The sequence below is a fragment of the Mustela erminea genome, chromosome 7, assembly GCF_009829155.1.
Source record: "Mustela erminea isolate mMusErm1 chromosome 7, mMusErm1.Pri, whole genome shotgun sequence".
In the NCBI taxonomy this organism is placed as follows: domain Eukaryota; kingdom Metazoa; phylum Chordata; class Mammalia; order Carnivora; family Mustelidae; genus Mustela; species Mustela erminea.
In genome coordinates this window covers 100,934,949-101,455,084 of record NC_045620.1, presented here as the reverse complement: position 1 = coordinate 101,455,084, position 520,136 = coordinate 100,934,949, and the positions used below count along the sequence as shown (strand labels likewise).

The 520,136-nt window shown below is 46.7% G+C and overlaps 10 protein-coding genes, 5 long non-coding RNA genes, 1 other non-coding gene and 1 pseudogene across 27 annotated transcripts in view; 7 read left to right on the top strand and 10 right to left on the bottom strand.

The window, feature by feature from the left end:
- The first annotated feature begins 8,219 nt into the window (after positions 1-8,219).
- Positions 8,220-17,865, top strand: GGCX (gamma-glutamyl carboxylase). The gene is made up of 15 exons (XM_032352648.1): positions 8,220-8,361; positions 8,759-8,929; positions 10,297-10,455; positions 10,782-10,947; positions 12,447-12,525; positions 12,913-13,019; positions 13,860-14,023; positions 14,347-14,612; positions 14,761-14,892; positions 15,272-15,423; positions 15,848-16,017; positions 16,233-16,363; positions 16,645-16,792; positions 16,952-17,147; positions 17,591-17,865. The coding sequence occupies exons 1-15, from the start codon at positions 8,319-8,321 to the stop codon at positions 17,781-17,783; spliced, it is 2,277 nt and encodes a 758-aa protein (XP_032208539.1). The 5' UTR covers positions 8,220-8,318; the 3' UTR covers positions 17,784-17,865.
- Positions 17,866-21,290: 3,425 nt separating this feature from the next.
- On the bottom strand, positions 21,291-28,460 carry MAT2A (methionine adenosyltransferase 2A). Its single transcript, XM_032352649.1, has 9 exons — positions 28,223-28,460; positions 25,769-25,846; positions 25,545-25,667; positions 24,929-25,041; positions 24,701-24,844; positions 24,314-24,532; positions 23,864-24,046; positions 23,580-23,713; positions 21,291-22,913 (listed from the first exon to the last, which is right to left on the bottom strand). The coding sequence occupies exons 1-9, from the start codon at positions 28,311-28,313 to the stop codon at positions 22,811-22,813; spliced, it is 1,188 nt and encodes a 395-aa protein (XP_032208540.1). The 5' UTR covers positions 28,314-28,460; the 3' UTR covers positions 21,291-22,810.
- A 51,269-nt stretch (positions 28,461-79,729) lies between these two features.
- LOC116596553 lies at positions 79,730-80,461 on the top strand. The gene is made up of 3 exons (XR_004288174.1): positions 79,730-79,983; positions 80,071-80,122; positions 80,271-80,461. It is a non-coding gene; the product is annotated as an uncharacterized LOC116596553 (long non-coding RNA).
- A 12,026-nt stretch (positions 80,462-92,487) lies between these two features.
- Positions 92,488-99,760, bottom strand: SH2D6 (SH2 domain containing 6). Of its 3 annotated transcripts, XM_032352644.1 has the most exons (16): positions 99,666-99,745; positions 99,513-99,538; positions 99,131-99,165; positions 98,841-98,923; positions 98,636-98,747; positions 98,011-98,069; positions 97,113-97,179; positions 96,160-96,182; positions 95,660-95,705; positions 95,178-95,256; positions 94,962-94,992; positions 94,813-94,837; positions 94,313-94,371; positions 93,963-94,046; positions 93,626-93,784; positions 92,488-93,102 (listed from the first exon to the last, which is right to left on the bottom strand). In XM_032352644.1, the coding sequence occupies exons 1-16, from the start codon at positions 99,666-99,668 to the stop codon at positions 92,986-92,988; spliced, it is 1,008 nt and encodes a 335-aa protein (XP_032208535.1). In that variant the 5' UTR covers positions 99,669-99,745; the 3' UTR covers positions 92,488-92,985. The 3 variants fall into 3 exon arrangements, with proteins under 3 accessions (XP_032208535.1, XP_032208533.1, XP_032208534.1); XM_032352642.1 differs by having other exon boundaries at positions 98,636-98,923; positions 99,666-99,760; XM_032352643.1 differs by having other exon boundaries at positions 94,313-94,368; positions 98,636-98,923; positions 99,666-99,758.
- Positions 97,520-115,592, top strand: LOC116595853. The gene is made up of 3 exons (XR_004287888.1): positions 97,520-97,569; positions 107,281-107,440; positions 115,557-115,592. It is a non-coding gene; the product is annotated as an uncharacterized LOC116595853 (long non-coding RNA).
- Positions 106,384-108,126, bottom strand: LOC116595854. The gene is made up of 3 exons (XR_004287890.1): positions 108,079-108,126; positions 106,619-106,748; positions 106,384-106,529 (listed from the first exon to the last, which is right to left on the bottom strand). It is a non-coding gene; the product is annotated as an uncharacterized LOC116595854 (long non-coding RNA).
- Positions 115,593-117,240: 1,648 nt separating the features above from the next.
- On the top strand, positions 117,241-128,726 carry CAPG (capping actin protein, gelsolin like). 3 transcript variants are annotated; one of them, XM_032352645.1, is made up of 10 exons: positions 117,241-117,338; positions 122,443-122,478; positions 122,658-122,830; positions 122,929-123,083; positions 123,286-123,453; positions 124,680-124,829; positions 125,182-125,274; positions 125,716-125,848; positions 127,655-127,743; positions 128,537-128,726. In XM_032352645.1, the coding sequence occupies exons 2-10, from the start codon at positions 122,456-122,458 to the stop codon at positions 128,600-128,602; spliced, it is 1,050 nt and encodes a 349-aa protein (XP_032208536.1). In that variant the 5' UTR covers positions 117,241-117,338; positions 122,443-122,455; the 3' UTR covers positions 128,603-128,726. The 3 variants fall into 3 exon arrangements, with proteins under 3 accessions (XP_032208536.1, XP_032208538.1, XP_032208537.1); XM_032352647.1 differs by having other exon boundaries at positions 117,325-117,352; XM_032352646.1 differs by lacking the exon at positions 117,241-117,338 and adding an exon at positions 117,345-117,520.
- Positions 128,727-130,765: 2,039 nt separating this feature from the next.
- On the bottom strand, positions 130,766-153,528 carry ELMOD3 (ELMO domain containing 3). Its single transcript, XM_032352640.1, has 11 exons — positions 153,265-153,528; positions 151,917-151,994; positions 151,384-151,453; positions 146,610-146,678; positions 145,537-145,628; positions 143,552-143,675; positions 143,151-143,273; positions 139,349-139,479; positions 132,610-132,686; positions 132,233-132,360; positions 130,766-131,730 (listed from the first exon to the last, which is right to left on the bottom strand). The coding sequence occupies exons 1-11, from the start codon at positions 153,316-153,318 to the stop codon at positions 131,528-131,530; spliced, it is 1,149 nt and encodes a 382-aa protein (XP_032208531.1). The 5' UTR covers positions 153,319-153,528; the 3' UTR covers positions 130,766-131,527.
- Positions 153,529-156,407: 2,879 nt separating this feature from the next.
- Positions 156,408-169,431, top strand: RETSAT (retinol saturase). Its single transcript, XM_032352629.1, has 11 exons — positions 156,408-156,845; positions 158,806-158,988; positions 159,303-159,544; positions 160,057-160,258; positions 160,722-160,919; positions 162,805-162,924; positions 166,786-166,924; positions 167,148-167,257; positions 167,343-167,509; positions 167,725-167,884; positions 168,119-169,431. The coding sequence occupies exons 1-11, from the start codon at positions 156,668-156,670 to the stop codon at positions 168,256-168,258; spliced, it is 1,839 nt and encodes a 612-aa protein (XP_032208520.1). The 5' UTR covers positions 156,408-156,667; the 3' UTR covers positions 168,259-169,431.
- TGOLN2 (trans-golgi network protein 2) lies at positions 169,423-177,411 on the bottom strand. Of its 7 annotated transcripts, none has more exons than XM_032352637.1 (6): positions 177,299-177,411; positions 177,039-177,125; positions 176,449-176,954; positions 175,495-176,406; positions 174,242-174,325; positions 169,423-170,344 (listed from the first exon to the last, which is right to left on the bottom strand). In XM_032352637.1, exons 1-6 carry the CDS (start codon positions 177,342-177,344, stop codon positions 170,327-170,329), a joined length of 1,653 nt encoding a protein of 550 aa, XP_032208528.1. In that variant the 5' UTR covers positions 177,345-177,411; the 3' UTR covers positions 169,423-170,326. The 7 variants fall into 7 exon arrangements, with proteins under 7 accessions (XP_032208528.1, XP_032208529.1, XP_032208530.1 ...); XM_032352638.1 differs by having other exon boundaries at positions 176,575-176,954; XM_032352639.1 differs by having other exon boundaries at positions 175,495-176,655; positions 176,908-176,957; positions 177,042-177,125.
- A 6,965-nt stretch (positions 177,412-184,376) lies between these two features.
- TCF7L1 (transcription factor 7 like 1) lies at positions 184,377-337,543 on the bottom strand. 2 transcript variants are annotated; one of them, XM_032352630.1, is made up of 12 exons: positions 337,276-337,543; positions 337,129-337,192; positions 336,785-336,912; positions 204,065-204,148; positions 191,010-191,142; positions 189,910-190,015; positions 189,550-189,633; positions 188,678-188,821; positions 187,848-188,007; positions 187,660-187,767; positions 186,804-186,879; positions 184,377-185,766 (listed from the first exon to the last, which is right to left on the bottom strand). In XM_032352630.1, the coding sequence occupies exons 1-12, from the start codon at positions 337,519-337,521 to the stop codon at positions 185,333-185,335; spliced, it is 1,767 nt and encodes a 588-aa protein (XP_032208521.1). In that variant the 5' UTR covers positions 337,522-337,543; the 3' UTR covers positions 184,377-185,332. The 2 variants fall into 2 exon arrangements, with proteins under 2 accessions (XP_032208521.1, XP_032208523.1); XM_032352632.1 differs by having other exon boundaries at positions 189,910-190,012; positions 337,276-337,541.
- LOC116595855 lies at positions 284,783-296,036 on the top strand. The gene is made up of 3 exons (XR_004287891.1): positions 284,783-284,792; positions 288,947-288,956; positions 295,964-296,036. It is a non-coding gene; the product is annotated as an uncharacterized LOC116595855 (long non-coding RNA).
- Positions 337,544-377,148: 39,605 nt separating the features above from the next.
- On the top strand, positions 377,149-377,269 carry LOC116596596 (annotated as a pseudogene).
- Positions 377,270-394,742: 17,473 nt separating this feature from the next.
- Positions 394,743-469,907, bottom strand: KCMF1 (potassium channel modulatory factor 1). Its single transcript, XM_032352641.1, has 7 exons — positions 469,760-469,907; positions 423,294-423,461; positions 417,346-417,485; positions 403,717-403,818; positions 400,837-401,011; positions 398,016-398,298; positions 394,743-395,366 (listed from the first exon to the last, which is right to left on the bottom strand). Exons 1-7 carry the CDS (start codon positions 469,773-469,775, stop codon positions 395,105-395,107), a joined length of 1,146 nt encoding a protein of 381 aa, XP_032208532.1. The 5' UTR covers positions 469,776-469,907; the 3' UTR covers positions 394,743-395,104.
- LOC116596697 lies at positions 457,132-457,234 on the bottom strand. Its single transcript, XR_004288279.1, has one exon. It is a non-coding gene; the product is annotated as a small nucleolar RNA U13 (small nucleolar RNA).
- A 41,709-nt stretch (positions 469,908-511,616) lies between the features above and the next one.
- On the bottom strand, positions 511,617-517,826 carry LOC116595844. The gene is made up of 3 exons (XR_004287886.1): positions 517,320-517,826; positions 516,002-516,693; positions 511,617-511,817 (listed from the first exon to the last, which is right to left on the bottom strand). It is a non-coding gene; the product is annotated as an uncharacterized LOC116595844 (long non-coding RNA).
- A 1,897-nt stretch (positions 517,827-519,723) lies between these two features.
- The window catches only part of TMSB10 (thymosin beta 10), a 1,066-nt gene continuing 653 nt past the window's right edge, over positions 519,724-520,136 (bottom strand). Inside the window, exon 3 of the mRNA XM_032352628.1 lies at positions 519,724-520,015. Within this exon, the coding sequence (XP_032208519.1) occupies positions 519,981-520,015 (35 nt within the window). The 3' untranslated portion in view covers positions 519,724-519,980. The remainder of the gene's footprint in view (positions 520,016-520,136) is intronic.

The following is a 520,136-nucleotide window of genomic DNA, read 5'->3' as shown; positions in this document are numbered from 1 at the left end:
TAAGAGTACACACCATATTTCTTTTTTTTCCTTAGGATTTATTTATTTGAGAGAGAAAATAAGAGAGCATACACTTGAGGAGGGGAGGGTAAGAGGGAGAGATAATCTCAAGCAGACTCCCCTGTGAGTGCAGAGACCTACGCCCAGGGGCTCAGTCTCCCTCCCAACCCCGAGATCAGGACCTGAGCCAAAATCAAGAGTAGGACACTCAACTGACTGAGTCACCTAGGTGCCCCAAGTACTTCAAAGACTTACTACACAAAGAAGAATGCAAATATCTCATCAGTAATTTTACTTACCGATGACTGCTGAAATAATGCTGTAGGTATATTGAGTTAAATTTTAAAAGTTGGTAACATTAAGTAACATTAATTTCACCCATTTCTTCTTTTAATTTGGCCAGTAGAAAATTTAAAAGTACAAATGTGACTAAATTTATATTTCTATTAGACACACTGTTCTATACCTTAATATTTGTGTGACCCTGGACAGACTGATGGGACATCCGTGACCCTCAGTTACCTGCTGTCTGCTCCTGGCGCTGAAACAAGCCGCGGTACATGGTGGCTATTATAATTACTATGATTAAGAATTCCAGATGCTAATATGCGGCGGTGGGTAGGGAAACATGAAAGGTGCCAAGAAACAAAGGACCAGAGTCAGATGGCTAAGGAGAGCAGAAACACATGGAGGAGAATTTCCAGGGTGGAAATTAGGGTTACAGCTGTTGAGGAACTATCGGGGTCTAGTACGCCACTGCCAGCCTGGGACATACATTGGTGTCCCTGAGGGAGCTGACCCTTGGCCTAAACCCAGCACCCATTAGGGAGATTCTCCAGCACCCACAGTTGGGAATGCAGCCTGCTCACCCTCTTCACTGTGCAGAATCCCTGAGGGCTTGGCCTCACCTGTACACATCACAATGCTTCCCTTTGTCAAAAGACCACCTTGCTAGCGCCCTCACAAGATGAGCCATTCAGTAAGGCACCAAACAGTGCACTATGAGCAGAAATGGTAATATGGCCGGGAGGTGTGGGGAGTGGTGCCCAGCCGCCTCAGTCAGAGGAGTATGCAACTCTTGATCTTGGGGTCATGAGTTCAAGCTATGTTGGGTTTAGAGCTTACTTTAAAAGAAAAGGAAAGGAAAGGAAAGAGAAGGTACTATGGGCAGGGTGCAAGAAGAGAAACAAGTCATTGATTTTTTTACGGAGAGGGAAAACTCTGTTCCAGGAGAAATGGAGTGTAGGTCACTTTGCAAAGGAAAATGCTAGGTGGTCGGCATTGTAGCCAAAGAAGCAGTCATGGTGTGAATGAAGAGTGTTCTCGGTCCCAGTGTGATCAGAAGGTTTGGGTCTCAGCTCTACTACTCCCTGGTTGTGTAGTCTTGGGCAAGCCACTTCTCTCTTGGAGCTCTAGTTTCCTCATCTGCAAAACGGGAAGAAGTATGAAAGCTGCTTTGTGGGGTCATTATTAGGATTAAATAATCCGGATATATATTTCTGTATTTCTGTTAAAATACTTCACAAAAGAAAAGGGAGACTAATAGTGGAAACAGAAAGAGAAAATAGTGAAAGAGGAACATTAGCAGCCTGCAAAGCAATGAGGCAAACTTCGGGGGTGCACTGACATCTATCCCAATCTTCTTATTTATGGCCCAAGTGGCAGTTTTCACCTGTACCTCTCTGGGGAAAGGCTGGAAAACAAGGAAAAGGCACATTCAGGAGGTGTAACTGGCATTGTTCCCTGAAGGATCATAAAGCTCTCACCACTGCCAAGGCCTCTTTTGTCTCCAAACTCCTTTGTAGGTTGTTACAGTGCTGGCCATCTGTGGCATTCACCCCCTATCACTCCCAATGTCTCTTTCCCTTTTCTGACTGTGCTCTTAGAGCCAGAAGTTTCCATCCGTGGCCATCTTCCCTTTGGACGCTCCACTCTCCTGGAGCAATAGTCCTCTCTGAGGTGAGGCTGATTTTGCCCTCCAAGGGACATGTGACAACATGAGGAGGCATTTTCGGTTGTCACAGCTAGGGGGATGTGCTCCTGCCATCCAGTGGGTAGAGGCCAAGGGTGCTAAGTTTCCTACATGCAAAGGCAGCCCTCCCCAAACAAAGAATTATGCAGACCAAAATATCAATAATGCCAAGGTTGAAACCCTGGTGTCCCTAGGGAAGTGCAACGCATTATGGTTTCGGCAGCCATTTATTGATGAGTCTCAAATCTGTGTCTCCAGCCCTGACCTTGTTCTCATTTGTCTCTCCAGTGCTCTCTACACAGATGCCACCAACAGCCAAACCAAACCCTTTATCTTTTCCCCATGTTCCTCCTGCTGAGTAGTACTCCCGTTCCACCAGTTTCCCAAGCTAGGAATCCCTAAGCACATTGTATCTTTTATAGAATGTGTAATATGCTTTGCCATTAGCTGCATACACATTGACACCTTCAAGACTCTACTGTGAAGGCAGGGGCTATGTCTTTATTTCGGCACCCCTTGCTGAACATGACATACACCATGTGCACAGTACTCATTCACTAAATGTTTGAAGTATTGAACTGAGAGATCTGAAAGAGAGCTTTTTTCTCTGCAGTGCAGATAAAAAGATAATTTTTATTTATTTATTTATTTATTTATTTATTTGGCAGACAGAGATCACAAGTAGGAGAGAGGCAGGCAGAAAGAGAGCAGCTCAGCAGGCTCCCTGCTAAGCAGAGAGCCCGATGTGGGGTTCCATCCCAGGACCCTAGGATCATGACCTGAGCCGAAGGCAGAGGCTTTTAACCCACTGAGCCACCCAGGCACCCCGATAATTTTTTTTTTAGAAAAGACCCATGCATGGGGAACCTTGTTGGCTCAGTTGTTTGAGTATCTTCCTTTGGCTCAAGTCATAATCTCAGGGTCCTGGGATCGAGGCCCACATTGGGTACCCCATTCGGTGGGGAGTTTGCTTCTCCTTCTCCCTCTCTCCCTGCCCCTCACCCCCACTCATGCTCTCTCTCAAATAAATAAATAAAATCTTTTAAAAAATAAAATGAAAGGACCTATGAAGAAATCTCTTTCCTAAATATTAGATCATTTTATGGAAAAATAAATACTAAGTGGTGTGGGTCTTTGTATACTGGTCCTGAAAGGATAAACTGGAAATCAACCCCCTCAACAAAAACAAATTAAGTCATGGGGTAAAGAGGTCTGTGCTGAGTTAGCACAGTTCATTTTTACCAGCTGTACTTCTCTTACCCAGAATGCTCTCTGGTCACCCAAGACTATACTAATAACTTTTTTTTTAAATTTTATTTATTTACTTGACAGAGAGAGACACAGCGAGAGAGGGAACACAAGCAGGGGGAGCGGGAGAGGGAGAAGTAGGCTTCCCGCTGAACAGGCAGCCTGATGCGTGGGCCCAACGCCAGGACCCCGGGATCATGACCCACCTGAGCCAAAGGCAGACACTTATCTACTGAGCCACCCAGGCGCCCCTACTAAGAACTTCTGATTTCCCTCTCTCCTCTCAAAATGATACTCATCCTTCAAAGCCCAGTGCCAAGTTTTCAGAAAACTTTCTGAATTCTCCAGTCATGATTCATTTCCTCTTCAGTGCTCCCACAGCACTTTGAATCTCATTTAATACTTAGGATTTTGTACATTCTATTATTATCATTCTATTATTTCCATATTCTCTTATTATTATGTTTCCTTATCCTTTAACTCCTATAGGACAGAGGCGACAGCTTAATGATTTGTTTCTCTATAACCTGTCCAGTTCTGGCACATAACAGACTATAAATGCTTAACTTATTTTTTTATATCCTTTTTAAAGTTTTTATTTATTTGACAGAGAGAGACAGTGAGAGGGGGAGCACAACCAGGGGGAGTGGGAAAGGGAGAAGCAGGCTTCCCACTGAGCAGGGAGACCTATGCTGGGCTCCTTCCCAGGACCCTGGGATCATGACCTGAACTGAAGGCAGACAATGACTAAGCCACCCAGGAATCCCATAAATGCTGAATTTAATGAAACCATCTAATTTTGAATGGTCTTAGAAGAGCTAGCCCAATGTTTCCAACCCATATTGGATTCATTTGGACTGGGGTTTGACAGCAGATTAAGACATTCATCCCCTAAATAGATATATGGCTTCTAAAGTGACTAGGCCTACCTTGCCTGTTAGGATAACCTAGAAGTGGGCCAGACCCTCAGTAGCAGGAACACTGTTAACCCCACGATTCTACCTGCCAAACACATCTGTCCCTAGAAATCACTACTTTTACATCTACTCCAGACATCCCTTTCCTTTAGGATAGTGGTTCTCAGCACATGGTCCACAAACACCTGGGGTCTTCAAGAACAAAACTATTTCTATAATAAAACTGATACGTTATTCATCTTTTTAACTATGTTGCCATTTGCACTGATGATACAAAAGCCAACTGTGGGTAATAAAATTATTGGCAAGTTAGCAGGAATGAGACAGTGGCACCAAATCACAGTAATAGTCCTTGTATCCTCCTGGCTGCACACTTGCATTTTCAAAAAATGCCATTTTCAACATCCCTAATGAAGCAGTACAAATTATTAATCTTATTAATTCTTGACACTGAAGTATACACCCTTAACTATTTTTTTTAAAGATTTTATTTATTTATTTGACAGACAGAGATTACAAGTAGGCAGAGAGGCAGGCAGAGAGAGGGGGAAGCAGACTCCCTGCTGAGCAGAGAGCTTGATGTGGGGCTTGATGCGGGGCTAGATCTCAGGACTCTGGGATCATGACCTGAGCCAAAGGCAGAGGCTTTAACCCACTGAGCCACCCAGGCGCCCCCACCCTTAACTATTTTATGGGAAATACACACTGCACTTTGCATACCCAAGTATGATGGCTGTCTCCCAGTTGTTCCAAGAAAAAGCACTTGTGTAGTTAAACTGTGAGCTGAAGTAATGTTTTAAAATTAACAGAATTTTTTTTTTTTTTTTGAGTACTACAGATCCTTCCCACATATCCCTTAGCACTCTCCCATTTTTCTCCCATTATTAACAGTTTGCACTGGCATGGCATATTTGCTTTACAACTGATGAGCTACGGTTGATGTGTTATTATTAACAAAGTCCATAGTTTACATTAGGGTTCCTATTCAATGGGTTTTGGAAAATGTATAATTACATGTATGCATCATGATACCATTACAGTATCATACAGGATAGTTTCATCTCTCTAAAAATCCCATTCATCCCTTCCACTACCCCCCTTCCCCCCAGTTCCTGGAAAACACTGATCTTTCACCTTAAAACCACAGTTTTGCCTTTTTCAGGATATCAGTGTAAGCTTTCCAGATTGGTTTCTTTCACTTAGGAATATGAGTTTAAGGTTCCCCCACATCCTTTTGTGGCTTAATAGTTCGTTTTGCTTTATCACTTCATATTCCACTGTATGGATGTATCTGTTTGTTTATCCATTCACCTAATGAAGGACCTCTTGGTTGCCTCCAAGTTTGGGCAATTATGAATAATGCTGCTATATATTTGTATGGGCATAATTTTTCACCTCTTTGGGTCTTTACCAAGGAGCACAATTGCTGGATCATATGGTAAAAGCATGTTTAGTTTTGGAAGAAACTGCCAGACTGTTTTCCGAAGTGAGTGTACCATTTTGCATTCCTACCAACAATGAAGTAGAGTTCCTGTTGCTCCAACCACTCTAACAGCTAACTCATTGTTGTTCTAATGTATAACTCCCTAATAAAATAAGATGTTGAGTATCTTTGTTTCTTCCTTTCTTTTTAAAAAATGAAACATTGGGGCGCCTGGGTGGCTCAGTGGTTTAAGCCTCTGCCTTCAGCTCAGGTCATGATCTCAGAGTCCTGGGATCGAGCCCCACATCGGGCTCTCTGCTTAGCGGGGAGCCTGCTTCCCCCTCTCTCTCTCTGCCTGCCTCTCTGCCTACTTGTGATCTCTCTCTGTCTATCAAATAAAAAAAAATCTTAAAAAATGAAACATCATTTTACTTGTGGACATTGGACAAACTATGGCTATTCAAACTGGCACATTTGGCAGGTTTTTGTTTTTTGGTTTTTTTTCAAAAATGAAAGAAGTGTGGCTGTTCTTCGAAGGGAAACAATAGACAGTATTTGTTGCCAATGAATAAATTTGAACTTTCAAATGAAAATTAGAATTTTGGAAAACTTGTATCTGCCACTGTGAGCTTGGCAGCTTCCCAACATTTAAGAGACTCTGCATTTAGAAGAGCAGCATAACTCACCAAACCAATGTTTTCCAAATGACTATATGCATGATTTTGTAAAAGGTCCAAAGTGGGAGATATAACAATGATTTCAATGTGACAGAGCATGCAGTTCATTGAAATGGTTTCAGATTTTACATTTTTAAAAATATTTTATTTATTTACTTAACAGAGAGATACAGAGAGATCACAAATAGGCAGAGAGGCAGGCAGAGAGAGGAGGAAGCAGGCTCCCTGCTGAGCAGTGAGCCCAATGTGGGGTTGGATCCCAGGACCCTGAGATCATGACCTGAGCTGAAGGCAGAGGTTTAACCCACTGAGCCACCCAGGTACCCCTCAGATTCTACATTTGACTAACCTGTAAAAAACTACTACTTTTAAGTTAAGGTGTGTTATCAAACAAGGATACCCACAATTACCTAAACTTTGCCTAAAAACGTTACCTAAATTGTTACCTAAAATCGTTATTAAAATGCTTTTCCCCGGGGGCGCCTGGGTGGCACAGTTGTTAAGCATCTGCCTTCTGTTCAGGTCAGGATTCCAGAGTCCTGGGATCCCAAAGTCCCTGCTTGGCAGGAACCTGCTTCTCCCTGTCCCACTGCCCCTGCTTGTGTTCCCTCTCTCACTGTGTCTCTCTCTGTCAAAATACAATACAATACAATACAATAAACAAAATCTTAAAAAAAAATAAAATAAAATGCTTTTCCTATTTCCAACTAAGTATCCCTGTGAGGCCAGATTCCTACACATACTTCAGTCAGCACCAGATCAAATGCAGAAGCAGATATGAGAATCCAGCTGTTTCCAATTAACCCAGACATTAGATTTGCATATGAAACAATATAGTACTACTTGTGCAATTTTTTGTGGAAAACAAACTTTTTCCATACAAGTTATTTATGTAAACGTTTTATTTGTAAACATGGTCTATTACTTTTTTTTTAAAGTGACTCAATATGTATTTTATTTTTTTTTTTTAAAGATTTTATTTATTTATTTGACAGAGAGAGACCACAAGTAGGCAGAGAGAGAGAGAGAGAGAGAGGAGGAAGCAGACTCCCTGCTGATCAGAGAGCCGGATGCGGGACTCGATCCCAGAACCCTGAGATCATGATCTGAGCCGAAGGCAGCGGCTTAACCCACTGAGCCACCCAGGCGCCCTCAATATGTATTTTAAACATTTCTCAGTATAAATTTCCAGTACAGTAAATGTGGAAAAATATAACCCACATAAATAAATGCTCTTTAGGGCTCTCAGTAATGTGTAGCAGTGAAAAAGTGTCCTGACACCAAGAAAATGCGAGTACGGCTTTCCTAGGATGACTTTCTGTGATCCTGCTGGCCAATCCCATGGCAGAAAATTAGATACTGTTAAGTGCTGTTCAAGACTCACCTCTAGGAATCCTCCCTGATAGAGCACACTCTACGCGCTGCCCCTGTTCTACATCTTCTAAAGCTACATCTACATCTGCATCTGCAGCTGTGTCGTTCCGGTTTCCCCAGCTCATTTCAAACCTCTGGTTCTTCGCAGGTACTGGAAGAGAGAAAAAAGCAACTCGCACCCTCTCCCTACGCCGGGACAGCCCTTCAGGTGCGTCCTCAACTCGGAGGTCAAGGTCTTGCGAGAAAAGTGACACTGCACCCGCATGCTCACGTCAGGGAGCACCACAGGAGCTCTACAACCTGGAGAGACCTAATGGGCGCGTGGGGGGTGGGTCAGGGAAGGTGTCAGGACTCTGAGACTTGTTAGGGCTGAAAGCGCCAAGGGCTTTGGGACAATTCATGGTAAGACTGGTCTAGCGGCTGAAGATGGGCGTCTGGGGGAAACCTGGCTCCTCCTCCGTCGCCCCGTCAGGCGATACCAGCCCGAGCTCCCTCTCCCCCCGCCCCAAGGTTCCTCGCTCCGCCCTTTGCCGCCAAGCAGGGAGCAAGCGAGGCCGGCGAGAGATGTTCACGACAGTCCTACCTAGCGCTTTCCGGCCGGCCGCACGCGTGCTGATGTGTCGGGGAGGCGGGGCTTAGGGGAGTGCGTCCTCCCGTCGCTACCTGCTAGTCTGTCAGCGCTTTGGCCGTCTTACCTCCGCGGAGCCATGGCCGTGTCTGCCCGGTCCGCGCGGGTCCAGCCGGACTCACGTAGGCTTGGAGTCCTCCCTTGCGGCGGAGGGAGAGAGGGGCTCTGTCTCAGAGGGGTGGGGGTGGTAGGACTGCCCAGAGGGACCCCGGGAAAGGGGTCTCTATTTGGAAGGGGCTTGTAGAGAGAGATTGCAGTGTGCGGCTTTGGGGTGATGGGGACACTCGGGGCGCTTTGGGATTAGGGGGCTATAGTCTGAGAGAGGTTCTGGGACATTGGGAGATCCAGACGGATCTGGCACTGCGAGGATGTTTCTAGTAGTCAGAAATAAATGGGAGAACCCCGATAGGGAGAAACCTTGGGGCTGTAGGGGCTGTGGTTTCTGTGTTTTGGGGAGGAGCCGATTTTAAAGCACTTCCGTCCCCACAACTGCAGATACACTTTTCTGTTTGCTTGCAGATAAAGTACAGAAAGACAAGGCTGGACAGTCTTCAGGGCCGAGCCAGGGCAGCAGAATGGGGAAACTCTTGGGGTTTGAGTGCACAGATGTTTCCAGCTGGGGAAGGCTGGTGACCCTGCTGAATCGACCAACGGATCCTGCCAGCCTGGCTGTCTTCCGTTTTCTCTTTGGTAAATGGGGTTTCTGGAGCGACTAGTGTGATGTTGGGTGGGAGAATAACCATCCTCCCTTGCGCACTTCTTGGTTACTTACTAGTGACTTGCCTCCCTTTTCGTCAGAGCTGAAGATACTGATTTCCTGGAAGAGATCTTTGTGGAGTTTAGGATCAAATCCGCCTTTATCTCCTCTGATTAGGGATTGGAGGGCAGAAATGCTTTGATCTGAGGCCATAGGAAATACAGAGGCAGATGACCAGAGACCCATCTTGCTTGTGGCATGAAGTTGCCCAGTAACTATACACAGGACCAGACCTCAGAGAAATAGCAGGGTGACAGGGCTGACATTTTGGCTGTGACTCCCTAATCCAGAGTTTCCTTACTCATAGGCCACAGCATGTATGCCTGGAATGGGTTACAAATGTGCCAAGATATCAATTCTCTTAGCCCAGTCTCAACTGGTGGCAGTTTTGCTCTCTGGCGGACGTTTTGGCAATGACTGTAGACATTTTTATTTGTCACAACTTGGGGGAAGGGGAATAGGTAGCTACTGGTATTTACTTAGGAGCCAGGGATGCTGTTGATGTGCACAGGATAACCCCTCCCAGCAAATAATTAACCAGCCCAAAATGTGAGTAGTCCTGAGGTTGAGAAACCCTGCCTTACCTGGAACTGGCCTCCTGACCTGAGTAGCCCCTTCTGTTTGCTCTAGTGTAGTAAGCCAAATAGTGTTTTCTGGGTGTGCTAAGAAGTGAAAAGTTAAGACGCACCATCCTAGAACACTTTTTATGGCCTAGGAGGACAGAAGTTAATAACTCAAGGTTACCTAAACAGCTTTTATAGCATTTTGTACACTTCTCTTATTTAATCCTCATTGTAACCCTGTAAAATTCATTTTAAGGATTTTTATTTATTTGAGAGAGAGACAGAAAGAGACAGCACACACAAGCAGGGGTGGGGGGCCTAGGAAAAGGGAGAAGCAGGTTTCCTGTGAGCATAAAGCCTGATGCAGGGCTCCATCCCAGGACTCATGGATCATGACCTGAGCCAAAGGCAGACACTTAACCAGCTGAGCCATCCAGGTGCCTCCTGTAACCCTGTAAGATATTATGAGTCCCTTTCTCAAATAGGGAAGGAGGAATTGGCTCAGGGAGGTGCAGTGACTATCTGAGATCACATAGCTGGCATAATGCCTACCACAGAGCAGACACTCAGTAATTACTGTTGAATAATGAATAAATGAATGAATGAATTCATTTGTTGAAAGAATGAATAAATGGCAGAGCCAGGGTTAGGTAAAAAGTCTGACCCTGGAGCTGGGTGCTGTATTCCACTGCTTCCTTTGCTGAGACCTAAGGGTGCCTCCTCGACTGCCTTCCCAGGGCTGATGATGGTGCTGGACATTCCCCAAGAGCGGGGGCTCAGCTCTCTGGACCGAAGATACCTGGATGGCTTGGACGTGTGCCGCTTCCCCTTGCTGGACGCTCTGCAGCCACTACCACTTGACTGGATGTATCTTGTCTATACCATCATGTTTCTGGGTGAGGGAAAGTATGGGAGAGATGGGAGTATTGACTAGCCTCCCTAAACCACAGAAATACAAAGCATGCCGGTGAATGACCAAAGTCTTGGGTTCATTATTTCACTTATCCTGTGACTCCTAATATCATTCCGCTCCCTGTGTGTCATCTGAGCTGTTAACCCCATGAGTCTTTTTAAAATGCTAAAATAACATTTGATTTTTCATTTGGCTTTGTGATTATAAAATGTCCAATGACTTTTCTTAATCCCACCCACAGCCTGTCCTGGGGGAGCTGGGCCTCTGGTGACCCTTTGACCTCTTGATCCTCTCCCCCACAAATCCCAGGGGCACTGGGCATGATGCTGGGCCTGTGCTACCGGATAAGCTGTGTGTTATTCCTGCTGCCATACTGGTATGTGTTTCTCCTGGACAAGACCTCATGGAACAACCACTCCTATCTGTATGGTTTGTTGGCCTTTCAGCTGACATTCGTGGATGCAAACCGCTACTGGTATGATTCTAGGGGAAAGGGGAAAAGGGTTGACTGGGTCAGGATGGTTACCAGTGGTAGGGGTCCGGTGAGTTCCTAGAATATGCCCCAGCAAGCATATTTTCAACCATGCTTTGCAAAGTGTGGTTACAGGGTCACACTTTGGTCCAGATGAATTTGGGAAGGGGAGGGGTCAGTGAGGTTGGGGCATGTGGGATGACAAAAAGCAAAATGGCTCCATTCCCACCCCTTCACTCTTTCCATATCTCCCCAGGTGCCTTGATCTATCCACTTCCTGTAATCCACTTAGAGAGAAGAAGAGAAGACTAAAGCCAGACATAGATGTTTTCAGATACTTCAAGGGTGGTCATGTGGAAGAGGGAGCAGACTTTCTCTGTGTGAGCCCAGAGGGGCAGAGTTAGAGCCAAGAGTAGAAGTTGCTGTGAGGCAGAGTCATGTCAGAAGGAGAGGGCCCACCAGGGCTGCTCAGCAGTGCTGTCCTGGGAGGAGGTAACCCTCCACCTCTGGCTTAGGTGACCATCTCTCAGGGGAGGTGGTGAAGGGATTTGGAGACAGGGTGGCAGGGGAGATGACCTCTAGGGATTCTCCCCATTAAGCAAATAGGAGATGCCAGTAAGATGGGTATCGGGAAAAAAATCTCAGATGATGCCTTTGTTAGTGACTTATCAGCCACTAATTATACCTAGACATACCCCTTTGTAAACCTTTAAACTCATTCAGATGCACAGGTCTGATCATATAAAATTAAGAGACAGTTTTGACAGAATGTTCATGAAAAGTTCCATTTTTGTAATTTTACGCAGTTTGAAAAAATACTTATCCCTTACTCAGGGCTTTCCCCATGGCCAGGCACTGTACTATACACTTTACATTTTTCCTCATTACAGTACCACAAGTTAAAAGCACAGTTGTGCTTTTAAGCACAAGCTGCCCCTTCCCAACCTCTCTGCTCATTCATTGTCTTCTTGAAACCTGCTTTGCTTCTGTCTCCCCAGAATACATCTAGTTTTAATATATTGGGTTTATTGCTTCTCTCCCAAGGTACCCTCCAGCACTAGTTGCTGACATCTAGGTCTCTGAGATGTCAGTTTGGTTTGGATATTGAGATTTTTTTTTTTCTTAAATGTACTATATAGTTACATACACCTTTAGCTTTTCAAACACTCCCTCAATTTCATTCTTTTTCAAATTCAGTCATATTATGAAGCATTGTAATCCTTTTCCTGATTTGGTCCGTTAAGACAGACTAGTTGACTCACTAATTAATGGTAACCACTGAACCATGTGTTCTAATGCACTAGTAGTATTGCTATTATGACTGAAAATAATCACTGTAATCACTGTTAAATTTGCTCCTATACTTCTAAAGAGCCTCAGAAGATCCCAGAGAACCAGAGAGGATAGGGGAGATGGCCTGGGATAGATAATTACACTTAAAAAAAAAGGTGGACATGTGTGGGATTAAGAAGCTCTCCTTAACCTTACTACCCTTGGTGTAGGTCTGTGGACGGCCTGCTGAATGCCCACAAGCGGAATGCCCACGTGCCCCTTTGGAACTATGCTGTGCTGCGTGGCCAGGTATAGGATTTTAGGAAAGCCGGCGGGGTGTGTGTTCTTCCACAGCCATTGTCAGCATGACCATCCTGCTGCCAGGCAAGGCTGACTCTTGAGTTTCCAGTCCCCTAGTCTCTGGGTTCTCTTACCTTGTTGCGGAGAGCACAGAGCTTTGTTCCTGCTAGCTGAGTGTCCTTACGAGAGATCTAGGCTTCATGACTCCCCTTGGGACCCAATACCTTGCCTGGCATTGGTAGACTGTCCATACGAGTGAAGATCTCAGATGAGTAAATGGAGTGAATGTAATCTTCTTTAGGGCCTGAGCTCAGATCAGAACTTAGGTCATTTTAGACCTGCAAAAAAGCAGGTTCTTTTTTATTTGAACCTTCACTTTGCATTTTGTGTTTGCAGATCTTCATTGTGTACTTCATTGCGGGTGTGAAAAAGCTGGACGCAGACTGGGTAGAAGGCTATTCCATGGAATATCTGTCCCGGCACTGGCTCTTCAGTCCCTTCAAGTGAGTGGCAGGCAGAGCAGGTGTCTCCTTGCGGCAGTGGTGCACAGCAGGTGACTCACCTCCCTAGGGTCTGCAGGAATGGCTGCTGTTCCTGCTTTGCCTGAATTTGCCATGTGCTTTCCTCTGTCCACTTATCTTTCTCTTCAGCAGAAGGCAAAGTCAGTGATACCAAAACATCTAGGTCTTACCTGCCCCTGGGAGATGTATGGTAGGGTCAAGAACGAAAGGAAAAAAACTAAAAACTGAAAGAATCAGAATAAGGTGACCTGGTGCATGAGTCCGAGCTCCCAGCTCCCCAGGACTCCTCGGCCAGTGGACTTAGCAGATGGACAGTCCCTGCCCTGACAAAACCATTGTTGCCACCTCTTAGAAAACTCTTGATTTCTCCCTTCCTCCCGTTTTTTCTTTCCTCGCTTTTTACTCTGTTCTTTTTCCTCTTGCCTATTATTTCCCAGTTTCAAACGTTTGATTTTATTATGTTAGTCGCGCATTCACCTTTATAGTTTCTTCTCCTTTATATCCTCTGTGGAGGCTCTACCACCCCCACCCCTCCCCACCACCACCGGATGCGCTCACTCCTCCATCAGATTTGCCCTAGGAAATCTGCCCTTGGTTAGCACATAGGGTACATTGAAAAAAATTTGAACACTTAAAGGGTATGGAAATAAAAGGGGGTTGGAGGCTGTACCACAGGGTGTCTTTATATAGAGTTCTACCCACCTGCTAGGGTACTTCCTTTGGCAAGGACAGGGTGAGCAGAGGCACATTTGCTGTGAATGTGCTGTAAACGCTGGCTTCTCCAGTGCACTGGTGGCTGACCTCTGTCTCCGGTGTCTGCAGACTAGTATTGTCCGAGGAGATGACCAGTCTATTGGTGGTGCACTGGTGCGGACTGCTGCTCGACCTCTCAGCTGGTTTCCTGCTCTTTTTTGATGCCTCGAGGTCCATCGGCCTCCTCTTCGTGTCCTACTTCCACTGCATGAATTCCCAGCTTTTCAGCATTGGTCAGTACCTGTGGTCTGGTAGGAGGTGGGAAGCCACTGGTGTGCGGGGAGCAGGAGACGGCGATGGCCATGGGAGCTACACTGAGTCAGATGCAGTCACTGACATGGCAGTAAACGGGAGGAAAGGACTGGGGCCTATGGGCTCAGCTTGTATGTTGCAGAGTAAGGCATCTCGGGGAAATAAGACCGTTTGAGTTTCGAGCTGCTTTCATCACAGGTGGAATACCGGGGAGAGGCTTCTGAAAGGAGAGGGCTTGAGGGGTTTACCCATGTTCCCCCCCAGCCAAACTCCTGAAATACTTATTGCCTCCCTCCTTTTCTAGGTATGTTCCCCTACGTCATGCTGGCCAGCAGCCCTCTCTTCTGCTCCCCTGAGTGGCCCCGGAAGCTGGTATCTCGCTTCCCCGAAAGGCTGCAGGAACTACTACCCCTCAAGGCTACCCCTCAACCCAGTGTGTCCTGCGTGTATAAGAGGAGCCGGGCCAAAGGTGGCCATAAGCCAGGGCTGCGCCATCGGCTGGGTGCTGCCTTCACGCTGTTCTACCTCCTGGAGCAGCTTTTCCTGCCCTACTCCCATTTCCTCACCCAGGTATGTGCGACCTGGGGGTTAGCTAGGGAGGTGGCAGGGGGTACGGCATTAGGGAAAGTGTGGGGCTGGTTTTGCAGACCCTGTGTTGGTTGAGGATGGGGTTAATAGGGGGACAGCTGGGCTGATCGCCTCTGCCCTGCCTTTTCAGGGCTATAACAACTGGACAAATGGGCTGTATGGCTACTCCTGGGACATGATGGTCCACTCACGCTCCCACCAGCACGTGAAGATCACCTACCGTGATGGCCGCACCGGCGAGCTGGGCTACCTTAACCCTGGGGTGAGACACCTGATGTTGACGACTTCCAGTTCTTCAGAGCTCCCTGGAGCACCAGGGTCTGAATTGGTCCTAAACATAATTGTAAAGTAAAACATAATCTGGGTCCATTCAGCCCTTTTCTCAGGAGCCAGGTTGACCCTTCTTTTGTTGAAATTAAAATAGGGTAGTGCCATTCACTTCTTTGAATTGAAATAAGGTTTAGGAAAGGTAACTAGTAAAAGCCCAGCAATGAAAAATTCTCCCCCAAAGACAAGTTCAGGTTTTTTCCCCCTGGTCGAAACAGGTAACAGGCAGAGATCTCTTAGTGCTGTTGGCGGGGCATGAACTGTCTGGGAGGCTGATAACGATGAGGTGGGACTAATGTGGGGGTTTGGGGCAGGTATTCACACAGAGCCGGCGATGGAAGGATCACGCAGACATGCTGAAGCAATATGCCACTTGCCTGAGCCACCTGCTTCCCAAGTATAATGTCACTGATCCCCAGATCTACTTTGATATTTGGGTCTCCATCAATGACCGCTTCCAGCAGAGGTGGGCAAGGGGAACAGAGAAGGGGAAAAATGAAGTTTCACTCTTTTTGCCGAGATGAATAGCCCATGTTCCCCAGTGTTGGCTTGCTTGAAAGGCTGTCCTCGAGTGCATGTCCCTGTTCACCTGGTTGTGGGCATAGCTGATTGCTTCCAGCAGGGGGCACCATCAACCAGAAGAAAAGGTAACTTTTTTTTTTTTTTTTTAAAGAAGCTGTTAATGCAATTCTCCTCAGGTGGCCACTAACCCCTTATTCCTCCCCCTTGTTCCAGAATCTCTTGCCTCTTCTCTCTCTGCCCCACAATGGCACTAATGTGCTGACATAAGCCATTTCTTCTATTTGGGAACAGTGATGAAAGGAACAGAACCAGAAATTCTGGTGGGTTGTGGGCTGTGGTCTCCTTAGAACGTGGTTTTCTTTCCTAAGGATTTTTGACCCTCGTGTGGACATCGTGCAGGCCGCCTGGTCCCCCTTCCAACGTACACCTTGGCTGCAGCCACTGTTGATGGACCTCTCTCCCTGGAGGACCAAGTTACAGGAAATCAAGAGCAGCCTGGACAACCACACTGAGGTGGTCTTCATTGCAGATTTCCCAGGTAAGGAGGAAAGCAAAGAAAGCTTTGCTGTCTCTCCCTGTGGCTTTCTTGGCCCCGGACACTGCATGTGGTAGAGGGGGGAGGAGCATTCTTGCTGGGAGGAATATTCTTGAAACCTGAGGGGTGGTAGCGGTAAAGGTGTGATATCTCTGTTCTGGCTGGGAGTGATTTCATCTTCCATAGGATGGGATGGGGAACTCTGTTGCCCCTGGCAGGGCTGCACCTGGAGAATTTTGTGAGTGAAGACCTGGGCAACACTAGCATTCAGCTGCTGCAGGGGGAGGTGACTGTCGAGCTGGTGGCAGAACAGAAGAACCAGACTCTTCAGGAGGGAGAAAAAATGCAGGTATTTTGCTGGAATTAACAATGGCAGAAAAGTTTAGACGAGTTGAGTTAATTTATCAGAGACTTAAAAGTGCGGGTTCCCAAAAAAAGCCTCCGTTGCTTTTGATGAGGCTGTGAATAACCTCATCCAGGAGGTTCCTTCGTACTCCAAAATGCAGTGAGAAGAAAGTGCCTGGGTAAGGGACCAGGGTGGGTTGGGGTACAGTGGGGAATGCACAAGGCACATAGGCTGCCGAGGGAAAGGTTAGGGAGTGAAATAATCCATTTCCTCCCCCTTGTCAGTTGCCTGCTGGTGAGTACCATAAGGTGTATACCATATCATCCAGTCCTTCCTGCTACATGTACATCTACGTCAATACTACAGAGCTGGCATTGGAGCAAGACCTGGCATATCTGCAAGAATTAAAGGAGAAGGTAGAGAATGGAACTGGTGAGTATATGAAGTTTTGGCTGAGAAAGCACCTGTTTATGAGAAATCAGGGCTGTGAATGAGAATATAGCCTTTAAAGAATGAACATGAAGCTTCTGACTGGTGAGAGTTCTAAAGGAATAATCTCAGTGATTTCTCTTTTTGCTCTCTTCTCGGCAGAAACGGGGCCTCTGCCTCCAGAGCTGCAGCCTCTGCTGGAAGGGGAAGTACAAGGGGGCCCTGAGCCAACACCACTGGTTCAGACCTTTCTTAGACGCCAGCAAAGGCTCCAAGAACTTGAACGCAGGAGAAATACCCCTTTACATGAGCGGTTCTCCCGCTTCTTGCTGCGGAAGCTCTATATCTTTCGCCGCAGGTGAGTTTTCCACAACAGTCCTGGTCGATGTCATCAGGTGGTTGTGAGTTGGGTAACTTCTCTGGGGAAGATAATGGCAGGGTGTGTGTGTGTGGGGTGGTACTTTCCCAGGAAAGGACAGTCTAGTGCTAAGTATCTTTTTCTTTCTCCATTTTTTCACTGACTTAATGGAAGAGTCAGTGACCTGTGTCTGGTGGCCTGCTGTCTTGTTCTGCCTCAGCTTATCACCAGACTCTTGTGGGTTATTCCTACCAGACTCTGGAATCCTTTAACAGACCATATAAAGAGTGGGGTGCCCTTCCAGCTGGGATGGGTGGGTCACTGGGGGATATTTTCACTTATGCCTGAATGAGAGAAGGTAGGACCAGCTCACCCTAAGGGCTTTGGCAGGAATTCCTATGTAGAAACACTTTAGACTGGGTGAACTTTTTCCTCTTTTTCAGCTTCCTGATGACTTGTATCTCGCTTCGAAATCTGGTACTAGGCCGCCCTTCCCTGGAGCAGCTGGCCCAAGAGGTGACTTACGCAAACTTGCGACCCTTTGAGCCAGTGGGAGAGTTGAGTCATTCAAACACAGATTCTTCAAATTCTAATCCTCCTGAGCCAAATTCTGACCATGTCCACTCAGAGTTCTGACTTGGGTACAGATGTGGGAGCAACCAGTCATAGGACCATTAACCTGTGTAGTGGGAATGTGAAGAAATTGATATTTTATACATTTTTTCTTTGTCTGTAGTTCTTTTAAATTCAGAGAGGATACCTTAGAGGAACCAAGGGAGTGAATCAAGGATGAACTTTATCACATCAAGGTTAAGGGGCTAAGAGGAGTTTAAAAGCAATATGAAAATGCCCTTCTAGGATAAAGGGGTAAAAGTCTGGTTTAACGACTGGCTCCTTGGGGAAAGAGATTTAATGTACCATGATGACCTGTTTTCAAGTACTTGTTGTATGCTAGGCGCTGTGTGAAGTATTGTGCCTGTGTTACTATATTTAGTTCTCACTAGCCATTAGCCCTCTTTTACAGTTGGAGAAAGAGAGGCTTAGAGACAGTTTTAATTTGCTCAAAGACAACACCTAGTAAGAGATGTATAGATGGTTTGACTCTCATCTATTTGACGTAAGGTCCCATACACTGCCTCTTGCAATTTGCAGAATCACTGACAATAATAATGAAATAATGCAACTTCAAATTTGTCTTCTTAGTTACAGGCAAGATTAGGATAGTGATCAAGTTCTAAATGCGCAGGGTAATTTTTCTTCTCTACAGTTGTGATTTCTTCATTGTTACTATTATGTATACAGCCAGTAGTTTTTTCCCTAGCAGCTATGAGAATAGTTAGAATAGGACAAAGTCAAACTAATAAGGAAATTTAGAAGATTGGTAGTAGGTCCCTTGAGCTCAGTGTATTTAGCATTATTCTAGCCTTTAAAGTGAAAAGAGAGTGATGTAAAGTAGGAATTAACCAAACTTGGTTATGGATTACGGTATGTTTGCAGTTATTCTGTAGGTCTGGATGTACAGGGTGATTGAGGAAACACCTCAGTTCCTTGAAAACTCAAAAACCTGGCACTGGGCTAGGAAGTAAGAATGCACAGAGAAAAAAGGTGGAGGAAAGAAAGCTCCTGCTCTGGATGCTCTGGGTCTCATAGCAAAGACCAGCAATGAATTAGCAGTCCCAGCAACTTCGATAAAGGATGACATCTCTCTTTTCAGGCTTCTCTTCTCATGCCCCACCCCACCCCCGCCTTCTCAGTCAGTGGTTCTTTCCTCCGCAGCTGCCTTCTCACCGTACACACTTGGGATAATTGTGTCCACCTCATGGTTTCCAGTGATGCTGCTTATTAGCTTTTTTTTTCCTGTGCTCTCCACCTATACATCTAATTCGCTCCACCTGGGTATCCAACAAAGCTTTCAAACTCTGTCCTAAACATAACTTTACATTCATCCCCAGCTCAGACCTGCTTCTCCTTTATGAGTGGCAGTTGCTTTTTTTTTTTTTTTTTTCCGGCCGAGCCATCTGAATCCTGTCTTGAGTCTTCCTTTTTTCTCATTTCTCAAATTCTAAGTTGTATCAATTCTACCTCTTTTTCAGTCTGTTCATCTCTAGTAACTTCCTATATTCTTTCACCCTTAGACCAGAGTAGGTGCAGTTGTGCAGGTTGGGCCTGAATTAAGGGCATCCCACTGAAGCCTGATTCCTACAAGATACTGTGTGCGTTAAGCTAGCAGTAGCTGTTCCACAGGGTATCTTGATCACTTTTGTAAGAATAGTGTGGGGAAACACTGGTTTTCAATAGTTTTGTAGATCTCAATGACACAGTATACCATGGCACAATGTCCTTTGCTAGTAAGTTCAGCTATCTTCTGTTCCCCTGCCCTACCCGCCCGCCCTCCCCTCCCCATGCCCATTATTTGACTGGTAAGAATAGTTCTTTTGGGGAAGGAATTCTTAAGAGTAGTTTTAATATAGGCAAGGACGCTATCCTGAAATTGTTAGTATACCACCTCTCTTTTTCCCAGTGAAAATGATGGGGTGGGATGGAGTGGAAAGGTAGTCCTCTTAATACTGTTTATGAGAAAAGCTGTTCAATGGAATAAATCTTGAGTTCAGATTTCAGGAGGAAATCAGGCCCTGTGTAGCCATTATAGCAATGGGCTGTCAGTGTCCTTTTAGCCAGGCTTTGAAAGTATTCCATTTCATTCTACTCCCAGCATTTGGATCTTTTGTCCCTTGACCCCCAGGTCATCCCTTCAAAACTTTGTAGAAAGTCGATTTCCTTCTAACCCAAACATTTGACCTTTCCTTCTATACATGGCCTGCACTATCACCCCAGTTGACATCTTTGGTTCTCTTCTCCCTGAGCTGCTTATTTTTCACCTTTAGAATCTTTTTCCCCATTAGGCAGAAGACCGGTCCTTTAAAGATCCTTCCCCAAGCTCCTTAAGGTTCAGTTTATCTTCTTAGCAAGTACTGAACCTAACCTTAATTTCCCTGGCGCTGTCCCAGCAGCCTATAGGCACCCAACTCTTCCCGAAATCATTCCCCTTATCTGACCAGCATGGCTGTTTTGACAGCAATGTGTTGTTCATTCTCTAAAAAAACAGATTTAACTTTGGCTCCCCAACATAAATTTTTAAGCCTCCAAATAGGTGTAATTAAGCATTCCTTGGGTCTCACTCACATTTACAGGTCAGTAAAAAAAAAAAAAAAAAAAAAAAAAAAAAAAAAGTTGAACCATTTGATTTTCATACATGCTCGTGTAAACATGCCAAATAGTGGTCTGTACTTTTAGCTCCTAGGCTTAAAAAGGGATGGTTGTAGTCTTGTGTAAACCTCTCTGTACACAAACTCAGAATAAAGGTTTTAGAAACTTACAGCATCTTCACTACAATTTTGTTCAAATTTTCACTTTAGCTAGCTTATAAAATGGTTTAGAACCTGGCCCCCTCACCACTGTTCAAAAATTTGGCCAACTGTCATGTACTGAACATCTAACTTGCAGCCTTTAACATCTGTTTATAATAAAGGGATTAATACTTAAAGCATATTTAAGACTCTTTCACAGTGGAAAGCTAAATAATGGGCTTAAGCTTAAGAGTAAACAGTACCATTCCATGTTTTGTCCTTGATCTTGGGCAATTTTAAAACATTCCTGGTGGCTGAGTGGCTGCTGCAGTAAGGACACATGGATCTTGGCCATTTTATCAGCCAAAAAGGCAGTGCTGGACAAACAGATCGAATCTTGAGTGTTTTTCTTCATGCTAGGGATCGGCTTTACAAACCTATTAAAATGCTTGCAGTCAACCTGGTTGAAGGGGTGTGAGGTGATTTCCCTGAACCATGAGAAGGTTTACAATTATTCAGGGATAAAGAATATATTCTCAGATCATATTCATACGAACACTTTTAAAGAATAATGGACACAGGGGCGCCTGGGTGGCTCAGTGGGTTAAAGCCTCTGCTTTCGGCTCAGGTCATGATCCCAGGGTCCTGGGATCGAGCCCCGCATCGGGCTCTCTGCTCAGCAGGAAGCCTGCTTCCTCCTCTCTCTCTGTCTGCCTCTCTGCCTACTTGTGATCTCTGTCTGTCAAATAAATAAATAAATCTTAAAAAAAAAAAAAAAAAAGAATAATGGACACAGTTAAGGTAGAACCTAGCATTTTATTTAGATCTTCATTAAACTGTTGGAATTGAGAACCAGACATACGTAATAAACCTCCAAAAATAGATCCTGAAAGGCACTTTCTGCTTAGGGCAAGCAGTCATGGAATAAGCATGTAAACAAGCTGGCTTCTCTGTACCACACCAGCCAAGTCAGCTTTCTCCATGGCCAGCCGCACCAGCTCTGCCCTCCCTTCTGTTAACACCAGCCAGACCCCCTGTAGGTCTAACCCAAGGTTTTTCTGTAGGACACCTTGGCCTACCTGGGAATGCTGGAAACATGTTGTTAAAGGAATCATGGTGTTGAGGAAAAAAAAAAAAAAATCTTTTAAAAGCTGCCATCTGAGGTGATGGCTTCTCTGTACTTACGCCATACCCCAGAATACAATAAATAAGCAATTAGAAAATGTTCAAGTATGAAGGGATTTCCTCCTCCCCGCCAAAAGCACTGCTCTCTGAAGGAAGCTGGTTTCTCTGTAGCTACACCAGCTGTTCAGAAAGCTCATTGGACCTGGTTTTGAAAATAAAACAAAGTTAAAACCCTGGGAGGAATTATTGTGCAGTGTGGAATACTCAGTCTTTCTTATAAAGAAAAAAAAAAGTTATCTGGTACCAAAGTGTGCAACCTACAGACCCTCAGGTACTGCCCTGTGACTTCTCTGTATGACATCACAAGGGTGCCAAGTGCCTGTTTTTCTAGAACTAGGAGTTGGTGGTTTGGCTAGTGCTGAAACCATGCATAGGGTTGGTTTACTAAATAAAAACCTTATTACGTACGTCCTCCAAAAGACAGCTGAAAAGTGGAGAGATTTTGATTTGGTGCTATTTAAGAGATGGCAATTAAGAGCATAAGCACCAGGGAGATGGTTTAATGGTAACTGCCTTTTTTTTTTTCTGTCAGGCTAGAGCTCCAACTGGAACTTGCGTTACATGCAAGAGTGATTGGATAGGGAACACTCCCTGACAAAGAGCTACATAATTAGAAATGGATCAAGTTATAGGAAGATAAGGGAAGGCTTCACATTCATAATAGAGCTCAAGACATTACAAATTCATGCTGACAGGGCTATGGCATTGCCAGACAGAGGCTATAATGGAACTACAAGTACTTTACGTGCACATTACAGGACATTTTCAGCATTTGGTGGGAAAGTCAATGCAATTAGGATTTTAGAAGGTTGGGTGATAGGGCACAAAGGTTCAATTTCAAAAAGCATTATTTACTACAGTGTTGTTGGTTTTTTTCTAGGCAGTTACATGGATCACCTATGCTCACTAAATTCATTATAATGGTGAACAAAACACCTAGGGACAGAATAGCAAGCCCAACTTACAGTCCCCCACACAAGCTAAAATTCATGTCATTGACTAGGAGTGACTGCAACTGATCAGGAGCTGAAAGAGGACAGGAAAATTTAGGAAGAAGGGCCCTTTCCCTCAGAGCTTGAAGGCTTCTCTGTAGCCTACGCCAACAAGTCTGGGGAAAAAAGGCTAACACTTTCAATATTTAAGCTTTTTGGGCACTTCCCATGGGAAGCTGTCCCTACCAAAGTGGCCATAGGCTGCAGTCCTCTGATAAATTGGCTTCTTCAGATCCAGATCCCTGGAATATACAAGTCCGTAACTTAATATGTAGCATTCAATTAAAATAAAGCAAAACAATCAGCAAGACTCATTTTCAAGAGTTCTGGCAAATGAGTTCAGTTCTCTGGGGTTTGCTAGGAAAAAAGTTTGTGGCAGAAGTGTTTGTTACTTCTTTGGTGTCCAAACTCCTCGCACAGTCCTTATTAGTAACTACAGTTCTTGTTTTTCCATCCTTGGCTCAACAAATATGAAAACTCGTCATTATTCTGAGAAATTGCAAGTATCAAAAGCTCTTCTGAGATCATTGCATACTTACCAAGGTCCCATGCCCACACCCTGTTTATTTTCTTTATAGCAGCCTTGAATAGCCCACTTATCTGTACTATTTCTTATAAATAAAATAAACATCCTTAGATAACACAAGCACAAATCCCCATTATCAAATGTGGAAGACTTTCTAGGGTGGTTAATCTAAGCCATGGAGCACTGTAGTTTTAGATTGTTCTTAACATACATAAGCCTTTACTAAAGGCAATTTAAAGGTAACATCAACAGTTCTAGGACTTAAAACATTTCCCCACTTGAGGAATCTTCAGACCTTCACCTTGATTTGAATATATCTCAAATATATGTACATATACCCACACCCTCATTTTTAACTAGCAATAGGCTTTACCATCTTTACCTGACAATGACCCCAGGGCGGAGGTCAAAATTCTTCTTCACAATCTCTAATAGCTCTCTCTCACTCTTCTGAGAGGTGCCATAATGGAAAATGGAGATAGACAATGGATGAGAAACTCCAATAGCATAAGAGACCTAAAAGGATTCAAATGTCATAAGAGTCAGTGTTTAAAAGACCCACACACTTATGTAATACGCTGGTATTTAAAAAAGACGAATACTATGCTAAATGCCCTCCCACTTGCATGCCTTCTAATCAATCCAGTTACACAAAAAAATATGTACCTGAACAAGAACCCTTCTGCACAGACCTCCTTTAACAAGGGATTTTGCCACCCAACGAGCAGCATAAGCAGCTGAACGGTCCACCTTGGTATAATCTTTTCCTGAAAAGGCACCTCCTCCATGAGCTCCCCAACCGCCATAAGTGTCCACAATGATCTTACGGCCAGTCAAACCAGCATCACCCTGAAATTACAGGATTTAAGTCACTTTGTGCTTTCCAATAAACGGTTCTGTATCAGGTTTGTTAAACACCTATTCTGTATCACTCAGCAAATATCCTCAAAAGAGTCAAATGCAAAAAACACAAAAAGCTATACTGTAGCTAATAAAATGTGAAAGCATCTGGCTGTTTTCTAACACCCCCCCCCACTCAAAAAAGGTGACAATAGTCAAATTTACAAGTCAACATAAAGAAAATTCAAAAAAGTTGAATTGTATATAAGGCCTTACCTGAGGCCCACCAATAACAAATCTGCCACTTGGCTGTAGATGATAGATTGTATCCTCATCAAGATATTTTGCAGGTACAACTGCTTTGATGACTTTCTCCTTTAGGGCATCCCTCATCTCATCAAGGCAAACCTCTTCATCGTGCTGAACAGATATAACAATTGTGTGGACTCTGATGGGAAGTACAGCACCTCGATCCTGCATATACTGCACAGTCACCTTGAAGACAAAGCAGATGATCAGAACATCAGTTTACTAGATACAGAACCAAGACAAAACTAAATTATAATATGAAGGATAAATACTAGTCTTTTTCCAGTTAGCTTTAAACAAGTTTACTGATGTTCTGTGAAGTATGTGTAATCCAGCTTTATAATCATCACTTACTTGAGTTTTAGAATCTGGACGTAACCAAGGCAAAGTGCCATTGCGGCGTAGTTCAGCTAGTTTTGCATTGAGCTTGTGTGCTAAGACAATAGTTAAAGGCATACATTCCTCAGTTTCATCAGTGGCATAACCAAACATCAAACCCTACAAAAGGAAAAAGTCAATGTCATCAATCCAAGCTTTGGAATTTAATGTTAGAAGAGATACAGATAGTCTACACCAAGGTACCTGGTCCCCTGCACCAATGTCTTCCTCGTTCCGGTCAAGATGAACACCTTGAGCAATATCTGGTGACTGTTGCTCCAAGGCTACCAGCACATTACAAGTCTTGTAGTCAAACCCTACAAACAAAACAATGCCTTTAGGGAAAAAAAAAAGGGGGGGGGCGCAAAGAAATACCAATGCCTTCTATTTACAACAAATGTCTGGAATTTTAAATACTGCTAAATCAAATACAGGCATTCCCCCCCCTTTTCTAAAGTGTTTCACACCTTTAACAAAGACCTATACCAGTACTTGTTTTCATTGACTGAAAAAAATCTGCAGAGGATTTCTGCTTTTACCAAAAAAGCTATGTACTAATGTAGATCTACTGTAAAAATGAAGCCTTTGCATCATTTTGGCTTCCAGGTTGCATAGGAATGTTCCATTTTTGGATAGCAGGGGGAAACTTGTACACCTAAAACTTGGAACTTTTAGAGAATTAAATAGGGCTGGAACAACAAAGATAGTAAAACTGTACAACTGGGATTAATGGTTTAGCAGGGACACTCTAAAGACAGAACTAGAGAAAGTTGAAAACGTGGAAAAATGAGCTTAGAAATGCCAACTCATTAAAACACACCTTTGGAAGAATCATCATATCCAATGTGTTTAATGGTTTCACGAACCACTTTCTGGTAGTCAACAGCAGCTCTGGATGTAATTTCCCCAGCAAGAAGGATCATTCCAGTTTTTGCAACAGTTTCTAATAAAAGATAAATTCACACTCAAATGTCACTCTTATGAAGTAATTTTCATGGTGTTACCTTTTCATCTGTTGGTTAAGCAAGCAATGTTTAAACCTACCACAAGCCACTTTGGCATCAGGGTCCTGCTGAAGGTGGGCATCAAGCACAGCATCGCTGATCTGGTCACAAATCTTATCTGTGGAAAAAAAGAATCCTGACTCAATCTCTCTCTTATGGTCAATGGAAGTTTGTTGTTCCTCCTTATAAGTACTGCTGTACAGATCTTTGGGAGATCTTTCTTTTAAAATCTGGTAAATGGGCAACTGAATGGCTCAGTCGTTAAGCGGCTGCCTCCGGCTCGGGTTCTGGCCCCAGGATCCTGGGACAGAGCCCCACATCAGACTCCCTGCTCACTGGGAAGCCTGCTTCTCCCTCTCCCACTCCCCTGCCACTTATGTCTCTCTTTGTCAAATAAGTAAAGTCTTTAAAAAGTAGTAACAATAATAAAAATGTGGTAAAACCTACAGAACATAAAATTTACCATTTAACCATTTTCAAGCATGGAGTTCAGTGGAATTTCAAATACGGAGATCTGAATTGCTGTCTAATTATACGTACTGCTTTACCAGAAACCATTTGCCAAATGATGGATATAATGCTGCATATTACTTGAAAACTTGACACCAGTCTTAATATAGCTGCACCACAAGCTCACCAATTCAGATCAGCCAGCAGAATGCCCAGCATGTTTAATACCTTTAAATTCACTGTGATACATGCAATTTACACCTTAGAAGGATTTCATCCCATCTCTAAAGTATTTCAGATATTTTGAAAAAATAAGTTCCCAGGCAAAACAATTTCCACTGTTAAACAGAAGAGCCAGATAATTGGAATTAATCAAGTTAAGGCAGAAAGTTTATCTTCAAACTGAAAAGCAAAGCTGGAAAACATTTTGCTTTACAGTATTATTTCTCAAGGACAATCAAACTGACATTTTATCCCGCAAATTTAAAGTCTTCATTATAAATCTAACCAACGAGAAAGGTGAACTGTCTTCTTCCCTTGTTATCAGTTTCTCCCTGATCATAAGGAACACTAATCAGAGCAACAGAAAATGTCAAAGAGTTAGAAAGAATAAAATAACTAAATCTGCCAAAGTGTAGTCCAGGAAAATGAGCTGAACATGCTGGAAAATGTCCAAATGTATTCCGAATCCTTGTTTCTTCCCCACTTCATTGCCATCTATTAAGTGGGAAAACAGAAATACCTCCCCTAGAGATTCCAGGGGAATTGAATTTTCTACAATTATCCGGAACAATTAAAGCAGAATGTGTATGGCAGTCAAGTCAGAAGCTCAAGACTTAATTCACAAACTGCTATATGTGCCTATACCTTAAGTGACTAAATTAATAAAAGGTGAATCAAATACATGTGAAGTTCTCAACACTTTAATAAAAGGTGAATCAAATACATGTGAAGTTCTCAACACTTGAGGGAAGGTGGGTAACCCACACCAGAACACATGACCTTCCCTCATCAGATCTTGGCGTCTATCCTCTCCCACACCGGTAGGTTGCTTGTAGATTTCATCAGAGGCACAGCAGACTTACTAAACAGAAATGGATTCTTAAGACCATTAAGACTTTAGATAACTATGTCACTGTGATCATCCCAAGAAAAGGCAGAACCTGTACAGCAAAATAGTTATGTCCACTAGGTGATGTTTTCAGGCTGAGATTGAAAGTTCCTTGATTCAGCTTCATTCGTTCACGTGTAAATTGATCTCCATAATGGCGGACTAGTGGACAAAGCCCAGAGAAGGAAATGTTCAGTAAAACCTTACCTAACGGTAAAGCACCCAAGACTTTAAAGGGAAATCCAACGCAATTGCAGCTTACACTTAATTCATGTTTCCTATCCTTTTCAAACGTGGTCCAAATAAGGAAAGCCTCCCCCAACCTGCGCTATATTTAGTTGGAGACTGTCACCTTGAAGGCAAGGCCATATATTGCCGAAGGGCACGGCCGTCGTCTTCTGGGGCCGTAACAGCCCAAGGCAAGGAATTAACAGAGACGGCACATGTCCCGAGGTCCGGGCCCCCCACTCCGCACACCCGAGCGCGCCGGAAGCCGGACGGCTCCCCCTCGCCCAGATGCCACATGCGGCAAACACGTGGTTGCGGCTGCAATGCGGGGCGCGCGCTCCCGAGGACCGGCCGCGAGCACTCAGGGCCAGTCGCCCACTCGAGGGCTTTCAGACGACAGGGCGGAGATGAGGAAATAGTGCCCTCCCCGAGTGGAGCACAGCTGCCCCGGCCCCCGCCCTTCTCGTTTTCTGGAATCTTCCGCATGCCGAGGCGCGCGGCCGGATGGGAGGAGAGGAGAGGAAGGGGGAGGGGAGTGGCGGCCACGCGCTCGGCACCGGCGGCGCCACGAGGAAGGCGCGCGGCCGCCGCTCTTCTCACCCCCCGCCCGACGAGGGCAACCAGCGTGGGCACCGCGGCTGGCCGGTCCCTGCCGGGCCTGCCCACGCCCCGCCCCTCACCTCGCTCCAGGGCCCGTCACCTCACCTGGGTGGCCTTCCCCCACAGACTCCGAGGTGAAGAGGAACGTGCCCTCCTCGATGAACGCCTCGTGAAAGCCGTTGAGCTGCCCGTTCATGTTGGTGTTCGTAGCGGTAAATGTAAGTGGCGTTGAGGGAAAAGGGAGCGGCGAGGCGACGAGTGCGAAATGCACAAGCAGAAGACAGCGTTCTACTCAGCTCGGGCGGGCGGCGCGGAGCGAACGAGGCGGCGGGCGATGCGGCCCAGTATTTATACACAGCGCCTGCGCGCGCCCGACACGGGCCCCGCCCCTCGGCGCCGCGCGCCAATGCGCCACTCGCGCGGGGGTAGGCCGAAGGGGAGGTGCGCGGAAAGGGAGCCCGGGCTGAACCACTCCGCGGGGTAGGGGGAGCGAGCGGAGCTAACGCGCCCTTCCTGCGAATATTTAGTCATATTAAGCACTTCTAACAAGGGCCAAGTGGAAGTGCGAGTATTTGGGGTCCTTGTACCCTTCCGTGCTCGAAGTGAAAGGAAAAGCGACGAAGACTTTAGGGGCGTCTTCCCCTTGCTGTGACATGGCACTTTCCTTCCGACCGTTGACCGAGCTGTCTGTCCGCGAGGTCGCGTCCCCCAGCGGTGACGAAGAGAATCGGCCGAGGTTTTGTCCTCAGGCTCTGCCGGAGGGTCTTTCCGGCCGGCCCCGCCTTTAGATACCCTGGGGACGCGGAGCCAGTGGCCCTCAGCCATGTGAAAGTGGCCATCTTGGCTGGTCAGCGTACTATTCTTCGCACGGCCTTATTCATCCCCACCCGGCGCGCAGCTGGGGGCTGGAAATCCTGGGGGTTGCTAGTAATTTCTTGGTTAATGCCTCAGTGGTGAAAATGGCCGAAAAGCAGAATAACGGTAGTTCTGTCATGGATTGCCGTCTTACTTCCACCACAGCGCTAAAGTTTCTGAGGGAGGCCCTTTCCCTTTGTTGCTCCTGCAGTGAGGGCCGTACTCCAGCTCCTTCTTCGGCTCAGGCCTTTGCTCCGTCCAAGAAAGGAGGCCCCTCACAAGGCTGACCTGGCACTTGCTGACTTTCCTATATCTCTGACGGGAAAATAATCACTGTTCAGAGTGTCCTTTCAGTCCTCTGTTCAGGAGACTGTTGAATATTTTTCTTGCGGGGAAAGCCCTGTTTTAGCCTTTGTATGTGATTAAGCAGATCTCTTAGTAAGATGAAATGGTCCATTTCATGAAGCTTTCACTTTAAAAGATCCACCTGCGTTTGTCCCAGTTTTGCCCATGAAGGGAATTACAGGGAGAGAAGAAGAAAAGAACAAAACAAAACTTGAGCCAACAAGGAGTAGGAAGTCGGGAACGGATTTCATGGAGTCCGCGTTTGGAAGAAGCCCACAAGTGGAAAGGAGGGCAGGTGTCACTTCCTATCGTCCGGGGGCTGAGACGCCGTGGGGGTTTGACGGGGGCTGCGGTCCTGGTGGTCCCGCATGCATTAACATCGGGTTTAGTGATGTTTTTAGGGAAAGGCCTGCTCCTAGGATAGGATGCACGTTTCCCCGGGGAGATGGAGGAGACTCCTTGGAACAGCCTCCAGCTGCTTTAACGCTCAGAGAATCAGCTAAATTCTGAAGAACAGTCTTGTCAGCGCTGGAGAAAGGTGGGAGTTTGCCATTGGGAAACAATGGAAGCCCTTGGGCTGTGCTAGGGGCTTTGACAAAGGAGGTTAGGGAAGCACTCATGATCTCTTAGACTTTTCTGACCACATCCATGGTGGCTCAAAGCATACAGCGAGGTTAAATCACGGAAGAGACAACATGTATGTTTTTATTTTTAAAACTCACCACAGAAAAACAACTTTATAAGACTATTTAATAATTTTTCTTGTTTTAGTGTATTTCATTTTTTTTTTTTAAAGCAGAATGCTGATTTATTAACTCACAATGAGTAATAAAATTGCCAACTGGAACAAATTGCGTGTGTAGGCTGGTCAGTGCATTATCTCCCAGCAGAAAAATCTATATGGGAAGCCAGAATATAATTAGAAGGTTATTTGGTTAATATGGAGTCAGAACAAGGGGATTAGTTAAATTTAATGATTAGCTCATTAAACCCGGATACCCCTATGCTACCAAACTCCACAGTGGGGCTGTTCCTGCCAAGGAGATTAGAATCAGCTGTTCATACTTGCTTACCTACTTCTCTTTCTTGCTCATAGCATGTGTAATATAGTGGTTAAGAATAAGGGGTTTTGGAGTCAAGCCTCTGCCACTTATTAACCGTGTTGAGCAAACAGCCTCTACATTTCAGTGTCCTCAGTCTGTAAAATTGGCATACTAATAGTACTATCATAGGATTGTTTCAAGGATTAAATGAAATCATGCAAGTAGTCTTTAGCTTTAGAACACAATAGGCATTTTTTTAAACATCAGCTATAAAAAATAACCCTTCCATGGCTTCTAATGGCTGTTCGGATAGAGAATAAAATCCCTCTGTATCCTGAATATGATTTGACTGTTCATCTTGTGCCACTTTCTCCTTCTGTTTTTTTTTTTTAAATTTTGGATTTCTTTGAATTAGTAACAGTTACGTTCTTAATTTGTTTCAAAACAAAGTGGACACATTTTCATTGAGTTTATATTTCTCTCATTGTCCCTTACTCCCACAAATATTTATGAGCACTTCTGGCAACAAGCCCTGGGGACTGGTGCTATGACAGTCCTGGTCTCTGCCCAACCCCCTACTCCCCAGCTCTAAATGGGAGGAGATGCTTAGCTAACTCCTCCTCATCCTTCCACCCCAGCTCAGCTGCCACTTCCTGGATGAAGCCTTCACCTACATTGATTTCTCACAGGGTCCTGTGTTTCCTACTAGGTGCTCTTTGAAATTACAGCCTTTATTGGTTTAATTTGTAAGTTCTCTAACAATGAGAAGGTGGTCTGTTTTGATCAAGCTTTGTTACTGAATATCTGACACACAGAAGCTGATTAGGAATGTCTGAGGAGAGGGAGAGAGAAGAGGGAGAGAGGGAGTTTTTAGTTTTTAGTTAGAGCTGAGGAGAGGGAGAAAAGGAAGGAAGCATAAAGAAGGATTAAATATAAGAGCTAGCAGAAGGAAATAGGGAAATAAGAAATCCTGGGGATCAATGAAAAGAGCTACAGTTTTGTTTTAGTTGCAAGCATCATAATAAAATTGAGGGCCCTTTACTACCAGGGAAGTTCAATGCCATCCTGGTCTGAGAAGAAATTTCTGTTTCCGTACATTAAGGGTAAAATAAGCCAGGAGAAGTTATTGGTTTATTTCACATATTAATGAGATTTGTTGAATGTGAAATGTTGTAAAGCACAAGAAAAAAAATCTAATCGCTGCCTAAAGGTTCCAGATTTCTCAACACAAAGAATATTAGTGTTAGTAGTCTATGGAAGTGGCAAGGTTGGGATTGAATAAACTAGTGTTTGTGACTCACATAGCAAATATAACAACTCCAGGCCTTATCAGTTTGCCAGTGAAGAAGAGAGTTCCAGCAACTAAGAGAAAACATTTACCTTGCAAGAAGTTGTTGATTGGGCGGGAGAAAAGAGGAAGATAACAGTAGGTATATCAAAGAGCAATAGAGAAGTTGTGGAGTTGTTGAGAAGAAAGCTGCTAGGCTGTGAATCTTAAGAGTACCTTAAATGTGGTGTGATGTGATGTGAGGTGAGGTGATAATAGGCCAAAAAGAAGGAGATCTAGACGACATGTCTCCAGAATTGGTTCTAGTCCTTTAGGGCCAAAGCTCAGACATTTCAGATGGCCTCAGACACAAGCTAGCTCTAGTGGGGTCTGAAACAAATACAATGTAAATCCCCTCATTTCTAGGCTTTTGAAATTTATTTTTGTTTCTCTTTTTCTCTCCTGATTCTTAATCAAATCTTTTGACTGTTCCAATAAAAGTCAGGAGGGATGGAAGAATGGATAGGGTATAATGAAGACACTAAAAGAGACAATGATGACAATAAAATTTATTGCGGCAGTCACTGTTCTCATATCTATGCCTCCTGACACTTCTAACAGAGAAGTTACTAGTTCTCTTCCTGTTTTACAAATGAAGGCGCTATCACATAAGTCATCCAGCTCACACATCAATTCAGTAGTGGAGCTGGAACTTGAGCCTAGGTCTGAGCTCTAAATTCATGTTCCTTGTTATTAGTCATGCTCCCCAAGATCACTAATGATATTTAGTTTGTATCCAGGGCACCTGGCTGGCTCTGTCGGTGGAAAATGTGACTCTTGATCTCAGGATTGTGAATTTGAGCCCCATTTTGGGTATAGAGATTACTTTAAAATAATAAAATTTTTACCAAAAAAAAAATTAGTTTGTATCCTTTCATACATTTTTCTACTAACACGCATGCCCACACATACTTTACGTGAAACATGGATTTTTCTCTTAAAAACTTTTATGGCCATTTCTCCAGGACACTTGAGGTAAATAATTCTATTCTTTTCTTTTTCTTACTGTAGTAAAATAAACAATATAATTTAACCATTTTTAAGTGTACAGTCTGTGGCATCCTCTTAACAGTAAAATATACTATAGTTTGACTCTGCAGCTGTTCCCTCACTGATTGGCATTCAAGTTGTTTCTCATTTTTGCCCCATACACAATGCTGATGAACTGAACATATTTGTACATACACTTTTGTGAACCAATGTTTTCATTTTTATGGAAAAGATGTCCAAAAGTGGGATAGCTGAAACAAAGGAAATGTGCATTTTTACACGTTTTTAGTTAGAGCTGGATTACTTTCCAAATGGCTGTCAAAACTCACATTCCTACCAGCAGTCAATGAATGTCAATTCAATTGAATGTCAAGTCAATTCAATGACTATATCATTTCCCAGGTCTCCCGCCAATGCTGAGTGTTATCACTGTTTTTAATTTTTTCAGTATGACAAAGGAAAAATGTGGAGATTATTTTTATACCCTTTGGAGACTTTTGCAAGAAAGGTAGAATATCCCAAAGCCACAAAGGAAAAGGTTGAAAGACTTAACTACATTAAGAATGAAAAATTACTATCAGTAAAATACAAAGACAATAGGAGAAAACGTTTGCAATATGTATGACAAAGGGTTAGTACCAATTGATAAGAAAATGACAACAGCCCCATGAAACCTATAAAAAAGAATGTAATTTTTCAAGGAGGAAATGCAAATTGTGAATAAATGTGAAAAGATTCTCAACCTCACTGATAGGTAAATGAATTAATTGATTTGTATGGTGAGTTTGAGAAAAACAAGACATAGAGGAGGGATGATCAGGAGGAATCTAAATAATAGGATGTTCAGTCTTTAGCTCCCCTATTATTTTGGCCCCTGGTGAAGATTTCATGATTCTGATGATGCTTTCCAGAATGGTGCCATTCATGGGAGTGTACAGGGTCCAAGCACTAGGATTCAAATCTCTCTCCCACCCAAATATGGATGGGGTTCTTAGGATTGAGCCAAGTCTACCTGCTGCCAAAGGCTATAGCTCATCAATCTGGGACTCCTGTAAGGATTTATTCTCACCATTTCTGTTGCAGCTTAGCCCAGCCACTGGCCTCATTTCTACAGTGATGTCCACTTGACTCATCAGTATCCTTATTGGGGCAGACTGAGATGTTTTCACTATAATGTAGATGTACCACTGGCCATCCTCAGCTTTTCTCAGAAAGCTAATGCCGTTTCCCACAGACAGGGTATCACTTAGGGATTTACCTCTTTGGACCTTACCCCACACTTCAGGAGGGCACATACCCATCTCTTGAGACTGGTCCTAGTTTAGACTTGCCTCGAATTCAGGGTCAAATGGGCCCCTGGATGAATGGCAACTTTGCCCTATTCATAACCTACTTGCTTTTGCTTCCAGTTTTGTTTGCTTGGTACCTGGGCTTCCTTGACTTGCTTTTTCATCTCTTTTCCCCCCACGTTTTTTGTGGGGGGCGCAGTGTTTCTGGCTTGACCTCCCACTAACTGATGGCCTCAGGGTCCTTCCCTTACGAACTGCCTCCACAGGCACCCAAAGGAAGGACCTGCCCCATTCCCTTGGAGAACTAAGGATATTGAGGTAGAAGTAGAAAGGAACTCTTGTATCCTTTGTTGCCCAACTCTGCACTGTGGGAGAGCACATCTGCCCCTGGGACAGAGAATGCTGGTATGATGGGGTAACTGGGAGTACTCAGCCCTGTCTTCAGTGGTGTTGACTTCACAATTCACAGAGACCTTACACGCTTGCTGAGATTTTTGCCATACTTTGATAAATTTTCTGTCTTCCAGGCTACCCAGTTCTCTAGGAAGCCTGAATAGTTGATGTTCTTACAAATTCCAGTTAACTGAAAAAGGCAATCCACAAAGGAGAAATGTAATGCGACTTTGATTAAACTGTATTCTGTGATTAAAGCCTGGCAGTGGAAGGGAGTACAAACCAGGCCATGGTCAGGATCTATGAGGTTGAGATCTTCTCAGATGCTAGGGAGCAGAGTTCTGGTCTTGGTCCCCAAACACAGTCTGGAGTGATGTTACCCTTTACCTACAGTCTCAGAGGGTTCATGGCACTTATCGCAAGTAAGATGGTCTGGCAGAGTGATCATCCAGTGTGTTCTGCTGGAATGTTGCTTTCCTCTGTAAAGGTTCTTAGTACCTTTCTTCCAGGCTTCCAGCTAGAAGACATCAACCCAACTGTCATGGATTAGGTTATATGCAGATTAGAACTAGCAGATCTGGTTTTGGAGTCCTTTGGCAACTGCAACAGCTGGGATTCAGAGTCATGGGCGACCTTTCTCAAATAGATAATTCAAAGAAACAGTGTTGCCGTTTCAGCCCTGGCTATGCATTAGACTAAACTGGAGCACTTTAAATCAAGAGATACCTAGACCCGTAGATTATTAAATCAGAATCTCTGGGCTTGGGACAGGGAACAGGTAGGTTTTTAAAGCAAAAGGTGATTCTAATGAACAACAAGGGTTGACAATTATTGGGCTAGCCAATTGTTGGTTGCATCAATGGTAATAACCTTACATCTTCAAGAGGCCTACAGGATCCATATTATATATATAATGAAAATGTTATTCTTCAGGACCATAGACGACTTTGTGGGAAGCAGTGAGTTCTTAGACTTTAATGTGCATACATATCCCCTGTTAAAATACAACTTTTAAGGCGCCTGGGTGACTAAGTGGGTTAAGCCGCTGCCTTCGGCTCAGGTCATGATCTCAGGGTCCTCGGATCGAGTCCCGCATCAGGCTCTCTGCTCAGCAGGGAGCCTGCTTCCTCCTCTCTCTCTCTGCCTGCCTCTCTGCCTACTTGTGATCTCTCTCTGTCAAATAAATAAATAAAATCTTTAGGAAAAAATACAACTTTTAGCAAGATTCTGCATTTATTTTTATTTATTTATTTATTTATTTGACACAGAGAGAGAGAGAGAGAGAGAGAGTGAGAGCGAGCACACAAATAAGGGGAGCAGGAGGCAGAGGGAGAAGGAGAAGCAGGTTCCCAGCTGAGCAGGGAGCCGAATGTAGGGCATGATCCTGGGACGCTGGGATCATGACCTGAGCTGAAGGTAGACACCGAACAAATGAGCCACCCAAGTACCCAAGATTCTGCATTTCTAACAAGCTTCCAGGGTATGCTGATCCTGCTGGACTATGAAGCACAATGAGTCACAAGAATCTAGACTGGCAGTCTGCAAACTGGGATAGGGTACTCCTGAGATTACATGAAACTTTCCAAGGTCTAGCTAGACATTGATAGTTTTAATTGATCAATTTCCAGATCCCCAACCTCCATATGAACTATTTTCTAAGACTGATCTGCCAGAGAATAAGGTTTTTTGTTTTGTGTGTGTGTGTGTGTGTATTTTAAAGAGAGAGAGCACACGAGCAGGGAGTGATAGAGGGAGAGGAAGAGGGAGAAAGAATCTGAAGCAGACTCCGAGCTGAGCTTAGAGCCCAAACTCATGACTGAGAGATCATGACTGGAGTGGCAACCAAGAATCTGGTGCTTACCAACTGAGCCACTCAGGTGTCCCTGATCTGCCAGAGAGTAGACCTGAGATGAAAGAGTGGGTTCCCATCTCCCATGTCCCCTTTCACAAAGGCCTCTTTCTTAGGTGCATTAAAGAAAAGAAGACCTCTCACCCAACCAAGTCCCATGCTGGAGTGCTAAATAAGGGAACACACTAAGATACTGATGGAGGTATTGAGGAAATGAATGATTCTGATAACCAACAACTCTTTTTGCAAATTAAGTCTTATTTAATATTTTGTTTTCTATACAACTGGATGACTTACGACATTATTAGCTAACAGGTCATTACATATAATTTTGGATGATAGATCATTATTTGGTTTTGTTTGTTTGTTTGTTTGTTTGGCATTTAGAAAAATTAAAAAACATTTGGTAAAATTGCTCTAACAAAACTATTTATATGAACAAAGTTCCTTAGTGTTTATACCTGTAAAAATGAAAAATAGGATTAAAATCAATAATGAACCCTGTCTCTTTCTAGCAATATGTAATATTCTTCCATGGAATTTAGACTAATTAAAGGAGAAAAAACCCATCCACTTCATCACACACACACACACACACACACATGCACGTGCTTATATACTTTTCCTTTTTTGACTGATAATTATAAAAGATTATAATAAATTTATGATTTTGATGAATTGTGTACCTATTATTATATTGCTAAGTCAAGCCACAGGAAATTTGGCTAATTCTCAAAAACTTATAATAAACATTTTCTAATATATTTCAATTTATATGGATATTTTGGAACAGAGTAGGTGATAGGGTGATCAATAAAAGACTTTCAAGATAAAATATAAAATATATTACATAAGTAAAAAATTCTGTAGGGGGAAATAGATTGGGTTTCATAGAGAAAAAAAAATAATACAGAATTTTTCCCTATTAAAGAGGAATTTGCTCATGTATTTTAGTTTTTACTTATGATTACTTTTTGTTCATGTATTTTTTTAAATGAATGATGGTGAGTATTAACTTTATGGTATTTAGATTCCATTGGGCATATTTAAGAGTAGTGGTTTATTGTGTTTTAGATGCCAATATTTATAATATGCTGAAAGTTACAACTTTTCAAATGTACTCGTGATGAAAAACTTCAGATATCGACTTAAAAATATGCTGGTAGTAGGAGGGCCTGGGAGACTTAGTGAGTTGAGCATCTGAATCTTGGTTTTGGCTTAGGTCATATCTCAGTGTCCTGGGATCAAGCCGAGCGCCGCACTACAGAGTCTGTTTGTCCTTCTCCCTCCCCTTCTACCCTTTCCTCCCGTCAATAAATAAATAAATAAATAAATAAATGGCATCAATCTTGTAAAAAAAAATATGCTGGTAGCATATACTTCTTAAACACTACTTTGGAGTTAAAAAGCCACAAAAATTGAAAGACTGTCTACCTAGACCCATTTGAGAGGAGAGAATACTCCAAAAATTGAGCCTCGAATCGATTAGAGCTTCTGTAGAAGAGATTATAAAAGAAACAACTCAGGATGGTTCAGGCAGAAACTTCTTGGGAGCCAGATCCCAGGAGCACACCGAAATATTAGAAAAAGTGTGATCATTCCGTAGTCCAAAATAGTATACAGATGTTATATTAATCATATATTTTGCAGGGTTTCTCCAACATTTGCAGTACTGACATTTTGTACTGGATAATTCTGTGTTATGGAAAGCTATTTCGTGCATTATAGGATATGTAGCTGCATCCCTGACCTCTACCCATTGGATGCCAGTAGCATCTACCCACCCCGCAAGCTGTGACAACTGATAATGGGTTCCCCATTTAAGAACCACTGAGCTATTGGAAACATTGAAGGATTATTGTTAATGCTGGAGTTCACAAATCAGGATCCATCTTATTTGTACCATGTCTGGAAGTCAGCCTTGCCTTCATTCCCTTTGGAGATTGGAATGAAACTATAAGTCCCTAGAAGTCATACATGATGAAGCTCACAGCCCCACTGAGTCTAAGGCCCTCTCTGTGGACTGCTACAGAGTTGAGTCTCTGGCTCTGACAAGGAATAGTCTCACTTGGCAGGGCTTATGGACATTGGATGTGGGAGCAACATGGGCAAAGAGGAGTTGTGAAGTAGACAGAGGCTGGCAACTGCCCTCACTGCCTGGAGGGAAACTATAGGCAGTGTGGAGATGCCTCCCAATCTGGGAACAAAGAACACCAGCGACCACACATACTGAGCCCTGGGATAGAAGTGAGGCACCACACAGATGCACACGTGGTGCCTCACTTTTACTCCTCTAGGAGCAAAACATACTAGTAAATGCCACTATCTGCTTTCCTTGCAGTGGGTCTTGGACTTGAACAGTAAGTGACCTGGCCCTTGCTGGACAAGTACCTATTTGAGAAAAATTGCTCAAGACCTGTGAATTCACTACTGGTGGTCCAGAGCCACAGAGAAGTGCCAGCTCCCTGTGGCTCAGTGGTGGTATCTAACTATTCCAGAGATACTGCTTTAGTCATTCCTTTGGAATGAGAATTTCACTTGGAGATTGGACCACATTCATGGTATCTGAACTCTGGCTGGGCCCTGAGAACAATCTTTCACAAACTACCCTATGGATAGCCCTTGTAGGTGTGGCCTGATATATACAGAATCTGCTCTCTTGGACTCTTGCCCATGCCCAGGCCACCAGCTGCCACAGTGACACTGACAGACTCTAACCCTCTTCCCTTGGCCTCCTGCCATGCTTCCATCCTAAAGTTCCCACAGATATGCTTGGAAGCACTTGAAGTGAAGAGAGTGTGTGTTGAAAACTCTTGTACCACACTCAATTTTTGCTCTTATTCTAAGCAATCACACCACCAAAGATAATTTTTAATAATAAATGGATTCCATGTAGATTTTCCTCTTGGGAACTAGACAATGAATATAGATATCCCTTCCTTCTTACAGTTATTTCTTTAAATTTATTTTAAAAATATATATGTATATTTGAATGAAAGCATATTAAAGAAAGTTTGGAGGAATTGGATTCAGAGTCCAGAAATATACCCAAGGTGTCAAGACCATTGAGTGGGGGAAAGAATAGTCTTTTCCACAAATGGTGTTGGAACAACTGGATGACCACATGCAAAAGAATGAAACTAGGTCCTTACCTCACACCATATACAAAAATTAGAATATATCAAAATTCAAATGTAAGATCTAAAACTATACAACTCTTAGAAGAAAATGTAGGAGTATTTCTTTATGATCTTGAACTAGAAAATAGTTTCTTGGATATGACACCAAAAGTATAAGCAACCAAAGTAAAAATAAATAAGTTGGACTTCCTCAAAATTAAAGACTCCTCTGTATTAAAGAAAACTATCAACAAAATGAAAGGCAGCCCACATAATGGAGAAACTATTTACAAATCATATATCTGGTAAGGGTCTAGTATCCAGAATGTATAAAAAAACCTCTTACAACTCATCAATAAGAAGATAAGAAATATAACTTTTAAATGGGCAAAGGATTTGAATAGACATTCCTCCAAAGAAGATATACAAATGTCCAATAAGCACATGAAAAGATACTCATATCATTAGTCATTAGAGAAATGCAAATCAAACTCACAGTAAGATATCACCTCATACCTGCTAGCATGGCCATAATAAAAGAGATAATAAAAAGTATTGGCAAGGATATGGAGAAATTAGAACACTGACACATTGCTGCTGGAAATGGAAAATGGAAAACTGTTTGGTAGTTTCTCACAAAGTTAAATAGTTACCATATGACCCAGCAATTCTACTCCTAGGTATACGTCCAAGAGAGTTGAAACATATTCACACAAAAACTTGTACACAAATGTTCATAGCAGTTTTTTTCATGATAGTCAAAAGGTGAAAACAAACTGAATGTCCATCAAGAGATGATTAGATAAACAATAATGTGGCATGGCCACACGATGGAATATTATTTGGCCATAAAAAAGAATGAAGTACAGGGGCACCTAGTGGCTCAGTGGGTTAAGGCTCTGTCTTCGGCTCTGGTCATGATCCCAGGGTCCTGGGATTGAGCCCTGGATCGGGCTCTCTGCTCATCAGGGAGCCTGCTTCTTCCTCTCTCTCTGCCTGGTGCTCTGCCTACTTGTGATCTCTCTGTCAAATAAATAAATAAAATGTATTTTTTAAAAGGAATGAAATACAGATATATACTACAACATAGATGAACATTGAAAGTACTATGCTAAGTGAAAGAACCCAGTCATAAGGAATTATGATATCCATTTACATGAGGTATCTGGAGTAGACAAATCTACAGACAGAAATGAGATTAGCAGTGGCCAGGAACTGAGAAGAAAAGGGAATAGAGAGTGATTGCTAATGAGTATGGGGTTTCTTTTGGGTGCAATGGTTGCACAAGAAGTAGGGAATGGTCAGCTTGTTGGGCCAACCATCAGTAGACAGAAAGCTCTAGAAAAAGCCCTTATATGAACTTTTAGGGGCTACTCAATCCTCTGATTGCTTGAGGCTCATACATGGGCAAAGGTAAAATTCATGGAGTTCTATCAATCTATTAACTTCCCTGGGAGACTAAACAATGGTTCAAATACCCAGACTCATAAACTTAACTACCAAACAGGCAGGGGATATGAACAGTCTATAAGAAACACGAATAGCTAGTAGATAACATGAAAAGTGTTTGATGTCTCTCATAGCTCAAAAAAATGCATCACAAAACAATGAGATTCCATTTGTCATCAATCAACTCAGCAAACATATTAAAGTTTGGTAATGTCCAGTGTTCACAAGATTATGGGGCAATAGGTACCCTCCTATACCATTCCTGGGAGTGTAAACAGATTTAACTCTTCTGGAGGGCAATTTAGCAATGTCTGTCAACATTTTGAATGCTTGTTCTCATTGACTCAGCAATTCTACCCCTAGGAATTTGCCCTAGGGATAGACTGGCAAAATTATGCCAAAATCATGGGCAAAATCATGTTCGCTGCAACATAGCTTGTAATAACAAAAACCTGTAGAGCACTTAGGCATCCATCAGCAGGGGACCAGTTAAATACAGCCATGTAATGTAAAAGTATGCAATCATTAAAACATGAGGTAGAACATGGAAAGATCCTCTAAATGTGTTCTTAAACCACAACAACAACAACAACGACAACAATGTGCATAGCAATACTATCTCATTTGTCTTAAGTTTTAAAATATATACAGGTAGCTGCAGACATTTTTTTTTCAGGAAGGATACATAAGAAGCATTGGTAACCTTTGGAGAATGGCTCTGGGGGGTTGGAGGGACGAAAAAATGATTTTGGCTTTTTATTTGATGCTTTTCTATAATACCTGATTTATTTATACCATGTGAATGTAAGACTTTTCTTAAAATAAATATTTTAGGGGCGCCTGGGTGGGGCAGTTCGTTGGGCATCTGCCCAGGGTCCTGGGCTCAAGCCCTGCATTGGGCTCCCTGCTCTGCGGGAAGCCTGCTTCTTCTCCTCCCCGACTTGTGCTCTCTAGCTCTCTCTCTCTGTATCTCTCCAATAAATGGATAGAATCTTTAAAAAATAAATAAATAAAATAAATGTTTTAAAAGCAGGTAAGAAACATGGAGGGATAAGAAAGAGTAAGAAGAAGGATCTCTTTGGCGGGAAACTATGGTTTGTCCTGACACAGGACCAGCTTATTTTAGCTGCATTAATAAAAGCATTGTGACCACATCATTAGGGTTTTGGGAAGACTACCAGGGCAGCAGCCTAGAGGATGGAGAGGAGATGTGAGACTAAAGTCAGGGCAACTGATCAGAGGTCTTTGCAACAGAGTGGGGCTCAATTTTAGTTGGTGATAGTGGGGGTAGAGAATGCCTCAGCTCGGAGAGTTATTAAAAAGGACAACTGACAGCCATGGTGCCTGATTGGATGAGGAGGCCCAGCCATCTGCCTTGGGCAGCTGAGTGGGTGGCGAAGGAAGGAAGGAGAAGGTTAGAGACCAGAAGAGGATGGGGAAGAAAATAATGAGTTCAGTTCTGAGCGCACTGAGTTGAGGAAAACATCGAATCTGATTATGGTGAACAGACGTAGAAGTCTGGAGCTCAGCAGATTCTGAGTTGGAGGCAGAACACATGAGATCAGGTGGGAATGGAAACGGGGTATAAGGAAGTTGTGTGATAAGAAAAAAAAAGTTCAAGACGGCACACTACAGACACCCAGTTTTGAGTGTTGAGTAGAGAAGTAGACCCCGAGTGAGGCTGAGGAGGGAGTGATCAGAGCTGTGAGGGGAACAGGAGGGACTGGGGTCACAGACGACCATTTCCTGCTCCTGGTGGGACACTGGCTGATCTTTTAAGCTACTCTGTCACCAGTGAAAATTCCCTTCTTTTGCCACATCTGCCCAGTAAAATCCCAACCCTGGATTTTCTGGTTTTGCTCTGGAAAAGGGCCACCTACCCAGTGAAAATGACCCCACTCCAAGTTCATGGTTTATACCTCTGTTCGGCTTTCTCTCTGCCACCCATCGATTTATTTTTACTTACCCTGGGTTGGCTCTGGCTCTCACCCCTGTTATTCTAAATCAGCATCGTGTTCACTTCTCACATCTTATTTCCACTCATCTTTGTGACCTTTTTTTGTCTTCTTACTTCAAGGAACAAGCAAGGCCCTCAGAATGAGTGCCTGGAACATCTCAGCTTTCTTTCTGTAAATATATCTAAAACAACATTCGCCTTCTTTCGCAAGTATTCAGCCTCCAAGGATGAGGTTCAGCTCCCGTTTAGTGTTAGGGCCCCTCAAGGAAGCTTCACTGACCACCCCCGCCCACATCCCCGAGCCTTAGCTATTGGTCCTTTTTCCGTCTGTATCACTGTATCACACATTCTATCTTCCTCTTCATGGCATCTGCACTGAAGTTATCTCCATGTCTCCTCCAATTACCTTGATCCTATGCATATTTCCCCCCACTTAACTTCTTATTGATAATACGACATCCAAGCAGATAAAGGCACCTGTTGTAAATGTGTCACTCGCAGAATTTTCTACTAAAGAGAGTCATGCAGTCAGCACCCAGAGGAAGAAACCAAGCTTTACAGTGCCCCCAGGGCCCTCCTTGTGCTCTCTTACACCCTCTATTTCCCCTCCCCAAGGCAACCACTATCGAGTCTTTCAAAAGCATTTGATTAGTTTGGGCTGTTTTAATAAATTAAAAAAAAAAAATAAGCCCCAAATCGTGTGTACTCTTCTGTGTCTGGCTTTTCATTGACATCACATTTGTGAGTCACCCACATTGTCGTGTATAGTCCTGGTGTGTAGTCCTGTCGTGTGATAATAGTCCATGCTGCGAACGGACCGCGATGCACTGACCCAATCCAGGTATGACGGATTGTAAATAGCAGCCACTATGCTGTATTCATCTTCCTATCTCCAGCCTTTCCCACCTGTCTGCATAATGGTTTGTGCATCAACAGGTGAGAGAACTCAAGGAGAGCTTTTCCACTGTATTCTTAGATGATTCGATGATACCTGCAATCTTAGATTCAATCCTGGGTCCCGTGATTAAAATGTTCCAAAAGGGCGATTGATAACTTGAATTGTCTATAGAGGGCAACGATGGTCCTGTGTCTGGAAGATGTGCGGGACCGAAAAACACTAAAGATATTTATTACAGAAATGAAAACAGAGGGGGTCAGACACGGGCCAGGTTGCTTTAGAAGAGAGCACTGGGCCAATGGGTCACTACTTGGGGGAGGCAGCTTTCTGCTTGATAATACTGATGATACTGGCTCATATTTAGAGAGCACTTAGCCACACACCAGCCCCTGATGAGCGCTTAGGGCTTGCTGTCCATTAATTCAATACAAGAGTGACTTTTTAATGATTGAGGCTTGAACATGAGCTGCCTGGTGAAACTGTGATCAATCCCTTCACGGCTGCAGAGACTGGTGACTACAAGCCCTGGGAAGTGGCTCATGGTTTGTCTGAAAAGACTTCCTCTGACTTGGCTCTCTGTCGGGCTCCCCTTCTGATAGAACTGCCTTCCTGCCCTAGAGCAGGCCCCTTCAGCGCCTCCCTAGGTCCCATCACAGTATGCAAGGTATAAAGTGTTTCTGCCTGGAGCTTCCTTCTGCCCAGGGGGCCTTTCTGTCCTGGCTGGAACCCTCTCCTCCCTACCCCAGGAGGCCTGTCCAGCCCTGTTATCTCCCTCCCGTGACTAAAAAAAATTCACCTGCAAGGATGTTGGAGGGGGACTCTGACTGGGTTTGTGGCCACCGCAGGCTTGACTCTTCAGGGAGCCAAGGGTCCTTTGGGTTATCCTAGACTTTGAGGAAAAAACGGGAAAGTTAGGAAGTGCCTGGTGGAGGGTGGGGAGGAGGGAAAGCTGGAGAAATCCTTCCCTAGATGTATCTATCCACTGTAGGCCTCAGAAAGAAGAAAAGCCCAGAGAAATAAATCTGGGTTGCTGATGCAAAAGGCATTTGTTAGAAGCAGCAAAATGCTGTTGTCCTCACAGGCTACACTGTGCTGCTGGCCCTGGGACAAGATGCTTTATCTTGCCACTGGCGCCTGAAGCCAAGGCCTGGCGGCTGCAGAACCACCAAAAAAACACTAGCTTGAGTGAGACAAGCAGGCGTTGTGAAGTGCTGGCGGACTGTGTCCCCACCCGGGTCAGCCCTCCCTCTCACTTTCTCGGCTCCATTCCCTGCCTCAGTCCCTGCTGTCACCTCACGCTTGTATCTTCTCAGAGCTTTAATATTTTTTTGTTCTGGAAGCGGTCAGAGGGAGTCCTAGATTTAGGAAGCTGGCCAGCAGAGGGACAGATCCCAGAAGCCTCGCCCTCCCCACCCTCCCGCAGCCACAGTTAATGTCTTCTCTTTCTTGTCTTCTGCTGGACAAAGCCCAACACACACTAACAGTGTTAACAGGATAAATATCAGCAGTCCTGACCTTTGTCTGTGGGTCCAGGAGTGGCCCTGACTCCCAAGCTTCGCCTTGCCTGTGCTTAAAGTGGATTAGCACTTACCGTAGGCTTGGGAGCCCTGCGCGAGGGCTTGATGGGAATCAAAATAGAGATTACCTTATTTGACTTTAAAAAAAAAATTTCCACTTGAAAAGATAGAATCCCCCAGAGAAACACACTGGCGCTTACACATACACAACTTTAAATTGGATTTTAAAAATAGTTTGCCAGCTGTTTGCTAGGTCGTGCCTTAGGTTCTTGTCCTTGATTGATGTTGGGTCCATTTGGGAAACGAGGCCAAGAGGGGACAGAGGGACGGCCAAAGCCACAGGATCCTGGATGCCTGGGGATTTTCCCAGGAGCCCCGGCAGTTGTTGCCATGGGCCTTTAGAAACCCTCGGAGCCCTGGCACCAGGGTCTGCATCTTGCCCAGAGCTCGAACCACCTCCCCAAGACCATACCTCATCCCTGCATTGCTTCTTCTAGGCCAAGTCTGGAAAGAGAAAGAGAGAAAGAGACAGAGAAGAGAAGAGAAGAAAAAAGGAAGACTGTTCTCAGCTGGATGGCTCTTTCACATTTTTTTGTGGTTAAATATTTATTTTAGCTCCTTGTAACACCTTCAAGTGATACATACACGGGCCCTCTGCCCGGAACTCCCATCGCCCTCCTGTCTACTGGCCTGACTGCTCTTCATCTCTCTGGTCTCAGCCAGAATGCCACTTTCTTAGGGAAGCAAGAGGGGCAGGAGAGCGCGGCGCTTAAGAACACCAGTGTGCCCCGTTTGAAATCCTGGCTCAGCGCTTCCTAGCTGTGTGACCTTGGGCTAGTCACTCAGCTCCCCTGGGCTTCAGTTTCCTCAGCTGTAAAATGGGGATAACGATAGCACCTGTCTCATTAGGGTTGTGAGGATTCAGTGCATTACTATATGGTGTACAGAATATGTAAAGCACTTAGGACATGGTCTGACATGCAGTAAGCATCTCTTGTTACTCTAAAGTACACTGGTGGTTCGTGGCTCAGGGGTCAGCGGCCACCCTGTGCTCCCCCCGGCCACCTGTCCTTCTGGACATCACCTCTCCTCATGTATCTGTAATGCTTAATTATCTGTCTTCTGCATGAGGGCAGGAACCTATGTCTGTCTTACTCTCCACTGTCCCTTCCTCACAACATAGAGCATGCCTCACTCAGGAGTTACTCAAAAAAAGTTTTTGAGTGCAATCATGAAAGAGATAGAAAAAAGAAGAAATGTCAAAGGCAAATGCGAGCCAGAAAGGGGGAGAAACTCGGGGCCCTTGGGTCATGCTCTGCCATCTACATTTGCTCCGTATATATACTTGGCCTTTTCGTTGTATTTGTGTGATGGTTAAACAAAGACAGGATTGATGAGTTTCGAGTTCCAGGATTATAAGGATTAGGCTTTGTAATCACATCTTTGGCAGGAGACTTCCGCCCCATCTAGGTTTTCAAAATCGAACTAAATATTAAATGCATACAAAAGAATAAATCACATTAGCAGAATATAAAAAACAAACATCCAACTACCTATAGCCCAGCTTAGACAGAGGCTACAGCCCATGCCACCAAAGCCCCACTGTATACCTCTCCTCTGCACCACCCCCTCCCGGCACCCTCCTAAATTCATGTTGATTGTTTCTATACTTTTCTTCATAATTTTCTTTATGAAGGGTATTTATAATACCCTTCCCTGAACAACATGCTGGGTTTGCGTGCTTTTGAACTTTATATGAAGTAAATAATACAGTATGTATGCTTTGATCTGTTTTTCTTGCCACTCAACATGCTGTTGGTGACATTTGTCCTTGCTGTGTCATGCAGCTGTATGACCTCCTATATGTGACTACTCTGCCATCTTCTTCTCCATTCTCCTCTCAACAGATATTTGGGTTCTTTGGCATTTTTTGCTCTTGCGGACAGTGCCACTGGGAACATTCCTGCTGGTGACTCTAGATAACACGGACTTGTTTTCCCCAAGGGTTCCCAGCTTCCCACCTGGTCCCAAGCCTCATACCCATGACGTTCTTCTTCAGCTTCTATCAGACCTGTTGGAAAGAGGCTTTGAAGCAGGACCAGAGAGAAACCTGTATGTTCACACTGCCCTGCTTCCCACTTTGGGCACAAGAGGCAACAGCATGGCCTGGGAGATTTAGACCATCTCCCCTTGTGGCCCAAGTGGCTTCTTTCCAGCTCACATGCACCACTGGGGACCCAGACAGGAGAGAACTCTGTTGACCCAAAGCCAGAAGCCCAGTGAGAATCAAACAGATATCTGGAAACAGCATTCTGACCCATTTCTTTTCTTTTCAAGATAATAAAAGTTTTACTATTTCTTCAACTCAGTGAAAGTGATATTAAAAAAACATTCATTTCCTTGTTGTAAATACCTTGTCCTTGCACTCATTGTTTTTAAATCCCAAAGAGCCTTGATTGTAGTAGGCTTTCAATAAATACTGACTTTTGTTTTGGGGCATTTAGTAGGATTACTCAGGGATCTATAGGCCAGAGCCAAAAATGGAAATCCTTTCTCCTGTTTTCTCTATTCTCTTCTATGGTTTCATGGTGCCCATATAAAAATAATTTAAAAGAAAGCTGGACCAGGGAAACCTAATGAATCCCTAAGGCCTGTTGTGACTTCCTTCTGGACACCCTTACGTATTTGCTCACTGTCAGCTCAATAGGGTCTCCTGAACCAGCTTCTCAGGCTATGAAGGAGCCCAAAGCTTCTTGGTCACTCATCCACCCTTTTGAGAAGACCCACTGATGCTTCAAGAAAAGGCTCCTCTCTGAGGTTTGCCGGGGAGAGGGGGGTAGGGAGAGGGTGGTGGGGTTATGGACATTGGGGAAGGTATGTGCTATGATGAGTATTGTGAAGTATGTAAACCTGGTGATTCACAGACCTGTACCCCTGGGGCTAATAATACATTATATGTTAATAAAAAAAATTAAAAATTAAAAAAAAAAGAAAAAGAAAATGCTCCTCTGGCAACTTAAGTGGGACAGTATGTAAGCAAAGTCTGCTGCTAAAAGCAATAAGTTATAGACATAAGCCAGGGCTGTGCATAAACCTAGTTACCGCTGGGCCTGGCTGAGGCCCCAGTCACTTTGACGCATGGCTGTATTCCCTTTGCCCATCACGTGCAATCTCCAACGCTTGCCAATTCATCTTTTATAATATTTCTCCTGCCCATCCCATCATCATGTTTGGGCCTTTTTCACTAGATGCCTGAGCCACAAGGGCCCGAAAGCATCCCCCTGCTTGAGTTCCTCCTCATTCTAACCCATCGCTGCTGGATTAATCTTTAAACCGTATAAACCAAACAGCAGCAACCACAAAGACCCTGACGTAGGACTGTTTGCCTCACCATACCCCTCTTTCTGGCCCCCAAACTCAATGGCTTCCGCAGAGTAAAATCCAGAACCAAGGCACGGCATGCAGATCTCTCCCCCAGCTGCTCGGACCTCCGTGGCCATCTCAGCAGAAGCCAGCATAAGCTCCCCCCATTGTCAGCCCTGTTTTCAGGACTCAGGACCCCTGAAGCCAGCCATAGAGGGGGAGTTCCAGGCCCCGGCCCTGGGACATGGGCCTGGCTTCTCAGAATTATCACCCCACCCCACCACAATACCCACACCTCTTCTCTGGTGCACTGCCAACAGCCACTCCTTCAGGTGCCACCGGCCTGCACTGGCCTCCTGAGCAGCATTGCTTGGCACTCCCCTGGGCCCACGTGCCCCCAGCAGAGCCCTCACCTCCTCCATCCCTTCCCTGCCTCCCTTAACCTTTGACGCTTGCCCTCCTCCAGCTTGCTGTCCTGACTCAGGATGTATAGCTTATTCCAGATAGACTGTCCACTGAACTGTAGACCCCAAAGGACGGGAACCTTGAGGTTCGTGTAGGGCGGGGCCTCCCATATGTTCTGTGCCAACATACATTGCATTTTACAACATGATGGTGATTGTGATAGTGAGAGGGAGAAAAACAAATGAAAGGGTAATTCCCTCTTTCTCTATGTCATAGTAGGCCCACTGGCTCTCTCCTTCCTCAAAATCTGCTAAAAAACAAAAAAACAAAAAAACACGACAACGAAAGAAAATGCTGGGCCTGACTCCTTTGTCCTGTCATATGTAAAATAAGGAAGTAAAATTCTAGGGAATAGAGAATTGAAAAAGCAAACTAATACATTTCTTTTAATGACCCAAATATCCCAGGAAAGATAAACAAACAACTTGGACCTGAGACAAAAGGTCATTGGCCGCTGAGGGAGGCAAACCAGGTGCTTCTGAGAGCCAACCTGGGCCCCACAGCTGCTAGGCCAAGACTGATAATAAAGGAAAGCTGATTACCAAAAATAAAAGGTGCTGAATGGACCCTCAGTGATCATCTCTGAAATACCAATAGGTTAATATTGTGAAGGCCACCATTTTTTTTTTTTTTTTAAATGCCCACACACCATCATGACCAATCTGTGGTTATAAATCTGCAAAGCCTTGAGCAGAGAGACCCCATCTGACTTAGGACCTGCAGGGCCATGCCAGTCCCCTCACAGTAGAGTAAAGGTCTTGTTTTGAAAGGTAAAGAAAATTCTGTAAAGGGGAAACAGGAAACTCTGGCTGGCTCAGTCCACAGGGCAGGCGACTCTGGCTCTCTGGGGTGTGAGCCCCACCCTAAGCCCAGACCCTACTTAGGAAAAAAAAATAAAACAGAAAACAAATATCCTCTGAAAGCCTTGTCTTTGGCAGGAAGCAGAACCACCTATCCTAATTCACAGGTTATAGTGCAAATACTTAGGTTTCTTTAAAAGAGAAAAAAAAAAATCTGTCTTTTTTTTCTGTGGTCTCTCCATCACTTTATCCGGCTCCTCTCTACAAAACCCATCTTCCTTTTTTTTTTTTTTAACTTATTTATTTGACAGAGAGAGCACAAGTAGGCAGAGCAGCTGGCAGAGGGAGAGGGAGAAACACTCCCTGTTGAGCAAAGAGCCCAATGCCAGGGCTCAATCCCAGGACGCTGCAATCATGACCAAGCAGAAGCAGATAAACTTAAGGACTGAGCCACCCAAGCGCCCCCAAACCCATCTTCCTAAAACTCCAGCCTCACCTCAGGACTCTGCTCAAAAATGTGCAGTGGTTTTCTGTTTCCTCATGTATACAATATAAATGTTATCAAGGCTGGCTCTGCGGCCCTAGAGGCCCTAGAAATCCAGGCCCTTTTTACCTTCTTAAAGTCGCTCCTCCTCCCCACAACCAGCCTCCCCCTCTACAGGGTGCCCGATGCCCATGCCCCACCCCTGTCCCCAGGCTCCCCTGGAAGCCCACTCTTCCTCCCAGCCTGACAGAGGTACTCCAGTGTCCCGTGAGCTTGGAGCATCCTGTGAGCCGCACACTTGGGCTATTATAACCCGCTGTTAAACGATTTTGTGTGGGTTACACTTAGCTCTCTGGCTAAAGGATAAAGTCCTCGTGGGCAAGGACTGGTCTTATTTGCCGCTGAACTCATTTCTGAGTCTGGACTGCAGCCAGTCTTGGGTGGCTAAAATCTCTTCATTGCTGGGCTAATCAGGACATCTGGCCCTCTTTTTGCTTTGTCCCCCGCTGTCTTCCCCAAGATCTACGCCATCTCCCCAAGTCTCAAATCAGAGCAGCCTTCGGTTGTCCCCACTTATTTTAATCAGATGAGAATAATGGGAGAGATGACGTATTTGAGGAAGCCCGGAGGGGAGCAATCGCAAATAGCCCAGCTTCATTTACGAAGAAGGACTTTCACTGTTACCTCATTTATGAAGGGAGGCAGCTCTCACCCTCTGGTTTACAGATCTGATAAAAACGTTACAGGGCTAAAGGCTTTGCGTAAAGGGTATGTCAGAACTGGCACTTAGGACCCATCTCTTAAGTCTGGCAATATATCCTTTTTCCTACACCAGGTTGCCTCACAGCCAATGGTGATAACAAAGCTAGTTTTATTTATCCAAAATGAAAACTATGTTAATATTTATGCTTAGACGTTGTTCTAGTAAAATGCTAATCATTACTATCCTGATGGGCGCAAAATATTAAAAATGGTTTTGCTGTATCGGTCTTCCTGAATTTGAGATTGATTTTAGGATTAAAGTAGTATTAGCCACCTAGCGTGTTTGGGTGCATCCCAGTGAAATCCACTTAGCCTTTGGGTACTCAACAAAAAACCATGTACAGTTTACAAAGACTAGTTCAAGTGCCTGCTTATTGGTAGCAGTATCATGCCATAGAAAAGACAGCAAGTTACTTTCAAGCATTCCTGGCATTGTGAAACTCAGAAAGCGTATTTATTTTTGAAGACATGTTTATTTCATGCTTTGTATTCATTTTAAACCCTAGGACTACTCTGTAGAACAAGTGTATAAGAATTGACATTTTGGGGGCACCTGGGTGGCTCAGTGGGTTAAAGCCTCTGCCTTTGGCTCAGGTCATGATCCCAGGGTCCTGGGATCCAGCCCTACGTGGCTCTCTGCTCAGCGGGGAGTCTGCTTCTCCCTCTGACCTCCTTTCCCCAGCTCTCCCCTCACCCCCGCTTATGCTCTCTCTCTTGCTCTCTCTTTCTCAAATAAATAAAATCTTTAAAAAAAAAAAAAAAAAAGACGAGGAAACCAAGGCCGGAGTGCCTAAGTGGTTGTGACCAGGGTCGCCCAGCTCATTAGTGGCTGCAGCAGTCAGGGTCCTGGCAGGAAACCAAGGACACACTCTAACTGGGTGATTTCAGCAGAATTCAGGACTCCTTACAAAAGTGGGGGCAGAGCGTAGGGAAGCCACAAGGGACAGCCCAGTGTTTGGGGGAGCTACCTGGCGCTGAGGAGAGGGGAGAGCACTGTTAGCAGAAGCAGGAGGGAGACCCAGGGTAGGGGGAGCCGGCCCCAGCCTGCAGAGACCTAGGGAGAAGTCAGGGGAACTGACACCCAACCTGTCTCTCCTGCTGGGAGCCCCTCATTGGCTGCGCCATAAAGCCAGAGGGCAAGGGAGCCTAAGTTTGCAGAGGCCAGCCTCCTGGAACATAAGACTAGGTGGAGAAGAGCAGGGAGTGCCTCCAGGGTGGGTTAAGCAAACAAAAGATAAGCAGCACAGAGGTGAATAGTGGCTAACCCTCAGACTTCCTGTCTCCTGTTCCTCCTATGCACTTTCCATAATGCTGTGGCCTCTACACACTGGGATCTGGCAGAGAATTCCAGAGAAGATCCCTCTAGATACCACCCTTAGGCCCACAACATCTCTCAGCATTACACTTCAAGCTAGTTCTCTAAAACCTTATATGTGAGTATTAGCCTCTACATGAGGACAGACTACCAGTCCAATGGGAGCTGTGAATGAGATTGAGTCACGCAGCTGGTTACGCAGACCAGGGCAAGCTGGTGGGCCTGGCAGGTGCAGAGAGCTCATTCTGAAGTCATCACTGGTTCTTGGCCTTCACCTCTTGCTAGTCATGTCCCAGGGTCTTTAATGCAGCTGCAGCAGGCATTAGCCGCAAGGATGGCGAAGTTTCAATAAGAGAAGATCCTACTATCTTTTGCACCTGACAATTAAAATATCTTGAGAGAAAGACTTCATTTCACAGCATTGTCTATAATGATAGAATTTGCACTTGGCTACTGTGGCTTTATTTTTATGTAATGCCCCTGGCGTAAAACTTTGGGTTTTATGAAAAGGAATCATCCTGGGCATTGAGAGTGTTCTGCTCACTTGAGTGAGCTCTTTATTCACCTTTGTCCTTGGTTGGTTGGGAGTGAAAGTCACGAAAGAGTCTGACCATGGCCTCTTCCACTCCTGGGAGCTGTGAGAACAGTGTAAGGAGAAATGCAAACCCGTGTTCTCCTAGAACACCAAGAGGCCATAGAGAAAGAATTTTCAGTTCCTGTCCTAGCAGAATAGTTTCCAGAGAAATGAAGTTGTGGTCACATGCAACTCTTATGCCCTGTAGTGATCACATTCCCCCACAAAAGGTAACAGCTGCGTCTATAGTGACTTTGCTCAGAGTCTCTACAGCCAAGTCACTCCCCCAACTCCTCATCCAAATTAGACCCTATGCACTGCGTATCCCCTCCACCACACACACGCACACGCACGCGCACATACACTGCCCACCTCCCCAGGGGAGGTCTTTCCCAGCTCCGCTATTAAGCAGTTTCCCTGGTACCATTGCAATTGACCTAAAAGGCACAGAGATAAACCAATGGAATCTCATGGCAATGGCTCTGTGGTGTCCTTGCTGTTTCTGCCTTGGGCCTTTTGTACTTGCTAATCCCTCTGTTTGGATTACTCTAGCCCCAGATTTCAGCCTGAGGTGAGTATATACCCTGAAGTGGAATTGCTGAATCCAATGGTAATGCTCAATTTCATTTCCTGAGGACCTACTGTATACTGTTTGCCGCAGTGGCTGCACAATGTCACACCCTCACTAGCCCGCCTCACCTACTTGCACTTACATATATTGTGTAGTGTCTGTCCCTACTCTTACTCGAACATAAGCTCCACGAGGGGAGAGACTTGCTTCCCAAGTGCTCAGAACCTTGCTTGGCATGTGGTAGTTGGCGGTCAGTATTTTTTTTTTTTTTAAGATTTATTTATTTGCCAGAGAGAGGGAGAGTGGCAGGTAGAGGGAGCTGAGCAAGGAGCCTGATGTGGGACTCGATCCCAGGACTCTGGGATCATGACCCACGCAGAAGGCAGATGCTTAACCAATTGAGCCACCCCAGCATCCCAGCGATCAGTATTTGTTAAATGGATGCAACAGATTCAGTGCCTCTGAGTTCATTTGCAAGGCCAACCCCTTCAAGCCAGCTTGATGCCCAGGGTGCCTCCCTTAGCCCACTTCATCAGAGGGCTCCTTCCTTTTGATTCTTTCTCCTTTCCACTTTGCTTTCTGGTCATCTGGGAACTCGCCCCATCTCTCCCGCTAAATCCAGAGCAGTGCTCCTCAAGGTTAGGGAGCACGGTTTGTTTGTTCTTGGCCTTTTGCCAGCTTCCTGGCCTAGAGGATATGTACTCAACACACACTTAGCAGAGGAAAGTTCTAGTTACCCAAGCTGAGGAGCGACCCTATAGGGGCTGGGCTTGAGGTGCTCCAGAGCTCTCTAGAAAGAGTCCCCCAGTAAACCGTTGGCTGTGTGGCCTCGGCACATGTCTCATTCTCTGACCTGGTTCTCCTGGGTCTGATGAAGAGGTTGGATCACTGATTCCTCAGGTTCCTCTTAGATATTTAGGTGTGCTGCAGGGCCACTCCTTTGGCAGAAGACTTCAGTCTGCATCTCTGAGAGCACATGGTCTGAGATGGAGAAAATAAACATGTGAGAAAACTTAAAGACGCAGAGAAAGCTGGTGCCCAGAGCAGTCCTTGCCTGGAAGTACAGGTGTACGGGCCCTCCCCTAATGCCTTCCCCCACTGCTAGAGCTTCAGGGCACAAAACGTCAGGAAACTCAAGAGGAATGCATGACCTTTCCATTCTTGTTGAGAGAAGGAAAAAAAATCTTTATACCTCACGTGATTTCATTGGGTTATTTTAAACTGTTTATTTTTCTGTCCCATCCCCAGGGAATGAACATTTGCAGGCAAAAATGTACTTGCCTTTGCTCAGCTATTCGTGTATAAATATGACTTGAGCAAAGTCTCCAAAGGACGACCAATCCTGCCTACCCCAGTCCCCTTCCCACTTGTTTCCTAAGAAAGACTTAATGAGTTTGTACCCAAGAGTGAAATGTTTCAGGGACACTTAAAGCCCCCTATATATTTTTTTAATCTTTTCAAATGCATAAACCATGCACTAACAACATTCACAGACTATTTGAACAAATCACTCATGACCTAACAACCCTAACACACAATTCTTTTTTTTATTTTTACCAATTACCTTTCAGGTTTACCCATTTGATTACATAGTTTAAACTGTAGTATCTGGACCATAATACAACCTTGGATTCTATGTTTTCCTCGTAACATCTATAAAGAAATCACACATTTCCCCAGATGTATCTTTTTAAAAATATCCATAAATCTGGGTCAAATCTACCATGGATTGAGTGCCCAGTGAGTGGGTGCTGGGCTATAGAGGCTACAGAAAGATAAAAGTTCTGTCTGCCCTCCAGGAGTTTCCATCCTTTTGGAGAGATGGTACACACATTCATCGAACACTCTTGGAGAGTCCTGATTTTTTTTTTTATGAGTTTACTTATTTATTTGACAGACAGAGATCACAAGTAGGCACAGAGGCAGGCCTCCCCGCTGAGCAGAGAGCCCGATGCAGGGCTCGATCCCAGGACCCTGGGATCATGACCTGAGCCAAATGCAGAGGCTTTAACCCACTGAGCCACCCAGGTGCCCCTCGGAGAGTCCTGATTAATGGGAAGATGTGTGAGGTCAGTGGTGATGCACACATGGTGAGCAGGCATTCTAGGCAGTGGGGAGTTGATCAGGGGGAAGTCCGCCTCTCCTTGAAGATGAGAGAATTGATTTATCCATGATGAGCAACAGAGACAGAAGGAAGGGAGGGAAGAGGCGGTTCAGATGGGGAAAGCTGGAGGAGGACATGAATGTGTTGAGCACGGGGCCATATAATCCATTTGGGAGATGCTGAGGCACTTAGCCCAACAACTGTAGAAGGCGGATGTGTGAGGGAATGGTGCGACCGCACATAGGCAGGTGGTCATGGGAGAGGGATTTGGAGTTCCCCCGAAAGCTGGACAGAAGTATAAAGCTGATATGACTGGGATGAGGAGGGGACATGGTGAGACCAGCACTGTAGCCCCATTGGCCCAGTGGGGGCTGGGAGCTGTGTGTTGGCACCGTTGTTCTGTTCTGGAGGTGAAGGAAATCTATCCATCTAGACATAGCCAGTAGATCGGGGGAGAGTTAAGGTACTAGAGGGCAGAAGGTCGAAGGGAAGCAGGGCCCAGGCCTTGGGAAAGGATGACATACCAGAACTCACAAGTAAACACCCAGGGCAAGCCAGGGCTTGCCCCTCTGGTTCTCTGCTCCATTCTTGCCTAGAACAGTGCCCAGCACAGAAGGAGTCCTCATAAGGACTGAACCAAGTTTACTTTTGCAAAATTTCTGTACAGAGTTCAGCAAATCTCTCTTCCTTTTGCAGGCCTCAGTGTCAACTCCCTCAGATAGGCCTATTTTTTCAAGTCTGCCTTCTGGTCATTTAGGGCCAGGTCAGGCCAGGACGCCATGTGAGACTCAACAGCTAGCCGTCCGGAGCCTCGCTGAGGCCTGGAAGGATTGCCACTTGAGATCCTAGTTAGTCATCCTGGCAGCTGCTTCCTGTCGCCCTTCCCTGGGTGATTTCGCTTTGGGCCTCTCTGGGGTGGTAAGAGGATATTGTCTGGACTCATCAATTATTACCACGGGAAGGCAGCTTGCACAGAAGCACGTGTCCCCTCTCCACGTCATCAGCCAGATGAAAGCAGTCAGGCTGGGAGGGAGGGGGACTGACCCGAACCACATACTGCCCAACAGTAGCTCACGGTCTAGCCTCATTCTGGCACATTTTCACTGCTGGAGATACAGAAAAAACTGCTGAGGCAGGGGGACCAATCATTGAGATAAGCAAGGTGGGCAGTAAGAAGTGCCAAGGAAAAAGCGGAGGAGGTGGGGAATGGAATGTGATGGGGGTTTACAGTGGTAGAGAGTGTGGTCAGGGAAGCTCTCGGGGAGAAAGTGACATTGGAACAATGGCCTGAGCAGAAAGCAGGAGGGAGCACTAGACTATCTGGGTGAAAAGTGGTGCAAAGGCCCTGTGGCAGGAGTGACCCTGGCATGTTGTAGGAACAGTGAAGAGTGATGTGAGACAAGAGGAAGAGGAAGCGAACCCTGAGAGATCCGAGGGGCAGAGGCTGTGCGAGGTCTCAGAGTGCACCGTGGGAGGCCTTTGGCTTTTTTTCTTCCCACACACTGCTCATTGTTGAATTCATGATCCTGCCTTTTCCTGTTGATTCTCAAGGGTGCTGAAACTTCTGTGGGCAGAGGGGAGAATAGGGCAGCCAACAGGATTCTTGAAAGCCCATAGCTGTGGTGTGGGCAGCAGCCTGGGCCACCTGTGCTGGGCCCACCCCCATGCTCCTGCTCCAGGAGTCCTTCAGGCTGAGAGGACAATGTGGCCTCCCATTTCATGGTCAGGAGAGAGAGCACAGATGCAAAGTTAAGCCAAATTAATCCAGTACATAGAATCAGCAAAATGTCGCAGGGGAGCAAGTTCATAGCTGAAGCAAGAGCAAAGGGCTGAGCCCAAGGCCAGCAGTGCTGTGCATGGCTGTGCGAAGAGTAGAAGCAAGTACATTTACATAGCAGTGCCTGGCAAAACAGTCATGTCCTAATGGTGATCCATTTCATTCTAATTCCTGGTGTCCTATGCTCCCTGCCAGCTCTCTGTGCCCACGTGCATGAGGCCTCTGCTCAGACTGGTTTCGCAGGCATCCCCATGGATGCCATGTCCTGGGTGGGCAGCTGAAGCAAGTAAGCAATGAGCACTGTTGTTTACAGCAAGCTCTTGCTTGCCGGGGTTCCCCCCCCCCCCAGAAGGAACTGTTACACATCCTGGGGCAGAGCCAGGTTGGCAGATCCATTTCCCCTGGGGAATCTCAGCTTCTCCCGGTGACCCTGGCCCTTCTGCTCTGAGAGGGTGTGGGCAGAGCCCGGATGGTGGGCCAGACCATTGTCAGAGTTCAGTCAATCTGGTCTTGAACTCTGACTCTGGCCGGGATCTTCATCCATGTGCCTTCTCTCTCTCCCTCAGGACAATCCGGTTTCGGAGTCCAGATCAAGTCAATTTCACAATCTCTTATTAATTCCTAGCTGCCAGGCACTTTATCTCCTGCGGGGAATACTAAAATTGACAAGGCATGAATGTTCCTTGCAGAGACACTGAATCTATTGTAAGTGTGGGGTGCAGGCGTTCATGTGTGTGCACTTGAACTCACATGTGTTTGTGGGAGGCAACCTGGAATATTAGTGGGAAGAAGCCTGAGTTAGAGTGAATTGGTTTTGTCCCAAGTCACCCAGCTCAAGGCACGAGGCACCACCTCACAAAGGTGGGGAGATACTGCCTGTTCTAGGACATAGGTAGGCTATGGTTTCATCTTTATAACAAATAGAAAAATTAAAAGAAGCTTGCATATGTATATGTGTACGAAAAGATCTGGAAGGACACCTGACAAGCAGCCATTGTGGTTACCCCTGCCCCCCACCCCTGGCCCCGGGAGTGGAAGGAAGCAAGCAAGAGGAAGAGGCTCTTTTTGCCTTATGCATGTCCTTATTCTTTTTTCTCCAAGAAGCACACGCTACTATGTAATTTTTTGTTCTAATGAATAAGTGTAAACTAAGCTAGTGAGGCAGAGTCAGGGTTTAAATCCAAGCAACCAGCTGCCCCTGGGGCTCATCTGGTGGCAAAGATAGCACACACACCCGCAGAGAAGAACCACAGCCAAGGTCGCTGGACAAGGACAGTGCAAGATGATTGGTTTAGAAGTCTGGGGGTGGGAATGACCACTGAGCCATGGTGCCGATGAAAAAGAAGGACAAGGACCTTCTAGGCAAGGGAACTTTAGAGGGGAGAGAACAAAGCCCTGAAGGGTATTAGAGACAAATGCAGGGCTGGAAGGCTCAAGCAGGTGAGTGCCAGGGGCTAAGTGGAGATGGGAAGAGGAAGCAGCTGCAAGGACAAGGAACTGAAATTTGATGTGGAGGAATTGAATAACTGGGACTTTGAAGAGAATGATCTAGTAGGCAGTTCCCAAAGTGTGGTTCCAGGACACCCATGTGTCTTCAAGACCCTTCTGGGGGTCTGTGCATTTAAAACCATTTTCACGGTAATGCTAAGATATTATTCACCTTCTCAACTCTCATGCTGAGTGTGCAGTGGAATTTTCCAGAGGCTACATGATGCATGCTGGCATCACCACTCTGATGTTAACATGCAATGGATTTTATTTTGTTTTGTTTTGTTTTTATTTTATTTTATCTTATTTTGAGGGGTGTTTCTTTTTAATAAAGTAATAAATATTTTTACAATTTCCCGCTTAAACATTGAACGCAGTAACTACTGATAGATACAACCCTATAAAGAAAACTCTTTGGGATCCTCAATAATTTTAGCGCACTCCAATATAAAACTCCGTGTGCACAGCTCTGTGTATGTGCACATGCCTGTGTGTATGTCAGTGAATAAATGGGCTTTTCTACTGGGGTGGGAATCCAAAGTGCTCATTCTATTCTCTAAGAGGTGATACACCAAATGCAAAAGTGGGAAATGGTTGGCTTGAAGGGGTAGAAAAATCAAACACCAGGACTGAGCAATGGTCCACAGGAGGCGGGTTTTGGGGGCAGTGGCATGGTTTTAGATGAGTACCATAATCCTTTTTTGTCTCCAATTTAGGAATAATAACATTGGTCTATCAACTTCAGTAGGAAGGTGTATGTGAACACACTTTGCACATCAGAGATGACTCAGAGACCATCAAAATCTATGCCAATGTTAGTTTCTAAAATCCGTGGAATTCAAGTTTCTGAGACCTTTGCACCGTGACCTCTACCCTTGCTGCAGCAAAGAAAGAATGTGTGAAGTCTTAGGTTGGTGTTTGCTATTTCTCTTCCAGTCACATTCTGGGGGATGGAACCCAGAGAAAAGACTTAAACAAAGATCTGGGCCTGTCTCTTGATTGGGGTAATACCTGCACGTTCACACATCACTTGTTCTTACATTGTCTGGCTGAGGGCCTGCCTGGCAGCTTGGCTAGACTCCTGCCTAGAAGTGGGATGAGATGAGAATGGGCTGGGACTTGTTATTTACTCCCAAAGGAGCTGTTCCCAGAGACTTAACTTCCCTCTCGCCATAGGTAACTTGCACAATTGCTTCAATATCCTTCCTATGGGAAATGATAATCTTATTTTCCTTTGCTTCTTTCACAGGCCTCGGAGTATTGAATATTTAATAGGGAGTGTATGCCCTTGCAAGGCCAGGTGTGAAGAAGGGGCTGGAATCAGGACTCAGGCCTCCTTGGACAACGATTTTGGGCAAGCAAGGTAAGAATGACAAATGCCAAGTGGTCCGTGACAAGGTGAACCCTCCTCCAATACAGGTTGCAGTTGAGGAAAAAGAGATATAAAACCATAATGATCTCTATTTCAATGAAAACACCCTCTTTATTGATAACGAGCTCAGGAAGATTTAGCTGAGCAAATTCCTAACAATACTTCCCCCAAGTTCTAAGCCAGCTTTTTGTTCTCAAATGTCAGGTATGAATTTCTCAATGTCGTATCTTCATGAGACATTGCAAGTTTAAACATAACCATTCCACTGCTGCCCACCTCTGCATTCCATTTTATGTTCTGAAAATGGCTAAGACTTTTCAAAAGGTGTTAATTAATCTTTCAATAAGTTTCTGTTTAATAGCTAGAAACTTGACCAAGCTATGTGAGCCTTATAAAACCTTAGACTATTTGGGAGCTACTAAGAAGACGGAGTCCAACAGATGTGAGTTTGGATTAGCTGGTGACCTAATAGTTGGTAAGCTATTTAACAATTCTAAGCCTTGGTGTCCTCACTTGTAAAAGAGGATCCAAAATGCATTCAATAAATCCATTTTGAATGTTCGACGCCTGCCAGGCACTCTTCATGTTTACAGGGGCAGACATGACAGACGTGCCCCCCTGCTCCCATGGAACTTATCACAGGACCTGGATACTAAACAAAGATTACATAATGAAGTCATTAATTCCAATTGCAATACGGCATCCACTTCTGCCAATGCTGTGAGGATAAGAGAGGCAAGCAAATTCAAAACTGATGTCCTAATAGTACTTATTAGTTTTGCTAACAGTCCTAATTGGAATAGCTCCAGGCTGAGCCTTCGTTCCTCCCTTGTTTTTTGCCCGTAAAGTGGTTAGAAGCAACGGCAAGCATGCGCCTTAGATGTGTGTCCTTTACAGAAGATGAGAAGGCAAGCATTCCTCCTATGTTGGGGACATGGGTTTAGTTAACCTAAGGAGAGAAGATGGGGTAGCTGGGTGGCTCAATCAGTTGAGTGTCTGCCTTCGGCTTAGGTCACGATCCCAGGGTCATGGGATCAAGCCCCATGTCAGTCTCCCTGCTCAGCTCCCTGCTCTCCTTCTCACTCTGCCTGCTGCTCCCCTGTTTGTGCTCTCTCTTTCTCTCTCTCTGTCTAATAAATAACTAAAATCTTAAAAAACAAACAACAACAACAACAAAAAACCTAAGGAGAGAAGCTGAAATTGTTGCTAATTGCTGGAAAGAACAGTTTAATGTTAACATTAACTGGAGTGAGCCCCAAGCCTCAGGGGAGTGGAAGGTGTGGGTACAGAGCTTGGCAGAGGGTCTCTGAATCATTTAATTTTTTTTTAATTTTTTTTTTTTTTTTTTTTGCAAAGCGAAGTACGAAGCTTCTGAAGAGGGAGGGGACTCAAGAGGGTTTCCTGAGGGTTTCTGAGTCCTGATGTGCGTCAGGACTTCCCTCTCCCACAGAGTGAAAGCATATTTTACCCACATATGGACATGATTATAATCGATGTAGATGCTGATGTGATTAATGCAGTATAGATTCCTTTAAATAAATTGTTTAATTCTTACCAGCATTTTTGTAATCACAAGCTTTCTCTCAAATCTTATCCCGTCTCTTCCTGGCTTACACCCTTCAACAGCCCTTCATTGCACAGGATAAAGTCCAAATTCCCTCCCGGGCACTGCCTGATTCCGCTGACCTCCCTTGGCATGCATGCCACCCCTATCCCTGTCTATCCACCAAGTTCTAACATGAAGGTTCTTTCGGGCCATGGCTTTGAGCACTCACTGCTCAACTCAAGATTTGTTCTGGCATGAACAGATCTAGAGCTCCTGAGTGGGGAAAAATATCCACCCTTCCTGCAAGTGTCATGCCTTCTGAGGTGGGCACGTGGGTCCACTCGGGTTTCTGCTCAAGCAGGTCTCACCTTGGGCCAATGACTGCTCACCTAGACCATCTGTCCCCCACCCCCTTCTTTTTCTGGGAGTCAGAGGTAAAGTCCCCCTAGCTGCTTCTTCTGTCACTGTTGTAGCAATCCTGCCTTACTGTCCCTCCAAATGAGTGCACGAGCCATTTTCTGAATTAAAGCCATTTTCATCTCAAGGGTTTCAGAAAGAAACAATCTTGGAAGTCACAAAACTTCTTGATGTCCATTTTCCATGGACTCTCTTTCTTCAGTGTTACATAGAAACCTAAACGCTATAATGGCCCATATCTCTACAAAGCTAGGCATGCGGATTATTCAAATCTCTGGGGAAAGAGTCATTGATAAAGATGGAGAGAGGCATTTTTTATTCCTCTTCCCACCCTAAAACCCTCCAAAAAACGAAAAAGGGAAACTTTTAGAAGATGAGAAAAAAGGAACAATCATTCCATTTTTTTATTATGAAATTTCATGCTAATAAAAGGATTACTTAATGTATATGAACAATTTAACTAATCACAGTAAAATGAACGCATGTACCTACCAACCTGCTTTTAGAAAACCTGATGTAAGTAGTTCCTTAGACGGTCCTGTGTGGACTCGTCCTGTTACACCCCTTCCTCTCCCTCCAAGCAGTAACTACTATCCTGAATTGTGACTTAATCATTCCCTTCTCTTTCTTTAGAGATTTGTTCCTCATGTATATTTGCATTTATGGAAATCACAGAGTATATTCTTCCATGACTTACTTTTCTTTTCACTCAACTGTATGTTTTTAAGACCCATCTATAGTTCACTCTTTTTTGTTTTTTAAGTTCATTTATCTATTTGAGAAATCTCTATACCCAACATGGTCCTTGAACTCATGACCCCAAGATCAAGAGTCACAGGCTCTTCCAACTGAACCAGCCAGACGCCCCAGTTCACTCACTCGTATTGGTGAATTGCATTCCATTGTATGAATATGTAACATTGTATTTACCCATTCTCCTGATAGCTCATGATAGCTCATTCCTTTCTAGCTTTTTGTTATCACAGTGTTGAACATTCTTGTACCCATCTCTAACTTCAATGACACAAAGAAGCTGTAGACTGCCAAGTAAAGGTAAGGGCACTATTCTGGAAAGCCATTCTTTTTCTTTTTTTTGTTTTTAAAAACTTACTTATCAGGACACCTGGGTGGCTCAGTCAGTTAAACATCAGACTTCAGTTCAGATCATGATCCCAGGGTCCAGGGATTGAGCCCCGAGTTGGGCTCCTTGCTCAGTGGGAAGCCTGCTTCTCCCTCTGCCTGCCACTCTGCTTGTGCTAGCTCTCTGTTTCATACAAATAAATAAAATCTTTAGAAAAAATACAGACTTATTTATTTAAGAGAGAGAGCATGAGGGGCGGCTGGGTGGCTCAGTGGGTTAAGCCGCTACCTTCGGCTCAGGTCATGATCTTAGGGTCCTGGGATCGAGTCCCGCATCGGGCTCTCTGCTCAGCAGGGAGCTGCTTCCTCCTCTCTCTCTGCCTGCCTGTCTGCCTACTTGTGATCTCTGTCTGTCAAATAAATAAATAAATAAAATATTTTTTTAAAAAAAGTGTCTGTAGATCCCATGAAGGCATGAGATACTGTGTAAAGTGGAGGTGACGCATTGGGAGAAAACAGCTATGAGATCTTAGGCTTTTCTTCCACCCCTAATGCAAGCAGGAAACTGTACATTCAGTGTCTGTAGGAACTAAATCTGAAAGGCTCTTTACTTGGGGACACACATTGTAAAGGGACTGGTGATGTCTTATGGAATTAGAAACATGGGGATCAAGAGTAAGTCTACCCTCTCATATGACCCAGCAAATCCACTAGTGGGTATACACCTACAGCATTGGGCTCTCTGCTCAGCGGGGAGTCTGCTTCCCCCCGGCCCCGCCTGCTTGTGATCTCTGTCAAATAAATAAATAAAATCTTTTTAAAAAGAATTAAAAATATAGGTCCACAAAAACTTATACACAAATGTTCATAGCTTTCTCATCATAACCAAAAGGTATAAACAACACAAATGTCCATCAACTGATAAAATGCGGTGTGTTCATATAATGAAATATTATTTGCCCACAAAAAGAACTAAAGTACTGATACATGCTACAACATGAGCCAACCTTAAAAGCATTATGCTAAGTGAAAGTAGCCAATCACAAAGGAGAACTTATTTTATAATTGCGTTTACATGAAGTGTCCTCAGTAGGCAAATCCAGAGCCAGAAAGTAGATTAGAGAATGCCAGGAGCCAGGAGAGAGGAAGGAGGGTGACTGCTGATGGATACGGTGTTTCTTTTTGAGGTGACGAAAATGTGGAAACAGATAGTAGTGATGGTTACACAACTCTGAATATACTAAAGACCAGTGAGTTGTACACTTTGAAAAGGTGGCTTTAATGGTAGTTGAATTGTATCTCCATAAAAAAAAAAGGAAGGGTAAAGTGAAAACCTGTGAAATCCTCCATGATTTAGCTTTAAATCCAGAGTCAAAATAAGAGATTTTAAATCATGCATCAGTTTGGTTACAATAGTAAATTACTGGAAACAATGGAAATGCCTGCCAAGAGACTGGATTAAAAAAATATGCTATATCATGCCAAAGGAATGTGATGCAACTGCTTAAATAATGTGGGAGAAATACATCTCCTCACATAAAAACATATATGACGTGAAGAAAACCAATTGCAAAAGAGAACGTAGATTGTCATCTTATTTTGTAAGGGAAAATTATGTACACATCTCTCTGGAAGTATGCATACCAAAATGTTAGCCATGGGGCAAAAGAAAAAAAAGAAGAAGAAAGAAAAGAACAGAGGAAGACTTTCTCTGAATGGTGGAAACTCCAGCCCCTTTCTCTCACTCTGCTCCTAGAGCATAAATGGCCTTCATCTCCCGAAATAAAGAAAAGAGAGCCATAAGAAAAAAGCAGATGAAAAACATACATCAGAAAAGGGATTACTTCAGGAAACAGAGTCCAACAAATAATTCTCCATGATCTTAAAGAATGTGAGATGAAACAGTCTCTCTTTGACAAGAGAGCTCAAAGAAAAGATAACAAGAGTGCAAAGAAGAGATCCCAAGGCCCTAGAAGAGGATGAAAGGTAGGCTGGCCTACTTCAGAAAGAAGGGAAGAAAAAGATAGTAATATCACAGAGATACATACACCAGCAGAAACAATAGGAACTGGAATAAATACAACTGAAAAAGTTTTCTGAATGAATCCAGTTGATAACACAAATGAAAGTGAAATGGAAAGAAAGCATTGTAAAAATATTTAGAGGAAGGATGATTAATATGGAAGACATGTACAAAGGGTACAAACACAGATACAAAGGTTAAAATAAGAAAGATATACAGAGTACAAAAGCTGGATAGTTGGCGTTCCTAAAGCAGAAAATGGAACAGGAAAAAAACAGTCACAGATGTTCTAGAAGCTTTCCTGAAATAAAGATTTGAAGCTACATATTGAAAAGATAGGCCATACCCCAGGAAAGAGCAGATACAGATTGATCATAGCAAAATTTTCTAGTTTTTCTCCAGTGTTCATTCTCCCTTTTTCCATTACAGTGGAATGTTTTTAGCTGCATATATAGTCACCCAGAATGAAGACTGTATTTCCAGTATTCCTGCAGTTAGGTAGGGTCATATGACCAAGTTCCGTCCAATGGGATGTGAGCAAAAGATTACTGTATGCAACTTCTGGATACCTCCTTAAAGGGAAGGAATCTGATCTCTTTCTCTTTCCTTCTTCCTATTGGCTAGAGTATGTATCTTGGTCCATGGACAAGGACAATACCCTAGGGATGGTAAAGCAACAAAATCAAAGAGCCTGAACCCCTGACCATTTCATTAGAGAATTGCTACTGTATCAGTTAATATCATTAAGTGAGAAACACATTTCTCTATTTTAAAGCCATTGTTATTTTGCGTTTGTGTCTGAATTTCTACCCTAAGCGATACACTGATTACAGTATATATTGGTAAAGTTGCTGAATTTTAGAGTGAAGGGAAGAATCTTAAATATACCCAGGGAGAAGAAGCAAGTCATACACAAGGAATAAAAGTTAGTTAGCCTTTGGCTTCCCCCAAAGCAACACTCAATGCTAGAAGACAAAGGAGCAATATCTGGAAAGATCTGGAGAAAAGAGATAACCCAAAATTTTTTAATCAGTGTGCCCTTTAAGTATAATGATGCAGACCATTTGAAGCATGCAAGAATCTATGAGACCTGTAGGAAAACAGACTACTTGACGACAAAACCCTACCAATGAAAGGATGACTCCAAATGTAGGAATGGAGAAGTCATAGAAAGAGAACACTAATGAGCACCAATGCCATTTAGACACAGAACCAACCAGACAACTGTGGGAATTGTGGTAAAAGAATGGAATGTAAATATTATTAACCTTTCCTATGTGAAAATGATACAACCAAAAAAATCAGGGGGAGGCAAGGGAAGAGGAAATGGGGAAAAGTACAAGTGTGTTAATGTCCTCACGTTTGTTGGCTGGAAGTCAACTGACATTGCCTAAAGGTGAAACATGCTTTTAAAAATGACTCAAAACTCTGAATGTCATCATTTTTCTTAATTTAACGGGCAATTTTTAGGAGCCTGTATTTCTTGATGTCAAGAAGTATTTTCTGAAGTTCATGAATTCCTTCAAGTTTTTTGTCCTGATAAATGTCATGCCTTTGTTGGAAAGAAAAATATGATCCCATTTGGGGGCGGGGTGGGGTAATGCTATTGTGGTTATTTCCATTCTCCGTACTGTTTCTTTTTTTTTCCCCCCTACACAGATGCAAACATACACTTTCTTTTATTCTCATTCCTATCTGTGTATTTGCAGATAGAAACATCTGGAACAATGGTCTCTACATGTCAACAATTAATTGTCTCTGAATGATGAACTGTGACCAAATTTATTTTTGCTTTTTACTTTGCTTCTTGACAATTTTTGGCATGCTTCAAATTTTGATAATACAGTAAAAGGTCAATAACCAAGCACAGATCTGACTTGGAACATGCCAAATAATTAGAAATTCTGGATTGTTAAATTTACTGGGTATTCGTCTATTGCTAGTCCAAAGCATCACAATTTCACAAATGTATTTGTAATGTACTTCACTAATCTGTTTTTCACCTTAAAAGTATAATGATTTGGGGCACCTGAATAGCTCAGTCAGTTGAGCATCTGCTATGGGTTTGGATCCTGAGATCAAGTCCCAAGTCGAGTTCCTTGCTCAGCAAGGGAGTCTGCTTCTCCTTCTCCCTCTCCCTCTCCCCCTGCCCCTGGTTGTGCTCTCCACGCGCCCATACATAGATAAAACCTTAAAAAAAAAAGTATAATGATTTAAGTATAATGATTTAACCCATATACTAAAATAATATACTCCAGTCATATTAGAAATGTAATGACTATAGTAAAAACACACTAATAATTCAGACCCTGAAAATATAATACACATTGCAGATTATAATTAAATATATTACAGTAGATGCATTACCTGAGTGGAGTTAATTTGAAAAGTAAAATAAGGGGCACCTGGGGGCTCAGTCAGTAGAGCATGCAACTCAACTCTTGATCTCAGGGTTGTGAGTTCAATCCCCACCTTGGGTTAGAGATTACTTAAAGATAAAATTTCAAAAAAAAAAACAACAAAAAAAACCAAAACCAAAAAACCAAACCACAGTGGGTGTTAATAGCCAAATAGGATTCTATCAGATGATTCTACTTGGCAAATTCTCAGTTGTTAGACAGTAAGGTCATTTCCATTTTTTTGCTAATATAAAGTTTGCTTACATCCTTAATTATTTCTCTGAGATAGATTCCTAGCAGAATCTCTGGGTCACAGAAATGTGTATTTCACAGGAATGTATATTGCCTGGCTGCCTTCCAGAAGGTCCTAGATAGTTATGCACCCCTACCTGCACTTCAGAAAAGAAAGTTCAGGCCTTCCCACGGGGTGTTGTTCTAGGAGAGATGAACTCTGAGCTTTCTTCTCAGATGCCTGGGGAACTGCACTCACTAACTGAAGACTTAGACTCTAACACATGCATGCCTTAGAGACTGGCCGGTAGGGGCGGGGCTTTGGACCATTTAAAGCGTCCAAGTGGTTACACCCCAGTAGACAGATCTAGCCCTAATTCCCATGCCTGCCTTGTCCTTCATCTCCCATTTTCCCCCACACTGCTCTTCAGAAGCCAGCTCCACACAGACATGCTTGTGCTTGGCACCACAATGTGTTTGAATTGCTCAGTTCATTGGTACCCCGCCCTCCCAGACAGGAGTTCCCTGAGGACCGGAAGAACAGCTGCCTGTTCTGCACTGATCCTTGAGGAGAGCAGCGCCAGGCACCTTGTTTAATGCCTGGGAATCGAAAGGCTGGGAATCGAAAATGCCTGGGAATCGAGAGGCTGGGAATCGAAAGCTGCTCACGGATCAACTAGACGCAGCAGAGTCTTCTGATGGTCTCTGCCTCTTCCTCACTCTCCCTATAACCTGTGATAAACCAACTTTTGCTTTTCACCCTTCCCTCTCCAAACCTCTGGGTTACCAGGCCTTATTCGGATCCTCAGGGCATATCACTTAAACAATTAGCTTGCCCCTTAGCTGATCGCCTTGCTTCCCACGTGCTCCTGTTTTAGCTCATTAATTCTCACATTCCCTGGTTCTGGCCCCACCATACCCACCCCCCCAGCCCCCATAAACCTCCAGGGCTTACCAATCCCTCTAGAATCCTTTCAGTGGAGGTTTTGGCCCCTTTCACCTTATTTTGGCCTTCTCTTCCCCCAAGACTCTGATGACCCTATTTTAAAGAATACAGAATGAATCAAAATTCCCTCCCCTGCCCTGGGCCAAGAAGCCACCTGTTCTAATGCCTTCCTTTGCGCATGCTCTTTCCTGCACCTAGACCGTTTTCTCCTGTCTAAATTTCTGTTGAAGGCCCACCTCTGCGGTCACCTCCTCTATGAATCTTTCCCTGTCTCTCTAGACAGCTCATCACTACCTCACTCTCCCAGAATTATTTGTTCACATCTTTCCAAAAAAAATTTTTTTAATGGTAGCATATTCCCTTGATTATTAGCATTTTCCTAAAACGTGTGAATTCCTAAAGGGGGAGGACTGTGTTGTCTTCATCTTTGTATTTCTTGAGCTCAGAATCACCTGCCACAGGCAGTATTTGTAGCAGAAGCTGCTTGTTGCCTACTTCAGCATTCCGTAGTGAGTGAGCGCATCTGGGGCAGCAATCCACAGGCAGAAAGACATTGCCTAGATTCCTTTGTGGCCAGGTGTACCCACGTGATTAAGTTCAGTACATTAAAATGTTAGTGGAAATATTAGGTGGGACTTTCTGGAAGTGTCCTTAAAATAGAAGGGAAATAGGGATGCCTGGATGGCTCAGTCGGTTAAATGTCTGCCTTCGGCTCAGGTTATGATTCCAGGGTCCTCAGATCAAGTCCTGCATTGGGCTCCCTGCTCAGCGGAGAGCCTGCTTCTCCCTCTGCCTGCCGCCACCCCCCACACGGCTTGTGCTCTCTCTCTTCCTCTCTCTCTCCCAAATCAGTAAAATCTTTAAAAATAAATAAATAAACAAAAAGGAAATACCTTTCTCACTGTTCATCTTTCCTTCTTCCTCAAACGCAGTGGTGACAGCTGTGACTTGAAGAGCACTACTGAATGGTAAGGGATCTTGGTTTCCTGATGACCAGAAAGGCTCCCTACTAACCCTGGTTTCCCTACTTCTGGGCTTCTTTTACCTTCTTAAAAAAAAAATGGCGTTTTTAGCTTTTTCCCTCTGATATGTAGCCATACATAAGCCCGACTGATTCAGTAGCCAATAAATGTTTTTTTGAATGTGGAGTAACTTCACAATTATGTAACTTTTATTTTGTCTTACCTACCAGTGAACTTGGTTGGAATAAGACTTAGCACTTCATTCTATCAATGTATCATCACACTTTCCTTGTGTCTGTCTTTATTTTTTTAATCGTCTTTGCCTATATTTTATTAATTTTGTAAAGTTGATTCAAATTTGTCTAAAATACAGATGGGGTAAAAATTATAAATAAGTCAACTTTCAATTTAAAATATAGACAATCGGGGGTGCCTGGGTGGCTCAGTGGGTTAAACCCTCTGCTTTCAGCTCAGATCATGATCCCAGGGTCCTGGGATCAAGCCCTACATTGGGCTCTCTGCTCAGCAGGGAGCCTGCTTCCTCCTCTCTTTCTCTGCCTTCTTTTCTGCCTACTTCTGATCTCTGTCAAATAAATAAATAAAATCTTTGAAAAAAAAAAATAAAATAGACAATTGGAGTGCCTGGGTGGCTCAGTCAGTTAAGCATCTTTCTTCAGCGCAGGTCATGATCCTAGAGTCCTGGAGTTGAGCCCCACATTGTGGGCGGGGTGGGGCAGGGGGGTGACCCTGCTCAACGGGGAGCCTGCTTCTCCCTCTGCCCCTCCCCCTGCTTGCGTTCTCTTGCTTTCTCTCTGTCAAATAAATAAATACAATTTTTTTTTAAATAACGTGTCGACTATCAAAGCCAAAAGTCCAGGATTGGGGAGCAACGCAATCACACCCACATACTAGAAAGTCAGCTCTGTTGTCCTCCTGGCACTTCCCCCACGGATTGCCTCAGCAGGCTGTCTTCCAGGCAGGGTTTGTCAACATCTTTCTCTGTGACACAATGTGGGCCAGGGCATACACCCCCAAAGGAAGTTTCATTTTGGCAAGTGGATGTGGCAGATAGCTGGCAGAAAGGCTGAGTAGGAGGAGAGGAGATGAAGAGGTTGACTGTTGAAAGGTGCACAGAATCAAAGAATAGGACCTTGCTCTATGGGCGGGGAGCCACAGGCCTAGGGATAGAAGTGACAAGCAAAGATCCTGTGACTAATGTTTTAGCTGCGATTCTTTCAGACTCAAGCAATAAAAAACAACTCTGACAAGTTTAAGCAAAAGAGAGAGCATGGCATCCATGGAAGAATTTCAGATCCTCAGTATAGACATCTTATGACGGACGGTGAAGACTGACTTCCTGCAGACCACACCCTGTTATCCCCTCACACACACATACCAAGCCCTACATCATCCCAGCAAATTATGTTCCCTTTCCTTCACAATTCTATCCTCCCTAGAGTAATGTCTTGTTTTTTCATTTGCCTGGTTTTCTACATACTTCTTGTTAATCCAGTCTCAGTCTCCTCCCTCCCCCCAGAGCGGTATAAATCTCTCATGTTCAAGCAAGGAATGTTCCATCAGTTTCATCATCTTGAAGAAATCTCTCCAGTGCCTTTGACCTGATCTTGTCTTCTGTGGAACGCTCTTTAGGACTGCTGTGTAGGGTGGTCATGGGGTCTCACTAGACCATCACCCCGGAGATGTCTTAGATGCACACGTATTTAAAAGTGGGGCACAGAAAAGTTCCTTAGAAACCCCATATACACATGTGGGGCTGGCCATGTGGGGACTTAAATGAAGAGTAATCAGTCTGGGCCAGTTCATTGGGAAACCTCTGATGTCAGGATCTCTAGGTTTTTTTCCTTGGGTTTATTCAGACTTTCCAGAAAAGTTTCTGCCAGTCTCATGCTCAGAGGGAATAAGTCTGTCAGTATTCTAATTGTGGAATGGGGAAAGAGGGATGGTGGTCTCCTTGTTTAGTGTGTAGGATGTCTCTGCTTAAGCCCCCTGTTTCCAGTATGCCACCTATGCCCTCAACTGTGACTGATGTCTTCCACGCCAGAAAACCTGTTTTTATCCTTTCCTAGTGGAAGAGTCTAGTGTCTCCTGCTGGGGTAGAGGGGGGGACGGCCACTCACTAAGGGCAGTGGAGGAGGGGTGAGGGGACTAATTGCTTCTTAAATCAATACTTAATCAGTCTTCTGTTTTTATGCTCAGCTCTACCCTTACTCCAAGTGAGTGGTACCTGCTGCCTCCTGTCTCCTGGGGGTTCCGTGTATTAGGGAGAGTGTACTGTTTTTTGGTTTTTTGGTTTAGGATTCCGCTTTCTCAGGTCTTCTAGCTCAGTTTTCATGCAGCCATCTAACTTCCCAGCTTACAGCATTTTGTTGCTCTGTCTCCTCCCACATTTTCTTTGTTCTTGTTCAATTATTCCTTTTCACAAATTCCTCCACTGTTGTTTTAATGGACTTAAGGAGGGAAATACTGATTTCTGCTGACTTTCGTTGTTTAAAGTTTTTTTTTTTTTAAGATTTTATTTATTTATTTGATAGACAGAGATCACAAGTAGGCAGAGAGGCAGGCAGAGAGAGAGGAGGAAGCAGGCTCCCCGCTGAGCAGAGAGCCCAATGTGGGGCTCGATCCCAGGACGCTGGGATCATGACCTGAGCCAAAGGCAGAGGCTTTAACCCACTGAGCCACCCAGGCGCCCCGTTGTTTAAAGTTTTATACAGGGAAATACACTTGCCTCTCCTAATCCCTAGGAAGTGAGCATTTGTCCAGTTTGAATCACGTGTCCCTTCTAAGCCCATTAACTTTGGCAAGGAGGATAGAGGCCGTGGCTGGTGTGGGAGGGACCAATAGTGTGGTGGGGGTAAGAGTCATATTTTACTAACGAGGCAGCTCCCATGGTCATGGAGATGGGGAAGGGCAGTCCCTAGGAAAGACCCTAGAGGGATAGTTCCTCGGGATCTACTACAGCTAGGAAATAGGAGATTGAAATCTGAAACTCTTCTTATTCTCCCCAAGCTGTTGGTAATCATAATGAGGGCAGAAACGAAATGGAGGGGACAGGAGGAAGAAGGAGCCATCACAGCTGCTGGGGTAGGTAGGAGCTGCTATCCACAGGAAACTTCTGAGTCTTGGCTACTACTGGATTAGATAAGGGAGAAGACAGTCTACACACAGCAGGCAGAGGGACAATGGGGAAGTCTCTGAGAGGGCGCTGAATGGGAAAGCCATGGGGGAAGCACTGCCTTGAGGAAGAATGTTGCCCTGCCAAGTGCTCATCAAGAATTTCTGGGAGGGGGGCGCCTGGGTGGCTCAGTCGTTGGGCGTCTGCCTTTGGCTCAGGTTATGATCCAGGGATCTGGGATCGAGCCCCACATCGGGCTCCCTGCTCCGTGGGAAGCCTGCTTCTCCCTCTCCCCCTCCTCCTGCTTGTGTTCCGTCTCCAGCTGTCTCTGTCAAATAAATAAAATATTTAAAAAAAAAAAAAAAAAAAAGAATTTCTGGGAGGGATTCCTGGGTGGCTCAGTCAGTTAAGTAACCTGCTCCTTGCTCAGTGAGGAGCTTGCTTCTCCCTCTGCCTCTGCATGCCACTCCCCCTGCTTGTGTGCAGGCTCTCTCTCTCACACTCTCTATTTCTGACAAATAAATAAATAAATAAAATCTTAAAAAAAGAAAAAGAGGGACGCCTGGGTGGCTCAGTTGGTTGGACGACTGCCTTCGGCTCAGGTCATGATCCTGGAGTCCCGGGATCGAGTCCCGCATCGGACTCCCAGCTCCATGGGGAGTCTGCTTCTCTCTCTGACCTTCTCCTCGTTCATGCTCTCTCTCACTGTCTCTCTCTCAAGTAAATAAATAAAATCTTTAAAAAAAAAAAAAAAGAAAGAAAAAGAATTCTGGAAGTCTTTCAGGGGTGGCTCACAAGGACTTAGGAATACATGGGTCCTTCTCTGGCATTAGGGCTGCCCCAAGTCTCCCACCAGATATTCTCTGGGCACCACTAGTTTCCGGGAGATACTGGCATTTTGTGATGCCAATATGGCACATGGTTCTGTTGCAAAACGGGGCAAGACCTGTTCATCCCTACTGTGTTACATTTGTCGGAGGAATCCTAAAGCCACTATGGTGGCCACACCAACTTGAAAAATAAAAGTGTTTTTCTATTTTTTCATTTCTAACCTGACACATGGTGCCTCTCTCCTCCAATGGACATGACTCTTCTCCAACAGCTCTTGCCTGGCCCAAGCTGGTCCCGCCTTTGGATTGAGTGCTTTCCCAGAAGTCTGCTCAGTCACTCAGGGAAATTAACTGCCGGGCACACTCTTGCATATCCAAGCCTCAATTTATACCCCAGATTATGTTTTCCTAGTCTTAATGTGTTCAGTATATTTTCTGGAAAATGTTGATTAATGTGGAGGAAGTTCAACAAAGAGGTGGTTATGTGCTGCCTCTCACACTCCTGGGAGTGAACATGGATGAGATTCAGTCTATGTGTGTTTGAGGACAGTCCTTTGTAAACTAGGACTAGCCCTGCTTCCTGTTGTGGTAACCGAAGACCTAACCTAGTGGGGGCTTGACCGTGGAATGAGCAAATGGGCCAGCAAGCCAAATCTGGCCTGTCCCTTGTTTTTGTAGAGCCCATGAACCAAGAATGGTTTTTATATTTTTATGTGATTGAACAAAAATTGAAAGAAAAATAAGGGGACTCCCGGGTGGCTTAGTTGGTTAAGCATCCAACTCTTGATTTCAGCTCAGGTCATGACTTCAGGGTTGTGAGATCAAGCCCCACAACAGACTCTGTGCTGGGCCATGAGCCTGCTTAAGATTCTCTCTTTCCCTCTCCCTCTGCCCCCGCTCCCCCAAACCACTCCTGCTTGCACACACTCTTCTCTCTCTCCCTTTAAAAAAAAAAAAAAGAAGAAGAATGAGATCTTGTGACATGTTAAAGTTATATGAAATTCAAGCTTCAGTATGCATAATAAAGTTTGACTGGAACATAGCCATACTCTTTCCTTCATGTGTTGTGTATGTTGTTTCCACGTGACAACAGTAGAGTGAAATAGTTGTGACAGACATTTTGTAACCTGCAACGTTGAAAATATTTACTATCTGGTTCTTTACAGAAAAGACATGTTGATCCCTGGCTTAAATCATAAAAAAAAAAATCTTTATTTACTTAAAAAATCTGAAAATAGGCATCTCCAGGGTTTCGTTCAGCAGTTGCACAAAGTCCAGATGCTGAACTGTCATCTCTAAAACTCTCTGTCTGGCCTCATAGTCACAAGATGGCTGCATCAGCTTGGAGCAGGACTTACTCACAAGATCACATCCAAAGCCAGGAAACAAAAGAACAGCAGGGAGACAGAGAAGGGCCTTATCAGCACTAAGCCACGAGGTCATCCCTCCCATCCCATCATGGAAGTGGCTGAAACGGAAGGGGGAGGACACGGCCATTGAGACATTGCATGGCTGACTGTGTGACTGCCACCTGCATGAGCTATGGCTCTGACCAGCTGGTGAGTTAGGGTCGGGGTTGTGAAAGCCAGCTGTGAACACCTCTTCCCTACCCTGCACTTAGTAAGGTCTCATGGGTAGCTGGAAGCCAGCTGAAACTGACCATGGTGGGAGTATTGAAGTCACAGAAGTCACCCAATACTATAAATCAAGTGGTTTTGTCAGCACACCACGGATGAGGAATAATTTTTATTTGGCTTACACTTCCCCAAGTTTTCTACAAGAACATGAATTAATTTTATAATAGGAAAGATGTATTTATTTTATTAGTTTTTTTAAAGATTTAATTTACTTATTTGAGAGAGAGAAAGAGGTCACAAGCAGGGGTAGGAGCAGAGGGAGAGGGAGAAGCAGACTCCCTGCTGATCCCAACACCCTGGGATCGTGACCTGAGTCGAAGGCAGACACTTAACTGACTTGGCCACCTAGGCGCCCCAAAAGCAGAGTCTTGAAGAGGTATTTATACAACCATGTTCATAGCAGCATTATTTACAAGAGCCCAAAGGTGGAAGTCACCCAGTGTCCATCTATAGATAGAGGGATAAAAACAAATAAGGTATATACATGCATGCAAAGAAATATTGTTCAGCCTTTAAAAGGAGAAACTATTTTGACACATGCTACAACATGGATGAAACTTGAAGACATTATGCTAATGAAACGAGTCAGTCACAAAAAGACAAATGTATGATTCCAATTACCTGAGATCCCTAGACTAGTCAAGTTCAGAGACAGAATAGAAGGGTGGTTGCCAGGGGGTGGGGGCGGGGAGGGGAGAACGAGGAAATATTATTTACTGGATACAGAATTTCAGTTCTGCAAGACGAAAATAATTCCAGAAATTGGTTCCACAACAATGTAGATATACTAAACATTACTTGACCATATACTTAAAAATGGCTAAGATGGTAAATTCTATGTTACCACAACTAAAAATTTTTTTAAATTTTCTGGGGACAGTGTCTAGAGGCATTTAGATGACCCAGCATCTGAGGTACCATCGCAGGCTGTCCTACGACACAGCCTCTGACAAAACCAGGCTATCCCGAGCTCCTGGTAACAGAATTGTTTCCCTTTATACCGAGAAGGTTAGGAAAGCACCAAAACATGTGTGGGGCTTTCCTGGGCTGACATCAAGGAGGTCATGCTGTGAGACCTCACCTTCCTATCAAGTTGCCTCAAATGAACAAACATGTCAGCAGGGCCAGTGGTGGTTCCATATCTGCTAAATGTGTCCACAACGGGATCAAATGTACTTTCCTTACTGAGGATCAGAAGTATGAAAGTGTTGAAGGACAGAACATAAGCACAGAGCCAGAAATTTTTTTTTTAATTTAATTTATTTATTTGACAGAGAGAGATCACAAGTAGGCAGAGAGGCAGGCAGAGAGAGAGGAGGAAGCAGGCTCCCCACTGAGCAGAGAGCCCGATGCAGGACTCGATCCCAGGATGCTGAGACCATGACCTGAGCCAAAGGCAGCGGCTTAACCCACTGAACCACCCAGGTGCCCCCAGAATCAGAAATTTAACAACAACAAAAAAAACTTTTTTGAGTAACAGAGTTTTTTGTTTGTTTGTTTGTTTGTTTTTGGTAAAGGTTAATTTAAGCTTGAGGTGAAAACTGGAGTTAAAATATTTTGAGTCCAGGTGGATCCAGACTCAAGGACAGACTGACTCCCAAGGTCACTGGGGACAGTAGCCGGTAACTTGGGCTAGACCGTGAAATCCCTGAAGACCACAGGAGCTTAATTTCTTGGCAATTTGGGTTAGAAGCAGAAGCAAAGACAGTCCTGCCCCCTTCTGATCTAGGGTGCTCCTTTCTGAAACAATGAAGAAAACCAGGCTAGGATCACAACACTGTGGTCTAGTTTAAATGTCTACCTGTAATTTCTACTTTAACGTAAAGGATACAATAAAATATCATTATACTTTTTTCACAGAATTTTAAAGAAAAAGGAGTCGATTGTGCATCACAGGCAGGAAGACCAGTCATTAAGCCACACGCTGTTTTGTTTTTTCATTTCTGTCTGGGCCTCTCTGTCAGTGTAAGTATAATCGTATTTGGAAATAACATCACGAATCTAAGTTTGAGACCTGTTGTGACAGTGAGACCCGAGCGTGATGGCCCTCCTGCTAGCTAGCCGCCCAGTACCCACGCCCACAGGACCAGAGGGAAGCCATCTGGGGCCTGAGAGAGACCACAGTTGGCTTGAGAGGCCTGCTCAGAACTACCCTGTCCTGGGAATTGATTTCGGCTTTACGGCAATGTTCTCCAGTGTCTGATCTCCGTCTTCTATCTTTATGCAGATTCAGCAACTGCATCCGTGTGGGTGTCTCCAAGCCCTGACTTCCGCCTGACCTCTATGGTCACTCCAGTCCCACGCTCCCACCCGCCTGAGAGAAAGGTCCACTTTGCTGCCTGACCAAAGTGGGCCACGAAGCTCAATGCTCCAAATTGACCTCCTCATTCTACCGCTGAGACTTAAACCTAGAATGATTTTCAACTCCTACCTCTGCCTTGGCATGGGGACCCGGTTAGTCACCAGTCCCCCGCTGCTGGCAATAGCTTTCACACTCACCTCATTGTAGACAGCTGTGAGGTTGCTGTGGGCGTCTAACCTGTCAGGCAGATCAGGCTGAATGGAACCCTGCCTGGGGCAGGCCGGTGTCAGCGTGGAAATCTGTCACTAACTGCCAGAGTGGTATGCAATGGGAGCAGTGGAGCAGGAGGAGACGCAGTCAAGGTCAGTGTCAGATTCGCAGGCGAAGAGGGGTCAGGCAGGCATGGAAGTCATGAGCCAGAGTGGACCTGAGAGCTGAGCTGGGTTGGTCTCACAGGACAGAGCAACTGTCTTCTAGGGACAGAATTTTGCTTTGGGGGGTGGCAGTGGGATCTCTTTGGAAAGCCGAGGCTGTGCTTTCCTAGCCATGTTATGTGGCCAGGCCTCATGGAACTGTGTACCCTTAACACGCTCCTTCTTTTCCCCATCCTACTGCACCCCAGCCCAGAATGACTCCTTCATTGTCTTGACTTTGAGAAATATATCCCAACCTGGGAGGAGACCATTATGAATACAACCTTGCAGCCTCTGGAGGGGAGCTACTAGCTTCTGTTGTACACCTGCTGAGGTCTTTTGTGTATTTTATCCCATTCATCCTGGCAGATAGATGGGGCAGACACCTGAGATAGGTGGGGACAACTGACATTTATTCGGTGACTTTGTTTTTATTTTATTTTCACAAACGCAAACTCTTTTAAGCCCATGGTAACCCAGTGAAGTGGTCAGAGCCCTACTTGGCAGATGAGAACACAGTGACTCCCTAAACTCACCCAGGTCCTCGTTACTCCTAGTGTAGTCCATCAACAGCACCTGGGAATTGTTAGAAACAGGATGTTGGGCTCACCCCAGGCATCTGCAGCTGAACCAGGACCCTGGGGGATTCACGGGCCCATTAACTCTGGTCTGGGGAGTTGTTGGAGAAATCTATACTAGAAAGCAGTCTGACAGAACCAAGTTGGCTTCAGCTAGCCACGGCGGACACAAAGACCAGGTTACCTACAGCTCTTAGAGTTGAGCTCCCCCACGGGCCTTCCGTGCGGAGGAAGCTGACAGAGCCAGGAACTGGATGGGGAGAGAAGGGAAAGGAAAGTCAAGTCAAGGGGCATTTGTGGAGCTCCAGGAACACATAGTAAGAAGGCCTGGGAGCTGAGGTGTGTTTGGGGAGCCCGCCAGGGAGGCCTACATACAATCCAACACACGGAGGCAAGCTAAGTGGAGAAGACGCTGGTCCATTGGCAGTGAAGGAACTTCCTGAGCAGAAGCAGAGGGAAGGCCGGAGGAGGCCAGTAGGCCTGGGTGTTGTGGGTCTTTTAGACGAGGCAAGTGGGCTCGGGTTTGGTCCCTTTGTCCCCTCACCCATCTCCTCCTCTCAGGAGAACGTCTGTGCTTATGCCATTGCAGCTTGTAGAACTGCTCCCTGCCCTTCCCCGACACCCAGAACTGAGTCCCACCAGGCCCCATTCCCTCTTCCTGAGTCTTGATAAAGCTGCCACTCTCCACCCAGGCAATCGGCCGCTCACCTTGGGAGTGATCTCGAACTCCTCCCCTTCTAACGACCTTCACTTTCAGTTCAGTTTCCTCTGTGTGAATTATCTCTGCTAAGAACCGTTTATCTCACAATGTCTCCCTACCTCTCCTATCCCCACCCCACCCCCCACCCCCTCGCACGCAGGAATCTCGGGAGGCTTCTTTTGTGGAGTTCCAATTCCGCAGCCTCAGCTACTGTTCTCAGCTCTCTGTGCCTTCCTCCCACTTGGCCACGCCTCTCTCTTTCCCCCGTGTTCCCCTTGAGACGGCCATCCCTATCATCCCCCACCTCCCTGCCCTCAGATCCTTCTTGTCCATTCCTGCTTATCTGCCCCTGACTGGGGAGACCTCAGGTCCTTGTGTCCTCTAGCCAAAGCCTGCTCATCTTTCTCTGACCATAATATGCCTTTGCTTCTCTTTCACTGGGATTAGAACCAAGGATTTGTGGCCCAGATAATAACGATGACCCCTGTCATAAATGTCACAGGAAACACCGGAATGAGAGAGCCATGTAGTAACCATGGTGGCCTCTGGTGTCTGGGCAATTGGTAATTTTGTCCTTCCTACTCTGAAAAAATATTTTCCTATTTTCTCCATGTGACTGTAAAAAGAACTTGAACTATTATGTTTTCTAGAGCATGGACTGCAATGAGAAAGAGACTGAAGGGCAAACTGCTCTTCAGGAAGGTGAACCTTGGGTGGACCAAGGTGGTTGGCGTTAGGAGGCTGGGAAGGTTGAAAGCACAGTAGTTAATTCGGACCTGGGCTTGAACCTCAGCTTTGTATCTCTTACTCTGACCCTGGGCCAGTTTGTTAACCCTCTGAGTTTCTACAGGTGCTAGCTGTTTGGCCTTGGGGAACTAATTCAGCCTCTGCAAGCCTGATGATTCATTCAACAACGTTAATGACTATGGAACTATGTTCCAGAAACGGTTCTGGTTGCTGCAGTCTAGCTGTGCACAATTCACATGCAGTCTCCACGCTCATGGAGTTCCTAGAGGGGTAAGGCAGATAATAAACATCCAAGAAAGATATAGAATCTGATGTTTATATGTGCACACGTATACGCAAACGCATATATGAGATCCCAGGCTGCAGTTAAAGGCTCTGAAGAGAATGTAAGGAGGCGTGTAGAGGCCGGAGTGTGGGAGGCTTTGCCATCTCCCATTGTTCATGGAGGTCCCACTGAGGAGGTGATCTTGAAGTGGAGATCAGAAGGAATGAGAGCGCCTGCTCTGTGAGGGCCTGGGGGAGAGAATTCCAACCCAAAAGGATGGCAGTGCCAAGGCCTCCGGGCAGGAGTGGGCTGTGGATCTGAGGAGCAGCCATTAGGAAGGCCGGTATGGCAGGAGCCAAGTAGGGGGAGTGACAGGAGATGAAGGCAGGGACAGTGGGCCAGATGTTACATGAGCCTGGGAGGCAGAGGTCAAGGCTTTGGTGGCTAAGAATAGTGGCAAGAGGGCATGGGGGATGTATCTTGAAGGCAGAGCCAATGGGATTTGCTCATATACTGACTGTGAAGTGTGAAAAAAACACACGGGGAAGAGTCCTCGAACCAGTTTGGGTCTGAGCCCTGCGAGGATGAAGGTGCCATGTAGCTGTTTACTGAGAGTGGGAAGAATCACGTGGCTGTTTCAGCCTATCGGTAACCAATGCCGTTGTGGGACTGGCCCTGTAGTTCTCACAGTGATTGCAACACTCCCTTCAGCCATAACCATCAGGAAACTTAAAAAAAAAAAATAAAGGTTTATTACTTCAGGACCTGGAAATTACATAGTATGCTTGGGGCCACAGAGTGAGGTCACAGGGAGAGAGAGAGAGAGAAAAAGAGAGAGAATACACAGGCAGGCCCGGGGTGAAGGGTGGAGGCCTAGGGTTTCATAGACTCACTTTGTGTTGGAGAATTTAAAACATAAGAGGGGGAATTTAAAGCACGGAAAGAGAAAAGGCAAGGGGCCCAAATGATCAAGTATCAAAATTGACCAAATTCTGTAAAAACAGAGGAGCCTCAGTCCAGGGAGTGGCCTGGCTCTTGGTCTAGTCCTGTGGCTGGTAATGTGGAGTGGATGCCTCTTGGAAGTGAGACCTTGGTGATCCAAGCCAAAGTCAGGCACTTGTCTTACAAAAAAGAGGAAAATCAACGGCCAGAGTTTCCGCTTCAGGAAGGCTCTGGAAGGAGCAGACTGGGGCACAAAATAAAGGTTTGATTTTGGATAGTGTGTTGGCAATGCCCATTAGATGTCTAGGTCAAGGCATTGAATAGACTGTTGGGTCCTCAAGCCTGGAGCTCAGGGGACAGGCTAGGGCCGGAGATATAAACATAGTTGCTGTCAGCATAGGGAGATGGACCCATTTCGTGACTCTGGATGAGGTCATCTAGTGTGAGCAAGGACAGAGGAAAAAGAATGGCCCAGTTCTGGGGCCCTCCAATGTTAGACGTCAGGAAGATGAAGAGGAACCAGAAAAATATATGGAGAAGGAGGGGCCGCTGAAATGAAGAGAACCAGAAAAGAGTGGAAGCCCAGAGGCTGGGTGAGATTGCGTTCACTAACCATGAACCCTTGTGTTGTTGCTAGTATTATTGACGGACTAAGTTCAGGCTCCATGTGGGCGATGCTAGTAGTCCTTTATCTGGAGGAATGCTATTGCGGCTGTGTTAAAGAAAGGCCACTCTTTTCAATGGCCAATGGTTCAACAAACCAATTCCACCCAACTGAATGCAATAGTCATCCCACACTCCAAATTAAGTTTACCCTGACCTCACACAGCCACCTATGATGGAAATCCAGAGGGAACAAGGCAAGGCTTGGGGCTGCGTGGGGGTGGGGAGCAAGGCTTGGGAGGATGCCACATCTGGAATCCTTGGGAAGCAGGTGGGGCCCGAGATTCCACAACAGAGCTTTGGTCTCTGGGGAGCCTGGTGAGAGGTGAGGTCCTGGATGCAGAGGAGGTGCCCAGTCCATCAGAATGGAGACAGCCTGAGCAGAATAAGAAAGCAGGTAGAGAGGCCAGCTCTTGGAACAGATGAGTTCTTTGGTGAGTACCTTGATTTTCTGGTGTCTGGTGGAGCCTCCAGCTTCCTTCTCTGTGACCTCTGACCTGCCCCTCCTTAGATTCGCCATTCTCTCACCCTTCTCCATACTCAGGTGTCCCCCTCTCTGACTGCAGTCCCCAACTGCGACCTGTTCTGTCCCTCCAGCAGCACAGCCTCCGATCCTCTCAGGTCAGCACCCTCTTGGTCACAGGCCTCCCTACAGGCCCTCCCTCCCTGGGCCCCGTCACCTGCCAGCATCCTTACTCCCACCACAGAACGGAGCCTGAATTCACACGACAGCCCTGACAGATACTTTGTGTTCTCTGAAATGAATAAAGCCTCCCTCTTGTTCCTGCTGCATCGCTGAACAGGCACAGCTCATACTTTTTTGAAGCCACTGTCCCCTGTTATGACCTTGTTTTCTCAGAGCCTAATCACCCTGGGCACATTATAACCTTCAGAGAGACAGGCTTTATTTTTTTCTTTTTTAAAGATTTTATTTATTTGACAGAGAGAGTCACAGCAGGAGAAGGAACACAAGCAGGGGGAGTGGGAAAGGGAGAAGCAGGCTTCCCACAGAGCAGGGAGTCTGATGCAGGGCTCGATTCCAGGACCCTGGGATAAGGACCTGAGCTGAAGGCAGACACATAACCGACTGAGCCACCCAGGCACCCCAGACAGGCTTTACTGAAGCAAGCCTCGACATATCGGATGGAACTGGACGGTGAAGCGGGGCTCACCCCAGAGAAACCCCAAGGATCACAGAAGTGGGGGTGGGGAGGAATTGGGAGGAGGAAGGGATTACAAAGGAGGTCACCCCCTCAGCTAGATGACTGCTCATTTTGCTTTTCACAGAGGGGAAAATCTCTTTCTGTCACCCAGCTGTCATTTGCAACAATCTATATAGTTCATGGGCAAGGAACAGAATGTTTCACCATAAGATGATTCCACCCCTGAGGAGCAGACCCACGGCCTTGGCCTCCTGAGCAGGGCCATTAACTAACTGGGCCAACTACACAAGGAAAGAACTCCCAAGGCACAGGCCTGTGGGTCAGTGAGTTTGGTGGTCAGGCACGTGTGTGTGTCCAGGTAGCAAACCTCCGGGTCTTGGAGGCCCCCAGGAGAAACAGCACTCCCTATGCTGCTCTCACTGGACCTCACTGATATCCGTTTCCCACTGCTGGGAGGCTGTACAGGGCCCAGCTCAGAGTCCAGCTCGGAGGGGGCGAGAGAAGAGGAGTCCTTGACCCTGCCCTTGCAATGTCTGGAGTCGAGTTGTAGCAAATAGATAATGAAGAACTTGAGGTGGTTTAGGAGACGAGGGGAAGATACCAGGGAAGGGGGTGGTGGTGTGGGGACACCGGGGTGCCTCAGCGTGAAGTGTGAGACCTCGCTGCTCTTTAACCTCCTCCCTCTCTAAGGAATGAGGCCAAAGCCATCTGTCCTTCGCTCTTGCCTTGGGCATCTAGCGAAGTAACAGGTGGAGGGCAGTGACGGGGAGAGAACCGGAACATGGGCCTGCTGGGGGAAGCTAATCTCCGGTCACTTCCTGTCCGTTCTCAGGGAGCGTTCAAAGCTGGGGAGTTTACCCTTCCCCCTCCCGAGCAGAAAAGAGAAGCAAGATGTGACCTTGCTATGTCAGCTCTGATAATCACAAACCCTGTGGCTAATCTAGCCTGTCTGGAAAGATACACAAGAAACTGGTAACAGCGGTTTTGTCCGGGGTGGAGAACAGGGCAGCGGAGAGCGAAAGGTATGGGAGGGACGTCATCTCTCTCTGTGGTAGACTCTTCTTACACCTTTTTACTTTAATAGCATGTGATTGGAATATCTGATACGAAAACCAGTGTAATTCCAACTGAAAAGCTGTTTTAGGAATTGGTTTGAGGTCAGGACAGAGTTGAGAGCTGCGTGTGCACGGTGTGTTCTTCCTCAGATCCCCCTTCTCTGACCAGGTGCGCTCGGTGAAGGGCGAGGAGCAGCCACCGAAAGGCTTGCCGTGTCCAGCAGGCCGGTCCTGGAATGGCCCCTGCAGTCGGTGTGTTGTCTCGGAGTGCTTCTAATGAGAGGGGCGCCCTTGCCTTCCTCTTTGCCTCTGGCTCCTGCAGGCCAGTGAGCTTGAGTCAGGGACAGCGGGTGCCGCTAGCACGGGCTGTACCCTCCAGCGCCGGGCACTGTGTGCTCACCTGCCCGTGAGCCAGGCCAGCCTGAGCTCACCGGGCTCCCAAGTTGCACCAGCAGGAAGCAGCCCCGGGAAGGTGGGCAAGGGTCATGAAGACGTGTGTGTGGCCACCCAGAGAGGTCCAGGCATGGCCGAGGGCAAAGAGTAGGTCCGAATGGAATGGCCTCCTTCAACCCTAGCCTGGAGAGGGAGGCCAGCAGCGGCCACGACTGCTGGTCTCAAGCCAGAACTGCAGGGACTGGTCCTGAAGTCTGCTTCTGTCCCCAGGCAAAAAACCCCAGCTCAGCTGGTGGCAGCCTGAGATTGTCGTGACCCATGAGCCTTTGTCTGAGGGACACATAGGAGCTGTGGCTTCTGCGCTCCGAGTACCCTGCCTCCCATCTCTGTGCTCCCAGAATGTCTCCAGGCCTTTCCAGACGGGTTTGGCTCCCAGCACAGCTCTACCCCAGCTCCACAACTGGTCCTGCCAGCCCCCTCTACCTGGTCCCCAGGGTCCTCAAGAAAATTTCCTCTGCCTCAGCCGGGTCCCAGTAGCAAGCAAGTTTGTGGGAGGCTGCTTCCTGCTCAGGGCCATGCCTGATGGACGTCAAATGTGACACCCATCGTCTACATGATGATTTTACACTTCATGTCATTATCACTGAGCTCTTAGCGAATGCCATACGAATGCCCATCTTGAGCTGATGGTGCCTCGGGAGGGTAAGAGGGCCTTGGCATCCCTGCCTTAGGCCTGGACATTGACAGAGTGAAAACAGGTAGAGGTAAGTCTACCCTCAAATGGGACAAGAGGGTCTGACCTCCTGGCGAAGAGGAATCAGGCCAGCCTGGAGAGAGCCTGAGAGCAAACGGGTGCCCAGGCCCTCCCTGAACAGGTGCCCCAGAAGCAGAACTCTGGGTGCCCACGTTGTTCACAGGCTGCAGGTGCAGGCAGCTGGGCTGACTCAGAAATGCCCAGCGCTACCGCAGCTCCCAGCAGCACCTGTTCCCAGAGCCTTCCCTTAGAGGGCCCTGCCCTGCTTCCAGAAGGAATGGAGCTAGAGACCCAGGAGGGCCAAGGCAGAAGGGAACGAATGGGTACATTTTCTAGAGCGCAGAGGGGGTGCAGAAGCTCCCGGCACCGGAGCCTGGCTGAGCTCACCCACCTCTGGCCTTGCATCAGCTGCAGAGCTGGCTGGGAATTAGGCAGGAGGTTCCCTGGAGGGGAGCCTGGCCTTGCTTCTGCTCTCAGGCAGGGGCTGGCCCGGTGGAGCAGGCAAGTCTGGGGCTCCCTGGGCTCTCCATTTCCAGGTCAGCCAGCTGCCCCAACTCCCAGCTTCCCAGGCAGCAGATGGCCTGTGTGCTCAAGGACAGGCACAGCTGAGGACCTTGTGAGGCCACCCCTGCTGGCCAAGGTCTCCTTGCTGGAAGACTTCCTAAAGCTGGCGGTGTCTCCCAGGTAGATTCGGGGACTCTGGAGCTGGCTCCTCTCTGGCCCCTGACATCACCACTTTAAAAATGACCCTCTACCAACAGCAACAGGTGCTAGAGTTAGGGGCAGGATGCGGATCATGGAGACTTCCAGGGCAGCCTTTATCTCACACTTATTATTCACCTCAGGGTTGAATGCAACAGGAGGTTCGCGGAGGGATTCCTGTTCTGTTGTTCTCCCCAGTGTTTGGGGTTTGTGGACTCCATGGGAACTGCTGGGCACCTGCTCTATCCCTGGATCCTTCTGGGGTCCACAGTACATGTGTGGCGGGGAGAGGAGTCTGTTCTAAGTGCAATGCCAGCTCCCCTTCAACTCCCCTCTTTCTGGAGCTTCTCAAAAGGGCATGCAGAGTTTCCGGGCACTCTGGGGGGCACCCATCAGCCCTCCTCACTCTCTAACCAGCGCTCTCTCTTGCCAGCCTCCTCCTGCTCCAAGCCCATGAGGGCTGCTGTCTGTGATATCCTGAGAGCTGAGCTGAGAGCAACAGGCAAAGGAAAGGACAGCTGGGGGGCCAGAGCAGAGAGGGCAGGCTGGGGGGCAGGGACACAAGGGCTCACGGGGGCCTGGGTCATCCCTAATCTAGTGCTTCTGGCCTCTCCTGGACTCAATTTCCAAGTCTCCCTCACTTCCTCTTCATCTCCAGACCTTACCCCCAGCTGAGGCATTGCTAGAGAAAAAATGTACATCCCACTCCCAGCCATAGACTTCTCTCCCTTCCCTGGGCTTTCATCTCCTCATTGTTAACATGAAGAGACAGGACAAGATGGCTCAGGTGCTGTGGGAGTCCATGATGGCATTCTTTTGCTAGAACTTTCTCTTTTAATGCAGACTCTGTCTTGGTGTTTGTTCTTAGGTTTGCTCCTGGTATCTGACCCTCCGCCCTTCCAGGGTTTTATGGAGGCTGGGCTAATCCACTCATGATGTCAGGACAAACATTAGGCTATTCCAAACCTATACTTGCCTTTTATAAGCTGTATCCCCTGGGTTTTCGATTAATCCAAAGTGCACTGTGAAGGGGGTGTTTCTCTGCAAGGAGCACAGAAGACCAGCTCAGTTGAGAGGGTAAACATTATGGTGCTGAGCAGGGAGGGCTGGAGGGGATGAGGGGAGAAGTAGAGAAGGGGGCGGGGAAGAAGGGGGAAGCAGGCCAGGCTATGAGCGGCACAGTCCCAAGCAGCAAGCAATGAGCCCCGGGCCTGAAGATCTTGGGATATCAGGTTGGAAAGGCCCTTGGAGGTTACGTAAGCCGAGCACCCTGCCCCCCCCATTCCATTTTAAAGATGAGGCCCAGCAAAATAATGTGGCCTAAAAGAAAGTATGATTTGATACCAAAAAAGGAGCACAAGCTTGATTTCCCTCTAAAAGTTCATCCTTTAAATGGAATAATTTTGCTTCAGGAAGCGCTCACTCTGCAGGTTGTGTTTTTCTCCTTTTTTTCCTCACCAATGTTGATGTCATCATCATGGTCCATGGGTGTTCTGAGGACCAGATTTGGAAACCACTGTCCTTCTCTTGGGAAGAGAAGCCCTTCTCTTCCCAACACCCCTCTCTCTCCTCAACCAGATTTGCAAAATAAACAAAGGGGACATGTGGGTCCATTGAGATAAAAACCACTTTTAAAACAACCTCAGTATCCCCATAAGTGGCCACAGTAGCCATAAAGGAAGCAGGAACCTGTCGCTCAGGTAGGGTGCAGGCAGAAACTCTGCCTCGGGGCTCTGGGCCAGGGATAGGACTCAACTCCATGCCAAGCAGACTGCGATAGGTAGGTAGGTAGGTAGGTAGGTAGGTAGCTGGCTGGCTCCTCTCCCATCTTTGGCACATGAAGAGGATCCTGGAGTATTGATTCTGGAAAGACCATGAGTGTGTTCCCCCTCCTGGGGGAGAAAACTGTTTTTTCCATCCTCTGATTTGCGGGTCCTTAGAGATTGGGAGTGAAGGTGGGGAGGAGGAGACCTCCAGTAGGTATGGAGGGGGAACAGGATGCTAGTTTGGTGCGTGACACATAATACACACTCAGTAAACACTTGTGAGTGATGTGTGGGCCATGAGTTCATGGCCAACCTAGAGCCAGTCAGACAAGTCTAAACTCTGGTTCTACCACTAAGGGCTCTATGCTTCAGAAAAACCCCCAATGTCCTCAGACTTCAACCACACAAGTGCCTGTGGCAGGCAAGGGTCATCTTGACGAATATCAGATGCCATACTCCTACTAGCTTAAACCAAAAAGGAAATTTCTAGCTCACATAGCTGGGAGGGGCACTACAATTAAAGCTGTGACACTGGGGCTGGATCCAGTGTCTCCAAGAGTCTTGCTCCTTGTTTTTGCCTGATTTTGCTGTTAGGCTCTGCCCCCATGGTAGGGAAGGTGGCCATTTGCAGCCCAAATTCAGGCTTGGAGAGATGGCTTCTTTCTCTGAGCATCAATATATCCATCTTTTTTTTTTTTTTTTTTAAGATTTTATTTATTTACTTGACAGAGATCACAAGTAGGCAGAGAGACAGGCAGAGAGAGAGGGGAGGAAGCAGGCTCCCCACTGAGCAGAGAGCCTGATTCGGGGCTCGATTCCAGGACCCTGAGATCATGACCTGAGCCGAAGGCAGAGGCTTAACCCCCTGAGCCACCCAGGCGCCCCAGAACATCAATATATCCATCTCAGAGAAGGCTTTAATTGGGCCTGTCTTGGCTCTAGTCAGACCTAGGTCAGAGGCGGGTCCTATGGTTGGGGGAGTGGATGACATCACCAGAAGGACGGGACAGGAAAGCCAGGTGGGCAGACAAAACAATCATCACAGTACCTGCAATTCCTAAGGGCTGAGCACGCGCACACGCGCGTGTGTGTATGTGTGTACGGGGCTGTTAGGAAAGCCCAAGTCAGAAAGAGCCCCCGAAGAGCATACAAGTGGGACCAGAACCAAGCTTGGTCTATTCACAGGATTATCATTAGGTACCAATCATTTGGCTCCACTCTATGTCAGACTCCACATTAGGCTAAGTATATGTTACATAAATCATTTCTCATTCTCACAGTAACCCTAAGAAGTAGATACTATTAGCCCCATTTAAAAAATAAAGAGAGGTTGCCAGAGGGGAGGTGGGTGGGAGGGAAGGGAACTGGGTGACAGGCACTAAGCAGGGCACTTGATGTAATGAGCACTGGGTGTTCTATGCAACCGATGAATCACTAAATTCTACTCCCGAAACTAATAATACACTACATGTTAGCTAAATTGAATTTAAATAGAGATAAAAATAAAAAAAAAAACTAAAGAGACCGACTTTAAGGACACACAGCCAGTGAGTAACTGAGTTGGCTTTAAATGTGGGTCCTTCAGACTCCAGAGCCCGTATTTTTTGCCAAAGGTCAAGCAACTGCTTTAGAAACCAAAGCCAAAAGCTTGCTGAATGGTTGCAGGGAGCACACCATGAGCCCCAGCAGGTGTGGTCTTGCCAGGGACTTTCACGAACTTCCTGGCTGCGTACTTCCTCTGCTCCCCATCCTACAGGCCTATCCTGGCAAATGGAGACAGGCAAACCACTGGTGGTAATACAGGGGCTTCTTCTGTATTGGCATTTCTCCCAGACTTGATCTCCCAATTGCTGACCCTGCCTGGAATTTTCTAGAGTCTGGCCTTTTAGGTGAGAGGAAGTGGGGCTGGGGTGTTTGAAGGGACACTAACATGGCAAAAAAAAAAAACAAAACAAAAAAAAACAAAGGATGTCATCTCTCATCTGAATCACAGAAATATCTGCAGCCCCTATTGTTCTCTCTGTCCCTGTGCTGCCTCTTCAACCCATTCAGAACATCACAGCTAGAGAGACCCTCCTCAAATACTATTTCTCCTGCACCCCCCCCTCCCCTGAACCTCAATGGCTCCCCTTTGCCCACACTCATTATGGAGGCTTCCCAGGCTTCTCAGGACCTAGCCCCCCTCCCAAGTTCTCCAGCTTTCTCTTCTACCACTGCCCCTCACACTTAATGCAAAAGATTTGGAACAATAAGATAGCAAGGAACCATATGTGGCTATTTAAATTTAAATTAATTAAAATTAATTCAATTAGGGGTGCCTGGGTGGCTCAGTGGTTAGAGCCTCTGCCTTTGGCTCGGGTCATAATCTCAGGGTCCTGGGATAGAGGCCATCGGGCTCTCTGCTCAGCAGGGAGCCTGCTTTCCCCCTCTCTCTGCCTGCCTCTCTGCCTACTTGTGATCTTGCTGTCAAATAAATAAATAAAATATTTTTTAAAAATTAATTCAATTATAGTTAAAAATTCAGTTCCTCAGTCACACTAGTCACACCTCAAGTGCTCAGTAAGCTCTGTGCTAGTGGCTACTAGCACTGGACAATGCAGATATAGAATGTTCCTATCATCACAGAAAGTTCTATTGAAGTTCTATTGAACTTTCACTAAGGAAGCTCTGATCAAGGAATGTTAATAACTTTAGAGGAATCCAGGTTGGATCTGACCTATTCAGTGACTTTTTTTTTCTTTCTTTCTTTCCCTTTTTTAATTCAATGACTCTTTGAACTAATATTTGGCACCTATTGTATTCCAGGTCCTAAATACACAATAGTGGGCAGTGGTAGCTTGGTCCTCTCCTAGGAGTAAAAAGGCAATTGCTAGAAGGTATCCTAAGTGCCTGAGCCCAGGTTTGGGGATCTGGGAAGGCTTCCTGGAACAGGGGACATCGAAGTGTAACCTGTAGGCTGAGGAGGGTACTAGCTAAACTGAGTGGCTCTTGAAACGAAGCTCTTTTGGGCCCTTGGTAGCCCTTATCACAGGCTATTCCCACTGCCTGGACTGTTCCTCCTCTCTTTTTCCCTAAGGAGAGAAGGGCTGAGGCTAGTTCCTTAAAGTTAGTCCTCCAGCTGGGACCAAGCTGAGAGTGTCAGGCCGCTGGCTCAAGAGCTCTGTGCTGTGGCTTCTGCTCCCCTCACAGGCCAGCTAGGTTGGGCTGGCCACCTTCTCCAGTCCCTAAGTTCCCACCTGAATCAGACTGGGGAAAGTGTAGAGGAGACAGGCCACACTCCCACATAGGGCCTCGAGGGAGCCAGGACTGGCTAACAGAGCCGAGAGAGGCTGTCCTGAGGTCTCCTAACCACCTGCTTCTGCGAGAGCCCCCAGCTGCTAATCCCCTTCCCACATCACAGGCCGTGCCACCCTCACCTGCTCTGTGCCACCTGCCTCATGCTGCTCCCCTTCCCCGTGGCCTGGCCAGAAGGTACATCCCTGCTGGGACTTGAAAGTCATTGACCCGAATTCCCGCGAGTGCTTATCTGGGAGACAGACGCTAGCTAGGGCGCTGTCCATCAGGCCCTGCACTGTCCAGAGCACGCCTCCTCCCCCTAGGATAATTGCGTAGGGACCTCTATCTCCACCTCCATCACAGAAATAAAGGAAAGGGTGATCTGTCAGAGCCGGGAGCGCGGGGACCAAACGCCAATGCCCCACCACCAGCCTAGCCCCGTATCGCACTTGCATCTCCCAGTGCCCGCCGCGACCCTCGCCCATCTCCCCGCGCTCCAGCCCGGGCCTCCGCACGATCCGATGCGGAGCCGACCCGCCGGCCAGCGCCCGGGGTCCGTTGGGAGGCGGGGCCGGGGGTCCAGCTTGGGGTAGGGGGTCCCGCCCCTCGGTGCCAGCCGGAGCGCCAGGGGGCCGCAGAGCCGCCCTTTGTTTGGCGGCGCTCGGCGCTCGCGGCTTCTGCGCAGTCACGGTCACATGGCGCTTCCGGCACGGGGTGTTCCGGGCGCCGGGCCAGGGCTCGGGACGCTCCCGTCCCCGCGCGCGCGCGCGCACGCGCGCCGCCCCGCCGGCCGGCTAGCCGGCCGGCCGCTGATCTCTGGCCACCCCCCAACCCCCGCCCAGGCTCCCGGAGCGGGAGCTGTACCTTCCCGAGCGCGTCCCGCAGGCAGATCTGCTCCCTGGCCGCTGGTCTTCTCTAAGCCCCACCCTTGGGCCTTCCATAGCTTTTGGTCTTCGGACTGGCACGTCCAATACCCAGTTGCTTCCTGGGGTCCGCCTGTCTCCCCTACTCTAGACAACACCAAGTGAGCAAACTCGGGCTCATTCCTCAATGGGGGACAAATACTTAAGGCTGTTCTCGTCATAAATGGGGCGGCAGACAGCACCAAGCCTTTCACACCCTTACCCCATTCTGAGCCCCGAAAACACAAGCAAAAGCAAGCCACCCTCCACGGGACGTCTAAGGGTAAAAAACCCAATCAGGTACAGAAATGGGGCTGACCCTTCTTCCTGCCCTGGCCACCGCTGCTCCACCACGCTCAGACCCGGTCTGCACCCTGGGACATTTAAGGACCTTGGAGCCTCATGGAGGCCACCTCTGCCTCGCTCAGCAGATTCCAGATTCATTCAACAAATATTTATTGAAAGCAGACTATGTACAGTGCAACCAAGCTGCCAGCCCTGTGCTAAGCCCCTAAGAGAATGTGAAAGGATTCCCTTTGTGTCCAAGCAGTGCCCCCGGCAGGCGTCCCGAGGCTCAGCTTCCTGGAGGAGGCCTTTATCCAGAGCGGCTGGGAGGCCCTTGGGAACAGTGCAAACCCAGCCATGCCTGGGGCCTGGGAGAGGGGGCTCTGCCTGACCCTTGCTTCCCAGCCTTGGATGTGCAGCAGGGAGGGGCACCTCCAAGCTCCAGGTGAAGCTGGTGTGGGGTCTCGGGGGTTCTTTCTGTTTCTGGGCAACCTTTCTGAAAGCCTTTCGGCCAGGTCTGCAGGGACTGCAACAAGAGAAGGGAAGGGCCTGGAGGGGTGGAGACGGGGGAGGCGAGAGGGACACAGCAAGGTAACGAGGGCAAAGAGCAAACTGTGGGGCCAGAGGCGGGTGCGTACAATCCACGCTGTGGTCAGGGCTTGGTCGGGAAGAGCAGGCAGGTGAGCTGACAGCGATGGCTGTATCTGTCCACAAGGGGCAGTGGGTGCTGTGTGTAGTGCTGGACCATGGCGACCACGGATGGAAACAGCTAGACAGGACGCAGGGCATCATGCTGGGGAAGGGGCCTGTTGACATTTTTCTAAATCCTTTCCTTTCAGTTTGCCCCATGAAGTTCTACTGCCCTTTTGTGCCCTGTTCCAGGCCTCATGGAATTTTCTCGCCACAGCACCCACGGGTGTGCTGTTAGCCAGGCCAGGTAGAAATAACTCTGGGGCCCTTCCTCTGCCCAGGCCTTCTAGCATGGAAACCTCAGCAAATGCCGGACACAAAGTCCAATCCTTGGCATGGACAGAGTCTAGATTACCCGGTGCTCACTCTCCTCCTGGCTGGGGTCGTGGCAGGCACAAAAACCCCCCACCCCCACCTGGGGCCCTGGACAGACTGAGCCTTGCGGAGGGGGTGTCTCCTTCTGAGAAGGACTTCAAGTCCCTGGCTTCTGTCATGTCCACCCAGTCCAGAAAAATGCCAAACGTGTGTTTTCCCCTAGGCAAATGCACCTGGCTCTGCTGTGCCCTCTTGTCTGCTAGTCCCCATCCTCCTCCAGCACCCACCTCCTCGTTGTTCCTGCCCTGCCGGCCCAGGGCATAATGCCTCCCACCGTCCAGCTGCCGGATGGGAATATTGAAGACCCGGCCATGGAGAAGCACTGCCAGGGTGAGGGGCTGGGAGCTGTGAGGCTCTGAACTGGGGCGCACAGTGTAGGCGCCATCCTGTGGAGGAGACCCCATCTGTCAACCCCATCTCTCAACTGGCCTACCTGCAGCCTTGGCCCCACAGATGGTCAGCAACCCACCTCCCACCCACTCTCCCATCTCCAGTTGCTCAGTCAGCCATAGCCCATGAGCAGAAGGGTTTCCGCAAAGGCCCAGGAAGGCTGCAGTTGCCCACCTTTTGGAATTGGAGCAGGGCACTCTCAACAGCATGGCGGTCACAGTTTCCTGAGTACCAGGGCTGACCCAGCAGGCTGCCGTCCTGTGCGTACACATACAGCCACTCAGAGACGTGCCAGGGCACTGGAGAGGGACTGGGGCAAAGAGAACCCTGGGTTGTGTGGCTCTTTGTGTTCACATCTGCCTTCTCCAGACTGGGTCTGTGCCAGTAGAACCAAGATGTGTCCGTGCCTGCTGCCCAGCACAGGGCTACATGCCCACGTTCAATGTGTTCCTTGCGATAGCAGCCACCAGCCCAAGGCGGGTCCCTGTCTGCCTCCTCCCAGCCCTCTCCTAGCCCCACCTCACCTCAGCAGTCGAGGTGCTCCAGGTAGGTGCTCTAGAGGAAAGAGAAGATCTCCTTCCTGCTGGGAGAAGCAGATTACAGAGTTGAGGCTGGGAGGGGATTAGACAAAGAAGGCTTTGGGTCTGGCTGCAGAGGTGGGGGAGGTTAGAGGGCTGTGCGCATAGGCCTGAAGCCCAAAACTGGACACTCAGTGCGTCACCCCTCCTCTCCAGGCCTCGGGCTTTGGTAGGACCTATCAGCTAGGCCATATGTGACCTTCAAATGAGGGGTGATCTTGAGGTACAGGCTGGGAGTTTCCTGCTTTGTCGAAGACCCTAGAAATTGCCCCGTAGGATCCCGGTAGGCCTGGTCTCACCTGAAGTCAGAGCTGCAAGGATTCCCACGGCAAAGTGGGGCATGAGAGGTGGGCAGAGGGCTGGGGAGCAGACTTGGGGCTGCAGGCTTGTGGCTAGGGTGGGAGGCAGGACTGCCTAGGGTCCACACTGAAGGTGCCCGTACTCACCTTTAGAGGTGGCATTCGCTGCTCCCTGGGACACAGAAAGTCTGCTCAGAAGAGACTCAATCCTGTAATCCTATCCCCTGGGCCCGAAGTCGCTCCCTGAGCCTCCCCCCAACCCCAGGTCACAGGTTCCCTGGCTAATAGCCTCTTACGTTCCGAGCTTCCTGGGGAGCTACAGTGGGCCTGTGGGGGGCAAGGTGGGGAAGAGAGCTCAGGTTTTACTTCCTTTAAGAGAAAGAGCCCAGGGAACCCAGAGATTGCAGGGTCAGAGATGGGGAAGCCAGAGTTGGCCATTTTGTGTGTGTGTGTGCGCGCACGCGCACACACACACACACACACACACACCCATACACCCAGCGGGCACTCACCTGGGCACCATTGATATCCTTGGCAGAGAGATTGGGGGCATCAGGACTTGGGAGCTCAGAGTCCTAGTCAAGGCTGGGACTGAAATAGGGAGGGCAGGATGGGCTGAGCTGGGCACCAGGCAGGGGTACCCACGCTGACCAGGGAGGGGAGCAGATGCCTGCAGGGCCTGCTGCCTCTCAGCAGCCTGGGCTCTCTGGGAGTCCTTCCAACCAGAGGGAGGGCTGTCGTGACACAAGAGCTGGGAAGCCCCATGCAACCTTTGAGTAAGTACCCCCCGCTGTGCAGTGGGGGGTCAATCTGGACCAAAGGCCAAAGCATGGGTGTCCCTGTGAGTGTCTGAAGGCAAATGTGTATTGGTGGAACAGTGAGGGAAGCCAAGGGAAGAACATGAAGCCAGAATGTGTCCTGTTTTGAGCAGCCGAGGGCCCCAGGGCAGGAGGGACCTGGGACAGAGGGAGGTGTTCACCCGGACTGGACTCACATTCCACGTAGACGTTATTATCAGGTTTCTTTGGAAGGCCTGGCACCTAAGGGTTTGACCCACAAATGGGAGAGAGGGTGAATCCATCACTGGGGAGCCTTGGGGGGGGGGCTACTTTGGGTATTTCCCTCCCCCCTCACTGGTGGTGACTTTCTGAGAGCTAGCTAGAATGATTTCAGTCGCTCCTTTGCCTGGGGGAGGAGCACCCACGAGCACCTTCCCCTTCAGCGGTACCTGTAGGCTCCAGCTCTCCTTAATGTGGGCATCCAGGAAGAGTGGCCTCTGGGAGGCCTCTGGGGGAGGCCTTCCCCAGTAGCGCCGGGTGGCACGGAGAGCTCGCTTACATCTTGACAGGGGCCCATGGCAAACAGGATGCCACTCTGCTCTGAGCCCTTTTCTTTGGTTTCAGGGATATTTCCTGGCTCTTCCAGGCCTGCTACCCCAGCCCTGCCAACTTCCTAGCCAGAACCCTGTGACGGGTGGGCAGGGGGGCCACTTACATCTCTGGCTGGTGTAACCAGCTCTGGAAGGAAAAGGAGAAACCAGCAGTCAGAAACACAGGGAGAAAGGAATTCAGCGAAACTTAAGCTGGGAGAGTGGAGTGACCTCGGACCTTATCTGAGGGCACCCCCCGAGCCAGCTTTGAAGCTCCAGGAGATAGCCACCTGAGTTCCAATCACCCCACTTCATAACCCCAGGGGTGCTGCCCAACTGAACCTCCCAAATGATTTGCCAGGCTTGCTCCAAATTGACTTTGGGGTATTCCAAAAATCAAAATCACCCCCAAGCTCATGAAGGCTTACCAACCACTGAGCATAGAAAACACAAACATGCCTCAGGTTAGCTGTTTGCCCTGAGGCAGGAGGAGACTGCCCCTCTTGAGCCATTTTCAGACAAAAACACAGGGCTGAGGTCCCTCACTATCCCGACACCCCAGAGGTTCTGTGTTCACAGGCCTCGGGGCTCTTAGCATGGGCAGTCTCTGGACAGTGATAGCAATAATGACAAGGGCAGAATCAGAGACCGGCAGCCAAAGGGCCCCTTGGATGGGGGATGACACTCAGATGTGTTTCAACAGTGCAGGTCCTCTGGGCAGGTGAGGCTGCCCTTCAGAACTCCTCAGTCCAGAGTGTCCCTTGCCTGGCCCAGACACCACAGCAGATGCACGACCGGACCTGGGAGTCAGGGACTCTGCTGCTTTGTGATCTCAGGCAAAGCATTTCTGGGCTCCAGGCCTCAGTCTCCCCCTGAACTGCCTGCCTTAGCAGGGATGGGCAATCAGCAGGTAAAAAAAAAAAAACAAAAAAAAACCAAAAACGAGGACCCCCCAGTGATTGCAGGGAGTGACCTGCAAAGTGACCAGGCAACCTGAAACCAAGTCACAGGAGATCGAGTCTACCCTCAGGGGTGGGCAACCAGTGGGCCTCTGAAAAAGACATGACATCCTCATTACCTTGCTTCCTGAGGGGGAAGGGCTGTCCCTGCTTCTTAGCCTCCTTCAGGCTCAGTACCGCCTTCAGCTGTGGGCACAAAGGGGTGGGGAGGAGGACTAGGGTTAGGGAGGAGGGGGAGGCGAACTGAGTCAGGGGGAGGGCAAGGATGGCGGGGTGGGAATGGGCCTTGAAACCACAGCAGCACAAGGACTCATGTGCAGAGGTGACTCTTTGCCTCGGTCCTGTGGCTCTTGCTTTGTTGTGAATCTCTCCCTGATTTTCTTTTTATTCCAGTAAAATCTATGATGAAAGCGGTAACTTGTGAGACCATAAGCTTCTCTCAGCCCAGCGGGCAGTGATGGCAGCAAAATGAAGGATTTCTCCACTGTCTAGGCAGGGAGGGGTCCGCAGGCTCTAGGGACTGGGGAGGAGAAGCCGAGCCAGCCCTGCCTTCTGGGCTCCGGCTCCAGAAGAAGGGTGAGTCCTGGGGGATGAGGACAGCCAGGGGCACAGCGCTGGGGGGGCCGGGTGGGGCAGGTGGGAGCAGCGAGGGCTGACAGGGTTCCTCTTCTGACACATTTAATTTTTCAGGGACCTCTTTTTTTTTTTTCTTTAAGATTATTTATCTATGTATTTGACAGAGAGAGAACACAAGCCGGGGGAGTGGGAGAGGGAAAAGCAGGTTCCCCACCGAGCAGGGAGCCCGATGCCGGCCTTGATCCCAGGACGCTGGGATCAAGACCTGAGCTGAAGGCAGGACCCTTAACAGCTGAGCCATCCAGGCACCCTCAGGGGCCTCTTGAATGCAAATATGGGGGAAATCTTGCAAATGAGATGCCTCTTAGATTTACTCCCTGGGAAAGGGTAGCCGGGTCGGGTGGGTGGGGAAGGAGGGGCTTGGGGGAGGGTACTGTTCACCGTTGTGGCCTGGGGCTGCGGTGGTGGTGACTTGGATGCGCCCACGGGGCCAGCGTGATCTGGAAAAGGCCCCAGGCATCGTGGGTCGGTGGGTTCCTCCCACATAGGTTTCCAGTTTTCCTCCCACCCCCCACCTAGCCTCTGTTTCCTCCCCTTCTCCCCCTCACTGGCTTCCCCACAGCCCCGTCTCCATGGCAACTGGAGGCGGCCAGCTTTCCTGCCCCCACCTGGCCTCGTGGAGGAGCTCTGGGGGTGGGAGGCCAGCAGCAGCCAGGCTCTCCTGGCACCCCTACCCTTGCTCTGAGAAATGAGGGATCTCAGAGGAGGCCCCAGGGACCTTGTCGGGCCTCCTGCTTTCCCACTGTTGCCTTGGTTACCGTGCCCCTCCAGCCTCCTCTCCCCTTCCCACTCTTCCTCTTGCCTTTCTCCCTCCTCCCTCCGCCTTTCCTTCATCCTTCCCTCTCTCTGCCCAGCCCAGAAGCTTCCGCAGCTGCCGGCTGAGGCCTCCGCTTGCCGTCCCAGCACAGACAAAGGGAGAAGAGGCCAGGCCTGCGCCCTCCTTCCTCATGGGGACCTCTGTCCGGCCTGACCACCCAACCCCCTGCCTCAAATGCCCAGCCCTTACCCAAGTACACAGAGTCCTCCTCGGTGTCAGGAAGGTGGGCTGGGGCGAGACTGAACGGCAGAGCCTCACAGGGGGGCAGCTCATATTCATCTTCATCTTCTTCTTCCTCCCCCTGGGCTTTCCAGAAGGGACAGAAGAGGGGCAGTACCAGTGGGAGGCACTGTGGCCCACCTCCCTCCACCCCAGGCTCAGCACCTGCACTTACCTCAAATCTGCTGGTCCCCGGGGTGGGCCAAGGAGATGGGCTGGGGGCACCTTTGTTCCAGGCTGGGGAATCTGGACAGGGGACTGAGGAGACTGGGCTCACCTTCCAGCACCCCCCACCCCGCAGTGACTTCCTCTCTTTCCCCCATAGAATAAACCATCCGTGTTTTTACAGTGGGCCTTTCAGGCTACTTCACTGGACTCAGAGGAGCTATTCATGACCAGTGTCCAACACGGCCGCAGGGCCAGTGAGGTCGGTGTTTTGAAACCCAGGGGGCCACCGTCACTTACCTACATATCTGGGGGGTGGAACGGGTGGCTCCAACCTGCAATCAGACTCTAGTCAACTCTGCCCGAGGGGCCGGACCCTGCACCGCTCCCAGGACATTCACAGCCACGGCTATGTGAGTGGCGCCCCCTAGAGTTGTGCGCCAATAGCCTGGGACCGGGGCAGCAGGAAGAACAGTCTGGGGGTAGAGCTGGTGCCTGGTGGGTGCACAGCCGGATGAGCAGGTGCCCCAGTGAAGCCGGTGGGGCGGGAGCCCTAGTGCTCGCAGTGGCATGGAGGTGGGTGGATGGCCTCCCTGGGCAAGTAGGGCTGTGCCCAGGAAAAGCGGCGGCGAGGGAGAGACAAGAGAGGAGGCGGAGGAAAGAGAGGAGCCCGAGTACTCACTGGAGCTTGCTTCCCCTGAGCTTGTCCTGGAAAGAATCAGGGAGGGAGCATAAGTCAGTGCAGCCAGGATGCCTCTCCCTAGCAAGCATCCTGGGTCGCCAGGGGTGGCGGGTACATCTGTGCACCTGCTGCTGCCCCAGAACCAACTCTCACCATGGCTGGGCTGAAGGAGCTCTGATCCCTGGGAGCCCAGGCTCTACCACAAATGGCCTGGGGACAGAGGTCCTATTATTCTCATCATTTGCATCTCACAAGCACCAGGAAGGTGGGTCTGCTGTGGCCTCTAACCTCAAACCCAGTTGCCCCATGAGGCTCCCATGAGCTTCCCCACATGGCGTCCCACAGCTGTGGTCCACGGTCTCCAGCCCCTCTGCCTCTCTGGAGGAAGGGCTCTCCCCTCTGCTCTAGGGCCTCAGGCCCACAAGGCCGGACCCGAGCTCAGAGGCTTCCTGGAAGCTCTCTGGTCGGTGCCCCCTCCTCCCAGAGGCTCCAACTCTCCCCATGGTTGGCCAGATGGTCCTTTCCCAACTCACAGAACAGAGGCCATTAAGGGGCAGATCCAGTTGAAAATGGGACACTGTCCTTGCACTTTTCTTAAACACTTTCGCCTGCTGTCCTTTCCTGGTGAAAGGTCACCAATGATGAAAGAAGCGGAGGTTAGTGAAAAGCTCAGAAATACGCATGTGTATTTAGTTTGACAGCTTCCTTTCTGGATGGCTGTATTTATTCATGGAGTAAATATTTATTGAACATCCTCTCTATGCCAGATACTGTTCCAGGTGCTGAAGATGTTGTAGAAAATCCCAAAGAAGCATGCGTATTTCCTGCCGGACCCTCACAGTAGCCCCATGATGCAAATGCTAGTTTTATCCCCCTGTGAGGGAACTGAGCTTATTAGAGCGAACTCCTCACAGAATACCACAGATGCAGTGCCTTCGACAACAGAAATGACTTTTCTCACTGTTCTGGAGGCCAGAAGCTCACGATCAATGTGCCATTAGGATTCATTTCCGGGGAGAGGTCTCTTCCCGCTTGCAGACCGTCGTCTCCTCTCCGTGTCCTCACATGGCCTAGACTCTCTGCAGTCCTGGAGAGAGACATCTCTCATCCCTTCTTAAAGGGACAACCAGTCTCATGGAATCAGACCTCCACCTTTATGACCTCATTTAACCTTAATGATCTCCCTAAAGAGCCTGTCTTCGAATCTAATCCCAGGGGTGTTAGGGCTTCACCATAGGCATAGAAGAAGGACAAATGCAGTCCAGAGCTCAGAGGCTTTGAGGAACTGAGTGGCTTTCCCAAGGTCAGACAGCTAGTAAGCATGGGAGGTGGGGTTCCACCCCAGGTTTGCCCAACCCAGAGTCTGTGCACCAATCTGGAGGTGCTCCTGTATCTCATCTAGGGTTGAGTCCCTACCCTCCTTTCCTGTCATGGAATTAGACACAGCAGGAAACATGCCTTCCTTAAGTCTGAAGGAGCCCATGACCTCCAGGTGTTGTTACTTTAACATCTGAGAAGTGTTGGGGGAAGGGCCTGGGGTCTGACTTTGTTAAAACCAGGGACTGAGGAAACACAGAGGAGGATCATGAACTAAGACCTTTCTAGTGCACCGTGACTTTCCTGTGTCTGTTATTTTGGTGATGTCTTGGCTGTTGGCAGAAAGGAGAAGTGAAAGCCAGGTGCTTACATCTTGGGAAGCCACATGGCTAGGACCCTGGAGAGGAAACCCCATGGTTGGAGCTGGCCACAGCCTTCAGAGAGGAAGACCAGATGAGTTCTGGGAACTGCGGGCCAATGGGCGCTTCGGAAGCTATGAAAAATCACTGGGGTGGCTTACCAGGGAATCCAAGTGGTACAGTGGAAAACACTGAGAAAACAAGAACAGAGAAACAATCCAGGCCTGGGTCAGGGGCAGGAGGCTCCTCCCCAACCTCTACTCCCCATTTGACCTTTGTTCCACATTTGGACCATAATGCAGGGGGCAAGCTCCCTTACCAAAGGGACTTCCTATGGGACAGGGCCAGCAGGTCAAAGTCAGCTGGAGGCTGCTGCTCTAGAAGCCCAAACCAAGTGGGTTCCAGTAAGCACTGCCCTTGCCCCGGCACCTCCCTCCTGTTCTGGGCTTTGCATAGGCAAATTCCAAGACCTGGGTGAGTGAAAGGGTCCCCCCCCGGGGAACAGAGGATGGAATCATGCCATCTGGGTGGGGGCATGGGCCAGGACAGATCAGGGAGAAGGGGGGAGGATGGAAGGAAGCCTGCTTCATGGCTTTGTCTCACCCTGGCCGGCCTTCTGAGGGGTGTGGACTGTGCTTCTTACTAATTACACAGACTGATTTGTTGGACAACCTCTTTCTCCCCTGGCACAGGATAGTGCAGAAGCCTAGCTCTTCCCTCAGGATGAATTCCTAGAAGTGGAATTGCTGGAAGCTCACATTTTGGTTGCAAGTCTCCATGGTCTGGGAGCCCCCGAGCACCTGTTTTAAGGCCCTTTCCCAGCACTCGTGATTCTTCACATTTGCTGGGCTTCGGGAGCTGATCTCCAATGGGAACAGACTGTAATCTGCAGGCCCAGGGTAGTCTAAATCCACCCAAAGCTCTCTAGGGCCGTGTCCCTCCTATTTGCATGATCACAAGCATCACTGGAGAGCTTGTTAAAAGCCCTTGTTCCCAGATCTTCCTTGAGTTTTTTGTTTTTGTTTTTTGGGTTTTTTTTTTGAGAGAGAGAGAGAGAGCATGTGCATACCCACGCGCAGGTTAAGCATGGGGAGTGGCAGGCAGAGCGTTCCCTGAGATCTTAAGGACTGGCTACTCCAGGAGGGAATTGGGATTCTACATTATTATTTTAAAGATTTATTTCCTTGAGAGAGAGAGGACACACGTGTAAGCAGTGGGGAGGGACAGAGGGAGAGGGAGAGAAGTGGACTCTGAGCTTAGTGGGGAACCCAACGCAGGGCTTGATCTCATGACCCTTGAGATCATGACCCAAAACCAAGAGTGGGACACTTAACTGACTGAGCCACCTAGGTGCCCCAGGACTTTATATTATTTTTAACAAACATCCTTGGTCAATTTTATAATCAGTTTTGGGAAATGCTGCTCTACAGGAAACGGTCTGAGAACATGTGACTTCTAGGACATGTTTAGAATCCCATATGCACTTTTGCTCATTCAGAACACAGTGGTCCCCAGCAGAGAAAGAATGTGACACAGACCTTGCTTTCAAGGGGCCCCTCCAAGTGATGGAGAGGGCACACCCAAGGAGATGTCCAATCTCTGCGTTTCGGTTTCCTCTTGTGTAAATGGAGATGTCTGTGGGCAGTCCTCTTGGCGGGGGAGCTTCTGAGGGTCAAATGAGGGGAGAGCCCAAGAAACACACAGCAGCCGCACAATAAATACCAGCTTTCCTGAGACAGTGGTGTGGTGCCTGATGAGGTTGTCCAGCAGACAGGGCAGGTGGTGGGATCCTTGGTGTGGCCAAGTGGGAAGCACTGGGAGGAGGAGGCCATGGTTCCCGAGGACCCGGAGGAGGAAGGAGGTCTCAGGGATGAGGGCAGGAGCCCTGAGATGGGGGTGACTGGACTCCCAGAGAATGGAAGGGGATGTGTGCCATTCTTTCTGACTGGGGAGCGTGTCCTGCACTGGGGGCATTCTCCATCTTCCAAATCCTAGATCCAGCCATAGGAGCCCCCTGAGGCCTTCCCAGCCTTCCTTGTAGCTGAGGTGCAAGCATTTGGCCAGCAACAGGCCCCCATGTCAAACTTTGTATCCAAAGCAGGCACCAAGAGGAACCCAGCCTGGGGAGGGGATGACAGCTGTGTCCTATTTCCAGAGTCCGGAGATTGAGAAGCTAGTGCCACTACCAGGGCCCAGGTTAGCGGTGCTGGCAAAGCGTGGTATCTGTGCGCAAAGGTGCCTCCACCGGGCCAGCTAGGCCGTGACCTTTGGGACATGATTCCTGAGAGTTTCTCTGGTCCTCCCAGAGCTACTGTGAGCTACAGAATATTTTTAATACTTATTTTTCAGCCTAAACTAGCTAGGGTGGGCTTGTCTTACTTTCACTTGAGAACTCTAGAGTTGAAACTGCAGAAGTCCAAACAGTGAGGCCAGATGTGGGCGTCTCCTGGAAAGGTGAGACCGAGGCATGGGATGGCCTGAACATACAGGGCGGGAGAGGGGAGCCCTGCAAGTGGCAAACAATGTCCTATGAGGAGTCATAGAGATGGAGTCCTCAAGATATTTCTACCTGAGCAGGTGGAGCCTGAGGCCAGTGGAACTCTGAGGTTGGGTTAAAGCGAAGGTCAGGGACCCGCCCTCTCACTTCCTAAAAGTGATACAGAGCTTGGTGTGTAGTAGGTCTGTGTTTTTTTTCTAGTTTCCCTCAGATTTCCCAAGGGTTAGGGTGGGGGCTGACGGTCGATGCCAGCTTTCTGGGTCTCCAGGGCAAAGAGCACGAGCCGCTAGCACCCTGCTTCTGCCCATGCTTGGCACGCCTCTGTCCCACACACCCTGCCCTTCCCTCTTCCGGAGCCTTTGCTCATAGCAGAATTTGCCGTGTCACAGCTCTGCCTAAACCCGGGAGGGACGCCCCATGGCTCCTTGAAAGAAAGAGCCAAATGCTTCTTGTTGCCTTGTAAGGAGCTCAGGCCCCTATCTGCTCTTCCTGCCCCAGCCTCTCCACTTTCTCCACGGACTCACACTTGCCTTCTCTCTGACGGGACAACAGGAGGGGTGTTGTCCCTCTGCATCCTGTTGACTGAAGGAAATTTCAGTTGGAAGAAATTTAAATCTTTACTGAGTCCTTAGAGAATAAAACCAAGGGAGGACACTCTTCATGTACAGCAAAACACAGTAAAAAAAGAAAAAGGAGTCTTCTCTATGTATGTAATACTTCAAAAACATTTTACGCCCCCCCACCCTCCAGCGACTTTACTCCGCTCTGCAAGTGACAAGACTCTCTTCACAGATGGTGGAAGCACATTCCCCTTCCCCGGACACCAGCCCTCTCCCTTCCACCTGGGCCTGATAATGCAGATCACCACAGCTGCTTTAGCTACCTTTAAACTTGATCTGTTAGCCACTGCCCAGATTCTAGAAGGAGCACCTGGTTTTAGAGAACTGCGGAGATGTCCCAGGATTCGGGAAGCCTGGGGAAGGTGACCGGGGACAGGGTAGTTGCAAACATTTACAATGTTAGATGGCTTCCTTCATCCCTTTCTAGCCTCAGGCTAGAAAAGGAACCTTTTTTAGATGTGCGGCTGGATCCCAGGACCCTGAGGTCATGACCCTAGCCAAAGGCAGAGACTTTAACCCACTGAGCCACCCAGGTGGCCCAAGCAGGCTCCTTTTCTAGAGGTTACACACCTGCCATGCTTTTGCTAGAACACTTTGGCCTATCTCCTCCCTCTTCCTTCAGGCCACAGCTTCTGTGACCCTCAGGAGAGGTCCCAGACCAGGGCCAACTGTCTCTCCCCACAACACACTCTCTCTTGTGGCTCCCACCATCAGTAAATCTAGGGCTTTACTTCAGAGCTAGACTGTGGACTCCCACTTGACTGTAAGCACTCTCCATGGGTAGTGACTGTGTCTGTTCAGTTCAAGGCCCAATTCCAAGTGCCCAGCCCAAAGCCTGGCACAGAGCCAGCTCTTAACAAATAGTTGTTGCTGCATATTCAAATATCCCTTGAAGCCTGCTTCTCTGTGTGCACCTACTACATGCTAGGCATTGGCCTGGGCACCGGAAATACTGCACAGAATGGCAGAAAAAAATCCGTGCCCGCTGGAGCCTACATTCTACAAAGAAAGGTAACAAATAAATAAGAATTTAAAAAAAGCCTGCGTCTCTGCAAACATCTCTGGTGTCTCTCTTCTGAAAGGCTATAGGTTGTTCCTTTACTGCCCACTGGACGTCAGGCACTAGGCCTAGGCTAAGCACAGTGTCCTACCTGCTAACAACTCTCTTCCCTGAATGCAGATGGATTACTGCGGAAATCTTCTCTGGGTACCTATGCCTGTCTGTGCCCTTACCCTACTGGGTCCTTTCCTCTATTTACCTTCCAGAGAGTGTGTGTGTGTGGTGGGGGCACCTATCCCCCTCCCCCTGTGCTCCAATCCCTCATTCCCCCACTCCCCCATCTCCCTGGGCGGATGTAATATGGCCCGACTTAGGTTTCCCTCTTCAGCCCAAAGCCAGAGAGCCAGATATCTGCTATTCCCGTTGCTTGCTAGTTCCTTCCTCCTAGGACTGGTGAGCGGAGAGAGTTATGGAAAACCAGCCAGGCCTTTTACCTCCCCCTTCGGAGAGACCAGGCACTGCCCCTAACGGATGTGTCACCATTCCACATCCTTCCTTTGATGGGCGTGGAGGGCTCTGAGATCACCCTCCTCGCCTTTACCAACGGAAAAATTGAGACTCAAGCAGGGATGGATGCTGGGCCTTGGGCCAAGGCCATCCAATCGTATCATAGGCCAGTACTAAGGCCCTCATTCCCCCATCCCGACCCTGTCGGCCACCGGGACCACAGCAGTCTTTCTACGGGAAAGGGCGACCCCTGGTGGTAAAGAGAAGCGTGATGGCCTGTCCTCATCTCCAGGATGACAGGAAGGGGCGTGGCCTGCAGGACCACCGACAAAGGTTTACCACCTGCTAGTGATGCAAAGACCCTGCTTTGAAAATGGGCACAAATTTGTGAGGCCTATACAAATGAAAGATTTTAAAAATATGCACAAATAAGATGGAAAGTGTTATTAAAACGAGTTTCTGTTTATGAATTTGTTAAGTTTTTATTTTTTAGTGATCTTTACAACCATTGCTGGGCGAGAACCTACAACCCCCAAGATCAGGAGTCACATGCTCTACTAACTAAGCCAGCTAGGTGCCCCTTTGTTTATGATTTTAAATGACGGTTTTAACAAACTTTTATTTAAAACATTCATGTGTTGAGGATAACTCCATCCAGCACAGGTGCAGGTCCTTCCCAGTATAGACTGTGTATGGTTCTGAACTGTTCCCATGACCCTGAAGGGGAAAGAACCCAAATTCTGGTGCACCTTATCCTTAGCCACATTCCCTGTAATGACCTAATTAACACTGCCCTGTGACTTTACCTGCATCCTGTCAGCTGGATCATCAGGAAGCAGGGATAGACGTTAAACAGCTTTTGGCACATCCCGGCCAAGTGACACAGGCTCTAACTGGTTCAAGAGTCCAGTGCTCAGCCCTGGAATGCAGAATTCCCTGTTACAGGAGAGAATGGGCCTTTATTAGAGAGTCCAGGGCCTGGAGCAAAGCTGTCTCCAAGTTTCTATGGTATCTATCGCTCATCTCTTGGCACAGAGGACTATTCAACAAAAGGTTGATTGTCTCAACCAAAGTACTTAGAAAACCAAGAGTTTGAGAACGTCCCAGACAGAAATGGGTATGCTTAAAGACCACCTGACTAGTTAATATGACCCCCACTCCTGCTACCAAGGGAACCTGGGTGATTTACTTTGAATATCATTTCTGAATTTGTTTCTAACTGTACCAAAAATAAATGGAATATTTCTAGGAAACAGCTGGTCTCGACCTAAGTACAGAAGAATAAAATCTCACTGTATCACAGGGTCATGACTATACCGTCACAAACCAGGTATTTTCCTATCAACCTTGATGATCAGGGACACAGCAGTACATGATCAGATCAGAAAGTGTATAAGCTGAAAATAGGGTTGGAGACATAAAGTCCAATATATTGCTGGCCACTGTGGTGTCACTGCTCCCGATACAGGTGTAACCTGAATCCCCACTTGGGAGCCAGAAATCAGCTGAGAAGAAGCCTCTGGAGAAAGACTGTCCTGGTCCTGGAGGGTGGATGAAGTGGGGCCTCCCCACAGCTCATCCCACTGAGCAGACTGGACTGAGTTCCTGACTTGCATTTAAAGGATTGGGTAAGTCTCTTCTGTAACATCTCAGAGGATCCCTGAGTAATGTGGAAGTTAGACAAGAGTCTGGCGCTGACCCTGAGCTGTGAGCAGAGCATTTTGAGACAGAGCATACTGAAGGAGAATGCCCAGCTTCTAACTTCCTGGCAGCCTCTCAGCCTTATCAGGGTCTGTCATGTAAAGATGCCTGGGCGCAAGACGCTGACAGCGGTCCGACACCGTGGCCCGAACGCCCGGACACATATCCCAGGGGCTGAGACCCCAGGCCTTCTGCGAGCTTCTCAAGGAGACCTGCAGGCCATACAAGGACCCTAATAAGCTTAGTCCCGCCCCAGGGTCCCGGCTGCTCCTCCCTCCTGGGAAGAGGCGTTCGCTCCACGCTAAGGAGAAGAGGTCAGGGAGGAGTACTCTGCATCTTTCCACAGCGGAGGGGCCAAACCCCAAACAACCATCCCCTTTCCCCAGCAGCCCAGGCCGCGGTAGGGTGGGAGGCGGGCCAGGGCTCCGGTCCGCGGAAACGGAGGGCTCGGATCGGCGGCCCCGCAGTCGAGCAGTGTGTGCAGGGGCGGGGAGCCCGGCTGGCGGGGAGAGAAGACCCTCTTCTCTGTATCAGGGAAGCCCCCATTCCGGGATGAGGGTCCCACCTCTCGCTACATTCTTCCGGTCCCGAGCGTCCCGGTCTCTGAGGCCCCGCCCCGCAACCCACTGCTTGCTGGGATTTGTAGTTCCTGGGGGCGGAGCTAGCACGGCCTGTGCGTGGGTGTGTCTGTGTCCAGAGGTCCACTGTGGCGTCCCGGTCCTCGTGACCTCCTGCCCGAGGGCCTACTGGACCTGGGGTTGGCACTGAGGTCGCAGACCTCTGCTCCCGAGGCCCCGCCACGTGGCCCACTCCTACTGGGACTTGTAGTTCGGGCGCGCCTGTGTAGGTCGGGTGGGCGGAGAGTGTCCCCCGGGAGCTGAGCCCAGCTAGTGCCATCCTATTCCTCTTTGGCCTGGATCTGCACAGTAGACCCGGAGTAGCAGCCCCGGTCGGGCTTCTGGTGTCCCTTTTTGCAGCCGGCCCACCGCCTCAGCGGCACCTGAAATACCAGCCTCTAGGTGGGCAAATTGAGGCACGAAGAGTTGCGTGCTCTGGCTGCGATCTGCCCTGGTTTCAGGCGGAGCCTGGCTGCAGTGTAAACGTGGGAGAGGAAAGGCCAGAGTGAGAACTTGGCCTGGGAGGCCCAGCCCAGGCCTGTGGTTCATTCTGGGCAAGGGGAGGGTCTGGGGCCCTTTCAGTTCTTTTTTTTTTTTTTTTTTTTTAAGATTTTATTTCTTTGACAAGTAGGCAGAGAGGCAGGCAGAGGGGGACGGGGGAAGCAGGCTTCCTGCTGGGCAGAGAGCCTGATGCGGGGCTAGATCCCAAGACCCTGAGATCATGATCAAAGCAAAAGGCAGAGGCTCAACCCACTGAGCCACCCAAGGGCCCCTGCCCTTTCAGTTCTTAAGAGTCTGTGATCAATGCTGTCTCGAAATGATGAACAGATTCGCCCAGGACAGACTGAGCACATTAGAGCTGACCACCTCATAGGGTTGACAGATCAACCCTAGAGAGGGAGATCAGGGAGGAAGGACGTTTCTCTTGAGGAGGAAAAGCAAGAAATGGGACAATCTTGGCCCACAGGTTTCCTTTGAGGATTACATAAATAGGGTTTGGGGGCGGGTTATTATTATTGTTTTTTATTGAAGAATAGGTGAAATACAATATTATATTAGTCTCAGGTACAACATAGTGACAGTTCCATATATTAGGGAAGTATCATTATCATTTAGTTACCATCCGGGGATGAGACTGTTTTGTAAACTGTAAAGTCCAGGGCATGGTAAGGGGTTACCATCCTCAGAATTTGAACTTGAGACCCTGGAGAAAAGGCTCTGGTCCTTTAGGACCCTCACTTTAAAAGGGAAGGTACACTCATGTAAGATCTCTCCATCAAGAGAAGCTGGGTGGTAGAAACATGGGCCCTGTCTATAATATATTTTTTAAGTCGGGTGCAAATGAGTCAGGGTTGGCCTTACTGCTCAAAAGTTACAAAGCTCTTTGAGTGTTTGTTTGTTGACTGCTTTATTGACTGTACAATTCAGTGTTTTTTAGTACATTCACAGACTTGTGCAACTACCATCACTATCTAATTTCAGAACATTTTCATCACCCCAAAAGGAAACTCCTCCCTATTAGCAGCCACCCCCTAAACCCCCACCTCCTTATCTCCTCCAGCCCCAGACAACCATTAATCTATTTATTTCTACAGATTTGCCTGTACTGGACATTTCATGGAATCATATGATATGTGTTCTTTTGTGATGGGATTCTTTCACTTAGCATAATGTTTTAAAATTTCATCCAGGCAGGTAGCAGGTAGCAGTACTCCGTACTGTTTTTTGCAACTTCTTGTGAGTCTACAATTATTGCAAAATACAACTTCTTTTCTTTAAAGCCAAGTATCTGGAGGGTGAACAGAAGTAGCGTGTTACAAGTGAAAGGACTCCCATCTGGCACTAACATTTGATGCTGAGAGAAGGGTGGGCCCTGGGGAAGGAGGGAGGACAGGGCCTGGTGGGGAGGAAGGGGTCCCTGACTCAACCCAGCTTCACCTCAGGAGCCTGTGTGCTCTGAGGGTTGGGATGGCCTCACCACCAGGCTCCTAATCCACCCTCTGCCGCTCACTAAAGGGATCTTGGAGCAAGTTTTTTGGTTTGGTTTTACCTCATTTGGCCTCCATTTCTTCATCTGCAAAATGGGGATAATAAAATCATCTACCTTAGAGAATAAATGGGAGGATTAAAGGAAAAAAATCAAATAAAGGACAACACCTGGCATATAGTGCCAACACTCAAGATTGTTAGCTCTTTTTTTTTTTTTTTAAGATTTTATTTGTTTGACAGAGAGAGAGAGAGAGATCACAAGTAGGCAGAGAGGCAGGCAGAGAGAGAGGGGGAAGCAGGCTCCCCATTGAGCAGAGAGCCTGATGCGCGACTCAATCCCAGGACCCTGAGATCACGGCCTGAGCCAAAGTCAGAGGCCTAACCCACTGAGCGACCCAGGCACCCCAAGATTGTTAGCCTTTATCATGAGCTTATCATGAAGACCCAGTGTGACCCTGGCTTTGAGTGGATAAACCAGCCCTTCCTCCTGCCCCTGTCACCCAGTGCCCTTCTTGTCACCACCGTGCACCACTGGAGCTCCTCCTGCCCCATTCTTGCTGGACGGGAAGAGTCCCACTTTCCCAGAGGTCACCAAGAAATTCCACAATGTCACTGCCCAGAATGTCTCTGAGCACCCAAAAGCTTTATTCAGAAAATATGGCGGTCCACACCCCTGGCCATTCCTCAGAGCTGGTTGAAATGATCTAGAAAAATTCATTACAGATCAAATTTAAAGGGTAGATGTAGTCCGAGTCAATGCCTTCAAAGGAATATTTTGGGGAATTTGATGTTGGAATTTTTAAGTGTTACAACAGATCCCTGCCAGCTTTCCAGGCTGAGGAAATAGGACAGCTCAGCCTGACCTGTGCCTCTGGCTTGCAGTCCAGGACCCAGAAGGGACTGCTTTGCTGGTGTCTGCATTTTATACACAGGAAATAGACTCAAGGAGGATCATACGACAAGGTAGTTAGAAGCCAGGTTGGGAACTCCATTAGGGAGACTCCTTTCCAATTTCAAGAAATCCTGAGCCCTGGAAACCAATTCATAAACCTGGGTCCATGGACATAGAAGCAGAGAGCTGGCCATCTTGGATGGCTCCAGACCTTGGCCAGAGACCAAGCAGCCAAATTTAGAAGTCAGTGTCAGATGCCTCTCTCTCCTGGTGTTTTTTCAGCCAGATGTTTGTCCTTAATGTTTATTAATAATAATGGTAATGGCGCCTTGCATGTGTCCAGGCCTTTCTTTTTTTTCAAAGAGCTTCCCAAGGGTCATCTCACTGGATGCCCACAATACCCCAAGGTAGGATGACGGTGAAAGGAACCTGTGGCTCAAAAGTTTTAAGTGTCACCCTTTCCCAGGGTGACAAGTATCTTGGGGACACACTAGAATGTGGGAGTTTTGCTTTCTAATCTGCTAATCAGAGTAGAAATCTAGTAAAAAATTTTTTTTTTACCTGCTAGGTGCTCTGCTGAGTGCTGGCATCTGTGGGGAGCAAGTATTTCTTGTTCTCTTCAAGGTCCTTCCAGCTGGACTAAGAATTAAATTGATGTGAGACAGATTAACAGGAGAAAGTCAGATTTAATAGTGTACATATGGCGAACCTACACAGACTTGGAAATTCCAGGGACAGTCAGGCAAAATGAGATCTAGTTGTCATTCTGAATTAAGAAGGGGGTAGTGTTCTGGGACTTCAAAGGGAAAGAATGCAACTCACAGGAGGATGAAAAAGAGTAAATGTTTGGTCAACAAATGTTTTCTAGGCCACTCAGAAACAACGGGACAGAGAGGACTTTGATCAAATGGGCCCAGGCTAAGTTCCTTCCAGTCTACCATACCTAGTTCACAGTATAATGTTGTTGATGGTGATAGCTGTCTTCCTGGAACAGGTCCTGAACCTAAATTCTTTTAGGCATTTGGGAGGGGAAGGGGGTAAAGAGCTTTTCCTGAATCTGCTGGGTTTTGATTGCTTTTTAACTCAATATGACCTTCATGTTGGTGTGGCCTGCCCTTGGACTCTTCATTTCACAAGAATAATCTGATGTAGCTCCTGGGCTGAGGGAGCCAGCAGTGTGATAGAAGAGGCACTCATGTAGCAGATGATAAAAAGTGATGGCAAGAGAACTTTTCAGGGGGACAGAAGTGTTTTATATCTTGGTAGGATATAGGTTTACATGGGTGTTTGCATATGCCAAAACTCATTATGCATATGCTTTGTTCATCTTGCTGTATATTTTCCCTAAAAATGTAGAAAATGAGAATGCTCTGGGAAGACTATGTCTAGCCAGGTGCTGGCAGGGGGCAACTGTTGGGAAGTGGGCCAGAGGCAAATTAGGTTGCGCATGGGTACAATTCCACCTTTCCTTGTGGGGTGTGGTTGAAAAGTTTTCCCATGGAGGCTGTAGATCAGATGGCCTAGTAGCCTTGATGCCCAGAGCACCTGGGGACTACAGAGGAGGGGGACAGGGATTGCTGCATGTTTCAGGGGACCAATATTTCAACTGAGTGTGCAGGGTGAGCAGTTGGCAAGAGGACAGTTGACAGGGGGAGGGTGGTTTCTGAGCACTGCTCAGTGAAGTGTGGTTGCCTAGCATGGTTCAGATAGAAAGAGGTAGTACCAAGCTTTGAACTGCTTCCCTTCCTCCAAGCCCTATCAGTAGGCCTCAGTGAAATTCAAGCTGGTTGGAATTATATTTTTAAAGATTTTATTTTTTATTTTTTTTAAAGTTTTTTTTAATTTATTTGACAGACAGAGATCACAGGTAGGCAGAGACGCAGGCAGAGAGAAAGAGGAGGAAGCAGGCTCCCCGCCGAGCAGAAAGCCCGATGCAGAGCTCTATCTCAGGACCCTGGGATCACAACTGGAGCTAAACCCACTGAACCACCCAGGTGCCCCTGGTTGGAATACTTTTTTAAAAAAATAGGGGCACCCAGGGGGCGCCTGGGTGGCTCAGTGGGTTAAGCCGCTGCCTTCGGCTCAGGTCATGATCTCAGGGTCCTGGGATCGAATCCCACATCGGGCTCTCTGCTCAGCAGGGGGCCTGCTTCCCTTCCCCTCTCTCTGCCTGCTTCTCTGCCTACTTGTGGTCTCTGTCTGTCAAATAAATAAATAAAATATCTAAAAAAAAAAAAAATAGGGGCATCTGAATGGCTCAGTCGGTTAAGCAGTTAAGCGTCTGCCTTAGGCTCGGGTCATGATCTCTGAATCCTGGGATAGAGCCCCATGTCCTCGGCATGCTCAGTGTGGGTCCACTTGGGATTTTTTTTTCTCCCTCTCCCTCTGTCCTCCCCCTGCTCGTGTGCTCTCTCCCTCTCTCAGATATATAAAACAAAATCCTTATTTATTTATTCATCTGAGAGAGAGAGAGAGCACAAGGGGGTGAGGGACAGAAGGAGGGGAAAAGGCAGACTCCCCACTGAGTAGGAGCTCCCTCCCAAGACCTGACCTGAGCCAAAGGTGGACGCTTAACCGACTGAGACCCCCAGACACCCCTAAAAATTTGTTTTAAATTAATTTTATGTATTAATTTTTAAAATAAATTCTACCCCCAACATGGGTCTCAAACTCATGACCAGGACATCAAGAGTCCCAAGCTCTACTGACTGAACTCTCCAGGTGCCCCTAAGCTAGTTGGAAGTTTTTAGGGTTTTTTGTTTTTCAGATTTATTATTTATTTGAGAGAGAGAACACCTGTGCTAGCAAGCAGGAGAGGGGGGAGGGGCAGAAGGAAAGAATCACCAGCAGACTCCCCTCTGAGCACAGAGCCCAACCTGGGGCTCAATTCTATGACCCATGAAATCACCACCTGAGGAGAAACCAAGAGTCAGCTGCTGAGCCACCCCAGTGCCCCTAGTTCGAAGTTTTAAAGCTACTTCCAAGAAAGAAGAACAATGTCCTGTTAATCCCCCCGGGTCAGGAGGCCAGGTCCATATCCTGATCGCATTGCGTTTTGTCAGCTGACATCTTTTGGGGTTTGCCGGTGGCTCCTGACTCTCCACTCAGGATCCAGGGTGGAAGTGTGGCCCCTGTGCTGACTCACTTCCTGGAGGGCCTGGCTGGCTGGTGCAAACACGGGCTGGCCTGTCTTCCTCTGGAGAGAAGGGTGGGAGGTATTGCAGGCCTAGTCCAGGCTTTGAAGCCAGACCAGCGTGGGCGAGAATCCTGGTTCGTGGCTGAACTGGCAATGTGACCCTGGACAAGTCACCCCCTGTGAGCCTCCCTGACCCTTTTCTGTCCATGAAGCCTAATGATGAGGGTAGTAGGTCTGAGGACAGAAGCACATCGCGTGTAAAGCCACGGAGTCCACAGTAGGCACTCAAGGGACAGACAGCAGCTGTGAGAGCTTGAGCGAGTCCAAGGCTCAAGGGGCTTGGGGCTGTGGACACTGCCATCCCTGGCGGAGTTTCCCACGCGGCCTGCTGTTAGCCTCCTCAATACCCGCTACAATTCGAGGTCCACGTGAGCATCTCTGGCTCCCGGCAAGGGACAGGGGCGAGGGACGGCTCAGCAGCGCCCCAAGCCGGTTCAGGCCTCCAGGCTCTGACTCGCCCGCGTGCGGGGCGGCGGAGGGCCCCACCACCGGCCACGAACTACCGGCGAGGCGCTGGCAGGCGAGCAGCGCTCTGGGGTCTGACCCCCGGAGCCAGGCTCCGCTACCGGGGTCGGAGGGGCTCTCCTGGCCCGGGGCGCCTCCTCCGGGATCTCGCTTCCCGAAAAGAGGGGCCTTCCCGAAAGGAGAGGCGGGAGGGGGCGGATCCTTGCTAAAGAAATGCTTTATTTTATTCCATCTGTGACAAACTGGGCATTCCCGCTGGGGCAGGCTGGAGGGAGAGGAAAAATGCGAGTCTGGTTAAAAGAAAACCAAACAAACCAAACAAACCACACACACACACACACACACACACACACACACAAGGTTTCGAGTCTGGTTACCAGATGTTTTTGTCGCTCATGGAGTGCTAAGGGGCTTGGATTCCCAGGCTGAGCGACCTGCTCTTTTGTTTTGCCCTTAATTAGCAAACCTCATTTCATGTTTGTGGTAATGGGGCCACCATTGGCCAAGTGAGGCTCAAATGTGGAGAACAGTGACTCCCATTCATCCCGCCTCCTCCGTAATGCACAGAGTCAGTACAGAACCAAAGAGCTACCTGTTACGCCCTGGGGCAGACCAGAATCTGTAACCCTTGCTAGGGCGGGACTAAGGGGCGGGGACAAGAGGCGGTGAGGTGTGGTGTGACTTCCCATCCACTTGCCAGCTACACCAAGCTCCTGGTGGGAGGGTCAGGGGCATTACTTCCTGAGGTGCTCAGCACACCTACTGGGGTCCCCCTACTAAATTCTCTTTTCGGGAAGAAAAATGAGTCTAAGTTTATTAAGCATCTATTTGTTAATTTTATGATCTCATTTAATCTTTGCCTTTATCTTTCTGCCCACTTACAGACTGGGTACGGTGAGGCTCCAGATTAAACATAGCGAGTAAGTAGTCAAACTTTTCAGCTCTTTCTACTCTGCCAGGTTATCTGCCCAGCCACAGGTTCTTGTGGGGACAAAGCTCTTGTGGGTGTTACAGCTCAGATTACCTTGTATTTAAAACCAGCAGTTTGGGGCACCTGGGTGGCTCAGCGGGTTGAGCCTCTGCCTTTTGCTCTGATCATTATCTCAGGGTATTGGGATGGAGCCCCACATCAGGCTCCCTGCTCAGCGGGGAGCCTGCTTCCCCCTCTTTCTCTGCCTGCCTCTCTGCCTACTTGTGATCTCACTTTCTCTTTCAAATAAATCTCTCTCTCTTTCTTAAAAAAGAAAAGGGGAGTATGGGGGAGGTCACCCAACTTGCATGGGCATTAAAAAAAAATGAAAAAGACCAGCAGTTTGACCATGAAGACACTCAGATGTCAGCTAGTGTGCATTCTCCAAATAGTATTTACCATCTTGCTCTGGTCTTGAAATTTTAACACGTGGATTTGACTTAGTTCTGCCTAAACTGCTGCCCCTGGGTGGGGCCTTGCCTCTAAAGGCTGAGCCTTATCTTTAACGAGCCTGTTGACCAGCACTGGGCCAAGGCAGGCCCGAGTCCCTAGAGCCGCATGTGTGGTTGAGTAACTGGGTGCTCACTTTCTCCTGGATCTCGCGCAGACTCTGCATCCCTCCGCATGGATTCAGAAAGAAATGGCAGCTTCCCCCCTTACACTGCCCCTGCCTCCCATTCCTGTGTGACCTGCGTCTGGTTGCACAGGACTGTGGGCAAGCCACTTGTGCTCGCAGGGCCTCAGTCTTCTCCTCTAGAAAGTGAGCAAGCAAGCTGGCCAGACTAGCTCCAGGGTCCTGTGATGTGATGAAGGCAAGATGGCTCCAGGGTTGAGACAGAACCACTCCTTTTTTTTTTTTTTTTTAAGTAGGCTCTACACCCATGTGGGGCTCCAACTCACAGCCCCGAGATCATGAGTCTACCCATTGAGCCAGCCAAGTGCCCCAAACCACCCTTCCTTTTATTGCCATCCCTCAGAGTGCCCAGTGCCAGGACTGTGTGTCAGCAAACATCTGGTGAACGAGAAGATGACCCAGGGTAGACTTGGGAGACGTTTTGAATGTAGGACACAGCAAAGAATGTTTTTCTAGACCCCAGATACTCCCTCATTAGTGAGCTTTAAAAAAAAAAAAAAAAAATCAAATGTATGCATTCAGGGCAAGGAGAAAGGCAAGTCTGGGGGAGGAGGAAGAAGTCACTGCAGAGGCAGTGACCCCACCCAGGAAATATGACTAACCCAGCTGAGGCTGGGGCTGGCAGAGAGGTCCGCCTGCGGCTGGTGAGTGTGGTAGCTCTCCTGGGGCTCTCCTCGCAGGTCCCAGACCCAGAGGCTACCCTGGCCTGCAGCCGCCTGAGACCACTATGGGGAAACCACCGCATCCGGAGTGGACGTTAGCACCCCATGCCCCGCCGGGTGCCAGCAAGGAGCCAAGCTGGCAGCATCCCCTGCTGGGCCCCAGTGCTCGCCCTTCTCCATTGAAGCCGGCAGGCCCCTCAGCACGGCCCCCCTCCCCGGGCGGGAGGGGACCAGGCTCCACGGGGGCGGGGTCGGAGCCAGGCGGGGCGGGGTCGGAGCCAGGCGGGGCGGGTGGGCGGGGCAGCCCGGCCCCGGACCTCGGGAAGTGAGAAGTTGGGTGGGGCGGGCTGGGAGGAAGAATCTGAAAAGCAGAAGTGCCAGGAAGGAGCGCTGCGGAAAGGTGAAAGTGGCTGGGTGGGTGAGGGAGAGCCGGCCCCTGGGACTTCTCGCTGGGACCCTCTAACCCCAGGGGAGGGCTGGCTACCAGGGTCTGGAAGCAGAGACTCACATTTCTGGAAGCCGCTTTGTCCGGGACCGGTGTCCCCCAGCCCGCTGTCCTGGCAGCTTTGTGCCAGGCTCCAGGTACATTTATGGTCTGTCTGGAGCCCCAAGGATGCCCCGGAGGAGGGCGGGTTGTGCCTAGGATACTGAGGACGCACTGCTGGGTCAGGCGTGTCCTGCCTGGCTGGAGAGGAGGTGCAGATATCCTGACAGATTTGAGGATGCGGGTCCCTGAGACTGGACTGGCCTGATTGTAGACGGGTGGGCTGCAGTGGTTGCGGGAGAGGGCAGAGAATTTGAATTCAAACTGTAGCACAGCCCATTATTTTGCAAATTCTGTGAGACCTCAGCCGAGGGTCTGCTCTGGAGCCTGGGGTAGAAGGAGAGGAAGTAGGGAGGGAAAGGTGGAGGAGGTTTGAAAGAGTAGGAGCTCCACTTGGTGTCAGGGAAAAGAGCACTAGCTAGGGAGTCCCCAGGCAAGGCCTCTGGACCCAGCTCCCCCCTGCCCCCGGGAATGCCCGTGTCCCAGGCTGGGGGGACCTGCTGTCATTTCTAGTGTTGACGCTTACTCTGCCACCCTTTCTTGAGGAGTGAGGTAGGGCTGTTTCATTTCACAACTAGAGGCAAACGGACCACGAGGTGAAGGGACCTTTTCGGATCAAAAGTCAGTGTCTTGAGGAGGGTGGAGATAGCACAGGAGGGCAGGCAGGGACAGCTGTTCCGACAGTTGTCAAGCATTGCCTTAAAGGTCTGCATCACAGCAGCCCCCCCACTCCCCAGGCTCCCCAGGCTGTCCTCAAAGGCGGGATCCTAAGGAAGTCAGCGCTGTTTGAGGGCCAAGCCCGTGTGCACCCTCCCCCACTCCTGGCCTCAGGACAGTCTCTCTGGATTCCCCAGCCTCTGCTTTCTGGCTCTAGGGCTGTTGTAACCTGTCCCAGCCTGTGAAATCCTGTGCTCTCTTGGGCTCCCGCTGCGCTGCTCTCGGAATCACAGCCCTACAAGTCCTAGGGATCCTGTATGTCCTCTGAGCGCCCGCAGGGTGCCCGGCACAGGGTGGGGTTTATAGCGGCAGAAAAGTTTTCCCTTCTTCCCTTCTAGATTCTGGTCTAGTACATTGATACAAGACAGATTAACAGGAGAAAAACAGTTTAATCACGTGTATACCTCCTGTATACTTGGGAGAGACCCAGGAAAACACCCTGAAATGATTGAAGCCATTAGAAATACCATTAAATACCATCTTATGGTAAAGAAAAAAGATGTTGGGGGTCAGTTACAGGAGGTTACCAGGAAAAGCATAATGAACAAGGGAAAGATTGTTACGAAGATTTAAGTGGCTGCTTCCCCTTTTGATAAGTTGCTACAGTCTTCCCCCTCCCTTCCTGATGCCGTGGGCAGACACCCTTACCAAGGGAGATTTCCCTTATAAGAGTAAATGTCTCTTACCAAGGACAACTTCTACTTCGTTTTCAGAATGTTACCTGTGTCTGCTGCTTCTTAAAAATAGCCGGTTTAAAATATGCCAAAGAGGCTTGTTTTGGGATGGTATATTTTGCTCCCATTCAGGTTCTAGCTATGTTCAGAGAGGCAAAATACTGTCTCCGCCCAAAGGGCCTTTATAGCCTAGTAGGGGAGGTAGGCAGATCCATAACTCAGAGTACTCCGAGAGTGGGAAGAAGCAAAGGTTTTAAGGTAAGAGGTATTTGTGGAAGAGGCTATCCTGTGAGGTGGTAAATTCCCCATCACCAGAAGTGTGCAAGAGGAGGATGGTGAGGGATGCTGTAGAAGAGATTCCTGCACTGTGTACGTATGGGCATGTGTTGGGAGGCAGATGCGGAACAGGATTAGATAAGTATTTAGGCCCTTTCTAACGCTGACATCTGTGATTCTATGACATTCCCCACCTAGGGGAAGTTTGTGGCGCCACTGGGTGTGATGGCTCCCGACTGCTCTGTCTCCTCCAGGTAGACCATGAGACGTGGGTTGTTCTTTCTCATTTCTGTGCCCCCACCATCACTCTGCCCAGTGCCAAGCTCCCAGTGTAAACTTTGTATGGAATTGCACGGAGCCTGTCTTGGGCTGTTGGAGGAACACAGGCGTGTCAGTTGAGTCTGCGGCTCTGGCTGAGATGTGAAGCTGCCAGATCATCCTAATAGACAACCTGCCGGTAGAGACTGGAGTATCTGCTCCTGAGTGAGAGGGCTGGGAGTGCTCCCGGAAAAGACTGCCGAACGTCCTGGCAGGCTCATTGGACAGCTGGGGTTTGGTCTGGGCCTGGAGGGTGGTGGGGCTTCACTGGACTTGAGGGTAGGTGTGTGCACACTGGGCAAGCTCAAGCTGCTGTGGGCTTGGGCAGAGTCGCTGGAAGGGAGAGGTGTCTGATGGCCCCTAGAGCAGAAGGCCAAGCGGCAGGGATCTGACGGGATGGCAGGTGTTCCCGCCCCGACCTGAACTTTAGAGTCTCCCTGGGACTTCTCACACCTGCCCTCCATCCCGACTCCACCCCGGGAACTCTGATTTCAACTGTTCTGGTGTGTGGCCTGGACACTGGGATATTTTTTTGAACTTGATGATTCTAATGTACAGGCAGGTGTGAGATACCTTTCTGGCCAGTTAACGGGCAGCAGAAAATCACCTGGAACGTATGTTCAAAATGCAGATGCACAGGCCCCACTCCACACCTCTGTGATCAAAATCTCCAGGCCTGGGGCTGGGGCAGCTGTGTTTTTATAAGATCCCAAGCTAATTTGAACAGGCAGGGAGGATGATGAAGAAGCAGGTGGCCAAGTGGGTCCCGGAGACCCGCAGTTCCGATGGGGGGCTGCCTGCTTCGGAGGTATGGCCTGAGCTCCCCGGTCAGGGACATAAAAGGAAAAATAGTAAAGCTCACAACTGGCCCTCTTGTTCACACTATCTCTCCCCGCTGGCTGGGGCGTGGGACAGCCGCCCCACCATTTCAGACCTGAGTCACAGGCTGAGTGGCCTGTGGCAAGGGATGTGGGCAAGCATGTGACCTTTTGTGGAATGGAGGAACATTAAAGGTTCCCTCCCCAAATTTCCCCTCATTGCCTCCTGCTTCGGGAAAGAGTGATTCCAAACAATGCCTTCAGCTCTGCTGTGAGTTAGGAATGGAAAAGAAGTCATGATTTTTGACAGCCCATTACCACTGCTCCTGTTTTACTCCGTTTTCTGCTCAGACCCAACACCCTCTCCTCTCCTGCTTATCCCCTAAGGATGGCTCTTTGCCCTTCCTGCTTCTCCAGGCCCCAAAAAGCTCCCCATGGTGCCCATTTGTCTCTTCACCCTGAAATTCCCCAGCCCCTTACCCTGAGTAACAGATGCTGTTCACCTGCACAGCGTGAATTGTGTTACAGTGCTGGCTAGTGTGGGCTGTGCATTTTAAGCCAAGAAAGAAAAAAAGAAGCTGTGTAGTAATAGGAACATAGGAAACAGATGGTAAGCGAAGCTGTAGCTATTGCATTTGCTGATTAAAAAAAAATAATAATATATATTTTTGAAATATTTGCCTTTACCATTTCCCTCTTGAGTAACTTGTCCAAAAAAGATTGCTTTCACTGACCTATAGAATAACATGACATTTGAGGTGTGGGGGAGGAAAAATTTCCTCAGTCCCTCAAGGTCCTTCTAGAATCAGGTACACGCTAATTTTCTTTTCTATAATATATTTATCTTGTTTTTTATATCAGGATAATGCTGGGGGCATAGAATGAATTGGGAAAGTTCTGTCTCCTATTTTCTGGAAAATGGAATTGGTACTTTGTCTTCTTTAAAGTTTTGGTAGAATGTACCATGCCTTGGGGGTCCCTTGGGTGGCTCAGTTGAGCATCCAACTCTTGATTTCAGTTCAGATCATGATCCCAGGATCTTGGGATCGAACCCTGCCCAGCAGGGAGTCTGCTTCTCCCTTTCCCTCTCTCTCAAAGAAAGAAAGGAAGAATGAAAAGAAAAGAAAAAAAAGAATGTACCATGACTTGGAATTAGAGGCAGAGGGTTAAGTACAAATTCAGTTTCTTTAATAGATATGAAAACTATTCAGGTAGTCTATTTTTTCTTGATTGAACTTTCATAATTTATATCCTTCAAGGAATTTTCCCATTTCATATATGTTGTCGAATATATTGGCATAAGTTTTTGTAATATTCTCTTTGTCCTTTTAATATTTGTAGAATCTGTAGTGAATCATTCTCTTATTTCTGAATTGGAAATTTATGTCTTTTCTTTTTCCTAATCAGTTTATCTAAAGGCTCATCAGTTTTATTGATTTTTTTTTTTCAAAAACCAGCTTCTTGGGGTACCTGGGTGGCTCAGTGGGTTAAAGCCTCTGCCTTCAGCTCAGGTCATGATGCCAGGGTCCTGGAATCGAGCCCCACATCGGGCTCTCTGCTCAGCAGGGAGTCTGCTTCCCCTCTCTCTGCCTACTTGTGATCTCTGTCTGTCAAATAAATAAATAAAATCTTTAAAAAAACCCAGCTTCATTGATTTTCTCTCCATATATATTTTTTTATTTCTATTGATTTCTGCTCTTATTTTTATTATTTCATTTCTTCTGATTATTCTGGGTTTAATTTTCTTTTCCTTCTCTGGCATTGTTATGGTGGGAACTTAAGTTATTGATTTTTTACTTTTCTAATATAAGCAGTTATTGCTTAAAGAGCTGTATGTCAGTCAGTCTCGTGTAAGGACCAGAGTTAGGGTTCTGGAAGCAGAGGAGAGGTATGGCTGTGAAGTCACAGCAAGAGAAAGACATTGGCCCAGGAGTCAGAAACCTAGTTTTCACTAGCCACTCACAAGCTTTGTACTTTGATTTTTTGAGCCTCAGTGTCTTTGCCTGCATAATGGAGCCAGGGTAATCTCTTGGGCTCTTGCGATGAAATTGTTAATGAATATGATAGCATTTGACACCTGGAAAGGCCTCCCCAGACCAAAGTGAAGGGTGGTTGTCATAACATTTGTAATCATAACGGCTTCTTCTGTCTTTCTAGAACCGGAAACAGCATGTACACACGCCTCCCCCAGAGGTAGGCTATATGCCCCATCCCCTTTCCCTTCTTCCCTTCTGCCTCAAGGACTGCCCTCCTCACAGCTTCCCTCATGCCCACACCACAGTCCCCCGCCCACCCCGGTTCTCCCCGGTGTCTGCTTGGGCCCACTCTTCCTGGGCCCTGGCCACCACCACCCCCCTGCTTCCCTCCTGCAGTGGCTCGCCGTTCCCAGCCTCAGTGCAGGATCCTGGCCTGCATGTATGGCGGGTGGAGAAACTGAAGCCAGTGCCTGTAGCACGTGAGAGCCAGGGCGTCTTCTTCTCGGGGGACTCCTACCTCGTGCTGCACAATGGCCCGGAAGAGCTGTCCCACCTGCACCTGTGGATAGGTAAGGAGGCTGCGGGCCAAGCTGGGGGTGTGGCCCCGGCGGGAGCTGGGGCTGGCATGGGTCTCACGGGCCTTGCCTGCCCCTCCCCGCCCCTGCAGGCCAGCAGTCCTCCCGGGACGAGCAGGGGGCCTGCGCTATGCTGGCCGTGCATCTCAACACCCTGCTTGGGGAGCGGCCCGTGCAGCACCGAGAGGTGCAGGGCAATGAGTCCGACCTCTTCATGAGCTACTTCCCCCGTGGCCTCAAGTACCAGGTCAGAGCCCACCTTCTGGCACCCTTAGCCTGCGGCCTCTCTCCAAGCCACTCCTCCTTCCAGCCAGTTCTCACCCTGCAGGAGGCCCAGGCGCCCTCAGGCCTGGGTCCTCCCCACTTTCCGCCCATCCCCCGCTGGCAGGGGCTGTGGAGGGTTGGGGGGCTCCCATCAGCCCGCTAAGGTTGGCTGGTCTGGGCTGCAGGAGGGCGGAGTGGACTCAGCATTTCACAAGACCTCCCCCGGGGCCGCTCCAGCTGCCATCAAGAAACTGTACCAGGTGAAGGGGAAGAAGAACATCCGGGCCACCGAGCGGGCACTGAGCTGGGACAGCTTCAACACCGGGGACTGCTTTATCCTGGACCTGGGCCAGGTGAGCAGACTGGCAGGGCTGAGCGCCATGTGGGCACCCGGCTTTTAAGAGTGCCAGAGAGCGGGAGAGAAGCCGCTCCAGCCTTTAGAAAACATCTTAAAAACATTCAGAAAGGCAGAAACCTCCCTCTGCCGTCTAGCCAGTGTCTCTAACACGGCAGCCCACCGTCTCCTCCTCTTGGAGCCTTTGTAACTCCGAGGTCGCGCCAGCCAGACCTCCCATTCATTTGTCCGCTCAGTCCTTCACTCAGTGAGTCTCTGATGCCTACTCAGAGCCTGCTGGGGGACCACAAATGGCTTGCCCTGGGAAGGCAGCTCCCACAGGCCTGTCACCTGCTGTAATGCTCCCTGGGATGCGATGAGGACTCCGAGCAGGACCTGTGCTGAGGGGTGCTTGGGGCAGGGAGGGCTCCCTCTAGCGGGCGCTGACGCCACTGTCCCAGGCAGGAGCCATCTGACTAGACCCTCTCTAAGGGGGGACTTGCCTCTCCCGGTGAAGGGACAGGCGAGGTGAGGCTGAGGCACTGAAGGGGGAGAGGTGCAGAAACACATGCTGACGGCAGGGAGGGGACTAGCTGGGCTGAGACCCTGAGTGGGGACAGGAGCTGTGGGAGCGAAAATTGTTGCGGAGCCTGAGACCCAGGTCCTGAGACTGTTGGAGGAGTCTGGACTGCACCTTGTACTGAAGGCTCCAGGCAGGCAGCCCACCTCAGGCAGTGTGTGAGGAGGGTGAGCAGTAGTGAGTGGAGGGAGGGGACCAGCGCAGCAGGGTGCAGGTGGTGGTGTGAGATACGGGGCTCCAGAGTGCCAGTCACCCCTTCCCTCACTCATTCGTTCATTCGTTCATTCATTCATTCATTCATTCATTAATATTTAATACGTGTCTGGATATGTGCCAGTCTCTGTTTAAGTACTGGGCACACGGCTGTGAACAAAGCAAAGCAAAGCAAAACACTCCTGGCCTAGTGAAGCTTACTTTCTAGTCAGGGGAGATAGATTACAGACAAGATCAAGACTTTATGTATTTGCGGGTGAGCCTTGTGGAGAAAAGGAAAGCAGGAGGGACATAGGCTGGCCACAGAAACACTCTCACAAAAAGTGTCGTGTTGTCTTCTTAGATGGTCTTGCCCCCAGGGGCAGGTCTTCAGGACACCCCCCCACACACACACATACACATGCGCACAACAGGCTGGATACAGGCAGTTGAGCCTCCCCACTTCCCTCCAGAACATCTTCGCTTGGTGTGGTGGCAAGTCCAACATCCTGGAGCGCAACAAGGCACGGGACCTGGCCCTGGCCATCCGGGACAGTGAGCGGCAGGGCAAGGCCCAGGTGGAGATCGTCACGGATGGGGAAGAGCCCGCTGAGATGATCCAGGTTGGGGGACGTTGGGGTGGGCAGCTGGGAGAAGCTGTGGGGAGGAGGGTGGTCAGGAGAGGAGGGTGGGGGTGGGGGTGGGGATGGGTGGTCTGGGGGTACTGCTTAGGGCTGTGGCTTCTTACAGGGTGCCTTGTGCAATTTAGAATAAAGTGCCCCTCTGGGTGGATGGACCAGTGCCCTGGCAGGTGGACTGGGCTAGACCCAGCCCTCACTCGCCTCTGCTGGGTGCCCTTGTGCAGGACACGGTTTGCCTCCCCCAGACGCGGTAGCCTCAGGCATGATGGGTTGGGAAGGTCTGGGGCAGATGCCCAGGAGTCCCTGGAAACCTGGCCTGCTGTGGCCCCTCTAGGTCCTGGGCCCCAAGCCAGCTCTGAAGGAGGGCAACCCCGAGGAAGACCTCACAGCTGACCGGACAAACGCCCAGGCCGCAGCTCTGTATAAGGTGGGCACTCTGGGCCTGCCCTGGGCCGGGGCAGGGTGTGCTGAAGGGAGAGGGGGAAGCCCAGGGAAGGTTGGGCCATGCAGCAGGGTGGCTTATCTGGGACTCCGAGCGGGGTGAAGATGGGAAACAGATGGATGCCTGGCCCTTCTGAGGAGATAAAGACCACTTCACTTCTCCCCCATTCTTGGAAAAGGAAGTGTGAAACCAATGCTGAGCTTTACTTTTTGGGGTTTGTTGCATTCATTTGTGATTTGGAGTCCACTTAATTTCCTTGGCGCTGCAGTGACTGAGGTGACATGAGGGTCGGTGTGCCCAGTCTCCTCTCTGCTCCTTGGGCTGGGGCCATGAGTGGGGACCTTGGGGGCTATGGTCTAGGGGCGGAGGTTAGGGCTGTGTGCTGGGGGCAGCGGGTAGGATCTGGCACTGCCCATCCTCCCCCAGGTCTCCGATGCCACTGGACAGATGCACCTGACCAAGGTGGCCGACTCCAGTCCCTTTGCCCTTGAGCTGCTGCTGTCTGATGACTGCTTCGTGCTGGACAACGGGCTCTGTGGCAAGATCTACATCTGGAAAGGTACACATGGCTTCTCCATTCTAGCCTGAGGCCCCTGCAGCTGCTCAGACCTGGGCATGCTTCCCACTCTGGGGCTCAGCCTGCCTGATTGCTTTCAAAAACAGCACCAGGGAGCTGCTGAGCCTTTTCTCTCTGCTGTTCCCACCCCTAAATTCCAGGCAGGGGTTCTGAAGTATCAGCAAGCCTTAGAATCACCAGAGGGCCTATTAGAATGGATGGCTGGACACGCGCCCCCCCCAATAATTTGCATATCTAACTGGTTCCCAGGCCTTGCTGCTGGTCCAGGATCACATTTTGGGGACTGCTGTCCTAGAGCACCCCTAGGCCTTCAGGGCTGTTGGGACCCCAGTCTTGCCATTCTGCCTTGGGGTATGACAGAAACTTTTGATAAATTAAATCTCACTTGGTGCCCTGGGAAATGAACTAGTAGAACTTGTTTTTCCCAAGAAATTACATTGGCTGGAGATAGAAACACTGTTGTGTACAAGCTTGTTCGCTTGGTTTAACTCCAAAAATGTTGAAACAAATCCCTGAGTCTCCGACTGACCCTGGGAACTTCTTTCTACATGCTTCTCTTTTCTCGAGCGTGTCTTATCTCCCTGACCAGATTATAATCTTCCTGAGAGCAGGAACAATATCATCTCCAGTGTTGTGGCGAAATAGCATTTGCTCAATAAATATTTGTGGGGGCAACCAAAGCCCAGAGAAACCCGCAGCCCTAGCCTGGGGAGGAAGATGGGGAGGGATTAGGTGGTCCCAGGGTAACTGCTACTGGCCAGTAATACTCCGGGCTCAGGTAAGAGCCAGAGCAGCAAGGAGCTGCTCTCCTTGCTTTCTGTGAGCTGGGGCGGGGATGGTGGGAGACTGGGCACTGGGGCTGCCTTTTCCCCTCTTGCCACAAGGTACCAGTTCCGAGCTTGAGGGGTTTCCACATGCTCACGGAAGGGAATTTAACCCCAAGCAAAGAACTGGATCATTTTGGAAAGAAAAACCAGAGAAGAAAAACAAACAAAAACAAGAAAACTGGGGCTCCTGGGTGGCTCAGTTGGTTGAGCAACTGCCTTCGGCTCAGGTCATGATCCCGGACTTCCAGGATCGAGTCCCGCATCGGGCTCCCAGCTCCTTGGGGAGTCTGCTTCTCCCTCTGACCTTCTCCTCTTTCATGCTCTCTCTCACTCATTCTCCCTCAAATAAATAAAATCTATAAAAACAAACAAACAAACAAAAAAAACAAGAAAACTGGGAGCTAGCAAGAGAAGTGTCTTGCCTTACCCAGAGCACATCTTGCACTAACAGGATTGCCCACAGGAGGGGATGGATAACTGTATGGTCTTGATTTTTATAAGCTCTGGCATCATGGGAATGAGGTAATAATAAATCACACCCTTTTGTCCTATTTAGGTTTACACAAAAGGCTTGATACTTGCTGATACTCGTCAACAGTACAGTTGACAGATTCCAGCAGTAAGGGGTCCTGGATGGGGCTCTCGACGTAGAGTCTCATGCCATGGGGGAACACTAACTCTGAGCATCCATGGGGCCCCGGTCTGAGCAGAAAGTCTCCATTAGAGCAGGCAGAAAGAAGAGTTTCCATCCCATTTGGAGCTGCCAGATTAGGAGAAGTCTCCAGGCCTGACTTCACACCTCCAGACTCCTCAGCATCTTAGCACCTCCTGGTCCATTTATTTGAGAAGCTGTCAGCTATCTATGGACCGCCCTCCCCCCATCGCTTTCCTTGAAAAAATGGGATGTACGCTAGAGAGGGTCCCTGCTCTTTTTTAAAAATTCCCCTTCCCATTGACCCAGGGCGAAAAGCTAACGAGAAGGAGCGGCAGGCGGCTCTCCAAGTGGCCGAGGACTTCATCTCCCGCATGCGATATGCCCCCAACACTCAGGTGAGGAGACACCTGGTGCCCCCCTCCCCCTCCTGGGGCTCTTCCTGTGGCCCCCTAACCTGCAGACTGGACAAGAAGGGCTGGAAATCCTCGGGCACAGTCAGGAACAGTCAGGCCTCCCTATGGGCCCCTCCAGGTTGAAAGCTTGATCTTAGCCAAAAGGCCGAGAAGCGATAACCCTTCAACATTTAAAAGTACATGGTGTTTTCTCCTCCTTTTTAAAAGATTTATTTATCTGAGCGAGAGCGAGCTCGCACACGAACATGATGGGGGAGGGGCAGAGGGAGAGAGGGAAGGAGAGCATCGGACTCTGCTCAATGCGGACTCTATGTCACGACCCTGAGACCATGACTTGAGCCGAAACCAAGAGTCGGATGCTCAGCTGAGACACCCAGGCATCCCAAAAGTACACATTTTCTGAGGGGACATTGGGCAGCCCTCCTCTGGCAGCCCAGAGAGCCTGGCGCAGGCAGCGTGTGTGCCTCCTCTGGGCCCTGATCTCCGGCTTGTCCTGCCCCTGTTGCCCCAGCACAGTGACTCCATGAGTCATTCCAAGGGGAGCTGATAAGGCTCAGAGATGACAGCTGCATCTCTTGGACTATGCACCCAAGTGCTTGAAGCCATCTGTTTTCTCAGCTGTGTCCCCTCTCTTGGCTTATTTCTTGGCCAGGAGCATCTGTGACCTGGGCGGCCATGTAGACTCAGGCCTGGCACCCAGTACCCTTCACAGCTCCGCTAGGGCCTTGCCTGGTAGAACCTCGTGGGCTAGACTTCTCCCCTGGTCTTCCTGCAGGTGGAGATTCTGCCCCAGGGCCGCGAGACCCCCATCTTCAAGCAATTCTTCAAGGACTGGAAATGAGGGTGTGCGCCTCCCTGACCCCCGCCTCCTGCCCGCTTTCTCCTCTTCTGGCTGCCTGGTCAGTGCAGAGGTGGCCCCGAGGCTGTCCAATAAAGATGAGTGCTTTTCTGACCCTCTGCCCTCACCACCTGCCCTGAGCTAATCCTCACTCCCCCGCTTGCCATCAGGGCTCATCCAGGGGCTGGGGCAGAGGAGGGCCCGGCAATCCCGTCGTCCCACTCAGGGGCTGGGACAGACTTTCGAAGCAGTGGGGCCCAGAGCTCCAGACAGCTGTGGGGACTTCGGGGAGCCTGGTGGGGAGGAGGAACAGCCCCGGGCCTGGGCACTGCTTGCCACTGGGGTTCAGTTGCATCACACGTCCCCAGCTGGGACGAGGCTGGGGCAGCAGGCTGGGGACGCAGTTCTGTTTGGGCTGCGATTTCCTCAGCTGCCCTGAGAAACCACTGTGAGGCGGCACCTGAATAACATGCTTGCTGACCAAGAGGACAGCTTATTGCCACTGCACACAAGTCTGGCTTGTCACCTCGGGGGCACATCGCATCACATTAGGCCGATGGGAACAGGGCACTGGAGGGCCAGGGAAACCCCAGGCTAGTGTGGAGAATCACGGAGTCTGGTTTGCGTGTTACCATGCTTCTTGGTCGTCCTGGCCAAGCTGCTTTTCCTTGTCTAGGCCATTCTTTCGTATCATGGGGTGGTGGCTGGAAAACCAGGCTAGAGAGACAAATGGGAGAACGTAGTAGGCCAGAGTGTTCAATCTGGGGGCAGGAGCAAGGCTGGGTAAGTCTGAACTGGAGTTCAGGAGGCCAGGCCGAGCTGCGGCTGTCCTGACCCACTCCCACCGCTGGGCCCCAAGGGTTATGTGGCTTCTGAACTCTGATCGGCTGGATTCTTCCATCCCCAACAAATTCTAACCAAGTTCATCTTGATTTCGTGCAAAGTAGCACAGGGAAATCAGCTCAGCTCCTCTACGTATCTCCCCATCTTCTCTCTGGGGAGCTATGTGGGGGTCCACCCGACAGCCTACGGAGACAGCATGTGCCAGGGATGATTCGCAAAGGAGAGCGAGAAGGAGGGGCACCAGATCCGTGGTTCCGACCTTTCTAGGGTTGTGAAGCATTTTACATCTCCTGTGGAAGGCCTAGATAGGCCCCTCCTAAGAAAAATGCACAGGTTAAGATGTTTGCATCTACTTCCAAAGGGTTTCGGCCCCCCTCCCGCTTCCCCAAGAGAACCACAACTTAATCCTTGGACTGTGCTGTTGCTAATGTCCCAAGGTCTGAAGCTGAGCACTCTGGAGGCATTACATGGGGAGTGACTTAGTTAGAAAGGACTCTCGCAGAGGCCTCTGGCCTCCCCTCCAGCTAGAAGCCCACGTGGACTGGTCCCCAGCCATGCTGCGGGCTACTGGGTATTGTCTGTCCCGTCTGCAGAATTAGCCTTCTGCAGAGCAAGTGGAAGGAATCTGCAGGGGAGGAGCTATTGAACAGACACTCTCAAGTGGAGGTTGGGTCATAGCCTTTCTGCGCCCCTGCCCCACCAAGCTCAGGATGCTGTTGGCTACCCCTGCAGGCCCACTAAGAGCCCAGATTGGAGGAATTAAAGGGGACGAAGGATTAGTTCAGGTTGGGCCAGGATGGCATGATGCAAACTGCAGTCCATTACCAGCCCAGGCCTTGAGGCATCCTGCTAACAACAGTGCGGAGTTATCTGCTGAACTAGGGGGCTATGTTGTCTCACCTCAGCAATGCACCCCAGCTCCAGAGGGTTGGACGTGGAGAAGTGTGCAGGGGTGAGACTGTGATCTTCCATGGGTCTACTTGAAGGGGTACAGAGGACAGAGCGGTGTAGTGGGGTCTCCCCAGCTCAGGACACCCTGACCCGGAGCAACAGAGCTACTAGCTTCCCCAGAAGCCAATGTAGGAAAAACACGTGGGGGCCGCACAGCAATCTTAACCAGAGCCAGGGCCACTCTTCCCCCTAGCTAGAGTGTGCAAGGAGTCTGGGCCTCTAAGTGCAGGATAGACACCACATGCCCTCAGTGGGAGCCTGGCCAGGGCAGAGCAGCCTTCTCTCCTGGAGCCCCTGGCTCTCACCAGGCCCTGGAACAGGACCATAGCAAGGTATGTGGCTTGTCTTGGAGGAAAACACTTGGGGCACCTGACCTACAACAATTCTTTTATTCAAAAACTGCTGGTGTGTGAATCTCCTCCTTCCTTCAACCAGGCCAGAAAACCACCCCTGATGGGAAGTGCACACCTCCACGGGGTAGGGGGCGTGCAGCAGGGGGGTGCCCAGCTGACAGACAGCCAGGATGGGCAGGGAGGGCAGCAATGGAGACACCCACCAGAAAGCTGGTTCTGTGACATAAACTAAGGGATAGGGAGAGGGGAGGGTGGGGTAAGTCCAGACCAGAAACCCCCAGGGGCCCGGCTACCAGCTCGGGAGAGGATGGAGAAGGCCTCTTGCCCTGGTTCATGCTGCCCCATTGGCTGCTACGATGGCTGCTTTCTCCCTTCAAATTCTAGCTGCAGGTCCCTGTCCTGGGGACACCCACAGCCTGAGAGCCCTGCTGCCCAGCGACTCAGAATTCTGGCCCCTCTGTGTGGGAATATCTCTGTGTGGGAATATCTCCCAGCGGGATACAGGGAACATCCACGCAGGGCCTTCCCACCTCATGATCCATCCGCTTGTTCACCTGGAAACCAATTCTCAACTAACTCAGTTCCAATTACGGCAAATTCTTGCTCTGGGGGCGGGTCTGTGGGGAGTGGGATGGGTCTAACTAACCTGAAAGTCTCACTGGGTGAGGGTCCTTGGCCTCCCCAACGAGGCCCAGCCAGGGTACGCCTGGCACAATGCACCACGCACCCTCCCAAGCCCCTCTGGCCCAGCCTTTAAGTGTCTCTGACGGCCTTGGGCTGGTCAAATCAGCCACGTGCCTTCGGATGAATGTGGTGGCAGGTCACACACGCCTGTGAAGGTGAGATCCTTGGAGTGAGGGGCTTGTGGCCCATAGCACTTCGGTGCTCCCAACAACGAGGCCTGTCCCTTTGACACTCCAGCCAGGTAGATTTCCAGAGTCTTGAGCAGCCGCCTGGGGCTCTTCTTGGCCAACACTTCCAAGTCTGGAACAGAGGATTGGAGAACAAAAGGCTTGACGGGGTTCTGGACTGCACACTAGTCCGGGCCCAGCAGCTCTAGGCAGCGTTCTCATCCCAGACCCCGCGGGGAGAAGGGTGAAGGAGTGTTCTAAGATGGAGGGTCACCAGAGAGGGAGGATGACGGACCAGAAAAGGCCACAGCAACCACACCTTCTACCTTGACCAGGACAGTCTCAACTTGGAATGGTTAGTCCAACTCTTGGGCTCAGCTTTTGATTCAGAAACCATGACCACCCTAAGTCTGAGGCCAGAAAGGGAGGACAGGTGGCAGAGAAAGGAGAGCTAGCAGGCTCCAGAGGGTGGGCTAATGGAGACTTTGAGAAGCTGGAGCTCGAGAAGGTGTGAGTGGGGGGCTGGGGGGAAGGGAAGCACAGTCCAAACCAGGTTAGCCACCACCCTGGGGTCCCTGAATCTGGGGAGGGGGATGCTAGGGAGTTCAGGCCTCTCCAAGAAAGAAAGAGCACACCTTTGAGGACAAAGCCAGAGTCAGCGATGGTCTTCTGCTGCGTCCTCCAGACATGTGCGAGGCGGAGGAAGGTGGCGGCATAGAAGCTGTTCACCACGGGGATCACCTTCTGCTGCCGGTTACACTCCCTATGGCGTAAGCGGGGTGGTGTGCTCAGCAGCCGACAGACAACGGCTAACAGCTGGGTGCCTCGGCCAGCCCCATTCCCCCAGTGAGCCATTCCCCACACAGCCTTCGACCCCAGGGCAGGGTTGGGAGACGGGCTTGGGCTCCCCAGAGAGAGCAGGGAGAATGGCGTGGGGATGGGAGGGAAGCAGGCTCTGCTGGGTCCCTGTCATCAGCCAGCCAGCAGCCAGGACTGAGCAGCGGGGACTCACCTGGAGAGGCTGTCCTCCCTTAAGGCCTGGATTGTGATGCGGGTGATGTTCACGGACATCAGACAGAAGGGGAATTGCTGGAATGGAGTGGGCAAAGGTCAGCAGCAGCCCCGGCTCTTGCCTACTGGAGCTGCCATCCACAGCCCAGCAAGGCTGGCTGTAAGCAGGGGCAGCCACGGCCCGGAGGCGACAGCTGACATTGCTGATGCCACACTTGATTTTTGCAATAATCATCCCATTTCCCAGATAAGGAGGTTGGGACTCAGCGACCTGAAGTCATCTTCCTGAGGGGCTGCAACCAGGATCCCAACTGAGGATAATTCACTCCCAGCAGGCAGAACCCCCATGCTAGCTCTCCAGCCTCTTCGCCATCCTGACCCATGGGCTCTCCTTGACCTTCAATCACCAGACCCACCATGGTGCTGCCCAAGCACTGCACCACCCCTTGGGGGCAGGGTGAACACAGGAGGGGTGGGGCTTGGTTATCTAACTGTACGGGTTCCTACAATCTCTTCCCCCTTTTTCTAGGCGTCTTTTTATTTGACTGCTCATAAGCACTTCATTCAAAAGTAGACAGCGCAGGTAGAAAGTCAGCCTGACTTGCTGTCACACCCCATTTGTCAGTAACAGAGGCCTGAGAACTAGCTGTGCAGGTCAGAGAGGGGGCAGCATGGGGTTCAGCAGGGCTGCTTCCCCGGGGGGGGGGGCTCAGAATTCCCTGTGGGGTCCACTTTAATGCTTTATTTTTTGGAGGGGCACGCTCCTTTCTTTTTTATTTTTTTAAAGTAGGCTCCATACCCTGTGTGGAGCCCAGTGCAGGGCTTGAACTCATGACCCGGAGATCAAGACCTGAGCTAGACCAAGGGTCAGATGCTAAACCCATCAAAACATTCAGGTGCCCCATCCCTCCCATTCTTTCATAACCAAAAAACTAAGAAAATGAAGAGAGGCTTTTCCCAGGACATTTCCATATATTATATGTTAGTTTCCACCATTGCACATACACAAGGACACCCACTGAGAGGGCCCCACAGATCAGTGCACTCATTAGTTTAGAACAAGAGCCAAAGTCTATCCCATCTGCTTCCCCTGAGAAGAAAAAGCCATTACATTATGATGCAAAACTGTGCTGTCCACTACGATAGTAAGTAGCAACACAGAACTATTTAAGTTTATTATCTTTTTCAAATATTTTATTTATTTATTTGACAGAGAGAGAGAGAGACAGTGAGAGAGGGAATACAAGCAGGGGAGTGGAAGAGAGAGAAGCAGGATTCCCGCTGAGCAGGGAGCCCAATGAGGTGCTCGATCCCAGGACCCTGGAATCATGCCCTGATTAAATTAAATTTAATTAATTTAATTTTTTAAATTAATTAAAAAATTAACATTCGGGTACCTGGGTGGCTCAGTCGGTGAAGTATCTGCCTTTGCCTCAGGCTCAGGCTCAGGCTCCTCGTTTAGTGGGGAGTCTGCTTCTCCCTCTCCCTCTGCCCCTCCCCACACCACCCTGCTTGTGCTCTCTCTTTCAAATAAACAAAATCTCTTTAAAAAAGTTAAACAAACTTAAACATTCAATTCCTTAGTTGAAAAAAATGCAAGTTTTCAGTCCTATTAGTCCTATTTCAAGTGCTCCATAGCCATGCGCGCTCAGGAGTTTCTGTATCAGACAGTGCTGATATATGACATTCCCTTCATTGCAGAAAGTTCTGTCTGACAGCACTGAACTGTCGAGGGCCTTCTGGCTCCACAAAGAATTTTCTCAGGGTCTTCTGTGACATCTGGGTTCCAGATCTTGGCCGGGCCACCTACTAGCTTTGTGTCCTTAAAAAGGCCACCTGAACTCTGTGAGACTTAGCTTTCCCATGTTTTAAAACCAAAAAGGAAGTACCTTTGAGTGACGTGCAGGTAGAGTTAACACACCAGGCCCGAGACTGCTGTCCTTAGAAAGGCCTGCTTGCAGGGGTGGCCCCTGGCTGGCACCTGGGAACCTGGATTTGGGAAGGGGTCCCACCAGGATGACTCATGCACCTAAGCTGTTTGTGCAAACAATGCGATTTATGAATATCTGCTTTTTCTCTGTGATTCCAGCATTTGGGTATGTGCCACACAGACGGTATCTGCACAAGTGCCCCCCCCTTAAAACCTTGGGGACTGAGTCTCTCCATAGTGAGCTCCCTGGCTGGCAACATTTCCTGTGCCACACAATTCAATGCTGGAGGAATTAAGTGTGTCCCGTGTGACTCTACCAGGAGAGGACTCTGGGAAGGAAGCCCAGCCGACTTCCTACAGTTTAGTCCCATGCACTCCTTCCCTCTGCTGGTTTTGCTTTTGCTGGACTAGATGAGAGCTGTGTGTACAACTACAGACCAAGTCCCATGGGTCCTCCCAGCACATCCTCGACCCTGAGGGCGCTCCCGGGGACCCTGCCACGCGTGCCATGCTGGATGGAGTCAAGTCACTAACATCACACTCCCCGAGATAGGTTTTATTACCTACAGTTCAGTTTCTACCATCTATCCCAGGACCTACTCCCAGAGTTACTGTCAGAAGTAATCTAGATCACATATGCAAAACACTAAGCACGGTGCCAGTCCGAGGAGGTGCTAACAACGGTTCATGATCGTCATCCTTGCCTCAACATGAGCGGCTGAGGTCAGTGGCAACACATTTACGCCTTCACGAACCGCCTATCTACCACATCCTTGTATAAGATTGACCTCTCCTTTGCCTTTTCTCGGTCTAAAAATTAATAAGGGAACAAGAATATGGCAGCAACATAATTAACAGAGGCTCTATACCTTGTGATCACTCACTCTTGGGAACATTCTAATCAAGCCCACTTATTAAAAAGCAGAGAAAAACTGGGATTCAGATCTAACTGTCTCCTTTTCTCCAGCAGTTCTGTTGGCCTTGGAAAGTGTTGCCTGCAGTGAAATACCACCAGGAGGCTGAGTTTAGGGAACTGACTGAGGGACAGCAGGGGACACCAGACCTGGACTGTTTTGAGTTTCCATTTAAGATTTCACTTCTCCTCATCCCTCACACTGGGGCTTAACCACCTTGGAATCCTGAAGCAAGGAAGACCAGGTCATCTTTTGTGGGGTCTGCTGACATGGCCCCGCCCCTGGAGATTCAACCCAGTAGTTCTGGGGAGGGGCCTGGGACTCTCAAGTGGGTTGCTGGCTGACCAGAGCTGCCCTAAGGAGCCTGCTGCTAGGCCTGCTGTCAGGAGGCAGGTCCCAGGCCCAGCTTTACCCTTTGCTAGCTTTACCTCTCTGACCCTCACATTCCTTTGCTGGAAAACAGTTTGCAAGGATCACTGCTGCCCTACCTCTTCATCGGCCAGTCATGTTGGTGGAATGAAACGATGGGTGGAAACTGCACAAAAGGCTAGGGGAGTGTGTGTGTGACTAAGCGCGATTATAAGCCGCTTCCCCGCCTGCCCTGAGCAAGCAGCTCATTGTGCCCTGTGTCTCTGTGTTGTAACCTCTCCGCTTCTCAGGGCGGCGTAGTTAAGCACACCCACCCTGCTGGGATTCCGTGGAAGCCTGCCCCCTTCCCGCCCAGCACTTATATTTTTGGTCAGCTCCCTTCCAGCAGGATGAACCACAGGTACCTTGAATTTGAGTTCTTCCCTTAGGAGAGAACAGGACTGGTTATGGGCAGGGCTGTGTCCCCAACTGCTCCTCTGATCTCACCATGCCTCCTGGAAAACGGTGTTTTCAAGATTCATAAGGGCTTGAGGTCAAGTTTTACTTTAAAACCTCGGAATTGATGGGGGCGCCTGGGTGGCTCAGTGGATTAAGCCGCTGCCTTCAGCTCAGGTCATGATCTCAGTGTTCTGGGATCAAGCCCCGCATCCGGCTCTTTACTCGGCAGGGAGCCTGCTTCTCTCTCTCTCTGCCTGACTCTCTGCCTACTTGTGATCTCTCTCTCTGTCAAATAAATAAATAAAATCTTAAAAAAAAAAAAGACTTATAAAACTTCGGAATTGCTTATAGTTCAAGGAATTATACAATAAATCTGGAAGGGACCTTGGAATTTTTTAGGCCAGAGTAAGGCCCAGAGAGGTGAAGTGATTTGTCTCAAATCATAGCTCCATAATAATACCACAGATAGAATGAGCGTCTAGCTTCCCGATGTCTGCACCAGCCCTCTTGTTTTATTAGGTTAAGCTGCAATTCCGTCTTATTGTCCTTCAGGCATATTGTGGAGGAGTAAACATAAATCCCAGAAGCTAGCAGGTGAAGGGATGAGAAACACATTGGTCAAACTGGTCAGTCTGGGTCCCTGCTGATCAAGTTCCCAGCATTTCCCCTCTCATCCTGTTGATCCCTTTGTCTGTGATGCTCCTCCCACAGATATCTGAATGGCCTGCTCCCTCCCCTCATTCAACTGAGGAATTCTGAGCTGGCAAAAACTCTCTATCCTGGCTTCCTTTTCCGTATTTCTGCAGGAAGCACTTATAAGAGAGCCTTCATGAATCACAAGAAGGGAGACACTGAGGTCAGAGATGACCTATAGGAAATACTGATTAGCTGTGGGACCTTTGGCAAGTCATTTTCCTTCTCTGGGCCTCTATCTAAAATGAGGGGCTGGGGGCGCCTGGGTGGCTCAGTTGGGTAAGTGTCTGACTTCAGCTCTGGTCATGATCTCAGGGTTCTGGGATCAAGCCCCACACAGGGCTTTGTGCTCAGTGGGGAGCCTGCTTCTTGCTCTCTCTCTCCTCTGTCCCTCCCCACCATTCATGCTCAGGCTCTCTCTCTCTCTCTCTCAAATAAATAATTAAATTCTCTGTCCAGAGAAATGATCCTCGAGGAGTAAAGGGGCAATCAAGACACCCAGGCATACCTTGGCTCTACTTTCTTAAGCCCATGAGCTCAAGATTCTATATCCAGGGGGTGCCTGGGTGGCACAGTGGGTTAAGCCTCTGCCTTCAGCTGAGGTCATGATCTCGGGGTCCTGGGATTGAGCTCCACATCGGGCTCTCTGCTCAGCAAGAAGCCCGCTTCCTCCCCTCTCTCTCTGCCTACTTGTGATCTCTACTTGTCAAATAAATAAATAAAATCTTTAAAAAAAAATTATACATCCAGAATCTGACCACTACACACCACCTCCTCTGAAAATACCCATCATCTCTGACTTGATTATAAAAGCCCTCACTATAGACTATTCTCAACCTAGCAGCTGATAGGATACATTTTTTTTTTTTAAGATTTTATTTATTTATTTGACAGAGAGAAATCACAAGTAGACGGAGAGGCAGGCAGAGAGAGAGAGAGGAGGAAGCAGGCTCCCTGCTGAGCAGAGAGCCCGATGCGGGACTCGATCCCAGGACCCTGAGATCATGACCTGAGCCGAAGGCAGCGGCTTAACCCACTGAGCCACCCAGGCGCCCTGATAGGATACATTTAAAAAGTTAGATTGGATCACGTACTCCAGGCTGCGAAAACCCTCACTTTATTTGGAGTAAAACTGAAAGTCCTTACCACAGCCTACCAGGCCCTCTGCCATCTGTTCGCTGTTCGCCATAGGACCTCCCTTCCAATTGCTCTCCTGGGCTCCTTCTGTTCCAGCTTGTTCCCTGCTACCCCTTCACGTGCCAGATATGATCCTTCCTCAGGAGCTTTGCTCTAGTGCTCCCTCTGCATGGAATGTTCTCCCCCAAACACCAACTGGGCCAACATCTTCACCTCCTTCAAGGTCAGGTTTAATTCCCACCCTCTCGTGAGAGTTAGCCTGAGCACCCTGTAAAATACTCCCCACGGAGGCGCGTGGGTGGCTTAGTTGGTTAAGCGTCTGCCTTCGGCTCAGGTCATGATCCCAGGACCCTGGGATCGAGAGAGGGAGCCTGCTCTCCCTCTCCCTCTGTCTGCTGCTCTCCCTGCTTGTGCTCTCTCTCAAATAAGTAAATTAAATCTTAAAAAAAAGGTACTCCTCATATTTTCCTAACCTACTTGTTTTTTCTCCTTAGTGCTTGCCACCTTTGAACATACTCTATCATTTATTTATGTGTTGGGCTCACTGCCCTGTCGTCTCTGCTAGAAGGATCTTTGTACATAGATGTGTCCCAAGCACTAAGCACAGTAACAAGCATAGGGAATACTGAAGAGAAGCTTATTTACTGGATGAATTCCAGGTCCCATGAATGTGGCATAGGTGAATGGCAGGGAACAGGTCAGATTTGTTTTCTAAAATGGTGGGACTACTACCCTTTACTACCTGGCAAAATCATTAAACCCAACCCCAAAGAAGGCTTGGACAGACTGAAAGCTACAGAAGCCACATCTGGTCTGTCAGTAAGACCATGTGTCCCTTGCCCCTCATAGGTAGATCTCCTCCTCTGGGGCACAAACAAGCTAACTCTCCTCCTTCAGGGTTAAGAGAACCTACTGCTGCTCAAGGGATGTCCTCAGGGATGACAGTGAGTTGACACATTAACATCACAGCTGTGCCTAGTGCTCTGGTACACATCTCATTTAATCTTTCTAATTGTCCAGCTGAAGTGTCCCTGATTTCCATTCTACAGATAAAAAAAAACAAGGCCTTGAGGAGTTGAAGCACTTGCCTGAGACACACACTGAGTGGTGGAGCTCAGATTCTAGTACAGGTCAGTTGTCCTGAGAGCCCTGAGCAACTAGAGACAGCCCCCCTGTGAGGTTCTCCTGGTTGTTCAAGAGCATTCTGTACCAACAATGGCTCCACAGCCCTCTTCTCTAGCTGCCCAGCAAAGCCCCACCTGGATATGGTGACGAGATAGGCGGAAAATCTCCTGGGCCATCAGCAAGGTCTTGGAGTCCATCACCAGGTAGAGCAGGTGTAGGAGGGCAAGGAAGCCTGCTCCTCTCAGGTCTGTGGCTGGATTCGCTCCTGTAACCGAGAGGAGGAACTGAAGGGCGACCCAATGCCAAATGAAGTCCCCCCTCCCTTGAGCTTCAAGGGCTTGGCTACCTTTGTTAGGCCAAGTGGGGAACCTGGACTCCCACTCCTGCCTGACTGTAACGAGGTGCCCCTTAGCTTCACTAGGGTAGTGTTGGCAAACTGGGGAGCCGGGACTGAGCCCCATACCTTTGTGTCGTCAGTGGAGTCCACACAGGACTCCTGTAATGAGTCATGTAATGAAGCACTGGTGCCCCTCTTAGCCAGTGGAACCAGCAGAGCCCAAATGGGGTACCTAAATTTCTACCCCTGCCCTGCAATAACGAGTGACATCCTCCTTCCCCCACTGGCTCAGCATCAGAGGAAGCCTGCTAAAATAAAAGATTTACAGCAGATCCAGAGTGTCATTACATAATACCCCAAATATCCAGGATACAAAAAAGAAAAAAATCACTTGTTACATTAAGAACTAGGAAAATCTTAATTTGAATGAGAAAGATACTTAATAGATAGCAACACTGAGATAACACAGCTGTTGGAATTACCTGACAAGGATTTTAAAGCAGCAGTTACAGGCAAAATAATGGTCCCTCCAAAGACATCCTTGTCCGAATCCCTAGAACCCGGGAGTATATTTTGTTGCATGGCAAGGGGAAACTAAGATCATAGGCAGAATTAAGGTTGCCGATCAGCAGATAGGGAGATTATCCTGGATTCTCTGGGTGGTCCCACTGTAATCAGAAGAGTCCTTAAAAGTGAGAGAAGAAGGCAGAAGCACAGAATCAGGGAAAGAGATGCGAGGCTCAGGGGGATGCTAAGTTCCTGGCTGTGAAGAAGGAGGAGTGGAGGTAGCCTCTAGAAGGTGAAAAAGGCCAGGAAACAGAGTCTTTCCAAGAGTCTCCAAAAAGAAATGCAGTCCTACAGCCACAGTGATCTTACCCCAGTGAGACCTGTTTCGGACACCTGAGCTACGGAGCTATAAGGTAATAAGTTTGTGTGGTGAGGGGCTGGCTGGCTCCACAGGAAGAGCATGGGACTCGTGATCTCAGAGTTGTGAGCTTGAGCCCCATGCTGGGTGTAGAGAGTACTTAAATAAATTAATTAATTTTAATAAGTTTATCTAGTTTCAAGCTACTAAATTTGTGGTAATTTGTTACAGCAAAAACAGAAAACTACTATAGCAGTTATCACAAAAATGCCTTTAATAAATAATTACACAGTTCGAAAAAAATTTAAAAAGTAGAAAGTCTCAGTAAAGAATTATTAGGTATAAAGAACCAAACAAAAAACCCTTACAACTGAAAAATATAACTAAAATTAAAAACTCACTTGATGGGCTCAACAGCAGAATAGAGACAACAGAGGAAAGAATCGGTGAAATTGAAGATGGAACAATTGAAATTATCCAGTCTGATGAACATCAGAGAGAAACAAAGCAAAACAAAACAAAACAAAATGAGCAGAGCCTTGGAGATCTGTGAATTACAGAACAGAGATCCAAGGGAATGAACAGCACAGAAGAACTAGCACCTGTGTCATCAGAGTCCCACAAGAGAAGAGAAAGTATGGGGCTGAGCAAAGTACTTGAAGTATTCATTTATGTAGAATTTAAGAAACAAAACAAATGAACAAAGAAAAAGAGGCAAACAAAAGAACAAATTCTTTTTTTTTTTTTTTAAGATTTTACTTATTTATTTATTTGACAGACAGAGATCACAAGTAGGCAGAGAGGCAGGCAGAGAGAGAGGTGAAGGCAGGCTCCCTGCTGAGCAGAGAGCCTGATGTGGGGCTCGATCCCAGGACCCTGGGATCCTGACCTGAGCTGAAGGCAGAGGCTTAACCCACTGAGCCACCCATGCACCCCAAAAGAACAGATTCTTAACTGTAGGGAACAGATGGTTACCAGAGTGGAGGCGGGTGAGGGGATGGGTGAATAGGTGAAGGGCTGAGAGTACACTTATCTTGATGAGTACTAGGTGTTGTATGGAATTGTCAGATAACTGTATTATTCGCCTGAAACTAATATAACATTGTATGTGAACACTGAAATTAAGGAAAAAAGGTACTTGAAGTAATAATGGCTGAAAATGGACCATATTTGGCAAAAGACATAAACCTATAGGTTCAAGAAGCTGAGCAAACCCAATAGGGTTAAAGCCCAAAGAAATCCACACTAAGACACAACATAAACTCCTGCAAACTCTAAAAGATCTTGAAAGCAGAGAGAAACAACTCCTAACCTCTCACGGAGAAAGAATTCAAATGACAGTAGCTTTCTCATGGAGGCCAGAAGCAAGAAGCACAGTGTACAAGTGCTACAAGAAAAGAATTGTCAGCCTGGAATTCTTTGTCCAGAGAAACGATCCTTGAGGAGTGAAGGGGCAACCAAGACATTCTCAGAGGAAGGGAAACTAAGAGAATTTATCACCAGCAGTCCTCCTTTAGAAAATGGTTAAAGGAAGTTCTTCAAAATGAAAGGAAATGATAAAAGAAGAAATCTTGGGGCGCCTGGGTGGCTCAGTGGGTTAAGCCGCTGCCTTCGGCTCAGGTCATGATCTCAGGGTCCTGGGATCGAGTCCCGCGTCAGGCTCTCTGCTCAGCAGAAGGCCTGCTTCCCTCTCTCTCTCTCTCTGCCTGCCTCTCTGTCTACTTGTGATCTCTCTCTGCTCAGATAAATAAATAAAATCTTTAAAAAAAAAAAGAAGAAGAAATCTTGGAATATCTAAGAACAAAAACAGAGCAGTGGAAAGAGTAAGCATCTGGGGAAATACAGCAGACTTAGCTCCTCCTCTTGAGTTTTCTAAATTGTTTGATGGTTGAAATAAAAACTGTAACACTGACATGATTCTCATTGCATATGGTGGGAAATAATATAATTGTATTATAGATGAGGGAAGATAGAGGGATTTTAACGTGTCAATACCAAGAGACCAATTAATTATGGGTACATAAAATTTCCTTTTTAAGTGAGGACATTTTCTGGGGCACCTGGGTGGCTCAGTGGGTTAAAGCCTCTGCTTTCGGCTCAGGTTGTGATCCCGGGGTCCTGGGATTGAGCCCCACATCGTGCTCTCTGCTCAGCGAGGAGCCTGCTTCCCCCCCCAGCCCTGCCTGCCTTTCTGCCTACTTGTGATCTCTGTCAAATAAATAAATAAAATCTTTTTAAAAAAAGAAAGAAAGAAAGGCAAGCTGGAGCCTTATTAAAAAAAAATAAATGAGGACATTTTCCTATTCCATATAAATGTAACTTGATAGATTTTCAAAAAAGAGTAGCATAATCCAAAAAACAGCTGAAATCAATTTGTTTCACTCAAAAAATAAAATAGTATAAAGCAAAATTTTCATCTGTGTTAAAAGGAAAGAGGAAAAAGAAAAAAAAACAGATTGCAAATCCAACACTTTGATGCTTTCCATCTCTCTTAGAGTAAATGTCTGACAATGGCCTGTTAGGCCACAAGGGACCTTTCCACTTCAGCCACACTTCTTACTATTTCTAAAGCGCAGTAAACATGCTTACCTCGGGCCTTTGTATTTCGCACCCTCTTCCCCCAGATACCCTGCCTCAGGGCGCTGGCATGACAGGAAGGGGACTATCTGGGCTCTCACTCTAGTTCTGGATTCAGGAGTCAAGGAAAAGAAGATGATCCATTCCTGTCTCTTACCCTGAAAGCCCAGATCTTCCCAGTGGTCTCCGTGGAGGGCGCAGTCAAACTTGGAGCCAGTCAGCTTCTTGTAGATGGTCTGGAGGACTCGGCCATGCATTGGGTCCTGATTATCCAGGCCACCTGCCCGAAAATACACCCCCAGTCTTTGTCGGACTGCCCGCTCCTCAGGAGAGGACTATTTCTCAGAGAATGGTAATGTACCATTCGAACTGGACTGTACCAAGACAAGATCGAGCTGGACTGTACCAAGAGACTGTGTTCTCCCACGTTTTCACCCCATAGCTCCCGCTCTCCCTGCCAACATGGTGCATGCAAGACCTCAGCAACAGGTGTGCAAACAGTGCTCTCTGCTTGACCACATACGCAGCCCCCGCTCGTGGCAGCACCCGTGCACTCACACTGAGCAATGGTCAGGACCAAGTCCCTTTCTTCTCGGAGGCCCTGGTGGAGTTTTGGAGGCCCAAAGAGGCAGTGCCGGATGGCAGCGAGCCCCGTCCTTCGAATAGTTGGCTGGATTCTTTTCTGGGGAGGAAGTTGCAGGCAATGAGCAAAGGGCTGGGTTCACCTGCTCTAACTTACCATCAGGATCGGTACAGGGACTTGTAGAAGAAAGTAGCTTCCTCAACTAACTGGCTAGTCTCTGGGCCAGGGAAATGGGGTAGGGGCTATGAAGCACAGGCTCAATCTCCAGACACAGGCTCTGCTGGCTCCCAGGATTTTTATTAGTAGAAAAGAGATGTCCCAGGGCCACCTGGTGACTCCATTGGTTAAGCGTCTGCCTTTGGCTCAGGTCATGATCTTGGGATCCCGGATGGAGCCCTGTGTCTGGCTCCCTACTCAGCAGGGAGCCTGCTTCTCCCTCTTCCTCTGCCCCTCACCTTGCTCCTGCTCTCTAATAAATAAATAAAATCTTAAAGAAAAGAGAAATAAAAGAAAAGAAATGTCCCCAAGTATAGGCATTATTAGCCCATTGTCTGCATTTGTTCCTTTGGGTTTGTCTAGAGCTATTCTTCCATTGATGGCCAGAGATAGCTGGCACGGGGACCCCACTTTGGTCCAACCAAGCCAGGCCAGGCTTCCCAGCAGGGCTGCTTTCCCTTCTATAGGTCCATCTCTTTCTGCAAAGGGCATAAATTACACAGCCTAGCAGTCCTCTCAACTTCCAGGACAAGGGAGCCAGTGAGGAGGGCAGTCTAGTGGGGACTTTTGGAGATGGATACCTGAGGGATTGCTGGAGCATTCTGTCCATTCCACAGGGGCACCTCCTAAATCAGGTCATGCTGACTTATTGCTCAAGGGCCACTGCTGCAGGCCTTAGAATATTCTGATTTTGGTAGCTTCTGACCCTCTACATCCCATGAACCAATCTGATTCTTGACTTTTCAGCCTCTCTTAAAGCTCTGAGGTTTTAGGTTGAAGATCTGAAACCAGAATCTTCTTCTTTTTTAAAACATTTTATTTATTTATTTATTTATTTGAGAGCAACAGAGATAGTGAGAGAGAGCATGAGCGGGAAGGAGAGGGAGAAGCAGACTCCCCGCTGAGCAAGGAGCCTCATGCGGGGCTTGATTCCAGGACTCTGGAATCACGATCTAGTCGAAGGCAGACATTTAACCAACTGAGCCACCCAGGTGCCCCTGAAATCACAATCTTTTTTTTTTTTTTAAAAGATTTTATTTACCTGACAGACAGAGCTCACAATCAGGCAGAGAGGCAGGCAGAGAGAGAGGAAGGGAAGCAGGCTCCCCGCCGAGCAGAGAGCCCGACACAGGGCTCCATCCCAGGACCCCGGGATCATGACCTGAGCCGAAGGCAGAGGCTTTAACCCACTGAGCCCACCCAGGCGCCTCTGAAATCACAATCTTCTAAAACTACTCTTAGTCACTCAAGATGCCCCAGAAAGTCCACCAGCTTTTATTTTCCTCAATGTTTCTTTTTCCAACCCCACATATTTTTAAAATTCCCAAATAACTTCTGGCTCCCTGATAGGTTCAGGGAATGATAGATTTTCCTACAATAGTCATGAACTACTCAGCTTTCTAGACAGCATGCCTAAGTAACTATCTTGCTTCCCTAAGTAACTATCTAACATTCTAGACCTCCCCATCCCTAAGAGGGAAGAGCAGGGAGCAGCTACATAGACCTGTGTATACCAGGGCCACAAGAGCTCTGGGGACACAGTCCCCAAAAAGGTCACTGGGTTCCTGCATGAACCTTGGGTCCTTGGCCACCCCTGATTCTGTGCTCCAAGATTTCTTAGGTGAGGTAGGGTCCTCAGCTGGAAGTTTCCATCTTGCTTGCCTAGTGCCCTAGGTTGGTAGGATAGAAACCTGGCTTCTGGGAAGATGCTTTGCCTGAGACCCCAAACTCCCTACTTTCATACCTTGAAGGAAGAGAGGTCCACAGTCTGGAAATGCTGCAGAGCCTCACTGAAGGAGATCAGCTGCCCAGGCTGGTCTACACTGGCCTGACTCCCTGTGGCAAAAGGGAAGACACTCTCAGATTTATAACAGTTGTCATTCTGTCTGCGCACATTCACTGGGGGCCTTCTGATCATCACCTCTAAGCCAAACACTGGCTTTCAGGGACAGACATCAGATATCTACAGCTAAAACCGACCTTCTTTTAAGGGGCTGGCATTCTCTGCTGGGCCAGGTCCATTTTTAGACCCGGCTGTTCAGGAGCTTGCTAGACTGACCTCTGCAGTGAGTAGGGACAGATCTGCCCTGCAGGGGGTCCCAGTCCACTCATCTGTGAGGAGGCAAGTCACTGCCCGGAGTAGGTACCCACAGAGGAGCATGCCAAGGTCTGTTTCGGGAACTTTCCTCGCTTCCACTTTGCCCCTTTTCACACCCTGTATATGAATGACCCCCTCTCCAGCCTCTGGTACAGTCCACAGGGAATGAACGTATCCGTTAGCAATGTCGGGGATGACTGACATAGTCCACTATAACGACTTTCTAGGAGCCCAGGTATAGCTCGAGCTAGATATGGGCCCGAGCTCTACCCTCCTGCAGCTTCATCCAAACCTGTCAGAACACGAAGTGAAACAATTTTTATCCAGCCCTCAAAGCCTTCCAGCAGATGGCTTTAGTCCCTATCTCCAGATACCTCCTTGTATAGTGAACAACCTGCTTACCCTTGGGCCGGGACCCTGGCTGCCTGCCTCCATCCTTCTGTCCAACCTCATCACCCTGCAGAAGCGACCCTGAACAAGGTACTCCCTGTCTTCTCTCAGGTCTGAGTAGATGGCAGCCCTTTTCCCGTGACATTCACTCCCATTTCCTCCAGAGGTGGAATGTCATGATCTTTGGATTAGAAAGGTACTGCATCCTGAGTCAGGGAGCTAAAATGGGAACTCTCAGGAATTCTGTGTCCTAACCCCAGGGCCACAGAAACGCTAGCCACACGTGGATGGGGCCTTCATTAGCAGTGGAATGCCATTCCTGCGGTTACCTGGCTCTGTCTGGATGTTGTCCACAGCTTCCCATTCTTCTTGGGCTCTGAGCACCTCCGCATTCACAACTGTAGTCAAAAGAAAAGGAGACCCTCTGAGACCTGGGGAAGTCTGGATCGCTGCTGCAGCCTCAGCCTTGTCCTTGGGTCCCAGTGCCCTCAGATACCCTCTCCACACGGGGGCCAGAGTGAGCGTTCGAAAAGGCAGATCTGATGCCAATCCCCTGCTTGAAAACCTCCAGGGGTTCTCCATCATGACTCTCTAGATAAAACCCAAAGTCTTCAGCACAGCATCTAAATAATCCCACCATTTGGATATTTCTTCCACCCACAGCTGTGCGCTAAGGGTATCCAGAACTCCTCAACTTCCTCAGCCCCTTGCACTTTCAATGCCCTTGCTCAGACGGCTCTCCCCCTGCAGTCACCCCAGGCACCTGCATCTCCGGTCCCAACCCTTGTGCTGTTTGTTGTTCCTCCTCAACCCTCGGTGAACTCTGACATCTCCCTCAGCCAGCCACCTGGCCTGACTCCATTAAGTCTGCAGAGGGAGCCCGTGAGCTTCTTCGAGCCCCTGACACCCAGGCTCCTCAGCGTGGTGACTGTCTCTCCCACCACACGGGGCGCTACACGAGGACACGTTTTCCAGAACCCAGGGCAGTGCCCCACACAGGACAAGGGTTCAACAAATGTCTGCTGAATGAATAAAAGCACCGGGAACGGGGGGAAAAGCAAGAGAGAAAAAGCAGCAAAACAGGTTCTCTGTAGTCACCGCATAGCCCTTTCTCCAAAACGCAACTGTCACTCTAACCCAGACTGCTGGCGCGCGACCTGTTGTGGCCTTCCCCATTTGCTAGACAGGAAGTCAATACAACATGGAGAAAACGGAGACCCTTCAGTCCAAAGCCCCAAATCGTGACCCCTTCAGCCTCCAGCCCCAGTGTTAAGAGTGAGAGGGCAGCTCCTCTTGGCCATGCCCATCTTGATGGAGGATATCACAGGGCAATGAACTGTTTCCAAAGAATACTTGAAAATAAAATAAAATACCCCCAGAAACTAAAAACACTAACAGAAATGGAGGCAGAGAAAGTTGCTGGGAAGCCCTAAAGGGCTGCTGCTGAGAGCAATTCGAGAGCCAGACTGCTGGCAAGCACTTCCTGTCTGCGCTCCCCAGCTGCACTTCTGTGGACAAGTACTTAACCCCCAGCCATCACTCCTGGACCTGCTGGAGGATGGTGCATCTCTTCAGCTTCCAGGGGTGGGGGAGTGGGTATACGATGCAAAGGTCAGTACTCAGGACGTGTTAGCTCGTGTCACTGACACCAGCCTGGGTTCAGGTCCAGCAGTGCAGGGGCTGTGGAAGCGGATGACATGGGTCTGGACTTCTGAATTCAGTCATGCAAGCCCCAACCTGGGGTGGATGGGGACCCTGAGCCTTGGGGCTTCCAAGGTAGGTAACTTCATCAGGATACAAACTATATGAAGAAAATAAAATTTCCTTCCAGCATACTGGACCCTGGATGATGAAAAGGAGGGAGAAAGCAGCTGAACAAAAAACAAAACAAACAAACAAACAAAAAAAAAAAAGAGAGAGGGGCAGCAGCAGGGACTGCTGGTGAGGGCGCTGACGAGGGCTGCGTCACCCCTCACCCTCGCTGGCACCTGGCTTCAGACTCTTCACCCTGCACCTCTTTGTTTCAAGCAACTTGGTCAAACTTTTTTTTTTTAAGATTTTATTTGAGAGAGAGAGAGAGAGTGAGCGAGCGAGCATGAGTGGGTGAGGGGCAGAGGGAAAGGAGGAGAGAGAGAGAGAGAGAGAGAGAGAGAGAAGCAGGCTCCCTGCTGAGCACAGAGTCCCTTGCAGGACTTGATCCCAGGACCCTGAGCTTATGACCTGAGCTGAAGTCAGATGTCTAACCGAATGAGCCACTCAAGTGCCCCTCTTTTCTTTATTAAAGATTTACTTGTTTATTAGAGAGAAAGAATGAGAGCCCAAGCAGGGGGAGAAGCAGAGGGGGAGAGAGAGAGAGAGGAATTTCAAGCAGACGCCCCACTGAGTGCAAAGCCCAAAGAGGGGCTCCATCTCATGACCCTGAGATCATGACCTGGGCCAAAATCAAGAGCTGGCCACTTAACTGACTGAGCCAGCCAGATGCCCTTCAACCTTTCACCTACAAACAACTTGGCAGAAGGTTGTGAGCTCTGAGCAGAAACCTCACCAGCACCTGGGAATCTGCTGACACAAAGTGCAAGGTCTCAACTAGGAGTTGTACTCTAGTGTCTAAAAACTGGAGACAAATGTCCAAGGCATAGCAAGAGCACCTCTTCCCTTTCCTCTTGGAACCAGGGAGACTCTTCTTCATCTGAAGATGATCCTAACATAAATACTAATTTCCCCCAACAGAAAAAAATGGAGGCAAAACACGAATCTTCAGGATAGCGAATGCAGCTCACATCAGCACAGTTCTCTACTTTTCTTCCTTTTTCAACTGCCTTCTTGATTTGGGCTCTCTTCTACTTATCCATACGGAAACAGTATCACTGAGTTAGCAAGCCTCTCCATCTATCTACCTACCTACCTATTTATTTTATTTTTAAAGATTTATTTATTTTGGGGGGAGAGGGAAAGACAGTATTAAGCAGACCTCTGTACAGAGCACAGAGCCCAACGTGGGCCAGATCTCATGACCCTGAGATCACAACCTGAGTGGAAACCAAGAGTCCAACGCTCAACCCACTGTGCCACCCAGGAGCCCCATTTATTTATTTATTTTTAAAGATTTTATTTATTTATTTGAGAGAGAGAGAGAGAAGGAGACCTCAAGTGGTGGTGGGGAGAGATGCAGAGAGAGAAGTAGACTCCCTGTTGAGCCAGGAACCTGGCACAGGGCTCGATCCCAGGACCCTGAGATCCTGACCTGAGCCAAAGGCAGGTGATTAATTGACCAAGCCACCCAGGCGCCCATTTTAAAGATTTATTTTTTTGAAGTAATCTCCGACATGGTGCTCGAACTCCCAACCCAAGATCAAGAGTTGTATGCTCCAGCAACTGAGCCAGCCAGGTGCCTCATAAGCCTATCAATTTAAATAAGCTGAGAGCAATCTGGAAGAAAACTGCAATTTTTTTTTTTTAAAGATTTTATATATCCGTTTGACAGTGAGAAAACACAAGCGGGGGAGTGGCAGAGGGAGAGAGGGAGAAGCAAGCTCCCCTCCGAGCAGGGAGTCGGACATGGGGGCCTGATCCCAGGACTCTAGGATCATGACCCAAGCCGAAGGCAGATGCTTAACGACTGAGCCACCCAGGTGCCTCAAAGACTGTTGTTCAATACAACTAAAAATATGTGGGACAGAGGAGCCTCGAGTCTGACTTCAGCTCAGGTCGTGCTCATCTTAGAGTCTGCTAGAAACTCTCCTTCTCCCCGTGCCTGTTCACCATGCTTGCTCGTGCACATGCTCTCTCTCTCAAATAAGTAAAAAATCTTTAAAAAAATACCTGGTACACAAATGTTACTTGTACTGAAATATAAAATATTTTGGCATTTAAGGCAAAATCTCTAATAAATGTTAGGTTTGTCACTACACAGCAAAGATAAAATTTTATTAGAAGAAACTTCATATGAGGCACCTGGGTGGCTCAGGTCATGATCCCAGGGTCCTGGGATCGGGCCCCACATTGGGCTCTCTGCTAGGCAGGAAGCCTGCTTCTCCCCCTCCCACTCCCCCTGCTTGTGTTCCCTCTCTCGCTGTGTCTCTTTCTGTCAAATAAATAAATAAGTTAATTAATTAAAAAAAAAGACTTAAGAAGAAACTTCATAGATCTCCAGATAACTTTTCTATAAGCCCCATATTCAAAGAGATTACATTTTCAGTTTACAGAACTTCAAGATAATAATACATAGCACTGAGCATCACTACAGATTTACAGTCTATGCACTATGTACTTCACCTTAGCTCATGTAATCCTTATGCAATTCCCATCACTCAGGTTCTGACCAATTTGTTTTAGAGATGAACTAAGTGCAGTAAAGGTTAGAAGGTTAAGAAACTTGCTCAGGGTCCTATAGTTGGTGGGTGAGAGACGCAGGACTTAAACCAGAGATGTGGGACTCCAGAACTGGTTATTTCTCACCTGGTGAGTGGACCTTTCTGTGTCATAAATCAGCAAGTGAAATGAGTTTTAAATAGAGTATATGAAAGAATCATGTAAAGCAGATAAAATAGGATACTTTTTCAAAGCCTCTTCACATACACTCTCATTTCATTGTTACAATATCTCTCTGGGGACAGAGAAGGCACTGATGTCTTCAAGGCAGACATCTGATTTGCCCAAGGTACATAATAAGCTGCTTGCAGCACTAAATCAGGACTCGAATCTTTTTTTTTTTTTTTTTTTTTTTTAAAGATTTTATTTATTTATTTGTCAGAGAGAGAGCAAGCGAGAGCGAGCACAGGCAGACAGAGTGGCAGGCAGAGGCAGAGGGAGAAGCAGGCTCCCTGTGGAGCAAGGAGCCCGATGTGGGACTCGATCCAATGACGCTGGGATCATGACCTGAGCTGAAGGCAGCTGCTTAACCAACTGAGCCACCCAGGCGTCCCTGGACTCGAATCTTTTGACTTCTAATCCAGTGTTGATTCTAATTTTCCTTGAAGAATGATAAATTTGTCAAATTCTATAGGACATGTAGTGAGAGAAATTCCAATGATGAAAAGCAGACAATGGGGAGCTCTGACTTGGGCCCCACCCAGGCTCCAAGGGCCCTGAAGGGGACCTTACCACCTGGCTGCCATCCGTTGGCTTCTGCTGTCAGGGCCCGGAGGATGCCATGATTCTTCAACTCTGAGATCTGCAGGGGCAGATGACCTTCGGTATGAGAGTGAGACCGTACCCTCCCAAGCACACAAACGTACCCGACCCACGGTACGGAATGTCCTTGGAACTGGAGGTCAGAAGGATGGCTTGATTAAAGCCAATCTTAAAGAGAGACACATGGAAAACTCTAACTCTGATGTACAAGTTGGGTGACCTGGAGACAAGCATATGCTCTCCTTAAAGAATAAACAAAAATTCACACAACTCAATTGAGACTGTGAGGTGCCTTTGGTATTCCCACTGCACTTTACATTCTGCTTCCCTAGAGCAATTATCTTACTAGCTAGAGGTTGTTTTGCATGTTTGTGGCCCACAACTCCACCCCCAAGTGTGATTGGGGTCTCTGCCGTCCTGAGTCCCTGGTTTCTGGCCCCACAGAGCGGCATGCAAAAAAAGGTGGTATGGGCAGGAAGTCCTGGGGTGTGGGTGAAACATACAGGAATTCCTCTGAGAGCCCGAAGAACACCGGTGTCCTTGTCATATGGTAAAGGATACGCAGCACACACACTTTCAACCTGTAAGACAAAGAAGGGTCAGCTTCTTGGGAACGTATCAGTCCTCTGAAGCTGACAGCTTAAATGTCACACCTTTTCCCAATACCACCCACACAAAGACAGATCAACTCCTGAGAACTCAACTGTAAGGAATCCTGGAAGGGAAAACTTCTGCTTAACCTCGTCTTAAGAAAAACTACAAAAGGCTTAATGTTATGGCAGATTTCTTGGCTCTGTGAAAGGTCTCATGTGAAAGGTCTCAGGGTTCTGAGTTTAGTGCAGCAGTTTTCTTACTTTTGGCCTTTTTGTTCAGCTAAACCTTTGCCCAGTAGAGCTTAAAAAAAAACACTTGACTGGGTGCCTGGGTGGCTCAGTGGGTTAAAGCTTCTGCCTTCGGTTCGGGTCATGATCTCAGGGTCCTGGAATCAAGCCTGGCATCAGGCTCTCTGTTCAGCGGGGAGCCTGCTTCCCCCTCTCTCTGCCTGCCTCTCTGCCTACTTGTGATCTCTGTAAAATAAATAAATAAAATCTTAAAAAAAAAAAAAAAACCCACTTGGCCAACTTCAAAAAAACAAACAAAACAAAACCACTTAACCAACTTCTGCAACTCAGATTATCAAATACAGAACGAATTTTCCCAATATGTTGAAAAAAATCCTATAAATCAGTTAGGAAAAGAAACCAAACCCAGTAGAAAAATGGGCATGGGGGCACCTGGGTGGCTCAGTCGTTAAGCGACTGCTTTCTGCCCAGGTCATGATCCTGGGTCCCAGGATCAAGCCCCACATCAGGATCCCTGCTCAGCGGGGATCCCACTCCCCCTGCTTGTATTCCCGCTCTCCCTATGTCTCTGTCAAATAAATATATACAATCTTTTAAAAAAAAAAGAAAAGAAAAGAAAAGAAAAATGGGCATGGATATGGACAGCTTACAGAAGAGGAAACTCGCATGATCCTGGGATCAAGCCCGGGGTCAGGGTCCCTGCTCAATGGCGAGTCTGCTTCTCCCTCTCCATCTGCCCCTCCCTGCTCCTGTGCACACACACTCTTTCTCTCTCACAAATAAATAAATAAACTCTTTTAAAAAGAAAAGAAAAGACACCACTAGCAAAGGCAATTGACTTAGAGGTGAATGAACAGAAGCTCCTCTTAATAGAACAAAGAGCATTATAATGAGGGTTTTCCCAAAGCATTTCTAAAGTTCTACATTCTCTTGATATATTGGGTGTTATTATTAATAACAATATATCCCAAATGAATACCTTTTTTCTCAAATAGAAGTGCTTGCTTACCTGTCCATCTCTTAATTCTTTCTCACTGTGGAAAGAGCAAGAGTTTTCATTCATGACTCAAAGTCATTTGTTCAAGTGAGCTTTGTCCTTGGCTCAAAAAGGAGTTTAATAAGGTCTGAGATTAGAAGTACGGGGGGAGCCAGAGATCCGACCGCTCTACCTTTGTCTTCCTTCTTGGCAGACATTCAGACTAAGAGCAAGTAAACAGTCCCCATGTGCCATCACCAAGGCTAGGAGGTTTCTGTGAGTACTGAAAGAAGTCTCTGGAGTCTCTGAAGTCTCAGCTCTGAAGAAAAAAAAAATTACAAAATAAAACTAGTTTCATCATTCAGTTAAGCCACTGTTAAGAAAAACTGACTTTTTTTTTTTTTAAATTTATTTATTTATTTGGCAGACAGAGATCACAAGCAGGCCAGAGAGGCAGGCAGAGAAAGAGGAAGAAGCAGGATCCCTGCTGAGCACAGAGCCCAATGTGGGGCTGGATCCCAGGACCCTGGGATCACAACCCGAGCCGAAGGCAGAGGCTTTAACCTACTGAGCCACCCAGGCACCCTGAACACTTAACTTTAAAAATCTTCAAGCAGGAGCAGCTGGTAGCCCAGGAAGTTGAGCATCCCGCTCTTAATTTTGGCTCAGGTCATGATCTCAGGTTCGTGAGATCATGTTCCCAGTACAGTAGGGCTCTGTGTTTAGTGGGGAGTCTGCTTCTCTCCCTCCCTCTGCCTCTGCCCCTGCTCGCATGCTCTGTCAAAATAAACAAATGAATCTTAAAAATAAATAAAAATCTTTAAGCAGCTGTGGATTTTTTTCTGAATAAATTAGCTGCTTTAGTCAAATGCCTAACTCTTGGGATGTGTGGGTGGTTCAGTCAGCTAAGCATCTGTCTTTGGCTGAGGTCATGATTCCAGGGTCCTGGGATCAAGCCGCATCAGGGTCCCTGCTCAGCAGGAAGCCTGATTCTCCCTCTTCCTGTTTCTCCCCCAGCTTGTGCGCACTCTGTGTGTTGCATAAATAAATAGAATCTTTAAAAAAATGCCTCTTACTTTCCATGCCACTGGATGGAAAGAAGGGGATGCTATAGAGTCTGAGGGCTGGATTCTCAGTGTCCAGAAGGCAGCAGCACTGCTGTTAAGTGGTGAGGTCTGGTTCTGACAATGAAGTCATTGGATCTGGGAACAGCTTATCAAAGGGATGATGCTAATGTGTGGCATCCTGTAAGTGGTCTTAGCTGAAGTGCTCAGGCTTTGCTTAGGTCTCAGACACAGGTTGGGTCTGGGAGCTTAGAATACTAGACCCGATATCTATGGTGATAGAAAATCAAAATGCAACACATTGCCTAGCCTTCCTCGGTGAACACTAGTATTGCCCATGTTGCAGCCGTTTAGCCAGTTTGGCCAACTCTGACAGTCATCCCACAAGCTCATCTTGGGAAGAGGGCTAGACAGGCCCATAATTTATCATGCAGGAATTGTACAACCTGGATGCCTGTTACGACAACAATCTGGATCGTAAGTCGGCAGATAGCCCATAAACAATTGACGATCACATTTCAGACTTGGAGAACTTAGGAAGGAGGGTGGCCTCTTTTTGAGGTCAGCTCCTGACCTTGGGAACATGACTTGGATTCCCTAAGAATTGGCTGCCAGTAACAAACTGGAATCTGTCAGGCGCTAGAATGCACTGATTCCTAGCACCTAGAATGGGAATACTTCCTGGCTATTGTGCTGGACATTTGGGCCACTGTAATTTAGTGGGAAGGACAGTGCTCCCTGGTCATGGTTCCTCAGGAACTAGCTCTCTCTCACTGTGTCCTCTGGGCCCTCAGCATCTTTCCGTTCCCTCATCTCTTTCCCTTCCCTCCGCCTTGACCTCCATCACACCATATAACAAAAAACTCACACAGCCAACCTTGGGAAGGTGACAGGCAGGGATGGTACTAGTGATTTCAGAAAGCCTCTTCTGTTTCTGCGTAGGACGTGAATCAGGCATTACAGAAGCATGAGCAGCTGTACACACCTGCTAGTGCCTCAGTTCTGGCTGGAGCTCTGAGGACTTCAACAGGGACAGTTACTATCTGTACCAGAGAAGAAAAGGGCAAAACTCCACCAAATAAGCCAGTAATGCAAGTTATGAGGTCACTCCCACCAACAGTAGGCAAATTCTTTATAGCTGGGCCCAAAGAAATGGTCTTCCATAAGTATGGGTCCTTTTCTGTATTTTTTTTTTTAAAGGTTTTATTTATTTATTTGACAGAGGGAGACACAGCAAGAGAGGGAACATAAGCAGGGGGAGTGGGAGAAGGAGAAGCAGGCTTCCCGCAGGGCAGGAAGCCTGATGTGGGGCTCCATCCCAGAATCCTGGGATCATGACCTGAGCTGAAGGCAGACGCTTAACGACTGAGCCGCCCAGGCGCCCCAGGTCCTTTCCAAACTAAGTATGGTACACCCACTTTAGGCAAGGAGCTACATTAAGAGGTAACTTCTTGTTGGAGCTTCAACTCTCTGAACAGGTAATTAATCGCGACACTGGATCTACAACTTCAGATACAAATGCCCAATAGGTCTGACAGTCCTTCTCTGATCCTTTCATCAGGCTTGTACCTGGGCGGCTCCCCGGCCCCTCACTCCCCTCCACGGAAGGCAGGTACCATGGGGCCCAGGTAGAGGCTTGGGGGCGCCGCCAGGCCCCCGCCGCAGGCAACGCCATCCCAGGCGGACGCCGCGGCCCCCGGCAAAACGACTGGCCACCTGGGGGGACACAGGGCCGGGTGCTCGCCGGCTGTGACGCGCGGATCCCGGCGGGAATCTCACTCTACCAAGGTACCCCGCCAGACTGGGGCTGTGTGGATTCCGGACGGAAACCTCCTCACCAGCTGGTGCGGAAAACAGGTAAGCAACTTGCCTCGGGTCAATGGGCGAGCCCACGGCACCGCGCAGAGCAGAACCCAGGTCTCCTGGGTCCCGGGCGGGATTCTCTCTCAGGCTTGCAGCTCCCAGCCTCGTCTCGGCTCGGGGTGACCATCTCCTCTCCACGCCCGCTCTGGGTTTGCCGACCGCGGCCCAGAAGTCCGGTGCCGCCGCGTCAGAGTCTAGACGCCGGCCCCGCCTTCCCGCGCGTGCGCACCGCGTCCCCGCGCCGCCTCTCCACCGCAAGCTCCCCACCTCCCGGCTGCCAAGGACGCTTGGCACCGCGAGGGCCTTACGAGCCGCGGGGAGGGTCAGTCTGCGCGGGACTCAAAGCTCCCTGCCAGAAAGGTCTGGCTTATCAGTGGTCGAGACTGCCTCCGCCTCCTCCCAATCCCGGTCTCCCCGCCTAGCCCAGAAGGACAGAGGCGCGGCAGAGTCCCCGACGCAGAAGCTGGGCGCGGAGGCTGCGGACCCCGTCCTCGGACCCCGCCAGCGCCATGTGGCTTTCGCTGCTGCTGCTGCTGCTGCTAGCCCTGCTGCTGCTGGCGGTCTTCCGCAAAGGGCACCTGCGCCTGTCCGCAGGCGGCTCCCCGAACCCCTTCTCCGAGGACGTCAGGCGTACCCCCGCGCCGCTGGTGACCGACAAGGAGGCCAGGAAGAAGGTTCTCAAGCGAGGTCAGCGGGAAGGGACCCTGGGCTCCAGGGCTGCACTTGGGTGGCTTGCATTCCCATTCCGACAGGGCAAGCCGCTGTCTACTTGGGCCTCAGTTTCCCAAATGTAAAGCGTTAGGAGGGCTTCCTTGAACGGGGAAGCGTCCCGCCTTAGTATCTGCTACCGCTGGGAGCCTTAGCCCTGGCAGGCCCTAGGCCTTAGTGGCTCCATGGGCGCGGTCCAGTCTCAGCATCCCAAGGTCATGGTATACCCAAGAACAGGTCCACGATCTGCAGGATAGACAAGAGACCTTCCCCCCATTTAGTTTATAGGACCTTAACTTTTTTCACCTACACTACCTCGATGGTTCAGAGGCGTGGAGGAGCTGCACGTTTCTTACAACCTGTGTGGGAAGTTGTATTTTGCCCATCAAGTGATTTGACTGGTTATGCCTCCTCCCAAATTATATGGTCGAACTCTGGTTCTAAAACTTTGTTAGAACCTCAACAGGATGCCTCAAGCTCAGAGCTGCTCCTTGGTCAACCAGAATATCTCCACTCTCATCTTTAGGACATATTTTGGGGTTCCTCAAAAGCTTTAAAGAAGGAGTTCTGCCTTAAAAAAAAAATAGATCTCCTCTTTGATCTCCAAGGCCCCTACCACTTGTAAATTTTAGAATTCTGTGTGACACATCTTGTGATACAGGCGGCCACAATACTCTTTTAAGTGGAAAGACTATTAGTCTGAACTTCTGAGATCAGGGTTTTAGCTTGAACTCTGTCATTAATTTACTGCATAACATTCGCAAGTCACTCCACTAATCTTGGGTTAATCTAAAAATTAGGTGACTAGTATAACTTTTTCACACTAGGTTGTCATCTATCAGTGGGTCATGAATTCTATTTTGCGGTTTGGATTTCAAAATGTGATAGAATAGAAACTATCAGAGTCATCATACATAGTTCTGGGAATTGTTGAATTGTGAAACTCCTGTTTCAGGTATTTATATTATATACTTATTTATAACCTGGGTTGTGATATAAAATGTGCTTGTTTCTCTAAAAATGTTTGAAAAGTTTTCCAAGTTGTTTTTTTTTTTTAAGATTTTATTTATTTATTTGACAGAGAGAGATCATAAGTAGGCAGAGAGGCAGGCAGAGAGAGAGAGAGAGAGAGGAGGAAGCAGGCTCCTTGCTGAGCAGAGAGCCCTAATGTGGGGCTCTATCCCAGGACCCTGAGATCATGACCTGAGCCGAAGGCAGAAGCTTAGCCCACTGAGCCACCCAGGTGCCCAAGTTTTCCAAGTTCTTGTGCAGTCTGAAAAATTCCAAATCTCAATTCTTCAGGAGTGATCTTTAAAGAACAGATCTTGTGTGACCCCTTAGTTCTGCCTCTAGCCTTCTCTGATATTAAGGGGGTGGTGCTATGATTTCTCAGCTCTGTCCTGCTCAAGCCTCTGCTTGGGGATCGTGAAGAATCATCATAGGACCAGGCTGCTCCACTGGTGCCAACAGACCCTGTGTTTTCCAAAGATAACCAGCTTGTGAATGGACAGTTCCGTGAGCCAGCAGCCTGCCCACAGCACTCTCTTCTGTCCCCCATCTCCTCGTTTTCTTTCTTTCTCAGCTCTCTATCTGCACTGAAGTTTCTCAGCCTGTATTACTGTCAGCTTTCTGGTTTTGTTTGTCTTGTGGTTTACTGATTCCTACTTTCTCTGATAGTAGGGAGACTCCCCAGGTACATATGGGTTTTGATTACATCAATCCAACTCAAACCAAATCACTGTCTTTAATCTGCCTGGCTGGTCCCTGAGAATTTCCCAGGTGAACGGGTGGAGTTATTTTAGTCAGTCACTCCATGCCGAACTCCCTAGAGTTCACTTGCATTGTATAAGCGAGTGGAGTCTTCCTTGGTTTCCATCTCTTTGCTCTCCCGCTGCCCCTGCCTGAGAAGCTCACCCTCTGACTCTTCCCTCTGCGGTAGCTTTCTCAGCCAGCCAAGTGCCAGAGAATCTGGATGCAGTGGTGATTGGCAGTGGATTTGGGGGCCTGGCTGCAGCTGCGATTCTGGCCAAAGCTGGCAAGCGAGTTCTGGTGCTGGAACAACACAGCAAGGCCGGAGGCTGCTGTCATACTTTTGGACAGAAAGGTGTTGAGTTTGACACAGGTAAGGTTTATGTGGGAAGGGGCTGGGAGCATGGCTCTGTCTTCAGGAGGCTGGGGGAAGCCATTATGGGAGGATCCTGGACTTCTCTGATGTTTCGGAGGCACCGCTTTGCCTGATAGCCATAACCACTGGGTATGGAACTGGGCAGAGATTTGGTGGTTTCTGTTGCAACTCCTCCCCACGGAAAGGGTCGGTGGTACCCTCCGGGCGGGGGACTCAGCCAGGCAGGACTACCCCTTTCACCTTGCTTCCTTATCCACCTTTCCAGTCAGTCCTCTTATCTCATGACACCTTTTTCTTCTGTCTCCCAATAGGAATCCATTATGTTGGGTCCATGCAAGAGGATGGGATTTGCCGTTTGGTCTTGGACCAGATCACGGAGGGGCAGCTGGACTGGGCTGCCTTGTCCTCTCCCTTTGACATCATGGTACTAGAAGGGCCCAATGGCCGAAAGGAGTTCCCCATGTACAGTGGGGAGAAAGCTTACATTCAGGGCCTCAAGGAGAAGTTTCCCCAGGAAGAAGCTGCCATTGACAAATATGTAAAGCTGGTTAAGGTAACATGGCCATAATGAGGACCCCTGTTTATTCCTGACAAGGCTGACCTTCTTCATGAGTGGAGCGACTCCCTGGCAAGAAGGGAGAAACAGTCAAGTCTGCCCTGAACTCAGCCACTATACCTAGTTGGCCTCAGTGCCCAGTTGGGTCCAGTCTCTGGACCCTGGGCTTGGCGGCTGCCATTCTCACTCTGGCCTCTGGGGGGCACCCTGGTCTCCTTTTTGACAAGGCTAGCTTCTACTTGGGTCAGATAACGGGCTTTTTTACTTCCTCTGAGATTAGATGGGATTTTTCAAAAGAAATTTGGTCAGAAACCTGAAAAACAGAGAAGGTCTTATTTGAATGTGGAATGGGAACAATTCACAGAGGATGGAATTTTAAAAACCCAAGTTCAGCCAGGTCTAAGTGGTGCTGGGCCCTGCTTGGGGGCTGGTGCTGGCTATTGGAATGGTGACTTCCTGACAGTGTTCTAGATATGGGACCTGTTCTCAGGGCTCATGTTTTCCCTCAGGTGGTGTCCCGTGGAGCTATCCATGCCGTCCTGTTGAAGATGCTCCCCTTGCGTTTAGCTCAGCTCATCAGCAAATGTGGGCCGCTCACCCGTTTCTTTCCGTTCCTTCGTGCGTCCACCCAGAGCCTGGCTGACGTCCTGTGGCAGCTGCCTGCCTCCCCGGAGCTCCGGGCGGTGCTGAGCTATATCTTCCCCACTTATGGTGGGTATTGGCCTTGGGTCCTGGGCAGCTCCTGGAGGAAGAGGTGCTGCCCTCTTGGCTCTGTCTTTCTTCCTGAGCCTGCTTGACTAACTGAGATGGAGCAGTATATACCCAAGGCCCTCTGGAGCTTCCAGATAACAAGTCTGGCCACCTACCTTCTGGACTCCCTGGTAAAAGATTCTGTCATCCGTGCCCTGGATGGTTTTCCTTTCCAACCGACAATGTCCTCCCTCGTCTTGGCAACATGGCACTTTGCAGGGAGGACATTCCCACCAGCCCCAGGATCTGTCAGTTGCCCTCTATTTGGATGGAAATAGGCCGTCTGGCTGCCCTAACCCTGGGAATCATTTGGATCCTGGGATGGGTCGACTCAGGCTATGTGATTTTTGACAGGAAACTGTGTTCCTTTCTAAATGGTGCTGCCGCCGGCTCTCACCTCATCACCCCTTCCTTGCTTCTGTAGGTGTGACCCCCAACCACAGTGCCTTTTCCATGCATGCTCTGGTGGTTGACCACTACATAGAAGGAGCCTTTTATCCCCGAGGGGGTACCAGTGAGATCGCTTTCCACACCATCCCTGTTATTCAGCGGGCCGGGGGTGCTGTCCTGACCCATGCCACTGTGCAGAGCGTGTTGCTGGACTCAGCTGGGAAAGCCTGTGGTGAGAGCCCTACATCCTGCTTCCTGGTCCCCGGGCTAGGGTGGGACAGGACTGGGGTCCTGAGAGAATCAAAACTGTGGTCACAAGGTGGAGAAGAACTGAAGTTCAAGGCTGAAACTGCCCAGAGCAGGGGCTTGAGGAGAGGGATTAGTCTGGAGGTGAAAAAAGGAGGCAGGAAGAATAAAGGGTTGACTCTTCCCCCAAAGGACAGTATATAATCATTTATTCAATAGGTAAAATAGTTATCTGGTAATCCATAACCTCCTTGAATATAGGGGCTGTATCTCTGTTATCTTTGTAGATCTTAGCACATAATGGAGGCTCAACAGGTTCCTATTCAGTGACGGAATGAATAAGTAACATGCGCACTCCAAAGGGCAGTGTGGAGGCCAGCCAGATGCCCTGGCCTCGGTCTGTAAATGGCAGGTGGAGCCAAGAATCTCATTAGCCTGGCTCAGGTCTTTCCTGGTACCTGCACAAAGAGTCAAAATTGCACTGTGGATTAATTCTGTGAGGGGAGGGTGTATGCAGGGAAGGACTCAGAGAATGAACAGGCCATCCCTGACTAGGGGCTGCCTGAAGCAGCTGGGAAGGAGACAGAGAGAGGCCTGAGAGAATAGGGCTGATGTGACAGTGAACTCACCAGAGGAATCTTGCAAGGAGGAGTAGGGGAGTGGATGGCCTAGTACACACACACACACACACACACACAACACATACATCAAGGGAGAAAAGGCCATGAGCAGTCTCTGGGAACGCATGTGTAGAAGAGACCAGGAATTGCCGGGATAAAGAAGAGGTGGCTGTCAGCTGTGCGAGATTTTCTCTGATGTCCAGAGCAAGTTCTTCCAGCCGAAAGAGGTTCATGAAGCAAGGGTTGATGGGTTTAATTAGATTCGGTTCAGAATATTACTTATATTTTTCAGGTACAAGGTGATAAAAGATGGAGATAAAAACATAAGATGGCTATAAAGAAAATCTGTAACTCAAGAAGTTTCCAGCCTCATAGGGGAGATCACTGAGACACAATTTAAAGTGTCAGATAGAGACACACACTAAGGATGGAGGAAGGAGTGGAACGGTGCCTGAGCCAGCTCGTAAAGTGTGAGAAGAAGCTAGCCCGAGGTTTTGGGATGTTATTCCAGGCAAGGGGAACAGCATGTGCAAAAGTACAGATGTATGAAAGAGCTGAGTATTTTTAGACATCTGGAAGTAGTAGCTTGAACCCTAAGAAACTGCCTTTTATTTTTTAAGTAGGCTCCATGCCCAGAGTGGAGCCCAACGTGGGGTTCGAACTCACAATCCTGAGATCAAGATCCAATAGATGCTTAACCAACTAAGCCACCCAGGTGCCCCAGAAACTGCCATTTTTATAGGTCAAATATGGTTGAATATCAGCTGCTTCATATGCTGTCCCCAATAGGTTAGTGAGTACGGCCAGAGATGGGACTGGAGACATAGAAGGGCCCAGACCTTGGAAGGCCAGTATAAGACTTTGGAGTTTATCTTACAGAGGTTGTGGTGACACCAGAGGTTTTCAGAGTATTTTAGAGATAGAACTCTGGTAGCAGTGAAGAAGGGCCTGGGATTCCAGTGGAAGAACTTCAGCGCATGAGCTTTGTTGGGGTCAGTGTGCAGGTTGTTGGGTTTGGCTAAAGAAAAGGGTACCTACATGGGGAGAGAGCCAGGGAAAGTAAGGGCAGGAGTGACTTGGGCTAGGTGAAGATGTACTCACTTTGCAGTTTGGCCCAGAGCCTGCCCACCTGGACCTGGGTGGGCTGGATGCCCAGGTCTGAGAACATGCAATGTAGGCTGGGAGAGATATGTGCAAGATCTGGACCTTTCTTGGAGTACGCAGAACCTCAGCAAGCTCTTATGCCTGCAGGCATCACTGTGAAGAATGGTCAGGAGCTGGTGAACATCTGTTGCCCCATCGTGATCTCCGACGCAGGACTCTTCAATACCTATAAGTACCTGCTACCTGAGAACGCCCGCTGCCTGCCAGGTAAAGACTGGGCTGCGTTGCTCTTCCGAGCTCCCACCAGCACCCCTCTGGGGCTAGCCTGCCCAGCCCGGCTGGTGCTCTTGCTCTTCCTGACTGCCCTGTGACCGTCCTTGAGCAGAACAGGTGAGCACGAGCATGCCGTCTCCAGCATCTCTTCCCAGCATGGCCTCTGTGCGTAGGGGTTGGGAAGCAGCTTCCCTTGTATTGTGTCACCCCCCAAAGAGCCCTTGGTCCTTCTCTCTCATTCCATTCTTGGCATATTTACCCTCTCTCCCTTATAACCTCACTTACTTTGCCCTCTCCTCTTTCAAGGCTCCATTCCAGATTGCCCATTTCTAACTTCTCCAGATCTTAAATCATCTCTCTCACAGTTGGTGAGGGCGGGTGGCATCCTAAAGGAACATTTCTTGGGTTTTCACTAAGTTTGTGGTATGAATCCTACTTTTCTCCTTAATTTCTCACTTATTTTGAATGGGAAAGCCTCGTCTGACAGTATCAGTAAGGGAAGCTAAGGCCGGCATGGAGAAGAAGGTCTTGCTATAACTATTGTGTGTTTTATTTGGGATCCAAAGTTATATTTTTTGCCTCTTTCAGGAACCAGCTCCTTATTGGGGCTGAGGCTGCAGGAGGAGTATCCTTCTGGCTTTCTTCTGTCCCTTGAGCTCTGGGCTTGTGCTTGAAATCTGGGACCCAGACAGAAATAATACTCAATGTGATCATCTCTTCTGATAGACTGTGTCCAAAAATCGAGAAGCCTGATTTTAGGGGCGAGGGGTCAATAGGCATAGCCACAGGTGAGCCCTCCCTTGGTAAGTCTGTGTGAAAGGCTTTCCCTTTGTCATTGACATGACATGATCCTCATTGCCACCTGGGAGATGTCATCATCCTAATGTTTACGCAGCATGTGGAGAAGTGAGGTGAAGTGACTTCTTGAGGCCACCCAGGTGAAAGTAGCCAAGTTGAGATGAGAACACTGGTGTGTCTGACTGGCTCTTGGCCCACTCTGGACCAAGGAATGTGGAGCTTCCAGACAAAAGGAAAGGGGCAGGAGAGCAGCCAGCCTACAGGGAACAGAGTAGCCGAGCCAGAGTTGAGTGAGATGTTATGATTTTGAATTGGACTTTAGAATGTCACGTAACTAGAAGCTACTGGTATGATCTGAGGACAGGAGGCCAGTTGGCGGGGAAGGGATCTATAGTCCAGGAGGGTAAGAGACAGTTCTAGATAAAGGCCTCTGGCTGGGGTGGGAGGTGAGAGTGAGGAAGAGCTCCAGATGTGGTTGGGGTGGAAACCATGGCCTTCATTGGTACATGGGGGTGCCCAGAGAGCAGTGGGAAGGAGCTCTCCCCTCCAGAGGGTGGGCCTGTGGCTGCTCTGGAGGAGCCAGGGAAGGTGGGCAGCACAGTGGGTTCAGTAGAAAAGTGATGTCCTGGGTTCTTCCAGGGGAGAGGACAGGTGGCAGCCGTGATGGTCTCTGAGGCACGAGATGTGTATGACCAAAATCCAGCCTTCTCATCTCTTGGCCTCACTTAGCTGGGCTTCGGCCAGCATCTGTGCCAGCAAAGGCCTCCCTTCCCTCACACCAAATGGGCTGAGTGGGCTGAGGCAGACTGGCCATTGGCAGGGCAGCTGGGCAGGGCTCTGTGGACTGATGGACTTTGCCTTTGGTACTTGCTGCCTGGCAGTCTCTCAGGAACTCTGAACCCTGGCCCTGTCCTCTGATGGGTCCCTGTACCCTCCCCTCTCTCCCACACCTCCTCCCCCAGCAGCCATGTTGCTCTCCCTTCACTATCTGGTTACAGTTACAACATTTGCTGCTTTATGTGTCTTGTCTAATGGCACCAGGCCCACCTGGCAAAAAAAAAAAACAAAACAATTGTCCTACTTGGGTGGGGAGTTAAATGCGGCCTCAGATGAATCCAGTCTGAGAACATTTCAGGCAGTGGCAGTGAGGATGCCTAACTCAGCACACCCCAGGTGCTGGGACTCCTTTGTTTCCAGCTGCTCTGGGCTGGGGATTCTCATGGGTCTGTCTCCCTCTCAGAGACAAGAACTGGGTGGCCTCTGGGGCAGGCAGTGCCAGTTGCCGTCAAGTGTGGAGGAGGGGCAGTCAGGCAGAGGGAGCCTGTGTAAATGGGAGCACTTTTCTTAATTCCACTGCTGAGCCTTGAGGAGGTTTCTGGGGATGGTTTGGAGGGGAAGTTGTCTGAGTGGGGAAGACTGGTCTGACAGTACCAGTAGGGAAGCTGAGGCTGGCCTGGGAAAAACAGCCTTGATGTCATCCTTGTGTGCCTGATTTGGAACTCTAGGCTCTTGTTTTCTGCCAGGTATGTGGTTCGTGGATCACATCCTTCTAGTTGGAGAAAAAGGAAAGGAGGGTCTGGCTGGAGGTGGTGGCTATTCTTTTTTTTTTTTTTTTTTTTAAAGATTTTATTTTATTTATTTATCAGAGAGAGAGAGGGGGAGAGAGCGAGCACAGGCAGACAGAATGGTAGGCAGAGGCAGAGGGAGAAGCAGGCTCCCTGCTGAGCAAGGAGCCTGATGTGGGACTCGATCCCAGGACACTGGGATCATGACCTGAGCTGAAGGCAGCTGCTTAACCAACTGAGCCACCCAGGCATCCCGGTGGTGGCTATTCTTAAGGGCCTATGAGACCTAGACTGTCTCATTCCCTGGGCCCCCCCATCTTCCCCATGACCACCCCCACTGCACCTGGTGAGGGGAGAGCTGGCAGTGCAGTCAGCCCTAGATGCTGGGATGCCGGTCACCGGTGCCCCTGCAGCTCCAGAGCAGCCCCAGGCGCCCTCCTGTGGCTCTGGAAGCCCGCGCTCCCCTTCCCCCATCCGCGTGCACCTACAGTCCCGCTGCCATCGTTAGCATGCCATAGGCTCAGAAGTGGCCTGTTTTTCTATGTGCACCCTACACGGATTGCTCAGTTCTTTGTGGCCTCTGTGGGGAAAGCCAACTTCTTTCAGGAACAGTTGCTGTTCCAGTAGACAGGCATTGCATCTGATACCCTGTAGCGTCCCCAAGGCCTAGGAGAGGACCTGGCACATTTTAGGTCCTCAACAAATACTTGTTCAACAAGTTAAGCAGAGCAGCCAGTGGGCGAGTTACCCTTCAGGCAGGTGATGGTCCTGGGAATGGGAACGAAGGAGAAGACTTTGTGGGAGCCACTTCCAGAAAATTGGTCTGGGGTCATTTGTTGAGAGGTGGGGAAGCCCAGCTGCTTAGGTCCAGGGGACATCAGATGGCCCTCAGAAGAGTCTGTCACCCTCCTCCAGGGTGCTCTTCCCTCCTCCCCTACCTGAATTCTAAACATTAGGTGTCAGTAATGCTGTTTGCATTTGTTCACATGCATCGCTTACCACGTTGAGGTCTCGTACTGCCTGAACGGATCATGAGGAATTATGCATAGTCATTCATTAGATGGCTTGTATTAAATGTTATATGGAAATCAAGGCTTGTAACAAAGTGCTGTGCATATGTGTGGTCTGTATAGTGTGGAGCACAGTAGTCCGCTCATGACTTAAAGCCATCAGGGGGAGGCTGGAGGCAGTAGGCCTGAGACTGTCCTGTGACCCTGGGCCAGCTTAGGGAAGCTGAGCCTCCCGGGCTTCTAGGGGTGTTTCGAGCAGAGGTGGGAGAAGGCAGAAGAGTGGGAGCCTGGGGTTGGGCTCTTTATAGGCAGGAGACGGAAGAGCAGCTCCCTCCCCCGCCAAGTCAGTGTTGAAGTAACAGCTGTGAAAATGGCCCAGGTGCTAGGCTGGCGGCCGCGGGTAAAGTGAGCAGGCATCTGCAAGGTCAGGGCAGGAAGCGGCCACCACAGCCCCAGGTCACGCAGTCCTGACACTTTGGCAGGTGTGAAGCAGCAGCTGGAGATGGTGCGGCCTGGCTTGGGTGCCTTCTCTGTTTTCATCAGCCTTCGAGGCACCAAGGAGGACTTAGGGCTACAGTCCACCAACTACTTTGTCTGCTTCGACACAGACCTCGACAAGGCGTAAGGCGTGTGTGCACATGGGGGGAGAGGGGGTCAGCAGGGGCCTGTGGCCCACAGGGCTCTTGCTTCCTCCCCTTCATGCTGGGAGAATCCGCAGCAGGATGTGGACTAAGACTCAGCTTCGTCCCTGGGGAGGGGTGTCCTTGGGGGTGACGTACCCTCTGGGCAGTGCAGTGGCAGTGAGCGAGGCCTGCGGATTGGCAGCCACGCTCCTCCCCTGCAGAATGGAGCACTACCTCTCGGCGCCCAGGGAAAAGGCTGCGGCACACGTGCCCATCTTCTTCATCTCTTCCTCGTCAGCCAAGGACCCCACTTGGGAGGACCGGTTCCCAGGTGGGGCTTTGGGTCCTGGGGGTGGGGGTGGGGGCTGGAACAGGGAAGGGGCCTAGGGTTAATAAGCCCGGTTCTGTGTCCCCAGAACGGTCCACGATGATCGTGCTGATGCCCACCTGCTATGAGTGGTTTGAAGAATGGCGGGAGGAAGCAAAGGGACGGCGGAGCAGTGACTATGAGACCCTCAAAAACTCCTTTGTCGAAGCCTCCCTGTCGGTTGTCATGAGGCTGTTCCCACAGCTAGAGGGGAAGGTAGGACGGTAGACTATATGCTCATGGCAACAAATTGGTGACAATTCTGCTTTTTCTTTTGGGGAGGGCAGTAAAGCCCGGAGACAGCCAAGCTCGGGGAAGGGAAGGGAACCCACGCCGACAGACAGCTCTGTCAGGGAGAGCAGAAAAGGGAGGAGGGGAGGGCCTTATTAGGCCCCGCTCCCACCTCCTGGTTACCTTTTTTGTCTCCTCAGGTGGACAGTGTGGCCGGAGGGTCCCCACTGACCTACCAGTTCTATCTGGCTGCTCCCCGAGGTGCCTGCTACGGGGCGGACCATGACCTGGATCGCCTACATCCTCACGTGATAGCTTCCATGAGGGCCCAAACCCCCATTCCCAACCTCTACCTGACAGGTACGTGGACTGCCCCATTTCTCCAGGGCCTGAGACCCTGGGCGTCCCTGTCACCCCAAGTACTTTGTTCTGTCCTTAGGTCCTACTGTTCCCTACAGCCTTCCACACGTGGATGGGCTGCCCCAGCAGGCTGTGGACCTGGGGTGGCCTAGCTGGGAGGGATGACCATGACAGCCCTTGCTCCCCATCCTCCTTGTGGGAAGGTGCTCATGGGCCTTTGCTCTTGTCCCCTAGGCCAGGATATCTTCACCTGTGGGTTGATGGGGGCCTTGCAAGGGGCTCTGCTGTGCTGCAGTGCCATCCTGAAGCGGAACTTGTACTTAGACCTTAAGAAGCTTCACTCAAGGATCCACGCACAGAAGAAGCAGCATTAGTTCAGTAAGCAGTGGGTCTGAGGAGTCCCACCAGCGCTATGGCTCAGCCCTTGATTAGCCATGATGTCCTTCTGTCCTGTTCCTTCCTCACATAAAGCACTCTAATTTATTTCTGACTAGAGGTCTGACACACAGGTCACAGTCCTTAGATCATAGTTCTCAAGCTGCGGCTCTTCCAGTTGGCCGATGATGAGCTCTCATGCCTCCAACATGTCCCTGCTCAAACACCTGGTGTGGGTGGGTCAGTGCCTTGCAGAGCTCCTCTTGTCAAGCAGTGCTTTGCATACCACACTCGCATACCTCCCAGCTCCAAGCTGTCAAGAGTCAAGTATTCTTTTGGTCAGGTGGAGAGAACCTTCAAAAGCATGGGCCAGCTGAAGCAGCTTGGGCCAGCTGTCCCGAGGCTTCTCCTCTCCCATTCTCCACGCTGCGCTGCAGGAGCTCCACACAACTGAGGGTAAAGAGGGCCTGAACAGGCTTTTGTCCAAACCTGGGCACGGTTTTGGTTGTAGTTCCATAGGTTCAGAGGCCCCCAGACCCCATTTTTGTTGGTTCCAGTGGCTCTTTCAGAGGGTCGAGGAAATGCCTATGATGGGCTCGGTGTGGGTGTGGAGGTAAAGACATTTGCCAGCAAGGTATATGTTAGCATATCCAATTCATACACAACAGGCCCTAGGTTCGTCTTACTTCCAAGGTGACACTGGGTCTTCATTGGGTCTGCACCAAGATATGTTTACGGAGCTCAGTACCTGAGCCTTAAGGTTTATCTTCCAAAAATCCACAGCAAAGGGTAACATTAGCAGTGGGGGCAGAGGAGTGGAAAGATGACTTTACCGGGGTTGAAGCAGGCTGAAAGAGCATTCCCGCCAAGCGTATAGCAGAGGACAATCACAGAGGTAACTGTAAGACACATTAGCCAGCTACCTACTAGACCCAGAACATGGGCTGCCTGTTAGGGAGCAGTGCGGCTGGAAATCAGTCAGGATCAGAATGTGGAAAGCTACAGAATGTATGCAAAGGCCTGAGATGGTGTTCCTGTTTACTGGTACACACATGGGGATTAGATAGGAAGATTAACAAGGCTTTAAAAAAAAATTACCTTTCACTTATATTAGCCTTATTTCTGTCAATTTTATTACCATTTTAATAAATGTAATGATTTTGTAGCTTTAATATTTGAAGTTTATTTTGGTTTCTGTGCAATGATACAAAGCTACATTGAAATGGCATTCAGAGGAGCTCAGTAAAACATTATGTACTGAAAAATACTTATCATTAGACCAAATAAGCTTTTAAAAAAATAAAAGTAATTATATAGTTAAGTTAAAGCTGAAAATATAAAACATTGCAAAAACAGTGGCACTGTACTAATCAGGTAAACAAAAAGGGAAACAACTTCAGTCATTTATTTAACATGAGAAAATTCTGAACTAAAGGAGTATCTATGAGTGTGAGGAAGCTGGCTTTTTGGCAGCTTGAAACTACACAGCTCAGATCTAACACCTTTACAGAGGAGTTTCTCAACAGGGACATTTAGGAAATTCACACGGTTACTTGTGGGACTAGCTGAGCTAAGATTCAGTCTTTCTCTGGATGAGCAGTTAAATGAAACCTGAAAAATCTCTTCCCAGGATTCTTCCTTAAGCAAGGCAGTGTCAAAGACAACCTTCCCAGCAAGAGTTTTCAGAAAACAGCTGATAGAACTAAAGGGTCTGGTGTCTGGTGTCTAAAATACTCTCCTCCCTGTTCAAATGATACAGAACATGTGCAAAGCGTGCTAGCTTTCATCACATACACATAACAGCATTATATATCAAGTTACCCTGTAAAAACAAGGAGCAGGCTTCCTTTTTTTGATTTAAATGACATGAAGTAGAGGAAAAAAAAAAAGAATCACCATCAGGGGAATTAAAGAGGTTTATAATTCTATCACCAAATGTTTCATTAAAAGCCATCACGGGAAAAGAAATGTCAGCATTTATATAGCTAGTTGTCCAGTCTTTCCGAGTTGTTACAGCCTTTCTACATGGACAGGCCTTCACTCCCCCCGAGTCCAGAAGTGGATTCTTTAATTCCTCTCAGTAATCTGTAGCAGGAAAACAAATCCGTCTATTGACATCCATGACTAAAGCATAGATTCCTCCTCATAGAAATCACCCTGCAACCAAAAGCTGGGGCAGGAAAGCAAGCACGTAGCTGTCTGGATAGGGGTGCCTCTCATGGCTCCATGTGCCTCCCCTCCCCTCACCAGCTTGAAAGACCTGCCTTAGCCAGTTCATCCTCCTCCACATCATCCCTAGAAAAACATGCTTCCAAGAGTTCATCTTCAAAAGGACAACTCCTGAGGAAACAAGTTTTCCACCGGGGTGAGAGAGTTCCTTCAGTGTAATTTCTAAAGTGAAACTTAAATTCAATCGTACTCTTAGCACGAGAAACAATACTTCTTGGATGCTCAAAAAATGGAACTATGTAGACTCCACAGAATACTTATTTTGCATCCACTTGGTGCCAACCCTCTTGGTTCCTGAAACCAACCTTTCTGTTCTCCTTACAAGCAAAATCCATCAAAAAGGGACAGCAACCAGTAGCCAGGAAGAGCTGTGTGAGACCTTACTTAAGTTACATTCATATGTCCTAAACAAAGAAAATGTGTCCTTTGCAAGGAGACACTGAACTGAAATACCAGGGAACGTCATTATCCTGTAGGCAGATATGCAGACGGTGCCAGAAGCACTCCTGCAAACAGCTTAGTTTTGGGGGGAAGAGACCAGATAGAGACATCAGATAATGTCTGCCCTTTTTTGTTGGAGTTGCAAAATTTGTGACTGGCATTATTAAGAGTTCTTAGAGTAGAATGGAAAGAGCCAATCCTCTGTAGTGGGGGCAGTGAGGAAGGTGCGTGGGAAAATCTGAGCTGGGCCCTGAAGGAAGAGTTGGGGGAGACAAGCGGAAGAATAGAAGGGAGTGCACCCTAAGCAAAGAACAGCCAGGGGAAGCCAGGGAATGGAGGACACAGCAAGAACAAAAAGGCACAGAAGCCTACATGGGACTGCCCAGAGGAGCCTTTGGCCTGGAGAGTATGCAGATCTACACAGTCCTGAACACCAGAGTCATAAAAGCTTGCTTCTCTAAGCCATGAGAGGTAGACAGGGGGATCCATGGTCTTATGGAATGCTAGGAGAACCTGACAGAAGATTCCCTAGAGAGAGGAAAGCATTTTAAGGTTGGTGCACAGGCAGAGAGAATGATGCAAGAGCATTCATTCCTTCCTTATCTCCATAAATCTCAAGTCAAAGCCATGCTCTGTTTTAAGCAAGGTGCAAGATAATGTGACAAAAGGCTGGTCCCTTCTGCAGACCGGCTTCCTCGACAGCACAGAATTCATCCTACTGCCATCACTTTCCACATTCTTTGTATTTCCCTGAGATCAGCTATTCGATTTCCAATTTTTCTCTGCAGAAACAACTCTCTCTAGGCTACTATGGGGTAGCACAACTAGAGCAGATCTAAGGAAAACTTCAAACCACAGCAGGATCCAAGACACTACCTCAGTTACCCCTGAATTTCTTAAATTTTAGTAATGTCTGATATGGGCTAGAAGGAGAAATTTTACGAATTACCCTTGGCATTTTGTATCAATCAGAGAACCATTAACTAGATTAAGGTAAAAGACAGTACAGTTAGTTTCTGATTACAGGTCTGTTTTGTCTAGTTTAGGCAACAAAGGCAAAGCAGAGTTTATGGGAAACCTTTCATAAAAGCCCTTTGAAATAATGCATATCAAAACCGAAACCCTCCTGCACATCTTCTTATGCAAAGCCTGAGCTCACCCTATTTTAAAAAATTTGTTACTATTGTGAGTATAGAAGAACAAAGCATTTCAATAATTATAACTATATTTTTAAAAATCTATAACGGGAACCATGGCTTTACAGCCTTACTTCCAGAATCCCCAAGTTCAGTCAGTACAACCAAATGGAAGTTGACTTTGTCTTAATACGAAAATATTGGAAAAACGTGACGAACTTACTCTAGACATGTTGGACTTAACAGGCAATAAAGCACTTTTTAAAAGCTGTTTTGGTTTGCTGCTAGAGCCTCTCAAGAGAGTTATGTGTTAAAGTCACCCTTTGCCTGTCATCATTCACCTCTTCATCTTTTGTAAAGGGCACAACCCCCCCAAGTAAGTGGCCTTGGTACAAGAGCATCTCATCCTGCAGAGAGTTTTCCTAGGTCTACAAAGATAGTAGTGGGCACAATGCTATTTTCAAGGGATAACTACTAAATGGCCAAGACCCAAGGGAACGCAGTCAGCAGCAGTAGCCTGCCTGGGGCTGAGCTCCCTTTGGTCACAGTTGGCTTCCCACATACTCCCTCTACTCACACTCAGAGGAGGAAAGGATGGAAGACACGAGCAGAGATAATGGGGACACAGGAGTACAAGGTCACCAAAGTGCAGGTGCAAAAATCAAAGCAATCCCCTTGCCTCTGCCAGCCCAGACTTGCCACCAAATCCTAGAGGAGGGGGTGTCTCTTAGGTCACAGTACTTTTTTCTTCATTTATCTCCATTTAAAAACAAATCAGCAGGGAGGACAAAGTTCTCAAGAATGGAAAATCAAATCTGAAACAAGAGCAACACAATTCATTGGTAACATTAATCTCTTTCCAGAAGGAATATACCTCACTATGATTTTAGGGGGAAAAAGATCTTATTGGGGAACCTGGGTGGCTCAGTCAAACATCTGCCTTTGGCTCAGGTCATGATCCCAGGGCCCTGGGACTAAGTCCAGCATCAGACTCCCTGCTCAGTGGGAAGCTTGCTTCTCCCTTTGTCCCCTTCCCCCTGCTCATGCTCTCTCAAATAAATAAAACCTTAGAAGTCAGTTTGAAATCAAACATATACCAGAAAGATGCACATTTGGTGGAAGGAATATGGGAATCCTGGCTTCTGCTTTGTGCCATTCTGTGTTGTTCTGAATTGTTTATATGTACATTTTAATTAGAAAAAAATGAAAGGGAAATAAATTCTTAAAGTCAATTATCTGGAACAGTACTAGGCCAGGGCTAAATTGAAGCTGACCTACTAGGCTAGTTTAAAAAGGTGTTCTGAGCTGAGTGGCTTATTCTGGTGCTGGTATGAGCCATACATGTAAACTGTGTTCCCTTTAGGAAGTCAGGCCACCAACCACTTTTTACCAATGTCCCGACTGTCCCTACACAAAAGGGGAAAGGAAGGGTGAGTGCTGGCAGCAAAAGGCAGTGGAAGTATCCTGCTCCCACTCAGACAGGCTGCCTCTGGGGAGAGTATTGCTCAGCTCCTGCATTGTGGGGTGGAAGGAAGCCTGTTTTCTGACAGGCCTGGGATGGCCACACTCAGGAAACCTAGTCCACAGTGCTTAGTAGGGCTGATCCGGGGAGTTGCAGGTCTTTTTGTTTCTGGACCCATTTGTATTCAGGGAGTGTAGTCTAATGCTTTGCTACCTAATGCATGGTTCCCCAGCATTTGGCATCACCTAGAAACTCCTAGAAATGTAGAAACATAGCTTCCACCCAATAGGTAAGGATTCAGATTTTGCTTTTCCATCATAATTCCCAAGGTGGTTAAAATCTGCGAAGTACTGACTCAGTGCAAAAAGCACAGGACAGGTGTCTACAGACTTGCCATCAGATGTTAATTTTGCCACAAACTTGCAGTATGAACTTTGGGGGGAAAAATCATGTTTCTGGGCCTGACTTTCCTCATCTGCTGAGGGAGGAGGCTGATGTAGAACATAAGAGGGAGGGAGCTGATGTAAAACATATCTAGCTCTCATGTTGCAGACATGTATATAATGGATGTCTCTGCTCTGTGGTCTGCAAAGGGACAGGCAATGGCGGCAGCACCCCAGAATCAGCTGCTGCCTCCATGTCAAACGCAAGTGCACTGCTGGGCCTATCTGAGGCTGCATCTGCCTCCCACACGCCTGGGGCTCCCTTCCTTACCTTCTGGTCCAAACGCTGGTAATCACTGGCCTTTGGGCGCCGAGTGACTTTAGATCTTTTTCCTTCTAGGACAAAAGCAATAATCTGGGGAAAGGAAAAAGAAATTAACAGGTGACTCTACAATGGCATATTTCAATCTCTAAAATCAGAGGTCACCACCTGGTAGTACATTTGTTAATGACCCTGATAGTGAAAGAGCAGTACAACCACAAAGAGGCCTCTTTAAATTGTAAGTTTTCAGGAGGACAGGGCCTCCAGTTACATCAGAATCTATTATACTGTCAAACAGGAAATGACAGATGAAGGAAGACTGTTCTGGGCTTTAGCTTGTGGGAGTCTGTATGATTTACTCAAAAGCACAAAGATCTGCCAACTGTGCCCCATTCAGCTCTAGGATAAGACATTCCTTTTTTCCCCACAAGCAATAATTATTTCTTATCTGCAAATGTACTTTTTCTCAGTGTTTCATTTTAACCTTACCATTTTCACATCTGAGGTTTCTGTGTGATAAGCATTTGGATGTAGCCTAAGAAACACACCATATTATTAAACGTCTTTCCTCATTCCTCACAGCCACAGGCAAACTGACATCATGAACTGAACTCTCCAATTTCAACCAGGCTATAGAAACTACTGAGTTCTTAGGGCTCAATGAGAAATGCCGTCATTTCGTCATCAGAGTGGTTGCTAAACAACAGATATTACTCCACACCAAACCCTACTATCACAGTAGAAGATGAGTGTAACCATGCAATTTCTGGCCATTCTTCTAATCAGAAATTCAACTGACTGTAGAAGATAGTCCTGGGCTCTCTGCTGTGGCTGTCAAAGACTAGGTAACCACTCTTTCTGCCACTGCAGATGGAAGATAAAAGCTCGGGTAAGGAAACCAGAAACGATGCACCATCTTCAGAGTGGAAACAGGAAAGTAAGTACTCTACTTACAGACTATCAGGTACTCAGGTTCTCTGAGGCAGTAAACGATCTAAGTTTACAATTTCGGGAGGAGAACCCAATTAAGGTCCTCACTTGGCACCTAGGACAGCAGCAGAGGGTACTCAAAGGAATCTGACATGAAAGAAGATGATCTATAAAATGAGAGTAAACGCCCTAGGAGAATCTGAGGAAAAACTGCAGTTTGTCTTAAAACCCCCAGTGCTCACAGGCTGATGAGTGATAGATATTTGCACACGCACCAAGAATTCAGGATGGAGGAAATCCCATTCCTCTTCTTAAGGCAATTCTTGACTTACCTTCCGTTTGTTGTGATAGGCAATGTAGAGCACAGCAACAAGAATGGCTGCAGTCACCAGATAGGCAAAGAAGTGGCTGCTCTCTGCACTAGCACTTCCAAGATTGTCCTTAAAAAGGTCATCATTCTCCCTATTCATGGAATCTGAAAGTGTCCCCTCATGGTTCTCACTGGAGGCAAGGCCAGGCATTTCTTTCTCTCCTTCAGGTGGTGAATTTTCAGGTTCTGTCTCCCCTTCCTCAGCCTTCTTGGCCTCCACATCTGTAAGCTCTGAAGACTTGCCATCTTTCTCCTGCTGTGGAGAAGTGGAGTCAGAGTCTAGTAATTCTCTCTCCCCAGATTCACTTCTAAAAGCATGCAGAGAGGTATCTTTGCCAGCTGGTATGTTTAAGTCAAGCTTGGTAGGCTCCTTGTTAGCAGACAATGGGTTAGAGACCAGCTTATCAGGGCTGTCTCCTTTGGACTGTGGCTCAGGCTTCTCCTCTTTAGGGCCATCTCCTGTGGACTGCAGCTCAGGCTTTTCAGTGTTAGGGTCCTCTCCTGCGGGCTGTGTCTGGGTTTTCTTCTTGTTAGGGTCCTCTCCGGTGGTCTGAGGCTCGGGCTTTTCCTTCTTAGGGTCCTCTCCCGTGGTCTGAGGCTCAGGCTTTTCCTTCTTAGGGTCCTCTCCTGAGGACTGCGTCTGGGGCTTCTCCTTGTTAGAGTCCTCTTCCGTGGTATGAGGCTCCGGCTTTTCCTTCTTAGGGTCCTCTCCTGTGGTCTGAGGCTCGGGCTTTTCCTTCTTAGGGTCCTCTCCCGTGGTCTGAGGCTCGGGCTTCTTCTTGTTAGGGTCTTCTCCCGTGGTCTGAGGCTCGGGCTTGTCCTTCTTAGGATCCTCTCCCGTGGTCTGAGGCTCGGGCTTTTCCTTCTTAGGGTCCTCTCCCGTGGTCTGAGGCTCAGGCTTTTCCTTCTTAGGGTCCTCTCCTGAGGACTGCGTCTGGGGCTTCTCCTTGTTAGAGTCCTCTTCCGTGGTATGAGGCTCCGGCTTTTCCTTCTTAGGGTCCTCTCCTGTGGTCTGAGGCTCGGGCTTTTCCTTCTTAGGGTCCTCTCCTGAGGACTGCGTCTGGAGCTTCTTGTCAGAGTCCTCTTCCGTGGTCTGAGGCTCGGGCTTTTCCTTCTTAGGGTCCTCTCCCGTGGTCTGAGGCTCGGGCTTCTTCTTGTTAGGGTCTTCTCCCGTGGTCTGAGGCTCGGGCTTGTCCTTCTTAGGATCCTCTCCCGTGGTCTGAGGCTCGGGCTTGTCCTTCTTAGGATCCTCTCCCGTGGTCTGAGGCTCGGGCTTGTCCTTCTTAGGATCCTCTCCCGTGGTCTGAGGCTCGGGCTTGTCCTTCTTAGGATCCTCTCCCGTGGTCTGAGGCTCGGGCTTGTCCTTCTTAGGATCCTCTCCCGTGGTCTGAGGCTCGGACTTTTCCTTCTTAGGGTCCTCTCCCGTGGACTCCGTATGGGGCTTCTCCTTGTCAGAGTCGTTTCCCGTGGACTGAGGCTTGGGCTTCTCCTTGTTACCGTCGTCTCCCGCGGCCTGCGGCTGGAGCCCCTCGTCAGGGCCCTTGCCCGTGGCCTGTGGCTTTAACTTGTCGGACTTTTCTACTGGTAAGGAAACTGAAATAAAGAAACCAGTTGGTTTCAGAGCCAGAAGAGACTGAGGCAACAACCAAACGGGCAGGCGGGTGATGACAAGCGGAGGGGTGGCTATGGCAGGGAAGACCCGCGGTGAGGGTGGTGGGTCTGGGGGTGGCAGCTGGATTACTGGGGGCACGGGGGGGGGGTCTCACCCGTCGCTGCGACGCTCAGCAGGACCAACGCAACCAGGAACCGCATCCTGCACAGGCTGTGCTTCCGCCCTCTACTGCTCTCGCGAGATCCGTCCGCGAACTCTTAGTATTCTTAGCTCCGCCCTTTCCTGCGTGCGTCTTTCCGCCGCAACCCGGGTGAGGGGAAGTGGAGAGGTAGGAGAGGAGAGGGCCGGACCGGCCGGTGCTTCCGCTTTTTCTCTTCCGTTTTGGCTGTATTCGTCCGTGTAGAGGTCCTGCAGTCTTTCTTTTCCAGATTTTTTCACTGCCTAGCCGCCGCCGCAAACGTCACTCCCCTTTTCCTTTTTACTCCCCTTGTATTTCCGAGACAATCTTGGCAGAGCCAGAGCTCCCTGGCCGGCAGATGGCCCCACGGGACTGACGTCGCTGCGACCCGGCGCCTCGGCTCCATCCTCAGCTCACGTTTTTAACTTCTCCCTTTCTCTCGGTTCTTTGCTCGTAGCTCACAAACGTTTTGCGCCCAGGTCTCTCCCATTTGGAAACAGAAACTCATCCCGTCACCTTTGTAGCGGAGCCATCCCATTCCCATGGGGACTGCCCTCCGAGGTCCCCAAAGATCTTTTCTAAAAAGTAGGTCCTTTTTCTTGTCATGAAAGTTATTCATGTTCGCTGTAGAAGATTTAGTGAACGTATTTATAGAAATAGGAAAAATCTTTATCCCACTCTTAACGGAATAATCACAAGGTTTTAGTGTATTTTCTGCCTTGCAAACGTTCTAAAATTTTTGATTTTGGTAATACATTCTAGTGGTTCAGAAATCAAAATGAAATAATAAAAAAAAAAAGGTATACATCAAAATTCTTGATCCCTACCATGCTACAGATTACCACTTAGTGTATTGTGTTTCTATGTAGTGTTTTATTTATTTTCTAGGCTTTTTTTTCCTTTTCCTTTTTTTTTTTTTTTTTTTAAGATTTTACTTACTTATTTGAGAGAGAGGCACACACACAGAGCACCAGCAGGGCGAAGGGAGAGGGACAAGCAGACTCTGGGATGAGCAGCGAGCCCAACCTGGGGATGGATCCAAGACTCTGGGATCATGACCCAAGCTGAAGGCAGGCACTTAACCAACTGAGCCACCCAGGTGCCCGCCCCATCTAGTGTTTTGTTTTTAAACAAGTAAGAATACTTATTTCTCCCTCTGTCTTAATGGGTGTATTTTTTTGTTCTGTTTTTACATGCATATTCATTTTCCTCCAAATTGGTATCATTGGGTAAATAGTTTTGTATCCCACTGTTTGAAGTACTGTTAGTTTATACGTTAATTGCTGCTTGAGATCTTTTGTAATCACTGGCCAGGTTAGATGCTTTGTAGATTGGTTTTAAAAATGACAGGTCCTCACTTCTCTGTATCGTTCCAATTTTAGTATATGTGCTGCTGAATCAAACACGATAGGTCCTCACTTAGTGGAGCATGCAATCTAGTGGAGAACACAAATATTAACCAAATATTTATACAATTGTACTATGTGTGAATGTATGTTTGTGTGTGAGTGCACATTCAAAGAAATGCCAAGAAAACAAGGTGCAGAAACTGAGCTCTATTGAGACAGGGACCTTCAAGTTGAGGACCAGAGAGTGTAGGTATTTCCCAGGTGAGGTTGAAGGGAAATAGTTTACGTGACCTTGGGCAGTTCACCTGTGTTAAGTATTAATTTCATCATTATGTAATGGGTATAAAAGTATTGAGAATTAGATATTTCATATGAAGTATTTAACCTAGTATCTAGCATATAATTAAGACTCCCCAAAGTTATTATCATATGTTCATTATATAAAAATTTTTATATAAAGATAAGCCAAGGTAAGAAAATAAAAATATCTTGTAGTCCAGAGCTATTGTCATGATTATTTTGTTGATTTTCCCCTTTTTTATGGGTGTCTGTGCATATGATAGATTATTAACTGAAAATAAAGCAAGTTACAGAACCATACATACAATTCTTACCTTACAGGTCCTCTTTGTAGTTTTAGTGCTACAGCTAGTCATGTCACTTGTCTTCTGGTACACTATGGTCTTGCTTTTCACTGTTTCTTTACTCAACATCCTTTGAGGGCTTTCAATTGTTATAGAACTGAGTGTTTCTATGAGGAAAGTGAAATCAACAGAATAAAATACAGCACAGAGGTGAAGTAAGATAAGGAGTTAGATATTTCAGTAGAGTGTTGAGGGCAAAACGTGTTTGCAGTGGGTTATGTTGTGAGTGGAAGGTAAATAGTAACTACCCTTTTCTGGAAGTTTGCATGTGAAACAGAGGGTTTCAAGTTATATAAGAGGATTGAACTTTTTTGTTGACTGAGGGGAAGAGCTCATTAGACAAAGTGACCAAGATTACAAGGTACAGAGATGAACAAGGCCAGAGATGAAGGGTTGGGTCTAGGGAGCAGCAGAGCTGTTGACTTTGGATTGAACCACAGGTTGACTTTGAGACCCGTGGACAGGCAGTTAAAAATGATTAGAGGGTGAGTGGAAATTTAGGTGGGGATGTGGGGGATCAAAATGGAACATTTCAGCTGGCCTCCATTTTCTTGATATTCTAAGAGGCAGGGCAGTCTTCAAGAGTGGGAAGGTGGGGATTGAGTTGGGGAGTTGAGAATGGTGATGTGTAGTTGTTGAGGGGCTTTGGAGAGGAGCTGACAAAGGCCAATCTTAATAACCAATGAGTGGCATGGAAGGTCTGGCTGATGTTTGGCATCACAAATCAATTGTGGCACCTAGTTCATTGTGTGGTTCTTCTTTAGGCAGATCTTCTAACTGGAATAGTATTAGAGAAGGCAGATGCATCACCAACCCCAAACCCACACCCATTTTGGTTTAAGGGAGTGGTAGCAAGGATTTTTAGTAAATCTTAAATTTTCCTTGTACCCCTGCAAGATAAAAATCACTTAAACTAGGAAAAGAAGGGAGCTTTCTCAATCTGAAAGAGGGCATCATACAAAAATCTCACAACTAACATTATACTTAGTGGTAAAGGACTTGAAATTACCCTCTAAGATAAGGAACAGTGATGTCTACTCTTAGGACTTCCACTCTGTACTGGATGTAGCTAGGACAATTTAGCAAGAAAATGAAATAGAAAGTATCCAGATCGGAAAGAAAGAAGTAAAACTATGTTTACAAATGGTGTGATCTTGCATATGAAAATCCTGAGGATTTTCTAAAAATTCATTAAAACAAGTTCAGCAGTGGGGCACGTGACTGGCTTAGCTGGCAGAGCATGCAGCTCTTGATCTCAGGGTCGTGAGTTCAAGCCCCATGTTGGACATGAGCCTACTTAAGACACAAGTTCAGCAAGGTTATAAGATGTGAGACCAATATACAAAAATCAATTGTATTTTTTTTAAGGTTTCATTTATTTATTTGACAGAGAGAGATCACAGGCAGAGAGGCAGGCAGAGAGAGAGGAGGAAGCAGGCTCCCCAATGAGCAGAGAGCCCGATGTGGGGCTCGATCCCAGACCCTGGGATCATGACCTGAGCCAAAGACAGAGGCTTTTTAACCCACTGAGCCACCCAGGCGCCCCTCAATTTTATTTCTATACATTTTCAATACACAACCTAAAAATGGAAATTGTTTAAGAAACAATTCCATTTACTATCAAAAAGAACGAAAGAGGTAGTGGCACCTGGCTGGCTCAGTCAGTAGGGAATGCAGCTCTTGGTCTCGGGGTTGTGAGTTCAAGCCCCATATTGGGCATAGAGTTTACATTAAAAAAAGGTGGGGGGAGTAAAATGGTGTTTAAAAAAAAAAAAGTGCAGGGGCACCTGGGTGGCTCAGATGGTTGAGTGTCTGCCTTTGGCTCAGGTCATGATCCCAGGGGCTCTGCTCAATGGGGAGCCTACTTATCCCTCTCCCTCTGCCATTCCCTCTGCTTGTGTTCTCTGGCTCTTTCTCTGTCAAATAAATAAAATAAGTAAGATCTTAAAAAAAAGAAAAAAAAGGAAGTCCAAAACTTATTCTCTGGAAACCATAAAACATTATTGAAAGAAACTAAAGACCTACATAAATGGAAAGACATCCCATATTCATGGGTTGGAAAACTTAATTTTGTTAAGATGGCTATGCTCCCCAAATTGATCTACCAACACACCCCCTATTAAGATCTCAACTGACTTCTTTACAGAAATTGGCAAGCCAATTCTTAAGTTTATATGGAAATGTAAGAGACCTAGGATAGCCAAAACAGGCTTGGAAAAGAGCAAAGTTGGAGGACACACCCTTGTCAAGTTTTATTTTTTTTAACTTTTTTTTTTTTCTTTTTTAAAATAAGCTCTATCCTCCGTGTGGGTCTTGAACTCTCAACCCCGAGATTCAACAGTCACCCATTCTGACTGAGCAGGCTGGGTGCCCTCATACTTCCCAACTTTAAAATTTATGACAAGTTACAATAATTAGGACAGTGTGGTACTGGCTTAAAGACCTATAGATGAACTGAATCAAATTCGAAGTCCAGAAATAAGCCTCTACACTGATGGTCAGCTGATTTTCAACATGGGTCCTAAGACAGTTCACTGGGGGAAAGAATAGTCTTTTCAACAAATAGAATACTCTGGGACAGCTGTCTAATAAGCATACGAAGAAATGCTCAACTTCACTGGTATTAGGTAAATACAAATCAAAATCACACTGAGATCCCGCTTCACACCTACCAGCACAGCTATAATAAACAATGGACAAAACAGAAAAACACGTGTTGGTGAGGATGTGGGGAAACTGGACCCTCACACGTTGCTGGTTGAAATATAAAATGGTGCAGTCACTAAGCAAAACAGTTTGCTAATTCCTCAGAAAGTTAAAACACAGAATTATCATATGACCCAGCATTTCCACTCCCAGGTGTATATCCCAAAGAATTGAGCACAAGGACTCAAACATTATACTTACATGTGATACTCAAGGCAGTATTATTCACAATAGCCAAAAGGTAGAAACAACCCACGTATTCACCGGAAGATGAATGGATAAACAAAATGTGGTTTATATACACAATGGATCATTTAGTTATAAAAGGTAATGAAATTCTGACACATGCTGCAATGTAGATGAACTCTGAAAGCATTATGCTAAGTGAAATAAGCCAGATTCCAGTTATATGAGGTACCCAGCATAGGCAAACTCATAAATAGAAAGTGATCAGAGCTTCCTAAGGTCTGTGGGGAAGGGGGTATGGGGTGTTAATGTTAAACAGGTAGTTTGTGTTTGGATGATGAAATCATTCTGGAAATTGACAGTGGTTATGGTTGCACGATACGAATGTACTTAATACCACTAGATTGCCCATTTAAAAAGTCAAAATGGTGAATTTTATATGATATATATTTTACCATAATAAAAAAAGCTGTGTCTGAGTAGGGTAAAAACATCTGACAAGTACTCATTAAAAGGCAAGGGAAGACAGAAGTATTATATCTTTTTTTTTTTTTCCTTAAGATTTTATTTATTTATTTATATGCCATAAAGAGAGCAAGCATACAAGCAGGGGGAGTGGCAAGCAGAGGGAGAAGCGGGTTCCTGGCTAAACAAGGAGCTGGGTGTGGGACTGGATCCCAGGGCTCTGGGATCACAACCTGAGCCAAAAGCAGATGCTTAACCCACTGAGCCACGCAGTGTTCCTTATCAAGTCTTTTTAAAAAAAAAAAAAAGGCATGAAATGCTAATCCACCCTAGAATACAGACAGCCCTGGAGAACAGTGCGCTAAGGCAGGCACAAAGGGCAGATGATTTGGATTCCACTTACACAGACTATTTGGAATAGGCAAATTCATGGAATGAGCAAGTGGATGAGCCCCACCGGGGGCAGGGGGAGTGGGTCTGAGGGGGCCGATGACCCAGTAGTCATATAGATTCTGCTCAGGGAGATGAAGTTTTGGAAGTTGTGGTTGTGTGATACATTGTGAATGGAATGAGAGCCACTGACGTGTACATTTACAAATAGTTAAAATGGCAAATTTATTTTACATATATTTTACCATCAAAAATAAAGGAGGGGTGCCTGGGTGGCTCAGTGGGTTGAGCATCTGACCCTTGGTTTTGGCTTAGATCATGATCCCAGGGTTGTGAGATGGAGCTCTGCATGGGGCTCTGCCCTGGGTATGGAACCTGCTGAAGATTCTCTCTCCCTCTTCCTCTGCACGACCCCAAAATAAAGATAAATGAAGTGCTGATACATGCTGTACCATGGACGAACCTTGAAAATAGTAGGCTGAAAGAAGTCAGTGAGAAAGGACCATACGTAAGGCATGTGGCTGGCTCAGTCAGTAAAGCATAGGACTACCGATCTCAGGGTAATGAGTTCAAGCCCCACGTTGCGCGGGGAGTCTACTAAAAGCAAAAAACCCACACACACACACACACACACACTCAAGTACCATATGTGTATCATCCCATTTATTATTTTTTAAGGTTTTATTTATTTATTTAGGTTTTATTTAAGTGATCTCTACACCCAGCATGGGGCTTGGACTCACCAGAGATGGGGAGTCATATGCTTTTCCCACTGAGCCAGCCAGGCAGCCTCTATATGATCCCATTTAAATGATGTGTCCAGGATAGGCAAATCCAGAGACAGATAATAGATTAGTGGTTGCCTGGGACTATGGGGGTAAAAGGGGAAAGAATGGGGGTGAATTTTAAAGGGTCTGGGGTTCAAGGTGATGAAAACAGTAAAATTGACTGTGATGATGGATACACGACTCCATCGAATTGTACACTTTCAACGGGTAAATTGCATGTATGGGAATCATAGCTCAATAAAGCTGTTATAAAAGGAATTTCAGTGGTAGGTATAATGCAAAACAACCAAAGGACGCTGTTTACATCATGGCAATCATAAAAAGACAAAGACAAAGATTGCTCTCTCTTTGGATCTCAGTCACTGATACTGACTGGTCTCGGGACATCTGAGGCTGGAAGTTGGGTTGGATTTTTCTGTCAGGCATGTTTCGTATTCTCCCCTCCAAACCCCTGCAAAAAGCTACCACAGGACTTGCTATGAAGATGGGGGCTTGATTCAGCAAAAGGACTGAAACACTCAGAAAAGGTCTTGCAACTGCAATTTTATTTTCTTTTGTGAAAATAAACAACTGGAAGTTTAAATTGCTCCAAAAAACCCCATAAAAACAAAAAGAAATACACACAGAAGAAGCATGTGAGGTGATAGGGGGAGGGGGGAGGGCGTTTAGACCTTTGGCAGATTGTGCTAGCACTGACCCAGGGGACAAGAGCCAGGCCTTGGGGCCAGGTCCCATCTGCCACTCTGGGACTGTGAGGGGAGGTCTTGACTGGTGAGGGGGTGGCACAGAGACTTCTTCACCGAGGAAGTGGCAGGCACCTTGAATCCCTTTCAACGTGGGAAAGAACCATTTCAGAGGACATGTTTGCCCACCAAAAGCTGGAGGCTGTTGCGTTAGGGCCCACTGAGGGAAAGGGGACCCTGGTGGAGACAAAATCAGGCAAAGGTAGGCTTCTCGCGTGATGACAGTCTTACACTGGGCAGAGGACGAAGATGAAGGCAGTTGAGCAAAGGAGATAAACTTGGCGAGGTCAAAGGGAATGTCCAGGAAGGGGATCTAGATGAAGAGGTAACAGGCCAGAAGTCCGGCTGAGGCCGACATGCGGACTGGGAAGGGGCGGAGGGCACGTGGTAGCGCCGAGAAGAGGGACAGGGCAGAAAGGGAAAGAGGTAGAGAGAAAGGGGTCTTCTGCCCAGGTCCATCCACCACTGCACATACAGGAAGAATAACACACTACTTTTCAGTTCTCTTTCTTTTAAAGATTTTTTTTTTATAGTTTTGTTTTGTTTTTTAAAAAAGCCTTAAGGTCAGCTACTGGTTACATCTACAAAACGTAAAGTGCTGCTGTTACCAGTCACTTTACAGAACAGTCCAGAGTGGTCAAATATTGACCAATAAAGTTTCCTTTTTTTTTTTCTCCTTTCTTCTGAATCATTACTACTCGACGAGTCACTTGACAGCCTGCATGGGTCAGGGGGCAGCTCAGTGGGCAGACTTGGTGACCAAGGAAAGAGGCTGGGCCTGGAGGACTGGAAGGGCCTGGTGGGCATGGAGTGCGGCCGGGAAGGACGGGGGAGAAGTCAGCAGAGCTGTGGGCAGGGACCCGAGGGGGAGGGGTCGGGAGAGGAGCGGGGGCTGGCTGCCCATCTGGCCAGAGGAGGTGGCTGTTGCCTTGGCTGACAGGAAGGCAGCCGAGTGTAAAGCCAGCTGGGCGCGGCTCTCCGGCTTGGTGGTGAGGGAGAGGGGCTGGGCTTGCTCCGAATGGGTCGCCGCAGGGGCAGCCGGGGATGCCAAGGCTGCGGAGGGGGTGGCGGGGGAGTCCAGCATGCTGCCGTGGGAGGAGGCGGGGCTGTCACAGGACTTCTCAGGGGGCAGGTACTGGACACATGGCTTCTTGCTTTTGGAGGCCAGAGCACCTACAGGGACAAACCACAAGGAAGACTGAGCAGCTAGTACCGCGGGTGAGGCCGAACACAAGATCGCCTACTGGGAAGTGGTGGTGGGGGACCCGAAATCCAGCTTTCAAGATGCGGAAACCTCACTGAAGGACTCTAGAGCGTCCAGAAGGGGCAGTGCCAAAATGCCTATTCAGTATCTGATAGGAGGGGACATAACCCAGGCGATCCTATCATTCCCTTCCCTGCCTAAATCTCAGCACTTCTGGATGTAGATCTCCATTCGATTTGCTTTAAAAATTCAGGCTTATGTGCTAACAGAATGGCAGGGTGCCTGCTAAGCGGTGAGGTATCCAGCGGACTTTACATACTTCACTTATGTGTACTCCTGTGTAAGCAAATATACAAACGACATCGATGGCAAAGAGAGAGGGAGGGAGACAGAAGAGATAAGCTTCTCTTCAGCTGGTCTCAGAAGTTCTATGCTTGTCCAGAGTGAGCAGGAGAGAAGAGGTCACCATGCTAGGTGGGATTCTGGGGCGAAAAGACGTGGTACGTAATTTTGGCACAAAGTGGCCCCAAAACCAAGCAAAGTATTTCTTTGGGTGTTCAACCAACCATATCTTGGAGGAACACCTACTTCCACTGGATTCATGAATAGAGGGTATGTCTATCTCTACTGTGCCCCTTCCTGAGGGAATTCCAAAGATAATTTTAGATACCACTCATTTTTGCCCAGTATATTGATCCCAGAACCCCTGAGTAAGACGCCACCCAAGTGAGTGGAAAGGCGCAGAGGTTCTGAAGTGGGAAAGTGCTGGCATCAAATTCTGTCTCCACCATTTAACAAGCAGAGTGACTGGGTCATCTCTAAAAAGGGAGTAATAGTAACAACCCCCTGAGTATGCAAGAGGCCCCCCCCCATGAGGCAGAGGCCCTGAGAATGGCAGCTGTGATGACACAGCACTGTCGCCGAACCCCACAGAGACCCCGGAACGAGGCGCAGCAGGTGCCACTGTGATGGTGGTTCGAAGAGCCTGTGCCTTCCAACAACTCACCCTCAGCCTCTTGGACTTGCTGCTGGGACTGTGTCTGTGACAGCTGCTTTTCTCTCTTCCTCTTCTTTTTCTTACCCTGAAAGTTAGGCCAAAGAAAGGGTAACCAAGGGGCAGAATAACCGACTCTTTAGGGGGATGCCCAGATAGTGGGGGAGTATGGACCCCCATACAGTATGGACATGGCCCATACTGCTCTTGACCCTCCCTGGGTGAGGGAGCTGGCGGCAGAGGGGAGCCGCTCAGGTCACACAGCCACCGACGCCTCCAAGGAGGCAGAATGAGCCACCCTGGAAGATGCCCTCCTTTCCCCCACTCGATCTTTCCCTCCAGCCCGGTGTCCTGGCCTTCTTGGAAGGCCTCATCCCTTCAGTGCCCTGGGGTATATTTTTCCATTTTCCTCCCTGGAACAGGGTGGCTCTTGATCTTTTCTGAGGAGACTCAGTCCCCACGGAAAATCTAAGACAGCTCGGAAGCCTCTCACCAGAAATAAAAAGCAAATGAGAACAGACATAGAAAATTCGGTCTAGTTTCAAAGAGTTATTAGAAATGCCAGCTGAGGTTCAGAGCCCTTGGCCAGCAACACCCCCACCACCAGAGCCCGAACACAGCTCGCACTGCGTCCTAAATTAAGGAATCAAAGGCTGAGTCCGCTTCAAATGAGAACGCTACAAATTTACATCGGTCCTTAGGACGCCAAAGCCATGTCCTTGTTGATCTCCTGAGAATGAAAATGCCTTCCTTATTTCTAGAGACACATGGCCTCCCCACTGGCCTTAAGAGGCCTCTATAAACAGAGTCTTCCTGTTGCCCGCGTGCAGTCGCAGACACCGCTCGCCAGGGCCAAGGGGGCACTTACGTAGTTGTCCCGGGCTGACCAGGTCGGGTAGAGCTGGGAGTGAAGCTGCCGCTCCTTCCGGGCCAGTTCATAGTACTTGGCCTGTTCTTCCCGGGACAGGTTGTGCCACTGCGGAGAGAGGGTCAGAAGTGACAGGGAAGGAAGAGTGCAGGGGACGCGGTGCAGCCCGGGGCGAGAGCGGGCCTTACCTTTCTTCCCAGGATCTGGTTGATGGCCGCACTTTCCTTCAGGGTGCACTCAGCCACCACCTTGGCCCTCATCTCCTTCATATACAACATGAAGGCATTCAGAGGCTTTTTCACGTGGGGTTTCTTTTCTTCCTCCTTTTTCACTGTGACTGGTGATTTCCTGGGAAGTCACAGAGCTATCGGTCAGCACGTGTCAGGGCCCCCCAGCCCGCCATCCCTGCCTTTCACTGACGCTCAGGGCTGCCTGCCCTGGAGGGTTGGTGGGGAGGGGGATGAGCACCTCGGAATGACCTCACGCCCTATCTCTGAAGGGCCAGTTCCCTGAGGAAGGAGCAGGGGGTGGTGGTGAGGAGCGCTGGCCGCAGGTGATAGAGGAAAGGGGGCAGGGCACTTTGGGCAGAAGCAAGAGGGGGGTCTACTGCACCAGGAGCTGCTGACGTGGGCCCTCCTGCTGGCTTTGGAGCTCAGCGGACGAAGCCGGGGCCATGGTGACAGTCTCAGCCCTGCCACTGGTGGCCGTGTGGGCCAGAGAAAATCCTCCCTTCGGGGCTCCCACTTCTCTGTATGTGAGGGAGGGGGAAGGACGCCAGAAGCGTTCTCAGGTTCTCCTTCAGCCTCTAAATCCTGTCAAGCCTTCCTGACTGGGAGCAAAGAAAGATGTGTCTCTGAGAGGATGGGAACACAGAGTCAAGGGAGCAACTGCCAAGAGAGAAGAGGATACGGCAGAGGGAACCGCTGGCTGCCTGCTAAACGCCACCAGAAGAGAAAAGCAAAGGGTATCTGCTGCTCAGAGACTGGCCACCCCGGCAACCAGGCCGCCTGATACTCACGCGCTCACCGCCGGGCTGAGGCTGGGGGGCGCCGGCTCCTGCTTGACGATGGGGGAGACAATGGCGGGGTGGGGAATCCCTGAGGTGGGCAGACCGGGATGGGCCGGAGCCACCATGTGAGGAGAGAACCGACTGGAAACCAGGCTGTGTACCAGGTGGGAAACAAGGAACAACAGAGGGGCTCAGGGTGAATGTTTGTCACCCGGCAGAGGACATGGCGGCTGCCTGCCCTTATGGCGGAGCTGGGTAATACCTCGGCTGTGGCAGGCCTTCGAGCAACGGGAGCCCATTCATGGACCCCAACAGAACCAGGTTTGGCGAACACCCAATAAACCTCCCCTTCTCCCACAGATGCACAGGGTTCCCCTATCTGATGCTGGAAGCAGGTAGCATGAAAAACACAAAAGAAGGGGTAGTGGGCCAGAGGCCAGGGTGCACGGGGGGGGGGGGGGGGGGGGCGTAGCCTGTGGGTTGCACTTCCTTGTCACAGAGGTGCCCCTGTCATGTAGATCTGGCCCCTGAGACAGAAGCCCTCTTTCCTGTTCCCATTTCAGGAATAATGAATCTTCTCCCAGTCTCCGGCATCAGTGCCACAAAGCCTAGTGTTGTGGGGGGATGTGGTGGGAGGCTAAGGGCTTTGAAATTCTTCCCTCAGAGAGGTGGGGAAAGAGTGAGCCAGTCTGTGGTCTCCATTCTGACCACGGGGCATGAGGAAGAGCCTTAGCAAAGAGGGGTGGGGAGGAAAGGTGAGCCCGTGCCTCCCAGTTAAGGGCCAAGAACAAGTTTTAATGGTCAGAAATGGCAAGGACACTCATAGAGGACCATTCCCTGCAAGGCCAGTCCACACTGCCAGCCCCAGTCCCAGGACTCACCTGGACATTGAGGCGTTCATGGCGAGGGCAGGGTAGGGGTGCCGGAAACCACCAGGAGGCAGGGAGTACATGGGCTGTCCTTGCCTGTCAGGGCCAGGAGCGAGGAAATCTGGTCAGCATATTGGCTACAGTGGGACTGTTGCGGACAGGGGAGGCCGGGGGCTGGGACGGAAGGATGATAAAGGGCAAGAAGGAGGAAGTGAGAGTAAGAGCCATGAGCTTTGGGGAGAGGACCCCAATGTGAGGGGTGGGGGTGCTGCATACAGGTCCCCCCCCCCCTGCAGGGCACACCGCAGGTATAGGAGGCAAAGCACAGCACAAAGAAAGACGGAGGGTAAGGGAGGCGGTGAGTTTCCTTACTGCGGGACAAGCCAGCCGAGGGGATGGGGGATTTGTCCAACAGCTCCGGGAGACAGCGGGTAATATGGAGACAGCTCAGATGGGTGAGGGGGCCGGGGGATTCCTGCTTCAAAGAGATACATGTCAGTCTGTTCCCTGGCCCTACCACGGCACCCAGAAGTAACACCAAACCGGAAGTCCCTTGCCCCACGTCCCCAGGCATGCTGGAGCTTGGAAGGTCTTTCTTTCAGTATCTTGGCCCTGTTACCTCCCAGCTCTGCTGGGGTCAAGGACATATCCAGGGAAGGCAGGACTAACACAGCTTCTCTCTGCTACGTGGATCCCACCTCTGTCATCAGGCAAAATTTCCAGGTGTTCATATAGGAGTCATCCAAGAAAGGGACTGGAAATCCTGGACTGAGAGACCCAAGATATCCCCCAGAGCCATCTGCCAACTAGTCTTCCTCTAGAAAACCTGCCCCATTCATAGAGAAGTAAACTTTGGATGACTTCTCCACATTTGTCCTCATTATCTGTAAGGTACAGTAACTGTGATTTCTCTAAAGAGGGGCTCCAAAAATGCTCTGAGCCATGACCACTCTGGGGATTTGATGAGGCTATGGCTCCCTGGGCTGGACAGTTCTGGTGAACAAGTTCAAAAAATAAATAAGTAAAAGCCGGCTCAACCTCAGCACTTTTTGCTATACTCAGAAGTCAGGCTAGACGGGTTACGTTTGAAAATGTTCAATATAAGGCAAAGGTCTTGGTTAAGGGAGGCACAGCCCACAGCTGGGCTAGACTTCAAGGTCAACACAGAAGATTTACCCCCACTTCCAGCTCATGGCACCCCCAAAGTATTAACAGATTCTCACTGTGGAGCCAGGCCTGTGCATGGCCTCGTGGGATTCCCTTTTATCCTCACAATGCCTCTATGGTATGAAAGGGACACAGGAAACACAGATGAAAAATCTGAAAAGGCTAACATTAGGCGGCAAGGTTATGGGCTCCTGGGAGTTAGACATGTGACCTGAACCCAGGGTTGCCTGATTTCAGGGCCGTGAAGACAAGCCTGCCCCACTGGAGCCCTGCATGGGGGCCAGCCTGTGCACTGGGTGACTCACCTGTCTTTGGGTCGATCTCTGGGGAGAGGTGCGTGGGAGGGGAGCCGGGGGAGAAGTGGTCGTTGCTGTAGGTGATGAGGGGCGTCAACGGGTGCATGTGATGTGGGGGCTGAACAACAGGAACTTTATTAGACTGAAAGACAGAGAGAAAAAGACTAGGCACAGTTGCCAGGGAGACAGAGAGCCCAATCTGCTATTATTTACTATGTTCAATACATGCCAGGTATTTTCCACGCAACAGACCATCTAGCCTACGGACAGCCCCAGAGAGAAAAGAGCAGTCTACACAGCAGCGAAAGAACCAACAGAATTAGAGGAGGGTGACACCCACCCCCCAACATCCCCTCTTCAAAATAACAAATACTTTGTGTGTGCTGTGTGGTGCTAAATGCCCCAGGCCACTGAGTTATCAACTGTGCTCTGTGTAATCTCTGTGTGGTTTAAAAGATCCAACACACTCTTTCCAAACAGATTTCACAGAAATAGTAGCTAAGTTCAGGTCTGAGACTGGGAACAGACCAGTGGGGAATTGGTCCTGGTCAGACCTCATGGAACCAGCTGTCATGTTCAGCTTTACAGACACAATCCAAGAGCACTTTCAACAGGTCTCTCTGTAGTTCTTCAACACTGCTAACCTAATTACCACACTTCCTTTAAACACCAGCAAATGTAAGAAGGACCATTATTTTATAGAACTACTAACAAGGAAAAAAACACTGGCATGCCACAGACACACCATGATTTCAGATATTAAAGTGGGAAAAACCTGTGTGTCCTAGCACTGGTGAACTGGATTAAATTGTTTTAATATCATCTGACTTAACAATAAGGAGTTCTTTTTCTTAAGATTTTATTTACTTATCAGACACAGACACAGCAAGAGAGGGAACACAAGCAAGGGGAGTGGGAGATGGAGAGGCAGGCTCCCCACTGAGCAGGGAGCCCGATGCAGGGCTCGATCCCAGGACCCTGGGACCATGACCCGAGCCAAAGGCAGACACGTAACAACTGAGCCACTCAGGCGCCCCAACAATGAGTTTTATTATAAAAAGAACTACGATGTTTTAAAAAAGATTTTATCTATATGAGAGGAAGGGAGAATTAATGCACAGGCAGGAGGAATTGGGCAGAGGGAGAGGGAGAAGTTGACTCCTGGTTGAGCAGGGAGCCCAGCAAGGGACTCGATTCCAGGACCCTGAGAATATGACCTGAGCCGAAGGCAGCCATTTAACTGACTAAGCCACGCAGGTGCCCCCATAGAGCTACAGTTTACTGAACACCCCACTACAAGCACAGCGCTAGGCAATACATCTCATTATAACAGGGAAGAAGTCATGATTATCCCCATTTGAGGGATGAGAAAACTGAGCTCAGAAAGATTAAGTGGCTTAGCCCACTTATTACAGCTAATTAATGGCGAACTGGATTTGTATAGCCCTTTACGGGTCTAACAAACCAGAGTGTTTTCTCTGGTACTATCTATGTGTGCCCAAGAGCCCAATCAAAATATATCTGTCAGAAAGAGCTGACATACAATTTTTTTCTTTGCATAATAAGGTAAATGAGTTGCAAGTGGAGAAGAGATTTGCTCTAAAGATATCTGCAAGATGGATAATGACTTGGAGGCAGTCCAAAGGCTAGAATTCTAAACTGCTGTCTTTCCATTTGAATTTTTCGTTTCATAGATTCTTGGAGCCCTTTTTTATTTGTCACAGCGCCCATTTGGTACTCATAATGCGAAATCCAATCTGTACATCTACGCACCCATGCTGATGGTATTCTTGCTCTATTTCCAGTAGGCTAAGCACAGACAAGAGCCAGGGTACTGGACAAGGTCTGCAACCAGGAGTCCAGCTCCCAGACCCGAGGATGGGAGGCAGAGATTTCAGACTGTTCATAACCATAACCACTAGGTGGCGCCAGCACATGACCAGAGGCTGCGGGAATGGCTTGGAAGAACTTCCTATCACAGTGGGCTCCTTTGACATGGTCTACAAACTCTTCAATTATTTTCTTCTTATTTTTTCACCTCTTTTCTTACTGGCTTTTGAAGGTATCTCCACGTACATGAACATAGAGCGCAAGTAAGAGTATAAAAAGAGTATAAAGAGTATAAAAAATCAGATTTCTTGGAACCTAATGTATCTAAAATGATGCATTTTGGTTTCCTGAAAACAGCTTTGTCTAAAGGATGGTTTTTAGTATCATAAAAGCAACAGAATTATTACTAAAGTGATAATAAATGATAAGAGAATTACACAGAATGATCACAATTTTTTTTTAAAGATTTTACATATTTGGGGGAGAGAGTGAGTGAGTTGGGAGAGGAGCAGAGGGAGAGGGAAAGGGAGGAGCAGAGGAAGAGGGAGAAGCAGGCTCTGGGGAGTGCAGAAGCCCAACGTGGGGCTCCATCTCACGACCCTGAGATCATGACCTGAGTCGAAATCAAGAGTCAGATCCTTAACCAACGGAGCCACCCAGAAGCCCCCAGAATGATTACAGTTTTTAAAAAATACATAAAACTCTATGTTTAAAAAAAAGACTAGAAGCACATCAAAATGTAAACAGTAGGTATGTTTTACAATAGGTATGTTTGAGGGGTGGAACTAGGGGTGACTTTGTTTTTCTTGTTTCTATTTCTGTATTTTACAGCTTTAATTATTGTCTATATTTAAAAGTATACTTCTGATGGATAAAAAGAAAGAAATACAAACTACTATAAAGCATTTAGAAAAACACAATCAGGGGCACTTTGGTGGCTCAGTTGGTTAAGTGACCGACTCTTGGTTTTAGCTCAGGTCATGATCTCCTGGTGGTGGGACTGAGCTGCGCGTCAGGCTCCATGCTCTGGGTGAGTCTACTTGAGATTCTTTCCCCCTCCCTCTTTCTCTCTCTGCTCTTGTCCTTGCTTGTGCTTTCTCTAAAATAAATAAATAAAATCTTAAAAAAGAGAGAGAAAAGAAAACACAATCATAGCAGCCTAACCCAGCCCCTACTCTCATTTTGGTATATCTCCATTCATTTCTACTTCTTGTAGATAATGGTTTTTTACTTATATCAAGTAACATCATCTACAGCCATCTTTTATTAAATTAACATTTTTCAGTTTTTTAAATTAAAAAATTTTTTAAAAATCTTATTTATTTATTTGACAGAGAGAAAGAGAGAGCACTCACACAAGCATGGGGAGTGGGAGAGAGAGAAGCAGGCTTCCCACTGAGCAGGGAGCCAGACACGGGGCTCGATCCCAGGACCCTGAGATCATGACCTGAGATGAGCCACCCAGGTGCCCCTCAGTTTTTTTTTTTTTTTTTAAGATTTTTTATCTTCTATGTACTTGAGAGAGAGCAAGAGAGAGAGAGGGAGAGAGAGCGCGCGCACAGAAGGAGAGGGAGAAGCAGACACCCTACTGAGCAGAGCCCGATATGGGGCTCGATCCCAGGACCCTGAGATCATGACCTGATCCAAAGGCAGATGCTTAACTGACTGAGCCATCCAGGTGCCCCCATTTTTCAGCTTTACTGAGGTATAACTGACAAAATAAAATTGTAATATATTTGAAGTGTACAATGTGATTCTTTAATATATGTATCTATAGCCCCCTAAAAATACTTCATAATATTATGAGATCCTGACTGCCCACGTGCTGTTGAGTCTGGCCTCATCAGAAGCTGGCACACAGCACCGAATAGGTAGCAAAGTACAAGGAGGGAAATGTGAGTTATATGAAAAAGCGTTATGTATCCTCACTTAAATGCTCTGTGAGTTATTCCTGGTTCCCATTAGGTGGCATCATTGTCTAGAAAATGGACTGGGAGGTGGTGGGTTCACAGAAAGAAGAGGAGGGTAAACTCTTCCTAGGTCAGTCTGGGAAGAGGCAGCTTCTGGGATGGATAATTAAGAACTGCTTTCTTTGGAGCTGACCCAGGGTAGGCCCTCCTTGGTGGCTACCATTCCAGTAAAAGTTTCTGCTTTTTCCTCTCCTCAGTTGCCCTCAGAAGCAGGATGTCTACAGCACACGCAGGCCAAGGGTAGGAAGGCTGGGAACCATTCTAACCCTCTCAGCGGAAAACCCCAGAACAACGTGCACGAGTGCCGCACGGGGTTCGCTCAGCACCGCAGCCGAGTCCAGATTTATCTGGAGAGCATTTCAGAGCCATCTTGGGCCTGAATCCTTCTGCAGTCAATGCAGACCCAACCTTTTTCCAGTTCAAGTGCTTCTCAAATGTTTTAATCTGTTACTAAAGTTAGTCCAGGTGAAAATTTTTCTTTAAATTCCTTGTCCTCGAGGAAGCAATGCCTCATCTTCTACCATCCAGGACTTAAATTCAAGGTCAAAGTAAAGCTAGCACCATACAATTCCAACACGGACGGAGAAGTCAACTCTCCATAAGGCCCCTCTCCTCCAGCTGCTCCTCTAAGGAACTTTTCGGAAGCCTCCACAGAGCCTCCTGGCTCCTACTGGTCACGCACTATTCTCTTTTCTTCCCAACCCTGATTTCAGAGAGCAGAAGGATAAGGTTTTGTAGATGAGGTAAAGATGAGCCTTCAGCTTGCAGGACCACTGACAAAGCAGCCACAGACGCGCCAACAGACTGCCCAGGGAAGACACTGAGCGCTCCTCTGGGCTGCTGACTGTATCTGATTTTATACATTTAAGAAATCTGTTCTTTCGGGACGCCTGGGTGGCTCAGTTGGTTAAGCAGCTGCCTTCGGCTCAGGTCATGATCCCAGCGTCCTGGGATCGAGTCCCACATCGGGCTCCTTGCTCCGCAGGGAGCCTGGTTCTCCCTCTGACTCTTCCTTCCACTCTGTCTGCCTGTGCTCGCTCTCACTCACTCTCTCTCTGACAAATAAATAAATAAAATCTTAAAAAAAAAAAAAGAAATCTGTTCTTTCTACATCCATTTGTCTGTTTACTGCTGGAGGCGATCTTCTCTGTGGGAGCAGGAAGGGGATCTGTGTCCCCCAAGACAGGGCTATCTGCTGAGAATACTCAACAGCCCGAGAAGGAGGATTTCCAAGGACTGGCTGGCCCCAGCTGCAATGTTCAGTGTGACTCTGATTCTGTCTGTGACAGATGGTGACTTAGGCTGGGGTGGGGGGGAGGGGGTCTCCAAACTTTCTTGGTCATAGAACTTAATCGATAAAAAGTATCGGTTCTGCCCTGTTTGGTTGGCTGGCTGTTAGGTGGTCTGTGCTTTTTAAGCAGTAGTATTTTCAATCTAAGGATATGGCAGGAATCTTTGAAGCTACTTGTATATTTCCTTACAGGATATTTTAGTTAAAAGTCAGTCATGTGTAAATCCAAGTAGCTGAGTTCAGGTGACCGGCCCTATGCTGAACACCAACAAGTAGGGGAAGTGCCTGCCACAGATACCCTCATGTTCCATACCTCAAAGATGAACTTTTTCCTGGTGACTTTAGATTAAGACACAAGGGACAGTGTTTTCACCCCCAATCCTTGCCCTCAATGGAACATCTTGTGTCTGCACAGCTTTTCAGAGATAACCAATTGGACTCACTGCTCAAGCTTGGGCAGAGAACAACTTTCTTTGCATGTGCCCCAACACAGGTGCTAAGAGATCTTCCTCATGTTACTTCCACGATTCTTTCCTATCCCTATACCCCAGCATATCACGTAAATAAGTATTTCCTCTACCAAAGGAGAGCTCATCAAGTGTGGGAAGAGAAATACCTTGTTCTCTGGATCTTCTCTTTGTTTCCCTCATTGGCCACAGTCTCTGGACTCCTATTTTCTGGACACCTGTCTCTAAAGTACTCCCATGTCTTCCTTAAAATTAGTAAAATATTACAGAGGGAGATGGCCGGTTGGTAGTGCAGAAAATAAGATTGAAAGATTTACATATAATAGAACCAGGGCCATATAGGAACCTAATTTGAGTTGGTGGGACCTCATTTCTCTCTCTGTATGGACACACAACACACACACACACACACACACACACACCCCTCTCTAATAAATACTACTTGAAAGGCAACACATATGCTCTTTGCCACTCTATCCCATTAAGGAAAGGAAGTCTGAATGTAGGTTTCCTCTACAGAATTTTCCTCTGCTGAGAGAAATGGAAATCCATGCTTTTATTTATCAGATAAATGTTTGTGGAGACCGTCTACACAGCAGACACTGAGTTGGGCGGCCCAAGGGCTGGAGGCCTTTCGGGCAGAGACAGAAAGAATCTGGGTCTCTGATAACACGAAATGAATTGCTGACTGGCCCTACAGAAAACACCAATCCCAACAGTAATAGTGACCCAATAAATTCCTTGATTGTTTCCCTGTGGCTCCCTCCTGGGAGCAAGTATTTCTGTTGTAGCTGTGCTATGCCAGGTACAGCTCCAGGCCTTGTGAATGCACCAGACCCATCTATTTAGACACAAATTCCTACTCTCATGGTACCCATGTTCTAACTGGAGAGATAAACAATAAGCACAACTAAAAATAAAACACAGATATTGAGAAATGCTAAGGAGAAACACTAAGTCAGGGCCAAGGGCAGTGGGGGTTATGACCCGGGTTGAACAGGGAAAGTCTTGAGGAGAACAGGACTTCTGAATAAACACCTGAGGGAAGTGGCGGGGCGGGACCTTCAGACAGGTGAGGGAGGAGCAATTTGGCAGAAGGAACACCGGAGTGGGGCTGATAGATAGGCGGTGTGCTTGGCATGTCTGAGGAGCCCCAAGGAGGCCAGTGGACTGGAACGGAGAGAGAAAATGAGGACAGAAGGGTCTCTATTACCGTATTAAATGCTTTCTGAGCTCTTCATCAGTGGGAAGACACAGAAGACGTAAAGACAAAGCCAGGCAACCAGTGAGAGAGAAATGTTTAAGGAACTGGAACGTGTTTAAGGTCCTTCTAAGCAGTGCCAAATTTTTGAGGTCCTTGCAAACAGGGCTGCATATAAAATTCTTGGGATAAATGTTTCCTTTTCTTCCCGCATAAATGCTTGTAGGAAACAAAACAAAACAAAACGCTTAAACCTTCGCAATTCAAATCTTCTTTGGGATGGCCATAGGTGAACGCCAATTTTCATTTCTTTTCTAGAATTCGGGTGAGCTCTTCCAAACTATGAATTCAAGTGTTTGTTTTTAAAGCCAAGTTTCGCTTCTTTTATTTATTGCCTTTTGTCGTTATCATCGGCTTGGTCTCTTTGTCAGGAACACTTATTTGTGGACTGGTGTTTTGGTTTCTGTCCTCTATCCGTTGTCATCTTTTCCGTGAGGGTCATTAATCCATGGATTGGGCTTGCCACCATGTCCATTCTGCTCTACAGCAAGATTCATGAGCGGGAAGAGAGGAGGAAGAATTCCCCAAAGCTGGATTCTCAGTAGCAGAAACTAACAAGGGGATGGAGGCAGGTCCCCATCAAGGTTTGATGAAAACCAGGACACCTATATGGCTTCAAAGCCTCTCCCCACAGACAGCGCTCATTAGGTACAAGCAAGGAGCAATGTAATGGTGGAAACACACGGCGGACGCCACCTTAACTGAACGAATGAAGCTGACATTCTCGCAATGGGGACAAAAGGACACCATGGACCTGCCTCTCAGTGTGAGGCTCTCGGAAGGACACGGCCTCAGTGCAGTAGTGTTCTTGCCAAAAACACATGACCGAAGTCCAACCACAAGGAAACAAACAAACCCAAGCAGAGGAACAGTCTATAAAACAGCTGCTCTGTGCGTCTCAAAAAATGTCAAGGTCGGGAAAGACAATGGCTGAGGAACTCTGCTACAGCAAAGGAGACAAGGGACATGGCAAGTAAATGTCACGTGTGATCCTGGCTTCAGCTCTGGCCAGGGAGAAGCACATGGCCATAAGGACACTCTTAGGGACATTTGCCAAAATTCTGAATATGTATTAGAGAGGAATATGAAATGTTCATTTCTTGATTTTGATAACTGTACTGTGCTCATTGTTAGGAAATTTCATTGTTAGGAAATATAGCCAAAGTACTCAGGGGTAAAGGGGTATAATGTCTCCAACTGACTCTCAAACTGTTTTTAAAAATCCCATACATGTGTTTATACACAAATATATATACGGAGGCGGAGGGAAGCATAGGGCAAAATTTCCGAATCTGGATAAAGAGCACATGGGAGGTTCCTTGTATTATTCTTGTAATTCTTCTGCAAGTTGAAAAACTATGTCAAAATAAAAAGTTAACACTGGGCAGTAAGAACCGAAATCAGTACTGGAGGCAGACAGGGCAGCGGCGGGCTGCAGGAGGAGTTTTGAAGTGCTTGGGCCCACAGCAGCTGTGCTGTGGAGAAGATGGAGAGATGAGGCGCTATTTTAAAAGGGAAACCTCAATAAATGTTTGAAATTGAGAGGCGGCATGCTCAGCAAAGCCGAGAAGCTGAGCAGCATGGGGGCCCTCCGGGAGGATGGCTTCCGGCCACCGGCCAGCCAGTCGGACCTCGGACATGAGGCTTGGCAAGTTGCTCCCGAGAGTGGCCCGATGTTCAACAGCAAAACAGGGTGTTTACTCTTTAAAGGAAGCGTTCTGCTCACCTCCTAGAGAGCACCTTACAGGAGCAGGTATCACAAAGCGTGTGCAGGCTGTGGGATTAGAGGACTTTTTCTGCACACTTTGGCGTCTTCCCAAGTGTTCTCCATAGCACAAGCCCTACCTTCATGGTTTCAAAAAAGGCTTCGTTTAAAAAAAAAAAAAAAGCCCTATAGGAGGAGAGGGACTGAAGCAAGAGGGAGAGAGGGGCTTACAAGGGCTAACACCTTTCCCCTGAGGGGTCATTCTTCCCTTGATTCACAGAGGTTCCCCAAGCACCTTCTCTGTGTTAGGCGTTCTAATGGAGCAGGGTAAACGAACGTGAGCAGAGCAGACGGGATTCCTGTCTTCAAGTTGGTTATGTTCTAGAAGCACATATACTGGCTTCGTGTACAGGGTACAGTGTTCCAGGGAGAGAGGAGGGAAAGACGGGGGCCAGGCACACGGGGGCCCAGTGAGGGATCCGATATCAGTCTAGATGTAAGGAGATTACAGTGAACAGATATTACAAGTCGTTACATATAAAATATCAGAGCCATTCCGTTTTTTAGAGCTTGTTTTTAAAGCATAAAATCCAAGTCGTAAGAACACTTAACTCCATCCCTACCTGGCCCAGTTACGGCTTGTTTACACACATTTCCTTGACAGGTAGCTCTGTCATGACTCACTCCATCTCTGCCTAGTAGGCAGCTTGTTTCCTTTGCTTGACCTTCTCCCAGGGCAAACCTCATCTTAAAATATTTTGCTTGTGCTTCTAAATGAAACCTCCTAATTGAGTGTTTTCAGTTTTCTAATAAAAACGCCAGTGTCCAGACCTCTGAACACCTCCAAGCCCAGCTCCCAGCTCCAGCCTCGAGAAGCGAGCACCTAGTGAACTGGAATCGTCTCAAGCTCCTTCTCCCCATTTGCCTCTGATTTACAATTCGTGCAATGATTCTCCATTCTGTCTGCCCCTTAGAATCTCCTGGGGAGCTTAAAAAAAAAACAAAGATACCAACTGTACAACCAGACCTAGTAAATCGTATCCTTGGCAGAGCAGATGAGAGTCTACGGACTCCTCATCTATTACCTTTGCGATCTGTCCACTTGAACTGACCCCTAAGGCAGGCCCTCACCACCTCTCAGTCAGCGAATTAAACAGTATTTTAATCGCTCTCATCTTCAAAAGAGTAGCAGTGGTGACAGGCAACAGCAGGGAGCTCATGGTCACGGAGGGCTCACCCCGTGGCAGGCGCAATTCTAAAATCCTCACAATGCATGGTCTCATTTGCACACCACTCTTGAGGTCAAGACCTCTTCTGGTTCCCATTTTACAGACAAGGAAACCAAAGCAATGTAAAAAGCAATAACTTGGCTAGAGCTGCACCAACAGGAAAAGGCAGGGCTGGGATTCAAACCCATGGAGTTAACATCCTCCAACACAGAGGCGGTGCTCCGCAGGTGTGTCGGGCTTTGCTCCTACACGTGTATCTCAGAATTGGAATGAGATGCTCTGGCGGGAAAACCGAGAATGGAGGTCTTCTCCCAATCTGTAGCATTGGAAGTTAACGTTAAGGTCTCCCCCCATAAATGTTTCTTAAAGCTTTCAAGGCCTGTTTCTGCTTTTCTTTTCTTTTTAAGATTTTATTTATTGAGGGGCACCCGGGTGGTTCATGAAGTGTCTGCCTTTGGCTCAGGTCATGATCCCAGAGCCCCGCATCAGGCTCTCTGCTCAGCGGGGAGCCTGCTTCCCCCTCTCCCTCTCCTCCTGCTTGTGTTCCCTCTCTTGCTGTGTCTCTCTCTCAAATAAATAAATAAAATAAAATAAAAAAGATTTTATTTATTGAGAGAGATAGAGAGCGTGCACATGAGCAGGGGGAGGAGCAGAGGGAGAGGGAGAGGCAGACTCCCCGCTGAGCAGGGAGGCGGATTGGGTCACTACCTGAGCCATCCAAACACCCCTCTGTTTTGTTTTGTTTTTAAGATTTTAAAGACTCTCTTGGGGCTCGAATTTACAACCCCAAGATCAGGAGTCACATACTCCACTGACTAAGCCAGCTGGGCGCCCCTCTGTTTTTCTATTTTAGAATACACAGTGTGATAATATACACCTTACTAGAAAATGAGCCATTTTGTTACCTACACTGTAGTGTGTCAACTGTTCATGCTTCTCCACTCTGACAAAGTGAGGAGCCCCTGCTGCACCCCACACTGAATTAGTGTCCGCAGAGCACGTATCTGCAACGGACAAATCCGTGCATCCATGGTTGTATATATTGTATAATCCATCCATATGTCCATGGATATATTTGCTTGGCTGCCAGAGCTACAGGCATGGACCCCTGTTGAGAGTTTAGGGATTTCGTGTATCTTTATGTCACTCACATGGGAGACCGTAAGTGAGAACGGGTACCTTAATTTATTTAAGGAAAAGAGTCTAGAAAGAGAATGGAGGCTTAGAGAGGGCAAAGAACTTTTAGAGTCTCTGGGTCCAGTCTCCTGGAGAGGGGAGAGGAGGAGTCCAGGAAGCAGAGGGCTGTAAACACTGACCGATGCCGGTGGCCGAGCTGAGTCAGGCTTCAGGGGACCGGCAGAACGAAGGGGGCGGTGATGGAGGTGGGGGTCTGGCTCTTGCGGGAGAAGCTGGGAGTGAACACCGCCAGTGAAGTATGAAAATGCTCGCAACAGGAAGAGGGCGGGACACAGGGTTTTTATTTTCTTTTTCAGAGATGGAGGGCTTTGGGCAACAGAAAGGGTGGGAAGATCAATGGGTACCCATGCTAATATGAACTCACTTCCTTGAAAAGTAGATGGAGATTTTAGACAATATGCACAGAGACAGTATGGGGGTGGAGGAAAGGAGGGAGGGTGCTGCATGTTAGGGTCCACTGGAGTGGGCTGGGGGAGGCCGCAGGATGGGCGGGGGAGTGAGCAAAGGTTTGAAACTGTTAGAGAGAGAGAGAGAGAGAGAGCGAGCTGTGCCGGGAGGGGACTGGCCGGGTCTGTGGCAGGGTGGACGTGGGACGCCCTGTACTCCACCATGACTGACCGCTAGGGGGCATCGGGACCTTGCACTTGGCCATCCCAAATGGGTCTCTGGGGGACCAGAGACACCCCCCTGGCCTATTCTTGGGGCTGTTCAGCCTTGGTGAGCAGCCACAGAGCCTCTCAGGGGCAGCCCACCCTGGACTGGACTGTTCCCTACAGTCACTGGTCTCTCCTGGAGAGGGTGGGAATCACCTCTCCCCACTCACCTCCCCAGTGGATAGCAGTGACCATCACCTGAGAACCACACAAGACATTCTTTATAAACCTCCAAGATCTCTGCCTCTGTGAGCTGCTCTCACGATTACTGCAAATCATATGGGCTCCATGTATCTTCTTTCTCCTCAACCAGATTTTAAGCTTTTTAATGAAAAAGGGCTGTCAGGGTATTAAAATGTCCTGAATGAGATGAAATGATATGCCTGGAATTTACTTTAAAATAACCCAGTGTAGTAGAAGGAGTATGGGTAAAGGAAACAGGTGAAATTTTCCATAACAATGTTTTATTTTTGTATTTTAAAAGATTTTATTTATTTATTTGCCAGAGAGAGCACAAGGGAGCACAAGCAGAGGGAGGGGCAGAGGGAGAAGCAGACTCCCCACTGAGCAGGGAGCCTGACACAGGACTGGATCCCAGAACCCTGAGATCAGGACCTGAGCTGAACGCAGACGCTTAACCAACTGAGCCACCCAGGTGCCCCATAACAATGTTTTAAATAAGACCATCTTTTCCTAGGCCTCTTTGTCTGTAAAATGTGTAGGTCATTCCAGTGGGCTTCCTTCTAGCTGCACCCTCTAAGACTCTGAGGCTCACTGTACAGTACGTAACACCAGTTAGCCTGCAAGGCTGTGTGGGTCTCAAGCCCAGGGATCCTCAAGCTCCCAAGAGGAATATTGGAATGCAATGTCCCAGGTCCAGCTCTTCTGTAAGTCAGTCCCCTGCCAGCCCCGGGCAGGTGAGACCTGCTCAGACCCCACTGCTCCCCTCTCCCAGGTCCATCCCGATCTTCTTCCCCTGGGGCCCGAGTTGCCACAGGGCTTGGCACAAAGACCTCTGTGGCCCTGCTGGGCTTTTCGTTTGTATGTGTTTTACTTAATTCTCTCCTATAACATCCTGTATAAGAAAGCCTCTTGGACTGTCGCTGCCTGCACCTGTGAGGACAAAGGGCAGGGCAGCAGGAGCTCCAGTAGGGCGGAAGGATGGCACTACTGCCCAGGTGGAGGGGGCGGCAGAAAGGACCAGGGCAGCCGGGCAGGGTCGGGCCGCCACTGCTAACCACACACGATCCTGGGAGGTATGTGCGCGTGTGCTGAGGTGCAAGGCGTGGAGGGGCACATAGGTGATGCCATTCCACCACTGACAGCTCAGCCCTTCCCCCGAGGCACACACACTTGAAGCTACCAGACCCCATCCACTTCATGACGGCAGAAGGGACGCAATGCCATGGGCTGAGGTGAGGGACAGAATCCCTCCAGTGCTCAAAGGGGAAACAGACTTACCAAGTGTGCTGGGGATGGTGACCTGGTGTCCTTGACCGTGGCGCTGGAGGGGACATCGAGGAGGGGCCATTTCATCTGCAGGTACTGCACAGGGCACAGAAAACACAAGATAGCTGGTGAGATGGGGTCTCATTAGCACCCCCAAGTGAGCAGGGAGGCTCCTGCTGGTTCACTGCACTGGCAGGAGCTCCTGGCTGGTCTGCGTCCAAACGATCATCTCCAGGGACAGCACGAGCTTACAGTCACCACCAACCAAAGTGTCCAAAGACCTGATGGCTGAGGGTCAAGTTCTGCTTGCTCTAGTCATGGGACAAGCAGGGCTCATCAAGGGACCAAGGGCTCCCAGATGATCCTGCCTCTTTCATCCCCATGGCTTATAGCACTACACACAAGACTCCCCAAGACACGGCCTCCAGGAGATTCTGGGAGTGAAGGAATAAAAACCATCTGCCGGACACTTGAAGGGTCATGGGTAATAACCGTCCAGACTCTATGATGCTTATTTAACATCTAGCGTTTCCTGACCCTGAAAAGATTGCCCAGTATCTTACCCTGTACTAATCCAAACCCAACAGTAAACCCTCTACACACACACTTTTTTTTTTAAACAAAAAGCCTCTCTTCAACCCTGGCCTGGCAGTTTTTGGGGAGGGCCTGGAAAAGGATGAGTGGGGAGGAGGAGAGGGGCCCTGGGGTCCAGAGTCAAATGCTCATGGGTTGAGGGCCTCACTCTGCCAGTGTAGGTTGTGCAACCCTGGACAAGAGTCTTGACAACTCCAAGTCTCGATTTCCTCATTGTAAGGCAAGGCTAGGTCCAGAATTTAACTGGTTGTTAGAAGGCTTAGGGACAATGTCAAGTACAGAACACAATGCTTCCCACGTGGGAGACGTTTGATGAACGGCAGCTATCATTTCCATAAGCAAACCATTAGTCTTCGCTGGGGGCAAAAGCACACATGTTGTCTTAGTGTCAACACTGATATGGTGCTTCTGGGCAGCGGACCAGCTACACAGCCTCTTCACAGAATTCTTGAGGTTACTTTGAGAGCTACACCTCCAGTAAGAAATGCTGGCCCCAGGAAGTTTCACAGAGAGACAGAAATAAGTCTCTGAGTTTTAATTCCTTGCTCTGGTCATTCAATTCCAGGGGGAAAAAGAAATCGTGATGTGGCCTTGAGCTATGTGCCCAGGACTGGGAAAGTGGGATGGGGTGTGCCCCTCTGCTCATCATCACCCACAAACATGGACTGAGAGGGCAGGGTCTGGGCTTTCAAAACAACATCCATGGGTAAGGATAATAACCCTAACACACATCTACAGAGGGCCAGTGGGCAGCACTGACAGCAGGTGAATGGGCCAAGCAGGCCTGGCTGTGGGAGGCTTGGAAGTAGGAATAAAAGGGGGGAGGTTTAGGGGCCCCGGAGTCTCTACTCTGGGCCCTCTCGTACCTGTCCCTTCCTCCTTCCCCACTGCCATATTGAATAGCATTCTGTCCCTGTGTTCTGCTGACCCTTCCCACCCACACCCATCTCTTTCCCGACCCAGAACCTCCACTTTCTAGATGAACGAACTGGGATTTCAATGCCTCTGGCAAATTTAAAGGACTGGACAGATACTGGAATCATTAGTTAAAACTCATTTCCTCAGTGAATAACATTTGTGCCATGTGGACAGTTTCCAAAGCTCGCTTGCTTGCTTGCTTGCTTTCTTTCTTTCTTTCCTTCCTCCCTCCATCTCTCTTCCTTTCTTTCTTAGATTTTATTTGAGAGCGAGAGCACACATGCACCCATGCAGGGGTGGGGGTGGGGCGGGCTGCTGAGGACACAGGGAGCGGGAGAAGCAGGATCCCTGCTGATCAAGACCCTGACATCATGACCTGAGCCAAAGGCAGATGCTGGACCGACTGAGCCACCCAGGTGCCCCCCAAAGCATTCTCACACACGTAAACGGGTTTCATAGTCACAACAACCCTGCTGTTATAAGTAGAGGTGACTGTCCCAAAATTTCAGAGGTGCTAAGGGAGGTATACACAGGGGAGTGGCCGCGGAGCTCCCCGACTTCAAACCCCACACTGTTCTCTGCAACACAAGTCCTAACACTTTCCATAACATCACCTTCTTGAACCCCCCCCCCCACCCCAGCCTGATTCTTCTCGGTCCCTATCTGTCTCTCACAGGGCTGGCCACCTCAAAGCTGAAAGAATGTTTACGCATCGGTGTTCTCCTGTGGGCATGTTTCCGTAGCAGTCACAACCGGAGCATTTGTTTATTTTCTGAAGCTGAACCGCAATTGCAAGTGTCACATGCCAAAGAGAAGTGTCCCAAACCCACCCCAACACGGAATGTAGTAGAAGGCTTCCCGAAACCCACCAGCTCTACCAGCATCTGGTTTCCTAGCTGGAGTCCTAAAGACACGGGCTGCGCACTCTTCTCATTGGCTTAGATCAAACAGGAATCCACCCGAATCCCTCGTTTGGGAGAGAACGCTGACCTTTTGGGCTGGGAGGCAGAGCAGGCTGTGGGAGCTGAGTGCAGGTTTCTCAAACACAATGCTACAGGCACTGGGGGCGGATTGGTGGGAGTGGTCCTGTGCACGGCAGGATGTGCGGCAGCTTCTCTGGCCTCTAGGGCGGCAGAACTGTCCCTCAAGGGGAGTCCCTGCTCGAGTGGCTGAAGAGCTGGGACCTAATACACTATGAGCTGCATGAGGGTCTGCCTTCAAACTGGGGCTCTCGAGGCACAAGCATACATAGAGACACACGCTCAGAGAAAGGGCTTTCAGTAAGAGCTCCTGGTTTCGGCTGTCCATCACAGGCTTGGTGTCTTACCTACCTACTGCCTGGAATTCTGGTAGGTGGAAGAGACCACACGGTCCTCTTGGCTCTGCAAGGTTCCCTCTCACTCAGTGGCTTTAACTGAGACCTGGAGGCTTCAAAGTGGGGGAAGATCTTTGGCCTTATCCACCACCAGAGCCTGGCCCCACAGAGATGGGGCAGACAGGTAGGGAGAGTGGTTCTGGGAATAGTGGACATCCGGCCCAGCACCCTTTCTGCTCTAGCCATTCAGGGCAGGGTGTGTGTGTGTGTGTGTGTGTGTGTGTGTGTGTGTGGTGGAGTGTAGGTGTACAGGTGCGCAAGAATTCAGTCTGGGGATAGGGAAATGGAGGAGTGTCCCTTCCCCTATTCTAAACTTTTCTGCCTTTTTAAGTTTTTTTTTTTTAAAGACCTGGTTAGGTTTGTTTGTTTGTTTATCTTTTTAAAGGTATTTCTTATTTATTTACTTAACAGAGAGAGAGAGAGATCACAAGTAGGCAGAGAGGCAGGCAGAGGGAAAGGGGAATGCAGGCTCCCCACTGAGAAGAGAGTCCAGTGAGGGGCTCGATCCCAGGACCCTGAGATCATGACCTGTGAAGGCAGAGGCTTAACCCACCTGAACCACCCAGGCGCCCGCTCTTTAAGATTTTGCAACAAGTGACAGAGGGCGGTGGGGGTGGGGGGAAGACCTATAAAAAGACATCAGAGCCCCCCTAAGAAGTTACTTCGCTATCAAATGCCTCTGGACTGCAATTCTGAAGAAGGAGCACTCAGAAGCGACAGCTGAGCTTCCCAGAACCATGGCTCCGGGCGGAAGGGGCCAGCAGCCCCGCTGTGATGCGGAAGTGAGGCTGGTCAGGCCTCACCCAGTGTTTCGTGGCAATAAAACTCTCCCTGGCTGGAGCTTCTCACCCGAAGTCAGCCCTCCCATGACCCCAGGGCCAGCTATTGGTGGGAGCATGTCCTCAGGGCCTGAGACAGGTGTGGCAGAGCCTAGATTCTCCGCATGGTCAGGGCATGTGGGCAAATCGAAGATGCTGGTTTCTCCAAGCCCAGTCTCGGGTCCACCTGCTCACCCCAACTGGCTCCTGACTAGGGTACCCTGCTCAGACGGCACTACGATGAAGCTGGTCTGGCCCCGCCTCCCTGCGGCGGATGCTCTCTAGAGTTCAAAACACGGGAACCTGGGTTGCATCGAGGCAAGCCATGTCCAAGCAACAGCGATGCTTGTCACCCAAGGGGTGTTGTATGCGGGATAAGTACTCTCTTGGGATCCTCAGAAACAGAAAGAAAAAAAACCAGACCCAAATGGTGAGTAGTACCACCTTCGAGTTACACATGCTGCTTGATACACTACTGTATGTCGTGACTGAGACAGAACAGAGAGGCGGCTGCCCGCTCTTACTGAATCTGGGAAATGCTTTCTGGACACTGGGGTCCCACAGAAAACACTTGGGTAAACGGTGCTGTTGCGGTTCACGGTTAAGCAGACTGAGGCTGTGGCTTAGAACTTGTCTTGACCTTAATGAAGGAAGGACGGTTCTGTTCCTGGTTTTATTTTGTATTCACTCCAACAGTTGTTCAATTGTCTCCAATCTACCAAAAACGGTCGTGTGGTTTCTTTTCTTTGCCTCGGTTGTGGTACGGATACACGGGGACAGATTATTCTTACACAAAAGCACCCTTGCATTCCCCAGGTAAACCCTATTCGGTCACGGTGGCTTGTTCATTCTTGCACTGCACTGTGGAATGCTAACCACGGGTGTCTTAAGATTTTTACTTCTGCATGCCTAAGAGCGAGCAGAAGTTTTCTTTTTTGTGCTATCTCCATCAAGCATTGCGGTCTGTGTTATTTTGGCTTCATGATTTGTAAAGGGGGCTGCACCTCTTTATCTTTGTGCTCTGGTTCCCTTTCTGCTTCTTGCCCCCTCCTCAGTGCTGCTTCTTGGCCGGGCTATTTCCCTCTGGAGGGCGCTCTCCCTGGACAGCCAGAACCCCCTTTCCTGCAGGGAGGCTGAGATCGGTCCTACAGGATCCCTGCTTAGCTTGAAGACTGTGCAGCAGATTAATTGCAGCTGTGCCCTGGAATTTCCCCCACATACAAATCTTCATGATGTAAAACAGCTGGGAGGAAATCCCAGCATGCCCTGGACAGAGGCAGAACTGCCAATGAGCTACGGAGATTAACCCTCTACCTCCCAGAAGGCAGCGACCCCCCCCACCCCCCACCCCCCAATCTGCCTGGTCCCAAGCTTGCTGTGGTGCAGACAGGACTCTACAGGACTCTGGGTAACGCCCACATTCTCCCCATTCACACGTTCTCACAGAAAACCCTTTAGGCAGGGCCCGGGCAAGATAGGAAGCAAAGCTTCATGTTACAGAATCAACAGTAGGGCTCCCAGAAGGCGTGCGTGCGCTACATTTGGAAGCAAGGACACTGGTCATCACCAAAGGCTTCCCAGGTGAGAACACCCCACCCCACAGAATTCTGTTCACTTCTTGATGATGGCGACAGGCCTGCGGCAGAAAGAAGGGCCTCCTCTCTAGCCTTCCCCTCTCACGGTTTCTGTGCTCCAACAGCAGAGGCCTCCCAGTTTAGAAGACCAGTCTTTCCTGCCTCTCCAGCCCCCAGTGATAAACAGGCCCGCTGGGACCCCAACGCCAGGCCCCCCTGAATAGAGAGGAGGACTTCTGCAGACCTCTCTCTTAGGAAACTGTACGGGGTGTGTGGCCACCTAGGAAAACAGGCTAGAAAGCCAAGCCCACAGGCAGACGCACAGCTGTCCACCACACAGTAACAAGGACATAGTGCAAAGTGCCTTCTTTTAACACGAAGAATCGTATTATAAATAAAAAAACGCGAACTAACAATCAGTTTCTCTTTACTCTCCATTCTGCCACAGTTGGGCATATAATCATTCCTCACCAGGACTACTGCAATGGCTCCCCAAATTCTGTAAGAGTTCAGCTTCTAAAAACGAACTCATCAGGGGGCGCCTGGCTGGCTCAGTCAGTGGAGCCCGTGATCCTTCATCGCAGGGTCGTGAGCCTGTGTCCCACTTTGGGCATGGAACAAAACACTGAAATAAAACCCAATTAATTCAACAGATCTCTTCTTTGCTTAAAATCCTTTCCTGGTTGGCTGGTGGGGTCAAGTGATAGAGCCCCCAGACTCCCCAGCAATCCGGGGTCAACCTATCCTCTTCCAGCTTCAACCCTCATGGCTCCCCTACCCCTCAACACTAACTGCGCTCAGGTTCCTACTAAACTCTCTGCCATCTGCTCGGCTGCTCCCCAGCAAGATCCTTTACTCGCAGGGAACTCTAAACCCTTCTTCAAAACCCTGTCCCAAGGTCACCTTCCCAGCTCCCCACACAGAGCACTGGTAAAGCACTCTCACCTCTGTGCCTCAGCTGTGCTTGGTGTTCCCATGACATTCTTCATGCTGTGTTGTTGTTATCCATTTGCAAATTCTGTCTATCTTTTGGACCATAAGCTCCTCAAGGGTCACGTTCACATCCCCAGTTTCTTGCCCAGAAGCCAGCATTCATGATGCATGCAGACCTTGTCCCATCTTCAGCTTAAGCCCTTATCGACCGCCTAAGCCTAGGTTCCGTGTCTGCAGCACTGGGTTGCCCAGTCTCCTTCTGAATCCTTTAGAGACGTGGAACGCACATAACGGAGCTCCCACGTTAATTAGCCTACTATTGCCAAGAATTTGGAAATGCAGCTTGGAGGCTGTGACACCCAACCCTGCCAGCGTCTGGAGGCCTGTTTAAGATCCTCTATCTTCTGTCAAAATGGACACAAGTTGATCTAAATTTGGTGAAAGTCTACCAACATTGAGCAATGGGCTCATTAGTGCGGAGACAGAAATGCTCTCCCAACTAAGAACAAATGTTTCGTTTCGGGAAATCACTGAAGATAAAGTGAAAGCATTTAGAACCGGTTTCCAAACATGATGGATTAAACATAGTTCCAAGAGCAGAAGGATAAAAAGCAAAGTGTACTTTCATTCCCCGACCCCCTTTTTTTTTCCCCTCTAAAGAGGAGCAGCTTCTCCATTTGCTTCGTTTTCTGGCTGACACGATATCCCCAACACAGTCACCCTCTCTGTTTCGCTCATGTGTAGAAGACGGGGTTCCTTCTTAAGGTTTTGCTAATAGGTTGTTAGAAATAAATCCAAAATATCTTCAAACAAGCTCCTTTTTCATGTAGTAAGACACATAATTTTCCTTGGAAAAGTTATTTAGAACCACATTTCTGCAGTGTTTTAAACCAACAAAACAACTTTTTTTCTCTGAAGCACCTGTCACAGCATTTGGGTCAGCAAGTATTTCTGGAGCCCCTCCTGTGCACTGGCAGCGAAGGGGCTCTAAAAATATTTCATGACTGAAGAGTAAACTAAAAAATAAGAGTGGGTTGGTTATGGGTTCCCATAAACACCTATTCCCTGCCCATTCCCTCAAATAACTCCCTTCTTTCCTGGATGGCCTTGAACTATTCTCTTCCTTTTCCAACTCGGAGAATCTGGCAATTCCGCATACAGACTTGACCAAAGGTGGTTTTTTTTTTTTTTTTTTTTTTGTTTTTTTAAATTGGCTCCCCTCACAGAGGCTTTCCAGTGGTAGAAGGATACAGTGTGAGAAGCGGGAGACCAGGATTCCACGCTTGTTCTAATGTCTCTGGAAATCGATCATGTCACCTTTATTTAAGACTTACTTATTTTTTTAGAGAGAGAGAGAAAGAGACAGCACAGAGGGCAGAGAGAGAGAATCCTCCAGCTGACTCCCTGGAACCCGACACAAGGCTCGATCCCATGACCTGAGCCCAAACCAAGAGTTGGATGCCCCCACAGACTGAGCCACCCAGGTGCCCCTTGACCACGTCACCTTTTTTTTTTTTTTTTAAAGATTTTATTTACTTATTTGACAGAGAGAGATGACAAGCAGGCAGAGAGGCAGGCAGAGAGAGAGGAGGAAGCAGGCTCGCTGCTGAGCAGAGAACCCGATATGGGGCTTGATCCCAGCACCCTGAGATCATGACTGAGTCAATGGCAGAGGCTTTAACCCACTGAGCCACCCAGGCACCTGACCATTTCACCTTTAAAATGGGGGTATTTTAGGTCAACCAGAGAAAGACAATATCACATGATCTCTCTGATATGAGGAATTTGAGAGGTAGAATGGGAGGTTGTGGGGGGCAGGGAGGGAAAACAATGAAACAAGATGGGACCAGGGAGGGAGACAAGCCATAAGAGACTCTAGATCTCAGGAAACAAACTGAGGGTTGTTGGGGTGTGGAGGGTAGGGATAAGGCAGTTGGGTGACAGACACTGGGGAGGGTATGTGCTATGATGGGTGCTATGAATTGTGGAAGACTGATGATTCACAGACCTGCACCCCTGAAGCAAATCATACATTATGTGTTAAAAAAATTTTTTTTTAAAATATGGAGGCATTTTGCTTCAGTGGCGGAAGGCAGGGACCTGGACCAGATGGCCTCCCATGGAAGAAAAAAGTGAAATGTCTTTCTAAACCACCATGGGTTCCTGGGAGAGGAGACGCATGAAGGTAACTCAATAAACAGACTCAGGAGGCTTTGCGGGTCCCTGTTCACAAATGGTGGACACTGGGAAGCTACCTCCCCTTTCAGAACCTCTGGTTTCCCACCTGTAACGTGGGGATCAAAGCACCAACCACCCGGGAGAATTCTGTTACTGCATGTAGCAGCCACGTGGGAAAGGACCAAGCAAAGGGCTGAGCGCATGCCGAGCTCTTAGGAAATACGTGTGTGGTCATTAAGATTGAAAGTCACTGTTGCTCAACGAGCCTCTCACCGACACTTTACCCAGGGCCAGAGGACAGCCAATTCACAGGGTCTGCCCACTCGCTGGTCTCTGGGTACTCTTGCAGAGAGACCCTGCTCAGGGGTGAGAGCTAGTCAATGTGTGGCAAGCGGCTCTCTGAGCAAACATCAGACCCCGCTTTGTAGCCTTTGCTGGTGTCCGCAGAGCTAACACTCCCACCAGGGCTAATGTCAGGCTACCAGGGTGAGTCCCCACTGGCAGGGTTGGGAAGAGAGGCTAAGGACAGGCTGGTGGCAGCTGGCTCTGGCCTCAGATGTCTGGAAGACTGATACATGGGGTCCTGGGTTGAAGCAGACCCGAGGCCTTGGCGCAGCATTGGATGCTCTGGCCAGGCATATTCCTCTGGCGGCTGCTGGCTCCTCTTATTTATTTATTTTTATTTTATTTTATTTTATTTTATTTATTTATTTGACACAGAGGAAGAGAGAGAGAGATCACAAGTAGACAGAGAGGCAGAGGGAGAAGCAGGCTCCCCACTGGGCAGGGAGCCCGATGAGGGGCCTGATCCCAGGACCCTGAGATCATGACCTGAGCCAAAGGCAGATGCTTAACCGACTAAACCACTCAGATGCCCCTGCCTGCTCCTTTTAAAAGGAGCAGGGAAATTTTGCCCCCAGAGCACTGGACATTCAAAAGAAGTCAAACTGCATTTGGGTTCTAATTTCTGAAATCTAGAACTACAAGTCTTGTCCATCTAGGCAGCCTCTCACATTGTCTGTGATCTTGGGGTCTGCCAGGCCCGGGTTGTTTCCGTGCTCACTACCTAGCATATATGGTGATAAACACACCGTTCAGAGCAGAGCAGCTTCTTGGTAGCAAGTGGCCTTAGAGGTCTGGCCCTCCTTCCCCGCAGCTGAACTCTGCCGGGAACCTCCCTCCCTCCTGCCTTGGGCCTCATCATGGCCATGGCGGCCTATATAGGCAGCACCACCCTTGCTTTGGGTAAGATCATCTGTCCTGGCCCTCCGCTCAGACTTGGCCAGAGGAGCCTTTGCCCTGTGCAGCTTTGTGCCCTGTTCTCCAGCCTGCATGTCTGTGCCCCCATCTCGATCACCCAGCCACAAAGCAGAGCTGAGTCATTCTGGGGAACGGCTCCATGGTGTCCATCACACAGAAATGCCATATTCTACGAACAGTCCCTACGCACAGATGTGTAAGTGCTTCCCAATCTTCGCTGCAGTCCATGTCCCCAAACGCTCATTATGCTTATGCAGGAACACAGCTGTAAGATACTTTCCCAGCTGGGAGCGGAACTGCTAGGTCAAAGGTACGTACATTAAGGTTTTGAGAAGTATTATCAAATTTCTCAGTCTACACCGCTACCAGGAACATATGAGAGAGCTTTCAGCCTTGCCCACAATGTCATCAAACATACCGATCTTTGCTAAACTGACAGGGGAAAAGCGGCAGCTCCTTCTACTTCCAACGTGCATTTCTCTTACTAAGTGAGGCTGGGAATTGTCACACATACAGGTAATGATCTGAAGGACAGACAAAGGATGTGTTTGGCCAGGAGGAAGTGGGCTTACCACCTCTGGGGGGTGGGGTGAGGGAGCAACAGGGAAAAGCAGGGAATGGGTATGGCATCTGCAGGCGCCACAGCAGCCTTGGGGAGCTGCGTGGTAGAGGGCTCTCCGTGGCTCCCCATGAGTTACAAAGCACCGTGTGACCTCTACTGCTCCTGACCTTCACTCGGAGGGAAGAAGAGCAGATCTTCAGGCACAGCCTGTGGGGTAGATGCATGTGGAAGGGGAGGGGGAAGAGGAGAAACAGGAGAAGCAGGAGAAGGAGGGAGGAGGAGAGAGAAGAAAAGGAGGAGGAGGAGGAGGAGGAGAGCCCGGGAAGTCACTGCGGCTGGGGCTGGGTAGGCAGAGAACTGGTGCACAGCCCCACTCTCTCATCTCCCTCCTTCCCTTCCAGTCCTTCTGATGCTCCCCTCCTCACCCCCTTCCCGTCCACACCTCAGCACTCAGCGGTCTGGCTTCTGTTCCAGTCACTTGACTGTCTCTGTCACTGCAAGGACACTGAGGACACGAGAAAGGGAGGCGGCTTTCTCGTTACCGAACCTGGCACATCTCCTTCAGGTCCCAGCTCATCTGGCAGCTCTGGGGAAACACTCCCACATGGAAGCCCTCCCCTCCCTGGTCTCCTGTGGTTTCTGCCTCCAGGTACCCTCTGGCTGATTTACCTGTATCGACCTGAGTAAATGTCTCAGACAAACTGTTTAGGGAGAAGAGCCCACGACAGAAACTTAGAAGGACAGTCACCAAAATGTCATCACTGGGTTTGAGAAGTTCAGGCAATTTCCTTACTGCCTTCTTTGTGTTTTTCTTCTTCCTTTGAAATTTTGACAATGACCATGAACTGAATCATAGCAAGAGTAGTAAGCAAAACCATTAAAACGAATCCTCTCTTAATTTCCTTTCCCTAACTGTGGCCTTCAGTTTTCCCAACTGGAACCTCAAAATTTGCCTTCACATCTTGGCTTCCCCCACCTCCTGTTGGCCAACAAGGTCCAAGGATCCCAGGCCTCTTTCTAGATTTTAGGAATTCAGGCTTTCCTTATTTCCTGGCTGGGCTATAGCAGCAGACTCGGGTCTGCTTCTGGTCTCCCGGCTCTGGTTCAGTTCTGTTCCAGACTGTATCTCGGAAGCGGTAGGCGGTAGCAAGTCAGGCTGAAGGGGAGGGTGGTGTGCGTTCTGTTGCCTCCGACTAACAGAACGTTCAGCACCTATATCAAAGAACAGGGTGCTAGACAGAGATTAAGGCGTCCCAGATCCTTCTCTCTGGTGTCACAGCTGCTTCTGTCTCCCTCCCCAGCTCCACGAGTCCATCCGTCACTTGCCCCTAGAAATATCATTCTAAAATATAAAACTAAGCTATTTAAAGGTAGCAGGTGGCTTCCCAATCTTCCAGAACTGCCTGGTGACAAAGGGGATTGAGAAGCCTCCAAGGCTCTGCATGGAGCACTCCATGAATGTGACCCAGGCTCCTTCCACGAGGTAACGGTTTCTGTGCAGGACAAGCCCCAGGGAAGATTCTTCTAAGCCCTTAAGTAACGAGAATGTAAGTAAGTCAGCAAATGACAGGCTCCCGGAAGACAGGGGTTATGGTGGGCAGGATTCCCATGGAAAAACTGGAAAACTTCTTGCAGGAGGTGGCAGCAGAGCTGGGTCAAACAGGCAAGATACTTCTGTAGTCATTTTACTTCTTAAAGCATTTTATATTAATTAGCTCATTTCATCTTAATGACCCCTAAATAAAGATAAGGCAGGTATTATCAACCTCGTTTTAAAAATGGGGAAAACAAGGGGCACCTGGCTGGCTCAGTTGGTTGAGTGTCTGCCTTCTGCTCAGGTCATGATCTCAGGGTTCCTGCTTCGAGCCCCGCATCGGGTTCCCTGCTCAGAGGGGAGCCTGCTTCTTCTTCTGCCTCTCCTCCTGTCTCATGTTCTCTCCCTCTCTCAACCTCTCCCTGTCAAATAAATAAATGTTAAAAAAAAATAAATTAAAAATAAATTAAAATGGGGGAAACAAATCTGCTGGAAGCTTCTGGATTTAGAGTTTCCCATGCCACAAACTAGCTGATGTCCAGCTGGGAACAGGATGCAGAGCTCTGGACTGTTACAGTAGGACTCAAAGGGTACACGAGCATGCTTTCGGTCTTCAAGAAGCTTCAATCTTACCTTGGAGTCTTGGGGTAGCAGATACAGAGCGTGAAGGATGCCACACCCCCTCTTGTGCCCATGGGGTTCACTGCTAGCAGATCATGACGTTCTTCCCTATTTAGGTGAAGAGCTCAGAATCCTCACCGCCATACACCAGGTGGCCACTAACAGCTGATCAAAACTGATCTGGGAGGTGCAGTCCATTTATTCTGTCTGATTTATGCCCGAAGGCAGATAGAGATATTCTGGCTAATAAGAAGGGAGGGTAGGACCAGGACTCGGCAATATTTATCTCTAGGCTGGCACAGTGAGGAACTAAGTCTCCTGACAGAGGTGAAGGAGCCACAAAGAATGTGACTGGACAGCAAAAAGAATAATGACTTGCATGAAGCCCATTGACCAAAAAGCAGGCCTGGGAATTCTAAAGTTCATGGATTTTCCCCTGTGGGAGGAGAAGCTGGAAAGCATCCCAGGTATTGAGGAGAAAGGAAGCAGGATCTGTGTATAATCAATGGGGAACAGGAAGTGCTTATCATGGGCCAGTAAAACACACAGCACAAAAGAACAGCCAGGCGGCCTGGAGCGGCCTCCCAGCGCCCAGAGCGACAAGAGCCCCCCTCCAGAACCCTTCTCCAGCAGTCCTGCAGCCAGCGCTGGCCAAAGTCAACAACTCCTGGGCACCGGGAAGTGGGAAATGTGTGAGGAGGTCCCTCCATTGGTGGGCAGTTCTGGGGGAGCTCTCTGACCCCAACAAGCTAGGGAGGATGCTAAGAATAAGGCCACGCCAGTGTTCTGGACACAGGGAGGTCACTCCTGATTAGGGAACCGAAAGGATAGGTTCCTGCGTCCCAACCGAGTGGGCGTGCCGTGTGTGGGCACAGGTGGGTCAGTCACCCACAGGGCACCACCAAATGATTCTGCACTGGTACTGAAGTGAGGGCGCCAAAATTAGGAGAGGATAGTGGAAGGGCTATGGGAAGTGAACACTTCCTGCGGGCGCACCACGAATCCCTCGTCCCAGCACCAAACTCGCATGGCTCCTCCTTCTCCCTTCCTGAGAGGGTGTTGGCACGTCATTCCCAGTTCCCATTTCAAGTTTGCTGAACAACACCCATTTCTTAGTATTTAAACTCTTCATTTTAACAGGCATCAAAATAGATACGCATTGTAAATGTAAAAAAAGGAAAACCGATTTCTTGGATACTGTTGTTTTTAGTGAAGCTCCATTTTTTTAAAAGTTGGGGGAAAGGTGAGTCAAGTCAAATTAGGTGAGTAACATAGGTGCTATGGGGCCAAGATGATGGGGATATAGGGCCCGGTAGGGAAACACTTTGTAGAATCACATGTTTATGGCCATCCAGAGGCTACCGCAAACCATGGGTGGAGATATCCCCAGACACCAGAAGAGGTTGTGTACCCAAACCCAGAAGTCAACATGTCCCAAGACATACCACAGTCTTCCTCCCAAGTGCTTCTCGCCCAGACCCACCACCGTCCAACGCCCTCCCAAGTGAAGACCTAAGAAATCTGTCCCTTTCCCTTTTCCCTCACTCTCCGCTGGCTAGGAAGAAGGGGAGTCATTAAGTCCTGTCCACAGTGTATTTTTTCCCATTTCTAACACCCCTGACCTTGGCAGTGGCTTTTTATCCACTCCCTGCCCTGGCTCAGTCCTGCCTCCTGGTCTCGCACACACCGTGTTGCCCCGCTGACCTCCCGGCCTGTAGCCAGACTCACGGATCCTGGGTCACCTCCTCCTCCTCCCATGGGAAACAAAACTTATTTGTGTCTTGGATCCTCAAAGCCCGAGGCACAGCACATCCCTTGTGAGAAGCGCTGGGTAACAAGTGCACTGAGTTTTAGACTTAATGAGGGATGCGAGGGCTTCTCTCTCCAAGTGTTGCTTCTCGGCCAGTTCCGGGAGGGGGTGGGGGATGGATTCAAAAGCCAAAGGCCATCACTGGCCATGCTCCTGGGGTTGTTGCCAGAGCCCTTAATTTGCTGGCCTCCGGTGAGAGCAGTGAGAACAGTGATAATCATAACCTTTTAGGAACACAATGGATAGAGTGAGTGGCTGTCCATTCATTCTAGTCTGTTGGCCCATAAAGACTCTGTTTACTTAATACAGTAGGACTGATGAAATCAAACATTCGCGGTTATCATATCTGCTTCCAACGGTTTTCGTTTTTTCCCCTATAGTGTATATGTTGATTATAATACAGAACCTGGTATTTCTTAGGTCTTCTGTAGTGGGGGACATGACAGTGGGACTGTGTTGCTCAGGGCTGCTATGGGATACAATATTGCTGAAATCATGTTGTCTGATGCCGGTAACATTTCAGGTAAGCAGATACAGAGGTGCAAGAGCCAAGGAGAGCAAATGGTCTGCAGAGATGAGTAAACAGATTGCTCTAAAGATAATATTTACCAATGAGTTAGCTGGTGCCAGGCACCGTCCCAAGCTATTACCATGTATTATATTATATCATTGGACCCTCTCAACCTTATATGTTGATGCTATTTTCCCCATTGAACAGATGGAGAGACTGAGGTAGCAAGAGTTTATGTAACCTGCCCAAGTCCCGTCTCCTCCCCAAAGCCACACTCTTAGTAATCCCTTCATTTACACTCCTGTCGGAAGAGAAAGAGAAACAACAACAACAACAACAACTATACCACGCTTCTAGCCCACTGTGACACTTGTCAGATAAGGGCGCTCTGGCCACTGGCAGAGTTGAGGTTAGAATAACCCAGGTTTGGGGGCTGGTATTGATCAGGTTATTTTTTGCAACCAACCTATCAACTACAGGGGAACATATAAAAATAATTGGAAGGGGATAAACTATTACTCTAAGCAAATCAACATTATGAATGCCAAGCAGCAGGAGTCATGTTTAACACCCAACAAAGGAGTGATTGTCTAAGTTGACTGTCTCAGTCGAGAGTTCCCTGTGCCAAGGGCAGCCGCAGCTCCACACTGCCCCCTGGTGGTTCGCATGCACACACCGGAAGCCGGCAAGGCCAATGAGCAGGGGGAACAAAGGCTCTGGATACAGATACCTGGCATCAGGGAAAGACCTTGGAAAACCTAGCGAGTCCAACAGAAAAGATCCTTCGGGGCCAGGAACTTAACCAAGCAGTCAAGGAAAATCTCTGGGTTCTACTTCCGGTTGTGTGCAGCATTTGAGATAAAGAAGTGATGAACTAACTCACTAAGGAGTTAAAAACTTCTAGTCTGTCAGATTGGCAAAGGCTTTTCTCTTTTTTAATTACCACAGGCACTTTTCAAACCTCGCTGGTGGGAGGGTAAATTAGTAAACCTTTCTTGTGCAATTTGGAGGCATGTATCAAGCCTTCCAAAGGCTTACCACCCGTAGGAATGTATCTTAAGGAAATAATTAAGGATGTGAGCAAAATGTAGCTGTGAGAAAGTTCATCGAAGCCTGTTTATCACAGCCGAAAGATATGAAGTACACTGTGTTGCAATGATGTTATCTGAATTTATGAAGTAGGCCAGTATTTACAGACAGGGAGAGTTGTTTACTATATACTGCTAAGTGGAAGAGCAGGATACAAAACATGTACAATACGACCTTTTAAAACCATGTATCTTTATGTACCTGCTAAAGAAAGATCTGGAAGGATATACACTAAAAGGTGAACTGATCTCTGGGTGACAAAATTATGGGTTCCTTTTATTTCCCTCTTTTGACGAAGTATGCATTGCTCCTCAAAAGTAAGAACAAATACATGCAAAAAAATCACTTTTCACACAGAAATCCTAAAGACAGATAAAACCAGTCTGGAAAAAAACCCCAATTGTAGAAGCTATACTCAGTCTCTAGTGTCACATTTCTAAACTTCTAAGTGCTATTTTCCCTTGAATGGTAGCCTGCCCCTGACAATTCTTTCTAGCCATCCCCATTAGGGCCTGAAAAAGGGTGATCTCAGCCACTTAGGAATCTCCGCCAAGCCCTGGGCAAGATGCGCTGGACCGGGGGTGCGGCGACCGTCAGCTGCAGACACCCTCTCGTGGCTGAGGAAGGGTCCGGTCTGCAGGCCCTGCACTTTGGGCCTCTCCTCTTGCTCTTTCCCTTCCCTGCACACAGAAGGGGGCCCCAAAGAGGGAAGATGTGAGTGCCATTCTGCACAGAAGGGAAGAGCTGTAGAGATTGTCCAGGGTACTGGAGAGCTGCCTGAAGGAGCTTTAGAAAACGGTTTCCCGCCCCTGGTCCCCATTATGGTCTGATAGTTCTTGGGTAGCGCTGAAGCAACCCATTTTTTTTTTAAAAGCTCTCCAGGTCATGCTGTTGTGGGCTTTTCTCCAGATGCTAACAACCCCTCGCCCCTACACCCCCCATCTGCAGCTCTACACACTGTTTGGGCTTCTCTTCCAAAGATGGCTTCCGTGGATCGGTGTCCTGCCCCTTGTACATTCTCCTTAGCCCCCAGAGCAAGCATCTACCCGCCTACCCACTCAGTGGTTTTTAGTGCTACTGGATGCTGGGTACCCTGGTCTCAGCCCTGCCTGCATCCTTGCCCGGAATACTATCTTTACTACAGAGGAACAATTATCTGGGTAAGGTTCAAAGTGGAAGTTTCTAGTGAATATGGAGAATCTAAAACCAGAGAGCGGCCCTTGCTCGAGGGGTTAGATGGGATGTGCTTGCAGCCATGATTCCTGATGATGTTACTGGGCAACTTGCTGTGTTCCTTCAACATTCTGGAGGGCGACAGCATATTACATGCCTCATTTCTGGATTGGGCGAGGGGCCGTGTCATATTCCCCAACCTCTCCAACCAAGTCGAGGGCTTAGTCTTTACGGAATTTCAAATATTCAAGGCTATGTTAGTGGGGCTGAGAAGGGGGTACATTTTAGCACACAGAAGCCCTCAAAACATTTCTCAAATCTCATGTCATCTCCCAACTAACCCAGTAGCACACCAACTCGAGGTACAACCGGTGTACAAAGCTGCTTACAGAATTGGACTTTCTTGCAGCTGTTTGGGAAGCAGGGCTGGGAGCTGGTCAGGCATCATTCAGGGCCCGTGGCTGAGGGCCCCAAGAGTCCACATCTCTGCCCCTTCCTTCCTAAGGCCCTCGTTCCTACACACAGGCTCTGAAAAGCAAACAGTGAACTGGGTGACAATGACCTCTCCCTATCCCAAGATCCATGATGCATACTGAGCCAGACGAGGTAAGTGTGGCTCATATGAGTGCTTTTTTCTCTATTTGGTCCACTTTGATTTTCTCTGTTGCATTCTTCAATGTCCTCACACTATTCAACCATTTCTCGGGGTCAGGCATACTCAGAGTCACTCAAACACATGCTGAATTAAACTCAGAGTCATGGTTTGAATGGGTCATTAATTTCTTCCTCCTCGATTTCCATTTGTCCTCCCAAATAAGGAAAGCCAGTACAGGTGGCCAGGGGCCCCCAGTTGGGTGGGCCTCTGTGCTGCTGGGGTGCTTCTCCCTTAGAGTCTTTCTATAAAAAACAAAGACACCCTCGTTTGCCCCTTCCACTCCTCCTGGCGCCTTGGTCCAGTGTAATCCGGCTTCCATAATGCTGACACTGTCCTTGTTAAGGTTGCTGCTGGCCTCTTAACTACCAAATCCAGTGTCATTTCTCAGGTCTCTTCCCTAACAAGCCATGATGATCTGAGACTACCTCCCCTACCTCCAGCTTTCTGCTAGTTTTTACACTCACCCCCTACCTCTTTCTAGAATCTTGGCCTAAACCCTTCAAAGGCTGGTGTTCTCAGTCTTCACTGTCCGCAGACCCACCCCTGTGGGCTGGACAGCAGCCACATGGTGATCACCTTCAACTCTGTGGTTGCCCCCAACCTTTTTCCTGAGCTCCTCACCCTCATTTCCAGTTGCCTCCTCTACACCTTGCCACAGGCAGCTCAATCCCACACTCATCAAAACCCAGCACTGATCCAGTTTCCTAAATCTTACAAACGAGTGTTCTTTTGAAGTAAAGGGGAACATTTTTAACAATTACGTGGGATGGGAAAGTTCATTTTAAGTGTCAACTTGACTGGGACACTGGGTTCCCAGATATTTGCTCAACATTATTCTAGATGTCTTGGGATAAGATTAACATTTGAAATGGTAGTCTGAGGAGAGCAGAGTGCCTTCCGTCAATTAGGGAATCCAATCAGTTGAAGGCCTGAACAGAACAAAAACACTGGCTCACCTGCTTCCCAGGTCTGAGGCCTCAGACTGGACTTAAACCATTGGAGCTCCTGGGCCTCTCGTCTGTCGGCTCACCCTGCCCATCTTGGGACTTATAAGCCTCTGTAACTGCCCATGAATGCATGCATCGTACACCCCTCACTGGTTCTGTTTCTCTGGAGAACACTGACTAATACACCAGAAAACCAACGTAGGCCACAAATATGGCCACCCTGACTACGGTACAAACCTGGGGATAGTTTTGGGTTCTTCTCTCTTTCCCTCACCCTCACATCCGACGGAGGACCAAGTCCCGTCATTCTAACTCATCTCTCAAAACCTTCTTCTCCTCACTGCTGCCCTAGGCCTCTGCAGAGACTCCTAATTGACCCCCCTGCCTCTCCCCTTCCTCAGGCCAGCCTATCGTTCATGCTACCGACTGTTTCACCAAAAGCTCTGGTGTCCCCCAGATGTTGCAGAACAAATGCCCTCTGGCCATGATGGCCCCAGCCTGCTCTTGGCATCTCCAGCACATGACCCCAGGCTCCAACAACACCCTCCTCCCGCCATGTTCTAGTTGCCCACATTACTCAATTCTCTGAGGTTCTCCCTGTTCATGCCCCTGAGCTTTTGGCAAAAAGCTGCCATGGTTTGCCAGAGGCTGGCTCACCATCCTGGGCACCTTTGGCCAGTGGCCCAAGTGCTGGCAAGCTGGTCCTAAGGGACCTCTGCTCTCCCCAGGTGCATCTGAAGGATGTAAACCATCACAGTGTCCATAGAGAGACAGACAGACAGATGCTGAGACCCCTCCAATGGCCTGTTATTTCTAGAGATCCAGAGTGAGGAGAGGGCACAGCACCATCCGATGACTAGGTCCCTCCCCAGCCCCCGCCTCAGGAGTAAGGCTCCCTCAGTCCTCGCATGGTACCCACAGGGGCCGTGCCACAGGCCTGCTCAGGGGCAGCCTCAGCACCACCTCCACACTCCTGCTTTCAAGGGTCCTAGGAAACCCCACGGCGGCCACACATCTGCCATATATATTCAAGCTCACCCTCCTGCACTTTGCTCTCTTTCCCTTTTGGCAACATCTTGGGGGAAAAGTCTTTCTGGGACACATTGAACCCAGACCTTTAACAAGTCCTTGAGGGAAATGTCTACTTCCCTACTGGGTACCTGAGGCACACAGAGTCCTCCCAGCCACGGCCCCTGACCCGGCTGACTGCTTTGTCCCTCGCTCCTTACAGTTGTCAGCGGCCCGAGAGAACTGACCGAGCTGCTCAGGAGAGGAAGCCCCGAGTGCACACTGCAGTCTTCTTGGCTTGGACCACAGCTACTTCTACTCGCCCCGATCACTTAGGCTGGCTTTTGGTTATAGCTAAAGCCTGTCTTCCAGTCCTTATGCCCTCTGTCCAGACATAGGGGTCCTGGCGGAGTCAACCATCCCCCAGTGTGCAGTATCCTCTCGTACCCAGTGTCAATGGCACACCCTTCAGCAGGCGGCTTCGGTGGCCCAAGCTCACATGCTGCGTCGCTGCAAACCCTCCAAAGTGCTCTTTCCTTTAATGCCTGCACTGAGTGGCCACAGGCCTGGGGAAGCCAGAGGTTTCGCCTGAGGGCCTTCTGTTATTACAGTTAACTTTAACGGTGGGTTTTAGGGGCTTAAATAATTCTACTGATATTATCAGAAGTAAATTTTATAAGCTTTGGCTTTGGAACACACACATACACACACCCCAGAAATAATTCTGTAAGTGGTTGGAAACCATAATAATACTCCTGAGTATACGTTCAACTACTACACAACCACTGTAGACCACAAAGATACTGATCAGAAATGGCAGAAAGGTTGTTGGCAAGAAGGATCTCAGCAGACCTGTGTGCAGCCTGTCCCAGTAGATGTGATCACTGAGGGCGAGCAAATGTGCGGTGATTAGAATAAAACCCCCAAATCCTGGCAGAATTAACTGCTATGCCCCAGAGATGATGACACTCTGCTGTTCGGATGGAACCGTTCTACCTGCAAGGGTTGAGGTGACCCTGAACTTCCTGAAGGCAAGAAAGATAGGTGATGATTTTTACTTCCATATCCATAGAACAGACCGCAGCACAGTATCCCACACCCGTGTGATATATGACCATTGAAACATCTCTCAAACGGGTGTTAACAAATGGCCAGGCTCTCGTCTGAACTTCACAGATAAGGTTTCTTTCTTTCTTTTCCTTTTTTTTAAAAAAGATTTTGTTTATTTGTTTGTGAGAGAGCATGAAAGGAAAGAAGGTCAGAGAGAAAAGCAGACTCCCTGTGGAGACAGGAGCCCGATGCAGGACTTGATCCTGGGACTTCAGGATCATGACCTGAGCTGAAGGCAGATGCTTAAGCAACTGAGCCACCCAAGTTGCCCCATCTTTTTTTTTTTTTTTTTGTAAGATTTTACTTATTTATTTTAGATAGAGTGTGTGTAAGCTGGAGGAGGGGCCGAGGGAGAGGGAGAGAATCTCGGGCAGACTCTGGGCTGAGCATGGAGCCCGACATGGGGCTCGATCTCACGACCCCGAGATCATGACCTGAGCCAAGATCAAGAGTCAGAAGGTTTAACGGACTGCGTCCCCCAGGCGCCACCCACCTCACTCCTAGTTTCTTTATATGATGAATCAGAAGCAACACTCTCTCTTCTTCTATTTCAATTCCAGCCTCCCTGCCTATAAGATGGGGGTGAGAACAAGTGCCTTCGGCCCACGGCACTACTGAGGATAAATCGGGGAAATGCACCTGAGGGGCTGGTTCCTTGTCGGCGCTGGAGGGCCATTAGCCATTATCCTCATTTCTTCTTGTGGATGCCATTAGAACACGTGCAGCAGGGTTTGCCTTAATGAAGGGGGGCGAGTCTGCCCGGTCTGACCTCCAGGGACCTGTCCCTGGTGCAGCAATGAGCCGTCCAGGAAGTGCGAGATACAAGAGAAGCGGTTTGGGGAGGCCTGAGAGGTCTGCCCGGGGCTCCCTGTCCCTCTGTGAGCCTTCTATCGGGCTCCCCCAACGGCGGCAGGGCGCTCCGTTCAGCATGCCCCTGTTTCTTAGCTCTCCCCCGGCACTGCTCGTCCATTGTTCAAAAAAAAAAAAGGAATCGAGCCATGGCTGGAAGCTTGAGTTCATCGTAAAAAAAACTGTGTGGCTCTAAGGGGTCTCCATCCAAGTTTTTTTTCCCAAAAGATTATTCTCCGAGGAAAAAAGAAAACAAAATGGCCAAATCTCACAAATTTTTGGTCTCCATTATCCCACGGCTCTCTTTACCCCCTGAGACGCCAATTTTTAGTAGTAAACTGGGCTGAAGAGTGAGGGCAAGGCCTAGAGAAGCTGTTTCATTTCTACCACCAAAGACAAACTCGGATTCTTTCACAATTTCCCTCCAGGCTGGCCCTCTGCTTCATAGGGCCAAACCACTGAAAGAAGACATGAATGCAAAAAATTTGCCTCGCAGCAGCAAACACTAAGATTTTCTACAGATGCAAACCCACCCCGAAGATAATAAAAGTGAGCGCAGGGTTTACTGGGCTTGTTAAAGGCTGGCTGCCTGATTTTCTTTAGCGTCTGAAAAGGTTTACATGGAAGGGGGTGGGGGTGGCCCTTACTGACACAGCAGTTTAGGAAAATCAACACAGGCCCCCAGGACACTAATTAGCCTGCAGTGAGCTCACCCTTCATTCCACAAATACTCGCTGTGCATCTAGCCCGCTCCAACCCTGCGGGAGGTGATGTGAGGGACAGAAAGCCAATGTGGCTTGGGAGGCAGCCGTGGCCCAGCAGGTAAGACAGGACTTGTGCCCCAAGTGACAAATACCACGGAGGGTGTGAGTGGGGAGTGAAGGCTAAGAGGTGGGATCTGACCCAGACCTTTGAAGAACAGGGAATCCAAGCTGCCACCTGGACAATTTACATAGAGCCGGGCTCGATTCTACAACTAATGTTATTCATAAATAAGCAAAAGTTCTGAACTGAAGGTTCCAGGGCAATGTTTTCCTAATGACAACTACGGAGGGAGTCTCCGATGTCAATGGTTGTCAGCCTCTGGGGAAGGAGGGGTTCATGGGGAGACCCACCCCTCCTGTCTGTGGGGCCCAGGACAGGAGTACAGATGAAAGCCGACCTCCTGTCAAATTTAAAAGTTACAGCTTAAGCTAACAAGACGCTGAATACACTCTACCTTCGTACCTTGTCAGATCTGCCTTCCCAGTATATTTGAACCCCTAGTCTCAAATTCAGGAGTCCTAGAATTCTGAGTTCTGGACCAGAATATGGCACCTATGCGAGAGCCTGACCTGGCACCCTCTCCTCTCCCCCCAGTCCCCAGCTCTCTCTTGTACCGTGAGGTCTCGGGACCACACGTGGGAACACCCAGACCACCTCAGGCCCCCCCCAGTGTACACATCAGGGGCTCAGCCCACACACCCAGGACGATGGCCCTGAGGGGTCTCAAAAGCCCACTTCTTGCCTCCCGGGCCCCGTGGCTGCTCTAATTTGATAGGTAGGTTATCAGGACCAGGGGTATCGGGACCCCCCCCTTAGTGAAGTGGGGGTCCGCTGCAGAGGCCCCTCTAGCTCAGGCCTACGGGTGACACTGTGGACAGGGAGGGATTGGGTTCCCAGGATCGTGAGGCATAGTGTCGTGTGGTTTTCATTACGATGCGGTTGGAGGCTAACCTTTATCCCAGATGTGAATGCAACATTAGATTCATTTTCACTTAATCCTCACTTTAAGCCTAGGAGTTCAGTATTGTTATTATTCCCATTTCACGTGTGAGGAAACTGAGATTAGAGAGGCCTTAGTTTCACCAAGACCGCACAGCGAGGAGAGGCAGAGGCAGGATTTGAATGTTATACTGAGTCTCCAGGCCGAAAAATAGTCAGAGGGAAATCATTTCCTGATCTTCAATCATGGAATCAGAGGCAGAAAGAACCAGGCAATTCATTGTGTCAAATTGTGTCAAATCCTGCCAACAGTGTCGGGTGATGTGTTGGTGGACAGCAGCCGAGGAGGAGTCCAGGGTCCTGCCGGCCTCCCTGTCTTCATGCCCAGCCATCCCCACTGTGCACGGGCACAGGCTCCGGCGGCAGGGTGGTGGGGGCAGGGGCAATGGGGACAGGGAAGCCACTTGGGGCTGGGCAGGTGGCCAGGGCATGTGTGGCTGGGAAGGTGACCTCACTCCAAACAGGGTCCTGGGATTTGTTTCCTAAAGCTGCTGCCTTTGGTGTTTTCTCCAAATCCCAAGAGCAAAGTGGTGGGGCTACAGAGGGGAAGCCCCAGAATCTGGCTGAATGCAACTTCATTCTGTTTCCAAACAGTCGGGTAGGAGCTTGGACACCCACACTGCCCCAGGCAAAAAGAGATGCCCATAGGTGTCTCCGGAAGGAAAATTTTTTGTCTCTCTTTTTAAAACTTCAATTAAAAACAAAACAAAACAAAAAAACCTTTAAACATAAGTATAAAATTTATATAAGGAAGTACACAAATTTTGTATACAGCTCAGTGAATTTTTAACACGAACATATTATGTAACCACCATCCAGACCAAGATAGGTACCTTTTCTTTTAATTCAACACCCAATGTGGGTCTTGAACTCATGACCAGGAGAGATCAGGAGTCCCATACTCTATCCCACGGAGTCTCACAGCGGGGCACGCCAAGATAGAGAATGTTTTAAAAACTGATTGTAAATCGAAGAAGTAACACATGAACACATTCTCTTTGTAAAGCATTAACACAGGACATGTGAGCTGACCCCCCCTTCTGACCCCCTCTATTAGCAACCCCTACACACATATAAGGCCCCACTGTTATAATTTGGCGTGTCCGGAAGCAGGGGATTCTCCCTCAGCATTCCCAGGCCTTCGGGAAGGGAAGCAGCCTGACCAAACAGGTTTGGGGTCTTTCTCCTCAAACACTGTCTTCTGCCCACCCCCATACAACTCCTGCTATGGATAGAGAGCCTATAGCTTCCCCTGCCACAGACAGTTCACCCCGTCCTCCGCATCTAAGCTGTCTAATTCTGACCCCCTAGAGTGACCTTCGGGTGCCTGGGCTGCTGGGCCTACACAAGGCGGAGGGGCTGTGGGGACGCCCAGCTCCAGGAGGCAGGGGCACACGGAAGCCAGAACTGCCCAAACTGGTTACATTCCAGCAAGATTAGCTAGCGTGAGGCCCGGGCCTGCTCTGGAGCCCACCCCTCCCTCCTCTCCTGGACCATGAATAGGATTTTAACTATTTCCCTCCTACTTGCTGTCCAGCTTCACTGGCTGACAATGCTCCCTGCTGTTTGCACATTAACCTCCCATTTGCCAGGCTGAGGCTCAGGGGCTGTGGATTAACACCCACCAACCCAGACAATGGTCTCCAGGGAGGGATGCAAGGGACTCAGACAAAGGCTGCAGGCGCCAGGCCCGGTCAATCACTGCGCTGGAACCACTGGCCACAAGGGCAGGGGCTCCCAGACTCTGAGGGCCGGGTGTGCTTCCCTAACAAGGGCCTAAGGAACAGGGAAATGACCCCTACCCGGTCTAATCTGGATGTTCCAGCCCTGTGGTGACTGACTGCAGGTCTGCAGGGACCAGGGGCTAAGGTGCTGGGATGGGGAGCCCTTGGGCAGGCCTGGCAGACCCAAGCCCCCGGAGTTAGGTTTTCTCCCTTCTCCAGGCAACACTGAGCTCTCAGGGGACACAGCAGGACACAGATGACTGGCCCTGCACCCCGAGGCTTCCTGGAAAAGCTGCCTGTTCTCTGTCTTGCAAGATCTGACCAAAGTCCATGTCAATGCCATTTTCTTACCCTCCCACGTGCAGGTGTGCTGCCAGGAGAGGCAGCAGCGGTCAGAAGAGAGGGGACGGGAAAACAACCAGATGATCAGGTGGGGAAACGTTCTGGAGTTCTGGCTTCTCGGCCCCAGCTGGGCTGTAGGATAAAGGCCATGCAGGAGTATTTTAAAAACCCTCCTGTGGTGATTTCGATGCCAACTCTGTCCCAAAGCAGAGCCTCTCAAAGCTAAAGTTCCCAGGCATCAGCCCGGATCTTGCTGAAATGCAGATTCTGGGCCAAGAGGCCTGGGCTGAGGCCTTTGATGCTGCATTTCTACCAAGCTCCAGGGTGATGCAGGGGCGGCTGGTCAAGGACCACCTTTGGGGGGCGCCTGGGCGGCTCAGTGGGTTAAAAAGCCTCTGCTCTGCCTTCGGCTCAGTCATGATCCTAGGGTCCTGGAATCGAGCCCCGAGTCGGGCTCTCTGCACAGTAGGGAGCCTGCTTCCTCCTCTCTCTGCCTGCTTGTGATCTCTGTCTGTCAAATGAATAAATAAATTAAATCTTTAAAAAAAAAAAAAAAAAAAGGACCACCTTTGGGCACCAGGTTCATCAGGAGGCTGAACAGTCTCAAGACTCTTGTACCAAACGGTCTGGCTTTAGTGTCAACCCTTCCCTCAAGGTGAGAGTCCGTCCTTGTATTGATAAGAGTGCCTGCAACAATCCCTCTTCTTCCTCTCAGTTCCTCTTCTCCTGACCTGGAACTTCTGCGTGCCCATGAGAAAACTTTCTGGCTTCTGTTCCTGTTTTCCCCACATATCCAGCCTCCTGGTCTAGGCCAGTAAGCCCCTTTGGACCATTTCTCTGACTCTCATTCTGTTCACCGTCCTATTACACCAAATAGGGGGTGTGGGGGGCAAACTGCAGAGGCTATGGAGGTAGGGGTGGGGGGAGAGCCTCCAGTGGAAACAGAAACCAGAGTTCCAGCCCTGAGGCCATTAACATCCAAGAAACTTGAGGACAATTAAAAAAGCAACAACCACTATGACTATGGTTTACACAAGGAAAACTCATTAGTGTGGGTTGAGGTGCCGAGGTTTACGGGGCAAACCTTTTCCTTACAGATAGTACAAATTAATTGCCGACAAGAACTGCAAAGCAGGGTCGGGGGCAGAGGCTGGGGCGGGGGTGCCCAGGTGGCTCAGTCGGTTAACTGTCTGAGTCTTGGTTTCAGCTCAGGTCACGTTGTGGGATGAAGCCCAGCCCTGTATAGGGATTCACACTCAGCAGGGAGTCTCCCTATCCCTCCGGCCCTCCCCCTGCTCTTTCTCTCTCTCTCTCAAGCAAATAAATATTTAAAAAAAAAAAAAAAAAAAAAGGGACTGCAACAGGGATGCTTTAAAGGGCTGTGCTCTATGTTCAAGCCCTCCAGATGCAGGCGACAGACACTACCTCTCCCCTGCAACGGACACACCCGGGCCCTGGCTCAGGGTGCCTCACCTGGCTTGAATTCCTGGTGAAGTTCAGGTGCGACCAACCCATGCTCCTCCGGAAAGGTCTTACCATCCAGAAGACTCCCTCACTTAAGCTGCCGCCCACACCAAGTCTGAGTTAACTGTTTCCAGGCAGCCCTGGGGCCCCATACCCTGCTAAGGGAATCATGTCCAGATCATCGCTGCAGGGGGGATCTGAGCAGGGCTTTACCGTTTGCAGTGGCAGTGGGTCTATAAATGATTATCCCCCATGAGAGGATACAGGAGCAACCTCAGATCAAACACTCACCTGGCCTCCCTGAGCTCAGCAGGGCTTTCTGCGCTTCCACCAGCTGCATGCCCGTGAGCCCTTCATTGGGTCTACTTCAAAGTCTAATGGTCCCAAAGACCCAAGGGTTCCTGCTGCCACTCCTTGCCCCTAACCTCTGCAAGGTCATAGACCATAGAGGGGTCTGGTGGAGCTAGGACTGAATCCTGACCACACTCCTTATTCATGGGGTTAACTGCTCTAAAGTTACTCTTTTGGGGCACTTGGCTGGCTCAGTCAGTAGAGCATGCAAGTGTCATCTCAGGGAAGTGAGTTCGAGCCCCATGTTGGGCGTGGAATCTTGTTTAAAAAAAAAAAAAATAGTTACCCTTTCTGAGTCTTGGTCCCTACTTGTTAAAGAGACATTAGTATCACTTAGGTTTAACTGAGCTAATACTTAGCAAGTAAGATCTTATAATGGTAATGAAAAGAGGACCTTTCTTTCCTAAGGTAGTAGAGATGGTCTAATACCCCTTTTTTGAGGCTCCAAAAGCATCGGTCTTCTCTTGAGACACTGACCTTTCTCTGCCTGAGGGTCGGCTCAGCCACTAGTTTTGTTTCCTGGTATTGGCCTGGCAGAGAGAAAGCTCCCACACAAGCTCACGGTCTTTTGTATCTTTGACTCTTCTGCAATGCTCAACCCAATGCCTGTAATCCGGGGGAAGCTGGTTGGTCTGTGCACTGATTTTCCAAGTCAACCAGCCGAACACAGGACAAAGCAGGGACCCAGTAACTTGGTGGCTCCCGCGGCAGCCCAGGCCAGGCCTCCCATCTGTCATTGAGTAGGTTCTGTTTCTGTCCTTAGGAACAACGGTAAGACAGGAATTATAGTTCTGACCTGCTGCCAAGCTTTTCATGAAAATGACCACCAATACCCTATTTTTTTTTTTTTAAATGAAACACTACATGATATGTCTGCCACACAATGAGTAATCACAAAACTCTGTGGTTTGGGGGGCCTTCGGATTCTTCTCCAGAAACATGATCCTTCACGGTCACACTCAGTATGATGCAAGCTCAGACCGTGCTGTTCGCCAGTCTTGTCGCACCGTCCATACGTCCTACCTTGTTTATAAGGAAATGGGTCATGAGGTCAGGGGCCACCTCTTCCAGGCCATGACATGCTCTGCTTGGACAGTAATGACCTCTTTTGGGGGTGGTGTAGGTCTAATTTTAGGCCTTCTGAAAAAGTGCTGTGCTGTTTCCCCAGGCTTCATTTCCTATAGTTATGTGATGGAGATCACGTTTTTCTGAGGTTCTAAAATCAGAAAGCACTGTTCCCGTGAGCTGTTATCTCTTCAACCCTAGAAGGTTGGGACTGCACTTTGGGGCCCCGAGAAGGGTGAGACTCACTCTGGGGAAAGCCTCCCGATGGAGCTGAGTACTAGAGGGGCCTGGGTCCGGGTGGGGCTGCTCAGATGATACTGGCTGTGCACAGACGTCTTTCGAACTCCTCTCCATTATGCACTACACTCTTTCGTGGGGTTTTTCTCCTTCCTCTTGGTTCCGTTCAGCCTGTCCCTCCCCTGAAACCAGGGATCCCCGAAACTCCCAGCAAAGAGCCGTGCTTGGCATGGAGCCCCTCTTTTGGAGGGGCTGTGCCAAGGGACCACACTGAGGCTCAGATCAGGGTGCAGTGGGAAACAGACTGGGAGCACACACTCATTTTGGACTGTCTGCCCGGAGAGCCGTCTGCTTGTTATAAGAAGGTATTAACTGCCCGCAACAGCATACACGAATTATCTATAAGTTCTGACCCCGCACAAGGGCCTGTCCCCACAGCTGCCATCTCAGGCCCATGGCTACGGCCTTGACAGGAGGAACGAGCATTTTTGGGGTGAGAACCATGGGGAAACAGAGGCGCGGGGGGACCTGCGTGTATCGTGGTGGGGAGACCAAAGCCGGGGTTTCCTGTGCTCCTGGGGTGATTACGGAGTCCTTCCATCCTTTCTGTTCTACCTGGCTCCTTCAGCCTTCCTGTTTTTCCCTCCCTTCTCCCCTCCTAACACATAGGTACCATCTCCAATAGGGAAGCCGCCCGAGGCTCTCAACTGCGATCCCAACCAGAATGAGAACCTGGTTCAAGGTACAAGCACCACACAGCCCCTTACTGTGACATTTTCTGAAACGGGTGTCAGTCACAGGGAGCAATCAGGAAGCAGAGACTCACAAGAGTGATCCCAGAAGAGAGGGATGAGGACCTAACACATACCTGCCGTCTGACCCTCTTCTCCTCAGCCTTCCGTCTGGCTAGCTCCCGGTGGGCTGCTGAGGCTGGAGTCAGAGACATGGGTCTGGTCAACTCGCCCCACCAGCAGTGTGACCCTAGGCACGTTCTGCCCCTCTCGGAGTACAGGGGCTGGAAAAACCTTTTATTGAGACAATTATGTATTAAGCACCCACTGTTTACACTATACACGGAGCATAATAAAACTCAGAGACTTTTTATTTCTTTCTATAAGCCGTCTCTTTGTGTGTACTGAGAACGGTACTGGTTATCACTCTAGACAATAATACTGCCCGGATATAGGTCATTAAGGGGGGCAATGACCTACCCACTTGGTACACTGACCTATTCTTGGTTATTCCAAAACATTATTCAGGCAGCAGGATAATTGCTTCATTTTTCTTTCCACTCCTAAATTGTAAAATTAGACCTAAACCCCAAAACAAACAAACCACACAAACCTCCTAAACACAAAGTAGGACCTTGACGCTACCCAACATCTGTTTCAGTCCCGCCGGAGGGCAGCTTGAGCTCTTCCCCCTACCGGCGGCCTCAGGCTGTTAATTCTCTCTGTACTGCTTTTCCAGCACTCAGTCCGAACACCAAGAATCCTCCAGAGACTCTAGTTTCTCCTTTCCTTTTTCCGAAAAATCTCTCAAAGGTTCTTTATCTGTCCCCCAGATGTGCCTAATTCCCTGCCTTCGGGACTTCCCGAAGTGGACAGCACAACTTGGGGGCCTGTAGGAAATGGCGTAATCCAAAATTATCCAGGCTTATTAAAAATCCTGCTTTTGAACGAGTCTATGTTCAAGATCTTATCACTGAGCTCTTTTTGTTAAAAAGGCCGAATTACCAGCTCCAACGTGAGGTGGGGGAAGAAGTCCAGGGGTGGCGGGAGCTGTCGGGCTTCCGGCTCTCCCAGATGCCTCCCTACAGTGTGCAGTGGCACCAGCTGGTACCGGTTCGTTAGCGTCATCCTGACGCGGGGTCAGCGCTGCCTCTGTAGCTTGAAAGTGGTCGTGGCGGGAATATTTACACCACGGTGAACAGCCAACGCTACACATCACCACAGGAAAACACAGTGACATTTTCTCTGTCTGGCTCTGCCCTGCCTTTATATATGCAAGTTCACGTAACCTCATAACCAACAGTGCAGGTAAAGAACGATTATCATCTCCTTTTCACAGATGAGGAAACTGTGGGCTCTTCCCCACTCTGTGAGTTTCTCACTGTCCCATAAAAAGGCCTGGCCAGAGGCCCATGTGTAAAACACTTCAGAAAATGCTCCACCAGAGCTCAGACTCAGGAGCAAATCCTTTCATGCAGGCTCAGTTCCAGGAAGGGTTCTTGGAAGTGACAAAAATGATGTGAGCTCTGAGGAGGGTTAGAGACTCCAGAGGACACAGTGGAGTGGCTGTTCAGGCCAACTTGCCAAGAGGGGTCTTTGCTTACCAAAGGCTCCTGGTAATGAACTCCCTTCCCCTGGCACACTTGGTCAGGCCAGGGAAACCCCTTCCACTTCTGGAGGGGGAAAAAAGGAAGGAGGCACAGAATGCAATTATGAGAGAACAAATGCATGCTTAGATTCTCACCATAGAACCGCCAGGAAAAAACCCAACCTTTCTACCACCAAGAACCTGGGCGGCGCCAGAGCAAACACCCCGAAGGCCTCTGTTCACCCTTGCAAGGGTGACTGCACAAGACCCTGGGCTCACACCACCAGGGGACAGAGAGGGACCCCATTTTCCTAGCAGTCATGCTGGCGCAGCAGCCGGTTCTCCCACTGGATTCCCAGCTGGAAATTCCGGAGGGAACAGCTTTCTGTCTTCAGCATCCCAAGAAAGAAACTGCAGTTAAGGAGTAACAAAATTTTAATTTCTTAATGCTCCTTCACAGGGTGAAAAGAGCCACATCCTGCAAACAATCAGACCTTAGGCCAGGCCTTTCCTTACAATACTTCGGAGAGGCAGAAAACCAAGTCCACTCCCCTTCTCCCTACTTCCTCTTTTTTTTTTTTTGCCCAGGGAATGAGTCAAGTCAGTCAACAAATATTTATGGAGCGCCCACAGGCTTGCAGAGTCTGGGAGGAGACACGGGTTGCTGGAAGAAGCCCAGGATAGTTCTCACTTGAGACAGTAAAAGGAAATGTCAATCCTCAGGCCAGGTCTAAACAGGGCAGTAAGAGCTGACTGCCACCCTGGGTGGGTTTATTCTGGGCCAATCACTCACTGCCGGCTGAGTGGCCTCTGTTATCATAAGGCCAAAGTGGGTGGATCCGCCAAGATCATGCACATTTTTGGAAAAATAGAAGCGCAATGCTAACAATCTTGATGGTTTTGGGGGTGGGGATAGGGGGTTGGCGGAGATGCTCGTCTTCCCTCAACTCCCAAAGGGACCCAGAACAATCAAAATTGGTTAAACAAATGTCAGATGTTGGCCATTTTCTCTTCTGCAAATGTAAATGTGTGTGAGCTGAAGAGGGAGGCTAGGAAAACCTGGGACCAATGGAGACAGTCTTTGGGGGACCTGACCCTCTCTAGTTCGGAAACTGGAACTGGAGCCTTGCTGCTCAAAGTGTGCTCCCCAGACCGGGGCGTCGGCATCACCAGGAGTGTGTTAGAAATGCAGACTCTCAGGCCCTGTCCTGCCCTAAGGAATCAGAGTCTGCCTTTCGTAAGCTCCTCGGGTCCCTCCCATGCACCTGCAGGCTGGACAAGCCACCGTCCAGATAAGCAGGCGACTGTCTGTTATTAGATCCCACAGAATCCCCCAAAGGCACATTTGGGGAACACCTGTCCTCCACATCACCGGGTGCCTGTTAGCAGGCTCCCAAGGTCTTCTGTTCCCAAACACAAATATTACTAAAGCCTAAAGACCTGTAACTGTATCGTGATTCCTGGTTTAAAAGTCAGTCGCCTGGAAAGATCCAGGTCAGTTACTCCTTCACTTAATCAGAGGAAGACACACGGTGAGGGCCTAGCAGAACTGAACGCAATGGGCCACAAGGCGTCCTTCCACTTCCACTTCACTCCACTAACAGTGCGCACTGGCCCAGATTCTCCTCTGTTTTAAATAACCAAGTATGTTTGAATAACCTGTATGGTTACAATTAGGGTCAGCGCATCTGGGGAAGTCACCGCAAACCCCCACACATAAATATGGTGATTTTAATAACAAATAACACATTTGGAGACGGGTATAGAAGTATGCAGGCGGAGGGAGCCACTGAAGATGTTAATTTGCATGTTCACAAAGGAATAGAATCCAGCTGCAACATTAATGCTTAATTCCAGAGCCATAGGACACATGCACAACCTCACTACGGTCTTGCTCTAAATTTAAAGCCGATTTTCAAACCCTCGTGATTTTGGCTTAAACTTAAATTTAGCTGTTTGAAGAGGAGACTGGATTTTATTTATTTATTATTTATCTATTTTCCCCCTGTGAATCCTGAAACGGTGAATTTGAAAAAAGTCCATTTGTGTTGTTGTTGTGCAAGTTAAATACAAAGTCTCTGAAGAGATCTGATGCAAAGTTTCTCAAAATATCCATGTTGGCACAGGAAAACATAAAAGGTCTCATCACTGGAAGAGATTTCTTCTAATAAGGCAGTGGAATTTAAGGACTATGTTGGAGCTCAGCTGTTGCTTTCTGGTCTCCCAAACATTTTATCAGTCTTAAATAAAGCACAGAGTACATCAGCTTTTAAGATATATCTTCTGGGGACCCCTAGGTGGCTCAGTCCGTTGAGTGTCTGACTCTTGATTGCGGCTCAGGTCATGATCTCAGGGTCACGAGATCAAGCCCCGTGTCAGGCTCTTTGCTGACACTCTTTGCAGAGTTTGCCAGAGTTTCTTTCTCCCTCTCTCTTTGCCCCTTCCCCCGCATGCGCTCTCTCTAGTAAACAAATAAATCTTTTAAAAAAGAATTAAAAGATAAAAAGATAGCAACAGGGGCGCCTGGGTGGCTCAGTGGGTTAAAGCCTCTGACTTCGGCTCAGGTCATGATCCCAGAGTCCTGAGATCAAGCTCTACATCGGACTCTCCACTCAGCAGGGAGCCTGCTTCCTCCTCTCTCTCTCCCTGCCCCTCTGCCTACTTGTGATCTCTGTCTGTCAAATAAATAAATAAAATCTTTAAAAAAAAAAAGATAGCGACGCCTTGGTGGCCTGGGTGGCTCAGTCAGTTAAGCGCCTGCCTTCGGCTCAGGTCATGATCCCAGGGTCCTGGGACAGAGTTCCGCATCCTATCGGGCTCCTTGCTTAGCAGGGAGCCTGCTTCTCCCTCTGCCTGCCCCTCTACTTGCTTGTGCTCTCTCTCTCTCTCTCTGACAAATTAAAAAATTAAAAAGATAAAAAGATAAATCTTCTGAAATAGGATGTATAGGAATCAATGTGTTTAGGAGGGAGAGAGTGTTCATAACAGTGGTCATATCTCTATACTGTGGTAATAATATACTACTTATATCAGAATATATGTAATGTGCTATAATAACAACAGATATTGTGGGAATTTGGCCATTTTAGGGGGAAACAAGATCCTGGGAAGTTGTGTTCCCTTTTATCCCTTTCTCCAGGAACATGGTGTCTGGTGAAAGGCCCAGCATGGGTCCTCACTCAAACATCTGCATAAAGACAGAAGGGGCCCCCGTAGGGCTGCAAACCTGGTAAGGACAAACAGCGTAATCGATTAATTGTTTCAGTGATGAAGGAAACAGCTACAAAATCCCCCCCACACTCACAGAGCACAGACCCTGACTGAAAGCTGTTGGCATTCACGCTTTACAGAGAATGGTGGGGAGCCAGGACCGATGGGGACGAGAGCCACTCCAGTCCTACAGGTGACCAAGTGGGAAGGGAAGCTGCCAGTCGTCCTCATCAATCAAGTCAATGCACATCAAACCCTTCTTGGGGGTGCATGTATCAGGTAACGACTAGCAGGCATGATTTCATGATATTAAAGAATGTCTTGAGAGTTAAATGCTCGGGAGTCCTCAGAACTGCAATTCTGCTGAATCCCTGGGCCATCTGTTATGAATAAATGCCAGTGGCAATAACCGTGAATACACGTGTCAAGGGGGGCCACTTCCTTATCCCCTCCCCCACCAGGCATCGGACAGATGTGGGAATCAGAAGACCTCGGTTGACAGCCCAGTCCTGCCAGGGGCCATTCTGTCACCTTGATAAGCCTCAGCTCATCGCCTATTAAACAGGCATGATACCAGCTTCACTTAATTCTTAGAACTATTCTGAGGCTCAAATGAGATAATGGATGTTAGTCCCCAGCTACGTCAATCAGCCAATAACCCAAGCATATAGGACATAATCTGCGTCATCCATGGCCAAGAGGCTGGGTGTGTTAGGGGGTGAGCTTCCTTCTTCACGGTCCCAAAAAGCATGTGACAACCCTCCTCGTACTGTCCCCTCTATGGCTCCCAAACAAGCTTGCCTTATAAGTTTTAACACACTTAGAATTCATTAAACAATGAAATCCATTCTGATGTAATGGAGTTTCCTCTAAGAGCAGCTTAAGGTTCCTTTAAGCTTATGAGTAACCTGAAGGTGGAAACCCCACCCCACTCACTTGGGTTGAGATGTCCATCATCAATTTTCTTCCAGTGCATGATTTAAGCTCTCTAGATGGTTCTGTTACATCTGGAGACCAGAACCAAGGCAGCCTCCACCATGAGTGGCAGCCATAAATAACACCACTGCATGGAGCTCGCACTGGATGTGGATGGTTTCGCCCTAAGCCACGAGCCCAAAGGAACACCTGGCTGCCATTTAAAGGCAGACTGTCTGGTGGGAAGGACAGCTGGCCAGTCACTTGATAACCACGCGGGGCACGGCCACCCGCTAACGGGTTCCATCTGACAAGCCACCTTCAGTATATGCACAGCGGAGGCCCTGGGCCAGAGATCTCAGAGCTCGAGGACGCACCACATGGCTCCTAGTTGCCAAGCCAGAACTCCGTGTTTGCCCTGTAGCCAGTGCAAGCCTCTTCACCCTCTTGCCCCACCTACGAGGGCAGAGGGAATGGTGACTGAGGCCTGCCTACTGCTTTCCACTCTTAGGAGGAATCCCCTGGACTGCATGCTCCTGAGCCAGTCCTGGGCCCTAGACAGCCTGAGCCCTGATAACCATGGGAACCCGCAGTACAGATTCCAAGGACTCTCCTGAGGCTGCTCAGTGGCCTAGCATGCCTGGAATCTTGGAGAGATGCCTCCTTTGCCCAGTATCTGCCTTGATTCCCTGCTCCAAAATCTGTCCTACTACCCCGTAGAGTAGCTGGGGAACTCCACAGCCACAGACAGCTCTTGAGGGCGGAAATGACCTCCATTTGTTGGAACTCTCACCGGACTTGGCTCTTCAGCAGTACCTGACTCAGGTGATCTCTCCGTTTTCCAAAATACACTCTCTTTCCTGGCTCCAGGGTCTCTGAACCCCCCAGGTCCTCCTCCTACCACTCTGCCTGCTCCTTCTCCATCTCCTTCCCCAGTTCCTGCTCTGCTCTCCAGTGCGTGAATGCCGCAGTGCCCAGGACTCAGCCCCCCATCCTTTATTTCTTGCCCTCAACCCCCAGGATCTCCTCCAGTCTCAGCTTTAGGTGCCATAGACATGCTAATGACCTTAAAGTCTCTCTCGCTCCCACCCAGACCTCTTCCCTGAAATCCAGACTCAATTACCTACTACCCATCACCTTCGCCACTGGATCGCAAAAAAAAAAAAAAAAACTGTAAATGCAACATGCCCTAAGCAGAGCTCCTGGTTATTTTACCCCCAGATCTACTTGTCCCAGTCTTCCCCATTTTGGTTAATGGCATTTCCATCCTTCCTCTTGCTCAGGAGGGGCACCTGGGTGGCTCAGTCAGTTTGTTGGGCATCTGGCTTCGGCTCAGGTCATAATCATGGTGTCCTGGGATGGAGCTCTGCATCAGGCTCCTTGCGTAGGGACTCTGCTTCTCCCTCTCCCTCTGGCCCTCACCCCCACTCCTGCTTCACCACCCCCTCTCTGATCTCCCTTAAATAAATAAAATCTTAAAAAAAAAAAAAAAAAAAACCTTCCTCTTGCTTAGGAGATACTTTTTTTTAGGATTTGATTTATTTATTTGAGTGAGAGAGAACACAAACAGGGGGAGGGGCAGAGGGAGAATAAGACTCCTTGCTGAGCAGGGACCCCAATATGGGGCTCAATCCCAGGACCCCAAGATCACGACCCCAGCCGAAGGCAGACACTTAATGGACTGAGCCACCCAGGTGTCCCCTCAGGAGATATTCTTGACTTTTTTCTTCCTCTTTCATCTTATCAAGAAAATCCTGCCACTTCCCCTTCAAAATGGATCCAGATTCAGCCAACGTTTCCCGCTCCCACTTCTACTGCCACCATTTAAACTACATGGACCCCTGACTAGTCTGAGTTTTTACACTTTGCCCCCCTTTCCCCCAACTCAGTCTACTTTTATCACAGCAGCCTGAGAGCTCTGTGAAAATGGAGATGAGATCCTGTCCCCTCTCTGCTCAAACCTCTAACATTCTGCATCTCACTCAGAGTAAATGATCCAAGTCCTCACCGTGTTCTACTCGGTCTCCTGACTGGCCTTCTGTTCCCTTCCTGGCTCTGCCTCCTTTGGTGCTCCCCGCCCCGACCCCTGCCCACGAGGCTCCGGCCACACTGGTTCCCCGGCTCTTCCTCAAACACGGCAGTGGTGATCCTGCCTGAGGCCCTTCACACTTGCCGTTCCCTCTGCCCGAACGTTCTTCTGCCAGGTTTCTAGACAGGTGGAGCTTGTCAGTCTTTACTGAACCGTCACCCCCTAGTGAGGACTTCAGTAAATATTTGTTAAATGGATGAATGGACAAATGAACGGGGGGCTTCCCCCGGAACGCTCACTGGTGGGCTGGGACTCTGGTTCACCTGGCTTGTTGGTTCTCTCCTTGGGGCTGGATCCTGAACCCTCTGTACTCTCACACCTCCGGAGGGTGCTGTCCATCGTGTGGCGGGCTCTGGCCCTGAAGTCCAACCTTGCTAGCCTGCACTGTCCCCGAGAACAGGCACCCTGTGTCTTGTGGTTCATAACATGCATATGTGCCTCCTCAGACAGCAGAGAGCACACGGAGATGACTCAGTACATATCTACCAAATGAGTGCATGACCCGAACCCGGCCTCACCTTTCACGTTGAGCAAGACTGCTGTCCTCTTAGACTCCTAGGCACGGGGCCTGCCTCTTTGGCAAGGCAGCCCCTCTTTCCCCACCTCACAGCACAGGCACCTCGCACCCTCCTTTCCTTGCTGACCTTCCAGCGCCTCCTAGGCTGTTCAGATGCAGACAGTGGTTTCACAAGAGAAATGGGTTCTCTCTCCATTTAGTTTCAAGAAACTGGAGCCCCTGAGAATCCCCCCTGGAGAGTCACGGGGCATGTTCCCACAATCCCTTTCTCCTCAAACAAAGTACCCAGGTAGGCATGTCTCATCATGCCTCCTCACAGGTACGGTACAAAATGGCCCTTTAGGGACTCAACACAAAGTGTGAAGCCCCATCTGAGTGACTGAAAAGCCTTCCTTCAGCTTCACCATTCCTGGTAATAAGCTTAAATAGCCAAATTTTCTGCTGCTCCTTCTGGGTGATAGCTAGAGACACCCCAGTACTCCCTCTCCCGAAAACACAGGAAGACAGCATGGGAAACTCAAACCCTAAATGAGGCCAAGAGTACCCATCACACATTACCGAACTAGTCCTTTTGAAACACCGTGCCAGAGGGTTATTAATAAATGACAAAAACACTCCGAGGGGAGACAGCTGCTGAATGCACACCAGTCTTGCACATGTTAACCAAAATACACCGGGTTCAAGTAGAAACCAGTTCAAGTTCCTCTTGGTCTTGTAAGACTACAAGGTCTGTAAGGTCTACAAGGTCTGTTACTCCTCAAGGTCTGTAAGACTACATGTGTAGGAGGCTCCAGTGGAGAGGCTGGAGGGAAAAAACATGCCCTTTCATCCAAGAGTTTAAAAAAAAAAAAAAATGCAGCAGCATACCAGGGAAGGCTGAGGCAAAATAGAGAAGCAGGAAAGAAGGGAGAGAGAGTATCAGGGGAGCCTTCCTGAAGAACACAGAAAACTAGAGATGTGCAAATAGAAGAAATGGAAGGAAGCAACACGTCCTGCATGGGAAAGGAGAAGCCTGAGTAAAAGGGGTCCTGTAAGCAAGAGGCTCACAGGGGAAACATCTTCAAGTAGTACGAGTGTGGGAACAAGGGCTAGACTTCATGGTTACTGCAAATGGCCATGGTGAGCCCCATTCGAGGAGGAAGAAGGCAGAGACCAACCTCAGTGACTGCCCCCTAGAGTAAGAGTGGACTCGGAGCCAACAGAGGACAGCTTCTGAGGTCTAGAGAGACAGTTCGTCCTCATATTGTGATAATAGCCGTGGTCTGGTTTGGATGAGAAAGTGAAGCTGACAAGAAGCTGACAAGACAAGGTAGGACTGTTCTCGGCATTACCTGAGGTACCCACAGAAAAAGAAGAGGAGGAAATTCTTGAGTGCCATGTATCCACCAGTGGACATGTGTGGATTTGGTTGGATGCTGGCATTTTACCAGGCTAGGGCACGATCTGACATGGGTCCCATGTGGGCAGTGGGCAGCCCAGGGCTAGCAGAAACGCCCCGGGGAAGTGGGAGGCCATAGGATTCCGGTCTCATGGTACCACATTAGAATTATGGGAGCATAACTATCAGAGATGGGAGAGGCCGGCTGGGTGACATCTGAGTCTTCCTCCCGCTCGGGTAGTGTAGGTAAATGCTTGGTTGGATCTGAAGTGATCCAGATACTGTAAGTCCTCATCAGCTTCTTAAAGCTCCATGTTTTTAGACTTGGTGTTATTCAAAAATGTCCCTTGCCATAAAAAAGAACGAAAGCAAAAAGAAACGAGAAAGGAATATTTGCAGAGAAACAGAAACGAGCAACCCCTAGACCACGGCAGTTGTCCAGGTCCTAACGCACAAAGAAAGGCCTAATAGAGACTTTACTTAAATACTTAAAAACAGTGCCTGTTTTTAATTTCTATTTGAAAGTCTCTAAAGAGAGCCAGTAAATTAAAACTATACCTGGGGCCTGAATTATCTCACAGGAACGAGGACTGCTTTAAAATGCACCCCATCCTCTGGGCCTGCTCCTCAAGTCACATTCTGCGAGTCGGTCAACAAACTCCTATTGTGTACTATCACGGAGAAGGCACTGAAGACTGGGCTCTCACAGAGCCCAACCAGAAAACCCTATAGTGTTCCAACTTCTGTTCCCACACTGAAAAATGCTGAGCTTCAGAAGACATGCTGTATAAAAATGTTGAAGAGGAAGACAAACCCTTTAAAAGGGTGACCTTGGGCGTGCCCTTCCCAGTGGAGTTAAATGTCACTGCTCTGAGAACTTGTACTTTCTGATTTCCTGATTTTGCAGAATCCAAAGCTAGCATAACGAATTTAAAGCCTCCAGCTTCCTTCCTTTCTCCATTTCCTTAAAAACAAAAACAAAAGCCACAGACTTAATTATTTCTACTAAAATACAACTTAACAAAAAGCATCATGCATTTTTACTGTTACCATGGTTTAGGGGGAAAAATACATTTCCCTCTGTTTTTTTGCTGCAAGATAACTTTTTCAAATTTCAGCGAGACACTAAATCCTGCCCCCTGCATAATTTAGTCCATAACCATACACACCATTTTAGGCCACTTATGGTTTTAATTGTCGATTTGTGTTTCTCAGTTATCTCTCTCATTCGTAACGTGGCGACTGTCAGAATCAGGAGGGAAATTCTCATGTGGGTCCTTAGACTACTCAGGTTTTCCCATCCACACCTTCAGGAATGACAGCCCAAAGTTTATAATATCCTCTACCTACACTGTCGCCTCAGACTCCCTCTTGTTTGTATTAGAAGGAAGGAGGTCATGGGACATTATCCCCTCCGTCCTGCCCATGAGGAAGGGCAGGCTCTTAGAGCTGTCCTGTGTAGACACATGTGGCTTGAGTCTTTAAAATGATGTGTTAGGAGCACCTGAGGGGCTCAGTCGGTTAAGTCCCTGCCTTTGGCTCAGGTCATGATCTCGGGGTCCTGGGATCAAGCTCTATGTCGGTCTCCCTGCTTAGTGGGGAGTCTGCTTCTCCCTCTGCCTCAACCCCGCTTGTGCTCTCTCTCCCAAATAAATAAAATCTTTAAAAATAATATAAAATAAGATGACCTGTTGTACATGTTAAACATACATCAAAAACGTGAGGAAAAAAAAAGTGAAGTGCCTCGGTAATAGTTTTTATATTTATTATATGTTGAAATTATAGTATCGTAGGTAAACTGGGTTAAATAAAATACATTATTAAAAATAATTTGCTAGTGTCTTTTTATTTCTTTTTTAAGGTGGCTTCTAGAAAAGTTCAAATGAGCTCTATGGCTCACATTATATTTTTGTTGGACAGCGATGCTCTATAGAGATTGATGCGAAGTCATCCAGAGGGCAGGAACAGACCTGGGCTAAATCCACCTCTCCTACTAAATTTGGGGTGCACAGAGTTTCTCAGGGCTTAAGGAATTGGGGAGAGCATTGCAGACAGATGAGAAATGGTCTGCACTGTGCCCAGGAATGAGGGGAAGACTGCCACCTGTCCAGCTGTATACATAACCAAGCAGGGCTCCAGTTCTCATGGCAGCAGGGGGGAGAAGGTTCAAGAACCCCAGGGAGGGCCGGGCCCCCACAGCCTGCCTGGATGGGAGCTTGCACAGGAGTGGCTGGGGTCCTCACCTGGCGGCTGGGTCAGTGATGGAGGCAGGGTGCACCCCCCTCCAATAGGTACTCCCTCTGGACCCAAGTCCTGTCCCTTCCTTCCAACCCTTTTCCACACAGTAGAGAGTTATTTTAAAATTTATCAGATGAAGCTATACCCCCTGCAAAAAATCCTCCCATCAATTCCTCTGCACTTAGCATAACATGCAAACTCTCCAAGGGTTCTGCCCTCCTTTCTGACTCCATCCCCTATTCCCAGACCCACAACCTGGCCTTTATAGCTGCTCCCTGAGCCAGCGACACCCTCACACCAATCTCCTCCAGCCTGGTTCCCTGTCACTCCACCTCCTGCTCAAAAGCCACTGAGTCTGCCCACCTAGAGTTGCCCTGGGCACTAGCACGCCACCTCCCAGTCATCTGCCTAGCACATCATTACTGTCTGGGGCTGTCTGATTTGTTCACTGTCTCCCCCCAGTAGAGAGTGATGTCCATGGCACGAGGCCCTGGACCATCTGGTTTTCTGCCTGGCCTCAGATCCGAGGACAGTGGCCAGACCCCAGCAGGTAAGCTAGGTGAGAGCTAAACGAAGAGAGAGAAGAACCTGACTGATGGCCCCAGTAGTGTGTGGTGACCAGGGACCAACAGCGTGGACACAGTGCAGCTCACAGAGGGGCTGCACAGAAGCCTCTGCATGGGGGCTGCCAAGGTTACCTGCATTTCAGAGGAAGTGGAGGAGTCCAGTGCACACAGGGCCTGGTAAGGGCTGGGGTTCAACTCAGGGTCTGGCTCGGAGGCAGCTCCCCTCCCTCCAGTGTCACCGTTTCTAGCTGGTTTGCTCTGGCCCTTCCGTCAGGACCTGGAAGTCGCAGGCCAGCTCCCCAGCCCTCCTCCCACCGCAGGTGCTCTGTGTACCCTCTTCCACTAGCCCTCATCGGACACAAAGGGCAGGGGGCCGGAGTCCTTGGCGCGATGGCCTTTCCTCCCCACCTGCTCAGCGGCTTGGTGAGTAGGGCCCCTCTCAGACAATGGAGTCTCTACTCCCGAGTCAAGGACAGCCTCTCCTCATGCTGACCACAGGGGTTGCACAGCCAGTCCAGGGGGAAGCAGCTCTCATCTGGAATGCCACCTCCCCTCCCAGCCTTCGGGCATCACCTTCTTCTCATCCCGCTTTCCTTCAATCAGGGAGGCGCAGGTCATTCCCACCGCTCCTCACTTGGCATCACCCTGACTTTTGTGACAGCGTGCCCTCTGCATGTGAAATCTCTGGGAGCCTGTGCACCCTCTATGCCTCCCGCTCGTGCCCACCCCTCCCCCACCCCCCTCAGAGTCCTGGAGGGCCCCCACACAGGCCCCCTGATTGGGTAGCCCCTGCACACAGCACCCCTCCTCCTCCCCCATTATCCTTAGCTGCAGGCTGTCTCCCCCTGGACTGTTTACACAGCTGCAGAATGAAGGGACTTTCATTCCCCCCCACCCAGCCCCCTGCTCAGGGTTAATGTATGTGTATTTCCGGCTCCCTACAACTTGGGGCAATGAGAATGCTAACCCAACCCAACCTCCTGTAAATAGTCCATACGCGGATAATGGTACTTTCTGGAAATGGCAAAGTGTGTGGAAGGGCTTCCTTACAGCCAACCATCTCGTGGGTGCGGACACAGGCTCCATGTAGCCTTGCTGCAGCCCGAGGCAGAGCAGCTGCCCCATGCCGGGGAAACCCTGTGACGTGAGGAACCGAGAGGTGGCCATCCTGCAGAGCTCCAGGTGAACCAGGTTCAAACAGGAACCAGGGATGGGTGTCCTTAATTTGGAGATGGTAGAGTCCAAGCTTGACCAACTATGCAAAAGTTTCAAGAAAAATAAAATCCCCACCAGACAAGCTATCCAGTTCTAATAATACCTGAGAACTAGAAGTAAAGACCCTGAAAGTATTCTAGGCCTCTCCATCCTAAGAATTTCCCCCAAATAATTACCTCCTCCAGGCAAGAACCACACTCCAGGCAAGATGGGAGAAACAACCAGACACAAAAAGCACCACACTAGCCTATGGCTAAGCTCATAAGGGTGGTTTCCCCAGCTAATGTGGGTTGTACAAGAGCAGAGTTCTTATAAAAGAACTCAAGACAGTGACTTTAGGTCTGAAGAATGACACAGAGGATGAAGCTGATGCTCTGATGCCCCCCGTGGTGGCAGACAGGGTTAGGGAGTAAAGGACAAGTCACAGTTACTGCGGCCATCCCCTGCAGTCCCTCTTCTCCTTCCAACCCCCTTGCTCTATAATTCCTGGAAATTCATGGAGCCTTTGAGGCTTCTGTATCTAACAGAGGAACTGTCACTCTGCATGTTAATTTTCTTCAAGGAACTCAGACTAGGGATCTTGTTGCCTCGTATGTTCCCACTGACCCCCACCGATGACATCATGACCCAGGGACAGATAAATACCACCAATGGCCCCTGGTATTAGCTCCCAGTATAGGAATTCTGAGGGTCTCTTTCCTTTTCCATTTATGGAATGAAGAAGTGTCCTTCACAAGAGAGTACCTGACTTGTCTAATGGAGCCTGGCCTACCACCAGCCTGTCTCTTGACATAGTTCCTGTTAAAACTCTCACTTTTAGACTCTGGGCTCCAGGGATAGCAAGATGTTTACACCATCCCAGCCAGAGGGATCCAACCACACACACACACCTAGGAGAGGAGCCCTCGGGGTCTGACCTGCATCAGAGGTCCCTCTGCAACGAAACCTGGGGGTGACAGACCCGATTCTGTCTGTGAGGTCTTCATGGGGTCCCGGATAACCACAATGACTCAACTCAGCTCAGAGCAAAGTGTGAAGCCTAGAAAAAGTCTTACATGCAGTGAGGGTCACAGGGACTAAAAGAGTCGCTGACACAGACCGGCCTGAGCTGACGAATCACTTCAGGGTTGCTAAAGTCATTTTGGCCTAACCTGTCAGGTTGTTGTGTGGCCGAGTTCCTTTTTTTTTTTTTTTAAGATTTTATTTATTTATTTGACAGAGATCACAAGTAGGCAGAGAGGCAGGCAGAAAGGGACAGAGGAGGCAGGCTCGCCGCTGAGCAGAGAGCCCGATGCGGAGCTCGATCTTAGGACCCTGAGATCATAACCTGAGCCAAAGGCAGACACTTTAACCCACTGAGCCACCCAGGTGCCCCCAAGTTCTTGTTTATATCATCACCAAAAAGGCGCATGATTTACTCTTGCCCTTGAGATCCTAGTGTCTTGGCTAGAGGAGAGCCTTACAGTTGTAAGGCTGAACACATCTTCTCAGCTGAGCAACTCAAGCGTCATGGTCACAGGTGAAGCATTAGTTCCATGGTACAGCTGAAGAAATGTGCCCATGCCCACACCACAGTGACTCCCAGTACAGGGTCCTGCCCATTTTCCAAACTGCCTCGTAGAACTATATTCCTGGGCATCTCCAGAGAGTGAAGATAAACCAATCCCACCACACATGGCTGAACTCTACACTGCAGGATAAGGAAAAAAGCATGGGGGAGAGTTGGGGAGGACAGGCAGAATCTATAAGCAAATTAAAGTCATAACATCTAAGCACTCTGGACTAATATTGGGGTGTTATTCCTACTTAGTGTGGATCTAGGCTTAAACTAAAGGAAAATAAAAATAACTTTGACAGCCATTTCCTTGCTTTCTTTTTCCACCCAAGAGGCACCAGTGGTTAACAGTATGGTGGCAACAAGTGGGTCAAAGGTCAGCCCCTCAGCCAGCACCGGTTTCCATGGAGACAGGGGCTATTCATCCAGCACACAGAGCCTCTTCACAGTCACTTACACACAATTGAGCTATTACTGAGAGCCCAGGAGAGCGGTGTCTGGAGCACAGAGCACTAGACAGGGCAGGGTTTAATGGAGCTGATTAAATGGCAGTTGGGGAATTATTCCAAAGCAGAATTTGGGAATGCCCCTCAGAAACAAGTTAAATCCCCAGGTCTCATCCCATTCCCAACACTCCTCCCTCATACTAGAATAATGCTGTTGTCTACACACTCGCTCACCTCACCCCTCTTCCCACATGTCCAAAGTCGAGAGGATAAACCCTCGTTCTGAGATTCTTGGACTTCTGGCATCTGTATCATTTGCTGAGCACTGTGGTGCCTTTGTGACTTAAAAAGATATCAAACCAAAAACAAAGGAAAATTTAAGCAGACCATCTATTTCAGGCATAAAATAAATTCCAGTGGATGGTGAATGTGGTTTAAAACCAGAACTTCTTAGAGATGGGAGAGTCTTTGGCATTTGTTTGGGAATACTTGAAATCTCCTTTTGAAAGAAGGAGAACATTCCTTCCAAAGTTGCACTGCCATCTGTAATTGATCAGACATCCTACCAAAATTCCTGCAGCCTTTAAAATCAGGACAGAACATGAGAGGTAAAAAGTAAAAATCAATAGAGAAACAAAAAGTCTTATTAAAAATTTATTCTCTCACAGGAAAACGTTACGTGAACATTTATACATAACCACCCCAAACTGGAAAGAATCCCAATGTCCTTCAACAGGTGAACGGATCCGCAGACACTGGCTCATCTGTACGATGGAATTACTAACGGGTAATGACCAGGAGCTACTGATGTGAGCAGCATCATGAATGAATCTCAGATACATTTTACTATATTTTTCAAAGAGATTTTATCTGAGGTGTCTGGGTGGCTCAGTCCTTAAGTGACTGCCTTCAGCTCAGGTCCTTCCTGATCCCAGGGTCTTGGGATTGAGCCCCCCCCATCAGGCTCCCTGCTCAGTAGGAAGTCTGCTTCTCCTTCTCCCACTTGCCCTGCTTGACCTCTCTCGGTCTCTCTCTCTCTCTGTGTCAAACAGATAAAATCTTTCTTTATCTATTTATTTGAGACTGTGTGTGTGTGTGTGTGTGTGTGTGTGTGTGTAAGGGAGCTGGAGGGTGGGGCAGGGAGAGGGAGACAGAGAGTGTCTCAAGCAGACTCCCTGCTGAGCACAGAGTGGGGCTTGATCTCATGACCCTGAGATGAAGTCAAAAGTTGGATGCTTAACTGAATGAAGCATCCGGGTGCCCCTCAAATACATTTTACTATGTGAATGAAGCCAATTTCAAAAGGCTACACACTGTATGAATCCACTTATATGTCATTCCGGAAAAGGCAAAACTATAGACCCAGAAACCCGATCAGTGGTTGCCAGAGTTCGAGACTAACTGTAGGGAAGGTATTGACTGAATGGGGATGTCACAGGGGACTCAGGGGGTGGGGTGGGCTTGTTCTAGATCATGAATGTGCTGGTACAATTTGTTAAAACCTACAGAAATGTGTTCCACAAAAAGTGAATTTTATGGTATGTTAGAAAAAGGGGGGAGGGGTGTCTAAATTTAGTCCTTTAGATGACAGGCAAGAAAACAGTGTGCTGACACTGCAGGCCAGGATAAAATACTGAATCTGCTTCATTCCCCTAAATTATACGTGCCAAGGTCTAAGTGCAGCCCACTCTTTTATTTTTTTTTATTTTTATTTTTTTTTAAAGATTATTTATTTATTTATTTGAGAGAGAGACAGTGAGAGAGATCATGAGCGAGGAGAAGGTCAGAGAGAGAAGCAGACTCCCCGTGGAGCTGGGAGCCTGATGTGGGACTCGATCCCGGGACTCCAGGATCATGACCTGAGCCGAGGGAAGTCGTCCAACCAACTGAGCCACCCAGGCGTCCCCAGCCCACTCTTTTAAATCTCTGTTGCTGTGATCTCTAACCAGGTTGAGATAAAGATGAAAAATTCGAGAACTGAAGCACTGCATGAATAACAACTATTCTGACACCCACAACTGGGAGGGGAACATCAATATTTGTATTTTCTGAGATGTTGGTTCTTTCTGAGTATGAAAACAGAGGAAAAAACAGTGGAGATGTTCCTTAATGAGTAGGCGAGAAAACAGTGGAAAGAAGGCTGAAAAGACAGCAGTTATGGTCAAGTGGGTTCATGCCCCCACGTTGAACAGCAAATTCAAGGTCTTCATGCTAAGGGTGAACGCAACCTCAGAGAGAACATCGAAACCTGGAGGGAGAGACATACAGATGTCTACCCATATCTTCCCTGGAATGAGAGATTCACCAGGATGCTCAGATCACTCCTGTGGCCGGTGTCCAGAGCAATATGGCGCCCACAGGAGGTACGTGGTCAGTACTGACTGAGTAATGAACACGTGAAGGCAGCTCAGAGGAGAAAATCTGATTCAAGAGAAATGGCTTAGATTACATGGAAGATATATACATATCACTTGCTCAAGTTCAGTATTATGAAGCCTTCTGAGATTTAAAAATAACACAAAACCAACCCATCAAACAAAAAACAAAAACAAAATAAGCCTCAAAACAAAAGAGGGCAGGCCAGAAGGAATGGTGCGGGAGCCTCAACTCTCCAGCTCTGAGCTGCTCAGCCCAGGCGCCTGGGCCACGTCGGCTGCTGCTCTGGGAGTCTCCCTGGCTGACTCTGGAGAAAACACAATGAGGACACCCAAGAATCTCAACAGGCAACAGTGACAGATGATACTTAACCTAGCTAACTTTTTCATTGGTCTTTCAATGCCCAGGCGCTGTTCTAAGTGTAAGGCTAATAGTAACTCACTTTAACCCTCACAAGCACCACCACAGGGGGGACTGTCAGAGTACCACTGTACCCACGAGGGAACAGGCACAGTGAAACTAACTGACTGGCTCAGGGCACAGTCTGAACACCTTCTGACCTGAGGGTCTGCACACATAACCCCTACACTATTCTGGGAGAATGGGGCAAACCCATGAAGACCAGAGTTCAGAGAGATGAAGGGCTACAACCACAGACATCCCACAACCGAGGGCATGGAAGTGGGACAGGACTGAACTGACAGCTACATGTGACCCTAACACTGGGGGTGGGGGGGGTCAATTCTGCTCCACCGGGGATGGACACAGGAAGCTCCTTCAACAGCTGACACCCTCCAGCAGTGCCCAGGGAACAGGGTTCTGCTCTTGGATACACCTCCTCCCAGGAGGTCCAGATTGGAGCAGCAGGCTGAGGACATTCAAAACTACGTTGTCTAGAGACATTCAGTGTGATGAGAAGACAACAGGAGAAGGCTGTCTTCTGAAGAGTGAAAGGCACTCTTCACGCGGACGAGGAGGAATTCAATTTGCTCTGCCTGCCCCCATCACTGCAGGTGTCCAGGGAGAGGCCAGACAACAAATTGTTGGACGAGATAGCCCTGTGATCTCAGCCAGTGATTAATTATTCTCAGATGTGAAGGGATTCTCAGGTCTCCGAGAGCAATTTAGGAATGGAAAAACCCACTTCCAACTCAAAGAAGAAATACAAACAAGGCTGCTGGGAGGAAGCATCCGCCAGCCGAGAAGAGATGCTCTTCTGTGGCCGGGCCAGGACCGCAACCCTGGGGCCCAGGGCATCCTAACAGACCTGACTTCCCCAGGGCCCTGAAGATCAGTTATCAGCAAGAGCTGTTCCTTCGAGCTAACTTAGCAACCGCGGCCATCAACAAGATTCCTGCAGAGTTTCAAAGTATTTTCAACGTACCCTATAATGTTTCTGGGAACATTTATATGTTCTTCCCCCCTGAAGAGAGCATTAATCCTGAGGGAACCAACATTTCAAAAACCAAGGGATATATCCAAGCTTAGACTACGTTTTGGAAAGCTTAAAACATTTGTTCCTTTACCACAAACTAACAGCTAATTAAAAGGCTATATCCACCCATCCCCTCAGGCTTTTCCTCTGGCAACACAATCAGGCCAACTGTACACCGTGTAGCGCCAAGGAAAAATGGTGAAAACTTGAAGCTATTCCTTTTTTTTTTTTTAAGGACTCAACCCTATTGACTCTGCCCCCACGAACAAGAGTACCGTAAAATGGGGTATGGAAGAAATGGGGCTTTTGGTGGCCCTCCGTGTAAACTGGTTCAGCCCATTGCAAGGAAATTTGGCAATGAAGAGTTTTAAAAATGTTCCTAGCTTTTTACTTAGAGCTTATGTCTGGAAACCTACTCTAGGGTAATAATCCTAAACTCAGAAAAAGCTTTGTGCATAATAGATACTGCAGTATTGTTTGTGAGAGTGAAATACCAGAAAAAAACAAAACTTCTAAAAATAGGGGAATGGTTAATTAAGTGTATCGACTGAGGGTAACACTTAGGGTAGAATTTACGTGAAAAAAGCGAAACTCCAAATTACACCTCAGGATGAAAACACTGATGTTTGAAAAGTACGAAACTTACACACCACAGGAAAGGTTGGCCAGAAACTGGACCAATATATTTGAGTGGTTACATTGGGGTGATGGGATTATTAAGTGACTTTTTAAAGAGAGGGGTGTGCCTGGGTGGCAGAGTCAGTTAAATGTCCAACTCTTGGTTTTGGCTCAGGTAGTGATCGCGGGGTTATGGGATCGAGCCCCGAGGAGGGCTCTGGGCTCAGTGACGAGTCTGCTTGTGACTCAGTCTCTTTCCCTCTGCCCATCTCCCCCCATTCTCTCTCTTTCCAAAATAAATAAATAAATCTTTTTTTAAAAAAAGAAAATTTTCCTCTACCCCCAAGTTTTCTTTAATACACATGCCTCTCTCTCCCTTTCTCTCTTCCAATAGGTCAATGAACACAAGGGAATATTCTCTCTGATTTTGCTTCTCCCAGGTCTGAGGTAAATCTTCCCTTTCCTTTCAATAATGTACAGCCCCACATAAACACACATGCATGCAGACGTTTACATCTTTCTGTTCCTTTCTTTCTTCTACCAAATTAGGATTGCATTACCCTTTTTCAAGAGCTCCTCAGTTTTCTTCAAAACAAAAGGCCCTAATTTCTAAGAACTGTTGTTACCTCAGCTGACCTTATTACAACATCCCCCGCCTTGCTTCCTCTGACTAATTCAAACCATAAGGAATTCCTTGGGGACCCCACATCAAGTTCCATACCTTGAAGGGAGCCCAGACCCCCTCTTCCCCCTTCCTTCCTAGGGGCCAGGCTATGTTCCACACCTGCCTAGGCACCTTCCCCAGGTCCTCACCCATAACTGGACACCAACTACTATCCCTCACTTGAAATGCAGTCCCTCCAGGCTGGGGACCCAAACTTGTTTTATATCTCAGTCCCTAAGACATTCCCCAACACCTAGGAGCTGCTCAATGATTATGGATTAAAAAATAAATATCCAAATACCACCAAATTATTTATGACTGATTCTAAGCCAATCAAATATCTATTTGCTGAGAAACTTCCCAATGAAGACAAATTCCAAGAACCCAAAACTTTATAATGATAGGAAATAAGGCCCAGCGGCATTGAAAGCTGTGGCGAACACCAGTGGCACCTATCAAAATAGTAGCAGTAAAGACGAAGGGGGGAGTTTTCGCTAAAGCTAAGTTTACACAATGTAAAGGACTGACCTGTAATGTTGGGTGAATTCATTTTCTCTCTCCTTTGATTATTGTTATTAAGATGTTCTTCTCAAAATGAAATTACAGCAATAGTAGAGGGTAGTTTTTTTCTATTAATATCTTTACTCAGTAAAAATACAAGCGGGTATCATTCTGCCAATCCTCTTCTTCCCCACATTTTCTGACACTTGAATGGTCCAAGAGACCCAGAAGTGGGGTCCAGGTGACCAATGGCTCTGGCGGTTTATGGGAAGACAACCTCTTAGAGTTTTAGATTTCCCCTGAAGTCTGGAAGTGGCGCTGACATGAAGAAAGGTGGAGGAGCAGAGGTTAAGAACCCTGACTCCGGGTCTGCCTGGCTTCAAATCCTGCCCTTGCCACTTAACAAACAAGCAACCTTCAGAGAGTAATTGATCTGTGCTCCGGTAGCATCAAGTGTCAAACAGAGATAGACCAGCACACACCTCACAGGGGGTTGCTTTGAGGACTCAAAGCTATGTTAGTTACAAAATATTAGAAAGCATAGGCCATGCAGGGTTAAACTGCAGTCTGCCTTATCTCCATGGCAATGGTCATCCCCTGGGCTTGGGCTTCCTTCTCCCTCCTTACTATGCTCAGCACACCTACATCCACTTAGGAGTAAGCCCACACCCTCACATCTGCTTCTTGGAGACCCTCCTGTAGCTCTCCTGACCAGGCCCTCCCCTCCGACCCTTCCCTGCCCTCCCTCCCCATTGGGAGGTCCTGAGGGGTCCTACTCAGACACTCAACTCTCCAGCAAGCTCTTCAATCCTATCTTGGATGCTTCCAGGTGAATACAAATGAAATATTTAAAACTTTTTATTTTGGTAATGTTCAAACATATGCAAAAGTGGAAGAATTCAGCGAAACTGGTTAAACCATCACTGGTGTTCCATGACTAGCTCATGGCCAACCTCGGGTCATCTACCCCCCATCCACTTCCTGCAGACCCCACTCTGAACCCCAAACTACAGGATACCATTTCATTGGTACATGTGTATCTCTAGAAGACAGAAAATTTTAAAATTCCTCTAGGATGATTATGTTTTAAAGATTTATCAATAATTCTCTAATATTATAAAGTATCTAGCTATGCTTTTAGACTGTGCTGATTGTCCTATAAATTATTTTTTCCCCTACAGTTTATTTCAGTCTGGATCCAAATGCGGTCCATGCACCGTAAGAGTTTAAGGATAGCTCTTTTTTTAGCTTTTAATCTTTTTTAGACCTTGGTGGAGGGTGTGTGGGGGGGTGTCTCTCACTTTCCCTCTTTCTCTCTGTATCATCTGTTGAAGAAACCAGGTTCTTGGTTCTGCAGCGTTTTCTACAGTCTGAACTTTGTTACTCATACCCTCATGTTGTCATTTAACATGTTTCTCGGAACCATGTATTTCTTAACAACGAATAATCAGACTGAGAAGCTTGATCAGACTCAGGCGGACTGTTAGTTTAGTTTAGTTTATTTAGGGGAGAAGAAACGGGACTATTTCTTCTTGATTTATTAGTTGGGAAACTTCTGTAAAGAAAAACTTTCCTGGCTACTATTTGGTGGTCCGGCGACACAAGGTACATAACACAGGCAACACAGATGTCACATCCTTTCCCCATATTTATCAGTTTTTAAATAATGACTTACTTAGCTCCCTGTTTTCCTCCAAAAGAGACCAATATTGCTGTTCATCTGGTTTGGGTTTTGTTTTTTTGGTTTTTTTTTTTTTTTTTTTTTGAGAGTCATTGTGAACTTAAGGGTTTAAATAAATAATGTTGTTACTGAAGCTCTAATTATTTCATCTTTCACTTCTTCAGGTTGGCTTCTGGGTCTTTTTGACTTAGAAGTCCTAGTACCTGAATCCCTAATGGTGAACCAGGATACCCGAGTCTCTCCAGGTCTTTGACAGCTTTCTACTTTCTTACCTGACACTATGTTCTGGGTTCACCTTGTACAATAAATCATCTCTTTCTCCTAGAGGCCCTGTTTTAAGGGGGAAATGATAATAAGTGAACAGAATCTGAGCACGAGAGTTGTCAACTGCTCCTGAGATGACTGTTCTCGGCCTTTTCAGTGGACAGAGTTGGGAAATACATTTTTTATTTGTTTTTATTTATTTTAAAGATTTATTTGACAGAGACAGCAAGAGAGGGAACACAAGCACGGGGAGTGGGAGAGAAAGAAGCAGGCTTCCTGCTGAGCAGGGAGCCTGATGCAGGGCTCAATCCTAGGACCCTGGGATCATGACCCCAGCCAAAGGCAGACGCTTACGGACTGAACCACCCAGGCTCCCCTAAGCATCCAGATTTATATTGGTCCTTCCAATTTGCATTCAGGACTCAGATATCTTTTCTTAGCCTCCTTTCCTTCATACTGAAAATTCTTACTCTCAGTAACCACAGCATCATTACTCATTTACTCCTTACTTAATACATACAGGACACAACAGACTCAGAATAACAATACCAACACCCAATAAAACCGCCGATGAAAACAGGGTGAGATTTTTGCTTCTTGGCTCTTCTTTTGGTCTTTATTTTACATCCACTAGGGATAGACAAATAATTGTATTTGTATAACTGGGTTCTGCCTAGGTCTGCTGATTTCCAGTCTGGCTCTGTCCTTAAGCCTGCCCAGCTTTTAGTCAGAGGTGTGATATCCTGCCTACTCTTTGCCAACTCTACCCGAGAAGCTGGACTTAGTGCAAATCAGAGAAGCCCAAAACACCGCAGAAGTCTGACTTTAGTGTTTACTGTTCCAGGAACTCCATGCACTCAGACAGGCTTAGATCCAGGTTGCAAAGAAGCCTGAATGTGCCTTGCTCTTTTGACAATGATTTGGGTGTTAGTCTGTTTTGCATCGGGGCCACGTCTAAACGCCCACTGGTCTCCCTGCAGTCTTGTTCCCTCCCATCTGACTCTGGGAACCAGTAAACCCCAGGATGCACCTGAGAGGTGTCTATTACAGAGAAATATTTATTCAGAGAAGTATCTATTCAAACAGTTATTCATATCTGCCCCATTTTTAAGTTGGATTGGGGGGGGGCTACTGAGTCATAGGAATTATCAGATAGACAATTTGCAAGTATTTTCTCCCATTTAGAAAGTTGCCTTTTCATTCTGCTGGTTTCCTCTGAAGTATAGAAATTTTTTAGTAGTATTTTCTTTATTGACTATTTTTGCTTTTGGTGTCAGATTCAAAAAGTCATCACCAAGACCTGTGTCAAAGAGCTTCCAATCTATGTATTCTTTCAGAAACTTTCTGGTTTCAGGTTTCACATTCAAGTTGTTGATCCACTTTGAGTTAATTTCTGGGTAGGGTCTAAGATAGTGGTCCAGTTTCCTTCTTTTGGATGTGGCTGTCCACTTTTCTGAATATCATTTATTGAAGAGACAGCCCTTTCCCCACTGTAAATCCTTGGATCCTTTTTCATAAGGTGACCATATATACATGGTTTATTTGTGGGCGCTTTACTTTGTTCCACTGATCTGTTGCTGTTTCTATGCCACACCATACTGTCAGTTATTATAATTTTTTTGTTTGTCTGTTTAAAGATTTTATTTATTTATTTGAAAGACACAGCAAGAGAGGGATAACAAGCAAAGGTAGTGGGAGAGGGAGAAGCTGGCTTCCTGCTGAGCAGGGAGCCCTACGTGGGGATCAGTCCTAGGACCCTGGGATTATGATCTGAGCAAAAGGCAGAGCTCAACGACTGAACCACGCAGGTGCCGAAACAGGGAGCAGGATGCCTCCAGAACTTTCTCTTTGCTCTTTCTCAATATTGCTTTGGCTATTTGGTGTTTATTGTGGTTCCACGCAAATTTAGGGATTATCCGATCTATTTCTAAAATGCCACTGGAAATAAATAAAATCTTAAAAAAAAAAAAAAAAAAGTGGGTCGCCTGGGTGGCTCAGTGGGCTAAAGCCTCTGCCTTTGGCTCTGGTCATGATCTCAGGGTTCTGGGATCGAGCCCCAATTCAGGCTCTCTGCTCAGTGGGGAGCCTGCTTCCCCACCCCCACCTGCCTCCCTGCCTACTTGTGATCTCTGTCTGTCAAATAAATAAATAAATAAAATCTTTTAAAATGCCATTGGAATCTTCATAGAAATTGCCCTGAATGTGTACATTACTTTGGGTAGTACGCATATTTTAAAAATACTCATTCTTACAATCCATGAGCACAGAATATGTTTCCATTTATTTGTGTCTTCTTCAATTTCTTTCGTTCATGTCTTGTATTTTTCAGGATACAGGTCCTTTCAACCACTTGGTTAAATTTATTCTTAAGTATTTTATTCTTTTTGATGAGACTGTATATGAAACTAAAATTGTTTTTCTGACAGTTCATTATTGGTGCATAGAAATGCAAACATACTTTCATATGTTGATTTTACTTAATTGTTTATTAGTTCTAATAGATTTTTATGGAATCTTTAGGGTTTTCTATATATAATGTCAAGTGCAAATATGACAGTCTTATTTCTCCCTTTCCAATTTAGGTTCCTTTTATTTCTTTAGTCTTGCCTAAATGCTCTGGCTAGAACTTCCAATATTATGTTGAATAAAGGTGATGAGAGTGGAGGTCCTGGTCTTGCTCCTGATCTCAGAGGAAATGCTTTCAGCTTTTCACCATTCAGTATAATGTTAGGTGTGGGCTTGTCATCTATGGCCTTTATTATGTTGAGGTATAATCCCCTATACCCAGAAAGGCTTTTAATGGATACTGAATTTTGTTAAATGCTTTTTATCTTTTTTTTTAATTAATGTAGTGTATGGTACTGATTTGCAAATGTTGAACCATCCTTGTATTCCTGGAATAAATCCCACTTGATCCACAGTGTGTGATTCTTTTAATGTATTGTTGAATTTGGTTTGCTGACATTTTCTTGAGGATTTTTACATCTATGTTCATCAGGAATACTGGCCTGTAATTTTCTTTTCTTTTGGTGCCCTGTCTGGTATCAGGATTTTGATACATACCAGTTACCTAACAATAACTTTTAATTTAAAAATGAAGCCAACTTATTTATCTACCTCCTTATAGTTCTAAAAAATATTATTTTTACTTACAGAACTATTAAAAAATATTTTTAGTTATGGAACTATCTATCTACAAATAAAACTATATCTAATGCAAAGAAACAAACAAGTAACACTAACATACCCATAACCCATATTAAACAGTGTCACATTTTCCCATATTGATCTTATAACTCTCACCTGATTTAGAAAGAAAGAAAGGGGGGGAGTGAGGGAAGGAGGATATTAATAGAGCTTAAGTCCCCAAACTCAGCCATCCATTTTCCCAGAAGCAACTACTGTCCAAACATGGAGGTTAGCATACCTCTGCTTTAATACTTTCATTACATGTGTTTTATCTACAATTTACAGGCTCAATTTGGATGTTTTCTCCAATGATTTATTGTTTAAAACTCCACATTTACAGGGAGGTTGTAGAAATACAACGAAAACCCATCTTTTCTTCCTTTCTTCAACCAGATTTACCATCAGTAGCACGTTCCCAAATTTGCCTTAGGTTTACCTCTCTTCCCTAGATATGTGTACACACACTTTTATTTTGCTGAGCCACATGAAAGTAATTTGTAGACATCATGACACCTTATCCTCCAATATGCATCAGCATGGATCTCCTAAGCACCAGGCCACTCTCCTACATAACCACAATATGATTATCATTCTCTTGGGAGTTTTAAACATTCATATAAATGGCACCACAATTTAGAGATGCTTTAGCAACTTGTTTTTTTCCAATTAACAATAGACTTTCGGAATCTGTTCATGCTAGTACACATAGGTCTGGTTAATTCTCTTCATTCTACTATATGGCTGTGTCTCCTCTTCTACTTATGTTATGTATGAATGACTACTATGTTCTAGTTTATGTTACTACATACAATGAACAATGGCTATTCTTGTTCATGTCTCGGGCCACATGGGAGAGCTCTACTGGGTTATAAGATATGTGCATCTTCAATTTTATTACGTATTGCCAAATCATTCCTCAAACTATTTATATACTAATTGAAGCATCACTTATTAACATATATCCTCACAAACACCGATATTCTCATATTTTAATATTTGCCATCCCATTATGGTTTTAATTTGCCTTTCCCTGATCCTGCCTCTTTTTTTAAACAGAAAGCAAAAAACACATTTAACCTTTTCTGAACATCTTATATACCCTCCATTACAACATACCCTTCTGTATTACTACTCCAGTTTTTCCCTTTGCCTAGATGGTCAGCTGCAAACTACCTGGCTGTCTAAGAACCAAGTACTCTGTTCCTAAATCAAGTCCGTCAACCCTAGGTAAAGGACACTATGACCAGTTTTTCAGTGAAACTAAACACTTATCAATTCTTGGTTATACAATATATGTTTAATCCATTAGAAGTGTAATATTTAGATGAGTACCGCAAATTCCCACTCTTAGCAAAAATCAGCAAAAAGCAGAGGCTAGGGATCTCATTGCCTCCCCTCATGGAAAGGAGGGCAGAGGTTAGAGATCTCATTGCCTCCCCTCAACACAAAGGTGTGCAGCCTCGCAGCCTGAGGCGGTGGGCTGCAGAGAACACAGATCCACCTCATTTCATTACTCAGGATGGGGTGGGGCAGAAAGTAGAGGCGGGCAGAGGTGTGTCGTGATGGGAAATAAACCCCGCTAGGAAATAAGACCTGGCTGCTGGCTCCCACTCATTTTCCTCATCTGTAAAAGACTAGAAACTGGACAGCTTCAAGTTTTTGTTCTTTCAACTCAAACATTTAATGGTTTTACAATACCATAAAAAGCCCATGAAAGATTCATTTCACTTCAGCCCTCCACAAAACTGGGGTTCATAAAGCAGAACCTAAGTCATCAAAAACAAAACAAAATGCAACAGAAAAGAGTCTCTCTTCGTTCTTCAAAAAGTTAGAAAAGTGTAGGATACATTTTAGAATACTTTCACCAAAATGATTAAAGTTTAAATTTTAGCATTTTGACAAGGAACCATATGTCTGGAAAACCAGATTTCTTTCTTTCTTTTTAAGATTTTATTTATTTGAGAGAGAGAGAGCATGAGCAGGAGGGTCAGAGGGAGAAGCTTACCCCCCGCTGAGAAGGGAGACGGATGCGGGACTGGATCCCCGGACCCGAGATCGTGACCTGAGCAGAAGGCAGCCACGTAACTGACTGATCCACCCAGGTGCCCCTGGAATGCCAAACTTCTTAAGGGTAAAAGACATATACATGAAATTTGCACCCCACAAATATACAATGAACGTAGGCAAGAGAAGAATACTATTTCCGATCCCAAGGAATTCATTATTTAATGGAGGAGACAAACAAGAAAACAACAGCTTTAGTACAAACTGACTGGTGCTAATTTAATTTGGGGAAAAAGGTACAGAAGTCAATCATGGGCAAGGAATTTCTAAGTCACTGGTGGGCAGGGGTGTCAAGAAACTTCTAAGAAGAAAAGATGCCCACAGAACCCCGAGAATCCGTGGTGAGCACATTGGCACAGACAGGTAAGGGGTGGAACACTGCAAGTCCCCACGGCTTCAGGGCATGGCATTCCCTGGCACAAGCTGGGACACAAGGCCAAGAGGCTAGGAAGCTCTGACACCAGTCGCGACATCATAGGTGAACAGAAAGTGGCTTCCGTCCTCTAGACTCATTCACTTTAAAGGATGATCTTGGAGACGAAGAGTGTAGAACACCTTAACTTTCCTCTCTTGTGAACAATTAGTTACATGGAGATTTAATATCTGCCTAACACAGCAGGTTAAAATTTTCAGGTGAAAGTCAGTATAATTTGCCTGGTTTCTTCTTTCAATCTCACTGATTTCGTAATCATCAAGAACACTAAGTTCATCGGTTGATTTGGTGAAGTCATTTATGAACACTTAGGCTGAGTAAAAAGGCCCATAATGCCGAAGGAAGCATGTTCTATGTTGAAGAAGTTAGTGTCTAGACACAGTAAAGGCAGGAGGGGCCTATCCATGAGTCATGCTCAACACACGTGCAACGTGCCTTTTTTTTTTTTTAAGATTTTATTTATTTATTAATGGGGGGGGTGGCAGAGGGAGAAAAAGATTCCCGTGGAGAAGGGTGCCCAATGTGGGGGACTCCATCCCAGGACCCTGGGTTCAAGACCTGAGCCAAATGCAGGCACTTAACCAACTAAGCCATCCCGGTGACCCAGCAACTCACCCTCTGAAAACTCCTGGTCGATCACCAGCAGTCTAGGGACAAAAGGGTCATGAAGTAGATGACATCTCTTTCTCCCCTCCCCAGGGGGCTTCCGGACACTGGGCAGACGGAAGGAAGGCTAGTGGGCCAGTGCTGGATGATCTCTTGCAAGGCCTGGCTGGAACATTTCCTCACCAGGTCCTCCCCTCATGCCTCCAGGCTTGAGTACTCCTTTTTCAGGTCCTCCAGGTAAGGTTCCGCTGTTTTGCCAGCCACTTGTCACATGGACTGTAAAGACTGGTTTTCCTGTTTGTTCCCCTGCATGTTAAGCTCCCCAGGGCCAGGACCCTATCATATTCTACTTGGTAACCACAGAAGGTGTTCAGTAATTGTTAAATGGATGGACGGATGCGTGCACACCAGGCACTCTTCCAAGGCAGGCCGGCAGGGAGGAAGGGGGTTGGTAATGTTGGCCTGATTAATTTCACAGCCTGTACGCATTCTAGAAGCAAAAGAAAGCATGGAAAATGTGGACTGGTGATGTTTGTTTTGTTTTGCTTTGTTTTGAGGCAAAATGGAGAGGGTAAGTTGAACTGCGTTAACATCGCTAACCACTCACTAAAAGTTGTGTGGAATCCATCATTTGGGAAAACGCCGAGTATGGTGGGGTGCGCAGTTCCCAGAATGGCAAGAGGGGTGTCGGGTCTTCACGGGCAACAGAAATGGGCAATTGCATTTCGCACAGTCACATACCTTCTCATCAGATCCCCGCTATTAATTTCCGCACCAGTCCAGTAATTCAGGGGCGGGAGTGGGAGTAGATAAAAGGTGTCTGGAACAGGACGAGGAGAAGGCTGGGCAGAGAGGGCCCAAACTTGCCCACATTCTGTAAGCTTCCTTTCATCCCTTTTGAATAAAATCTGCATTCCTTTTCTTGGAGGAGGGCGGCCCTGCTCTCCACCTAACAGCCCTGAATGTGGAGGATCGGGTGCCCCAAGCCAAGCTCTGCGAGGCAGCTGAACCCAGGCCAGCGTCCACACAGAGGAGAAAGGGAGATTGTCCCCCTGGCCCAGCTCAAACATTTCATTCTCTTCCTAGGCCTCAAAACCCTAATTTGACCACAAAAACCTGGCCTCTGGTGTTTCTGTTATGAGTATCAGATTCCTTCGGCTGAACTTGGCTGTTCACTGCCTGAACAAATTACATTAACAATACAGAGAAATGTATACAGGGCCTTAAAAACACTGCTGAGCAGGGACCAAAACAAAGACGGTGGTGTCCTAGCAACAAACCGCACCCCCCAGCAGCCTCCGGCTCTGCCAGGGATTGTAAACCATTGAGCTCCTCTCTTCTCTGCAAACAATTAGGGACAGAGAAGTCACAATTAGAGATGGGATTTACAGCCAGAGGAGCCATCTATAAATCACGGAGCTCCCACCCCCAGCCATTCCCAGGCAGATAATCAGAGCCAGATGTTCGCCACAGCTGCTGCAACGTGGGTACACTGCCGTCCAACTCGACCACGCTCCTGCTCTGAGAACCGGCAGACGCTCCAGCCAATGCTCCTTGCCAAGCCCGAGGGGGCCTCTGCATCCCGGAGCGAGCCCACCGGCAGCAAAAGTCGGGTCATGCGGGACGGGATGGCCAAGAGGCTGCCAAGGTGCACGGGGCACTCTCCGTGACACGGGCGACAGTGGCAATCCGCAGCGGGGGCGCTGGCAGCATTAACGCTCACCGATCACTGTGAGGTACTAAGTACTGAACTGAGTAACTTGACAGCCACTTCCTCACTGAAGGGCCCGCGGTCCGTGGATGAAGACACATCGCCTTCGAGAGGGCAACAGTTTTTTAGAAGGTTCCCGAGGGCTCCTGAGTGGCAGAGCCGCGAGTTAAGGCTGGGTCAGCTTTCCCGTGGTGCCCTAAATAACCTCATTAAACCGTGGAACGACGGAGAGACCGATTCAGGATGCGAGGCTGGCAATTTCCAAATTAATTACTCTCTTTTAACGGTCAAACTCGGAAAGAAACTTGTTGTTATTGTATTTCTCCATAGGTAGCTGGGGTTTTCAATTTCGTGGCTGACCCACGGCAGATTTTTTTAGGACCTGGGGGACCTAAAAGGACCTTTAGGACCTTTTTAGGACCGTGAAACAGCAAGCTCCGAGCGCAGTAAAAGCCGGACTATTCAAATGTCGCCAAGGTGCTTCTCCCCGTCGCCCTCCTCCTGATGCACACGTTCTCCATTTCCTTCCTTATTTACTGAGATATATATATCCCGTGCACACATCTTAAATACACAGCCCAATTTATTTTTCTGTATGTACCAACCCATGTAACCACCACCAGATGAAGATAGGGAACCTTCCAGGATCCACTTTCCAAGGTTCTCCCATGTCCCCTTCCCAGTCAACACTCCTCTGCCCCCACAGTAGCTGCTGTCCTAAACTTTATCACCATATGGAATTTTGCTTGTTTCTCAATCAGCAGAAATCACACATTGCGTCTTTGGTGTAAAAACAGGTCTTTTGTGCAGTTTTGGCGATTCTGGGGGTCAAAGCAAGGTTCCCAGGGCAAAATTCCCGACAATGAAAACCTATGATAACATCACTACTCTGTCCGCTCCATCAGCTTTGTGAGACCCTCCCACGATACTGGAAACTCCTCTTCCCAGAACCCCTGTTGCTGCCTAAGAGGCCATGTCCTCGAGGGCTGGACAAGCCCCTGGCCACTGAGCTTCTTCAAGCACGGTCAGTAACTGAATCTGGTAGTAACAAGCTGTGTTTACCCCACTTGTCACCCTCTATCCTTTATGCGCTGACAGCCACCACCTTTCACTCCTCAGGAAGGGCAGTAGGCCATGAGGATGTGGCTGAGGCCCTTCCCGGGAGAGGAAGGATTAAATGGTCTGGAATGCCTGGGCTCCAAGGGCTCTCCAGGGTCGGGCTGCTGAGGCAAAGTGCTCGCTCCCCAGTCACCCGCGCACTGCCTGCTGCCCCAGGAGACCCTCGGAGCGGGAAGCACTGCAAGGGAGTGAGAGGAGGCCACCCAGTCATCAACCCTACACAGGAGGAGCCCTTACTGCAAAGGGCCTTCCTGGGAAATCTAGGCAGAAAAGCTAGATTTGGGGGGCGGGGGGTGGATTCATAAAGTTTCCATTCGGAGGATACCAACAACCACAGAAAGAGATTCTGAGAAAGGCAGACACCCCTGAGGGCTAGGAGGGAACGGGCTTTTCTTTTCTTGGTTTTCTCCCCACAGCCTTGACCACCTCCTGAAGCACAGCGCTGCTCACCTCAACTCCTTGGCATGGCCCCAATTTCACTTCCCAGAGCAGTTATTTTTAGCTGCACTGAGCACCTGTTTGTTTCCATGGCTGTTTAAAATTCTAAATCTGCTGGCGTATTACGACACTGGACACTTGCAAAGGATCTAATATGATCAGCCGGAAGTGGCAGACCCTTAGGAATTCATACTCTCGTCCAAGTATGTACGGCTGACACGTAAATACAGTGACCCTACCTTCCAAATAAAACATCAGGGCCTGGGATTTCACAGAGGATATTTTTGGAGGTGTCATTTGGATGGAGAACAGGACAATCACAGCATATTCTTGATTTGCGGAGATACTGTGGGGATTTGATTGTCTGTGAGGAGGACTATTTGACAATTTCAGAACTGGAAACTGAGGGAGACAAAGGCCACTCCCAAATTCAGCATGTTGAAGCCCAAAGCAGTCTCCTATCACAGCTGCTCGGGTCCCAAAGAGAGCTGGAGTCCATTCCCCACATCCAGCCACTATAAGTCCTCCCTTGTCCCTGGCACACAGGACAACTGGCGATTTCTCCTCCTCCTCTTTGTTCTCCTCTTCATCTGCTGGGCTCCCCTTGGGTCAACCCATTTCCCCTGTCTAAGCCTGTGTACCCCCCATTACCACCAACTGCCAAGAGTCCTCCATTCAAACACAGTCTCTTCTGCTGGGGCACAAGTTCTGTCTTGATCTAGTCTACGGGGGGAGCGGGGAAGGCAGTTTTCTAAAGGCTGGTCAACGTCCTAAGCCTGTAACTGACACAGGAGGGTCTTCTGACCCTTCCCACGACTCTGTCTGGACCCCACAGTGACCCTGACCACAGCCTGCTCAGCCGAGGACTGGGCACGCCCAATCCGTGAATGAGCATAACCTTCCTCCAGGGCTGAAGATACTGACCTGTACCCAGGCCCAAGCCTATCTGCAGCTCACATGGAAACATGTGAGAAAACGCTCAACAGAAACAAGAAGACCACAGGCATCTGTACGAAGTACCCCCACTTTCCCACCTCCCTACATCTACTCCTGTAGGTCCCTCGCCCCGTCTTCTCTTCTCCCTCTTTCAGTTCAGACTCTTCAATATACAGATCCTTAGAAAACACCATCCAGACCCCAGGCTCCAATGAGCCTTCCTCAGAACCATAGGTCAAACAGAGGAAGGCATCCCAGAGCCAGGAGGAATGCAGTCATGATAACAACAGCAGCCACAATAATAATTATCGCGTGTGTCCTATCAGGGGGCCCTGCGCCTGGGCCTTTCACATGGACTAACCATTGAATCCTCACAGCAAGACTACACGGGAGGCACCGGCACTGCCCAGAGGTACAGAGAGGCCAGGTGACTGGCTGAAGGTCATGCCCACTGCTGAGGGGCACAACCAGGGTTTGAGCCCAGCCCATCAGAGGGGACGCTGCAGACTGTTACCACCAGGAGCTTAAGCCCAGCATTGGTACACCTTGGAGAACCTCTATACATCTTTTTTTTTTCTTAAGGGATGCTAGATTTTTACATGGTATTTTTTAACTTTGTGAGATCACTGTTTTAGCCCCAAGCCACAAGTGAAAGGAGACTGGGACAGCGGGTGCAGATCATGGGCGCAGATCACGGGCGCAGATCACAGGCGCAGATCACAGGCGCAGATCACGGGCGCTCTCAACAGAGCCTCAGGCATCTGCGCAGGCACTGTTAGGTGAGGGCTTTCCTTCCAGTCCTGGAATTAGGGTTTAAATGTTTGCGGTTTCAGACAGCCCCTCCTACCTAAATGAGAAGCTAATGGAGGGCAAGGAGTGGGTCTTAGGAGTCATCACGTTTTGTGAAACCCTTCACAGCCTCATGTCATCCTGGTAGAACAGGGGAGAGACTTAACCTTCACAGAGACCCTACTATGTGCCAGGTCCTTCCACGTACAAGCTAGTTTAATCGTCACAAGGACCCGTTGAGTCTGGTTATAGTGATCTTGCCTCTTTTTAAACGAATGAAGATGGGGACGTTCGGAGGGGTTTAGTCTCTGACCTAAAGTCACGGCTCGTGGAACAGAATGGAAATAACTGTTGATCTGCTCTCTCGGTGGTTCCAGGCAGGAAAATCAATTCCTCATTAATTAATGAGGGGACTGTTTATGTTTCAAAGGCTCTCAGAAAATAATAAAGTACTTGGATCCTGGGCTAACTGAATTCTCTGAGCTCTCTTGTTGGCTGTCTTGAAGCCGGAAAACTGCACTAGAAGTACAAGCTTATCCGACAATGTTTACCAAATCCCTTCTCATGTGTGAGGTTTGCCCTCAAAGTGAAGGAGCAGAGCTGGGAGTAAACCCATCATGCTGTGTGGCAGGAGGCCGTCCTACGCCGGTGAAGCCTTGTGCAGAATCCTAGACTACCATTCCCGAACCGTGCCTCCCTCAGGACAGTCTTCTGGCTTCTCCACACTTCGGTCCCTACTTAAAAATGAGGAAGACGAGCCTGGTACTCACTAGTAGTCCCTGCCTCCCAGGGCTGGTGTGAGGATTATATTAGTTCAAAAACATGCTTAGAACCAGGTCTGGCACAAGGCAAGCACTCCAGAAGTGGGATTATTGTTTAAAACCAAAACCTGCTGCTCCATTATCATCCTCCAGGAAAGGGAGAGGTCCTACTAGACAAGGACAAGGGGTTGAAAACAGCCCGGATGAACCCAGCCCTCCACACGGTCATCAGATGCTTCCTTCAATGGCTTACTGAAAACTGTTCCTGCGTTGACTATGTCTCATTGTGTATGGTGGGTTTTCACTTGATCCTCTAGGGTTTTCCAGGTAAACAGTAGTTGTTTTCCAATTGTTATTGTCTTGGCTACTGTACCAATGCAACCCTCTCTCCCTTCCTAGCCCTTTGCACTTCTAGTCTATCTTGTCAACCTGGCAATGACCCTGAGGCAGTGCTAGAGATCCCTGCTGTCCGGAGAAATATTAGGGTGCCAGAGAGGGACTACAGCTGTGCTAGGCCCAAGGCCTCGCCAGCAGGGCAGACAGTTCCCAGGAGAAGCTGCAGTGGCAATGGGAAGACCCAGCATGTATGGGGAAGGCGCAGGCAGGACAGGAGACCAAGGAGGCAAGAAAGAGGCAGAGCTGAGGTCATTATAATAAGCCAGTAGTGGTCAGATCATGGGGAGTGCTCCCCAGGAGGCCTGATACAGGGCTGGGGCTCAAAACGTACTGGTGCATCAACATGACCTGTGAAGATCATGTCCTATCCCCATGGGCATAACCTAGGACAGGCCCTTCCAGATCCCCCCCTTCTCCAGGATTTTAAGTCTATGGAGACTCAAATGCTGCCTTGGCTTACTAAGAGACACCCATATCTCAAATATAGATCCTTGCAAAGAAGGTGGACAGTTTCCTCATTCATTAACATTCTAACTGAGCTCCCTGTCTGCTCAACTGGTCTCCTTGGGAACGTGCATACAGGCCATTTGGGGGGTGGGGGGGAGGTCATTTTATAATCCAAAGTTACAGTATCTGTAGCAGGTTTCTAGGCAAAGGGGTTGCTCCCCATTACCCGGGCCTCCTCCCCAAGTCAGCCCTGGGTGTCAATGAGACGCCCCGGGATGACCCGGGAATGTGGATTTCAGCAAGCACCCAGCACCCAGGATGACTATGAAGCCGGGGTCCGGAGACTATAGTTTGAGAATCACTGTCCTGATGGTTCTGAAGGTTTGATGCCTCTGAGTGACCTTACCATAGTTCCCCACTCCCTCCTCTGACCCAAGAGGCAGATATTGGAGCAGATCCTCCTAGGAGCACAGGCAATGGGCAGATCAAAGGAAGAAAAGTAGGCCTTTACAACCCCTGGCATGGCCACCCCACCCCCAAACAATGGGAGATGGAAAGGGTTACAGAGTATCCAACTGAGCCCTCCGGTCTCATGCAGGCACTCCCGCAGGACAAGCCAAGCGCCAGTAGCCTCCTGTGTAACCCAGGCCACAGCCTCAAGCAAAGGAAGGTAAAGATGCCACCTGGGTTTCCATCCTCCTGTGGGCCCGACATTAGAGTCTCAAACTGCCTTCTTCCTTGGGCTGCGTCCAGGGATTTACGGCCTTGTTCACAGTCCAGGCCCTTCCTGCATGGCTCACCTGCTTTCCCACCAGATGCATACATAGTCACTTGTCTCACCTGGAGAAAACTCGCATAACGAGACACTGTGTTTTAATGGGGGCGCTTTTTAGATTAAGAGAAATATTTGTCCCTGTTACTCAAGGATGGCTGTAAAATTCTATAAAAGATGTGGAGGAGAAAGATATTAATGACATGCAAAGCCCAGAATATTCTGAAAAGTCACCTTGCTCTTCTTAATTTCATATTGACTCCTAAGGTGGCGGTGGAAGGGGTCAGAATTCTGTGATCTATCACTTCTTCAAGATAATAAAAAACAAACTGAAGATTAAAAATGTGGACCACAGGGGCGCTTAGGTGGATCAGTGGGTTAAAGCCTCTGCCTTTGGCTCAGGTCATGATCCCAGGGTCCTGGGATCAAGCCCCACATTGGGCTCTCTGCTCAGCAGGGAGCCTGCTTCCTCCTCTCTTTCCCTGCCTACGTCTCTGACTAGTTGGAATCTCTGCCTATCAAATAAATAAAATCTTAAAAAAAAAAAAATGTGGACCACAAACATTGCCGCCACCACCACCCCCACCGCTTTCTGGAACTGTCTCTTCCGTAAAAAGGCAGCTCCTACCATTCCAGTCCGCCTCCAGTGGACTGGGGTATTCAGCTCCAGGCTGGTGGCAAAAACTAACACTGCTTATGTGACAAGATAAACACATACCTAGAAATCATTCTGAAAACAAGGAATGGTAGGAATTTAGCTTTTCCGTGATGAATTAGATATGGCTCACTCCCTCACTTCCTTCAGGTCTCTGCTCCAACCTCACCTCTGAGAGACCTTTCCTGACACCTGTGTGTAAGGCATCCTGACCTTTACTCTCTCTGGGCCTCACTCTGCTTTATTTTCTTTATCACCACCCGATACACTGTGTGTTTGTTCACTGTCTCTCCTCCTATCTAGAAGGTAAGCAACTGGAGAAGTGACATTTGATTCATTGCTACATGCCCAGCCAGTCCCTTGAAAGTGTCTGCCGTGTCACCGTGCTCAAGTAGCTGTTCAAGCAAGGAACCCACCCACCTGCCAACCTGCCCAACAGTCTGTCCGTTTACCCGGGTATCTACCCATTTAGTAAATGCCAACCATGATGGAGATGCCATGATGGACGTTCTGTGAACAGGGCTCGAGACTAGACTTGGTGTTTGTTCCTGGAGAGACAGATACCTGGCAGATGTGTGTGAATAGGAGACAAGTGCCAGAGGAGAAAAGGCAGGAGCTATGAGAACAGGAAGAGGTGAGCGCTCTTTAAGATGAGGGGACCAGGGAAGTCTTCCAGAGAAAGTGACATGGAGGCTGGGAGGGGGTTATCCACATGAAGAATAGGGTGAACGGGAAGCACAAGGGAAGGTCCAAGGTGGGAAGAGCTTGATGGCTGTGAATAAGGAAGAAAATGACACAGAAGACAAGGAGTCAGACCACACCTGTCCTCTTCACCAAGGTGCTGTGAGCCTGGCAGGTGGTACATTCTAGACCTAAATCATAGTAAGGATCATGCATCAACTCTGCTTACAAGATTCATAGAAGCAAGGAACAATCAAGTGTTTCTTCCCATAGCAGTTATAAAAGAGTACTAAAATTAATTTTATTTATTTATTTATTTAAAAGATTTTATCTATTTATTTGACAGATAGAGATCACAAGCAGGCCGAGAGGCAGGCAGAGAGAGAGAGGCGGAAGCAGGCTCCCCGCTGAGCAGAGAGCCCGATGTGAGGCTCGATCCCAGGACCCTGGGATCATGACCTGAGCCGAAGGCAGAGGCCTTAACCCACTGAGCCACCCAGGCGCCCCTTAAAATTAATTTTAAAATATGGGTTGAAATCCCCCTTTGGTACTGCATCAATGAGGATGCTTCTTAAGTATCTGAGAAACCTTAGTATGAGGAACCAACGTAACTTAAACATTTTTGTTTAATACCATGAATACCAGAATACCATGGAGCTCCTTCACATTGTTGTTCCAAATGGCATTTCTGATCGTAGACTGGAGTAATTGTTCACAGTCAGGAGACTGGATTTACGGACATTGTCTTAAAGGCAAATCTTTTTCTTTTTTTTTTTTTTTTTTAAGATTTTACTTATTTATTTGACAGAGACAGAGAGATCACAAGTAGGCAGGGAGGCAGGCAGAGAGAGAGGGGGAAGCAGGCCCCCTGTCAAGCAGAGAGCCTAATGCAGGGCTCGATCCCGGGACCCTGAGATCATGACCTGAGCTGAAGGCAGAGGCTTAATCCACTGAGCCACCCAGGCACCCCTTAAAGGCAAATCTTTAAAAGCTTATTTTCTTTTCCACTAGAACAAAACATCTTATCAAACTTTGTGTCCTGGGTTTATTTTTTCCTGCTAAAATTATAAAATTGAGTACAATAAATGAGGGCCTCCTTACTGAACTGTAAGCTCCTTGAAGGGAGGCATTATCTCTAGATTCCCAGCACCAAGAACAGCTCCCAGCCCATAAAAAATCCTTTAAAACAAGTTTAATGAGATGAAAGGGCCTCAGTTAGCCAAGATTTTGATAGCCTGGTTTTGCGTAGATCCCGCTCTCAACCCAGAATCTGCCAGATGCTAGCCTGAAGGATTACAGGCTCTGGAACTGACTTCTTCCAGAAAATGAAGTGCAACAACAACTGATCAAGAGTGAACCCTCCAGGGACGCCTGGGTGGCTCAGTTGGTTAAGCAGCTGCCTTCGGCTCAGGTCATGATCCCAGCGTCCTGGGATCGAGTCCCATATCAGGCTCCTTGCTCGGCGGGGAGCCTGCTTCTCCCTCTGCCTCTGCCTTCCATTCTGTCTGCCTGTGCTCGCTCTCTCCCCTTTCTCTCTCTGATAAATAAATAAAATATTTAAAAAAAAAAAAAAAAAAAAGAGTGAACCCTCCAGAAGCCCAGGACTTGGCAGTTCATAATTGGGTTAATCAGTAAGAGGGAATATTGTCTTGTCCCCCAAATGCAGGCAAAACCAAGATTGTTCACAGATCTTTTTGCATTATTACCTTAACCATCTTCTTTCTATCAGAGTCTGAACTTGGCACAAAACCATTAACCCACTGACACATTCTGAGGGCACCCAGTCCACAGGGCCATGGAGGACTGCAGAGCCTCTCTGGGCAAAAACAAACACAAAAAGGTCTCAGGGATAAAAGGGCCACCAAGGTGGCAAGATCAGTGTTGGGTGGGTAGAGGAACAGCCACTAACTCCCCCACAAGGTGGATGGCATCCCATCCCAGAGACTGCCCTGGGGCAGACCAGTCCCAGAGACTGCCCTGGGGCCACGTAACCTCATATTCCCCCGAGGCCACTGCCCAGAGCCCTCCCAGGCAGGATACAGAGCCCAACAAGTGAGAGGTGATGTCCCTAAGCAGCTGGACCATCAATTTGGAACAGTCTATCTTGGTCAATAATAAAAGGTCAGCTGTGAATGACAGACGGACATCACGCCAAGAAAAGAACTGCTGGTCAGTTCTTAGCAACAGGACTCTGAAGAAGGCAGCCCACTAGATGACGGTCTGTATCAATGGCTTCTCAATCCCCAGGATCCAACTGAGGTAGTGATTTAATTTTTACATAATATCCAGTTTTAAAAATGCACACGAGGGAAGCAAATCACGTAGAAAACCTTATATGAACAAACCAGAAGAAAGGACAGAAGCGGACAGGCACTCCTGCCTGCTGCCCACAAAGGCTTCTGGGACCTATCAATTCCCCCAGAGGGTATGTGCATAACATCTATCTATCTGCTCACGAATCCCGCATCTCAAGACCTGAAATACTCCACCTTTAGTGGGCAGTCGGTCCAACAGAGTGGTGGTACCTCCGTGGCAGGAAAACGAAGACTTTAATACACGCCTTACCTCCTGCCTCCAGCTGGAGGCCGGAGTGACCGTCATGCCCCCTTCACACGCTACTAGCAGCTAGCAGCAACAGAACATGGTGAACGACTCCGGAAAAAAGATGGCCAATTCCTCAAATGTTTAAACACAGCCTTCCCGTCTGACCCAGCAATTCCACTCATCAGGCCCACAAAAACTGAAAATATGGGTCTATTTTCATACAAACACTTGTGCACAGATGCTCATAACAAGACCATTCATAACAGTAAAAAAGTGGGAACACCGCAATTGTCCATTGACAGATGAGTAGATAAGATGTACATCCATGCGATGGACTATTACTCAGCCATAGAAAATTATTTAAACCTGATTACCCCTGTAACACGAAGAAACCTTGGAAAAATAGTGCTAAGTGAAAAAAGCCGATCACAAAAGGGCACTCGTTCTGTGACTCCGCTTACACGGAATGTCCAGAACTAGCAACTCCACAGAGACAAAAAGTAGATTAGCAGTCACTGGTGTTGGAGGAAGAAGGTAAAAGAGAGGGCATGGTAGCAGAGATGAGCTTCTTCTGGGCGTGATAAAGTATTCTGGGGTGAGGTGACGGTGACAGCTGCGTCATTCTGCGAGGGTACTCAAACCCCGGTTTGCTTTCATAAAGGCGTGAAGTTTATAGGATGTGAATTAGATCTCAATTAAATAAATAAATCGGATGTATTTTTAAGCCGTGACAGAAAGCGAGAAAAGGAAAAACGCTCTGGCCCAGTATTTCTGCGAATAAGGCCTGAAATCTTTACATCCAACTGGCATACCCCGAATGACGATTCCCAGCCCCAGCTGCCCATCAGAATCACCCAGGGAGAACTTTCAAAAAAAAAAACACAGTTGATGCTAACGTGCGGCCAGAACTGAGAACCACTGCCCTAGAATTTGAGCTTTTAAAAGAGTCCCTGGTGTTGGTTTAGATATCTGTTATTTTATCCTTTCTCATAAACATGAGATGGACAAAATTTTAGGTGGCTCGCCATCTCTGGCTGTTAGAACTGGAATTTCATTTTATGGTCTCTTCCACATTAAAAAAAAGGGGGGGGTCAGCAAAAAGATCAGCATGTTGCCATTTTATAGACCAAGAATCTGGAGTACAAAATGGCTAAGATGCACACTGAGGTCACCAGAGTGAGTGGGGGTGGGGATCAGATTACGATTTCGTCCTTGGGAACCTAGGACTCCAACTTGAACCAGCAGAACAGCCACAGGCCACGGGTGTGAGGAACAGGAAGGCCGGCTGCAGCCTCAGTCGGGGGACCCTGCAAACTCTCAGGTACAAGGTCTTCACCTTCCGATCTGGTAAAATGGAACCACCCCTCTCCCGCGCCCCACCCGGCCTCCCCCAAACAAACCTGTTCCCTTTCCAGGGCTGGGAAGAAGAGGTTTATTCCACCTCCCTGTCTCAGGTAAGCTACCCCAAAGCGCTCACTTATATGGAACATGCTTATCTGATATTCATTATTTTCCCATAAGCCGGTGAAACCCCCGTCAGGTCTGCATTAGGCTCCCCGTTCGTGTTGGGGCCCCAAAGCTGTTTCCAATTGGCAAAGTCATGGCCAGTGCGTGTTGTTCATTAGTATGTTTGTGGGAGGCTGTCCGGGCCTCCACCTAGCCACTGGCCGTGGGAAATTCTTCCCAGATCAGAGGACTCTCCAGGCTCGAGACCAGAAAGGAGGAAGCTACCTCCACCTCTTCCCGGGGTCCCGCTCACAGCCCCTTCCCTACTCGCACTTGCACGGAACACAGGAACACACAGAGACGGCTCGTTTGGGTTCTGATTCTCTGGAGTAACTTCTCAACGACTTTTAGGGCAGTTCCCTGGCTTCTCCATCCCTCTCTCCCTCTCTCAGCTGTTTTATAAGCGGAATTCTAACCTGGGTTTCTTCACAATGTCGCCTTTGACTACAAGCTAATAAAACCCCAAACGGGAAATTCAGGAGTAATGGAGAGGCCACGTAAGTATAACCTAAGGTTGTTGGTCAACTTGCTCTGGTTTTCAAGCTTGTACCCCATCTGGGGGCTTCGGTCCCTCTACCAGCCTTTGTGGCCATCAAGAGGGTCTTTGTCTTTTGTCACGCGGAACGAAAGGAGGCCTGAACCTTTGCTGAGGAGTGCCATCAACCTCCTCACAACCCTGCAGGACCCCCGTACACTGCTCTCCACCTCTGCTACCCTGTCCAGTGCTCATGCAGGCAGCTGCCTCTCCAGAGCCCATACCTACCACCAAACCTGCTGGAGACACAGCACTGGCCGCCTAGCACACGCGGGAGGCTGGCCACAACCTGGGCAGGGGGACCTTTTCTGTTATGAGCATGCAAATCCTTGACCTAAAAATCAGGTAAATCAATGAGAAGAACAAAGGTGTTTCGCAGCACCCTGAATTTCCCGGTTATAGCCGAGAGCTGTCTTGTAACAGCTACCTCATACTGTGATGTATTTTTGAATTTTGTTTTTAATTGCAGAGGACTGGGGAACATATTGATTTCGACAGGAAGTGGTAGCAAATGCTAACAGGCTTTCAGAAGACTGCCTTCTGTTTTTTTGTTTTTGTTTTTCTTTAAGATATTATTAATTTATTTGACAGAGAGAAGGAGAGATCACAAGTAGGCAGAGAGGCAGGAGGAAGCAGGTTCCCCGCTGAGCAGAAAGCCTGATGCAGGTCTCGATCCCAGGACCGCGAGCCGAGATCATTACCCGAGCCGAAGGCAGTGGCTTAACCCACTGATCCACCCAGGTGCCCCCTCAGGAGACTGCCTTTTGATCTCAGGATAGTCTTCCGTTAAATCAGGGTTTCTCGGCCTTTCTTTCATTATTGCCCACCTTAAGGAGTATGTGATAGACTTTTCTGCCTACTTGTGCTCTCCCCACTCAATGAAATCTCAATACCATAGATACACTGTGTCTCCCTTCAATGAAGTACAGTGACCCTATGGAGGGCCATGCACCATTGTCATAGCTAGATTTTTTTTTGTGGTCCCCTTGGAGGCAATATACTCTGAGAATGCACAAACACAATTTTATTTCAAATTGCAATCATTACAATGACAGCAACACTAGAAACAACAATGGAAAATTCTTAGACAGTAATAGTTAACTTGGTAGACTCTTTTCTAAGCATGTTACCTGTACTCATGTAAACTCATAATGCTATTATCATTTAATAAATGAAGAAAAGGAGGTGCAGAGAGGTGAGGTGACTTGCCCAAGGCCACACAGGTAGCATGTGGTCGAGCTGGGAGTCACGCCCAGTCTCCACACCCTGAACCACTAGGCAACACTGCCCTTCCCATATGACCACACCACACAACTGCTTGTCTCTTTATCACACAGAAACCAAACCATTCAAACCCTGCAATGGAACCACCCATCATCACAAGACACTTCCACAAAGGAACAATTCACACATTACTAAACTGGCCAGGAAGCTAGGAAGACACCCCAAGACAGACCCGCCAAGAGCACCGGCGCAGGTCTGCATGATGGGTCTGCGAGAAGGCAGGAGAGCTGACTACGCTTGCCTGAATATTTAACAAGCCGGGGGTGTGGCTACAAGCTTCCTAATCAATACTGACCTTATTGTAAGAATTCCAGCCTAGATGGAAGTGAAGAGGGGACTTAGCTGCCCCAGTGTGAGCCACCGTTGTGGCTCCACGCAGTGCAAAATTGGTCTCCGGTATGTTGAAAGGTGGGGTATCTAATCAGACATATTTTATTTTGGTGCACATTTTTACATAGTAAAATGAATTATTTAAAAAAAAAAAAAATCAAGTCCAACATTCGAGAAACTCCCAAAGCATGACCCATAGCAGAGGCTCTGACGTCACCTGCTCGCCATCCAGGGAGGGCTCTGTGGTCTGGCTGAGGGTGCCCAGCTGCACAAGCCACAGCAGATTCAACCCAGACCCTGCACCCAGCTCCTGCTAAGGCATCCCAGCTCCATCCCCTCTGACCTTCCAGCCCAGGTCAGTCGGCTACAGCCTCGTCTTCCCACCTGCCAGCCATGGCTGGCACCAGTTCCATCCAAGTCTGGGCTGGGCCCAGCAGCACTAGGGGTCAGGCTCTCCGGGAGACTCTGACATGAAGGGGCCAGCGAGTCACAATCCTAGCTCCACTGCCTGTCATCCCCACTTTCAGAAGGTGACCTTAACTCTGACCAAGATCACAGCCAACTGCTCCAAACTCCCCATCTGCCTCTGAAAAGACAAGCCGCTTTCATGTCTGCTCTTAAGGCCCATCTGTGGGAGCAGGGAGTTCTCCGGACTTTCCCAACTGTGTGTGCTCCTGCTCCTTACTGCCTTCTTCCCACTCATGCATCTCTAACTTACTGCACGCCAGTCACTGGGGAACCAAAACAGACAAATTATCATTGCATAGCGTTTCCAGCAGTATGAAGGAAAAAGAACAGAGGGCCTAATTTAGAGTGGGGCAGATGAGTGGAAATTATCTTGAGGCGTGAAGGTAACAACATTCTAGGCAGAGCAAACCCCGAGCAGGGAGACGAGAGAAGTTGTATTCAAATAATCTGAAAGCAGGTGGATGAGACCAGGAGACAGGAAGAAGACAGAGAAGCCGCCTTTGTGTGTGGGGGGGAGGTGTATGTGTGTGTGGTGGGGGGGGGGGGGGATGCCTGCTGCTTCCCCTCTCCATCCGTGAAATCTCTGCAGTAGGGGGTCTGGGCCAGGAGGTGGGACACCGGCTGAGTCACACTTTCTCAGACCTGAAATTAGGAATGATCCTAATCCCTAAACCACATGGGATCCTAATCCCTAAACCACGTGGCAACTAAGGGCATGTGGCCTCCAGAGCAGGGGTTCCTCACCTGGCCGTCACACTGCAATCACCTGGAGCCTTATAAAGTCCCGATGAGTGGGGCCCACTCCGGGCCTGGCCCCGGCATGCCGAGTTGTCAGAGTTCTCGTGGTGATGGTGAGGCACCAGCTGCCGCAGGAAGGAAGGACTGCACAGAGTAGGGCAGGGCACCGGGCATGTGGCAGATGCTCAAAAAGCCCGAGTGGTCGCCTACAGCGGTGTCTTCACTCCTTACACCCCCCCAACCCCCCCCCCACCGCGCCCCGCTTCAGAGATGTTCAAGTTCCCAATCAAAATCATCCCTCAGCCCTCCCGCAATCACTCCGGTGTGGATGACTTTGGGGAGAAAACTCTACCCACTGCTTGCCCGTCAAATTCATAACGACACAAAGTAGCAAGGGAGTTGCCAGGGGAAGGAGGAAGAGGCAGCTGTTCAGTGGGGACAGAATTTCAGTGTGGGAAGATGAAAAAAGTCCTGGAGACAGAGGGTGGAGACAGATAGCTGCCCACGGTGCGAAGACAGTAACCGAACTATACACACAGGAAAGGTTAAGATAGTAAAATAGTATGTTATGTGTATTTTATCATGATTTTTAAAAAAACTCCTTAAAGTAGCAATTACTTATATTAAAAATGTCTTTCAATGTCCACAGAATATAAGAAATATCACCTTCAACAATAATGAAAAGAATACATGTATACTCTTCCATCTCTAAGAATCCACCCAACGGAAAAGCCACTTTGCTGTCAAGATACACGTACAAGTGTGTTTGGTGGGGCAAGAAGCAACAGGGCAAGAAACATAAACAACCTACAAGTTCATCACTAAGTGCGTGTAAGTCAAGATCCTCTTGGGAATATTATACAACCCCGAAAAAAAGACTGGGCTAGTGTATCTCTGCAGACAACAACTCGGGCAAATAACAGACTATTCAGGAAGACACTGGGCCCCTGGCATCTGAACTCCTCCCCATATCTAGGAATCCCTGCCCCTTTCTCCCTGCCCTGGGAGACAGGGTCCACCTCTCCTGCTGGGGGCCACAAATGCTGGCAATATTAACTGCAGCAGGGCATCGGTCTGGTTTTGTGCCATAACGGTGGTGGCGGCTGTCGTCTGGGCTGCTGCCTGGTCTCCACAGACTGAGCCTATGGCTTCTTCAGCAAGTCTGGGAACCACCCTGATGTCCTTTCAAGAAATGCCTTCTGGAGAACATGGCTCTCAGCCAGTTGAGAGCTATTGTTTGCAACTAAGAACCCTACTGATGAAAACGGAGTAGGACTTGTTTTTTAACAACAACAAAAATAGGTCCTTATATATCAATAAATAAGGACAGCTACCATTTCTTGAGCAGTTACTGCATGCCAGGCCCTGTTCTAATTACTTTTCAATGTGCTAATTCAGTGTCCATAAGACCCCCAAGAGGTTTGTAGGATTAATCAATCTCATTTTACAGATGAGAGAATGCAGGCTTCGATGACGGTAGGTCAAGTGCCCAAAGTTACAAAGTTTGTAGGCAGTGGTTCGTGAACCCAGGAAGTCTGGCTCCAGAGCCCACAAGCCCAGCCCTTCTGCAAACATGAAACTGCAGAGATCTGAAGAGGGATCGTAGGGAGCTGTCCACACCTGTTACCTCTGGGATGGGACTGAGGGGTGGGGCTGGAGGAGGCTGCTGGCCCCTTCCTTCTATTTGATTTGAATCTTTTGCAACAAAAACCATTCATGTGCTACTTTCAGATAAAGTGGAGTGACTAAACTTGAACTAGGGTGCTTGAACACAGAAGGCGTCGCAACAGAGACTCCATTGCCAGCAGGAGCCTCCTGCTGCCACCCCCAAGGGCCTGAGTAGGATTTAGCCCCAGATCTCCTGCCAGGGGTTTCCTCCTGGCTCCCCCGACACAGTGCACTCCCAAGGTATCCACTGTGATATGGCCCCAGCAGATGCTAGCCTTGTAAATCACACAGGCTCTTTGCCCTGGGTTCAAGGGCACCTGGGAGCCCACATTCTGCACCCTACTCTTAATTAAGTGACTGGTCTTAAGGCACCCTGGGGTCCCATACACCCTCCTGGTATCTTCTGACCCACCCAGCCACTGCCCTGCCCATCAGAACCCCACCTGGTTCTCCTACAGTTTCACTCTCCAAGGCCCAAGTTAGAGCCGAGTCTGCAGGCAGCCCCCGGGGTTCTCCCGTTGCCTGCCCACACCATTGCCAGAGTATTCCTTCCTGTTTCTCAGCCCTCTTCTCCGTTTACCCACCCTCTCCTCCCTTCTTCACTCAGATGGTCTATCTCACTCCACTCCTGAGAGCCGCCCGCACTCCACTCTTTCACATGGACCTCCCCCCATGACCACACGTGGGCAGAAGTTGCTAGAAACACCATCTTGATCACAGGTTTGCTCTCCAATGACTCTGACATCCTCCTGCTATTATTTCAAATGGCCCTAACCAGATGAGGGTCTGTTGATTGGTTGGTTGGTTGGTTGGTTGGTTTGACATAGACTCCATGCCCAACCTGGGACTTGAACTCATGACCCTGAGATAGGAGTCACATGCTCTACCAACTGAACCAGCCAGGTGCCCCCAGATGAGGTTTTTTGGGGGGGAGGGGAGGTTTGTTTTAAATAATTTCAGTCCTACTGGAAAATAGCAAGAGTAAAATGGGTTCCATCTACTTAAACACCCCAAATGTTAACATTTAACCTGTCCTCTCTCCATACAGTTTATTCTCTGAACATTTGAGACTAAGTTGCACACCTGATACCTTTTACCTCTAAATACTTTAGTATACATCTCCTAAAAATGGACATTCTCTTACATTACCAGGTTATTGGCCTAATCAGAAAGTTCATATTGACACAATACTATCATCCAATCTACAGACTTTATTCAACTGTTGCCAACTGTCCAAATGATGTCCTTCAGAGACAAAGAGAGGGAAAAAAAGAACAAACCCATGGTCTGGGATTCAGTCCAGGCTGAACACTGCTAGGAATTAACTTCCCAGTCTCCAGACATGTCCATCCAGACTGGACAAGTCACTGTCCTCTCTGGGCTCCACCCCCCATCACCCATGAGGATAAAAGGGCAGAGAAGCCAAGGGCATCTTAGCCTAACTGCTTGATATATTGAAAGCGGTCAGCCAGTAGGGTCCTTATAATAACCCTCAACTTCTCCCAGCCCTAAACACAGTCCATTCAACTGAAAAAACTGAAACTCATTTCACTGAGTCCTTACAAGGTCTGTGTGTCTTACTTGTGTCATCTCTACGAAGCTCCCCTCCCCCGCCATGCCTACGGTTATCCCCATTTTGTAGTTGAAACAGCTAAGTCTGGAGTGGTTGAGTCATTTGCTCAAGGTCTTTCCAATGTTTCCAGAATTATAAGTGAGGCTGGCAGAAAACACACCTTGTCACTGGCTGTCTGACCCATGTTCTCGAGGCTGAAATAGTCCCCCAGGTGTGATGGTGGCAGAGTCTCTGAAGAGAGACTCCCGAGGCTGCAGCGACCACTGGGCACAGGACCCACATAGCCCTGTGGCGGCAAGAACACTGGTCCACGCATGCAGCACCAGGTCTCCAAGAGGAGAAAGGGATTCTGGAACCACAGTAAAAACAAAACTACGCCAAGTTCCATGCTGCAACATGCTTTCTCTTTGTGGTCTGGAGTTGAATTCTTGTCTGCTCCCCAGGTATAGCTTTGCTCTCTGCAGCTGAAGAGGGAGCCATGTCCCTTTGTAGGAAGTTGGCCATACCCAGGGCAGAGATCAACTTCTGATGCATGCCCCAGAAGGGGACCAAGCACACACTCTGCTTCATGTGTTGCGTACGCCTCTGCATGGGCCACGCCATTTCACAGCCAGTCCCGTGACTTGGCCCAATCTGAGCTAGGACAGGACATTTGTCTCAAAGTCCTTGCGTTGTGCCAGTGCTTTCGAGAGAGGCAGAGGGGTCTGATGTTAGAAGCCGGCAACACATTAAGTGGATCCCCATCCTTCCATGAGCCATGGAGCAAATCAACACCTCTGAGGGCCACGCATCTGTCCCAGTGGGATGGTGACCACCTCCCCAGGTGGTGACGGAAACCTCTTCCCCTGCTGTCCTCAGCACAGAAGCCGCCACCCCTCTGTCTGAGGGCAGTTTGCAAAGCGTCTATGTTGTTTCACTTCCCCAGCTGAATTGTGAGGCTCTGAAAGTCTGCTTAAGATTCCTCTTTTTTAACACCATGGTCCCAATAAAGGTGTGTGTTTCCCCTTCTGCTTTTCTCTTAAAACTTAGTTTCTACCGCCAGGAGCTTAAGAGCAGTTCAGTCAGCTAAATGTCTGACTCTTGACTCTTGGTTTTGCTCAGGTCATGATCTCAGGGTCTGCAGATCCAGCCCTGCACTGGGCTCCACGCTCAGTGGGGAGTCTGCTTCCCCTCTCCCTCAGCCCCTTCGCCCGCTTGTACACTTAGTTGCTACTGAGGTAGAAATTATGACAATCCCTTGGTTCTCTGCCCCAGAGTAATGCTTGCAGCTGCCCTCACCTTAGCACAAACGAGCCTGAGCCCTTATCTCCACAAATCTCAGCCATAAGCCTTAGAAGGCCACTTAATTGTATCTGAGCCTCAGCTATTCCATCTGTAAATGGGAATAATAATCTTTCCTACCTCGAAGTGTTTAAAGTACTTATAATGCATATGTTTTACGTGTGTGTGTGTGTGTGTGTGTAAAAACAGCTTAAAGCATAAGCCAAACGAATTATTACATAGAAAGCACTTAATCCAGTCAGTTCCCAGTGAATGGAAAATTCTATTTCTTCAGCTAATACCACTACTACTGCTGTGATCACCAAATGCAACTTTGCAAAGCTGGGGAACACCAGGTCCTCTTGGCATTCTGGTCTGTGTCTTTCACTCCCCACTGTTTTCAGTGTGGTCCTAGGGTGCCCGAGCCACAGTGAAGACACAAGCCAGAGCTGAGAGCCAGGGGTTTCCAGGGTGCTGGCTGCCAAATGGCACAAGCCACAGGGAGCCGATTAAGTCCATGCCCCCAAATCCGCATCCACCACCAACTGGTTCCAAGCCAGCCCAAGGTACTGCCCCTTCCTGCAAACTGGCCTCTGGTAGATCTTGCGGATTCCAGAGACAGCCCACAAGATCCTCTGCGGCCACTTGCTGCCTTGAAAATGTTCTTTTGTCCCTTCAGGGTCTCAAGTCTACTGTCCCTGCAAACACGAGGCGATCCCAGTTCTTTCAGAAGGTTGCCCGTACCCCAGGGACAGAGGACACTGTACCCTCTTCAAAGAACAGTAAAGTGCATCTACATCTATGCACCCTTGGCCTAAATAAAAGGAGCATCAACCCGGTTCACCCATTCAACAAGCACTTACTGAGAGCCTAGGGGATGTAGCGCTATGGAGACAAAAAAGGCAAGGTCTCCATTCTTAAGCAGGGGATCAGATGGGTGATCCACAAAGATAAAAGCTGAAGGTCAGAGCCAAAGATAAGCTCCAGCAGGTCCACGCTTGCACATTCCTCCCTCGCTGCAAGGTATTCCCACCCCTCCCTTCCTGAGCCCCCAAGCGCACGGAATGAATGAGCCCCAAATAGCTGTCCAGCGTCACCCCTCTGGGCTCACTCCTGGGCCCCGGGCTCTGCTGAACAATCGGGGCTTCTGGAGGCAGGCCGAGCCGGCGCATTCTCATGTGCAGGGCCCACAGCGCCCTTCTCAGCTGATTGTGTCCAGGCGGCCGGGGTCTCCGAGGCGCTTGAATGCCCTTGAATGGGCCCATTCAGTCTGATGGACAGGAGCTGAAAGCTGCACACACACAAAAGCCACTGGGCAGCCGGGAGGGCTCCAGCCCCGGGGTTTGCCTACGGGAAGGGAGGCCACCACTCCACAAAGAGCAGTGTGAAGACTTCTCTACATTTTCAATGGCATCTCTGGGCGCCAACCACACAGTACCCCCCCACCACCTCCAAGTGGGTAACAGCAGCACACGATAGCAATGCATGGAGAAAGCTGAGGGGGTAGAGGTAGAAATGAGAAGCCAACAAACAACAAATAAACAGAATACCTTTTTTTTTTTTTAAATAGCAAGATGGGGCTCTGGGCCAGAGGAGCTGAAGGGTGCCTCCGTGTGCCTAGCGCATACTCTGGTCAGGGCTGCATTCCTGACACCCACGGTGACCTTTAAGGACTCCGGCTGACCTGAGATTGTTTAACACGTCACCAAGAAAAATGATCTCGAAAGGACGCAGCCACTAGTTCAATGAGGATTGGAAAAACCTGGTCCCCTCTTGTGCCACTCACTTGGGAGTTTTCTGGCGGCTGGGGGGGATCTCTGAACTGACATTTGTATTTTTAAACAGGACCAGGAAGGGGAGAACCACCCACCTGGAATTCTTTTAATTGCTTCAAGGGGAGGGCAGGCTCAGCCGGTCAGAAGAGCAGGGAAATCTATTTACACTGTTGCGCACAAATATTTTATGCTCACGGGCAGGTGGCTACTCTTGTAAGGGATGAGTCTCAGCTCCCCAGATCATATTACTTTAGAAACAATCCCCCAAAAGATAATTAAAGATAGTTCCTCCTCATAATGCAATACTATAAAGCGCAATTAAAATTAAATTAGCTTGTCACAGTAAAAAAGATGGATTACATTCTTGGGCTTCCCGACTCAGAGTTAGTAATTCATGGAGAGAAGCAAGAAGTCTGTGAGTGAGTAGCAGTTTTACTGAGGAAGTAGTAAATGTTCAGATAAATTCTGTGAACAGATCAAGATAACATGGAGACAGGTATGCACCCTGGCACAATTACCGGTTTTCTTGCATTTGTTACATTTTTTTAAATAACAGAATACTTCAAATATATAAAAAGGACAGAGAACAACATAAAAACCAATAAACCCATCAACCCAAAATCACAAATGGTAACATTCTGTCACAGTCGCTGTTCTCCTGAGATTTGTTTTTTTATTTTTACTTCTTATTTTTTAAGGAAATAAAATGTTATAGAACCAGAAGAAGCCACTTGCTCTCCCTCCAGAGGCAACACGTCCGTATTTTTATAGGTTTGCCATTATCGATGCAACATAAACAGACCATAACATTGTTTTCTGAGTTCTTTTTAACTTTTTAGTTTGAAATAATTATACACTGATGGGAAAAGAAAGGAATAGGGCGGTTCCAGGCACTCTTCATCCAGACGCCCCCAATGTGAACACCCCGCACACAGAACTATAGTACAACCATCACAACCAGCATAGTGACACTGGCTCAATCCACAGAGCTTATTCCGATTTTTCCAGGTTGGTTTTTTAGTTGTTGTTTTTTTTTTTTAGATTTTATTTATTTATTAGAGAGCGAGAGAGAGCATGAGCAGAGGGCGGGGCAGAGGGACAAGCAGACTTCCCGCTAGGCCCAATCCCAGGACCCCGAGATCATAACCTGAGCCAAAGTCACTTAACCAAGCCACCCAGGTGCTCCAAGATTTTACCAGTTTTACAAGCACTTGTTGGCAGGGGTGAGGGTGGAGAGAAGAGAATGCATGCAACTTGAGCACATGTGTACCTTTGTATAATCAATCATTGAACTGTCAATCAAGTCATCGAACCACAATCAAGTCATCGAACTGTCCTATGCCTACAAGACTCCCTCATGCTACCCCTTCATGGGGAGGCCCCCAATCACCTACCCCATCTCTAACTTCTGACAACACTGACCTGTTCCCACCTCTGACTGTACTGTTTCAAGAATGTCTGATAAGTGGAATAGCGTAGTATGTAGGGTTTGGAGGGTGGCTGTTTTACACGGCATCTTTTCACGAAGGTCCATCCACACTGTTGCATGTACTAGTCATTCACTCCCTTCCACTGCTGAGTAGTGTTCCCTGATGTAGATGCACCACAGTTCCTTGAACCATTCATCATTGAAGGACATCTTAGTAGTTTCCAGTTTGTGGCAACTTCGAGTAATGCCATTATGAACACTGGCGTTTAAGTTTCTTTGTGAACATAAGAGAAAGGCCCAAAAAGAGTCTAAGTAATTTTGAAAAAGAATAAAGGAAACTTTTTCACCAATGTGAAGGATTACTATATAGCTACAATAATTGTGGCCCCATGGTAGTGGTAGAGGAATAAACAGAACACAGAACACAATCAGCCCCACACTAATATGCCCGGGTGATTTTTGGTAACAGTGCAATGAATTCAATGGGGAATGTATAGCCTTTTCAACGAACAGTGCTGGAGCAACCAGACATCAAATAACATCGACCTCAACTTCAATTTCATGCTTTATATATAGGGTAACTCAAAATGGATCACAGACTTAGATGTAAAATATGAAACTGTAAAACTTTTAGGGGAAAAAAAATACAGGACACATGGAGATAACAAGTTCTGTAATTCACAGAACACCAGGAAGAGCCTCTTAACACAACTTCTCTGGTGTGTCCCAGATGACTGAAATTCCACTATTAGACAGTCATACCTTTGGCTTAGGGACTCATCCAGAAAATTCCTTGGGGAGAGATAAGATATGAGCTTTAAATCCTGGGGTGAATCAAATTTCAAGAACTCTCCAGCTCACAGCTAAGAGGAGGCTCTAAAAAGAAATAAAACGAAAACATGCACTATATACTTGGGAGAAAAGAGGAGGTTAGAAAGGAGTCAGAGGAAAAAGATGACCTTCTGACCAGTTCCACCTACTTGATAATGCCAAGGTTAGTTTTTCCAAAATCTCTATCTAGTTCACAATCATTGGTGGTAGTGAGGCTGGTGATAAGTTTTCACCAAACTAAATTCATCCAACACGAGCAGACATTCATACCGGATGTGTACCAACTTATTATACGCGAAGAAGAGTGTACACAGGAGTAAGAGAATAGGGAGTTGCTGATGTTTCCTCAGTAGAGTACAGATCTAGCTCAAAACAAATCATTTCTATTCTAAACAGGGCAACAGTATGGAAGATGTATTTATTATTTATCTAGCATCTTCCTTCCTGGGTTTATTATTTCTTTTATGTGGATGTTTTATGGAATCACTCAGGCAAATGCCTTTCAGGGGACTTGTTCTTAGAGTATCCTAGTTACAGATACATTGGACATACCACCAACTTCAAAAGAATCAAAAACTAAGCTTTTAACCCTACAACTGTAGAAACAAAATTTTCCCCTATGCTAGTTCAGAATGCACGATGGATGCCATATGGTCATGTAATCATATTTATTAAACCATGAATTTGTGTCATATAATCTGAAGTCTAAGAGTCACGAAAACAACAGAAATGAAAATTTTAAATCCAGGAAGTGTGGTCCCATGAGGTCTCAGGCTACCATTTCTTGTTTTTCGGAGGCCATGCAGGAAGTGTTCAGAAAGGCAGCATCAAGTCTCCACAGCGCCCCCTAGGGCAAGGAGGAGTCACAGCAGGTTGCCACAAGCTCTCAGCTCTTCCATGTCACTTTGAAGGGGCCCTGAAAACATTCTCCAGGTATTCTCTCCTGACTGGGAAGTCAACCCTTATCTCCTAGCCAGGCTGCTCAGAAAATATGACGCTCAAGTTAAAATGAGGCAGCAGTGCAAACACACTGGGAGGCTGAGCCTTCACCAATGTGAGCCAAACAGGCAATGAGGGCCCTCTCAGTTCTGACCATGTTCCTCTCTACCAGCTAGCCTCAAAAAGCCACCACAGGCCATGAGCTGTCACAGTCGTAGTGCAGTGTGGCACCTCAGGCTTGGACACAGTCATTCTCTCACTGAAGGCAGCTTCCTGAGAACACTCGTGAGCACAGACTGGACAACGCTCTCAGGACCAAGCGAGCTTCTGTGAGGTGCTGGAGCTACCCCAAGGTTAAGTGTGAGGGCTGTAATGTCTGACTCCTGCCCAGGACTGGGCAACGCACCTGGCCTTCCTGTGCCTCAGCGGCCTCATCTGTGAAACGCTGTGTGTGGATTCCTGAGTCGATCCACAGGCCTGGCAGGGTAGGTCCTCAGTGCAGGCTGCTTATTATGACCTCACTCCTTGTCCCTAGCGCACACACACCCAAAGCTGATTTCCCAGGTGTTCCTAAGTCCCTGCGTAGGCAATCACATTCTTGAGGAAGAGAAATTCTTCACCCAAGACTAAGAAAGTTTCTGAGTGCTGGAACAAGCTCCAGATGTGTAGCCAGAGAACTGAGACACAGGCAGGCAGACCCTGTCACTCAACTTCACTGTGACATCCTGGGGCAGACCTTTGATCTCTCTGAGATGCTGGAGTCTTCCCCTCGTTGTGAGGATCACAAGGGCTCGTGTGAGAGACCTTACACCTGGCTAGAATAGAAGCTCTTGGGCCACGTCACCCGGCAAAGGCCCACTTCCTGACATGAGAAGGCCCAGGCAGGGCAGCACAGGGCTGGGTACTCAAATTGAGGGAAACATAGTCACTGAGAGCCTGCCTTGCCCTGGCCTCCATACCAAGAGAGGGGACATCAGCGGGGCCACCCTCTCCGTCTACACATAGAGGCATCCACGGAAAGAGGATTCAGTGCCGCAGCTGTGTGCTTACACCTGCAAGGGTGGGCCAGGAAGGGGTGGATGGATGACATCATCCTCCACTGGGCTCTCCAGGTAAGGAAGCCGGCCTCCAACTGTCATACTCTGAGGGCTGGAGTTGTGAGGAAGCCTCTTTGCAATCACCATCATGAAGATGCCAGAACCACCAAAGACTAGAAGACCTTTTTCCTGCGAGCTGGCTCTCAAATGTGTCTATTGTCCCTTCATTCCCCTCCAACACCCAATCCAGGCACTCGTCACTAAACTTCTAAAATCACCTTCCGGCCACCTTCCCCCTGAGATATCCCACAACTCTTAGCCAGACTCTACTTTCCATAACTTTGCCACTAACAGGCCTGGTCCAGCCCCTCTTCCTGACTGTCAAGGTAGCTCAGGGCCATTCCTCAGGCCGTTTTTGGTGCCTTACCCTCAGGTCCCCTTTGCTGACTAGAATGCCCTCTCCTTTTTTTTTTTTTTTCCAAATTTATTGAGATATAACTGACATAGTACATTGGGTAAGTTTAAGGTACACGACATACTGATCGGACTGTGTATCTGTTGGGAATCCCGGTGCACCTTCTATCTACCCAGGTCCTGCCTGGCATTTACAGCTGTCAGAGCCGCTCCACAGAAAGATCCCTCCAGATTTCGAGCCTACACAGACACTTCATTTTTCTTTTAAACGAATTTCTCTCTCAAATTCCTGGCCTTAAGATGGAACCTGCCACACTCCACGTGAACAATCCCGGTGCTGTGCCATGCAGCAGGGCTCCTTACTCCTGACTGCCACGGCGGTTCAAAAGCTCTACTTCTAGCCTTCAGTCCCACCTCACTCTGTCTAGCTCCTGCTCTGGTCTCATCTTCCCCTTGTCCTTCCCCTGGAACTACTCATTATATCCCACCCCTTCTCACGACTTTACAACATCATGGCAGCCAACATGGCCCATCACCTCCCACCTTTTCCAGCCCTGGGCCTCTGTCTCACTATCATCTGTTTGTCTAAGCCTTGCTAAAACTGCAGCTCCCACAACTAACCCTGAAGCCCCAGAACCGGGCTGAGCAGGACAGACTCATTAGGGCCATTCTCTACCTTGAGCTGGCCTCTCTCCTTCAACAACTGGCCAACACACTTGCCATCCCCGCTGAGCCCTTGCGTCTTTTATTTGGATTGCTTTGGCCTCGAGAACTAAGTAGGTTCACTGAAAATGGCCTGAAGGGGTGTCCTCTTGCATCCTCTGGGGCGCTAAGCACAGGAACACATGTAACAACTACCCACCAATTCACCCACTGTTTTAACCCCAAAACAGGTCTGGACCAAATGACATGTCTATTCACCATGGCTAACATTCAGACACCTCCTGCCGTAGGCAAGTACAGGTTTGAGTCAGCAGGCAACAGACATGAAGAAAGACACCAAGAAGGAACTAGGAACATCCAAAACAAAGTCCACTGTGCACAATAATTACTTGACTACTGTCTGCAGAGTTCTTCCCTATATATAAGACATAAAAGTTAGACTAGGGATACCATGGACCATCCTTCAAGGGACCTAAGACTCCAGTGACTCAGGTTTACACTAACATGGGGGGACAAGTTGGAAATTCAATGATGACCTCCACTGCATCAGGCCTTCTTGAAAGGCACCTGTGCCAAGAGTAAATGCAAATTTTTATTTTCCTGACATACTTGAAATGGTTTTTGAAATGCATCAGGTGCAATCAGGACGCTTTTTTAAAAATTTTATTTATTTATTTATTTATTTATTTATTTATTTATTTATTTGTGAGAGACAGAGAGAGAGAGAGAGACAGAGCACAAGTGGGATAACTGGGCAGAGAGACAAGCAGACTCCCCACTGAGCAGGGAGCCTGACTTGAGGCTCGATCCCAGGACCCCGAGATCACGACCTTGAGCTGAAGTCAGACGCTTAACCCACTGAGCCACCCAGGTGCCCCCAGGATGCTTCTGAATTGTGGCCAATACAATGCCATTTTATTTTCCTCCTGGGCTCAGGAAATGACATTTCTCAGATGCCCTTGGAGTTAAGTGGGAGAACTGTGACTGACTTCTGCTCTCTCTCATCCCTCCTGCCCTGACTGGCTTCGGTGGAGAGCAGAGAAGCCCTAGAACGGTGGTTTTCCACGTGCGGTCCCTGGACCAGCCCCAGCAGCTGCAGCTGGAACTTGTTAGAAATGCAGGCTCTGCGGGAACAGGCCCTAGCTATCTTACTACAGTGACTGATGCACACTCAAAGTTGGGAACCAATGCTCTGAAAGGTGACAGAACTTTTAGATGGAAAGGTTAGGTTCCAGAAGGAAGTGCAGTGCTACAGGCTTGCACTGGAGACAGCAATTAACTTGCGCTGGCTAAGCCATCTGAGGGGTCATTTTGTAAAAGAGGTATTCTGTACCAACAAGGATCAGCGGGCTTCTACGCGTGAGGGCCATTTCCCACCTGGGGTTTCCCAATGTCAAAAGCTGGCCGGACAAGCTCTCTGTAGAGCATGGAGCTGGGGTTACTTTATCCCCGCTGCTGATAGCCGACACAGGGACCCTTTCTACCCACTCATTCATTCGTTCCCAGGCGGGTTGGTATGTTAACAATGGGGGAAGCGGAAGTCTCGGCAGGGCCAGGATCAGATAGCAGCCAGCTGCTGGTGTTAACACATTCCTGCCCCCCGTCCGGCCCTCCTGCCTGCCACAGGCTGCCTGGCACCCCAGGCCAGCCAGCCCAAGTCTGGGTCCTGATTCACAGGCAGCCGGGATCAGGAAGTCTGTGCTGGCAGCTCCAGCAGCTCTGGGGCTGGTCCCAGAGCCTTGGCTGTCCACCTTTCCACCTGCGACGTTCCAGTTCTGAGGACCCTGTCTCTCCTTGTGACCGTTGTTGCCTTTCCTCTCCAAATGAAATCCCACTTACTCCTCAAGGTCTGCTTCACATCCTGCCTCCTCCACAAGGCCACAGACAGCTCTGTTCTCCTGCATCCTTAGGCATTCTGTATCAGTCATCCCCTGGGCCCACCCAAAGAGGTTTAATTATGTTCCACAGAGTTCTCTGTCTCCCCGTTAAATGACAGTGTTTGAGGGCAGGGGCTACATTGCAGGCCTTTCCTTTAGCCACTCCCCAATCTGGGCACCAGACAAAGGGCACTCATTACACTGGTGCTCACGGAGTTAGGTCCTGGGGAAACCAGCAGCCCCCAGGTGCATCCCCTGATGATACCAGACACATAACCACAGGACCAATAAACCTAGATTTAAGATGCAGACCAGTGTGTGGGAGGGGAAGGGAACTGGGTAACAGGCACTAAGGAGGGCACTTGATGTAATGAGCACTGGGTGTTCTATGCAACCGATGAATCACTGTATTTGACCCCTGAAACTAATAATGCACTACAGGTTAACTAAGTTGAATTTAAATTTTAAAAAAAGGGTGGGGGACGCACCTGGGTGATTCAGCAGGTTAAGCCTCCTGCCTTCGGCACAGGTCATGATCCCAGGGTCCTGGGATCGAGTCCCACATCGGGATCTCTGCTCAGCAGGGAGCCTGCTTCCTCCTCTCTCTCTGCCTGCCTCTCTGCCTATTTGTCATCTCTGTCAAATAAATAAATAAAATCTTAAAAAAAAAAAAAAAAAAAAAGGATGCAGACCAGTTTTCTTTGCTGGGGGCACATGTTGGCCTCAGACTTTCTCCTCCAAGCAGCGTCCCCTTCCTTCTCCTCCAGGCAACCTCTGGCTCCTCTGTGATTATTCCATCACAGAAGAGAATGCTTCTCCTTGGCTCCAGCGGCTGCCCTGCATTCTGGATTTTCTCACTTCTCTGGCTGTGCTCAGTTCTCTCCCTTATCACATATTCTTTGTTCCCACGGGCTGTTTGTTTCACGGGCTGCCTTGCCCAGCAAGCGGGCCGGGCTCAGCACAGAAGCACACAGTCGTTGGACAGCCTCCTAGATCTCCTTCAGTCTTCCAAAGCAGACCCTTTCCCTGGGCACTTGTAAAGGACGTGTCTGAACGACTTACACTTCGTTTCTGGCCACACACCGAACTGGACGAAGAATGCAATCCCTCCGTGCTTCCCCGGCCCCGAGGCGTGCTGGCCACTCCTGTTTGGCAGGTCTGCTCACCAGGTGCCCCAGCCCTCTCGCAGGTGCCCCCTGCTCACCACACTTCCCTCTTTTCGCAGTCTCTTCCCCAATCCCCTAGAAGAATCCCCAGCCAGGCAGGTACCCAGAGCAGCCTCAGAAATTGAAGAAACGAGACTCTCCCAGGTTTCTCTTTCTCTCTTCTCAGGAGCAGCAGCTGACTACCCCAGTCCAGCAGCAGCTATCCGGCACACCGGCAGAAGGTGAACATCTGTAGTGAGCCCTGAGCAAGGTGGGCCTCAGGGCCAGGACTGGGACTCATGTGCTTCAGACCCGCAAGGGAGGAGGCCGTCCAGCCACCTGTTCTTTGCTGGCCACGTGGCATTAAAGAAATCACAGAACCTCAGAGCACCTCAGTCTCCCTACCCGGTGACACAGCGGACAGGGCCGATAGGTACTAAGCTCCCAGGGCTGTTATAAAAATGACGTAAGGGAATGAACACACACTTGGAACAGCGTCTGGTGTGGAGGGCACGCTCCAGAGGTCAGTGCTTCCTATGCTTATTATTTCCTGAGGCCTCCCTTCAGGAGGTCACTAATCTCTGAAGAATGTGAAAGGCAAGGAGCAGAGACCCTCGGGAGCCAGAAGATAAAGGCAAAGGGGTGCTAACGACCACAGAACCCTCCAGAACCCATATCCTCCATAGAAGAGCATCCAAAAACCTTCAGGATTATGATGCAAGATGGAGCTCAAGCCTTCTAAATCCCTCACCTGGGAGCAAAGTGACGACTAAGGGGGCAATGATGACTACACAGAGACCATTTAACCAAACATTAAACTCAGTTAAACACTTTTATCTCGGGGCACCTTGGTGGCTCAGTCATTAAGCCTTCCGCTCAGGTTATGATCCCAGGGTCCTAGGATCGAGCCCAGCATCGGGCTCCCTGCTCAGTGGGAAGCCTGCTTCTTCCCTCTCCCACTCCCCCTGCTTGTGTCCCCCCTCTCTGTGTCTCTCTCTATTAAATAAATTAAAAAAAAAAAAACACATTCATTTCAATTCTGAAGATCCCTATGTTTTGAAAAAAGTATGTACATGTGTGTATACACATATATTCATATATATATAGATTTTTGAGCTTAAAAATATTTTCCCTGGGGGCGCCTGGGTGGCTCAGTGGGTTAAAGCCTCTGCCTTCGGCTCAGGGTCCTGGGATCAAGCCCCACATGGTGCTCTCTGCTCAGCAGGGAGCCTGCTTCCCTTCCTCTCTGCCTGCCTCTCTGCCTACTTGTGATCTCTCTCTCTCTGTCAAATAAATAAATAAAATCTTTAAAAAAAATAAAATAAAATAAAAATATTTTCCCTGATAAGCACCAGGGAGGGCACCTAGATGCTATCAAGAATGTTACAGGGGGGCGCCTGGGGGGCTCAGTCAATTAAGTGTCCTAGTGATTTCTGCTCAGGTCATGGTCTCAGGATCCTGGGATCGAGCCCCACATCAGGCTCCCTGCTCAGCAGGGAGTCTGCTTCTCCCTCTGCCCATCCACCTGCTTGGGCAAATGTGCACTCTCTTGCAAATAAATAAAATCTTTAAAATAAATAACTAATTGTTTAAAAAAAAGGAATGCTACACCCTGAGAGAAACTCACAGGACCCTCTCTCCTTAGTGGGGACACAAGGGGAAAGGCTGGGGAGGAACTGTGAAAGTGGGGGCAGCACATGTAATGGGCTGGCTGGGGGATTAGTGACAACCAGCACAGCGCCCGCCACGCTGTCAGCAGGCAACAGCAACATGGGACTTCACAGGGGAAGAGGCAGGGGAGTGATCTAGGCTGAGGAAGTGGTGCGAGCAAAGCCTGGGCAGAGTGAAGACTTGCCTCGTGTTTAAAGAGCAGGAAGGGCCACACTGCAGACAAGGATGGCATTAGGAGAGATCAACGTAATTATGTTGGCAAATAGCACACGGATGCAGCAAACATTTGTCAAGCCCCTACTGTGTGGCAGACACTAGGAGTCCAATAGCAAACATGACAGGCAGGGGTCTCTGCCATGTAGGATGGACATTCTCCTAGGGATGTTGGGCAGAACAGCTGCCTGAACCCCATACAGATTCCCGCCCCCCGCCCCAAGATGCTGATTCAGCAGGTCTTCGCAAGCCCCAAGAGACTGATTTTTTTTAAAAGATTTTATTTATTTATTTGACAGAGATCACAAGTAGGCAGAGAGGCAGGCAGAGAGAAAGGAAGGGAAACAGACTCCCTGCTGAGCAGAGAGCCCGATTCGGTGCTCCATCCCAGGAGGATCCCAGGACAGGGCTTGATCCCAGGACCCTGTGATCATGACCCGAGCTGAAGGCAGAGACTTTAACCCACTGAGCCACCCAGGCGCCCCAAGTCTGATTTTTTTTTTTTTTTAGCTTATTTTTACTTTGGTTTGCATTTTTTTGTGCAGAACTTACTGCTACTAGGTCTAAGTTTTTGTTTCTTCAGTTTCTTCTGGGAGATCTTTTTCTTCTATCCAACCTCCTCTTCTGGTTTAGGAACAATGTGCTCTTTTTTGGTAAAGATCATCTCAACATGGAAGGGAGGAGAGCTCAGGTATGTGTGAATCCGCCCATGAGCCCTGCAAATTCTACATCCCATCCTGGGGGCTTTGCTCACCTGGCTGTGTGCAATGACCAGAGGGCATCGACCTTTAAATACTTAAGTTCTGCATTAGTCTCTGCATCTTCATGCATGTGCAGTAAAAATTCAGCACTCTTCTTGGGCTGTCAACCCTGGATTCAGCCCTACTCTGGCCTGGGCACACCTCCCAACTCCACCATTGCCCTGATGGAATGGTAGGTACGCACTGCTTCTGCAAAGTGATATCTTTCAGATACTTGGTGGCTTTTCAGATATGCATGCCTTGGACGGCCTGGGCAGCTTCACACGTGTTCTTAAAGTGAACACGAAGATCTGAACCTCTTGATTTGCATGATTTTTGCAGGGTTTTATGGGTCCAGTAAAGAACAAACCATTTTCAGAGATTTTGAAAGTGTAATTCTGATACACATTTGGGGAACACCGATCTAGGCTCCCCAAACTCTCAAGAGAGCCTACAACACCCCTCCCTGGACGTGAATTCCCTCCAGAGAAGGAGGGCCTATCAAACTGTAAAGTGTCCCATAAAAAAATAACCTATTATGATTGATGCTGGATTATTATCCCAACTTTGGACAGATCTGACCTTCTAGAGAGCTGAATTTGCAGCCTGGGACACCCTTCGGCTGTTTGAAGCACAGCTCCTGTCCCCTTCCCTCTCCTCTTTCCCTCCAGAGCTCAGCAAAGTGCCTTCTCTGGTAAGACTCAGGACCACCTGGCCCTCACCACACCCAGGGCAAGCTCCCGTAGGTAGCTCCAGCTCCCTCTTGACATCTAAGTCATGGCACCGACCCAGTATTTGCCCTGGTGCTCTGATGGGGCAGGAGAACATTCCGACAGCCCCTCCAACAGTCCTCCTAGACACAGACCATATACCCCTCTGTTGTTTTCCATTTCCCTCCTTAACAGAGGTGAGTTAGGCTTTGGGAAGCTCCTATTTTTTTCTATCAAAATAACATTATGGGGGCGTCTGACTGGTTCATCAGAAGAGCATGAGGCTCTTGATCTCAGGGTCATGAGTTTAAGCCCTACATTGGGTGTAGAGATTACTTAAAAAAAAAAAAAAAGACTTAAAAAAAGTTTAAAAAATAAAACCTGAAAAACCCAGAGTTAACTTTAGAAAAAAAAAAAAAAAAGATACCATGGATCCCAAGCATCAGGAATACTGACTTTCTACTTACTCAAAATGAAACTAAAAAGCCCATCTACTGTCTTCAACAAAGTTTTTCAAGCACCAACTCCTTCTGGCCCTCCTCTTGTGGACCTGGCTATCAGCAGTCTGGGCCTGCCCTTCTAAGGGTTAGCATCCCAGAATGTTCCATGGGGCCCCAAACAAGCACCACCAAAACCAGACGTTAGAAGCTCAGGCCTCTTTAGCTGTCCCCTGGGAGAGCCGACTGCACGGAATGGGGCCTTTCTTAGCCAGGTCCCTTATGTCTGGGCTCTTCTCCCTGGCTTTGTCCCACTGCTGTGACACGGCCTTTTCCCCTGCTTCGCCAATGTCCTCTTCCCCGTTCCTACTTGAGGCCAGAACAGCAAATCCTCTCACCGCGGTCTGTCCTTTGGCAAGTCATCAGCTTGCCAAATGCACTCCTTTCAGAAGCTGTCATGACTGTCCAGACCCTCGCCAGCATCCCCGCTCGCACCCCAGCCAGACACGGTGGGCCCAGATGGGAAAGCTCGGAAGCCAAGAAAACGAAATTTTTATCCTGGGCCATGGGAAACTGTCAAGGGTTTTGGGGAGCAGCCGGGGCCCAGGAGGTGCTAGCGTGGCGATAAGGCGACGGTAGAAGTAGAAGGACGGACTGGGAAGGGGAGAGATTGGAAACTGGTTGGAAACCACTGTAATAGCCTCAGTGAGAAAAAAGAGCAACCCAAGGTGGTGGCAGAGGCAGGAACAGAAACCGTGACCTCCAGAGGGTGGGGAGTCACTGGTAGGAGGGCCAAGCGGGATTGCAGCGTGGAGAAACGAGGATTTGCCAGGATGGGGATTACAAGGTGCACTGGAGGGGGGATGATAACAAGCCAGGTCTGCCACAGGAAGCTGAGATGGCCACGGGTCCTGCAGGCAGACAGAACACGCCACAGCCTCCCTGGCTAACCCCTTGCTGGTCCAAAGTTAACCAAAAAGAGCACCTTGAGGCTCGAAAGCTGCGAGACTCAACATCGGATTCCCAGCCCACATCTCCCCTCCCCTGCCCCAGAGAGGGTCGGTCTCCTTGACCTCCTCTCCAGCGGGTGTCCCTCTGCCCCATCTGGCCCGTCACTTGGGTTTGAAGCCGTGCCCGGGGCCTCGCGGAGCTGTGTCCTGAGCAGGAGAATCAAGACTCCTCCACATCCCTGAAACCATTAAAAATGAACTCTGGGGGGTCTTCTGCAGCTAAAGAAAGTCAGAGAATGTGTTTAGAAGAAAAGAACATGAACTGCTTTTTTTTCTCATTCCACATCTAACAACAGTCATGACTCAAGAGAAAGGTTGTATTTCTTTCTTTCGAAAAAGGGTAAGAAGTCTTTTTCATGCACTTACCGTGGAAAACGCTTAGCTTGTCAAATTCCACATGCCGCAAGGAGGAAAGAGGCAGTGCCCCCAGGCCCTCGCCACACCAGGCAGCTCACTCAGCCCCGTCCTAACCCCTGCAGGCGTGGCAGGTGAGGGAGGGGTTCAGCTGGGGGGGGGGGGGGAGGACAGGGCCAGGGGACAGTTTAGCTCTGGGACTTAGCCCAAGTCTCTTGACTACTCTGTGCCGAAAACCAAATCAATCCTCTTTTAGACTACAGCTCTCTACCACACTCACGGTGTGGGTTTTGTGGGGCGACGAGGGGGAACAAAGACCCGGATCTGAGAGATGCTCTGGTAGAGTGGTTCCCAAAGTGCGGTCCCGGACCAGCAACACCATCATCACGGGAGAACTGGCTAGAAATGCAGCCTCGCAAGGCCCCGCTCCAGACCTACAGAAGCACACACTCTGGGGGCAGTGCCCGGCCATGTGTGACGAGGCCCGCAGGTGATTTGGAGGCATTCGAGAATCATTACTCCGACATTTATACCCTGTTTCATTCCACGGGAAACCAGAAACTGTTCCGTGCCCCCAACTGGAAGGAAACAAACTCCAGGTGTTCCCAATTTCCCTGGAAAGGTCAACATCAGGTTGAGTTCAAGGTAAGTGGCTCTACTGATTTTAACAGTAATGGGTGACTACCGTTATGCAGCAAAAGAAGACAATGTCTGCAGAATACAGGAGGCTTTGGAGGGAATGCGGACCCAAAATGTCAGACATCAGCTCAATCTTCCAGGACCCGTACTTTTCCCAGCAGGGGACTCTGAAAGGCCCCCCCCAAACACAGGGGGCCACTTTTCCCCATCTTGGGTTAACAGCCCCTTTCTTCTCCTCTGAACCCTCTTCTTGACTGTGTCTTCCACCCGAACTCCACTCACCCACAACAGGCTGCAGTCAGGAGGTCCACACCCCACCAGGGCTGCCTGAGGCTCTACTGTGACCCCTCACTTGAGATACCTTATAAGACAATCATGTTTTAAAATGCAGTCCTTCTCAAAGGACCTTGCTTTTCAAAGTTCAAACAGGAGAGGCGACAACCACAGCTAAACCAGATCTTTACCTGAGGCCATAGCACTCTCTGATCCTAGAGACTTAACAAGACCTCGATTTCCCTATATATAAAACGGACAAAAAACTATCTAGTAAGTGCTCATTAAATGTCAGCATTCCTGGCCTCAAGAGCGTGAGCCCTCAGAGGGTGGGTGGAAGCATCTAGATGCTGGGATTCCAGCACCCACTGCCTTCCTACAACGCCCTCCCCCCAGCCCCTTCTGGAATCTGTAGTGCATAGCAGGAGCTCAAAAAAATGGAGTAAATGGAGGGGTGAGAGGTAGAAGGAAAGAGAACTGTGAATTTATGACTCAGGCAAAGGCAGGATTGATCAGTGATGGTATTTGAGGGGGAAGGAAATTGCTAAACAAAACAAACTATGTTTACTACCACGAAAGGAAGCCAAAACAGTACCCAGCTAATACGAAACACAGGAAATTCTGGAAAGTATGTAAAAAGAGTACTGTTTTCTTTTTTCTTCGGAAGGATTAAAACAATTTTAAAACGTATTCCTTTCCGCTCTAAAGAGCTCACTGTCCTACACATGGAGATGTTCCTGGGACACCAGAATGGGGCGCTACCTCCCGCGGATTTCTTCCCTTCCCCCCAAGGTCCCCTGCTTTCTCTCAGGGGTAGGGGGCTGCGACATCATCGATCTGTCCAGTCAGAACTAGTTCGTGTCACCAGTTAACATGTGATTATCTATCCGTTCCACAGAAAGAGGTGCCATCGTCCCAATGCTGACTGTGACCACAAGATGTTAGTGTTCTTCATTCTTCATTGTGCTGTGCCTACGACTGGGGGTGAAACTGTTGCACAGTGAATGGATAAAACCACCGAAATTCTTGTGTAGATACTCTGAGTATAAGCGTTAATATGGACTCGTCAGAACAGAGATAAAGGGAACACTCAAATGAGGACAGGTTTGTTAGGTGACAGGATTATCATCATTTTTCCTTTTTACAAAATGTGGTGGATATTGACTTTGGAATTTCACATTTAAAAAAAAAAAAATACATGGTAAACATATCAGGTTTCCAGGACCCACTGTTCTTCCTTTGGAACATGTAACTTGTAGAAAGCCACTATTTTTGCCAGCATGTATAAAGGTTAAGAAGGCCACAGCCCACATAAGGACAAGTTATCCTGAGACAGGAAAGCTTGACAGCCAAGGATATGGAAGACGTGAGACCGACCGTGGAGGACGCTGGCGGGGTGGGGAACGGAGAAGAAAATAGGTGAATGGAAGGAGGAAATCCTCCCACAAGTGGAGCTGTCCACCATGGGAAGAAACTGCCCAGCCCCACGTCCCCTGATCATGCAGATGTGGGAGAGGGAGGTGCTGAACCATCAGCCATTTGCAGGAACAGGTGGGCTCAGGTGCTTCCAGATATCACTTCTTACCACTGCTGTGAGGCAGGTAAGCACGTGGTCAAGAGAGGATGGGAGCCTCGGACCCAGATCTCAAAACCCAGACTGCTACCCCACAGCTTCCCATCCACTTGGTGCTTCTTGGCCCCACAGAGGTAGGATACACCTGAGGCAATTGCCTCTGATTGCCCTACCTCCAGAGCCTCCAAGGCTGGCTGCCTCCAGTGTTTTCACTCACCCTAAAAAGCCTGACAGACTTCACACCATTTCCCACTCTTGTTTTAAGAGGGAAAGGTGACAGCACCTCTTAGCACAGCCAAGAGGAAGCGATGGCTTCCTACAAAAGCTACCGAATTTTTTATCGGAAGGAAGTTGACACTGTCCCTTCCGGTCTCTAACTCTGATTCTAAGAGATCCATCTGGTCCTTTCTCTTCAGGAACAACAGCCAAAGAAAAAAGAAAGAAAAAAGAAGACTGACCTAAACATGTCTGATAACAGTGAGGCAGGGAGACAGGCCAACAGGTAGGAAAATGTGGGGGCTGGCGCAGAGGTGGTCAGAAGTACCTGGTCACATCCTGGCTTGTGTTACAGCCAACTTTTGTTTACCAGGTTTACACATTATCTTCCTGGCCTTCCCAGCTTCCTATTTTAATTTTCCTCTTTCTCTGCTTACTGTTATCTCAGCAGACAATGAATACAGACCACTGAGAAGCAGTGGAAAAACTCAACCAAGTTACCTGCTAATGTCAGATTACCTGATCCACTGGGAAAACAGAGAATGGCGAGTCCAGTAAGAATGGGGCCCACCTCATTGTTCCTGATTTCATTATCTTGAGGCAGCACCCCCGCCCCCCTCTGCCAGCCAATCCTAACTGCAAATCCTTAATCCAGTCTGGGATCGATAGCTGACAGGAACAGGAACAGGAGTCAGCAAAGGTCCCTTCAGATACACGTGATCAGAAAGAAAATCCATAGTTCAAGTTTTGACCAAAATTCAGGTTAGTTTCCCGCTAGTTCAGCCACGCACCATCAGGAATTAACAATGAGAGGTTAAAGCAGGATTCGAAGTGATTTAAACCTGATCCCTGCTCCAGAGACCATTATACAGCTGGGCAGGTGCCTCCATTCATACCTCCCACCTCTCCAGTTACACGGCAAAGGGCTCGTGACTCCCAGACACCACACCAGGCAGCATTCACAGAGCGCCCGCTGCGAGCCGCTCTGGGTGAGCCCAGGGGGTCCCCTGATGTCTGTGCCACGCTGCAGTTATGGCTCAGGTGAGGCCCAAAGGTAAGACAACAACATCAAAGGAGAAGACAGTCTCCCGTAGAAATGAGAAAACACCCAGTTAAACATAGCTAACAGTTCAAGGTAATGTTGAAAAGGCCGGAGGAGCTGGCCTGAGTTTCCTGAGGACAGCTGGGATCGGGACAGGGACCTGAAGTCACTGAGGCAGAATCCTGTGCCCCAGCAAGGTAGAACACACGGAAGAAGCTGGAGGAAGCCAGGGGTGCCTGACAGGAGGCTGTGGAGAGAGAGACCAGGGAGGCAAGAGTGGAGAGACATTGGGGAGGCTACAGCGTTCAGATGTGGCTGACCGGCCAGAGGAGAGGAACACTCCGGTAATCACTCGCATGGCACACTGGCTCTGAAAGGCCACCGGAAGTGGGGAAGGTCCACTTCCGGAGTCAACAACAACCAGCTAGATGAGACATGTGCACCAAGGCAGACCTCATACCCATCCAGGCAACAACACCCCGGTGTCAGAAGCCAGGAAGCTCCATCCCCTTCAAGCCTTTCATTACATTTCACCACGGCTCAATGGTAGCCCAACACTAGAAAGAACTCAAATGTTCATCAAGGGATGGATGGATAAGCAAGATGAGGCAGGCCTAGCCATACTACGGACTACTATTCGGCCATAAAAAGGAATGAAACACTGACCTGTAACTACACGGATGAACCTCGAAGGCGTGTGCTAAGTGAAAGCAGGCCGGCACGATGACTGCCTATGGAATTATCCCACTTACATGAAATGTCAGAACACAAAGAAAGCAGATTAGAGGTTGCCAAGGGCTGGGGCGGTGGGGGAAGAGGAAGGGTGATGAAAATGTCCTACACTTAGTGGTGATGGTCGCCCAGCTCTGTAGGGATGAATTTTATGGTATGGGATTTAAATCTCAATAAAGCTGTTTTTTTAAAAACCAGCTGGATGGGAGTCTTTCTGAATACATGTGCTAATCCCCTATCTTCCTATACAGGCATAGTTGACCAGACTTAATCTTTATTAGTAATTCAAGGTCATTGTTTCAATGATCAATCAACGGGAACCCCATGCTATAATAAAAAGACTATGTCCTCCCCAAAGTGCTTCTCAGTGTCCCTGTATGATGCCCCTTTTTGGTCTCGGCCTCCTGCCTCTGGAGCTCACTGTCAGGCTGTCAGCCAACACCTGGGTGCTGCCGGGACCCCTTGGCCCCCTGCTCCTCAGCTGTGCAAGTGCAGGCTGGTACTTATGTCAGTGCTCAGAACAGATCATTTCAATTAGGCACCTGGGTGAGGCCCCCTCTGCTGAGACTGAGCAGGAAAAGGTGCCAAGAAGATCCCCTCATTATCTTCATTCTCCTTTTGAAAGGGCAATTGACAGGGCGGCTGGGTGACTCAGTTGGTTAAGCGTCTGCCTTTGGCTCAGGTCATGCTCCCAGGGTCCTGGGATTGAGCCCTGCACTGCCTTCGCCCTACCTGCCCCCATTCCCACTCACTCTTCTCTCTTTCAAGCACTCTCTCAAATAAATAAATAAAATTTTAAAAAAAGAAGAAAGGGCAATTGATGTGATGAGTTTAATTTTTCTCTGGAAACAAGGTTTGTGTGAGAAAAGTAGGAGCATGTGAATCTTTTTTAAATCCCGCTGCCACCTACTAAAAATTGTTTTTTGAGCACCTACTATGTACCGGGCACTGTTCAGGGTGAAGGAGGCCCATCGGTGGTAGGTGTTATGGAGTAAGATAAGGCAGGGGAGGAAGAGGAGGAGGTAGGGGGAGGGGCACTGCAGTCTGGAAGAGACGGTCAGGGAACTGAGGGGGCAACTATTAAATCAGAGCCACACAGTTAGGGCGAACAATGTTCTCAGTGAAGGGAACACAGAACAGAGGCCCTGAGACAAGAAAGTGCCAAGCGGGTTCGGGAACGAGGAGTGTGGGTGGAACAAAGTATGTGAGGGCGGTCTCATTATTATCTGAATGGCGCTTCACTACCAGAACATCACCACCTGGAACCTGTCAAGAGTCCTGCCAGGAGTCTGCTTAGCTGGACAGACAGCAGAACGCAATCTGAGGTGGAAGTACCAGGCAGGCCTCACGGTGGGCATGTGACTAAAATCTGCCTTCCAGAGGCAACATCAAGGAGACGTTTCAAACAGGCCTTGAGGGATAGCATTGCCCATCTCACTGGATGGTCCAGAAGATCCAAGCGCAAGGAAGACTGAGAAACTAGTCTCCACGAGGACTCAAGCAGTAACAAAGGATGTTTTAGAGCCAGAAGTAGGAGTGGAGGGAGCTGGGGAAGGTTGTTTCAATAGGATCAAAACAGCAGCTACTCAGTACCAGAGACGCTCAACATGCGTCCTCACCATGCTTTACGATAATTCTACAGATGACAAGATGGAAACTTGGAAAGGCCAAATGGCTTGGCCAACGCTGCAAAGCCAGCAGAGAGGAGAGCTCCCCCATGACCCAGATCAGTCCCATGACATAGGTCTTTCTATCAGTCCTACCACACATGGAACAACAATTTCTGAATTACAAGAATGACTGTTTCCTCAGACCAGATGGAGAGGCCTGGCCCTCCCAACATTTACCCACAATAGAAGCTCTGAAGGCTCCTGACAGGGGCAGAACTTCACGTAAATCCACTGTTGGGCCCAGTGCATTGAGAGCACACACCCCAAGATTTGCAAGCCTCCTTGCTGTCAGAATCGCCCCTAGGAATCCTTAGAGATCCCCAGTCCTGGCCTGTCTGGATCAGAACATCCAAGGATGAAGTCCAGGAATCTGCATTTTCAAAAAGAATTCCCCCCACCCCACCCCACATCATTCTGAACAATCCTTCCCCAAAGTGTGAAAACCCACTGCCTCACTATTTTTTTTTTTGGCAGGTGCAAATAAAAAATTACAACAAGTGCATTTTCCTAAGATGTTCCTAGGCAGGAAAATCCAACGGCCTTCTCTCCACAGGCTTTGCCCATCCTCCTGCTAAGACTCCAGGCTGGGAGTGACTACAGGGGAGAGAAGAGCATCCTTTCACACCTCCTACGGTGTGGCCTTCCTGCGCAGGTGGGAAAAACCAATAATCAGAACTCCACTCTGGGTGAGTTTCCTAGGGTATGTTTTTCCGTCTTGAGACATTCAGTACCAAGATCTGTAGGAGAGAGAACCTGCTCCTGTTAGCAGAGAGGTTAAGAATCAGAGAGAACTCTCCCTTTCACAATAAGGGAAGTCTCTGACTAGCAGCAGGAAGGCAGGGGCAAAAACTGCCCACGAAGGCGCTACGGAATATAACTGGAAATTCTGGCTTCTCTTACGGCAGTAGGGGGTGCCCCGTGATGTGGTGCTCTGCATTTGCGCAGGGCCATTTGCTCCTTCAAATGTCTGGATCTCTGTTTTCTATACTGCTCAACTGTCTTTCGATGAAAATACAGGACATGCCCCCTCCTGCCCAAGCTGGCTTAACCCTCCAGGCAGAGACTGCTCACTTTGTTGAAAACACCAGGCTTGGTGCTTCTGAAAATGAGGCCTACCTAGGAAACTCACAGTCCCCACCCCAACTCTAAGATGGCGCGGGAGAGGGGAGAACCAGCTCTGTCTCCACACTGCAGGGAAGGCGGTCGGAGCATCTCCGCAAGCCGGGCTGCGGGAGCCCTCTGCGAGAGTTAGCCAACATGCTGGTCCTTGAGATCTCATCTTCCTCCCTCCAAGATGCTTACCTTTCAAATCGACCTTGCCATGCTCTAGACTCGTGTGTGCAGACTCAAAGGTTTCAGCTACCTCAACTTGGGTTTTTGTTTTTGTGTTTTTTTAAGATTTTATTTATTTATTTGTCAGAGAGAAAGAGGACGAACTCAGGGAGAGTGCACAGGCATGGGGAGCTGCAGGCAGAGGGAGCCGGAGAAAAGGGCTCCCCACTGAGCAAGGAGCCCAATGCAGGATGCGGGGCTCGATCTCAGGACCCTGGGATAACGACTTGAGCCAAACGCAGACGCTTCACCGACTGAGCGACCCAAGTGCCCCTACCTCAACTTTTAATTACAAGAAAATATTGTTCCTTTTTCTGCATTCTCATCTTGCACAATTATCTCAAGTGAGTTTAACTATCTCAGGCTCCCGTAAAACCAAGCCATTCCCTGAAACATCCTGACTGCATTCCACCCTAACAACTACCCATCAGAGAGCCTGAAGTTACAGACCCCAGTCCACTGCGGAAGAGCCCGAGGACCCAGCCAGAAGTCATCTGGCACGTGATGATGGGGGCCCAGGGTGGACCAAAACTATCACACAGGGCCCTGCCCTCCCCCAGTCAGAGACAAACAGAGAACACCATCACAGGCTTTGTCTTGTTCACGTGTCACATATAGACAAAAACACAGAAGTCATGAGGCCTATCTTGCATCTGGAAGCCGGCCCAGCAGTGCAATCTACTCAGGGATGCGGGGAAGGACGAGCAGGGCCACCAGGCACCTCCAGGCCTACCCGAGTATGACCTTTCCTTACATCCCTCACCATGTCTGCCCAGGCCTGGCCAGGGCACCTCCTTATTCCCTAACTGTCCTCTCACCCCCGTGAGGCTCTGGATCCCCAAGAGTTGGACATTGCCCTCGTCCCCTGGCACTCTCTTGCTTTACACCCACTCTCCAGCTCAGAGAAACACCCTGATCCCAAACCCGGGCCCAGAATGCCATGCTACGGATCACGAGCACCGACCGCACCCAAGACTCCTGCTGTGTGGGGTCCAGGTCTAGATCGGACCTTGGAGATGGCAGACACACCTGGCACAGGGTCCAAATGCTACCCAGGCCCGTGGATGCATGAAATCACTATCTCCAGCCTCAAGGCGGGTGGGCAGTACTTTGATTAACAAAACTGGTAATAACTCGCTATACTGTGGGTTTTGTAATGTGATTGTGGTGGTGTTTACACAAACCCACGCATGGGATAAAACAGCACAGAACTGTACAAACACACACGTAAGCGAAGGCGTGAGAAAAACGACGAGAACTGATTATAGCCTGTGAACCAGTTAGCGGTTAACAGTAACATACCATTGTCCATGACCTGGTTCGGATCTTGAGCTTGAGCTACAGGCGATGCCTCCACTAGCGGAATCTTGCAGGGATTTTTACAACTATCCATGATTCTAATTATTTCAAAAGGAAAGTAAAAAACAAAACCCCACCAAAAAAAAAAAACCCTAAATCTAGTCATCTACAATCAACTGATTTTCACACCCACCAGGACCTGGGAGCTGGCACCCTCAACATTTTCCCAGGCCACCTGGAACTGGTCCTGTGAGCCCAACTTTCATGTCCAACATGGGCAGCTCAAGCACTGGTGTGAGGCTTGCACGGTTCCACAGTGAACAAGAAGAACACGTCCCAGTACACTGGGCTCTGCAAGGAGTACGTTATTTTGCCAAAAGTCCCTCTCAGCCCCAAAGGAGACTGACAGAGACAGAACAGCTTTCCCAAGCAGGACCCAACAGCACTGGAGGCCATATTTAAAGCTGGCCTGGTTCTAAAATGTCTCCCTAATGCTATCGTCTCTGAAAAGAAGAAATATCCAAGTCCACGTCAATGCACAAACACACACACACAGGCTTAGCCCCCCAGTGATTGTTAAGACTGCAATCTAGAATTATCTTCACTGATAGGATTTACCCACCCACTGGGGACAGGAAGGGGTTATTACAAACACAAACCAAGGCTTCTTAACCTCTTTAATGCCACAGATACACACCCCAACCCACCTCCTGCCCCCTGGCAGCCTGGGGAAGCCTGCAAACCTTCCCCAGAACGGTATTAAAAGCACCAATTAAATACATAGCATTCCAAAGGCAGCCAATTAGAGCAAATTGCAGTTATCAAAATATTTTAAAATTTTTGTATGGTAATATTTAATTACCATATTAAATATGACCTAGCTGGGAGTCTCCTAACCATCTTAATTCTGAAGTAGTGATAAGGCTAATGATACTTAGAGATGACGACAAGGACTCTAACAGATTGGGGAAAAAAAAGTCTCTACAGTTCCTACTGGTGGTAGTCACAGGTGCTGCTAATGTCACTATGGTTGACTGTCTCCATTCATTAATTGAAGGAAATGCAAGTTTTCAGTACGTGAGAAAGAAGTGTACGCTTTTTCTCCAGCCAAGTGTTTAGAGCCTCCCTGAACTCTGTCCAGGGTAGAATCGTGTGAAGAACAACCTCTAGAGTAAGCAGCTTGGGAAGCACCCTGGTCGCTACTCCCTAACCTGGTTACCAATGATAACGTCTATACCTTCCGAAGAACCACCAGCGCCCCACAAGGGCCTCTCCTCCAGAGTCCAAATGCATCCATTCGAGCTGTGGGGCACCACCAGCACCTGACTCCCGCCTTTATCAGGGGCAGGCGAGGCCCACCCCTCACAGTCACCTCTCCTTTCGGGCCCTCAGCCGCTCCTGCCACAGTGAGGAAATTAGAGGAATCCTACCCACCTCTGGGAAGCCTGACCGTAAGCCATCACCCTCCAAGTGTACCCAGAACCAGGAAAACGGATGTCAGTCTGTCAGCAAGTTAGGGCTGAATGCTGACCATCCACCAGGCCCGGGCTCTGCGCTCTGAGCGTGACGGTGGAAAGAAAGTGCTGTAGTTAAGGGAGAAAAGTTGGATGATTAATAGTTAGGGTTGAACTGCATAGGAGTCCAAAGGGCTATGCCGAAGCCCTTTCCACTCCCCCTTCCACTCCCCACAGTTACCTCAGAATGTAACCTTAGATGGGTCTTCATTGAGGGAATCAAGTTAAAATGAAGTCAGGAGGGTAGGCCCCAATCCAATAGGACTTATAAATAGGTCCTTATAAAAGGGAGAAATCTGGACAGACACACCCACAGGGAAGACAACGTGAAGGGACGCAGAGAGGAGTGAAGGGACGCAGAGAGGAGCCGGCCCTCTGAGAGCCAAGGAGAGAGGACTGAGCACAGCCTCCCCTCACCGCCCCAGGAGGGAAACGACCCTGCAGACACCTTGATTTCAGACTCCAAGGCTCCAGAACTGGGAGGGAGTACGTTTCTGTTGGGTCAGTCACCCAGCGTGTGGCGTCTTGTCACGGCAGCCCTCACAAATTAATACAACATGTGAAACATAGGAAGTCAAATGTATGGAGCGGGACAAGAGATCTTAATTCGGAGCCCGTCTCCTTCTGGTGCCACTCATCAATGTAAAATTAGATTCTGTTCAGAGTCTGCTTCTGGTCCCTGGGCAGGAGGGATGGTCCAAGGCCAAGTCTTTCAGAGGGTAAGACTGGAGGACAGAAGGGGCTTGGGGAACCCAGGAGTGCAAGGATGGGGACTCTCCCACCCGCCCCGGACTTACTGGGAGGCCATCCCCTCAGCAGGCAGGATCTTTGTAATCCTTTCATTCAAATATTCTGTGAGGAGTTTTGGCCTAGGGCAGTGGTTTACAAACTTGGCTGCATATTAGAAGCCCCTGGGGAGCTTTAAGAAAATTCCACGCAAGCTTGAGCCCCACCCCAGACCAACTGAATCAAAATCTCAGGGGGGGGGGGGGGGGGGGGGCAGGAACATTTTTTAAAAGCTCCCCAGATGATTCTAATGTGCAGCCAGGGTTGAGAGCCACTGGACCCTGTGACCTTTGAGGGCCTTTCCTTCTCAGAATTCGGCGAGAGTGCATTTTGTGTTTATCTTAGTGGTTCTCAGGAGCGTGCTGGGGCTGGCCTCGGGTCTGGTTTCTTACAGGTCCGGTCTGTGGCGGCCTTTATTGGGTCTGAGCGGAGGAGTAATCCTGATAAACAGGGGGGATGGTGGCAGAGAGGGAAGGGAGTTAAAAATGCCTTTCATTAGAACATCAATTTAATAAGATTTGGTTAGTAAGTCCCTACGTGCCAGGAACTCAAAAAATGATCCAGAAACAAGCTGACAGCTATTAAAGTGAAGAGTACCACAACTGAGGGACATGCAGGGGTAGGGAGAGGGGGGACAAGCCACCCCCATGGCAACAGAAAGTGCCCTCAGAGATCATGTTAGAGAAGAAACCAGAAATGTCTTCTGTGAGAACAAAAGGGCATGGGATGGCTTGAACCATGGACTGAAATGATTTTGTCTGACTAGAAACAGAGGAGACCATACCTCGGCAGAGACCAAGCACACATGACAAGCACTGGTTTGGGGATCTGGTATGTAACAAGGGGTGGCCCGGTTGAGGTATGTATGGCAATGCCTGACTTTCCTCTGACCTCTCCCACCTTCCTCTTGGGACTGGGTTCCATCTGTAGCCACAGAGCAGCCTGCAGATGCCACCACTGCCCAAGGCAGGAGGGTCTCAACCCAGCCACCCACCAACATTTAAAGGGAGTACATGTAAGTGCCGGGGTCCCATGACTGAGAGATTCTGGGCACAGGGGTCAGGCATTTAAAAAAAAAAAAAATGGCAGGGAGGCAGCCTCCAGGGAATTCTGATGGGCCAGGAATTCTTAACCTTCAGGGGCATCTCATAGCTGTGATCTTCAAACTTCGGTTTCTGAGGGCAGTCCTCCAGGCCTGTGGTCCACCACTGGCTTGCCTGGTAGGGCCTGCCCCCTGGGACCCTCGGCCCCTGGGTCCCAACCCTGGCTCAGCCCAGCCATTGGGAGCTTGAGTTTCCGTAAGGATGCAGCCAGGCCCAGCTCTCTTCCAGCTCCGGCTCCTACTCTCAGGTCAGGACCTTGACACCAACCTGGCCAAAGAGCCGACAACCTTCAGCCCATGGTAGGGAAAATCGTTCTCACCCTTGCACAGGGACACAATATGCTCAAGAGCACAAACAGGGACTTCCTGTTATGGCCCACATGCTTCACGTGCTAACCTGGCTCCCCAGACCTAAGACCACCACCACAGGCGGCCATCCTCTGCACACAGAAGTCAATCCCTTCCTCTGATGGGAACCATCTGCTGCCAGGAGGCAGGAAGGGCGAGCCCCCCACCCTGAGGGCCTGGAGCTCAGGGGATGCCCCCTCCCCACCGAGGGGCACCTCCCCTAGCTAACAGCTCAGCTTCTTCCCACCAGGAGACCCACATCTGTGCCCCTCCCACAAGAGCCAATCACTTTAAGTTCTGGCACTAGAAACCAAACAACCAAATCCCATTCCATAGACTTTATGTATGCTAAAAAATACCCAGAGTTCATGGAAGCCTCCCAACTACCTAAGAATCTAAAAATTTACCAGGATGTTGGGCACCTACAACGTATCCCGGACAGTCTGAAGTCAACACCTGGTTTAACAGGAAAAATCTCTCATGGGGCGAAGCTGTTACAGTGCTCAGGGGGACAGGTAGGCTGGGGAAGCAGATTTTTTCTAAGCAAAGTGGATGGTAAAGCCTTTGCTAGAAGGACAAGGGCACATTCCCCAAAGCACGCCCATCAGGGGCACTCTTGTCTGGGTGCTGATGGTTCACAGGTCGTCCTAATTCTCCCACACCAGCGAGGAGAGGCCAGACAGACCTCGACAACCACCCTGTCCTACACTGATTCAACAGCAATGAGCTGTTCTTGATGATGTTTGCAAATGATCTTCTGGAACAAAATTAACTCCTGACTTTCTTAACATGTACCAAGACTTCAAAAACAAAAGGCGGGCTCAAATCCACTGTTTAGAGTTTCCTGTGCATGTTTTTTCAAACTCCTCTTTCTTTCTTGGGCAGTCTCTAGCTTAGGGTTATTATTATTGACAAAATTCCTTTACACTTAGAATTCATCTGTGTCTTCTTATCACACATAGTTTTGAAGCCCCGGGCTAAGAGAAGTGTTTTCACCATAAGCCAGAAAACAGGGATGGAACAGATAAAAAATGTCATGAGTAGACACGGCTGAGGCAGGTGAGAAGGAGGAAGGCTGGGTTAACGCTGGCGTGTCCCCACTGAAGGAGCGCTAGCAGGTGGCAGAGTTCAGTGCAGTCAGAATAAAGGGCAGAGAAAGATGAGGCGCTTTCCAGAGAGTGGACTTGATTTTCATGTTTTTCTTACACCAGCAGAAACCAGTGAATTTCCTGGTAAGATGCCCACAACATGGCCAACGCATCCTGGAGAAGAGTGGTAGAGACAGACAGGGGTTGCCAGGGCCAAAGGGATGAGTGGTTTTTAGTGGTTTGCAGCTGTAGCGGCCGGCGGCTGCATTAGTCTATGTATGTTACAATGCATAAGACGGTGGGCACCTGGGTGGCTCAGTCTGTAAGTGTCTGACTCTCGAACTCGGCTCCAGTCATGATCTCAGGGTCAGGAGATCAAGCAAGCTGGGCTCCGTGCCCATTCTCAGTGGGAACTCTGCTTGGGATTCTCTCTTCCTCTCCCTCTGCCCCTCCCTGCGCTTGCACATCCCGTGTGCACACGCGCTCGCTCCCTCCCTCTCAAACACATAAATAAAATCTTTAAACAAAATTCATACAACTATATACCAGAGAATCACTCTTCCCGTTTATTATTTTTTTTTTCCATTTGAAAAGAAAAGAAAACACAAACTACCTCGGCAGAGGTAGGAAAGAGTTGGCGGAAGACAGGACACGCAGCTGGCGCCCTTCATCCCTCATGTGACAGTGTCCCAGGACTCCAGCTGCGCATGTGTACACGTTCCGGAAAACTCTCTGCGAGCAGTGGGCTCTGATACTCAAAGAACCAAGTGACTATCAGTCCAAGCACATGGGAAGAGGAGTGAGCTGAGCCCACCAGGGAGGAGACACTTTGGGAGGAAACTGGGCCCCTAAGCAGCAGATGGAGAAACTGAGCCAGGAAGGACCTGATAAGGGGCAGAAGGAAACTGGTAGGGGCATGGCAGGAGGCTGTTGAGGCCACACGGCCAGCAGGACGCTTTAAGCCCAGACCTGCCTCAACAGGGGAGACCAGATGTAGCCCTTCTCCTTAAGCATCCCCTTTATCAAAGCCTTGGGCCAAGAAGGCCTAAATATGAGCTTTAATTTCTTCCGGGCTTCTCCCACCTCTGATGTCAAAAGGCCTTCACTTAAACCAGCCAGACAGGGGTTCCTGGCTGCCTCGGTCAGAAGAATGTGAAACTCTTGATCTTGGGATTGTGGGTTCCAGCCCCACATTGGGTGTAGCAACTACTAAAAAAAAGGAAAAATTCTTTTTAACTAAAAGAAAAAAAAAAAAAAGAAACCAGCCAGAATTCAGGCAGTGCTATGGCAAACAGAAGGAATGCTTAAGCCTCCCTTCCTACAGTACCAGGTGTTCCCAAGCACAGGCAGCCAGGTATGCCCTCCTTGTCTCCAGGGCTCCTTCTGGAGCGGACATCCCTGACCAAAATGCAAAGAGTAAAGAAAAGCCAAGCAGGGCAGGTATCTGTCTGCCCAGCTGGTTCCTGAGAAAGACAGGGCAGCCGAGAGCCAACCCGACACCAAGCACACAGCTGAGCCTCACAGAGGGCCAAGCACCTCTCTTCGGACGACAAAAGGGGCATAAGCCAGGTTCCTGGAGGTCAGCAGGTGGTCCAGGGGACTTACGGAGTCCGGTCGGCTCCAGGAGGAGGACACCAGGCTCCAGGGCTGCCCAGAAGTCACAGGCAGGACAAGCCTTGGAGAAGCTGCAGAGGCTGCAGAAACCCCAGGAAGAGTTTCCTGTCTCGAGCGCCAGTCTCTCTCATTCCAGGAATCCCCTCTTCCTGAAGCTCCTTGCTGTTCTTTATTTATACAAGGCCGAATCCCACTTTCCCCAGCTCCAAGAAGCCTCCTGCCACAAAGCCCGATTGTGCTCCCACATCCTCAGAGCCAAGGCCGAGACAGAAACTGGCCTGAGGGAAGACGGTCTGTAGCAGGGATGGAAACGCAGTCAGATTTAAAGGCGCGGTTCTCCAGCAACAGAGAGCTTTGTTGGGACGGAGCACACCCTCCTGACAGTGCGGCGTACTGGGGGTTTGGGCCTACCTTGGTGACGGGGGGCCCTTCAGCAGGTGAGCTGCGGCTGTCTGGTTTTGGACCACCTCCAAAGAACCAGGCCTCACCACAGGGCTGGCTGAGAGATAAATTAGCATGCGATTCTGCTCAATTATCCACTTACAGAGAGAGGCACAGCGACATTTTATTCTATTCAAGCACCCCATGCAGAGAAAAGATACAGCGGTAAGAGAAAGCCCTGGAATTTCTTCCCCCCCAAAAGGAGATAGGAAAACTATGGTCCCCTGAGAACTATTCTGGCCCAAGCAACAATACTTTTGGCAACTTAAAACACAGTGATTTTTCTTAAGGCCTCCAAGGTGGGTTTTCTCTCCGCCCCCAAACCTCTCTCAGCAAAAGTTTGGTCAGAAATTATTTTTAAACAGGCTCACACCTCCTCACAACAAAATACATCTATGAAGTGCGAAAACAGCCCATGGGCAAGTTTGGATCTTGGAGCTCTAGCTAGGATTCCGCTTGGACGGTCTTCGGGACACTAAACCCAGAGCATAGAGTGGTCCCAGAAGGGAGCAGTGGCCTAGGTCTAGAGCACCCATGGCAGAGGGGACAAAGGAGAAGGAAGTCTGTCCACTGGTCAGTTCCTGGGTGGCTGCTCCCAGCCACTGCCCCATCTCCTGTCCCAGCGCGTTACATGGCTGGGCAGCCGGTGCCTCACGGATACTGGGGAGTGGTTGATGCTGACCTCCCTAGGAGTCTGGCTCTGTATCTTCCTTCCTTCCCACAAAATGCCTGCTTAAGACCATGCAGCACTCTGACAAGAGTCCCCCAGTCTCTCATCCCAAGAGACACTTCCAAAGCCAGGCTCCTTGTCTACACAAATGATGAGGAATTACCACTAACTGCCCCTCGAGGCCCACTGACCCCAGGACCTTCCCTGAGCAGGGAGAAAGGAGGGAAAGGTGGGAAAACCGGTCAGGGTCTCTCCCAACCTGCCCTGCCCCGCCCTGCTCCAGGCCGGCATTCCTGCTCTCCAGCCAGAGGCCTTCTCGGCCTGCGGGTTCTACAGCTCAGGGTTTCTTAGAGACAAAGCTCTGGCAGCACTGACCCTTCCCAAACAGCAGCTTTAAAATGCAACTCCTAGAAGGAACTCCCCGGGTCAGGGTCACCCAGTCTTCACCGCTCAGACCTCGTCCCTCAAGCTCAGGCAAGCCCTCCAGTTGGCCCAGCGGGAGGGAGGTGGTGCCACTTCATAGCAGAGGGACAGATCTGGGTTCTCTGCCAGTCCCTGCCCCTGGAACGCTAGGTGGCCTCAGACAAGTCTGGTTCCCTCTAGAATGAAGCCGGAAAAAACCACAGTACCCATCGGGTCCTTTGGAGGACTGAATGAGTGAAGGTATGCAATACTTCTCTGGGACACAGAGAACACTCAAAGAGTAAGATTGTCATCACTGCACAAAGCACTATTCAGACAGCCGAGGGACTCCAGGACCAGTCCTGCTGTCTCTCGCTAGCTCCATGAAATGAGCAACTCTCTCCACCCCGGTGTCTTTCCACCATAACTAAAATCCAAACTGCAGGGTGCCTGGATGGCTCAGCGGGTTAAGCCTCTGCCTTCAGCTCAGGTCATGATCTCAGGGTCCTGGGATGGAGCCCTGCACTGGGCTCTCTGCTCAGCAGGGAGCCTGCTTCCCACGCTCTCTCTCTGCCTACCTCTCTGCCTACTTGTGATCTCTTTTTGTCAAATAAATAAATAAAATCTTAAAAAAAAAAATGTAAACTGCCTCTCCAAGGTCCCTTCTTAAAACACACACACCGACACACCCACACAGTTTATTTCACGGGTGTACACAACATGTGTCTGCACACCAGGGTTTCTCCACTGCCGCACAACAGACATTGGAGCGACCAAATCTTCTGTTGCGAGGAACCATCCATCCTCTACATTTTGCCGTGTTTAGCAGCATTTCCAGCCTCTACCTGCTAGATGGTAATAGTTCTCCCCCTCGTCGGAACAACGGAAAATGTCTCCAGACCTTGCCAGTTGTCCCCTGGGGGGCAAAATGGCCCCAGCTGAGAACGAGTCATCTACACGCACACGCACGTGCACACGGAATAACAGGCCGCCCACTTTGAGAGGGAAGAGGTAAACAGGGTGAGAAGGGAGGAAATCCACCGCTCCAGGTACAGTCCTTGCCGTGTGCGGGAGGCAACTTTGCAGGGACTGAGACCACAAACACACACAGTACTCCGAAGCGTCTTTCCATCTGTGAAACAGTTACTGTACTCGTAAAAACCGCCTGCAGACTTATTTTGGCCTGCACATACAGGGTCCCATTTAGTGCGAAAACTTGCCAGGCCACGCTCCCCAGGCCTAGTCAAGAGTGTGCTCAGAAACTCGGCCTGGGGGAGAAGAACACAGGGGGTTCTGTGTGCTGCGGCCCTGCACACTCACCTTGAGAGATCCCTGAGGAAACGGAGGCCGCCTCAGGGCAGTGGGCAGCTGTGGGTTATTCTTAAGGAAGAGGGCAGCTTGCCTTGGACTTAATGTGTTCGCGGATTTGAGGAAACTTCTATTTTCCCCATTCAGAAGAGCTAGGGGCTTGGTAGCCAAGGCTTGTGTATCCATGGACACAAGACCATGTGTACACACCTACCCACTTGCTAATCTAAGTAAAAATGAACAGTAGTCATGAAGACGGAAGACAGAGGTTAAGAGGAGCAGGGAAGTCAATGTCTGCCTTAAGAAGTCTGTTTACGGGGCGCCTGGGTGGCTCAGTGGGTTAAGCCGCTGCCTTCGGCTCAGGTCATGATCTCAGGGTCCCGGGATCGAGTCCCGCATCGGGCTCTCTGCTCAGCAGGGAGCCTGCTTCCTCCTCTTTCTCTCTCTGCCTGCCTCTCTGCCTACTTGTGATCTCTGTCTGTCAAATAAATAAATAAAATCTTTAAAAAAAAAAAAAAAAAGTCTGTTTACCCCCAAAGTGCTTAAAAACGAGAATCCTGAACTCCCTTTCTACCTTATTATGACTTATTTAGCATTTGTTTTTTAATTTGCCCAAGATCATAATCTTCACCCAGGACCACGTATAAGCCAACTTGAACTTGAAAACCAAGCTGGACCTTTGTTCTGCTTGCCTGTGTACAAAGGGGCATCTGATTTCTCCCTCCCCTAACAATATGCAACACTAGTCCCTATGTATGTCCCTAGCGCTGGGGGAATGGGCCCTAAGACAGGCCTCAGGAAACCAAGGCTCTAATCCCGACCGATTATTTATGTGCCACGGAGACAAGTTATTAACTACACGGACAGTTCCCTGCTAGCTGGAAGCATGGAGGAAATTACAAAGAACTAGGAAGAGCTACAGGGTCCTAGTCACTCTGACAAGTAGTAGAATGGTAGCCCAGACCCAACCACTGTTCCCAGAGAGTTTTGGGGAACACCAGTTCTATGAGATGCCACTTAGAAAGAAAACATCCTGTGGTTCCTTCATTCCTCCAACAAATACTTATCGAGGGCCTTCTGGATGCCCGGTGCTATAAAGACAATAGAGAGCATAAGAGCCCCACTCTCTGACTTCAGTAAGTTGAGGCTCCAGGGACAGGTATCCAGAGACCAGGCCACCTCTTTCCCAACAGTAAAGGGAGTCCACATACAGGGAACGAGGAACCACATCTGAGGCTGGGAGGCGGAGAGTGGGAAGGGGGCGGTAAGCTGGGCGTGGGGGTGGAGGGTGGAGGAGGGGGGGCAGGTTTTGGGGTGGGGGTAGTATTCCAAACACAGGGCCGGAGGAATCCTGCACAATGCCCTCCCCTGTAAGAGATTCCTGGTACACACTGGTGTGTTAACGGCCCCCCAAGTCCTGTCCCACCCAATAACATCCCAAGGATGTTACTCTGGGAAATGCTGAGAGAGGCATTATTGTTCTTGTAGCCTACAAGAACCTTCCGTATGAAACAAAAGCTCTTGTTCATATTACGGGAAAACTATGCGTCTTCTCAGAACAGCCAAAATACCTTGGGGTTGCTAATGTAATCCTCAAGTATTTTCCTTGGCACAGACCTATAAAAACATATGGCTTCCACAACTGCTGACATACTCCCAGTATCACAGATGAGGGAAAACCCACAGCTACAAACCAGTGGGCCAGAATCAAAGGTCTACCTCCAGCACAGACACTTGCTTCATTTTGGGAAAGACCTATGTACAGCCTAGGGGCGCCTGGGTGGCTCAGTTGGTTAAGTGTCTGACTCGATCTCAGCTCAGGTCATGATCTCAGGATTGTGAAATAGAGGCCAGTAATAGCCTTGGAGCTAGGCGTGGAACCTGCTTACGACTTTTCTCTCTTCCCTCTCCCTTTTCCCCTCCCCCACCAAAAAAAGATGTACGTACAGCCTCAATACTGGGATGAACTGAGAAAACCATCCGAAGGGGCACCTGGTGGCTTAGTTGGTTAAATATCTGCCTCTGGCTCAGTCATAATATTAGGGTCCTGGGATCGAGCCCCACATCAGGCTCCCTGCTCGGCAAGGCGTCTCCATCTTCCTCTCCCCCTGCCCCCTGCTTGTGTGCTCGTACTCTCTCTCTCTCTCATGCACTCTCTCTCCCAAATAAATTCTTCAAAAAAAGAGAGAAAGAAAAACTTGTTAAAGAAAAAAAAGTTAAGGGGCACCTGGGTGGCTCAGTGAGTTAAGCCTCTGCCTTCGGCTCAGGTCATGATCTCAGAGTCCTGGGATCGAGTCCCGCATCAGGCTCTCTGCTCAGCAGGGAGCCTGCTCCCCCACCACCCTGCCTTCCTCTCTGCCAACTTGTGATCTCTCTCTCTGTCAAATAAATAAATAAAATCTTAAAAAAAAAAAAGTTTAAAAAAAGGAAAAAAAGATCAACCACCAATGATCAAGTTATCAAAGATTAAACCCTGAAAGATACCAGAAGTGAACAATGACTCCCCTTGTTAGCCTACAATGCCCAGAAGGAAGACAGATGTTGCTGTTTATTATATAAGATGCATAAAGAAGGAAATGTAAATAAATAACAAATACACATGTGCAGATTTTGTGTATAAAGTACTGTGCTAGGAGTGACAGTGATCAAAAGGGACAGATGGCAGCCAAGGTCCTTGCAATCCAAAACTGATTATCAGTAAGTGCCCAGAGAATGGTTCAGTATAAAGACTAAATTTTACAAAGGCTGGGAGGTCCTGAAAACCCAGGACTGCCAATGCTGATAATGAGTTTGCCTTAACGAAGCCCTTACTGTAGGTCCCAGACAATGTTCTCCATGCTTGCATACAACCTTATTTCATCTTTGCAACTATGAGGTAGGTCCTAGGAATATAACAAAATATGGCCTCGGTCTCAACAGCCAATGGAAATCTGTTCTTCGACTCCAGCTTCAACCTTCAGAAGGCCTGAATTTCTGCTTGGTTAATGATCATATAGCCACAGGATGACCAACATATTTAATTAGTGTAACAATGTGAGAAATAAGGAAATGAAGTTTGTCTGAATTCATCATCATTATCTGAACATGTCCCTTCAAAAACAGGGAAGGATTCTTTTTCTTTAAAGATTTATTTATTTGTCAGAGACAGAGAGCAAAAGCACGAGTGAGCACAAGCTGGGGGAGCAGCAGGCAGGGAGTTCCCCACTGAGCAAGGAACCTGATGAGGAGCTCAGTCCCAAAACCCTGGGATCATGAACTGAGCCACCCAGATGTCCCCAGGCAACCATTCTACATGTAAAGTTTAGGGGAAATCTCCTTACGAGCTTTACTTCTTGAAATGTTATCAGTTGGCAGAAGTATGTTATTTTTTATTAGAAGAATACAATATAAGCATGAAACATTAATCTCATACAGAAAACAATTACAATGTACATCCACAATTCTTAAATAGGACTAATTACCTGCATTACTAATATTAAAAGTACATTAAAAAGGAGAACAGTACATACTTTTTTGAGCAAGTGTTTATCAATGTTTTTAAATTACAATAGGCATACTATATTCTACTTCTAAACTCTATAGAAACGAGTGGTGTGCTCATAACATTAAATAGAGTAACCTTAGAAACTATATATGCACCCTCAGCATTCAGACTGTGGTCTCTAAATAACATTTTTCACTAAAAGGAATCAGAGCTCCTTCTAGAAATAGCTGATCTGGGAAGGGGGAAAGCACAAGATGAACCTGGAATGTCCTCCCATAACAGGAAGCAAGGAACCATCAAAGACCACTGGGATCGTGTCCAAAGGACTCAGGAGCCAAGGGGAAGAGGATTCTACCAGCTAAAGATAGAACAACTGGGAGTATCAGTTAGAATAATACTAGGACACCTGGGTGGCTCAGTCCGTTGGGTGCCTGCCTTCTGCTCAGGTCATGATCCCAGGGTCCTGAGATCGGGTCCCACATCGGGATCCCTGCTGGGGAGCAGGGGGTGGGGGGAATCTGCTTCTCCCTCTACCCCTCCCCACTGCTTGTGATCTCTCACTCTGCCAAATAAATAAGTATGTGTGTGTGTGTGTATTTTTAAGTAGCATAGATGAGGGGCACCTGGGTGGCTCTGTCAGTTAAGCATCTGACTCTGAATTTCAGCTCAGGTCATGATCTTAGGGTCTCAAGCTCTAGGACTCAGCCCCACACTATGCTCTGCACTCAGTGCGGAATCTGCTTGAGGACTGTCTCCCTCTCCCTCTGCCCCTCTCCCCACTCATGTACATTCATGCTCTTTCTAAAATACATCAATGCATCTTTTAAAAAAATGTAGCTGATAGATGAAGAAGAAACGACACAGACTACCACCACCATTTTGAAACTGCTAAGGAGGTGATGGCCATCAGTGGCTGCGAATTTCACAGACAACCAGACCTTAAGTGTTTCGTAAAATAAGGACCCCCATCTATGAAAAAGACTTTGAAAAATAAATTAAAAAGGAGAGAGAAAAAGAGAGAGAGGGAACCCTGAAGCTTGATCATGAATCTAAATTCAGGGGACTCCCCCTACCTGCTGGATGGGATGTTGCCTGAATCATAAGTCACTTAATAAAGCCAAACAGAGGGATCCCTGGGTGGCTCAGTCAGTTAAGCATCTGCCTTGGGCTCAGGTCATGATCTCAGAGTCCCGGGATCAAGCCCCGCATCAGGCTCCCTGCTCAGCAGGGAGTCTGCTTCTCTCTCTCCCTGCTGTTCCCCCTGCTAATGTTCCCTCATGTTCTCTCTCAAATAAACTAAAATCTTAAAAATAAATAAATAAAGACAAATAGATTTTCAAATTAAAAAAAAAAAGAAAGAAAAGAAAAAAGGAAAGAAAAGCATCTAAATCCAGCTAACAATTGTCAGAAACTACAAGGGACAGAAAAACATGTTACAGGACATCATAGGGTTGCATTTAACAAAATCCAGACTGAAAAACTCCACAGGAATCATCAGATAAAAACCTAAAAACTTAAGTAGGAAGTTCTTTACATTCTCTGGAGAGTACAGAGCCGAATGCCAAGTTTGCTACCTCAATATTTCATAAGATTTCAAAATCATGTACCACACTTTCTTGATAAATCACCTATGATCCAAGCATAATAAAGATGAAAAAAACCATGAAAAGAGGAAACGGTCATAAACAACAACAACCCAATACTCATTTTTTTCATCCCCCATGGACCAAAAAGATCTTGTTGTTTGTCTTATAAGTAAGACGAAACTCTTCAAAATGTGACCATCAATTTGGCCACTGCAGAGTAATAACTGTTTCTGGTAAGAAACATCAGTGGATACTAAACAGCGGAAAAAAGTTTGATGAGAAACAGGTTATTTATGTAGTCACAAAGTATCTTCCCACAAGACACTAATTACAAAGAGGAAAAATAGTAACTTCCTCGGAGGAACCTGGCAGACACCATTTTTACCAAGTGATCAAAATTAACATCAACTGTAGTGGGGGAAAATAGATGGTGCCTGCTGAGAAGAGAACCCGGTAGCAACAAAGAACCTGAATCTATTCATGACGAAAAATCTGGGGAAAAAAGCAGAATTCAAAGTTCCTCTACAAAATAAATGGCTTAGAGTCTTCAAAAGTGGGGAATTCAAGAGACACAAGACAAAAGAGCTGTTCTAGACTGAAGAAGGCTAAACAGACACAACCAAGTGTAACACATGACTTGGCTCATCCTGGACACCTCCCCCCATTTTTTTTTTTTTTAAGATTTTATTTTTAAGTTGTATCTACAACCAGTGTAGGGCTCGAATTCACAACCCTGAGATCAAGAGTCAAATGCTCCCTGGATTAAGCCAGTCAGGTGCCCCTCAAATTCTTTTAAATGTTTTCTTCTGCTACAAAAGACAGTTTAAAGAGAAGTAGCAACATCTGATAAGGTCTTCAGATGAGACAATAGGCCTATGTTAATGTCCTGATTTGATAACCACATTGAGATGATTGTCTCTGGTGTTAGAACATACCTGTGAAATTATCTAGGAGTAAGGGAGCACTGTATTTGCAACTTACTTTCAAATGGATCAGAAATAAAGTTACAGAAAAACAAAAAGATAAAAAGAATATAGCAAATAATAACATTTGGGGAAATCTAGAGGAAAATACGTGGGAATTCTTTGTACTATTTTGTACTTTCTCTGTATCTGAAACTATTTTAAAAAGTTAAAACTAACATGAACTAACAGTATATATGTCATTCTGTTGAGAGCTATTTGATTAAGAATTCACACAAACTGGCAATTCTGTTATAGTGATATGTAACTCTTTCCAAAGGTTAACTGATAACCATATAAATTCATAATCTGCACTAAGAACTGAAAAATGATGTGCTAATTACTTTTGTTGAAGCATTTCTGGTCCCCCTATGACTATACCATTTAATCATTTTTAAAACACTGTAGGAAAACTTACACTTATTAAGATATTGGTTAAGGGGCATCTGGGTGGCTCAGTGGGTTAAGCCTCTGCCTTCAGCTTGGGTCATGATCTCAGGGTCCTGGAATCGAGCCCCACACTGGGTTCTCTGCTCAGAGGGGAACCTGCTTCCTCCTCTCGCTCTCTGCTTGCCTCTCTGCCTACTTGTGATCTCTGTCTAATAAATAAATAAAATCTTAAAAAAAAGATCTTGGTTGGGGTGCCTGGGTGGCTCAGTGGGTTGAGCCGCTGCCTTCGGCTCGGGTTGTGATCTCGGGGTCCTGGGATCGAGTCCCGCATTGGGCTCCCTGCTCAGCGGGGAGCCTGCTTCCCTCCCTCTCTCTCTGCCTGCCTCTCCATCTACTTGTGATTTCTCTCTGTCAAATAAATAAATAAAATCTTTAAAAAAAAAAGATATTGGTTAAAATTTTTGGTCACCAAACATCTTAATAAAGTTGTAATAATACTACAAATTATCTGGATGACATTACTCATTTCTTTTTATATCCCAGAGATTCATTCTATGATGCATTTAGTTTTAGTCTTGCGCAAATCCTGGTTTGTTTTTCTAAGTTTTATATCTTTATTTGTCAGAGAGAGAGAACACAAGCAGGGGAGTGGCAGGCAGAGGCAGAGGGAGAAGCAGGCTGCCTGCTGAGCAGAGCCCAATGCCGGACTCCATCCCAGGACCCTGGGATCACGACCTGAGCCAAAGATAGTTGCCCAACCAAATGAGCCACCCAGGCGTCCCAAATCCTGGTTTTGAAATGCAGTCTATTCACAGCCAAAATGTTAATTCAGTAACCATCAAATACACCATTATCCCCATTTTGCCAAACAGCACCCTAGGATACGGGAGCACAGAGCCAGACCAGGGCTGGACTGGGCTTCAAGGGGACGTCAACTGTGGCCAAACTCAAGTCCCAGACCCCTTTAGCCATACTGCCTCCCCAAGGGAAAGGAGTGGCCCGTTGGCAGGGTCTGCTCCTCTATCCCTCAGGCCTTGGGACACTCACCACACCCAACTCCTCTCTCCTCCTTCAATGCCAAGCAAACACAACCGCTCTTAAGGGGGGGCTCTCCCAAACTCCAGTTGTTCTCACCATCCTAGCCCCTCCCTGTGTTAACTCTCCTTGTGAGAGCCTTGCCATCATGACCCATTTCCCACTCCAGAATTCAGCGCCACAGTCTCCCTCCCTGACAAGCATTTTATCACAGAAAAGATTATGTTGTAGAAGTGTTTTCATGTCACATATCTTTAACACTCCTACTCTAATATTCTACCTCCCCGCTCTGGGACCCTCCTAAAAAATAGTTAAATAGATAATATAATTGATAAGCAAAGACTATACCCAATTTACCTAGAAAATAATATTCAGGGCTCCTGGGTGGCTCAGTCCGTTAAGCATCTGATTAAGCGTCTGCCTGCCTGCCGCTCAGGTGGTCCTGGGATCCAGCCCCTGCTCACTGGGGAGTCTGTTTCTCACTCTGCCCTTCCATCCACTTGTGCTCTCTCCCCCTCAATAAATAAACAAATAAAATCTTTAAAAAAAAAAAAAAAGAAAGAAAGAAAGTAATATTCTGGGGGACCTGGCTGACTCGGTTGGTGGAGCATGTGACTCCTTTCTGGGTTCAAGCCCCAGGTTGGATGTAGAGACTGCTTGAAAATAAAATCTTAAAACAAAGAAAAGAGAAGAATATTCACACGTACACAAGCAAGTCGAACTTGGCCAGGAGTAGGAAGCAGGCAACAGACCGAGTCAAAAGATGCACCTGACAATATTTTATATCGTGGTATCTAAAGAAACAAGCTCACCATTTCAAGATGTGAGAAGAAAAACACAAGGGAAATTGGAGGGAACAGATTATACGGAGCCACAGAGCACAGAAAAGCAAAGAAAGAGACAACAATGAACGCTGTCTCTGAAACTGTCAAGAGACCAGACACTGAAGCTGGGACACTGACTGTCCCAGGCAGAAGCAGGGATTAAAAGTGCCCCTAAGGGAAAGGGCTGGAAATGCCACCAAAATGAATAAATACAGACATGTTACTCCTCACTCCTCTTTTAACTTGTACACATTATTTCCAAAGGGCATTTTCACATGAATTTGGTGGTCAATGCTCAGCAGAGGGGGAGGCTAGCACTGTGGCTGGAATTATGGCTCCAACACTTTCCAGAAAGGGAACTGAGGGCCCCTCACTTATGCTCTGTCTCAGCTTCCTCCAGGATAAGACAGATTATGAGACCAGACGTGCAGGCATTCAATGTGGTAAGTTGTAAACAGTACCACACAGTGCCCCAAGAACACTGCAGGTGCCTACAGGCTGTTTTTTAAAATGCTGATGTTTAAATAAATATTCATGCTGTCAACATTCAACAAATGTCTGGGAGTCACTTATCATGCATCAGGTGTTACGATTTAATAAAATAAAGAAGGGGACGCCTGGGTGGCTCAGTTAGTTAAGCGGCTGCCTTCGGCTCGGGTTATAATCCCAGCGTCCTGGGATCGAGTCCCACATCGGGCTCCTTGCTTGGCAGGGAGCCTGCTTCTCCCTCTGCCTCTAGCCTGCCACTCTGTCTGCCTGTGCTTGCGTTCTGTATCTCTCTCTCTCTCTAACAAATAAAAATCTTTAAAAAAAATAAAATAAAATAAAATAAAGAAGTATTTTGAGGCATACTTCCTTTGTGGCACTACAAGGCTCACTGTAGACCCCCAAGTAGTGGAGAGAGTAATAAAGCCCGATGATGGAACCGAGCCCTAGTCCTGTTTCCATCCTTCCTAACTGCTGGCTCCCGGGCAAGCTCACAATCTCCCTGAGCTTCTGCTGCTCACGGGTGGGGTGGGCTGGATGTTCCCTTCTAGCTTGGAGGGCTCCAAAGGTACCCAGGCAAGGTCCCTGCAGAAGAATCTCAGGGAGGACCACCCCTAGCAGGTAGGTGGCATACATCCATCTGACCTTAGCAACCCCAACTTAGCCTTTTTGAAGTTTATGGAGAAAAATATAGTCCGAAACACCAGAAATCACTACTGTCAACAAATCTGAACTTGTAAACTGATCAGCTTTCCATACCACCACTTTATTCCTACTTATTCCTACTTCTTCCTCATTGTTAGATCCGTCTTTTTTTTTTTTTTTTTTAAAGTAAGCTTCGGGGATGCCTGGCTGGCTCCGCTGGTTAAGCCTCTGCCTTCAGTTCAGGTTATGATCCTGGGGTCCTGGGATCAAGCCCCACAACAGGTTCCCTGCTCAGTGGAGAGTCTGCTTCTTCCCCTCCCTCTGCCCCTCCCCTGCTTGTGCTCTGTCTGTCTCTTAAACAAATAAATAAATAAAGCTCTAAGCCCAACATGGGACTTTTTTTTTTTTTAAGATTTTTTTTTTTTATTTATTTGACAGAGAGAGAGAGATCACAAGTGGGCAGAGAAGCAGGCAGAGAGAGAGAGAGGAAGAAGCAGGCTCCCTGCGGAGCAGAGAACCTGATGCGGGACTCGATCCCAAGACCCTGAGATCATGACCTGAGCTGAAGGCAGCGGCCCAACCCACTGAGCCACCCAGGCGCCCCCAACATGGGACTTGAACTCAAGACCCTGAGTCAAATGTTCCACTAACTGAGCCAGCCAGATGTCCCTAGGTCCAGCTATACTTTTAATCATAGTTTTACTATCTCTCATTTATTTTCTGTTTTCTGCAGGTTTTTTTGACAGACGTTCCTACAAATAATGGCCCCATTCACTGTATGAGGTATAAGACATTTATCTCACTAAGATTTAGTGTCTTATAATACCCAGATCTCCAGAAGGGCTTAGCTAGGACCCCAAGTGTCTCCCCAACTTCTATCAACCATACTCAGAAGGCCCTCCTGTTCATCTTTCCACCATGCTATTGTTTTCAGAAAGGGAAGTGAAAGAAAAAGCACCAAATGACCTGAATCCTAATTTCAAATCATCTTACACCCACACTGCCCCCCACACACACACAGAAAGGAGAGTAGAGAGGAGACTAATACATTCTCTGCAATTTTTTTTTTTAAGATTTTATTTATTTATTTGACAGTGATCACAAGTAGGCAGAGGCAGGCAGAGAGAGAGGGAGGGAAGCAGGCTCCCTGCTGAGTAGAGAGCTGGATGTGGGGCTCAATCCCAGGACCCTGGGATCATGACCCAAGCTGAAGGCAGAGGCTTTAACCCACTGAGCCACCCAGGCGCCCCAATTCTCTGCAATTCTTAAAATATTTCTCTGTGTAAATGTTTGGTATTTATTTAATAGTCAACTTACTGAAATAGTTATAAATGACCGCGGCTGGTTTTGAACATAGAAACCTTTAAAAAGGCAATGAATTTATCCGATATTTTATAAAATAAACAATAAGGGAATATTTGTACGCTTGGTTCACCAGAGCTTGGTTTATTAACCAAACAATGTTGTAATACAAATTGCAGGGGTAGCAAGCAAGTTGACTCCTCCCACCTTCTTCTACACCAGAGACCCACTTGTGTATTCCCCCCAGGCCTTACCGATTTCAACAAGGAAAAACTGTCCGCAAGTTCAAAAAAGTTCTAATGTTGGTACACAACCACTTTCTTCTCCAAAGAGGGTAACGTGCGGTGGTGAACTTCTGGGGGCCACCCACGAGAGGTTATTTAAGTCCTCCAGAATAGAGTCCTCCTAGAACAACTTAAACCCTAGCCGCTCACTTCGACAGCTGTTTATTTGGGAAGGTGCGTTCCCAGGTCCAATTTGTTAAGTCAGGACAAATCTACGCACCCCCCACCACAACTGATAACTCCCATCAGGATTTCTGAACTGAGAAACAAAGGTCAGCTGTCCTCACCATGGGAGGAGGACTTAGTTACATCAGGCACATGAGCAGTCACAAGGGTAGAATGGGAAGACCTAGACTTTAAACTCACAACCAAGCTGAAATCTTTGCACCATCAATTACCACTGGTGTGACCTTGAACAAGATACTTGACCCCTACTAGTCTGCCTGCACAGCAGCAAAATGGGAATAACAAGTACCTACTTCCTAGCAGATTAGAAGCTATAAGAAATATTAAGGTTTTAAGAGCTATTGCCAGGTGCTTTTCAAATGCGGTGGAGTTTTGTTTTTTTTTTTTAGATCTTATTTATTTATTTGACAGAGAGACACACAATGAGAGAAGGAACAGAAGCAGGGGGAGTGGGAGAAGCAGGCTTCCCACCAAGCAGGGAGCCCAATGCGGGGCTCGATCCCAGGACCCTGAGATCATGACCTGAGCCAAAGGAAGACACCCAAAGACTGAGCCAGCCAGGCGCCCTTGGGGGGTTATTCACACCCTTCAGGAACAGCAAATGAGAGCACCCACTTTACCATACATGTGCCAGCAGTTAAAAGTCATATTAAGACAACATCTCTGGTAATTTGGTAGGGGGAAAAAAGAGATCCTTTTCTTTATTAGCATTTTTTTCCTTATTAGCATGTTTCGACTACGTAGGAGGCTAAACATTAGTTTCACATATGTGGTTGTTATTTGTAGTTTCTTCTTTCGGGAATTTTTTGTTTCTATTTATTTTATGGTTACTTTCTACAACTATGGTGAAAACGTGGGGCCTTGTTCCTCTTGAATGAAACAGATATATTTTCTTCTTTTTTTTTTAAAGATTTGTTTATTTGAGGGATACCTGGGTGGCTCAGTGGGTTAAAGCCTCTGCCTTCAGCTCAGGTCATGATCCCGGGGTCCTGGGATAGAGCCCCACATCAGGCTCTCTGCTCGGCGGAGAGCCTGCTTCCCCCCTCCTCTCTATGCCTGCCTCTCTGCCTACTTGTGATCTCTGTCAAACAAATAAATAAAAATCTTTTAAAAAATAAACAAAAAACAAAAAAAAAGATTTGTTTATTTGAGAGAGAGAGCATGAGAGAGAGCATGTGCATGGGGGAGGGGCAGAGGCAGAGACTCTGGAAGCCAATTCCCCACTGAGATTTCTAAAATGCTATAGCACAGTCTGGGAGTATGAGTATGAATTTATTTCCTGTCCTGAGGACTCCAGGTAACTAGTTATCACCCCTTACCACTTCCACAAAAGCTTCTGAAAAGGGCCATGTTAAGGAAAACATTCTTATGGTTTACTCTCAAACTCTGAAATGTATTTCTAAACTAATTGTTCATTTTCCCATGAAGATCTGCAAGCTATATATATAACAAAAATATTTAGGATTCCAAAATTTATTTTAGAACCTTAAAGGTATCTGTCAATGGAGGTAACTCAGAGTGTTTCTAAAACCTTATGAGTCTAATAAAGAAAATCTCCAGCACCCCACTGTTGCTCATTGAGCCGCCCGTAATGTAGAGAGGAATGGGCGAGCCCCCTTTATTTCCCTTGTGTTCCCTTTATTCCCGAATGCCAAGGTTTTGGAAACTGCAATTTATTTCATTGTCCCTGAAATCCAATCCAGTCTGAGAGAAGATAATGAAGCATGGGACATATAAAAACCTCCAAAAATACAATCAGATTAGCCCAATTTGGGCAGTTTTCTACATGCTTTTAAGCGGGACAGTCCTTTTCCATCCCAATTATTTATCACATCCCAGTAACTGCCTCTGACAGCAAATGAGTTGTATTTTGATTCCCATCTTTACCCTCCTTCAAAATCAGCCAGCTGCAGACATTAAAACGAGGAAACATGTCCCAGGTGTGTCCTAGCTCTCAATCAACAACCTTTCATTATTTAACATGAAGCTAAAAGGTTCCCAAAAGGTTTGGGTTTCCTCATGGGATGCGGAGGAAGGGCTTGTACTGCCAAAACATCCAGGACCCTTACCCTAGCCAACTGGCCCTTGGTTTGAGAATACCAAAACTATCCAGCCACCCGATACACTGCCCCTCACTTTCTGCCACCACCTCCCCCCCACCCCCGCTTCCTTCCACACCTTCATCTGCACCTCCAGGGCCAGTCTGGACAATCAGGAGAACGTCCATCACTGCAACAAGACTGACTTCTTCCCATTTCCAGTGCCATCTCTTCTTCCTCCCGTCTTCTCCCCCATTCATCTTCCATCCCACACTACTGCCCTACAAACAAGCTTCCTCTCCAGCGTCCCAGACAGACTCTTCTCCACGGCCCTTGGCTCCTCTTTCCCTCCTCTTAATGCAGCCAAACTTCAACAGGTTGTCCGGACTCTGGTTTTCAACATCTTCTGGGTTATGGTGGACAGGAAAAGTGTAAGGTACACAGGGGGCAGGAGGGGAGGCTGCCTGCCAGTCTGGGCTGGGGTTCCGGCTGCAGGAGGGATGGGCCACTCCCTGGGGCCAGTCCACAGCATAGCGCCCGGGCACGCAGCTGGGAAGTGCTGAGCCAATATCTCTCCCTATCTTTATCACCCTCACTTGCCTGGATTACTTCTCTCACTGGGCACCAATAACTTCCTAATTGCTCCATTCCCAAAGCTCCTCTTCACGCCGCCATCTTCTCGTCTTTTCTTCATGGCGTCTGACACGGAGGACCAGCTTCAAGGATGTCACAGGATCTAGGTACACCTCTTACCTTGGTGAGACTCCTTTCCATGCTGCCTCAGCGACTTCTTTCTCTGCTCTGAGCATCCTGTCCCTTCTTGCATCACCCAGTTGCTGCGATATCAACTATCCACTCATCATCCCCTCAGACCCCATGCGTGTCCGATCAAACTCAGCACTTCCTCCAGACAAAAGCCCCTCACAGCCTGTGTGAGCTGTTACTGCCAAATGGCCAGTGTGAGCATCTGTCCAGCATGCGGCAGGCAAAGATGGCACATCAGTGCCCCACTGAGAAGGCGGCATTCCCCCAGGTCACGGAGGCTTCGAGAGAGTTAACTGTGACATCAGCCACCTTCTGCCTCCACTTCCTATACCCCTTTCTGCAGAAACTCAAGCAACCATTCCAGTCTCTCCCTACCCTTCCTCTCCATTCAGATACTCTTGGACACTTTTCACCTCTGCCCCAATCCCCAGGAGTTTCCTAACCCTCGTAGCTCCTTCTGCGTCCTCTCCCTCCAATCACTATGATCTAAGCACACCAACCAGTCACATCACTTCCCAGCGGAACTTTTAAAATGCTTCCCCTGCCCCTCATCCTTTCCAGGCAAATGGAATAACTTGTATTACCCCAAACAGCCCTGAACTTTTGGCCTTTCCTCTCCCAGTGCTGGCTTCTACCTCCTAATTGGGGTGGGAGACAAGTGTACTGTTTGTTTCAATTTTTTATAATTAACAAGGATCACTTTGATTTAAAGAACAACTGAGTTTTAAGGACTAGTCTAGGTTTTGGTGGGGGAGGGGTGGTTCGTTGTTTCTAGATTTTATTATTTTTTTTAAAGATTTTATTTATTTGACAGAGGGAGATCACAAGCAGACAGAGAGGCAAGCAGAGAGAGGAAGGGAAGCAGGCTCCCTGCTGAGCAGAGAGCCCGATATGGGGCTCAATCCCAAGACCCTGAGATCATGACCTGAGCCGAAGACAGAGGCTTAACCCACTGAGCCACCCAGGCAGCTGCTAGATTTTATTTATTCTTTTTTTAAGATTTTATTTATTCATTTCACAGAGAGAGAGAGAACACAAGTAGACAGAGAGGCAGGCAGAGAGAGAGAGAGGAGGAAACAGGCTCCCCGCTGAGCATAGAGCCCGATGCGGGGGCCCGATCCCAGGACCCTGAGATCATGACCCGAGCCAAAGGCAGAGGCTTAACCCACTGAGCCACCCAGGTGCCCCCGCTAGACTTTTTTTTTTTTTTTTTTTGACGTTATTTTTAAGTAATCTCTACACCCAGTGTGGGACTTGAACTCACAACCTCGGGATCAAGAGTCACATGCTCCACCGACCGCGACAGCCAGGCACCTCATGGACTAGTTCAAAACAACTTCCTCTCCCTGTGTTCCTTGATCATGCTAGCCCAAAACAGCTTGTTTATTCTCTTTCCTCTGAAAATTCTCTGGGTTTTGTGGACTCTCAACACCATAGAGGGGTCTATGTTCATACTGCTAAATTTTTACGCCCTGTAAGAGCAAAGCTGGGCCGACTTCATCCTGTTTCCTGCTGCCCATGACAGGTCCTCAGTAAATATCAGATGAACTTGAGGAGTTCCGAGTTCATCTTGAGGGTGCCGATCTAAAGTTCCCCAGTTTGGCACGTAAAGTTGACTTTAAACTGGAACGCAAGTAGGAAGCTGTACCGTACAGATCTGGATTGACTGCAGCTTCCAATAACTTAACCATTTAAATTATTTTTCAGGTCACAATTTCTGGGGGCGGTAATACTGCACCTCACTGTAAAGGCAGGAACACTCTGTTCAAGGTTAGATTTCTGTTTGTATCCTAGCCTACTTTCTCCCCCAGAATCCCAAGAAGTGAGATCAATGAGTAGTATTCCAACCTAGAACTTTCCAAAAGTAAAGCAAGTCAGGCATTCCCCACCCGATCCACCCACCTACCCAAAGGAAAAAGACAGACAGCGTTCAAGCTCCCTCCACAGACGGTTATCCGTTGTCATCCCATCACCCTAGAAATCCAAGGCCAAAACTGCAGCAACCCAGGCAGGGCCCCTGCAAAAGCTCATTCCATGTAAAAAACTCTCATTAAAACACTGAGTTATATTTGGGGGGCGGGGGGGCAGAAGTTATATTTAGATGAGATGGCTTTAAAGAATTTTACCAAAAGCAGCATGTTTATATACTGATCTTCCAAAAGAAAAGGATTTACTTATTCACTCCTACATACAATTCCTAAAGACAGACCATTTCTCCCTCTGCACACAAAGATGTCTGCTGGGGTTTCTTGGTGTCAGAAGGAACCAGGCGCATCCAGGATGCTAGCCAGACTGGCCATGGGTAGCGGTGGGATACGAAGGATTGAAAGCAGGCACACATCTGGAGAACAGAACGTTTCCTACAGAAACCTGAGTGGAGCTGGTGTGAGGAAGGTGCCCATGGATGACGCTTGAGCTACATGATAGTAGCTCTTTTTTTTTTTTTTTTTTTAAAAGATTTTATTTATTTTATTTGACAGACAGAGATCACAAGTAGGCAGAGAGGCAGGCAGAGAGAGAGAGAGAGAGGAGGAAGCAGGCCCCCCCCCCCCCCCCCCCCGAGCAGAGAGCCCGACGCGGGACTCGATCCCAGGACCCTGAGATCATGACCTGAGCCGAAGGCAGCGGCTTAACCCACTGAGCCACCCAGGCGCCCCATGATAGTAGCTCTTAAATGTAGAAATTGGACCCCAAAACTAGAGACTCCCTTGGCAACTCTACCTAGAACTGTTCTTTTCCAAAATGTAATGAGCACTCACGCCACGGTCCACTGCCTCTCCACCAGCTCCTAGCTAAGTCACCGAACCACATTCAGCATTTTTGTCTGGGCCCTTATTAATCTTAACACTATTTTCAACATCCACTCCCGCGTTGGCTTACGCTTTCCTAACGAAAAACCAGTCAACGACACCAACGTGGTTTAGTAAACGCATGAAGCCTTTTCGCTCTGAAGGAGCGAAAGGCGGTTTGTGGCTCTTATTCATCTCTTCAGAGGCCACGGGGTCCCCAGGGCTCCAGAGGAGAATGAATCATGGCAGGAGGCTTGGCACACACCCCAGGCTAAGGGGACCTCTTCTCTAAAGAGCCTCAGGAAGAGGCCACTTCCCAGCCTCCCAGCCAAGCCAGAGTGCAGGGCAAAGGTAAGGCATGGGGAAGAGATGCCCAAATTGCAGGACTGGCCAGCTGCCTTCCCACCCCACCCCCGCCCCCCAGTCAGCCCAGCAGGAATTACGCCAGGGGATGAGGGTGTTGCAGCCCTGCTGCTTGCAATTCCTAGGGTCAATTAACACCCTGAGAACATCCCAGCCAATCCCGACTTTTGCTTGTGGCTTGATTTTTCCAGAAAGCATGAGAGCAGCAAAGAACTGAAGTCACCTAATTTTATACTACTCATAGGCTTTAGAGGGCCAACGCCTAAGGTCGTGAAATGTAGTAGTAAAACAACAACAACAAAAAAGACCTGGGATGCCAAGAGAGAGCAGATCATATATTCCAGGCACCCCTGCCCTGCCCCACCCCTCCCTCCCCATCCCCTCTATCTGCATTCATTTTACCAGGCCTGGACCCCTACCGAGGGCCACTTTGTCTGCACCTACAGTTTGCCCACTGCGAAAATCCCTTTAATCACAATATAATCACCCACAGGAAAAGCATCATCTCAACCTTACCGTCCAGACAATCAAGTGCTTAAGTGTTTCCTCACTTGCTTTCCTAAAAGCCCATGATGTTCAAGGAGAGGGTCAAAAGGAGCAGATTCTGGAGCTCATCTAATGGCAGGAAACGTTCCCAACGAACTTCATAACCAGGCAGGGCTAACACAATTACGGGCACAGAAGGGGCACAGGAACTACAGGAACCTGAAATTAGTTCTGTCGGGGCAGTTCACCAGGGGGACAGGCCTATGTATGGGAGTGGGACAGGGCACCCTAAGTTCCTTAGGAAAGGTTGACAGCAAGAGATGCAAGCATCCCTGGAGGCTTAAAAGGAAAAAGGTGACATGGGCCTGGGCAGGGAACAGCTGCAGGAAAGAGCAGGGACAGTCAGAGACAGGCAGAGAAAGCCTGGCTTCTCCAAGGAGGGCTCCAAAATTCCCCAGCAGGCTTGGATTTAGTCATCAGGAATCCCCGGTACCAGCGAGAATCAGCCTATGAAAGTTCTTAGGCAAAAGAACATGTAAGGTGGAAGAAGGAGCAAAGGACAGTAGAAGATGCTGACAGAAAGAAGGGAATGGACACAAACAGAAAAACCATCCCCCTGGGGCTCTCGGGGTGGGGGTGGGGAGCAACAGAGGAAGACACACTTGTCAGGGCCACCGTTCAAAGAGGAAGAATGAAAACACCCTAGAGAGAATCAGGTGGGTGTAAGGGAATAGCCTGCTCCAGGGAAATGACTGGTCATATTTGGGACATTTCTGGTGACTTTATCTGCACCAGGACCTGGATCAGTGCTGACTCATGGACCTTAATGCCTCCCAGACTCTACTTTCCAGACATCCAATGGTAAATGGAAAAATGGGACTTTGCTAGCATCTCTCACAAAGTGACAGGGACCCGAGCAAAAGTGAGCTTTCAAAGCTAGCAGAAACGAGCTACACCTGTGCACAGAGAAAGGAAATCAATGGAAACCTACAAAGTCAATGCAGCTTGTTTTGCTCAACTTTTACTTTACCCACTTTCAATATGAATGAGAAAAGGCACCAGTCAGATGCCTATATCCAGCTTAGATTCAGGACTTCCCGGGGTGCTCCAAAGCGGGGACAAAGCTGCAGGGGCTTCCCGGCTTGAAAGGTGAAGGTGTGTGGTCCCACGCCCCTCTCCCCAGGTCAGAGCCCCCCACCTCCACTCCCACAACCCTTCCGGGCAGGAGAGCGCCTCCACCGAGCCCACCACGGTGCCTCCGCTCTCCACCGACTCTACCACGCCAGCAAGCAGCGCCCATTTCCCACCAGGCATTTCTCAAACGGCCCTTTAGTTATGATTACTATTTAAGGACAGCTTAAGCGAAAAGTGAATTTGTCGGACCTGCTCCTGAGGCGCCAACACCTCCCGCCCCCGAATCAAGAACTAACTGGCGGGCACTGGTAAGCAAAGAGAACCACCACGGCGCGCGTGGCGCCCAAGGGACAGCGCGCAAGAGCCTGGCACACAGTCACAGGAGGTAGGCGCTCACCGAATATCCGCCATCGGACCTAACACCTGGGCAGTGGGCCCCGGGGTGGGGTGAGTTGGCTGCTCGGGGGACACAAAGGCCTTGCCAGCCCAGCGCTGCGCCCCTCGCGACGCGGGGGGCGCGAATTTAGGGCCAGGGAGGGGGCGATGGAATCCTCCCTCATTTGCACGTCGTCTGGGGCCCGGTCAATTTGCTTAATCACGGCTCTAAATGCCAGCGCGCAGCACACAATGCGCGCCCATTAACAGGTTTAAAGTGTCGCAGCGCTCGCTTTAAATGAGAAAAGCCGGCAACAAAGAGGGAAAAAGCCAAGTTCCTCAACTTGAAGAATGCCTCGGGTCACCCTCCAAATCATCTAGGCGAGTTTAAAATCCCAAGCTCCACAGAACAGTTGAGGCCCCTGCTCCACGGCTGGGGGTCAGGGGCTGGGGTGTGAATAATCCGCCGCGAATCCTGGGTTTCTTAGGAACCAACTTGCAGCCGCTCAGTGAAACTGAAGTCGGGGGCAACGTCGCCAACCCAGCTCCCCCGGCCCACTGCCCAACCGCCAGGGAAAGCTGACGGATTTCCAGGAAGGAAAGCGAGGCCCCCCCGCCCCCCGCGCCAAAAAAAAGCCGGCACAAACCCAAGTTTTCCTTTACCGCCAGCAACGAAATTTTGGAGGCCAGGGAAGACCCCCTGGAGTGAACCCCAAAGCCTCTCCCCAACAGAAGGGGAAAATACATTGGAACTTTACTTTCATCCAGACACTGCCCAGCGCAGCCAGCCTACCGCTCGGCCGCCACAGAATAGTTCAACTCCGCAAACATGTTTTGCCTGGGATCCTCCCGGGCCGGCCCCATCCCCCACCCCATCGCCGAGCCGGGGGGCGCATCCCGCCGTCCCGGCCTCCCACCCGCCCCGGCGCGGCTGGACAGGCACTCACCGTGCGCGCTCCTCCGGGAGACAAGGGTCCATTGGAGAGGTACGGACTGCTCAAGTCCGGGATCATCAGGAACGGGTACCCAGGGTACGGGGGGCCCTTAAAGAACGCGCCGTCCTGGGGCCTTCTCACTGCGGACAGGACCGAGGCGGGGGTGAGGCCCAGGCCCCCGGGACGGTGAGGCGGCAGGGGACCCGGGGCGGGGACCGCGCTCCAGGACGGCTGTGGCCGCGGGGGGGCGGAAAGCAGGGGCACGGTCGCGGGGCCGGGGGAACCGTGGGCGGCCTGAGCTGCAGCGCTGGGCGCAACGGGGCCCGGGACTGGGGGCTGCCGCGACCCACACGTACCTTCGGCGAAATAGTCCCGCGGCTTCTGGAAGGCGTCCCGGGCGGGCTGCGGGCGCCTCTCCGCCTGCGGAGGAGACACAAAGGCGAGGGCGGGTGAGCGGGCGCGGGGCCGGGGTCCCCCAGGGTCGGCCGCGGGAGCCTCCTTACCTCCGAGTCCGAGCTGCTGCTCTGGTTCTCCGACTCGTTGACCAGGGACGACTTGACCTCGTCCAAGTCCCGCTGCGCAGAGGCACTGTCGCTGCTCGGCTCCTGCTCCTCGCCCCCCTCGTCTTGGAAGGGGATCAGCTCGTCGTTCGCCCCGAGGTCGTCCCCTCCGCCGGCCGCCCCGGCGCCGGAGCCGCCGCCTCCGCCCCCGCCGCCCCCGCCGCCCCCGCCGCCGCCGAGCTGGGGCATGGTGGGGCCGCGCGGGCCGGGGCCGCCGCTCTCCGAGCCCCTCGCCGCCCGCGCCCGGCCCGGCCCGGCCCGGCGCCCGCCCCTCCCTCTCTCCCTCCCGCTCGCCGGCCCGCTCGGCTCGCCGCCGCGGCGGCCGCAGCAACAAAGTTTGACAGGGCGTGGCCCCGCGGGAAGCGGGCCGGCGCGGCTGGGCCGGGGCGGGGGCGGCTCGGCTGGGGCCCCTCAGGCAGCGCCCAGCCCAGCGCTCCCCAACTCGTCGCCGCCGCCGCCGCCTGCTCCGCCGGGGCGTCCCAGCGCCTGGCCCGCCGGGGAGGGGCGAGCGGCGGAGGAAGGAGGGATCGCCGGCCTGGGCAGGGGGGCCGGAGGGAGGAGCCCCGGCTGCAAGCTGACACCCGCGCGCCTCGCGGAACCCGGAGAGCTCCGGCGCGCACACACTCACTTGCATTCACACTCGCACACCGCTCACTCACACCTTCCGGGGGCTGCGCCTCCCCGCCGCGCGTACCGTCCTCGCCCTCCCTCCCCCTCCCCTTTCTGTCCCCCTCCCCTGCGCCTCGCCCTGCGCCCCCGGCTGCCCGCCCGCACCCTCCAGCCCACCGCCCCCACCGCTAGGCATCCCCTAACTTTCTTCCAAAGAACCCCCAGAACTCCGCACCGCTTCCACACCCCCTCCCACCGCAGCGGCTCGCTGGCGGGCGACACTGCCCCCTGCGGGCAAGCTTCGGACACACAGACCTGCCGCGGACACTCGCAGCTTGGAGTTCGGAGCACGGATCCCGCCAGTCGGCTTGCCCTCGCCGGATGCGTAGGACAGAGGATCGCGCAAATTTATGGCACCCTGGAATATCCCGGGCGCCCTTCCACTCCTCCTTCCTGCGGGGTTCCAACGCGCCCCCTCCCTAGCCCAGGCTTTTTACCTCATTCAGGTGTCCAAAGTCAGCCGCCGCTGAAATCCCAAAGATCACCTTCGCCGCAGAGTTCCAGACCAGGTCCGTCAACGAATAATGCACAGTCCTCGTTTCAGAAAGGATTCGGATTGGGTTCGTTGCGAAGGAAAATTGTGTGCCTGTGACCTCTGAAGCCGTCCACAGACCTGCCTCGGAAGCCAAGGAGCCTATAAAAAATAACCCAACATCCTCGTGCTGAAAGAAATGCCTCTTAGAATTACGTTAAGATAGCATCCCTCTCCAGCCAGTTCGGGAAAGTTTTAAAAAGTGGATCTCGTGCCATCCACACTGGGGAAGCGTTGGCGAGAGCATCCATCTTAAAAGCGACTGAAAGGCAGAATGGGAATACCTAAAAACTATTTTCATCGCAAGTGGCAGGGAGTTTTTTACAGCGATTCCCCCACACACGGACAAAGTCACAGATGCGAGGAAGTTCAAAGCTGCAGGGAAGTTGGGAAGAGGGGTTCTGGGTCTCACAGTGAGGGTCTGTGCAGCAACGAGCTCAACAGAATAAGGCCCCCGGCACATAAGGATCCTAGAATGACTTTAGAGAAACATTAAATGAGAGTAAGTATATACGGCCCTCAGTCTTTCATTTTCATTTTGTTTCTTAAAAATTAAATACATAGGGGTGCCTGGGTGGCTCATTCGTTTAGTGTCTGCCTTTGGCACGGGTCATGATCCCAGGGTCCTGGGATCAAGCCTCCCATCTGGGCTCTCTGCTTAGCAGGAATCCTGCTTCTCCCTCCTCAACCCCACCCCCAAAATTAAATATATATATGTTTCTGCATAGAAGAGTCTGTGAAGATACACACCAAGTTATCAATAAATACATCTGAGAAAAGGGAGAGAGGAGAGGAGAGATCCTATTTTATTCTGTTTTCTACACATTTTACTGTTTATCACAACCAAAGATGCCTTATCTCTTTTTCACACAATTAATACATGAATACAGCCTCAAACCTTTTTCAAACAATATCCATGGATCTGGAATAGCATCTTTCTTTTATAGATATATAAAGATTTTATTTATTTATTTGACAGAGATGTAGAGAGAGAGCACAGGCAGGCTCTCTGCTGAGCAGGGAGCCCGATGCAAGGCTCCATCCCAGGACCCTGAGATCATGACCTGAGCCAAAGGCAGCCACTTAGTGGACTGAGCCACCCAGGTGTCCCTGGAATAGCATCTTGGGTAAAAGGTAAAAGTCCTTCCCACTTGCCACACCTCACTCCAGTGAAACACTGTTAGTGGTTGGGTGTATCCTTCCACACATTTTCCCAGGCATGTGTAAACACATATACAAAGTTCAGATTTACCTCCACATAAACAGAATTATACTGTTCATATTATTGGGTGATACTTCATTTTTATAAGTTTCTAAAAGAAATGTTCTCATGTGGCCCATAGACATATGAAAATCCTGTTGTGTTAGTTTCCCATGGTTATTGTAACAATTATCCCAAACTTGGTGGCTTAAAACACTGGAAAGGCATTTGCTCACTGATGGGGAGACCGGAATTCCAAAATGAGTTTCACTAAATCAAAATCAATGTGTTGGCAGGGCCAAATTCCCTCCTGAGGCTGTAGGGAGAATATATTCCTTGCCTCTTCTAGCTTCTGGTGGCTGCCTGCCTTCTATGAGATCTCGTCACTCTGATTTCTGCCTCTGTGGTCACACGGCCGCCTTCTCTGCCGGTCCCATCTCTCTCTCTGCTTCCTTCTTAGAAGGAAGGACACTCATGATGTCATTTAGGGTCCACCAAGATAATCTTGGATAATCTCCCCCACTCAACTTCCTTAACTTAATCACATCTGCAAAGACCCCTTTTCCTTATAAAGTAACATCCACAGGTTCCAGGGATTAGTACAGGGACATATCTTTGGGAGGAAGCCATTATCTGCCAGCCACACCTACCGCCCTGGAAGAAATGCAAACTGAAAACATCACAGAGGTGCCATTTTTCACCTATCAGATTGGCAAAGGCAGAAACAATTATACCCAGCACTGGTCCCCCTGTTGGGAAACATAGAGCTGCTGGGCATGGCTATGTGTAACATTTCTGAAAGGCAATTTGGCAATAGCTATGAAAAACCTTGTAATGTATACACCTTTGACTCACCTATACACTTTAAGGATTTTATACCAAGAAAATAACCAGGCATACAAGTAAACCTGTACAAGTGTGTTCATCACAGTAAAAAGCTGGAAACAATCTCATTGTCTCCAGATAGGGAATTGTTAAATAAAATCATGATGCATTCATTGGATGGAATGCTATGACGTTGTAAAAATACGTTTGTCCGTGTGGAAAGAGGTCCATGATAATGAAAGTAGCAGATTAAAATTAATGTATATAGACTTCCGGGGGGCCTGGGTGGCTCAGTGGGTTAAGTGTCCCAAATCTTGATTTCAGGGTCCTGAATTCAAGCCAGGAGTTGGACTCCATGCTGCGCATGGAGCCTATTAAAAAATAATTATAAATAAATAATTAAATAAAATGTATATAGACTTCTGCTTCCCATTCTAATGGAATATTAATGTCAGATTGACTTTTCCATCAAGAACCACTATAGGGGTGCCTGGGTGGCTCAGTGGGTTAAAGCCTCTGCCTTCGGCTCGGGTCATGATCCCAGAGTCCTGGGATCGAATCCCGCATCGGGTTCTCTGCTCAGCAGGGAGCCTGCTTCTCTCTCTCTCTCTGCCTGCCTCTCTGCCTACTTGTGATTTCTGTCTGTCAAATAAATAAATAAAATCTTAAAAAAAAAAAAAAAAAGAACCACTATAAATGCTGGGTAAAATACTAAAATAAAATGACAACAAAACCCAGCTGATTTGAAGGCATCAGAGTGCATCAAATCGGCCAGGACTTAAGAAGTCAAGACACCAAAGAGAAGGGAAGTTCACTAAGGTTTATACTGACTCCTATTTGATCTCCTCAGAGCATTTGGTGATTCACAACATCGGGCAAAGAGGGCAAACAAGAAGCGACTGTCTAGAGCAGGCAAACTTGAGCCTCTTCCCTGTTCCCATAGGGCCTGTGAACTAACAATATTTCTTACATTTTTTAAAATGGTTCCCCAAATAAATCAAAGAAGGGTAACAGTTTGTGACATGAAAATTATACCAACTTCAAATCTCAGTGTTGATAAAGTTTTAATGAAGCATGGTCATGCTAAGTCCCATATTGCCTATGGCTACTTTAAGCTACGATGTCAGAATTCAGTACTTGGGGCAAACATCATACGTGGTGTTCTCATGGCTTCACACCACTACTCTCTACCGTACAAAGCAGAGATGAAGTGTTTCAAGTGCCATGTATATCACTCAGACAAATTCACAAGGCTTGTGGAAAGAACGAGGTGGTTATAGCCTGTAGTACTTATTACATTACTGACCAGCAAGTACTTGGCAAAAAATATTTACGTTCTGTTTTTGGATTCTTTTTACAAACCATTCATTACCTGAAGACACTTTTCCCCGGATTGTATTTTTTGGTTTGCTATTTCTGAAGGAATGATTATTCCTTGCAGGTGGTCCAAAAGTTGCCTGGCATGTAGCACCAGCTTAATACAGAAGTATGTGTTTGAGGGATGCCTGTGTGGCTCAGTCGGTTAAGCCACGGCCTTCTTCTCAGGTCATGATCCCAGGGTCCTGGGGTCGAGTCCCACATCAGGCTCCTTGCTCGGCAGGGAGCCTGCTTCTCTCTCCCACTCTGCCTGCTTGTGTGTGCTCTCTCTCTCTCTCTAATAAATAAATAAAATCTTAAAAAAAAAAAAGTATGTGTTTGAAGCGCTGTTCATGTTGCTATAGGGTGTTCGTGATGGATCTGCTGTGGTTTATAATGAATTTTCCCAGCTCTGTCATTTATTCTTTTGTAAAATATGGAATTAAATCATTTTATGGGTGAGTTAAGATTTGAGCAAGAGGACACGGCCTACTCATTCCATGAGTTCTAAGAATTTTCCCATGTGTAAAAATCCCACTGAATCATCCCAATAAATGATTATTAAGCATTCTTTGGATGTAATAAATAAAGTTGTGCAAGAAACCAATCTTCTCTGCTGTTCCCAAGATGAAGAACCATGCAAAAGCCAAAGTCGTGAGTATTTTGGTTTGCATTAGGGTTCTGATCATTACAATGGGACTCTGGAAAGGTCAAGTTCACATCCTGAAGCTTTGGTTTCCTCATCTATGAAACAGGGAAACAGAGCCATGGGTTGTTCTATCTCCTCCTCGTTATACAGCCAAATCAGCTGTCAAGGACACTTTTGGCCTCATTTCCAATTGGGGAAACATGAAAGATGAGGGATGGGGGAGATGACAATTTATCAGCATAAATTTCATGTTTCCGTGTTTTCCTCTAACACGTTCACGTTCCTTTCTCAATTTACTACAGACTTTCCAACTTTTGATCATTTTGTGTTATTGTTCCCAGCAAAATTACATATGCTTTGTTCTCTTTTTCTCTCTGATTTTGAAGGAGGAGGTAGCACTCTAGTACTTTCCTCTAATATAGCTTCAAAAGTATTCCAGGATTGGGGCACCTGGCTGTGGGCGGAGCAAGCCACACTTGATCTCAGGGTTGTTTCAGTCCCTTCCTGGTGTAGAGATTACTTAAGATCCCTTCCTTCCTTCCTTTCTTTCTTTCTTTCTTCTTTCTCTTTTTAAGATTTATTTATTTTTGAAAGAGAGCAGCAGGGAGGGCCAGAGGGAAAGGAGAGAGTGTCTCAAGCAGACTCCATGCTGAGCATGGAGCCCAATGTGGGACTTGATCTCACCACCCCGAGATCACAATCTGAGCTGAAAGCAAGAGTCAGATGGTTAATCGACTGTGCCACCCAGGCACCCCCAAAATAAAATCGTTAGAAAAAGGAAAAAGGAGGCACCTGGGTGGCTCAGTGGGTTAAAGCCTCTGCTTTCGGCTCGGGTCATGATCCCAGGGTCCTGGGATCGAGCCCCGCATCTGGCTCTCTACTCCTTGGAGAGCCTGCTTCCTCCTCTCTCTCTGCCTGCCTCTCTGCCTGCTTGTGATCTCTCTGTGTCAAATAAATAAATAAAATGTTGAAAGAAAGAAAGAAAGAAAGAAAGAAAGAAAGAAAGAAAGAAAGAAAGAAAGAAAGAAAGAGAAAGAAAGAAAGAAAAAGGAAAAAGTATCCCAGTATCTTGACGTGGGGCATATCTGGTTTTGGTAAAGAGAGTTAATTTTTCCTGCCAGAGCCCTATGATTAGCCAAATTCTGGCATAAACTTTCCAGTCCCAATTCTTGTCATCTTTTGGGTTTTTCTTTTATTTATAAAGAGGGCTCCACACCCAACATGGGGCTTGAACTCATGACCCTGAGATCAAGGGCCACATGCTCTATTGACTAAGCCAGCCAGGTGCCCCATCTTTTGGGTTTTTAAATAGTATTGATTTTTAAATAGTATTGATTAAATAGTATTGATTTCCAAATCATGGAAAGAATATTGGTCCCATAAAAAATCTGAAGCAATACCTACCAAGCAGTAAACAGTGCTATTTTCTGGAGATAAGCTAATAGGGAACTTTTTACCTGCTACATTTTGCATGTGTGTATGTGCACATGTGTGTATATGTGTATTAGGTTCATAAAATATATATATTGAAAAACTTTGTGCCTTGTTATAGAAAACAGACAATTCATAAAATGCTGAAAACACAGTGAAATATAAAAGGACGCAAACGCATGTTGCAGAACTGATGTGGGCAAGATCCACTTGCCATGGCTGGCACTGTACACCAGTTTCCACCTCTCACGTTGCTGGTCTCATGCACTGGTTGGTGCTGCTGCCCTCCTTCCCTGTTCCCCCGGGTGCGCCGCCAAGCCGCAGCTACCAAAGCACCAAAAAGCACATGCCATGACTCTGCTTCTTTGCATTCTTCTTCTTTAATATTTTATTTATGTATTTATTCGGCAGAGAGAGAAAGAGAGAGCACAAGCAGGGGGAGCAGCAGAGGGACAGGGAGAAGCAGGCTCTCCACTGAGTAGGGAGCCCAATGCGGGGCTCCATCCCAGGACCCTGGGATCATGACCTGAGCTGAAGGCTGACGTTGAGCCGACTGAGCTGCCCAGGGGCCCACTTCTTAGCATTATTAACCCCTGATTCAAAGTCCAAGGTGAATGTGTCTATTTGTCAAAGTCTAGGTTATATACCCTGTATCACAGCTGTAAGGGAAGAGGGGGAAAATGAGAGCTAGAAGAGCAGACGCAGAATCTGATGAGATCTGTGTGCAGGTTTATTGGGGAATCATCTCAGGACCAACACCTGCAAATGAGGGAGCGAGGCAAGGTTAATTTCGATGGAAGAGTTGAACTGCAAAGCAGTTGCAACGAAGGACTCAGTCAATCTCACAGAGAGCTCTAGAGCTGGAATAGTCCTTTGGATTTGCCCCAAATGGCAGCAAGGGGCCAGACCTTTGTTTTCATACACTGACTAGTCCTTGAATATGGGCTGCCACCAGAGGCGGAGTGGGAGGGGGGTGGGGGGGTGGAGAGGGACACATACTCTTGGGCAAGCCAACTCTCCTTTGCCCAGAACAGTTTCTAGGGAAAGAATCAGCGGTGAGCCATTGGCCGCCAAGAGTCCTGGTGGCTGAGGAAATGAGGATCTCAGTCCTAAAGGGGAATTCTCTGTGGCGCACCACAGCAGCCACCACACTCTATCCCTTGCACCATTTGGATCTGCTTCCTTTCTATAGTCTGTTCATTTCATCTGGGAACAGCTCGAGGGTTCTGAATGATCTCATTTCCTGGGAAAACTTTTGTGAGAAAGGGTAGCAGGATAAACTCAGCGCTCACTACTTCAGCTTAGTTCACGTTGCAGTGTCCCCCCCCCACACACACATACACACATTCTGGTGGAGAGTTCCAGATTTCTCTCACCTTCCATCTAGGCTGCTTCTCTGATGGATGGCCCAGACCCTCAGCACTGGAGCGGTCTGAGCCCACAGTCACCACACTTTTCTTACACTGTGGCTGCTCCCTTTGTCCATTTACCCTAAATATTGAGCAGGGTGAAGCAAGAGATTTTTCAGTGAATCACTGGGGTGCAAAATGCATTCTTTCCTACCTGGATTGAGTAACAGCAATCCTATCTCCTGATGATCACAGTCAATTAATTACCCATGACAATAGGGTTCTTTCTCTCCTTTCTTGCTAGTCTCTTGTCACAAGAAACCCAAAGTAGCTTTAGGGAACTTACTCTGAACTGTAGAAGCAGCCTTCTACTCTGGAAACCAGGAGCTCCAGAACTTAAAATTGTGGGGATAGGAGGCTCAAATTTCCCAGGTGGGTCAGTGGAAATGATGGGCGTGGAGCCACTCCTACTTCTATTCCTTGGCTTCCTAACTCATGTAGTCTATCTCTTTGGACACTATACCATATAATGGTCATTGACTTAAGGTGTATATTGCATCTGGGAGGATGGCATGAGGATGGCGTCCCATTCTTACTATCATCTCTAAATTAGTTCCTCAGCTAAACCTTCAAAAGGCTCTTCCATCACTTTATTAGTTCAGAAGCTTTTGAGTAAAATGGTATGTGATAGGATCAGTAGATCTCCTTATCAGGTGGTGGTTGCCACATCTTCCTTTCAGTAAATCAGGTTTCTTGTTATGCAGAATTAATTCCCTACCAGTAGATCAGTTGCGTAAATCCTGACCCCCAGGGTGCTGCAGGCAGAAAAGCCAGCAAGACTATATCCGCAACATGTATTACTCCCAGCCAAGAGCAAGCAAGAGTCCTTTCAGAGGGGCTCAATACTCAGCTTGGCACCAAGTGGTTGTCTGGCTTCCTTGAGGAATGGCCCTCTATCCGGGACCCAGCATGGGCCTCTGTCACTGGTGGGCTAGGCGCTGCCCAGCAGTAGCAGCTAGAGCAGACCTGGTGGGCAGGCACTCCTGCCCTGGTGCCCATTTCTAGTCTCCAAACCTACCACAATGGCCGTTCCGTTCCTGAGCCCACGGTGTCAGCACTGGGGGGGATGATGACACAGGTTGGCTGTCATCAACCTGCCTGAGTCACTTGTCAGTTTGGTTGTCTGGTGGCTCTTCTGTGGGTAGATGCTCTTTTGTGGTCTATGAAATGCAATACAAAAATATTCACACTTTTACCCACTTCCTTGGGTCCATCCTTAGGAGGCGCTGGCAAACTTAAAGCCCACAGACCAAATCCCCACAGTGTCTGTTTGCAAATTAAGTTTTGCGAAAACAAAGCCATGGTCATTCATTATGTACTGTTGTTGATGGCTGTTTTTGCACAGCAGCTGAGCTGAGTATTCACGACAGCAACGATATGGCCTGTAAGTCTAAAACAGTTGGTCTGATTCTTGACATAAAAAGTTTGCAGACTGGGGTGCCTGGGTGGCTCAGTGGGTTAAAGCCTCTGCCTTTGGCTCAGGTCATGATCCCAGGGTCCTGGGATCGAGGTCCGCATCAGGCTCTCTGCTCGATGGGGAGCCTGCTTCCCCTGTCTCTCTGCCTACTTGTGATCTCTGTCTGTCAAGTAAATAAATAAGATCTTTAAAAAAAAAAAAAAAAGTTTGCAGACTACCAAGCTACTCACTTCTTTCCAAGACCTTGTCCCCAATTTCTTTTCAGGACCGTGATCAAGGCAAGCCATTTGACCCTGCCCTCGACTCTGTGTACATTTTTACCTTCGGTCACTTCTCTTTGCACGCAAATTGATGACTAGATGTGTCACCCAAAGTTCTCACCATAGGAAGGATCTCCCCCAGATATTTTTCAGGGTCACTCCTGAGTGAGACCGCACCCTTTCAGCAGTCCACTTTGGCTTATACCCACATATCAAGGCAATTCACCCAAGAATCAACCTTAACCTTGTGCTTCTGTCAGTTTATAATCTCAGGAACAGGTGTCAGTCATCAGTGAAGGATGACACTGTGGTCTGCTTGCTGGGGTAGCTGACTTTGGCCTCTGGCCCCATGTGATATATACTATTTACAATTATTAATGGATTGTTGCTGGGCTCACTCAACCTTATGACTTGGTAGGTCTGACAGAGACCAGCTCCTGATAGGCACTTCTGGCCACGTGGTCCCTTGATGTCTCATCGTCTTATGCTCCATCTCTGTCGTAGCCCAGGAGCATTCCAGGAGCTGTTTTTGGTCTTGGACTCGCCTCCTCACAGGTCTTTTTTCACCATAGAAACCTCAACTGTCACACAGTCTCCTGGACTATATGACCCAAGGGGCAGGGTTGCTTGTGATGTCATGTGAATCAGGTAGAGAGACTTTTCTTGCCCTGAGCCCTACTTGATGTCAGTCTTCTATGGGATCCAATAAATAGGTCAGAGCAGTTCTCCCCAGTATGACACATTCTGTCTTCAAAACGCAGAGAGGCCACCAAAGTGTTGTGCTTCCTTATCAGGGAATCCCTAAACACTGTACTAATGTGGGAGGTCCCAGAATCTCCCAAGGATTTAATCCCCCATTTTGGAAAGCCTGGACAATAGACTTGCCATTTCTTCCTCTCATGGTCCAATTAACATGATATGTTGTCACAGTAGACAAGGTGATGTTCTTCCAGCTGTTTAGATAATCCACATCTATTGGGACTATGTTATGATGGTGTGCTGAATTTAAAAGATGTCCACAAATTCAGCAGAGTATGCAACTCTTGATCTCGAGGTTGTAAGTTTGAGCTCCACATTAGGTGTAGCGATTACTCAAAAATCAAATCTTTTCTTTATTTTATTTTATTTATTTATTTGACAGTGAGCCCACAAGCAGGGGACACAGCAGGCAGAGAGAGAGGAAGAAGCAGGCTCCCTACTGAGTAAGGAGCCCGATGTGGGACTCCATCCCAGGACTGTGGGATCATGACCTGAGCCAAAGACAACAGACTCTTAATGGACTGAGCCACCCAGGTGCCTTCTTAAAAAACAAAATCTTAAAAAATAAATAGATAAAATAAAATTCGTCCTTCATATTCCTTGCTTCAGGAGGTAGAGCCTAATGTGTCTCCCCTTGTAGGTCACCTTTTCTCAGGGAAGTTAGCTGCCATGTTGTGAGAACACTCAATGGAGAGGCCCATTTGATGAGGAACTGGGGCTTCCAGCCAATAGCACTGTGAATGAGTCATCTTGAAAGTGAATCTTCCAGCCCCAACTAAGCCTTCAAATGACTGTAGAACCTGTAGACACCTTGATTACAACCACAAGAGGGATCCTGAGCCACGAGCACTCGGCTATTTACTCCTGCGCTCCTGACCCAGAGAAATGGTGAGATAATAAATATTATTGTCTGCTCCAGGGCTCCTGTGACTTGGTGCCATGAGATGCTTCTCCACATTTATATTGGTTTTTAAAAAAGACTTATTTATTTTAGATAGAGAGAGAGAGAGCAGGGGGAGGGGCAGAGGGAGAGAAAAAAATCCCAAGCAGGCTCCCAGCTGAGCACAGAGCCTGACTCAGGACTCCATCCCACGACCTGGAGACCATGACCAGAGCTGAAATCGAGAGTCAGAGGCCAGGCACCTGGGTGACACAGTTGGCTGAGTGTCTGGCTTGGGCTCAGGTCATGATCCCAGGGACCTGGGATCCTTCCCCATCCTTCTGCATCCATCCCAGGGACCTGGGATCCAGTCCAGCATCAGGCTCCCTGCTTAGTGGGGAGCCTGCTTCTAATCTCCCTCTGCTCCTCTCTGCCCTACTCATGCTCTCTCTCTCAAATAAGTAAAATTAAGAAAGAAAAAAAAAAGTAGTGGGAAGCTGAACTGACTGAACCACCCAGGCACTCCAGCTTCTCAACATTTAAACACATGCAACCCTTAAGTGGAAGGAAGATATCTTCATCAATGAGGGTTAAAAGCTTCTCTCTTTCCACACCTGGCAAACAGCTCTGGGGCACAGTTCGTAAGGCTTCTCAGATGGTCCCACGGAAGGAAGGACTAGTTACCTATCATTGATGGTCAGTTCCTCAATACATCCTGTATTGGCTTTTCCTCTTTCTTTTCTTTCTTTTCCTTCCTTCCTTCCCCACCTTCCTTTCTGTAAGCTCTTTACCCCGTGTGGGACTTGAACTACACCTCTGAGATCAAGAGTTGCATGCTCTACTGACTGAGTCAGCCAGGTGCCCCTCCGTACTTCCCTTTCTTTCTTTCCTTTTAAGATTTTATTTATTTATTTGAGGGGAGGAGATAGGAGTGGGAGCAGCAGAAGGAGAGGGAGAAGTAGACTCCTCACTGAGCAGGGAGCCCGATTCAGGACTCCATCCCTCGATGCTGGAATCATGACCTGAACCAAAGGCAGATCCTTAACGACTGAACCACTCAAGAGCTCCCCTGTTTCTCTTTCTTATTCCTCACTCTTGCTCCCTGGGATTGCCTTCCCCCCAAAATTATCTGCACACAATCTTTTGTCTGCTTTTAGGAAGACCCACAAGATAATATAAAAAAGGCACTTGGCATAATTCAAACCTAATTTTACCTATTTAGCTGACCAACAGTTGGCACCTTATCTTACTTAATATAGAAATACTGGAGTGCCTGAGTGGCTCAGTCATCAAGTGCCTGCCTTCCGCTCAGGTCACGATCCTGAGGTCCTGGGATTGAGCCCTGAATCAGGCTCCCTGCCCAGTGGGAAGCCTGCTTCTCCCTCTCCCACTCCCCCTGCTTTGTTCTCTCTCTCGCTATCACTCTCTCTCTGTGTCAAAAAAAAAAAAAAAAAAAAAACTTAAAAAAAATACAGATATATTGAGGTTCAGAATAGTGCTGCTACTTCACCTATGATTTAACAGGATTTTGAAGTATTAGCCAACACATACATAAGAGAAAGCATTTTAGACAAGAAATATAATAATGGAAAAAGAAGAGAGAAAAGGTTCTCTATTTAGCATTTTACCTGGCAGTCGGCACATCTGTCTTTTGCTCCAACACTGTTTGGATGGAACATATTCCAGGAATCCCCTTCTTCCTGCCTTGGAGCACTTCAATATCTTTTCCATTCCCAGCGGCAGGACCACTTCCGCATCCATCCCCTTTCTTCCAGACCAGCTAACACCATTGTGTGTGTGTGTGTGTGTGTGTGTGTGTGTGTGTGTGTGTGCATAGCTACACTTACTGCCAATACCTGAGCTCCCAAATATGAGTTAATCAGAATAATTCGCATAATTCAGAATTATTCCACCAACATGGAGGCCGCTGTCAACCACTAGGTTCATCCGCATCCGCTGGCCTCCACCTCCTCTCCTGGGCTCCTCTTTTGAGATTTATATGTGTCTGGAGGGGTTGGCCCTCTTTCAGACATGCAGAAGCCAACTCAAGACGAGTGAGGCAAAGCCCTGGACACACAGAAAATACCATACCCTGGGAGGGAAAGCTGAACCAGGCCCTTTGGCATCTGCCAGCCCCGGCTTCTGCCCACTCAGAGCTCCACTTCCTGGAGAACCACTTCCTAGATGAGGTGAAACTCATCAGGAAGATGGCGACCACCTCTCTCACCTCCACAGGCCAGCCAGACGCTAGGCTGGGCGAGGATCTCTTCAAAAGGCTCATCCCTCAAGTAAGACTAAGAGCCTGCAGAGTCTGGCAGCCTTTGAGGGGCTCCTCTGGTAACCCCCTCGTGTCCCAGCTTCTGCCTGAGCCTCTCCCTGCAGCTACCAGGTGGCTTTTCAACCCCCTGTAGTCCTGCCCAAGCCATGGACCAAATGGAAACAATAACGCCTTTTGCAGAAAACACCAGCACACATACACACAAAGAACAAAGAAAAATTTATCTCTGTTTTTAGATAATATAATTATTCAGCTGGAGCATCCAAAAAGGTTGAAAAGAAAATAATCACAAGGATAAGAAAATTTAGTAAAGTAACATGATATAAAATTAACGTGTAGAAATCAATAACCTTTATATATATATAAACAGTAAGCAACTAGAAAGTATAATGAAAGAGAAGATCCTTTTTTTAAAATTTTTTTTTATTTTTTAAGATTTTATTTAACAGATAGAGATCACAAGTAAGCAGAGAGGCAGGCAGAGAGAGAGGAGGAAGCAGGCTCCCTGCCAAGCAGAAAGCCCAATGTGGGGCTCGCTCCCAGGACCCTGGGACCATGACCCAAGCCGAAGGCAGAGGCTTTAACCCACTGAGCCACCCAGGCGCCCCGAGAAGATCCTTTTAAAAATAGCAAAAAGGGGCATCTGGCTGACTCAGTCAGTAGAACATGAGACTCTTGATCTCTGGGTGGTAAGTTTGAGCCCCACACTGGACAGAGAGTTTACTTAAAAAAATTTTTTTTATCTTTATTTTTAAATTTTTTAATTTATCTGTTTGAGAGAGAGAGCATAAGCCAGGGGAGGGGCAGAGGGAGAGAGAAAGGGACAGACCTCCCTGCTCAGCACCAAGCCTAGCATGGGGGTTGATCCCTGGGCAGTGAGCTCATCACCTGAGCTGAAGTCAGACACTTAGCCCATCGAGCCACCCAGGTGCCACTTTTTATTTAAAAATAAAAGCAGAAAGGGATGATAGGGTGGCTCAGTCGGTTAAGCGTCTGCCTTTTGCTCAGGTCATGTTGTCAGGGCCCTGGGATCCAGCCAGCATCCCAGCCCACTTCTGCTCAGCAGGGAGTTTGCTTCTCTCTCTCCTTCTGCCCCTCCCCTCCAACTTGTGTTCTCAAATGCTCTTCTCTCCCTCTCTCAAACAAATAAATAAAAAATCTTAAAAAAAAAAAAAAAAAAAAAAGCATGGGGCGCCTGGGTGGCTCAGTGGGTTAAAGCCTCTGCCTTCGGCTCCGGTCACGATCCCAGAGTCTTGGGATCAAGCTCTGCATCAGGCTCTCTGCTCAGCAGGAAGCCTGTTTCCCTTTCTCTCTCTCTGCCTGCCTCTCTGCCTACTTGTGATCTCTGTCTGTCAAATAAATAAATAAAATCTTTAAAAAAAAAAAGCAAAAAGAAACTAAATTATCTGGTGTAGACCTAAAGGAAATGTGCAAAGCTGTATTAGTGTAAACTACAAAACACACATTAAAGCCATAAAAGTGGGCTTAAACAAATGGAAAGATGTACCATCCTCTGGAATAGAAAGCATTATTATCATAAAGATGTCAGTTCTCCCTAACTTCTGAAATACATTAATCATGACTTCAGTGGTAATTACCACTATCAGTTTTGCTTGTTTTATAGAGTTGAACAAGTTTATTATATAATGTATTTATATTATAAAGCTAGTACACTTCTTTAAGAAAGAGAAACATGGAGAGGCTAGCCTCCAAGACATTATAACATTAAAGTCTCTATAATTAAAACAGTATAGAAGTGACACATGAACAGACAGACAGACCAATGGAATTGAATAGAAAATCCAGAAATAGACCTAAGTGTAAAAGGAAATTTGGCATACAAGAAAGGATATATCTCAAATCAGTGGGGGAAAAGACAAACTTTTAAATAAGTGGTGTTGAGACAACTGTGTACCCATATGGAAAAAGATAACATGAGATTCATTCTTCTCATGTACTGGAAAATAAACGATACATGACTAGGAGACCTAAATGTGAAAAACGAAAATGTAGAAATACTAGAAAGAAACCAGAATGCATTCCTTTATAGCCTGGGAGTGGGGAAACATTAATAATTTTACAAATCAGAAGAAACACAAAAAAGAAGAGAAACTTACTACATAGATATAAATATGCTTTTGCAGGAGAGAGAGGGAGAGAACATAAATTTTCAAAAGAGAAATTGACAAACTGGGAATAGTATTTACAATTTATATCACAAAGGGCTAATACTTCTAATATATGATATGAAGTGCTCCTGATTTTTAAAATGAGATAAATATATGAACATAGAAAAAGAAATGCAAATGGCAAAGATGCTCAATCTTTTTTATAATAAAGGAAGTGCATATTAAAATTACCCTGAGATAACGTTTCTTCCCTATCAGATTGGCAAAAATCCAAAAGTTTGACAACATACTCTGATGGTGAGATGTGGGGAGCTGGGCTCTCTTATATGTTTCTCATGGAATGCAAAATGATACAATCTTTATGGAAGGCAATTTGGCAAAATCTAGCAAAATTAAATATGCATTTACCCTTCGATTTAGCAATCCTACTTCTAGGAATCCATGCTGAAGATTCACAGGTAAAATTATGATCCAACATGCAGACAGCATTTTCTAACCCTATTTAATAAAAAAAACCCTGCAAACAATGCAAAAGTCTATCAGTAGGGAACGGGTTGAATGTTATATTCATGCAATCAAGTACTGTATAGATATAAAAAGCAATGAGATTCTCTATTTCTATGGACTGAATTGTGTCCCTTCAAAATTCACCTCTTGAAGCCTTAACTCCCAATGTAATCATTTTTGGAGATGGGACCTTTGGCAGGTAGGTTTAAATGAGATCATGAGGGTAGAGCCCTTATAATAGTAGTAGTGTCCTTATTTATTTATTTGAGAGAGAGAGCACAAGCAGGGGAAGTGTCAGAGGGAGAGGGAGAAGCATGCTCCCTGCTGAGCAGAGAGCCTGTTGTGGGGCTCGATCCCAGGACTCTGGGATCCTTACCTGAACCAAAAGCAGACACTTAACTGACTGAGCCACCCAGGTACCCTCGCACTAACGTCCTTATAAGAAGAGACACCAGAGAGCTAATTCTCCTTCCCTGCCATGTGAGGACACAGCGAGCAGGAGATCACCTACCTGCTAGAGAGAGCTCTCACCAGAAATTAACCATGCTGGCATCTTAATCTTGGACTTCCAGCCTCCAGAACTGGAAGAAAATTAAGTTTTGTTGCATAAGCTATCCAGTCTGTGGTATTTTCTTTGGAAACAAAAGATGCGTCAGATACGGTCTACCTCTGTGGAGTGATTCCAAAATACACTGCTAAATGGAAAAAAGCAAGATATAGAATATTGCCTAATATGCTATCCTTTGGGTAAGAAAGTATATAAACATGAATATACAAATATATTTGCTGATATTTTCATAAGGAAAAATATGAAAGCATAAACGGTCACCTACAGTGCAGTCTTTCCCAGTCTTTTTGCTCTAGAGGAACTCTTGGAATTTTTTTTTTTTTAAAGGAAGCTCTGTGCACAATATGGAGCTTGAACTCACAATCCTGAGACCGAGAGTCACATGTTCTACTGACTGAGCCAGCCAGGCACCTCTTGGAATGATTTTAAAGTCTTAGGGAATCCCCGCATAAAAAATTGTACATACAACTCACTGTACATTAGCATGATTAGGAAAATGTAGACATAATAATCCAATAATAATCATTGATGTTCTTTTGAGTAAAGAATATTTTTTTCTGGTGAAGTATGCATTTTGCTTAACTGATTAACACACTTTTTTGTGTGTGGTTCCTCCAATCCACAAAGGATGTTAATTCCAATGCAAGTCACTACTGTAAGTAAAGAAAACTTATTCTTTCCTTTAAAAGAGATTCTTACCTGAATACATTATCCTAGAAGATCTAAAGTCTTATTACAAATTTCTACTATTGAAGATGTTAGTGAAGTGTGATAAATGGTATGTGTGTCTTTTTCCGTTGAAAAATTTTGACAAACTTCCTTGAAAAAAGTAAAAAAAAAAAAAGTAGTTAACTTAGCTTAATATTTAACTGATTTCTTTATAAAAAAATTTTATTTTTACTTTTTAAAAGATTTTATGTTTTTACATAATTTGTTTTTTTAAAAAAGATGTATTTATTTATTTGAGAGAGAGAGTATACATGCAGAGGGAGAAGGAGACTCCCTACTGAGTGGGGAACTGGATAAGAGGCTCTATCCCACAACCCTGAGATCCCCTGAGATTGTGACCTGAGCCAAAATCAATGGTCAGATGCTTAACCAACTGAGGTGCCCAGGTGCCCCAAGAGCACACACATGTTTTCAAGGAATCTCTAGAGACACCCAGCCTAAGGCTCAAACTTATAACAAGAGATCAAGAGTCACATATACTACCAACTGAGCCAGCCAGGGGTCCCTACACAAAAATTTTAAACAGCTTTATTGAGATGAAATTTACATACCACACAATTTACCCATTGCATGTGTTCAACTCAGTGGCCCTTAGCACATTCACAAATGAAGGTGATTACCACCATAGTCGATTTTAGAACATTTTCATCATCCAAAAAAGAACTCCCAGCTTGATGGGAGAAGATGCAGTCACATTGCAAAGGGGCAAGCATACAACAAGGAAAGGAATTCATGACCACAGGGGGGCAAAAAAAAATCTATCGCAAGCAGGGATGTCATATTGTGTCAGAAAACCAAAAGCTGTAGAAGACAAATGGAGTCATATGAAAAGGACACAAGGAACAACCCGAAGAGGCTTCCACAGGCGTAAGGTGGGACAACTGGAATTTCCTTTAAGACACTCCAGAAAAAAAAAAAAAAAAAAAAAAAAAAAAACCAAAGCTGGGGTATGGATGGATGAAATAAGATTGGCAGAATGTTGAGAAAAGTTGGAACTGAGTGGTGGATACATACAGGTTCATTTTACTAGACTCTTACTTTTGCTATATTTGAGTTTTCCTTAATCCAAAATTTTTAAAGTAATATATTAGTCTAAAAAATTTTAGGAAATATAGCGATCGATACCTGGGTGGCTCAGTCGGTTAAACATCTGCCTTCAGCTTGAGTCATGATCCCTGGGTTCTGGGATTGAGCCCCTAAATTGGGCTCCCTGCTCAGCGGGGAGTCTGCTTCTTTCTTTCCTTTTGCTGCTTTTCTCCCCCTCCATGTGCTCGCTCTCTCTCTCTCACACTCTCTTTCTCAGAGTCTTTTTTTAAAATTTAAGAAATACAGAAATACAATGAGTATAAAAATTATTGGTTAATCCCACCACTTAGAAATATGATTGGTAACACTGGACTGTTCTTCTAGGCTGTTCCTGTTCACATTTGCAAGTCCTGGCCTCTCCAGCATTGCTCAGGAGTATCCTTAACCATCATCAAAAAAAACACAGGCTTGGGTTGTCCCCTCCACTGCCTCTCTGCCTACTTGTGATCTCTGTCTGTCAAATAAATAAATAAAATATTTTAAAACAAACAAACAAACACAGGCTTCTGCTACCTGTGGGAGAAGCAAATTGGCACCAACAGCTTGGAGGCTCTGTCCTTGGCACTGTGGTTTTGGGCACATGTCTGAAACTAGCTTTTTTGTTTTTTGTTTTTAATTTGACAGACAAAGATCACAAATAGGCAGAGAGGCAGGCAGAGAGAGGTAGGGAAGCAGGTTCCCCGCTGAGCAGAGAGCCCAATGTGGGGCTTGATCCCAGGACCCTGAGATCATGACCTGAGCCGAAGGCAAAGGCTTTAACCCACTGAGCCACACAGGCACGCCTGAAACCAGTTTTTTTGCCCCGACTCAGGATCTTACTGCGGCAAGTCCCTTCTGGCCCTCACACGGGTGTCTCCTTGAACTCGCTTACCTGCTGATCTCTGCACAGTCTCTCAGGCCACATACCCACAAAGGGAATTGTAAGTATGCCGTAAACACACACACACACACACACACACACACACACACACACACACACACATAAATATAGTTTAATGTAAGCTCATGCCAAACATGGACTTGAACTCACAACCCCAAGATCTACCGACTAAGCTAGCCAGATGTCCCCTAAAGCCATATTCAAATTCAGTCCATCCTAAACAAACCTTACACATTTGGAGACACTCTGTCCCCCCTTTATATATTACTGGGTAACAAGAAGACTGAAATTTTTAAATTTATATGGATTTATTTTGCAAACTTGTCAAATCAGGATCATACCCTGCTTTGTTCATGTACCATGAAATATACTTTTTTTTTTTTTTTTTTTTTTAAGATTTTATTTATTTACTTGACAGAGAGAGATCACAAGTAGGCAGAGAGGCAGGCAGAGAGAGAGGAGGAAGCAGGCTCCCCGCTGAGCAGAGAGCCCGATGCGGGACTCGATCCCAGGACCCTGAGACCATGACCTGAGCCGAAGGCAGTAGCTTAACCCACTGAGCCACCCAGGCACCCTCATGAAATATACTTTATACTATGATTTTTAGTGCTGGCATCATTTTCTGAAGCCTGCGTGTTATAAAAAAGGTTTTATTTATTTATTTAACAGACAAAGAGAGGGCACAAGCAGAGGGGGCGGCAGGCAGAGGGAGAAGTGGGCTCCCTGCTGAGCAAGGAGCTGGATATGGGACTCGATCCTGCAACTCTGAGATCATGACTGGAGCCGAAGGCAGATGCTTAATCAACAACCACCCAGGCGTCCCTTCCATAGCATTTTTCACAGATCTAAGTAATGCTACAATGGATGATTTTGTAAATAAACCTTCCCTACCTCTTTATTTCCTTAGTATATGTTTCCAGGAATGGGATTACTGGAGCAAGGCATTTGAACATTTAAAAACTCCTCACACGCACGTGTGTAACATTTTTAAATGTTGTCAATATGCTATGTGAAAAATGGTGTCTTCCTTTGATTTGCTCTTCTTTGATTATTACTGAATATAATTTTTTGATTATTACTGAATATAATTTTAATGATGTTGGGGAAAGCTCAGGAGATATGAAAGGGAAAAACGACACTGAGCTCTCTCTTTTGAAGGAGATGTGTGTGTCATATCAACTTTGGCAGTTGGTAGAAGTGAATGGTAGAGTGTTGGGGATAGACAGACTTGGGCTTGAAGTCTAGAACCTTCCAGAAGTGACCCTGGACAGGTTTCTTGTCTGTTTCTGCATCTGGAGGAATGGAGTCATGGGAGCTTTCCCTCCCTAGTGTCCTGTGGAGATCTCCTGAGGCAACCCACCCACGGCTCAGCTTTTGCCTGCCCTGGAGTAAACACTCAGCACATCCCTGTCAGGGTCATGGCAAGTACGCACACGTGGAGGTATTCCAAAATGTTAACAGAGTTTAGAGCTGGATGGTAGTATTTTGTGTGATTTCTTTTTCATCCCTTGCCTGTAATTTTCAAGTTTTTTTTTTATATTGATCACATGTTCCTTTAATGCATTCAAAAAACTTTTTCAAAACCTCTTTTTTTTTAAACTGCAGCTCCTCCCAGCTGCAAGGCCTCACTCCCCAAGGTTTGCAAACTGTTTCAGTGCTGAGCCGGCCCCCCAGACAGCGGACCCCCGCCCCACCCGCAGCTGCCTGCCCCAAGTCTCCGCAGGCTGCGGGGATCAGCGTCTTGGGGCCGCCTGCCAGGGGCACAGCTGTGACCCCTTGCAGCTTGAGCTGCTCCAGCCACGGCAGATCGAGGGCCTGGCTGGCTCGGGAGAGGGTCCTGCCGGAGCTGAGCAGGGATGAGGGAGCCAAAAACGGCTGGGTTAGCCCCAGCCCATCCGTACCACCATCTGTGTTTCTGGCCTGGCAATCCCCAGCGGGCCTGGGATTATTTTTAGACTTGACAGAGGCCTTCCAGATCACCTGCCTGTGGTTCCGCCTGGGCTCCACGGGAGACTCATTCAGGAAGCGTCTTGAAACAAACGGATGCCTGAGCCCCACTTGAGGCTATTAGAATCCCCAGTGGTGGACACTGCCCTCGGCTGGGTGATTCTGATGGGCAGACTCTGCATTTCGTGGTCCGGGAAGCGGAGGCCGGGAAGCCAAGTAGCATCACGTGGCCCACGGTGGGATATCACACAGACCTCAGTCTGGTAACGCAGACAGATCGTCCTCGTCATCCTCCCCATGTTGTGAGAGGCTTGAGTGGTTCACAGAGATTTCCTCAGACACCATTTCCTCAGACACCATGAGTGCACGTAACATGGGGTAGAGAAGGCCGATGCTTTGAAGACCAGTAAACCGAGGCCCAGATGCGTGAATTCTAAGTCCAAGATGGAGTCAGAACTATAGTCTGACAATGCCCGAGACACCCCACAGCAGGGCTCCTTCCAGAGAGAGACACTCAGGTGAGAACACCTTGGAGGGCTGCATTCCAGACCCATGGTATCAGCACATCTGGGTGTGAGAGAGACTAGGTGCAGTTTCCAGAAACTCCTCAGGGAACTAAAGTCTGAGCATCATTTCAAGTGTGTCCACTGTGGTGACCTGAAGCTAAATAGCAACAGAATATGCTTATTTAAAATTTAATCTTAATGGGGAGGGGCAGATTTTTCCATTCAAGATGGCCGAACAAGAGAAAAACCTCAAAAAAATTGTAATACTCTCAGAGAGATAGGATACTATGTTTATTAAACTAGAATAAGATGGTATTTAATTTTAAAGAAATGATAACATTGAAAAATAAAATTCTCAGTGGCCGTACTTTTTAACCCAAAATCTTGGCCTAGCCACACTAGCTATTAAATATACATAAAGACATTTTCAGACTTTCAAAGTAAAAAATAATTGACCTGCAAATAAACACACAAAGAAATCTGTCCTTTCTCAGAAAGCTACTGTGCATCACACCTAGAAACCAACCAGTTCAGACCGGAGCTAAGGGACAAAGGCCAGAGGAATGTGGGATGGAGGTCTCCGGGAAAACAATGGACAGGATGCTTGTGAACCTATGGAAAATCTTATTAAGAGGCATTGTATGGAGCTGTAGGGGAAACCTTGGCCAGAAAGTCAGAGAAAATAAAACAAATGAGGAGGAATGAGCAGGGTTTCCTGGCTGGCTCATTTGAAGAAGCATGTGACTCTTGACTTCAGGGTCCTGAGTTCGAGCCCCACGTCCGGTGTAAAGATCACTTAAAAAAAAAAAAAAAACTTAAAAAATAAATTTAAAAAGAAAGAATGAGACAAATACAAAAAGTAATGTTAGGTAGCAGGGGAATGCATGTTAGGGATGCCTGGGTGGCTCAGCTGGGAAAGCTCCTGCCTTCAGTTCAGGTCATGATCTCAAGGTCCTGGGATTGAGTCCCACCTTTGGTTCCTTGCTCAGCAGGGACACTGCTTCTCCCTCTGTCTGCTGCTTCCCCTGCTTGTGCTGGTACTCGCTCTCTCTCTCAAATAAATAAATAAATAAAAACTTTAAAAAAATCCATAACCTCCAAAGGTAATTCCAAAAATGTCTGACTTGGGTCACCTGGTTGGCTCAGTAGAACATGTGACTCTCGATTTTCGGGTTGTGAGTTTGAGCCCCAGGTTGGGCACAGAGATGACTTAAAAAAGAAAAATGTTTGGGTACTTGGGTGGCTCAGCTGTTGATCATCTGCCTTCAGCTCAGGTCATAATCCCAGGGTCTTGGAATTGAGCCCCTCATCAGGCTCTCTGCTCTGTGGGAAGCCTCCTTCTCCCTCTCCTACTCCCCCTGCTTGTGTTCCCTCTCTCGCTGTCTCTCTTTCTATCAAATAAATAAATAAATAATTTTGAAAAAAACGTTTGACCCAATAGCATCTTTGGTTGAATATCAGAAAGGAAGGAGATATTTACAGCACATATGCTAATAAAAGATTATTATAGGGAGACTCTGTAAGCAACTCTTTCTTAACCATCAATAACTGGAAGGGCGATGTCAAATCCAAAAGGAAAATTTGCAAAACATATAAACAGGAATCCTGAATAACTCACAAATCTATGAAAAGTTTCTCACTAGAAACCAGAAACACAAATTAAATAAAATAAAATACCATTAATAAAAACGAAATACCAGGACACCTAGGTGACTCAGTTGGTTAAGCATCTGCCTTTGTCTCAGGTCATGATCCCAAGGTCCCGAGATCAAGTCCTGCATCAGGTTCCTTGCTCAGTGAGGAGCCTGTTTCTCCCTCTCCCTCCTGCTGTGCTCTCACTCTATCAAATAAATAAATAAAATAAAAAATAAATTTAAAAAATTTCAACATAGAGTTATACGGGCCAGCAATTCCACTCCTAGATTCAGGAGAAAATAAAACATGTCCATATGAAAACTTGTATGTGAATGTTCATAGTACCATTATTAGAAACAGCCAATAAGTGGAAACAATGTAAATGTTTATCAAACTTTGAACAGAGAAACAAAATGTGGTATATCCATACAATGGAATGTCATTCAGCAGAAAAGAAAGCAGAAGCAAAGAAAGTAAGGGTGAAGTATTGATCCCTACTGCAACATGGATAAACCCCGAAAACAGGCTAACTGAAAGAAGTCAGACTCGAGGACCACATTCTAGTATGATTCCATTTATATGAAATAATCAGAAGAGGAAAATCCACAGAGACAGGAAGCAGATTTGCAATTACTCGGGTCTGGGGGAGGAGAGGGGAGAATGGGGAGTGACAGCTACTGGATATGGGGTTCCTTTTTGGGGGAACAAAAATGTTCTAAAATCGTGTTGATAGTTGCACAACTCCATAACTATATTAGCAACGTTGAATTGTGTACTTTAAATGGGTGACTCATACGGCATGTGAATTACATTTCAATAAAGCTGCTTACAAAAAGATATCAATCCAGCAATTGAATTCCTTGGTATGTACCCAAATGAATTCAAAACTTGTGTCCCCACAAGAACCTGGACAAGGATGTATATAACAGCTTTATTCATAATTGTCCAAACTGGGAAACAAAAATGATACCCTTCAGTAAGCGAATGGATAAACAAACCGTGGTCTGTCCAGACAGTAGAATATTATTCAGCGCTAAAAAGAAATGAGTTATCAACCCATGAAAAGTCATAGGGGAAACTGAAACGTTTATTCCTAAGTGAAAGAAGCCAATCTGAAAAGGCTGTATGTATACTGTGTGATTCCAGCTATCTGACATTCTGAAAAAGGCCAAGTTATGAAGACAACAAAGAAATCAGTGGTTGCTAGTGGTTGGGGGAGGGAGAGATGAACAGCGGAGCAGAGGATTTTTAGGGCAGTGAAACTACTCTGTACACTACAATGGTGGATACATGTCATTGTACATTTGTCAAAACAAACAGAGTGTTCGCCATCAAGAGTGAATCCTGGGACGCCTGGGTGGCTCAGTCATTAAGCATCTACCTTCAGCTCAGATCATGATCCCAGGGTCCTGGGATCGTCGAGCCCCGCTTCTTGCTCCCTGCTCTGAGGGAAGCCTGCTTCTCCCTCTCCCACTCCTCCCTGCTTGTGTTCCCTCTCTCACTGTCTCTCTCTCTGTCAAATAAATAAATAAAATCTTAAAAAAAAAAAAAAAGAGTGACACCCTAATGTACACTATGAACTTTGGGTAATAATGATGTGTCAATCAATGTAGGCTCATTACTTTTAATAAACGGACCACTCAGGGGTGTGTGGGGGTATCTGGAAACTCTGTACTTTCTGTTCGACTTTGCTGTGAACCTCAAACTGCTCTAAAATTAAAACCTATTTTAGGGGATGCCTGGGTGGCTCAGTGGGTTAAAGCCTCTGCCTTTGGCTGAGGTCATGGTCCCAGGGTCCTGGGATCAAGCCCCGCATCGGACTCTCTGCTCAGTGGAGAGCCTGCTTCCCCCTCTCTCTCTACAGGCTTCTCTGCCTACTTGTGATCTCTCTGTCAAATAAATAAAATCTTTTAAAAAAAAAAGGTAAAACAAAAACAAAACAAAAAAAAACCCTATTTTAAAAAAAGAAAAGAAAAGAAAGTGGCAATCACTTATATTGTTAAGGAAAAGATATTAGATCCTCTTCTGGGTTCCAAAATTGCTTTGAGAAATCTACTGCCTGTCTAATTGTAGTTTCTTTGTAGGCAAACTATTTTCTGTGGTCTTTAAAAAGATCGTCTTAGATAAGCTCTATCTTAGGATTTCTGCAGTCTCCCTGCACTGTGTCTAGGAGTTGCCTTCTTTTTGTCTTATTTCCTGCAGCTGTGACTCTGGTCTGCCCTCAGTGCCAGAACTTTCTCAACCATTCTTCAAAGATACCTCCCTTCCTAACTCTCTAGTCTCTCCTCCTGGAGTTCTGGTCCAATGCTGGACCTTCCCATTCCATCTTTCTTGCTTTGTAACTGTCTCTTTGTATTTTCCACCTCCTTGTGTCTCTCTCTCTTTTCATTCTGGATCATTTTTCTCTTCATTTTTGTGTAACCTGTTTAAGCCTTTTGTTAAGGGTTAGGTTTATTTTTCTTTTCACTTTTTGTTTTGAGACAATTGCAGATTCCCATGCAGTTTTAAAAAATGGTCCCATGTCCTCTTTACCCAGTTCCCCCAATGATAATGTCTTGCAAAACTACAGTATAGTATCAACAGCATGAAGGTACCTAGAGGGTAATTATGCTTAGTGAAATAAGTCAAAGAAAAATACCATGATTTCACTTATATGTGGAATCTGAAACAAACGAAAGTGAACAAACAAATCCAGAAACAACCTTTTTTATTTTTAGGGGGCGGGGCAGAGGGAGAGGGAGAGAGAGAATCTTAAGCAGGCTCGACTCCCAGCACAGCACCTATACGAGGCTTCATCTCACAACCCTGAGATCATGACTTGAGCCAAAATCAAGAGTAGGATGCCTAACTAACTGAGCCATCCCAGGGCCCCCAGAAACCTGACCGTTTTTTAAAAAAAGACTTTATTTATTTACTTGACAGAGACCACAAGTAGGCAGAGAGGCAGGCAGTGGGGTGCGAGGAGCAGGCGCGAAGCAGAGAGCCCGATGAAGGGCTCGATCCCAGGACCGTGGGGTCATGACCTGAGCTGAAGGCAGAGGCTTTAACCCACTGAGCCATCCAGGCACCTCCTGAAACATGACCATTAATAAGAGAACAAACTGCTGGTTGCCAGAGGGGAAAGGGATGGGGGATGGGCAAAATGGGTGAAGGGATGTCAAGGGTACAGGCTTCCAGTTAGGGAATGAATTAAGTCATGAGGATGAAAGGTGGAGAACAGAGAATGTAGTCATTGGTGTTGTCATAGCATTGCATGGTGTCAGACGGTGTCAGATGGTAGCCACACGTGTGGTGAAGGTTGCATAAGGTATAAACTTCTCTGGAGTTGTTCAGTTATTATGTTGTACACTTGAAACTAATGTAACACTGTGTATCAATTATACTTCAATTTAAAAAAAAAAAAACCTGGGGGTGCCTGGGTGGCTCAGTGGGTTAAGCCTCTGCCTTCGGCTCAGGTCATGATCTCAGGGTCTGGGATTGAGCCCCACGTCGAGGGCTCTGCTCAGCAGGGATCCTGCTGCCCTTCCTCTCTCTCTCTCTGCCTGCCTTTCTGCCTACTTGTGATCTCTATCAAATGAATAAATAAAAATCTTAAAAAAAAAAAAAAAAGCCTCTGCCTTCGGCTCAGGTCACAATCTCAGGGTCCTGGGATCGAGTTCCGTATCAGGCTCTCTGCTCAAGTGGGGAGGCTGTTTCCTCCTCTCTCTCTCTGCCTGCCTCTGCCTACTTGTGATCCCTGTCTGTCAAATAAATAAATAAAATCTTAAAAAACTAATAAAAAAATAAATAAAACACCTGGATTTCAGTATCATAACCAGGATATCAGCATCCATACAGTCAAGATATAGAACATTTCCAACACACAAGGATCCCTTGGTGGCCCTACCCACTCCCCTCTCACCTCTACCCCCTCCTTAGCCCCTGGCAATCACTAATCCCTAATCACTATCCTCCATGTCTATAACTGTGTCATTTTAAGATTATATAAATGATATCACACAGCATGTAATCTTTTTTTTTTATAAGAGATTCTTTTTTTTTTAAATGTTATTTATTTATTTGAGAGAGAGCATGAGCGAGGAGAAGGTCAGAGAGAGAAGTAGACTCCCCGTGGAGCTGGGAGCCCTATGTGGGACTCGATCCTGGGACTCCAGGATCATGACCTGAGCCAAAGGCAGTCGTCCAACCAACTGAGCCACCCAGGCGTCCCAGCATGTAATCTTTTTGAATCAATGTTTTCTCACTAGCATAGTTCTCTGGAGATTCATCTCCTCCTTATTCTAGTTTTCTGAACAGGTATTAAATTTTGTTAAATACATTTCCTGCCTCAATTGATATGCCCACATGATGCTTCTTCTTTAGTCTGTGGATATGGTGGATACCAGTGTTTGATTTTTGAATATTGAACCAGCCTTGCATCCCTGCAACTCCACTTGCTCATGGGATATAATTTTATATATTGCTAAATTCTATTTGCTAATATTTGTTAAGGATTTTTATGTCTCTGTTCAGGAGAGAGCTTGGTCTGTCTGTTGATATTTTGTTTCAACAATTGTATTTTTAATTTCTAAACATTCTACTTAGTTTACTTGAAAAACTGTCTTGTTATTGACCAACCCTTGTCACTTTCTCATTTTTGTGTTTCTATGGTGATAACAGATCATTAGCTCGTATTTGGTTTATCTTAATCTGGGGAAATCCCAAGACTTTACATTGGGTATGGTTTCTTCCAAATAGATTTGCATTTCTTTCTGCTGGCTGCTGCAGAGCCAGTTGCTTGGGGCCACCTCAGTCCCCTTTGCACCCCTCCCCACCAGAGTTTCAGGCTTAGCTCCCTAACCCCACCCTTTGCTGGTGGCCCAAGACTCAATCTCCCAACATCAGGCTTCTGTAAGCATTTACTGTCCAAGCAACTCTACCTCATAGGACTCTTCCCCTTTGAAGATTACTCTTATTTCTGGCAAACTTGGCAAAATAACACATATAATGGTTTTTGTGGGAGGTCCTTTAAGACTCTGTAGTTCATGATGCATTCTGGCAACAGAATGAGATTTCATTTCACATCACATGCCATTTCACAGAATGGCAAACACTTCAATGCCCAACATCTCAAACATTGAGGGCATGAGCAGATTAAACCCTTATGCATGGTTGGTTGGAACATACACTGGGACAAAACACTTTGAGGAGCTAGTTGTTATTATCCAGAAAAATTGAAGATGCACATCTTCTTCATTCTATTCCTGGTACATATTCTAGAGAAATTCTGCCACAGATGTCCTAATAGTCACATACAAGAATATTCATCATGCATTGTTTATGAGAGAACTCATTGAAAACAGGCTAACTGTTCTTTCAAAGCATACATCGTGGTACACTTACACAATGGAATACCATGCAGCAATGGAAAGGAATCAACCAGAGCCTTGTGTATTAATATGGATAAATTTCTCAAACATATTGTGAGCCAAAAAAGCAAGTTGCCGAAAAATACATATAACATGATTAAGTTTGCATAGTGATTGAAACATGCAAAATAATAGTAAATATGACTTAGGAAGTGGATACCAATTAAGGATTTTTATTTTTATAGATCATATATACATATGTTGAAGAAATGCATAATAGCAATCAACACCAAACCCAGAACAGCAGTTGCCTCTAAAGAGTAGAATAGGGATATAAGTGGGCCTAAAGTGGACCCAGGGGCTTCAACTCAATTAATATTGTTTTCTTTCTTTTTTTTATATTTTATTTATTTATTTGACAAAGAGAGAGAGAGAAAGAGAGAGACAGCGAGAGAGGGAACACAAGCAGGGACAGTGGGAGAGGGAGAAGCAGACTCCCCGCTAAGCAGGAATCCTGATGTGGGGCTCAAACCCAGGACCCTGGGATCATAACCTGAGCTGAAGGTAGATGCTTAATGACTGAGCCACCCAAGTGCCCCTTTCTTCTTCTTCTTCTTTTTTTTTTTTTAATATTGTTTTATTTCTTAAGCTGGGCAATGAGTATATGGCTATTCACTATATTATTCTTGTATCTTTTCATAAGTCTTGCCTCGTCATCTAGCCAGATTGCTACCCCTTAAATACTTCTAATGGAGTGAATCCCAGAGTCACCAGTAGAAATGAGATTAAGCCCAGTCAGAGAGAAGCTTTGCTGAGGTCCAGCAACATCTCTGAATGCTGAAACATGGAGAACTTAGCAGGTATGGTGCTTAACAAATCCACAGAAGAGAATTTCAAGAATGTGTCGCTGGCAGTTTCTGACATGGCTCCCAATGATCCCCATCTCCTGGTATTCATGTCCTGTGTGTTAACCTCCCACTGACCATGGCCTAAACCCATCACTTGATTCTAACAATTAGACTGCAGTGGGGCACCTGGTGGCTCAGTTGGTTAAGCATCCGACTCTTGATTTTGGCTCAGGTCATAATCTCAGGGTTGAGAGATAGAGACAGGGCTCAGGCTCCATGCTGGGCATGGGATTCTCTCTCTCTCTCCCCCTCCCCTCTTAACAAAATGAAACAAAAAACAAATAGAATACAGCAAAATGGATAGAATGTCACTTTCCAGCTTAGGTTACAAAAGAATGTAACTTCTGTCTTGCTCAAATTCACACTCTCTCTTGCCCATCTGTTGGCCTGCTCTGATGATGTGAGGTGTTATGTTGTGAGTTGTCCTACGGAGAGACCCACGTGACAAGGAACTTGGGGTGACTGCCAGCCAACAGCTGGAGATGAACCGAGGTCCTCAGTCCAACAACCAATGAGGAACTGAATCCCACTGACAGTTACTTGAATAAACTTGGAAGTGGATCTTTCCTTTGTCAAGCCTTCAGATGAGACCATAGCCCCATGCAATAGGCCCTGAGCCAGGGGATCAACAAAACTATGCCTGAGTTCCTGACCCACCAAAACGGAAAGTAATAAATCTTGTTTTAAGCCACTATGCTTTGAGGTAATTTTTTGTGCAGCAATAAATAACTAATACAGATTCTGGGTACCTGGAAATGGGGGGGGGCATAATTAATACTTAAAGGTATGGGAGAGGCTTTGGAATCATAGTGGTGAGCAAAGTCTGGAAAGGTTTTGAGGAGCACATTAGAAAAAGCCTAACTTGCTTTGAGCAGGCTGTTAGGAGAAATCTGGACTTTGAAGAGACCGCCAGTGAAGTTTCAAAAGGAAAAGAGGAAAATATTATTAGAAACCGGAGGAAGTGGGGCACCTGGGTGGCTCAGTCGTTAAGCGTCTGCCATATGCTAAGGTCATGACCCCAGGTTCCTGAGATCAAGCCCTACATCGGGCTTCCTACTTGGCAGAAAGCCTGCTTCTCCCTCTTCTACTCCCCCGGCTTGTGTTCCCTCTTTCGCTGTATCTCTCTGTCAAATAAATAAATAAAAATTGTTTTTAAAAAGTGTCTTACTTCAGCTTAGGTCATAGTCTTGGAGTCCTGGGATCGAGCCCCACACTGACTGCTGACTTGAGCTCTGTGATCAGCAGGGAGTCTGCTTGTCCCTTTCCCTCTGCCCTTCACCCCAATCATGCTCTCTCTCTTTCTTTCAGATGAATAAATAAAATCTTTTTTAAAAAAAGAAGAAACTAGAGGAAGTGAGATAGAGTTGTTACATAATGACAGAAAGCCTCAAGACACTGTCTTCTGCAACTACAGGGAAGGCAAAACATGCACCTGATGAACTTGGAGGTCTAGACAAGGAGAATTTCTAAGCAAAGCATTGACAGTGCCTCCTAGTTTCTTGCTGCTTACAGTAAAACCCAAGAGGCGAGAGATCAATTGAAGGAAAGACTGTTAAAAACAAAGGAGCCAGGAGTTGATGGTTTTGAAAGTTTCAAGTCTCTGTAGATGGCAAACCATGCTAATGTTAAGAAATGACTTCTGAAAGCAGGAAAAAATGTCCAGTGGAATAAAGACAGTGTCTTCAACAAATGGTGTTGGGAAAATTGGATAGCCACATGTAGAAGAATGAAACTGAACCATTTTCTTATACCACACACAAAAATAGACCAAAAATGATGAAAATATCTCAATGTAAGACAGGAATCCAACAAAATCCTTGAGGAGAACACAGGCAGCAACCTCTTTGACCTCAGCTGCAGCAACTTCTTCCTAGAAACATCGCCAAAGGCAAGGGAAGCCAGGGCAAACATGAACTATTGGGACTTCATCAAGATCAAAAGCTTTTGTACAGCAAAGGAAACAGTCAACAAAACCAAAAGATAATCGACAGAATGGGAAAAGATATTTGCAAGTGACATATCAGATAAAGGGCTAGCATCCAAAATCTATAAAGAACTTCTCAAACTCAACGCCTAAAGAACAAATAATACAATCAAGAAATGGGCAAAAGACTCAAACAGACATTTCTGTGAAGAAGACATCCAAATGGCCAACAGGCAGATGAAAAGTACTCAACATCACTCAACATCAGGGAAATACAAGTCAAACCACAGTGAGATACCACCTCACAACAGTCAGAATGGCTAATAACCAGTCAGGAAATGACAGATGTTGGCAAAGATGTGGAGAAAGGGGAGCCATCCTACACTGTTGGTGGGAATGCAAGCTGGTGCAGCCACTCTGGAAAACAGTATGGAGGTTCCTCAAAAAGTTGAAAATAGAGCTACCTTATGACCCAGCAATCATACTACTGGGTATTTACTCTAAAGATACAAATGTAGTGATCCGAAGGGACATGTGCACTCAATGTTTATAGCAGCAACGTCCCCTATAGCCAAACTATGGAAACAGCCTAGATGTCCATCAACAGATAAATGGATAAAGAAGATGTGGTGTATATATGCAATGGAATATTATGCAGCCATCAAAAACCCCAAATCTTGCCATTTGCAATGACATGGATGGAACTAGAGGATATTATGCTAAGTGAAATAAGTCAGTCAGAGAAAGACAAGTATCATATGATCTCACTGATATGAGGAATTTGAGAAAAGAGGCAGAGGATCATAGGGGAAGAGAGGGAAAATGAAATGACAAAAGCAGAGTGGGAGACAAACTGTAAGAGACTCTAAATGTCAGGAACAAACTGAGGGTTGCTGGAAGGGAGGAGGGGTGGGAGGGATAGGGTGGTGGGGTGATGGACGCTGGGGAGGGTATGTGCTATGGGGAGTCCTGTGAAATATGTAAGGCTGATGACTCATAGACTTGTACCCCTGAAACAAATAATTCATTATATGTTAAATTAAAAAATATATATATATATAATAAATATAAATCAATAAATAATGGTTTAAAAAAAAAGAAATTATTTCTGAGCACTATGGAAACAAACAAAGAAACACAGCCTGGCCATTAAAGGCAAGTGTATGATAATACTACGGTTTGTTAAGACCTCGGAAAAATCAAGCAATCGGAGTAGTTTTCAGTCACATGAAAAGACCTTTCAGTAGATTAAGGATGTCCCTCATAGATCCTCTCTAACCAAACCATGGGTTCTAGAAAGTTTAAGAGCGCTGCCCCCAGCAGGAGCCCAAGGTAGAGAAGGCCTTATCTTAGAGACCTGTGGGACTAACTTTGGTGGATAGAGTGAATCCGAGTAAGATTCTCAGACGACCCACAAAGTTCTTGAGGAAACTATATAAGGAGAAACACTACCAGCTCGAACTGAAAAAGAGAGATGTACAGAATGAAGAAAGGCTATCGGATCTCTAAAATTCTACTGGGGGAAGCAGGCTGAGAAAACTATTCAGGTGCAAATATGTATTACCTCTCCTGGGTAAGGGAGGATGGGCTCAGAGGCAGAACCAGGAGCCCAGAAGGCAAAGCCAAAAGTTATGCAGAATTATTGCCAGGCCTTGAAACCTAATCAAGAAACTTGCATGTCAAGCAAGCTGGATTTTAGGATTTCTGTGGACCAATGATTTTCTTTCTCTCTCTCTCTCTCTCTCTCTCTCTTTTTTTTTTGGGGGGGGGGCGTTTGAACAGGGATGTCTATAGCAGTTTTCCCATCTGTCTACCTGTGCATGTGGGGGTGGGGGTGGGTAAATGTCTTTTCTCTTTCATTTCACAAATTCACAGAGCAGTTCTGCTCTATGAATTTGTTCTGCTCTAGGTGAACTACACCTGCCAAGCCTCATCCGCACCTGGACCTAACTTTGGTGAGGACATGCTGGACTTTGAGCAGTGATGGAAGGAGACTCTGGGGGACCTCAGGAAAGAGCAAATGTATTTTGCGTGGGATAGGGACATGAATTTGGGGGGGTCCAAACATGGACTGTGGCCCACAGCTTCTAAAAAGGCTCTAGAAGTATGCACGTCTCCCTCCTTGAACAGATTGCAGAACTTAATTCCCTTCCTGAAACCAAGAGCACTCAAACAAGGCACTCCAGACCTGTGGCAGCAGTTTCCTTAAGAAGGGCTGACAGAGGGCAGGCGGTGAGGTCTCTGGGTGGCTCCTGAGACCCTGCTCTGTTCTGGCTTTCCCCCAGCCTCTCCGTCTGCAGCTTCATGCCTCCTGTAGGTTCTCTCTGCTCATCCCGTGAGAACACTACCTCCTTCAGCAGCAAGCTGGGTGCTCTCCCCCCAGAAACCTCACACTCCGTAGGGACCCCAAGGAGAAAAGAAGGCTTGGCCATCTTGGAAGTGTCAGGGAAAAAAAAAAAAATTCTGATTTCCCAGGGCCCTAGCTCTCATTAGAGCCCAGGATCCTCATCCCCAGAGTCACCGCCCTCCCGGCCAGACCTGCTGCTGCTGCTGTCCCTGGCATCTTTGTCCATATGCTTGTCCTAATACAAAGTCCTGCTGGGAGCAGGGTGATTGACAGCTGGACCGCCTCTGGGGCTCATTAAGGGCAGCTGGGTGGGGATCCAGACGAGCAAGTTGTTCCCTGCCAACCCCAGACCCAGGCAGTAGGCTGGGAGCAGGGAGGACAGGCGGGCAGATCCCCCTGGGCTGGGTGTCCTCTGCTTCCTGCCAGCTCAGGACCCAGTTGTACCCATGGCCAAAGGAGAGGCTCCACTCCTAAGGGCCCAGCAGATGGACTGGAATATTCAGAAGTGCCAATGCCTCTTCCTGTGGGGAGCCCAGCATATGCCCGTCACTGCCTTCCATTCTGGAGCCCCACAAGCTACTCAGAACCCCTGTCAACTCTTTCTTCTCCTGGTCCAAACCCTCTTTTTCCCCTACTTCCTGGGCTTTATGACACAGTGGGCCTGGCTCTCAGCATTATGATTTGCTGATTTAATCTCCAAAGAGCTGGTTATGATCTGTAGCGTTAAAAACTAGATGTAGGGCCACCTGGGCGGCTCAGTCAGTTAAGCATCCCACTCTTGGTTTCAGCTCAGGCCATGATCTCAGGGCTGTGAGATCGAGCCCTGCAACAGGCTCTACATTCAGCAGAGAGTCTGCTTGAGATTCTCTTTCTCCTTTTCCCTCTGCCTCTTCCCGAACTCATACTCTATCTCTCTCTAAAATAAATATAAAATAAAATATATAAAATCTTTTAAAAATACTAGATGTAGACTCTATGTCTATATCTCTATTTTTTTTTATAAATAGAGATATAGACTCTATGTCTATATCTCTATTTATTTATTTGACAGAGAGAGACACATCGAGAGAGGGAACACAAGCAGGGGGAGTGGGAGAGGGAGAAGCAGGCTTCTTGCTGTGCAAGGAGCCCGATGCGGGGCTCGATCCCAGGACCCTGGGATCAGGACCTGAGCCAAAGGCAGATACTTAGTGACTGAGCCACCCAGACGTCCCTATATCTCTATTCTTAACATGGGTTAATTTTCCATTTCTGTTTATACCCTTTTATGCTGCTCAGATACTTTTATGTCTCTTTAGTTACTTTCAAAAATCACGGAAAACAATAGCTATTTCCAGTGTGGAAGATCATTATTTTCTCTCCTGATGATCAAGGCCAAGTACTCCAGGGGACGACAGACAGAATTTGGATCCCTGTCTTGGGGAACCTTGGCCAACATACTTAATCTCTCTGGGCTTTAGAATCTTCACATGTAAAATGGGATTAATGACCCCTCCTCCCTCAGGGTTGTTGAAAGGTCAAATGAGTGAAGAGGTGAGTATAAATGAGTAGAAGGTGCTTACTGATACATAAAAAGTCCTAAATAAATAATTGTTAAATAAAAATGGAAATTTCATGGGGCACCTGGCTGGCTTAGTTAGTAGAATATGTGATTCTTGATCTCAGGGTTGTAAAGTCAAGCCCCATGTTGGGTAGAAAAATTAATTAAAATGAAATCTTGGAAGAAAGGAAGGAAGAAAAAGAAAGAAAGAAAGAGGGAGGGAGGGAGGAAAGAAGAAAAAGAAAGGAAAGGGTAAGGGAAAGGGAAGGGAAGGATATTCAGCTCAGTTGCCCATGAAAAGTAGGTTAGTCATAGGCTCGAGGGCTCCCATCTCAGCCACTGCTCCTGACTCTCCCTATCCACTTCTGGCTCCTCCTCCCCGGGGCCTAGATGTCAGAGTTCAGGCTAGTTCTATAGGTCCTACTCCAAGCTATTGGCCCAGGAAACATCGGGTTTGTCCACCTCTGCCTGTGAATTCCGCCCTGACAGCCATCAGGGCCTGTGGATTGGCCAGCCACACCTGGCTCCCTGATTTCCCAGTGTTAGTGAATCCCTCCCTGTCCCTCCAGGGCCACAGGACTGTTCTGCCCCTGAAGCCTCACTGGAACCACCTGATCCTCCGACAGCACCACGCTGGTCCTTTAGCCCAGCCAGTGATGCTGACCACTCACCATGGGGCACAACAGTCTAGGACCCAGTCCCAGCCTTCTTGCCTTGCTGAGTTTGAAGGCCACCCCTCCCTGCTGGTGAAGGCTTCAGCTCCTTCCTGGGGGCCCGCCTCTGACATCACCATTTCTCAGCCGTGCCCACCTGTGCCCTGCCCACCCCACCCACCCCCTCATGCCTCTGCTTCTCTTGGGACAGAAAGACTTGAGGACTCACCCAGGACTTGACTGCGGCTGAAGGGTCTGCTTCCGACCTCTCGCAAGTGGCTGTATGCAGGCTGTTGTTCTGAGGGTCTCAGTTCTTCACTGGCTGTACCAATGAAGCGACGTACCATAGCTCTTTGCCATGTGGACCTTTCCACAGGGCAGCTTGTAATATGGCAACTGGCTTTCACTAGAGTAAGCAAGTGAGAACACCAGAGGGAGCCCCAGGATGGAAGTCAGAGCTGTTCTGTAACCTGTGATACAGTAAGAAACACGTATTTGGTCTTTGACCCCCATTCAGAGATAGAGTTCCTAAATCACAGAGCTCCTAAATCTCAGGAAATTTCCTGGTGGAAGAAATGAGAGTATCTTTTGTTCTAAGGAGGCTTTTTTTTTTTTTTTTTAATAGGCTCCCCATAGGGACGCCTGGGTGGCTCAGTCATTAGGAAACTGCCTTCAGCTCAGGTCATGATCCCAGGATCCTGGGATCAAGCCCTACCCCATATGGGGCTCTCTGCTCAGTGGGGAGCCTGCTTCTCCTTCTCCCTCTGCTGCTCCACCTGTTTGTGCCCACACACACACTCTCTCTCTGTCAAATAAGCAAATAAGATCTTTAAAAATAAATAAATGGATAAATAAATAAATAAGTTCCACACCTAACATGGAGCCCAGTGTGGGGCTTGAATTCACAACTCTGAGATCAAGAACAGATCTGAGATCAAAGTCAGATGCTTAACCAACTAAGCCACCCAGGACCCCCTCTAATGAGGTGATTCTTAGCATGCCCCTCGTTAGCTTCAGGATGGGTGCTGTTCACCAGAAAGACAAAGGAATGATTAGGGGATTGGAACTTTTAGCCCTACCCCCGTCCTCACCCCCCAACCTTTGGGTAAGGGAAGGGGGCTAAAGGTTAAGTCAATCACCAACTGCCAATGATCTAATCAACCATGCCTACATGATGTAACCCCCATTAACCTCCAAAATGACAGAGTTCAGAGTTCAGCTTCTAGGTTGCTGAAAACACTGAGGTGCCAGGAAGGTGGCATGCCAGAGAAGGCATCGAAGCTCTGAGAACCTTCCACCACACCTTGCCTCAGGCATCTCTTCTGTTGGCTGTTTCTGAGTTGTATCCTTTGTTGTTGTTTTGTTTTGAAAATATTTTATTTATTTATTTGAGAGGCAGAGAGTGAGAGCAAGCATGAGAACAGGTTGAGGGGCAGAGGGAGAAGCAGACTCCCCACTGAGCAGGGAGTCTGACATGGGGCTCCACAATCTCAGGACTCTGGGATCAAGGCCTGAGCCAAAGGCAGATGCCCAATGAGCTAAGCCACCCAGGCACCCCCGAGTTGTATCCTTAATAATAATTTGGCAATAGTGAATAAAGTGTTTTCATGAATCTTGTGAGCCATTCTCATAAATTATCCAAACTGACAAGCTGGTTTATCACAAGGGCAGGTGACCACTTGGACTTGGGACTGGAATCTGAGGTCAGGGGGAGGGTGAATTTTGTGGGACGGAGCCCTTAATCTGTGTAATCTGTGCTAACTCTGGGTACTTAGTGTCAGAATGGAGTTAGAGGCACCTGGTGGCTTAGTCAATTAGCCGTCTGGCTCTAGGTTTTGGCTCAGGTCATGATCTTGGGGTACTGAGATCAAGGCCCACATCTGGCTCTGTGTTCAGTGCTCAGAGGGAATGTGCTTGGGATTCTTTCCCTCTCCCTCCCCCTTCCCTCTGTGAACTGCTGCCCCCCTTGTGTGTGCTAGCTCTCATAAATAAATAAATAAATAAATAAATAAAACCTTTAAAAAAATTATATTAAATTGTAGGATACCCAGTTGGTCAGAGCAATTGCTGGTGTGGAAAAAACTCACATATTTGGTGTCAGAAATATTGTGAGTAAAAATGGCTCATAATCTAATCTTGGTAGCAAGGGAAAAGAAATAAAGGGCTCAGATATCCGAAAGGAAGAGATAAAACTGTTCCTATTATCAGATAACGTGATTGTCTGCATAGGAAATCCCAAGGTCTCCACAGAAAACACTCCTTAAACCAATAGGTGAATTTAGCAAGGTCACAGGATACAAGGCCAACACACAAAAACAAAACATATTTCTTTTTATATGCTAACAATGTACAAGTGGAAACCAAAATTTTAAAAAAATTAGTATCATTTATGATACTAAAAAATGAAATTCTTAATTATAAACCTAATAACATACACATAGGAAAACTATGACACTCAGATGAAAGTCATCAAGAAAGATCTAAATAAATGGAGAGGGGTGCTTGACTAACTCAACTGGCAGAGCGCAAGACTCTTGATCTCGGGGTTGTGAGTTCGAGCCTCATGCTGGATATAGAGATTACTTAAAAATAAAAGCTTTAAAAAAAGAAATGGAGAGGGGCGCCTGGATGGCTCAGTAGGTTAAAGCCTCTGCCTTCTGCTCAGGTCATGATCCCAGGGTCCTGGAATCAAGCCCCACATCTGGATCTCTGCTAAGCAGGGAGCCTGCTTCACCGTCTCTCTCTGCCTGCCTCTCTGCCCACTTGTGATCTCTGTCTGTCAAAGAAATAAATAAACAATCTTTAAAAAAATAATAAAAAATTTTAAAAAGAAATGGAGAAACATACCATGTTCATGAATTGGCACACTTAACATAGTAAAGATGTTAATTCTCCCTAAGTTCATTAAACTCAATACAACAAAAATCCCATCAAGATTGTTTATAGATGGGGCACCTGGGTGGCTCAGTGGGTTAAGCCTCTTCCTTTGGCTCAAGTCATGATCTCAGGGTCCTGGGATCTAGCCCCTTACTGGGCTCTCTGCTCAGCAGGGAGCCTGATTCTCCCTCTCTCTATGCCTGCCTCGGTTCCTGCTTGTCATCTCTCGCTGTCAAATAAATAAATAAAATCTTAAAAAAAAAAAAAAAAAGAAAAGATTGTTTATAAGCATAGGGACCCCTGGCTGGCTGGCTCAGTCAGTAGAGCATGTGACTCTAGATCTTGTGGCAGTGAGTTTGAGCCCCACATTGGGAGTAGAGAATACTTAAAAATAAAATCATCATTTTTTATTATTATTATTATTTATTTAATTATTTTTATTAACATGTAATGTATTATTTGCCCCAGGGGTACAGGTCTGTGATTCATCAGGTTTACACATTTTAAAAATAAAATCTTAACTGTCCTGTGACTAACATAATTTAATAAAAAAATAAATTAAAATAAGCCCTGTGCAGTGGCAGTATCGTAGCCAATGAGGTTTATCCGAGGCGCAATTATTGCTAATTGAAAATAATTAAAATAAAATCTTAAGAACAAGGATTTTTTATAGACATAGATAAAATGACTCTAAAACTGATATGAAGGGGTGCCTGGCTGACTCAGTTGGTTGAGCATGTGACTGTTGATCTTGGGGTTGTGAGTTTCAGCCCCTCACTGGGTGTAGACATTACTTAAAAATACAATCTTAAAAAAAATAGTAAAGTAAATGAAGTTGATAAGAAAAGGCCAATAGCTAACACAATCTTGCAAAGGAGGAATGAAACAGAGGTAATTACACAACCCATTTTAAAGCTAAAGTAATAGAGACAATGTACTATTGGTGAATGTTTAGATATGCAGACCAATGAAATATGGAGATTTGATTTTTGACATTGGTGCAATGGAGGAAGGATAATTTTTTCAACCAATAATATTGGAACAATTCTATATCCATATACCAAAAAACCTCACTTTGGCTTAAACTTCATGCCTTGTTTTATTTTATTTTAAGGATTTTGTTTTATTTATTTATTTTTATTTTTTTGAGTAAAGTGATAAAAGTTTATTAAGCAAGGATATAAAAAAAGCTGTTAGAAGTGAGAGCGGTCCTGACAGGGTTGCCAATAAGGGCCTTTAGGGTTGGTCTTTTTACAGAAAGCTAACCAGGGAACTTAAATCCTTTTAACATCTCTATTGATAACACCTTCAGTGGCTTACTTCCTTCTTAGGGGCTGGTTATTCTTTCTTGGTCACAGGTGATTATGATAAAGACACCCACCCTCACACCCAGGGCTTGCCTTATTTATTTCATTTTATCTTAAAGATTTTATCTTTTAAGTAACCCCTACAGCCACACTGGGGCTAGAACTCAAAAGCCTGAGATCGGGGGTAGCATCTTCACCAACTGATCTAGCCAGGCACCCTCTTTGTGCCTTACTTTATTTTTATTTTTTTAAAGATTTTATTATTTATTTGACAGACAGAGATCACAAGTAGACAGAGAGGCAGGCAGAGAGAGAGAGGAGGAAGCAGGCTCCCTGCTGAGCAGAGAGCCTGATGCAGGGCTCGATCCCAGGACTCTGGGATCACGACCTGAGCCAAAGGCAGAGGCTTTAACCCACTGAGCCACCCAGGCGCCCCGTGCCTTACTTTAAAAAATTAAGTCAAATATGATTCTAGAGACATTAAAAACATGTGTGCATCAAGGGACGTGAATAGCTATTTCTCCAAAAAAGACAAGAAGACAGACAAATTGCCAATAATGATGTGAAAAGATGCTCAACATCATTAGTCATTAGGAAAATGCAAATCCAACGTGTAATGAGATAGCACTACACTCCCATTAGGATGAAGATAATTTAAAAAACAGAAAGTAGGGGCGCCTGGGTGGCTCAGTGGGTTAAGCCTCTCGCTGCCTTTGGCTCAGGTCATGATCTCAGGGTCCTGGAATCGAGCCCCACGTTGGGCTCTCGGCTCAGCAGGGAGCCTGTTTCCCTCTCTCTCTGTCTACTTGTGATTTTTCTCTCTGTCAAATAAATAAATAAAATCTTTAAAAAAGAAAACAGAAGTAACAAGTGTTGGTAAGAATGCGGAGAAATCGGAATTCTTAAACTTTTCTGGTACAAATGTAAAATGGTGCAACCACTGTGGAAAAACAATTTATCAGTTCTTCAGAAAGTTAAACAGAATTACCACATGACCAAGCAGTTTTATTACTAGCTATTTACACAAGAGAATTGAAAACAAGCACTCAAATAAATATTTGTACATACGTACTGCGTTCATAGCAGCACTACTCATAATAGTCAAAAGATGGAAACAAACCAAGTACCCATCAGTGGATGAACAGATTGCTTACTTGCAGCATATATAAGTGATAAGATATTAATGAGTCAGAAAAAGGAATTAAATATGTTTTAAATTTTTTTAAAGTAAATTCTACCCCCAGGTGTGAGGCTCGAGCTCTCGATTCTGAGATCAAGAGCCCCACACTCCATTGACTGAGCCAGCCAGACGCCTCGAAAGGAATGAAATATTGACAACTGCTAAAACATGGACAGACTTTGAAAACATGTTAAGTAAAAGAACACGTGTTGGGCCCCTGGGTGGCTCAGTCAGTTAACCGTCTGTCTTCCACTCAGGTCATGATCTCGGGCTCCTGGAATGGAGCCCCACATCTGGGTCCCTGCTTCTCCCTCCCCATCTGTCCCTCTCCTAGCTTGTGCTCTCTCTCACTCTCTCAAGTAAATAAATAAAATCTTAAAAAAAATAAAAAAGGGGCGCCTGGGTGGCTCAGTGGGTTAAAGCCTCTGCCTTTGGCTCAGGTCATGATCCCAGCGTCCTGGGATCCAACCACGCATCGGGCTCTCTGCTCTGCAGGGAGCCTGCTTCCCTTCCTCTCTCTCTCTGCCAGCCTTTCTGCCTACTTGTGATCTCTGTCAAATAAATAAACAAAATCTTAAAAAATAAAAAATAAAAAATCAAATAAAAAGAATACTTACTATTTGTTTTCATTTCATGCAATGTTCAGAATAGGTAAATCCACAGAAACAGAAACCAAGTAGGTGGTTGCCAGGGGTTGCAGGAAGGGAAAAATGGGTACAGGGTTGTGTTTTGTTTTGTTTTGAGAAGTGAGATGTTTTGGAACTACATAGAGATTGTGGTTTCATAATAATATGAATGTACTAAAAGCCATTGAACTGTATACTTTAAAATGGTTAATTTTATGTTATGTGAATTTAAACCCAATAAAAATTAATTGTATAGTTCTTGGATGATGTAATAGAACTTGGTGGTAAAATAAATTTGTTTATAGATATAAATATATAAAGTAAAACTATAAAACTTTTAGAAGGGAATGCTGGAGACAATCTTTGTGACCTGGGGTAAAGAATTCTTAGCCATGATACTGAAGGAATGATCCATAAAAGGAAAATAACATTGAACTTCACCAAAATTAAAAACCTTTGCTCTGTAAAAGACGCAATTAAGAAAATGAAAAGATAAGCCACTGGGAAAAATTATTTGCACGTTCTATATGTGATAAGGTCTTGTATCCAGAATATATAAAGAACTGAACTCAAGAAACAAACAACTGTCACAGACCTGTACCCCTGAAGCAAATAATACATTATACGTTAATTAAAAACAAACAAACAACCGAATTAAAATATGGGCAAAACAGGCATGTCACCAAAGAAGATAAGCAATATTGAATAAGCATATGAAGATGCTGAATAGTATTAGCCAATCTGGAAAAGTAAATTAAAACCACATTGAGATACCATTACAGACCTATCCAGATGGCTATAATGAAAAGAACTGCAGGGATTAGGCCAACTTTCAAGGATGTCTATTAGTAATACACATTGGGAGCCTGGGGAAAGGACAGCTGGGTAACACAAGCCTCAACGCATCTATTCTGACCTGGGCTTTGGCCAGAACTCCATTTATTGCCATTTATTACCTGGCCCCTATATGCTCCTATTCTTCATCTTCTTTTTACAGTTTTATTTATTTATTTGACAGAGAAAGAGAGAGAGAGAGCACTAGCAGGGGGAGCAGCAGGCACAGGGAGAAGCAGGCTCTCTGCCGAGCAGGAAGGCTGATGTGGGGCTCAATCCCAGGACCCTGGGATCATGACCTGAGCCAAAGGCAGGCGCTTAAACTACTGAACCACCCAGGAGCCCCAAAAGGATTTAATTTTAAGGAGTCTCTACACCCAATGTGGAGCTTGAACTCACAACCTCAAGATCAAGTCACATACTCCACCAACTGCACCAGCCAGGTGCCCTCTACATGCTCCCATTCTAACAAGGGCCCCTGATTACACTTTGGTCTCAGGTGATCAAAGTCAGCTGGGAGTCTGTAGCCAATTGTCCTCAAAATGTTTAGGTATTTTCCTTTTCCCAATGCCCAATTACCCAAGTAAATAACCAAAGTCCCTCTGGGAGAAGGCCAGAAGAAATCCTTACCAAGTTCAATGGCCATGTGCTGCAGGGTCCTTTAATCCTGGAGTTCAGCCTCTTCTTCAATCAATGGGTTCTGGGTTTGAAAAGTGACTTTGTGTAGACACTGGGCAAGGAGGTGTGACTTTTCACCAGAGCAACTGCTCTTTCTTCATCATCATCATCATCCTCGTTTTGTTTGTTTTGGTTTGGTTTTGATGGTTCAATTTGAAGAGTACCCTTGTTGGCTAACCAACTATTTTGCCGTGATTGGGACAAGTTCTATTAACAACCTCTCTAACTCTCCTCCGTGCTGACCCTGTTGGCTGCCATTTCAGTCTTGCCGCACACTATGATCATTGCAGCCACCTGGCTTCAACTAGTTAGGCACCGGCACCTGTCACCTGTTGCTTTGGCGTCCTCTCTGGCCATTGCTGAGTGAGCCACTGCAGAGGAGAACAGGTCTGCAAGGGTAAACGATGGAGACAGCTTGCATACCAGGCAGCCTGGCCCCAGACACCACACTTTTCCCAGTTCCCACTACCGCCTGCCAAACCTTTAAAAATAAATGTTAAAATGACCTCTTGGAACCCTTCAAGGGCTGAGGGCTGGGCAAGGGGCTGCCTTTCCGTTTCGTGTTGATGCACTGCCCCCATGTGGCCACATCCCGAACTTCACCCTCATTTGTCTCCCAACACCCTGCCCTCCAGGTTCCCGGTCCTTGCTGTAAAGACCCTCCAACCTCACCCTGCTGGGAAGCACAAGCCCGCGGGCCTCAGAAAGCACCGTGTGACTTCGGACTGGTTACTAACTCTCCTGGACTTCAGTTCTCTCCTTTCTAAAATGGGGTTGTGAGGGTCGCCTAAAAGACTCAGTTGGCTCAGGGTCTGCCTTCCACTTGGGCCATGATCCTGGGGTCCTGGGATTGAGCCCCGCGACTGGCTCCGGCTGGTTGGGGAGTCTGCTTCTCCCTCTGCCCCTTCCCCTCACGTGCTCTCTCTCAAATCAATAAGATCTTTAAAAATAATAATAAAATGGGGTGATGATAGCAAAGTGAATGGAATGATGAGATAAAATAATACAGCTAAATTCCTGGATCCGTAAGGCCCAGTAAACATCACTCTGGTGCTGTAAGGCTGTTCTTTTCTAACTCAGGCACAGTTGGGGGCACCTGGCGGGCTGCGTGGGTGGAGCATGTGACTTTTTTTTTTTTTTAAGATTTTTATTTATTTGTTAGAGAGAGAGAGATACAGAGTGCAAGCACAGGCAGACAGAGTGGCAGACTAGAGGCAGAGGGAGAAGCAGGCTCCCTGCCGAGCAAGGAGCTCGATGTGGGACTCGATCTCAGGACGCTGGGATCATGACCTGAGCTGAAGGCAGCCGCTTAACCAACTGAGCCACCCAGGTGTCCCAGGAGCATGTGACTCTTGATCACCTGGTCTCGAGTTTGAGCCCCATGCTGGGTAGAGCGATTACTAACAAAAGTTTAAAGAATAATAGATTGATCCATCGATCAATCAGGGGTTGGAGCTGTCACCCTCACACCCGTGCTGCAGTTGGGGAGCTGCGAAGTCAGCTGCCAAAGCTGGGGAGCGGTGTTCAATGTGAGGCCACCTCGTTTTCGTTTTTCTTATTTCTTTTTTGTTTTTTAGATTAAAAAAAAAAATTTATTTATTTGACAAACAGAGATCACAAGTAGGCAGAGAGAGAGAAGGAAGCAGGCTCCCTGCTTAGCAGAGAGCCCGATGTGGGGCTCGATCCCAGGACCCTGGGATCATGACCTGAGCCAAAGGCAGAGGCTTTAACCCACTAAGCCACCTAGGCGCCCCACCACCCCCTTTTCAAGGTTCCTTAAGAAACGTTCTGCTAGGGACGCCTGGGTGGCTCAGTTGGTTAAGCAGCTGCCTTCGGCTCAGGTCATGATCCCAGCGTCCTGGGATCGAGTCCCACATCGGGCTCCTTGCTCGGCAGGGAGCCTGCTTCTCCCTCTGCCTCTGCCTTCCACTCTGTCTGCCTGTGCTCGCTCTCGCTCGCTCTCTCTCTGACAAATAAATAAATAAATAAATAATCTTAAAAAAAAAAAAAAAAAAAAAAAGAAACGTTCTGCTAGACTAGTTTGGTTGTTGCTGGCTTACCCAAACCACTGTTGAATAAAAGGCACAGAAGTTGCTGAGATCATGGGAGGCCTGGCTCAGACCCCTGATTCTGAGACTCAGGAAGAGAAGTCCGTCACAAGCCAACGGTCTGCTGCTCTTTATGCTAAAAGGACATTCATCCCCATGGCTGGGGTTAGGGAAGTATGTGTTTTCCTCAAGCCTCTCCTTCCTGCCCCAGTCGCTGGAGCCTCCCAGGGGTGAGACTGCCAGGTGCCTTCCTGGACAGGATTTCTGCCCTTAAACAGGCAGCCTGGGGGGAAAGCTGCTTGTCTCTCCTGTCTCACAGAGCAGGAGAGGCAGGCTCCAGGATGAGGAACTGCTCCAGCCCCACATAGCCAGCCTGGGCCTGAGCTGGGATTGAGTCCCAGATCTGGCTCTTCCCATGCTTGGCCCTGGGTCACTAGAGCAACACCTCCCGGCCTCCTAGTCAACATGGAGCCCATTCATGAAGACTGATCACCAGCCTCACATACCAAGAAAGGGAGCCCTGCGCCCATCCTTGCTGAAGGGATCTCTTTCAACCACTAACACAAGCAGAAATGGCTCAGGAGCCATGGCCTCTCCTTCCCAGCAATTAGCCAGGCTTGTCCATCTGAAGGACATAAGAGGCAGCTGCAATATTGGGCTGGTAATTGATGAAAATCTAGGTGAGGTGTCTCACTTAAATGTTCTTTATGAGTGATGACCTCCAGCCTGTAGAATGCTCCAATTCTGGAGATAATGTTCAAATACGGCATAAAGGCCACCAGTTTAATTCCTAATTTTGAGAAAGAAATTTATGTGTATGGCTGGACCAGTTTGTAAAAGTTATTAAGTGGCTTTAAGTGTCTACCCCAAAATTTTCCCAAGGATGACTTCTAAATGTTCCCAGAGAGACTTTTCTGAATTCTCGGCTCCTCTGAATTTCCCATTGGAAAGATAAGGCAGAAATTTTGACGGGGTTTGAGAAGAACGTTCGAAGAACAAGTCATCTTGTGTTTTCTAGGAGTGTCCTCATCTTAGTTTACTGTCATATTACATACCATGTCAGATGGATTTTATTCCGTCCGATTTGAGTCAGACTACCTGGGTCAGGGGCTTGGCTTTGACAGGGACGAGACCCAGAAAATCCATTTTATTTCCACATCTTAGTGTTAAGCGTTCTCTAGGCAGCTCTGTGGTGGCCAGCGGGACTGTGAGGACTGTTGCTGCTGTGGCTGGGCTGCCCAGCCACGCTTCCACACACTGAGTGCCCATGGGTTTAGACAGACAGGATGTCACCTACACAGGCGGCCAAAGTCAGCATGGTGTCAGCATCTTGTGTCCGGAGTCCCCTGGGATGACGCCGAGCAGGGGGTCCCCAGAGCAGATGGCCCAGGCAGTAAGCCACCGTGCTGTACGGAGAAGCCAGCTGTCACCTCTAGCCCAGTGGCTTCATGGGCAAGGCAGAGGCCTGCAGACATCTTTGGAAGCAGGGAGAAGGGGCAAGTGCTGCCCTTGGGTAGAGGGAGGAGAAGGCCTCATGGTAGGATCCTTAAAGACAGGGAGGTGGGTGAATCAGCCCCAGGGCAGCAACTCCCAAGGTTGCTTACCTCCTTCTGCACCAGGAGGAACTGCAGGGCTGGCTACCAGGATCTGGGTCCCGCTCAATGGGGAAAGATGTGTAAGGTTGCTGCCCTCTGGGGCAGAGCTGTTCCCTGAAACTTACTTTCATCCACTGTAAGATGGAGAGATTCAGACTATCTCACATTTTGGGGTTTGTGGCTAGAGGAGCGTGGGACTCTTGATCTGGGGATCAGGAATTTGAGCCCCATGTTGGGCGTAGAGATTATTAAAAAAATAAATAGATAAAATGAAACAAGATGGGATCGGGAGGGAGGCAAACCATGAGACTCTTAATCTCACAAAACAAACTGAGGGATGCGGGGGGGGGGGCGGTAGGGAGAGGGTGGTGGGGTTATGGACATTGGGGAGGGTATGTGCTATGGTGAGTGCTGTGAAGTGTGTAAGCCTGATGATTCACAGACCTGTACCCCTGGGGCTAATAATACATTATACGTTAATTTTAAAAAATTAAATTTATATAAAGAAAGTAAATAAATAAAAAAAGTTGTTTTTTTTTTTTAAAGGAATCGCCAACCTTTTTTTTTTTTTTTAAGATAAAGCTCCCATAAGGGTGTCTGGCTGGCTCTGTCAGAATGAGTTTCAGCCCCATGTTGGGTGTAGAGATTACTTAAATAAATAAGCCTTAGAAAAAGTTCACATAGAATTCTCCATTTTAAAGTGTGTACTGTTGAGCTGGCAGAAAGAAAGGGCTACTTAAGATGGCAAAAGTCCCGCCACAAAACCTGAGCTCGGACAGGAGAACAAAGACCCAAGCAGGAATCTGAAAACCCTCCCGTCCCGGGCTCCCGTGGACCAATGGGACCCTGACAAGCGGGAATCTGAGACCCTCGCCCTGAGCTCCAGTGGACCAATGGGACCCCGATGAGCAGGCGAAATATCCAAATAAGGGAAACTTGCCAAAAGACCCCTGAACTCCCCTCGAGGCCCCTTAAAAGCCCCCTTCTCCCTGCCTTGGGTGCGACTTCCGCCACTCTGCTTTCCAGAGTCGCGGAACCTGCCCAAGGGTGCCCACCTCCTCCCGGCGCAACTTTCCTGGCTCCCCTTCTCCTGAGTCCTGAAACTTTGCCAGAGAGTGTTTTTAATAAATCTTGCCTTGCACCCACTTTGCCTGGTGTTGTGTTTATCTCGCCGGAAAAACTTTACATGTACAATTCTGTAGGTTTTAGAATATTCCCTGCTATTTGTTCTAGAACATTTTATCAATTCAAATAAGAAATCCTTACCCATTAGCAGTCAGTCACTCTGCACTCTGCTCCCCCCAGCTCCTGTGGAGCATGAGTCCACTTTTGTTCTCTCTCAATTTGTCTCTTCTGATCACTTATTTTAAATGGAATCATAGACAGGGGTACCTCAGTGGGTTAAGTGTCTGGCTCTCCATTTCGGCTCAGGTCATGATCTCAGGTCCTGGGATGGAGCTCTACCCTCAGTGGGGAGGCTTGGGATTTTCTCTCCCTCTGTCTCTCTCATGCTACCATGGGTGTGCTCTCTCTCTCATGCTTTCTAAAATAAATAAATAAATCTTAAAAAAAAAAAAAGAAAAAAGAAAAAGGAATGGAATCCTGTAATAGATGGTTCATGTCTGGCTTCTTTCCCCTGGCATGAGATTTTCAAGGCCCTTCCGAGCCCTAGCATGGCTCCGTGTTCCTCTCCTCTCTGTGGCCACGTGATCTCCATTGTGGGGCTACATCGTGTTTGGTTTGTCCCTCCATCACTTGAAGGGCGTTTTGGTTGTTTCCACGCTTTGGCTATTATGAGTAATGTTGCTGTGAACATTCATGTGGGAATTTTTGTGTGAACCAATGTTTTTAAGTGTCTTGGGTGCATACCATTCCACCCAGTGGAATCCCTGGGTCAAGAAATGATGACTCCATACTTAATGTTTTGAGGAACAGCCAGACTCTAGCCAGACTCTTTTCCACCGTGGCTGTGTATTTGATATTTTTCTGTACTTTGAAAATAATAAAACCACTTTTAACAGAGCCTGGTCCACAATATTCATTCTTTCACCCCTTAGATTGTTGTGGGGTACTTCCTATGCGCTCAACACTGCTGTAGATAGAGTGGTAAAAACAGAGCAGGCACCCGTGTGTGCGTGCACATATACGTGCATAGCTGTATGATTTTATGTGTATGTAAGTGTGTATGTTACTGCGTGTCTGCGTGTCTGTGTGTGTCTGTGCGTGTGGGTGTGTGTGTATGCTGGGGAGTGACACTGATGGAATTACCGGTAAACGGGAAAGGGGCTGGGGAACCTCGGGTGGGCCTGGGATGGCTGTTTTGACTTGGATGGTCAGGAAGCCCTCGCTGACAAAGGCAAGGATGTGAGAGAACGTGGCCCTTCAAAAAACGGTAGCTGCGAAGGCCGAGGTCCCAAAGCTGTGGCGGGTCCAAGGAGCAGCATGGCGGCCGGCGAGGCCAGCGAGGAGGGAATAAAGAGCAGTAGGGGTCGGGCCCAGCAGGGACCGAGCCCAGCAGGGTAACAGGAACCACAACCTGCAGGGCCTCAGGACACGGGGAGAACTCTGGCTTCCCTCCGGGGGACGTGGCAGCCATCACGAGGCACCGAGGCTCACGGCGACGGGAGCTTCCTGGGTTCTCGCGAGATCGTCCAGCCGCTGTGTGGGGAGGGCGCGGGAGGAGGCGTAGGGGAGGAGGCGGCAGGGACGCTGTGGCAACGAGCCTGTTGGCCGGTGATGGTGGCCTGGGTCATGGGCGACCCTGGAGGTAGTGGAAAGAGGCCAGTGCCTGGACAAACTGTGGAAAGAGAGCCAGCCGGATTTGCTGATTAAATGGATGTGAAGTTCAAGGAGAAAGAAAAGTAGAAAATGATCCCAACAGATTCTGGCCTGAGCAGCTGCAAGAACAGACGGCCGTGTTACTTAGAGGGTCAGGGGCCTCCTCGCTTCGTTCAAGGCAGAGCCCCGCATGGGGCTCAGTCAACTAAGTACATGAGAAGGTGGTGGGATCCTCAGGAAGGCCTTTATCAGTGTTGATTCTTTGACACCTGTGTCGCCAGACCTAGGATGATACCTCCGACCTGTTCTCTCTCTAATAAATAAAAATAAATAAAAGACTCATTGAAATATGCTTAAAGTCTTTTAAAATGTACACTCCACCTTCCTTCCCAGACACACTTCATAAGTCTCAAACCCTATAGCTCCAGGTTAAAGTGAAAGAGCTTGTTCAGGCTAAAGGCCAAACTTTTGTAATTTCTGCCACTGTCCTTTTTTTTCTTTTTTTTTTAAAAGATTTTATTTATTTATTTATTTATTTCAGATTTTATTTATTTATTTGACAGGCAGAGATTCCAAGCAGGCAGAGAGGCAGGCAGAGAGAGAGAGAGGAGGAAGCAGGCTCCCCGCTGAGCAGAAACCCGATGCGGGGCTCCATCCCAGGACCCTGGGATCATGACCTGAGCCGAAGGCAGAGGCTTTAACCCACTGAGCCACCAGGCGCCCCTTTATGTTGTTTTTTAAAGATTTTATTTATGAGAGAAAGAGGGAAAGAGAGAGAGAGAGAGAGAGAGAAACAGAGAGAGAGAGAGAGAGAGTGTGTGTGTGTGTGTGTGTGTGTGTGTGATGAAGGGGTGGAGCAGCGGGAAGGGAGAAAGAGGGGAAAACATCTCAAGCAGACTCCCGGTTAAGCCCAGAGCGTGACTCAGGTCTTGATCCCAGGACCCTGAGGTCATGACCTGAGCTGAAACCCAAGAATGGGATGCTCAACTGATGAAGCCATCCAGGTGCCCCTAAAGATTTTATTTTTAAGTAATCTCTATATCCAGTGTGGGGCTCAAATTCATAACCATGAGATCAAGAGTCGTATGTCTTACCAACTGAGCCAGCCAAGCACCCCTCCGCCATAATTTTTTTTTTAAGGTTTATTTATTTATTTGAGAGAGAGAGAAAGAGACCATGAACTGGGGGGAGGAGCAGAGAGAGAGGGCGAAAGAAGCAGACTCCCCCTGAGCAGGGAGCCTGATACAGGGCTCCATTCCATGACCTTGAGATCAAGACCTGAGCTGAGATCAAGAGTTGGAGGCTCAACTGACTGAGCCACCCAGATGTCCCTCCACTAACACTTTTAATGCTGTTATTACCTGGAAGCAGTTGGGTGTTCAAAAAGGGAAAACCTGGGGTGCCTGGGTTGCTCAGTGGGTTGCCTCTGCCTTTAGCTCAGGTCATGATCTCAGAGTCCTAAGATTGAGCCCTGCATCAGGCTCTCTGCGCAGCAGGGAGCCTGCTTCCCCCTCTCCCTCTGCCTGCCTCTCTGCCTATTTGTGATGACTTTCTGTCAAATAAATAAATAAATAAATAAATAAATAAAAAGGGAAAACTGACAACAATCAAGACACCAATAGGGACCCTGAAGAGGAAAAAAAGATTAATAAGGAGCAAAGCCTTGTACCCCCTCTGGTCCTGAATGGGAACGCTATCCAAGCAGACGAAGAAATTCTAAAGGTTCTTCCTGATTTTCTCTTTCTAGTCTAACTTGTCCTGTGAAGTTGTAAGTAAGTGTAAGTAAGTAAGTGTAATAAGTAATTCAAAGTCCTTTTCTGGACTGAGGACTGAGGCCACACCTCCACCTCTCAGGCCCCGCCTGATCTTCCTGGTCATCCCAGATGACATCAGCAATGGGTGGGAAACAACCTGGGCAGGTCCCGAAAATTCTGTGGGCAAATGTAGCTAAAAATGTCAGCATTAATGAAACACACACACAGACAGAAGACAGAAGGAAACAGGAGAGAAAGCAGGGAGGGACAAAAAGGAGAAATAAAATATTCACGGGTGGGGGGGGTGGGTGGTTCAAACTACAGAAATTCCTTGTGGAACAGCTAAGACCCTTGTACACAGATGTCCTAGTCTGTTGTTGGGCACTACTTATATGTTAAGATGATACGATTTAGACATTGAAGTCAAGCTGTGTTATCCACATGAATGAAATGGAAAGTGATGTGTATTGCACGAAGTTTATTTATATATGTACCCAAGAATGTATTCAAATCAGAAAACACAGAAAGGCTGGGTGGCCAAGTGATGATGTTATAAAAGATAATCCATATAAGGGTTCAGTGTAGTCTGGGAGCCTGTTGTAATGTCTGTAATTTATTCTAAATTTCTACTGTACACTCAGTGTGATATTTTCCAAGGTAGCTTTAATTCTGAGAGAAGTCAGCTAACAAGGTGGCTGCCATCCAACTGGGCCATACTCCAATGGCAGCTCCAACATGCTCTTTTGCAATTCAACAGACTTTAATTAGCATACTGCATATCCAAATTTTTTTTTTTTTTTGAAGATTTTATTTTTAAGTAATCTCTACACCCAACATGGCTCAAACTTATAACCCTAAGATCAGGAGTCATGTGCTCTACTGACTGAGCCACCCACATGCCCCCCCAAAATGAGTCTTTATTGGTGAAACTAGTGTCTTGTTAATTGCCATGAGAGTCTGTCATAGGCAAGATAAAAGGCATTCAAGTCTGGTCAGAATAGTTAATGGGACTAGGGTATAATAATGAAGTCTTCAGTCCCTAGAGATAGTGGCTGAGGCCTGCTTCCCGGTGACCTGGTCCATTTGCTGATTTAGGAGGCTTACAAAATCTTATCCTAGGAATATGGTTGCTTCCACCTGAAGTAAACCTTTTATGCGGGGTGCGGTCAGAACATCTTAAGAGAGAGCTGGGATTCCATCCAACTTACAGAAGAGGACATCCCAACTGTTTTGTGCCAGCTTTGCTATTAAGTGCAGACTGATGTTTTTCTGTGTGCAGCAGAATTCTGAACATGCTCAAATCCGGCAGCAAGATTTAAAGCAGTAGCTCACACACCAGATCCGATTGGACACCTGACCTACCAAATCCAACAGGCTTGGTGACCCTGAGACACCCCCCCAGCTGGGAGAGGGAGAAGGGCTCTTTTAGGAAATTGTTTCTGAAAAATTCTCTTGCGGGGAAATGTCTGTAAAAATCGCAAGTTGTCAATGATGCTTAGGCTTAGCCCAAAGCTCTGTACCCCCTGAGAACTCAAAAAGTAGATAAGATTGGGAGGACAGTGCCCCTGGTTTTTGGAGACAGAGCAGCCATCAAACCACAGGCCACAACCAACTGTCTACACAGGAAACAAAGTGAGGACCAGGTCCCTGGTGCTTTGTAAAGGATTACTAAAGGCCTCTTAGACCAGAAGAAACTTGTCAGGCTAGGCCTGAGGAAGGCAGTCCTTTGAGGGGTTTGTGCACATGCCCCACAGGCCTTTCAAATCCCCATGCGCACTCAGTAGGGTCTGTGCACGAGCTGTATGCCAAGGAGCAGCCTCGGGGATACAAAATCATACTGCAGGGCTTTTTGATTGACCCTTTATCCATTGCTGTACAGTTCAGCTGACTTTTTAAGACCCGCGGGCTTGCAGGGAGCACCCTACCATGTAATTTGAGGACCCTGACTAGGGCACAACCCACCTGGCAACAGGGGCCTCAAATGCCATGTGGGATTGATCTGGGCCCACATCGTGGAGTTCAGTCCTCTTTGAACATTTGAATGTTAATGAAGTTGAGGGAGTGACAATGAACGTCTGTATCTGAGATGTGCTGTGGGGTTCCTTACATAAGGAACTCCCCAAGCTCATCTATTTTATTTCTAGAGCAAATATTTAAGCAGAGATAGGCCGAAAAACAGAACCAAGAGTTAATGTTTACCTATTACCGTACATGGAATGAAGCTTGCGTGTGCCTCGGCAACTCTGCGAGCATAGACTTTGAAAACCCAAGATATTTCCTACAAAAGTCGCTGCAGGCTTTCCTCCAAAGGACAGATGCATTTGTTGAAGAGTTCTTAGTGCCAGCTCCTCTGGTATACTGTTCTCATGCAGTCCAGGCCCACAGGGCAGAGCTCCCCAGATTAGCCTCCACTTACGTTAGAATTGTACTCAATCTATTTCAGGGGCAGGGATCCCATTCAGAAGACCCTTTTCCTCCAACCACCTCCTTCTGCTACCCTTCCTCTCAATCACCTTTTATTTGCTTTAAATAGATAATGGGATGGATGTTTTGTTACTTCTCTTATGGTAATAAGGTATCTGCTATCCTAAGCTACATTTCTTTGGGGGGGGGGGGTGAGGGGGGGTGCCATAGGGAGAAGGGCTATTATATAACCTGAGTCCAGTAAATGGAAGAATTGACTATTCCTTAGTAACAAACCTAGGCTCCAATTCTATTAAATAAATAACAATACAAACTAAATACACGTCCACGTATCTCACTGTAGCCAACCACACAAATGGAATCTTACGACTGCAGCTATGAAAGCATAGGTATTTCTACTTGTTCAAAATAGCTGAAATATGAATGAAAAACAATCTGAGGAAGTAATGAGGTAGATTCTACATCTCAAATTCCAAATTCCATCGTTCTCCATGATGAAATATCCAGGAGTGTAATGTCTATCGCTATCCTACACACAATGATGGTTTAGCAGGAATTAATTTGGGATTCTTAAACACACTGTATCTTCTACTCCATAATCCACACAGAAATAGAAAGAAGTATAGTTTCCAACATTCTCTGTAGGTCTTCTTCTTCACTATCAATTTTTTGGGGTTCTCTATGAGTCATGACATTAAACTCCTGGAACACCCTGAGCAGAAAGACTTAAATTATATCCAACCAGGAAGTAGAGACAAGCACTACAGAAAGAACACTTCCAATTTATGCCCTACATATTAAAAACTCAACAAAAACCCTGCAAAAATCAGGATCTGGTCCTTAGAAATTTGAGGGTGTAGTAGTAACAAACAATGGTATACTGAATTTTGTCCCCTGTATCTCAAAATCTTTGTAATTATTTTTATTCAATAAATCCAACAGCATGATGTTAATTCAGAAACTGAAGAAAAAGGACACAAGAATTTGAAGGGCTTAAGTATATTTTTTATATTGATAGTCTGTGTCTTTCTAGCCTAAAATACATTATTATTGATTACATACAGGACGAGGTGAGGTATTTGTAAAATATCTGGTAAAAAATAATTAATATACAGTATTCTACATGAGATGGAATCTTATGAACCTTTAGGTCTGCTGAAGTGTTCAACTGATCATCTAAATTAAACTGCCCTGAATGGACTTACAGTTGTTCCCTCAAACCATGTGAAAAAAGGAAGGATCTTACATTTTCCCAGGACTTGTGCAGAAAAGGGAAAGCACATTATTGGCAATTCCTGTTTCTCACATCCAAAGCAATGCATTCACACAAAATGAGGACCTCCACGTTTCGCATAAAAAGGAAAAAAAAAATCTATTGGATTAGAGATACAATACTGTCCCTGCATAATGGTTAGGCTAATTCACCAACAGCAAAGAAATTCAAGTGGTCAACAGTCTTGAAAATGCTTTATTGAAATGTGTGACTTATGTGCAGAAGATGTGTTTGAAAAGACCACAGCTTGAAAACTGGTTTTTGAAACGTCTCAACAACCAATTGAAAAAAAAAAAAGAAAATCCCTAATGGACTTGACTTCTAGTATAACTAGAAGCCTGGTGTAAAATTTTCCTTGAAAACATTTTCCATCACAGAAACTAAAGAAAACAAAAGCTATTATATTTGGAAGTTGTTGGAGTCTGAAGTTTCAGAGGAGGAGAAGCAACAGTTTTTAGACATGTGGGGTGACTTCTTTTTTGGTTACATTTGGACGAACATGGACTTCACAGTTCTCGGAAGAACACCGGAGGGTGTTCAAGTCTGTATGCTTGTCATGTTGGAGGCACGGAGAAACACAGATGGGAAAGGAAAAGGACGACAGGAGAAAGAGAGGAGACTTGAGAAAGGAGAACTGGAACAAGACATGATTAGGTTAAGTCTAGTTATAAATTTATCAGAAGCTGTGCGCACCTTTTTTAAAAGTCCTAAATTTACATTCCAAAAACTGCCCCCCAACCCCCAAACCCGCTGTCCCTGCCTTGGAGCTATTGTGAAAGTCTATGCACAAAAACTGAAACAGGAAATAAAAAATATCCCGGCCCCTCCGAAACCCAAAACAAACCCCAAAAAGCTGTACACTTTTTTTACACATAGGATTAATAATATAGGCATATAGGTGGCATGATTCAATTAAAAGGCTTTACTTTTTATGCCAGAAAAAACCCAATAAATAAAAGGTGCTAGAGTTAGCATTAAGAATTTGGTTGTGATATACTGACAAAATCTGGGAAGGCAAATCCTCAAAGCTCCCCTGATCTGATCTGTCTCAGCAAACTATGAAGCAAGTACATAAATAACGCAAAATATGATTGAGAATGTGAGATTTTCAAAAACAAAGACAACATAATTCAGGTTAACTTCGTTGAACAGTGAATAAATGAAATTCATCTACACCTGAATAAAACATATTTAACAATTGAAAAAAATTGTCAACAACCACAACAAGTAAAAACTTTAAACACATATGAACAGGCTTTGTTTTGAGGGCACACGGGCGCCCCGCAGCAGATTCCGACAGTCGCTTTACTGGTGTGTCTTCTACAGATGAGTTTAAAAAGAGACAGGTTGAGCTCCACACAGGTAGGATGACTAACAGGGCGACAGGACAGCCACACAAGGCAGAGTGCGACCCCTGGCTACGACCCCCAGACTCGGCTGCAGAGCTGGCTTTGTGCGTAGGAGGCACACAAGAAAGGTGACTCGGGCGGACATTATTCAAAAGCTACTTCGCCGTGTAACTCTTCTGCCGCGTAACCATTGAATAATGCTCAGGAAAGCTTTGGGCTTTTTATGTTTGTTTAAGTTTTACTCCTTGTATTTAATTTTTTAAATAACAAGGTCACTAAAACTCATGCACGCTGCAAAAAACCTCATGCAGTAGTTAAGGTAAACCATCCAAGCAGTTTTTATTCATTAATATTCATAAATACACACAGCAGCTTCATTAGAGATTTCAATTTTCCTCTTCAGTTTGAATGTGGAGTATTAGGAGAGCCTTTTGCATGTCAAGGTACAGGAAGCAGAGATCACCCCTGCACTGCTACCTACATTTACCTGCTAGAAGTAAAAATTAGTTAAGTGGAAATGATTATCATATATATTTTCTCTCTTCCTTTGAATGTACACAATGTAACAAGAGTGACAGACCTGAAATTACAATCACCAAACAAACCCAAGATAGTTGTTGTCCACTTTCATTGGCAAATACAGCACAGAGGACATTGTCTGCGAATTGGGATGTCATCAAAGAGGAGGTGGTGGAGGCTCATTTCCTTTATTACTCTCTTTTAAATTTAGGTTTTCTAAAGCAACATCTAAAGGCATAATATCTACACAGCCCATAGCACCAAAATCTGCCATCTCCCCCCGTTCATCCTCGTCGGAGGACGAGCTCTCTTCACGCACTAAAGTGGACAGAAGGAGCTCTTGGACAAACAGGCTGCGGTCTGCGCGCTCACTTTCCATGGACTGGCGCTCTGTTTCTGACATTTTAGGATCGTTCAACCTGCGGGAGTTAAAAAGAAAAGATCTTATTGGTAAAGTGGCAAAGAATGATGGCAGGGTCAATTTCGACGATTTCTGATCCTGTGCAAGCTTTACAGGTGGCCAAACTCTGAAACCTACTGTTGGAACGCCTGGCTTTAAGCTGTCACCTTCATTATGCTGCGATACTGTCACCCTTTGGATCCAAAGAAACTATCCCCCCGGGGCACCTGGGTGGCTCAGTTGGCTGAGCGACTGCCTTCAGCTTGGGTTGTGATCCCGCAGTCCCAGGATTGAGTCCCACATCAGGCTCCCTGGCTCTGCAGGGAGTCTGCTTATCCCTCTGACCTCTCTCCTCTCATGCTCTCTCTCTCCCAAATAATTAAATAAAATCTTTAAAGAAAAGAAAAGAAAAGAAAAGAAAAGAAAAGAAACGAAACTATCTCCCCACCAGGAGCTCCAAGGCAATATGAACAGGAACAGTCCCTGGTCAAAGGGGCCAAAGATAAGGCCTGGGCTCTACATACATCATGTAATGGCTATGTAACCAGAGACCAGGCTTTTTCTCTGGAAACGCTGCAGCCTGGAAGCTCTCTTGCCTTGAAGATTCATAATGCATGTTAATATATTTAAAGTTCTGAGAAGTTCAACAATAAATAAACTACTTCTGTTACTTAGTTTTGCCCAAAATTCTTCATCAGGGAAAAAACTGAACATAAGGGGCACCTGGGTGGTTAAGACTCTGCCTTCAGCTCAGGTCATGGTCCCAGGGACCTGGGATCGAGCCCCACATTGGGCCTCTTTGCTTGCTTCCCCCCACCAACCCTCTGCCTGCATTTCTGCCTACTTGTAATCTCTGTCAAGTAAATAAATAAAATCTTAAAAAAACAAAAACAAAAACAAAAACTGAACATAAATAATTATATATGTTCCTCAGAATAACATATCAAGTCCCAGAAGACATTTTTGGGAAATATTGCCTAAAATAGATCATGTGAGTCATGATCAAATGATATAATGAAAGATGGGGAAAGTAGTCTGCAGACTGCAAGGTACTGTGCAATGTCCTGTACCAGATGACTGAGAGGACTCTTCAAGAAGGTACAACCAGAATCCAAGGAAGGAAACTCAAAGGCTACCCATCCCATCCCCTGGGAGTGGGGTGTCTGGTGCAGAGTAACTAGAGAGAGAATCCCAAATCAAGTCCACTGAGTTGGGGCTTAAAAAAAAAAAAAGAATAGGTCAAGGGTGGGAAGATGTCTTTTCTGAAGACGTTCACTCCATCCACAGCTCTGTGAACTATCAGTGGATACACATAGTTAGGTCGGCTGTCTGTGGGCAGTATCTGGCTCTGGCAAGTTGGTAGGTGCTTACAGGTAAGGTTACATAGTAGCAGGGTGGCTTTGTGATTTAAGCTGAAGCAACACTTTTGGTCATAACTCAGCATAGTTACTGACTGTGCAGACATAACCCAAAGGTATATTCCCCCACTTGACACTTCTTCCTTAGATCCGTAACAATGATCATAATGGGAACCATTAACTGGGCCTTTATTATATGCCAGATACTGAGACAGACCATACATACACTGAAATTTTGTTTCATCCTCAAAACGTTCCTCCTTCTCAAGAGGCAGAACTCAGGGGCTACTGATGATAAAACTTAGGTTAAGAGAAGTTAAGTGACTTGCCTAAGGTCCAAACTAGTGAGTGGCAAACTGGGGCTCCATACAGAGGTCTGCAAACATTTTTTATTCTGCATCCACAACAGATTACTTACAACTATGCATATGTGCCATTGCACTAACAGATATGTGAAAAGGTATAACATAAAATAAATACACAGAGAAATAATATTGTCTTCTGCTGTCTGTCTGGAGATAACTGATACATTACACGAATTTTCTCCTTCACTTCATAGTTTATACTTTATATTCTTCTCTGCTCCATTAAAGACCCAGATAGGTCCAAGTTCATTACCTGTTGAGCCTAAGTCTACTCATCACCGCTTCTTCTAAAATATAATCCTTTATATTCTTAAAAGTGACATAAAATGATGACAGAAAGGAACGTATGTGGTGACTAATGGTAGTTTTCAGAAGCAGGTAACTGTTCCATCCAGTAAAACCATCTACTGTGTGTATTATTTTTTACACCATGGTGAAGCGTTTTTTTAAAACCACTTTTGTTTGTGGCAACTATAAGAATTTAAATCCTGCTTTTTTGGAAATTCTCAGAAAAGAACTACTATGTTATGAAATCCTCTTTTGTACCTTTTAATATTTCACAGCTAAAATGGGCAATTTAAAAAAAAGCATGGTTAATTATGACAATAAATGGACCTAATATGTCCCCAAAACATAATGATATGGTGTTTTGGTTTTCAGTTTTTTCCTAGGTTTCAGTTTTATAGGCAACACGGGGGGAAAAATTCACATTCGATAATAATTTATTATTGGAACAAGACCACAAACATAATCATTATTTTTCATATTCTTGGGGAAATCTTGAATATGCAGTTTCGATCAGATTTGGGAGTTTTAAGGGTCTGATCAAAGGCCAAATCTCCAAGAACATATGTAAGGCACAAAAGATAAAAGATCACTGCAGACTGTATAGTGCTTAATGAAACATTAACTTCTCAAACGAAGCTGTACCGACAAATGAAATACCTTGTTAAAAGAAACTGGGAATTCTGGATAGTTTGCTGACTGCTTTCTGTGTTAGCCGTGTTGGTTGTTGCCGTGGATTGTGTGATTGTAGTGGTGACACTGCTCGTGTTAGTACGCCGGGTTGCGTTGCGTGCGGTCTCCAGCTGTTGCCGTGCTGCCTGGGCGTGCTGCCGTTCCAGCTGCAGCTGCATCTGCAGTTGTTGTAACTGAGAGGCGGAAGGGCCGGAAGAATTAAGCTGTCCTCCTGCAGAACGTCTCACTCCTGATAACTGAGATAAAAGCTCTGCCAATGGAAATGAAGGTGATTAATGTCTCCTTAAAATAGTGTGGAAAACAAAACGCTAAAGATCACTCAGAGGAACATGGAAATGACTGTCAATAGGCAGGTATCCATGGCAACATAAAGTTTCAGCTTAGAGCTCAATACCTTTTATTTTTGCTTATTTTTTAAAGTAATCTCTATACCCCACGTGGGGCTCGACCTCACAGCCCTGAGACCAAGAGATGCATGCTCTACCGACTGAGTGAGCCAGGCGCCCCGCAGTATCTTTCAGAACGCCTACCAGAGGTAGGAGCTGTTGTGTATGGGGAATGCAAATACAACTAGCCCACATACAACTATTTTTGTCTTAAGTAAAACATAACAGATTGTTGCTTAATGGACTAATTTAGTTACACTTCCTCTCCGTATTCAGTAAATTAAAGTGATCATCTGCCAGTGCAATTACAATATAAATCCTCTCAACACAAGCTTCCTGAAAGCAGGGATTGAGTCTACCATTTATGATACTCCCAACCTTTGGAACAGTGCCTGACACACAGTCGGCCTCTAACATTCATGCAATGATTGAATGATGGTCAGAACTGTATCCAAGAGGCCTGGATCATTCTATCCGTGACTCCTTGCACCACTCGCCTCTGCCTTCTCTCGTTTCAGAGTACCAGCGTACCACTGCAGTGAGTAGCACTGGCAATGCCCAGTGAGGCGGACGGGCTCCTGACTGTACTAGCTTAGTTAGTGGCCTGCCACAATCCAGACTCTTGTTTCAATAAGGCTGTACTCATCAAGGGCAATGTGGACCTCTGCCCCTGAGTTTTCATTCTAAATTGGGTGCAGGAATCGCCTTGTTTGCGTGGGCACGTGTGTGTGTGTGTGTGTGTGTGTGTGTGTGTATGTGTGTTCTGGAGGGGGGAGGTTCTCCCTAGCTTACATGTGATCGACGTCTGCCGCACAGACATTCCCTGGCTGGCAAATGCTCTCCATCATTACAACTCATTAACAGGCTACATCTCTGTTTTTTCTTGCTTGCTGTTGTTCTATCCCAAGGGTTCTTACATCATTCTTTCATAGAGTCCAGCACTAAAATAAACTGATTTTCACTGACAAAGAAAACTGAATGGACAGAATTTCTTTTGAATTTTGCTTCTAGAAATTAACTTTTAGAGCCTGCTACCAAGAACAGCAGGTAAATATTCCCTTTGGACGAAGAAGTATTTTTTAAAATTCCCAAAGCTCAGTTTACAGGGCTTACCGCATGTGCAAATGCCCACAGCACATTCAGAATTCAGATTTTATATCTGTACATCTGTACATTTTTCAGAACACTTTATGAGTAAAACTGTCCCTAGCTGCCATTAGATTTACATCCACCAGTGTTTCAGGGTGTCCCACAAGGTGCATCACAATTTCCAGATGCATATTCCACCATGTGCACCCATTTCAGTACTTGTACAGGCTTGCCAGGGTCTTACTGCCTGTCTGTCCTTCCTGTGTCTTACAGTCTCAGACTACCGTGATTTCTGACCTTGCATTTTGACTCCCAACCCCTCTGCTCCGCTGCTGGCTTCCCAGGTTGGCCATGTATTAGACCTGATGGACTTGGCTATGAACTACATGTTCAAATGTTGTTTTTTTAAATAAGATTTTTCTAAGCTACTAACATGTACTTTTCAGTATGTTCCCTAAGAATATAGTTCTCAAATCAAGGCCATGAACAGAGAAACTCCTACTTTACTTTCTTCTATGAGAAAAGCTTAATTCTTTAGTTGTGTCAATTAGTCTTATTATCTGTGTGCTTGTGGAGGTTGAACCATGGGATTCTGGTGGTCTTTCAACTCTGAAATCTTGTATCACTTTCTTGGGTTTCAACAGAGGCCACAAACAGAACCATTTCTTATTATCTTCTGCTCTATATACTTAAGGAAATGCCAGAATATTATGAACTACTTTACACTGTCTACTTTTACAGTATTTTATAATTCTAAGATTTATGGGCACCTGGGTGACTCAGTCGTTAGGCATCTGCTTTGGCTCGGGTCATGATCCCAGGGTCCTGGGATTGAGCTCCTCATCAGGCTCCTTGTGCAGTGGGAAGCCTGCTTTTCCCTCTCCCACTCACCCTGCCTGTACTCCCTCTCTCGCTGTATCTCTTTTTGTCAAATAAATAAAATCTTAAAAAAAAAAAAAAAAAAAAGGAGGGGAATTTTGCAAAGGAATACAGGGGCATAATGAGAAATTAAAAACACAAATTCCAGGGGCACCTGGGTGGCTCAGTGGGTTAAGCAACTGCCTTCAGCTCAGGTCATGATCCCAGGGTCCTGGGATTGAGCCCCGCATTGGGCTCCCTGCCCAGTGGGGAGCCTACTTCCCCTCTCCCTCTGCTGCTCTGTCTGCTTACATCTCTCGCTCTCTCTGTCAAATAAATAAATAAAATCTAAAAAACAACAACAACCACCACCACCCACAAATTCCAACAAAAACTTTTAAAGCGAGGCCCCTCCCATAAAGGCCATTTCCTTTATGAACGTGCAACTAACTTACCAGCTATAGGATCCATGGCTTCCCTATTGCTTGGAGAATATGAACTCTGAGAAGAAGAAAGTCCACCAGTAGAACTGCTAGTAAAGTGCATGTTTGATCTACGAGCACGAGGACCTCCTAATCCCCGGCCAGGGTGAAACATTCTACGTACATGTCGAACACCACTCGATTCATCATAACTCCAAAGTTAAGAAAAGAACCCAAATGTTTCACAGAAAGAAAAAAAAAAAATCACTTGAGCCTTTGCTAGGTAGATATGCAGATTTCCTAAATTGTAAACATTTAAAAATAGCACATTTAATTTAGAATGCAGATGTCACAACCATATCTATGAGGGCTATTAACTCTAAAAAAAGACTCTCAAATAGAAAGCAATGAGTGAATGTGGATATACTGTATGTGTGTGTATGTTTTTGAAGGGGAAAAAGGCTTTCCAGGCAAGAGGAAATTTCTTCCTAGGCTCCAGCTATAATAACCAGATGGGGCGAAAGACACCCAGGTGAGGCGTCTCCATACCGTGACCTCAGTACTGAATTTCATATATGTTCACATGGAAATAACCAGAATTAAGAGGCGTCAATTTTAATACCTGAGGAGAGTTGTGCTAATCAGATCTCAGTTATCATCTATAATGAGAAAAGAACAGTAGGAATAATTTAAATTCAGGAGTAAAAGACTCCTTTTGGTTACTAGTTTTAATCTGTCCTCACTGCTGCAAAACAGAAAATTAGAGTTGATTTTCTTGCAGAAGTGGACATCGAGTAATACCACAGTTCCCAACAAGTCCCACTGCCAGCAGCCTCCTGCCCCCCAGTCTTCTGCAGCTGACTCAAACTAAAGAACGTCCTGAAGAGCACACAGCCGCCCAAACTCATGAAGACAATCTTGTGTTTCCATGCTGGCAGACGTGTGGGAAAAGACAGCTCTCATCATAAGACTTTTCTTTCAAAGCAGCACACAGAACATCTGTATCGTGCAGAGTAACGTTCTGCTGGCTTCCCAGTCTTCAGCTGATGATTGTGGAGTCACTGAGGGACAGGCTGAGCGGCTCCAGGAAGCCCTCAAGGGCCACGGGAATGTGCACTGTCTTACCATGGTATTCAGGACCATGCTCGCGTTCTAAAAAAGTGATGTCATGATCACTGTATTTTGTCCTTTAAAAGCATCAAGGTGTAAAAAGTACACTTTAGGAAGAGTTCCATCAGAACAGTCGAAAAGAAAAAAGCTCTGGTGCTTATGAGGCTTGAAGAGAAGCTGCGCCTTCACGACAAATAAAGTCACCCCACAGCAGCACTTGAAGTACCTGAAAAATCAGTATATTTCCAGGATAACTGCAATGTCAACATTCTGTTTTCCAGAACCTCATGGTAATACTCATTAGGAATCTAAAGTGTAATATATGCCTCCTCTTATTCTTATATTTTGCATAATTTAATCTCTTGATAACCACAGATTCTTGTAAAAATTGCACAAAAATGAATGCAGGTGATGTGAGACATTCTACTGAATGGAAACCAATTTCACTAGAAGCCCCTGAACTTGCTGAAAAAGCTCAGGATAAAAAAAAAGTTCAGGATAACAGCTTTTTTGCCTAGCTTCTTCATGAGGATAGAGTGAAACAGCAATCAAGCATAACCCTCTGGGTATTGTTATAAGGTTCTTTTATGTAAAATGTGAAGTGAAGTGACTCAAAGACTTAAGTATTCTTGGCCCATCTGGGTTTTCTTATTCTCTTAAAAAAAAAACAAAAAACCAAAACCACCACCACCAAACCACACACTTTCTTCATTATGTTTTCAGTGCTCTTGGCACTTAGGAGAGAGGAAAAGTGGTTTCCTCTGTTCAGTGAGTACTAGCCCCTTGATTGGCTCAGGTCTGGCTGACATTCTAATTTCTTAGGCTGGTTCCATGTCTTTATCTTTCCATTAGTTTTCCCATCTTCCCCTAACTCTAAGGGACCATACTTCCAATTAGAAAATTAGGAACTGTAAGGACAGGATGGGGGCTGTGGAATGAGAAAACCATTAAACCAGTTTCTTCCTCAATAGGACTAAGGTTGAATTATGATTGCTGGGAGGCAATCAAAGGAAATCAGAATAAAGTCTGGCAAAGAGAAAAGTAGTGATTAGCTTTTGAACTGTTTCAAACTGCAATGAACACTGAAACCTTTACATGAAAACAGATTCCTAAGTTAATAGATAATAATCAAAGAAAAATAATTCAGAACTTGAAACAAGAAGCACAGAATGTACAATCTTAATTACTCTGGTAGGCCATTCATCTCTTGGATTACAGGGAACATCACCAGCAACGGCTGAGATAGATTTGCAAAGCGGAAGCAGGAAGGAAAGTGGGAAAGGACTTTGGAGCTGGTCGTGACCTTATGCTGTCCTACTCGGAGACTGGGTGGGGAATGGTGGTCTCTGGAGAAGGGGACTCCAAAAGGGAAAGCAGCCACAACATGCACCCCTGCTCATCATACCACCCGCCGGTAACAGGATAAGGCAACAGAGGACATGGAGGGGAAGCAAGTAAATTCTCTTCATATTTACTTACATTCTAATCTGGCTTAGCATTTTCCTCTTTTGTATGAAAACACCCTGCTGAAAACTTAAACCCAGTTAAATAGTCTTAAAAAAAACTGCCTGTAATGAAGTAAAGATGATGAGCAACTTTCAGTTAATAAGCACTGCTCAAGTGACAGTCACAGCACACAACAAGACAAGTAAACTGCATCTCAACACTGAGTCACTTTTGGGAAAGGTCAAATTAACATAATTCAGAGGTTACTTTTTCTCTTCAGGGATACTGTCCTTAAAAATAACCAAAACAACAAACATTACAAACAACTGTATTCCTTCTTGCCTCTTAAAAGGATATTAAGTCTCTAGGGGCTCTGTGTTCAAGCGTAAGATGAGCTGCAAAGTCGTCCGTGACATGATTGGGATCGCCTCCAGGTAATGCTGCACATATTGGACAAATCTGAAATAAAAGAAAAGAAAGCAGATTTAATAGATGAATAATGATCAGACATCTTTCTGGATTAATATTTTACTAAATCTGAGTTTCAACCAGGCACAAACGCAGTAGAGACCGTGAACTCGTCAGATGCACCAGAGGCCTATGGACTACAGTCTGTCCATGCTGGTCCTTCAACTCAAACAGACCACCTCTCAGGGTCAGAATAACAGTTCTCAACAAACAGCTCAAACATGAGCTCTGGCAAAGCCTTCTAACAGCCTGGCCAATGCATTTGCATGGTCTAGTAAAATAGTATCCATAAAAAATTTTAAGATGTTAAAAAAAAAAATTAAGATGTGCTATTTAGTGCACATTCTCATCTGACTAAATCTGGTCTTAAATGGTAAAGACGGAGACATACGTGTCCTCAAAGTAAGCTAGATTAGAGGACCAATCTCCTAACGTGACAGCAAAGCTCTTATTAAAACACAACTACACAAACTCAAATACCAAGACAATATTTACTAACAAGCAAATGTGCTCTATACATTCATGAACAGGACTTCCAAGGGAAAATGGGGGTGTAACAAAAGGCCAAGGATTGGAAGACCAACTTCCCGTGAGCCTTGAAGCAAGGGACAGGACAAAGGAGGGATAAAATGGTGCGTACAGAGGCAGAGCTCAGGGGAGACTTGACAGGTTGGGAATGCTGGTTTGGAAACAGCAGCTTCAAGGGAAGTGGTGAAATAAGGAGAAGAGGGGAAGGACTGAAAGACCGAGGCAGTTTCAGTGGAAAGGCCCTTTCTCTTCTAGAAATCCAAGTGGGCAGATGATGTTCTAAGAGTGGCAGCCAAGCTTTGGGTTAGGAAGAACTTTAGAGAACAGAGCCAAGAAGAAAGATCTGAATCAAAGCAGCACAACCAAAAGAAGCCCCAGCAAATGTACAGATTTTTAGGCTTGTGTCTCTCTAGGGACGGAAGAGCTGAGGATGGGATGTGATTCATCTTGCCAGTACATGTGTTCTGTACCTCAATTCTTTCCCCTGGAGTAAGACTCAGGCACTCACTTGAGCTTGCTGCCTGCTCATGGCAGAGGGAAGACGAGAGTAGCGCTGGAGATGAGGAGGCATGGGCAAGGTGAGAACTGGAAAGCCCACGCTGGGATACGGAAGGGAAAACTGACCGCAAGAGCCTAAGCCAATTGGGGCGCCTGGGTGGCTCAGTGAGTTAAAGCCTCTGCCTTCAGCTTGGGTCATGATCCCAGGGTCCTGGGATCAAGCCCCACATCGGGCTCTCTGCACTGCAGAGAGCCTGCTTCCTCCTGTCTCTCTGCCTGCCTCTCTGCCTACTTGTCATCTCTATCAAATAAATAAATAAAATCTTAAAAAAAAAAAAAAAAAAAAAAAAAAAAAAGAGCCTAAGCCAACACAAATCCCTGTCCTCTCTGGACCAGAAAGCAGGAGTCCCTGAGAGTCTGACTCTGGTTTGATCCCAGTTCCTCTTATGCCCAGTCAGCTGTCCTGATTCCATCTGCCTCAGGAGTCTGAGACATTTCCTCAAGAAAACCTAAAGATGCTCATGAGAAATAACATTTAGGTTTAGCAGGACAGTGAGAAAGAAGTAGTGGGGGCAGGGGTATCACAAAGGAAGGTGCCTGTGGGGGAAATGAAGAGAAAAGTAGATGGACATGTGTGTGCCTTTCTTAGAAGATGCCAGAAAGGTAGTCAGACATTCTTTCCTCTGTCAGAGAGAAAAGCAACTGTAACTGTTCATAAGTTTACCACTTCCCAACTCTATTTCTTAGGAATTTAGTTTTTATCCTGTGCTGTGACATTGCAAGGCAGTGTCTGGTACACTTATTTCTTGTGTGTTTCTGTCTTGCCTGGCTGGATAGTCAATAGTTTTTGAGAAATGCAAGACAGTGTGATTTGTTTCTTGTTTGGGAACTGTGACCACACTTACTTATAACAAAAAGACCAACAGGGGGGCACCTGGGTGGCTCAGTGGGTTAAAGCCTCTGCCTTCGGTTCAGGTCATGATCTCGGGGTCCTGGGATCGAGCCCTGCACTGGACTTTCCACTCAGTGGGGAGCCTGCTTCCTCCTCTATCTGCCTGCTCTCTGCCTACTTGTGATCTGTCTGTCAAATAAATAAATAATATCTTAAAAAAAAAAAAAGACCAACGGGTTTGGAGAAGCAGAAACCACCACTAGTTATTTAAAAATCAAACAAATAAACCAGTTTAGATATTTTTGCAACACTTAACAGGTACTGGACTATGTACAGTTTTATTACAACCCCACAGACTGCAACTTTAAGATTTTTATCCAAAGAAAGTAATAACCATTAAGAGGAAAAGCCACATTCCTTTTAAGGTATTTCCTTTAGGCTGACCTTTGGATAAAATCTATGTACAACTTTAACTGCACAAATATCGCCATAGAAGTTTCAGTATGTTGAAGACACACGCAAGTGTTCTTAGATGAGAAAAGCCTCCTTGAGGATTTGCATTCCTGGAAGGAAGATGGAATGGGAAAGTACACCAAGCATACTAAGAATGCCCTTAACAGGATCGATAGTCTCCTATGAACTAGAAAAGCATATTTGAGATTAGGATGTGGAATACTGTTTAGTTTTGTGTGTGTCTTTATTTCCACATGGTGATACCTAATACCTCTGTAAGACAGGAAAATTCCACAAAAAGGATAAGCTTCTCTTAAACTCTAAAAACTCCTTATCTTAAACTCTAATATTATGAGTTCGTCAACATTAATATTTATCGTACTTCTACTGCCACATGATACAGTAACATCTATTACTTGAACAAGAAAATTCCATGTAACACATGAGCTTAACGTTTGACAACTTGCCAACATTCAGGCACACTGAATTGGCATAACTCAGTACTTCCTGAAATTGGCTGAGTATATAAATTCATCTGGAGCATTTGTTAAAAATACAGTTCCCTAGGCCCATGCCTGAAAACTGATTCTAGGAGATTTGAAAATCTATGTTTTTGACAAGGGTCCCAATTATCTTATAATTAGATCAATTTGGCAAATACAGATTGAATGTACAATGGTACTGAAAAGTAAGAAATATTTACCCTGTGGAACAAAACACGGTACGCTGCTTTACTTAATATCACCTTGCTCGGGTTTTTTTTTTTTTTTTTTTAAGATTTTATTTATTTATTTGACAGAGAGATAGCACAAGTAAGCAGAGCAGCAGGCAGAGGGAGAGAGAGAAGCAAGCTCTCTGCTGAGCAGGGAGCCCAATGCGGGACTTGATCCTGGGACTCCAGGATCATGACCTGAGCCGAAGACAGCTGCTTAACCAACTGAGCCACCCAGGCGCCCCACCTTGCTCAAATTTTTAATCACAAATGTCCTTGCTATTTATTTGCAGTCTTGTCTTTGCTATTGTTTGAGTCTTCGTCTTCTGCTTCATCTCACTACTGAAGCTCACCATCAGTCCTGCTTTTTATGTGCAGCCCTCTGGAAGCTTCCATCAATGTACTGAGATGAAATCCCATGCCAAAACCATAATGGAGTTTCCAATTTTCCACATGGCCCCAGTGCATGATTGCCAGCAAGCAACCATTGTCAGCGTGGGGAAAGAGAAACTTAGGCAGGCTCTGCACTGAGGGCAGCGCCTGACGTGGGGCTCTGTCTCACAGCCCCAAGATCAAGACCTAAGCTGAAACCAGGAGTCAGATGCTTAACTGACTGAGCCACCCAGGCGCCCTGGCCAGCGTGGATCCTTAACACCAGTGGTCACCAACGTCCAGCCCACAGCCTCAGAAGCCATTATTTCATACACACCAGCTCAGTACTACATTTATAGAACATTTTTCCCTGTGACAGGTTATATCTATATATAAAAAAAAAAATCTAAAATCAGCATGCTTGGTTTTTGTTTTTAAACAGGAACTCCACACATTCTTCCCCATACAACCGCCAACTAGTCTGAAGCAAGTGCACATTCCCTGCAGCTTCTTTCTTGAGCTCATACACTCACGTGGAGGGCTTCTCTCTCTGGCCGCTGCGCAGCACTTCAAAAATAAAAGATGTGGTAAGCGCTTCTCCCTTTTTCCTTTTTTGGGGGGATAGGTCTCATAACAAGTTTCTTGCCCGCTCTGTTCACTGCTACAGAAAAATGCATTTAAGGGCACCCAGGTGGCTTAGCTGGTTGAGCAGCTGCCTTCGGCTCAGGTCATGATCCTGAAGTCCCAAGATCAAGTCCCGCATTGGGCTCCCTGTTCTGTGGGGAGCCTGCTTCTCCCTCTGACCGTCCCCCCTCTCAGGCTTTCTCTCTCTCTCAAAAAAATAAATAAAATCCTAAATTTAAAAAAAGAAAAAAGGAAAAAAGAAAAATGCATTTAAAAAACCGGCCTCTCTGCCCCACATACCACATGGCTTCATCTGAAGCTAGACTGCAGCACCACAGTGAGATGGGTCTTGCACCAAAACCATTCAAGGTGCTGGGGAAGGGCTAGACCGGTTCTCTACCGTAAGGCTGACCTACCCACCTGGAAGCATCATCCTCCCAGACCACTTGAAACTGCCCTTGAACTCAGATTCTGGGAGACGACGCTTCTTGTTAACAGCAAACACTTTAAGAGAAGCAACTACCTTGCCAATGGGTATTTCTCGACTAAGTTTCTGGATCACAAACTTGATAAACTCATTTATTTCTTTTATCTGACTAATTTTAGCTCCATGAAAAACACTTTCTTTTGAGTATTTGTTCAAGAGCTGTGATTTCAGCCGCTTAACCTGGGCTGTTCAGTTGCTTAAGTAGCTGCCTTTGGCTCAGGTGATAATCCCAGGGTCCCAGGATCGGAGCCCCTATTCGATTAGGGCTCTCTGCTCAGTGGGGAGCCTGCTTTTTCCTCTGCCAGCCACTCCCCCTGCTTATACTCCCTCTCTCTGTCAAATAAATAAATAAATAAAACTTAAAAAAAAAAAAAAGGCAGTAGTTTCCCTTTATCGTATTCTATCGTTACTTTCTGGTAACAGCGAATGTTTGATGCACCATTTCTTTGGCAACCGTGATCTTATTATGGTAGCACAGCTTCTCTGTCAGTTCTTTTTGGGCCCTTTCTTGGATTCATTTTCATCCACACAATCATCCTGAATAGGCTCATCCTGTCTCAAAAGAACTACAGAATCACTCATATTCTACCATCCTCCACTCCCAAATAACAGCCCACGTGTGTGGCATGATGATGGAGAAAATAATGTTATTCCTCTGTACAAATGCCAAACCTTCCCTTGACTGTCCACCAACCCAAGTGGACAAATGTTCTGGCTTTAACGGTTCTCTATTATCTGGCCTCGCTCAGCTGATTCCATTTTATTTCTCACTATTTTCCACAACATTCAATGCCTTACCATCCCTTCTACTTCCTACATTTCTTTCTCAACACCCCATCTTAGTTCGTGTTGTCTCTTCCCTCTGAATAATGCCTTTCTTTCCCATTCTGTCCACTTTTTGAAATCATATCCATTTTTCAAAGCCTATGTAAAGTCATAAAGCCCTCTGACTTATTCTGTGTTATTCTCCAGTTTTGTCAAATCAGGTAGTTTGGTCTTAAGATGTGCCATAAAGGGGTGTCTGGGTGGCTCAGTAGGTTAAGCCTCTGCCTTCAGCTCAGGCATGAATCTCAAGGTCCTGGGATCGAGCCCTCCTACATCAGGCTCTCTGCTCAGCAGGGAGCCTGCTTCCCCCCACTCTCTCTGCCTGCCTCTCTGCCTACTTGTGATCTCTCCCTCTGTGGCAAATAAATAAATAAAATCTTAAAAAAAAAATGTCCCATAAAGTTTCGTGTGGGATGAGGCCCTATTTTAAGGTTGTTATGGTAACAGCCATTGTGCCTTACTCCACGATTTAGGTACTTCAGGAAACAGTATTTCACACTTTACATATTAAATGTAATGCTTTTGGTTAATACTTGGAGAGACATATTCAGAGTCATGAACATTAATCTTGAGAAACGCCAGTAAAGATCTCCCTTTCCAAGCTGTCCTTAGTAACTGACCCAGGAATGATCTAAAACAGACTTTCTTCTGACATTATCCTTCTGAAGGCAAAGAAGTGGGGTAAATGTTGGGTTCCCCTCACCCTCTTCCCGTTTTAACAACTCAGTTAATTTTTCTCAGGCACCCACACCTTTTCTCACGTACACCTTTCTACAGCCCCCATTCTCCTGTTTCTTTGCTTTTTGTCCAGTCATCACTTGAACTTTCCTTCTCCTTTCCCCCATTCCTTGTTTTTTTCCTCTACTATAGCTCTGGGTCAAGGTGTGAAATTAATCATGGTTGAAAAGCTGAAAGGTACTGCTCTTGTATCTGATGAGTTAGGGGTTCTGGAGCAAAATTAAGATGTAGTGCAGTATGGGTGCACAGTCAGTTAAGCGTCTGACTCTTGATTTCGGCTCATGTCATGATCTCAGGGTCATGAGACTGAGCCTTGCATTGGGCTCCCTGCCGAGTCTGCTTGAGATTCTCTCTCTCCTGTCCCTCTGCCCCTCCCCCCACATGTGCTCTCTAAATAAAATAAATGAGTAAATAAGATCCTAAAAGGAAAAAAAAAAAAAAAGACAGTGAAGAATCATGCCACAGCTCTACTACCTTCATAAAAGCTATTTATTTTTTCATCCTTATGCAAGTCTGCCTCCCTGCCACACACACACACACTGTAATCACAAGGAAGATAAAAACACAAGTTTATTATTTTTTTTTAAGATTTTATTTACTTATTTGACAGAGAGAGATCACAAGTAGGCAGAGAGGCAGGCAGACAGAGAAGGAGAAGCAGGCTCCCCTCTGAGCAGAGAGCCCAATATGGGGCTCAATCCCAGTACCTTGAGACCTACTGAGCCACCCAGGCGCCCCAAAACACTATTTTAAGTCAAAGAATTTCCCCTGTTGTTTAATACCATACTCACTTTCTAACATAAGGTTACACAGGCTTTCCCTAAGCTAGCTTTGAAATCAACTTCACCACATGCTGTGTTCTACCAACCTATGTGCTCACTGTGCTCTGGTTTCAAGTTAGGTGTCCAAAGGGCATTTACAAAAATAACTTTTTTTTTAAAGATTTTGTTTATTTATTTGACAGAGAGAGTCAACGAGAGAAGGAACGTAAGCAGGGGGAGCGAGAGAGGGAGAAGCAGGCTTCCTGCTGAGCAGGGAGCCCGATGTGGGGCTTGATACCAGGGCTCTGGGATCATGACCTAAGCCAAAGGCAGATGCGTAACGACTGAGCCACCCAAGTGCCCTGTCTTCAAATAATCTTTTTAATCAGTTTTTGTGGTTTTATTGTTTTTATTTTATTTTGTTTTGTTTTGTTTTTATCTGTTTAAATTTGAGGGGTAGGTCAGGAAAAGAAGAAATGAGGGGAGAAGAGACAAAGCTGAAACCCGCTTGAAAAACTCTTCTGAGCCACCTTGTAATTTGCCAACAGTTGCCAGAGAGCTCCATCTTTATACGATCTTCCCTACAAATCTTCCTACAAATCCTGCAGAACATTTCTTTGACCTGAAATTAGCTGTTTGGACACTGAACTAGACAAACCAACACTTCAGAGGACAAAGAAGAAACCAGATCAGTGGCTAAAGAAAAGAAGAATTCAAAATGAATGTGTCTGACAGCTGCTGTCTTAGCCAATGCCCCCCTGCACGTTAGGCATTGTTTCCATTCAGAAAACTGCCGATCTCTCTTCCCCTAAGTTGATTTTAATTCAACTTCAACATAGGAGAAAGTAGAAAGTAATGAAAAGCCTCTCAAATACCAGGCACAGATACCTTCCTAGAAAAGCTATTATCTCATTTTCTCAATAATTTCATAATTCTCTTGTTGGTTTTCATATCATCTTGAGAAACTGATTTCTCATAGAAACATCTCTTAAAAACATCATTAACATATGCATACTGGATTATCCCAGAACAAACCTGGAACCCCTGTCTCCAGATAGGTGTCTCCTATCATTTCCTCCCCGGTTCACAACCCAAAAATCTGCTGGGATGCTAATGGCTGTATCACCCTTAAAATGGAAAGTACTATGATCTATCTGATTTTAAACAAATAAATGTGTTCAAAATAACTATTATTTCAAAATATGCAAAGACAGCCAAACACTAAAGATAGAAAAAGGTGACTTATAAAACAGAAAGTGTTTTGGGTCAAAACCAACAAAAAGCACAAAAGATAAAAAGTACCAAACCCTAATCTTCTACAGTTTCTCTAGCTGAATGCAGCTGAGCAGTGATAACATGGTTGCCTATAGCAACTGTATTTCTCAAATCCTATGTATTTCTCCACTACTATTAAATAAAATACCCTTGTTAGTTCACACAAAAGCAGACAGCATCCAACTGCATTCTTTGATAAAGAATGCAAGCAGTAGAAGTCAAAGCCTATTTTTTTTTTTAATGTATATTTGGCTTTTAAATGCTTACCTTTTTTGATTATCTAATTAAAAGGGTAAATGTGAATTAGAGTATTTAAGAAAGCATATAAAATTAAATTAGAAGATTTATAAAAACTGTGGTTCACTCCACCATTATTGCCCCTAATAAAGAAATAAATGTGTTAGGAAATTAGTTCTATATACATACATATCAAAATAGTCTCTTGGGGTGCCTGGGTGGCTCACTTCAGTTAAGCACCTACTTTTGGCTCAGGTCATGATCCCAGGGTCCTGGGATTGAGCCCCACGTCCCCGCATTGGGCTCCTTGCTCAGAGAGAAGTCTGTTTCTCCCTCTCCCTCTGCACTCCCTCACCCAGCTTGTGTTCTCTCTCTTGCTCTGCCCCCTTTCTCTCAAATAAATAAAATCTTAAAAAAATAAAATAGGGGCACCTGGGTGGCTCAGTGGGTTAAGTCTCTGCCTTTGGCTCAGGTCATAGTCTCAGGGTCCTGGGATCAAGCCCCACATCAGGCTCTCTGCTCAGAAGGGAGCCTGCTTCCCCCTCTCTCTGCCTGCCTCACTGCCTTCTTGTGATTTCTTTGTGTCAAATAAATAAATAAAATCTTTAAAAAAATAACAAAAATAAAACAAAATGGTCTCTCAATGAAATACAGATTTTTTAAAAGTTTTTTTCTCTTTTCTAAGATTTTTTTTTTAAAGATTTTATTTATTTATTTGACAGATAGAGATCACAAGTAGGCAGAGAGGCAGGCAGAGAGAGAGGAGGAAGCAGGCTTCCCGCTGAGCAGAGAGCCCAACGTGGGGCTCATGACCCGAGCTGAAGGCAGAGGCTTTAACCCACTGAGCCACCCAGGCGCCCCTCTTTTTTAAGATTTTATTTATTTATTTGACAGACAAAGATCACAAGTAGGAAGAGAAGCAGGCAGAGGGAGAGAGGGGGGAAGCAGGCTCCCTACTGAGCAGAGAGCCCGATGCGGGGCTCGATCCCAGGACCCTGGGACCATGACCCGAGCCGAAGGCAGAGGCTTCAACCCACTGAGCCACCCAGGCGCCCCTGAAATACAGATATTTTGATAGTAAGTCTCAAAAGTCCTATAGACAATTTAAAACATGTAGCACTTCTCAGAGCTCTCATGCATAAATCATATCTACCAATGTTAATCTGGTTTGCAGATTTGATCTAATACTTTCCTGCTTGTTTAATTTAGAGATCAAATGCATATAATTGTTTATACACAAACTGCCACAACAGTGATGATAATTTCTATTTTGTGCTCTATGACACTCAAACAACTACTTAAATATTAATAAATGCCAGCTAATACTGATTATTCTGAATCATTAAAAATGACTTAAAGGTCCTTTTATGCTCTTACTTTTCTCCACAATAACCGTCACTGTTAAAGTTTAGGATGTACGTACGTATGCGATCTGCTCCAACTACACACCCTGAGATGGAGAGTCGCATGCTCTTCCAACCCAGCCAACCAGGGCCACAGGAGTTATCACTCAAAATAAAATTGTCTCAAGTCAGACTGTGAGAAATTTCCAAAAACCATTCTTTCTCCTTGATTTTGATTTCTTATAAGTGGAACACAGTAAAACCACGCTATTTCAAATATATTCCATTCTATTATGAATACATCTAGGTCTTCATTAAAAAGGGAGGAAAATGTATCATTCACATAAAGGAAGAGAATTCAAATGCTGGCCACTGCCCTAACCCCCCATTCTAGAGAGTGAGGAAAATGAATAGATACATCAAATGAAAAACAGAAAGCAAAAATTTCCCAGCAATGACCTGTTTGAGCCCTTCGGTTCTGTTCTTAATTTCTGGAAGTGGGAAGAAAATGTTGGTAAACAAAAAAGTGCTGTTCTCTTTTAAGCATAATATTCTACAGATAAATTAGAAGAGATTTACCAAAGGAAGGAGTGAAAGAAGATTAACTACGTATCATTAATGAAACGTTGCAGCGTGTTTCATCTAAAAGCAACAACAAAATCCCTGAAGGCTTTCTAGTTAGGGGCAGTGCAAGCTCAAATGGAAGACTGAAGGAAAATCTCAGGAGTTTTTTCTCAGTTCCTTCCTACGTCCAAAGAAAAGTTTTTCTACCTACCATGTTTCTTCCGCCATCCTAACACTTCCTCAATAATCCGTATTTGCAAATCCCATTTGACCATGATTGCTCACCTCTACTACCAGATTGATGGAATTTAAAATTACATACTGTGCTCCTTCCCCTCTTAATTCTTCCCACAACCAAAATCCAGTTAGTTGCCCCATCTACCAACTCCCAGGGATTTTAAGAACTCATGCTTAATTTCAAAATCAAACTGTTGATCATATTTGGTGTAACTCCTGAGATTATACCCAATCTGCTTCTTACATTTTTAACTAGTCATCACCTTCACTATGCGTTCTATATCAGATGTTGTTTTTCACAGTATCTGGCTCTGAAAGGTCCCTTCCATACCCTCAAAATCAAAAATCTCTTGAGTAACTGCAAATTAATCTTAAGAATGGAGGGAAATCAGAGGTTGGGGCCTTAGAGTCCCTAGTTGAGAAAGAAAACAAAAATATAGACAAGGTTACAAAGTTGTCTACAAAGTTGTTTTGAAAATTAACCTTCAGTAGACTTTCTTGCTAGCTGTGTCAGGTATCAGTAAATGCTTATTACTGGTAACAATGACATCTGCAGTGACATAGCCTCTTGCCCCTAAATGTTCCAGATGGATGCTGGTTAGAGGAGTGAGATCCTTAAGTCCTCTAGGAAGATACAAACAGCTGGCCTAGAGGACACATGCAGGGAACACAGGGGCAAAAGAAGACAGCACACTGCGCACTGAGCATTCAGAAAGAAAACTGTACAACAGGAAGAGAAAAGGAGGGACAGTTAGTTGTTAAATGAATACAGTCCCCTACCAAAATGACAAGTCATTCTTGAAATCCAGAACTTTTCCATGTTTGACTAACCATGACTTTGGCAAAACACTGCAATGGGGGATGGAGTACAACTAACAAGGGGACACATAGTAACATCACCCGGACATTTACACAATTATAACGTTACGAGAGCTGATAATATGCTCCAAATGCGTACAGAGAGCCACTGAAAATATTTAATAACTGCGGTGGCACAGGCAACAGTCCTCCAGCAATGGAGAGTAGTCAGGAAGCCATACACGGTGCAGCCTGGGATTGAGGACGACATGACTTACGTGAAGAAAAAACCCTGTCCTTCATATCAAAGATTCTTGCTTACTTGCCGTTTTTCACTTGAAATGCCTGGGTGGAAACACATGGCAGATGCAGTGTTCATGCAGACTAGGGGTTGACGAGGAGGCAGCAATCCCTAAAATACTCTACCAACATCACTTGAAAAACAGTAAGGCCACTGTCTTGAGCTACGTACCGAGAGCCTGCCAACTTTCCAGGCACGTACTGAACAGGATTTCTGAGAGACACACCACGAAACCTTTTGTAGACAGCAAGTATTTAAATTTTCAAACCATGGATCAGGTATAGAGGAGTGTAAACAAATTTTGAGTGTTTACTCTCAGGAGAAAAACAACGGCAAAGCTGCTGAGGCAGACCTACTGATTCTTAAAGAATTAGCCTTTCATTCATGGAAAGGACTTAACTTTCTGCTAGATTCTCCCATTTCAGATGCAGAATACCGAGTAGCCTTCCTGTCTGGGTTGGGTGATGAAAGCACTGTACCAGGACCTACTGCTAGTAACGATTTTAAGAATGCCTCCTTCAGTGGGGACACCCCTCTCTACTGTATCTAGATAACTAAAGTACCCAAACCTCAAAGAAATTAAATAAAAAAGAAATTAATCCCAATTTCCTCTAACAACCAGGACAGAGATGCAATCAAGCCCACATTCCTCAGACTGGTACCTGGGACTGTTCCTGAAGGAAGCAAAGTCACCTTTACAGAATAAGAACAGATTAAGAACAGTAGTAAAACGTGACAACAGTTTTCTGAGGCTGCAAGATGGTGCAAGACGAAAGCAGTTCTGAGCTGTTAGGTAGTAAGATTTGGCTGGAGGACAAACGTAATGTAAATTTACCAAATGTTTGAACTATAAATCTCTTGAGCAACTTTAAGCATCCAGCTAAGCAGTGTAAACGGGAATAGAAGTGAACCTGAATTACACACAAGTATACAGTAGAGCTGTAGCCAAGAGAAAAGAGGACAATGGTTAAGTAGGGACTCTACAACCCGGAGGGACTTTGGCTGAGTTCAAACACCTGGCTCTGCCCCTTAATAGCCGTGTGTCCCTGGACACACGATTTCTCTCGAGTTTTCAGCTAATTTGGTTTGAGTACACTTAGGGGCTTATTAGTTGATGCAATGTGCAACTGCTTGTGCCAAAATTCTCCAAATTCCAGACCCAGAGTTATAGCTCTCATCTCTTACTTTATTTACTATTACCCATGGTAAAGGGGCGGTGTACCTTATCATTTCTTAAAAATAGAATATATGCTGACTCAGACGTCAAATAAAATATCCAAAAGGCTTTCAAGGCAGGATTTTCTTTGTGCATTATTCTAAGTCCTTGGTTTTTAGCCAAAGGGGAAAATTAGAGTAGGAGGAATTTCTAAGGACCTTACAGCTTTGATCTGAGGAAAACTGAGTAAGTGATCTGTTACAGTGAGATGTGACAAAGGATTACTGTACTTAATGACTTAAGATTTAAAAATTTTCTTAGGAAGGTTTCCTCATCGAAGAGAAATGAAGCAGGTAGCAAGAATACTCTAGAAAGAGTTATGCTGCAGGCTGGGGTGCTTTCACCCTGTGCACAGGGCATTTGCTAAGGGCTCCTGAATTTGGTCAAGATTCCACACTGAAAAAAAAAAAAGATTCCACACTGCACTTTTGGCAACAGGGTAAGAAAGGCTAGTGTGAGCAAATGAAGCGTGCTATCTTGCACATGTGCAGCCTCCTAGGATGTGTAAAACTTGCTGTTAAAAGATAATTTTAATAACTATTATGCCAACAGTATCAGTCCACTTAGCAGGAGATAAACTGACAGTGACCTAGCTTTATTTTTGTAGAAATAATGTACTTCAACACATCCTTTTAGACACAAGGCTGCTTCACTTACCACTTCTGTTGATGTTTCTGCATGTTCAGAAGTAACATGTTCTTGAAGAGATGTCTCCGTATAGCCCATTTTTCCACAATAGGGACAAGTAAAAGACTGTGGCTGCTCTACAGAGAAAGCTTCCCCACCATAGTATAAATCTGAAAAATAATGTGGAGTTGTAGTAAGAAATAATTATTGTATTTTTTTTTGTTTTAGTTACCTCTTTTTTTTTTTTTTACTACATAAAAATGTAAACAGAAGGTACAATAATGTAACACAGAAGTGTGCCTGAAATCTCCAACAACCTTACTTTGTCAAGGAGTGCTTGGGAACCTCTCTGCTTACTTACGCAATATCCTTATTCTCCCTGGACTCTGACACCTCTCCAAAATTTCTTTTCTACCCATATAGCTATTATTGCCTTAAGAGAAAAATAAAGCAAATAACTTCTAATATCTTCATTTAATTTTGAATTTTTTTTTTGTGGGGGGAAGACTAAGTAATCTCTACACCCAAGGTGGGGCTCAAACTCATGACCCCAAGATCAAGAGTCACACGCTCTTCTGACTGAGCCAGCCAGGCACCCTCTCCCTTCATTTAATTTTGAAACAGCTCTCATTTCACATCTAGTTCTAATTTTATTGTAATTTATTTTTTCTTTATCTCTTATGTGTAGCAATGCCAATCTCACCACAAAGAATTAGCAGGGTGAGGGGCGCCTCGTGGCTCAGTTGGTGGAGTATGTGTGACTCTTGATTTTGGGCTTGTGAGTTCAAGTCCCACGCTGGGTGTTGAGATTACTTAAAAATAAAATCTTAAAAGAAAAAAAAAAAACAATCAGCAGGGTGTATCCTAATACAAGAACACAAGTGTTCAGAGTATGCGACTGCGATCAATATGCCAACTCCCAGATGCAGTTATCTGTCTAAAGCACACACCATTCCTAGAGCAGGAGGGACCCAAAGCATTCAGTTCTTGTAAAATGCTAATGTGAATGGAGCACTACCACAACATACTCTGTCCAAATTGGTTATTGAAGAACCAACCAAATAAAGATATTCCATGCAAATAATTTGTTTGCCTCATTAGTACATTTCAAGTTCTATTTTTCTCCATTAGTAGTACAAAAGGAAATACAATTGCAAGTATATTTAGTATGTTACGTCCCTCCATTATAAATAACTATATGTAACATGACATAAATGCTTAATAATATACGACCATTTTTGTGAGAAGAGAAAATGAAAGAGTATTCACTATATGACAGATTTGTTCACATTTGTTTTTAGGAAGATTCAGACTATCTTAAAAATATTTACCCATTTATTATATGCATAAGACTTGCCAGGTAGATTTGGGGTTGATGGGATAAATATATAAAAATGAATAAAACCTGTTCCCCTGATAAAGGGCATATACAAAAAACCCATAGCTAACATCATGCTTATTGGTGAAAAGACTGGATGTCTTCCTCCCTAAGACCTGGAACAAGATAAAAATGTCCATTCTTTTAAAGATGTCCACTTGTTAAAAGATTATTATTTTAAAGATTATTATTGTTTTAAAGATTATCTGAGAGAGAGAGAATGCATTCAGGAAAGAGGGGCAAAGGAAGAGGGAGAGAGACTCTCAAGCAGACTCCATGTGAGCCCAAGGTGGGGCTGGATCCCAAGATCCCAAGACCAGAGCCAAAACCGGGAGTCAGAAGCTCAATGGCTGGATCCCAAGATCCCAAGACCAGAGCCAAAACCGGGAGTCAGAAGCTCAACAAACTGAGCCACCCATGCAGCCCAACTCTTGCCATTTCTATTCATTATTTTCTGGAGGGTCTAATCATTAGGCAAGGAAACAAAATGAAAAGCAGCTAGATGATGGGGCGCCTGGGTGATTCAGCTGTTAAATGTCTGCCTTTAGCTCAGGTCATGATTCCAATGTCCTGGGATCAAGCCCTGCATTGGGCTTCCTCCTCGGCGGATGTCTGCTTCTCCCTCTCCCATTCCCCGTTTCTACTCCCTCTCTCAGTTAAATAAACAAATAAAATCCTTAAAAAAAAGAAAAAAAGAAAGAAAAGCAGCTACATGGAAAGGAAGAAGTAAAACCATCTCTATTAACAGATGACATAACCTTGCATATAGAAAATCCTAGGGGTGCCTGGGTGGCACAGTCAGTTAAGCATTCGTCTCTCAGTTTTGGCTCAGGTCATGATCTCATGGGTCATGGGACTGAGACCCACTTCAGGCTCTGCACTCAAAAGTTCTCTCCCTCTGCCCCTGCCTGCCTCTCTATCTCTCTCAAAATAAATACTGGGGCGCCCGGGTGGCTCAGTGGGTTAAAGTGTCTGCCTTTGGCTCAGGTTGACCGAGGCCCGCATTGGGCTCTCTGCTTGGCCGGGAGCCTGTTTCCCTTCCTCTCTCTCTGCGTACTTGTGATGTCTGTCTGTCAAATAAATAAATAAAACCTAATAAATAAATAAATAAATAAATAAATATATTATTATTTTTTTTTTAAAAAGGAATGTGTAATGGTGAGTGCTGTGAAATGTATAAGCCTGATGATTCACAGACCAGTACCCCTGGTGCAAATAATACATGATATGCTAATAAAAATAATTAATTAAAAAAAAAGAAGAGAAAATGCTTTAAAAAAATCCACTAAAAAACTACCAGAATAGGGGTGCCTGGGTGGCTCAGTGGGTTAAGCCTCTGCCTTCGGCTCGGGTCGTGATCTCAGGGTCCTGGGATCGAGCCCCACATCGGGCTCTCTGCGCAGCAGGGAGCCTGCTTCCCCCTCTCTCTGACTGCTTCTCTGCCTACTTGTGATCCCTGTCTGTTGAATAAATAAAGAAAAATCTTTAAAAAAAAAAAAACTACTAGAATAAACAACAAAAACATTATAGGATATAAAATCTATGTACAAAAACCAATTGTTCTTCTATACACTTGCAGTGAACAATCTAAAAGTAAAATTTTTAGGGGCACCTGGGTGGCTCAGTGGGTTAAAGCCTCTGCCTTCAGCTCAGGTCATGATCCCAGGATCCTGGGATCAAGCCCCGCATCGGGCTCTTTGCTCAGCGGGAAGCCTGCTTCCTCCTCTCTCTCTGCCTGTCTCTCTGCCTACTTGTGATCTCTCTCTGTTAAATAAATAAAATCTTTAAAAAAAAAAAATAAAAGTAAAATTTTTAAAATCCATTTACAATAACAAAAAGAATAAAATACTTAGGAACACATTTAATGAAAGAAGTATAACACTTATCCTCTGATAACTACAAAACTTTGTTGGAAAATATCAAAGATGACCTAAATAAATGGAAAAACATCTCAAGTTTACGGACTGGTAGACTTAATACCGTTGCTCTCCAAAGCAATCTACAGATTCAAAACAATCCCCATCAAAATCCCCATTGGCCTCTTTGCAGAAATTTGATGAGCTAATCCTAAAATTCTTTCATAGAAACTCAAAGGGTTTAGAATACCCAAAACAATCTTGAAAGAAACAAAAACAAAACAAAACAAAACAGGAAGACTCAGGCTTGTTGATTTCAAAGCTTACTATAAGCTTATAGTAATTAAGATAGCGTAGTACTGGCATAAAGAAAGATATATAAATCAATGAAATAGACTGAGAGTCTAGGAACAGACACATTTATGGTCAACCAACTTTTCTTTTTTAATAGTTTTACTGACATATCTTAAACACATAAAAATTGTGTATACTTATGGTATACAAATTGATGTTCTGATACATGTACGTACTGTGAAAAGATCACCAAAATCACGCTAACGTAACAACGACCTCTACACAGTTACCTGTATGTGTGTGCTGAAAAGATTTAAGACCTATCCTCTCCAAAAATTTCAGTTATACAATATTGTTAACTATGGTAATCATACCAAATATATCAGCTCTCTAGAGCTTATTCACCTTGCATAATAGAACTTTGTACCTTGTGACCAACATCACCCCGTCTCCCCAACCTCACTTCAGGTCAACTGATTTTTAACAAGAATGCCAAAGCAATTCGTTGAATAAACAAGTCTTTTTCAACACATGATGCTGGAATGATTGGGTATCCATATGCAAAAAATGGTCTACCTCATCATTCCATGTACAAAAATTAATGCAATATGGATCAAAGATCTAAAGGTAAAAGCTAAAACAATAAAACTCTTAGAAGAAAACATTGTTTTAAATCTTTGTGATCTTAGATTGGCCAATGGTTTTTTAGATGTGATACCAAAAGCATAACAAAAGAAAAAATAAACTGGACCTCATCAAAATTATAACTTCTGGGGCACCTGGGTGGCTCAGTGGGTTAAAGCTTCTGCCTTCGGCTCAGGTCATGATCCTGGGGTTTGGGATCGAGCCCTGCATAGGACTCTCTGCTCAGCAGGGAGCCTACTTCCTCCTCTCTCTCTGCCTGCCTCTCTGCCTACTTGTGATTTCTGTCGGTCAAATAAATAAATAAAATCTTTAAAAAAAAGAAAAAATTAAAACTTCTGTGCTTCAAAACACATATCAAAAAAGTGAAGACACAGGGTGCCTGGGTGGCTCAGTCAGTCAAGTGTCCAACTCTTGATCTCAGGGCCCTGAGGTCAAGCCTTGCATCAGGCTCCACACTGGATGGGGAGCCTAGTTTTATAAATAAATAAAAGTCGGGGTTGGGGGGCTGGGTGGCTCAGTTGGTTAAAAAGTTACCTTCGGCTCAGGTCATAATCCCAGGGTCCTGCGGTGGAGCCCTGCATCAGGCTCACCAGGGAGCCTCCTTCTCCCTCTCCCTTCCACTCCGCCTACTTGTCCCCTCTCTCTGTGTCAAATAAATAAATAAAATCTTAAAAAAAAAAAAAGGGTGAAAAGACTCATGGAATGCAAGAAAATTTCTACAAATCATCCACCTGATAAGGAACTTGTATAAAGAGTATACAAGGAACTATTAAAACTCAATAATAAAAAAGACATATTACCCAATTAAAAAATGGGCAAAGGATCTGAACTGATATTTCTCCAACGCATATCTACTGCATGACCAGTAGGCATAAGAAAAGATGGTCACTATCATTAGCCATCAGAGAAACATGAATCAAAACCCTGTGAGAGGGGCACCTGGGTGGTTCATTGGTTTAAGCCTCTGCCCTCGGCTCAGGTCAGGGTCCTTGGATCGAGCCCCACATCCGGCTCTCTGCTCAGCGGGGAGCCTGCTTCCCCCCCCCCCTCTGCCTGCCTCTCTGCCTACTTGTGATCACTCTCTTTCAAATAAATAACATCTTAAGAAAAAACAAAACAAAACAAAAAAAACCAAAAAACCATGAGAGGGGTGCCTGGGCGGCTCAATGGGTTAAGCCTCTGCATTTGGCTCAGGTCATTATCTCAGGGTTTTGGGATCCAGCCTATATCAGGCTCTCTGCTCAGCGGGGAGCCTGCTTCCCCCCTCTTTCTCTGCCTCTCTTCCTACTTGTGATCTCTCTCTCTATGTCAAATAGATAAATAAAGTCTTTAAAAAAAACCAAAACAACAAAAAAACCCATGAGATACTACCTCACAGCAACTGTGATGGCTGTAAACAGAAAGATAACAAGTGCTGAATAGGTAAGAAATTACAGCATGAAACATTTATAGCTTTTCTTATGGCTTAATAAGGTCTTCTAATCAACTGTAGAAAACAGTCTGCTTTCTGATAATCAGAGCAAGAATACTGTAAGCTGTTGGCAAGAACAGTCCATTGGCTTTAATCCTTCTATGCTGAGGCAATTTTCCATCTCAGACCTTGTCAGTTTTACAGATCTCTGAATGGCTTTCATAAACAATTAAGCTATGATTAAGAGAATTATTCAGAATATAGAAGTAAGATTCATGTTATTTTTAATGTATCCTATTGGCAAGAGTCTTAGAACATTTTGCTTTTCCTTTTTCACGCACATACACACAAATTTCCAGATGACAGCCCATTAGAAGGTGAACTAAATACATACCAAAATCTACTCTTGTTAATATGCACTGCATCGGGTGGTCAGTTGTATGCCTTGTTGTTGTTGCACCACTTTCATAACAAGATGCACAAAGATCGTAATCGTAGCAAATTAAACACTTATATCTGCGACCTCGAAAATTTCCTTTTAAACATGCATCACAGCTGACACCTATTAAAAAAAGAAATATTAATTAGCAACTGTAATAGGCCACACTCCATTTCATTTTTATAAAATTTTTAAGATACATATTTAACCCCATATTTCCTTCCCAAAATGACTAGAAACAAAAAAGTAAAATATTCTAAGAATTTCCAACTATATGGTGGATCTGTGTTACTCTGATTTACACTCCTAATGAAAATAACTTTAAAAAATTATGGCATTTGCAAACAGCATTAAAAAAATGCCTATCAGTTAAATCTAACCAAAGAAAGGCAGCTCTTTATGAAGCAAGTAAGTGCACATATATTCAGGGATGCCTGGTTGGTTCAGTGGGTGGGATGTGCAACTCTTGATCTTGGGGTTGTAGGCTAGAGCCCCATGATGGATGCGGAGAGTACATTTAAAAAAAAAATAATAAAAGCTTTAAATAAATAAATACACACACACACACACACACACACACACACGCTCAAAGACATTTAAAGGACTTTAAAAAATAAAAGTATCAGGTTCACAGATGGGAAGCTTCAATTAAATGAAATGTCAATTCTCCCTAAATCGATTGATAGAATCAACGCAATTCTAATCAAAATCACAAAAAAACTTTTTGTGGAAAAGGACAAACTGACTCAAATTTTTTGAAAGTTGCAAAAGGCCAATAATAACCAAGATGTTCCTGAAGAAAAATAAGATGGAGGGATCTGCTTAACATATCAAGAGCTATTATAAAGCTACAGTTAGGGGTGCCTGGGTGGCTCAGCTGGTTAAGTGTTAAGGCTCGGACTCTTGGTTTAGACTCAAGTCATGATCTCAGGATCCTGGGACGGAGACCCACATGGGGCTCCATCCTCATTGGGAAGTCTGCTGGTCCCTCTCCCTGCCTCTCTCCTCCTCTGTGAATTCTTGCTCACCAGCGCGCGTACTCTCTCTCTGTCTCACAAATAAAGACTTAAAAAACTAAAAAATAATAAAAGTACAGTAATTAAGACAGGATACTACTAGCACAGAGACAGATCAACTGACCAATGAAACAGAATAGAAGGCCCAAAACAGATGATGAAATCTATTTTAGGACAACATGTTGAAATCTATTTTATGACAACAAAGGCCCTAGAAGATTAGTGGGGAAAGGAAGGAGAAGACAATGAATGGTGCCAGGACAGGTGATTATCTGTATGTGGGGAAAATAAAATCAGATCTCCACCACAGATCCCATACAGAAACATCAATTCCAGATAGTTTAAAGACAAATGCCGAAGGAAAATGGGGAAAAAAAAATCTCTGGAAGACAATATAGGGGAATATCTTTATGTGCTCAGAGTAGGAAACAATTTCTTAAAACACACACACAAGGTCCAAACCATGAATTTAACTACATTAAGCTCTAAATGCCCTAAAAAGAGCCCTTAAATGCTCTTTCCATTCCTAGCGATAGAAAGAGAAGGCCCTAAAACTGATGACACATGCAACATGCACAACAGACAACAGTTTGGGGTTCAGAATACATTAAGAATTCTGACATTATCAGTAAGAAAATGACCAACATCTAACAGAAAAATGGGTAAATGGACAAAGACTTGAGTGGGCACTACAAAGAACAATAAATACAAATGACTAGGAAATACATGAAAATATACTCAATCTCATCAGTCATCAAAGAAGTACAAACTCACAAGCTATCATTTCACAACTACCAGTCTGGCAAAAACCTAAAAATCTGAGGATTTCAAATGCTAGTGAGGCTATGCTAGTGAAGATACAACAGAAACACTTCTACTCTGCTAGTGGGAGCATACATCAGTACAACTTGGAAAATTTTGTTCACATTCTACTCAAGTTAAATGTGTGCAATTCCTAAGAGTCTGAGACTTTACTTGTAAGTAGATTCCCTGGGGAATCTTTTGTCTATGTGTATCAGAAGAATGTAGAAGAATGTTCACAGCAGTTTTTGCAACGGGTATGGGGGAGGTGGGGTGTGAACAACCCAAAGGTTCCATAACAGTCTATATTATAGCACGAATTAGAAAATGCATCATAGCGGCACCTGGGTGGCTCAGTTGTTAAGCGACTGCCTTCAGCTCAGGTCATGATCCCAGGGTCCTGGAATGGAGCCCTGCATCGGGCTCCGCTTCTCCTTCTCCCCCTCCCCATGCTTGTGTTTCCTAACTCCCTGTCAAATAAGTAAATTAAATATTTAAAAAAAAGAAGACGACAATGCATCATAGCCATAGGCAAGGACTTCAAGAATCTCACATGACTGAAACAAAGTCTCAAATGGATATACACAGTTTAAAGTCCAAAAACACCATCTAGTTTAGGAAATCAAACATGTAATGAAACTATAAAAGGAAAATGGAATGTTAAAATTTTGGGCAGTGGTTCCCTCTGAGGGGTACCCTCAGTGATCTTGAAAGGTTAGAACTGACACACTTTTAGATCTGGTAAAGGGGGTCTGTAGTACCACTCTTGTTTTTCCTTTAAGTAATTTCTACACCCAACATGGAGCTTGAACTCCTGATATCAAGAGTCATATGCTCCTCCAACTGAGCCAGTTAGGTGCCCCTGAAGGTTTTGCATTATTTCATTTGGATGTATTAAGATGATGTTATCACATTTTCTGGTATACTAATATTCAATATAAGTGCTAGTGTATACAACCTTTTAAATTAGTTTACAAGGGGCACCTGAGTGGCTCAGTGGGTTATGCCTCTGCCTTCGGCTCAGGTCATGATCTCAGTGTCCTGGGATCAAGCCCTGCACCAGGCGATCTGCTCAGCAGGAAGCCTGCCACCCCACCCCCCGCCGCTCTCTCTGCCTACTGCTCTGCCTACTTGTGATCTTTGTCTGTCAAATAAATAAATAAAATCTTTAAAAAAAAAAAAATCAGCCCTCCAAACACCCTTCCAGATTGTTAAGATTTTCCAAGTTGTACTGAGATCTCACAAAGTTACACTGAAAGCCAATGATGGCATCAAGCCAACAGTTTTTCAGCAAATTCAGTAAATACTGATTGAGTGCCTACCATGTTCTAGGCCGTGGGGCTAGAGCAATAAAACACGCTCTGCCCCTGTGAAGCTAACATTTAGTGGATAAAGACAGGTATAGAAACAAATGAAGCTGTAAAGCAAATCAGGAGAAAGTGCTATGGAGAAAAATAAAGCAGAAAAGGAAAAATTGTGTGGGCAACAAAGCTTCACAGAAAAGATGGTATTTGAGCAAAAAGATGGAATATTTCAAAATTTGCTCATTCAAAACAGCTGCCAGGCAGGCCAATGCTTCCAACATAACATTAAAGATACTGAAAAGGGGTAAATAACTATTCAGATCACAACGGTAGTTCAATGTAATTGGATACAGTAACTTTGCCAAACATATGTGGCATGAACTGAGCTAAAAAGGTGGCAGAAAGGAAAACCCAGCTTTGAACAATAACTTTTTGCTGTGTCCCGTCTGAGGTCACCCTGCAGGCCTGGCTTTTCTTTCCATAGTGGGGGCGCCTGCTGACCGGTATAATGAACAAAACTTTCGGCAGCTGTGCATGGCGACACCACCAAACTCGGCAACCACCACTTTGAGCAGAAGGTCTGATGATGCTCGTCCCTTCCCTATTTCACTTTTCTGATATAATTCTAAGTTACCTAAATCTAAATGCCCATAGTTCTCCTGCAGGATGAGGGTATGGGGTGGTGGGAGGCTTCACCCACAGCCCAGCTGCAGTTCAGTAACTGTCAGACCTTTAAGAAACAGGGTTGCTGGGCGCCTGGCTGGCTCAGTTAGTACAGTAGGGTTGTTGTTGTTTTTTGATGGGAGTCATTTCTAATTTTAGTGTATGTGCTTCTGATGTGACCATGATGGAGTCATTTCTGAAATGTATCTTTTCTAACATTTAGAAAAAAAAAAAAGATTTTATTTATTTATTTGAGAGAGAAAAAGAGAGAGAGAGAGAGCAAGCATAAGCAAGGGGGCAGACACAGAAGGACAAGCAGACTCCCCAATGAGCGGGAAGCCCGACTAGGGGCTCGATCCCAAGACGTTGGGATCACGACCTGAGCCGAAGGCAGATGCTTACTCGACTGAGCCATCCAGACGACCTGTATATGTTTTCTAACTTCTTAAACACTTAAGACATTCAACAATGTTTAGGATTCAAAGTTATTATTTCAAACACAAATACTTATTTCAGCCAAACCTCCAAACATTATGTAGGGTAAGTTCCTAGCAGGGTTTCTTAAAACCCAAGAGTTACTTTATAATAATCTATGGTGGCAAGTATTCGAGGGAGGGTTTTTTTTGTGTGTGTGATTAGTGGACTATGAATAAAAAATTGAGGTGAAAATGTTTTATTACCACATAGTTCTCCACACAGCCTGCCCTTCTCATTGTATTAACTCTGCCATTTAACACTTCTAATTTAATACTTCTAATCTGTCAACATAAGCTTAAATCAATACCTAATGAGGCAATATCTAATTTTACAGAAGATTCCATACCACCTTCTGACTGGAAAGCAAAGCACAGAAGCAGGCATGGGCTTTGCGGCAGTTTCTCAACAGCAGCCACGTCTTCCCCCACTCCCACTTAGAATTACCAAGCCTCATTTAGCTTTGAAAAGGAGCCCAGATTTCCCACTTAAAACAGAGTCCCTTCTAAGTATATCTGTCTGAATTCATTGTGTAACACAGACTAACAGAATTTGCTCCCTTAGCGTCAACTACAGGCAATCTACAGTTTCTATTAGAGAAAATAAGTTAGCTCGTTGCTGCATTGTCCCTTGGGTTAACAGTTGTGGTCCTACCTGTTACCAGGAGGCTCAGGAAAATCTGAAACAGAACATATACGAGGTATATGTAAAATTACCAATTCCCTGATAGGAAGAACGGACTTGCTTCTGATTAGATGTTAAGAATTAACGTTCCCAAAGAATAGTATGATGTTACAACAGAAATAAGAGTTCGGGGCGCCTTGGTGGCTCAGTGGGTTAAAGCCTATGATCCCCCGCATCAGGCTCTCTGCTCAGTGGGGAGCCTGCTTCCTCCTCTCTCTCTGCCTGACTCTCTGCTTACTTGTGATCTTTCTGTCAAATATATAAATAAAATCTTAAAAAAAAAAAAGAAATAAGAGTTCAAATATTGTCAAACAAAATACTGCCTTGTAAGACAAGGCTGGGGGACCACTGGGTGGTAGCGCTGAGATCTACTGGATTAAAAACATTATTTAGGTTAATCTACCCTACACTAAATATATCCTGCAAAAACTGAGTTAACCACATAATAAAACGGGCAACTGATCTTTGAATAATCTAGTGTTAGCCATAGTGTGTCATAAATGAATTTGGTAAGCACTGGTTTATAAGATGGTAACTGCACAAGCTACATCATCATGTTATGGTGGGATATCTGTGATCTCCATCTGACCAAGCTATAAGATAAAAATGCTAGGAAATATAGTTTAACCTCAGTTATGATATTAGCCCTAGTGAAACTTAAATGAAGAGAATGTGTGTATCTGACAACGGCTATCTGTAAGAGGGATATCTGAGCACATTCACATGGTCAACATTTACCTTTTTATTTAACAGTTCTGTAAAATAAATACACAAAAGCTATGAACTAAAAAAAATCAAAGGAAAGAATGCCCTCTAGTGGGAACACAAAATAAGTTAAAAAAAACCAACAATAACAACAAACCAACCACTGAAGTACTATGTTTAAAGTCTTTTTTACCCTTAATTTTAAAAAATGAAACAAAGGGGGCGCCTGGGTGGCTCAGTGGGTTAAAGCCTCTGCCTTTGGCTCTGGTCATGATCCCAGGCTGCTAGGATCGTGCCCCACATCGGGCTCTCTGCTTGGCGGGGAGCCTGCTTCCCTCTCTCTCTCTCTGCCTGCCTCTCTGTCTACTTGTGATTTCTGTCTGCCAAATAAATACTTTAAAAAAAATTAAAAATAAAAATGAAACAAAGGCTTTTACAGTTGTTTATTCACCGAGATTTATTTATTTATTTATTTATTTATTTTTTTTTTAAAGATTTTATTTATTTTTCAGAGACAGAGGGAGAGAGCGCGAGCGAGCACAGGCAGACAGAGAGGCAGGCAGAGGCAGAGGGAGAAGCAGGCTCCCTGCCGAGCAAGGAGCCCGATGTGGGACTCGATCCCAGGACCCTGGGATCATGACCTGAGCTGAAGGCAGCTGCTTAACCAACTGAGCCACCCAGGCGTCCCGAGATTTATTTATTTTTAAAGATTATTTTAAAATACTTTCTATACCCAATGTGGGGCTCAAACTTACAATCTTGAGGATCAAGAATTACATGCCCTACCAACTGAGTTAGCCAGGCACCCCTATTTACAGTTTCACCTTTTATCACCCAGAAGGTGATACACCCTTTTCACTGGAATAAATTTTTAGGTAGGGAAGAGCTGATTGGAAGGGATGGTCAATAAAGGGCAGCGATGTGTCAAGGATCACAGTGAAAAAGAACAGAGAAGGAAACTGACCCCACCTGGAATTTGAAGGCCTAGGATTATACAGTATTTGTCAATGACAATTTTTTAAAACATATTTTATTTGTTTGACAGAGAGAGAAAGCATAAGCCGGGGGAGCAGCAGAGGGAGAGGGAGAAACAGGTTCCTTGCTGAGCAGGGAGCCTGATGCTGGGCTTGATCCCAGGACCCGGGGTTCATAATCTGGGCTGAAAGCAGACGCTTACCGTGTGAGCCACTCAGGCACTCCTGTCAATGACAATCTATTCTGACTTCTAGTGCCATGTAATTTGGGGAGCAGACCTTTTTACTTTAACAAAACACCTAAGTACCAGGCATTTTTTTAAAAGATTTTATTTATTTATTTGACAGAGATCACAAGCAGGCAGAGCAGCGGGCAGAGAGAGAGGAGGAAGCAGGCTCCCTGCTGAGCAGAGAGCCTGATGCGGGGCTTGATCCCAGGACACTGAGATCACGACCTGAGCCAAAGGCAGAGGCTTAACCCACTGAGTCACCCAGGTGCCCCATACCATGCATTTCTAATAAGCCTATGCACTTCTAATAAGTGTGACTTTTAAAAAGAGAGGATATTATACTATATGCACTGTATGATAATTTTAATAGTAAGAACTGCACAGGGAACTATGCCATTAAAACAACTTTATGGTGATAAGGACAATTCCCAAGAACAGGTTCTTTGCATTTAGGTAGTTGAAAAATCATGCAATCCTTTGAAAGGATCTCAGATGAACATGGAAGCAATTTAAAAAATGAACTAGGGGTACCTGGGTGGCTCAGTCGTTAAGCGGCTGCCTTTAGCTCAGGTCATGATCCCAGGGTCCTAGGATTGAGCCCCGCATCGGGCTCCCTGCTCAGCAAGAAGCCTGCTTCTCCCTCTCCTGCTCCCCCTGCCGCTTGTGTTCCCTTTCTTGCTGTCTCTCTCTGTCAAATAAATAAATAATCTTTTAAAAATAAATAAATAAATGAACTGTTCTGACTCTGTGAAAAGCAGAAGGAGCCAGCATTTAAGAGGGTCGAAGGATATTTCGAAATACCTGGAGAAACATCTCAAGCAAAACTGCTGCAGGAAGGAATTTAAGATATATTTTAAAATGCTTCACAAACTAGGAGCCTAGATCAAGAGCAAAAAGCTTTCCCTCTTTCTATTAAAGCATTACAGAGGAACTGCAATCAATCATGCCTTGCAAAGGTAAAGAAACTCTAGGAGTTAAAAAAAAAAAAAAAAGCCCTACTTAATTATTTTTAGAATTAGGAATAAAACCAAAAAAATTAAATACATATGTAACTCTGTACATGTTTACTTTAAAAAATCTCTGCCATATGGTTAAGGGAGAAAGTCAGAAGGAGAGAAAATTGGGTAGAGAGACCTATATAAAGATACCATTCAAGAAAAGACCTACAGTTAAAGAGAGTCTGGGGCAGAGGAAGAGAAGAAATGAGAAAGAGGTATACAGCTGAGGGCAGGCAAGATTCAGAAGGAACAGAACTGGGTGACCAAGAGGAACACTGGAATAGAGAAAACATGGGTAAGATTGAGAAGTAGGTTCACAGTACTTGTGCTTTTCACACTTAACAGACCTGCCTGAAACTGATATATTACCCACAATTTACAACAACCTTTTCTGTATGTAGCCTCAACTTTCCTACTTTTATTGTTGTTTAGGTAGAATTCTTCAAGTTCTGTCATATGTAACAATAAGGAGCATCTATCTATCCTTTCATTATTTACTGAGTATCTATCTACTATGTATCAGATACACAAATGTCCACTACACAGAGCTAATACTCCACTGGTATGAGTAGCAACTTCTACCACTATCTACTGTGTGCCAGAAAGCTGACATGTGTTGCTTTCTTAATCTTCACAACAAAGTTATAAGGCAGTTGCAAAGTGTGATAAAACTTCTTTTGTGGCTAAGGAGATTCAAAGCCAGTTCAAATCTGCCCCAAAAAGTAGACAGAGAGGCAGGGGCTGGACTGGGTTCCTTATGCATTTTGTCAAGAAGGGAAGTTAAATTCACCTCTAAAAGTTTCCAATTAGCGGAAGTTGGTCCACTCTGGAATAAATGACTGGCTTGCTTGGTTTTAAAGAACTGGTCTACCCTCTTATTTCATAGAACTGCATGCCTGGCCTGCAAAGGAAGCCTTAGTAACAATGGACTTGCTCACTCATGAACTGATGAACAGCCTTTCAGAAACTCTTATCTGGAAATAGAGAGGCTTCTATATTACTCAATCGGTTATTACATTCAGCCATGATTACAGCTGTTTTCTGACTCACACATAAAATGAAGGAAGAGGAGGTATATAAGGATTTCAACAGATATCTGTTGAATGAATGAAAAGAGAAGAGGATATTTTCCTAGAGTAATTAGATAAGAGCTCAAAAAGAGAGAAGGGAAAGGGATTACTATGTGTCTATAATAGATTTCTTGATGTATGAATGACTGAATGATGAAAATTGAGGGGGAAGAGAAAACGACTGAACAACAGGTACTTGTTTCCTATAGGAGAAAAGAAATGAGTTAAGACAAAAATGCTGTGCCCAATACTTGTAGGCACCAGCCACCAGCCAGCAACATCGGCCCAGCAGAGCTTGGTTGCCAGCTGTATTAAATGATGTCACTGGGGTTGGAAAACAGGTTACTTCTGGTCAGTCACAGTTTTATGTGTACAAATAGGAAATAAAAGCCCAGCACTCACATATATGCGTTGCATCGGTGTAACTGCTTTCACATAAGCAGAATTATTGCAGAGAAACTACTGGTCCATTTGCGAGCCCTGCCCAGGCAGGGCTACCAGGCGAGGCAGAGTGGTTGGCCCTCCCGAAACAAGTAACCTGAGAGAGGGCAACCATTCTAATGAAAATATCTAGTGCTTATATTCTGCAGAGATTTGGAAAGGCGAATACTAGTAAAAAACACTAAATTTCAAACTTGTAGGGGCTAGTATAAAGAAATTATAACACTTAAGTGGGCATTACACCACATAGGGCAATCCCTCAGCTCACCTCTACCCAGCAAGGTTCCTGCAATAACCAATCAGTGTTTAACTGACCTTGATGCCCCAGGCACCTGCCGAAAGGCTTGGTCACTGAACTGTTGTTCTCTTACAGATAAATAAAGGGAGGACACAAGCACTAAGCACCTGGCTCCAAAAGAACACAGCCATTAAGTGGCAGACCAATGACTGCTACACAGGGCAACCTACCAGGACACGCCTTGTGACAATAAATCTGTTGTTGTTTGTTTCAGAAGTGTCTCCTTTCAGCAGTTTTTATTTGCTACCATGTAGAAATAAATAAAATTTCAGGAAGCTGGAAACTTGTCTGGCCTCACTCCTTCAAATCATGGCAGAACAATCAATAGGACTCTCAAATATATAGTTTATTTTTCACTTTCGGTCTTTTCAAACAAGTCAGGAAATCCAGGATACATGCCTCTTCAGACATGGGAAGCGACAGCCATGACACATGCCACAATCTCATCCTACAATACTACACCACTGTGCTCCAATGAACTACAATCCTTCCCTGTATCAATGTGCAATCCCTACAAAAAAAAACAAGTGGTAAAAGGATACATACTATACGGAACCACTTCCGTAAGTTTAAAAGTACACAATAGTCTACGGACACATACATATGTGCAAAGCATACTGAAATACAAACAGAAAGGATACATACCAATTGCTAAGACGTGCTACTCGGGGAGGTAGAGAGATAGAAGGAAACAGAATGGAATCAAGAAAGGATATAAAATGGAATTCACCTATATCTGCAAAGCCTTAATTCTATGTTTAAAATGTTTTCTTAATTAAAAAAAAAAATCAAGCAACATGGACAAATTCCCCATCTCCTCTTAACTTATAAAGTAACATGGAAGAGGACTTTTAGACACAGGGTGGCTGGTTTTGTGCAGAGGTATAAATGCATAAAATAGCTGATCTCATGAAATTATGAAATAAAATTTTGGGGGGGGGCAAAGATGGATTCTATATCCTATACCTGTTAATTCCTGCTAAAATATGAATTAGTCGCTAAGTGTCCAGCTAAGCATTCAAGAATGACTTCTCTCAGGCACAGTCTATGAGTCGGGCAGGCTAAACAATGCAAAGACAGGGTGACGTTCATACCACTGGACACTGATAGCAGGGTGCAGGCACCGTTTAGAATGCTTTCCCATCATATACTTGGCCAATTAAGTACAAAGAGCTTAGGGGACTTATTGCCTGGAAAGACAGAATATATATACTTGTGTAAGAAAAGAATGTAACTTCAAACAACTAAAAGGTAAAACATACTTAAAGGTATTGCCCCCCACTCACACAGACACTGCATCCCCCCCATCCCTACCCCCGAACTTCCTGGCCTACATTTAAATATTTTAAAACTAATTTTATACCTACAGTTCAAAGAGTGACTCAAGGACAAAGAACTATGGAAATGCATCCAACATGAACAATAACAACAATAAATGATGATCTATTCTGGGGTGCCTGGGTGGCTTAGTCGGCTGAGGGTCTGACTCTTGATTTCAGCTTGGGTCTAAGGTCGTGGAATCACGTCCTGCATCAGGCTCCATGCTCAGCTCGGCATCTGCTTCTCCCTTGCCCTCTGCTCCTCCCCCTACTTGAGACTCTCTTTCAAACAAATAAAATCTTAAAAAAAAAAAAAAAAAAAAAAAAAAAGATAACCTCTTCCGGTTGAAAGGGTACAAGAGAACCCACAGTTAGCCTCCCTCTGACACAACTCTTTGTCCCATGCAGTTCCTGAGGTACCTTTTCTTCAAAACACTGAAATAACCACCTCCGGTCCCTTTCTTCCATGTTATCTATACACAGAACAGTTAACTCTAAACTCATTCTCAGAAATCCATCACATAGCTTTAAGACAAAAATTCAGTCACTACCTCCTCTTGTCTAGGCTAGCCAATTTAAAACCTAACAGGTCTTCAAAAATGCTCCCTTCAACTCTTACATTATTCTTCTTTATGTCTGTTCCAGTTCTTTACTGATTTTAATAAAGGGACCTACAGCAGACTTGAAACTCTGGAAAGGACTAGAAATAATTAACACAAAGTGCAGAGAATGCTCTAGCACTGGGAGAAAAGAGGCAGTTTACATCTGGTTTAGGAAGCATACTTATCCAATTTTAGACGTTACCTTTGGGGTGATAATGAAACATGAAAGCAGAAAGATATTGTAAACAGTCAGGCTGCTCTTTGGGATATTCCCTTTAAGAGAGGACACATCCCTGTATCAGGGAGAGAGACATAATAGTATGGAACAGAAAGAAGGAAAGCACAAAATGAGGAAAATGAACAGTACAGAGTTTGAAGTAAGTCTCTAAGAAATCAACTGGTGTTCAAATGTAAGTATCCAAAGGTAAAAATAAAATAAAAACATTGGCTGTAATATAATTATTAATCGTGTTTTTTCTTCCCTCCACTTATGAACACTTCTAGCCAAGACTCTGAGGAGTACGACCCTCCTGAGGAGGGCACCATACAGAATATGCATCCAGGCTGACAATGTTTCAAATGTAACTTTGAAATGCAACACTCAAAGGAGCAGTTCACCCACTTAAAAAAGTAATGGCAATAACTCCAAGAGCAAACATTACAGAGCAGGTAAACAAATAACTTTACAGGCAAGGATCTAAATCCTGTCTGACTGCAAGGAGATTGCTTCCTTCATCAATAAAAGGGGGGAAGAAAGCATATAATAATCTTTCTATATTGCAGGGCTGACACACACTCACACATATATATGTTCATATACAAATTTCTCCTCCCTTCCTTCACATTTCAAGGATATCAAGAGCATGTGAATTACAAAGTAGGGTGCTGCTTATTACCGCCGTTTCTCAGCTTCAAGCCTACCCTTCTGTGAGCAGCTCTGCAAAGCTGGGTCTCTCGGAGGTGGTTCTTCACCAGGGGCCGTCCCCCAGGGGATATCTGGCAATGTATGGAAATGTCTGGGTTGGAGGGAGGATTATCAAATGAGTAGAAGGCCAAGTATGTTACTCAACATCCTCCAAAGCACAGGATAGCCACTGGCCCAAAATGTCAATGGTACTGAGGTTAAGCAACCATGTCTAGGGTCTACTAACCATTATTTAGACTCCCTTGGCAGCTGGCTTCATGTTTACATTCTGCCAATGGGAGGCCCTAGAGGGAGAGAGAAAGCATCCCTCCAGCAGAAGAGGGACTCTGGCCCCAGCATTCTCGTCACCAGCCAGTTGCATCCGGCTCATAAAACTCTAGTAACACCATCTTTTCCTTTTTTGTAAAAGTGGAGATGTCTACATCTGTACTGTCCAACGCAACAGCTACTAGTCATTAAAATACCGTCAGCTGAGAAAGTCTAGAAGCAGTGATGTCCCAGCAGCAATGAGCACGCAGAGCACCACGATCTTGGTTTCTAAATAGTAACCTCCACGAACAGGAACCAAAGCTCCCTGGGAAGATGGATAATTTCAGGGGCTGGGTCAGGGCAAGTGCATGAGCCTGTAATATGTAGTTCTACAATGAATGATGCAGAGAGAATGATGGATACATGTCAAAGGATACAGAAGATACCGTCAAGGGTTTTTTTGTTTTGTTTTGGTTTTAAGATTTTACTTATTTACTTGTCAGAGAGCTATAGAAAGAGAGAGTGCAAACAGGAGGAGTGGCAGGCAGAGAGAGAAGCAAGCTCCCTGCTGAGCAGGGAGCCTGACATAGGACTCATTCCCAGGACCCTGGTATTATAACCTGAGCTGAAGGCAGACGCTCAACCAATTGAGCCACCCAGGTGTCACTTAAAGAGGTTTCCATTGGCCAAATCTGGGATAATCTGAGCACCAAAATAAATAATAAAAGTATTAGATTATAACCCACCAAACACAGATTCAAGTGTCCATACTGATACAAATAAGAAAGTCAAAGAGAAGGAAATAGGGGGGAAAAATTCCTTATAGTGTAGGAAATCGGAAAAGAGAAATCCTCTTCCTTACAATAGATATATAGATTAGATATGGAGATCAGTTACTGCTAAATCCTACTTCACGAGCACTGGACCTGTGCTGTCCAGTTGCAGCCACTAGCCACATGCAACTTCTTAAATGTGACTTTAGATCAAATATAATTTAAAATCTGGTTCCACACAAGCCACATTTCAAGTGCTCACATGGCTAGTGGTTACTGCACTGTATAGCAAGGTACTGGACAACGGCATTTGAGACTAAACCATAATTTTTTGAGGATAAATTCTAGAACAAATAACAAGGTAAGATCTACTTCTCTTCTTTTCTGAAACTCTTAAAATTTAGTATTAGAATTTAAAAAACAATTTCATGATGATAAAGAGTAAACAATAGCAACAAAATTTGGAAGCTGGAAAGCAGATGGATGAGTGGTAACAAGAATTAGGAAACTGAAGACAGTTAAATCCTAATCTGGTTAAAGGAGAAAACAAAGAAACAATGCAATTTACAGTGTAGATGCAACAATATGTCCAGGACTGGCAGCATCGGGTACCAACAGAGTGAAAGGATGGAGAACTGTAGAAAGATGGAAGATGTAAAAGGACTTTAGAAGTAGTTATCTTTTTTTAAAAATTTTTATTTATTTATTTGATGGAGAGATCACAAGTAGGCAGAGAGGCAGGCAGAGAGAGAGGGGGAAGCAGGCTCCCTGCTGAGGAGAGAGCCTGATGCAGGGCTCGATCCCAGGACCCTGAGACCATGACCCGAGCTGAAGGCAGAGGCTTAACTCACTGAGCCACCCAGACGCCCAGCAGTTACATTTCTTTTAAGCCTTTAAATTCCAGTTAGTTGGGTCATCTAGGTGGCTCAGTTGGTTAAGTGTCTACCTTCAGCTCAGGTCATGATCCCAGGGTTCTGGGATCAAGTGTGCATGAGGCTCCCTGCTTGGTGGGGAGCCTGCTTCTCCGTCTCCCTCTGCCTGAGGATCCCCCTGCTTGTGCTCTCTCTGACAAATAAATAAAATCGTTTAAAATAAATAAATAAATTCCAGTTAATTAACATTAATTTCAGGTGTACAATATAGTGATTCAACATTTCCATATATTACTCGTTATCACAAGTACATTCCTTAATCCCCACCATATCCGTTCTGGTAACCATCAGTTCTCTCTATACTTAAGAGTCGAGAAGCAGTTACATTTCTTTTTTTAAAAAATATTTTATTTATTACTTATGCGAGAGAGAGAGCACAAGTGGGGGATCAAGGAGCAGAGGGAGAGAATCCCAAGTAGACTCCTCATTGAGCACAGAGCCTGATGCAGGGCTCAATCCCACATCCCTGATGATCATGACCTGAGTTTAACCAACTGACTGAGCCACTCAGATGCCCTGAGAGGCAGTTATATTTCTTTTTTTTTTTTTAAAGATTTTATTTATTTATTTGACAGAGAGAGAGATCACAAGTAGGCAGAGAGGCAGGCAGAGAGAGAGGAGGAAGCAGGCTCCCTGCAGAGCAGAGAGCCCGATGTGGGACTCGATCCTAGGACCTGAGATCATGACCTGAGCCGAAGGCAGCGGCCTAACCCACTGAGCCACCCAGGCGCCCATGAGGCAGTTATATTTCTAAGTTGCCTCTCCAACAGTATACTCCAAGTGGAAAGTAAAAGCTTATTCGTTAAAGCAGGTAAACCAGGGAGTCTTGAACCTAGGGAACTCATGGCATTGTTGACAGCAATGCAGTAAAGTGCATTATGTATTGAATTCGGCAGAGCTGGGAGTTAGGTAACTGAATTACTTTCAGGAGAAGCAGTGTTGGGGAGAGGGGAAGAATACATTAAAGAGAAGAAAACTGGAACACTTGTCTATAAGTTTCAATACCCTTTTAAGAGAGAACATGGAGGGGAGGAAATAACCAACAGAATAACTCAAGAAAATGTCTCAGATAAAAGGATATGAGCTGCCAGACTAAAAATGCCCACAGAATACCCAGCACAGTGGATAAAAGGAGACCTACCAATCACATTTCAGAGGACACTCTAATTCTGTTAGCTTCCCAAAGAGGGGCTGGGGGAAGAGGGGAATAGAGGTCACACAAAGATCAAAGATCTGATGTTTGCAATAGGAACACTGGACAATGAAAGGGGATGCATTATTGTCACCAAAGTTCTAAAGGAAAGACTTTCCAAACTAAAGTTCCACACCAGGAAAGTTATCACTCAAGTATGTGGGTAGTATAACAAACAACATTTTAAACGTGCATTAAGTCCTTTAAAAAATTACTTCCCATGCATCTTTTCTCCTGAAACTATAGGAGTATAAGTTACCAAAAGAGTGAGAGAGGAAAACAACGGGGAGATGGACTCTAGCAATCAGAAGACTGAATCAGAAGATCCAATAAAAGAAAGAAGCAACAGGGGCACCTGGGAAGCTCAGTGAGTTAAAGCCTCTGCCTTTGGCTCAGGTCACGATCCCAGGGTCCTGGGATCGAGCCCCACATTGGGCTCTCTGCTTGGCAGGCAGCCTGCTTCCTCCTCCCTCTGCTAGCGTCTCCGCCTACCTGTGATCTCTGTCTGTCAAATAAATAAATAAAATCTTAAAAAAAGAAAAGAAAAAAGAAAAGAAAGAAGCAACAAAAATCACCAGGAAGCTAGATGGTGAAGTGGGAAGCCCCATAATCATCAGTCCCCAAAGAGCAGTAACACTCAAAGCCATGTATGCCAAGGGGTCATCATCTAGATCCTGAGGTCACAGTAATGTTTGTTTTACACTGTTTCCTGGAGTTTGACACCATTCAGATAAGTTCACAAATCATAAACACACAGCCTGGTTTACACAAAGTGAATACATTCTGTGTAACACCTAGATCAAGAACCCCAAAAGTCTCCCTCGTGCCCCTTCTAGTAACCACCCAAGTGACTTTCTTGACTTTTAACATTCTATGTTAATTTTCTGTCTTGTTGACATACATGTGTAAATACACGTACACACATATTAATACTTACAGTGTTCTCACAGGCATTTGTGCATATTACTAGCTGAGGGTAAAAAAAGTTAACTGTCTCCCTTCTTTTTTCTGCCCTCACAGTGTAAACAAGTATTTTTTTCATGGTCTATTTAGTCCCATGTATTTCATCTTTCTGGACTGTTTACAGGTGGTTTCACAGTTTCAGATGGCCCCTAACAGTATGGCTGCAGTGCTGTCCAGTGTTCCTACACCCTGTAAGGTTGTGATGTGTCTTACAGAGAAAATACATATTAGATAAGCTTTGTTTGGGCATGAGTTACACTGCTCTTGGCTATGAGTTCTATGATCATAAATCAACAAAATGTATTACATAAGCTGTCTTTCAACAGAATCACTTATAAAAAAAACAAGACTGATCTATTGATGAAAATGTGACCAGAGGCTTACAGGAACCTAACCCTGAATTTCCCCTAGGAGCAATTATTCAGTATTTGCTAATTCAGTGTTCAGGGAAACTTTACAGAACTACCAGAGGTAGTAAGAATCAACTATACATACACAATCACAGAGTATTGTACATTTTCCTGTTAATCTGATAACAGGACAAGGCCCAGGGAGTCTTGGCCGAGGCTCAGCTGCTTGTCTGGACTGGGCTGGTCACGACTGTGTGCTTATGAAGTTGTGTTCTCCCCACCAGAGCAGAGATTCAGCCGAGGACCCTCATTTCCCCCAAGTGTTCCGCTCTGACCTGTTCATGAGAGCAGGAGGTGGGCCACCGTGAACAGCCATCCTCTTACCACACCTCTGCCGTAAATCTGCCTTGGGCCACACAATGGCCAGCTGAATCCCCCAGCTGTGGCAGCCCTGAGTTTCCAGGGGTCAAGCATGACCTCACTCAACGACTTCTCCAAAGAGTCTCCCAGAAACTCTCAGTGAGGCTGAAGGCAGACTGTTCAGCTTCTCCTGTCCTCGGCGACTTCACCCAACAGTGCAAGCTGCCCTCTCCTCACACTGCAAGGCTGTAGTTTCCTACTCCATGTTTCATAACTAAAAATATGTTACTTAGATAGGAATAGATATATCGAGGGTTAAAGTATAGAGAAAGACAAAAGATGATCAAGACAAAGGTCCAGATAGTGGTAATGGACATGTTTGTGAGATGGTCTGCTTTTTAATATGGGTGATGGAAACAAAGATCTTTGTTTTATCTTTTTACTGAATACACACACTTTATATACCCTTCTGAATGCCTGATACATTTCTCACATATGTAAAAACTCCATTTTTAAAGAAAAGGACTGACTTACTGGCCATGCATCTTAAAAATGATTAATACTGTTTAGACTTAAAACAAAAAAAGAGCTAGAAACTTCTTTTAAAAACTGTAAGAAGGGGGCACCTGGGTGGCTCAGTGGATTAAGCCGCTGCCTTCGGCTCAGGTCGTGATCTCAGGATCCTGGGATCGAGTCCTGCATCGGGCTCTCTGCTCAGCAGGGAGCCTGCTTCCTCCTCTCTCTCTCTGCCTGCCTCTCTGCCTACTTGTAATCTCTCTTTGTCAAATAAATAAATAAAATCTTAAAAAAAACAAAAACAAAAACAAAAAAAAACTGTAAGAGGGCTGGGGCGTCTGGGTGGCTCAGTGGGTTGAAGCCTCTGCCTTCGGCTCAGGTCCTGGTCCCAGGGTCCTGGGATTGAGCCCCACGTTGGGCTCTCTGCTCAGTGGGGAGCCTGCTTCCCCCTTTCTCTGCCTGCCTCTCTGCCTACTTGTGATCTCTGTCAAATAAATAAATAAAATCTTTAGAGGGGAAAAAAAACTGTAAGAGGATATTTTCATTACCTCTTGGTGGGTGAGTGAGGTCTGTCTAAGCAATACAGGGAACGTGAAACCATAAATGGGGTGGGGGGAAAGCACACTAAATTTGATGAGAGGTATACAATTTTAATAGTGGCAAAAGATTCCACAAACAAAGTCAAATGACAACAAATGAGAAATATTTGCAATAAACAAACAATGATGGGCTCTTAAAAATTAAGAAAAAGACCAACAGGAAAAAAAGAATTAGAAAAATGGGAAATGAGATATGACCAGGTATACTGAAGAGAAGTATGTGATTCAAGTACATCCTTGGTAATAAGAAAAGTATCTAAAGTCCTCCAAAATTCTCAATGTCATTCAGTAAAAGGCCTAATTCAAGTAAGGCTTATGAAAATCTTAAAGTAGAAGGTTCAAGGACGACCAGCAAAATAAAAAGTAAGCTATCGTGCCTGTGAATCAAAAACTGGTTTTATGCTGAGGTAAAACTGACCCTCCTCCTACCAGACCTTCCTCCAAATAATTATAATGCTCTCATTTGGTAAGAGCTCTAGCTTAGGCACCACCCACAGTCAACACAGAAGTCAGGCGAATCAAGGCCTTCACTCTTTGCTAACAACATTTTAGCTTCCTCACTTGGTTACATACTTGCTACATCTTTTCACTTGCCCACTTATCTTGCACCATTTTAAGGTCATGTACTTGACCCTGTTTTACCTAATGTTTTTAATAGTGACTTGGAAAATGACAGAAAGTATACTTATAAAGCTTGTGCATGAAAGAAACAGCTACAATATTGGGTGACAGAACAGAAATTCAAAGAAAGGTGAATGTGTGTGCCAAAGTAAGATACATTTTTAAGGGGAATCTCATAAAGTCCTGCCTTTAGATTAAACATCAATCTATGGGCTAAAAAATTCTGGGAGAATTAACTAAGCAGAACTTCGGCTGCAGTATTAGCTTAAGATGGGATGCGATTGCTAAAATACCAGCAAATAAACAAGCTCAGGTGGTATAAACAAACGCGTAAGACACATAACTGTAATATTCCCACAGCGTCTTACTCCTGTTGGACCATATGTGAAGAACTGCATTTAGTTCTGGGTGTCTTGTTTTAAAATGAGAAACAAATACAGTATAATGACAGAATGGCAAAGGTTCTAGAAACTAAGTCAAGAGAAATTACTAAAAGACCAAATGAACTATTTAGCAAAAGAGCTGGGAGTAGGTAATGCACAGGGGATGTGACAGTTTTAAACAGAGCTAGCGTAAGAAAGTTCCCGCCACTGAAGTCAAAACCAGAAGGCACTAAATGCAACATGCTACCCTGTACTGGATCCTGCAACAGAAAAAGATTAGCAGAGAAACTAGTAAAATCCAAGTAAGTCTGCAGTTTAATAATAATGTACCAATGTCAGGGAAGTAGTTTTGACAAATACTACAGGGTAACATGTTAACTTTAGGAGAAACTGGGTGAGAGGTATATGGAAAGTCTTAACTACCTTTGCAACTCTTCCATAAATTTGAGATTATGACAAATTAAAAGGTTATAAAAAGAAAGAAAGAAGGAGGCAGATGGTTCAACAAATGACTTTCAATAGCATAGTCAATGCTCTTATCAATGCATGGGTTGTGTTCAGAGATTAGACAAACTGAAATGCGCCTTTGAAAGGATATCTGCATACTTCATGGCACACTGTTACCATTTAAACTGGAGGTCAGATGAATTTAGGAGGGTCCCTAATATCTAACCTTGGAGTCCAAAAGCCAGAATGTAAAGAACAAAGCTAAATGAAGCAGATCCATCAACACTAGGGAAATAATCTTAGATTTCCAATACTGTTGCAACTGATTCTCCTAGTTTTGTTTTGTTTTTGTTTTATTTTGTTTTTTTTTTAAAGATTTTATTTATTTATTTGACAGAGAGAGATTACAAGTAGGCAGAGAGGCAGGTAGAGAGAGAGGAGGAAGCAGGCTCCCTGCTGAGCAGAGAGCCCCATGCGGGACTCGATCCCAGGACCCTGAGATCATGACCTGAGCCGAAGGCAGCGGCTTAACCCACTGAGCCAACCAGGCGCCCCTTGTTTTTGTTTTAAAGATTTAATTTATTTGAGAGAGAGAGAGAGAATGCTAGTGAGAGAGAACAAGCCAGGGGGAGAGGCAGAGGGAGAAGCAGGCTCCCTGCTGAGCAGAGAGCCCAATGTGGGGCTTGTCCCAAGACTCTGGATCATGACCTGAGCTGAAGGCAAGACAATTAACTGAGACACCCACTCTGTTAGGTTTTGTTTTGTTTTGTTTTTTAAGGCTTATTTATTTTAGAGAGAGAGAAAAAAAGAGAGAACATGAGTAGGGGAGGGGCAGAGGAAGAGAGGAAGAGTAGGGAGGGAATCTCAAGCAGACTCTCTGCTGAGCACAGAGTCTGAGGGGGTGGTTGATCTCAGTCAGACCGGAGCTGAAATCAGACCAGAGCTGAAATTAAGAGCTGGACATTCAACCGATTGAGCCACCCATGCACCTCACTTCTGCTAGTTTTGAAGAAGACCCCAAAGCCTTCTGTAAGTGTTTTTCCAACTATAGGTCACAACCCAGTGAAATCAGTTTAGTCACAACAGCTCTCCCTGGAGGTAACACTCCCAGGGGGCAGACTGGAACTCACAGTGACTGGGGGGTACTACTGGAGTTTACAGAGGAAAGGTACCAAAGATACTAGGTGTCTGGAAATGCAGTAAAAAACTGTCCAGCATCCCAATAAGATATGCCAAATCTCCCACTAGACATTCAAGTACAAAACATAATAATAATAAACCTTTAAAATTATCTAATCATACTACCAAACTTCATTTCCCCCATAAACACAAAGTATTTTTTGCAGCTTTAGCAAACACTTATTTTCCAGGTATGTCACTATCTCGTAACACCATTGTGCTTTATTCAGAACTTTATAAAAGGCTCTCTAGCATTTCAGAAAATCTGATGAAGCTGTAATAGCTGAATTTCTAGTAGAGCATACCTACACCAGACAGCTTTTATAGATATACTTTCGAATAAGTAATACAGACTCCTTTGAAGAGATTTATTTCCAAACATTATTGAGTAGGGATTTATGCAAGAGGGTTCTTTCCAAATTGTATTAACATTAAAAAGTATTTCACAGTTGGGCGCCTGGGTGGCTCAGTAGGTTAGGTGTCTGACTCCTGGCTTCTGCTCAGGTTATGATCTTAGTTGCGGGACTGGGGGCTGGTTTGGGGCTCTGCACTCAGCATGGAGTCTGAGAGCCTCTCACTCTCCCTCTACCCCTCACCACCACTTGCACAGGCACACTCTCTCTCTAAAATGAGTAAGTCAGTCTTGTAAAAGAAAGTATTTCACATCAAATTTGCCCTATATACATTTAATTTTTTTGTGGCAGAATGATTAGAAATCTATGTTGTGAAGATTAAATGTTAAATTTTGTTTAGGTTTGTTATTTTCTTTTTTACTCAAATAATGTCTCCCAAAGTCTACCACATAGCTGTCACTATTTCTTTTTCCAGTCTAGACTCTACTCCCTATTATCTATCAAGATACACTCTCTAGAGGGGTTAAAGACTAGAAAATAAATGGATGTTGCTAATGGTAGGTTCCATAAGGTTTTCTGTTGGACTTCACTTCCTTGTCCCATACCAAGTCATTTCACAGAGAATTATTTTGACATGACACTTATAAACAAGGCCTAACTCACTGATGAGTATATACTGCTACTTTTGTTTACATATGTAGACAATCGTTTTTTTTTTTTAAGATTTTATTTATTTACTTGAGAGAGAGAGGGAGACCATGAGAGGGGAGAGGTCAGAGGGAGAAGCAGACTCCCCGCTGAGCAGGGAGCCCGATGCGGGACTTGATCCCGGGACTCCAGAATCATGACCCGAGCCCAAGGCAGTTGCTCAACCAACTGAGCCATCCAAGTGCCCCCATATGTTGACAATCTAATTTATCTTATATTATCCCTATATCAAGTAAGATCATTTCCTTCTTTACATTTTCCCTCTTTTTAAAACTTCCTCTTATTTCATTTTTCTTCATTCTAACAGTTTTTATTCTACTATCTACATATATTTCAGCTCTTTCATTTTCCTACACTTTTTATAGAATAGGTTTCCTGATCTTATTTAAATCCAAACATATTTACTGTAAATAGATGCAGGCACTCAATGATGTACTTCACTGTAACATCTAAGGTAGTTGATGACTTATCAATGGACTTTATTTAGGAATAACCAACAGAGTATTAAAATATTTGTTATACAAGGGGCGCCTGGGTGGCTCAGTGGGTTAAGCCGCTGCCTTCGGCTCGGGTCATGATCTCGGGGTCCCGGGATCGAGTCCCACATCGGGCTCTCTGCTCAGCAGGGAGCCTGCTTCCTCCTCTCTCTCTCTCTCTCTCTCTGCCTACTTGTGATCTCTGTCTGTCAAATAAATAAATAAAATCTTTAAAATAAAATAAAATAAAATAAAATATTTGTTATACAAATAACTAAGGCACTGGGTCTGATAGGGTTGAGGATCACTCATTTAGTGGATCTTAAGCAGAATTTCTTGCAAATGGAATAGAACAGAAAAATTATCACAGTATACTGTAAATAGGGTAGTTTCATAAAACTTTTGTTTCCCTTATGTGTGTGTTTTCTGAGTGTTGAAAAACGTGTTCCTTGGGGCGCCTGGGTGGCTGAGGCCATGATTGCAGGGTCCTGGGATTGAGCCCAGCATCGGGCTCCCTGCTCAGCAAGAAGCCTGCTTCTCCCTCTTCTACTCTCCCTGCTTGTGTTCCCTCTCACTGTATCTCTCTGTCAAATAAATAAAATCTTAAAAAAAAAAAAGTGTTTCTTGCTACAATTCAGGGCCAAATAAGTTTGCAAGCCTCTGTTAAAAAAGTCCCTTCCTTCTCCACCTCCCCCAGTAACTGTACAGAGCAGTGGTCAACAATCCTCCTACAAGGTCATTTCCCCTCCTGGGCATTCTGCAATCTATTTCCCATCTCCATGTCTTCTTCCCTCTCTCTCCCACAGGAATGGATTCAAGTCACCCCTTCAATTTATTTTTTACCTTTTTTCTGTCCTAAAAGCAAGCAAGTAAATAAACAAAGAAAAAGTTATGGGCATGGCAAAAGGCCAAAAAAGTGACCTTTATAGGGGCAGCTGGCTGGCTCAGTTGGTAAAGCATGTGATTCTTGATCTCCAGCTTATGAGTTAGGGACCCAGTAGAGATTACTTAAAAATAAAATCTTGGGGTGTGTGGGTGGAGCAGTTGGTTAAGTGTCTGACTCTTGGCTTCAGCTCAGGCCCTAATCTGTGTCATGAGATCAAGCCCTGAGTCAGGCTCTGCACTCAGCAAGGAGTCTGCCTGAGATTCTCTCTCCCTCTCCCTCTGCCCCTCCTACTTGTGCTCGCTCTCCCTCTTTTTTTAAAAAAAAAAACTTTAAAAAAAAAAAAAGATTTTTTTTTTTTTTTTTGACAGAGAGAAACAGCAAGAGAGGGAACACAAGCAAGGGGAGCAGGAGAGGAAGAAGCAGTCTTCCTGCTGAGCAGGGAGCCTGATATGGGGCTTGATCCCAGGACCCTGGGATCATGACCTGAGCTAAAGGCAGATGCTTATGGACTGAGCCACTTAGGTGCCCCCCACCAAATAAATAAATAAATCTTCAAGAAGAATTATAAGATAAATAAATAAAATAAAATCTTTTTTAAAAAGTTACCTTTTTAGGGGCGCCTGGGTGGCTCAGAGGGTTAAGCCTCTGCCTTCGGCTCAGGTCATGGTCTCAGGGTCCTGGGATCGAGCCCCACATCGGGCTCTCTGCTCAGCGGTGAGCCTGCTTCCCCCCTCTCTCTCTGCCTGCCTCTCTGCCTACTTGTGATCTCTGTCTGTCAAATAAATAAAATCTTTAAAAAAAAAAAAAAAAGTTACCTTTTTAGACATCATGGAATCCAGAAAGCATAAAGAAAAGGCAGAGATATGTCTACAAGAAAAATGAAAATCTTTGGGAGGAGCCAAGACATTATAGCAATGTGATTACAGTGAAGAACTGTCCCACCTTTCCCATGGCTTTAAAATGTCCAGTGGGGTGGGGGGAGTCCCAATGGAGGGGTGCCCAGTTGGTTCAGTTGGCAGAGCATGTGACTTTGATCTCAGGTCTAATGTGGGTGTGGAGTTCACTTTAAAAAATAAAAATAAATAAAATGTCCCAATGGAAAACCCAGTCTATAACGACTTGAACTTAGAAGCTTAAGTCAGTGCTACATATAGATACTAAGTACTTTTTGCATGATTTTAACACACACTGAAATCACCAGTAATGCAACTGTTTGGGTAAATTGTTTAGAACTTGACACCATGAGTTGTTCAAAAAGAAACAGCATTGAAGGCAACTTTGTTTAAGACATGTGAACTGCCAATATGTCTATTAAGGATCTGTATCTGAAGCAGTCACTGTGAAGTGACCCTGTATATAGGTACAACCTCTTTTGTTATTTCCAGTAATATACTCACACCTGAGCATTTACATCTTGAAAGACACATTATTTTATTATACATTATTTTTATTTTTCCTTTATATTATAGCATTACAGTGATTTCTTTAAAGTATGCAAATAAGAGTTCTTTATAGAAAAATCCCAATGCATAAACACAGAAAAAATGGTAAGTGCTGGAAAATCAGCATCTTGCAACCACTCTGAAACAACAGATCCAGGCAGCTTACATCACGGAGAGACAGGCTGACATTTGAACCCACTGAGACAAACAGACATTATGGGTCTCTCAGCGTGATATAATAAGAAGTATTATGAAATATTCAGCACCTATGAAACATTCTTACCGAAAACAAACATCTGAATCAAGCCTCTAGAACAGAGTACCACTTAAAAGAAACATGTGGAATGAAAGGATACATTAAAATGACTTCACAAGGGGCGCCTGGGTGGCTCAGTGGGTTAAGCCTCTGCCTTCGGCTCAGGTCATGATCCCAGGGTCCTGGGATCGAGCTCCACATCGGGCTCTCTGCTTGGCAAGAAGCCTGCTTCCTCCCCCTCTCTCTGCCTGCTTCTCTGCCTACTTGTGATCTCTGTCTGTTAAAAAAAAATAAATAAAATCTTTAAAAAAAAAAAATGACTTCACAAAAATGTAAGCCAGAATGTGGGAAATACTATCAAGGAAACAGTTCAATTCCTTTAACAAATAAGTGGCATTTTTAAAAGAGGAGAGGGCTGTTATAAATTAATAGAGATTTTAAAGGACATACCAACCTAATGTAATATGTAGACTTGTAAGTACTGATTTTAACAAACTAACTTTAAGAAGACACTTCTGGGACAACTGGGAAAACTGAACATGAACTGGGTATTAGATAATATTAAAGAATTATTGTTAATCTTAGGAGGTACGATAATGATACTATAGCTTCACTTACAAATGTATGTGTGCATATGTATGTGTGCGTGTGTACAGTAGTGTATCCCTACCAGCCAGGAATAAATATTGAAATATTTGTGGATGAAATGATATGCAGGTCTGGGATTTGCTTTAGAATCTTCAAACCCAAGGGGCGCCTGGGTGGCTCAGTGGGTTAAGCCGCTGCCTTCGGCTCAGGTCATGATCTCAGGGTCCTGGGATCGAGTCCCGCATCGGGCTCTCTGCTCAGCAGGGAGTCTGCTTCCTCCTCTCTCTCTGCCTGCCTCTCTGCCTACTTGTGATCTCTCTCTGTCAAATAAATAAATAAAATCTTTAAAAAAAAAAAAAAAAAAAAAAAGAATCTTCAAACCCCCCAAAAAGGGAGGGGCCTGGAAACGGATACAAAAATGGCAAAATGTGGATGTGCTGAAACTTGGTAACAGAAATATTAATATATTAATTATGTGTTAATCGTAGTTGACTTCTTTAAAATCCTAGAACAGGAAAAAAAGGATGCAGAATCATCTCCTTAGTTGTGTTTAGGTTGCCACAAACCTATGGATCAACAATCTGTGAGTTACTCAACTAATGAGCAGCTCTTACACCATTATCTAATACATCTATCCTGTCATCTAATAAAACCATCCTGTCCCTGAGGGCAAGGAGTGTCTTGGTCTGATATACCCTAATGTGGGAGAGGTACTGTCTACAGTGATGCTTTGATATATCTTTCTGTTTTAAGCAAACTCTACGCCCAATGTGGGACTTGAACTCATGAGATCAAGAGTCCCAGGCTCTACTGAATGAGACAGCCAGGTGCCCCTTGATATAGCACTTGAGAAGCCTAATCAAAAAAAGAGCTAAGTTTGGTCTTGCTATATTCTCCATGGATCCTTTTCACTATTATCTTTCATAGGCCTTTTCCTCAGCAGATTTGTTCTACTGTTCACAAAATCTCCTGTGTGTTTTCCTGCCGTGGCCTTTGCATTACAACCTCATTTCTGGCCATGGCATTGGTCTGGAATGTCTATATGCTTCTACTCTGTCGAGACAAGTCCCTTCTCCACAAAGCTGGCTCAAACCCCTCTCCTCAGTCTCCGTGCCTTCATCTGTACACTTTTATTTACAGAATCTCAGAAAATGAAGAGGCACTGGTAGCTCTCATTGGCCTTTCAATTTTAAGCAGGTAAGCCTTTTGGTATCTCCTGTATTTTTATCCTTCCTGCTCTTTTAGAATGCAAATTCCTTGAGGGCAGGGACTATATCTTATATAAGGAAATATACCTTGCATATTGTTAGCACTCAAATTATATGCAAAGAATTTAGAAGTATGATAAAACAGCTGTTTTCTATACCCAAGATGAAAATGATGCAGATGGCTCAAGTAATGAGTGCTTGTTGTATGCCAGGTACTAACCTATTTTATATATAAGAATCACTGACCAACCACCCTAAGGCTAGTAAGCATTATGCCCATTTCATGAAATGATGCACAGAGAGATAAACAACTTACTGATGTCACAGTCAGTAAGTGAACAAGGTGGGTTTGAATTCGGGCAGTTTGGCTAAAAAATCCCATTCTTAAATTTACTATTCAGCATCTCAAAAAAAAACTTAACAGGAGAATTTTATCCCCTCAGAAATCTAGCCTCTAGCATTAGTCTACAAACCAATAAATAAACTCTAAGCCTACAGTTTTGGGTCACTTCATCTCAACACTATGTACAGTAGAAAACAGGGTAGAGGGCGCCTGGGTGGCTCAGTGGGTTAAAGTCTCTACCTTTGGCTCAGGTCATGGTCACAGGGACCTTGGATCGAGCCCCACATTGGGCTCTCTGCTCCGCAGGAGGCCTGCTTCCCTTCTTCTGTCTGCCTCTCTGCCTACTTGTGATCTCTGTCAGTCAAATAAATAATTAAAATCTTTAAAAAAAAAAATAGGGTAGAATAAGAGTCATAGGATCTGAATGCTAGTCCTAACTATGATCTCAAGTAGTATGACTCAGCCTTTCTAGAACACAATTTTATTTGGGGAAAAAAAAGAAAAAGAAAAAAGAAAAGCAAGGTTGATTTCCTTCTGGACCAAAAGGTCTATTATTCCAGCTACCTCTTGATTTTATTCATGAGAAAAGAGAACAAAAATAAACTGATTCATTATCCAGCTACCAAGCTGGCCTAATTCCCACAGTGAGCTCTCCTGGTCTAGTCCTGTATCACTACAGCACTGCCCCAGGAGACACACCAAGCTCTCTTCCTCTGTGCTGCCTCTTTCCTGCTATTTGAAAAAAGAAGACAAGGTCTGTGGGCCCTGAAACAGACATTTACCTGGTTAAAGGTTTGGGGAACTCAAGTCACAGTAAGCTGGAAAGACAAGCAACACAATCACATCAGTCACATCAATTCTTGACTTTCAGATCTCTGATGACCTGCTAAGCATGTGTTTGTTCACTCATTCAGCCAATTCAACTCCAGGTCACTCATCCAGACGGCTTACACACCTCCACCTGAACATCTAACAGACATCTCTAACCTAGTATGTCTGAAAGAGAACTCCTACACACCCCCACACCCCCACCCCTCCCACCCCCCCCCCCCCCGCCCGCCGCCTCCAAAATGCTCCTTCCCTCTTCCTGCCTCCCTTGTCTGAGTAAGTGGCCCTCTTCCTACCCACATGCTTTTGGCTACACTACACCCAGCAAGTTCTGGTAGCTCTACATTCAAAGAATTAAGTTCAAATATCTCACCAGGCCTATAAATGCCCAATATAATCTGGACTCAATTTCTCCCTACCAAGTCCTCTCTCCTCTTCTTCCCTGCCTAGTCAGCTCCCAGCCACTCTGTTCCTCAAACAACCTACTTTATTCCAACCCCAGGGCTTTATTCTCGATGAAGTATCTGCTTGCACGGAGAACATCTGTGGCACCTGGGTGGCTCAGCTGGTTAAGCCTCTGATTCTTGATTTTGGCTCAGGTCATGGTATCTCAGGGTCATGAGACTGAGCCCCGCACTGGGCTCTGTGCTGGGTGTGGAGCCTGTCTGGGAGTCTCTCTCCCTCCAATCTCCTCCTAACCATCCTCCCCTCCTCATTCTAGTTCTCTCTGGAAGGATGGAAGGGAAGAAAGGAGAGAGGAAAGACCACATCGTCTGAAAGACCTTCCTGACCACTCTTTCACCTTCTATCATATTCAATCCTTACTGCCTCACTCGGCTTTACTTTCTTCAGAGAATTTATCATGAATCAAAATTATACTACAGGTTTCTTTGCTGTCCTCTTCCCCCAATTAAAATGTAAACCCTACAATAAGAACTTCTTATCTTTCATTACTCTATTCCCAGTTTCAAATACTGAGTGCCTACAGGCACATATTTATTTATTGAGTGAATGAATTTTCCCAGTTTCCCAGTTTTCTTTTTTTTTAAGATTTTATTTATTTATGAGAGAGAGCAGGAGCACAAGCAGGGGAGGAGGGGCACAGGAAGAGGGAGAAGATGACCCCCTGCTAAGCAGGGAGCCACATGTGGGACTCAATCCCAGGACCCTGGGATCACGACCTAAGTCCAAGGCAAACACCCAACCAACTGAGCCACCCAGGTACCCGAACTTTCCCGGTTTGTAATATTTGCCAAAACCTGTTCTAGGTGCTGGAGATACCTTTAGCTGTTGACATCTCTCCTTCCCTCCACCGCTAAATCTTTAGGTAGTGTTCCTAACTTCTTACCTACACTGAGGATTGAACACCCTGCAGTCTGGGCTCTCTAGTCCACTCCTCTGAAAATGCTCACTGAGTTCCACAACTTCCTCACTCCAATAGCTCCAGCCAATGAACACTTCGTTCCTTGTCCTCTTGACCTATCTGAGCAATACTGACTGAATCTTCCTTTCCAGAAAATCAGCCAGCATTTTCTCCTGGTTCTCTTCCCACTCTCCAGGCTTTTCCCATTCACAGTCTCCTGCTCCTTAAATGTTCAATGTTTCCAACGGCTTAGTGATCAGTCTCCCCTCATCTTCTCAATCCATATGTTCTCACCGTCACTGAGCAACCGACTCCACTATTATGGATTAAGTCCAAACTCTTCTGAATTCCAGACCCACATGTTCAGCTGCCCCTGGACATCTCTAGCTGGTCTTCCCACATGTACCTCAAACCCAACATGCTAAAAGTGGAATCAATTCTCTTTCCCCTGCTTCCTACCTTCTTCCTCAAAGCATGTTTCTCTGTCTTTCGCAGGTCTTGGTGACAGCAATGCCCAACTAATCAAGCCAGAACTCTGAGCTTTCCTGGACTTTTCACTCTTCCACAAGCCCCATGCCTAGTTAATGACCAATAACCTATTTGCATGCACTACAGCAACTTTCTGATCTTATGCTAATTTAACTGTCCCCCTCCTCCCTGCAAATCCTGCAAAGTTATCCTCTGGAACACAAAAATCTAATTCCTGGCTTAGAATTTCCCAAATATACACTCTCTATTACCCTACCCTCTGGACAAAGTTCATCTCCCAGCATTAGCCCTCTCCAGCCCTTTTTGCTTCAGTAATGTTAAATTTTTTATGGTCTCTCGTCAAAGGAAAATCCTTTTCAAGTCTCCCTCCATGGGTTACTCTCCCCATACCACAACACCCTGAAATCCATCAACTACCAGTTCAAATGCGTAACTTCTCTTGGAATGCCTTCATGAATTCATCCAAGAAACAGAGCCTCCATCACCTATTGACTATATACTGAAAGTATAAATTTATTAAACTTTTACAATATTGAATTATAATCACCTCTCTCATCTTATAAGAGCCAGAGCCCAATATAACATTTCCACTTAGAGATGGTATTCAAAATACACTTATTAAATGAATAGTTTAAAGTAGGGGTCAGCAGGGGCAGCTGGTTTGGGTGGTAGAGTATGAGACTCTTGATCTCAGGGTTAAGTTGAAGCGCCATGTTCAGTGTGGGGAGTACTTAAAAAAATTTTTTTAAGATTTTATTTATTTGAGAGAGAGAGAGAGAGCAAGAGACAGCACAAGCAGGGTGAAGGGCAGAGAAAGAAGCAGGCTCCCTACGGAGTAGGGAGCCTGATGTGGGACTTGATCCCGGGACTCCAGGGTCATGACCTAAGCTGAAAGCAGATGCTTAACCAAATGAGCCACCCAAGTGCCCCTTAAAAATAAAATCTTTAAAAAAGAAAACAAACCACAAATAAAATCAAGTAGGGGTCAACAAACAACAGCCCATGGGCCAAATCTGGCCTGCTACCTGTTTCTGTACAGCCTGCTAGCCAAGAACAATTTTTACACTTTTTAATGTTTAGAAAAGAAAAAAAAAATTAAGAACAATAATTGGTACTGCATGAAAATTATATGAAATTCCGATTCCAGAGTCCATAAAGATTTTCTGGATCACAGCCATGCTCACCTGTTTATGTTTAGTCTTACGGCTGCTTTTATACTGCCACCAGCAGAGTAGAGGAGCAGCAATGGAGGCCATATGGCCCCCAAAGCTGTATTTGCTGTAACTTCTACAGAAAAAAGTCTGCTGACCTCCAAGTGAAATATACATGAACATGGGCTTTGGTTTCTGACAGAAATTGGTTCAAGATAGTAAGTGGCTTCACCACTTACTATCTGTGTGACCTAGTACAAATAACCTAACCTTTCTGAGATGCAATTTCCTAATTTGTAAAATGGGTTAACATATCTTGCTGGGTTGTTCTGAAATTTTACTAAGCCTTTTAATTAGGGTCTCTGCTGTAGGATCCAGTCTATAAAGTGCTTGGTACAGAGGTACTTAATGTTGAGAAGCCAGGCCCAGGTTGGAATCCCAGCTCTATGACAGACTGTATGACCTTGGGCAAGATGCTTAACTTCTCAGTGCAACAATCTCATCTATAAGACGTGGATAATAATATATATTTCACAGGACTGTTGTGAGACTTAAATGGGTTGGTACAAGTGAATGCTAAGCAGTGCCTGCAGACAGCAAGCACTCAATAAATACTACTATTAGTATAGCAGTATTAATGGTTAATATTAGTTTTTCCCTTCCTACATCTACATCACCTCTCATGCCTATGCAAAGAAGCCTGCACTTACAGAAGTAAGTTAATACCGGCGTGACAAGTACAATTATAGAAAAACCGGTGATCAGGAAAGGGTCTCTGTGGCTTGCATTCACATCACAGTCATGGTTCTCTTACATCTCCAATCCTCCCTTTTCTAAATGTTTTTTTCCTTAGAAATCTAGCAAATCCCCAGGCTTTCAAATTAGGGAGCTATAAAATTCTCATCCCTAGCCAAGATTTTGCTCTCTTGAGTGCCAGGGTAGTATTTCTCAACTCCTGATTTCTACCTAATGGCCCAGAATCACCTTAAACTGAAAATGACAAAAGCTGTAAATTACTCTCCCCCCAACAGTTCCCCATCTCTCCCCTCCGATCTTCCTCATTCAGTAGAAGAACCTCTTATTCTTCCAGTGCACAGGCTGGCTGTCCTAAAATTATACTTTAGTCCTTGTTCTCCTGCAATAAGGCTAGCTCAAGTCATCTTTTTCCTTTTGCTCCTACTGCCACTGACTACTTCAGGCCCCTTTAACTTCAAGCTTATTCCACGAAAAAAACTCTGACTGGTCTCCCCACCACAGGCACCACTCTATCCTGCATGTGCTACCACACTCGTCTTCCTAAAACATACCACTTTTCACCAAGCCCTTTCTCTGCTTAAAACTTTTGGTGTACTACCCCCTCTTCCATCCCATAATCTATATGGATAAAGGCAGAGATTGGCTTCAGTGTGGCAACCTAAACTCCTTCCCTAACTACCTTGCTCCAGTCTTCCTTTTTAATCTTATTCACAGGATAAAAATATCATCATCTTACATTTACGCAGAGCTTTATTTTACTCAGTAAACATTCATACCTGGCTGGCATTTCATCTCCAAAATAACCTTTGGAGAGAGGCTAAACAGATATCAGTATCTTTCTTTCATAGATGAGAAAACAGACTTCTAGCACCAAGCTAGGAGTCAGAACAAATGGGTCCTGTCCCATTCCCCCCTTGGATTCCTAGGTAAATCAATCTGCCGAATACCTCACTCCCTCCAGTTATACACAGGAGCCTTCTCTTCCAGAAACTCCAGTCTCAGTGTTGTCCCAACCACCTCTCTCCAATATACCTCACGTCTTCTTAGCTCTCTAGTTTACCCTCTACCATTCTCTCACTTGGTAGATGGCCCTAATCCCCAACTCTTGTTATAAAAATACAGTAATACAGTATGGGGGATACAGCCATTATAATACAGCCATATTATAAAAATACTGTATGGTGACAGATGGGAACAAACGAGACTTGTAATCATTTCAAAAAGTATATTAATAAGGACGCCTGGGTGGCTCAGTAGGTTAAAGCCTCTGCCTTGTGCTCAGGTCAGGATCCCAGGGTCCTGGAATGGAGCCCCGCATTGGGTTCTCTGCACAGCCGGGAGCCTGCTTCCCTTCCTTTCTCTCTGCCTGCCTCTCTGCCTACTTGTGATCTCTGTCTGTCAAATAAAGAAATAAAATCTTTAAAAAAATGTATATAAACATCCGATCACAATGCTGTATACCTGAAACTAATATAATATTCTATGTCAATTACACTTCAATTAAAAAACTCACAGTTGTTTCTTCAAGTCTTTAGTTTAAATGCCACCCTTTTGGGAATGCCTTCTCTGACACCCAATAACATTCTATTCCACATGCCAACACCATGGAAGTTGTAATAACTGATTTGACACTTACTGCCCCAGTCATACTATAGCTAGTTTATCTAATATACTTAGGCCTTCCAAAAGCCCCCTCCAAAAGCAAAAATTGTTAGAGTTTTCTATTTGTCTCTGTACCTATCACAATACTTTGCACATAAGGACTTGTAAGTTTTGGATTAGACAGCGTTGGCCAGTGTTTTTCAAATAGCATGTCACAAACCACGAGTAGAATGTGAAGTCAATCTAGAACGTCACAACTAGTATTTTTTTTTTCCACCTCATATGGGTAATGTGCCGAGGTGGTAGTAAGGTCTGAGGGAGGCACGTGTCACATACACAGTGAACAGCCAATCACCATGCTTATGAACTACAAAAAGGTCAGTACTTTGTTCTTAATGAAACAACAGAAAACAGAATACATCTCTCATAGTAAAGATGAGTGCTGTTTTGTGAAACTCTTATTTCATTACATCTGTACATAACTGCTCGATCATAATATCAGATTCTTAATATGTGTTTTATATATATATGTGTGTGTGTGTATGTGTATATATATATATATATATATATATATATATATATACACACATATATTTAAAGTTTGAAAGCTGCTAATGTAGATGACCCAGTTTCTAGGCTCAAAGGTTTTACATTTAAGCCAGAGAGATATTTGCTTTCTACCAAACCCCACACCCTACAAGAACAATTAGCTAAACAGAATACATAGACACACAGGGGCTGAGGAAGTCAAAGCTTTAAAGAGTAATGAGTGTAAGGGAAAGTTTGTAAAGAAATGTTTCTTAGAGATGTTGGAATGTGCTACAACACTAGGTATTTAGTTTCCAGCCTCTGCCATTTGTTTAGCCATGAAGACCTCTCTATAGAAGGGCTCTGAAAACGTATTTCTCAATACTCACAGTTAAAGGTCCTTACCACAGCCCACAATACAAGGGTATGTAAGATCTGGCCTGTCTATGGCAACATTTTCCTTTCCCTCTCAATCATGGTCTTCTGGCAACAGTGCCCTCCATGCGTTCCCAGAACATTCCAAGTTTCAGCATCTCTGCACCTGCTATATCCTTAGCTGTATCCTTCCTTCTTTAGATTTATTTTCTTCTTTTTATTTATTTGACAGAAAGAGAAGCATGCACAAGCATGGGGAGTGGCAGAGGGAGAAGCAGTCTCCCTGCTGAACATGGAGGCCAACGGAGGGCTTGATCCTAGGACGTCGGGATCATGAACTGAGCCCAAGGCAGATGCCCTTCCTTCTCTAAATATCCTTCACTTACTTCCCTTTTTTTCTTTTTATGTCTCATCTTCAAAAAGGCCCTCCCTGACCACAGTATGAAGACCCCACTCTCTATTCCCTTTACCAACTGTATGGTTTTTCATAACACCTGTCGCCTCCTAACACTCTATTTTTTTTTTTAAAGATTTTATTTATTTATTTGTCAGAGAGAGAGGAACGAGAGCGAGCACAGGCAGACAGAGTGGCAGGCAGAGGGAGAAGCAGGCTCCCTGCCAAGCAAGGAGCCGGATGTGGGACTCGATCCCAGGACGCTGGGATCACGACTGGAGCTGAAGGCAGCTGCTTAACCAACTGAGCCACCCAGGCGTCCCCTCCTAACACTCTATTAACATTGATTCTTTTATGGTCTACCCCACAGATCCACAAGGTTTTTCTATAAAAAGCCTAACAGTAAATATTTTCAGCTTCTTCTGTCACAATTACTCAACTCTGTCATTAAAATATAAAAGCAGTTAAAACAATATGTAAATGAGCAGATGCAGCTGTGTTCCAATAAAACTTTATTTACAAAAACAAGCAGCCAGCTAGGTTTGGCTCAGAGGCCACGTACCCCTAATATACTAATTCTTTTTTTTTTTTTTCATTTTTTAAAAAGATTTTATTTATTTATTTTACAGATAGAGATCACAGTAGGCAGAGAGAGGAAGGAAAGCAGACTCCCTGCTGAGCAGAGAGCCCGATTTGGGCCTTGATCCCAGGACTCTGGGATCATGATCTGAGCCGAAGGCAGAGGCTTAACCCATTGAGCCACTCAGGTGCCCGTCCTAAAATATTAATTCTAATAGAATGGGTCATTAAAAAAACAAAAACAAAAACACCCAGTATGAGTGTCATAGGGACAGGAATCTTCTGTTTTACTCATTATGGTATTCATGAGGCCAGAACAGTGCCTAGCCCCAAGTACACATCCAGTTAATTCAATAAATATGTGCTGAATAAATTAATAGTCCACTGGTCTGGAGTGGGGAGCCTCAACTCTCTTCCACTTCTTTGGGTGACAGTAACATGGTGTTCAAGAAGAATGAGGCCAAAGTCAGCAACTATATTTCCACTTGGTTAGCACCATACCATGAAAAATGGTATTGCAACCATCATGTGCCCCTGTCACCAACAATAACCATCTCACACATACAGGCTTTTGGTCCTAACTGGGTCCAGGCAGAAGCCTATTAAAACACAAATTCCTTAGCTCCACCCCCAGAAACTCTGATACAGTAGGTTCAGGGTGGGGTCCAAGAATCTGCATTTCTAGCCAAGTTCCTAGGTGATGTTAATAGTGCTGGTACTCAAGTACTCTCTGGGAACCCGTACATAAGAGCACCCCAAAACCATATAGTACTAGTAAGAAAAAGAAAGTCATAAATTCCTGATGTTCCAGTGATCTTGTTGCAGGGGACTGAAAAAAAACAGAACCATAAAATTGACTTTGCATGGAAATGCTGCTTTAGTGAAATGAAGGCAAAAACCAAAAGGTCTTTAATTTTTAACAGACCGCCCGATGCTCTATTTTTACTTGCAATTGTAGTTCTAACTGGCTAAAACAATACGTCAAACAGGTACAAAAGAGAAATAAATCATCAGTGGCTGACTAACCTTGATAGTGGACTATTAGCTCATAATCAGGTCTTAAATTTTTTTTTTTAATTTTATTTATTTATTTTTTTAAAGTAGTTTCCACTCCCAACAAAGGGCTTGAACTCAGGACCCTAAGATTAAGAGTCTCGTGCTCTATAGACTGAGCCAGCCACATACCCCAATTTTCTTAAAATTACTTTGAGGAAGAATCATAACTGCCTGCTTTTCTATTGTTAGATGCTAAAGGCCTTTTCCAGATGGATACTAGATATCCAATCTCATTACAATGAAATATACCCCTCCAATAAATTACCAAGCCTGGAGGTCACTTTCTTGAAATGATAAAAAGTCTATCACCACCAGACAGAATCTACAACTACCTCCTGAATCTACCATAATAGACTTGCAATGGACTAGTAACAATTTTTTTAAGTTCTACATTTGTCATCACAGAGGACTTAAAATAAACCCCCAAACTCACATTAAAATCACCCCCAGGCCATTATTTACTCTTCCAATCTTAACAGCCCACAGAGGGATTATACTTTATATACATTTGTAGCTGTTTATAAAGTAGTTTTCTATTGTAATGGTTATATGTTGCTAACATAGGTTTAGTAATACTTTTAAAGTGAAAAAGGAAGGTAAAAAAAGTTCTTAGAAAAGAAATTCAAGAAACAAAAATCCAGAATGTTAATGAATGGAGCATTAAGAAGACAGCAATACTATATCAATATGCACCTAGAAAAAGAGACTGTATGCGATCAAAAAATGTATTAGCAAACCCCCAAAGCACGAGTCTGAAGATGATTCTCAGATAAGATCAAGTATTTTCAATCCAAATTTAGCATTTGAAGTGTACTAAGTATAAAATATACACTAGATTTTTAAATTTTGTAAGGAAAAAAAGAACATAATTTTTATGTTGATTACATGTTTAAATGCTAATTTGGATATACTAGGTTAAAGTATCAAACTATTTAAATTAATTTCACCTCTCTGGCTTTGGTACTGTGGCTACCAGAGAATTTAAAGATTTATTAGAGAGAGAGAGCAAGCGAGCTCATGCACACACGCAAGTGGGAAAGGAAGAGGGAGAAGGAGAATCTCAAGCACTGATTCCATGCTGAGCATGGAGCCTAACACAGGGCTCAATCTCACAACCCTAAGATCACAGCCTGAGCTGAAACTAAGAGTGGGTCCCTTAACCGTCTGTGCCACCTTGGTGCCCCCCTACCAGAGAACTAAAATTACTTCTGGCTTGCATTAGATTTCTATTGTATAGTGATAGGCTAATCCAATTCTGTAAGTAGACTTGCTATTCCTTCTTCCTTTGGGTGATTTCTAAAAAGCTTATAGAAAATGATATCGAGCAATAAAAGAACATGAAGCTATGTGGTATGGCTGACATGGGATGTCAGGAAAACCATGGGTCAGGTGTTCATCCACTGTCACTTCAGGTCTAATAACCATTTTTCCTAGGGAAGGGAAGATCAGTCCCTCCCCTGTGACCACTATGTATATCCACAGCTATAGCCACACACACAAACTGCAAACTTTACATTAATTTCAAGTTGCAATTAACTGTATCAGAATCCCTAGCTTTTTAGGCTGAATGCAAGATCTCTGATTATGAAAACTACCTGGTTCCCAATTCTCAAACACCCCCAGCTCCCAGTATGTATTTCATTCTTCTAGAAGAGACACATCTATAACAACTCCTTTATTTTTTTCAAAGTTGTATTCATTTATTTGACAACCTGAGCCAAAGGCAGATTCAACTGACTGAGCCACCCAGGCGCCCCTATTTTTATTTTAAGATTTTATTTACTTATTTGACAGAGTGTGTGCACCTGAGCATGAGTGGGGGCAGAGGGAGAGGGAAAAGCAGGCTCCCTGCTGAGGAGGGAGCCCTGAGATCATGACTTGAACCCAAGTCAGACACTTAACCAACTGAGCTACCCAGATGCCCCTGTAACAACTCCTATAAATAATCCCCGCCTGGGGGCACCTGGGTGGCTCAGTGGGTTAAAGCCTCTGCCTTTGGCTCAGGTCATGATCCCAGAGTCCTGGGATGGAACCTGTGAGTGGGGCTCTCTGTTCAGCAGGAAGTCTGCTTCCTCCTCTCTCTCTCTGCCTGCCTCTCTGCCTACCTGTGATCTCTGTTAAATAAATAAATAAAATCTTTAAAACAAAACAAACAAACAAACAAACAAACAAATCCCTGCCTGTTTTACTGCAATGTCCTTAACTCCTAACTTAGAAAGTTTCTCATTTCCTTGCAGTGCCAAACCTCTACAACCAGAGAGGACACGAAAGGAGAATACTGGTTGAGGAAGAATACCAAAAAGCAGTTACTGTGTGCTTACTCACTCAACAGTTGCTATATAGCCATTAAGCCTTTGCACCAAAAAACCCTAAACTGAATACAAAATTTAAACATTTTATCCCTTGAGCTGTTTTCTCTCTAAGCATCAAAAAGATACTTATATATCTATGAGGAATAACCTTCTTGAACACAGATTAACATACACAGATGTGTGTTGAGACTACCATAGTCAAAAGACAATACTGTTACAGAAAGAAATGTACTGCCAGGCAGAGTTAGAAGTAATTGAGAAACTTAAATAAAAATAAGCTTAAAAAGAAAAAGAAAAAGGAGGAGGAGATGAATATTGCCAAAACATTAAAATACATACATGATTTAATTACCCCATCATAAAATATAAACTTCAAGGACTAATTCCAGCATACTGGAAAAGAACCACAGCCTGGGCAGCAGGAAAGCATTTAATTCCCAAAGGTGTTTCAAAGCCACTGAATATAATCATCCTGCAGCAAGGGTCAACAACTTGTGGCAAGCTCTGGAGATGACTTTGAGTGGTACTCGAGTGGGAAGCCCATAAATAGCCACTGAATGAATAACTGAATGAATCAGGAAACTCATGCATGGTGTAATTAATATTCAGAACCCACAGCCAGTTAATCTGAAACTAGAGCTAGAAGTAGAACCAAAAACAGTACCCGAGGCTAATCCCAAACCATTCCCCCAGGAGTCAGTTCCTCTTAAGTTTTTTTGTTCTGTGCAGTTTATTTATCCCCCTCTTACTTTTATGAAAGTCCCAAATCCCCTTTCCCCCATTCTCCCTCCTTCTTAACCAGCTCCCCAGATTAAAAAAAAAAAAAAGACAGCAGTTTCTAGTCTCACCATTTTTAGACAAGTAATAACATCTCCAACAATCACACACTAGTGTTCACATAGATGTCTGGCCTCTCACAGCAGGACACTGGGCTCGGTGGTAGGGCACAAAGGTAAGTGTAACACTATACCTACCTTTCAGGGAGCTTCCTGGGGAGGGAAACCAGCAAACAATTACAGCATAAAAAAATGCTTGGAGAATAAGGTAGGCATGCCACTAGAGGGACCCTTAATTTTACTGGGTGGGAGGGGAGGGTGACAACAGTCTTCAAGGAACAACAAAAGAAATGAGTCAACACCAAAAAATAAATTATAATTGAATATGCCTGTGACTGTTGTACTAGCTCAAGTTAGCACTCTAAAGTGACTCTAATGAAAATCCTCTTACTATAAAAAAAAATGAAGTTCATGACACTGGCACTGAGTACCAGCAAGAGAGGGAAAAAAAAAGCCCCACACAATTCAGCAGGACTTAATGCTAAACCTAATTAGTCATGATGTCAAGAGGCTTCACCCATTTATTGTCTGTCCCTCCTAGCTGAAGGTGACTTGACTTGACGCACTCTTGTGATTCCAGCTAGCTTTTTCTAGCAGCAGTGATAGACTTGCAGGGACCCATCCATACGTCTGATATTCCTTGCAGCCAGCAGTGAAATCTTCTGGACTGCTGGTTGGCACTGCAGCCATGGAAGAAATACACTGACCACATAAATGAAGCGGATGGACCCACACTGCTCTGTTACTATTCAGAAAGACAACTAAAACCACCATTAGCAAACACTGTGGGAGGGCGGTAAGAGAGCTAATAGGGATGGCACCCTGGAAGCTAATAGGGATGGCCTAACCAGAAAATTCATCTCTTGCTAGTTTTGCAGGACACCAAATTTTCACCTCTTGGTGCTCAGCCCTTAGGACATTTCCTCAGGCAAGAAAGTTGGTCTTTTGTTTCTAATTCCCTGTGGCTACAGATCATTTCCAAGCTTCATGCCCAACTTGCCTAAACTTTCCTCTGCCAACACCATCCTGTCCTCTTGCCCTTACCATACCAAGAACATCCTCTTTTCTTGATCACCCACTTCCTTCCCATGGAATCTAGGTAATGTGTGCCCTTAGAAAACGGTCTGCCTTATCACATATCTCCATCATGGCTAACATATAAAAATTACATTTTTTAAAAAGTTCTGATTGTACACCTCTTAAGGGTTCGTTCTACAATTTCATTTTTAAAAATAAATTTAATTAAAATAATCAAAATAATTTTTTAAAATAATTTTATTTATTTGAGAGAGAGTGAGCGAGAAAGAGGGGAATGTGTGTGTGCAAGCAGGGACAAGCGGACTGCGCTCAGCCACAGAGCCCACAAGGGGCTCAATTCCACAATCCTGAGATCATGACCTGAGCCAAAATCAAGAGTCGGACTCTTAATCAACTGAGCCACCCAGGCGCCCCACTTTCCTTTTAATGAATAACTTCCGCAACAAAAAAATCTATACCTTATCATTAAAAAAAAAAAAAAAAAAAAAAAACTAAAAAATCATGGCTCCTAGGACAACACTAAAATGAATACGGAACAAATCTTTTACAAACAGAGATTTTAATTATGAACAGCATTTTACTTTTAACTCGGGGGGGGGAGAGAACCGCACAAGTATCTGCACTGGAGGGGGTTGGAGAGGGAGAGAGACTATTAGGCTTCACACCCAGTGTGGAGTCCAACAGGGAGTCGACTAGATCTCATGACCCTGAGATCATGACCTGAGCTAAAATCAAGAGTCTGATGCTTAACCAGGCACCCCTTTAACTTTTATGAATATAAAATGTAGGAAATATTTCCTTTGAGTTCATGCTCATGAAAATAACCCCCAGGAATATTTATGCTGTAATTAAAAAACACTATTTCTAGGATAATCCAATAATACCTAACCTTCACTAAAAGTAGCTTCTGGACCTCCAGTTTAAAACAAAAACACCAAAAAACCCATAAACTTCAGCAAATGTACTTGGTAAATGTTATAAAGCTGAAGTTTTGAAAATTATGACTCATAAGTGCACGGATTTCTTCATTTTGAAGATATTGCAAGCCTGGTCTAGGGATTTGTTTCACATCAGTTTATTACATTTTTATTGTTAAAAAAAAAAGTTTTCAATCTTTAAATAAGATTGCTGCTAAAATTCTAAGACTGAAAGGAATTTCTTCCGGATTATATTTCCAATTTAAAATAAGAAAATTATATTTTCGGACATTTTAACTTAAACATGAATGTCAAAATTTAGGGGAAATGAAATCCAAAATGAGCTTTCTATGAAATCATGAAACTGAAGACCAGTGAAATTAAAATATTTACATTCTTATCTATCCTTTATTGAAAGTCAAGGTAAATATAAGTCACGATTTATTGAACTGAAAAAGCCTTAAATAAGAATGTCATAATCTTTTAACATATCATAGTTAAAATAAAATAAATGATCTGACATGTTGGTAAAAATCTTTTCAGTGGGAGTCAATTTACTTCGCTTACAGGAAGGCAAAAGTCACCACATTAAAATCACAAGCCAATTACCAATCCTGGTTTTGGAGTTCCCAAATCCTGAAAACAAAATTATTGTACTTCACTCTGGGATCGTCTGCATGTATGCTTTTAGTGTCAGATAACCTTTTTAGAGAAGAGAAAATTTAAATCTTCTAACAAGAGTGACACAATTTTTTAAAATGGTACAACTTTTAAAAGCTAGATTAATGGCCTACCTACTTCTGTACTTTACAGTTGGAAAACAAACAGTATCAGATGCTTCGGAGAATAATATCAGAACATGACCACCTACCTGTTCACTTACTCGGTATCATTTTTACATATGAGAATTTTCTAAATGCTAGGGGAAATACAAATCCAGGAAAGATAAGGACTCTATCTGAAATCTCAATTTTTTCCAAAATTAAGAGTAGCCCACCAGAAAGTTAAGACGGCACTCAAAGCCAGATTCCCCCTCTGAAGTGCAGAAATCTGGTTAAGAAAAAAGCTGGTAATTATTTTGTTATTAATTCATTTAGCCATTCCATAGGCATGTCTCACATTTGTCTGTGGATGTTGTGCCACTGAACTAGAGATGAGGAGCTGGGTCTCTCATTCATTCACCCCTACATTCCCCGGTTTCTAGCAAAGTGCCCTATACATAGTAGCAACTAAAAAAAGGGTTGACTGAATTAAGGCAATACATGTGTTTCAACTGCAGGTAATCAATTAGGCTCAAACTCATGCAAGAACATTGATAATTTCATTTTAGTTAATAAGCACTGAGTAATTTGACGTGTTTATAATTTGCCCAGCTATTAAATGAATTTCAAGCTCTAAGTAACATTCTTATTTTTCAACAAATTCAAAAGAAAGTATGTAGTGAAACATTAAAAAAATATTCATACAAATAAAAAAGGCAATGATTGGTTTTGCTGGAACTACACGGTGTTGGTATGGTGAACACAAAGTGACCCAGCACTGAAGTAAAAGGTTTGTTAACATAACAAGAACATTACAAAGAGACTTAGAAGCTGGAAAAATAGAATTCTGGCTAGAAAAGTCATAGTGGGCAAGCAGGAGACTTAATATAGAGTACTGAAGTCTCCACTCAGACAGCGTCTTGAGAAGTTGGGAAGCCTGTATCCCACCCTGAAGAACAATTACTTCTCTACCAAGCTACACAGCGTGGCTAGAAACTGAGGTACAGACCACGGACCAAACCAGTTACTCCCCACTACCATCATCCAAAGGAAATGATGGAATGAATACCGAGCAGAGTGGGCCCTTTACGGGCTCCCAACAATTTCAGTTCCATCAACTCTCTAAAGCTCTAGTTGAGAAAAGAAGTAGGCAAATTATAGCCCACAGGCCAAACTGGGCCAAATTCAGCCACCACGTGTGTTTGTATGGCCTGCAAGCTAAGAATGGTTTCTACATTTTTAAATGGTAAAACAAAGACTCACATTTTATGACACATTAAAATTATATGAAATTCAAATGTCAGCATCCAAAAATAAGGTTTTCATTGGAACAATGCTGTGCTTATTCATTTACATGTGGTCTATAGCTGCTTTTGGACCACAATGGCAGAGATGACAGAGACCTTCCAGCACACCCAGCCTACAGTATTTACTACCTGGCTGACAAAGTACGCTGAACCCTGGCTAGAGCATTTCTTTACATTCCTGGTTGCATCTCCTTTCTCAGAGGTGGTCCACTGCTTTGCAAGGTAGAGACTCTAAGCTTGACAGATGTCCATCTTGGGGCTGTGCTGTCCAAAGTTACATCATTACATATAATATCCTGCAACTCTTTAGGGTGGGCACAAAGACAAAGTAACAAATCACATGCATTCGGAAGGCCCTGAAAAGGTAGCATAATCCAAATACAACATTACACACATCACACTTCAGCTCTTTTACCAGACTACTACATCGAGTTCTGGGTCACAGTGTGAAAGGAAATAAGAACCACAGAGAATTTGGAGGTTCGACAGATGATTAAAAGACCACAAAAATCATACCACTAAAGAAATGCTAAAAGAAATGGGATTCGTTTGCCCGAGAAATAGAAAGGTGGGAAAAGAACTACAATAGTGAGGGTGTCAAACTCTACATTTGTTAATAGAGTGAATAGTGGCAGCCTGAACCAATACTCCACAAAACAGATATCTAATGAATTAAATGTGATTCTTAATGAGGCTGCCACTCCTGCCTTAGGCCTTAAAGTAGCCCCTTAAAAGATAATCACTTGTCAAATACTGTACTGTAGGCCTTCAGCTGACCAATTATAAGAATGTTCCTTTTTCAGAAACATCTGGCATTATGTTAAGTTACCAGCAAGTGTGCTATTAATGTGCTGAGGTTCAGTAATATTCAAGTAACTAAAAGGTAATATAAGTTTCATAACCATATGCCTTTCCACAGGGCCAAATAGGGGGAAATGGGCTTAAATTACAGAATTCGTGTTACATTCAAGAATTTTAATTACTCTAAAAGATTACTGAGGGTAAAGGAATCTTCCCAGGACACCATTCAATTAGAATGGAGCTATCTGGATGTTTTTCTGAAGGAGAAGAATGGGTCTCAAACCATTCTTCCACTGCTGATTCTATAGTTTTAACTATCCCAGTTCTCATGAGTAAAAGAGCCTGCAGCCATGCTCAGTTTCATTTTGTCTTGAAGGTAGTCAATGTACATACAACTTCATATAACATCAACTTTAAGATCCCAAATTAAAATCTGGTTGGAGCTTTGGTAACAACTTCTTTTAAATTCCAGAGATAGAGGATACATTCTCATTAAGTAGGCAAAACTGGGGAAATGGGCATAGTTTCCAAATATTTCTATGAGCCTAAGTACCTTATTATCTCAAAATGTCCAACACTTGCATACTGTAAGTGAAGATGGTATTTAGTTTTGAGCCTTTTAAGATACAGAATCCTTGAACACAATATTCTTTGAGTCAATCTCAACACTGCAATTAATAATACAAATTCTGAAACTTACTCTAAATATAATTTTAACCAATCTGAGTTTTTCAACCTCGAAATTCTAAGGCCTGCATTTCTCTAAGAAAACCCTTGCAGTGGTGTGAAGCACACACTAATCTGACTCACTTAAACTTTCTCCACTCCTACATCACCTATACAGGATTTTAAAATCAGGAGTACACAATACTTGCAAGCCACTTCTACAATCTTGAATTAACCTTACCAGGATAAACTTTTCGCCAAGTCTCTTAACACTTTTTTGTTTATTTAAAGACTTGTGGTAGTGAAACAAAGAAAACACAACCCCCTCCCCCTTTTTCTAAACCATATGGTAGTAAATTGAAGTTAACTTATTTTTTACCGGCTCAACGCCTATACATCGGTCCTAAACATGTTTCTCTTTGTGCCCTGGGACTGGGTTAGAACTGTCTGCTTATCTGACTGAACCCCAATCATGTTTTCAGATCGAAAAACAAGTCCAAAACGCCCCCTGACCATTAACAGACCTCACCACGGTCATTTACCAAAACCTGGTTGGGTAGGTAGTGCAGGCAGGGCGAGGGGCCCGCGACCCGCCCGGAGCAAGTCCCGCTCTGACCGGGTGATCGAGCAGGGAGTTTACTCGCCCCAGCCCGGCCGGATCCGCCCCGGGAACTTGGTTACCCGAGCCCAGGGACGCGCCGAGGCCTAGCCGCGAGGCCGGGGCGGGCTCCGAGTGGCGGGGGCTTCTCGCTCCCCGGCCGCAGAGCCTTCCCGCCTGCCCCGCGGTTGCCCGCAGGCAGGGGCACTCGCCGTCGTCTCCCGGCGACCGGACGCGCCTGCCGGGTTCACGGACGGCTCCTCTGTCTCCCGCCGCCGCCTGCGGCCCCGTTCGGCGGCCGCACAGAGCCCTTCCGGGGCGGCGGGAGCGCTAGGCCGCGCCGGAGCCCGCGGCTCCGGGGACGGCCAGGCGGGCCGCGGCGTCCGGTATCAGTCCCGAGGGCCGGGCTCCCGCCGGTAACGGGCCCCGCCGACTCCCCTCCCCCTCCCCCGCCCCATGACAGTGCAAACCCTCCGGCCGGCCCGGCCGCCCCGCCTCCGGCACCAGGCCCAGCTCAGGGCCGCGGCCGTGGCGGCGGCGGCGGCAGCGGCAGCGGCGGCCGCCGTGCCGCCGCGGCTCTCCGCCCTCGCTCGCTCGCTCCCAGGCCAGGCGCCTCGGGCCCGGCTCGGGCTCGACCGAAGTCTCCGCCGCTTCCCGGCCGCCCTCCGCGGCGCCTGGCCCGGGCGGGGTAGGCCGAGGCCCGGGCGGTGGGGGTGGGGGCGGGGGCTCCTCTCACCTTCATGTCGGGACATCCTAGTTCAGACGGTGGCGGCACGGCCCCTCCCGGGCTCCGGCTGCAGTGTCCCCGGCGGGGTCCCGGAGCTGCCCGCGCCGGCCGGCCGACTCCCACTCGACTCCCGGGCTCGGCCGCGGGGGCGGGGTGGGCAGGGGAGCGCTCCCGCGGCGGCGGCGGCGGCGGCGGCGGCGGGGAGGCGGCGCGGGGCGGGAATGGGGCCGGGCCTGGCCGGGGCTGAGCTCCTCCAGGAGGCGGGTCCGACGCCGCGGCTCCGCCGGCGCCCGCCGTGACTCGGTCACTCTCGGGCCCGCCGGCTCCCGGCTGCGGCGCGGCGCTCCGCAAATCCCGCTCCTCCCCTCCCCCGGCCCACCCCCCGCCCCTCTCCCCCGGCTCCCGGCCGCCGCCTCCTCCTCCTCTTCCTCCTCCTCCGCCTCCTTCCGCCGCCCGCACGCCGGCCCCGCCTCTCGCTGCCCGCGCCGGGCCCAGCCGCCCGCAGGCCCCGCGGCCGGCGGTCGCGGCGGGGGCGGCGCGGCGCCTCCCCGCGCTCGCCAGCAGGCCGCGGTCGGGCGCCCGAGCCCGGCCTCGGCCTGGCCTGGCCGCCGGCGCGCCGCCGCGTAGCGCGTAGGGAGGAAGAGGAAATGCCCGGCCGCCGGCGCCCGCTGCTCGCCGGTACTGCCGGTCCGCGTGGCCCGAAGGGCGCCCTCCTGCCCGGCCGCCCCAGCTCCGTCTCGCCCCTTCCGGGGTCCCGGCAGCGGGCGCCCGCGCCGCTGCGTTGGGCCGGGCTGGGCTGGACTGACCGCGGTCGGCGGGCGCTGCACGGCGACGAGCTGCGGGCCCCGAGGGGCTCTGGTTCTGGGGAGCGTGGCTGTCCGGCCGGCTGGGGAAGCGAGCGGCGGCCTCCGACCCCGAGGAGAGGCTGCGGACTGCCTGGGGACATGTGTTTGTGTTTCTTTTTAAGCCAGCTGCTCGGGACGGAGAGGCTGCTGGCCTCCGGTGGTCGTCGGGTGTTGCCCGGCCGGCCTCTCGCGGTCGAGAGAGGGCGTGGGCGCGGGAGGCGGCCGGGCTTGGCTACCGTGCTCCGAGGCAGGCTCCTCGAGAACCATCTCTTTGAAGACTCTGCCCCCGCCAGTCTGGGTGTCCGACGGTACCCGCGCAAAGTTTGATCCAGCACTTTGGCTCGCCCTCAGTGCGCTGCTTGGAAAACTGTTGGGGGCGGGGGGTGTTTTCCTTTTTTTTCCCCCTGCCCGTGAACCACTTTACCGTTTTCATTTCTCTTTCACACTTTTACCCTCTTGTCAACTTTGTTTTCAGGCTTATTAATTCAACGAACATGCATACTGCCCCTTAACACGTGTTCGTGGTAGCGTGGTTTGTTGGGAATAGACCCATGCTTTGGAGTCAAGACAGATCAGCCAACGGATTCTGGTTCTGATATCCTCTGTGTAGCCTCGGACAAATTATTTAACCTTGCTGAGCCTCCGTTTCATTGTACTATGTTTGGTTTTAATTTATCCTTTTATATTTGAAGTTGTTCTTGGGTTTTTTGGTGTGCATGTGTGTGTGTAAAATTAATCCTGTCTCTAGGCTAAGGCTACTACTCTTAATCCCGCATTACTAGCTGTGTGACCCGGGGCAAATGACAGCCTTCCTGTGCCTTGATTTCCCCATCTTTAAACTGAGCATGATTACAGATGATATTGTGTCTAATAATGATAGTAACGAGGAGGTATTTGGAGGATTAAGTGCTGAAATGTACATGCAATATCTAGCACAGGACATAATAAAAATAGTGTTTGTTATCAAATTTAATTAAATTTGGTTTTAAGGCACTTTTTGATTTCAAACATTTTGAAAAGCTCATCTTTAAGTCAAGAAATAGCTATTAGGACACTCAGATCTATGCAAGGACTGTATTTGGTAGTAACTAGTGATAGATAGCAGCCAAATAAGGTTTAAACTAACAAGGATTTAAACAAGAACTTTGTCACCAGAAATATTTCCATTGCACTTTGGGAGTTTTTGCCTAAATTAAATCCAGCACAGTGGTTAAAGAAAGCGGTCCATCCAGGCCATAATTGGGGTTTCGTGGAATAAAGAGAACTGTGCTTCCAACAGGGCTGGCTAACACTTAAACTGAATGCTTACCTGCATCTTCCTGAGCACTTACAGTATTGGTGTGTCTGATCCTTGGTACCAAACATGGGCTTCTGTTTCTTGTGCTGTAAAGGTGAGGACAACACCACCCTACAGTTTCGTGAGTGAGTGATGTCTGTAAATATCTTAAGACACAGAGGTTAAGGCATTGTCGATAACAGTCAAAGCATGCTGGAGTAGGTAGGAGAATGAACAAAAATATTGCACTCAGGAAGGAATAAGAGTAAGTATAGAGATTTAGTTTTTGTTTGGAGGGTTATCTAATTCTGTTTAGGAGAGCAAACAGGTAAGTGTCTAAAACTCACGGGAACATCAGATCTTTGATAGTTATTCCATTGTTTTCAGTTCGTCAAAAGAAAGAAAAGTGACTAAGGGCTGTTCTTTGCATAAGACTAAGCAAGAATATTATAGTTATTTAGGGTTTTCTTGGCTGCAGGAAACATTTTCTCAATTCAGTTAAAGGTCAGGCCCTTCAATTGAAAACAACCTGCTTGTCCTGCCATATGGGATATTTTATTTCTGAAAAGATTAAGTGCTTATACCAAACTATCTATCAGATGATTTCTGTTCTCTAGAAATGGTCCCTCCAGTCCTTTCTTTTCCCAGTATTTCCTCGCATTCTTCCAGGTCCTTACCTTGCCAGCCCATCTTCCATACCATGGCCCAATTCTGTTCAGTAAAAGAAGCTAACGCATGGAAACCCTGGTGAAATCTGAATACGGTCTGTAGTCTGGTTAATTGTATTGTGCTAACATCCACTTCCTGGCTATGATGATTTTCTGTAGTCCTATAAAATGTTACTACCATTGGAGGGAGCCAGGGGAGTATACATGGGCCCTCCCTGCAACTTCCTGTGTGTGTAATTATTTCAAAGAAAAAAAATTGTAGACAAATCGGGGCGCCTGGGTGGCTCAGTGGGTTAAAAATTGTAGACAATCAGATAATTGCCTGCCACTGAGGGACCTGGGATGGGGATTGACTACAGAGAGAACTTTGAGAGGTGATGGGGATATTTTAAGTCTAGATTGTCTTTTTTTTTTTTTTTTTAATTTATTTATGTCAGCACAAGCTGGGGCAGCAGCAGGCAGAGCAGGCAGAGGGAAAAGCACATTCCCCATTGAGCAAGGACACCATGTGGGACTCAATCTTAGGACCCTGAGATCACGACCCAAGCCAAAGGCATACTTAACCAACTGAGCCACCCAGGCATCCCAAGTCTTGATTGTCTTAGTGTTACTGAATGCATTTGTCCAAGCTTAAAGAACTACGCACCCAGGAGGGTAAAGTTTACTTCTATATAAATTATACCTCAAAACTGACTTGAAAAATAGGAAAGCAAGCTCTTGTCACCTCAGCCTCCTGTGGCCTATCAGAATGAAATTTAACTTGTGTAAGGCCCAACATCCTCCATCTGCCAGTGTACCCTGTGCTGTTTATACTATATTGATTCCTGCCCCCAAGCCTTTGCACTTGCTCTTCCTTTCACTTAAAGAGAGCACAGGAAATTCAGGCCCAAGTTCAGATTCCCTGTACTCTGTTAAGCCTTCCTTGCCTCCCATTAGGCACAGTAGTACCTTCCTCTGTTCCGTTCTTACTGTGTGCTGTAATTTTTAATTAGATTTCATCTCTCAGCTAAACTCCAGGGTAGGCACTCACATGATTCATTTCTATCTCTGGGATCCAGTAACATTGAATGAGTGAGTGAGTGAATGAATGAATGATTGAAAACTAGAAGAATGCTTATTAAAGTGTGGTCCAGTGTCCTCAAGACCTTTCTAGAAGGTCAGTGAAAATGCTTGGATTTTATATACTTCAAACAGCACACCTCAATAGATTGAATGCAGAGGCAGATAAGGTCACCCAGCTGTCTTCCGTTAAGCCAAACGTTACACATATTTGTAAAACCAGCAAACATTGTCACACCTCCAAATGTGTTTGTTTTGGAAAATTGTTATTTTTCTTAAAAATACGTTTAAAGTGTAAAGTGATTCTGAAACCAAAACATTTAAGAATCTCTAAAGGTAGAGATTCTTACAACCCCCTCGTTGGAATGAGAGATAATGATGTGGACGATTAGTAGTGCTCTGGTATGGGTAGCAGGCATTGTTAAAATCCCTTTAGTTACTTTATGGGTGCTAGTATATCTTTATCTTACTCATAAGGCAAGCGAGGCACAGAGAAGTTAATTGACTTGGCCACATACCTAGTCACTGCTAGAGCCAGGATCTGAGCCGCTGTGGTGCCAGAGGCTCTGCTACTAACTAGTTTTCTTCCACCTCCTTAGAGGACTGGAAAGGTTCAGAAAAGCTTGTGCTATTTGGTAACCTCACCCCCTGTACGCTCTCTAACCTCATAGTCACTGCAAGAGTCACTAAGGCCTTGGACTTGCTTTGCAATTTTTAAAAATATATATATTATTATTTATTTGACACAGAGAGATAGCACAGGAGGGGGAGCAGGAGGGAGAGGGAGATGGAGAAGCAGGCTCCCCTTTGAGCAAGGAGCTCGACCTAGGGCTCAATCCCAGGACACCGGGATAATGACCTGAGTTGAAGGCAGATGTTTAACCGATTGAGCAACCCCAGCAACCCTGCTTTACTGTTACTGTTTCAAATAATGCCATCCTGAGTACTTTCAAGCATGGCCTTGCAATGCCTTGATTTCAAATCTAGCCATGTGTACCTACGCTTCACCTAGTCCCGTCTCATGACCATACCCGGAACTTGGATATACAACTTCCTGTTTTATTATAACTTCCTGTTTTTTCAGTTTTCTTAATCTACCACTATATGTATCCTTTTACTTATTTAGAATCCCAAACCCTCAGATTTACCATTTGGCCCTTATTTTTTCTTTTAACCCCAAGCTCTTCCTGATACAGCAGGTGCCCTATCTGCAACTCAAGGTATTCTCATTCATGACCTTTGACATTTTTGTTTTTAAGATTTTATTGATGTATTTGACAGAGATCACAAGTAGGCAGAGAGGCAGGCAGAGAGGGGGAAGCAGGCTCTCTGCTGAGCAGAGAGCCGGATGTGGGGCTCAATCCCAGGACCCTGAGATCATGACCTGAGCCAAAGGCAGAGGCTTAACCCATTGAGCCACCCAGGTGCCCCTAGTTCCTTGTTTTCAAGCTACATCAGCTCTGCAAACTTCCTGTCCTGAATCACTTGCATGACTCCATTTCTCCCCGCCTGTATCTGATGAGGGTGCAGAACATAGCATCAAAAAATGATGGAAACTGATGGGGGGGTGGTGGAGAGCTGTTAAAAAAATCTAGTGGGTCCAACTGCAGCTGGACCTCTGTTCAGTAGTCCATGTCTTTAATCAGCCATCTATCATTCTCAGATTACTATAAGCCTTCACTTGCCTTCAGTTGCTTATGCATTTATATCCCTAATGTATAACCTCACCTTCTAATCACAAAGTAAAGTTTTAAAAAGCAAGAACAGGGGGCGCCTGGGTGGCTCAGTGGGTTAAAGCCTCTGTCTTAGGCTCGGGTCATGATCTCAGGGTTCTGGGATCGAGCCCTACATCAGGCTCTCTGCTTGGCAGGGAGCCTGCTTTCTCCTCTCTCTCTCTGCCTCTCTCCCTACTTGTGATCTCTGTCAAATAAATAAATAAATAAATATTTAAAAAAATAAAATAAATAAAAAGCAAGAACAGGGGCTCAGTGGGTTAATCCTCTGCATTCAGCTCAGGTCATGATCTCAGTGTCCTTGGATCTTGCCCTGCATGGGCTCTCTGCTCAGCGGGGAGCCTGTTTCCCACTCTCTCTCTCTGGCTGCCTCTCTGCCTACTTGTGATCTCTCTCTGTCAAATAAATAAAATCTTAATAAATAAATAAATAAAAAGCAAGAGCATCTTGGCACTACGAGCCTCTAGGGGAATCTGTCCATGTGTATCCTGCTGCCTCACACCTTCGCTCCCGTCCCAGAAGAACTGAGATGTCTCTTGGTTCAATCCCACCTCTGCTTAGGATTCCACTTCAACCCTTCTTGGCTCACTCTCCTTTAGCCACCCCCTTAGCATCTGTACTTCCAACTGCTCAGCCTCCCTGGTTCATTTCCCTTGTCCAAAAACACTCCAATGCTATACTCCCTCTGGCTACTGTCCTGTTTCTCTCCACAGTCAGACTTCTTGGAAGAACTATCACTTCTCAACTTAATCACCCGATGCATCTGGCTGATGGGTGTCTAATGCTGTGAGTCACTCTCATTTATCTATGACACCATTGCTCACACTGCCTGCCATGTCCGTGCTCTTCCTCTATCTCCTACTGAGTTGAACAGAGTCACAATCAGCCTCGTCAGTCACCCAAGATGAAACCAGCAGTCCTCCTAGACTTCCCTCCCATTTACCTCTCATGGCCAATCAGTCACCGGCAGATTTTACTCATGAAACATTGGTCAGGTTCACCCCTTTTTCCATGCCCATGGTGGCCAAACCACTGCAGGCCACTCCCATCCCTCTCTGAGACTCAGAGTGATCCTGACTTCTTACTACTCATCACACTCCCATCCACTGTCCTTCATACCATTTCCAGTTGCCTTTTTTCATTTTCTGACTAAATTTTTAAATCTGTAAGGGTTGCCTATTTGGCTCAATCAGCAGGATACGTGACTCCTGATCTCAAGGTCATGAGTTCAAGTCCCATGTTGGAAGCAGAGCCCACTTAAATAAAACAAAAATCTGTAAAAGTAATGCATGTTCTTTGAAGAAGTTTTGGAAAATATAGAAAAGCATTTTAAAAATTGCGTATAATCTTAGCACCCAGAGATTTTTTAAAAAATTATATTTTGAGATGTTTCCTTCTTAGGGCTATTGTTCAGAATCATGGACTGCATCATATTCCACTGCTTAAAGCCTTCAACGGCTCACCTTCAATGTTCCCTCTTACAATAACCCAAATGCCCACCGAGGTCTAAAGTCTTTATAGGCCTGCTGCACTGCTCCAGCGGTCTACTGGTCCCCGCCCTAGGGGCGGTGTTCTCCACCACGCAGTCAGTGTTAAGTGGGTTGCCCTGGCTCAGTGTGGTCTCCTTTTCTCCTTTCAGGGACTTCACATTTGCTTCTCTGGCATGTCTGTAGCTAATTCCTCCTGTGACAGGCTTAACTTAAGGTCATCTTGGAGAAACCTTTCCCAACCATTCTATCTCATAGAAGATGTCTTCCTCCTACACACTGATTTTTTTTTTTTTAATGTCCTGTTCCTTTTTTTTTTTTTTTTTTCAAGATTTTTAAAATTTATTTGACAGGAAGAGAGCACAAGCAGGGGGAGCAGCAGAGGGAGAGGGAGAAGCAGGCTATCCGTTGAGCAGGGACTCGACTCGGGGCTCGATCCCAGGACTCTGAGATCAGAACCTGAGCCAAAGGCAGATGCTTAGCCAAGTGAGCCACCCAAGCCCGCCAGTCCTGTTTCTTTTCTTAATATTTATTCATAGGAATTGTTACAACCATTGCAAAACAGGATTTCAAGAGCCATAGGCTCTTTCCCATTCTTGGGTGCAACAGTCCCGCTTCAAGACATTTGGCCTATTTGAATCATGACTGATACATGCAAAGTAGATACAAGGATGTTTATCACAATGTTCCTTTTTAATATTTAAAACTGAAGACAGTCTAAATAAATTACGCTTTATACAAGCCCAAAGCAGCTAGAAGTATATTTGTGGTACATTTTCAGTGAGAAAAGCAGGTTTCAAAAACATACGATCCTTTTCTAAATGGCATTATGCCATTTTTTAAAAATATAGACTGTATACATACCAGATTCTTAATATGGTTATGGGGGCATAGCATGAATGATGTATGTTATTTGTTTAATACATACTTATCAAGAGTTTATGTGTCCACCAAGGACACAAGGATGAGAAGGAAAACCATGTTCCCATCCTCAAGATATTTACATTCTGGTGACAAAATTAATTGAATTGACTCACTGTTCTGATAAGTATTTTGAGAGCTCCTGATGCAGGTGTGAAGGGCCTTAGTTTTGAAATTTTCTATAATGAACTTATACTAGTTTCATTGCTCTTTCATTTCTTTTTTCTCCTTTAATGTTTAGTAAAAGAGATAGGCATTGAGGGGCACCTGGGTGGCTCAGTCAGTTAAGCATCTGACTTCAGCTCAGGTCATGATCTCAGGGTCCTGGGATTGAGTCCCGAGTTGGGCTCCATACTCAGTGGGAGGTCTGCTTCTCTCTCTCCCTCTGCTCCCCCTGCTCAAGCTCTCTCTCTCTTTCTCTCTCTCAAATAAATAAATAAAATCTTAACAAAAAATAAAGGTTGTCATTGAAATAAATAAGAGGTAGAAGGTGGTAAGTGGAGTGCAGTCTAGAGCGAAATGAACAGCTCTGATTGTGATTGTTTTTGAAATCAGAGAGACACCAGCATGTTTAGAGGCTGAGGGGAAGAGGTGTGCTCCTATGTTGTGTTCAACATGTCAGTGTTCAAGTGGGGCAGGGGAAGGATGGAGTGGGAGGAGCCCAGATGAGGCTTGCCTTCACACTTCATCCTCTGCTGACAGTTGTCAATGGAGATAAAGTCAGTTTGGGTTAGAGAGGGAAGCTGTGACAGTCCTGCCTCATGACCTCCATTTTCCCAAGGTGGAAGGTAAGGTCATACCATTTTGGGCCTCTGTGCCTGTAAGTTTCTACTCCGTCCTTTAAAAATCAGCTGCAGAGGGGCACGTAGGTGGCTCAGTGGGTTAAAGCCTCCGCCTTCAGCTCAGGTCATGATCCCAGTGTCCTGGGATCGAGCCCCACAACCAGCTCTCTGCTCAACAGGGAGCCTGCTTTCCTCACTCTCTGTCTCTGCCTGTGATCTCTGTCTGTCAAATGGATAAATAAAATCTTAAAAAAAAAATCAGCTGTAGAGCTCTGTCCTTGTGACCTACTTCCTGACTTCTTCCTTCAAGTGTGCTGGGGCTAGATGCAGTAGAGTCACCTTGGGGAAATGGGGCTTGTTGCCAGTCCCAGAACATGCCCATACAGTCAGAATTCTTAAGAGGTGGGGCCCAAGATCTACATTTGAAAGAACACCCATGGGGAACCCCGATGGCACCATAAATTGGAGAATCACCCCCCTAAGTGCTCCTAATTCATTTTGCAACTGTCCATTATTGAAATTAAACTATTCCCTTCCCCCACCGCGCTACTCTTGGGAAGGAGTGTCTTTTCATTTTCAGGCTTCTAGTACAGCCCGGCCTTAGGTAGGATAGGAGAGCGGGCTTGGGTTTTGTGAAAGCCATTTGTGAAATGAATAATGTGTCCAAATCTGGGGCTTAGGTGTCCTGACCTCCAACCCGCAACCTCCCTACTCCACCTTAAGCCGCTGAGTTCTCAGAAAAGTATTTCCTGCTTTGACTCGTCTAAAAATCCCATGCAAACTTAACCTCACACATAGAGAGACTCTGAGAACAATGGGGATTACGGAGGCTTGTTTGAGAAAATTCAAAGTGTAGCGGGGCCGCAGGAGAGCCAGAGCAACGGGCTCCAGGGGTCCCAAACCAGGCTTGGCCACTTACCTGCTGACAAAATCCAAAGGCAGAGAAACCGCGGGGTGGTGAGAACGGAAAGGGATTTATTTCAGAGAGGATAAACCCAGGAAGACTGCAGACTCGCATCTCAAAGGCTGTCTCCAAAGTGCTGAAAATATTTCCAGGTCTTATAGATGGGGAGGGAAGGTCAAGTTATCTTTGTCTCGGGGTCAATTGCAGGTGGGGTCTTGCTGGCTCAGGACCGTGCTTATTGCTTGAAGGGGTAGTTTGTTGTTGTTGTTTTTAAGATTCTTTTTTTTTTATTTGACAGAGAGAGAGATCACAAGTAGGCAGAGAGGCAGGCAGAGGAAGAGGGGGAAGCAGGCTCCCTGCTAAGCAGAGAGCCTGATGTGGGGCTCAATCACAGGACCCTGAGATCATGACCTGAGCCAAAGGCAAAAGCTTAACCCACTGAGCCAACCAGGCGCCCTCAAAGGGTTAGTTTTGGTTCCCTTCAGGAGATGCTTTCTCCTCAGGGTCTAGAGATAAGCTTGAAAGAAGAACTTAACTGGGAAGTTTGAGGTCAGAACGGAGGTGGTCGAAGTCCTCTTTCATCAAATGTGAAGAGCTCTGAAGTAAACTGAGTAGAATCAACACAAGTTTATAGGAACAGGCGCCTACAGGCGGTGTCTATTCTGTGTCACCCAAGTCTCCCCCAAACCCATCAAGAAGTTAAAACGTACTCTGGAAAAGAGCCCTGGAATGCAGCAGTTAAGATGGGTGCTTGGGAAGTAGAGTCCTGCAGAAGTCTTGTGTGTGACTTGCCTGGAGAAATTACAGGGTATCCCCCACACTACCCAAGGATAGACATGCTCTGATTCTTTTGGCTAGTGCTGTTCACTGAGAGAGAACTAGTCCAAGAGAATGATTGTTCATCTTAGGAGAAATCGTGGTATCTCCTAAGAATGGTGAATCCTCTTTCTTTAATCAGAGACTTTACTGAGCACCTTCCATCATGGGTCTGGCACTGGACTGGCTGCCAGGGATGTGACAGTGGGCAAACAGACACTGTACCTGCCCTGAAAGGACTCCCGCATTGTTCTTGCTCACTCACCCGACTCCCAGCCTATAATTTGGTATGCTTTGCGGATTTGCCTGGCAAGGCACAGGACTCAGCAAGCGACCAGAGCCAGCTGTTTTGCCAGCAGGCCTCCTGTGCTCACACTAATAGCATTCTTGCTTTGAATCATCTGTGACATGGGTGAATGTGAAGCGGTCTTTCCTAGAGTGTTGTCTCCTCTGGACAGATGGCTATAGAGCTGGGCCTGCTGGTGGGCTTGATGTGACAGCCCTGCCCCAGGAAGCCCAGCAGTGGAGACTGGCCAGCCTCCAGCGTCTCTCCATTACTGCAGTGCCTTGCGCCCCCCACCCCCATCAGGATTGCAGGTGTCCTTTCCTGCCCCGAAGGCCCCCAGAGAGGTTATTGAGGGGATTCTTGGAACCTTGAATTCCAAAGAGCTTAAGTCAGAGAAGGGAGGGCCCTGGGCTGACCTGGAAGGAAGAGGGAGCAGGGGAAGCTGATGGTAGCGGAGGACAGTGGACATAATGGGAACAGACTCTGGACTGGCCACACTTGGGACTTTGAGGACAGCCCCCAGATTCTTAGTTCCCCTGAGAGAGACCTCAAGAGCCAAAACCAAGATCCTTAGCCCCTAAGTAATTCCTACAACTGGCACTTAACAGACCTGGCTCTGGAAAACTTTCACTCAAGAGACGATCTGCGTTTGGGTGCCTGAGGTTTACGTATTTCTGAGGGTCAACTCTGAAGAGAGAAACACAAAATTAGACACAGGGCATTAGAAGGCCCTGTTTCAGGAAGCAAGGGACCCAGAAGCTTCAACTTCAATAGTTCCACAGTAAATCCGTCTTTGCGTTCATGTTAGAGGGGGAAAAGGATCGGGTGTCTCTGATCCCAGAGGATCAGAGGTTTTCTCTGGATGTGTAAAGGAAAGAGGGTGCCAGGAATGAGAGCAACTTTAATGTTTTACTTCCTTGTTCTTATTGATCACATTTTTTTCTTCATCCTCCATACCCAGCTGTAGGTCTGAATGTTAGACTGAGCTGTTCAGGGATGGAAATCATTTGTCATTCACCTCTGAATTCCCCGTACTTCACACACAGCAGAAGCCAAGTATTTGTTGAAAGAATGAATAGATGAGTGAATGGATGAATGAGTGAATGAATGAGTGAGTGAGTGAGTGAATGAGCAAATGAATGAGTGAATTCGCCCTGGACTCTCAGAATTGACAGTCTTATATATCCCTCTCTCCCTTCCTTCTTGACCACCTGCCGGAGGTGGCACCAACTCACAAAAGAGCATGAGCTCTAGAGTCAGACCTGAGTTTGAATCCCAACTTTGCCACACACTGTCACAAGACCTTGGGCAGATTACCCAACATCTCTCAGCCTCAGTTTCCTTATCTGCAAAATGGGGCCGGTAACCCCTCTCTGCCAGACTGTGGGACTCAGAAGTGTATATAAAGAGCCTGGTACCTGGTAGGCCTCAATCAGTGGCAGCTGTCCTGTTATTTAAATCAAGGGTTGGCTGGCTGCAACCCGTGGGCCAAGGTGGCTCCACCGCCTTCTTTGTAAATACAATTTTATTGGAACACATGTTTTTGTTACACATTGTCTATGGCTGCTTTTGTGATACAAGGACAGAATTGAAAAGCTATGACAGAAATGATGTGGCAACCGAAGGCTAATCTTTACCATCTGGCCCGATACAGAAAAAGTTTGTCAACCTCTGGTTTAGGCCTTCCTTACTTCTAGCCTGAAGTACTGACTCCTAACTGTCAATGGAAAAAGCTCTAGAAAGCTCTAGAAAGGCTTTAGAAAGCCTCTGGTCTTCCCCCGAATTCTGCTCTCTCGATTCAGCAGCTGGAGGTTTTTCTAAAATACAAATCCCATTAGGGTTTTACTCCCTCAAACCCCTTTATTGGCTCCTTACTTTCTGCAACTCCCAAGTGGACCCTCTAAGATTTTTCATGACCTGGTCCCATTCTTTTTCTGCAGCCCTGTCTCTTCCTTCTCCCTCTCCCCTCCGTGTCCTGCACCCCAGCCACAGAAGACCAAAGATCAGGTCAGTGGCTCGTGCAGCTCCGGAGTTCTGCCCCACCCCCTCTCTAGGATGTCCTTTTCTCTGTTCTCCCCTGGCTCCTCTGGGAAGCCTGTTCTGGTCTCCTCTTATATTCTCATATAAAGCAGGCCAAGTGAACTATGCTGCAGTAACAAACAACCCCAAATGACTTAAAACTACAAATCAGTTGAACAAAGAATAAGATATACACAAGTGTCCCACTCCCACAGTGCTCAACAAGCAGGGATGTGGGATTTTTTTCCTCTGAAGAATGGAGAAAAAACCCAGCTTAGCCTTTTTGTTTTCTTTTATTTTTTTTTTTGTAAAATGCACGCAATGCCTACTTTATTAACAGATACTTGTCATTTTGTCTGAAACTTGTTATTTGGGCACTTATAGAGGTTGTGGTTGATAAACAATTATAAAAGGAGAACTTCGTTTAAGGAAGAAAGACTAGAAAGTCTGGAAAGATGAACTGTAACTTAAAGGCCATGCTTAGAACTGCTTTTGGCCACAGGGAGAACTCAAGCAATGCTAGCTCACAGCTGGCCCACTGCTGTTTTGCCTAAATCCACTTCTTGAGCCAGTCCTCAAGGTGGGGAGTACAGGAGTAGCCTCAGCCCGGGCTCGTGGGGTTGAGTGAGGAAGGAAGGCAGACCCAGCCTCCGTCCGAGCTGGAGTGATGCCTTCATTAGTACCCTCTTCCCAGCAGGGCATAAAACCATGGTTGACCTGCTCCCAGTGCCACATGGGGAGTTTCTCCAGGACTGTCTCCTCATTCTGAAAGCACTCGCCCTATCCCGATGTCTCTAGTTCTTTTTTTTTTTTTTTTTAAGATTTATTTATTTGACAGAGAGAGAGAGCACAAGTAGGCAGAGAGGCAGGCAGAGGGAGAGGGGGAAGCAGGCTCTCTGCTCAGCAGGGAGGCTCGATCCAGGACCCTGAGACCATGACCTGAGTCAAAGGCAGAGGCCCAACCCACTGAGCCACCCAGGTGCCCCGACGTCTCTAGTTCTTGTCCTGCCCCCTGATACTCCGTTTCTGCTGAGCCCCTTCAGACTGGCACCTTGGAGGGTCTCCCTCTGCACCGCTCTGCGGCCCATCCACCCACCTTCATTCCACGGCACACGTTGGGAGCAGACTCAGCTCTGCCAGCTCTGGGCTGATTCCTGAGCTCCTATGTTGCCATATCCGTGTCTTTGCTTTATACTCTGACCCCAGGGGTCTCCGGCCCGGGGACACCTACTGAGCCTACATGTTTCTGAAATCATTGCTTTCCCTGCCTATGATCTACATCCTTGGCTTGGCTTTTTGTTTGGGGTCCCCCTATGATGGGTTGCTCTCTTCCCTGCCCTCCCTGTGGACTGGATCTTTGACTCTGACCACTATCCAGAGCCCTGAGTCCAGCCCCTGTTCTCCCAGGCACCGCCCTATCAAGACCTATTGGAAAACCAGGCTTGGAAGGCCATATCAGCACCATCCCTGAACTCCAGGGCCATTTTGTCCCTCACCCCACATACTTCTGACCCCATCTTACTTGACGTGGAGCCCCAAGAACTCTCAATGTAGACCTGATGAAATTTATTGTGCTTTATTGGGATTATTTGTTGTAGCATCGGCCCCTCTGTGGGGGTGCTGAACACAGTCTCCTTTTGGGAACTTACCTCCCACTCTCACTTCTTTTCCAATCCCAGTCTGTGCAACCTGGTTCCTGATTTTGGGTGTCCCCGGGCTGCAGACTCCTGGGGTCAGAGTATAAAGCAAAGACTTGGGTAAGGTAACACAGGAGCTCAGGAATCAGCCCAGAGCTGGCAGAGCTGAGTCTGCTCCCAACATGTGCCGTGGAATGAAGGTGGGTGGATGGGCCGCATAGCAGGTGCAGAGGGAGACCCTCCAAGGTGCCAGTCTGAAAGGGCTCAGCAGAAACAGAGTGTCAGGGGGCAGTTGGTTCTTTGTTTCTCTGTTACTGAACACTATCCTGGGCTATCCTCTAAATATCAGGCTTCTGAGTTTTCTTTTTCTTTTTTTTTCTTTTTTTAAGATTTTATTTATTTATTTGACACAGAGAGAGAGATAGGTAAGTAGGCAAAGAGGCAGGCAGAGAGATGGGGGGAAGCAGGCTCCCGCTCAGCAGAGAGCCCAATGCGGGGCTCGATCCCAGGACCCCGAGAGAGATTTATTTGAGAGAGAAACAGACTCCCCCCTGAGTGGAGAGGCCAAGGCGGAACTCAGTCCCAGGACCCTGGGATCACGACCTGGATGCTTAACTGACTGAGCCACCCAGGCGTCCCAGGCTCCTGAGTTCTCTTTTGATTCTTTTGAACCTGGAGCCCTGTGCTCTCAAACTGCACCACTGGAGCCACCACCCCAGTATTGGGGCCAGCTCTTCAGAACTCTCATGGGGAAACCTCAGGGACCCCTGGTCTACAAGTATAAAGAGTGGCTTCTCCCACCTAGTAAAGTTTATTCACTTATGGAAAGCATTCAGTTTAGTGTCTGGCCCAGGGTAAGCCTATCTAAGTGTTATTTCTTGTTGTTGTTGTTGTTGTTGCCATTCCCCTGTAATTAAAATAGACAAGGTCTGTTCTCCAAGGAGGAAGGCATACATAACAGCCAAAAATAGTAAGCCATACTTTAAAAGTTTACGGACCCCCCCCCCAACTCCTGCTATGTTGCTTCAAACCATGCTCCCTGTAATTGGCAAGTAGGACTCACCTTGAAATTTCATGAGCTAGGAGTGCTCAGGAAATAGGTCAATAGACCTATTCCTTTGGCTTTGCCTCAGTTTGTGATCCAGTGATCCCTTTTATCCAATCTGGTGCCCCTATGAAGTCATCTCTCCTTCCCCTCGCTACAAGTGACCCTCCATCAGAGCAAAGACTGAGGCTTGCTAACTGCCCTTCCCTAATGACCTGGCAAAATGTGAAGGGCTGGTAATTTAGAGAATGTCCAGAACCTACTGACTCCTTTTACAATGAATGAACTGTGGGCACTGGGCGTCTCTTAGGCCAGGAATTGGACTCCTATGTACAAGGGCTTTGAAATAGGAAAATACAGGAGTGAACCTCAGATGGAGAAGCTGCTCGAGTGTTGCTGACGAACTCTCGGACCAGAGGACTTCTGCGACTAAGGCCACGTGGCCACTGGGCAAAGTCAGTCTGAATGTCAGCTGCGAATAGACAAAAATGAGGAGGAAATTTACCGAAGGGAAGAACAAATTTGAAAGAGAAAAGTGCTGGCTTTCTAAGAGCCTGGTCCTGTGCCTGGCCCACAAGAATAATGTATGAAAAAGAGAATGAACAGATGAATGAATTCAAGGAGGAAAGGATAGAGAAGGAAAATAAAAGACACTATCAAACCATAAATAAATAAAATAAAATAAAAATAAAATAAAATAAATTAAATTAAATTAAATAAATGAGTCAAGAGCAAGATTTGGCTTCCCGTGACCTGGGACCTTCCTTCCCTGCCTCCCACCTTCCTTCCCTCACTTCTCTCTTTCTCTCTCTTTCTTCTTTCCATTGCTGAAGTGGTGCTGACTCTTGTCCGTACAAGGGTGACAGTTTGGCTGAGCAAGGCACCGTGTGCAGAAAGAAAACCAGAGGGTTTGGTCTGAAGGGCTGCGTGAGGCCTGCAAGGTCTAGGGGAGAAGCACAGTCGGAAGCAGTCCTTCAGTAGCAAGGCTGAGCAGAGCACTTGGTTTCAAAAAGGAACTAGCAGAATTAGCTGGAAGGACGACTTAGGTGAGATGTGTCAAAATTAGGCAAATGAAGCAAATGTTCTCTTTTGTTCAGAGTGAGAGCTTTGGGATGAAATGTTAAGGCAAATCACCGATCAATATAGTTCACTGGTATGACAATGTGTAACTGTTAAAAGGATTGTATTCACATACCATATACTTCACCCTTCAGAAGGAGGGTTTTAGTATACTCACAGAGTTGTGCAAACAACTCCATTATCAGAGTCTAGAAAATTGCATCCCCCTGCAATAAGAACTCCTCAATCCCCCTCCCCCGCAGCCCCCGGCCACCACTAATTTACTTTCAGGCTCTGCATTTTCCTCTTCTGGACATTTTATAAGAAATGGAATCAGGGGGCGCCTGGGTGGCTCAGTCATTAAGGGGTTGCCTTTGGCTCAGGTCATGCTCTTAGGGTCCGGGGATCAAGCCCCGCATTGGGCTCCCTGCTCAGCAGGAAGCCTGCTGGTCCCTTCTCCCACTCCCCCTGCTTATGTTCCCTCTCTCGCTGTGTCTCTCTCTGTCAAACAAATAAATAAAATCTTAAAAAAAAAAAAAAAAAAAGAAATGGAGTCATACAGTGGCACCTGGCTGGCTCACTCAGAAGAGCATGTGAAGCTTGATCTCGAGCTCATGAGTTCAAGCCCCGTGTACGCTATAGAGATTATTAAAAATAATAATAATAAATAAACTTTTAAAATGTACTCATACGATATGTGTGTGGCTTTTTGTGTCTGTTATTTCACAGAGCATGATGGTTTCAAGGCTTACCCAAGCTCTAACCTCATCAGTAATTCACTCCTTATCGTGGCCAAATACTATTCCATTGTATGGCTATTACCACATTTTATTTAACCCTCTGTCAGTAGGAGGGCATCTGTGTTGTTTTCACATTTTGGTTATTATGCATAATGTTACTATGAACATTCATGTCAAACTTCTGTGTGGAGTGAGTACACGCTTAATGAATAGCGGTGCTGGGTCATATGTGGGTAACCCTATGTCTATATTTTTAAGGAAGTGGTTCCCTATCAGCTATCTCCACAGCAGCTTTGCTATTTTACCTTCCCACCATGAATGTCCACACGTCCTTGTCAACCCTGGTTACTGCCCATCGTTTTATGATAGCCATCCCACTCGGTGCAAAGCTAGACCTCACTGTGGCTTCAATTTGTATTTTTCTCCAAATGATGTTAAGCATCTTTTCAGACATTTACTGGCCCCTTGTATATCTTCTTTTGAAAAATATCTCAAACAAGATATGACTTTAACTCTGTACGCACATAACCACATTCCTTATGGACAGCCTGAGAGTGTGTGTGGGTTCTGATCATTGCTTATTTAAGTTACCGTCAGGGGTTAGATGGTTTTCCTCAAAGTGGCTTTTCCCAGCTGTCAAGGGGGCATATTACTAAGGGGAATAAGTTGAGTATTAAATATGAGCAGCGCGATGGTGAGTGTTGTGAATTGTATAAAGACTAATGATTCATGGGGCGCCTGGGTGGCTCAGTGGGTTGAGCCTCTGCCTTGGGCTCAGGTTGTGATCTCAGGGTCCTGGGATCGAGCCCTGCATTGAGCTCTCTGCTCAGCGGGGAGCCTGCTTCCCCTCTCTCTCTGCCTCTCTGCCTATTTGTGATCTCTCAAATAAATAAATAAAATCTTAAAAAAAAAAACACTAATGATTCACAGACCTGTGTCCCTGAAACAAGTAATACATTATATATTAATAAAAAATAAATATGAGCAGCATGATATCCAGCGTCAGCTATACCAATTACTGAAGGTCCGCATCTGTTCTGATGGGCTGATGCAGGGCCATGATGTGTGGAGCCCTGTGCCTACGTCCTGAGTACCCAGCCCGTGCGTCTGGCATATGGTTGGTAATTGTTCATTTCTTTCCTTCCCTCTTTTTTGGGGGGCTCTCTTATGTCTTGTAGGCCCTTGATTGCTAGTATGTACATTTTATTGTCCCCTCACCCTGGATCCAAGAATGTGCTTTGTTTTTTTTAAAGATTTTATTTATTTGAGAGAGTGTGAGAGAGAGAGAGAGAGAGAGAGAGTACAAGCAGGAGGAGCAGCAGGCAGAGGGAGAAGCGGGCTCCCCACCAAGCAAGGAACCCAACGCAGGGCTGGGTCCCAGGACCCTGGGATCATGACCTGAGCTGAAGGCAGACACTTAACTGAGTCACCCAGGTGCCGCCCCCCACCCCATGAATGTGCTCTGATACTCTTTGGTGGCTGTTCTGGTTCTTTATCACAAAGATAAGCTCTCTCTTTACAGCCCTTTGCTTGTATGATTTGGGCAACTGCTCCTAATTCCAGGGTCCCCCCTTCAGACACTGTTCCGTTGACTTAAAGATTCATTTTATTTTATTTATTAATTTAGTAGGCTCTACTCCCAAACTGGAGCTTGAACTCATAACCCTGAGATCAAGAGTCGAATGTTCTGTGGACCGAGCCAGCCAGGTATCCCTCGAAGACCCTATTTATCTATTTATTTATTTATTTATTTATTTTTATTTATTTGACAGAGAGAGAGGGAACACAAGCAGGGGGAGCGGGAAAGGCAGAAGCAGGCTCTCTGCCGAGCGGGGAGCCTGATGCAGGGCTCGATCCCAGAACTCTGGGACCAGGACCTGAGCCAAAGGCAGATGCTCAGTGACTGAGCCACCCAGGCACCCCATGAAGACCCTACTTAAAGGTAATACTTCTCTGTGGACACATCGAGTTCACACTTGGTCATATTCTCACTCACTGATTCCAATGGTAGTAATTGACTGTGTCATGCTGACAAGAAAAGGTATTATTTATTGGTGGAATTATTTGTAACCCTGAGCAAAGGAAAAGAATTTAAATACTATTAATAGGGGACTGGTTAATAAAAGCCTGGTCTAGTCATATATTGTAGGGGTTGGCATGCTTTTTCTGTAAAGGGCCAGATAGCAATATTTTAGGCTTTGTGGGCTACAGAGTCTCTGATGCAACCATTCAGTTTAGCTGTCATAGTGCAAAAGCATCCATAGACAAGACATAAATAAATGGGCTTGGTTGTGTTCCAGTCAAGTTTTTTTAGGCATTGGGCTATCTTTGGCCTATGGGCCATGGTTTGCTGACCTCCGCTGCAATGAACCCCTTCTATGAGGCTATTAAAGGATCAAACGGAACTATGTATATTGACAAAGATGTACATCAGGTTCTTTAAATATATATATGTATGTATATTTCTAGGAAGGAGGAGGGCAAAATTACACACACACTTGTACAGGCCCCAGAAAGAGTCTTAAAAGACACACACCCAACTGTTTACAGTAACACACAGAGGGACTGGGATTGAGGAAGTGGGAGGCTGGGGCAGATGGGGGCTTTTCCTTACCTTGTTGCTTGAATGTTGTGCCCTGAAAGAGCCTTGGTTGTGTAATTAAAATAAAATTTGATTGTGGTGCCTGGGTGGTTCTATCTGTTAAGCCTCTGACTCTTGGGGTGCCTGGATAGCTCTGCGGGTTAAAGCCTCTTCCTTCAGCTCAGGTCATGATCCCAGGGTCCTGAGATTGAGTCCCACATCGGGCTCTCTGCTCAGCAGGGAGTCTGCTTCCTCCTCTCTCTGCCTGTTTCTCTGCCTACTTGTGATCTCTGTCTGTCAAATAATGAAATAAATTCTTTTTTTTAAAAGATTTTATTTATTTGACAGAGAGAGATTACAAGTAGGCAGAGGGGCAAGCCAGGGGGGGTGTTGCGGTGAGGAGGAAGCAGGCTTCCTGCCTAACAGAGAGTCCGATGCGGGACTCGATCCCAGGACCCTGAGATCATGACCTGAGCTGAAGGCAGAGGCTTAACCCATTGAGCCACTCAGGCGCCCTAAATAAATTCTTTAAAACAAACAAACAAACAAACAAAAAAAAAACCTCTGACTCTTGATTATGCCTCTGGTTGTGATCTCCGGAGACTGAGCCCCTGTCTGGCTCCAGGCTGGGTTGGGTGGGCATGGAGCCTGCTTGAGATTCTCTCTCCCTCTTCTGTCGCTCCCCTGTTCGCTCTCTCAAAGTAAATAAATAAATGAATAAATAATTGCATTGGGATTTTTTTTCCCATTCAAATGAGCTTTACTGGTCTTATTCATAATGTGCATAAACTTGTATTCGACATAAAATGTAATAACCTCACAGTCGTAACAGCCCCACAGTACAGTCACCATTCCACAGTCCTTCTAAGCTACAGAATCCCATGGGTGTAAATGGGAGTCTAGATGGATCCACGGACAAAGGGGAGGCAGGTTTGGTGAAGACGCCAAGTCAGAGCCTTGGTCGGGAAGCCTGAGGGTGAATCTGGAAGCCAAGGTCTGAGGCAGAGTGCGGGACAGATGCAGCAGGCTCGGGTTGGGCCTTCGCCTGGTCAGTAGCCCCCTGTGTCATGCTCCTTCTGGGTCTGAAGGGTCACGGAATGTTAGGGCAGCTTCTGCTTTCCGGGTCATAAGATGCACTTTTGCTTTAGCCAGGAGCTGGCCGTGGGCTGCAGGCCAGCCCCGGGGCGGTGTGGGGAGGAGGTCCACACCCGCAGTGCAGTAAGAAGCAGACTAGCTAGTTGGTGAAGTGCACAGCTCCGGAGTATGTGTGCCCAGAGGGGAGTGCAAGTGGAAGGGAATCGTTGTGCAATAGGTCACATCTGAGTCACATCTGAGTCACTCTGAAGTATGAATAGGAGTTCGCCGCATCAACCAAGGCAGGGCAGGAAATTCCAGACCGAAGAGCAGAGATGAGGCTTCAGCAATGGGAACTACTGTCAAAGTCACCTAAGAAGTTTATGAAGAGAGGAGAAGCCGAAAAACCTCGGATCAGGAAGGGGAACCAGCAGAGGGCTGCAGGCAAGGGAAACAGGAAGTCACATCTGAGCTCGAGAAGATTTTCTGGCGGTCCTGGGAAATGGGGGGAGAGCACTCAATCATCTCTTGTCCAGGTGAGAAGTGACAAAAGCCTGGGTTCAGCCCCAGAGTGGATTTAGACCATGCTACCCCTCCCCTCTGGGCCATTCCCTAAGCTGTCCCTTCTGTTTACTATGTCCCTTCCTCTCCTCTTGGCATGGCCGGTTCTCCACTAATCTTTAAGTTTTTAAAACTCATGCCTCCACTCTCCCTCTGCCAAGAAAAGTTCACAGACGTTTCTGTGATAAATTCACTCCACATCCTACCACTCCCAGCTGGGTCAAGGACTTCTACTCTGGGCTCTCCGAGGCTCTGCGTATTTCCATCTTGGTGTGACTCTCTTTGCTTTATGATTGTATTTCAGTTTCTGAATTATCAATAGATGGTGATTTTCTTAGAATAGAAGTCAGGTTTCATTAATCTTTGGGTCTCCTGGGGGCACCTGGATGGCTCAGTCGTTTAAATGTCTGCCTTTGGTTCAGGTCATGATCCCAGGGTCCCCGGAGGGAGTACCTCGTCGGGCTCGCTCTCTCTCTCTCTCTCTCGTTCACTCTCGCTCTCAAATAAATAAATAAATAAAATGTTTATTAAAAAAAAAAACTTTGGGTCTCCAAAGGGCTGCATAAAACTTGGCACAGAGAAGGGGATTAGGAAATACCCCCGACTGATGAATAAAGGACAGAATGAAAAGTGAAGAGTGGAGATGAGAGGTATCGGGGAGGCTGAATCGGGATAATCTGTTTTATTCGAGGCAAATTAATACTCAGAGACTGTGCCTGTCTTTGCCAGCCATTTGTTTAACACTGTGGGAATTTCACAAACCAATAGCGTACAAACCAATGGTTGATTAATCACACTATTGTTCCAGGCAAGAGGAGCTGAAAAGAATCAAGTCCAAATTGAGTTAAAGTGTATCTTTATAGGAATTGGTACCCAGGAGAGACAGCCTAGCCAACCAAAGAGCGGACCTCCAGCTGTCAGGGTAGAAGTAAGTAAGAGTCCCCTGTTGCTAGAGCTCATCGCTAGGATAATGGGGGCTGACTGACAAGAGGTAGAAAGAGTCCCCTTTATTGCCCCCAAGGTCTTCACAGAGCTATTTAGATCAGCAAAAGTTTGCCTTGCCCAGACTGAACACTTGGATAGTCTCACAAACTCTCGGTATTTATATTCTAAGTGTCTCCGTGACATAGTTGCTTCTCTGTGGTTTTTATTGATAAGTCCTCCGCGGTGGCCCATAGCAGCTGACCTACTGAGTGCTTATCAACGACTGTAGATGAGATGATGACATCCTGACACCATTTATTCTTTTTTTTTTTTAATTTTATTCATTTACCTGACAGAGATCACAAGTAAGCAGACAGGCAGACAGAGACGGGGGTGGGGGAGTGGGGGGGGTTGGGCGGGAGCAGGTTCCTGCTGAGCAGAGAGCCGGATGCGGGGCTCCATCCCAGGACCCTAGGACCATGACCTTAGCTGAAGGCAGAGGCTTTAACCCACTGCCCCCCATTTACTTTATTCTTATGTCAAAACAAACTTTACTCTTTTTTAAAAAAGATTTTATTTATTTATTTGACAAAGAGAGAGAAAGAGAAACAGGCATGGGGAGCGGCCAACAGAGGGAGAGGGAGAAGCAGGCTTCCCGCTGAGCAAGGAGCCTGAGGCAGGACCTAATCCCAGAACCCTGGGATCATGACCTGAGCCCATGCCAGACCCTTAACTGACTGAGTCATCCAGGCACCTCAAAACAGCTTTACTCTTAAAAACAACTTATTTTTATTTAAAGCAATACTAAGTCAAGGATGGGTTTTTGGCAATACTGGAGGAATTTATCAGGTTTTTGTTTTTAAGATCTTCAACTTATATATCGCATATTATATACTTGGATTTGCGGAGCTGAGTAAAAGCTGAGTAAAAATCATATGATGATCATATGATTAAATAGCTGATCAACAGCTATGAATATAACTTACACCAGCATATTGTCATCATGGTAGTGAAATGTCCTATAAACTATGTATACATTGTTGTTCTTTATAATCATCCAGTACATAAGCATCATTTGTTCATTTTTCTTTTTTTAAAAAGATTTTATTTATTTGACAGATGGAGAGCACAAGTAGTCAGAGAAGCAGGCAGAGAGAGAGGATGAAGCAGGCTCCCTGCCGAGCAGAGAGCCTGATGTGGGCTTGATCCCAGGACCCTGGGATCATGACCTGAGCCGAAGGCAGAGGCTTTAACCCACTGAGCCACCCAGGTACCCCGATATTAATTAGTTTTAGTAGTTAATGTTTTGGTTTTTGGGTCTGCAGAGTTTGGTTTTTTGCACAGAAGTCACTTCTAAAGATCTGAATAACTGCCAAATATTAAAAGAGAGGTGTTCTTCAAGTAAAGAACACAGGTGGTTTTTAAAAAAAATTAATTTAATTTCTAAAAAGATTTTATTTATTTATTTGATAAAAAGAGACAGCAAGAGAGGAAATACAAGCAGAGGCAGGAAAAGCAGGCTTGCCACTGAGCAGGGAACCTGATACAGGGCTTGATCCCAGGACCCTGGAATCATGACCTGAGCCAAAGGCAGAGGGCTGAGCCACTCAGGTGCCCCAAGAATACAGTTTTAAGTCAAAGTGGCCATTACCTCTTCTCTTTCTGTAATAATACAGACACCTGAATAAGTCGTGATCATGTCATATGCCAAGAAAGTTCTTTTTACTGGTGCCTATATTGTAGAAATTACTTTTAATGCATTGTATTTTGAAGATTTTATTTATTTAACAGAGGAAGAGAGAAAGCACAAGTAGGGGGAACAGCTAACAGAGAGAGCTGGAGAAGCAGGCTCCCTGCTGAGCAGGGAGTCTGATGCAGGGCTTGATTCCAGGACCCTGAGATCATAACCTGAGCCAGAAGCAGATGCCCAACTTACTGAGCTACCCAGGTGCTCCAACACACTGTATTTTGAAGGAATGGTTCAGTTGACATTTTCACCTGCTATGAGACTGAAACACAATTACAGTTTATAATGTATAGAGGTCTAGAAATAATTTTGCAAATCAGATCATGGGTTGAATGGATATTTTTATAAAAGCAAAAGCATCAAATTTCTAAGTGGATTATCTGAAACTTTTTATTTATACAACACAGCTGCATCATGGATAGGAATTACATTGATTATTCATTAGAGTTATTAGTCCTGTAAACTGTTACCAGGTGAAACAAACTCCAGTGTTGTGGGGGGTTTAAAAATAAATATTTAAATTTCAAAAAAAACCCTTCATTTTTGTCACAAATAAAACCAATACACAACACTTGTCAAGTGATGGGGCAGGGCTCATGGGAGGGTGAGCAGGGAGAGGGTGGCCTCCAGAACGTCTCTGGGTTTTCAGGTTTGGGAGCAGGGTCATCTGAATAGCTTTTACTCACAATACTTCAGATGCCCAGTGCGTGGGGTTTTTTCCCTCACACCAACCACTTCAACTCAGTTCTGATACTCTCCACCTGGAGTTAGCGTCCGATCACACAGGGCGAAGGCTGGTCCCACCAGATAGCACCCCCCATGGTAAGTCCAGGTTCTCAAGGGTACCTGGCTATAAACTGGGGGTTTCCACAACTTCCTGTTCAGGCTCAGTAATTTGCTCTACGGCTCACAGAACTCAGGGAAATACCTTGCTGACATTTGGCAGTTTGTTCCAAAGGATACAACTCAGGAACAGACGCAGGGAAGAGGTGCGTAGGACCAGATGGGGTGGCACGGAGCTTCTCTTGTCCTCTCTGAGTGCTCACCCTCCTAGCACCTCCATGTGCCCACCAGTCTAGACACTCTCTGAATCGCATCCATCAGCATGCAAAAGATACTCATCACTCGTTTCACCCCTGGGCCAAGCTGACCGGCCCGAGATCCTGGGCATGGCTTCTGTCTGATCTGTTCTGTGTCCCACACATCTGCTGTGTCTTAGTATAGTGCAGAAGGCCCCTTGTCGGCTTTCCTTAGTGGCTGCGTGCCACCCACGTATTCCAGGAATTCTTTCTCTCAGTTAATCTTTGCGAGGGGCCTGTTATAGACACCCAGACCCCAGATGCTCAGGGCCTGGGTGGCCCCGTGGAATGACCCTTCTCATGCATTCCGTTCCCTATACTTAGCGGGGCCACATGGTACGGCTCTTGCTTGCCTTGCACTCGAAGCCTGGCGTGCACAGGTTTCAGCAAACAACAGAACTTATTGACTCACATAACTGACAGTTCCAGGGGCTGGATCTTACTTTAGCCATGACTGGATGTAAATGTCATCCCAGGGGCTGTGATTTCAGTCTCTGATGACTTAGTCTCACTTTCTGGCTCAAGGCTCTGTTGTCAGCGAGCTCTCCCCGGTGGTGGCTAAAAGTGGCTGCCACAGCTCCAGGTCATTCTTTCCCAGCACAGTCAAGCCAGAAGGAGCAAGCCTTCCATCTGTAAGGGCAGGCAGCAGCCCTGAGAGTCACTCCGATGGGGGAGCAAACCATCCTGGCTATTTGCTGGCTCCTGAACCCATCATTGAAGTCTAGGGCCAGCCGCAAGGGCTTCTGCTGAATAAGGAGGAATGGATGGGTCCTTGGTGGTGGTGGTGGTGGGGGAAGGGTGGGTTGGGGAGTAGAGGAAGCAACAAATGTGCACTACGGGTGGGGGCGTCCAACACTCTGAAATCCCACCAGGGTGGAGCTCAGCCAGCCAGCACCGTGCCTGGCACTCCACAGCTCTCGGGAAATGCTTCCACATTGCATGAAAATATGGTACCACAAAGACACCACTTGGGACTCTGGCCTTATGGTCAACAACACGGGCTCAAAGCGTGGAGTCGCCTCCTGGCTTCTGCTGGCTGATACTCTAGAGGCCTGTGAGGTTTTTGTTTTTGAGATTTGCTAATCTCCCTAGGGAAATACAGGCAAAAAGGCAACCTGCCTCGCCCCACCCAGATGACTGCAGAAATGTTGCAGAGAATCAAGTCTTTTAGGGTTATGAGGGCCATAGTCCTCATTCTGCAGTTTCTAATTTTTTTTTTAAAGATTTTATTTATTTATTTGACAGACAGAGATCACAAGTAGGCAGAGAGGCAGGCAGAGAGAGAGGAAGGGAAGCAGGCTCCCCGCTGAGCAGAGACCCTGATGCAGGGCTCCATCCCAGGATCCTGGGATCATGACCTGAGCTGAAGGCAGAGGCTTTAACCCACTGAGCCACCCAGGTGCTCCTGCAGTTTCTAATTCTTTTTCCTACATGGAACCTACTACCCCAGTTATTAATTTGTTCATTTGTTTGATAAGCATTTATCTATCACCTACTCTGGGCCAGGCGCTGGAGGTACAAGGCCCAGTCTTAGCTCTTGAGGCATTCATCGGCCTGAGCAGGGGAAACAGACTGAACAAATCACCGTCCTGAATGTGATGATTATGAACAATAAAGCTATAGAGGAAGAGTTGTGGAAGGAAGGAGCAGTCCTTTACCCCCTGGGGCGCCTTCCCCTGTGCAGCTCCTCAGAACAGTGGGGTTGAAATCGCCTCACTTCCTGCCCGGTGCTCTGCTCTGTATTGCAAATGAGAGGGTAAAGCTGGCAGGAATTGTAGGGAGCAGAATCTGGTAACCACTAGCAAAATATTTCCAGCATTTTCTCTTCTGGGACTGTACCTTTCCATGCACGTGTAAGGAATTAGATACGTATAAGGTTTTTCACGGCAGCGCTGTTGGCAATAACAAAGATTGGAAATAACCTTGAGGCTCGACACTGATAAAACAGATGGTACAACCACACAAAGGAATACTATGCAACTAGAAAATCAGCTCAGTAGGTGCTGATCTGGAATAATCTCCAAGACACACTGAAAAGTGAGAGGCGCCTGGGTGGCTCATTTGTTAAGTATGTGCCTTCGGCTTGGGTCATGGGATCCCAGGGTCCTGGGATCGAGCCCCACATCGGGCTCCCCGCTCAGCAGTAAGCCGGCTTCTACCTCTCCCACTCCCCCTGCTTGTGTTTTCTCTCTTGCTGTGTCTGTCAAATAAATAAACCTTAAAAAAAAAGGACATACTGAGAAGTGAAAAAGCAAGCATCTGAGCTGTGCCCTAACATGCACCCTTTTGCACACAAAAAAGAAGAAAATTATGTATTTTGCTTGTACATATATACAAACTAAATCTGGAAGGAAACCACAAAAGACACATGGTTCCTTTGGGGAGAGGACATGGGTGTCTGAGGCAAGAGGCAGGGAGACCTCACTGTGTCATTTTTACCACCTTTTACTATTTTTATTGTATTATCTGTTCGAAAGAAAGCACCCCTCAGGGGCGCCTGGGTGGCTCAGTTGTTCTGAGCCTTGGGCTCAGATCATGATCCCAGGGTCCTGAGATCAAGCCCTGAGTTGGGCTCCCTGCTCGGTAGGGACTCTGCTTCTCCCTCTCCCTCTGCCTGCTGCTGCCACTGCCTGCGCTCCTGGTCTCTCTCTCTCTGTCAAATAAATAAATAAAATCTTAAAAAGAAAAGAAAAAGAAAAATGAAGAGAGCACCCATCTCTATGCCTAGCAGAGGGCAGGAAGCAGGCTGGCAGTGTGTATCTCTGGGCAGGGTGGGCCTGGCTGATTTAATCTCGGGGATCCCTTTCTCCTCCCCCAGAAAGGCCATCTTTGGGCATCTTTCTTCGCCCCGACTCGGCATGAACTCTGAGCGCCACCGAGAGCTGCTCCACCCAATGTTGTCTGTCATTTCCTTTTCCACGCCCTACGGGAGACGTTGTGCTTTCACAAATCTCAGGGTTCGGCTTGTGGGGAAGGTCCTGAGGCTCCGATCGGCCGGTCCCCTGGCGGGCTCTGGCTGCGGGCAGCTCGGGGAACGCTCCAGCGCGTCCGGCTCTAGCGCTTGCTGGCCGCGGCAACGTCAGCTCTTCCTGCTCCGCCGGGGAAGTCCCCTCCGAAGCCACGTGCTGAAAACTGAAACCAAAGTGTAACGGCCAACGGTCCCCACCAAGTGCCTGCGAAACCCTCCGCATGTCCTCCTCCGGCGGCCGGTCAGGGTCCAGGTGGCCGCAGGCGCCCGCCGCTACACCTGCGGACTTTCTCCATCTCCGCTCGCTTTCCGTCCAGGAAGGGGTGTTTGCCCTCTGCCTCTCCCTCCCCACCCCGCCTTTTCTTTGAAGAGTCGTGTTTCAAAGGTAGCCCACAACTGCGGAACATTTTTTAAAGGCGAAAAGTAGCCATAAGGGGATCCCTCGTTCTTTCTCTTGCAAACCATAGAGGGCGCTGAGGAGCAGACTCCCCATTTCCCTTAGAAATCTTTAGTGGGGGACAGGTTTGCTCAGGGGCCGGGCCGGCCGAGCCAGGTAGACGGGCCACCCAGGAGTGAGGCCGTGGTGGGGCTGGGGGTCCTGGAAGAGCGGCAGGACCCGGGCCTTTTATAAAGGAGGCAGCCGCTGCTCTGCTCCAGCTCACGTTAGTACACGGGATTTTGCGGTTTTCGGGTTTTTTGTTTTGTTTTGTTTTTTTATTTTTTATTTTTTATTTTTGTTTTTTTTTTTGTTCTTTTTGTTGTTTTTTTGAGGCGGGAAGGCACAGGAGATTCTGATGTGAAGTTCCGCGCGTCTTTAAAACATGATGAGTGCGGGGTGCCTGGGTGACTCAGTGGGTTAAAGCCTCTGCCTTTGGCTTGGGTCATGATCCCAGCTTCCTGGGATGGAGCCCCGCATTGGGCTCTCTGCTCAGCAGGGAGCCTGCCTCCCCGCCCCCTCTCTCTGCCTGCCTTTCTGCCTACTTGTGATCTCTGTCAAATAAATAAAATCTTAAGTAAATCAATAAAATAAACCTTCATTAAAACAAACAAACAAACAAAACATGATGGGTGTCCCCATCCCGGGTAGGCCTCCTGCGCACAGACTCTTCTCCAGGAAAAAGGCTGCCTCTGCCGGTTCTCTCCTCTGCCCCCTGGTTGGAAGCCTTCAGGGTGTTTGGACTGCCTTCGGTTGGTTCCATGATACGTGACCTTTGTCTTAGTCCATTGGGCTGCTAGAACAAAATGCCATAATACAAAATACCACAGACAAAATACCATAAGCAACAGAAATGTATCTCCCACCATGCTGGAGACTGGGAAGTCCAAATTCATGGAGCAGACAGATTCATCACCTGGTGAGGGCCTGCTTCTCTGTCCCTAGACAGCTGTCCTCACTGTGTCCTCACAGGGAGGAAGACACGGTGAGTGTCTCTAATAAGGCACTCATCCCATTCATGAGCCCCCAAGGGCCCACCACCTAATGCCATCATATTGGGGCTGGGTAGAATTCCAACCTATAAATTCTGGGGACACAAACATTCAGAACATGGTAATTTTATACCAGAAAACTCCCTCCTGTCTCATGGAACCAACTGGATTTGAATGGTTTTAATATTTGTTTTCATTGTTTTCACTATTTTTTTTTAAAGATTTGTCCGAGAGAGAGAGAGAGAGCAAGTGGCAGGCAAAGGGAGAAGCAGACACCCTGATGAACAGGGAGCCCAACTCGGTACTCTATCCCAAGACCCTGGGATCATGACCTGAGCCGAAGGCAGACACTTAGCTGACTGAGCCACCCAGGCATCCTTGTTGGTTTTACTATTTCATCTGTGTTTCTAGCATCTAGCATTTCAAAATCATTTAATTGCTTATGCCTTTTAGATCATGTAGAGATTTTTCTTTCCTAGTTACTGTTTTTGGTTAACAGCTGCATTGAGACAGAATTCACATACTGTATAATACACTGATTTAGCTCGTACAATTCATGGCTTTTAGTATATTCAGAGCTGTGCAACCATCACCGCAATCAATTTTAGAACATTTTTTTTGTTGTTTCCTTTTTCTTTTCTTTTTTTAGTCATCTCTATGCCTAACATGGAGCTCAAACTCACACCCTAAGATCAGGTGTCGCGTGCCCTACTACTGACGGAACCAGCCAAGCATTCCCAATCTAATTTAATTTAATTAATTTATTTTTTAAAGATTTTTTAAAGATTTTCATTTTTAAGTAATCTCTACACACACAACCTCAAGACTCAGACTCACAACCTCAAGACAGGCACTGCACGCCCTACTGACTGGGACAGCCAGGTGCCCTACCCCCAATTTTAGAATATTTTCATTACTCCACTTGGCAGCTACTCCAAATGAACTCCCCAGGACAAATGTTCCCGAGCCTCAGGTAGCTACTAATCTACTTTGTCTCCACGGATTTGTGTGTGATCATCATTTCATATGAATGGAATCATGCAGTATATGGACTTTGTGTCTGTTTTTTCATTCAGCATCTTTTCAGGGCTCATCTATGGTGCAGCAAGTATCAGTACTGGGTGCGGTTCAGTGATATAAATTTCCCTTTATTTTTTAAAAATAAATTTCCCTTTATTGTTCTCAGAGCAGCTCACAAATATTGATAAACTGTAATGTCATTTAGTTAAAAATATTTTACTACTTTAAGAGTTATTTTGAGACTTCTTTAACCCATATGTTATTTGTGAAGTGCTTCATAAATTCTTTTTTTTTCTTTAAAGATTTTATTTATTTACTTGACAGAGATCACAAGTAGGCAGAGAGGTGGGGCGGGGGCAAGCTCCCTGCTGAGCAGAGAGTCTGATGCTCGATCCCAGAACCCCAGGACCCCAGGACCCCAGGACCCCAGGACCATGACCTGAGCTGAAGGCAGAGGCTTTAACCAACTGAGCCACTCAGGCACACCCATAAATTCTTTTCTTAAGAGATTTTAGTTATTTATTTTTTGAGAAAGAGAGATGGAGAGACCATGAACAGGAGCAGGAGGAGGGGCAGAGGGATAAGCAGATTCCCCGCTGAGCAGGAAGCAGGAAGCAGGGCTCAATCCCAGGATCCTGAGATCATGGCCTGAGCTGAAGGCAGACACTTAACCAGCTGAGCTACCCAGGTATCCCTGTTTAATATATTCTTTTATTAATATATCCATATAATGGTTATAATATATACTAATGTATCCAAATATTTGGGGATTTACAGTTACTTTTCTGTATTGATTTCTAGTTTAATTTCATTTGGTCTGAGAGCAACCTTGGTATGCTTTCTATTCTTTTAAATCAGTTAAAGTGTGTTTTAGGGCCCAGAGATGGTCTGTCTTGGTGAACGCTACTTGTGAATTCGAGAAGAATGTATAGTCTGCTGTTGTTGGATCAAGTGCTCTATAAACGTCAATTAGATCCAGCTGATTGATGGTACTGTTTGGTTCAGCTATATCCTTACGATTTGCTGCCTGATGGATCTGTCCGTCACTGAGAGAGAGGACTGAGGTCTACACCAGTGGAGTTGTCTCAGCACAGTTCCATCAGTGTTTGTCTCCTGTATTTTAATTCTCTGTTGCTGCGTTTAAGGATTGTTACATCCACTTGGAGAACTAACCTCTTTTTTTTTTTTTTTTTTTGAGAACTAACCTCTTTATCTCTGATATTTTCCTGCTCTGAACTCTGCTTTGTCTAAAATTAATATAGCAATTCCAGCTTCCTTTTCAGTAGTGTTCGTGTGGTTTGTCTTTCTCCATCCTTCCACTTTTTTTTTTTAAGCTCTAATCAGCTTTATTAAATAATTCATGCGTTGAGCTAAATGGGCAGCATCCCATCTAGCAAGTAGAAAGGAGTTCATCCTTTTACTTTTCATCTGTCTGTGTCTTCCTATTTAAAGTGGATTTCTTGTTCACAGCATATAGCTGGGTCTCTTTAAATCACTATGACCGTTTCTGTGTTTTAGTTGGTGTATTTAGGCCATGCACATTTACATTGATTATTGATTGAATGAGGTGAGTAACTACCTTGTTTGTAACATTTTCATTCATGACACTTGTTCTTTATTATTATTATTTTTTATTGCGGTAAAGTATGCTTAACATAAAATTTACCATTTTAACCATTTTTAAAAAGATTTTATTTAGTTAGTTGGTTTAGAGTTGGGGGGTGGGAAGGAACAGAGGGAGGGGGACAAGCAGACTCTGAATGCAGAGCCTGATGCTAAGTTAAATCCCACAACTCTTGAGATCATGACCTGAGCTTCAATTAAGAGTTGGATGCTTAACTGACAGCCATCCATTTTTTTAAACCGTTTTTATGGTACAGTTCAGTGGCATTAAGTAAACTCTCTATGCCATATAACCATCATCACTCTCTATTTCCAGAACTTTTCACAATTCCAAACAGAAAATCTGTACCCATTAAATAGTAACTCCCTATCTCCCCCTCATCCTTGCCCTAGGGAGGCTCTATTCTACTTTTTGTCTCTATGCATTTGCCTACTCTAGGCACCTTATAGAAATGGAATTTTGAGGGGCTCCTGGGAGGCTAAGTCCATCAGGTGGCTGCCTTCAGGTCAGGTCATGATCTCAGGGTTCTGGGATTGAGTCCCACATGGGGCTCCCTGCTCACGGAGCGTCTGCTTCTCCTTCTCTCTCTGCCCCCTTCTCCTGCTCATGCTTTCTCTCTCTCAGATAAATAAAAGATCTTCTTTAAAAAAAGAAATGGAATCATGATATTCATATTTTTGTGTCTGGTTCACTTAATATAACATTTTTAATGTCACCCATATTGTTGCATGCATCGGAATTTAATTCCTTTCTAAGGCTGGATAATAATCCATTACAAGAATATACACATTTTGTTTCTCTAGTCATCTGGCTGTGGACCTTTGTTGTGTGGTAGAGGTTGTTTCCAGCTTTGGCGATTGTGCATAAACAATGCTGCTAAGAACATCCATGCACAAGTAGTCCCTGCTTTTCTTTTCTTCGTATCTTCCCTGCTTTTTCCGCCTTTTTTGGTTTTGAGTATTTAAAAAAACTTTTTTCTCCTTTTAGCATGAGTTACATTTCTTTTATTTTTTTTTAAGATTTTATTTATTTATTTGACAGACAGAGATCACAAGTAGGCAGAAAGCAGGCAGAGAGAGGGGGGGAAGCAGGCTCCCCACTGAGCAGAGAGCCCGATGCGGGGCTGGATCCCAGGACCCTGAGAACATGACCTGAGCCGAAGGCAGAGGCTTAACCAACTGAGCCACCCAGACACCCCTTAGTTATATCTCTTGAAAAAACTCTTTTGAGTGGTTACCTTATAGTCTGCTAGAGTTTGCTAGAATGCATTGAAGCCTACTTTTAAGTCACTCTCTACCAGTTCACAAGTATCACAAATATTACCAAATACATAGCTGCGATTATAACTTTGAATAAGAATCTTAGGACAATTAGGAATAAGAAAAAAAAACACTTTTATTTTACCTTCATTTATTTCTTCTCTAATACACTTCTTTATGTAGATCTGATTTTCTGATCCATATAATTTTCCTTCTCTCTAAAGAACTTCTTTTAACATTTCTTGTTAAGATGAAGGGCAGGCCTGTAAATGACAAATTCTCTCAGAAGGAACAAAACCATCGGCCAGGGAGACGATGGCAAGGATCAGCAAACACAAATATTCCATTCCAAATATTACAATTAATTAAAGAAAATATCTGAGCCTTGTGGCATCTTGTCTTGCAAGCACCATGGGGGAAGGTCACAGGTCCTGTCCTTTGCCCAAAAGGCCTTCAGACCTGCCTGCTGTCTGTCTCCTAGGGGTGCTCAGCCGGGAAGGCAATACGGAGGACTCATGTGCCTGTGTTTGGGACACACACAACACTGTAACCACTCAAATCAGGCTCGTGTGGAGAGGTGCCCAATACAAGTGTGTGAGTATGGGTAGACAGGCAGCTTTGGGAAAGAGGAGAAGACACGCACAGGAGACCCAGCTGAAGCCTTGCAGGCTTCACTGACACCCTCTGTTCAGGCACAGGGAGCAGGTGGAAAGGCAGCACCCTGGAAGACAAGAGGCCTCCCCAGAGCCCGCACTTGATTCTGAAGTGGAGTCAAAGCAGGAGGAAGCTTTGTGAAGACTGTGAACAATGAAGATTGGGAACTCAGAGACTGTCCTCAAACACCCTGCCACTGCTGGGGGTCTGTAGGACTGAAGCTCAAGGCCAAATCTCAGCATTCTTGGGCCCCTTCTGTCCCCCAGTGGTCAAATCAAAAGGGGACACAAAGGAGGACTTGGGGTCTCATTTTTCTGAGTGCCTCTGAGGTATCTGACCCACAGGACTCACTCTGATACCAAAGGACAGGACGAGAAGCTGCTCAGCACTCCTCAAGGAACACACACACACCATCGGTGTGGGAGACAGTGCCAGAGCCAAGGCGTGACCCCTCACAGCCATGAGTGCAGGACTGGTTTGGCTAGGTTTGGGAGAGCACGGGAGGAAGGCATTAGCTACGCTGGAACACGGAAGGGATCCCCTTTGAGCCTGGTCTCCAAGGAAGAGCAGCATCCTGCCAGGAGGGAGGGAAGGGTATTCAGACAGAGAAATAACATGGTGGGGGGGTGTGTAACTGGGGAAGAGAGGGGAGGTCAGCTCTGGCAGAAGAGGGATTGTTTTGTTTTGTTTTTAAAGATTTTATTTATTTATTTGAGAGAGAAAGAGCACGAGTGTGTGTGGGGTAGATGACAGAGGGAGAGGGAGAAGCAGGCTCCCCACGGAGCAGGGGGCCCAATCTCAGGACCCTGGGATCATGACCTGAGCCAAGGGCAGTTGCTTAATTGACTGAGTGACCCAGGCGCCCCAAGCGGGAATGTGGGAATGTTTTGAATTTGTTATTTCTGGTCTGATGTGGTAGGTATTCCACCACTCTCTGGCTTTTTTCTTTGATGCTCAAGATCATGAGATAGAGAACAAAATACTATGGGTTCTAGTTCCCTGTGTTGCACAAATGGCCACCAGATGGCACTCTTTCCCCCTTCTAAGGTCTCTGGTCTTTGGCACCTGGAATCTGCTTATCAGCCTGGTGGTTTGAGTGCCTGCATGGGGGAGGTCTCGTATACCTCTAAAACATCCAGGGGGCACCTGAGTGGCTCAGTGGGTTAAGCCGCTGCCTTCAGCTCAGGTCATGATCTCGGGGTCCTGGGATCAAGTCCCGCATCGGGCTCTCTGCTCTTCCTCCCCTCTGCCTCTCTGCCTACTTGTGATCTCTCTCTGTCAAATAAATAAATAAAATCTTAAAAAAACAAAACAAAACATCCAGTGCTTTCCTGAGAGGAGACAGAGTCAAAGAGAATGAAATCCTGAGCCAGGGAGGAAGAGGCAATTTTTTTTTTTTTTTTTTTTTTAAGATTGACACACGGAAGAGCAAGGGTGCACAAGCAGGGAAAGCTGCCCACAGAGGGAGAAGCAGGCTCCCCACTGAGCAGGGAGTCAGATGCAGGGCTCCATCCCAGGACCCTGAGATCATGACCCAAGGCAGACCCTTAACCAACTGGGCCCCACCCAGGCATTCCTTAACCCAGACGGGACCAGCCGGTGTTGATATGAAGCAAGGACAGGAAACCAGGACTGCAGGATTCTGTGCCCCTGGCGTCTCTGGGCCGGGGCCGCAGCCTTTCCTGGAGAGCCTGGACCTCTCATGTCATCATGTAGTGACGATGGTTATGGGGGGAGCACCTCACCCCACACCATCCAACGGGGAGGATTGGAAGACCCCTGCTCCTGCCACTGGCTGGCATCTCTCCTTTCGGTAAGTTCCTGGCTGTGCTATGCAGAAGCGGCACCCCAGGCCCTTACAGGGGCAGAAACCCACATGCTTCAGGGGCCGGGGGAGCTGTGTATATGGGTGAAGCTGGGGAGTGGTGCGGCCAGCTGAGAGCACAAGCTCCTCCTGATGGCATTCCAATTCCAATTTTCTTTTTTTTTCTTTTTCTTTTCTTTTTTTTTTTTTTTCAAATTTTCTTAAAATACAGAGCAGGCTTAATAATGCCCACCTGCCCGCTACTTAGATCTAAAATGCCTGGCCCGGGATAGAGTCCACACTCCCTGCCATGGCTCTGGGGACCCTTCCCAGCTATTCCCATCCTCATTTTCCTCCCCATGTCCCATCTGTCCCCAGGCACTTATGCTCTGTGCCAAGCAAGCCCTTCTACAACCTGCGTCCAGGGCATAAGCCCTACGGCCCGAAGGGCCTTTCTCCCCTTCCTCACCTCATTCAAGAACCAGCTCAGGCGTGGCCCTCCCCTCCGCCGAGTTGTGGGTACCTCCAAGGCCCCCACCATCAGGACCACAGAACCGCTTCATGCCATTGGGCGACTTCACTTCGGATTCGGCGAGAATGGCGCCCCCTGGTGTTCGGGGAGCGAGGCAACGCCGCCGCGGGGCGAGGACCTGGTACTCTGCGTGATTTAAGTAACGGAGGTCACGCCACTCTGTGGACACCTTCACGGAGAGCCACCAGATGGCGCCCGTCTACTCTCCTGGGGACTCCGCAATCACAAGCGGATGGGGACGACGCACACGTTTCTGGCACTCTTGCATCACAGCTTCTCTTTGTTGCATGGCTTCCGGAGCTCCCGAGTCCAGGAGTGGCCGGCTTGAGGTGCATTTCTACCCCATTCTGCCCCGCAGCTGATCCTGATCACCTTTCCACATGGGTGGTGTTGGCTCAAGAAGTTGCTAGTTGACTCATCAGACCCTCTCGTGAGGCTTGCGCTGTAAATAACAGCCCAATGCATCCCACTTGCCTGGCCCTGCCCGTGATCAGCCCGTGCCCTGCCCGTGCCCCACCTGATTTGGGGAGGCCACGGACTTGGCCTGGGGTTCCGGTGGCCCAGAGTCCAGGAGAGTTTCTGGAAAGAGCCCCCTCAGCACCCTAAGCCCGTGTGCAGAAGAGGGGGAAGCTCCTCCAGGAGGAGCTAAGCCTTAGTGATAGGAACAGTGTTGGACCAAAGGCTATTCATTTGTCTTATTTCTATCCTTACTAGGGCCTCTAGATTATTATTATTTTTTTTATTTATTATTATTATTTTTTAACGGGCTGGGGCAGCAATCTAGTTGGAAGTGTGTGGCCTATGGGCTGGGGAATGAGGGAGGCAGCTACAGATAGGCTTTGTGCCTAGTAAGGATGCTGCTTTTGCAGTTTAATAAAGCAGAGTATTTTCTAGAGATGTCTTGATTGCATTGACATGAAGACATTATAGGTTTATTTTATTTATGAGGTTGATGAAGATTGTAGTGAGAATTGCTTTGTTTCACTGTTAAATAATGTGTTGGCTGTTAGTATGAACCAGGTAGTTTTATATTCTTTTAAGAAGTAATTCATCTAGTATTAGTTTATTAAGAACTTTAAGAAATCAGATATAACTGTTCAAATTCATAAAAGCAGATTTGGGGGCTCATAGCAAGATAAATACACTTTTTTCCTTTTGCCAATTAATGAGCTGAATTATGACAATAGATTTCCTGGTACTGAAATATCCTGGCATTGTTGTAACACACTTTAATTAGCAGCATTGTGTGGTACTATTTTAATGCACTTCCTGATTAAATTTGCTAGTATGTATTTTATTTAGAATTTTACAACAATATTCATAGGAGATTTTGTTTTCAGACTCTTTTTGGCTTTGCAAAATGTATTGGTAGACATATGTCCTTTTCTAGCTACTGAAACAAATTTTGAGGTGTTGAAGTTATTGCTTTCTTGCAGCTTTGAAAGAAATCATCTGTGAAACCATCTGGGCCTGGCACTCTACTAAGTTATAATGATGTGCGAAGTGTGTGTGTGTGTGTGTGTGTGTGCGCGCCCATGATGTTATTCGGTGCATAAAAGCTTGTGGATGTTTTAAAATAGTGATTGCCAATATTAAACAACACTCTTTGTTTACTGTTTTCTGACTTGAATTTTACTTTGTTTGATATTAACACCCTACGTTTGCCTTTCTGAAAACTGATGTACCATTCTTGAAAAAAGATTGAAAATAGTTTTGACTAAGAGTCCTCCACAAGGATTTTTTAAAAAAGATTTTATCAGAGAGAGAAAGAGAGAGACAGGTGAGCTGATGGGAGCAGCAGAGGTGGGGGGGGATCTCAAGCTGACTCCACCCTGCGTGGGGCTCCATCTCATGAGCCTGAGATCCCTACCTGACCTGAAACCAAGAGTTTGGCACTTAACCACCTGAGCCACTTAGGTGCCCCTTTGCAAGGTTTTTTTTTTTTTTTTTTAAGATTTTTTAAAAAATGTATTTATTTGGGGCACCTGGGTGACTCAGTCGTTAAGTGTCTGCCTTCAGCTCAGGTCATGATCTGAGGGTCCTGGGATCAAGCCCCACATCATGCTCCCTGCCCTGCTGGAAGCCTGCTTCTCTCTGTCTCACTCCCCCTGCTTGCATTCCCTCTCTTGCTGTGTCTCTCTGTCAAATAAATAAATAAAATTAAAAAAAAAAAAAGTATGTGTTTGAGATAGAGAGCAAGAGAAAGAGCACCAGCAAGGGAGGGGCAGAGGAAGAGGGAGAAGCAGGCTTCCTGCTGAGCAGGGAGCCTGACCCGGGGCTTGATCTCAGGACCCTAAGAACATGACCTGAACCAGAAGGTGGATGCTTAACCAACTGAGCCACCCAGGCGCTCCCTTCCCTCCCCGCACTGCAACAAAGATTTTTTAAAATAACATTTATATTTATATTAAAAACAACAACAACACAATTCTCTAGTCTTATTTCTCTCATTCCTTGGGGTGCCTGTGTGGCTCAGTTGGTTGAGCCTCTGCCTGCAGCTCAGGTTATGATCCCAGGGTCCTGGGATGGAGCCCTGCATCGGGTTCGCTGCTCAAGAGAGTGTCTGCTTCTCCCTCTCCCTCCGCCCCTCCTCACTGCTTGTGTTCTCTTTCTTGCTCTCAAATAAATAAATCTTTAAAAATAAATAAAACAGGGGCGCCTGGGTGGCTCAGTGGGTTAAGCCGCTGCCTTCGGCTCAAATCATGATCTCAGGGTCCTGGGATCCAGCCCCGAATCAGGCTCTCTGCTCAGCAGGGAGCCTGCTTCCTCCTCTCTCTCTGCTGCCTCTCTGCCTGCTTATGATCTTTGTCAAAATAAAATCTTAAATAAATAAATAAATAAATAAAACAATGTTTCCTTGTTTAGTCCTTGGTTTTCTCAAACAAGGTGTTTTCTTTGTTGCACATAACAGAAACTCCTAAAATTCAGTGACTTGAGTATCACAGTTTTTTCGTCTTCCTCATGCAGAAGTCTGGGAGTAGGCAACCCAAGCCTGACACAGAGGCTCTGAGGTTGAGGCTCAGAACTGAGGCTCCTCCCAGCTTTCTGCTCCACTATCCCTTCTTTAGTTTCTATCTTTAGGGTCATTTCCTGGCCTTAGGTCAGGGTGGGAACCTGACTTCTGCATTCTGTGTTCCTCTCTGGAGACAAGGCCTCCTGGAATCCGGTGCCTATCATCCTCAAAGGCACTGTGCTGCTTAATTTTTTTTAAGATTTCATTTACTTGTCAGAAAGAGAGAGCTAGAGAGACCAAGCAGAAGGAGTAGCAGGCAGAGGGAGCAGGCTCCCCGCCGAGCAAGGAGCTCAATTCGGGACTTAATCCCAGGATCCCAGGTTTGTGACCTGGGCCGAAGGCAGCCACTTAACTGACTGACCCACCCAGGTGCCCCTTTCTGTGCTGGTTAATTTTATATGTCACCTTGACTAGAGCATGGTGCCCAGTTATCTGTCAAACACAGTCTTGCTGTGGAGGTATTTGGTATGCGATTAGCATTTACAATCACCTAACTTGAAATAAAAGGGATTACCCTCTGTTATTGGGTGGGCCTCACCTAATCAGTTGAAGGGCCTTAAAAGCAAAAAGTGAGGTTTTCTGGATTGGAAGGAATTCTGTCTAAAGATTGTAACCTAGGAGAACAGCTGAGTTTCCAGCCCGCTGATCTGCTGTACAGATATTGGTCTTGCTAGCCCCTACAGTTGTGTGAGCCAATTCCTTAAAAATGTCTTCTTCTCTTTCTGTATGTACACACACATATATAGATAGGTGGGGTGTGTGTGTGTGTGTGTGTGTGTGTGTGTACCTTTAATCTCAGAGCCCTTGCCCCAGCCCTGATTTTTTTGGTAAGAACATTGGGAACAAGGGCCATGATGACAAAGAAGTTAGGTGTTCTCTACCAGTTCAGGTTCATCTACACCAAGGTAAGGCTCATGTAGTCTTCAGAAGCTAAGAGGTTAGCATGAGGCCTTTATACGCCAGTTTAGTACATGACTGTGGTGAATAATGATGAGTCTGGGTGCTTAATATCCATTTACCATGTTCTTAATAGCAGTCCTTAATTTTCATTTACAAATCCACTCGAATTTTGCCACTTTGTATGGTGACAGATGGTAACAAGGCTGATTGTGGCGATCATTTCACAGTGTGTGCAAATATCAAATAATTATGTTGTACAATTGAAACTAATATATCATATGTCAATTATACTTCATTAAGAAAAATAAAGACATCTACTCCATCTTTACTTGATGTTCCTATGATTCTAGTGAGGCCCGCCCATCCTCTAATAACAGGCATAGCATATGACCTAGGCTTAAACCAAACTGTGTCCTGGCCAGTGTGATTGGGTCAGGGAGGGGCACCTGACCTAATTCTGGCAGGTGAAACTTAGGTCCAGGCTTGTGTCTGAAGGGGATGAAGAGAGATTCTCTCGTCTCTGCTGTTCTCACACCCTGGGAGAATGTAGTCTTCGAGCTGTCGCAGCTGTCTTGTCACCATGAGTGGGGAGGCCCGCCCGAGAAGGAGAATGCGGAACTGAAAGATGGAGAGAGAGAAATCAGGTCCCTGTGACATCATCCATCTGACTACCTCCATCAGCCACCCCTGAAGCAAAACCTACTCCCTGGATCTCTCGCTTACACGAGTAAATAAATCTTTTTTTGCTTACGACAGGTCGGCTACGAATTTTTAAATCAAAAAACCAAAGAATCGGGCGCCTGGGTGGCTCAGTGGGTTAAGCCGCTGCCTTCGGCTCAGGTCATGATCTCAGGGTCCTGGGATCGAGTCCCGCATCGGGCTCTCTGCTCAGCAGGGAGCCTGCTTCCTCCTCTCTCTCTGCCTGCCTCTCTGCCTGCTTGTGTTCTCTGTCAAATAAATAAATAAAATCTTTAATAAAAACAAAAACAAAAACAAAAAAAACCAAAGAATGCACATGGTAGGAGTCTGTACTCTACAGATTTTTTTCCCCCCGAAGAACAAGCCAGATCGAATAACCTGGCATCTGAGTAGCAGGAAGCAAAGTAAGGGACAGCTTGGCGTGAGGTAACATTTGGACAAAAACAGTGACTCAAAGAACAGGTTCTTTTTAGCTACTGATGTCTCTGATGAAGATCTTAGGTCTGCGATGATGCAAGAGTGGGAGCTTTTTTTGGGGCAGAATTGCCTTCCTAGAGAATAGGATTTCTTCACAATGTAGAAAAATTCTTAGCTGTGGGGTGGGTGCTTGACAAATGTAGATAGCATTCACGGAGCCAATAGTTTTTTGTTTTTGTTTTTAATCTTTTTTTTTTTAATTTTTTATTTTTTATAAACATATATTTTTATTCCCAGGGGTACAGGTCTGTGAATCGCCAGGTTGTTTTTAATCTTCTAATTAATAGCCAAGTCCTCTGATCTTACTGACTTCTATGAAACACATCAATATAACATTACAGAGATGACATGAATGCCGTGGATATTCAGAATAAATGCTGAAAACTGCCAGGACTGAGTCAACAGGGCCATCTCTTCATCTTAAGGGCTCAGTCTTCTGAATTTCACTGGAGAGAGAAGAATTAAGCTTGGTACCCGTTTAGCTTTTAACAGAATACAGTATCCCATGATCCTATATTTTGTCGTTAATCCAGGCTACCTATCTTACCTGTGAACGAATGAGGTCCAGGAGAATTGACTTTGTTTATGCTGAGCGACTACCTAGCTGGGGACCCGGTACTTAGCAGCAGATGCTTAATAAGCTGTGGTTGACTAAGTAGAGAAAGCAACAGTTTATTGAACAGCAAGAGCTTCTCCACTGTGGCTGTCCCTACCTAGTGTGTTGATTCTGGCCGGCCCCGCTGCTTTTTTCCACCCTGAGCTTCCATCCAGCCTCCCACCAGGGGCAGCTTCCCGGGTTTAGTCCGTGATGACTTGCAGAATCACCTTGCCCTTCTCCGGGCTCAGTGCCAGAGACACCCACTTCATCATGGCCTCATTTTATTGTCTCTCTGTACAATGCGTTGGCCATAAAACTAATTTATGATCCTGACTCGGGGACTGTAGAATCTCTCTCCAAAGCAGTACGGTGTCTCCCAGGGTGCTTTCTGGGAAGTACCCTGCTTATCAAGTTCCCGTCTAGAACCTGAGACACACAAAGTCACACAGACCAGTGAAAGTTTCTGTTTGTCTGTCGGAGTACAACTTCTGTAATTGCCCTCATCATCTGAAGTCTTACTAGTTCTCCTTTTGCAAAGGTCCAATTGTTACGTTTTTTTTTAAAAGATTTTTTACTCATTTATCTAACGAGGGAGAGAGAGATAGCGAGACAAGGGGAGTGTGAGGAGAGGCAGGCTTCCTGCTGGGAAGGGACCTTAACCGAAGGCATGTGAGCTGCCCAGGAGCCCCATTTTCAGAAGGCAGCAAGCTGATGGTTAAACTCTTGACAGCTTAAAATTCACAATATTTACACCACAGAAATCAGCAAATGCTATGAATCAGCTCTTACCTACCTCCACCCTGACTGACAGTTGGTGGGTAAACACTGACCAGCATCCCACCGTGGATGAACCGGCCTTCCCCTAACTTCGGTCCTCATTACTTCTTGCCTGGACAATGACAATATCCTCACAACCAGCATCTCTGCACCCAGACTTCCTACTGCAGACGATCATTGTAGAGACTCCTAATGAAAGTCAGGAAACCTAAATACAGATTTCTTTTTTTTTTTTAAAAGGTTTTATTTATTTGACAGACAGGGATCACAAGTAGGCAGAGAAGCAAGCAGAGAGAGAGCAGAAGGAAAGCAGTCTCCCCGCCCAGCAGAGAGCCCAATGTGGGGCCCGATCCCAGGACCCTGAGACCAGGACCCGAGCGCAAGGCAGAGGCCTCAACCCACTGAGCCACCCAGGCGCCCCCTAAATACAGATTTCTTAAGTATAGAAACATGTACTTCACATAACAAAATATTCGAAGATAAGGCACTTTCAAGAAACCTCAGCATCTCAAGAGCTCATTACGTACACAGATTCTTTTTATTTTTCCACGTTGCCACCTCTATGTGTTGAATTTCCCTTCACGGCTTCAAGAGAACTGTCATGGTTAGAGAGGGCATCACATCCTCACACAAGGGCCTGTAATGCTTTTTCTTATGTCCTTCTCAAGGAGCAATTTGGTCTTCCTAGAAATCCCACAGCAGGCTTTCTCGTGGGTCTCCTTGATCAGAATTATATCTATTCTTTTTTTTTTTTTTAAGATTTTATTTATTTATTTGGCAGAGAGAGACACAGCGAGAGAGGGAACACAAGTAGGGGGAGTGGGAGAGGGAGAAGCAGGCTCCCTACTGAGCAGGGAGCCTGATGTGAGGCTGGATCCCAGGACCCTGGGCTTATGACCTGAGCTGAAGGCAGCCACTCAATGGACTAAGCCACTCAGGTGCCCCTCAACCCACATCTATTCTTTTTTTTTTTTTTTTTTAATCCGTATCTATTCTTAAGTCAATCATTGTAAGGGTAATAATAAAATTACCACAATTGGGTCAAACCGCTAATTTCCAACCATTCAGAACCAACATCTCCTTTTGCATCAAATATTTTATAACACTCCTTCCCGAAGTGGAAATTAAAGATAATATAATCTACGCTCACACATACTTTCAAAACAATATCAATATAGGCCCTTATTGAAATATAAAGGTGAAATAAAGAGAGTTTACAAAAAATTATATATGTGCATTTAATCTATATGGTGAATTGTATTATCATGACTCCCAGTTATTCCCTGCCTTCCCTGTAACAGAATTATACATACCAACCCACTAGCTGGGTTGGGTATGCCTGGTCGTGGTGCCTCACTCAACTGATATCAGGCTTGGGGTGCCTGGGTGGCTCGGTCATCAAGCATCTGCCTTCGGCTCCGGTCATGATGATGTCAGGCTTGCTTTATGATTTGCTTTGGTCAATGGAATGTGAATGGAAGGGCCACATCCAGAAGAGCTTGAAAAGCCATTGTATGACTCTGCATTCCTCTTTTTTTTTTCTTCAGAGATAGTGACAGACCGGGTACAGCTCAGTGGTAGAGCATTTGATGGCAGAGATAGTGACAGAGATAGTGAGAGACAGCAGGAGGAGGGGGGAGTGGGAGAAGCAGGCTCCCCGCTGAGCAGGAAGCCCTATGTGAGGCTCCATCCTGGGAGCCTGGGATCGTGACCTGAGGCAAGTGCTTAACCAACTGAGTCACCCAGGCGCCCCCTATGTGACTTTTTAAAAAGACTCTTCGTTGTTGTATGACATGCATATGGAAAAATGCACAGGTCACAAGTATACAGCTTGAAAAAATAAAAAATTTAAAAACGAGTGTACAGCTTGTTGAACCTTTACCAACTGAACACATCCTAGTGCCTAGGATAGTCATTACCTGTCCTAACTTCTCACAGCATGTATAGGTTTTGCCTACTTTTGAATTCTGTCTAAATGGTCTTGGAAATGAATTACTGAACATTTGTATTGATGATATCTCTCATTACAATTATGTGAATCCAGCAAAACTGAATCCTGCACCAATTCAGTATACATTCCATTTTCCAGGAATACAACTAGTCTGTAAATGTAAACTGAGGGATGCTCGTTTTGTTTTTTAACTCCGAGCTTTCCCAAGCGTTCGTGGCACTGACTGTGATATTTTTCTTGGCTTCTGAAATGTTGACACAATGCAATTGTATCAGTGCTCATTGGAAGCTGCTGGATTCATGGGTAGGCTGTGTGTAGGTCCAAACAAGCATCAAGTACAGACTGTTTCTTTAGTGGTAGGATATCACTGTGCCATATTGTATTCTCCCTCTCCCTCTGCTGCTCTGTGTGTCAAATAAATAAAAAAATCTTAAAAAAAAAAAAAAAAAGGCATGTAGGGCACAGCACAAATCTTTGATGTGTGGAATTGTCCCTTGCCTTGCCGGATGTCTACTATTCTTGACTCCCTCCCCTTTCTTCTTAAAAAAAAAAAAAAAAAAAAGATTTTATTTAAGACAGAGAGAGCACAAGCAGAGGAAGCTGCACACAGAGGGAGAAGCAGGCTCCTCGCTGAGCAAGGAGTCTAGTGTGGGACTCGATCCCAGGACCCTGAGATCATGACCTAAGCCAAAGGCAGACACTCAACCAACTGAGCCACCCAGATGTCCCTATTCCTGACCCTTTCTTAGGAACTGCCTGTAGTGTTCCCTAATCATTATGATAGCAAACTGCAACCAAACATCCCTAGAAATTTCTATAATGCTCAACCCCTAAGTGCCTTATATTTATACTAATCAAACTTTGCTCCTGAGGCTGGACCCTTAACGCTTGTCACCTGCTTCAGATATAAATAAAACTGGGCTGCAGTAGGGCACTTGGGCGGCCCAGTTGCTTGGGCGTCTGCCTTCAGCTCAGGTCCTGATCCCAGGGTCCTGGAATCGAGCCCCAGGGCAGGCTTCCTGCTCAGCGGGAAGCCTGCTTCTCCCTCTGCCACTCCTTCCTGCTGTGCTCTCCTGCACTCTCTCTGTCAAATAAATAAATCTTAAAAAAAAAAAAAAATTGGGCTGCCATGTGCCAGGAAAGGAAGGATAGGTTGTGGTGCTGATGGTGGCTGGTTAGATAACCGTCCATGTCGGTCACAACATCCTTCACATACTATCAAATACATCTCAGATCACTTTGTCTCAGCCTCTCCAATCTGTAAAGGCTCTCAACTGTCTATGGGAATAAAACACTCAAAGTACCTTTCTAGGCTAATTGTGAGGCTTCTGTTTTCACCGAACGGCTCCCTCTGCCTCCATGGAACAGGACATCACTGTGCATCACTCCACTCTCACTCCTCAAGCTCTTCAAATGCTTCTTTTCTCACGAAGCAGCCTCCTGCCCAGAGTGTCCACTCCTTCGCACACCCTCTCTCGAGTATTTCCTTCATTCTGCCTTTTGTACAGTTGGCTGGCTCCCGTCTTGTTGCACTTCTGCTGGCCTCGTCCAGTGATAGACCCCCGCTGGTTGCTCAGAAAGGCATGCTGAATTAAACTGAATCAGAACACAGTCTCTGTATTTCGCTGACATCAGCAGTCCAGTACCTAAAATCTTCTGGGCTCTGTCCATGCCCAGTAGCACCGATAATAAGTCCGTCGTGGGGCCTGGGACAGGCGAGCCTTTAGCGTAGCCAAGATGGAGTAGTTGAGGCCAGGTGATATTTCAGCTATAATTCAGTAAGTATTTATTGAGCATGAATTATGTGCTGGCTTCAATTAATAAGTATCCATCCCCATTCAGTCTAGCCAAGTAGAGCTTTGTGTGTCCAGGTACCAACAGAGAGGTACAGATAGGAGCTCAGAGGAGAAAGAGAACGTCTTTGGCTGGGAAATCCAGGAGGGCTAATCAGAGAAAGCGGTGATTGGCATGGCCTTGTAGGATGGCTAATACATGGCTAATTAGAAAAGAGACAAAGTAAGGGAAATAGTCAAGGAAGCTTGTTTATATAATTTTCAGCTCTTCTCTGAATTAATACTATATGGCCTTAAAATCTGGGAATCCTTAGCTTCTCATAGGATTAAGAAAACTGGGGCACCTGGGTGGCTCAGTCAGTTAAGCAGCTGCCTTAGGCTCAGGTCATGATCCCAGGGTTCTGGGATGGAGTCCAGCATCAGGGTCTCTGCTCAGCTGGGAACCTGCTTCTCCCTCTCTCCCTGCCTGTCACTTTGCCTGCTTGTGCTCTCTCTCTGTGAAATAAATAAAATCTTAAAAGAAAAAAATCTTCTCATTATAGCTTCAGAGCAAGCCTCATTTGGATTGGACTAGTAATTGGTTCCTGAATTGTCAGAAAGGAGGGAGTGGGAACAAACCCGCAATTCACTATAATTCTCCCAAGGGTATCAGTATTCACAGGTGGCAAGGCATAGAAATGAGAGGACAAGAGGGCCTGGGGTGCCTCAGTGCTCTCTGATACCCCACCTCCAGATTCTGGGGCTGTCCCTCCTGTGATGACCCCGATCTCAGGGGATCCCTCACTGGGAGAGAGGTGGGGCCTAGGAAGGTGGGCCTTTCTGCCAATACTTGGCCTTTTTGATCTTAACATTCAGGCCCCAGGATGTCTAGCTGTGTGCACCAGTGTGCAGCTGGGGAGCTGAGATGGGTCGGGGCAGGCAGCGTGGCGTTATAAGCTGATTCTGTGTTTAAGACTTCTGAAACCGGAAGTGACCTCCCTCTCCTATTTGCATTTCCTTTCCGCACCTCGCTGTGGCCCCATCTCATCAGCTCAGTGTCTTAGTTAGGGTGGAAAAGCAAAACTGCCCTAAGGCTCCTCTTGATTTGTGTCTTAAATTCTTCGGAAGAGCAAGGCAGTCACCAGCACCACCCCGCTTAAGAATCCTTGAGAAGTGGAAGGATTTCTTGGGGAGGGGGTGGGAAAGTAATGGGAATCTTCTGAGAGTAAGGGCGCCCTGGGAAATGGGGTTCTGGAACTGCTCTCCAGGGGGAGTTCGCTGGGGTCCGGGAGTCTATGGGACCTAAAGGAAGGGCGAATGTGATTTGTGTCCCAGATGGGGCCCCAGAGAGGCCTTAGGTGTGGCTGCCCAGACAGGATTCTTTGTGCCCCTGAGAGCTCATGGAGCTCCAGAGGTGGAAGGTGCGGGGGGAGGAGGGGCGGAAGGAGCTGCCTTTTAGCAACCAACCTTGTCAAGTACTTCAAATCGGCCTCCTCCGTTTCCTGCCTTCTCACACCCATCTCCCCGCTGCTTGCTCACTCCACTCCCGCTTCTTGTTCTTCCTCAGATGGCCCAGCACACTCTTCTTAAGGCCCCTGCATTTGTGTTCCCCTTTCTGGAACCTCTTGTCTTATCCAGAGGCCTCCCTTGACTGCCCTGTTGAAAACTGCAATGGCGCTTCCCCTCCCTCTCTTGTCCCAGCACACTCCTCCCCCACCCAGCCTTTTCCGTCAGAGCCCTTTTCACCAGCAGACCTAGTGTGTTCCTGTCGGAAGGCAGCAGAGATTTCTTCTGTTCACTTTTCTTTAACCTCCCAACAATAGACCCAACAGGGTCAATTATGCTCAAGCAGTAAAGGCTCATGAAATCTCATGAAACATTTGACACAACAGAAGTTCCAAATCTTGGGTTATGAAATCCCCAAAAGCACAACCTTGGTCCCAAAATCTGGCTCCAGTACTCACTGGCTGTGTGACTTTGGCAAATCCTTAGTCTCTTTGACCTTAGCTTCCCCATCTGTAAAATGGGTAATTACTGTCTTAATAGGGTTTCTGAGAACTAAAAATCCTAACGGAATGCGTGGCTCACAGCAGCCTGTAAAGGTTAGCATCCCTCACAGGGAGGTGGGGGATGGCCCTAATGTGTTTCTCTTCCTTATCCCACCACCCCGATGACCCCACCCCCACCCCAGGTACACTTACCCTCCGCAGCACAGGTCTCTCTGTTAAGTCACTCCTTTGTGCAAAATGGGCATTGGCTCCCTCAACCTAGGTGTCCCTGCTCTGGTCTGCTGTGGCTGCCTGTCTCACCCACCAGAATTTTAAGTTCCCATGTACAGGGATCACACCTCATTTAAATTACTTGCCCTCACCCAGTGTCCAGCCTCTTATGGTCACACAAAAATGTGGGACTAATCACTAAACCATGTGTTCTCACCTCTTTTTAGCAGAAAACCACCCCAGGAATCATAAGCCAGTTTTTCTTTTGTCTCAGAATGCCCTACAGCCTCCCCACCTCCTATCCACTACTCCTCAGGGTTGGTTCCCCTCTTCTCAGGGGTCTAAAGGGTGTGACCCTGTTTGGCTCAGCTGCTAGCCCCAGCCCTCCCTCCACACGCCCACCCCTCTTACTGCTCCCAGCACTGGAGGCTGCTCAGCCCAGTACTCCCTCTAACGGCTGGCTTTTGTGGAAGATTCTGCACTAGGGCTGAAAGACAAAAAGCTAGGCTGTCCCCCTCCACCCCCACACTCCTCCAGCTCTGATGTTCCCGCTGTGGTTTCCCCTGGATCCGGCCTTTGTTTTCCTTTTTTAAGTTCCAAGAAAGCCTCCAGGAGACTTTTGTGACCTCACCCAATTCTCAACATTCCGTATTAGTCTCTTACCCCTTTCTTCTCAGTCTTTGAAACACCGCTCTCTTATCGGGTGTAAATCGGAACTATGAGGCCAGAGAAATAGACTGTAAAAAGCTGATTAAAAACAATTTTGCTCCCCTGAAAAAGCGTCTTTCCGAGGAGCTTCCAGGAATGACAAAGTGAGGTCACATTTTACATGGGTAAGCAAGAGCTCAGCAACAAATACCCACAAAATCTCATGGAGAAGCAGGTAAAATCAGAATTATAAATGGTCCCTCCGAACCCGCCGAACCCGCCGTTCGGGGACCCCCTCCCGCTCTGCCGCAGCACTGTCTCCAGCGCGTGGGCCTTTGCTGCAGCGACACTGCCCACGCGTTCCCAACTAAGACTCAGACCACGCCAGCCGTGCCACGAGGTGTGTTTTATTTTCATGAAACATACAAATAATTTGCTATAATATCCCAGGGCAAACCGGAGAATTTGGCAGTCCGATTGGGGGGGGGTCCCCTCAGAGACCCTCAGGCCGGTGGCGTCGGCACGGAGTGCCCGGGTTCACAGTGCAGCCTGTCGCTCGTGTCCATCTTGCAGGTGGCTCTTCTTCCTCCACATCACGACTGGGGTGTCTCGAGGATGACGGGGGCGGGGAATCCTCCGGGTTCTTAGGAAATTTCACTCCGCTTCTCCTGCTCAATGGCTGTGGGGAGCAGGAAGCAGACACCGGAGGATGAGGACACCTTGCAACCCCCCCGCAGCCGAGGGACCCACGAGGTCTGGGTCTTGAGGCGGCGGCTTGGGGCTGGAGAGACACGCGCTTC

Coding starts and splice junctions, on each gene's coding strand:
- GGCX (XM_032352648.1), top strand. CDS start 8,319: ATGGCCGTGTCTGCCCGGTCCGCGCGGGTCCAGCCGGACTCAC. Junction 14,024..14,346: donor TTCCCAGCTTTTCAGCATTG/GTCAGTACCTGT, acceptor CTCCTTTTCTAG/GTATGTTCCCCTACGTCATG. Junction 16,018..16,232: donor CTTCATTGCAGATTTCCCAG/GTAAGGAGGAAA, acceptor TGCCCCTGGCAG/GGCTGCACCTGGAGAATTTT.
- MAT2A (XM_032352649.1), bottom strand. CDS start 28,313: ATGAACGGGCAGCTCAACGGCTTTCACGAGGCGTTCATCGAGGAGGGC. Junction 25,847..28,222: donor TGTGGGGGAAGGCCACCCAG/GTGAGGTGACGG, acceptor TTTTTTCCACAG/ATAAGATTTGTGACCAGATC. Junction 24,845..24,928: donor ACATTGGTGCAGGGGACCAG/GTACCTTGGTGT, acceptor TTCCTTTTGTAG/GGTTTGATGTTTGGTTATGC.
- SH2D6 (XM_032352642.1), bottom strand. Junction 98,924..99,130: donor TCCACCCCCCAGATATGTAG/GTAAGTGACGGT, acceptor CAGTCTCCTCAG/TCCCCTGTCCAGATTCCCCA. Junction 94,993..95,177: donor AGGATATCAATGGTGCCCAG/GTGAGTGCCCGC, acceptor TGCCCCCCACAG/GCCCACTGTAGCTCCCCAGG.
- CAPG (XM_032352645.1), top strand. CDS start 122,456: ATGTACACACGCCTCCCCCAGAG. Junction 123,454..124,679: donor TTATCCTGGACCTGGGCCAG/GTGAGCAGACTG, acceptor ACTTCCCTCCAG/AACATCTTCGCTTGGTGTGG. Junction 127,744..128,536: donor GATATGCCCCCAACACTCAG/GTGAGGAGACAC, acceptor GTCTTCCTGCAG/GTGGAGATTCTGCCCCAGGG.
- ELMOD3 (XM_032352640.1), bottom strand. CDS start 153,318: ATGAATGAAAACTCTTGCTCTTTCCACAGTGAGAAAGAATTAAGAGAT. Junction 145,629..146,609: donor CAACATCCAGACAGAGCCAG/GTAACCGCAGGA, acceptor CTTTTGCCACAG/GGAGTCAGGCCAGTGTAGAC. Junction 143,676..145,536: donor TGGACCTCTCTTCCTTCAAG/GTATGAAAGTAG, acceptor CTTCCTCCCCAG/AAAAGAATCCAGCCAACTAT.
- RETSAT (XM_032352629.1), top strand. CDS start 156,668: ATGTGGCTTTCGCTGCTGCTGCTGCTGCTGCTAGCCCTGCTGCTGCTG. Junction 156,846..158,805: donor GAAGAAGGTTCTCAAGCGAG/GTCAGCGGGAAG, acceptor CCTCTGCGGTAG/CTTTCTCAGCCAGCCAAGTG. Junction 162,925..166,785: donor GAACGCCCGCTGCCTGCCAG/GTAAAGACTGGG, acceptor ACACTTTGGCAG/GTGTGAAGCAGCAGCTGGAG.
- TGOLN2 (XM_032352633.1), bottom strand. CDS start 177,344: ATGCGGTTCCTGGTTGCGTTGGTCCTGCTGAGCGTCGCAGCGACGG. Junction 177,126..177,298: donor GCTGAGCGTCGCAGCGACGG/GTGAGACCCCCC, acceptor TCTTTATTTCAG/TTTCCTTACCAGTAGAAAAG. Junction 174,326..175,494: donor CCTATCACAACAAACGGAAG/GTAAGTCAAGAA, acceptor TCCTTTCCCCAG/ATTATTGCTTTTGTCCTAGA.
- TCF7L1 (XM_032352630.1), bottom strand. CDS start 337,521: ATGCCCCAGCTCGGCGGCGGCGGGGGCGGCGGGGGCGGCGGGGGCGGA. Junction 337,193..337,275: donor GCAGCAGCTCGGACTCGGAG/GTAAGGAGGCTC, acceptor TCTCCTCCGCAG/GCGGAGAGGCGCCCGCAGCC. Junction 190,016..191,009: donor AGAGATCGACCCAAAGACAG/GTGAGTCACCCA, acceptor ATCTCTTTGAAG/CAGGAATCCCCCGGCCCCCT.
- KCMF1 (XM_032352641.1), bottom strand. Junction 417,486..423,293: donor ATTAACAAGAGTAGATTTTG/GTATGTATTTAG, acceptor ATTATTTTTCAG/ATTTATACTATGGTGGGGAA. Junction 403,819..417,345: donor CAGAAACATCAACAGAAGTG/GTAAGTGAAGCA, acceptor CTTTTATTTCAG/ATTTGTCCAATATGTGCAGC.